This window comes from Ctenopharyngodon idella, chromosome 4 (genome assembly GCF_019924925.1).
Source record: "Ctenopharyngodon idella isolate HZGC_01 chromosome 4, HZGC01, whole genome shotgun sequence".
In the NCBI taxonomy this organism is placed as follows: Eukaryota; Metazoa; Chordata; class Actinopteri; order Cypriniformes; family Xenocyprididae; genus Ctenopharyngodon; species Ctenopharyngodon idella.
The window spans coordinates 26,032,580-26,580,165 of record NC_067223.1 but is presented as its reverse complement, the minus strand read 5'-3'; the positions used below and the strand labels follow the sequence as shown (position 1 = coordinate 26,580,165).

Genomic DNA, 547,586 nt, shown 5'->3' with positions numbered 1-547,586 from the left:
TTGAGTGGAAATTACCTAAAATAATTTACCTATAATAATGGCAGGGAAAAAAGCCCAGAGAAAATCCAGCAGCATGTCAAAACAAGTATATACCTGGGGGATCACCGGGTAAAAGCTTCAGAGAAAAAAGGCCTTAAGGGCAGAAACCTCAGTCCAGGAAACAGAGCCAGGGGAGATACTTTTGTGGTTACCAAGCTGAGATGGGCTACAAAGAGGAGACTTTCAAGAGTCAGAAGTCGGCCTAGCAGTCATACAATGGGCTCAAGAAATAGGAAGCCACTATAGGCAGGAAGTGGTTATTCAGTGCAAAACCTCAGAGGCAGAGGGGATTATGAGCACAGTGCGTAGAAAGAGCTAAGGAAAAATGAATGGAAAAAACCTGAAACAATCTCAGGGTGAGATTCCAAATATAGAAAAAGTTAGAATATATAAGGAGGCAATCAAGTCAAGTCACCTTTATTTATATAGCACTTTTTACAATGCAGATTGTGTCAAAGCAGTTTTACAGTGATAACTTGTAAATAATTTGGCTGCACAGCAGCTCTTAAAGAAAATGGTGTCATTGTCCAGCTTAAGTAAATTCAGTATTGATTCATTCCATTGTAAAAATCAATAATTAGTTAATTTATCTATATATCAGTACTGGAGAAAACAGTGATGTCATCGTCCAGCTCAGGTCTGTTCGCATACAATAGCGTCAATGCAGGCAGATCAAAACACTGTTGAATATCAAGTGTCCTCAATCAAGCAAGCCAAAGGCGAAAGCTGCAAAGAACCCAAATTCCAACCGGTGACATCAGGTGACAAACAGGTGAAAAAAATGGAGAACAAAACCTTGGGAGAAACCAGGCTCAGTCGGGGGGCCAGTTCTCCTCTGGCCAACAGCGAACAGTGCATGATTATGATTCAGGCAGCTTTACAGGTCATAAGTCCGGTCACAGGTTTGTTGGGAATCGGTGCCACTGGCTGTCGTGTTGGTGAGGCCTTCACAGGGGATGATCTAGTTGACGCAATCTCTGCTGACACTTCAAGGTTGCATTGTTGTCGTGTCTAGGCACAGGTCCTCCATCTGATTTGGATACGGCCCGGATCCGGCTGACTACGGTAAACGTAGATAGTAGTTTTACTTACTCAAACATATTCTGAGGGCAGAAAGGAAAATGATTGGTTTACAGATTCATCCAATGAAACTGAAGCAGAGGCGGGGTTAAGAGTTTGGACCGTGTGGAGGGAATCCTTCAGACAGAGCCGCTATCACTGTCCATGTCAGAATGCATTTATTGCAAGGTAAGTGAATTTACTGTATATTTTGTTCAAATTCAACAAAACACTGTTGCATATCAAGTGTCCCCAACCAAGCATGCCAAAGGCGACAGCAGCAAGGAACCCAAACTCCATCAGGAGACATCAGGTGACAAACGGGTGATAAAAATGGAGAAAAAAACCTTGTGAGAAACCAAGTTCTCCTCTGGCCAACAGCGAACAGTGTGTGATTATGATTCAGGCAGCATTACAGGTCAGAAGTCCGACTGGAATTGCAACAGTCAAAATATTTAATCCAGTTCCATCTAGTTGAAGATCGTATTCATCACGTCGGTATGGGACGGTTTGTTGGGAATCGGTGCCACTGGCTGTCGTGTCGGTGAGGCCTTCACAGGGGATGATCTAGTTGACGCAATCTCTGCTGAGACTTTAAGGCTGTGTTGTTGTTGCAAGGGAACAAAGAGAACGATCTCCATCAAGCAAATGGAGAAGCAGAGTGTGCGGTGGGTACTGTTAAAGGCCTGTGGAAAGGAGGAGGAGATAAGGAAAGAGCACTCCTGACATATCGTTCCATGCCTCTAGTGAACAGATATTCACCAGCACAAGCTGCTTATGGAAAGGCAACTTTGCACTACCTTACCTCAGCTCCCGAAAAAGTTGTCTCCATGCTGGCCTGGAATGAGAGAGTTCCGGTGCAATGAAACAAAAGGAAGGAGAAAACAGCAGCAGTACTACAACAGACGTCACAGGGCCCGGCCCCTCCCAGTTTTGCAGCCAGGACAAAATGTGTGGTTGCCGTTGGAGAAAATGCAGGGATCTGTAGTGTCTCAGTCGTCAGCCCCAAGATCTTATCTGATTGTCACAGAAGATGGAGTGATTCGGAGAAACCGGGCTCATCTCCGCCCGATCCATCAGTCAGAACAAGTGCCGTCATCAAATACTGAGTCTGAGAGTAACAGGCAGACCATGCCTGTTGCAGAACAAACTGAAGGACATTCTTATGTGACCCACTCAGGAAGAGTGTCACACCCACCTAAGAGGATGGACTTGTAGAAGAGAGAGGGAGAAAAAAAAGTTAAAGGAAAAGTTCTGAAATAAGGGGAAAGATAATGTGTTATTAGAGTATATTGTTTTTCGCACAGAGTTGAAAAAGGGGGCTTCTTTATTTAACAGGGGAGGTGTTCTGTAAAGCAGTGTTTCTCAACCACATTCCTGGAGGCCCACCAACACTGCACATTTTGCATGTCTCCTTAATTAAACACACCTGATTAGGGTTATCAGCTCATTAGTAGTGACTCAAAGATCTAAAATGGGTGTGTCAGACAAAGGAGACATGCAAAATGTGCAGTGTTGGTGGGCCTCCAGGAATGTGGTTGAGAACCACTGCTGTAAAGGGAATAAATGTTTAAGACCTGGTGTTACCCGGACATAGATGTATGGTAAACAGACAGGAAGTAAAGTTTGTTATGATATGTTACTCCCTGTGTCCCGTCATGTGCTTCCCGTTAACATAACATGTTAACATAACAGCGACCGCGCTCACCTCACGATAAAGTGCACGAGTGCCAGGTGCGTTCTCTGCGAGACGTTCTAACCATAAATATCTATGGTTCTAATAATGTACTGGTTCTATCACTGATGGATGCGTATCAGTGTTAATTTCGTTGACGAATAATTTGTGTCATAATTTTCATCAACGACATTTTGTCATGGACAAAAATGAGACAATGACTAAATAAAAAACAGTTTTAAATTACTAAAACTATGACAAAAATCTACTCTCATTTTCGTCAACGAATAAAAACAAAACGAAAATGACAGAGAGGGACGATTTGGGAAGATATCCAGTCAGGACTGCTGTCCTGTGCAGAAGATGCGCACATTTGAAGTGTAACGTGCTGATCTAACCACGGGAAAACGTGACGCTGTTGCGCCTCTACAGGCTCGCACAGCAGCACTTCAGACTGCTTTGCAATCAATGAATAGCGCACATTTATGCCAAGCAGATTGCTTATGAGCTAATGTTGCTGAATTATGACAATGTTTACTATACAATGTTTATATGGTAATATGTGTTCTCCCTCATCTGAACTTAAAGGAACACTCCACTTTTTTTGAAAATAGGCTCATTTTCCAACTCCCCTAGAGTTAAACAGTTGAGTTTTACCGTTTTCAAATCCATTCAGCCGATCTCCGGGTCTGGCGGTACCGCTTTTAGCATAGCTTAGCATAGTTAATTGAATCTGATTAGACCATTAGCATCTCGTTAAAAAATGACCAAAGACTTTCAATATTTTTCCTATTTAAAACTTGACTCTTCTGTAGTCTTCTGTTGTAAGACTTGATTTTCCTGCTAAGACAAAAACTGAGATCAAGTGCCCTGCAATAAAGCAATAAAACTCATCTGGAGAGAAGATCTACTCCGCCTTGCCCAAACTCTCCTCACTTATCTATGCAAACACACACACACACACACACACACACACACACACACACACACACACACACACACCCTCCTTCCTTTCCCCCTGACTCAAGTCACTGAAAGTTCTCCAAGAATGCATATTCTATGAATGATGTATCTTGTGTATCTATTGTTTTTTCCTTTCATGTTTGGTATAATTTTAAATGTCTCAGTGTGATTGGTAAAATGGTCTCAATTTCACTGCAGTCACTGGTATAATGAGGAAGATTGAAAACTAAGGAGAATTCTGTCCTCCTTTTGGGTGGTGTCTCTTGTGAAAACCCTCTCCGCTCCCCACAAAACAGGTGTTGGTGTAGTAAAAATTTACAATCCTTTTGTTCAGTCTGGGTATATAAGGTAAAGTGCAAAGCAGTCATGGGGGATCTTCTGTAGCCAGAAACCCCCATGCAGAGATGGGTGAATGTCTGAAACACTCACACGTCACTGTGTGTATATGCAATTCTTACTCTTAGAATCATCTTTGAGCAACTGATGTTATGTATTTACGATTTCTGAATTGGTTTCTAATTGGTTATTTGTGTAATTGGCTAATACATTTTTACCTGAAAAATAAATATTATTCTTGATTTATTCTGCATTATTCTTAATTCATTATTTCTAGTAGATTAAAGTGAAGGTATTACCGCAAATCTGTGTTCAGGATTGATCATACGGAAGGTTTAATAGATGGAGCATAGAGCACAGCAATTAAGTCCATTTCGATTTCTGACAATCGCTGCCTTAAATAAGTTGCAGTTTTCGTAAATATATAAAAACTATTTTTTTTGTTACGAGTAAGCAGAGCTCGACCGACTTAAAGGTAGATATTTGCCCTGCATCCAATGTTTAAGGTCAGAACTGATGAGTTTGTGATCGTGAAGAGCACTCAATCGGCCAAAGTGACTTTTCTAAGCGATACCGGGACCGCAGTGAACGAATAATTGAAGATATAAGGTAATCAGAATAATCCAAAATCTAAATTAATGCATAACCAATGATTAGTTTCTAATTGGAAACACCATCTAAGAGTAATAATCAGTTGAAATTGGATTCAGATTAAACGAGCAGCTAAAGTAAGATTGAAACTAAATTCTAGAAATTAAGTGAACTTCACGGGAGCGCTGAAAAGGCATACACGCGTTAAACCTTCGCCCAGGTCATCAGTTTTCCGTTTTTGGGCAGAGGGGGGGGGTTTTCCTACAGTGTAATGCTATTTCATGCATTCTGACTTACTTACACTGTTAAAGAGTTAAATTCTCACTTTTTTCGAGTATGGCCTTTATGACGTCATAAAAGGGCGTAATTCCTTGTATAGGCACTTCTCCCTGATAAGCGTGCACACACACATCGCCCAGAGCAAGAGCAAGAGCACGCCCATCAACGCGCTTCATTCGGGATACAGAATCCGAGAGATTTTTCAACAATGGCTGTGTCCCAATTCAGGGGCTGCACCCTTTGAAGGCTGCATACATCATCGAGGCAGTCTCATTTAAGAAAAATAACCGTTAGATTGCAACGTAAGAAAGAAATTACAGTATTTTACACTTCACAATGAATATCAGTCAATTTTATTATGGTTACTTTTCTTAAATTATTCAGCCTTCAAATGCGACCTCCAGAGGACACAGCCTCAGAAATGAGACGCAGCTCCTGTCACCAAAGGAGTGTGTTTTTGGTTGTGAGGGAAATATTATCTTTTTCAGCTTCCCAAAGAACCCAGCATTAAGGGAACAGTGTATGAAGTTTGTTTTTCCGGGGAAGCAACAGAGTTGTGCACATATGTTTCTTTGTTCCTGGGATTTCGGTGATGAATACTTCGTAAACAAGTCCCAGTTCAGCGCTGGATTTGCAGATCAGGTGTGGTGAGTAAAGCTGCATCAGATGTCTGTGTTTTGTTGGCGAATCAGCATGCAAGTGCATAAAATGTAAACAACACGAACGTTTTTGTTCCCTTTTTATTTATAATGATGTCACAGCTTGCAGACGGTCTCTACGCAGAAGCTGCGCGTGCTTGTGACTCTTTAGCTCTGCCCATGGCACTGACGGCAGACATGCCTCCGGGAGCTCAGCTTTTTTCGGAGAGACTCAGTACAGCATATCTATCTTTTATAAATATGATAAAACTAAAGACTTTTTCGAAGATATGAAGGATGCAATATTACTCTATATGTACTCAAGATTTACATGAGATTGGCATAAACTGTATGTGATACCCACCCTTTTGTAAGGATAGATTTTACCAAAACTGAATTCAAGATTCCTATCCTGTAATAAAACAATAAAGCTCTCTAATCTGAAGAGAGGATCTGCGAGAAAGAGCACAGGACAACACCTGGCTCGACCTCCTCTGTTCCCCCCCCATGCTGAGTTCCTGACTCCTCACACCCTCTCCTTCCCCTCAGGCCATGCAAACCTCACAAATCTGCTGTCTTAGTTGTTTGAAGTGACATCAATGTAAATACTTCTGGTGCGACTGGTAAGATGGTTTCACTCCCACATCAATAGAACAGACAAGAATAAAGAAAACAAAACCTGTTCTCCTGGTGTGGGAGATGCCCCAATAAAGATCCTTATTAACCATTTGTTTTGATCCCCAAAAACCAGGCGTGTGACCCTTTGGGGCACGAGAAAAGGTCCAGCAAAAGCTGCATAAATATTTGGGTGCTAAATGTTTATAGTCCTTTTGTCAAGACTTGGGGTATTTAAAGGGATTTGGCAAACCACTCGAGGAAGAATCTGCATTCAGAACTTCCCGCACAGTTGCTGTGTGTATCTCTCTATTTGCCAGGTATGCTGACTCTTTGAAATTCTTTTTAATATTTTGTTTTGAATTGTACTTTGTATTTTATGCTGATCTGTTGTGTGATGTATTCTTTTTAATTCTTTTAATTGATGTTTTATCCTGCCTGGCAAAAACAATAAATGTTAATCTTGATTTATCTTGGAATCCTCTAAAATCATTATGACTAGTAGATTATTGGAGTCCGTCATTTTCATAAATCTGCATCAGGACAGGTCAAACTAGAGAGCCCCATGAAAGGAGCATGTTAGCACATCATGGGACTTTTTGAGTTTGTCTGTTGCAGTATCGTGACTAAGAAAACTGTATTTTTGTATGAACAAGCTTGTAGCGGTTTGACTCAAATGCATTAGTAAACTCTGCACCCTCTGACTAAGAATCATAAACTGGCGAATTTATGTCCGTGAGAACGCAATCGGCCGATGCGCAAATTCTCTAAGCGATGATGGGTCCGTAATGAACGAATAATTGAAATTATGAGATCCAGAATGATCAAAGATCTAAATTAAAGCACAACTGATCTTATGATCAGCTGTTACATCGGGAAAATTGTGAAACTAAGAGTCATTTATAATTGGAGTCAGAATAAATTATTCACGAAGTCAGAATTGAATTAGAAATCAAAGTTGTATTAAATTAAGATGATTTTTTCAGAAGTGCCAGAGGAACATACACGCGAAATACCTTCGACCAGACCACTAGATGCCGTCGCTGGGCTAGTGGGTGGAACCTTACACTTTAACTAAACCCTAGATTTTAGTCGACTAAAATCTTATATTTAGTCGACTAAAACTACACTAAAACAATTTCCGATGACTAAAATATGACTAAAACTAAATGGCATTTTAGTCAAAAAACTATGACTAAAACTAAATAAAAATTTGCTGATTTACACTGATGCGCATAATCTTCAGGAACATTGACATTTCTCTGTTCTTGATCTACTTCATCTGCCAGTTTATGCCACGCTCTTCGTTGCTCTGCTGCTTCCTGGTTTCCAACACCTGGCCCCGCCTTGACGCAGTGATTGACAGGGCAGGGGACGTGATCGGCTCTGTTTATTAATTTAATGAAAAAGCAATTGCAAGTGTCTTAAATGTGAGTGTAAATTCAATTACGAAAATTAACATTTGAATGATCATTTTGTTACATTTTTTTGCTTGAACATGTTAAAACATATATAGTCATTTCTGTAATACATTTTAATTTTGCAACTAATAAAGCGTTAAAATATATGTTTAAATTATTTGTTAAAACTAGTGTAGGAAATAGCAAATGTAAATTATATTATTGAATTTGAATGATAATTTTGCTCCAAACATTGCACATATGTTATGGAAAATGTAAATTTGAATTTAAATGTAAATGCATTGCCATTTTACATATTGCATTGCCATTTTGCATATTACATTTCAAATTGAAAATTACTACACAGGTGCTTCCATATAGTTGGAGACAATACAGTGATAGTGAAGAATAAGCAGGGTTTATTGAATGAGCTCAGTTGTGTATGTTTCAATGATCAGGCTTCATTTGACTATAGGGGTGTTTGATTCCAGGTTTTTGCGGAGTCGACTCCCGAATCCCACCATAGGAGTCGATGGAATCAACTACTCGACTCCATTTACTTTACACAAAAACAGGGTCAGGAATATTACAAGATTGCAGTTGTAGTGATTTTGGATTAGCCTCACACGAGGGAACCACAAATGTAGTGATTTATGGTCTTAAATATTAATATTTTGTATTAATATTAATATTGAGTCAGATGATTCCTTCCAATATTTCGGGGCCAAGCCAAGCCAAGGACTCTCACCTTGACAATAAAGAACAATCATGGAAGATTGTTGACTGAATTAGAATTTTATAAATTGGAGGAAGTTTGTCATCTGACCAATCTGAAAGATTTAGTGAAATTTGGCGAGCTTGCATCTGATTATCAACACAAGAATTACACAGTTTGCAATAAAAATGAATTTATTAACAAAAAGATATACAAGAGTAAAATATCACACTCACTAAATACTATGAAAGAAAATGACTAAACTACTAAGAAAATGTAATCAATAATTGAACAGAAACTACAAACTACTACACAAATGGACGTTAACAAAAATGAATGCCAAGTAGATGAGCAACGGATTGGATGAAGCAATGAATGGGTAATTAGCAGTCTATGAGGGAATCAATTGTGGTCTTTCTGGATGCTGGTATTAAAAATAGTAAATAAGCATTTACTATGAATACAGATAACGTGTTTGACGTATCTATCTGTATATGCTGACCCTAGATAAACAGTCTCTACACAAATAGCAAATCTCGTACAACAACAACCTAATGCCAAGGCCTTTGGGAAAAGGTTTGGTTAGCTTATATTTACATTTCACCTGGTTTGGTGATCAGTCCGGCGATGGGAAACTTCTTCCACCTTTCGTTTGCAGTGGGAGAGACTGGATTGCTTTCCAACAGCTGCAGAGCTACACTGAATGCTGGGGTCTTTGTGTAATCCAGAGAACTGTAAGTCAGATGGTGGTCGATCCGCAGGATGTTCTGTAGGTTGGAGTTTGAGTTATGCAAGTCAGGAGCCAAAGCCCTCTGCAGAAGCAGTTGGGCTGCTTGAAGGTCTGTGCGGTGAAAGGTTTACTCGCAACAGTCTAACCTTGGTCGTGCTGTTGTTCTTCCCTCGTCAGGTCAGAAACTCAGAACAAGGGTTTGTTCACTTGGGAAAGCTTTTATTCCTTCCTGTTGGGGAGGGGATTACTAATCCCCGCCTTTCCTGCTGTGGTGATGTGATTGGGTCATAGCATTCCAAGTGTCCACCCATCACGACCACCTTTCATCCTGTGGAACTTGTTGCATTGTCCCAAAATCCACAGTTAAAACAATGTCTTTAGGTTCCTTACAGTATTCCTGTCCATTTTCGGTGATTTCAAGCCAATATGTTTAGAAATTGTCTTTCTCTTGAGGTGTTCTTGCAAGTCTCTAGCTAGAACCGGTTTGGTGGCCCTGAGAGTCCATGATCGTTCACACCTTGGACTCAGGCATATAGGGCTGAGGTGAACAAAGGCAATTCATGATGAGATTAGCCTGTGATCAATGGGCCGTTCCTGCCCTCCACCTTTGGCAGTCCTGATTACAATAGTCATTTAGCTGTTGTTGAGGGTCCTATCACACCCTTTTGTCTTAAGCTCAGTGGGACAAAAGGATTCTTGTTTTGACATGTGAACTTGTGTTGTGAAGCTCTGGTGCCATCATGTCTGCTGTTCACTACACAGTTCTTACACACTTATTTAATTAATTTATTCTTGACATGAGTTTTTAATGATTTATGGTTAGCTTAATGCAGACAAATAGGATAACCATGAAAAAACAAATTTATATTTATTGCATTAACATAACATCAGTTAAACTAAAGCTGGCACAGAGGCATGTATAATTACAAACTAAAATAATTATGACTGTTATCTACACTGTGTTCTAAATTATTATGCAAGTGACATATCAGTAGGATTTCAGTATAATAAACATTCAGATTTTAGTTTTTCTAAGAAAGTGTTTGTTTGTTTATTTATCCATGTCTTTTTAGATAACTGGTATCAATTTCAGACAAAACAGTTTGCCAGGTACTTAGGTAAATGGAAACCCTACTATTGTGTGAAAATTGAATGGAGATTATCGAATTATCATAAGATTTGTGAGTGATTTAGAGCACAGCGGAACTCGGTCAGATAAAGGCTTATTAAGGAAAGTTCCTGTCAAACAAATTAATTGTATTAAAGGGCAGCTATAGAAAAAGCCAGTGTTGAGCAGTAAACAGGTATTTGAAGCTCCTGGTTTCTCTGGAGTCTTGAGAACCTCTCCATGCTGGCTGGCAGTTGTGCGTAAAGATGCATTTCAGCCACCACTAACCCAAACCTCACAAAGAGAAACATTTACAGTGGTTGTAGAAATACATGAAGACTCATTTTTAAATAGTTTTATTCACTGACGAATGCCGTACTACAATGGATGGTCTAGATGGATGGATTTTTGGATGGTTGGTGAATGGCCACCACGTTCCAACAAGACTGCAACTTCAGCAAGGAGCTAGCGGGTGATGATTTGGGCTGGAATATTGGGAAGTGAGATGGTCCCTTTAGGGTCTTTGAGGGTGTCAAAATGACTTCATCAAGATATGTGGAGTTCATAACTGGCCATTTTCAGCTATGGTATAAAAAGGAGGATAGTGCCTTCTGAAATACAAAGCACTATGCACTATCCCATGCTGCAAAAAAACACCACAGCAATAAAACTGTTTGAAAATGTATTTCTACACCCACTGTAAATGTTTCTCTCTGTGAGGTTTGGTTAGTGGTGGCTAAAATGCATCTTTACACACAACTGCCAGCCTGCATGGAGAGCTTCTCAAGACTCCAGAGACAACAGCAGCTTCAAATACCTGTTTGCTGCTCAACACTGGCTTTTTTTTATAGCTGCCCTTTTAATACAATTAACTTGTTTGACGGGAACTTTCCTTAATAAGCCTTTATCTGACTGAGTTCTGCTGTGCTCTAAATCACTCACAAATCTTATGATAGTTCAAAAATATGCATTCACTTTTACAAAATATTAGTTGTTTTCATGCCTTTTGCACAACATTGCACCATTTCATGCTTTTCATCTTCAGAAAGATCTTTCTTCCTCCCCATATTGCATGAGAACTGTGACTTGCTTAATAATGTGGAACAACAACATTTTTAAGTAGGGTTTCCATTTACCCAAGTACCTGGCAAAATATTTTGTCTGAGATTAATACCAGTTATCTAAAAAGACATGGATAAATAAACAAACAAACACTTTCTTAGAAAAACTAAAATCTGAATGTTTATTGTACTGAAATCCTGATATGTCACTTGCATAATAATTTGAAATAGTGTATTTCTAAAGTAAGCTACATGCAGGATAAATGTGTGACAAAGTTGTTTCAGCTCCAGCTCTCTGACACACGGTGTAATACGTCACTGTCTGAATTCCCCGCTTCATTTCCTTCACTCCTTGCTGAAATAGTGCACTCAACTGCCATGTACTATATTAGGGATCAGAGAATCAGTAAACGAGTGACAGATTTCAGACACAGAAACAGTCGACAACGAGAGTGGATTCCTGGGCTGGAGTCAAGCCCGACTCTACGGCTATTCAGAGTCCAGGAATCGACTCTTTTTTAGTCGACTTCCCGGGCCTCATTTATAAAGCGTGAGTGTGCACAAATTTGATCTTGAGTGTGCGTACGATTAAATCCAAACCAACGCTCATATTTATGAAAACAATCTTTGACGTGGAAAAGTGCATACGTACAGATTACTGCAGGTTTTTGGAAATCTAAGCTATTCTTGCATCTCGCCATTCTAAATTAAAGCATTTGGACAATGACTGGTGATCTTTTATATGTAAATGACATTAGTTAAGTGTCGTTTTACAATGCAGAGAACTGAAACCATTCAGCTGCGCGCAAGTTCAAGATCATTTGCGATTTATAGATTTCACATCTGAAAGAGAGGCGTATGCTCGTTTTCTGTGTGTATGTTCATTCTATGAATCACATGTACGCACATCTGAGAAATTTTGTAAGATCAAATTTAGGACGGTTTCTGCACAACATTTTATAAATGAGGGCCCTCATCACTATCTGAACAACACAAATACTACAAGTGTGTTTATTCCAGACTGCTTCACATCAACATCCCATAAAACCCTGAATCTGTGATATTCCTCTGATCTCTTATTCATGAAGACAAACATGCCACATTCTGTGAAACCCACAATCAGAAGATTAACTACAGTAACAAGAAAATACGTAACATAAAATATACAAAAATAAATGAATAATAATAAAATGAATAAATGATGAAATAATAAAATGTGTAAATGACAAATGACAAATACATACATGACTGATGATGATAAATGATTATACTGAATATAAAAACAAAGAAAATAAAGCACAACACAGATGTATTTACTTAATTCCCTCAACTTTGAGTTAGAAGCAACAAGGAAAGAAATACAGGAACAGAACATCAATGTCTTCATTAAACTCTGCCAATTTACTCTGCATTTGTCTTTTGAGATCATCTTTGAATGTGTTAAATTCAGTTTTGAAAGTCTTGGGTTTTCTGGTATCATCCAGACATGTTTGCAGTGAGTCTCATTGTGTCTCCATCTTCTTCTGTCTCATATTTCCTCTCTCTTCTTGGTTAGTTTCCTTGCCTGTTTCTTTCTTGGTTTCTCTTGCCTTGTTTCTCTCACTCATTCTTAAACCTTCTATGGCTTTTATTAGAGTTTAGTGGGAGCTCATAGTTTACTCAACCAATACGGTTGAATATTGGGCCCGTGATAACCCCCGTGCTGGGTTGCGCCAACAGACAATGATCATGTATCGACGATAGACAGACATACTGTCAAATCAAAAGCATCAAATATTGGCAATATTAAGAGGATTTGGCATTTCCAATTAATGTAGGTGTGACGAGCAGGGCAGGCGAGAGCCGTGAGGGAACGGCGCGAGGCCGGTGACGCGAGAGTTGACGAGCTCCACCTGTGAGGCGCACCGGCCTCGAGTCTCTCACGGAGGAGCTCCGGAAGCATAAAAGGAGGAGCGACGACAGTGAAGGACGAGAGAGGACCAGGCCTGGACTTTATTTTGTTTTATTATGTTTGTGTGGCCGGCAGACGTCCGCGAGGGTCTGCCGGCATTACTTTCGTTTTGTTCTTTGTTTATTTTATTAAAGTTTATTGTTTGAATGTTCGCCGGTTCCCGCCTCCTTCTTCCCCCATCATACGAACTGTGTTACATTGGTGCCGAAACCCGGGAGGAAGGAGGGACATGCTGTCGGAGAGCCCTCGCTGCTGAGGGGGATCGCGGTGCTGCGGAGTTCGGGCAGCGCGGGAGTGAAGACCGCGAGAGGCTGCCCGAGGCGGTGGTACTGGAGCCTTGTGAAAGGTGGGACGGAGACCCGGATGCCGTGCTCCTGGGACGAGGTGGGGTGGCTGCCGTCCTGGAGGGAGCGGAGGAATGCCGTCGTTTGCCGTGGGCCGGAGCCTGCTACCGTCCGCCATGAAGGGGAGGAGCAGGGAACGGCGGATTCGCTGCCGGCTGCCCTCAGCCGGAGGAGCCATCGCCGGCCGCCAGGAGGCGGTCGAGGATCGGGCCGTCCACCGAGCGTCCAGTGCCATCGCATGGCACCGCGAGGAAGAGCCTCTCGGCAGGCTGAGGACCGAGCGGCAGTGTGTCAGGGAACCGGACCAAGAATTTTTTTTTTTTTTTTTTTTTTTCCTCTCTTCCCTCTCTCGTTCTGTCGCTCCCCTTGCTTCCGTCTCCTTTCTCTCGTCTCGTCTGTCCTTACCCCCAGGTGCTGCGGCCGCCGAGACAGGCCCCGGGGGGGGAGTAGAGCGCAGTCTCGGGAGTACCCCCCGGCCTGCGAGGGGCGATGGGGGTATGTGACGAGCAGGGCGGGCGAGAGCCGTGAGGGAACGGCGCGAGGCCGGTGACGCGAGAGTTAACGAGCTCCACCTGTGAGGCGCACCGGCCTCGAGTCTCTCACGGAGGAGCTCCGGAAGCATAAAAGGAGGAGCAACGACAGTGAAGGACGAGAGAGGACCAGGCCTGGACTTTATTTTGTTTTATTATGTTTGTGTGGCCGGCAGACGTCCGCGAGGGTCTGCCGGCATTACTTTCGTTTTGTTCTTTGTTTATTTTATTAAAGTTTATTGTTTGAATGTTCGCCGGTTCCCGCCTCCTTCTTCCCCCATCATACGAACTGTGTTACAGTAGGCCAGTTACATTCTTCTAGTCTATTATTTTTTACTATTAATTTAGGCTACTTTCATTATTAAATTAATATTATAATATATTTGCTCTGCATTAATTTCATAGCGTGTCACCGCAAACCTGACGTGCTGTGAGGATAATAAAAGATCAGGCTATTTGCCTAGCTCCTCTTTGAAAAATTTCGGCTCATGGTGGGGCCCTGCAGATTTGCGCTATGCCACTGCCTGTATGTCTTCATGGACTCTTAACCAATAACGTTCATTCTCGTGTGTTACGCAGCACATTTGAGCTTCCGGAAGAGGTTTGTTCTGGTGTGTTATTCAGGTTAGGTTGAGCTTCTGCTTATGTTCGCTGATCAATGTTTACATGCGAGTAAAAGCCTAAATTAAATGTGTTCATCATAAGAAGTGATCGATTCTCTTCAGAAAATCTGAAATAAACTGCTCGATTCATACGGATTCGTTTTCCGATCTCTTTATGAAGTTTTTGAAGCGTCAAAGTGGTAGTTACAAATGCAGTCTATGTTAGGAAATCTGACAGCATTCTGTCATCAAAAAGATCTTTATTTGTTTTCTGAAGAAGAATGAAAGTCTTAAGGGTTTGGAATGACGTGAGGGTGAGTAATTAATCACAGAATTTTTAATTTTGGGGTGAACTAACACTTTAAACCCTCAGTCATCTTATGTTCATTGTCTTGTGTTAATGTTTCCTGCTGGTGTTTATCCCTGATGTTTATTAGATAAAAGTTTTTAACATCTTTCTGTGTCAAGCCTCTATCCTTTGTCACACGCTGACTTGACTAGATAATCAGTCACTGAATTATCATGCAGCTCAAAGTATTATGGGTAGAATCAGTCTATTCTGATTCATCAACACAGTTTCACTGATGTTGCTTTATAAACCCTAAACCCAGGATAGAGTGGTTGAGTGAATGTTGTCTGGACTGTGTGGATGAGGATCATTGTGTCTCCAGAGATGCTGTAGAAGGACAGAGTTCCTGCACTGTGATCCACATACACTCCTATTCTACTGCTGATGGACACTACGGTGAGTTCAGTCTCTATGTTATTGTGTATGAATGAGTAACTGTCAGGAGTGCAGAACAAACTCCAGGACTGATCATTATATCCAAACAAACACTCACGACCCCGTCCCTTCCTGCTGATGCTCTTATATGACACTGATATATACACTTCAAGTCCACTCCACTCAATCTCCCAGTAACAGCGTCCACACACACTCTCTCTACACAACACCTGATGATAATAATAAAATCTGTCTGGATGATCTGGATCAGGATACGGCTGGACTGTGCCAGCTAATCTAATAATGCTGTTCTTCTCAGACAGGTATTTATGTGCTGTGTTCAGATCCAGAGCGAGCGGATGAGAATCTAAAGGAGATAAAACACATCACAATCAGGAATTAGGAATCTGATCTTTTAATGTACACTGTAAAAATTAGTTTTGCTGCTTGTTAAATTTACTTTATTCAAATTAAATTAGTTAAAACCACACAATTACTGAACATTCTGTCCTAATTTTATTGTGTAAAATTCACTTAAATATGTAAAACTGAAGTTTACTTAACCCATTTGTGTTGGAACTACCTGAATAATTAGTGTTGAATTAACTGAAACTGGGCAGATGATTTTTAGTGGATCAGGAGAGTAAATGCTGAAATTAAATGCTATGTGTTTTTGAGGGAAAGACCTGTTAGTGTTTAATGTTCAGTTACTGTATGTTTGACATGGAAAGAGTTTCTGTTATGTTAGTTTTTGTTCAGAAGAGTGTTTGTGTTCAGGCTGTGTGAGGTGACATGACAAACATCATGTGTGTCACTTCACTCAATGAGCAATAACTGCACTGAGACTATAGTCTCTTCTTACTTCCTTATCCTGTATGTTACATACAATAATAATTACCATAAGTGTCTTTAGCATTTGCTAGTTATTATGTAGAACAGGAAATGATAGCATAAGTTCTACCAGGAAGACTTTAATGCCACGTCATTCATTCATAATAATAGGTTTAGCCAATCACTGCTTGACACCTGGAGTATATGAGCGATGAATTCTGTTTCACGTTCGCAGTTGACTACGCTGAAGTTCCCTTCTCAGCGTGGGATACAGCTCATTTAAAATGTAGCCAGACTTTATCATAGTCCATTAAATTACTGACATATTTTAATAAAAAATGTAAGCTTCTGTGAATGACTGCGTAAGCAATGTTCTAATGCCACATTCCAGGCAACCCGTAACCCGTGTTTTTCCAACCTTCTACATGTGAAAATGCACTGGAACAGCAGTCAAACCTGTGACTTCCCACCTATGAACTCGTACTAGATCGATGTACTCCCAGTTCCCTGCTCTGACGCCACATAGCCCGCGAAACAACAATGGCAGCCCCTACGGATGCAGTGTTTATGCAAGTGCACGGTAAAGTAACAAAATAAAAGGTATAACAGCTTCTCTTGCCTTATGCGCCGTTTTTCCTCCTCCGTTTCCCTCAAATAAGCAAGGAGTAAGCACCTTTGGTGATAGAAATGATTGTAAATGAGCATAAGCCCTGTACGGTCCGCCATGCTGGTTTGTTTACACTCAGGCAGTTTGGCGTGACTTGCCTGGAACGCTACAAAGTCGTGAGTCGTTGTTTGAAGTCGTGACTTACTGGCTCAAAACCCTGCCTGGATCGCAGCATAATAATTCTAATAATTTTAATGACAGGATATGTTAAATGCTACAGTGTCGTTTTAAGTCAGCCAATCATTCCGAATGTCACTGAGCTGTCGCGGCAATGAGAGCAAAAAAATTCAAATTTCAGAAGCATCCAGGTCCTCTCTTCGCAGATTTCTTTGATCATTTTCGAATTTCGTTTCAGCAATCACTTTCATTGAGGACTCTCCGGGCCTATCATCTAAGACACGGCTGCAATCTTCACCATTCTGGCGTCATCATGACATTAGCCATTTCATCTCAGCGATATGTATTTTCATCGTTTTATGCACTTTGATCTTGATTTGGTGTAGAATTGTACTCTTTTGCTCTTTAACTCTTTTCACATACATCAATGTCAAATTTATATGATAAGTAGAGCTGTACAGCGTGTACTGAGCGCTTGTTGTGCTTGTTTGTCACTTATAATGTGCAATTAAAAGTAACGTCTTTTCAAGCTTTTAAGTGTTTATGGGCCTGTTGTCCATCAGAAGAGATATTTAACGACAAGCTTCTGTCGAACTCACAGGGCATCTAGTGTTCAAATAACTTACTTTTGCTATCTGATGTGGCTTCGTATCATTATGAGGCAGAAACAATATTATATGTACTGTCCTGTGTGCTGATAAAGGTGCTGATATCAAGGTGCTGTGTACATGGTCATCCTCACCATTCAAGTTTCAAGCAAGATCTGACTCAAAAAATAACTCAAATGCTCAACAGGCACTTTCAAGTAATAATCAAGGCATGTTTCTCTTCGCTAGCTACTGGTGGTGGTTTCATTAATTTCCTACTATATCTTCGATTACGGTCTTCACAAAATACCTCCCTTTACATAATTGGCCTATCATGGCCTTTCATCGTTTTATTCATAATAGGCCTATTGTGACTTGCGTGTAACATGGCATATTGTGGCCTTCGTGTATCTCGACCAGTTAAGGCTTTCACATCATGGCCTATCGTGGCTTTCATATTACACAACCTATTGTGGACTTCGCTGTCACAGCCTATCGTGGCCCTTCACAGTTTATGGCCTAAAGTGGCTCTTCACATTACACAGCCTAGGTGACCTTTTATATTACACAGGCTATCAGGGCCTTTCGCAATACGTAGCTTATCATCGCTCTTAAAATAGCTCTTCATATTACACAGACTATAGTGACCCTTCACATTACATGACCTAACATGGCCCTTTTAGTTTTTGAGGGGGAGAACCACAAGTAACATAACAACATAACATATTACCAGTTTTTGTGGTATTATTTTGAATTTATCTCACCAGTGTGGAAGAAGTTTGGTTTTTCAGCAAGATTGAATGGTTTTGAGTGGAGAGCTTAATTTTGACCTGAAAATAGGAAGTTTGGGGAATTGTGTGAGAACTTATGGATTTGTGTTTAGAATTTTGAGAAAAGGAGGCATAATTTCAAGAAATGGTTTTCAGCAATCAAGATAATTTATAATGCAGATGCTGTGTAAGCAATGTTTCCATCATAAGAATAGCAATGTACCATGAAACATTTAGATTTACGAGTCATTAATTTAATGATGTTTGGATAGAGCTCAAAATATTTTGAATCAATAATTCTATTATATCTATTGTCTGAGTTAAATTGCTAATGCATTACTACTGGCATATTACATCTCTGTACCATGCAATGATTATGTCAATCAATGCAATTTAAGAGTGAATCGCACATTATATCACTTCCTAAACTCAAATACCTCTGCGTTTTGAGCAGAGTGATTCTGACTGGTAATAAACACCTCTGATGGCCACCGCTCAGGATCAACAAACATGTTCGTGATTGGCCACACTGCCCACCACTGCAAAACACCACAATTATATATTACAGCATCAACTGTGGTGCTCTTGCTTTTGTTTGAGAAATACATGGAAACTGCCTTGGCACACTCTAGGTAAGTTGAAATGATAAATATCATTCTATGTGACAGCAGTAAATATACTAATAAGATGACGATAGATTATCCAACATAAATCGCTGTTCGTCCTGTAGTTATGTAGTTATGTGCCCAATATAATTCTGCCGAATGCATCTGCTCACGTACTTTGTATGTAAATAAGGTGAATACATTGTTTGCATTTTAATTCATGATAATGTTCACATTGCATGATCAACTCATTAGCCGATACATAACTCATCTCACTCAAATTAGCAAACACGTACACCGTGTGTCTACTTAACCGCAACATCTGCTAGTGTTCTATTGTTGTTGATATTCGCTACATTGCAATCTGAATTTGTTACCCATGCTGCTGTACAAAATACTAGGAATTGCTGTAGCTCCATTAGATGTGCAAATACAAAAGCGAAAGCCTATTTGACTTAAAAAGAGTTCAGCAAAGCTTGTCTCTGTATCCTTACGGCAACAGCCTGCTTGCTGCTGCATTATGCAACATTGCATATTCGCTAGCTGTTAATATGCTTAGTAATTCACTCTAAGCATTAAAACAGGACTGTTGACATGACACCTGAATTAAATCACTATGCAAAAACGCATAGTGATATAGCATAGAAACCCATGTACTTATCTTAGATGTTTAATTTCAGAGGATTTCTGAAAGCGTGCTGAAATGTTAAGGCAAATGCTACACATGTATTTGAAGGTTGAGCATGCAAGCTCATTAGCTACTTATACAGCAGGAACCAATCAGAATGTCTGAAGTGCACCATCAAAATAAAGCGCAACCCTAGAAAGGTCCATGTACCTTCGGATAATTTGTTTTCTTGTTTTTTTTCTTTGAAACTGAAAAACATTTCATTTATCATTTATCACATATTCAACCTTTATTTTAACACTGATTAATAGAATTTGCAGATACAAGCTAATTTTCCTCTTACAATATTATTATTTTATTAAAAATAGTATAAAAGATATATACCTTGTTGTTTAATATGTAAATATGCTAAATTTAATTTCTAGGTGTTTTGCGTCAATACATTGACGCTAAAAGTGCCCTCTAGTGGCTTTTCTTCTGGAATCAATAATGAGACTTGCATAAAAATGGCCAGAGCCATAAAAAAAAAGGCTCTGGATATGCCTTAAAAGATGACATTGATGACATTTTTTTTTTCATTTATATTTCAACCTAAACATGGCCATTTCTACTTGCCTCTTGTTTAGCAATCCAACATTATCGAGTTTGTGTTCTCACTCTTGTCCCTTTGCTTTTCACTGTTTTATGAATAAAGACGACTTCTAAATTACTGTGACTTTTTTGTCTGGCTATTAGCTGTTTTATATTGTTTTATATCAAGAAATTGTAAAGGTTTAGGAGTCGCTATAGCTACGCTAGATGTTTAAATTGAAAATCTCTCAAACGCATTAAAAGCAATACGTTATGGCCGCATCGCTGGGACTTTCTAAAACGCTTTACATGGCTTAATGTAGCCTACTAAAACAATGCTTAACATGTCTGCTTCGGCATGTCTGTACATAGTATGCTTTATTAACTAGGTGTAGGCTATATTGAATCTTTTAATGCATTAAGCTGCATTTAATTGTGATGCATTTGTATTCGACCTGATCTGCTTGTCTACATAAGGCTGTTTTATTAATAATGATTATACAGATTGGTCTTTTAATATTACTGTCTTGATGCATTAAGTGTTTTCTTTATAATGGTATTTTAGGAAAATGCTTAATTTGTAGGCTAATTAGGGAACAGCCGCGATGTGACTGTAGGTTCACACTGGTCGCCTAACAGTACACACGCAAGGAACCGGCCCAAATCGCAACCAGCAGGACAACAGTGCTGTGATAACAGCAGTTGAGAGCACCAAGCTCAGGCTCCTCAGAAGTCGCAGCCTCACTGTAATGTGCCACCAACACTCCTAGACAGCAGCTCTTCTTACTTCTCACAAGCTTGAGAAAAAACACACTCGAAAGGACACCAGATTGGCTTTGAAGCGAAAGACAGAGTGTGTTTGCATCCGCTTCCGTATTTATACCCTCCTCACGGGGGCGGTGCGCATTATGCAAATATCGCACGCCAATTCCATTGGCTTGTTTTTATACACTCGAAGCAGATAGGGCTCTCTAGCGATATCCCAATTCGTCGGTCACTACTGATGTACGTCGAACATGACCGACTGAAAGGGAACCCGGGATCTCTTGCAGTGAGTTTTCTGAAATTTACTTTGATCAGAATGAGGACATTTTTCACAGTTGATCTTGTGAATAAATTAAAGCTGATCGTCTCACCAAGGAATGGGTAAGTCTGTTTTCATTGTTTAATGGTATGATAGGAAAAGTCTCCATTTGCATGAATTGCATGAAACAGAATTTAAAATGAATTTTAAATAGCTTCAATAGTCCCATTACTGTACAGTCTGAGAACATTCAGATCTCCTCAGGAATTGAAGGGAAAATTTCTGAAAAGAGTGACGTATTGTTTGCTTTATGGAGCAAAAAAGTTGAGCCTACTTTGTGTAAACTTAAGAAACAGTATATTGGGATTAAATGTTCAGATGATGAAATGCTCAAATGGTGGGACATAATTGGCAAACACCAAAAGAAATTAAAACATGGTGAAATAATTGAGGCTTCAAACTTCATAAGTTGTACGAGGCTACGTGATGTGACCACACATCTATTTTCAAGTATAGATGCTAAATGTAAAGAAGTGCATTCTAAAAATGCAGAGGCACAACAGTCAGAGTTAAAGATTCAGGATCTTCAAACACATCTAGATAATTTACTAGCTGAGCAGTTAGACCTGACTGAAAAGTGTAAAAAACACAAGGAGACCATTGCAGATCTCAAGGCTAAGCTAAATGCTCAAAAGTCTCCCAAAACCTCCTCATGCACTAAAAAGCATGTTCACTTCTTAGATGAGGTGACTTGCTCTAATAAATCTAGAATGTTTTGTTCAGAGGCCACTATCCAAGAAAGTGTGCCTATTTCAGTTCTTAAGGTGATGCATGTACCAGAACGCATGGTGTACGAGCATTAGAGAGTCATGAAAATCCTCAAACTCCAGGAGAACACAGCAAACAACCCTGTGGCAAAGAGAACAGGTTTTGCAGTTCCTGTCAGAAAATAGGCCATACAGAGGTAAAATGCTGGTCACTGGGTAGGGGTAGACCTCCACCTTATTTTCAGAAAAATAGGAAACCACTTTCTAAGGGCAAAGATCAGCGCTCAATTGCAGGTAAATCTCTAAGTGAGTTAACTTGCATTGTTCATGCAAGGCCTCCAACTATTAACTTCACTTGCTAGTGGATTAGCAGCCCAATAGCAATATTTAATAGTTAAACATCCAAGTTGCAATGATCCTGTTTGTATTATCAACTGTGTAATTGTGGTAAACACATTGTGTGCATAGAACACACATTAAAGTTGTTTGTGATACTACATGTACACATAGACTAGCTGAGTTTATTATTTAAAACACATGATTGCTTTACTGTAAGTGTTGTTTGAAACACTTAGGTTAAAGGTTGTAGATGTTATGCATTCTAGGCTATGTATCTTGTGTTAATTGGAATAATAAGTGTAGTACTGGAATTGTATAGCAATTTCAAGTTGCATGTGTGACTATGTTGAATTTGTCTCCTAAATGGAACACTCTGCTATTTTCCATATAGCTGGAGTAAAACCATGTACAGGAGCACAGAATTGCCATGTGGCTACAATGTGATTTACAATTGCATTAACCATGAAAATGCTTTCCTCACAACAGGATTCAGTAACTCTGAACTTTGCACTTTATCATGCTCCTTAACAAAAACTTTGGTGTGAAAAGATTTTGAGCCAGAGCACACCTCATACCCACATTCTCCTGCTGGCTCCCTGTTACAACAACAGGACCAAATTTGCATCACAATTGTAAAACTTCCTCACCTTTGTTTGGAGCATGATTGCATTTACACATAGCCACAGTGAAATGCAGCCACATAGATTTGATCTTCACACACAAAGTCAAGTCTACATATGCCTGACAAAATGTATGCATACAGTGTTAACTCATGAAGTTATTGTTTGTTTTGTTTTTCTTTGGATTTACTAAATCACTTAGTTATCATTTGTCTCACCAAATTAGATATCAAAATGTACTGCACACCTTTGTCAAGTTTTATAATCTATAACTTGGGTCCCTGTGCTAAAGAATGAGTCATTTTGTTCAATCGATTCACTCGAAACACTGATTCATTCAGTAATAAAAAGCTGTATGGCTGGTGAATCACACACTCAACTGATTTGTTCAAAGACTCTGATTCATTCAGGAATGAACCACTACTCTGTGCGCTTTTGCTGCGAGTCGCACAATGATCTGTGACTTTGCTTTAGAAGTTTAGCTGGCAGAGCTGTGTGACACCAATTAGGCTAATACTCAGTGTTAATGAATAAACTCAGTGTATTGCTCAAAACAACAGTCAGGACTGCTCTGCACTTCACTACAATGTAAATACATTCTCTCTGCACTGTTCAGTGTGTCGCGCAGCTTCTGCACACAGATTTTGAGAGTTGGTCAGCTAAATGTGCTACATGCACTGTGCTACGTCCGAACTGATTGCACTGTATTTTATGTATCCTCTTTTTTATTCTAAACTGTTTAAATACATTTTATATCAATTTTTATTCTCTGCTTTTATTGCTATTTCTATTTTTAGGAACTGATTGCACTGCATTTTCTTATTTGTTATAATGCATTTTTTATCACTCTTTTTATCACTTCTGTATTTGTTTTCTTTTTATGTAGAGCACTTTGAAACTCTTCTGTCGTGTTTTCTTTCTCCTTCTACAGGAAGAACATGAACACACTCAGTGAGTTTTTCTGCTTGTTTTCTTAGTGACTTACATTGTAGGAAGTCATTCCTGGTCTTGGGAACAATGTTGGTGAAAGTGACTGTGGAAATCAACAGACATGAAGAGTGTGATTATCATGTCAAGAGAAAATGATCCCTGCATCCGTTCCTAAGACATTTCTAATATGATCTTCTACATGATATGAGATGATGGAGGATCAGATGAATCTCCAGGACTTTACCTCTGTCAGAGATCTTCTTGAGCTCCTCTTTGCAGAAATCCTCCAGTTTGTCTCTCAGCTGAAGGACAGATTCTCTCACGCCATCAAAAGAGGAGAGAGAACTGAAGAGATCGTCATCTACATCTGTAGATTCAAGAGGAGCTGAGAGAGACTGGAAACTCTACAGAAAACAGAAATCAAAGCTCATCACCTCCACACTTTTGCCATTTACATTATATGTGAACTTTCTTGGAAATCTTTTGGATTATAAAGCATCTGGCAATAACATAAATGTAACAGATCAAGTGCATCAGTGGTGTCACATTCAGGGTAGGGCTGCAAAATTAATCGAATTTCTAATCGCGATTACGGATGCCACGATTTCGTAATCGTTCAAAGGCGCAATTACAAGGAAAAATATCCACTTACATTATTCTGCGTGTTTAAGAGGTGTGTTTAGAGCATGTTGCGTTGCGAGAGGCGAATCAGGACTACTTCAGAGTATAAAAGGTCTAACCCAGCACAAAAGCACAGAGCTACCAGTGACGTAGGTGTACGCTGATATGTCGAACGCATGCGAAACGCCAGCACCCGCCATTTTTAAAAATTGGTGTACACAGCCTAGTGCTGTCAAAAATATCGACATTTCGATATGTATCGACACTGAAATATATGAAACGATACCAATACTCCTTCCTGCAGTATCGATACACCGATACCAGCTGCGCGTTCTCGCTCTCCTCTCTGACAGCGAGTTGAGACGCACGGCTTATTAATGGTCAAATACACAATGTCACAATGCCCATCTTGGTGAGTATCAACGTAAAACAGTTCAGGAAGAATGTGTCCGTGCGTTCGTCATGTCTTAAAGGGACAGTAGCCGAATAAACGTGCTGCTTTCTATGTTGTTAATGTTAATAAAACAACAAAAGACAAAGAGAAAATCACTCTTGACTGATTAACTTCTGTAACTTTAATTGATTAATCTGTATTTAACTTTTACAATGAAGATTATCCAATGTTATTTTACATTTCATTACTTTGTTTCTTATCTGATTACTACTGTTAGACCTAACTGAAAAAAAGAAAGTCTATTTAATCTTTATTCTATTGTATTTATTTGTGCTATTGTTAGTAATTTGTTAATTTGTTCTTATTTTATTACTGTTTACTTGTCCTTTTTTAAATTCAATTTACCATTTGAAATCAAGCTTCCTTGTGCTGTGTGTAAGATATTGCAACAAAATTACCCCATTGTAAAATCAAATACACTGAGTTAGCAAATATTTGTGAGATAATTGTAATGGTAACTGATCAACATTTATATGAAAAAAGCTAAAAAGCTTTCTCTCTTCAGAAGAAATTTTTGATTGCCTAGACTTTTAATAGATGGACAAATAAAAGAAAAAAAAAGAAATAATATTAAAAATATCTATATGACAGTATATACATTGTTTTTTTTTTTTCATTGTTCAGCCCATGATATCGAAAATGGTATCGAATATCGGTACTTTTCAAGTATCGTATCGAAGTTAGAAATTCCAGTATCGTGACAACACCACAGCCTATATATTTACTCCACGAACTAACTCTACAAACATGGAAAAGAGTGATAGACAGACCTCTCAACCTTACGCTAAAGAGAAAATCCAGTGCGACTTTGAGCAGGCCAAGCAAAACATGATTATTGCTTCAAACAATAAAGCTATTCATAACATCACTCAATGTAAATTGTGATAATCGTAATTAATAATCGCAATTACATTTTCAAGTGAATAATCGACAATTGTGATTTTTGTCATAATCGTGCAGAAAATCACCATGTGCTAAGAACATTTAAGCAGCTGAATATTATGATAAGAAAGATATCATTTTAAATGTTATAACAAAGACTGCGATCATGAATCCAAATATTTAGTGTATTTTGAAATTATATATTTAAAAAATGAATGACAGCAACAGCAAAATAATCTTCTGATCTGTAAGTCATTTATAAATGTTTATTCACATGAATACTTATTTATTCATAAAAATTATTAATACTGTGTGTGGTTACCTGGATGATCCACGACTGTTCCCTTTCGAAAGGGAACTTGCTCTGCGTTTGAAACGCTATGGGGAACGTCACACGTGACCCGGTGTCTGAAAGCCAACTATCCAACAACTCCAATCCCTATTGGCCGGCGACAGCCCATGACGTAATATGGCGCGACCCGTAAGTATAAAAGGAGCGCCTGGAGAAACAGCCAGTATCTTTTCGTCTTTCGGGTCTGTTCTGTCTGATCGCGACTATATCGACTCCGGTAAGGGATTCTATAATATGCCTTACAAACGTTCAAGAGAGTGTGTTCATCCGTGTCCCAGGGTTTGACACTTGATATACACATTTCTGGGCGTTTTCTGTCTGGAGAGGAGCGTGCATAGACAGTGCTTGAGAGCGCTGTCTGTGTGTTTGTCTGTTATTTACTGTGAGCGTCTTCCTATCGGGACGCTCCGTTCTCGTTCGGCACTCTTCTCGAGGGAAGATGTGTCCGCATCTGTGCCTGGTGATTCTGGCCCTGTTTGTGCTGAGGCAAAACGGCGACTGCAATCATAGGGCTTGCAGGTGAGCTTGTTGGGAAGTTTGAGGGAGTTGTATTCTCTCTCAGCTCCCCTGGGGCTGACGAGGATGAATTGTTGGATGACAATGACGTTCGTATTTGACGTCATCGCGTCCGGCAGCGAGCGCTCCTCTGGCTGCGGAGCTGCTGGTGTTTTTGGGACGCGCTTTTCGGCAGGCTACAGCTGCCGTGAGAGCGCGTTAAGAAAGGGGCTGCACGCGGACGGCTCGACGAGCAGTTCCTTTCTGTCTATGAACGCTGCAGCTCCCATAAGCTTTCCATTCCTTCCGGATCTCCACGTTTGAGATCGGGAGGGCATGGAAAACCCCTAGCTGTTCAGATTTGTATCTGAGCCCAGACAGACGGGAGGAGGAAGAAGCGAGAGTGAGATGGGTGATCGATTGTAAACACCTCTGCGTTTGTAATCGATCCCCCAGCTGCAAGGGCGATTTATATCTACCCTCTCCTCTTCTTCTTTCACCTCCTATATATATGTATGTGTATATATATATATATATATATATATATAATGTATGTTTATTTATATACATGTGTATATATATTTTATATAGGAATGCAATTGGTAAGGTTTACAGCTAGGTTGTAGACTGTTTTTAGACTCCCTGATGCTGTTTTTCTCAGGTGGTAGGCCCTTATCTTTGCGTAGATAAGTTATGCAGGTGTATGCTAGGCCCCACTTCTAGAACTTTTCATGCTATGGAAAATGTTTTTTCCTCTGAGCCACTTGATTTTCTTAATCAAGTTTGAGTTGACGGTGCTAGCTTTTAACCTTCGTTCTCTAGGGCTTAGTACAGATTTGAGAATCTGTGTGGAAAAAATGTTTATCCTCATTGGAAACAGCATGTATGTCAAAGCATTACATTTGCTTTAAGTTCTAGACTTTTGCTCTACATTTGATTGTGAGCTTACTTATGCTGCCACAGGTTAGCACCTGTTCTCATAATAGCAGGCTTTTTGATGTTAGCCTCTGTTGGAGAGATTGGTGACTATTATATTCCCCAGTTGAGGTTTATTTGTGTCCAGGGGCGCCGCTAGCAATTTTGGGCCCTATGAAAGAATATGAGGTTGGGGCCCCTACCGCACCCATTCCGCACCAAACATACAAGTCAATCTAGCTATCCAAAATCTTTGTCTGCAATTTAATAATAATAACCTATTACTTTCGCTATTGCTTTTGACCTCTAGGTATCAGTATTTAGTCAGAGACCTACCATGGCTATAGCACTAGCAGATGATTTATTATTATGTTGCTGATTATTATGCAAATGTAAATGTAATAGAAAAATACAGTACAGTAATCAAATATTCATATTCATACATTCTTATACAAAACCAATTGTTTAGTCAAAAATTCAAGAAGGTCCATATTTTAAAGTTCTTTCTAACTTGTACTCGGCCTTAAAATAACAGTTTTTGTAATTGTTAACTATAGCATTTGTTACAATAAGGATATAATTACAGGTAAGACCATTTTTCTTTCTTTCTTTCTTTTTATATCTTATATTATGAAAACTAGCAACACAGTTAGAAACTATAGCTACAACATGCCACAGCTGTAATATAAATCTTTAGTGAAAAATATATTCCCTTAACAGATTATCTATTATAAATTCTACAACTAGTCAAAATTTGCCACAATAAATACAACAGAACGTGATCAATTCTAGTAAATGTGGTCTTCAGCTTGCAGGATGATGTTTTCCCCTCTTTTCATCAGTCATTTTAGTGGCTGTTTTAGATCATGTTCGACTTTCTCCGTAGCGTTATCCTCAATAGAATCCAAATGGGTTGCACATTTTATCATCAGCGTCGCATAGAAATCTTTTAAACACTTTTGGAGCGCGCTGGTGAACATGCCTACAGTGATTTGCGCGCCACTCATGCAAAATTAAACAATTGGGCTTCAGTCACAGTCATATTGCGTGGCAGCCTGTGGCAGTGTAAACTATGTGAGACCATGTTGGCATTGTTTGGTTCCCTTTAGTCACATATGATTTAGGGTACATTGCCTGTTGGAATGTGTAGCCTAGCTCAGGCTGCAGTTAGCTTCCCACAGCTATTGTTGGGTTAGAGCTGGTCTCCTGTAGCTTGGTTCCCTTTATTTCATGAGCTGAAGCCATGTGTCATTGGAACGGTAGGCCCCAACAGGCCTCCTTTCTAGTTCATGGCAAACAGTTTGTGTTTTATTCTGCAAACAGGCTGAAGACCACTTGTTGCTGAGATTGTAGGCCCCACAAGGCCTCCTTTTTAGCTGACTTGCTGGCAGGATGCCTGGGAATCCAAGAACCCATACCACCATCGGCCACGCCCCACCTCTGTTGAGTAGGCCTTAAGCAGGCCTTTCGTGGAGTATGGTGGTGTAATATGCATTCCTTCTCTCAGTATTATGCGTGAAAGGTTTTTCACTGAATGCATGGCCTGATGGTTGGTATGGTCTTGGACTGGCTGATGCCATGTGTTTACTAGGGTAGGCTCTAATAAGGCCTCCTTTTTAGTTTACATGTTGGCACAGTTTGTGTTTATATGGACAAACGGGCTGAACGCCCCTTCGTTGCTGAACTTGGAGGCCCCATAAGGCCTCCTTTTTAGCTGACATGCTGGCAGGATGCTTGTGAATCCAATACCACCATCGGCCACACCCCACCTCTGTTGAGTAGGCCTTAAGCAGGCCTCTTGAGGAGTATGTGGCGTAATATGCATTTCCTTTTAGAAACTAAATCGTTGAATGCATGGCCTGATGGTTGTTGTGGTTATGGTCGCCACTTGCTGATGCCACGTGTTTACAAAGGTAGGCCCTATGGGCCTCCTGTGTAGCATGTTGGAGTTCAGTTATGTACTCCTCTCACTTTGAGAGTAAAAGGTGCTTTTACTGAGTACTCTTCTGAGTGGCTGACCTCTCAGGGGTGAGTTTTTCTGGTAAAAACCTTACTGAGGTTTGGTTACAACTACATCAGCCTCCTTGAGTCTGGGTTTCTACTCTAGTTGAGCTAAACAGCCACCTACTATCTAGGTTGGTTCTATTTTTGCTCCTAGAACCCTAATGGCCAATAGATTAACGCCGTATGTCTTAAAGGCCACCATTGAATGTTCTTCTAATATGACGAAATGCTTTTCGTATATGAGTCATGCTCCATATAAAGCTATTATCATGATGTAGGCCCCTTTCTGGCCTCCGTGATTATGTGCCCACAGTATGGTCTACCTGTTAGGTTGAGCTTTGTACTTCCCTGCTAGGGTTGTCTGTATAACAGTGCTTAGCTCCCTAAGCTGATCATGGCTCCTCCTATGGTTCAGCCCTAGGCTGGTTTGTGCTCCCCTGTATCAGGGTTCTCTAGCGCACAGCCTCCTCAGTGCAAATAATCAAGCGCTGAGTAGATCCTAGGATGAGCGGATTATACTCCCCTCAATACGAGGGTTCATAGCACTCAGCTGAGTTCTGCTCTCCAGGATGCCCGTCTCTACGCGTGGGTTTGAGTTGCTTACTGCCCCTCTCGCAGTCACTCTTACTTGCTCTTCTCTGAAGAATGCGTTATAGAGATTCTGTATTCAGACAGGGTTGGCCAAGACTAAGTTTGTCCTGCATCAGACCAGGTTGGCCTCCATGGTGGCATTGGGGGTGACTTCATTCCCCTCTAGTGACTGGTGACTCTGTTTGGTTCCCTGGCCACATTCCCTTTAAGGGACACTTTTCCTCTGAAAAGTTGGTCCCAGATGCCTTTAGCGGCCTTAGTAGGCTTTCTACGGAAGGCCTCTTTGTGGCTCAGCTTGGGCTGTTGGCCGTAGAGAATGCTGTCACTGACAGCCTGGTGTAACCCAAGGGTGATTTGCGTTTCCTTCGAAACTGCTCGACATTTGTCAGCCATATTTTTTGGCATGCACTCTCCTTAAGCATGGCGGCGTGGGTATATCGTTCCCCATAGCGTTTCAAATGCAGAGCGAGTTCCCTTTCGAAAGGGAACGTTTCAGGTTACGTATGTAACCATGGTTCCCTGAGAAACAGGGAACGAGACTCTGCGTTTCCTTTCCATGTTTCGGGCTGCCTGCTTGCAGAACAGTCCCTTAAGACGATAGATACTGACTGTTTCTCCAGGCGCTCCTTTTATACTTCCAGGTCGCGCCATATTACGTCATAGGCTGTCGCCGGCCAATAGGGATTGGAGTTGTTGGATAGTTGGCTTTCAGACACCGGGTCACGTGTGACGTTCCCCATAGCGTTTCAAACGCAGAGTATCGTTCCCTGTTTCTCAGGGAACCATGGTTACATATGTAACCTGAGACATTTTTCTGTTTTGTGATGGTTGTTAAACTGAGCACTGTTCTTCAGAAAAATCCTCCCGGTCCCAAAAATTCTTCAGATTTCCAGCATCTTTTGCATATTTGAACCCTTTCCAGGAGTGACTGTATGATTTTGAGATCCATCTTTTCACACTGAGGACAATTGAGGGACTCGTGGTGGTGAAACATGGATGGAAGCTGAATGAAGCCAGTGGAAAGGGAGGAGCCGAGGAGCTGGACGGAACTTGTGAGGACGACGGGGCTTTGCATGACCTCCATGGTTGTAATGCAGGAGCTTGGAGGATGGACGGGACCAGCGGAGACAAAGGAGCCAGGAGGCTGGACGGGACCAGCAGAGGAAGGAGGGCTAGGGAACTATTTGGAACCAGAAAGTCCAGTAGGCCTGGTGGGACCGGTGGAGAAGAAGAGAGCTCAAGGTTGAGAGAATAGGCAGGAGTCCATTCCAGAATATGTAGGTCAATGAGTGCTAGGTCCAGGACCACCGTATTTGGGATCCTCCTCCTCTTCACCCACTGTGAAGGGGGAAACACAGCTGAGGAGCACTGACTTCACATACTCACAGATTATCTACAGATTATCTTATCTACAGACAGGAACGCCTCTGTCTGCTCTTTGAGGCCGGCGTGATATAAGGTGCACAGGGAGTCGTCTGGGTAGAGCACCATGTGATCTAGTTGGAGATACTCATGGGTGTGATCCTCAAGGAAACGGTCAAACAATTAAGAAAATGCAAATCCATTTTATCAGGTTTGAAGATCACCTGAAGTAAATTTGTTGAATATTACTCAGAATTGGTACCATCAAGATTTCACCATGATGTAAGAAACCAGAAGGGAAAATTTGGTTAAAAAAAAGTTTAAATGTTCTGGAAGTTTTGAACTGTTTGTGGCACTAGTGGAGTTTGGCAGCTAAATATATATCCCAGAAGAAAGAGCTCAGGAGATTTCCAGAGCTGAAATGCATTTATAAGTGTCGTCTATTTTAAACCAAGATGATCAGATGAGGATCTACCTTATGATTATATAACACAATACTCATCTTGCTACTGGGGTACCTCAGGGCTCGGTGCTTGGACCACTTCTCTTCTCCATTTACATGTCATCACTAGGATCTGTCATTCAGGAACATGGTTATGCTGATGACACACAACTCTAACTCTCATTCCAACCAGATGATCCGACGGTTGCTGGTCGCATCGCAGCCTGCCTGACAGCCATTTCTGCCTGGATGAAGGACCACCACCTTCAACTAAACCTTGCAAAAACGGAACTGCTTGTGGTCGGTGCCAACCCAACACTTCATCATAACCTTTCTATTCAACTTGGGTCGTCAACCATAACTCCCTCCAGGACAGCCAGGAACCTTGGTGTGGTGATGGATGATTGTTTAAGCTTCACAGATCATATCACTACAACGGCCCGGTCCTGCAGATTTGCCTTCTATCCACTTGTTCTATCCAGACTGGACTACTGTAATGCTCTCTTGGCTGGCCTTCCAGCATGCACAGTCAAGCCTCTACAACTGATCCAGAATGCTGCAGTAAGACTGGTCTTTAACGAACCGAAGAGAGCGCATGTCACACCTCTCTTCATCAGTTTGCATTGGCTGCCAAAAGCTGCTCGCATCCAATTCAAGGCTCTAATGTTTGCCTACAGAACAACCACTAAACTATACCTAAACTCACTTCTTCAGACTTATGCGCCCTCCAGAAGCTTGCGTTCTGCAAGTGAACATCGCCTTGTGGTGCCATCCCAAAGGGGCACAAAATCACTCTCACGGACCTTCTCCTGGTCTGTTCCTGGTTGGTGGAATGACCTACCATGCTCTATCCGAGCAGCTGAGTCTTTAGCCATTTTCAAAAAACTGCTAAAGACATCTTTTTCGTCAACACTTGACCCAGTAATATTAGCACTTATTTTTTATTTATATTTTACTTTCTTTTTTCAATTTTCTATTCTCTTTTGTCCATCTATTTGTGTATATATTTAAAAAAAAGAAAAAAAAAAAAAAACCTTGCTACGAGCACTTTACTGATGAAACTGTGACTGGACACGGCACTTACATACTGTTGTACTCATGTTGATTTGATTGCTTCTACTATTCTCATTTGTAAGTCGCTTTGGAGAAAAGCGTCTGCTAAATGACTAAATGTAAATGTACACAGAGTTCCTGACAACACTTCAGTCAGCCGCTCATTCTGCTCTCATGAAATGTTTCTCTGTGAGTCTCTTGCTCAAGTCCACTATGATCCTGTTCTTCTAGATCTCTTACCTGCAGGAAATGGATGTGATCCTGTATGTATGAAAGCTGCTCCAGCTCAGCATCTCTCCTCCTCAGATCATTGATCTCCTGCTCCAGACGCTCCAGTCGTCCTTCGGCTCGACTCAGTGCAGTCTTTTTCTGATCTCTGATCTGCTGTGTGGCCTCAGAACAGCTTCTCTCAATGGAGGGGATGAGCTCAGTGAAGATCCTCTCACTGTCCTCCACTGCTGTCTGTGCAGAGCGCTGTTAGGACACACATCACAATCACACAGTGGCTTCAGTGAGTCCTGACTGAGATTTCTCAAACTTCTCTTCTTCTCCAGACTCACCTTATGAGACTCCACAGCCTCTCTCAGCTGCTGAAGATCTTTCTCTCTCTGCTGGATTCTCTGCTGGAACAACCTCTGCGTCTCCTTCAGCTGCTTCTGCAGCACAAACCAATAACAGAGATGTCACATCATACTGCTGTCACTATATCTGTCAGGGTTCTGTCACTTTGGTCTAGTTTATTCTTGGTTTTATGACAGAGCCCTGACGCTTCTGTATTGCCTTGTCTTTGTGCGATCTCTTGTCTGTGTGCCTTGTTTTATGTTCAAAGTGTGGTGTTCAGATTCCGGCACTCATGTCTAGTTTGGTTTCGGTTGTGTGCCAGGATTCAGACATTCATGCTCTGTGTGTTTGTATTGTGAGCACACAGGACGAGCATAACTAATAAAAGCCCTTAACTTCTGCATTACTGAGTCTTCGCTTCATCCCTTCACCTCACCCAAGTCCAGTAACAGTAGAATTAATAACCAATGGCTGTAGGTTCAAACTCCTTAAGGAATGATTAATTAGTTTCCACCATCGAACATAAATTTACGTGAAGCACATGGCCTGTTTCACTCTGCAAGCATAAGTATCATAAAAGTGAAACTGACACAGATGTAGAGCTTCACACTGACAGTGTTTCCGCTGTGTAACAGCTAAGGCTCTATATGACCAAAAAAAAAAAAGTGGCTTACTGGATCACTACATTGAGTATTTCTGTTAATAACTAATAAATGCCATCAGTTATAAAATGTTGATCAGGAATCAGTTGTTCTAATTTACATGAAGACAGGCATCACAAATTTCATCAAAAATTGATTTTGAAAACACAGAACAGAAGCCAAAGCCTGAAGTGAAGCTGTAAACAACTGAGTTCATATGGACTGAGACAGATTTAATGAAAAGAAAAGTGTTTTTGTCTACTGCTGCATTTAACTTGTGTTATTCTAGACAGAGATATATTTTGTCAAACAACCGGTGAATATTTTCTATTTTATGTTGCTTCATCAAAGCCTGTTTTGCAAAAGTTTATGTTGATAAATATGTTTACGGTGCCTTTCAATATATTTTCTGTTAAGTTCAATGTGGAGCACAAATACACTCAGTAGTGAAAGTCCACTCGCAGCTACTGTTCACATCTGCTGACGTCTGCAGTGTGAATGATGTTACCTGATCATATGGGTGCCAATATAAATAGTGTCAACATTATTTCATCAGTGTCTAGTTTATAGTTCATACCTGTTTCTCTGTCCTCTGTGCTGCAGCTGATACAGTGTCGTGGTTTTTATGTTCATCCATCGTACACAGCACACATATAAACTTCTGGTCAGTGCGGCAGAAAACCTCAAGGAGTTTATCATGTGTTTGGCAGATCATCTCCTGCAGTCGTCCAGTGGCTTCAGTCAGATTGTGTCTCTTTCTTTTAAAGAAACTCTCATGTTCTTCAAGGTGATTCTGACAGTAAGAGTTCAGACACTCCAAACAGGACTTGACAGCTTTGTGTTTTCTTCCAGTACAGACGTCACACTGCACATCTCCAGCTCCAGCGTAACAGTCAGCAGGAAGTTTAGTCTTCTTCAGTTTCTCCAGCACTTCAGCCAGCATGGTGTTTTTAGCTAAAGCAGGTCTTGAACTGAAGGTCTGTTTGCACTGAGGGCATCTGTAGACTTTCATCTGATCCTCCTGATCCCAGAAGTCTGTAATACAGCTCTTACAGTAACTGTGTCCACAGGGAATGGTCACTGGATCCTTCAGGAGGTCCAGACACACTGGACACTTGAACTCATCCTGAGAAATTCCGACTTCTGCCATTTTACTGCATGAATACAGAGACACAAGCCCACAACACCTCAACTTTACTTCAACTTTACAGTTTCAATTTCTCTGAACAGAAGTGTTTCCTGTTTCCTGGTTCTGAGTGACGTTTGAAAAATGTGTCTGCAAATCGTAAAGCCAAATCTGTTGTAGTGTGTTTCTGTCTACGTTATGAACGAATATTTGAAAGTATGAGATATCCAGAAAAATCGAAGATCTAAATTAATACCATAAATACCAACTGTTAAACAAACAGCACAGCACCTCAAATGGTGATCTCATGCTCTGATCACAGATCTGGCTAATGTAAACAACAACATTTAAAGACATTTTCCCAGCAGACCTGGGTGTCATAATGCTGACAACACAGCAGACTGTGTAAATTCAACTGCAACAGCAGATTATAGTGTAATGTGTGCAGGTAATCCAAAGTAGACAGATGAATCAAGTTTCCAAAAACTCAAAAGGTTTAATTCTAACTCAAAAAAAGCAGGCAAAAACATAGCAGAGACTGGACAAAGAGTGCAGGGAAGAGTGCAGATTAAATCATAGACAGAAACTAGATGATAAATGACGAACAGCTGAAACAACCTAACTAATTATGATCATAACCACTGAAACAAAGTAGTGGCGGGAAACATGAACAAATCAAAATACAAACTGAAAGTCCAAGCACAAACTGAAACGTGACAAAATCCAGGCGGAAATCCCCAAAATGGCCCCAGTGCTTAGAGATTTCCCCAGGTGTCATAATCAAAATGTCAAAATCTTGCTTAAGGTTAAGAGACTGAAAAATATGAAGAATTTAAATACATTAACACTGAAGAAAATACTTCTCCATGAAAGAGGACATATAGCGATATGGAGTGGCAACCATCTTGCGACGAGGCTCTGGAGTGGCGGCCATCTTGCAACAAGGTTCTGGGGTGGCGGCCATCTTGCGACGAGGCTCTGAACAAAGGAACACGTGACACAGAAAACAAACAGAACCCTGACAGTCACAGTCATTTTTAAAACGTTATCTATTGATTCTACAGCATATTTTATATTACATATGATTTATATATATTAATATTCATTTAAACAAAATGCTTAATAATAGTTGTTCAACTAAAATAATTAAAATAACAATAATTATATAATTTTTTTTTTTTCTATATAGTGACCTTTAATTCGAAGTGACTATATTGCGTTGGATGTGTCAGTGTCACTTAGCTCACATCTGATTGGTCCAATTTCGGTTTGAGATCTCTTAACCAGAACAAAACCTGCCCCAGAGCAGGTTAGCCGAGCAGCGTGAGTTACTATGGCGATGAACACCACTAAACACCAAGCTACTTTCATGGTACATAAAACCCAGGATTGCCGCAAACTAATCTGAAATTTACCTGGCCAGCCAGCTAATCCGGCTTCATGGTACAGGCCCCAGGTGTCAGTGTAGTAAATATTTACAATCCTTTTGTTCTAGTCTGGGAATTTAAGGGAAGGTTGCAGAGCAGCCATTTGGGAAATTCTGTAGCCAGAAACCCCCATGCGGTGCTGGGTGAGTGTCTTAAAAACACTCGCACAACACTGTGTGTATGCATTGGCTTCTAATTGTCTAATTGTGTAATTGGCATGATACAATTTTACCTGACAAATAAAATGGTATATTTGATTAATTCTGTATTATTCTTAAATCATTATGACCAGTAGACTATGAGGAGGCTGGTGCTACCACAAATCTATGTTCAGAATATGTCAAACTAAAGGCTCATGAATGATGGGAGCAGTAGGCACTTCATCTGAAGACCTTTTGATTTCTGTCTATCACTGATTTAGCAAGGTGTATGGAAGTGGCTAAATAAACCACACTTTTTTACGAATGAGCAGTAGGCAACCGACTAAAAGGTATTAGCTAACCCTACATCCTCTGACGAAGATCAGATTGACGAGTTTGTGTCCGTGAGATCTGCGCAAACCCGGGACGTGTATATCTCTGTGTGGCATCGGGTCAATTTTGAACGAATAATTGAAAGTATGGGATATCCAGAAAAATCAAAGATCTAAATTAAGACAGATAACAGAGAAAACAGAAAACTGGTTTTGAATTCCAAGATTGATGTGATGAAGTGAAGCGACTGCAGGAGTGAGTTCCAGATCTACACTGAATAACCTGCTGCCCATAGAGGAGAGGTGAATTCTAGGACAGAGAGGAGCCCAGAGTGGGAATGTAGGAGTGAAGCAAGTCACAGAGATAGTGAAGTGCCAAACCATGAAGTGACTTCAATGTAAGCAAGATTTTTAATACGGTTTTAATGTGAAATGATACTGGTAACCAGTGAAGTTCAAACAGAATGGGAGTAATGGGAGCTGAGCAGAACTCTAGCAGCTGAGTTTTGTATATAATGAAGCCTGGTGATGGAGCTGACAGGTAAACCAATAAAGGCATTGCTAAAGTCGAGACGTGAAGATGTGAATGCATGTATCAGTGTTTTGGCATCCTTAAGGCTGATGAAGGGGAGAAGTTTAGCAGCCAAGGTGATAGAATTGAGCTTTTTTTTGAGTGCAGACACAGTGAATCCACCTCTCCATTGGGTGGGGGATAGATACCAAAGTTTATACCAAACATTTTATAACACACCTCTCCATGATATGAGGGGTTTTATCTTATTTTAACTTTAATAAAATGCTACAATTTTCACTTTTCTACTGTCCAGTGATAATTCGGAAAGAAAACGCATCAGAAGCCTACTGTTGCTATAGTAACCAGCGCAACTTTAACACGTAATAACTGATTGAAAGATAAACAGTGCATTCTTATTTCAGTGTTTTTCTACAAGTAGATGACACTTTAAAATCAGTCAGAGCTATAGAGATGTATATTCATATTTCAGTAGCGAGCAGTGACTTCTTTAGAAATAACAGGCAGTGTTTTTGAACAAATATCTTGAATAAATGATTGAATGACAAATAAACAATTTTATCATTCACCTTATTTGAAGCATCAAGTTACTTTCAAAAGCTGCTTTACTCTATTTTGATCACTACTGTAGTGTTTATATCTGAACTATAAACTTTTATATACTTCTGTGATATTTTTAATTATTGTAAGACAGAAATAATGATCCGCTTACCTGAAACCCTCCGTAACTGGCAGATTTAAAGAAAATTACCGTTGTTTGGTAAATAAATAAATGATGGACCGTTACATATGTATTACCAACATTTTATCGTGATCATATGGTACACATCAAATAAAGGAATTTATAGTTAATATTAATTAGCAAGTCCACAGACTCATTCTCTCCAATGGCTTGGGTATACAAAGCGTTCACAGCTTATATGGACAGCATGTCCTGTCTTATTTACATTAAACGTGAAGATATATATTCACAAATATTCTGCCTGTTTTCATGTGTGTGATTGTCAGCTTCTGCTTTTCCGCTACACATGAAGCTGCCTTGTGAGTGTATAACGCACCGTGCCATTACTTTCATTTTCAAATCCTGTAATATTCCCAATGCAGAAGGGTCTTTCAGCTCCCTGGACTTCACACTCAGGGCTCATTACGAGTCCAGTAGAAACACCGACCAAACATCCCATCAACCTCAGCACTTGCCTCAAGGTCAGGTCAGGGACACTTCTCTTTCACAAGGCCAGCGTCATCTGAATCTGAGCTCAAAACACCAGGCCCGTGCAAGCTGAACTTGGACGAGGTTTGAAAACATTTTTGTTATGAGAACAGGGTTTATATGTAAATTAAATACTGTGTGAGGATTAATCAAATGTTGAATCTGTTTCCAAATTTTAGAGCAATAAACAGTGCAGAAGTACAAGATGGAAAGCCAGTTCCCAAAAGTGTTGTAGTGGTAAGGTTTTCTGAAGCTGAGGCCAGAAACTTCAAGCTGACCTAAGGACTACAGAATCCCCTGTCTTGCTGGATTCAAACTGGAATGAAATAATGGATTCTGAAGGAACACACTCTGGACTCTGCAGTGTTGTATAGGATGGACAGGTCAGGAAACTGCTGATAAAGGATTGCTCTGCATATTCAGTCCTCTTCTGTTAAGAATGGGTAGATGCCAAATGTTGATGTTGTGGTCAGTTAGGATTCCAAAATCTGATTGCTAATAATTTCAGGAATTCCTGGAATTCTGTGGGTGTTCCATGAGTCCACTATTCTTCTCAAACACAAATCTGGATCAGACACACAGTAGCGAATGGTGGTGTCCTCCATGACTATCATTTCCTGGTCAGTCAGCTGAATCAATGCCTTCTAGAGATTAATTCATGACAAGAAACAATAGAATCCTCTGAATTATACACCATTTATTTCTAATGGGATAACTGAGTGCAACTGCCATGCAACTGATATAGGGATCAGAGAATCAGTGAGCGAGTGAGAGATTTCAAACACAGAAACAGTCAACAATGAGAGTGGATTCCTGTGCTGGAGTCGAGCCCAACTCTATGACTATTCAGAGTCCAGGAATCTACTCTTTTGTAGTCGACTCCTCATCACTATCTGACTAGTACAGATACTTCAAGTGTGTTCATTCCAGACTGCTTCACATCAACATCCCATAAAACCTTGAAACTGTGATATTCCTCCGATCTCTTATTCATGAAGACAAACATGCCACATTCTGTGAAACCCACAATCAGAAGATTAAACTACAGTAACAAGGAAATAAGTAACATAAAATATACAAAAATAAATGACATAAATGAATAATAATAAAATGAATAAACGATAAAGTGTGTAAATCAAATGACAAATACATACATGACTGATGATGATAAATGATTATACTGAATATAAAAACAAAGAAAATAAAGCACAACACAGATGTATGGTTGAAGTAACACACATACAGACACAGGTTTGATCAATAAACTTCATTTACACAGGAATTGATCAATAAACTGTGAGATTGATTCATTGCTTGAATCTGTCTATATTCCCTCGACTTTGACGTTCTGTTCCTGTATTTCTTTCCTTGTTGCTTCTAACTCAATGTCTTCTTTAAACTCTGCAAATTCACTCTCCATTTGTCGTTTGAGATCATCTTTGAATGTGTTAAATTTAGTTTTGAAAGTCTTGTATTTGCTGGTATCATCCTGTTTGCAGTGAGTCTCATTGTGTCTCCATTTTCTTCTGTCTCATATTTCCTCTCTCTTCTCGGATAGTTTCCTTGCCTGTTTTTTTCTGGGTTTCTGTTGCTCTCTTTACCTTGTTTCTCTCACTCATCCTTAAACCTTCTCTGACTTTTATTATGGAGTTTAGTGGGATCTCATCCTTTACTCAAACAATATGGTTCTGTGGCTCGACTGGAAGAACCTGAACATGTTATTTTTAGAGACAGAAGTTCAGCTGTAGTGTTAATGTAATGAAGAGACTCTATATCATCTCACTGTTACTGTCAGGATTACCTGTATGTCTCTCTCTTAATGGACTCCTTACCAGTAAGGTTCATTCTCATGTGTTACGCAGCACTTTAAGCTTCTGGAAGAGGTTTGTTCTGGTGTGTTATTCAGGTTAGGTTGAGCTTCTGCTTATGTTCGCTGATCAGTGTTTACATGCGAGTAAAAGCCTAAATTAAATGTGTTCATCATAAGAAGTGATCGATTCTCTTCAGAAAATCTGAAATAAACTGCTCGATTCATATGGATTAGTTTTCCGATCTCTTTATGAAGTTTTTGAAGCGTAAAAGTGGTAGTTACAAATGCATTTTATGTTAGGAAATCTGACAGCATTCTGTCATCAAAAAGATCTTCATTTGTATTCTGAAGATGAACAAAAGTCTTAAGGGTTTGGAATGACATGAGGGTGAGTAATTAATGACAGAATTTTAATTTTGGGGTGAACTAACCCTTTAAACCCTCAGTCATCTTATGTTCATTGTCTTGTGTTAATGTTTCTTGCTTGTGTTTATCCCTGATGTTTATTAAGTCAACTTTATTTATATAATGCTTTTTACAATGCAGATTGTGTCAAAGCAGCTTTACATGTAAGCAAGCCCCTGGTCAAACCACAAGCGAAGACTGTTGGGTGAAAAATATCAGCCGCGGCTCTTTGATGAAAAGGGTCAGCAGCGACCGCTAGATGGAAAAAGCAGCAGCGACCGTTGGAAAAGCAGCATAGTTTACAGTGATAACTGTCAAATAATTTTGGCTGCACAGCATCTCTAGAAGAAAATAGTGTCATTGTCCAGCTTAAGTAAATTCAGTATTGATTCATTCCATTGTAAAAATCAATAGTTATTAATTAAATAAAAGTTTTCATCGTCTTTCTGTGTCAAGCCTCTTATCTCGGATTATCTTATCAAGCCAGTGTGTGACAGTCACTGATTTATCATGAGCTCAAAGTATTACGGGTAAAAACTCTCGGCAGTCTATTCTGATTCATCAGCACAGTTTTACTGATGATAATTTATAAACCCTAAACCCAGGATAGAGCGGTTGAGTGAATGTGGTCTGGACTGTGTGGATGAGGCTCATTGTGTCTCCAGAGACGCTGTAGAAGGACAGAGTTCCTGCTCTGTGATCCACATACACTCCTATTCTACTGCTGATGATGGACTTTACAGAGAGTTCAGTCTTTCTGCTATTGTGTATGAATGAGTATCTGGAGGAAGAGCACCTCAAACTCCAGGACTGATCATTATATCCAAACTGACACTCATTTCCCCGTCCCTTCCTGCTGATGCTCTTATATGACACTGATATAGACACATTATTCCCCTTCCACTCAATCTCCCAGTAACAGCGTTGATCACACACACTCTCTCTACACAACACCTGATGATAAAAATCAAATCTGCCTGGACGATCAGGATACGACTGATCTCTGGGAGTTGATTTAATCACTCTTTTCCTCTCAGACAGACGGAGGCGTTTATGTGCTGTGTTCAGATCCAGAGTGAGCTGATGGGAATCTGATGGAGATAAAACACATCACAATCAGGAATTATCAGTCTGATCTTTTAATGTACACTGTAAAAATGATTTTTGCTGCTTGTTAAATTTACTTAATTAAAATTAGTTTAAACCACACAATTACTGAACATTTTGTCTTTACTTTGTTTTATTGTGGACAATTCACTTAAATATGTAAAACTGAAGTTTACTTAATCCATTTGTGTTGGAACTACCTGAATAATTAGTGTTGAATTAACTGAAACTGGGCAGTGGATTTTTAGTTCCCAGCATGCTTTGCACAGGTCTGGATCAGGAGAGTAAATGCTGAAATTAAGCGTTATTTCATGTGTTTTTGAGAGAACGACCTATTAGTGTTGAATGTTCAGTTACTGTAAGTTTGACATGTAAAGAGTTTCTGTTATATTCCTTTTTCTGCAGAAGAGTGTTTGTGTTCAGGCTGTGTGAGGTGACATGACAAACATCATGTGTGTCGCTTCACTCAATGAACAATAACTGCCCTGAGACTATAGTCTCTTCTTACTTCCTTATCCTGTAATGTTACATACAATAATAATTAACATAAGTGTCTTTAGCATTTGCTAGTTATTATGTAGAACAGGAAATGATAGCACCAGCAAAAGTTCTACTAGGAAGACTAAAATGCCATGTCATTCATTCATAATAATAGGTCTGATCACTGCTTGACACCTGGAGTATATGAGCACTGAATTCTCCGTTTCACATTCGCAGTTGATAATGCTGACGTTCCCTTCCCAGTGTGGGCTACAGCTCGTTTAAAATTTAGCCGGACTTTATCATAATCCATTTGTCAAAATCGAGTCTCTAGCACCAGATCTCCTGGACCGCCAGAGGCAGGGTTGCCAGGTCCCAGAAAAATTTCCAGCCCAAAGGTCATTCAAATCCCGCCCAAAAGAAATGAAAACAAGCCCAATTTCCCCCTGCCCCATCTAATCATAGCTGACAGCTGCGTTATTCTCATAAAGCACCTTAGTAAACTATTTTTATTTTTTCTGTTTTAAATTTTATTTTGATAATTTTAGCTAGACTTGTTTATATGCAACATTATTTTATCTGTATTTTATTCCTTTTCATTCACTACTTTTTAATTTTTCTTGTACTCTTTCTTTGATTTTAATTTTCAGCATTTTTCATGATAAATTTTAAAATTAGGGTTGGGCAATATGACCAGAAATATTATGACGATATTATTTTCCCATATCATATGATATAGATATTTATCACGATATTAATTTACCATTAATGGGGAAAGATATGCTCTCCACGTGTTTGTTAGACCTTGAGAATGAATGTAAACATAGCCTGTTTGCTCACAATTAAACTGCATTAAGCCACCTTTTAATTTAGGGCCCCATTAAATCTATTTTATTTTCCCTGTGTTTTATGATTTAATACAAATTTGCCATCAACAACTGTAACAATTAATTATCAATTAATCAATCTTAAATTAAAATATAACAATTAATTTACAACAAAACATTGCATTTTTATTTTTTGTCAAATAAGATGCTGCACGACAGATCTGTTTAATATTAAAACATGGATGAAAAATATCTTGGTTGTATTCCTTACGAACAATGGTAATATTATTATTACTTTGAGCAGTACATTTTACCATTCCATAGTAATATATGTCTGTTAAGATGTCTTCTAAGTTAAAGCAAACTTTTATTTTGGTGGTTTGTCATTAAGTTTTTTTCCAAATGAAACGGTGAAAAAAATCTCAGAGCAGAGCAGTTCTGGAGATAAAGTTCATGTGTTCATGTCCTCATTTATTGAGAAGGCAGGTGTTGAAAACACTGTAAGTGTCTCACGTATGTTTGAGTTTGTGTAGTATAACTATGCTGTTCATTCACACAGAGACACGCAAAACATGCAGAATTATAAGCGACGCGCTTTGACTGGCTGTTGTCGCGTTCATTTCTGCTGTTGGTGAAACTCACGTAATAGTTTGTGGTGACATCAAACTTTCCCCCATACCATCTCTCCTCCATCCTTGGATTGCCAAGTATCCATTTCAAGGATACTACACATTAGTAAAATGATCAATTTTCATTTCCTATTTCTACAGATAAACTTTTTTGCGGCCGCGGTACATTATAAAAGTAGCCCAAAAAAACGCAACCCACGGCTCTGTAATTCTTCCCTCAACTGCATTTTCAATAGCCCAATTGTGTGGGGAAACCGCGACCCTGGCAACTATGTCCAGAGGGAGCCTTCACCTGAGCAGTAACTATATTTGGACTCCATTTCCCATGAAACCCTCATACCTGGGACTGATTACGTTGCACCTGCTGCCAATTACACACACACACACACACACACGTCTCCCATAAAAGATGCTCTCACTCACACTTCTTTGCGAAGTCTTGATTAGCCCCGGTTGTCATTTCTGAGCACTAGTTCTGCATTACTGATCTGTTGTTGACTTGGACTGTTTATCTGGACTCTGATTTCTGCCGCCTGCCTCGACCCTTGCCTGTCTCTCATTTTTCCTTGCCTGCCGCCTGCCTCGACCCTCTGCGTGTTACTGTTTATGTTGTTTGCTGCCTGCCCTGACTCTCTGCCTGTTCTCTGGATTTGTTTATACTGTACTGCCCCTGTTTGAATAAACTGCAGATGGATCAATACACTTCTGACTCGTCACACCATTAAATTACTGACATATTTTAATAAAAATGTAAGCTTCTGTGCAATGTTTCTTTAACGATGCATGTTATAGGCCTATTATTGCAGTTATATAGGCTAATAGTAATTACACAAATGTTGGCGGTCGTTTGATGGTCCTACTACAAAGTCAAAACGCTAATAATTTTAACGACGGGATATGTTAAATGCTACAGTGTAATTTAAGTTCATGTCAACCTATCATTACTCTTGGCACTGAGCTGTCACGGCAATGAGAGAAAAAAAATTCAAATTTCAGAAGCATGCAGGTCCTCTCTTCGCAGATTTCTTTGATCATTTTAGAATTTCGTTTGAGCAATCACTTTCATTGAGGACTCTCTGGGCCTATCATCTAAGACACGGCTGCAATCTTCATCACCATTCTGGCGTCATCATGACATTAGCCATTTCATCTCAGTGATACGTATTTTCATCGTTTTCTGCACTTTGATCTTGATTTGGTGTAGAATTGTACTCTTTTGCTCTTTAACTCTTTTCACATACATCAATGTCAAATTTATCATCAGTAGAGCTGTACAGTGCAGTCGCACATTTGTTTGAGACAGAGCGCTCGTGCAACATGAACACTTGTCGTGCTTGATCGCATTGTAACCTATAGTGCGTTGTTAACGATCCACATGACACAGGTTACATTTACAATTATATTATGTTATTATAGATTGTTAAAATAGGGCCCTCTATGGTAGAACTTAAATCTATTAGGTTTGTTTAAATGAACTTATTTTAGTCTTGTTGTATGGACCTAAACTAATTGTGTGGAAAAGTTTTTCTTAATTTTAGTTCATTAAACAAACTATTTTTGAGTGTACAGAATAATTTCAATTGATGACATTTCAAAAATATTTTGTCTGTTCAATCTGATTTTTTTTTTCCTCCAATTTTTGGAAAATGATTTTCCTTGGCAAAGAAATTACAAGTTGTAAATAATGGCTAAAAGGGGAACGTCTCAGGTTACATATGTAACCATGGTTCCCTGAGAACAGGGAACGAGACTCTGCATTTGACACGCTTTGGGGAATGCCCTCACGTGAACCGGTGTCTGAAACAATTATCAAATCCTACCAATCCTATTGGCCAGCGACATACTATGACGTCATTAAAGATGCAACCCGGAAGTATAAAGGAGTGCCAAGATAAGCAGTCAGTACCTTATCGTCTGAAGGGACTGTTCAGCAGGCAGCCCCGATGCATGGCTATGAAACGCAGTGTCTCGTTCCCTGTTCTCAGGCAACCATGGTTACATACGTAACCTGAGACGTTCCCTTTTGAAAGGGAACTCAACTCTGCATTTGACACGCTTTGGGGAACGATATACCCATGCCGCCATGCTTGAGGGGAGTGCATGCCAAAAAATGGCTAGACAAACGTCAGAACTAGCAGCTTCAACTGAAGTGCCAGAACCACTCCCCCTACGGGTCATACATAGGGTGTCAGTGACAGCATTCCCTATGGCCAACAGCCCAAGCTATAAGCCTCAAAGAGGCCTTCCGCAGAAGGCCTACCAAGGCTGCTCAAAGGCTTCTGGAACTAAACTTCTTTTCAAAGAAAAGAGGGTACCTTTAAGGGAATATGGCCAGGGGGCCCGAGGGAACCCTAGCCAGTCACTTGTCAGGGGAACTTACTCGACCCTGATTGCCACCAGGGAGGCCTGACCTGGTCTACTTTACAGAAACCTAGTCTTGGCCAACAACCTGTCCGATAACAGAGTCTCCAATCAAATTTCTTCAGAGAAGATATCCAGTAAGAGTGACTGCGAAAGAGGCAGTAACCAACTCAGACCAGAGCGTAGAGATGGGCATCCTGGAGAGCAGGACTCAGCTAAGAGCTTTTTACCCTTACCAATGAGCAACACTCTGCTCAATCCTAGGATCTACTCAGCGCGTGATTATTTGCACTGAGGAGGCTAGGTACTCCCAAAGGAATCTGACAAGAGGAGTACAATTACCAGCCTGGGGGTTGATCCTCAATAGGGAGGCCTCGGAGAGGCCTTCTACCACTGACCAGCTTAGGGAGCTAAGTACTATGCAGGGGGGGAGTACAGAGCTCAACCTAACAGATAAACCGTACTGTAGGCACAAAATCATGGAGGCCCAAGAGGGGGCCTGCCACATGATACAGATTCTACATTCATACATACAGCAGCCTTGCTAAATGCCAGCATGCATTAAATCTGCTTGGAGAAAACCCAGAAATGGGTTAGGGGGAGGCTTAAAGGGAGGCCTGTGAAGGCCACACACCTGAACAGCTTGCTTGCTGATAAGCAAATCCAGCATATTAGACTGAGAGTGCCCACTTAACAGTCTACCTAACACAATCCGATGAGCAGTGCACTCAGTAAAAACACTTTTTACTCTTTAAAGCAAGAGGAGTACAGCATACGCCAACACGCCCTGCAGAAGGCCCAAAAAAGGGTGCCAGCTTCTAGTGGCAATCACTATGCTCTTCAGGGGGTCACGTATAGAACCAAACTATTCAGTGAGGTTATCTATTAGCTCAGCCTGAGCTTAATTCCAATCAACACATTCCAACTGTTAATGTACTCAGTAAAGCACTTAATACTCTTAAAGCAAGAGGAGTACAACAACTCCGCCAACATGCTCCGAAAGAGGCCCAGACCAAGCCTACTACTCCAGGAGACACAGGCGTCAGCCGGTGGCAGTGTCAAACCATTAAAAGCCTGTGCTATCATGTTCCTAGAGGAGGCCCAAACTGGGGCCCGCGACTCCATCAGACACGTGGCGTCAGCTAGTGGCATCTATCTAAGATTTAAGGGAGCCTAATCTGAGAACCAAACAATAAAGTGGGGTTACCTAGCTTAACTCAACCTGAGCTTAAATCTACACATTCCAACAGGCAATGTAGTCAGTATAACACTCTAAACCCTGAAGTAGGGGAGTACAAAGAAATATGTTATCGTGCTCTGAAGGAGGCCAAAAACCGGCCTACCACCTCAAACAGACACAGACATAAACCTGTGGCAGTGTCTAAATTCTAAGTGAGCGAACTCTAACCAAAAACATCCACCAACAAGAGCTTGTGACACAACAAGCTATAGTGCTCAGAAGGAGGTGTATCTCATGCAAGCCTACAACTCCAAATGCAAAACAATACTTGTGGTAGTGTTTAAACTCTAAAGGAGCTATAAAGGAACCAAACCGAATAGTGAGGTTCCAAAGGCAAACTCAACCTGAGCTATGCATTCCAACAGGCCATATACTCAGTAAACACCTTTACTCTTAAAGTGTCATGAAAGCCCCCTGTTTTACCCTGGTCATTCACACCTCAAAGCTAAAAAAAGTCTGTTAAAATGGGCGTGTAAAGCTCTGGAAAAGTGGGAGTGTAGAGGGGGGAAGAGGGGAGAGAACAACCAGTGAAGCACAGACATAGAACACACTCATTATACAGAATAATGAATATTAATATATGAGCATAGAGAAAATGACAACAAACTCCCAAGCACAAGGGAGAAATGCGAAAGAATATTTAATAGGGCTAATAATAGGCTACTTTGATTACGTTTACGAGCACTGCAGTCTGAAAATCAGTCTTTTGTCTATTACAATAATCATGTCGTCACGTTCAGATAGGCTACACCACTGTATCAGTGTCCAGTTTGCACATATAATTCATTTGAAGAAGACTTGATGAAATATGTGTGCATACACCGTGCTGGTTAATGTTTGGTGCAGGAGAATGTGTGAAATCAAAACTTTAAACATGGATACTTTATTCTGTATGAGCTAGGATCCACATGGCTAGTGCTGTTAAACACAATGCGGAGCTCCGCGCTGAAACCGATCATATGCGCACTCCGCGTGTAGGCCTATATCATAACAATTGTATTTTTCATGTGTTCATATTCAAACTCCAGTTCTGACCGCATCGCGGGCAAAATACAAACAACACTCATATGTGCTTGCTGTGCTGGGGGAAACATACACACGGCTCGCGTGTCCGAACGCAGAGGTGAATGAGCCGCACTTTTGTGACATTTGAATTATCCGCTGTAATGCGATGTCATGCAAACATATTTTCCATTTGTGCTGGTAGATTACAGCAAAACAATCCACATGCACCCAAACCTCTGCTCTGGCCGTGTTGCAGGAAAACACATTGTGTTGTAGCACTGAGGAAACGAGCACCAACAATATGTCTCTGAATGACAAGAGACAGAGGCAAGAGAAGTGACACTTCCTCATGCATAATACCGCAATTATAATCTTATACATACTACAGCGCAGTGATTGGATTGAATGAGCTTTAAGTCATGAATAAATACAGAAACTGTTGACGTCAGCATGTTCGACCAGCCCATACTTGGAGCCAACCAGCACTCCGGATCTTGCCACTAGTACACAATGACGTCAGATTTTGTGACGTTGCTCCGACTTTGCTTTTCAAACCGGAAGATAGATACAGCATTTAAAGATATCCTAAACTCTATTGGAGTTAGACAACACGTGTCAGGACCCACTCATTGTCGTAATCATACTTTAGATCTAATATTGTCACATGGAATCGATTTTGATGCTGTTGAGATTCTGCAGCAGAGTGACGACATCTCAGATCATTATCTAGTCTTGTGTATATTACATTTAGTCAAGGCTGCTAAACTGCCTCCCTGCCATAAATATGGTAGAACCATCACTTCTACCACTAAAGATTGCTTTATAAATAATCTTCCTGATCATTTTCATCGCCTTAGCATACCAGACAGCTTAGAAGACCTCGATGTTGCAACAGAAACTATTGCCTCTGTCTTTTCCAGCACATTAGACTCAGTTGCTCCTTTGCGTTTAGAAAAGATTAAGAGCACACTCGGGCCCTAAAGGTAGCAGCCAGAAAAAATGGAGTGCAGCTGGAAGAAAACAAAACTAGAATTTTTTCGCGATTTTTGTGGAGAGAGAGAATGATTGAGTACAGAAAGGCCTTAAAAACTGCTAGATCTGCCTATTTTTCAAAACTTTTAGAAGAAAATAAGCACAACCCTAGGTATTTATTTGATCCAGTGGCTAAATTAACAAGAAATAAAGCTTCAACTTCTGATGTTTCCAAAGAGCACAGCAGTAATGACTTTATGAACTTCTTTACTTGCAAGATTGATAATATTAGAGAAAAAAATTATAACCATGCAACCATCTACTACAGTGTCACGTCAGATAGTGCACTGTAGTGTCCCTGAGGAAAAATTCAATTCATTCGCTGCTATAAGTGAGGAAGAATTGTCTAAACTTGTTAAATCATCAAAATCAACAACATGTATGTTAGACCCTATACCGACTAAGCTATTGAAAGAAATGCTTCCAGAGGTCATAGATCCTCTTCTTAATATCGTTCATTCGTCTTTATCACTAGGATACGTACCGAAAACTTTTAAGCTGGCTATTATTAAACCTCTTATTTAAAAACCACAACTTGATCCTAGAGAATTAGTCAAGGTAAACAGTTCATCCTGCATCCCCTGAATAAGATCAGTTCACGAATTTGTGTGCCCATATAATCTTAGCGTAAGTGGTAAACAGATTTGGCTTGCTGTCTGCTATAGAGGGGCTCGGAGAGGATATTCTACTCGAACTCCGATTGCCCCCCATAACAGGCAAAATTGTACAAAAAGGAGGAAAAGGGGAGGAGGAGGGATGCCGAAAGAACTAACAACAGGAAGAGGTAAGATGCTGGTTTTATACCTTGGTATTGATTGGAAAATTAGATGGGCATACTCCTCCCGAAATTACGTTTATTAACTTCACAAATGACGAGTTTGTATCCGTGAGACAATGTTCCGGGCAGTGTAAGTTCTCTGTGCGACATCGGTCCCCTAATGAACGAATAATTATAAGTATGGGATTCCCAGAATAATCAAATATCTAAATTAATACATAACCAATAGTTATTATTTATTCCTAATTAGAAACACAATCTACATGTAATAATGATTTTAAATTGGAGTCAGATTAAGTGCGCAGCTAAAGTAAAATTACAGACAGAGAGGGCAGAGAGAATGCATAAGCTATCACTCAAAAAGTTTGCTTCGTACTGATTCATTCAGAAATAAAAAGGCTGTATGGCTGGTGAATCACTCACTCAACCGATTTGTTCAAAGACTATGCTGCTGAGTCGCACAATGATCTTTAGTTTAGCTGGCAGAACTGTGTGACATCAGTTAGGCTAATACTCAGTGTTAATGAAATAAACTCAGTGTATTGCTCAAAACAACAGTCAGGACTGCTGCTCTGCACTTCACTACAATGTAAATACATTCTCTCTGCGCTGTGCTGAGCATTGTGCAGTTTTGGCACACAGATTTCAAAAGTTGGTCAGCTAAATAAAACAGATGGTGTGTCAAATAGGTAGGCTAGGGGTAGTTGTGACAGCCGGTGTAATGTAAATTAATATTTAATATGATAAACTAATTTCACGCCACACAAATGTATGTGTATGCAGAAAAAAAGTGTCGAGCCATTCATTAGTCTGGTTGTTTGATGAGAAAGATGAATTGTCCTTGCAGTGGACAAGTTAAGAATCTGTACAACTGTAGCAGATGACTATTATTCTGTTGCGCAGAACTGAGAAAGAACTGATGACAGCAGCTTGATCTTCACTGTAAATACATTCTCTCTGCGCTGTCCAGTGCGTCACACAGCTTCAGCACACAGATTTTGAGAGTTGGTCAGCTAAATGTACTATGTGTTCTGTGCTACGTCTGAACTGATTGCACTGTATTTAATGTATCCTCTTTTTTTATTGTAAACTGTTTTAATATATTTTATATCAATTTTTATTCTCTACTTTTATTACTATTTCCTATTTTTATGAACTGATTGCACTGCATTTTCTTAACTGTTTTAATACATTTTATATCATTATTTAAATTCTTATGTATTTGTTTCCTTTCTATGTAAAGCACTTTGAATTACCATTGTGTATGAAATGTGCTATATAAATAAACTTGCCTTGCCTAAATAAAACAGCGGTGTGCCAAATAGGTAGGCTAGGGGTAGTTGTGAGAGCAGATGCCATGTAAATTAATATTTAATACGATAAATTAGTATTTCACGGCACCGAATTTATGTGTACACAGAAGAAAGCTCTGTCTAGGCTCTGCCCTGGCACGGTTGTGTCAAGCCATTTATTAGTCTGGCTGTTTGATGAGAAAGAGATTAAATGTAGTTGCAATAAACTCTGTAATAATCCAAACAAATGTATCAGAGACTATTCTGTTGTGCAGAGCTAAATAAGAAATGAAGCACAGCTTGATCTTTGGTTGACCAATCAGCGGAAAGGAGCGTTTTAATCCCACCCATGTAGAGATTGAATATTCAAGCTCTTTATCCATTTTGGTTTTATTGTTTTTCCATTTGGCGGATTAGAACAAAGTGTGATGAAAATAAAAATATAAAAAAATGACACAAGATTTGTTTATTTATGTTCATGGGTCGAATATGTGATAAATGAACGGATTCTTTGTTTTTCCATTTCAAAGAAAAAAACAAGAAAACAAATTATCCGCAGGTACACGGACCTAGAAGGCATTTACTGTACATTCAGTTTACCATTAATTATTGGCTTATTTCTGCTTATTTATCCTTCAAATGTTTGATAAATTGTAAATAATGCTCGTAAGCCCTTAATATATCTTCAGTTCATTATTAACTACAAGTGTGTTAATGCTTAACTACTGCATAATTATGGACCCTTAATTGTTTCTCAGTGTTGAGTAGAACATGAACATGAACACACTCAGTGAGTTTTTCTGCTTGTTTTCTTAGTGACTTACATTGTAGGAAGTTGTTCCAGGTCCTGGGAACAATGTTGGTGAAAGTGACTGTGGAAATCAACAGACATGAAGAGTGTGATTATCATGTCAAGAGAAAATGATCCCTGCATCCATTCCTAAGACATTTCCAATATGATGATCTACATGATCATTTCTGAGAGCAGATGAATCTCCAGGACTTTACCTCTGTCAGAGATCTTGAGCTTGAGCTCCTCTTTGCAGAAATCCTCCAGTTTGTCTCTCAGCTGAAGGACAGATTCTCTCAAGACATCAAAAGAGGAGAGAGAACCGAAGGGATCATCATTTACATCTGTAGATCCAGGAGGAGCTGAGAGGGACTGGAAACTCTACAGAAAACAGAAATCAAAGGTCATAACCTCCATACTTCAGACAATATCCTGCACTACTGTCAGATTTGAGCAGCTCTTGTTGATCTTTAGTAACTCTCCTCAATCCAGCACTTGTCATATTCATTGTATGACATTAGAGCTACGAATTCTAGCATTTGCCATTTACATTATTTACATTTACATTGCCAATACACTGATGCTCCAGAAGGAAACATGATGCATTAAGAGCTGGGGGATGAAAACTTTTGAAAAGGATGAAGATGTCTAAATTTTTCTTATTTTGTTTAAATATCTTTTTTTTTTTTTTTTCATTTAGTACTGCCCTTTGGAAGCAACAGAAGATACTTCCATATGTTCCGGAAGACAAATTAAGAACAATTTACCTTGATCTTCAAATTCAAAAAGTTTTCACCCCCAGGTCTTAATGCATTGGGTTTCCTTCTGGAGCATCAGTGAATGTTTGAACCTTTTTTAATAGTTGTGTTTGAGTCCCTCAGTTGTCCTCAGTGTGAAAAGATGGATCTTAAAATCATACAGTCACTGCTGGAAAGGGTTCAAATATGCAGAAGATGCTGGAAAACCAAAGAATGTGCAAGATTTTTCTGAAGAACACATGCAGGGCAGTTTAACTGATCAGGACAGACACACAGTATTAAGAATCAAGGGTACATAAACTTTTGAATGGGTAACTTTCTATAAATTCAGCTATTTTCTTGTCTTGTGGACTATATGTAAAATATCTTATTCAGGATGAGAAACTGGATGAGAAAATAATCGATATTACAAAAATAAAACAAAGCAAATGTAACAAAATTTGACATTAAAAAGTGTAAAAGTCACTTGTTTTTCTAAAGAAACACTGTCAAACAGCAACACCCGCAGGTAAAGTTACAGCGGGGAGTCCGCGTCTCTGTGCCTCCCTTCAGCTCATAAAATAAAGCAGAGCCTCTATAGCAGTGGTTCTCAACCGGTGGGGCGTAGGAGTACCGGAGTAGGCTACAGGATGGGAGGAAAAAAAACCTAAAAAAAAAAAAAAATTAGCAAATTTTTTTTATCACTAAAGTACTGTCATAAAAAGTTATAGTTTTGTATATACATAACTCCTGAATAAAATTAAAATGTGTTTGGACTGATTTAAAAAAAAAAAGTTTTGAACAAATTTGATTGGTTTGTCGATAGTGAGCGCAAATGCAGGTGATAAGCAGTTTTATTAAGCGAGTCATTGAGTCGTTCATTCACGATTCGTTCAAACGGCCGATTCATCAAGAATGAGACAGATGTTTGTGAATGGGTCATTGAATCTTTGACTCAAACGATTTGTTCAAAACACTGAATCATTCAAAACACAATTGAGTGTTGCTGTGAGATGCGCTATGTTGTGATCTTTGTTTGGATTCACCGGATCTATTTTCGCTGCTAAAATAGACCAAAACAGTCATTATTTCGTCTAAAATGTAAGTGACTTAATATTATTAACTTGTTTGTTGAACCGTCATATCAGTGTCACATTTTCAATCGCGAGGTGATGGTAAATTAAGTGATGGTCAACTGTCAGCTCTCTTGGTCGTCAGGTCGTGTGATGTATGTTGCTGGACTGTATTCAAATGTTATAAATATAAAAACACCACATTTTGAAATTTAACTGCAGTATGTCAATTTAGTTTATTTGTGTGTGCTGCGCTCATAGACTTTAGAAAACGGCGCTCATTTGTTTGATTTCTCCTCGAGAAGCTGCGCAAGCCTCAAAAGTTTAAGGTCCTTGCACCCTGACTGAGTCCGAAACTGTCGTATTCGTTTTTCATATTCGTCATTTGGTGGCTCTCAATTGTCAAAAACACCCCTCAAAATATTTGCTACGGATGCGAAAAATGCAGAAAATCGAACCATCCGAATTAATTCTTATGACGGATGGAAGTTTCAGAGGCTGCAAACGTATGAAACGTGAGGTCTTATTTAGTTTTATATATGTATAAAACTGGGGCCCCAACTGCAATGAACCAGCTTTGGGGGGGCCCAGCTTGCAAAAGGTTGAGAACCCCTGCTCTATAGCTTGCAGTGGGTTTAGTGGGGGGTAATTGAGAATGAATGGGGGAAAGTCACGTGAGAGGAGGCAATGCCTCAACTGCGCTATGATTGGATATGATCGGTCATGATTGGACATGATTGGTTCGTGTGATAAATCCCGCCTCTTGTTTTCATGCACGTTCTCGTCGGTCTGAACAAAGACAGTAATGGCGTTAATGGGAAGACTATTTAAAAAGTAAGTAAACAACTGTCATTTACATATCACCGCTTTGTGTCATGTCAAAATCAAACTCGAAATGGCCTGAAAACAGTGAAAACAGCAATCAGCGTGGTGAAATTAAAGGTACATCTTTGTGTCTGTCTGTGAGTGAGTGACCAGTTGTCACGATCACCAGTGAAAGTGCCCGTCATTGCCACCAGAGGGCACTCCACCCTGGACTACACACATCATTTGGACTGGTGATTTCCCATCTACCCTCATATCTTGGACTGATCACCCTGCACCTGCTACCCATTATACAATCACTCACTCTCACATAAAGGACACTTGCACCCACCCCTGGATTCCGTATTCTTGTGGTTGACCTTGGACTGTTACTCGTTTCTGATTCTCTGCTGCCTGCCTTGACCCTTGCCTGTTCCTGGATTGTGTATGTTTGCTGCCTGCCCTGATCTCTGCCTACCTTGGGACTCTGACTGTTTGCTGCCTACCCAGATCACTGCCTGTCACTGTTTCTGCCACTGGCTCATCCTTGCTATTATCGTGTCTGTGAACTTAACTTCAGTAAAAGGATCCTCACTCCGTTGACCCAATCCTTACACCAGTGTGTACAAGCTTGATGACTGCTGAAAATAAATTGACTATTAAAAAGAAAAGCTGAATATTAGTTAATAATAATATAAATAATATATATTGTTTAAATTGTTACTGCCTTTATTTATTATTTTGGAATAAATGTTAAAATGAGTAAAAACACTAACTTGATGAGATTTACACTTGGTTTCTGTCAGGACCAGTATCGTCAAATATAATTTAATAATGCATAGAGTTTGTATTGGCGGTATGGTTCTGTTCTGGGCAAGAACTCCCTGCGCATCCATGCAGCCTAGCATGGATAAGAGCAGGGAGAGCAGCAATAAACCCCCTAGGGTAAACAGAACAGACCAACATATGCAGCCAATCCTGATTGAAGAGAGGAGGAGCTGGGGATGGAAGAGGGTAATTTGCTCCTGAGAAATGCAATAGCTACTGATAATACTGAGGAGCTTAGGACTGAGGATGCCGTAATAGGCGTCTTATTCCTATAGGTAGACCTAAGTCACCTGGGAGTCAGCTGATGCGAGCTTGACTGACGTGACCTGCCAGAACTGACGCTAACGCTGGATTTTAATAAATAGAACATTACATTATAAAATAACAAAATAGAATTGTATTTGGTCTTTCTTTTTATGTAATGTTAACTTAAAATTCTTTAACAGGGACATAAATGAGGACTTTGACTTTTTAAAACACCACCTCACACCACTGATTATAATATATATATATATATATATATACAGTATATGTATATATGTATTCAAAACATCATCTACAGCTCAACCTGTCTTCCCTGCCAATCCGACTCTAAAACATGATTTCAGCATCCAGCTAAGTACATCCTCAATTACCCCATCAAATTCGGCCAGAAATCTTAGAGTAATCCTTGATGACCAACTGCCCTTTCAAAGACCACATTGCAAAGACAGCTTGGTCATGCAGATTTGCACTTTACAACATCAGAAAAATCAGGCCCTTCCTAACAGAACATGCAACACAACTTCTGGTCCAGTCCCTAGTCATTTCTAGGCTTGATTACTGCAATGTTCTTCTGGCTGGACTGCCATCATGCACAATCAAGCCTCTACAAATGATTCAGAACGCTGCAGCATGTCTCATCTTTAACGAGCCCAAAAGAGCCCACGTCACACCTCTCTTCATCCCTCTGCACTGGCTACCACTTGCTGCTCGCATCAAATTCAAGGCGTTGACGTTTGCTTACAGATCTACCACAGGCTCAGCACCCTCCTACTTCCACTCACTCTTATGAGTCTACACTCCTACCAGAAGCCTACGCTCACTAAAGGAGCGAGGGCTCGTGGTACCATCACAGAGAGGCACAAAATCACTCTCCAGAACATTCTCGTTCACTGTTCCTTGCTGGTGGAACGATCTTCCTGCCTCCATCCGGAATGCAGAATCCCTGGCAATATACAAAAGACAGCTGAAAACTCATCTCTTTCGTGAGCACTTAACAAAAAAAAAAAAAACTTCTTATTCCTATTCTTTCACTTCCTCTAATCCTTCTCTATTGTAGTTGATACTCTGAGCACTGCCTTAAACTTGTATTGTGAGCACTTCTTGTGTCTACTTGCCTCGTCATGATGACTCGCTTGTTGTATTCCTCACTTGTAAGTCGCTTTGGATAAAAGCGTCTGCCAAATGAGTAAATGTAAATGTAAATGTTCCCAAAAAGACTCATGGCTGTATTAGATCAAAAGGGTGCTTCTACTAAATACTGAGCAAAGGGTCTGAATACGTAGGACCATGTGATATTTCAGTTTTTCTTTTTTAATAAATCTGCAAAAATGTCAACAATTCTGTGTTTTTCTGTCAATATGGGGTGCTGTGTGTACATTAATGAGGAAAAAAATGAACTTATGATGATTTTAGCAAATGGCTGCAATATAACAAAGAGTGAAAAATTTAAGGGGGTCTGAATACTTTCCGTACCCACTGTATATTTGGAGGGAACTGAGTAGACGGGAGTTTCCCTTTCTCTCTTACCCTAAAATACCTTGCGAATTATTACAAGCTATAATTCTTTTATGTATTTTAAATATATTCAGCCTGTTCAAAAAAAAAAAAAATCTGGCTGCATTTAATTTGAGGATTAAATTAAATATTGAATACATTCAATTCTGAGGAATTTAAAAGAAAATAAAGGAGACCGTTCTGCCAACCCTGCTACCTAGTGTGCTTCAGGGCACAGTGGTTTCCAGTGTTCCTCCAAGAAAGAAGAGGGTTGTAGAGCAGTCAGTTCAGATGTTCCCTGCCGGCTCGCCGTTTCAGGGCACTGGTCTGACCGTTCATCCAAAGAAAGTGTCGCCACCCGTGCTCCCCCGCAGAAAGCTTGGGGACAGGGACACGTGACACAGCTAAAGTCTTTGTGGGGTAAGACAGATCTGCGGACTGTAATTATCACCAAGAAGGCTTCGAAGAAGTCCTGATGCCAGTGGCGAGGGACAGCCCCCTCCAGAGAGGGTCGGGTATTAAAATACTTGGTACCCATCCCTCTTTGGCGCCCTCAGGGGGCCGTTCTGCTAACCCTGCCCACCAGTGTGCTATAGGGCGCAGTGGTCTCCACCGACCCTCCGAGGAGGGCCGGTCATCACTTGATTCGGCTGTTCCTTGCTGGTTTGCCGCTTCAGGCCGCCGAGTTAAGTGCTCAAAAAAACACCAGAGGCCAGTCTCAAGAGACTGGTTCCCTTAGTAAATTTTCTGGCAGAATGGAAACTTCACCCAAATGTTTCAAAATGGGTGCTGCTCACAATAGAAAAGGGTTACAAATTCGGGTCTCGCCCGCCCCAGTTTATCAGGGTCCTTCCCACAGTGGTGGCCCCCGAGCAGTCTCTGGTAATGGAACAGGAGGTTATGACGCTCTTGCAAAAAGGAGCTATAGAAGGGGTTCTCCTCCCAGCAAGCTGTCAGGGTTTTACAACCAGTGCTTCATTGTTCCAAAGAAGGATGGAAGGTTATCCCACAGATCAGGTCCGAGGACTGGTTTGTTGTGATAGACCTGAAAGATGCTTACTTTCATGTATCTATCCATCCTCAACACAGGAAGTTCCTCAGGTTTGCTTTCGGGGGTGAAGCTTACCTGTTACAGGCTTCTTCCCTTCGGCCTTATCACCCCGCACATTTACGAAGTGCGTGGATGCAGCTCTGGCTCCACTGAGACTCCAGGGCATCCGCGTACTGAACTATATCGACAACTGGCTGATTATAGCTCAAACAGAACATCTGGCAGTTTAACATCGAGATGTTGTTCTGTCACACATGAAGAGGCTTGTGCTGAGGCTCAATGCCAAGAAAAGTGTGCTGGTTCTGGCTCAAATGACCAACTACTTAGGGGTAGTTTGGGACTCCACCACGATGCAGGCACATCTGTCTCCTGCTTGTGTGAGTTCCATTCTCAATGCCGTGAATGGGGTGAAACTAGGCCAGTCACTCACTGTAAAACAGTTTCAAAGACTGTTAGGTCTCATGGCAGCTGCGTCCAACGGGATACCTTTTGGCCTGCTGCACATGAGACTCTTGCAGTGGTGGCTCAGGACCAAGGGGTTTTCTCCGAGGGGAAATCCTTTTCGCATGATCAAAGTCACGCGGCGATGCCTTCGTGCTCTGGTCGTGTGGAAAAAGTCTTGGTTCCTGTCCCAAGTACCTGTGTTGGTGGTTCCTTGTCATCGCGTAATGCTTACGATGGATGCTTCCCTCACGGGCTGGGGGGGCGATCATGAGTGGTCGCTCAGCTCAGGGTCTCTGGGAGGACCATCAGAGTTCCTGGCACATAAATCGGCTGGAAATGATGGCGGTATTTCTTGCAGTAAAATACTTCCTCCCAGACCTGAGGGCCCATCACATGTTGGTCTGCACGGACAACATATCAGTGGTCTCATATCAACCATCAGAGGGGTCTGTGGTCTCGCCAACTATGCAATTGGCCCGTTGGATCCTCCTGTGGGCCCATGGGAAGCTCCTCTCACTGAGAGCAGCTTACATCCCAGGGCATCAAAATGTGGGAGCAGACGCCCTGTCGAGGCAGGGACCGAGGCCCGGGGAATGGAGACTCCACCCTGACTCCACCCCATTTTCCTGTTCGCTCTGCTCCCGGGAGTTCTGGAGAAAGTACGCCAGGAAGTGGTCAGTCTAATATTGATAGGCCTGTACTGGCCAACCAAAATTTGGTTCTCAGACCTAGTGTCACTTCTAGACGGCTCCCTGATGGAGTTTCCTCTCAGGCAGGACCTCCTGTCTCAAGTGGGCGGCATGATAATTCATCCACGCCCAGAACTACGGAGACTGTGGGCCTGGCCTCTGAGGGGGCCAGGCTCATAGATGCTGGTCTCCCAACTGAGGTTGTGGAGACCATACTCCACTCCAGAGCTCCCTCCACGAGGAAGTTGTATGCATATAAATGAAAACTGTTCTCTACTTGGTGTAGACAAAGCAATGTGGACCCTGTCCACTCTTCTATTAGCCTTGTGCTTCAATTTCTCCAAGACAAGTTCTTGGATGGTTTTATCCCCTTCAACCTTGAAGGTTTATCTTGCAGCCATTTCGGCCATGCTCCTCTGGGGGATTCCTCGGTAGGTCGAGACCCCCCTTTTTTATACGCTTCCTCCGTGGTACTCTGAGGATGAGGCCTTCAGTATGTACAAGGACTCCGGCCTGGGACTTGGCCGTGGTATTAGAAGGGTTAGCTGAGGCTCCCTTCGAACCACTAGAGGAAGTTTCAGAGAAACTCCTCACCCTAAAGACCATATTTCTACTGGCTATTTAATCTCTTAAAGAATAGGAGATCTTCAAGCACTTTCAGTTGCTCCTTTGTGTTTGGAATTCGCACCTGGAATGGTCAAAGCGTTCCTAGGCTTCCTATGTGCCTAGGTCCCCACCAACGTCCCGGGTCCCATCATACTTCAGGCCTTCTATCCTCCTACATTTACAACTTCGGATCAGGAGAAACTCAATCTCCTCTGCCCAGTGACGGCTTTAGATGCATATGTTCACAGAGCTGCCCTGTGGTGTAAAACAGATCAATTGTTTGTGTGTTACGGGTCACCTAAGAAAGGAGGCCAGCATCTAAGCAGAGAATGATCAAGTGGGTCGTCGAGGCTATCTCACTTGCTTATGAGGCGGCCGGAGAGCCATCTCCATTAGCTGTCCGTGTCCACTCTGTCAGGAGTATCCATTAATGACATATGTGATTCAGCTGGATGGTCATCCCAGCACACATTTATTAGGTTTTACAACCTGGACGTAGGCTCCACTCCGGGGTCCTTAGTTCTGTCTACAAGATAACAGACAGGTACTTGGTTCTACTGTGTAGTTTGGACAGCGTTCCCATAACGTCATATGACATAGCGTCGACAGTTCCCATGAAAGGGAACGTCTCAGGTTACTTGTGTAACCCTGGTTCCCTGAATAGGGAACGAGACGCTACGTTGCGTTGCCGTACCCCCCACATACCTGTGAGCGTCTTGCTTCAGCCATAATCCAGAAGCTAGCGTTCTTTGTTCTGGGTATGCTTTATAGTTTCCTGGTCACCCGCCTCTGACGTTTTGTCTCATCATTGGTTAGATACAAGAGTGCTTCACGACGCAATCACACAGAAGGTTCCCATAAAGTCATATGACTGTAGCGTCTCGTTCCATATTCAGGGAACCAGGGTTACACAAGTAACCCAAGACAATCTCTGTTACCTGCAGGAAATGGATGTGATCCTGTGTGTGTGAAAGCTGCTCCAGCTCAGCGTTTCTCCTCCTCAGATCATTGATCTCCTGCTCCAGTCGCTCCAGTCGTCCTTCAGCTCGACTTACTGCAGTCTTTTCCTGATCTCTGATCCGCTGTGTGGCCTCAGAGCGGCTTCTCTCAATGGAGCGGATGAGCTCAGTGAAGATCCTTTCACTGTCCTCCACTGCTGTCTGTGCAGAGCTCTGTTAGGACACACATCACAATCACACAGTGGCTTCAGTAAGTCCTGACTGAGACTTCTAAAACTTCTCTTCTTCTCCAGACTCACCTTATGAGACTCTACAGCCTCTCTCAGCTGCTGAAGATCTTTCTCTCTCTGCTGGATCCTCTGCTGGAACGACTTCTGCATCTCCTTCAGCTGGTTCTGGAGCACAAACCAAGAACAGAGATGTCACATTATACTATTGTCACTATATCTGTCAGGGTCCTGTCACTTCATTCTAGTTTATTCTTTGTTTTGTGACAGAGCCCTGAAGCTTCTGTATTGCCTTGTCTTTGTGTGAGAATGCAATCTCTTGTCTGTGTGCCTTGTTTCATGTTTGAAGCGTGGTGTTTATGCATGTTTTTATGTTGTCATGTTTTGTGCGAACACGTGGCTTATGAGTGTTCTCATTAGATGCGTTTGTGTCTTGTTTTGTTTGAGCAAATGGCTTGTGTTCACTGGCCATGAGCTCTTGTTTTTGTCATGTTTGATGTGAGCACATGGCTTGTCATATTTGTTTCCTTTTGCCACGTGCTCTCCTATCTATTGTCTTAACCCCTTTTTTTTACTTCATCTAGGATTTTATGCATTTTTTTAATTTTTTTTTTTTTTTGCAATTTCAGACCTCTCTATTTATTGGTGTATAAATAAGATTTTCTATGCATGATTGTTATAAATAAAATGGTTTGTTCAGTTCAATGGTGTTGTAATTCGGTCAAAAACAATATAACAGTAAATAAATATCGGTTCTGCATATCGGTTATCGGGCACATAAACACACAAATTATCGTTATTGGTATTGGTTCTAAAAAAATCAATATCGGTTGATCGCTAGTTCAAACTCCTGCACCTCATGAATTCACATGAAACACATGGTTGTCACGGTTGCTGGTTGCAGCACAAACAAATATAATCAGGATCTTAGACAAATTAATACAATTTACCTAGATCTTCAAATTAATGGATTATATGTAAAATTATATGTATATGTAAAATATCTTATTCAAGACAGTACTAAATAAAAAATAACATGCATTTTGTATTATCTCCCTTATCTTTTTTAAATTATTAACATTTTCACAGATTCTGCAAGTGGTTCACTTACTTTTTAATGCAACTATAAGTATCTTAAAAGTGAAACTGACACAGATGTAGAGCTTCACACTGACAGTGTTTCTGCTGCGTAACATATTTTCATCAAAAATTGATTTTGAAAACAGAACAGAAGCAAAAGCCTGAAGTGAGTTCATATGGACTGAGACAGATTTACTCAAAAGAAAAGCGTTGTTGCTGCTTTTAATTTGTGTTATTCTAGACAGAGATATATTTTGTCAAACAAGCAGTGAATATTTTCTATAATTTTATGTTGCTCCATCAAAGCCTGTTTTACAAAAGTTTATATTGATCAAAATGTTTACGGTGCCTTTCAATATATTTTCTGTTAAGTTCAATATGGAGCATAAATACACTCAGCAGTGAAAGTCCAGCAGCTACTGTTCACTTCTGCTGACGTCTGCAGTGTGAATGATGTTACCTGATCATATGGGTGACAATATATATAGTGTCAGCATTATTTCATCAGTGTCTAGTTTATAGTTCTTACCTGTTTCTCTGTCCTCTGTGCTGCAGCTGATACAGTGTCGTGGTTTTTATGTTCATCCATCGTACACAGCACACATATAAACTTCTGGTCAGTGCGGCAGAAAACCTCAAGGAGTTTATCATGTGTTTGGCAGATCATCTCCTGCAGTCGTCCAGTGGCTTCAGTCAGATTGTGTCTCTTTCTTTTAAAGAAACTCTCATGTTGTTCATGGTGATTCTGACAGTAAGACTCCAGACACACCAGACAGGACTTGACAGCTTTGTATTTTCTTTCAGTACAGACGTCACACTGCACATCTCCAGCTCCAGCGTAACAGTCAGCAGGAAGTTTTCTCTTCTTCAGTTTCTCCAGCACTTCAGCCAGCATGGTGTTTTCTGCTAAAGCAGGTCTTGGACTGATGGTCTGTTTGCACTGAGGGCATCTGTAGACTCTCATCTGATCCTCCTGATCCCAGCAGCCTGTAATACAGCTCTTACAGTAACTGTGTCCACAGGGAATGGTCACTGGATCCTTCAGGAGATCCAGACACACTGGACACTTGAACTCATCCTGAGAAATTCTGCCTTCTGTCATTTTACTGCATGAACACTGAGACACGAACACACAACTGCTCAACTTCACTTCAGTTTCAGTTTCTCTGAACTGAAAAGTTAACTGTTTCCTGGTTCTGAGTGACGTTTGAAAACATGTCTGCAAATCTGTAAAGCAGGTTCCGGTCCCACTTTATATTAGGTGGCCTTAACTACTATTTATTTACATAAAAAAATAAGTACAATGCTGTGCAGCCAAAATTATATACCACTTATCACTGTAAAGCTGCTTTGACACAATCTGCATTGTAAAAAGTACTATATAAATAAAGGTGACTTGATTTGACTTATTGTGTTTATATTGTATTGCAAAACACACTGCTATTGAGTTGGGATATGGGTAAGATTAAGGACAGGTTTGGTGGTATGGGAAGGTTTAAGGGTGGGTTAAGGTGTAAGAGAAGGGTCAACAGTGTAATTATAAATTTACAGAAATCAATTACAGTTGTAATTACATGCAGGTAATTACAATGTATAAATATGCATGTACACAACAAGTGCATTGTATCAAATTATTAATTTAAATGTAACTATATAGTAGTTAAGGCCACCTAATATAAAGTGGGACCCATGTTCCTTATTCCTGTTCCTGGAGAGCCTCATTCCTACTGAGTTCAGTTTTGACTGTGCTAAATATGAACAGCAAACAAAACAAATCTTGTGACAATATAGAAGTTTATTATAATGTATATGTTTCATTCTTTATTTTATTATTCATATAAGCATTATGTAAATTATTGCAGCAAAATGCATCCAATAAGAATTGGTAATAGCACTGCAGATGTTAGTCATCCAATTAGAGAAACAATGCAGCGGCGCTGACTCCGCCCCCGGAGCAATGCAGATTGAACGGAGATAGAATACAGTAGTGATGAAGCTTTGCGAAGCACCGAGGCTTTCCCCTCAACTGTTAAAAAAGGCTCCGGTATACTTCAAACGAAGTTCTTTTTCGTTCTTCGTTTAGGGGTAAAACGAAGTTCGAAATGCGTGACCAGTGATATACTGTAAACGAACATCTGACGCCGCCCACACTGCTGAGAGCAACGGTTAGATGAATACGTAAATATGTGCTGTGCACTTTCTTCTCAGTAACAACAAACACAACAAAAATGAGAAAACAACAAACATTTATTATAGAAAGCATAAAAAAAGCGTCTGATAACAACATGGGTATGTTAGCACGAGCTCTGCAAATTAGCACTCCAGTCACGTCACGTCTTCATATAGCACTTTATTCAATAGATTGCTTAAAATCAAGCAGCTTTACAGTATAAAACATGAAAAACAGTGTCAGTGCCTCATTTTTTTACAAGCACAACTTAATTTTGTACTATAAGCGGCTATCCAGTGTATTCATGTTTTCACCAGCGGAGATCTTAACTCGACGAACTTAAACACACGGAATGAGTCAAAGACTCATCCCGCGCGAGTGAAGGCGGAGCCTCGGCGCACGCCTCCTATTACGTTATCATCACGGACCAATGGTAGTACGAAGGTGTTTTGCAGCTGGAGCGAACTTTTCCTGAAAGTTTGCTTTGGCAAGCCGTTTCGAACTTCCAAAAAGAACACAAAACGAACTTCGTTTTGGCCTGATTTTGTTCGAAATGACGTCACATCAGTTCGTTCTTCGATTTCGTTTGAAGTATACCGTGGCCTTTACTCAAAGCTTTTCAAAAAAATTAGAAAAATGTAGTTAGATACTACTTATAGTACAATTGATCCCATAGTGTACTACAAGTGGTAACTAAATATAATTTTTAAATACAGAGATAGTATATTAAAAGCACATTTTAGTTCATATTTCATGGTGTTTCAAAATAGCACAGTTGAGTACACTTAGATGTTCTTAAGATTATCTTAAGAAGTACCAAAGAAGAATTTTAGTATTTTAAGTACAAAATAAGTGTGCGAAAATAGAGCACTTTAAGTACATTATTGAAATGTACTTTTTTCACCTGGGGTCACATGGTCTTGTTACAATTGACCAACTATTTATAGATAATAATTTTGCTTTGTTTGACCAACTTAAAGAAAAAACATTTCTTGCCTAATTCACACTTGTTCTGGTATTTTAAAGCTCAGAGCTTTGCCCGTAAACATTTTCCGGATTTCCCCTCCGCCCCTCCTAGTGGTGTCTTGGAGTGTATTTTGGACCAGCATAGACGTATAAGGGGGGCTATTTCAAATATTTACAGTACAATAAATAACAAACAAGCCCCATCTAGTAGGCCAAAATCTCTCTGGGAGGGGGACTTGAGTATTATTTTATAAAATGAAAAGCTCTTCATCTGTAGCAAACGGGGTCATGTGGTGTCATCAAGCTGAGAGGGGCAAAATGTTTTGCTCTTCCACTCACCACCACCATAAATGTAGGAATCATTTTCCCTTTGTTTTGGATATTGATATTGCTTTTAAGATAATGCCATATATGTTTAAACATAGAAATGCTTAAATGCTTCAAGAGTGGAAAATACCTAAAATACTTAAATGCTTGAATGCTATGAGTGTAAAGTACCTAATACTTAAATGCGTGAATGCTATATGAGTAAAAAGTACCTAAAATATGTAAGACTTGATTTTCCTGCTAGGACAAAAACTGAGATCAAGCACCCTGCAATAAAGCAATAAAACTCATCTGGAGAGAAGATCTCAAAGAAATAGCATAGGACAACGCCTTGCCCTCACACATCTACAGGATGCAACCTCCCCCCCAACACACACACACACACACACACACACACACACCCTCCTTCCTTTCCCCCTGACTCAAGTCACTGAAAGTTCTCCAAGAAGTATAATGTATCTGGTGTATCTATTGTTTATTCCTTTCATGTTTGGTATCATTTTAAATGTCTCAGTGCGTTTGGTAAAACGGTCTCAATTTCACAGCAGTCACTGGTATTATGAAGAAGATTGAAAACTAAGGAGAATTCTGTCCTCCTTTTGGGTGGTGTCACTTCTGAAAACCCACTCCTCTCCCCCCAAAACAGGTGTTGGTGTAATAAAAATTTACAATCCTTTTGTTCTGGTCTTGGTATATAAGGTAAAGTGCAAAGCAGTCAGGGGGGATCTTCTGTAGCCAGAAACCCCCATGCAGAGATGGACAAGTGTCTTCAAACACTAATCCACCACTGTGTGCATGTGCATTTCAATTGATGTTATGCATTTATTATTTCTGAATTGGCTTCTAATTGTCCAACTATGAAATTGACATGATACATTTTTACTTGACAAATAAAATGTTATATTTGATTTACTCTGGATTCTTCTGAAATCATTATGACCAGTAGATTATTGGAGTCCGTCATTTCCGTAAATCTGCGTCAGGACAGGTCAAGCCAGAGAGCCCCATGAAAGGAGCATATTGGCACATCATGGGACTTTTTGAGTTTGTCTGTCATTGAATTAGCAAGTTGCAGTATCGTGACTAAGAAAACTGTATTTTTGTATGAACAAGCATGTGGCGGTTCGACTCAAATGCATTAGTAAACTCTGCACCCTCTGACTAAGAATCATAAACTGGCGAATTTATGTCCGTGAGAACGCAGTCGGCCGATGTGAAATTCTCTAAGCGATGATGAGACCGTAATGAACGAATAACTGAAATTATGAGATATCCAGAATAATCAAAAATCTAAATTAATACATAACAAATGATTAATTTCCAATTGGGAACAAAACCTAAGAATAATAATCCTTTAAAATTGGAGTCAGATTAAACGAGTGAAATTAAGTGAACTTCACAGATGCGCTGAAAAGACGCGTTAACCTTCGTCCAGGCCGTCGGATTTCGTTTTTGGGCCGATGCGGGGTTCCCTACAATACTTAAATGCGTGAATGCTATATGAGTAGAAAGTACCTAAAATACTTAAATGCTTTAATGCTATATGAGTGGAAAATATAAAATAATTTACCTATAATAATGGCAGTGAAAAAAGCCCAGAGAAAATCCAGCAGCATCTCAAAACAAGTATATACCCAGGGGGATCACCAGGTAAAAGCTTGGGAGAGGAAGGCCTTAAGGGCAGAAACCTCAGTCCAGGAAACAGAGCCAGGGGAGATACTTTTGTGGTTACCAAGCCGAGATGGGCTGCAAAGAGGAGACTTTCAGGAGTCAGAAGTCAGCCTAGTAGTCATAAAATGGGCTCAAGAAATAGGAAGCCACTGTAAAGATTTCAAATTTCCAATTTCAAATGATTATTACTCTTAGATGGTGTTTCTAATTAGAAATTAATCATTGGGCATGTATTAATTTAGATATTTGATGGGTATCCTGTACTTTCAATTATTTCATTGCAAAACCTCAGAGGCAGTGGGCATTATGAGCACGGTGCATAGAAAGAGCTTTGGAAAAATAAAACTACACCATGAATGGAAAAAACCTGAAAAAATCTCAGGGTGAGATTCCAAATATGGAAAAAGTTAGGATATATAAGGATGACTTTCAAAATGCCAATGAGATCCTTCTTATTTTACCACTAGTAGAGGATGATCGAGATAGTGTTATCACCATGGCAGAACCTCAGCCCAGGTCTGCAGTTACAGAAATACACTTACGGATAATGATTAGACTTCATGAGGGCTTGATAGAACATACATCAGGAGGCATGGTTTTTGTGAATGGAAATCCATAGATGATTAAAGGACCAGGAATATCTGGATGTTTAGGGAAGATGCCTTTAAAGAAATAGAGAATGTAAGGTCCAGATTAGGTCCTCAAAAAGCAGGAACAGTATGAATTACTGAAGGTTATCAAAAAATGGAACAGTGTGGCACATGCAGTAATGACTGATTGTAGTTTCACAGACATGTGCAGAAGGATTCAGATAAATCAAGGGTATCTAATCCCCTGTCTACCTTTTGAAAACCACGGCATTGTAACAATCAGTCCAACTGAAGGTGAGTTTATGTGCAGTTTATTAATAATCCAAAAAGTGAGCAAACAAACAAAGCAACCAACTTGATCATAAGCAGACTTGATGAGCAGACTTGACCAAAAAGTTTCATTAATTGAATACATGACACAGTAATATGGAAAACAATGGCTTTAAATACATGAACTTAGTGAACACGTGACTAAGACAACCACTGGGCAACAGAACTGAGAAAGCACATGACCATAAGCAACCAATCAGCACATGACACATTGACTAAGGGAGCACATGAGGAGCAAGGGAAGCATGACACAAGCAACAAGAATCAAACTATAAAATAAAACACATGAACATGAAACAAAAATATTCATTACAGATCCCCCGGTGGTGGAGCGGAGGCGGTCTTGGGGGAGGGATGAAGGGCCAGGCCCGTGCAGGGGCACAGGACCTGGACCACGTCATGGCAATGGCGGGCCTGGGTCATGAAGCAGAAGCAGACTAGGTTCATGGAGCATGAGCGGACCTGGACCGTGGAGCATGGGCGGACCTGGGCCGTGAAACATGGGTGGATCTGGGTCATGAAGCAGAGACGGACCTATCGCTATCAGTAAGAGGCAAGTCCCTTGTTGGCGAACTCTGGCTAGAACTCCCGGGAGCAGAGCAACTGGTGGAAAGGCATACAGGTGCATCGAAGGCCATGTATGCGCCATCGCATCCAGACCTAGGGGGGCTGGGTGACTCAAAGAGAAGTAAAGGGGACATTGCGCTATCTGATGGGAGGCAAAGATGTCCACCTCTGCCTCGTAGAATCTCAGCCATATCTGTTTCACTACATCGTGGTGAAGTTTCCATTCCCCGATCGGTAGTTTCTGTCTGGACAGTAAATCCGCTCCCACATTCTGGTTCCCAGGAATATACACTGCCCTCAGTGACAGGAATTTGTCCTGGGCCCAGAGAAAGATCTGTCGCCCTATCCTGTTCAGATGGCACGAGCACAGACCTCCCTGGCGATTTATATAAGAGACTACTGTTGTGTTGTCCATCTGCACTAGGACATGACAGCCTCTCAGCTGGTGGAGGAAGTATTTCAGGGCCAGAAATACAGCCATCAATTCTAGGCAGTTGATGTGCCAGATGAGCTGATGGCCCTCCCATTCCCCTTGGGCTGGACAGCCACCTAAGACCGCTCCCCAGCCTGTCAGGGAGGCATCTGTTGTTAGCAACCTACGACAACATGGCGCCCCTAGAGTGGGACCCAAGGTGAGGAACCGGGGTCTGAGCCACACAGATAGGGTACGAAGCCCGCAGGCGCGTAACCCTTATTTGCCTCAGGGGTTTGGCCCATGGATGAAACACCCTGGCTTTGAGCCACAACTGAAAAGGTCTCATATGCAGCAGGACCATAGGAATTACTGAGGACGCTGATGCCATGAGACCTAACATTCTCTGAAACTGTAGAACAGTACAATCTTGGCCTAGCCTGACATTTTTCAGGGTGTGTAGAATGGTCTCGACTTGAGCGGGAGACAATTGTGCCCACATCATGGTAGAATCCCAAACGACCCCTAAATATGTCGTTCTCTGGGTTGGACAAAGAACACTTTTCTTCTCGTTGAGTCTCAACCCTAGAGAAACCAGATGAGCTAAAACGACATCTCTGTGTTTTAATGCCATCTCTCGTGACTGCGCTAATATTAGCCAGTCGTCTATGTAATTCAAAATGTGAATGCCCTGGAGTCGCAATGGAGCCAGTGCTGCATCCATGCATTTTGTGTATGTGCGGGGTGATAGGGCTAGGCCAAAAAGAGAAAGAGCGAGTTTTGGATGTAATATGCGCCCCGACCCTGAGGGGGGCCATCCCCACAGGGCTGGGTGCAAGACCGTCAGGATTTCTTCTTTTTTTAGAGAATAGCCCTGAGGTCTGAGGTTGTGCAGGGTGGTGAGACGGTCCCCGGTCTTTACGAAGGGGAGCTCGGCTCGCCACACTCTGCTTCTGAACCTCTCTCTCGGGTTGGGGCTGGGTGGCTGATGGCCCCTCCCCCTGAGTGCGGCGAGGAAGGAACTTCACAAAAGCTTCTTCTGATTTTTTCACCTCCTGAAACCTGCTCACGACTGTGTTGACAGAGTCTCAGAACAGGCCAGAAGGTGATACTGGGGCATCAAGTAGGAATACAAGATCTTTATCTTTGATGCCCGTGAGGTTTAGCCACAGGTGCCTCTCCGTGCTAACCATAGCAGCCATAGAATGGCCGATGGCGTGAGCCGTCTGCTTGGTGGCACGGAGAGACAGATCAGTGGCTCGACGAAGCTCTATGAACGCTTCCTCTGTGATGGTAGTGCCAGCACTCAGATCCTTCAACAGGTCAGCTTGGTACGCCTGTAACACTGCCATAGTGTGCAGCGCAGCACCAGCCTGACCTGCAGCTTGGAAAGCTTTTCCCACAAGTGCTGAGGTGGTTCTACAGGGCTTTGTGGGGAGGGTAGGTTTTTTTAGCGATGATGCTGACACAGGTGAGAGATAGCTCGCCAGCGTCTCTTCAACCTGTGGCATCAACATATACCCCCTTGCTTCAGCACCCACAATAGTCGAATAAATCAATGTCGAGGGCACAAAACCACGGGAAGTATATGGCTTTTTCCATGACTTTGATAACTCGTCATGGAGGTCCTCAAAGAAGGGGAGAGACTGGCGTTGTGGCCCCTCCCCTCTGCCACCAGACAAAAACCTATCCTCAAGCTTAGATGGTTTGGGGGTCTCTTTTTCCTGTGGCCAGTCTAGCTGTAATCTAGCCACAGCTCGAGTTACTACCTCGAGTAATTCCTCAGCGGCTTTATCATCACGTGAGGAACGCTCAGAGGCAACAAACTTGAGAAGAGAATCATCGTCCCCTGTGTGAGCTGAAGAAGCACCGGAGTGCGCTTCAGGATTGCGTGAGGAGACGCGTGGATCAGGTGACAAATTGGGCGAAAGGGCAGGACCCGTCTCCCGTTCGTCAGCGAGATCCATTTGCGAGCCCCACGATCGTAATGCAGGTGCTGATCCCTGGAAGAAAGAGAGACGAGCACGAAGCATCTTATCTGTGAACAGTTCACAATGCTCGCACTCGCCGCCTTCTAACGCAAGGACAGCGTGCTCTTCCCCCAAACAAACAAAACAGTACGGATGTGTATCCGTTTCGGCGATCGGACGTGAACACGGAGGAACACACCGTCTGCCTTGTTCATACTTCCTCTCTCTATATATAATATAATATAATATAATATGTATATATATATAATATATAATATATGCAACGTTCACTTTCACTTACACTGCAGAGTGAAAGGAGGAACAGATGAGAGAAAGTTTTTCTGCGCTCTGCCTATCAAATCTAACTCCTGACAAGAGGGAAAGAGAGAAATGATAGATGCTTTGAGATAATAGTTCACACACAACTTCACAGAGTGGCCTCTGAAGGCAAAAGACCTGCAGATGTACAGGTGGCATATCTAATTATGGCCTCGCTCACGACGCATTCCAATGACGTCACGCAAGGCTATAAATATAGGTCAATTTCACTGACGTTGTTTTACACATATATTCACAGCTGGTCACGACTAAAGACGTTCCCACAGCACTGAATAAAGCGCAGCTTAGAGTGTAGCCTTTGAAAGGGAACAAACTATATGAGATTACATATATTTGTTTCAGCAATTAAAATATAGCACAACTACACTCCAGCCAGGGCATCAGCGATCACGTTCTCCACACCTTTCTTGTGCTTGATAATAATATTATAGCCCTGTACAATCAGAGACCAGCGCATTAAAGGTGCCGTAGAATGGAAAATTGAATTTACCTTGGCATAGTTGAATAACAAGAGTTCAGTACATGGAATGACATTAGTGAGTCTCAAACACCATTGTTTCCTCCTTCTTATATAAATCTCATTTGTTTAAAAGATTTCCGAAGAACAGGAACATAACAACATAACACCGACTGTTACGTAACAGTCGGGATCATTAATATCCACGCCCCCAATATTTGCATATGCCAGCTCATGTTCAAAGCATTACACAAGGGCAGAACGTCTGGAGCTGCACAGCAGAATCATCAGACTAGGTAAGCAAGCAAGGACAATAGCGAAAAATGGCAGATGGAGCAATAATAACTGACATGATCCATGATATCATGATATTTTTAGTGATATTTGTAAATTGTCTTTCTAAATGTTTCGTTAGCATGTTGCTGTTAAATGTGGTTAAGGTTACCATCGTTTCTTACTGTATTCATGGAGACAAGACTGTTGTTATTTTCATTTTTTAAATACTTGCATTCTGTATAATTCATAAACACAACTTCATTCTTTATAAATCTCTCCAACAGTGTGTAATGTTAGCTTTAGCCACGGAGCACCATCAAACTCATTCAGAATCAAATGTAAACATCCAAATAAATACTACATTTACGCGATTAGACATGCTGCATGACGAACACTTTGTAAAGATCCATTTTGAGGGTTATATTAGCTGTGTGAACTTTGTTTATGCTGTTTAGGGCAGTTGCGAGCTCAGGGGCGGGGAGCATGAGGAATTAAAGGGGAAGCAGCCTGAATCGGTGCATAATCTATGGGGTATTTTGAGCTGAAACTTCACAGACACATTCAGGGGACACCTTAGACTTATATTACATCTTGTGAAAACACGTTGTAGGGCACCTTTAAGCGTTGATTCTGATTATACATACTTGACAGAAATACTAGAGGATTATGATTTGTAAACAAAGTAACTGGATGATTACTTGACCCAACATACATATCAAAATATTGAAGGGCCATAAGCAGCGCTAACGCCTCCTTCTTGATTGTCAAATAGTTAATTTGATGCTTATTAAACTTGCGTGAAAAGTGGCAGTCAGGATGTATCGAGCAGAACCAAGATTGTCAACGCAGTCTTCCAAACGCGGCAAGGGAAAACCCTGAAACTGTGATATTCCTCTGATCTCTTATTCATGAAGACAAACATGCCACATTCTGTGAAACCCACAATCAGAAGATTAAACTACAGTAACAAGGAAATAAGTAACATAAAATATACAAACATAAATGACATAAATGAATAATAATAAAATGATGAAATGATAAAGTGTGTAAACCAAATGACAAATACATACATGACTGATGATGATAAATGATTATACTGAATATAAAAACAAAGAAAATAAAGCACAACACAGATGTATGGTTGAAGTTTCACACAGGTTTTATTAGATCCTTCATTTACACAGGAATTGATCAAAAAACTGTGGGATTGATTCATTCTCTTCAATCTGTCTTCACTCTCCATTTGTAATTTGAGATCATCTTTGAACATCTTCAGTTTTGAGTTGAAAGTCTTCAATTTGCTCGTATCATCCAGACATGTTTGCAGTGTCTTGTGTTTGTCTTTTGTTTGTCTCGTGTTAACATTTTGTGCTGGTGTTAATTAAATATAAGTGTTCATCGTTTTTCTGCATCAAACCTCTTATCTTGGATCATCTAGTCAACCCAGCGTGTGACAGTCACTGATTCATCGTGAGCTCAAAGCATTATGGTTAAAATCTTTTTACAGTCTATTCTGATTCATCAACACAGTTTCACTGATGATCCATAATAAACCCCAAACCCAGGATAGAGAGGATGTAGAAGGACAGAGTTCCTGCACTGTGATCCACATACACTCCTATTCTACTGCTGATGGACTCTACAGTGAGATCAGTCTCTAAATCATCTTCATCCACTTCTATTCCACTGATGATGGGCTTTACAGGGACTTCAGTCTTTATGTTATTGTGTCTGAATGAGTAACTGGAGGAAGAGCAGATCAAACTCCAGGACTGATCATTACGTCCAAACGCACACTCATTACCCCCTCCCTTCCTGCTGATGCTCTTATATGACACTGATATTAACACACCAATATCACCACTCCACTCAATCTCCCAGTAACAGCGTCGATCACACACACTCTCTCTACACAACACCTGAATCCAGTGATCAAATCTGTCTGGATGATCAGGATACGACTGCTCTGTGTCAGTGACAGTAATCACTCTGTTCCCCTCAGACAGTTGGAGGTGTTTATTCATTGTGTTCAGATCCAGAGTGAGCTGATGGGAATCTGACAGATATAAAACACATCACAATTAGAAATTACAAATCTGTCTGATCTTGTAATGTACACAGTAAAACTGATTTTTGATGCTTATTAAATTTACCTAATTAAAATTAGATAAAACCACACAGTTACAAAATATTGTCTTAATTTTATTGTGTAAAATTGACTTAAATATGTAAAACTGAAGTTTACTTAATCCATTTGTGTTGGAACTACCTGAATAATTAGTGTTGAATTAACTGAAACTTAGCAGATGATTTATAGTTTAACAGATCTTTCCCTCAAAAACACCTAAAATAACACTTAATAACTTAATAACTTAGTGTTTAATATTCAGTTATGTTTAACATGTAAAAAGTTTCTGTTATGTTTTTGTTCAGAAGAGTGTTTGTGTTCAGGCTGCGTGAGGTGACATGACAAACATCATGTGTGTCGCTTCACTCAATGAACAACTGCACTCATACCAGTACTGAGACTATAGTGTCTTCTTACTTCCTTATCCTGTGTGAAATGATTGGTCATTTTTTAATATTATATATATATATATATATACACATATATATATGTGGTGAAATACTGTTCATGGATATTCCTGCTCCGTGAGGAGTATTAATTGAGCGGTATGTGTATATATAAAGAGCTTCCACAGGCTAGTGTGAGATCGCGTCATCATTGCGTCATTGTTGCGTCTGGGTTTCCGGTAGTCCGCTGCTCTATTCGAGGTAGGTATTTGCTTGGCATGGCTATGGTTTGGCATTCGTATTGTTTGTTGACTGATTTTCTGTGCAGCTGGTGTCTGTTCGTGGTTACTTTATTACTGCTTAAGAGGGTTGGCTCCCCTGCGTTACTGCTATAGAGTTCATTGTGCTGTTATGCTTCCGGAAGCAGTGTTTTGAAATCGGCCATCATAAGTCATTATTTTGTTTGTTTTTTGGCGCACCAAAAATATTCTCGTCGCTTTATAATATTAATATTGAACCACTGTAGTCACATGAACCGATTTAAATATGTTTTTAGTACATTAATGGATCTTGAGAGAGGAAGTGACATTGATCCTTATGAAGGCCTCACGGAGCGATCGGATTTCAACTAAAATATCTTAATTTGTGTTCCAAAGATTAAAGAAGGTCTTACGGGTGTAGAACGGCATGAGGGTAAGTAATAAATGACATAATTTTCATTTTTGGGTGAACTAACCCTTTAAATTCTCTTTTTTGGTTTGTTAATAATCTTGTATTTGTACAGCTCTGTTCTTTGTTTAGTGTCATTTTTGTTTTTGATAGCCATATATATATATACGAGAGCCTTTAATGTAATTTATTTTTGTTTCCCTTTTGTAAAGATCAGTTAAATCTTTTGACTGTTGTGTTTTAGTTTTGTTTGTTTATTGTGGTGAGACTCATAACCAGTGCTGTTCTGCCTTCGTATTTTGATTTCTTTTTTTGTTGTTGTTGTTACTAACTTGTTTTGTTTTTCTCTTTTACATTTCTTTGTAGGAGCCGGGGTGACCCAAAGTGGGCAGGCTGGCTATTCTTGGAGGGTGGAAATTCTCCTTTCCTAAAAGTGTGTGGTGTGGATTTCCTTGCAGTGGATTGCACTAAGTGTGTTTGTGCTTGTGAGATTTTGTGCACGGGGGGATACTCAAGGGGGGCTGTTTTGAAGCCCACTGCTTAGCCTGCCCTCCTCCAGGCGCACCCCAGCTCAGTGCCGAGAATTGTTGTTGTGTGGTGATCAATTTGTTCTCTACCTAAATATTAGCAGTGTGGAGTGGTTGGCTGCCAACAGCATTGCATTGCTCTATGACCTGTGATTCCTTTTTAAAACTATTTATTATGATTCAATAAAGTGGTTTTTTTTTTTTTTTTTTTTTTTTACATATCCACGTCTCATTGTTTGGTGATTGTGGGAAGAAAATCGAACTTGTGTGCCCTTAGTTGATATTTCCCCGGCTGATTCAGGTTGGGGTGGCGTAGTCGCTACTTTGTATATATTTGAATACAAGAGTGCCCTCGTTGTGCCACATTTGCCGTAGTCGGCAGGGTCTTTCCTTCTAAATATACCGACTTGAGACGTAGATATTGGTGGTAATATTGTTGTGAGTGATTTTTGTCTTTTTGGTGTCTTGTTTTTGTTTTTTTGTTTTTTTTTTCTTTAGAAGCAAAACAGCAGTGTTCATTTGGCTGGGAGAGCCATTTTGGGTAAGTTTAGTTCCATCTTTACCTGTGATATTCTCTATTCGAAATTGCGGTAAGCTTCTCTGCATTTGTGTGATTTTTATAACAATGGAAGATGAATTGCAGGAACTAAGAGAATTGGTAGCTCAATTAAGAGCCTGTTTTAAGTTGTGACAAGATCAGGCCCTGTCCTAGTAGTGGTGCTCCTAGTACACCTGGGCCATCGGTAAGTGCTTCTCAACCGGTGGGCGTTGCACTAACTGAATGGTTTGTTTTTATACCGAGGGACAGAAAGTGTCCAAAGTTTAACGGTAGGTCTGGCATAGGAATCAATGAGTGTGTTGAAGAAGTGCAGGCACGGCATTTATCTGTGGCAGACCAATCCTTCTTTTTGTTTGATCACTTAGAGGTGGAGGCACGCGAAGAAATTAAGTATAGACCCATTAGTGAACGGGAAGATCCCAGTAAGATTATCTCCACTCTAAAGGAACTTTATGGGTGTACCCAGTCGTATGTCGCCTTGCAGGAGGCTTTCTTCTCCAGGAGGCAACAGGAGGGTGAGACATTGTTGGAGTTTTCTCTTGCCCTCATGGGTCTCCTGAAGAAGGTTAAGCAGCACTCACCAGTTTCGTTGCTAAATGCTGAAATACTGTTGCGTGATCAATTCATGGAGCATGTCCTTGACAGTGCTCTTTGTCGTGAACTGAAGCAGTTAGTGCGTCGTCAACCCGCTGCTACACTGCTAGACATTCGTAGTGATGCTAGTAGGTGGGAACGTGAGGGTATGCCTGGAGGAGCAAGGAATCATAGCCATTCGGTTCCATTAGCTCATGGCTCTCAATATGGGGTGCAAAGTGGTACATGTCCGCGGGTAGATCAATCTCCACAGCACTCTGAGATGAGTGAACTTAGGGAAATGTAAAAAACAGCCGCAAGAACAGTTAATTCAGCTTGCCCAGAGCGTTGCCCAATTACGGAATCCATCTCGAGGGTTCCATGAGGGTTCCCCCTCATTCTCCCTTGACCGAACAAACAGACACCAGGGCACTGGGAGACAGACAGTCTCGTTCAGGCGGTGCATCGGGAAACTAGTTCCCGCCGAATTGTTGAGTCACAGCTCGGTTGGGGAAAACATAGACTCTGATGGGGGTAATAGGAATGATTCGGTGTCACATTTAATGTCATCGGTTAATGTCATCGGTTAATGTCATCATTCGGTTATGGTTATGGGTGGTGTATCTGTGTCCTGCTTGATTGATACTGGCTCAGTGGTTTCTACCATTACTGAAAGCTGTTTCCGAGAACATTTTAAGCCTTGGGGCCAAGATCGTCTTAAGATTTGTCACTGGTTACAGATTAGGGCTGCTAACGGGCTATCCATCCCTTATATAGGTTATATGGAGTTAGAGGTCGAGCTCTGTGGGAAGTCGTTTTCGAAATGTGGCATGTTGGTAGTCCGGGACCCTCCTGGTGGTACCTGTGCTCAAGCCCCTGGTGTGTTAGGGATGAATGTATTGGGCCGGTGCTACCAGAAGCTCTTCAGACAGCACGGGCCTGCTCTTTTTGATTCCCCACCAGTGTCAGGTGCACCCAAGCCAGTTTTTCAAGCATTCCAACATTGTCATCAGGCGAGCATTCAGCTTCCTTCCGAGAGAATGGGTAATGTAAAGGTACGTGGTCCTTGAGCCGATCGTACGTGGTCCTCGAGCCGATCGTCGTGCCATATATATATATATATAATATACACTTTTTAATTAAAAATGCTTGTCTTGCACTGCTCAGTGATGCGCGTCCACGACTTCATGCGTTACTTAATCACGTTGGAAAGGTCACATATGACGTAGGCTGAAGTACTGATCCAGTGTCTACAAAGCGAACGTGCAAATACTAAGTCAAACACCCTTTACAAATAAAAGGTAAATCAACAAGGTCAGACAGTTTGGAAGTTGGAGGAGAAAATGAGGAGTTTTTCACCCTACCCTTCCCTGCTCCTGGGTACTTCGCCCATGTCACGCGTGACCTTTCCAACGTGATGACATAATGTGTGGCACATCGCAGAGCAGTGCAAGACAAGCATTTGTGGTTTAAAAGTATATACATTTTTATTTTTTTAGAAAATGACTAATTGTTTCTCTAGAAAAGACCCTTATTCCCTGAAGCTGCACTGAAACTGACATTTGGACCTTCAGTCGGCGAATATTGAGTCAGCGTTCGGACGTAAACACAGAAGTTCTGCAACTGAAATAATGTAGCAGAATAACAGGGGACAGACGAATTTGTTGAATAAAATCATTATTTTTGTTTTGTTTTTGTGCACAAAAAGTATTCTTGTCGCTTCATAACATTAAGGTTGAACCACTGCAGTCACATTGACTATTTTATCGATGTATTTAATACCCTTCTGGACCTAAAAATATGCAATGACGTTGCTGCCTATGTGTGGATCAGATTCCCTCAGATTTCATCAAAAAATATCTGTTTTCTGAGGACAAACAAAGGTCTTACGGGTTTGGAATGACATGAGGGCAAGTACTTAATAACAGAAATTTCATTTTTGGGTGAACTAACCCTTTAAAGTTTAACTACTGCATAAATATTGGTTAATATATCTTTAAAATATATAAAGTTAATCATCACCGTTGTGTTAATACTGAACTACTGCATAATTATGGACCCTTAAAATAAAGGGTTACTCAATGTTATAATTTTTTCAGTGTATCTGAACTCTTCATGTTCAATATATCATCAGTGTCTCAGTACAGTTTACCAGATATCCTGTACAAATCATCATTTACATGATCAACTCTAAAACTCTTCTGTCATGTTTTCTTTCTCCTTCTACAGGAAGAACATGAACACACTCAGTGAGTTTTTCTGCTTGTTTTCTTAGTGACTTACATTGTAGGAAGTCGTTCCTGGTCTTGGGAACAATGTTGGTGAAAGTGACTGTGGAAATCAACAGATATGAAGAGTGTGATTATCATGTCAAGAGAAAATAAGTCAAACTCTCAGACTGATAGAAGGCTGTTCATAGAGTCTTGAGGTACCAGAAAAGGTACAGGTTTTGCTGGTTTGCACACCAGACAAAACAGATATCTTTTGACAAGATCCGGCGTCTGGGGCTGGATTTGATACTTCTAATTTTGGGAATCCATCTAATCTAACAAACTACAGCAAGGATTGCTTTGCGCATGATAATTTTGCTTTAATTTGTGTTCTAAATAGCAGAACTCATGTTATATATATATATATATATATATATATATATATATATTCGCTCAAATAATGATCAGTAATGAGCTGTTGACTCTGTCTAAGCAGATGGCTTAGCAACATAGTATAATGATAGAGATGGAAGGAAAAATACCATTGTATTTGAAGGATAGAATTTGAAGGAAACTGTAAGATTTGCACACTTTGTTTTAAAATGTTCTGTCAGTGTCAGACAGTTGTACTTATACTACACCGTAAAAATTTCTAAACATCCTAAAATATATGTTTACTTTATAGGCAAAACTGCATAAACTTGGATTGTTTAAAACAATTATAAATAAATATAAATATTTATTATAAATATTTTGCCAATGGGAATGCAATTCTTCTCTGAAATTTTTTATACAATTTTGTCAAACTTATTTTGTTTTATGGCTATGGGTATTTTTTCAACCTGATCTCATGTAAAAACATACCTGTGGGAACATTTTTGCAAAATACCAATACATACATATCACTGCAGTTTCCAACAGAAATGAACACTAGAGGCAGTAAAACAGCAAGTCCTTTTATCCACAGTTATGATTACAGGGTCAGATTATGGATTAATAAAGACTTGTTTTCACGTCTCCTTGCACAATATTATGTTATGATCTTAAAACACTTTTTAACCATAGTTTTCACCTAGCAAAAATGTTCCCACAGGTACGTTTTTCTAATGAGCCTGGGCTGGTATTTTTATTCTAAAACAATAAAAGTTTTTTTAGCAATGTAATGTGATGGCATTTACAGTCTGTATCGTTTTCATACTAGTTTCATATACCATTAAACAGAAGTATCACATGGATGGGAGTATGCATATGGAAATTACATGGCGATGATGTTATGTATAGTAAAACTAGGCATTGTAAGATCCATATATGGTTATTTCGGTTTGGTTATGAAATCTACACAAAGTGTTATACATGAGTTCTCAGGACTTTACCTCTGTCAGAGATCTTCTTGAGCTCCTCTTTGCAGAAATCCTCCAGTTTGTCTCTCAGCTGAAGGACAGATTCTCTCACGCCATCAAAAGAGAAGAGAGAAATGAAGGGATTGTCATTTACATCTGTAGATTCAGGAGGAGCTGAGAGAGACTGGAAACTCTACAGAAAACAGAAATCAAAGCTCATCACCTCCACACTTCAGACAATAACCTGCACTACTGTCAGATTTGAGCAGCTCTTGCTGATCTTTAGTAACTCTCCTCAATCCAGCACTTCTTCTGATATTCATTATATCATGTTAGAGCTACACATTCTTGCATTTGCCATTTACACTATATGTGAACTTTCTATCTGGAGGGGGAGTCAATGAGCGGCTCAACGCTCCTGTTACCATGGTAATAATGACACTGCATTTGAGCAAAAATTCACCTTGGACTAAGTACATTTAAGCAGATGAATATTTGTATAAGAAAGATATAATTTTTAAAATGTTATTATTTAATATGTTATTAAAATGTTGGCATTATAAAATGCTACTATCTCTTGCTTTAGCTACCGTTTATAGACCTCCAGGGCCTTATGCTGATTTCCTAAAAGAGTTTGCAGACTTTCTCTCAGACCTATTGGTCAACGTCGATAAAGCGCTGATCGTTGGAGATTTTAAGATTCATGTAGACAATACAAATGATGCATTAGGGGCTGCGTTTACAGATTTACTAAACTCCTTTGGGGTCAAACAAAATGTCACTGGACCCACTCACCGTCTTAATCATACACTAGATTTAATTATATCACATGGAATCAATCCTACTGATATAGAAATTCTACCGCAAAGTGATGATGTCTTGATCACTACCTTGTAACTTGCGTACTGCAAACTGCTGATATTTGTCAAATTGCGCCGCGATATCGACTAGGCAAAACAATTCTCCCGACAACTATAGATAAATTCACAAATAAACTGCCTGATCTGTCTCAGCTGCGCATCGTACCTAAACACACAAATGATCTCGAGAAAATGATTAGTAGCATGTGCACCACTTTCACTAGTACATTAGATACTGTTGCACCGATGAGATTTAAAAAGGTTAGAGAGAAAAATACTGTACCATGGTACAACAATATTACTCACGCTATCAAAAGAGAAACTCGTAATCTAGAACGCAAATGGAGACAAACTCGTTTAGAGGTCTTCAGATTCGCGTGGAAAGACAGCTCGTCCCGTTATAGAAAGACTCTAAAAGCAGCCAGGGCCGAGCATCTCCGCAAACTCATAGAAAATAACCAAAACAATCCAAGGTTCTTATTTAGTACAGTGGCTAGATTAACAAATAAACAGACATCACCAGAACAAAACATTTCATTACAGTTTAGTAGCGATGACTTTATGAATTTCTTTACTCGAAAATCGAAAGCATCAGAAATACAATTGTAAATGTACAACCTTTAACAGAATTTTATGATTCAGCCTCAATTATCACCCCTCAAGAACAGTTGCAGCGCTTTACAACCATAGGACAGGAAGAGCTAAATAAACTTATCACAGCGTCTAAACCAACAACATGTTTATTAGATCCAATACCCACTAAACTACTGAAAGAATTGTTACCTGTAGCAGAAGAGCCTCTTCTCAATATTATTAACTCGTCTTTATCTCTAGGTCCCAAGACCGTTCAAGCTAGCAGTTATTAAGCCTCTCATTAAGAAACCACAATTAGATCCAAATGTATTGACAAATTACAGACCCATTTCAAATCTTCCATTTATGTCTAAAATTCTAGAAAAAGTGGTGTCGGTCCAATTGTGCTCCTTCTTGCAAAAAAACGCGATCTATGAAAAATTTCAGTCAGGATTCAGGCCTCATCATAGCACAGAAACTGCGCTCGTTAAAATTACAAATGACTTACTTCTAGCTTCTGACCAAGGCTGTATCTCAATACTAGTGTTGTACTAGTTACAATCTCAGTGCTGCGTTCGACACTATAGATCATAAAATACTCCTAGATCGACTACAGAATTACACTGGTATTCAGGGACAGGCATTACGGTGGTTTAGGTCGTATCTATCAGACCGTCACAATTTTGTTTATATAAACGGTGAAAAATCTAAGATAACGATAGTAAACTATGGAGTGCCGCAAGGATCTGTGTTAGGCCCTCTGCTATTTTCAATATACATGCTACCACTCGGCAATATTATAAGAAAACATGGAATTAGTTTCCACAACCAGATGAAATCTCTAAATTATCTAATCTGACAGAGTGTGTTAAAGAAGTAAAACACTGGATGACTAGTAATTTTCTTCTATTAAATTCAGATAAGACTGAAGTATTACTTATTGGGCCAAAAACCTGTACACAGAATCTCTCAGACTACAATTTGCATTTAGAAGGATGTACTGTTACTCCATCCTCGACAGTTAAAGACCTGGGTGTTATATTAGACAGCAACTTGTCCTTTGAAAATCATATTTTATATGTTACAAAAACAGCCTTCTTCCACCTCAGAAACATTGCTAAGATACGGCATATGTTATCTATTTCTGATGCAGAAAAGTTAGTTCATGCTTTCATGACGTCTCGACTAGATTACTGTAATGCATTATTAGCTGGTTGTCCTGCTTCCTCAATAAACAAGCTACAATTATAATTGATACTTATAATGAACTTAATTATAAAGTGTTACCCATTATACTAATCAAATGCATCAATCTCCATTTTATCTGTATTATATCACATGAATTGAAATTATAGAATTAAAGGGCAAGCTGTCACAGTGTGGTAAAAAAGGAGAGGAGATGAGGATCTAATTGCAGCATATGGCACAGGAACTAAACACAGGAACAGAAACCAGACTAGTTTTGATTACAGATTCCCTGGCTCCACCTCTGACCCCCAAGCCCATGACTCCAAAGGTCAAAGAGTTCACAGTGGCACCGAAGTTGGAGGAGCTGACCATGGAGGAGCAGTTAGAGGAAGAGCCCCCGGTGGAGCCGGTGGAGGGAGGTGCCAGTTTGGAGCCTCTGCTTACATGGTTGTGACTAGGGCCTAAAATTAACACTTGCCAAGCTCCAAATGCGAGTAAAACTGGCAAGCATATGAACCAGTTGGCCAGTAACATTTTTATGAATTCTAACAATGCAATATTGTGAGAACATGTACCTGAACAAACGTGAATGACACTCGAACAGTTGACGGGCCAGTGCTGCATCATCACAAAAGTTTAAGCCTTGCCAATTTAAGAATACAAGCACAAGAAGACACAAAACGGAAGTTTTTAAAACTGTGAAAGCCACATCTCGGACGAATACTGAATTGAGCTTTGTTTCACATATGTTTGCACTTGAATGAACATATTCACACAAAATTATGTCCAAAAATGCCCGACTCGGCAAGTATCCTAGTAAACACAGTTGGATGTGGCTTGAGTGAATGTAAACAGTCGAGAAAGACAACACATTTGTTTTTTTAGGTGTTAAACTGCATTAGGTGCCGAGCTGGTGATCTGGCTGATCAGCTGTGGTACAGCAATTGTGGTGATGGGACGTAATGTCTCATTTCCTCCTTCTGGGAATGAGGGTTACATAACTGAGTCGCTCCCTTTCAGTCGGTCACAATCTATGTTATGTCAGAGCTGAACTTACGAATTGGGTTCCCTACCAAACCCCCACTATTTGCTGCCCCTTCCAGCAACCCACGTAAGCCTCCTGATCCCCCCACACCTGCTGGGGTGGAAGATAGGACAGGACTTACGCAGAGAAAGTTGATTACTGTTGTTACACCGAGAGGGTCGATTGCTGTTGGGATAACCATAGGGATCACAACATATGGGCACCTAGCCTAGCACAAGGGTCAACCATTGGGCTGTACTTATGAGTGTTAGGCCTGGTGTCGGATGTCTCGTGCTCCTCAGGAACCTGATGACCAGGTTGTGCTTCCCCGTAGATTTACCATCTACTAGATCATGATGTGCAGCAATAGTGACAACATACACTTTCAGGGTGGAGGGAGACAGCCTTTGCTCCAACCCTTTCAACAGAAAGGAAAGCACAGATCGGCCACCGCCTTTCTTGGGCACAATAAAGTAGGGGCTGTAAAACCCTGTCTTCGTATCAGTTGGAGGGACTGGCTCTTCACCAGTAGGACTGCAATTTCTGCCCGTAAGGCAGAAGCATCCTTGGTCAGCTTGGGGGTTAACTGAATGCCCCTGAACTTGGGAGGACGCTGGGCAAACTGAAACACATAGCTGAGTCTGATGGTCTGAATGAGCGAGATGGGCTGGGGAGCACTAGCCAGGCTCCCAAAGACCGTACAAGCTGGACCACAGGCACCACAGACATACAAGTGGGGCAGCAAAGTGGGCCGCAGGGACCCAACTCGGAATGTATAGTGTCCCGAAGTAGGGTCCGAGTGTGTGCTGCAACACTTAACTGGCTCCACGGTTGGGCCAGGCTTGCGTTAGAAGGCATAGCGTCCTTGAACCTCACACTGCTGCCCACTGGTGATAAGAGAGGTGGATGAGGATGGCAAGGCATAGCGTCTCAGATGCAGGGGGTGCCCTCTGCGATAAGCAGGCAGGGGGGCTGCAGTCGGTGGCAGGGTAGAAGCAGCAGCAGGCCACTTGGGCAGGATGTGTCTGATCACCTCCATCTGCTTCTGTGCAGCCGAGAACAGCTGGGTGAAGTTCTCAACTGCATCACCAAAGAGACCAACCGTGGAGATAGGGAAGTTGTGGAAAGTGGTGCTTGTTTGCTCTCCCTCATATCCACCAGGTTCAGCCAGAGATGGTGTTCCTGGACCACTAAGGTGGACATCATCTGACCGAGGGAGCGCGCAGTGACTTTCATCGCACGCAAGGTGAGGTTGGTCTCTGTGTCCAGCTCCTGCATCAGCCCTGGGTCAGAACTACCCCCATGCAACTCTTTAACCCTCTAGGATCTAAGGGTATTTTGGGGTCCTGAAGAAGTTTTGACATACCCTGACATTCGTGCTTTTTTCAGTTGCTTAAAAACATATTAGTTTCTAAAATCTAATAGGAAATTAATGCAACAAAGATTGTTTTGGCTGTACAGCAGCTCTACAGGAAAGTCACTGGGTCTCATTCACTAATAATTGTGTGGATTATTTCGTATTTGTACACACAGGAAACCTTCTCACAAAAAATCTCCGCCTAATTCATTTAGTGTATTTGGAGCATTCTAATAAGCGTCCGTGTGCACAAGATTAGTCATTTGCATAAAATACACCCAAACTATATCCATATAAGGGCTTTCCATGCAGGCTTTCCTAACAGGCTTACGTCACTATCGTCAGACATGCCGCTGTTTAAAGACGCTCAGCCTGATCCTTGAGGAATGCAAAGTGTGCCATTCTCACAATAAACACCTTTCAGACCCAGATTACAGACCTCTCATGAGCCAGCTGTACATACGCGTATATCTGCATTATTCAGAGAAACTTCGCAGCTGAACATAATAACTCTATCTGATGAAATGTACACTGTAAAGCTGCTTTGAAACAATCTGTATTGTAAAAAGCGCTACATAAATGAAGGTGACTTGACTCTGTGAGTCTCTTGCTCAAGTCCACTATGATCCTGTTCTTCTAGATCTCTGTTACCTGCAGGAAATGGATGTGATCCTGTGTGTGTGAAAGCTGCTCCAGCTCAGCGTCTCTCCTCCTCAGATCATTGATCTCCTGCTCCAGTCGCTCCAGTCGTCCTTCAGCTCGACTCACTGCAGTCTTTTCCTGATCTCTGATCCGCTGTGTGGCCTCAGAGCGGCTTCTCTCGATGGAGCGGATGAGCTCAGTGAAGATCCTCTCACTGTCCTCCACTGCTGTCTGTGCAGAGCGCTGTTAGGACACACATCACAATCACACAGTGGCTTCAGTGAGTCCTGACTGAGACTTCTCAAACTTCTCTTCTTCTCCAGACTCACCTTATGAGACTCCACAGCCTCTCTCAGCTGCTGAAGATCTTTCTGTCTGTGCTGGATCCTCTGCTGGTGCTAAAGGACAAACCAATAACAGAGATGTCACATTATACTGCTGTCACTATATCTGTCAGGGTTCTGTCACTTCAGTCTAGTTTATTCTTGGTTTTGTGACAGAGCCCTGATGCTTTTGTATTATCTTGTCTTTGTGTGAGAGTGCGATCTCTTGTCTGTGTGCCTTGATTCATGTTTAAAGCGTGGTGTTTGGATTCCGGCACTCACGTCTAGTTTGGTTTAAATTACACTTTAAAAAATTTTTTACAGTCTATGGTTTGTCTTCTGTTGTGAGTGCACAGGATGAGTGTGCGCTCTGTCTTGTTTTGTTAGCATGTGGTTTCAAATGTTCCACTCACTACATTGAGTATTTCTGTTAATAACTGCCATCAGTTATAAAATGTTGATCAGGAATCAGTCATTCTAATTTACATGAAGACGGGCATCACATTTCCATCAAAATTTGATTTTGAAAACACAGAACAAAAGCCAAAGTCTGAAGTGAAGCTATAAATGACTGAGTTCATATGGACTGAGACAGATTTACTGAAAAGAAAGTGTTTTTGTTTGTCGCTGCATTTAACTTGTAATTCTTGACAGAGATATATTTTGTCAAACAACTGGTGAATATTTTCTATAATTTTATGTTGCTTCATCAAAGCCTGTTTTACAAAAGTTTGTGTTGATCAATATGTTTATGGTGCATTTGACCATATTTTCTGTTAAGTTCAATATGGAGCATAAATACACTCAGCAGTGAAAGTCCAGCAGCTACTGTTTACTTCTGCTGACGTCTGCAGTGTGAATGATGTTACCTGATCACATTGCCAGTATAAATAGTGTCAACATTATTTCATCAGTGTCTAGATTAAATTTTATACCTGTTTCTCTGTTCTCTGTGCTGCAGCTTCATCCATCGTGCTTCATCCATTGTACACAGCACACATACACACTTCTGGTCAGTGCGGCAGAAAACCTCAAGGATCTTGTCATGTTTCTGGCAGATCATCTCCTGCAGTCGTCCAGTGGCTTCAGTCAGATTGTGTCTCTTTCTTTTAAAGAAACTTTCATGTTCTTCAAGGTGATTCTGACAGTAAGACTCCAGACACACCAGACAGGACTTGACAGCTTTGTGTTTTCTTCCAGTACAGACGTCACACTGCACATCTCCAGCTCCAGCGTAACAGTCAGCAGGAAGTTTAGTCTTCTTCAGTTTCTCCACCACGTCAGCCAGAATGGTGTTTTTAGCTAAAGCAGGTCTTGGACTGAAGGTCTGTCTGCACTGAGGGCAGCTGTAGACTTTCATCTGATCCTCCTGATCCCAGCAGCCTGTAATACAGCTCTTACAGTAACTGTGTCCACAGGGAATGGTCACTGGATCCTTCAGGAGATCCAGACACACTGGACTAGAGCCAAGTTGTACAACACTCCCTATTAAAGATCAGGACATTAAAGGAGGTCATCATCCAGGAGTTAAACAGGACAGATGTGACAATCTGTCATGAACCTGTACACTGCGTGCCAAGAAGAGTCAGAGCAGTATACTTAAAGTTATGGAGCCAACTTTATGACCCATCTCTGCTCATAGGCATCAAGTTTTGGTTTGGTCAAAATATACTATACTATATTCAGCCAGTGGCTGAATTAATCATATGGCCCATTTCATTGCCAACAATTCGAGCCTGTGAGCTGGATACTTAGACTAAGCATGATGAAGTGACTTTGAAGCAAAAACAATTGGCTTTGCGACCGCATTACCCTCCTGAACTTGGCAGAGCATGGCCCCAAGTCCAGTTGTTGAAGCATCATCAGTCAGTATAAACTGTTTTGAGAAGTCAGGGTGGGTAAGCAGAATTTGTTTTACCAGCGCAGTCTTCAGATTCTCAAATGCCCCTTTACATTCATCTATCCAATCATCAGGAGTGAGCTTCCGGACAGCCCCTGACCTTTTTCCTACACCCCTTACTTTCCTAGGTTTCTTCTGGCCAGACATCAGCTGAAAAAGAGGCTTCGCAATCATGGAGTAATTCTCAATGAAATGTTGATAGTATACAAATTGCAGTACATCCCCCAAAAGTTGCTAGTACATCTGCCTGGTAAGGGAGAGGATGTACGTTCTTCACTGTACGAATGTTCAGCCACCAAAGTCAGTGCATAGCCTTAAATCTACATTCTTCTTCCAAACTAACACTAACACAAATTCAATGGACGATTTCCTGATGATCAGGATCAGACGATCCTGATGATGATGGTTGCATCCGATACCTTGATGTCAGAAATGTTAGTGGTTTCTCCAAAATGACCACTAGACACCAAACTTGTACTGAATGTCCATCCCTGATAGCTTTGTCAATTTCAGATGCAATTTGTCTAACAAGGTTACTCATTTCACTTGAGAGTCCTGATTCAGCTTTAGTATACTCTGGATTACCAGGTTATGTGTTTGGACTATAGAACATGTCAGGCCTGGTATCAACTGGTGATCGAAGTGCCCCACCCCTCCCAGTGCTTGCAAACTCAGGACCCATAAACTGAAAATCTCTGTCAGGTGTGACTAGTAATGCTCCTCTTAATCTTTAATCCAGAAAGATTTCAAAATAGTCCTGCAGATCTGCACCAGTCATGCAGATCAATGCTGATGTCAACACAGTCCCAGCAAAGACGTTCACACTTGCAGCGTCCCAGGCAGTCAGCAACCAGCAAACCAAACGACGGGTCATGGCACCAATCTGTAGTACGATCCCACACAATGATGTAGTTGTCGTGATTTACTCTCACCTTCTCTCCGTTTTTGTCTCAAAATAACACAACATATTTTGCTTATGGTTTTGCTTAGATTACTCAAGTGTAATTTCTTCCAAAACAAATTATTTCTAAATAAATTGTTCAGCAACAGCTGGAACTAAACTCTGTTGTGTCTCTGCTGTAAAGCCGCATAAATCGTCCACTAGATGTCCTTCTCAGACAGTCACTCAAAGAACACAATTTATTGAGAATCAGGACAACACCTTTACTAACTCCACTCAAGATTGCTTTAAATAGTATTACAAAAAAAATACAAAGACAATGAGCAGTCCAAGACAAAATATAACATTACGCAGCACATTACATAGTATGAACATGATAACATAACATTACATAAACGTTGAGAACAATTACATGCATCTCTCTAAGATAAATAACACAGAGAAAACAAAGTTTTGAGTAGAGGTTTGAATTCCAAGATTGAAGCAATGAAGCAAAGAGACCGGAGGAGTGAGTTCCAGATCTACACTGAATGACCTGCTGCCCATAGAGAAGAAACTCAGAGAAATGAAAACCAAGAAAAATGTCTAATAAAAGCATAATCATAAGCAGTTTGTTCCATAACAGGGGTTATGAGAAGAGGTCATTGCAGTCAGGAGTATGACTTATTGTTGACAATAGTGATAGCATGCACTTTCTACAATGGTTGAAAGAGAATTAATTCAACCAAAGTCAATGGCGAAGTTCCCAAAGTGCTTTAAAAAAACATATGAAAGAAGTAAAGCCAGACTGGTTTGTAATAAGTAAATATGGCAATGCTCTTTTTGGAGTTGTTTAAAATAAAATAATGGACTTGGGGCAGTTTTGTCCCAGCTTCCAGCTGGTGGAACAGTATCTATGCCAGTTGCTTTTGCAAGCAAGTCACTTACCTATGCTCAGTCACGATACCCTGCACATTGATTGGAGTTTTTTGCCATGAAATTGGCTATCTGTGACAAATTCCCTCATTGGCTCAGGGGTCAGAAGTCACGGTTTGGACAGACAACAACCCATTAACATACATATTGTCAAAAGCAAAATTAGATGCTTGTGAACACAGATGGGTTGCTAAGCTAGCACCATACAAGTAAGACATTAAGTATGTTCCTGGTCCAAAAAACGTGGTTGCTGATGCCCTGAACCGAGAGGCCTTTGTGCAGCCTGGCATATTACATTTTATGACAAGAGTCCCTTACAAGGAGTTATTGGCAGAAGTGGTTGGTGTGCACACAGACCGTGTCCAAGATGTCTTTCATTTGTCTACTCACCCTTTTGACAGTACTCCTGATACTGGAGGAGTGGCCATTGCCTGATATACAGCTAAAGTCTCCTTACCTGGTACGATGTCAAAGCAGGAAGTGGAAGATGTTCTGCACTCATGTAGGGATAGTGATAAAAACACCAAGTCACATGCATTGTTGCTGCCTCACCTTCCGCATACAACAATGCCATCTAAATCACCTGACATTGATGTGATGTCCCATGAATATCTACTGAAAAGACAAGAGGGAGACAATGTTTTGAGCAGATTGATTTGTTTGTCGAGAGAGGACGGAGACCTAACAGGAGGGAACAAATGAATGAGCTTATGAAAAACTACTGAATACTACTGATAAAGAATGGTGTGTTGTACAGGGTTTCGAAGAATAGTGTCACCAAGAGTAAAACCTACCTGTATTTCGTGCCTGACGCAGTGAAAACCATGGTGTTGACGATCATTCATGATCAAGCAGGACACCATGGTCAGCAGCGGACTGCAAAGGTTCTTTTGGCGTGGCCTGGAGAATGATGTGAGGGAGTATGTGAAGTCGTCGATGTGTGATCAGCAAGACGCCAGAACCAGAGGGTTGTGCACCGTTGGAGAACATCATTATAACAGAGCCCCTTGAACTCGCCTGCATAAACTTTTGGTCGGTGGGGGACTTTGCCCACCAGTCCCTGAATGTTCTTGTTGTAACAGATCACTTCACAAAAATGGCAAATGCCTTACTGTGTCTGCCAAACATCAACTGTAGCATAACTATGTCTGTGTTTATGGCTTCCCAGGCTGTATTCAGTCTGATAGAGCAGACAAATTTGAGAGTGCCCTGATCGCTGAGCTGTTGAATGTCACTGGAGTCCAAAAATCAAGGATCATCCAATGGGGAATGGAGCTTGTGAGAGGATGAACAGGACACTGGGCAATATGATACATGTTCTGCTGGCAAAGACCAAGCACAAATGGCCGCAAGTACTCAATATCTAACTTTTGCTTACAATTGCATCATCCATGAATCCACGGGGTATGCTCTTTTCCTGTTGATATTTAGGAGGATATTACAGCTGCCCATTGACCTAGTATTTGGAACTGTTCTAGACAATCCTGATGTTGTTACCTATGACAATTACATTCAGGCTCTTCAGAAAGATAAGATGGAGGCAATGCCCATCGCACAGGCATTAGCCATGAATCAGCTTAAGAGACATACTGACTTGTACAATAATAGAGTCAAGGGAGAACCAATCGATGTTGGTGATAGAGTTTTGCTTGCCAACAAGGGAGCATGTGGGAAATGGAAGCTTGCTGTAATTTGGGAGGAAACAGTGTACACTGTTGTTGGACTTAATGCAGATAATCATACCAACAGAATTCAGCACAGTCATTGTACAGAAGGCCGGATGCTTTAAATGTCCCGGATAATCCTGACCAATCAGAGTGCACAATGTTACCATGGTGTTACCTGCTGTGCTAAAGCGGAATCGTGTTGGAAATAGAGAGAGAAGATGCAGCGTATGTTAGAGAGTGTAAAGTTTGTCATCTTCATTATAGTTCATCCATCGATGGTCTATTGCAATTCAGATTAAGACTATATTGAATTGCTGTATGCCTACATATCAAGTAAGTGAATATTGTCTATATATTTCCTGCTTTTACTGAGAAATGCAGTTTAATTTCCCGTCTAAACAGTAGCTGATTAGCATCATTCTGCCTGTATTACTCTTTCTGTTCAGCATATTTCTATGTGCTAGTTGATGTTAGATGTTTATGCATTGCACACTGTTATTATTGGATGCACACGATTTTGGAGATTATTATTATTGCATGGTGATCAGTGGCTTATCACATGCGTATGGCATGCCCAGTTGAATGGGATTTACATACTACTAGTGCCCTCTTGTGGCGATGTTCAGAATAATTACTCATAATTGTCCAGTGATACTTTTTTACAATTTATCTCAATCGATTTGACATATTTCTCCAAAGTAATGTAACTGCTCTCAGTTAACATGGTGATCTAAACACACTCTTACCTTAAACAAACTTACTGCAAAATAAAGCACTGCATTTCTTTCTAGCAATGCATTTATTAAAAGTAAATACTAACATCAAAACTACGCTACGTAAGTGTTTTGAACTGCAAGAGGCGTTGCGCTTTCTTCGTACGTTGAATATGAAAGGCAGTCTGGCGGAAGCTAGATATTTTACTTCATAACTTTTATATTTGTTTATTTTAAAAGTAATTTCATAACTTTTAAAATTATACTCTCGTAGAAAAGTGAAGCTGCCAATGTCCCTATGTGGTGCTGACATCTTGTGCTGATTCGGGACCCAAGTTTGCGCAGTAGTGAGCGCGAAGTGGAGCCGCACTATCAAGGCCCTGCCCACACTCCCGCAGGATCGTTTAGTATAGTTTACTGCAGAACAACTCAATATGTTGGTGTGAAATGGACAGTTCTGGAAATGTAGAAATTAAAGTTAAAGCTCAAATCTCTTGCCTCTGTGGTCACGAACTGCTTGGAGCTGAATTGAGTACAACAGTTTGCGGTTGAGGTAGCACTGAGCATCTGTACTAGGTGGCTTGATTCTCACTTGGCACCCATCAATGCTTCCTACAGCATTTTTAAAAGCTGCAGATCTGGCGAGATGAGCAAATCCATCTCCAAACTCCTGCAATTTCTCAACAGCTGGGAAATTAATGACTTGGGCTATTTTGCTCACAATCTTATTCGCCACACAGTGAACAACGTCATATACAGTAGAGCGGGGTACGTCAAAGGCTCTGGATACGACCCGCTGGCCAATCAGAACACAAAAACAAGCACTTGAAGCTCAAGCCATGATCATAATGGGAGGACTGAGGAGAGATTTGTCAGTGTCTGCCTTATAAGTCTGTAGTCTGGCCTTAGATCACTAACTCCGTCATAGAAAATGGATAGAACCGGGATGTGATGGTTGATGTGGCAATACTGCATGGGTGGTGGTTCAACCTAAGAAATTGTGAAAAGATATCAATATTATGTCATTTTGACCCCAAAACATATTAGACTTTTTTATTTTTTAAATGTATATATCACATACTGATTAAAAATGATGAGGTATGCATGTACAACATTACAATTAAATTAAATTAAATTGTTGGCAATTTCTTCCATATCAAAATTTCGAGAAGGCTGTTCCTCCATTTTCCTCCCCTGATGAGCCGCCACTGTCTATGACATGAGATTCATCTAGCCTAAATGTAAATGTTGAATATAGAAGTCCACACATATTATGATCAAACCCTAACTTTCGGTGAAGGTTCAAGATGGACATTGCTATAAAAACCACATCATAAGATACATTTCAACTGGATCGCTAATCATCCACATGGGCCATTAGTGCTTGGACCCCAATTAACTTGTTTATTCATTTTAAATCATTTTAAATATTTATTTAAAAATATATTTACACCTGGTGAAACTATGTTGCTTAACAACCATTAATTTATTTAATATTCAATAATCTCATTTAAAGGGATAGTTCACCCAAAAATTAAACTTCTGTCATCATTTACTCACCCTCACGTTGTTCCAAACTTTCTTTCTTCTGCTGAACATAAAGGAAGATATTTTGAAGAAAGTTTGTAACCAGGCTGCTTTGGGGCACCATTGACTTCCATATATTTTGAAAAAAAAAATTACTATGGAAGTCAATGGTGCCCCAGAACTGTTCAGTTTCCCATATTCTTCAAAATATCTTCCTTTATGTTCAGCAGAAGAAAAGACAGAATTTTCATTTTTGGGTGAACTATCCCTTTAAATGAATTCTTCAGTGGGCGGAGACTCGTGCTCCTGCGAGACCACACGGGGGCGCGCGGTGGCCCACAGACACGATTCCTCCATTGAGACTCATTCAAATCTTAGAGCGTTGTTTTACTTATTATTACCGACATTTGTTTTATATAAACCTTTAACGTCCAATGATTAATTTCTGATATGCATATGTAAATAAACTAGCAAGTAATCTCTACAAAATGATTATTCAAAAACCTTAATCGAGCAATAACAAGCAGCTATGAGCGGTCCGTTCTGTAACAGGTATCACGTGACAGCAACGCACATCGAAAATAATTTACAGAGCTAAATAATTACGTTAATTAATGTGAATTGACACTGAACGAAATATAAACAGTATAAATAGCAAAAACAGCATAATTATTATTTATATTCGTCTAAGCCCCGCCCACTCCACCACCGTCATTAAGCCAGCCCGCGCTTCTGCCCTCATTCTGTTCCAGCGGAACTGCGTGGCGATTTCCACAACTTCCAGCATCTGATGGGAAAAACGGGACGCGAGAAAATCTCCGTGGGGATCCAAACACGTACATAAAATAACTGAGAATGACATCTGCTCTCTAGACTCGCATCCACAAGTAATTCAGGTGTGTCTTTAGCACTGAACTGCGGTGATTTTCCAGTTGCTCTTCAAACATGCAGATCAGCGACTTAAAACAGCGACAGAAGAGTTTAAACAAGCAGCAGAACGGAGAGAAACGGAGCGCTGCCGCTGAGAAGAAGAAAGAAGCCGGTTAAAAGAGCGAGTCCTTTCAGTCCTGACGCGAAGCTCTGCGTCAGTTTGATGTGTCTCGCGCTCTCCCTCAGCATCACATGGTCAGTTCACTCATATTTCAAACATGAAAATATATATTTCCCCTCTATAAGTGTGTGCTTTCATCTGTCCTCACAGGCTGCATCTTCAGCAGGGCGCAAAACTAGCAGAAATGACAGAAAAGTACGAGTTTCTGCAGGAGAAGAGCCGCAGTGTTCAGGATCTCGACGAGAAACTGACTGAAGTCTCACAGAAGGTTTGTGTAAATCCACTGAAAACACAAATAACAGACAGTGTCACAGTTGAGTCTGTGCCTATTTCATAAAAACCTTTACACCGTTTCTACTAAACAAACTAGTTTGTGTTCACTTTACAGAAAGGTTTCATTTGTTAACATCATTTGAACTAACAATAAACAGTACAGCCCTTATTAAAATCAAAAAGTTGTCTCTTGTAATATTAGTTACAATGCAAATGAAAATGCTTATATCATGAGTTGTAATAAGACTATTTGCCTTATTACAGTCTTCAGCTATACAGTTTTACTGTGTAAGCCCTTCAAAAATATCAAAATAACTTGTAACTGTAAACATATTCATCTGTCTTTTTTTTTGTATTAAATGCATCTTGAATGTATTTTTAATAACTTAAATGTCATGTGAAATCAAAATTGATGCCATTTCTTAATGTATGATAGGTTTATTTTACTAGTTTTACTGTGAATTATTCATTCATGGTTTTATTTTGTCAACCAACCGATAAAATCAAGTGCCACCCTCTGTGTTTTTCCCGTTTGATAGCCGTTTCACTCAGAAATACATCACAATACGGCAGTAAAGTTAGTTTTGAGTTCAGTTTAATAGCTTCAGACAAACATAAGCGTGTCCGTGTCATGAACTCGTGTGTTCAAAACAACACGCTACTGTCGCTGCTGTTGAAAGAGTCTCTTCTGCTCACTAAAGCTGCATTTATTCCATCAAAAAATACAGTATAAACAGTGAAATATTATTCTAATGTAAATCAGCTGTTTTCTATGTGAATATATAGTAAAGTGTAATTTATTCCTCTGAATTTTCAGCATCATTACTCCAGTCTTCAGTGTCACATGATCCTTCAGAAATCATTCTCATATGATGATTTGCTGCTCATGAAACATTTATGAAAACAGTTGATATTTTTGTCGAAACTGTGAAAAATTTGATTATTTGATGAATAGAAACAGCATTTATTTGAAACAGAATCTTTTGTAACATTATAAATGTCTTTACTGTCAATTTTCATCAATTTAATGCATCCTTGATGAGTAAAAGTATTAATTTCTTTTAAAAAATATTTCTAATCTTTGAGTTATTTTACATTGTAATAATATTTCACTGTTTTTACTGTATTTTTGATCAAGTAAATTCAGCCTTGCTGAGTGGAAGAGACTTCTTTCATAAACATGAAAAAATTGTTATTTATTCAAATAAAAGTTTTGGCTGGTAGTATCAATAAATTCATGTGAAGTCTATCTAAAAATAAAATACTAGTACTTGAAAGGATTAATTCACTCCATAATAAAAAATCTGATAATTTACTCAAATCCATGTCATCCAAGATGTTCATGTCTTTCTTTCTTCAGTGGAAAAGAAATGAAGGTTTTTGAGGAATTCCAGGATTTTTCTCCATATAGTGGACTTCACTGGGGTTCAACGGGTTGAAGGTCCAAATGTCAGTTTCAGTGCAGCTTCAAAGAGCTCTACATGATCCCAGACGAGGAATAAGAGTCTTATCTAGAGAAACCATCGGACATTTTCTAAAAAAAAAAAAAAAAATTATATACTTTTTAACCACAAATGCTCATCTTGCACTGCTCTGTGATGCTCCACGCATTACGTAATCACGTTGGAAAGGTCACGCAAAAAACTCCGTCTCATTTTCTCCTCCAACTTCAAAATCGTCCGACGTCGTTGTTTTACCATTTTTTGTAAAGGGCGCTTGACTTAGTCTTTTCACGTTCACTTTGTCAACACTGGATCGGTACTTACGTCTACGTCATTTTTTTTTAGAAAATGTCCGATGGTTTCTCTAGATAAGACTCTTATTCCTCGTCTGGGATCATGTAGAGCTCTTTGAAGCTGCACTGAAACTGACATTTGGACCTTCAACCCGTTGAACCCCAGTCCTCAAAAACCTTAATTTCTTTTCCACTAAATAAAAGAAAGACATAAACTTTTTGGATGCTGTTTCCCAGACTGTGTTAATACAGTAGTATGCAGCGCTGCATGAGTAGTTCTGTAGTCCAGAGCAGACAGACGTCTGACGCGTGTGTTGTGAATGCAGCTGCAGGCCTCCGCAGACGGCGCCACGCTGCTGTCGAAGCTGAAACACGCCCTCGGCTCTGTCCTCAACACCTCAGCGGCGCTGCAGGCGGAGCAGGACGCGTCTTCAGACCGGCTGCAGGCGCTAAACCTCCGCTTCCAGAGCACGAGCGACCAGCTGGCAGTGAGCGACGAGCTCCACACGCTCAAGACACAATCACGCGCCGCACACGGACATGTGACGGAGCACATCAACGACATCGACGGCCGTCTGCGTGAGCTGAGCGAGCGGCTGCAGGAGGTGCAGGACGGTACGAGGAGGAACACGCGTGTGCTGGACCGCACCGAGGAGGAGGACGCGCAGCGGGTGCGCGAGCAGACGGACTGGAACGGCCGCCGCGTCTCCAGGCTCCAGGAGCAGCTCGAGCAGCTGGCGGCGCAGGGCCGCGGGCTGCAGGAGAAGCTGGAGTCACGCGCTCCTCACGCTCAGGACACACAGCTGGCGGCCGCGGAAGAGGCCGTGCGCTCCATGCTCCGCGTCCGAGCGCACATGAGCGCCACCCTCAGGAGAGTCCAGGAGCTGGAGCAGCAGGTGCAGAGCGCAGAGGACCGTATGAGAGAGACTCGCTCGCAGATACGTGACCTCAGACCGGCCTCGCAGGAGGACTAACCCTGACGAGATCTGAGTCGAGGAACCAGACCGATGTGCCGCATCTACTGTAATTCTGACACATGGGGCACGTACAGTGGCGTCTTAAAGCAGTATTCAGCGTTCAGCGCAGTGTTATAAGCTTAATCGACAGCATTTCAGCCGTAATGCTGATTACCACAAAACATCACAAATCTTACTGTGGTTACTGTGAGACACACACAGTGGAAGTCAACTGATTCATTAGTATCGCCAAAAGACAGTAGGCTATAATATTGAGATTAGCATGGGAAAAAAAACACTTACTAACCATTTCTGTCTAACGTTATATCCAAATTTACATCTTCGTTGCAACGACAACACAATGCCATAAAACGATTGTAAAAATGATGAGACCAGCTTTACATCTCAATAATGCACTCGTTTTAACAGTATAATTAATGTTTCATATGTACACTATTTTAGTGTGGAAAACACTAGTTTAGACACTAAATTATATCCAGTTTAACAACTTCATGATGCTGTAAACATTAAAGTGACTGTAAAAGTAATAAACTTATTAAACCACAAGTTGCAAAAGGAACTAATGTAAGTGCTTTAATATAAAAACCCTTCAGATTTCTTTCAATCCATCCAACATTGCGTCCATTATAAACGCCTCAACGTGAGCTCAAAAATGAGGGATGAGTCGGAGTTATTTTTGTGGTTGTGACATAATTGTATTGTATTAAACCCAGGGATGCTGAGATTTTTTACATAAACCTCATGTTTTTAAACTCATGTAGAGTAAATAGAAAATGCGTTCATTGTAAACTCATTACAGAGATTTCACACGGACAAAACAGGACACAGGACAATTTTGTGCTAGTTTTGTGTGTACATTTGATGTGTTTGTTCTAAACACTAAATTCAACATAAAATCAAAATGATAAACTTTATATGCGGTTTTAATATGTGTGTCGTGTGTTGTTGTGGCTGATTTATCAGTGCAAATTATTCTAAAGGGACAAAATGTTTGTCTTCATAATCTTTCCTCTAAACTGACTTAATTTTTTTTTGGCTGATGTCACTTAATAATGTTGACCAATAGCCATTTAAGGTGTCGTTTTGACAATCTCATTCAGATCAGGCTCCATTTTGGTATAATCTCTCACTATTCATGATTCGTTCAATAGCTGATGCAAAAATCAAGTCCCATACTGTTTTGTTTTCAGTCAATTGCCTGAAATGCATCACATTATGGAAGTAAAATGGGTTGTAAACGCTGTTTTATGTTGTATAATTGATATAAATTGACTGTTGTGATTTGTCATTTATGTGATAAATTAAAATATCTCAATGTGTCGAATCCAGTCCTGCGACTCTTTCCACCTCCAGTCATCAGGCGTGTCTATTATTGAGATCTGTAGTCAGAGATTATCTAGCCTCACATCTCTACAGCGTTCTTGTTGGCTCGTATGGATTCACTCGTGAACGTTGATTCTTCTTTCACTGACTCCTATGAACTCTGATATTACAGTATGTCATCTCATATTGTTTTGCTGTGTCCAAGTTATCATTAAAACTTGAATAAATTATTTTTTCAGTAAATATGTGTAATATGTAGAACGTTTCATTTCACATCCCTTCTGGACTTAATCAGACTTTGTTGTGGAAAAAAGTCATCTCTTTCTTGCCAATGAAGCTCAAAGAGTTCCAGAAGTCAAAATAAGACTTTATTGGATGAAGCAACAAAGCTGAGATGCCTGCAGGACATCTGTCTTTGATTGAGTCCCCATCTTTATACCATTTTCTTATCAGCCATTAACCAATGATAATACAGCTCAATCTCCACACCTGCTTCCCAACATTGAAGCCCACTCCCCTTGTCTTTGGGCCTTACTCAGCATTTCCCAAGGACACTTGTTCATCTCTAGAGATAAGGTATCCCCACATGACATTCACATCTGGACAGTGATTTGGTAACCCTTCGTTGTTTAATGGAAGTCACCTAATTCTACAGCCACTGTCAAGTGGGCTCAAACGCATCTGGATTTTAAAATAATTACTTCCACAGGTTCATAATACTACTTCTACAATTATTTACTCTATATTGAAAATATTCTGACAACTTCTATAAAAAAAAAAAAGCCCATTTCCACCACTTAAGAAAAAAAATCATGCTTTGGTAAATCTTAATTATGACATACTGTTATAATTACTATAATGACATACTAAGTTAAAATTTTAAGAGTCAAAAATGACAAGTCGAATTATAACACACCAAGTCATAATTATGACAATTTATAATTGACATATGTCATGCCTTCGAATGTTTATCTCAAAATTAACATAAGTAATTATGACTGACATTATTTTTTCAATTAAAAATATTGAAATAAGACAACCAAAATGATATCTTTGCAATAGTTATGACTTTTAAGTCAATTTAAACTTTCTGTTAATTTCAACTTAGTATGTCATAATTTTTTCAAATTTTGACTTTTTCATATCACAATTTTGACTCTATTGGTTTTAATGTTACAATTATGATTTACCAAAGCATAATCTTTTCTTATGTGTTGGAAATGGGCTTCCATAGACTTCTTTCTGCCTGAAGTATGTACTCAAAGTGTACTTGTGTCCTCTCTAGTGTGCGAGTGTCCATGCGCTGATGTCCGGTCTGGCGGGAACGCCGGTCGTCTCCCAGATGGAGGCTTTGTCTGCGGAGGTCAATGAACTGAAGGCGCGTTTCTCCAGCCTCACCGGTCAACGGCAGCAGCTCCAGCAGGACCTGAGCACCCTCGCTGAAGCCGTGGAGGACGTGGAGAGCCGAACCCTGCAGGTCTCCAATGACGTGACCTCAAAGGTGGCCTCCATCCGTACGGATGTGCGGCGTATGGCTGGCCTGGAGACCGAAGTTGAGGCACTGCTCAATCAGACAAACGCCCTGGAGGAGAAGGTGGTCCAGACCGAGAAGCTCATGGTCAAGCGCATCGGTGATCTGCTGGCCGGCAGCATCGACCGCGTCTCCGGTCTGAAGAGCTCCACCGAGAGGAACGGCCAGAGACTGGATCAGATCAGCTCACTCGTTCACCAGCTCTCCACGGACAACCGCAAGCTCGCCGAGCAAATCCTGGCGCTGGAGAGCGGTCAAGCCAAGCTGCGCAAGATGGTGACGTTCGCAGACGACCTGAAGCCCAAAGTCTTCACCATCAGACAAGACTTCGCCATTGTAGAGCCCAAACTAGCTGACCTGACGCTGAGGATCGGCCAGCTGGCTGAAGACATGATGAGCAGAGAGGGAGAAGTGGCGGAGTTGAGGGAGCGCTTCTCCAACCGCGACTCGAGTCAGACCGTGAGAGACGAGATGACGCACGACACACTGGACCAGCTGACGCCCTAAATGAGGAGTGGACTCACTCACCTCAGAATCAAGATCAACATGATCGGACAGTCTGTGTGCTTCCAACTGGAAAACACACGGCATTTAGTGTGCTTTTCAAGAGCTGCTACATGAGATCTGCTAATTAAAGCAACATTTACATGTAAAGCATTAATACGCCCTTGCAGAAACACTGAACCGTGAAATCTGCCATGATGATTGTCATGTTCGTGTACGCTGGTATTGACCAGTTGTGTGCAGTGAACTTCTGGAATGAGGCGGCAAAGTCCTCACTGTTTTATTTAACTGTGAAGTCATGTTCCAGTTACACTGATGTTGAAAGTTTTTCAGGTTAAACAAGTAAAAATTACTTAGACCATCAAGAAAACAACCAAAACAATTCTATTTTTACACTACCATTGTAATAATTACTCTATTTATTAAAACAAAGAATATTTCTCATCAACTTGTCTCATCATTTTTATATTTTTCCATAATAACTGTAAGAATATGGTAACCAACGTCATGTTTCATGTATATACATACACAGAAAATAGCTTACTTCTGCGTTGAAAAAATAAAGTCATTCTTTCCAAGAAAACTTATTTAAAACCAGAATACAGGGCCTCATATATTGAAACAAATTAGGTTAAACATTTCAAAAGGGTTACTAATGGTTTTGTTTAGGATTTGGTTAGGAGAATATATCAATTAAATTTAAATCTCAAACAATTAAATCATTCCTGAAAATTAATAATACAAATACAGAATTGAAAAATAGTATGAACTCCTAATACATACAAAAGAACTAGGGTCCTAGAAATTAGGTCATTATAAACTCTCAGAAAAACTAAACAGTCAGAACTGCAAGTTGATAGAGGATTTGTCTCACTTGAGCTCAAGTGAGACAAATCCTCTGTTCAGGGATTATATATTGACAGGTGAACTTACAAAAATGAGTCGTTTCAGAAGAGCAAATGGAGTCTGTGGACAAGTGTCCAACGTTAGCTGAACAACCCCAAAACACACTTGGAAATGCCTGGGGCCAGATTCAAGAAACATTCTTAAAGGGATAGTTCTGCTGAACACAAAGGAAGATATTTGCAAGAATGTTTGTAACCAAGCAGATCTCGCCCTCCGCCACTGGTGTATTTCATCACATTAACACATAAACGGGTTCTACAAAGTCTGACGACCAGAAAGTGTCCAAGACCTTCGCTTTTACTTTGAACATATCACTTGCTTCATGCTTTGAAACCCAACTTCAATCAATCAATATTTTGTATAAAAAAAAAAAAAAATGATATGATTGAAGTGTGCTTGTGCTGTCTTGATTTAAAACTATGCATCTCTTTTAAGATCAAGAATCTTTAATGACTGAATGGATTAAGTCGGTGCTTCTCAACCTTTTTGGCTCCAAGGCCAACCCCCTTTTGACAAACCCCATTATCCACAACAATACTGGACACTCCTAGTTTCTGTGCAGGAGTAGCTGAATGTTCTTCAGGCTTCCACTCTTTTGAACCAGTGAAGTTACATGACTCTTCCACATGTTCATGATCTACTGGATTAATGACAAGCACAACACAATTTACACTTGGAATAACTACAAAAATGTACATTCATCAAAAGAAATAAATGCCCATGGAGTTAATATATGATTAATTTACATGACTTTTCCAGGTCAAGAAATCACACTTTTAGGTATGATTAATTAGTATTCAGATTTTCAAGATCATGGGAACACTGATTCCTCAAAGACAAAAAACTGGATGAATTATTACATGAAATATCTTGATTTTAATTGTTTTAGCTGATTTTAATGCTTGTTTAATGCTTGAGGCCACCTAATGGTGAATAAACAAAATTATATGGAAAATGTCTTTGTAAATTAATAGACTGAAATGTGTAAAATGTTCTCATGTTATGTCATATTAACAGTGCCATTTTATGTATTTTTGGGTATAATATAGATCATTTGATCAGGTAAAGATATTAACACATTTGTTTGAAAGGGTAATAAACATTTTATTGGAAAACAACTACCATCCTAATACATTCAGAGACTGAACTGTTACTGAGACTTCCAGTAACCCTGGAAAACAGCTGAGCTGGTAAAAAATACAGTGCAGGTATTCATAGATTGAAGAAACAGCAGTTTACCCCTTCATCATTCCTATAAAAAGCTTCTTGTTCACATTTCTACCACCCACAACACCTGATCATCCAGAATTACAGCTTTGCTTCCAGTAGCTCATCTCAGTCTCACTCATCCAGCTGTTCAGGAGGACTTTCTGGTTCTTCATCTTGAACAGCGTCCAGTTCCTGCTCTGGCTCCTGCTCCATTTCCTGCTCTGGTTCCTGCTCTGTTTCCTGCTCTGGTTCCTGCTCTGTTTCCTGGGTCTCGTCTAGAGCATCTACTCTCGTCTGCAGCTCTCCCAGACGGCTCTTCATCCCCTCCAGATCGTGTCTCAGCGCCTCCGCTGCCGTCCTGCAGCCGGACAGTGAGTTCTCGTGGGATTCATACTTGGACTCGAGAGCATTCAGTCTGTTTGTCTGCTCTGACAGCGAGGACGCCGAGACCTCCTGGCTCTCCTCCGCGGCCTTCAGTCGGACCTCCAGGTCATCCTTCCGTTTCTCCAGCTTGAGCAGTTCCTCTCTCAGCTGTGCCTCCAGGCTCTGGAGAGCCGCGCTGGACTGGTCCTGCTGGTCATTCAGGCTCTGAAGCTGGTCTGACGTGGTCTGGACGCTGGCTCGTGCTGCGGACACCTCCTCCCGTAAGGCTCCCACAGCGCTCTGCACCAGCGTCCTCACGGCACCCACCTCCTCAGACACTGACGCCACCTCCCTGTTTCTGGTCTGCAGCTCACCACTCACCGATGCAATCTGCTCCCGGAGCACCGCCATGTTTCCCTCGGCCACCTCGTTGGCGGTGTTGAGATTGGCCACGGCGCTGCTGATGGATGCCAGCTCCTGTACGAGGAGCGCCGGCCCGTCCTGCTCCTCCAGACGAGCTTTGAGCTCATGGAGATCGCTCTTATACCGGCTCTGTTCATTTGCGAACTCCACCGTGCTCTCCGACAGGGAGCGGCTCAGCTGGGCCAGCTGCTCCTCCAGCGAGGACATGTCCTTCTCCCGAGCATCCTTCACCTCCCGAATGCCCTCCGCCAGGTCCTGGAAGAGCTTATTCTGGAGTTTCTGGAGAGCATCCTCCATCCGCCGGGAGTCGGCCTCTCCTTTTCGCACCGCGCGGCTGGTGCTTTCCAGATCAGTCCTGGCACTGACCACCGTGCTCTCCAAACCCTCCAGAGACGCCTTCATGGACCTGATCTGGAGACAGAGAAGAGCAGAGACGCTTAGTTCGTGGTCACTAGATCTGGAATATCTGCGCTCTTAGAAAAAAATTCAATGGAGTTCTATATCGAACTCTAGGGTTCTTGACTCAACATTCAAGAAACCGTTATTGCCAAAATATATATATATATATATATATATTTTTTTTTTCTAGTAATAAAGTATATTTACAAGCTGTTTAAAAGGATGGTTGATTATGATTTCACTTTTTTAACTTTAGTTAGTGTATAATGTTGCTGTTTGAGCATAAACAACATCTGCAAAGATACGACGCTCAAAGTTCAATGCAAAGAGATATTTTCTTTTACAGAAATCGCTTTTTAAGGACTACAACAAACGGCTGGTAGGGACTACAATTAGCTTCTTTCCAGGTTGGTGACATCACTAACCCTAAAATTTACATAAACCCCGCCCCCGAGAACACACAACAAAGGGGGCGGGGCCATGTTGGGCTGCTTTAGAGAAGAGGAAGAGTTGTTGTAGTAGAGTGTTGTTGTCATGCCGTCATTTTACGCCGGACTGCTTCACAAACGAGGGTCAATTCAACACAAAAGATTAACATGACGGCACATGCTAGTCGATGAGTTGAATCAACTCTACAGCAACTACATAAATTTATCCACTAACCATTCAGAAACGTCTAAAAGTTGTAACTTCTTCCTGAGTCTCTCCATCAGTGTCGACTCCGGTTTGAACAATGTAAGGCTGAACACCGTTACTGACAATCCTCATTTTGGCTGCGTGAGATTCTCCAGCTTTGTTGTTGTTGAGCGACCGAAGCGCGAGCTGTTAAAGCTCCGCCCTCTTCTGGAAAGGGGGCCGGGAGCAGCAGCTCATTTGCATTTAAAGGGACACACACAAAAATGGCGTGTTTTTGCTGACACCCAAGTAGGGGCAAATTTGACAAGCTATAATAAATGATCTGTGGAGTATTTTGAGCTGAAACTTCACAGACACATTCTGGAGACACCAGAAAAAATATTGTGATAATATTTTTTGGCCAAATCGCCCACACTTTAAACTGTGCTGGGACTCTCTACACATATTTGTCCAGTGGTGCATGAGAAACTAACTTCAGTGAGACAAACGAAGTGTAAAAGAAGCTGCTGAATCCAGTGATTCACCCTCGAGGCAGGGTCAAACAGGTCGCTCAGGTCTCTCAGCCTGTGCCTGATCTGTCAGCGACTCCCAGCTCAGGCGATTCAAGCAAACGTCTGTCATTCCAGTCAATATGTTTGTATTTTTGTGTCCTATATGTTTGACGCTGCTGTGCATGAAACTCCTCCAGGCATAAATAAACTTCCTGTCGTGTTGGATACCAATACTGCGCCTTAAAACAGTCATTTAAGCTGCACGGCACAACCCTGTCAGCCAATCACAGACGAACACGTCATCCTGAGGGCCTGCAGGACTATTTCTCCTCATTTCAACTGAATTTAATGTCTTTCTCTTGTGTGATCACTCAGAAAACACAGTGATGTTGAGTTCTGTGTGTGGTTAACGTCCGCATTAACAGCTGATAGTTTGTCTATTTGTGATCAATTTCATGAAATGTGCTGCTATTATTCAGTACAGTTGTTCAGTTTTATCAATTCCCAGTGAACGTTCTCGCAAGGTTCTCTCAAAGTTATTCCATGAACATTAATAGAACGTTTGTTCAACGTTATCTGGCCTTTAATAATGTCCATTCATGGAACGTTTTGAGAACATTCAGAAAAAATATTTGTATAACTTAAAGGCAATCAAACATATTTTTGTTAGCTTTGTGTCTATGTGGACGTTTTTCCCCTACAGAGGCACGAATGAAGTCAACTAACCTGTTGGAGCGCATGTTCCACCTCACGCGCCGCTGTCGTGCACTTCTTCATTGATTCTTCATGTCTGGAGTTCGCATGTTTGATGTCCGACAGCTCTTGATGGAGGTACAGGGACGCGAACACGGCTCCGGCCGCCAGCGCCAGATAAAATAACGCGGATAAGAACTTTATCAGCGCGCCTGATCCGGATCCGCGGCTCGAGACCGCCGCGTTTTCAGCTTTAGCGACTTTAGGACTTTTCTTCGCCGTGTCATCTTGCTGTTGACTCGGGACTGTTTTGTCGTTGGAGTTCGAGTTGTTCTTGTTTCTGTTTTTCACGGTCATCGTTCCGTGTGTCCAGATGTCGTTCCGCGTCCAGCAGCGTTCTGTTGTGCAGTGCCGTCACCGAGCGTCGCGTTCAGTTCGCTCTATATCTGCTCTCATTCCTTCACTCGCTAGTTTAGTTCGCTCAACTCCCAGTCTCTGCGTTTACACTTTTTCAAATTGTTTGAGCGACGCGAACGCTTTTAGCGCATGAGCGCGGAGTTGTGAAGGATGATGATGATGATGATGATGATGAAGGCTGTCGTGTCGTGCTCTCGTTTGCTCCACCCTTCTTCAGACGTGGCACTGATTTTCCTCAAACATCTGCATCCTCCCTTGTGTTTCATACAGCCAGCCACAGTTTGAACGCGATGCGTTTTATTTTTCAGGATTCTTTACATAAGTTATTTGTTTGACATAAAAATCTTTGTAGCATAAATACTAAATGTCCTTTTAATGTAAAACATTGATTCTTGGACATTTGTGATGCAAGAACATTTCTCCAAAACAGAATTAAGATTTTTTTAAACATTGAAAAATACAAGCACAAATCAAGAAGTCACTCTAATAAAAATAACTGTAAAAAAAAACGAAACAAATTTACACAGTAAAATACCGTTTTCCTTTGAAAAAAATAGCTATTATACCATAAAAACGATGATTTCCGGGTAATATTTGTTGTTTTAAGAAAAGAGGCCTAGGCTACTTTCTCGAAAATGACAAATAATATTACCCAGAATGCATTGTAATATCAGAGGTTGTATTATTATAGGGAGATGAGAGGGTCTGTATCTCTTACCATTGGAGAAAGCGTAACGGCTAACTTAATCACGTGCGGCACCTCTCAGCCTATCGTGTCGCCGTTCAAAACTCCTCCCTGCGTACCGCCAGTTAGCATTAGCCATTACACATTTTTGGCTAAAGGTTGCAGGCTTGCCTTCCAGTGGCTTTGGTAATATACTGCAAAAACAATGCATTCTGGGTAATATTTGTCGTTTTCGAGAAAGTAGCCTATAGGTTACTTTCTCGAAAACAACAAAAATTATTACGCAGAATTCATTGTTTTTACGGTATATTACTTCAGTATTCCAATGCATTTTGTATATTACAATGCAGTCTGGGTAATATTATTTGTAGTTTATTTTACGGTGTACATTTGTTACGTTTTTTTTGTTGTTGTTGCTTTGTTGTTGTTGTTTAGAGTGTGATGACGTTTTTTTTTTTTTTACATCAACTCATTAAAATTATTTAAGTCATATGAGATGTAACTTAACTTAAGCCGGTCTACAATAAGTTGAAATTAACTGTACAGCCAATTTATTAAAAATAGTAAGGCAGCATATTGAAATAGGTGGACATTTCTGCATATACGATACCAGTCACCTATGAGAAAATATTGGTATAACTGTCTTTTTTAAATGTTGTGTATTGTATGTATTTTTGGTGTTTGTTTGGAGTATGTTTCTTTTCTAATGGACCTTGAGTCTGGAAATAAAGTTGAATCAGTCAATCATAAAATAGTATTATTTCTTATTATTATTCAAACTACATAAAATCAACTAAATCACTGGGGGGGGGGGAGATATATATAATATATTAATTTGTTCAAGTCTTACTACTAAAATCCAGTATTATATTATTTATTATTTAAATATTGTTTTCTAGTGGCGTCAGCGTCTCTGCTGACCAATCAGAGCCGCCGCCGTGACGCTGTGCCACGCCCCCTTCTGCACGCGCTCGCAGGAGTGAGTGAGTGAGTGATGCGCGCATTCACATTAAACCCAGCCAGAATGAACGAAGACGAGCGGATTATCAACAGATGGTATTTCGACGTCTGCGTGTTTAAGGCGCTCGAGAGTTTCAGAAATGGAGACTACACGATTTTCGCGAACATCATCAATGTCATTGAGAGTAAGTGGCGCGAGCGCCGAGTTTGTTTACATCGGCGCGCGCATGTTAGCTTTAGCGCGGGGCTAAACTCCCAAACTCCATCGGAAGTCTGTGAAAGTCAGTTTTTTACAATGAGAAATTACTTAATCAGATAGATGTAGTGCATGAGCGCTTTGGAATACAGACCTAAGGTTGGTCTCTTGTTAAAAAGCCACTCATGGAAGTTTAAAAGAGTTTTAGAGGTTTGAGTTTACTGTAAAGCGAGTGTGCTGCGAAGTAATTTGGACAATATTACATATCACAGATATGGATCCTCGAGTCTTTACAACGATATGTGTTGTGTCAAGATTAGAAAAATACTTGAATTTTATCAAATGAAACCATATGTTTCCGTGGTAAATCGACGTCTGTCTTCTCCTTTGAGTGTGTAAGATATGAATGATGACTCCTAGAATAGACATGATTCTCATTAATATCATGTGATCATCACAGGTATGGTGGTGCTGCCCATGGATGGACGCGGAGACACCGTCCTCAAGCTGCGGGTCATGCAGTTCCTGTCCAGGATCAACAACGGAGACAAGCTGGGTGAGCGAGTGATCTACATGAGCGTGTGTGTGTGTTTCTGATGTGTGTTTCTGACGTGTCTGTGCCGCAGATCTGACGTTTGAGGAGCCCAAGACGCCGCTGGAGTCGGCTCTGGGCGTCCTGGAGTCCCTCTGCAGAGAGCTGGACGTCCCGCAGCAAGAGCAGCAGCGCGTGCGCAACGCCATCACCGAGATGGTGAGACACGACGCATCTACACCACCATTTCAGTGTCTGGAATGAAAATCTGACTCGTATTGTGATATTATAAGGTTTTGGTCACATCATAGACTGCTTTCCGCTTGTGTTTAATATAGAGTGCTTCTTTGAGCTCTTAAATACGGGATCATACATTACGGCAACCCTCAGCGATTGATGATTTGCGTGTGTGTGTGTTCTGCAGCTCATAATTGTGTGCATCAAGAGTGGAGAGTTCGAGAAGGCAGAGGAGATCCTGAAGAGACACTTCAGCGCAGCCGCCGATTCATCTGGGAAGGTGAGGACCGCTCCTGACGCTACGGCACGCTCGTGTCCCGCACCTCTCATGTGACGTCTGTCTGTGTGTGTGTGGCAGAAGAAGCTGCTGGTGAACCTGATCCGGAGGAGACGCTCGTCTCACTCGGTGCTGCAGCTGAGCTCGTACAGCGACTTCAAGCAGGACATGCTGGAGTTCATCGAGCGGCTCTACTGCGTCCCCGAGCCCTTCCTCACGCAGGTCTGTCTCCTCATCCTCACTAATGGCAAGCTGTTTCAAACTCCAGGTTTTGTCCTGCTGTAGTTTGAAATGACGTCACAACAGTACGTTCTTCGATTGCGCTTGAAGTGTATCGCGCCGCGCTCATGTCGCTCATCACTGCGTGTTTGTTCTGCAGATGCTGAAGCGCACCGGACATCTCCGCGCGGGCGCTGAGCCAATGACGTCGTCACGGGAGGGGCGGCGCTCCACGCAGAAGCCCAGAGCAGCTGAGGATCATGGGTACAAACACACTGCTTCAGCTTCACTCGATGAACTTAAATGAAAATTAGGAATGTTGCTCAGAATGAGACTAAAACTAAAACTGGAATAAAATCTAAGTAGAAAAATTTAAAAAGAATACAAAAGCATATGGCAACATTACTAAAACTTAAACTAAAAATAAATGAAAAGCTAACTCCGAGTATTAATGACTGCTTTAAATAATAACGTACATGTCACCTGTCTGACAGTAACCCTGTTCGTTCCCGCTTTAGCAGCGTGTCGTCTACCGCGGCGGTGCGGGTGCAGCTGAGTTTGCAGAGCCTGCGGCAGGTTTACGGCGAGCTGAGCAGGGAGTGCGGCGTGAGCGTGCCGTTCTCTCAGCTGCTGGAGGAGGTGGAGATGGAGGCGCAGCAGCAGAGCCGAGAGTCGTCCGGTGCCGAGCTCCACCTGGCTCTGTCCGAGACGCCCATGGAGCAGTTGGAGAGAGCGGCCGAGGACGAGCCGCCCGCCGCAGACAAGCGTTACGCCGGCATGACCATATCACGCTTGGTCATGGAGGACGACAGCCAGCTCAGCGAAGACGACTCTCAGAACGACGTCACCGCTGCAGAGGAGGAGACGCAGATCAGCGGCGGCCCACCTGACCGGCCGTCCCCTCAGAGGTCACTGACATGATGACTTCACTCCAGAGATAGTGCTCGTACTAGTGTTATAGTTATCCTCACAGCTGTTGTTATAGACACCCTCATAGTGTTGTTATACCTGTCTTTGCTCTAGTTATTGTCATAGTGTGGTTATTGTTATTAACAGTGTTATTCTGTGTTTTCCAGGGTGATTATTGGCAGTGATCCAGAGTCAGATGATCCTGAGGTTCAGACTGTCACACGAACACCCACAGACAAGCAGCGCGAGAACAGGTTAAATCACGAGGCTTCTACTGTAGTTGTTGTTACAGTTATCGTTATATTCATCATCATAATGTTAGGCTGCGTTTACACTGGCACAAATAATCCGATCTTTTGCTCACATCTGACACAGATCGGAATTTGTTGCACACGTGTAAACACAAAAATCCGCACGAGATCCGATTTTTTTTCCGCATCCGATCTCTTCCAAATGTGGTTTTAAATCGGATACATATCCGATCTCTGGACATGCGACCTATGTCTAAACACGCATATACGATTCGCATTGGAATTTCAAGCGAGGGCGACACGTTTGTTCACTAAAAGGTAGCTTTTAGTGAACAATGGTCGAATTTAGATACGTTTCAAGGCAATAATAATACTAACACTAATAGACCTAATAATAATAATAAATGATTTTTTATATTTTTAAGCAATAATCTCAGTTTTTCTTCCATGTTTTAGTTTTAACAGTAAAGCTCTGTTGTGCAGCAAATTGTTTGACAAAAAAAGTTTAATTTCATGATTAAAATATTAATTAAATTAAAGTTATGCGTTCATTTGATTGCCAGAAAAATTAAAATATGCAACAGAATTTCTGGGGGAAAAAACAAAACATTATTATATATATATATATATATATATATATATATATAATTTTTTTTTTTTTTTTAATAAGTTTTGTTGTTTTTAAGACTTCAATTAATTAGACATGATTTGAAAATGTAATTAATCCATTAAAATGGAATCCAGAAAACAGAATTTGGTAAAAAAAATAAAACAGAATTTGAGGGAAAAAATAAAACATTTATCATAGGGCCCTAAGAAATGTACTTTTTTGTTAAACTTTTAATAAATTGTTGGTAAATTGGATAAGTTTCATTATTTCAATTAATTAGACTTGCTTTTTGATTACTAAAATTTAATTTAACCATTAAAATGGAGTCCAAAAAATGTAAACGGAAAAACTGGAATCCAGAAAAATTAAAATGGGGAAAAAAAAATGGAATTTGGGAAAAAATAAAACGGATTTCATAGGGCCCTACTATAGTTATCATTATATTCATCATCATAATGTTATAGTTGTCGTTATAGTTATTGTCGTAGTGTTATAATTGATTTTATAGCTATCATTAATTTTTTTATTATAACAAACTGTTTTCCAGGGTGATTATTGGCAGTGATCCAGAGTCAGATGATCCTGAGGTTCAGACAGTCAGACAAACACCCACAGACAAGCAGCGCGAGAACAGGTTAAATCACGAGGCTTTTACTGTAGTTGTTGTTGTTGTTGTTGTTGTTACAGTTATTGTATGTTTTCATTATATGTTTTCGTTTAGCTTATAACTATAGTGAAAACTATGATAGCTATAATGGAAACTATAACACTGCAATAACTGTAACAATAACTATAATGATAGCTATAACAATAACTACAAAACTATGACGATAACTATAATAATAGATATGATGACAACTGTAACATCATGACAATGACTATAACGATATTGTCATCATAATGTTATAATTGTTATAGCTGTCATTATAGTTTTCACTATACTTATCATCATAGTGTTATAAGTAGGGCTGTCAAGCGATTAAAGTTTTTTAATCTAATTAATTACATTATGCAATTTAATTGCACATTTTAAGTGATTATTGTGTAAAGCGTCAAATAGACTTTACAAAAGTAGCTTCAGAAAGAAGAGAATTTATTGCACATACTCTTTTGGACCATGAGGGTGAGTAAATGACTGAAATTTCATTTCTGGGTGAACTATACCTTTATTTATTTAATTCATATGGAAATATGAAATTAATTTTTAAATAAAATTAGACTAAAAAAGAAACTAAAACTGCCAGTAGGTGGCGGTAAATGTCTTAATAAATAAGTTGTTCGTTCATTCGTTCGGTTCATTCATTCAGAAGTGAAGTAAATGGTTCTCTTCAGGCATGTTGGACTTGAAGCGGCGCAGAATGATCGGTGTATGACATTTAAGTAGAGATCGGACAGCTCAGTGTGCATTTGAATCGCTCATGTTATTCCCTCTGTTCTGAACGCTTCTGTGTTTTCCAGGATGATTATTCGCAGTGATCCAGAGTCAGATGATCCTGAGGTTCAGACTGTCACACGAACATCCACAGAGAAGCAGCGTGAGAACAGGTTAAATGACAAGGCTTTTAATTAGCAGTGCTTCAGATCACTTAAGTTTAAAATCATGTTGTCCTGTAATATTATTTTGACTGTAGTGTGTGTGTTTGTCTCCGTGTCAGTGAATCAGCGTGTGTGTCGAAGGTGCATTCAGCAGCTCAGCGCTCGACTCACAGCAGCCCTCCGTCCGTCAGAGGCGCTCACAGGTGCTTCCGTTCGCTGCTCTACTGTCATATATCATTCTGTGTTCACATGACATGAGGCTGCAGAATAGACTGATAACCTTCAGGACTTTATGTATGTCCAGTAGCTGACCGTAGTGTGTGTGTGTGTGTGTGTGTTTAGAAGTGGTGGTGAATCGAGCTCAACTCCTGCGCGTCACCTGAGCATCACTCCATCTGTCAGACGCTCAGACAAAAAAAAACACAGCAATCGCAGGTGAGAACATGTCTTAGCATCATCACAGAACCCACTGCTATCCTCTCATCGGATAAAAATGATCTGACTCAATTGAGCACACCAGTTTTTATGGGATATCCCAAAATGTGCGTGAAAATAGTTGACTGTAAACAGCTAAAGTGTCATGCCGTGTATGATGTATGACTGAGCGCTGTCCTCTGCAGGATGATCGTGTCCAGCGATGAGGAGGCAGAGGATCCTCCGTCTGACAGACGCTCAGCCAGACAGGAGCTGCATGACGACAGGTGCCTTCAGTACACACACACACACACACACTGAAATGCTGTAATCATTTAATTTTCAAATTTAGTTTAATTAAATTCAGTTTCATTTCATTTGTGTGATACATTACCACAGCAATGGTTTTGCCTGTAGCGTCTCAGTAACTGATTGTGTGTTTCTCTGTGTCAGTGAACCAGAGTGTGTGCTGGAGGTGTGTCCAGCGGCTCAGAGCTCGACTCCTGCGCGCCGCAGCAGAGACGCTCAGAGCGATCACAGGTGCGTACGTGTGTTAGCATCATCACAGACATGACACGAGGCGTATGACTGACCGCTGTCTTCCTCCGAAGGTCCCGTGTGTCCAGCGAGTCGGAGTCGGAGGTTCACAGCACTCGCTCGCAGGTGCGCAGCTCTCCAGCCGACAGCCGCTCGTCCACCGGAGGGAAGCACAGCGCCAAGAGGTAATTGTGTGTGTTTGATATATATATATATATGTGTGTGTGTGTGTGTGTGTGTGAGACACTGACTGACAGACTGTCTGTGTCTCTCAGGGCCCGATGGCGGGACGCGTCAGGGACGCATGAGGACTGGAGCGATGAAGAGTCTCTGTTCAGCACCGCTTCAGGTACACACGCCATTTCATGCACATAGGGCCAAAAATGATATCTCCGTATTGTCTGGGATTCTGTCAATGATGATAATTAGACCTTTTTTACAACATGTGTGGATTTTTGTGTTGGATTCAGCCTGTCCTGGTCAGCTGACTCCTGAAGTTTTTCATATTCGTCATATTCTGTGTGGTGGTCCGTTCACAGCAGTGACAGAAATTAACTTTTCGATTATTTGCCACCTTGATTGATTTCCAGGGGTATTTTTACCTTTATGGGGCACTGTTATAACTTTATTAGACGTATGCATCATCTTCATGTAAAACTCTTTACATTTAATCAATAATCTCAATTAGAAATATAGCTGCGAGCAGCAATTATCGGGGTTCAAGCGCTTTAAGGCCTTTAAGCACATGCGTAAAAAGGTATTATGTTTTAATTAGCAAGCCAAAAACGACTAGTTCGCCAAAGTTGTTTTTTTTTAAATAATCTCCAATATTTAACGAATGATTAGATGGACAGCTTCGGTCCTACAGGTAATGTTGCTCAGAATGAGGACTTCTACCATGAGGTATGAATTTCGTGGGAATGTTTGAAAAATTGCACGATACACAATCCTTTATGTACGTGAAAAGTGCAAAGGCGCACCCTGGTGGCCGATTTCTTTCTCACACGCCTCTAGGGCCGTGAGTCAAACAGGCCCAGCGAGTTTTGTTCCGATTTGCCTCCGTTAACCTTGTCTGACAGTTGCTCAAAGTTCATTGACCAATGGTGGAAATGTTTTTTGAGATACGCCAATGTCTTCATAGACCATCATGGCACCTTGGACAAAGACACTGCATGCCAATTTGCAAGTCAATCGGAATAACGGTGAAGTAGTTATAGCTGTTTTTATGCTGTTATAGCACCACTAAGTGGCCAGTGGCCGCATCCTTTTTCACATGACCACGGAATGAGCTCTTACATAGGTGTGCTGAGTTTGGTGAAAATATCTCAGTTATAGCCATTTTAGTAAAAGTGGCTCCGCCCACTTCGAACGTTTTGGCGGACATTAGGCACTGTGAATCGGAATTTCCACTTTTTTTGATATTGACAATCAGACTTTGGAGAATCTCGCTGCACTGGTTTGGTTCTGATCCGGCCAAAAACCTAGGACTCGTTCGCAAAAGTAGGTTTTTCAAAAAATCCAAAATACGCTACGCTCTTGAACCCCTAATAAGACACCATAGGGCTGTTACCAATCAAATAAAACCAGTATGAAAATCTGCTTTTGCACTGCAGAAGTGTTTATACTGCAATTACAACCGCATAAGTAAAGCTTTCAAATTGTTTAAAAAATGTTTTAAATATTGATTTAAATATATTTAAAATATTTAAATATATTTTTTTAATAATACTATTAAATATAACACTGAAACTGCCAGTAGGTGGCGGCAAGTCTTAATGAGTAAGTCATTGAATCATTCACTCAACCAGTTCTCTCAATGATTCATGTCTTTATGAATGAATTATTGAATAATTGATTCATTCAGGAGTGAAACTCTGCTCAGACGGGGTTTTTTTTTTTTTTTTAGCTATTTTCATTAGACAATATTACTTCCGAAATATAACTCCCAATATTAACTGTCGTACAAAATCAATAACACATTTGCAGTGGTGCTGACAGCACACTTACTCATGTGATTTTTGCTCAGCTATTTTTTTCCTTCATATATTGAATATCAGGCTCATTTGACTCAGTGAAAGCGTACGCTCACAAGGCCTGGTTCAGTTTGTTCTTTGCAAAAGTGAGTGACACATGTATCATCGAAACAACAATTATAAGGTTATCCTAGATGGTGGCCTATCGTGTATCTGTGCGATCTGTCGTCACACACTCACGTTTCTGCTTCATGTTTGTCTCTGCAGGTCCGTCCCGCAAGAAGAGGTACGCCAGGAAGGTACGTTTGTCTCTGACAGTGTCTCTATGTGTGTGTCCGTGAGCGTGACGTGTGCACTGACGTGTCTGTGTGTGTGTGTTTCAGCTGTGGACGCTGCAGGAGTCGGACTGGCTGAAGGAGGGTGTGCGGCGCTTTGGAGCGGGACATTGGGAGCAGATCCGCGCAGCCTTCCCCTTCAAGGGACGCACGGCCTGCAACCTCAAGGACCGCTGGAGGACCATGGTCAAGCTCAAGATGGTGTGAGAGTCGCACGTGTGCTTTTGACCTCAATCATATTCAAAAGAGATTTTATACCGATGTTCAGAAACTGTTTTAAAACACCGTGTGTGAGAGGTTTTTGTTTCTTATTAAATGTTTGTTATGTTCGAGCAGTGCTCCTGTCGTCATTCAACACCATAAAGACACGTTCAGTGAGTTTTTATTTCAGTCACATGTGGCCTTCATGACAACATCTGTGTCGTTCCGCTGTCAGTTAATGAACATCTGTGTTCGACATGAACGTCCACTGAAGCTGAAGACATTCCTCCAGAAAAACAACTTCTGTTCCTGTTTTCCAGCACAAATATCTAAAACATTCTCAAATCAAGACGATCACTGGAGATTAAGTCTGTCAGTAGGGTCAGAAAAATCAACTTTTCTTTTGAATTAAGCACAAGCTCACTTAATTTTGATTAGAGCGCAGAACGTTTAGATATTCGTACATGAAAACAGCACAGAAATACTGAGGAATAATTTAACAGCCGAAAATGCACAGTAGTCACAATATATTCACATAAGCTGATGATGCATAACATGCTCAAAGCTGAAAACCTAGACCTGCTTCTAGAAAAACCTGTCAGATTTGGCTCAAGTTGCTTTTATAAAGTCTGTTAGACAGGTTTGAAGTCGTGAAACTCCAGCAGCTCCACACTCAGATGCTCAACGAACAGTTCAGATGTCATGTGATCTTCAGTGCGGTGACCTGGAGCCTCTGTTGGTTCGCTCAGAGCTGCAGCGAAGCGTCCTCTGTGTGTGGATCAGCACTCGCAGGGCTTCTTCGAGTCGTGCGCGGATGATGGCGACGACAGACTGACGGTGTGCGAGTTGGTCCGCAGCAGGATGCGTGCGGCCGCGTCGCTGTCGTCCTGCTTCACGCTCATGCCGTTCTGGAGCAGCAGCTGACGCGCCATCATGATGAAGGCCTCCTCCACGCTCCACGCGTCTCTGGCCGAGGTCTCCACCGCCGCTAGCATGCCCTTAGCCTCCGCTAGCTTACAGGCCTCCTCGAAGTGGACCTCGCGCTCTGCCTCCAGGTCACGCTTGTTACCTGAGGAAACAGAGGAAGCGTTTAGATATGACCCGTTCTGTGACCTCCCAGGGTTTCACACAGGAGAACGGCGGTACCTATGAGCGCCGTGAGCACGTTGGCGGCTCCGTACTGCTGCAGCTCATGGATCCAGCGCTGCACCGAGTCGAAGGTGGCCCTGCGGCTGATGTCGTAGGCGATCATGGCCCCGTGTGCGCTGCGGTAGTAGCTCTGCGTGATGGTGCGGAAGCGCTCCTGCCCGGCAGTGTCCCACACCTGCATCTGCACACACACACACACAGATTCAGTACACGAGGGACGTTCACTGATCGCTGCTGCTCCTCTGAGAGAGAGTCATAGAAACCAAACACACCTGCTCACCGCTGCGGCACTGTGACCTCGTGTGAGAGCTCAACACGGACTGACTGCATACTGAACACTACAATACAGTACTGCTTGCTGAAAACTACACTGTGTATTGCCTACTGTACACTGCATTCTGAATACTGAAAACTGCCTAATGAACCCTGTATTACCTCTGCACAGTGTACACTTCATACTGTCTACTACACAAACTGCTTATATACTGCAGTGTACACTAAAACCTGCATTACATACAGACGTGGACAAAATTGTTGGTACCCTTGATAAATATGATCAAAGATGACTAAAAACAAATCTGCATTGTTTATCCTTTTGATCTTTAATTTGTAAAATTAGCAAAAATCTAACCTTTCATTGAAGGAAGGAAATGAAAGTGGGGGGAAAATCACATTATGAAATAAATGTTTTTCTACAAAATACGTTGGCCACCCTTTTATTCAAAACTTTTTGCAACCACCTTTTGCCAAGATAACAGCTCTGAGTCTTCATGTATAATGCCTGATGAGTTTGGAGAACACCTGACAAGAGATCAGAGACCATTCCTTCATACAGAATCTCTCCAGATCCTTCAGATTCCCAGCTCCATGTTGGTGCTTCTTCTCTTCAGTTCACTCCACTCATTTTCTGTAGTGTTCAGGTCAGGGGACTGGGATGGTCATGGCAGAAGCTTCATTTTGTGCTCAGTGACACATTTTTGTGTTGGTTTTGATGTTGTTTTGGATCATTGTCCTGATGGAAGATCCAACCACTGCCCATTATTGGATTTCTACCAGAAGCAGTCAGGTTTTGATTTTTATCTGTTGGTATTTGATAGAATCCATGATACCATGTATCTGAACAAGATGTACAGGACCTCCAGCAGAAAAATAGGCCCACAACATTAAAGATAAAGCAGTATATTTAACCGTGGGCATGGGGTACTTCTTATCCATGTGTGCACCAAACCCATCTGGTGGGTTTGCTGCCAAAAAGCTCTTTTTGTAGTTTCATCTGACCATAGAAGCCGGTCCCGTTTGAAGTTCCAGTCGTGTCTGACAACTGAATATGAGATTGTTTCTGGATGAGAGCAGAGGATTTTTCTTGAAACCCTCCTGAACAACTTGTGGGGATGTAGGTGCTGTTTGATCATTTTTTTAGGCTTTCTGAGACTCAAGACTCAACTAATCTCTGCAATTCTCCAGCTGTGATCCTTGGAAAGTCTTTGTCCACTCAAACATTAGGATGATTTAGACACACGTCCTCTTCCAGGCAGATTTGTAACATCTTTAGTTGATTGAAACTTCTTAATTATTGTCCTGATAGTGGAAATGGGGATTTTCAGTGCTTTAGCTATTTTCTTACAGCCACTTTCTATTTTGTGAAGCTCAAAAATCTTTTGCTGCACATCAGAACTATATTCTCTGGTTTTACTCATTGTGATGAATAATTAAGGGAATTTGGCCTTTGTGTTTCCTCATGTTTATACTCCTGTGGAACAGGAAGTCATGGCTGGACAATTTCATGTTCATGATCACCCTGGTGTGATAAAAAATGTAAATATGAATAGGAATATACTTCAGAGATATTTTACACATAAAAAATTCTAGGGGTGCCAATAATTGTGGCCAACATGTTTTGGAGAAAAACATTTATTTCACAATGTGATTTTCCCCCCACTTTCAATTATTTTCCTTCAATGAAAGATTAGACTTTTTGCTAATGTTATGAATTAAAGATCAAAAGGATAAACAATGCAGATTTATTTTTACAGTCATCTTTGATCATATTTACCAAGGGTGCCAACAATTTTGTCCACGTCTGTATCTAATACACATACTGCCTAATGCTCAGTGTATGCTATAAACTGCATTACAGAACACTGTACACTACATTCGGCCTCCTAAACGCTATACACTACCTATTGTACACTGCATAGTGTCTGCTGAACACTGTACAATACATGTATGCTGCCAACTGAACAGTGTATACTACATACTGCAGTGTTCACTGCATACTTATACTCAGTGTACACAACATATTGCTTACTGAACATACTGCAGTTTACCCTATACACTGCTTCCTGCTAAGTGTACACTACTTACTGCATACTGAAAACTGTACACTATATACTGCAATCTGCAGTGTACACTACATATTGTCTACTGCACAATGTATACTACATGCTGCTGAGCGTACATAACATTAGTACACACTAGACACTGCTGAGTGTACACTACTTTCTCCATACTCCATACATAAGTGAAACATGCATTAAGCTACACTGTCATCACATGACCTCATACTGCCAGTGGCGTCCAATTATCATACAGCTTTTATTTCTCACATTTTTAATCCAATTTTGTGTTAAAACGTGAAATTCTATGAGTCTGATCAGATGACTCAAGGGATGTTAAACATCACGGTTGATATCACTTCCTGTTCATTCATTACACAGGAAATGGAAGGTCGAGAGCGTTGCCTTGTGGGATACGGTGTCTTGTGCAGTGGGCTCTGTTGCAGGAAATTCACAGTAGTATGCAGTGTGCTGTTTTAAACAGGCTTTAGCACAGGTCTTTCTGCCAGTATTTTAAGTTATTTGGTTTTTATTTATTTTATAGGATTTTATTTATATATAATTATTAATATTTATTTATATGAATTTATTTTCCTGTCTTAGAAAAGAACTCTGTTACCTGACAAACACATTTTAAATTGCTTATAGGTTGGATTTCAAATGGTTTGTCAATCTTTGCTCTTCAATTTATGTCATTATACTTCTGTATTCGGAGAGACGAACACAAAGCGTAGCATGTTTGTCTATGATGCAGGAAGCAGCGTGTTTATCTGCATAATCACTTCCTGTTGATGTGCGACACCAGTGGAATGAGAAGATAAACCTGCTCGACCGGTTCTGCTGGTTGAACCGGTTCAGTGTAACAGCGACACGTGCAGCAGGAGAATCACACTAACCTCCATAAGCACTTCTTCATCTGACAAAATATTGAGTCTAGATTGAGCTGCGGTGACCTCTGACCTTTACTCTCCTGCCCTCGATGTTGAGCGTGCGGACGGTGAAGTCGACCCCGATGGTGTTCTGCTGCCTCTCGGAGAACTGGCCCGTCTTGAAGCTCTGCACCAGGCAGGTCTTGCCCACGTTGGAGTCTCCGATGAGGATGATCTTGAAGAGAAGTCGAAGGAGTCCTCCTGAGGATCCATGAGTCAGTTGAGCGCAGCGCAGGTTCCCATAGTTCAGAGAGAGAGAGAGAGAGCTCTCAGTCCAGCTGCCGTCTTGTGTGCCTTCAGTCTCGCCACGCTCCAGCTCTCGCTTTCCTTCCCAACCAGGTTCAACAGGTGCGACTGCTACCTGCTCAGCTGCATTGTGGGTAACGTAGTGCAGCAGACAATAGCCAACCACTGACTGAACAGCTCAACCAGCAGCCAGTACACATGATATATTTAGCAGTTTCCACAAATATGCTACAAAATAGAGTCATGGCAAATAACATTTTTTAGCAAATAGTTCAGAAAATATAAAAACGAAATATTATTTGAGCTATTTTATTTTCTAATGAGGTTTGAAACTTGTTTAACCCTGCTATGAAACATTGACATATGACATTCCCTGATTTGTGTGATTCTATCTTTTTATCAGTAAACACCGAATAAACAACACAATAAAACTAGTTTGGGACCAAATGTTGAATTAAGCTGTGAGAAAATGGAATGGGTTTTTATTGTAGCAAAATATTTATTTATCTATTTATTATTGATTAATTTTAAAATCTCAGTGTCAAAATGATGTTGTTGTTTGGTTTTAATTGTTGGAAACAGTTGAGAACTAGTTAAGACAGCTTAGTTAACTTACTAAACTAGCTCCTTTTTCTGGTTAGTTTTTATGTTAAATAATAGTTTAGTTTTGTTTTCAATATTCCACATACATTCAATGATAAACGCGCAGTAGCTCCCAAAACGGCATCACTTTGATGAGTGGAAAGCTAATAATAATATTTTTTTCATTATTTTCACTGGATATAATGAGCATTAAACTACAAAAAACACCGTCGCAATGTGAATTATCAATTGCGTCCTCTTAGTGAAGCGGTAAGAAATAGATCATGTAGACCTTCTTTTTGTATTAGCTTTCTTTAGGGACATGAAACTAGTGTCATTCATAGAGAACAGTGGGCAATGTTCACAACCTTTCCCTACTGGTGGAATTGGGAACTGCATGCCCGAAATAAACCTTCTTTTTATAAAAGTTTCACCCAGAAAATTGTCAAGACTACACTCATTACGTAACGCATGAGTTTTGACAAATGAAAGTCAGTAAAGCTTCATATCTAAGTGTTTGCATGCATTATTATCTGGAACCCATCAACGAGAGACTGGAGCTTCCTCTGTTCCACAGCCCCTTTCAATAGCATGAAATAAACACCACACAAGGGTAAAAAACATGTATTTACCTCTACAGCCTTTCACAGGTACTGCACTGAATCTGATGGGGGTAAATTGTGACAATTACACTTTATATACTTTTATGTAGTACAGTAAACATTTACACAATTACATTTGTTTACTACATGAACAAAATCATAAAATTAACTTCTACATGTAAACATAATTTCATTATATCATAAATACAAATAGTATAAATTACAAATATACTCAGCAAAAAATAATTAATAATAATAATAAATATAGCTGCGAGCAGCAATCCTCGGGGTTCAAGCACATTAAGGCCTTTAAGCACATAAAAAGGTATATTTTATTTAGCACTCATGTAAACACTTAGATCATAGATGGAAAAGACCATTTACAGCCAATAGAGGCAATTTACCGAAGAAAAATATGTTTTTAAAGGTTTTTTGACAGTTATAGCGCCACCTATTGCCCGATTGCCACCAGTTTTTTGGGGTGTCCTCAGAGTGTGTCCATACATATGTGTGTCAAATTTGGTGAAAATATCTCATTTCATTTTGAAGTCATATACACTTACATATTTGAGAGTGTAAAAAATGACCCATGAGCAACTTTGATTGGACTTTTTTGCCACTTTTCCTATCAAAATTTTGACATTTGGGCATTATCATATAGTTAATGAACTTTAAAATCAGATATACGTCCTTCTTGAGCCAAGAATTCCAACGGTATAACTTGAGTCTGCGACAAATGGTCTAGGAGTAATGAGCAGTTTCATATTTTCAATCGTTGTAGCGCCACCTATAGGCCAATCGGGGTCATACTCTGAGACCTACCATCTGGCCAAGTCTCTAACACTTACGGTTTGGTCTCCACGATCAGTTTTACAGCTTTACAGTTTTGTAAAATCCGAATCAGCATAACAGACTTTTGTTGGAAAGAGTTTAATAAAGCAATAAGCCTAACTGTTCTAAATTCACTGTAAACCATGGCTTCAAGGTGATTATTGCTTTTATAAAGAGTTAATTTTTGCTGCTATTTTTAAATTTAGACTTAATCCTGTGTCAAATGTACTTTTTAGTTTTTATCATATTTAGTCAACATTGTCATGATTTTCTTTTATGGTGACATTGTACTTACTCAAATAAGTACTGAGTAATATTAATTAGGGTTACGGTTAGGGTTTGGTTTAGTGTTAGTTACTTGTAATTATGCATAATTTACTGTTAATACTGTAGTAGTAATGAGTAACTATGTCAGCTTAAAATAAAGTGTTACCTACATTTTAGTCTTGTCTTTTTTTGTCAGTGATACTGCCTGTTGATATTGGCACAGTTATCGTTTAATGGCCTTGGTGTCGTCTAGTTTTAGTCATGGAAAAAAAAGGTTGTTGATGAACATTTTTCGTCATACTTTTTACTAATGAAATTAACACTACTTTTATAAAATGGTTAGTCCATAAAAATATTTATTTTAGGTGTATGTTAGTAGAGTAATTTACAGTAGGCTTCCATGGTCTGATAAAACTAAAAAAAGAGATTTTGGCAGCAAACCCACCAGATGGGTTTGGTGCACACATGGATAAAAAGTACCCCATGTGTTCAGTTAAATATACTGCTGGATCTTTAATGTTGTGGGCTTGTTTTCTGCCAGAGGTCCTTCTTGTTCAGATACATGGCATCATGGATTTTATCAAATACCAACAGATAAAAAAAAATCAAAACCTGACTGTTTCTGCTCCCTGCTTCACCCTCTCTGTCTTTCTAGTGGGATGGCAATTCCAGTGGGCTCCAGGATGTGTAGAATGTCCGGAGGGAAAAAAGTTGAATCAACTCGAAGATTAATGTAGTGCTGTCCCAGTAAACATCAACTGAGTTTAATTGTGTTGTACTTGTTTTCTTTGAAAGTTGTTGGGTTTGGGTACTTTTTGCCTAATGTTTTCAAATACTATGGCTACATCTGAAAAACAGTATGTAGTATGTCTGAATTCTAAGGTAAGACGGAACTACAGACACACTGCTTTGCGGATAGGTCAAAGTTTACATTGTGAAAAGGGTTGGACTGGAATAAAGCCAACACACTTACATTTACTCATTGTTTGGCCTTGTTGTTGATGTTCCTGTTGTTGCTGTATGTGTGTTTTTGGATTTTGAAGACCCATTTCCTTAAATGGAGTTTTGTTTTCCAGTTTTTTTGTTTGTTTGTTTGTACCAATGAAAGCATCTGCCAGCTCTGAAACAGCCAACTGTCCGAGTTTATCATGAAAAGCAGCCTATGTACCCTGGTTTGGCTGAAGTTTCCTGCAAATGACCTGCGAGATTGTGGTGGCATCTAGTGGCATATGGTGGAGCTGCCACTTGTCTGCATGTGAACAAAATGGCATATATTATGTATGAAATAAGAAATGCTGATAACAACATAGTGATCATTTGAAAAAAACAACAACTGTGGTTTAAGTTTTCTGTCAAGTTGTGTGTAGTTTAACTGCACAAATCACAACTGTGACACAATTCACTATTTTTTTCAATTGACTGACCAATTTTCTCTGCTTTGCAGACATCTTGTCACACTTTTATAACTGCAGTAATCTTGACTTTCATAGTCATAACAGTCAGCACATCACTTGTACAACATAATCAATGAAGGCATGAGATACATCACAAACAACAGCATGAAAACTCAGCAGATGGCAGCAGAACTCTGATTCAACACACTTAAAGCATTAAATGAAAGCACCAAATACAAACATTACCCTGACACAAATTATAGTAGCCAACATTTTGTAATGGTGCTGACGTGGAAGCAGACAAAGATGGGACAAAAAAAAAAAAAAAACACTTAAAAAACCCAAGTGCAGTTTATTTACAGTGAAAGTCCAAAAATCCCAAAACATGAAACAAACCATGAACAAAAAGTTGACAATACACAACTAGACAAGACAAACATGAGGGTTTAAATACATGATACATACATGACAACAGTTACATGAGTTTAGAAGCTTTTGTCAAGAATGATTTATGTTCAAAATCGCTCACTCATTCACTAAATGATGTTTTATTAACAAAGTTCGGGAGGAGCACGTTCAAATGATCTAATCAGTACGATTAGAGGCCTATATATAGATAGCTGAATCAACTCTTCCTCGACAGTCTTTTCTGCATCCCTCCGCCACCTCGACTCCTCACTCTCGGCTAGTTCCTTTCCCAGCCAGGGATACGGGGACATACTCTGGGTTCGGGCCACATTCTGAGCTCGGAGCGCTCCTCCGGACAGCACGCCAAATACACAGACTCTTTTACTCTAATTATTTGTAACTCATGAATCTCTCTATATAGGCCTAGTGCATGACAGTTGAGTGCACTATATCAACAATGAGTAAATGAAGTCAGCAAATTTGGATGCTGACTTATAGCCTATACATTGTCAAGTCACCTTTATTTATATAGCACTTTTTACAATGCAGATTGTGTCAAAGCAGCTTTACAGTGATAACTGGTATATAATTTTGGCTGCACAGCAGCTCCTAAAGAAAATGGTGTCATTGTCCAGCTTAAGTAAATTCAGTACTGATTCATTCCTTTGTAAAATCATTATAGGCGGGGAGCGGTACAGGTTTTAACACACAAGCCCAAGTTCATCTACTTGTAGAAAATTTGACTACTCCACCTGGGAGGGTTTCACCCAGGAAATAGAAATAAACCCCAAAGTTTGTTATTAGGTCACACAGGTTCGCTTCTCTAGCTCGATACGGTGCCACTCCTGGCAGCTCTCTCCAACACTTCAACAATAAACAAAAACACACAAGACAAATTACATTAAAAGAAAAAAAAAAAAAACCTCAAGGCAGGAATGGGTTCAGGAATTTCTCTCATGGGAACAGGCGGATGAAGACGACTCACTGGAACAGAATGGGATATTTCACATACTGGAACGGACTCTGAGATTTCACACACTGGAGTCTCTGGCGTGAGTCTTGAGTGAAGACTCAGGCATGGCGGCTGGATGATGGTCAGGGGCTGGTTGCATGACCAGTGTAAAGTGGGGCTGGACGATGGTGATGGTATCTTCCTCCACCTTGCCAAATGGCGAACGAGGACCCATCTATCCATAGCACGAATTTTATGTATTTCTCCAGCGTCCAGCATGGCGTCCAGCCCACACCAAAATTCTCCAGCAGGGTAAGGTCACTGCAGGTGCTCTTTCCTTCAATTCTCTGCCATTCAAATGGGCAACATTAATGGAAGCGATCTCCATGCTTCTCATTCTTGTTGGTCTGATCTTCTGTCCAAACACAGAAGGAGACAACAGCAGAAGATAGTGATAATAACAGGTAGTGTTTATTTAGCAGGTTTACTGAAGTGGCAGGTGTGGAGAACAAGTAAGCAGATGAGTAGTTAGATCATTTGCAGAGATAATTGCAGGATGGTAACAGTTCATTTTGGATACTTGCAGGAAGCTGAGATGGGAGCGGATATTCAGAGGAACCAGACAGATGACTGAAGACTGGTAACGGAAGACTGAAGACGGCTTGATGATCACAGGTAGGTAATATAGTATACATCAACAAGACCAGACCCTTGTGAGGTGGAAGGTGACTGCATATATAGAGGGTGTGATAACGAGGATGAATTCTGGCAGGTGCGAGTGTGTGCAGATGGTGAGCAGGGAGGATCTTGGAAATTTTAGTGCTAAGGGTGACTGAGCTGGTGTCCGTGAACAGCGTTCCTTGGTCATCCAATTCGCTAGAAATTCCCAGAAATTTGGACCTAGGACTGTGGTCTCCAGACAGACCCTATTCCAATATGAGTTCACTTTTGTGACGTGGTTGTGATTTTAGCGTGCAAGACCTTTAGTTATTTATTGATGTCTTCTGTTGTATCAACAGCTGACATTTTCTTTGTAATCTAAAGTGAGACATGAATAAGAAAAAATGATGTCCTAGATATAAATAAAGTTAAGCCACAGAAGTTGAAAGAACTCAAATGCTTATTTTAGAAAGGTAACCTTTGTGTCTATAATTTTTTATTCAAATTGCATAAAATATACAATACTTTAAAACCAAATATTCTTCAAATGACTCTTGAGTAATTAGGTCTTCATCTTCAGGAGGGAGATACTGTATCTGTACTGTATGATCTGATCTAAAGAGCTCAGTTGTAGGGAATCTGGATCCTTAGCATCAAGCCTGGACTCATCCTAACACTACATTTCTGTGATGCACCTTGAGAAAAACAGAGAGAAGGGCTAAAATTGGGATGTTATACTTAAAATAAACACAATTTCTAAATTTGCCTGTAGTTGGACTATTGTGAAAGTACACAAGTAACACCTGAGGGAAAGTGGTGTGTCACCTGTTGTGTAATAACTGCAACATGCTTTAAATGTTACACATTCATTGTCTCATGCTTCTGATGGAAGGAGGTTCTTACTTGTGAAAAATGTTTTTATTTAATGTTTCATGCCCCGACCGCAGATCCATAACATACTGTAACAGAGAGTGTTATGGGCTTTACTGAGTGCTGTAACACCATGTCAAACTCTGTCCAACTCTGAGTAATCACCTGAATGTTGAGAAAAACATTTGATAAAGGAAAACATGATGGTAATTTTAGAAGTGTCAATGGTTAAGCAGACACTACAACTTTTGCTTAAAGTTTAGAAGAATTTGTCTGTGTTCTTCAGCACCTGCCATAAGGACACATTTGCTTTCGTATCAATGCTATATTCCAGCAAGCAACAGCCATCATTTCACCGTCTCGGTTAACTATAGACCGATATACACTGCAAAAAATGCTTTTCTTGTTTTCTGTCTTGTTTCTAGTCCAAATATCTAAAAATTCTTAACTCAAGAAGCATTCTTCTAGACAAGTAAAAAAAATTATTGTCTTGTTTTCAGAAAAAAATTGTTCAAATTAAGTGAGTTTTTCCTTAAAACTAGCAAAATAATCTGACAATGGGGTAAGCAAAATAATCTTGCTTTCGATTTGAAATAACATTATTTTGCTTACCCCACTGGCAGATTATTTTGCTTGTTTTAAGGAAAAACTTACTTAATTTTGCCAAAATAACTTGCGAGATGTACGATATTCCATCATGTAAGCAAAGTCAACAGTGATTACAAGGTGTTTGGTTTCATTTCTTTGACATGTTATCTAATCGATGACTAGTCTATTCTTGGGCTATGGTTTAAATGTCTATTAGATTTTCACTGACAGCCAAAATTTTGCCTTGTTTTAGCCTAGACGTCAGGGCTGTGTTTTGATGGCTATTAGACGACTTTTAAACACAAAATTGCTTGCTGGGATGCATCATATTGGGAGCATTTCAGTGGTTTACGTATATAAGCATTGATATCAAGAGAAGTGAAAAGTAAAAAGCTCTTGAAAAGGCAGTTGGAAAAGCTTAAAGAGTGAAACTGATATTGTACCTGAGATTTACACAGTAAGGTTGAGATTACTTCTGTCTACTTCTTTATCATTAGCTTTCTCTTCATCTGTCAGTTCTGACCGTTTCGTCATGTAGAATAGTAACATAAGGATAAGCATGGAAACTTCTTTCTACATGACATATCATTGTAAATGTCATCAGTAAAATGTGTCTTATTGATCATGATTTGCCTGAAGCTTTTAATCTGCTCTCAGGTACTGGAGGTCAATAAATCTAAACACAATCTTCAATCTTCTTTATAGCTAACAGTGTACACTTTAAAGGTGTGTTTCTTCATGAGATGTTTTGTAAAGTTAACAGCCTTTGGCATAAACACATGTCATGCTGCTCAGCAGGTCTGAATTCTTTCCACTGTCTTTTCTTTCATCTATATACTGAAAGAGAATAACAAAAATATTTGAAAAGCCCACTGTTGTCACAGACACGCCAGGCTCCACAGTCACCCAATCACATCGCACTCCCTCTCCCGAATACTAACAAGCCTCACCTGACGCCAATCCACACTCAGCACCACAGCCACATAAAAGACACACCAGTTCACACAGTCACTGTCCGGTCTCGTTGACACTAACCTGTGTTTACCTACCTCTTGGACTCCCTTGCTACCGACTTACCTGTCTCCAGCGTCCTCCGTGATTCCCAGTGTCTCCTCGTCTCCTGTGCTTCTCCGGTGTGTCTTCGTTCCCACGTCTCCTGGTATCCACGCTCCCTACAGAAATATCCAGACAAGTATCAGTGCCAGCTCATCTGCTCAGCGATCCATTCATCTGCATTCTCTTACCTGCATTCTGATCACGCTCTGCATTACCTTCAATAAACCTGTTAACCCGTATCTGTGTCTCCGTCCCCTTCTGTATGTAACAACTGTACAGGTTTTCCCACTGAGATTTTGGCAAACTTTGTTCTAAGAACGTTTTCTCTCGATGTTATGTTCATCAAGGTAGACTAACATCGTAAAACATTCCATGAACACAACGTTTTATCTCAGATATGACTCTATGACACTGCGTGCATCTGAAATCAGCCCGCACTCACTCGGCTTAGAAAATGAAAATTCGCTCTTAGAAAATTAATGGAGGTATCGCTGGAGGATTTGAGCACAATATGGTGAGTTGGTTAAATGTGTAAACATGTTCTCATATCCACGATATTCTCACATCAACTACATAAACCTCTTGCTGCTGCTGCTGCAGAAACACAATCATTAATCGCTGCTGCTTCTGCTTTACTCCAGCATGACGCTTGCTTTGAAAACTTGTTGCTCATTTAAGAATTAAAATGCAGACCACACAATAATGCACAATAAAGGAGTAAAAGAGCGTTCACCCATCTTACATGCTGAATTTCAGAGCCTGTGCCATCTAGAGTTTCATGAGTGAACTTTGAGTTTAAACCATTTTCTCAGCTCAAAACTCACTTTCAGACACCAGCGGGTGTAATCTGATCACAGTACGAGGCAGAAATATATTACATTATAAGCGTAAAGTAATGTAAGTCAGTTTGGATAAAAGTATCTGCCAAATGAGTAAACAAACAAAAAACAAGCCCTGTGAAGCTGTGGTTTACAGCAATTTAACAACAGCTAAAATATCTAAATATTCAATATCCATGCTGGAGTCTGAAATCTTTACGTAAAGACCAAAATGAGCAAACAAACAGACATTTCTGTTATGTTGATTTTGTAGTATAGCCAGTTTTTCCAGTGAGTTTCAGGGTGGGTTTTAGGCAGTACTGCAGGGCTAATGAAGCTTAAGGCACGATCACTTCACATTCAAACACATGAAGCCTCATTAGTGACTGGAAACTGGTACGTATCCCTCTTTCAGTTCCTGAGTTAATGGTCTTCTATATTGTTACATTTAATTGAAATTGCTTGCAGAGTAATAAGTGATAAGATGAAACTTTATGAATCAAATGTGTTGATTATGATTTCCAGTGACAATGCATTTATGTGCTTTTCTTCTGCTGAGCTTGGCTTTGGCTGTTGGTCACGCATTACCTTTGGTAAGTTAGATCGTGGACAGCCTTTGTACATGTCATTAGCCCTGATCAGACGCTAATTGTTTCTCATGGGGTCGTAAGGTATTTTCAATATTTACAGGGGTTAATCTGTGATTTTATTACCGTCCGAATCCAGAATGTCAGTGCTTTTCCTCACACCACCAGCGTAAAAATCCCCGACCGAATTACCTGCTGTTTTTTGACAAACACCAAGGTCATGTGGTAATTTAACTGCCGTCTGAATCCACATCTCTGAGTTTACAAGAACACATCAATACAGAATTCACCGTATAACTGTTGTGCTTCGCTGTATTTAGCATACATTTTAAAGATGTGCACTTTTATTACTGAAATGCATGAAAGTATTTACAAGAAACGAAAATCTCCACCTCAGCGAGAGGAGCTGTTGAGAACAAACAGAAGAAAGAGAAGAAAGCATGTAAACACTTGAAATGGGCTGTTATTGTGGCAGAAATATGTGCAATACATTTTTTAAATTATATACATTCAAATATAAACCAAACAGCTTTAATTTTACCTCATGTAAATAAGAGTCTGCATTGACTTATTTCCAATAATTTCCACAGTTTTAAAATAAAATCCATCATTTTGAGGTAAAATCATCATTTCAACTATAGTGTGTCTAGCTTCCTATTAAACGGTAAATTTAAATAATCATACAATAAATAGGATATTATTTTCCTATTATTAAATTAAATATGAATTTATTCATATATTTCCAAGCATTTGACATTTTATTTACAGCACACAATCATGTGACTGACCACATGAGCAGCGGGTTTCTGAGTTTTATCACCGAGGTGCCATGAAAGTTTATTTTTACAGACGTCCACATGAGAAACAGTTACTGTCCCAATAGAGCTGTTGTTAAAGTGATGTACAGATGATGATTTTTAGGCTAAATCTGTTTTTCTTCATGTCTTGTTTTCGTTTCTCATGTTCTCAGGAGCCAGTTGGTAAGTACAGCACAGTCACATGAATCTGTTGTAAAGTTATTGTAATATGTTTCCAGCGTGTTTTTATCTGCTCATTACTGCCTGATGATGAGATCACTCATTTATCATCGTACTTTCATACGGTTTCACTAAAGTTACATGTTGTCAAGAACTCAAGCTCATTCCCTCTCTGTGTCTTTTGTTGACTTCAATATCATCTTCTCAAAGACATTTTTGAGAAATGGAAGAGCATTCCGGATATAAACAAAGGTAAAATTATTAAATTATCTCAATCACTCAAATACATTTATATAAGCAGTAAGATAACTTTTATTTATTTTTGTTTATAAATCATAATTCAAGCATATTTACTGTGAACTGAACTCTTTTGTGGTATCAGGTTTAAATCTCACAGAAGGAGACATCATGAAGGTAAGTCTGAATATATAAATGCAGGTAAGTCTATATACTGTATCAATAAGGAAAGTCAGGAGACTTTCATGATCTGCTATAAAGTCTAGGGAAGAGAGCGTCAATCCAAGGATTCAGTACTGGGATATTCCTGTCCCCTATGAGCTGAGTCAAAATCTCAGTAAGATTTCAGATTTCTCACTTTCACTTCAGTCAACTTTTAAATATTGAGTGTAACTTTTCTATTGTTTTCCACTGAGTTGTGTTTGTGTTTATAGGTATGAACCGTAGAGGAGTCATTTTGAGAGCCTTCGAGCAGTTCAGACTGAAATCATGTATTGACTTTAAGCCCAGAAAATCAGAAGGGTTTTACATCTCTGTGGAGAGTCGTGAAGGGTTAGTGACTGTAGAACTGTATATTATAGTTATTCACCAGTCAAAAGTTTGGACACTTTTCCTTGTATTACACACATATTGTACACTGGAAATGAAATGGTAATAAAATAAAATGTATTTCTGTAGTTATATCATGTAGGCAGTATAGTTTGACTGGTCTCTTTATCTGAGCGTGTGTTGTGTGAATGAGCTGGTATCTCTGACTGATTTCACAGGTGTTGGTCGTATATCGGACGCTCATCATCTCCTGGAGCACAGACTCTTTCCATCGGAAAAGACTGTGGAAGAAAAGCCATTGTTGAGCACCAGTTTCTCCATGCACTGGGATTCTCCCATGAGCACACGAGATATGACAGAGATGATTATGTGACAATCAACTATCAAAACATCATCAAAGGTTGACACATCATTTTATTATTCATTCATATTGCATTCATTTGCTGTACAAACTGAGTGTCAATATTACTAAAGAGCACTTACAGAAAACATGAACAATCACATTAATAACTGCAGTAGTGTTTATTTTCAGGGTTTGAGGGTTATTTCAATAAATCCAGTGAGAACGTGTCCGTCACCCAAGGAACCCCATATGATTATTACTCTGTCATGCATTTTAATAAAAATGCCTTCAGCAGCGGTAAAGGATCCACGATCATCACCAAACGATCTGAGTTTCAGGAAGTGATCGGACAACTGATGGAAATGAGTGAATCTGATGTGATTGAGCTCAACAAACTCTATAAGTGCAGTGAGTATTTAGCCCTGTTCAGACGGTAATTGTTTCTCATGGGGTCGTAAGGTATTCTCACCATTTACAGACGGTAGTCTGTGATTTTATTGCCGTCCCGATCCAGAATGTCAGTGTTTTTTCTCCCACCACCTGCATAAAAATCCCCGGCCGAATTACCTGCTGTTTCCTGACAAACACCAAGTTGTGTGGTAATTTAACTGCCGTCTGAATCCACATCTCTGAGTTTACAAGATCAACACAAAATTCACTGTTTACATCCTTTTTGGCCACTGCAGAGCACCGTATGATAAGTGCTGAGCTTCACTGTCATTTGCACACATTTTAAAGATACATTTATTACTAGGCATGTGCACACATAGACATAAAAGGGGGCTTGAGCACCTGCCCTTTTTTTGGGGGGTGTTTTTTTTTTTTTTTTTTTAATAAATGAATATATATTACTGTTTGTGCACAGCTTCCCTGTCAAACAAATATATTTACTGAATATATTATGTATTTACTAAATGTATATTTCCCGCGCCGCCCCACCTCGTGTTTGCTGCTGGCTCACAACTTGTGACAACTATAGAGTACCTCAGGGATCACGTGTTTTTGTAGGCAAAACCCGGAAGCGAGTTAGCATTTTAGGACTTCTGCTTCCATCGCCCCGAAGTCAATGGGTTTTTGCTAAATCGCCTGAATTAAGGTCTGTGGTTAACAAAGCCTCTAAATATTTTCACATTTTGATCTATGACATAAAACACACCAGTTATAACCCGCTTGTGATTTTTTAAACCTTTATTGTGTCTTAAAAATGGCGGTTGCTAACAAATTGCTAAAAGGTAGTGATGTGACGTTTAACACCGAGGCTTGTATCAAAAAAACGAAACATCTCACAGTGAAGCACTGTATCGGAGCTGGATTCGTTTTGCCATAACCACGTGATCAGTGACGTCCGAAGCTTCGTTTTCACACACAACCACGTGACTGCTTCTTATTCTGATTCACATAACGTGAACCCTTGCGCAGATGTGAAGTGTCATTTGCTTTTTAGCAAAAGAATATGCCATAATACGAATAAATATTTACATGTTCAGTTTGTATTTATTCCCAGTTCATACTTCATTCTATGACAATCATTTATTTTGATAATATATGCCCAAGCTTGCCTATTTTTCCCCCCAAAATTTATTCAGACTCATTTATTCAAATTGTGCAAGTAAAATGACATGTGAAAGACTTTTTTTATGTATAATAATAATTTACATTGTTTTATACGCTTTTCATAGCACAGACTGATTTATTCCATGAAAAATAGCTGGGTTTTCTGGGACGCAAATGCAGTTTTATCCACCTTTTGACCACAAGATGTCGTTAGTGTGCACCGTGTTGAAAAGCTTCGAGTAATGAACCTTTTTACGATACACTTGAGGGGAAAGCGCTTCACAAAGCTTCATTTCGCCATCACTACTAAAAGGGACTACTTCCTTTGGCGAGGACTTTAAATGTCATCATGACAAACAGGACATTTGGACAGCATTTTTCATGAAATATATGAAGTATTCATACACAGCGCAGATCATAATCAGCGAGCATGTTTTTAAGTAAAGTTGTTTTCTAAATAAAGTGTGAGGAAGCTTGGTGGTGCTGACGTTGATCCGCGACCATGGTGTGCTGTAGTGCGTTTACAGCCTACTGTTAGCTTTTTATATCTGACCACTTTATTTAGGCTTCAAAATGTATAAATGTTGTGTTAACTTGTAAAGATTATCTTGATAGACACAACGTGTAAGTGTCATAACCCTTTGTTAAACACAGAACTTATTTTTTGTGATTTTCCAAAAGTCTATGGGAAAAATGCATAGGCTTTCGATCGAGGGAACCGGTGCGCCGCTAACTTCCGGGTTGGCCTACAAAAACACGTCATCCCTGAGGTACTCTATAAGCTCTGCTGTATTATAAACCAATGAAATTGGGTGTAGGCGGAGCGACACGTGTCACCCCGCCTTAATGTGTAGCCCCGCCCCAATCATCCAGACTGTACTCTGGGGTTACTCACTATGCCCGGGAAGAGACAACAGCTGTCTGGCGATGAGAAGCGAAAAAGAAAAAAGCCCTAGATGAATCCCGTGCATCTCTTTCAGGTAGTCTATGTATGTTCACAAACATGTGCAATCTTTGGCTATTTAAGGGTGTGAGATTATAATTATCTCGTTAATAATTTGACCACCAGCAATGCATATGCCTGATTTAATACTAATGCAATTTGTGTTACATTGTCATTTCAATTATTTTAATGTGCTATGCATTGCGTTTTGAACCATGGTGAAGATATCTGTAGGGCTGTCAATATCAGAAGAGGAGCTTTCCATGGACGCGAATCCACGAACCGCATTATTAGACCGTTTTCTATTATTAAAATCATTTAAAAATCATAATACAGCATTACATAATGCTATTCTTAAATCTACGCTTACACAGGAGAATACAGGTTTAAACCCTCTGTGCATGTTTTGATGTCCACATATTCTTATTGAAGAAATTACAGTGTCTGTAGCATTTCTATCATAAAAAAGTGGCTGAATATTATTATTATTATTTAACTAATATTATATTTTTAATCATGCTGGTTTGATCGTGCAGTGTAACAACAACAATCACCAGGCTTTTGGCGCCCTCTGCAGGCATTAGTTATAATATATATAATGTATTTATAACATTTCAGAGGGAAAAAACTCTTGATGTGTTTAAATATGCAGATTAGCTTGTTTTGGTTAATGTAGAAGAAATCTACAGATGCAAACAGATGGAGGGTAGTAGACTTAAAACAAACACCATCTAAATGAGTATTTCGGAAGTTTTCTTTCCATTAGAGTAAAAGACATGGAAGCAAAAATGAGACCAAAATCTCAAAATTGTCCACTACATGAAAGAAGTATTCCAATAACACCAAAAAAATTAAAGCGATTTATTGATTTGTGCAAAACAAATTATTAGTGAAGCTACGTCCCTCTCCTTGGTGCAGTCATTTATTCTAAATATATAGCTACTTGAAAATAGTAGTGTAGAAAACATGCACACTGTGGCATAGTGTCCTTTGCTGTTGTGATAAACCTAGTGAATACTAAAGAAGACAAGGTCTCTGTGTGAACTGATTATTCTGTAGAAATCTGTGGAGTGTGAGGGAATTAAAATAAATTGGTAAGGAAGTCAGAGTTGCGTTAATATATTTAACGTTTTGTTTATTATTTTTTAAATAAATAATTGTGAGAAGTGCTCTTTTTTCCACTTAAGCCCCTGCCCCCCAAAATATCTGCACGACGTCCCTGTTTATTACGGAAATGTTGGAAAGTATTTCCAAGAACAATATTTCATCACCGCTCCACCACAGCGGGAAGATGTTAAGAAGAAAAAGGAGAAAGAGAAATAAAGTTATTCTGACAGTAACAGGTGTGCAATACCATTTTAAAATATGTAGCCTATACAATTACATTAAAATATAAAGCAAGCAGCTTCATGCTTAAATAAGAGGCTGCGTTCACTTATTTCCGCTAAATTCCCCATTTTTTTAAATGCAAGACAAAATCATTTAAACTAAATATTGCGTCTTTCTATTTTTAAACAGATTTAAATAATCAAATAATAAACAGAATTTTATTATTACATTAAATATGAATTTATTCTCATTATTCAAGCATGTGTTATTTTATTCACATCAGACGATCATGCAACCGACCGAGTGAGCAGCGCGCGCTCCCACAAAACTCGCTCCTTCCCCTTCAGTAAATCTCCATCTGAATGCCTGAGGTTTATCACTAAGGTGCTAATTTATTTTTACAGACGTCCACATGAGAAAAGATTACCATCCGAATAGGGCTTTTGACAGCTTTCATTTGTGGCCTTTAATGTTTTGTTTGTTAATTTGTGGATTCAGTGTGAGACTGAAATCATCTCACCACAATATCTCACCTGGACCGATCTCTGATGGCAGGGAGATCAAGGATCATCGTGATGAATGGAAACTGTAATTTGGTTCTCAGAGTTTGATTGTCTTCATTTCAGATTCCTCCGTCTCTTTCCTCGACCACTGTAGTTTTGATGATGAATCTCTGTGTCAGATGAGAGTCTGTTCTGCTGCTGATGATGGCTGGCGGAGCCTGAAGTCAGTGAGAGGCATCAACGTGACTGACCACACCTACTTGGGCAGAGAGCAGAACGGTGAGATCTCCACTTCCGTCCACAGTCGCAGTCTCTGTCCCACCCGGTTCCTCAAACCTCACAGCTGTTTTCATGCCTGCAGGGTCGTCTTTTTTCATGCACTTCAGCACTGAGGGCAGAAACCAGGGGGACGCAGCCCGACTGGAGAGCAGGACGCTGACCCCGACAAGAGACTGCAAAGTCCAGTGCCTGCAGTTCTACTACTATCACAGCGGAAACGAGTCTGACCAGCTCAACATCTGGATCCGAGAGTTCCAGAATGAGTCCGACAGCAGAGGATCTCTCAGACTGATGGATCAGATCACAGGTCTGTCTCTTCATATAGTCACACAGGCCTGTATTTCAGTCTTACTGACCGCTTCGTCTCTTGCAGAAACCCCTGGGAACTACTGGAAGCTGCATCATGTGCCACTGAACGCAAATAAATCTTTCCAAGTTGTGTTTGAAGGCCGTAAAGGAGCTGGAAACTCCCGTGGAGGACTCTCACTGGATGATATCAATGTTTCAGAGACCGAGTGTCCTTCTCACACATGGCAGATAAGAGACTTTGAGAAGGAACTGAACAGTGGGTTTGGCTCTTGGTGGAGTCCACTGTATTACTCCAGTGATGGTTATCGCTTTGGGGCTAAGTTATATTTATCAGGGAATCAACTTTCAATGAGTGTTTTTTTGGTACCTGGTGCATATGATGAACAGTTGCAGTGGCCTTGTCCATGGAGACAAATAACCGTCCAGATCCTCGACCAGAATCCACACATACAGAAGCGCATGTCCTTCGAGCAAAGCGCCACCACTGACCCCAATTTTGGTTAGATCTTTAATGAAATCTGATTATCTTCTGTCATTTTTCATGTGTTTATATACAACATTTTACTTAATGAGAATCAAAGTTATTATCTGTATTTTTTAGAAGCCATGTTTTGTTTTCACAGATTACTTGGACTTTATGTATTATACAGACGGGAACAATCCTGAAAATGGTGATGAGTCTGTATTTGTGGGTGGAACTGCCTCTTTTAAGCTCCTAACAACAGATGATCTCGCTCGAAGAGAGTTCATCAAGGGTGGTGACATCATACTTCTCCTCGACTTTCAAGGTATGATTTGTGAAGGAACCTCAGAGAACGAGTTTAACTGCTGTATCAAGATCAAACTGGGCGTTATGAGAACGATGATGGGCAGGAATGAGATTTCCATTGTGTCTCTCTTCTATAAATGTCGTGTGCCGATCCAGATATCTCAGGTCTGCTTCAGAACGACTCTCTATCCTGCCCTAAAGTGACCGTGAAGAACTTCAACGCTTCTACTGACACAAGTGTCCACCAGGAACCATGTGCTGCGAGGTGAATGTCCTCTAAACCTCTGATGAACACAAATACACACATCAAAAACATTAAAAATAAACACTATATTGAGAAATAATGTAGGAGAACATGCTGTACTGAGTGAATACAGTCTGTAACGCTGCTGTTTAAACTAATAATCGTAACAGAAAGCAGGTGAAGCACGACGTTCATAATTCACTTATTTATCTGACTCCAGTATCATTAATCTGACTCCCTAGCAACCAAACAGAGTACCCTAGCAACCGTTCAGCAAGATCTATATCTCTGCATCAGAACATCGTAGAGACACGGCGGTTGGCTCTTTTGACTCATGCTAGCAAACTGGACTTACGACACATGCTAGCATAGAATAGCCACATGCTAATAGTGATTAGCTAAATTAGGCTAAAAACATGCTAAGAACTCTATGAAAACTCCATAGAAACTATCTGTGACAACTACAACTGCCTAGCAACACCATAATAGAATACCTTAGCAACCACCTAGCAACGCCTTAACAACCACCCAGATCACCCTAGCAACCACCTAGAAACACCCTAGTAACCGAGTTCCGAGTTTTGCCACTGCAAGCACCATTCACATTTTATTCATGAAACGTACACTCTAGTTTAAAGTTATTGTTATCTTCTCAGCTCTTGTTCTTTAAAGGTAAGAGTCTTTCTTAGATTGTGTAGAATTTAACTTGAACGTTTACATAATGAAAGTCACAATCACTTTAGATTTCAGCATTATCAGTGATAAAAGGAAAGATTCTCAAAGCCTTTAATGCAGACAAAGATATCTATATATATATATATATAAAATATACAGACATTAGAGTGAAATTTTAAGAGTTTGCATGTGATGATAAAAACCTAAGAGTATTTTTGTTTGTATCTTAGAGCATCTTCCACAGCTCAGCCGATCTCAACAACTACAACAACTGGCCATACAACAACACCAGCAGGACCCACTGAGCGGTGAGACTACAACATTAGATTAAACTGATTCATCAAGTGCCGTCCCAACATGACACAGCATTACTTTATGACCAGAAATAACCGTAAATAGGGCTGGTGTTCATACACATTTTCCAGTTCGGATTTAAACTCTCTTTGAGTGACATTGGTTTAATTAAGATGCATGTGGACGTGTTTCAGTGACAGTCTCTATTTGCTTTTTATTCATGAATTGGTTTTACAACAACTGAGGATGTCCAAAAATGTTTCCAAAGCATCTTGAGTTGAATTAGTGAAGAATTTGAGTGATTCAAACAGCAACTCATGAGTCTTTCTGAATGATTCACTAACAGAACTGCCTCAAAAGAGTCGTTAGTTTGTGAATCAGACTGTTTTTGACTCACTAGTCAATAAGATTCCATGGAGCATTTTCATTGGTCAGTCGTGGTAGTCTATTCTTTTGACAGCGTTTAATCCAGAGGCAAATTCATTTCACGGAGAGATTCGCTAGTGCACAGGACAGTTTGAGCGCACAGAGAATAGGCAGTTCATAAGAGAGCGCTGTATATTTGAGAACAAGCGTCCAGTTTTGAGTGAGACAAACAGAAATCTGCGCGTGAGCAGAGAGATTCGCCCTGAGCACTGCATGAATGCGCTCTTGTGTTACGATAATGCGCTCGGGGCAGTCGTGGCCTAATGGATAGTCGGACTTGTAACCCAAAGGTCATGGGTTCGAGTCTCAGGTCTGGCAGGGATTGTCGGTGAGCGGAGTGAATGTCCGGTGCTCTCTCCACCCTCAATACCATGACTGAGGTGAGACCCTTGAGCAAGGCACCGTACCCCCAACTGCTCCCCGGGCGCCGCAGCATCGGCTGCCCACTGCTCCGGGTGTGTGTTCACGGTGTGTGTGTGTTCACTGCTGTGTGTGTGCACTTGGATGGGTTAAATGCAGAGCACAAATGCCAAAGGTCACCATACTTGGCCACATGTCACTTCACTTCACTCAACTTTTGTCATTAAAATAACGCCATAGTAAAGACTTGCGCCAATATTCACTCAGTCCTACACAGATAAAGGGCAAAGTTTTACCATGCTAAATGTTAAAAACACTGGTCAGAAGGTGTTCAGAGAGAAAATGTTTCATGTGATGATAAAAACCTAAGAGTATTTTTGTTTGTATCTTAGAGCATCTTCCACAGCTCAGCCGATCTCAACAACTACAACAACACCAGCAGGACTCACTGAGCGGTGAGAATACAACATTAGATTAAACTGATTCATCAAGTGCCGTCCCAACATGACACAGCATTACTTTATGACCAGAAATAACCGTAAATAGGGCTGGTGAACAGTGAGTCTTTCTGAATGATTCACTAACAGAACTGCCTCAAAAGAGTCATTTGTTTGTGACGTGATTTACTGCATGCACATTACACATATATATGCAGTTAGTATTTTTCTATTGCATTAATGATGTTCATCTCCTCTTGTAGTGAGTGTGTGGACATATTCTGCAGTTCCAGCTCCAGGACTGCTTCCTCTCTGATCATCTTGCTGCTTTGCTTTCTTCTGCTGGAGATTTAATCATGACGAATCACTATTATCACTGCTCTACGTCTGACTACACAAGATTTCAATGGCAAAAACTGTCTTCAGCCATTAAGTGTGTGTTGATAATTAATGGAGATAATCAATGTTAATCTCAGCTTTAATCATAATAGTTGTTGATAACAATATGTTATCATTTTGAGCTCTTATTGTAATCATAATGCATGATTCACACATTCTCTGTAGAGGTTAAGATAAATATTTCTATGTAATAAATCACTGCATGAATACTGTTGGCATTTCTGCAAGTAGAGTCATTCATTCATTCACAAAAACTGATCTAAGTGTGTGTTCTGGCCTCATTGAATCACATTCAATTATCCAGTTAGTCAAACACCTTCACGCAGTAACTCTCGAAACCACAAGTGATGTTGAGAGTGTCACTTTTTCACATAAAAAAGCTCTATGTTGGATTCTATCTAATTTCTCTAAAATAGTTTTAGCTGCAGTTCTGTATATCAAGCAACCATAATCTAAAGTTGATCTCATATAATAGAGATTCCCTTTCTGCTCCCCATTCCATACCTGAGATACATCTCATAAGATTTAATACTTTTTTACCTTATTTTTTCTTTCATTTTCCTTCCTCCAGGTATATTTCTCATCCAGCCACAATCCCAAATATTTATTTTCCTTAACTTTTTCTATTGTTTTATTATACAACGATAATCCTGTTTCATAGTTTGATTTCTTTTTTGTAAAAATCATATAACAGTATTTTTGTTTGTGAAATTTTAAAAAGATCGTACACTTTTAGAAATATATGGATGAAAAAAAAATGATTGTCATTTACTTGCGTCGAAATCTCGCGTCGGATTAGGTTTCTTTGACATGTCAAAAGAGACACTTTCGAGCCCAACCTTTAGTGTAATCGTTTGTTTTAGTCGCGTTTTCTCTATTAATTCCAGTCATGAAGCAGGTTCTTTTGCCACTCAGTCCAGCTGAGGGAGCGCGTTCCGGCGGGAAAGTGGGGAACGTCAATGCACACCCTCTATTACTGACGCAGAGACTTTTAAGTTGAAAAGAGTTCGCGCAGGAAGTGGTTGATCTGTCGCGCGCTTCCCTCTTCCGTTCTTCCTGTCTCGTGCGCGTCTCTTCAGCACATCCTAAAATCATCATGGTGAGCTATTATGTGATTAAATCATAATTCAGCGGAGATATAATGAGTGAGAGGTTAGTGTGACACACGGCTAGTGTGCGCGGAGCGATTCCGGAGCGGCGCTCGCGCTTTATTCGCGCTGGAACAGTGAGGGTTTGTGCGCGACATGCGCGTGAACAGGAACAATGAGTTCAGCCGAGCGCGTTATGATATTATAATAGACGTGTTTGTCTCATCAGGTCTCTTTGTTTTATTTGTTGTGTGATGAGCTTATTCGTGTATGTTTCGGTAGTTTGTGTTGCGATGGATGATGTTATATAGCGGATCATCATCAGGGAGTTTCTAGTGTTTTCTGAGGAGGGCGGGGTTACGGCTGCTCATCTGCGACATGATGGTGCAATAAATAATTATTTAAATTATGGTGGCATGATAGCTTGAATATGTAAGTGTTTAATATTAGTATAATAAAGAAATTATCAATAATAAAAATCACAAATACTGGAATGTTAATAAGTACACTAATAGCAAATGTGTGTAATACTATGCTACAAAAGATGAATCGATGCTGGAAAGCTTTCTAATATGTTAATATGACCATAATTTCAATAATAAATCAATATAAAACTATAATGGGGTTTCCAGAATGATCACACTTCATGTTATGAAGAGTTTGTGGTGTTTTCTGAGCCATGTCATCCACATGGCTTTCTTTCTTCAGTCGAAAAGAAATTCAGGAAAACATTCCAGGATTTTTCTCCATATAGTGGACTTCACTGGGGTTCAACGGGTTGAAGGTCCAAATGTCAGTTTCAGTGCAGCTTCAAAGAGCTCTACACGATCCCAGACGAGGAATAAGAGTCTTATCTAGAGAAACCATCGGACATTTCCTAAAAAAAAAAATACTTTTTAACCACAAATGCTCGTCTTGTGATGAGCCACACATTACGTAATCACATTGGAAAGGTCACGCGGATCCCTTCATTGTGATCAGAACATCAGATGACGTGTGTGATCTGTGTTGTTTGCAGGCGTCTCTATCGATGGCCCCCATGAACATCTTCAGGCAAGGAGCCGACGAGGAGAAGGCCGAGACGGCTCGACTGGTGAGTGTGCGACTCGTACAGTGAACATGATTATCAGTCAGTACGCCTGATGGGTAACAAGAGCTCTCTCTGCTCTTTCAGTCCTCGTTCATCGGCGCCATTGCCATCGGAGATCTGGTGAAAAGCACTCTGGGACCCAAGGGAATGGTACGTGTGCCAGCTGCTCCATTACGATCATTACCGGCGAACATTTCTCATTAATAACCTCTGACCTTACAGGACAAGATCCTGATGGGTGGCGGCAGAGACAGTCAGGTGACCGTGACCAATGATGGCGCCACCATCCTGAAGGCCATCGGCGTCGACAACCCCGCCGCCAAAGTGCTAGTGGGTGAGTGTGTTTGTGTGTGTACCTATAAAATATATATATATATATATATATATATATATATATGATTATACGTTCATTAACAAATGCTGATAATTGTGCTCTGACAGACATGTCGAAGGTGCAGGATGATGAGGTGGGCGATGGGACGACCTCCGTGACGGTGCTGGCCGCTGAGCTGCTGCGGGTACGACTGCGACTTTAACCTGCTTTATTTACTGCCGACGGCGTCTTGATGATGTGTGATGATTTATGCCGCAGGAAGCCGAGCTGCTGATCGCCAAGAAGATCCATCCTCAGATCATCATCTCCGGCTGGAGGAAGGCCACTCAGGCGGCCCGTGACGCGCTCCGGGAGGCGGCGGTGGATCATGGGTAAGGATGGCCTGCCGTGTGTGTGTGTGAACAGCAGAGGCGGTGGACGTGAGCGTGTGTGTTTCTCCGCAGGAACGATGAGCAGAAGTTCCAGGTGGATCTGATGAACATCGCGCGCACCACACTGTCCTCCAAGCTGCTGACGCACCACAAGGATCACTTCGCCCGGCTGGCGGTGGAGGCCGTGATGAGACTCAAGGGATCCGGAAACCTGGAGGCCATCCACGTCATCAAGAAGCTGGGCGGCAGCATGACCGACTCCTACCTGGACGAAGGTGTGTGCCTCTCTGACTAATGAAGGAGAACGTGTTGCTGATGTGAAATACATCACAACATCATCATCTCACATCCTCTATTGCATATTCAGCTACTCATTTTTCACTAGCGTTATTTCCTCTCTGACCAAACTGCGTATCTGCTCAGACATACACGGATGCCGTTTGTTAGCAATAGCGTTCATGTGCACACATCTGCGTCAAGTGACCGCTGCTCTTGTTCCTCGCAGGCTTCCTGCTGGACAAGAGGATCGGAGTGAACCAGCCCAAGAGGATCGAGAACGCCAACATCCTCATCGCCAACACCGGCATGGACACGGACAAGATCAAGGTACGGCCTCGTTCACTCGTCGAGCGCTGATGTGGCACCAGTAGCACGAGTAACATGAGCGTGTGCGTCCTGCAGATCTTCGGGTCCAGGGTGCGTGTGGACTCCACGGCGAAGGTGGCCGAGATCGAGATGGCCGAGAAGGAGAAGATGAAGGAGAAGGTGGAGCGCATCCTCAAACACGGCATCAACTGCTTCATCAACAGGTGCCTTGATGCCACATTAAGAGTGTTTTCAGTCATCGACTCGTGTCAGCTGATATCTAGCTGCAGTGCTTTTTGTAAAGTGACATGTATGAGTAATAATTCAGCACTTGTGGCTATTTCATTCGAATGATATAAAATTGTGAATTTAAGTGATCAAACGCAACTGTAACAATGTTCAAGTTCACTGGAAGGAGGCAAATGTTAAACATAACTTTAATCGTAAAATATATAAAAACAACAAAATGAAAGGAGTGGCAGCCATCGACTGTGGCTTATAAGCATTATAAAAACAGTAACGTAAAATGATGTTCTAGGCTCTTGGCCCTGGTTCATACCACAAAGCAGGATGCGGCCGCACTGGCGACAACTACTCACAAGCCGATCTTGGTCAAGCGACACTGTTACTACACAGCGCTGGGAGATCTCGTAAGGAAAGCATTTGAATTCGCCACAGAATTAATAGCATCGCTGCTCAAATTTAGCACAGAATTCTCCGTTATTAACCGTAGATATAAGATCAAACAGCGCTGACATGGAAACCAGGAGAAACATTGTGCCATGAATGAACACGTTATAGAGGGCTTTCAGTCCACAAATGAACAACATTCGCCATGGATTTAATGTAGTAACACTAACTGTAACCATGGACGTTTGGGAGGAATAGTAAAATGCTTTCAAGTACTTTACACATCTTTTTCCAGCACTTCAAAACTCTAATATTATCATAGTTAAATGTGATGACCAAAACATTATTTGTTCATCCTTTATAGGTAACTAAAACTAAACGTTTCAACATGTAGGAAAACTCACACTTATTTCAAAATAAAAAAGACATTAAATTCCCATTGTAACCAGTGGGTGTCTGCCATTTCCACTCCCTAATATATAATTTCAATCGTTTTGCTTTTGAATTATTATTTAGACATTATGAATGATAATGCTGCCCTCAAGTGTTCATCTGGAGCCTTGCAAACTTAAAATAAAACTGCACATTGTAATTTCTGTAAGTTAAGTATTTATTACCAAGGCATTTGTCAGTAATACGGTTTAAAAAAGGGGCAAGTGTGAATAACTGCACTGCAGATCGATCTAAGGTGTCTCCCTAAATTTTCTGCTTGTCCTCCTAAAATTTTCAGTAAGGGGCTACAGTGCTCCTAGTAAAAAAAGTTAGTCTGGAGCCCTGATTACATTAGTTCACTCACGAACACGATTCCCATTGGCTTTGGAAGTGAAGATGACAACTCCCATGATTCCATGCTCATTAACGGCATCATCAAGCTACACATTCATTGTTTTGAATAAGCAACCTCTAGCAGCTAAACTTACATATTGCGCCTTTAATCCGCAACTGCTAAAAATTCTGTTCTATATAGTATGAATGTGTGTAGTATGAATGTAATCTGGACGTACTACATCCATCATGTTGTCATTGTCATGTGACCTACCAGTATCAGTTGCTGTTGGATTCACAAATTAATTCCAACATAGAAATAAATTAATTTTGTATTTTACTGCATTTTCAGCTGAAATTCTTCATTACCGCAATGTGTCCAGGTATATCCGAATGTTGTGTTCCTAATTTCCTTTGCCTCATCATTTTGTAAATATGTCAGGCTTCAATAAAATAATAAAAACATTTGGTTGTAAATGTTGGCAGGTGTTGCGGTAATGAGAAAAATCAGTCAAAATCAAATAATGTCAATTTAAAAATATATATATTTCAGTCTCAAGTAAGTGTGCATAGCTGTTTTTTTTTTTTTTTTTTTTTATTATGTGAAAATGTATTAGCTTTCTTAATGGTACTGACATTTATAGACTGTTGCAGTAATGAGATTAAGGACTTGTTTAGGAAAATATGTTCAAAAAGGTGTCAAATTGTCAGTAAATCTTATAAAATGAATGATCACAAACACTTCAGACCTTGCTCTTAATGTCTAAAAAGTAAATTTGTTGATGCAAACATTTTAAAATTTTCTCTTTTTGAAATCTTTGTAACTAAGATTTCATGAGAATCACCCACATTCTGTTTTTTGCCTAATATATAGAAGCTGAAGTATGTGATTTCGGAAGCAGCCACTGTGTTTATGAATGGATCATTGAATCGTTTACTCAACCGATTCATTCAGAACAGCTGATTAATTCAGGAACAAACCCGAGTGTGTTTGTGTTTGTCTGACATGAGAGCATTGTGGTGTTGTTGATCCTCAGGCAGCTGATCTATAACTACCCTGAGCAGCTGTTTGCTGGCGCTGGCGTGATGGCCATTGAGCACGCTGATTTCGCAGGAGTGGAGCGCTTGGCCCTCGTCACAGGTACACAAATGCACTGCTGTGATAACTGTATCCCAGTGTGACTCATTGGGCTGGTTTGAGCTGTTTGTTTGTTGAATGTGCAGGCGGTGAGATCGCGTCTACCTTTGACCATCCTGAGCTGGTGAAGCTCGGCCACTGTAAGCTGATAGAGGAAGTGATGATTGGAGAAGACATGCTCATTCACTTCTCAGGAGTGGACATGGGTATGTGCTGGGCAAGCACATCTAATTGCAGTTTCTCGGATTGAAATTACAATACTCCGTAGTCTAAATTGCTTTATTTATAAATGTTAAACCGTCAAGCTTTTATTTTGGTGAAAAACCACAGGAAGCCCTTAAGTCTTCTTGTTTGTTGACAATAAGCTGCTCTGAGATGCTGAAAACACCTCTGATGTGTTCCCATGCACAGGTGAAGCTTGCACCATCGTCCTGCGCGGGGCGACGCAGCAGATCCTGGATGAGGCCGAGCGCTCGCTGCACGACGCTCTGTGTGTGCTGGCGCAGACCGTTAAAGAGACACGCACCGTATACGGCGGAGGTCAGTACGTCAGCGGCTCTCTGACCAATGTTTGCTGAGACTCACACTCACGCCTGTGTGTTTGTGTTTCAGGGTGCTCTGAGATGCTGATGGCTAAAGTGGTGACAGATCTGGCCAACCGGACGCCAGGCAAAGAGGCCGTGGCCATGGAGTCCTTCGCTAAAGCCCTGAGGATGGTGCGTCACGTCATAGCTCACATCTGGCTGTTTAGAGAGGATCAGTGCAATGATGTAAATTAAAGGGATAGTTCACCCAAAAATGATCCCATGATTTACTCACCTTCAAGCCACCCTAGATGTGTGTGACTTTTTTTCTTTCAGTCAAACACAATCTGAGTTTTATTAAAAAAAAAAGAGAGAAAAAAAAAGCCTGAACTCGACTCTCGTGAATGCATGGACATATGTTACCGGAAGCTGGTCTATAAAGTTATAAACGGACATTTTTCTTATAAAAATGCTTTGCTTTGCTTCAGAAGGCCTTTATTAACCCCCTGGAGTCATATGGATTACTTTTTATGATGGATGGATGCTCTTTTTGTGCTTCAAAATCACAGTTACTATTTGCCCCCATTATAAAGCTTGGAAGATCCAGGATATTTGTTAATATAACTCTGAAAGAAGACATATACACATAGGATGGCTTGAGGGTGGGTAAACTAGGTGATAATTTTCATTATTGGGTGAACTAACCCTTTAACTTCTCCATTAGGAGGCTATGTTTCTCCACTTAAATTGGTTTCCAGGTGTATTTTTACCTTTACAAGTTTTACCTTTATAATGTTTCCTTATCTTTTTAAATGTATGCATCATATATTTAGGTATTTACAGTGCAATTACAATCACATAATGCATAAATCATTGGAAAAATATTAAGTAAAACCACCAGAAGGTGTGTTAATTGAAGTGTCTTAATTAGTGAGTCATTGAATGATTCACTTAACCGACTTGTTCTCAAACACAGATTCATTCAGGAAAGAAGCAGCTCTTTTAATGAGTGACTTGTTGAATCATTCACTCGACTGATTTGCTCAAAAATGTGGATTCATTCAGAAACTAAACACCAGTGTGTTGCTCGGAGATGTGCAACAGTTCCATTTTTTTTTTTTTTCTTGGCAAAAAGAGCAAAAACTGATAATATTTTCTAAACTTCAGTCACTTGATATTAACGTCTTGTTTATTGAACTGCTTGCAATTGTGCTGATATTGGGGAAAAACAGCACGCTTAACTATATCATATGATGTGAATGTGTATAAATGTGTGTGTTTTTTTTTTTTTTTTTTTTTGCCCCTGCATCTGGAGTATTGAGGGCATTTTAGTTAATTTTGGTGTCAATTCAGCATCTGTTAATTTCTGAACCTGGATCAATGCCTCTTTTAAAACCTTAAGGCTGTTTGTTGTTGCAGCTGCCCACCATCATCGCCGATAACGCAGGATATGACAGTGCAGAGCTGGTGTCCCAGCTGAGAGCCGCCCACCAGGACAAGAAGATCACTTTTGGCCTGGGTAAGTCTCTCACACACACACCCACCTAATGTCAGAGTAGCCCCGAGTCCCTGCTCTGACCTTTGACCCATGCTGTTTGACAGACATGACCCAGGGCTGCGTGGGAGACATGGCGGCGCTGGGCATCACCGAGAGCTTCCAGGTGAAGAGACAGGTGCTGCTGAGCGCCGCTGAGGCTGCCGAGATGATCCTGCGCGTGGACAACATCATCAAAGCTGCTCCCAGGTAATGGCTCAGACACGTGTCCTTCACGGCTCACAGATGTCTCGCCTGAGCTTCATGTGCCAGATCCCAGCACAGTTCGAGACATTGACAAGTCAAGTCCGCTTTATTTCTACAGTGATTTATACAATACAGGTTGTTTCAAAGCAGCTTCACAGTAATAAACAGGACAATAACAGAATCATTAGCTGTTTCCATACATAATTTTGTGATATTGCATAAAAACACTCAATGGAAACATTCTAAAAATGCACATAAAACACAATTGAGGTGCATAATTAAAAAAAAAAAATCTGATTAGACATGCACACAAACTACGATAAACACATTTACAGAAGAAATCTCTCGATGGCTAACACACCTCGTGCGACTTTGCCTCAACAGTGGATGTGATTGGATAACTGGACTAACCAGCTGACCAGTCATATCGCAGCGACTCGCTGTGGGTTTGGTTGTTCTGAGCGAAAGTCTGTAAACACTCAAGCATCTGAACGCTGGAGAACATGACAGTGTTTATTGTGCTTCAACTGAGCACTCTGAGGTGCAAGTCATTTATGATGGAGGAAAAAAAGAGCCACAGTTTTTCCCTCAATTTCAGCAACTTCCATTTTTATTAAAGATATTTTGTCCCAAATTCCCAGGAAGTGATCATTTTGTTCTCTTGAGCACATGGAAAGGAAATGTTTTATGCCATATTCCAGTTTTGCTCACAACTTTGGATGGAAATCTAGATAAATGATGCAAACTAAATCAAGTTCAAATTCTGCTGAAAAGCAGCTCTATAAAGCTCTGTAAATTCCCTAATATATGGAAAAGTCTCATGAAAAACAAAAACTTCAAATTGTGACTGAATTACACAAAGCAAATAAAGAGTGATTTATAATCACTGAAGGTGTCGGTCAGTTCAGTGTGGTACACTTAATAGGAGTAGAATATTTACATTCTTCCCTACAAAAATGTTTTTGCACATTACTGTTAAGTAAATTTTATCTGCATCGCAATTCAAGCTCACTGCTCTCAAATGTTAGTCTGGAGCCCTGAATAGTGTCGTTATTGAGCTGGAGTCAGTTCATTGTTGATTCAGATCAGTTCAGGAACACTGTGGACAGATGTGGTTTGGCTTCAGCAGACGTCTCAGTTTCATCTCAGTGCTGTCTATGAGAATCAGCCGAGAGGTTGTTGAGGGTTTCTTGCATGTTTTTAACGTGTGTGTGTGTGTGTGTGTGTGCTGTGTTTCAGGAAGCGTGTCCCGGATCATCACCCCTGCTGAGCGCGCACTGCTAGCGGCCCGTGTATTTATTGACAGGAAGCTGATTCTCTTTCTTTTGTAGTTTCTTGTGCAGTTGCACTTGTCAAGCATGTGTGAATGTCAGCACTGACCTTTTTGTTTACTTAATAAAACTGTCATGAACAAACAAAGCCTGTTGTGTTTGATTCTCTTGCCATGTCAGCTTTATTTCTACAGCGCTTTATTACAGTACAGATTGTTTCAAAGCAGCTTCTCAGTGATAAACAGGAAAATAACTGAATCGGTGATGCACACTTCATCAAATATGAGACTAATTCATATTCTGGTGTAAAGCAGCTCTACTGTAGACAAGAGTGTCAATTCAGTTCACAAGATCCTGATTGCATATACACCTTTGTTCAGACTCATTGTTCCATTTCTGTTTGTCAAAAGTCTGTGAAACTGTCCAGTGTATGTCTCAGTTGTTGAATATTTTCATGTCCGTACACATTTACTCAAGAAGTTTGCTTGGGAGGGAAAATCAGTTGAAAATGAGTTTTATTTATTTTTGCTGACTATATCTTGTTAAAATTAGTGTATTATTGTAAAGGTGGTCTTTCTTTGAACGTGTCCTAAGCGCAAACAAAATTCTGAATTCCTGTTTGGAGTTTTGGGGAAATATTAAACAGGAACAGGAAATATGCTACAGGAATAATGTTCATAGTTTAAAGAAATGAGTCTTTGTTTTAGAAAACCACTGTAATATTAGCTGTTTTACTTGTGTACACGTCCTAAGATCTCATTTCTTCACCTCTGGTCTGTTTGCTGAGTGTTAAATCAACACATGAAAGGGTCGTAGTGACCTTAAATCTGTCTGAAATCTACATTCAAACATCAGCTGGAGTCACTGAGGCTCTGAATGAGCGCTTTATCCTGTCAGCATGAGGACGAGTCTGATCCTGCTGGGATTTCTGGGCTTTGTTCAGAGTCTGGTAAGGTAAGAATATGCTACTTTGGTTTGTCTCTTTTGTGATTGAAAATTGGCTCACCTGCTGATTACTAAACACTTAAATAAATGCCCATAAATTATCTATTTCTGTGTTTTAGCCATGGTTTTAACAGTAAAACCATAGTAACTACAAAAACAACCATGGTTTTTACAATATTGTTTGCGGTAAAATCATAGTAACTACAAAATAACCATTGTTTAACTGAATTCTGTAATAAAACCATAGTAGCTACACAATTAACCGTGGTTTAACTGAACTACGCAATTAATCATGGTTTCACTACAGTTAAACTATGGTTTCGTTGTAAAACTCAAGAAACAAAACTAAATATAGCTGTGAGCATCAATTAATGGGGTTCAAACATTTTAAAAACTTAATGCCAACTATGGTGTTAAGGTCTAGGCCAACCCGAAATGACACAATAAAATATCCATGATGGAGAATATGCTGGTACGAATTTCGTGTGCATGTGAAAAACGCAAAGGCGCCCCCCGGTGGCTGATTTCTTTTGAATTTCGCACAGGTCTCTAGGGCCGTGAGTCAAACAGGCCCCAGCGAGTTTAGTTCCGATCGCCCTCCGTTAACCTTGTCTAATAGGTGCTCAAACTTCATTGGCCGATGGCGGACATGTTTTTCGAGATACATCAATGTCCTCATAGACAGCCATGGCACCTTGGACAAAGACATTGCATGCAAATTTTCAAGTCGATCGGACTGACAGTGAAAGTGTTATAGCTGTTTTCAGGTTTTTTGCTGTTATAGCGCCACCAAGTGGCCAGTTTCAGTGTCCTTTTTCACGTGACAACAGAATGAGCTCTTACATAGGTGTGCTGAGTTACACCCATTTTACTAAAAGTGGCTCCACCCACTTTGAATGTTTTGATGCCCCTTAGAGACCGTGAATCTGAATTTCAGCTTTTTTTTGGATAATATTGACAATCAGACTCCAGAGAATCTCACTGCGCTGGTTTGGTTCTGCTCGGGCAAAAAACCTTGGACTAGTTTGCAAAAAATCCAAAATATGCGCTTGAACCCCTAAATATGGTTTTACTATAATATGTGTACTGATTCATGCTGTGGGAGAAACAATTACGCATGATTTAATAAAGAAAACTTTTTGTTTCCCAAATTAAAAAGGCTTTTATTGTCACTCTTACGAAATAAAAGAAATTATGAAACTAACACGGCTATGAAAGAAAACAATGAGACAACCATCAGTTATACAGTTTAGAGTCATTAGACACAAATATTGGGCCACAAAATGACCAATCGGACTACAATATACTTTTGAGAGAATATACAGGGAGGATTTTAGCATAATGACGTATCTTTCTGTTTCAGGGTCCCGTTAAGTCGCTTGCCCTCGGTGCGCAGTCGACTTCGAGCCGCTGAGCAGCTGGATGAGTTCTTGCGCGAGCACCAACCGGACGTCTTCTCTCGGCGTTACGCCCAGTGTTACCCTCCCGCACAACACTACCTCAATACGGGCGGCAAAGCCAAAGAGAGACTCTACAACTTCATGGACGTGAGCCGTGCTCTGTGTTCATCTGCTGTTACACACTCTCTTATATGTGCTCTAAACTTACCTGAGAATCAGTCTGAAACAGGTGCCTTGTTTGGGCAGGTTTTAGACAAATGTAATCATGTTTAAGGATGTAATTATGTCTTTGGAAAGGTTACAGGGCTTGATGGTAATGGGGTGGACATTTTTGTTTAATAATGCCTGTACTGAAAGTCAGGAAAGATGGTTCTTAGAAAGGCAATTTAGTGCTGTTATTTCTACAAAATATTACAAATATATACAAATTAATTTCTTTTAAAAAGGCCAAAGATTAAGACTGAAACAGACATTAAATGAGGTGTGTTTGTGTGTTGTGAAGGCACAGTTCTTCGGTCAGATCAGTCTGGGTAAACCGGAGCAGAACTTCACGGTGGTGTTTGACACGGGATCCTCTGACCTCTGGGTCCCGTCGTCCTACTGCGTGAGCCAAGCGTGTGGTAACTAACACACATTCATCCAGTGTTCATGTGAAAGCTGCCATACAGTCTGAATGCTGATGAAGTGACGTGGATGTTGTTTGTGCTGTTGGGTCGTTGTGTTCTTCTCTTGGCACAGCGATGCACCACAAGTTCAAGGCCTTTGAATCGAGCACGTACACACATGACGGACGAGTCTTTGGCATCCATTATGGCTCTGGTCACCTGCTGGGAGTGATGGCCAGAGAAGAACTAAAGGTATCTGTTCACCATCAGCCATAATAAGGCTTTTTTGAGATGTTCTGTTGGTCTTCATGATGTTGGGCCACATGTGGATTACATTTTATTATTTTATTTTATTAAAATAATTTGCTTTTTTGGTTTGGCTTCAGGTGGGCTCTGTGACGGTTCAGAATCAGGTGTTTGGCGAGGCTGTATATGAGCCCGGTTTTTCTTTCGTCCTGGCTCAGTTTGACGGGGTTCTGGGTCTGGGTTTCCCTCAGCTGGCAGAGGAGCTGGGCTCTCCTGTGTTTGACAGTATGGTAGCACAAGGCATTCTGGATGAGCCCGTCTTCTCTTTCTATCTCAAGTAAGAAATCACCACAGCATCACTTACAGATCTACACTTTGATCCTTTTCATTGCTAATGCTGCGACATTGGAAAGATGAAATCTCTGTATAAGAATAGAGAACTGGACAAGAGTATAACAGTGAATTTTGTGCAAATCCAGCGTTGAATTGACCCTCGTTTGTGAAGCAGTCCGGCGTAAAATGATGACATATAAAGGCGCACATCAACCCGATCATCAGGTTTTGTTCATGTCAGCTCCAGTGCTGCTGTCATTACAGCAAAAGAGAGACTGAGGCCCTGTTTCCACCTGGTATTAAGATGCGTTTTAGTCAATCGAATCACAAGTGGATGAGGGAGACACATTCTCATGTTTTAATCCGTCTCTTTCTGTCCTGATTTCTTTGAGGGGAGGGTCTATGGGTGGGTAAACGTCTGGGCCTTTTCAGATCTTTCAATCTAATGGACGAAATAAGCTTGCGCAATTTATATACGAACGCGCCTGGAGATGATAGAAAACATAGAGAACATCAGCTTTCATTTTTGTTCTGACACACACTGAACACTATGATTGTGTGTTAGAAATCAGGAATGGTGAGAGAACATTGTGATTGGTGCATTTTTCATCTTCAAACCAGCCGACAAGGTTTAAATCCCATCTGGCTACCACACTTACCATAATGGTTGCGCATTAGGTCAGTAGGTGGTCTTTTAGTGGCTGTTCGAACACATTTGACCACATGAGCGTCTACGCTACGAAAGCAATCCTGGAAGTGGTCGAAAGTGAACAAGCTCAGAATGTTTTACACCCCATTAACACCTGTATTTAGCATCATCCACATGTGATCTGATCGACCAAACAATCTTAATACCAGGTGGAAACAGGGCCTGAGACATTCTCACATTCATGTTCAATTATCAGTTCAACTTTTCACTCAAATGTTTGTGCTGATAATATCATTTGTACTAAAAAAAAGATTACATGGGAAAATTGCAAAATTGAAGTACTTTTACTGGGGGTGTGAGACTTGGAGTATGTGTTCAACACTATTACAGGAACAACGGCTCAGAATTTGGAGGGGAGCTGCTTTTTGGGGGCGTGGATGAAACACGCTTCGTTTCTCCCATCAGCTGGGTTCCAGTCACTCAGAAGGGCTACTGGCAGATCAGATTAGATGCGTGAGTGAGTTCACTTCCATTAAAAACACTCATTTCACAAAGACAACAGAGACCAGTGTGTTGTGTGTGTTTGTGTCTAGTGTGAAGGTTCAGGGAGCTCTGAGTTTCTGCTATCGTAGTCCTCAAGGCTGTCAAGCTATAGTGGACACGGGAACCTCTCTGATTGGCGGCCCAGCCAGAGACGTCCTGCTCCTCCAGCAGTTTATCGGAGCAACACCCACCGCGGTTGGAGAGGCGAGTATAACACCCGGTCTGATGTAACGACCTATAGATGGCTGGGCAGTAGTTCGCACTGGTTCGGCTCCGTAAAAGAGTCAAGGCCATGAGTTTTGATTTGATTATCCAGTGATCAGGTGACTTCACTGATGTGATGAACGTCTTCAGTAAACGAAGTTTATTTGTTTGTGGGGTTTAGTATCTGTTAGACTGTGTCAGGATCAGCAGTCTTCCTGTAGTGTCCTTCCTGATCAACGATGTGGAGTTTTCCCTCACTGGAGAGCAGTATGTCAGGAGGGTGAGTACAACGCCAACACAAACTCATTTATTCTGCTGCATGAGATTTACTTTGGACTTTGACTAATGGACTTAATAATACTGTATTTCATTAGTGTTCTTCTTTTGCTCTTGGGTCTATGGCAGCCCAAAGAACAGTGTATAAGAAAGTTATGAAATTTGAAGGCCGCATTTGAAGTGTGATTGTTTCAGAGCGGCATGACGAAAGCCGTCCCAATTCAAAGGCTACACCCTCTGAAGGCTGCATTCGAAGGTCGATTGAAAGTGAATTCAAATGCGCCCTCCGTTTCTCAGGCAAATGAAGGGTACAACAGATGGACCCTTCGCGATCTAGCCTATACCAGAATTCATTGTGTGCCGGTGAAGACAGGGTTTTTATTCAAAGTAATTGCAAAAAGAAAAAAAGAAAAAGAAAGAGCAGGGAAAGAAAGGACTCACGGTTTTCTCTTCTTGAGAGAATGGTTGAGAAATAAAATGTATGTAAGTTAAAATTGGTAAATGAATCAATTTTCCTAAATATTAAACATCACTTATTTGTAAATAAAACAAAAAAAGTAATTTCTGTTCACTGTTTATCAGTTAAAAATGAAACGAAGTTGCTCTATACATTATTTATTTTTGTAATGATATAAAGGTGACATTACACAGTTTAACCAAACATGTTTGACCTGGTTATAGTCCGGTCTCCCTGTCGTCGCTGGCGTTGAAGCATGACAAAATCCAATAAAAACAGAAATAAACTTTTCTGCCTCCATTTGTCTTTTTAAAATCCCCTCACAAACGTCAGCTGTCACACAGGTAACGACGCTCGGTTCAGTGTTGCCAAGTCTGGAACTGAACTACTTTTACACCGTTGCTGTGGGTTGTTTTTAGCCTATAGTCTGCGAGTTGAAGTTGTCTTTACTTTAGCGATATTTCCCTCCGTGTTTGGGCTAGTTTTGTCTGTGATTCCACTACTTTGGATTAGCAATTGGGAGGGTTTTGTTGTGCAGACCTGGCAACCTGGACTTCAAAGTCCGCAGCCTTCACGTTGGGATGGACCTAATAGTTATTTCCATCACCCTGTTTTTATGCACATTTTGAAGTATCGCATCAGAAACAAGTGATGGAAACACCAAATTTCAAATAAAAATCCCTAAATTCGCAAAAAGTTTTTACGCTCGTTTGAGGTGGTTTTTGACTTGCAAAAAAGAGTTAATGCGAATAATGGGAGATGGAAACGCATTTGCCGAATAAATTCTGACGTAGCGAACATTAAACCCATGTGACTAATCGTAATTTGCCGTTTCCACGGATGGTGTTGTAACAGAAAACTTTGTTTGACTCTGTTATGAATTATGGCTTGCCATGGGTAGGGTCATGCGCACTTTTGTACTGGAGTTTGTTTTCTTATTCATAAGTGTTTAAGCGAACCCTTTACTTTATTTGGTCACAGTGTTTTATTTATGTTGGTTACTAGGTTAACAATACCACTGTCATCCGCTCGAAACCCACCTAATTCGCATTTGTCTTTTTTCTTTTTTTGCGAACTTTTGGATGGAAATCTGGCAACCTCAAACATGAATGGTAGTGGAGGATTGTTACCAGTGCAAGATAATGCAAATGTCTGCTGAACTGGTTTTCTCCGCAGGAGACGCTGAACAATAAGGAGATCTGCTTCAGTGGCTTTCAGTCCATAGACATCCCTTCTCCAGCTGGACCCGTCTGGATTCTGGGGGACGTTTTCCTCTCACAGTTTTACAGCATCTATGACAGAGGTCATAATCGGGTGGGATTGGCTCATCTTGCAGGAAAGTCGTAAGGATCATTGTATAGATCACATGGGTGGCTTATCTCCGATCATGCTGGTAGACGCAGAAGAAGCTAATGAGAGTGTTTGACATCCTCTATTAAAACATTAAACTTCATCCTTTACTCTCTGTCTGCTGGGCCATTAGATACCTGCACCTGACATTAGACATCATGATTTTCATTGGGTTTTGGCAACGTAACAACACAGATTTTACAGAGATTTTCATGTATGACAACAATCTCACAAAAATCTACTAACAACTATCATGAACAAATCAAATACGTTTTGTTAAATTATTCTTAAAAATATCAGCAAATAAGCATGCGCAATTGATCTATATGAAAAATGAGGAAGAACATTTTAAAGGTCTAATAATGTTTTCATTATGTTTAGAAGCTCTGCAGTCTCTGAACAAACGACACATCAGTTTAACACTCAAAGAATTATGGCATAGTTACTTTTTTGTCCATCCTTCTTTGAATTTTCTGTCTACATCATTGTCTTCTGTGCGTTCATGATCAGACTTATTTGCACATGCATTTCATTTGAGGAAGACATGAAATATGAAATATGTCCATAAAAACTTGAAACATGCTTGCTCCAGTCTGGATATGAACTGTGATCCGCGTTGACACTGTTGTTAAACTCATCGCAGCGTTTCACACAGAAACTGCTCATTTTTTATTGAATGTTATGTGAACAAACCAGATAATACAAGTATAATCCAAAAAAATGAACAATTAAGTACATTATTTTAAAATATGCCCTCATGCATTGTTGAAGGATGGAAGACAAAATATAAATAAATAAATATGTAAATACAATTATACAAAATTAAATATAAAAAGGTGATGAATCAAAAAAACGCTACATTCAGAAGTTCGCCATACAATTTTGACACTTTTTATTGTTAATTGTTTTTAGTGTCATAACTAGTTAACAAGTCATGAAGACAATTGTTAAATGTGGGTATTGTTAAGCAAAACCTAAATTCATTGATAAGGGGACATTTGAAAAAAAAGATGATCATTTGACTGTTTTTACAGAAATTATGATTCAAATGAACATTACCAAATTTAGATGTGATCTCATTAGTGGAGTATATTTTATGTAAATTTAAGTTTATTTCTCTGACGTTGTTGGTGATACAACATTTATATGGTAAGAACCATGCTTTTTTCCAGTAAAGCTTTTTTTTCTGAGTGCATGAAGCAAGTTCAGGACACAAGGCTTCAGTGTTTGCTTGGAAGAATTACGAAGCCAGTTTAACCAGGCACTGTTGAGAAAATGAATGTGGCACAAATTGGTGACATAATTGAGAGACGTGAATATTTATGCAGAATTGTTGCTGTCACCAGCTTTTTAGGGAAGCAAAGAATTTCTTTTCGAGGACAAGAAGAAGCAGAGTCCAGTGGAAATCAGGGGAACTTTTTGGAGTTGATGAAACTCCTGGAGAAATTTGACACCTCAAACCACCCTCAGATGCTACCTCCCTCTGTCCTGCCTCACAAAATGAGATGATAACTGCTTGTATAGTCGAAGAGCTGAAAAAATCAAAAATGTTCGCTGACGAAGCAAGGGATGACCACGTCGAGCAGCTCGCTGTATGTGTGCGGTAGAAGAGCACTTCACCGAACTGTCCAACATCACCAGCTTCAATGCTGACTCGACGATCACTGAGGCAGTCGAACCTGTGCTTACATTGAAAGGTTTGAATGATCTCCTCTGTGTGGCTCAAACCTATGATGGGGCTTCAGTAATGAAAGGTGCAGTTGGAGGAGTTTCCGTGAGAAGCACCCCGAAGCAGTTTATGTACATTGTTATACCCATGAACTGAATTTGGTACTTTGTCACACTTGTAGTGCTGTGCCAGAGGCAGACAAGTTTTTTACAAACATTAGGGAATGTGTATTCTTTCTTTAGTGTTTCAGTAGTCAATCATCAAGGATTTCATGACACACAGACACAACTGGGTTTAGGGAACAGTGCATTTGTCCAGCTCTGTAAAACTAGATGGGGATGCCAGCTCAACTCGGTCCAAACTGTGCTTGAAAATCTGACTGCTTTAAGTTGCCACGTCCATTTCAGTTGCACTGTTGTCAAAATAATAAGACGAGACTAAGTTTCTTAAACATGCATGAATTTAAAGACTATGTTATGTTATGTCCATAAATTTCATATCATAATCCATATACTTTCACCAGAATAAACTGCAGTCTCCTTTCAATGTATTTAGGAGAACTGCAACCCCTGCTGAATGGTTTGTGCCATGACAGAAAAATGCAGAATCGCCCAATTGAGATTTCCAGAACTTTGAGTCAGTACCACAAGAAAGTGTTTCTTGAAAGAAATATATTATATATAATTTCCCAAAATTAAGAAAACCAGATTACCAGATCCCGGGTGTCTTCCTGTTGAACTTTCTCCTCCATCCCGTGCAGGCTCAGCCCCCATCTTCATCCATGGTTCTTCGCCTCCAACATCTGAAGTTTCAGTTGTTTGTTTTCTTCTTTCAAGTATATGTCGTTCTTTTCCAGAGCAGCAATCCTCTCAATATCAGTCCGGACCTTAAATTCATTGTAAAAGACTCTGTGAATGTGATTGTATTGAAGGCCGAACTGAAGTCCACAAATAAGATCCTTGCCTAAGTCCCAGGTCTGTTGAGATGTGGAGGATATCACGCAGTCCCATGTTGACTGGATCATCCACAGACCTGTTTGCTATATATAAACAATTCAGATGCAAAATCCTCTAGGTGTCATCTGAAATTTTCTTCTAAAATGAGCATTTTTATCAAGCTCGGTATGTTTAGATTCAGTAATTTGACTTTGATGTAAATTAATAGGTCATTTTCATATCCATTAAACTGAAATAACTGAACATAAACATACAAGCTTGATAAAAATGCTCATTTTAGAAGAAAATTTCAGACGGCACTTAGAGTTTTTTTGCTTTTGTCTTCATATATATCTATATATAATAGAGCAAATATGGTGTCGCACTTCTGCTGTCGTTTTGGTCTTTAATGGTAAAGCCTCAACCCATTTTGAAAAGTAGTCTGTATATACTGGAAAACAGTAGTAGTCAGAATCTACTGGAAGCCATCCACAGTTTTTGGGAGAGGTCCTGTCAGTTCAATGCCAGTGTGCTCCCAGACAGCAGAAACATATCAAGGTAAAACCAATATATTTACTCTTACATTTTCAGTTTTTCTTTATTAATAGCTTTTGTATAACATCAAGATACCACTGCAAAGATTTACCTTCATACACTCTAATGGCTGTGCAGCAACCAAAGATTTTCCAACCTTCTGGCATTCATTGCATTACAAGGCCTTTACTACTAGCTGTTACATTGATACAGCTACACAACAAGTTTAAAACGCAAAAATAACTCAAACACATACCCAGTTGTCAATATCAATACACAAGCCAAGCCAGTAAAACCTGGAGCTTATTGCAGTGCGTTTTCAGGATGCATGACTGCCCCCAATTGGTGAGGGGTGAAACTCCTTGAAGAGCTTTCTTGCATCTCGTTTGGACTTAATGGATCTGCAACAATTGAATGAATCTTCCAAGCTCACAAATAATAATAATAATTTAATAATTCCTTACATTTATATAGCGCTTTTCTGGGTACTCAAAGCGCTTTATTAATGCTGGATTATTATGGTGTCTACTAACTATGTGGCTAATTCATCGGCAAACTGTTTTAAGTGATGTATTTTAGAATGTTTCTACTGGAATACAGATTAATTTTGTAACAAATATTTATATTGTTTTTGGAAGTCGCATCTCTGTTTTTTAATCCAAAATCGTATTATTGTGACCATTTTGTGTACACTTATTTGGTATTATTACTTCTTTTTCCTGGGTGGTAATATCCCCTGGGTAGCGTAGTTTGATTCTTTTCATTTGTCTTGTGCAGATTTTTGCAAAGTGGTTTCTTTTGTTGCATGCTGGGCACTTTTTCATGTTGGTAACCACATCTTGAATATTTCATGTTTGCTTTGTGGCAACTATGCATTGTATGTTGTTTACTCTGTTCATCTTGCACTGTTTTGCCGCCTCTTTTCTTTGTGCATTTGACACTGCTTATCTTGTTCATTTCTATTTCATCGACTGGCATTTTCATCTGATTTGACGTTATCTTGTTGGTCCGGCAGATGTCGATTGCTTTTTTCCAATGTGAGGTCTGCCTCACGCAACAATCTTGCACGAATGTTGACGTCTCTTATCTCGCATGTGATTCTATCCCTGACAAGTGAATCAGTCAGATTTTAATTTCATTTTTAGTTTCTCAGTTTTGTTCACTTTTCGCTCTGTGAACTGGAATGTGTTGAACACTGTAATGGCTTCTTCACCCATAATATGAAGAAATGTAGCACACTGATGAATGTAGTCTCTGATTTCTCTGCCACGCCACTAGCAATGAGGTACAATTTGAATTTCTGAAGCCATACCTTCCAGTTCTCCGCCAAGTTGCTTTATGTATTTTATATATTTTGTAGGTGAAGAATGAGATGACACGGACATGAGATGACTGCAACAGCAGGATCGACTCTCAGTGACGTCACACAGGTATGAGTAGTACAATCATACAAAATACATGACAATTTAAGTCTGAACTGAACAGTTTGACTCACATTTCAGCACAAATTCTGTCACTACGTAATGCAGGCTTTGCAAAGAGGTTGTTATTAAGCATGGAGTAGTCAAAAAAATAATATAACAGCTGAACATTCATTATAAGCTCCAAATAAAAAGTAAAATGACTCTAAGAAATGTGCATTTGATGTGAAACGAGTCACTTCTCTCTGACTTTCTTTCCATTTTATATTCTATCTTATCTTCTTATATTCTAGAGTCATTCTAAATATTTATAAATAAGACATGAATTCAATATTACAGCTTCTCTTAACAAATCATTTGTTCGCTGTGTTGTTTTTATTCCTCATTTTCCTCAAGAGCATCGCACAGTAGGTAAAGTGGCCTGTCGCATGAAGATCTCTGTACAGATACTGCTCTATGTTGGGTAACGTGATAAAGTATCAGGAGTTAAAATCTGTACATATGTTGACGAATGCATAGGGGTCACACAACACGTTTGAGCTCTCTGAGGCAGAAGATGAACTCAAATGCAGTTTTATTGGCAGACGAGGTAAATAGCAACCATTTTGATGCAGTGAAAGAACAGATGATAATGGTGAATAGTGGCAGGATGTGAAGACAACGATCTACACTGTGCAAACCATGGTCTTCCTCTGCTCATGCCATGATATATATGATATATAATATATATACTCTTTAAAATACAAGGTGTAATGCTCACTCAATCTATAACTGGTCCGTATTAAGGCTGCCTGGAACTGCTGGTGTAGGATCGGTTTCTCCTACCCTGTACAGATTTTTTTTTTTCTTCCAGAACATTGATTTTGTGGTATTTCTGCATCTCAGTTAAGATGCTTCTTAGAGTTTAAAGAATTTAGTGGGTCAATTAACAGTATTTGGGATTTGGCCATTAACAGTAGCAACTTGTATCTGAGAGTTAAGTGGCAGTCAAAGTAACACAATACAATGTTTTTTTTTTGTTTGTTTTGTTTTGTTTTGTTTTTCACTTGGCATATTTGTGCTTTAAAAGGCAGCTCTGCACACCAAGTAAGTCACTGTTTCCAGCAGAGCCACAGGAAGCTGCTTCAGAAACACTCGTCTTCTCCAGCCTCTCTCTCCTCGAATCTTCAATCAAAATGAGCAAGATCATTGTTTTTAGCAAAGAGGCCTTCGAGGGCAGAACAGCTGAATTCAAGAACGATGTCCACAACTTAGAAGAAAAGGGCTTCAGCGACGTCATCTGCTCCATAAAAGTCATTGGCGCACCATGGGTAGCGTATTATGACAAGAATTTAGCTGGAAAGCAGATGGTGTTTGAGGAAGGAGAGTACGCCACCCTTGATGACAAAGGAAGATTTTCTTCCCTCAAGATAGTCACAGATGACCTGGACAACCCTGAAATCCAGCTGAATGTGAATTATCAAGGAAGAAGCGTGACCCTACGCAAAGAAGCCAATCTTCACGATATTGATTTCAGTGACGTAGCTTCTTCCCACAAAGTGAAAGGTGGTGTCTGGGTGCTATACAAGCACGTCAGTCATCGGGGTTCCCAGATTATTCCTTACCCTGGCAATGAAGTTCCCAACTATTTTCCACTTTCCTTCAACGATGTGGCCAGCCATGTGCGCCCCTTGCTGCCGAAGCCATAGACAGCATCATTCAAAGTACGCTTTCTGCAGCTGAAGATGAACTGGAATCCTTTTGGAAAGAACGAGGCAGGTGGTGGGGAATGATGGATCATGACAAGAAACGATGGCTCTGACTGAAATAAATCAGTAACACTTTACAATAAGGTTCATTAGTTAAACATCAGTTAATGTATTAACTAACATGAACTATCCATGAGCAATACATTTATTATTGTATTTACTAATCTTCATTAATGTTAATGAAAATACAGTTGTTCATTGTTTGTTCATGTTAGTTCACAGAGCATTAATTAATGTTAACAAGATTTTAATAATGTATTAGTAAATGTTGAAATTAACATTACCAAAGATTAATAAATACTGTATATGTGCAGTTCATTATTATTTCATTTTAACTAATGTAGTTAACTAATGTTAGCTAATGAACCTTATTGTGAAGTGTTACCAATACATCTGAAAAATAAAACTTCATGCAATCAGATTCAACCTTATCATTTAAGGATATCTGTGTAAAGACATGCTGTACATGTTAATTTGGCAAATGTTATACAACAAGGATGAATTTTATTAGAAAAAGTTTTAAGCTGCTGGTTGATTGGCTTCTGCAGCGATCAGTATCAGTAAACCTGTAAGACTTGATTTTCCTGCTAAGACAAAAGCTGAGATCAAACACCCTGCAATAAAACAATAAAACTCACTAATCTGGAGAGAAGCTCTCAAAGAATAGGACATCGCCTTGCCCAAACTTCTCTCCTCACTCATCTATACACCATACCCCTTGGTTTTGTAATGAGCAAGCAGTGTGTGGCCTACTTAAAGGTAAATAGATCAGCCTGCATCCTCTGAGTAAGAATCAGAACTGGCCAGTTTGTGTTCGTGAGATTCACGTATCCCAGGGCATGTGACTCTGTGCGGCATCGGGTCCCTAATGAATGAATAATTGAAAGTATGTGATACCCACAAAAATAAAGTATCTAAATTAATACATAAGCAATAATCAATTACTAGGGAGGGTTTGTGGAGTACGAGGGCTGGGAGGAAAGCTCCGCCCACAACTTCACCATGGTGGATGTGTTCGCTATGGTCGCTGGAACATTTTTGGGATTACCGGGTGTATTTGGTGACATAATTCCCCGGTTTTTCAGATCCCCACTGGTTCTGCCCAGCCCTGAACTTCCTGTTTCCCCGCTGGTTCCGTCCAGCCCTGTATCAGCTGTGATCCCTCCCACCTCCTATAACAGCCAGTTCCTCAACCCTGCCTCCTCTGGTACCCTTCAGCCCCTCTTCATCTCCTGCACCTAATCGTGTGGACCTGCTTAAGTGCTTCAGGCCAACAGCTTCGTCTAGTCCAGAGGATTCCCTGGCTCCACCTCCAGCCTCTGAACCCAACACTCCACCGTGGCCTGTCGACACATTGTTTCTGCCTTGGCTCCACCAGAAACTTCAGACTTACGACTCCACCGGGCTCCCTCATCCCACAGGCTCTGCCTTGGTCAGATGTCATCCTGCCTGCACCTTCGGTTCCACCTGGCTCCACCTTCCCCCTGGCTCCGCCTTCGTCCTCAGTCTCACCAGCTCCACCTCAGTATTCAGGTTTCCGTGTTCCACCTCAGATGCTCGTCGCCGCGGCTTCACCTTGGTCTCCAATGCCAGCAGCGTTGTGTGGGCTCTTCGGCGTGTTGGCTCTACCTGGGTCTCCATCTCCAGTGGTGTTTCCGTCAGCCATCCCCAGAGTGTTGCCTCTCAAGTCTCCACCATGGCTCCTCCCGCCTTCGACTCCACCTTGGGAGCTCCAACATCTGGCTTCTCCTGTTCCGGGCTCCCCCTTTGCTCCTCCCACACTCCACTCCTTCTTGGACTTTTGTTTTGGACTCTGTTTTGTTTTGCCCCTCTCTAGTTCATATATGCCTGTCATTTGACCCAGCTTGTCTAATCAGTCATCACGTTCACCTGTTCTGTTAATAATAACCTGTTCTTATCTATGTAATGTTGTGTTTCATTTAATATCCTGTATTATCTTCTGAGCTTCGTCATTAAAGACTATCCTACATAATTTTCATCTTCGTGAGTTTAACACAACCGAGTTGCGACACCTGAAGTACAGAAGAACTACTCTTAAGAGGTAAATGTGGTCAAACTTTGTGCAGTTCCTGGCTGTGTCCTTATTTCTAACAGGATCTCTGATCATTTCAGTCTGAACTAAACAGTTTGAGTCAAACATTTTAGCACAAATTGTTTCATGAATCTGTCACAATGTAATGCAGGCTTTGCAAAGAGTTAATTATTAAGCAAGGAGAAGTTATAATAATAATAGTACACTGGACTCAACAGTCTGGGTTTGTCCATAAGCCCTCTCTCTGAAAAAACAACTGAACATTCATTGTAAGGTCCAAATAAAAAGTAAAATGATTGTAAGAAATGTGCATTTGATGTGAAACGAGTCACTTCCTCTCTGACTTTTTCTATTTTATATTCTGTCTAACTTATTACACATATGCCTGCTTATGAGTCATTCTAAATAATTATAAATATGACATGAATACGAGATTACTGTCTCTCTTAATAAATCATTTGCTCACGGTGTTGTTTTTTATTCCTCATTTTCCTCAAGAGCATCGCACAGTAGGTAAAGTGGCCTGTCGCATGAAGATCTCTGTACAGATACTGCTCTATGTTGGGTAATGTGATAAAGTATCAGGGTTTGAAATCTGTCCATTGTGTTGAGGAATGCATAGGGGTCACATAACACATTTGAGCTGGTGCAGAACATTGATTTTGTGATATTTCTGCATCACAGTTAAGATGCATGTTATAATTTAAAGAATGTAGTGAAGTTGGTCAATTGACAGTATTTGGGATTTAGCCATTAACAGTAGCAACTTGTATCTGAGACTTAAGTGGCAGTCAAAGTGAAAACAATACGGTGGTTTCTTTTTTTTTGTTTTTGTGTTCTGCAGCCAGGAGCTTGTAACATATGGCTCATAGAGAGTTTTGAACTTTGTATTAGGCTACATATTTCTAGATACTGAACAGTAGTTTGAGATTTGATATGTTTCTCAGCTTCCACACCTACATGTACTATCATAAGCTAGTCAACGCCCACTTTGGTACATTTGTGCTTTAAAAGGCAGCTCTGCACACCAAGTAAGTCACTGTTTCCAGCAGAGCCACAGGAAGCTGCTTCAGAAACACTTGTCTTCTCCAGCCTCTCTCTCCTCGAATCTTCAATCAAAATGAGCAAGATCATTGTTTTTAGCAAAGAGGCCTTCGAGGGCAGAACAGCTGAATTCAAGAACGATGTCCACAACTTAGAAGAAAAGGGCTTCAACAACGCCATCTTCTCCATAAAAGTCATTGGCGCACCATGGGTAGCGTATTATGACAAGAATTTTGCTGGAAAGCAGCGGGTGTTTGAGGAAGGAGAGTACGCCACCCTTAGTGACAAAGGCAAGTTTTCTTCCCTCAAGATGGTCACAGATGACCTGGACAACCCTGAAATCCAGCTGTTCGAGCATGTGAACTATAAAGGAAGAAAAGTGACCCTACGCAAAGAAACCAATCTTCAAGACATTGATTTCAGTGACGTAGCTTCTTCCCACAAAGTGAAAGGAGGTGTCTGGGTGCTATACCAGCACATCAATCGTAAGGGTTCCCAGATTATTTCTTTACCTGGTGACGAAGTTCCCAGCTATTTGCCACTCTCCTTCAACGATGTGGTCAGCCATGTGCGCCCCTTGCTGCCGAAGCCATAGACAGCATCATTCAAAGTACGCTTTCTGCAGCTGAACATGAACTGGAATCCTTTTGGAAAGAACGAGGCAGGTGGTGGGGAATGATGGATCATGACCAGAAACTTGATTCGACTCTTGACTGTGATGGCAATCAGTCTGAAGAAACTTCATGCAATCAGACTCAATCTTATCATTTGAGTATATCTGTGTAAAGACATACTGTACATGTTAACTTGGCAAATGTTATATAACAAGGATGAATTTTATTTGAAAGAGTTTTTGGCTTGTCAGCTGTAGCAATCAGTATCAGTAAACATGTAATAAAATATAGTCTTGGAATTGTTACGGATCTACTACAGATCCTGTTGTATTTGATTGTATTTTCCCTGTTTGATGAGAGTGAAATATTGAAAAGGATTTTGGATTTATATTATGCTGAGAAAGAGACAATGAATGCTGTTTTACTCTCTTCTTTTTTTTTACATTTACATTTTTCATTTAGCAGATGCCTTTATCCAAAGTGACTTATAATTGAGGAATACAACAAGTGATTCATCTAAAGAGGCAATAAACACAAGAAGTGCTATTAATACAAAGTTCCAGCCATCACTTCAGAATAGCTTCTCACCCAAACATCAAAATAAACCAAATTAGCAAACAATCTAAAAATACATATCCGTAACATTGTTATCAGGAATCTAAAACACAAAGTTACAGTTCTATTAAACTCTGAAATCAAATTATGAATTGGAAGAATATCTCTAGAGTGTCAGAGACACAAAGCAAAGACAAATCCTGACCAAGTACAGGCTCAGCGAGCACAGTCTAGCCATCGAGACCGGCAGACACAGAAAGAGCTGATTATCCAGAGATCAAAGAATGTGCGTTCACTGTAGGACAGGAAAGATCGAGACAGAAATGCACTTCCTCCTTCACTGCCACAAATACATATCAATCAGAGACCTTAAACAAATTCAAAAACTCAATAAAGAACTTTACAGGCATGACTGAAACAGAACAAATATATGACAATGTTCTTTTTCATTCCTGATTTCTAACATGTACTCACAACCTTTGGCTGGTCTTGCGGCTGTCAGGGCAGAAACGAAAGTGGCTGCTCTCCGTATGTTTTTCAAGTCTCCAGACACGTTCATATGTAAATTGCGCAAGCTTATTTAGTTAATTAGATTGAAAGATCTCAAAAAAACCTTGCCCACCCATAGACCTTCCCTTTGAAGAAATCAGAAAGCTTGAAAGTGGACAAAAGAGACGGATTAAAATACCAGGTTGAAACGGGAATGTGTCTCCCTCGTCCACTTGTGATCCAATCAACCAAAACGCATATAATACCAGTTGGAAACAGGGCCTGAGAGACAGCAGGTAAATGTATGTATTGTGTCTGACCTCAGTGTGTTTCCCTACTGTCCACCACAGTAGGTGCGTTTACATGGACACTTTTAATCCGATTGTAATCGGACTAGTAGGACAATCAAAATGAACAACTCACATGTAACCACGTCAATCGGAATGATTTAGCCTGATCTGATTACAATTTCATTCGGATTGTAAGGAGTGGTTTATTCCTTTTGTAATCCGATCAAGAGGACATGTAAACACTTGGTCAGGTTGAAAACCGAAACTGGAGAGTACTACGCATGTGCAGTGACGTAGAAATAGCGTAATGACGTATGACGCACAGAACGAGCTGTGCTTCCCGTTGAATAAAGTGTCATATATTCTCTTTTCACTCATCGTCTGTGAAGTGGACCAGGATAAAGTCCCACTAGTCCTTGGGAAAACGCGCTTTTACTGCCTGATAAATACAAGCAGCACGACTCAACGGCCCATGTGTTTGTCTAATTAGGACATCTGAATAATGACACTTTTGTCTTCTGTAGGGCTGCTTTACAGCTGAAACTGAATTTGTCTCATATTTGATGAAGTTTCCATTATTAATTGATTGATATGCTGGTTTGAAACAATCTGTATTGTATAAAGTGCTATAGAAATAAAGGCAACTTGACATATCACTTTCATGAAGGCCATCAGTCCATTTAGGATTTCAGTCGCATCGGTTCAATTCAAGTTTATTTGTACAACGCTTTTCACAATACATATTGTTTCATAGCAGCTTCACAGAAAATGCATGTTTCAATGTTACAATCAGGAAGTCTTGTCTGGTACCCAAATCTGTATTAACAGTCTTCAATCAGCCAAGAAGTTGGCTGAGAAAGTCAGGGAAGAGCAGAGGCAGGAGACGAAGTAACAATGATATAAATGAGCAGAGTTTACTGAATAATCTTAGTTCTACCAGAAAGACTCGGGAGGCAAGATAACGTAACAATGTTATGTATTAACAATCAGCAAGCAAAATATTGTAAGATAAAGTTCTTTGGCGTAGGCCCTGTCCGTAGCTCACATCCTAAAGGGTTGCGGACTTTGCGTTTCCTGCCTGAAGATGAAGGCAGGGGTGTAGCCGACCCCCTGGGAGGTATGGACAGGGACCATCCTGATGGTGGTGGGGAGGATGGAGGTGAAGGTTGGCGTCAGTACCGATCTTTTATACTCCAAGTGTAAGATAATGATTGGTTAGATCTAAACTAATAGGTGACGTAACATTGAGTCTTCCTGGCAAAACTTACTCTAGAGCTTTCATTTGTGTAAGTTTCAATGCTTCATCTGAAAATCACAAATCCAACAAGTGTTATTATACCACAAGCAACAGCAATAGAAAATTACTGTTTCACAACATTGTCCTGTGACATTAAATACCTTGAAATGTTGATATAAATATACTTTGAAACCACACAATAATAAGATTAAATGTTAAATGATGTTATCTATCTATCTTAAGGAGCCCGAAACTGCTCTCCCTTTACTTATGAACCTACTGGAAGATTAAGGGGAATCTGGATATAAATTAAATGTCTCAAAAACTCATTTCTATCATTTAATTACTTCCCATCACAACTAATCAGACAAAAATATAAACTATAATGGGATGCAAAGCATATCAAACAGCTGGGAGTAATTCTAACTAAATAATATTCAGAACTCTAATGTAATAATTACAATTTTATTAATAAGGACATCCAAAGAGACATTGAAAATGGTTGACTCTACCTATGGAATTCAGCTCACGAATAGAGGTTGTGAAAATGAACGTTGTCCCGGGATTATTGTATCTTTTCCAAGCTTTACCAGTAATGATTCCTAAGATTCAGTTCAGTGCTTGGGACATGACGATTTCAAGATTTATCTGGGAGGGGGGAAAATCTTGAATAAGATACACAACATTACAGCTTGCAAAGGACAAAGGAGGATTAGCCCTACCAAATTTACTGAAGTATTTTTATGTTGCAAAAATTAGACCATGTGTATGCTGGTGTAACCCTAGCTAAACATCGAAATGGAAAGATATAGAACTCGCAAACCAGCGTTCACCTATATCTTCTAGGTGATAAAGAAAAAACACTGGCATCAAAAAAAAAGAAAAAAATCTAGATCAAATATCAGTTACTACACTTGAGATATGGTTTAAATTAGGTGAGCAACATAAATTAAATTGTTGAGATGGGTGGCATTTGATCATAATTTTGTACCCGATGTACCCTGACTTCAGAGTGGCATTCCAGACGTTATTTCCTAGAAGGAGGTAGGAAAAATCCATATTCCCATCTGTCTGGAACGCAGCATTACATTATTTAAACTCCGTTACATATATATAACACAATGTTAGCTATTGATTGTTGTATTTTTTTCCTTTGTTTTTGAGTCAGTTGCCCTTATGAAGGCTTAATTTTATTGACAAACTTTGTTTAGTGTATAGTAGTAAAATAATAGTTTTGATAAGCTAAATTTAGAAAAGAAAAAAAATGCATCTAACAAAAATGAAAAAAGTCAGAATCTCACATATTAATTGTGGTTCAAACTCTTTCATTGAGGAATACATTTAACTATGTATTCCCAATTCGACTTTGTATGCCGTTGATACATGTTTTATTATTTGCGTTTGTGATTTTAACGTTTGAACGGGACTTTTATTTTGTTCTGGTAATATGAGGTCATAAGGATGCGCCGCGCTCCTGCATTGTTGTGATTCGGCTGAAGAAAGGTTTGTGTTTTAAATATTTAAAGGGTTTAAATCGTTCAGTCACTTATAGTTTTTGTAAAATGAATTATATACCACTAAATGCAACGTAATGCTTTATATAACATTAATGAACATTATTTCATGTGAGTAAAGCGCATCCACACGTGAGTAACAGTCTTATTTCGCTCCATATATCGTTAATCAGTTTATTACAAACGGCAATTCGGTCACTGATTAGTAGTGACAAGAGAAACGCACATTTTTAAACATCGAGCCAAAGAAACCAAATGTTTTGCAAAATGATTCAGTGATTGAAAGCGCTCGAACATTAACGACACCTGCTGGTCAAACAGTGTAAACACTAACATGTGTAATGACAACTTCTACTAAGAGTAATTTATTAAATGTAATAAATACTAAATGTTTGTATAAATTGCATTTGTTTAATTAATTTGCAGTGCTAGTTTTGAGTGTTATTTTTTTAAGACCATTAACTCTACCATTGCGCAGACTACTAGAGCTAAAACTGATTGAGACGCACCCAGAGATTAAGTTTGAATGTGGTTTTTATTTCAATTATTGTTATCTTAAAGATGTCGTTTATTAAAGAGGAGAGTGAAGACGTGAAGATTGAAGAAACATTCAGAGTGAAACTTGAAGAAACTGAGGAACAAACAGGTTGGTTTCATTCTCAAATCTGAATTCAGTCATTTGATCCTTATTAAAAGCTCTACAGAAATGAGTGATATTTTTGAAGAGTGTCCTGGTTTATTTGACATGGAGCGGGTTATCGTATGGACAGACATGTTGAGATCACATGACCAGACAAATACTAATGCTGCTTCAACGTGAGAAGATCATACTTCCACGCTGGAAATTCATCATTACGACGTGTCACATATTAAATTAGGAAAAATAATTTAGAAGGAACCTAAACAAAACAATTATTTTGTTTAACATTGCACCCAATATCTACTAAAAATGAACCTTTAATTTCTATCACTTAATGATGCAACAGTATCTAACAAATACATTTATTTTGCATAAAATGAACTGTGAAATCTGAGTGATACATTTTATATTTGTTGTCTATAAGGAAACGCTCGCTGGTGTCTTGTAAGCAATAGTTTTTTTGTTTGTCTTTTTAAAACACCTTTACTAAATCTTAAATAAGAATGAAAGTCATTTGGGTGGCAGTACGAGAGTGAATTCAGTTTTTATGTTATTGTTAAATTCTTTATGTGGAAGCTAACATTCAGAGCCTTAGTTTATGAGCAAAATATTATCATATTAACATACCTGAACATAAATAGCAAATAATGGCTGGTAATATCTTTGTAGCTTCAGGTTTTCAGGGATCATGCATCAAATTTCCCCCCTGTGTTATGTTAGTAGAATTACATCAAAACGGTCATAATTTATACATAGAAGGCCATTTTCTACCCTGATGTTTGTCTAGACTTGGTGTGAGTGTATGGCTTTGGTGATTTTCTCTTAAGTTTTCTGTGTTGGGTGTCTTGATCCTGATGCTTCAGTCTAGTCTTGGCTCAGTGTCAGGCCCTGACAGCCATGCTTCCTACATTTCTGTCTGTCTTGTTTTCTGTTTGGGCACATTGTGGATGAGTGTGTGTTTCTGTCATGTGCCCTTCTGTCCTGTGTGCTGTTTTCTGTTGGAGCACATGGCTTTTAAGTGTTTGTCATGTTCTCCTCTGTCTTGTGTGTTTATGTGAGCATGTGGCTTCTGTCATGTCTGCCCTGGACCTTTTACCCTAGACAGGCTGGTTTTGGGGCTCAGCTTCTTCATACACAGAGCTGACATCGACGGACGGAAAAATGCGCCATTCAAGTCTTTATAGTGTTTTCCTGACAACTACAGACAGTTTGGAAGAATAAGTGCAAATGCAAATTAATATTTTTGGGCGCAAATGCGACCGTTTTAGGCGCGTTTCAGGTCTGGACCCCTGCTACATTTTGAGTCTTCGCCTCTCTCCCAGCACCCCCATCTGAGGTTCAGAGTTAATATCTAATTATTACCCAGTTATTGTAATGACTATTAAAAGTACATACATATGGAACATGACTATAAAATAAAGTGCTACCAAAATGTCATCATCAAAGATCTAAGTGCTCTCAGCGCAACACCAAATTGTAGGAAACAATGTAACGGTACATCCAGATTGGGATCTAGATGTGTGGAGATTTTTGGTCTTTTGTCTTGCCAGAATTAGCACAAGAAAATAACTAGCTATCTCATATTCGATAGCTTTAATACATTGTTAACCTGGAGAGCTGTGTAGTTTGTTCAGGTTGTGAGGAAATCTAAAACTCAGTATCATTGACATAACAGTGAAATCTAATGATAATGACTGCCAGGTAGGACTGTGTGATTAGTCGAAATTAAACTGCACACGATTTGGCAGAGGCTGGGGATTATTTTATGTGCAGCTTGTCAGTGAAGTACCGCTCTGTGATCTGTAGTAAATGCTGCTCCATCTGAAAGCCAGAGGGCACTCTTGCGCAGAAACTCCAAATATGCCCTGCCGCAGAAGTAGATAACACACTTCATTCCAGGAAATCCCTATGGGCATCATGCTATCGCTGTAGCTGAATAAACACAAGATTGAAATGCTTTGATTAAACATGACTAATAAACACACGACTGCCTTATTCTGTGTAAGAAGACACATCTCACAGAAGCTCATCAATTGAGTTTGGAGAAAAAACATTTCATTAAATGTTGTCTTTTGTTGGACAAGATGTTAATAAATGCTTCTCATGTTTGGATAGATGTTTGACGCGTTGCTTTTTCAAATACACATGATAAGCGAGTCAAACTCGCAGTGTTTTCAGATGGAACAGCATTTACTACTGATCACAGAGCCGTGCTTCGCTGACAAGCTGCGCATAAAAAATAATCGCAGCCTTTGCGATTTCATAATCACACTAAGCCAAATTGTTTAAGTGCGATTTCAATGTTAATTTTTTAATCGTGCAGCCCTACTGCCAGGGGAAGCATGTACAAGGAGAATAGCAGAGGACCTAATACTGAGCCCTGTGGCACACCATACTTGTGCTTGAGATGCCTCTGCATTTACACAAGGAAAGTAGTAGCGGTCGAGATAGGACATAAACCATGCTAATGCTTGTCCACAAATGTCAACATAATTATCAAGCTATCAAAAAGAAAGTGGTTGTTAACTTGTATATGTCTCTCTTCTCCTTAGACCTGATGCCACTGAAAGAAGATAGTGAAGTACTGGAAGAGAAAGATCAACATGAGAAACATCATGATTTCACAACTGGAGAAAAAACATTTATTTGCTCACAGACTGAAGAATCTTCCTCACAAAAAAGAGCTCAAACAGAAACTATAAGTTATTTCACCTGCCAGCAGTGTGGAAAGAGTTTCACTAAAAAAGGAACCCTTAAAGCCCACTTGAACATTCACACTGGAGAGAAGCCCTTCACCTGCCAACAGTGTGGAAAGAGTTTCACTACAAAAGGAATCCTTAAAGGCCACATGACGGTTCACACCGGAGAGAAGCCTTACACCTGCCAACAGTGTGGAACCGGTTTCACTCAAAAAGGAAGCTTTAACAGGCACTTGAGAATTCACACTGGAGAGAAGCCTTACATCTGCCAACTGTGTAATAAGAGCTTCACGACAGAACTAAACCTAAGGTATCATATAAATAGTCACACTGGAGAGAAGCCGTTCACTTGTGATCAGTGTGGAAAGAGTTTCAGACACAAAATATCCCTTAATAAGCACATGAGGACTCACTCAAGTGAGGACTGTTGCATATGTCATCAGTGTGGAATGAGTTTCACAGACAGAAATCATCTTAAGAATCATGTAAAAATTCACACCAGAGAGAAGCCTTGCATGTGCCATCACTGTGGAAAGACTTTCTCAAACAAAACAAACCGTGAGGTTCACATGAGAGTTCACACTGGAGAGAAGCCGTTCACCTGCCCTCAGTGTGGAAAGAGCTTCAGATTTAAAGGAAACCTTCAGACGCACATAAGAGTTCACACTGGAGAGAAGCCTTACACGTGTCTTGAGTGTGAGATGTGTTTCACATATCAAAGAGACCTGAAACGTCATTTGCGAACTCATTCTGAAAATACAGTGCAATGTTCCTCGATGTGGGAAGAGGTTTAGAAAAAGGAGCAATTCATTTGGACATTCACTCCGGACCAAACAGTTTAATTTGAAGTGCAATTTTATAAATGTAATCAATTTTCTTTTGCTGTCACACTTCAGAATCAGAAAGAGCTTTATTGCCAAGCATGTTTACACATACGAGGAATTTGTCTTGGGGACAGGAGCTTCTAGTGTAGAAGAAAGTACAGACATGGTGCAGACATACATGGGAATTACACAGTAGAAATTAAATATAACAATAATAGAAGAAACAAAAATTTTAAATAATGTGATATAATACAGTAGTAGAAATATAGAGAAAAAAACGTTTTAATGAATGAACAGATGTGACTTGCAAGCGTACAGTTTATGTAATTTACAAATGTTCAATTTTTAGTTTCAGTATTAGTTTTTAATTGTTCAGGCTAAATATAGCCTGCGGGAAAAAACTTGTGCCTTGCTGTTCCTGGCTGATTTTCTCATTCTGAAGGTGTAAAGATCTTGGAGGGTAGGCAGTGGAGAACCAATAATCTTCTCAGCCGTCCTGAATGTACGTTGTAGTCTCCTGATGTCTGATTTGGTAGCTGAACCAAACCAGACGGTTATAGATGAACAGACTCGATGATGGCCAAGTAAAACTCTGGAGCTGAAATAGTTTCAGCAACACATACAGATAAGTGAAAAATCATGCAGATGTGAGACACTATTTTTGTTATTGTGGAGTTTTAAATGGCTTGACAATTTAAAATGGCACAAGACAATATATATATATATATGTGTGTCAAATAAAGGCTATATTCACACTGGAGCTTAATGTGGACTAAATCTCTGCTCATTTTTTTTTTTTTTTCTCTTTCTGGTTAGGCTGTTAACCTTTTTAAATATGTCTCATATCAAATACACATCTGACCAGTGGATGCTCCTACACTCCACTTATTTTTATGTCATTTATTTGCATCTGTCACTTTGCCTTGAGGCTTTTTATTTGCTTTTGTCATGTGTATGTGAATCCCCAATGGCCACACCTGACCATCTCCTTTGCTAAAGTTTCAAATATTGAGCAGTTGTGGGAGACACCCTCTAATTTCTAAGGTTGTATAGAAGCGTCCTCTTATATTTTATTCAGTTTAACACCTCAAAATTAGTAGGTAAATTTATGTCTTCTGGCCCTTCACACCTAACACTGCCTATCTCGTAAGTTTTCCCATTTGGCTTTAACCTCATCCGCTGCTATGTGACCAGGAGGGGACATGTTTGGTTCACTTATTTTTCTCATGGCCACGACATATTAACTCGTGGGAACATGATAAGTTTACACATGATGTAAAGTCGTGACCTTGAGATTCTATGTTGAGGGAACTACATATTTTTCTTGTGGCCACGACTTCTTTATGTTGAGGGTACGACACCTATTTCTCATGGCCACGAGTTAAATGCGTAAAAAACCTGCACGACCATAGCAAGCTGGAATTATCAGAAATGGATAGGCCTATAAATGAGCAATATCACACTTGTATCCGTGCGACATGGCTGTATATCAGCACAGCTGTGATTCGGCCATAGGTAATCACAGCATGCCGATATACAACCATATCGCACGGCTACGAGTGTGCCATTGCGTTTATACAACAGTTCGACGGCATGAGCATGTAAATGAATGAGAAATAACAACAAAGTGTCTTTAAAAACCCTCTTTTGTGCACAACTACTTCCTTCCGCCATTGATTCAAATCTCAAGTTGACAGTTTAACAGTTGAGCCCAAGCCTCTGTTACTAATTTTAAAACGTCACTTTAGAACTAGTAACGAAGGAACATTGAGTCGCTTCATTGAAGCTTATTGTTTTGGAGACGGTAAACACACAATTGCAACGATATATGATTTATATGTGTTCTTCAAGCCATGTCGGGTATTTTCATAATAATAGATTATATTTATAATGCAATGCTAATCATCATTGCCTTTATCATTGTGCAGATTAGGCTACTAAAAATCATATATTATTATCATAATTGTTGTTATTATTATTCTATGCAGCCCTACATGTAGGTGCAACAAACCTGGTGTTCTTTGTATTTTTTGTTTGTGGACAGAAAAAAGTGATATTGTGGAATGTTATTAAAATTTAAAATAATGGTTTTCTGTTTTAATATACTGTAAAATATAATTTCTTTCTGTGATGCAAAGGTGAATTTTCATCAGCCATTACTTATTCATCAAAGAATCCTGGAAAAAAATATCACAAGTTATAAAAAAATATTGATAATAAATCAGCATATCAGAATGATTTCTGAAGGATCAGGTGTAGACCGTAGTAATGATGCTGAAAATTCAGTTTTGCATCACAGAAATAAATTATATTTTAAAGTATATTAAAATAGAAAACCATTATTTTAAATTGTAATAATATTTTACAATATTACTGTTTTTTCTGTATTTTTGATCAAAAAAATGCCGGTTTGTTAAGCATGAGACTTCATTTAAAAACATTAAAAATATTAATGTGCCCAATCTTTTCACCGGTACATACAAACCCGATTAAAAAAAAAAAAAGTTGGGACACTGTCCCTGACAAAAAAGGAATGCAATGATGTGGAAGTTTATTCAGAATACAACATAGATGACATATCAAATGTTTAAACTGAGAAAATGTATCATTTTAAGGGACAAAATAAGTTGATTTTAAATTTCATGGCATCAACACATCTCAAAAAAGTTGGGACAAGGCCATGTTTACCACTGTGTGGCATCCCCTCTTCTTTTTATAACAGTCTGCAAACATCTGGGGACTGAGGAGACAAGTTGCTCAAGTTTAGGAATAGGAATGTTGTCCCATTCTTGTCTAATACAGGCTTCTAGTTGCTCAACTGTCTTAGGTCTTCTTTGTCGCATCTTCCTCTTTATGATGCGCCAAATGTTTTCTATGGGTGAAAGATCTGGACTGCAGGCTGGCCATTTCAGTACCCGGATCCTTCTTCTACGCAGCCATGATGTTGTAATTGATGCAGTATGTGGTCTGGCATTGTCATGCTGGAAAATGCAAGGTCTTCCCTGAAAGATATGACGTCTGGATGGGAGCATATGTTGTTCTAGAACTTGGATATACCTTTCAGCATTGATGGTGCCTTTCCAGATGTGTAAGCTGCCCATGCCACACGCACTCATGCAACCCCATACCATCAGAGATGCAGGCTTCTGAACTGAGCGCGGATAACAACTTGGGCTGTCCTTGTCCTCTTTATTCCGGATGACATGGCGTCCCAGTTTTCCAAAAAGAACTTCAAATTTTGATTCGTCTGACCGCAGAACAGTTTTCCACTTTGCCACAGTCCATTTTAAATGAGCCTTGGCCCAGAGAAAATGCCTGCGCTTCTGGATCATGTTTAGATATGGCTTCTTTTTTGACCTATAGAGTTTTAGCCGGCAGTGGCGAATGGCACGGTGGATTGTGTTCACCGACAATGTTTTCTGGAAGTATTCCTGAGCCCATGTTGTGATTTCCATTACAGTAGCATTCCTGTATGTGATGCAGTGCCATCTAAGGGCCCGAAGATCACGGGCATCCAGTATGGTTTTCCGGCCTTGACCCTTACACACAAAGATTGTTCCAGATTCTCTGAATCTTTGGATGATATTATGCACTGTAGATGATGATAACTTCAAACTCTTTGCAATTTTTCTCTGAGAAACTCCTTTCTGATATTGCTCCACTATTTTTCGCCGCAGCATTGGGGGAATTGGTGATCCTCTGCCCATCTTGACTTCTGAGAGACACTGCCACTCTGAGAGGCTCTTTTTTATACCTCATGTTGCCAATTGACCTAATAAGTTGCAAATTGGTCCTCCAGCTGTTCCTTATATGTACATTTAACTTTTCCGGCCTCTTATTGCTACCTGTCCCAACTTTTTTGGAATGTGTAGCTCTCATGAAATCCAAAATGAGCCAATATTTGGCATGACATTTCAAAATGTCTCACTTTCAACATTTGATATGTTATCTATATTCTATTGTGAATAAAATATAAGTTTATGAGATTTGTAAATTATTGCATTCCTTTTTTATTCACAATTTGTACAGTGTCCCAACTTTTTTGGAATCGGGTTTGTAATTAATAATAGGCCTATACAAAATTTTGTTCACATGCATGCATGAGATCACAAAAATCATGTTTTCTGTTAAGAGTGGACATTACATGAATGTTAATACAATAGTTTTTCTCTCACACATACCTGCCTGAAAGGCTCATTACGCAGGTATTTGTCTCCTCAGGTGTGAATCACAGCATTATTCATGAAGATTCACACCCCCACGCATATTGCCTTTGTAAACAAAAAGTGTCTTACAAAATTTGTATAAATATATTGTTTTATGTGAATGAGTATGCAGGGTGCTTTTCACATCATTTTGAAGCAAAAACTCAAGGCTTCAACATCCAATACTCAAAAGTCTTGTGGATACATATTTAGTATTTGATTTGTGGCCTTATTTCAGTGACTTATTTTTTGTTTTTTTCAATAACCACGCATAAACGTTATTCTCTCAAAAATACAAACATGTACATACATGTTGCTCACATATTATGGTAGCCTAGTTCATGCTGAATACAGTTTAATGACACTTTTGCCATTCATATGTTTATAAGCAACTGAAAAAAGCACAAATGTCAGTTCATGTCAAAACAAAAAAGGGAAGAGGAGACAGAACAGGAAATTTTGTTGGCTCATGACATCACAACAATCAAAGGGGAAAGCACTCATTTCGATCAGGCAGCTACATCAGGAATATGTAAATGAACAATTTTGTGTGAATTCTACTTCACAATACATATATTTAACAGTATAATTTATATACCTGTTACACAAGCACCTAGTTTGTTTTATTAATTTTATCTTTAATGAAAGTTTCTATCTTGTATTATTTCAGTCCTGATTTTTGAATGTTGCTATAAAATATGTCAGTGTAAACGAAAGCCAGAGAAGCTGTTTGGGTCTTTGATTAATGTTCCTGATCATGTGACTAATATGCAATTGTGCCTTATAATGTAGCTGTTTGGAAAACTCTTGATGAAAGGACAGATGAAGTACAACTTTTTTTCTCTTCATCTGGAATGACCATTCATGTTGCTCCCCCTTTCCACAGCATCCTTCTGTGATTGGATTTCAGTCTAGAAACAAAAGTGAAAGGAGAAGAAGAAAAAGAAGTGATTCAGTTCTGAGGCTTTAAACCTGTTAACACTGGATATTTAAACGGCCGCATATTCTGTGGTAAGTTCAGAACTTGTTCTTCGTGTAAACATGTTGTCATAAAAAAATTATCTGCTGTTTGATTTTTTTGCTTTTCCTTACATGGGATTTCAAACATGGATCATTATATTTCGACAGTGAACAGCTGTGACTAAAATGGCAAAAATGTCAACAACTAAAATTAAATTATTTTTAATAATTACTCAGATTTCCTCAGATCTTTGTTATATATAACATTATAAAACTAATTAAGAAAAACATCATGTATAATTGTTTTATATTCAAATATTTCTAGATCCTGTGACATCAAGTTAAACTGTATTGAGTTTGACTTGTATTGCACTGAATTTAAAGTTAAGAAAAATAGTCCTAAATGGTACCAGATTACAGTTGTTTTTTTGTAACAATAGCAGAACTATTGGTGCTAAATAGAACAGTTTTTATAAGGTTCCATGAAGAACCATGATTTGAAATGTCTGTATAGAGCTTTAATTATGCTGTAAAGAACAGTATTTATGTTGGATTTTTTAGATTGATTATTTGAATATCTGCACAATCCTCTATGATGTTTTCAATACCCATGATTATGTGTCCGTTTTGGTGTGACAGTGTCGATTCTTCTACAGATCGTGTAGGTTTTTGTATTTTCAGTTCCTCTTTGCACATGATGTGATTTGGGCATGTGACAGTGTCTGTCTTTTTTTCTGGTCTACCAGCTCACTCCATCTCTCATCTGCAGTACATTCAAAATTCTGCTGCCAGAATATTAACTTCCACTAAAAATGTGCCCACATCACTCCTATCCTATTTAATCTTCACTGGTTGCCTGTATCATCTCGTGTTATATACATTCTCCTGCTCACCTTCCAGTCACTTAATGGTCTTGCTCCCTCCTATCTTTCTGATCTACTCTCTCCCTATATTCCTTCCCGCTCACTCCGGTCTTGAAGTTCTGAACTTCTTTGTGCCTAGGTTCTGTTTATCTTCAATGGTGGCAGGTCTTTTTCTGTCATGGCACCCAAACTTTGGAACTCGCTTCACTTGGCGCTCAGAACAATGACCTCTTTCAGCGAATTTAAATCAAAGCTAAAAACATATTTGCTCACTCAACACTATCAGTTATAATGTGTATTCTTCTTTAAATTATATTTCTCACCCGGATGTCACCAAGAATGTAGACAATACTACTAATCGCATTGTGTATTTGTGTATTTGTCCTATATGTATTCCCTTTTCTTTTCTTTTTTTTTTTTTTTGCCTACTTTCTGTGTTGTCTTCATGACACAATGTTATGTTTCTTTCCTATGATTTAAAGTTTACTCAACTTCTATTATATCATAAAACTGCATTATCCATGACTTCTGGACTGGGCAAATGTCCATCGCCCATTTAATTGTTACCTCTTTATTGATTATTTGTTGTATCATGGTACCTTGTAAAGTGTCCTTGAGCCTGGGAAAGGTGCTATATAAATTAAACATAGATTATTATTATCAGACTCACATCAGGCAGGACAAAACTGAAGCAGTCCTGCAGACACACACACTGGAGACTGGAGACCTGAAGAGAGTCAAAGACCAGCACAAAACCAGCATGAAGAACAAGTATGAGAGATTATTTGAGGGAATCAAAGTGCAAGAGACTTGAACCCTCCTGAACAGGATCTACACACAGCTCTACATCATAGAGGGAGAGAGTGAAGGAGTGAATGAAGAACATGAGGTTTCACTGATGGAGAAAACAGCCAGAACACAACACTCACAAGACACTCCAATCTACTGCAATGACATCTTTAAAGCCTCACCTGAAACAGGATGTGAGGAGAAACACCAGATCAAGACTGTTCTTACTAAAGGCATCGCTGGAATTGGAAAAACCATCTCTGTGCAGAAGTTCATTCTGGACTGGGCCGAGGGAAAAGCCAATCAGGATGTAGATTTCATGTTTGTGCTTCCATTTCTCGAGCTGAACTTGATCCGAGATCATCAATACAGTCTTCACAGACTTCAGCTGGACTTTAATCCTGAACTTCAAAATCTGGACTCAAAGATTTATGAGGAGTGTAAAGTTGTGTTCATCTTTGATGGTCTGGATGAAAGCAGAATCACACTTATGTTTTTAGATGCTCAAAAAGTTTCTGATGTGACCGAGACTTCATCAGTGGGTGTGTTGATGTCAAATCTCATGAAAGGAGAGCTGCTTTCCTCTGCTTTCATCTGGATCACCTCCAGACCAGCAGCAGCCAATCAGATCCCCTCCGAATACATCAACCGTCTGACAGAGATTCAGGGATTCAGTGAGCCTCAGAAGGAGGAATATTTCAGGAAGAGAATCAGTGACAAGCATCAAGCCAGCAGAATTATCTCACACATCAGAAGAACAAGAAGCCTCCACATCATGTGCCACATACCCATCTTCTGCTGGATCTCAGCCACTGTGCTTCAGAAGCTCCTGAAAGAAGATCTGAGTGCAGAAATCCCTTAAACTCTGACTGAAATGTACATCCACTTCCTGCTGATTCAGATCAACATGAGAAATCAGAAGTATGAAGAGAGAGATCCAGAGAAACTGCTGCAGTCCAACAGAGAAGTGATTGTAAAACTTGCCGAAGTGGCTTTCAATCAGCTGATGAAGGGCAATGTGATGTTCTATGAGGAGGACCTGAGAGAGAGCGGCATAGATGTCACTGATGCCTCAGTGTATTCTGGGATTTGCACTGAGATCTTTAAGGAGGAATCTGTGATTCATCAGAGGAAAGTCTACAGCTTCATTCATCTGAGCATCCAGGAGTTTCTTGCTGCTTTCTATGTGTTTTACCATTATGTAATGAAAGATGTTGACACATTGCAGTTTATTGATGTAGTGCATAGTCTGCATAAGGAAGCAATAGATAAAGCCCTTGAGAGTGAGAATGGACAGCTGGATCTGTTCCTGCGGTTCCTGCTGGGCGTCTCACTGGAGTCCAATCAGAGACTCTTACAAGATCTACTGACACACACAAAGAACAGTTTAGAGAGCATCAGGAGAGCCACACAGTACATTAAAGAGAAGATCAAAGATGGACATGGACTCTCCACTGAACAATCCATCAATCTGTTCCTCTGTCTGCTGGAGATTAAAGATCAGACTCTGTCGAGAGAGATTCAGGTGTTTGTGAAATCAGACAAACACTCAGAGAAACTCTCTCCTGCTCACTGCTCAACAATAGCCTACATGCTTCAGATGTCAGAGGTGCTGGATGAGCTGGATGTTCAGACATACAACACATCAGATGAGGGGAGAAGAAGACTGATACCAACTGCACAAAAGTTTTTTTCTAAATGGAATTGCAGTTTCTTTTGTTGTACCAAGTAATGCATCTTTAGTTTATTTTGATTAGAATGTCTGTGATCTGTGTCTGATTAGAATGGGGTGTAATTCATACCGAAAGTTTTTGGGGCTTTTATTTCGGCACATGTGCACTGGTCAAATGCATTGTTTTAACCATTGCATGTGCATTACAACTTCTGTGTGTGCCGAACTTAATTTAAAACTCAGAGTTTTATATATTTCTTAGATCCAACAACCGATCTTCTAAACTGCTTCTTTCAGTTGATGCATGAATAAAGCATCAAAAACATTAGGCTAGCTATTTGTAGCTTTGTAACTTTTGAGCTTTAAAATTCTGTTAAATTTATCACAAAATGTAAACAATATAAGTACCATTTTGACACTCTTTAAGTGACTTAATAGGCCACTGTAGTTAGTCGACTTAGTTCAAGCTGGTGCAAGGAGCACGAGTGAACTGTCACTCTTTTCCGCTTTACTACTATTTATAGCACAAAATTAATGTGAAAGAACTTCAGAAGGTATGTTTAAAGATACTGTATAACTTAATGAAATGCATCATGCCTCATGTAATTGTTCACAAGCCATTTTACTGTCTTTACACGGTTGATTGAGCAATGTCACATAATGCTAAACACATCAGGAAAGCCATATTCAGTGTCCATTTATAGCTCATTACTTTGTAAGAAAGATTAACTCTAGAGAGAAGCGCATTCGGCTTAATTTATGTGTTATATATTTGTTTTATTTGACTTTTAGTGATGTATATTTTATTTATTACTAGAGCTGTGAATGTAATGCGTTAATTAGATTAATTAATTATGGAAAAATAACGTGTTAAAATTTTTAATGCAATTAACGCACTTGCCCCGCCCCAGACCTACATAGGTCACCTGACATTTCATACAGTTGACTGATGATGAATATGATGCAGGGTAACAACTCGCTGCATGATGAAGCCTATAGAATACAGTTAGAATGTCCATAAAATTCAAGATATGAAAGGCGAAAGGCAATCGATTTGAACCCTTTGAAGCGTATGACAACACCGGTAAGATCAGAACGTTCACTGCTGAATTCAAACGTGCTTTCGAGCTTTGGCTAGCGCTGAGCCAGAGATGGACGTGCTCAGTGCATTTCATATCACAACTATACAATGTTTTCAACTACATAAAATTTATTTTAAGTTTCAGACATTTAAATAGACATTAAATAGACTACTAACCAAAAATTAATTTTGTTAAATACACACTGATGTTTATGGAAAGCGATAATAATAGGCTAATCCTTTCTTCAATAAAAATATGATGACATGTTTCATATCAGATACACATTGTGCAGTTAACTATAAAGTTTACTCTGTTCTTTTCCTAGTTCACTGGCCCATTACTTTTATGTATTTCAAGAGAAATTGGTGAACTTAGGCTTTAATCCAACAGATCCGATTCTGAGCTGCGGTGGCAGCACCCATCGCACGTTATAGATAAATTGACATGATTTAAAAGACAAAACACATTCAAATATTTGACAGTAGGTGCCATTTTATGTTTCTGCTGGTTGGTGCCCACACTCAATAACCGAGTGCGCACACGTAATATCTGAGCCAGAGTAGAGCCATGAGGACACTATTGAGAGTGCGCGAGTTTTGTGGAGAGATTCGTGCTGCACATTGGTGCACTCTCACATTAATGTACAGTATTATAGTACATTGATGTGCCCTTGGCATGCGTCATTAAAAAAAAATGCCATAGTAACTGCCTCGCGTGAACTATAAAAATGAAAAGAATGTCGCATCTGAAAGCTGCAGTCTTTTTTTATTAGTTAAAATGAATGTAGAATATCTCATATTTCTGCTCAGTGCCTATAGCCTATAGTTCTCAGTTCTCTTAGTGCTCAGCGCCTATAGTTCAAGATAGGCTATAGTTAACAAGTTTGTGAATATTTTGAATAAAAAAGGAAAAACTAAATAAAAGTGATACATCTGTCATACAGCGCTATTGCGCTTGTGTGATGCGTTGCCCCCCACATTAATAATAAATATGCGCAAACTTAGTAACCCACCTTTCTTGGAAGCCTTCAGTAAATTAACTTCTTCTAATTCTGGTCACTGTTACACACGCAATGCGAGAGTGGATGTCTGTTTATCACAGCTGACATGCAACAAAATAATGCTTCACGAAAAATAAAGCGCAGATGATGAACGAATGAATCTCCCTCTTGCTCGTTCTGTCTCCTCGACCGTCATACGCCCCCTAATACTGATTGGTTACACGTTTGTTGTTGGTGTCAGCCATAGTTTTTTCAGTAAACCACCATTTAACCACTTTTACAAGGTTGAAGTTGATATTATTGAAACACAAGTTGTAGAATGAGTTTAAGAATTTATTTTTGTGTTTTACTCTCTTTCAGTTTTGCTGGCTGTAATCTCACTGGTCAACATTGTGAAATTGTGTCTTCAGCTCTACAATCCTCTAACTCTGTCCTGAGAGAGCTGGACCTGAGTAACAATGGAATGCAGGATTCAGGAGTGAAGCTGCTCTCTGATGGACTGAAGAGTCCAAACTGTCAGCTGGAGATACTGAGGTGTGTAAGAGGGATAATACAAAATATATAATATAATATCCCAGGTGGGGAAAAAAAGTACACTTCTATAATGTACTTAAAGTGCTCTATTTTCGTGCACTAATTTTGTACTTAATATACTAAAATTTCTTCTTTAGTACTTCTTAAGATAATCTTAAGGACATCTAAGTGTACTTAACTGTGCTATTTTGAGACACCATGAAATATGAACTAAAATATGCTTTTAATATACTATCTCATTTAAAGCACATTTTAGTTCATATTTATTGTTTTTAGTTCATATTTATTATTCTATTTGAGGGGAACAGAAAGGTCAAATATATGAAAGATCATCAACCATATCCTGACCATCCAGAGAGATTTGCTGATATTCCTCAGGTTCTGTGTCGAGAGAGTCTGACTGGACGCTGTTACTGGGAAGTTGAATGGAGCCTTAAGGATGCTGAACAGAGCTCTTGGGCTCGTATAGCAGTGGCCTATAAAGAAATCAGCAGGAAAGAAGGGACTGTCTGGATACAATAAGAAGTCCTGGTGTCTTTTCTGCAATAGTAATGGATTTGCTGTCTGGTACAATAATGTCATCAATAACATACCAACCCATTTACCACAATCTAATAGAGTAGGAGTGTATGTGGACGTGTCATCCGGCACTCTGTCCTTCTACAGCGTCTCTGACACACACACACACACTTATACACATTTAACACCACATTCACTAAACCCCTCTATGCTGGATTTAAGGTTTTTAAGTCTGAACTGTCTCTGTGTCAAATTGCACAACAGACACACAATTGAGAACACCTTCTACCTCCACCATAATCTTGGCATATGGTTATAAGTGGAAAAGTTGAATGTTTGAATATTGTATGAATTTAGCTACAGAAATAATGTAAAGACAAAATTTAGTACATGTGCTTGTAAAAGTATTTTAAAACATGAATGTGTCAAATGATGTATATTCTGTCTTAAAGGAACAAATGTGAATGTAAGAACCTTCATTCAGAAGGTTCAGGGTTCATCTATTGAGCTTTCTGTATCTTTTCTGTGAAGTTCCTCCGAATAGATTCTCAGTCATCAATGGCGATTCTAGTGTTGGATTCATCTGTTGATTCTCATAAATGTCAGAATGTGCAGATTTTACTGTCTGGTCCATAAGCAACTGTAAATATAAACTGTGTAAATAATGAAGCTCATCAAACCTTTCTGGGTTTCAGTTTTACGTATTTTACATTATCCAGATTTTTGTGATTACTGATTGTTGCACTACAAACATTTGCACTATACAGATATCTGCACTACCACTATACCAAGTGACTTTTATGTTCATTGGATTCGTTGTTTGGATTCAAAGGACTATTTTTAGCTCATGTTCACACTTGTTCCATGGGCTGAGAACTGTTTATCTATAGTAAATTTCTGTCAAGTTTTGTACTATTTTCTGTTAAAATAATTGTTTGGTAATCTGTTTATTGAAATTGCATTTTCTTTTATGGGTTAAATGTTCTAATTCAAACATATGAACAGGAAACAAAGCTCTAAAAAACTAGAAGAGATTAGAAAACAACATCAAACTAAAATTTAAGTCAATTAAAAACAAATCTATATACGAAAAGACAATTTAAATACCAAAGTAAACAAATATAGTACTAATAGATATATCTAGATCAATAACTATAAAAGAGTTTAAACGAGGGGTGTCCAACCCTGCTCCTGGAGATCTACCGTCCTGCAGACTTCAGTTCCAACCCAGCTCCAACACATAATTCACTTGTATGGGTAGTATTTTCTTTCATATTATAGTATATTTGCTTGTTTTTGATTTACTGCCATATATTAATGATTGCTATGATGTGTTATCTACTTTTAAGTAATACTAAATATGCTTGCAAAAAATGCTAATGTTGTGTAAACTGCAACGCAGAATGATGTAGTAGAGATAAGATGAAATGTGTAGATGTTCATGAACTGATTGTAACCAACCTGAAAGGGTAACAAGAAGGCACATGAGCATGAAGAAAGCATGTTGCAACCTAAAGCTGAGGTGAGCCAAATGAAGACTTCAGTGAAGAAGAGGAAGAGTGGGTGTAGGTGACAAAGGAAGGACGTCTGTCTTAGTAAGCAAGAGATGCAGAGACTGATATGCTTACAACAGGAAGATTGAATCATAGATCAGTTGATGAGTAATATGAATTTGCAATGTCCCAAAAAGTAGTATAAAAGTCTGAGGAGTAAAAGGCCTCCTCACATGCTGCCTAACGAGCATCTCCAATATTGCTGGATAAAGCTAGGTTATAGAGCTTTTTAACTTAAGCTGATTTAAGTTTTATTTTGCATTAACTGCTTTGTATTTTAACCAATAAAAGAGATATTTTATTGTTACGTTTGCCTTCCGTGAGACTTTACTTATAACTACAAACTGAGCCTCGATAAAGATCAACCACAAGGTAGTCTTCTACGTCATTCCTGAAGGACTTCGGCGGGTGAGTATCTTATGGTTTAGACTAGATTGGACTAACCTAACCCTACCTGAATAATCCTAGGGTTAAAAGGTGTATAAAAAATTGCACAAAAATTCAAAAATCTTTGGGAGATATCACTGAATATTTATTTAACAAATAGCAAAAATAAATTACCAGTACAACTGGCATAATTAACTTTTATACATAGTTATACATATATAGACTGAAAGGAAGATTAGAAAATATTATTTCGAAGAAATGTTCAGCATTTGCACTGGTTCATCTCTTTATCTCATGTTGTGAGAGCTGTGAGTGGAGGGAGAGGAGTGTTTTGTTCTGAATATGTTTCTTCATCTTTTTGTCTGGATTATTTTGATCAATGCTGTATAGTTGTGTTTTTCAGTGTGTTACTCCATAATTACTTAGTTTTGAATTTCTAAAAAAAAGAAAAAAAAAAGAAAGAAAGGCTATTATTTTAAATGAAATGATTATTGTCTTTTATTGACAAAATATTTTAGTTTGTCATGTATATTTTTTGATTACATCAGATAACATTTCAAGTTGCCATGTTCTGGTGGTAAATGTGCGGGCATTAATGTAAGTTCATTTATATTTATATTTACCTATTATACTGTGATATATTCGCACTTTGATGTCGCAACTGTATATCAGATCGTTTTTTCAGTTTTTTTCATGTAATTCGCGTGCGTGCATATTGTTAGTGCCACAGCAATATACGCAAATAGATGACGTAGTCATTCCCGTTATCCAGTAACTTTTTTTTTTTTTTTTTTTTTTTTTTTAGAAAAAGGCACGTTTTTCATGTTTTAGCATTCTACCAAAATAGTGATATGTTTAACTATTGAGAACTACATATTGCTCAAGCTCAGGGACTAAATAAAAATAATAATTATGGGTAGATTGTTCAGACACTGGCCGTGAAGGTATTAGGGACACACATAGTTATCACAAATTGTTAATAATGTAAATGTGGTAAAACTTTACAATAAGGTTCATTAGTTAACATTAGTTTATTACATTAGTTAACATAAACTAATAATGAACTGCACTTACACAGCATTTATTAATCTTTGTTAATGTTAATTTCAACATTTACTAATACATTATTAAAATCAACATGAACAAACAATGAACTGCTGTATTTTTATTAACTAACGTTAAGACAGATTAAAAAAAATGTATTGTTCATGTTAGTTAATACATTAACTAATGTTTAACTAATGAACCTTATTGTAAAGTGTTACCATAAATGTTAAGCAATAATGAGCTTTTCTTGGATAGTATATGTCCCTTATGCCATCATATGCAACATATTTTTTTATTCATGAAACAATAACAAAACAATTATTGATGAATAGAATACTGTATGTCTTGATTATTAAACACCAAACAGGTTCTAACAGTGGATGAGCTTTCTGTCGTTGTCCTGCATGGTTTGCTATCTGTAATATTCAATATTGTTTTAAAAACAAAAATACAAAACATTTTCCAGATTTCCTTTGGGGGACGGACACAAAAAATAAAAATGTGGTTCCTTATTTGCAAATTAGGGAAATTATTTCTTATTTATAATTGATTATAAAAAAAGATTGCTGTAATTCATTTGGATTAACTAGGTTAACAAACAAACATAAAGCATCGCAAGAAGGAACAGTAATGGACAGCGATGCCCTTTTTCATGGTTTGGCTACTTTTGTTCTTCTATGTGCCTCCATGTGCCCAGTTCGCCAGTGGATCATGTCTCTGTGAAGGGGCAATGGAGCATGTAGGATACTTTTGTGCTGCTATATATAATGCGCCGGTGTGCAGGGTTACCTGCTGGTGGGATCCCCAAAATGGACAGACTGCATATTTGCACAAATAGTTTTCGCTGAAGTCCACATAATTTAAACATTCATGGTCCTTGAGATCTCCTCTAACTTGCCTGTAGACCCAATACTGCCAACATATGTTGGATAGATGTTGCTTGAATTTTAACATTGTTTCCTGGAATTGATCAACAACTTCATTCTCAGTCTTGGTCGGTTCTTTTTTGACAGAACCTTTCTTGGTTTTTTTTTTTTTTTTTTTTTTAAATTAAGAATTATAACAGAAAAGCTTTAAAAACTGTTCACCTGTGTTTGAATACGGTTTGAGTGAATTGAAACATGTGGAATCAATAAATGTTATAGCTGTGCTAGTCATTATGTCACATTTTTTGTACAATATGTACCAGCCTGTGTCCAAACCAGCATGCAGATTAAATAAAATACAACAAAGACAAATTAAGTAAGTGTCAGGCTTGATTTTCTGGAAGCAGTGGGCAACTTTGCAGCCCCTCCTAACCATCTGACCTCCACCAACTTTAACTTTAATTCTGGGAAACAGTTTAATAACACAGGATGTGTTACCTCAGAGGAGTGTGAAAATACAACTGAAGAGTGGAAACTAATCTCATAAGTTTTTCCAGAATATGAAGACCACATATTGCTCATTATAATAATGAATGTTAACATATATTATTTTAATAAATACACTGGTATTTTATATTCTTATTCTTCACGTTTTTACGGTAACACTTTACAATAAGGTTCATTAGTTAACATTAGTTAACTACATTAGTTAACATGAACTAATAATGAACTGCACTTATACAGCATTTATTAATCTTTGTCAATGTTAATTTCAACATTTACTAATACATTATTAAAATCTTTTTAACATTAGTTAATGCACTGTGAACTAACATGAACAAACAATGAACAACTGTGTTTTAATTAACTAAGGTTAACAAAGATTAGTAAATACAGTAACAAATGTATTGCTCGTGGTTAGTTAATACATTAACTAATGTTTAATTAATGAACCTTATTGTAAGGTGTTACCTTTTTTTCATGTCTTGATTAACTGTGATTTTGTACAGGTCAATCTCATATTCAGAAACAAGAATGTCCAGTACCGTCATACCCACAAACTCTGGGTCGCTGGTCTTCCAGCTTCAGCCACCAGCTGAAACGGGGACAAATGCTCCAGTGACTGTTCATGTCCCACAGGCAGCTTCACTTCCTCAAGGACTTCAGGCATTTCTGAAAGGACAACCAAAAGCGCTTGGGGTGAGAAATCTGTCAATAATTGATTATCATATGTGTCTGTCAGTGTGAAGGAGGAAATGTACTGGGAACAAATAAAAAAAAAAGTTGGGCGGGTTTTGTTGTGAAGATCTGGCGACCCTGCTCAGCTGACAACTGTCATTAATTATGCCTCCTGAAATAAGTATATATTTTCTGGCCTTACTCAGACTGTCCAGATAATGATCGGCCTGCTGATTCTCCTGTTTGGCATTGCATCTACAGTCCGTGGAGAATCCATCTTTGTCATCAGTGGTATTCCTTACTGGGGATCTCTCATCGTGAGCAAACTTTATACAATTAAGTACAGTTCTGTCTTTTATAACACAAGCTAAATATTTTAACAGAAGCTTCCTTTCTCTCTCCTCTCAGTACATTATCACAGGATCACTGAGCATTGCTGCAGAAAATGAACTCCATGTCAAAGGCCACTCCAGTCTGTGTTTGGTATGGACACATCGCTTTGTAATTTCAGGGGTCCAAGTGTAATGGACGTAGGTCAGTAAGAGCTGTGCGTGTAAACCTCACTCCTCTGATCTCAAGAGGTGCTCTAGCGACTGTGGTCTTTAGCCTCCTTGTTAGAGCGCCCGCCTCCTATGCCAGCAGTCCCGGTTCGAACAGGAGGGGTTACACGAGCACTGAATTTATTTAATATAAGATTGAACAACATGTCCAAAATGGGTAAAAGTATTAATTTGTTTCTTTCCCAAGAAAAAATGAAAAATTACTGACCCCAGACGTTTGAAGGGTAATATTGTTACAAAAGTTTTCGGTAACACTTTAATATAGGCAACACATATAAACTATTAACTACAACTTTTCACTCATTAAACTCCTAATTTACTGCTTATTAATAGTTAGTAAGGTATTAAGAATGGTAAGTAAGGTATTAATTATGATTAAGAATGTAGAATAAGGTCATGCAGAATAAGGCATTAATATGTGCTTAATAAGTAGTAATAAAAAGCCAAAATTCTAGTAATATGCATGCTAATAAGCAACTAGTTAAAATACCCTAAAATAAAGTGTTACCAAGTTTTCTATTTGACTTTTTATTCATAAAAGAATCCTGAAAAAAGTATCACAGGCTATAAAAAAAATATTAAGCAGCACAACTGTTTCCAACATTGATAATAAATTAGTATATTATAATGATTTCTAAAGGATCATGTGACACTGATGACTGGAGTAATGACTAATGAAAATTCAGCTTTGATCACATAAATAAATTATATTTTGAAGTAAATTAAAATAGAAAACCATTATTAAAATTTTAGTAATATTTCACAATATTACTGTTTATACTGTATTTTTGAGCAAATAAATGGAGGCCTGATGAGCACAAGAGACTTCTCTCAAAAACATTAAAAATGGTAATGTAAAAATAAGAATACACATTAATACAGAATTAATACACCCCTCACATTTCAGCAATCATTTTAGTGTATTTTCTTAAGCGACAATACTATAGAAAAGAAAATTGTATATACTTTAGTGTAGTCAATGTGCTGCTTGTATACCGGTGCATCTCGAAAAAGTTTTTTTTTTCCTGTAATTTAATTCAAAAAGTAAAACTTAAATATATTCTAGATTTATTAGACATTAAGTAAAATATTTCCAGACTTTTTTGTTTTCATTTTGATGGTTATAGCTTGTTGCTCATCAAAATCAAAAAATCAGTATCTCAAATTATTAGAATATTTAATTTCAAGTTCTATTAAATTACCATTCTCAGGGTATAAATACTGGGTTTAGGTCACCAATCCCAACAGCAGTCATGGGGAAGTCTGCTGACTTGACAGTTGTCCAGAAGACGATCATCAAGACCCTCTACAATGAGGGTAAGCCACAGAGGGTCACTGCTGAAAGAGCTGGCTGTTCGCAGAGTGCTGTGCCAAAGCATATTCATGAAAAAGTTGACTGGAAGGAAAAAGTGTGGTAGGAAAAGTTGTACAAGTGTAAGGAATGGCCGCCGGCTTGAGAAGATTGTCAGGCAAAGCCGATTTAAGAACTTAGGAGAGCTTCAAAAGGAGTGGACTGAAGCTGGAGTCAGTGCATCAAGAGCCACCACACACAGACGTCTTCAGGAAATGGGCTACAACTGTCACATTCCACGTACCAAGCCACTTCTGAACCAAAGACAACGTCAGAAGCATCTTACCTGGGCTAAGGAGAAGAAGAACTGGACTGCTGCTCAGTGGTCCAAAGTCCTCTTTTCAGATGAAAGTAAATTTTGCATTTCATTTGGAAATCAAGGTCCCAGAGTCTGGAGGAAGAGTGGAGAGGCACAGAAACCATGTTGCTTGAAGTCCAGTGTGAAGTTTCCACAATGATGATTTGGGCTGCCATGTCATCTGCTGGTGTTGATCCACTGTGTTTTCTGAAGTCCACAGTCAATGCAGCCATCTACCAGGACATTTTAGAGCACTTCATGCTTCCTTCTGCTGACAAGCTTTATGGAGATGCTGATTTCATTTTCCAGCAGGATTTGGCACCTGCCCACACTGCCAAAGGTACCAAAAGCTGGTTCAATGACCATGGTGTTACTGTGCTTGACTGGCCAGCAAACTCGCCTGACCTGAACCCCATAGAGAATCTATGGGGTATTGTCAAGAGGAAGATGAGAGACACCAGACCCAACAATGCAGATGACCTGAAGGCCGCTATCAAAGCAACCTGGGCTTCCATTAGACCTGAGCAGTGCCACAGGCTGATCGCCTCCATGTCATGCCACATTGATGCAATAATTCATGCAAAAGGATGCCCAACCAAGTATTGAGTGCATAGAAATGAACATATTTTTTAGAAGCCTGACATTTCTGTTTAAAATATCCTTTTTTTTTATTGATCTTATGAAGTATTCTAATTTATTGAGATAGTGAATTGGTGGGTTTTTGTTAAATATGAGCCAAAATCATCACAGTTAAAAGAACCAAAGACTTAAAGTACTTCAGTTTGTGTGCACTGAATTTATTTAATACACAAGTTCCACAATTTGAGTTGAATTACTGAAATAAATGAACTTTTCCATGACATTCTAATTTATTGAGATGCACCTGTAGTAGTACAGATTTACTGTCCTCTAAAAATAACTCAACATACAGCCATTATTGTCTAAATAGCTGGCAACAAAAGTGAGTACACCCTAAGTGAACATGTCAAAACTGTGTCCAAAGTGTCAGTATTTTATGTGAGCTCCACTGTTATCTAGCACTGCCTTAATCCTCCTGGGCATGGAATTCACCAGAGCTGCACAGGTTGTTGCTGGGATCCTCTTCCACTCCTCCATAATGATATAATGGATGTTAGACACATGGTGCTTCTCCAGCTTCCGCTTGGGGATGCCCCACAGGTGCTCAAATAAGGTTCAGGTGTGGAGACATACTTGGCCACTCCATCAACTTCACCTTCAGCTTCCTCAGCAAGGCAGTTGTCATCTTGGCGGTGTGTTTGGGGTCATTACCATGTTGGAAAACTTCGGCCCAGTTTCTGAAGGGATGGCATCATGTTCTGCTTCAGAATGTCACAGTACATGTTGGAATCCATGTTTCTCTCAATGAAGCGCAGCTCCCCAGTACCAGCAGTTCTCATGCAGCCCCAGACCATGATGCTACCACCACCATGCTTGACTGTAGGCAAGACACAGTTTTCTTGGTACTTCTCACCAGGGCGTCGCCACACATGCTGGACACCATCTGAGCCAAACAAGTTAATCTTAGTCTCATCAGACCACAGGACATGGTTCCAGTAATTCATGCTCTTGGACAGGCTGTCTTCAGCAAAATGTTTGCGGGCTTTCTTGTGAGCCAGCTTCAGAAGCTTCCTTCTGGGACGACGGCCATGCAAACCGACTTGTTGCAGTGTGTGGCGTCTGGTCTGAGCACTGACAAGCTGACTTTCCGCTTCTGCAACCTCTAAAGCAATGCTGGCAGCACTCATGCGTCTGTTTTTTGAAGCCAGCTTCTGCACCTGATGCACAGCACGAGGACTCAACTTCTTTGATCGACCCTTGTGAAGCCTGTTCCGAGTGAAACCCATCTTGGAAAACCTCTCTCTATGACTCTGGCCACTGTGCTGTAACTCAGTTTCATAGTGTTACCGATCTTCTTATAGCCTCTTTGTGGAGAGCAACAATTCTAATTCTCAAATCTTCAGGGAGTTCTTTGCCATGAGGTGCCATGTTCAACATCCAGTAGTCAGTATGAGAGGATTATACTCAAAGCACCAAATTTTAACTGCTCTAATGCAAGATACGCAAACTTGTATGGTCCTATCAAGCAGACAAAAACATGAACATAATGAATAGGACATGTGGCTTTGCATGGTTTAAAGAGCTGTTATCACTTAGGGTGTACTCACTTTTGTTGCCAGCTATTTTGACAATAATGGCTGTATGTTGAGTTATTATTAGAGAACAGTAAATCTATACTGCTTTACAAGCAGCACATTGACTACTCTAAAATATATCCAAGTTTCATTTCTCAGTTGCTGAAATGTGAGGGGTGTATTCACTTTTGTGAGATACTATAAATACTATACAACAGTTACAGATAAAGTTAAATGATCTAACTGTAGTATTCAGGTACTATTTACATTCACATAACCACCTGTATATATGAGAATACTTCTCAAGACGGTTATTTTGAGATCAATTTGTGTTTATGTGTGCACTTAATCACAAGGAGTCGCGAAAGAGAGCATGTAAAGCATCTAATTTTTAAAGACCATTCAAATTGTCATATATTCAATTCACTCTAAATTTGACATGCATCATCCCCAGACCCTAATGTTAAAAAGTTATCAAAGGGGAGTGTGGCGCGTAATGACTAAATTAGGTTTTATTAACAAAGTTCGGGAGGAGCAGGTTCAGATAATTCTAAGGTTCAGAGTAGAGAGCGTTCAGTAAATCAACTCATTAACAACAAGAGGTGTATATATACAAAGTCTTACCTCTGTTCGTTTGACAGTTTATCAGCATCTCTTCACTTCTAGTTCTATCTATTTTTATCACATCGGGGGAAGTACTCTGGGTTCGAGCTCGGAGCCCTCCCCCCGGACAACACGCCAAATACGCTTAACCTTTACTCTACTTAATTATATGTAAATGTGAACTCATGAATTGGCCTATATCTTGTGAACGTAAAGTCCAAACATCACAAAACTTGGTACATGTGGACAACAAGACATTCTGAGTAAACCTGCAAAGTTTCATTAATTTCTGATGCTCAGGGGTGCTAACAGCATTTTTTTAATATTCAGCCATTTATATCAATGAGAATCAGAGGCTGTAATACTAATGTTGTAAAATCTGGGATAAAATCTGTGTAAATGGGATTGACTATGCATAAAATTCATTATATTTTTATAAAGCTTAATTAGTTTGCAAAGAAATTGGTGATCTCCAAATTACCTTTATTTTTACATGATACAGAAAACATGTCAAGTACCCAGACATGAATGAATGTATTTCTATCCAATTAAAATGAAGAGACAGTATTATTTGTCTGTTGTATAATAGTACATAGAAGAATAGTTCCATACAGAGACACCCGTATTATATTTGAAATTTTATTTCAATTTTATTTTTATTATATTTGAAGAGAAATATTGCCATTGTATAAATGTATTGTGTCTTTACGAGTCATTTGTATTTGGACCCGATTATTGCCACTTGCGAGTATTTTTTATTTTTATAGAGCTCCATATATATTGTTTCATGATCTGCTTTAACACACTGGGTAAAGTGCTTGTTAACTTATTAACTTGTTTTTTGTTATTGTTTTCTGCCCATAGGTGAAAGGTTCACTTGGAATGAGCATCATAAGCGCTTTAACTGCAGGCATTTCCATTATTATACTTTCAGTGGCATTGTCTGTAGTACCATTGGACGCTTACTGCTATCATCGCGGCTGTTCTACTTCGGATGACAAGTATAAGGTATGTTAACAACTTTCAACATTCACTTTTATTTAGTAATTACAATAAGATTACTCTGTTGTCAGTAGAGTTGTTAAAGTCCAGCTGTAATCTGCAATAGCCTGTCTATTCTTTTTTTACTGACATTTAATAGAAGAATCTAATAGACCTCCTACTATTACTGATCATTTACACTGCAAGAAGGCATTGACATTACACATTAATTGTAGACTCAGTCTAGTTTATGTTATATTACCATATGAACCACAAGGATTGTACATTCTGCACTTATTAATATTTGTGCTAATGATGAGTGTTTTCTCAGACCCTCTTCCAGGGGATGACTGGTGTGTTCTTGGTATTCACTCTCCTTCAGTTCATCATCTCCATCTGTCTGTCAGCATTTGCCTGTAAAGCCAACGCCTGCTGTGCTCCTCAGGTGAGTCATGTGTTCAGGTCTAGAAGCTGAGTGGCTGCTATGGTTGCTAGGCAGTTGCTAGGGTGTTCTGGGTGGTTGCTAGGACAATAAAGATTGTCAGAAAGATGGGTAGCTTTTCAGTTTCTATTGTTTTCAAAAATCTGCACAAAGGCACAAGTTTTCACACCAAAACATTTCAGCAGGATTTTTGTCTTTTCCTTTTTCCATTTCTATTTGAAATACAGTGCTGTCTGTAAACCTGTAATACTGGAACTGTCTGCCAATGTTTTTGAATTTATATCGCAGTAAGAAGATATAAAACACTACATGTGTATTTTTCCAAAGGTGCTGAATGTTCACCATGTTGTAATTCCGCAGTCCTATCAGTCACGTGATCTTAACCAGTCAGAGGTAAGAGAAGCTTGTAGCCCCAGACTAACTGGACTGATTTTATATATATATATATATATATATATATATATATATATATATATATATTATCAATAAATAACCATTGAAGCTGATGGCACACCTGTTTTTCTTGCAGGTTCCTCTGGCCAGTGACTCTTCCATGCATCACCATCCTGCAGTAAATCCCCCACAATACAGTGACTGTTCTGCTCCTAAATATGAATCTTAAAAAGTGGACAGAGCTGTGGTCCTGCCGTTGGGTTTTATTCTTTCGCAGGACACATGGGTTCTTCCAGTGTTTTACATTCATGTCCTCTTTTTAGTGAAAGGAAAGCAGAGAGAAAGGACAGTAATCACTGGATCAAATAGTAAATAAAGATTTCTTAGTCACTTATATGTAAACAATTACTATTCGAGATAAGATACTGTTGTGCCAAAAATAAAATGGACTCTCACTGCATAAGAGACAAACTCGGTCAAATTGTCTTTCAAAGGTTTTATTTCTTGCAAGAAAGGTCAGAAAGTCATACAGAAACACAAGTCGCTGCAGAGTGTCAGACCAAGAAGGCAGGGATTCTTCCACCTTTATATCTCTCCCTAGCCTTCAAGGTTACATCTCTAAGCAGCTGTAATTTCATGAACCGTGATGTAGGGTGGACACAAGTGAACCATTTATTCATGAGTTATAAACATTAATAACCTGTGAAAGTGAACCTTAATGTAAAGTGAACACACGTGAACCATTTATTCATGAGTTATAAACATTAATAACCTGTGAAAGTGAACCTTAATGTAAAGTGAACACATGTGAACCATTTATTAATTATTAATGTACACACAGAAAATATTATCTTTTTCTGATGAAATATTTTATTTTTGATGCATGTACAGTTAGGTCCATATATATTTGGACACAGGCACAATTTTCATACTTTTGGCTCTGTATGCCGCCAGAATAAAATGAAAATGAAAAAACCCAAGATGCATTTGAAGAGCAGACTTTCAGCTTTAATTCAAGGGGTTGAACAAAAATATCAAGTAAAAGGTTCAGGAACTGCAACCATTTTTATACACAGTCCCTCCATTTTCAGGGGCTCAAATGTAATTGGACAAATGAATATAATCATAAATAAAATGTTCATTTTTAATATTTTGTTGAAAATCCTTTGCAGGCAATGACTGCCTGAAGTCTGGAGCCCATGGACTTCACCAGAGACTAGGGTTTCCTCCTTTCTGATGCTTTGCCAGGCCTTAACTGCAGCTGTCTTCAGTTGTTGTTTGTTCGTGGGTCTTTCTGCCTTTAGTTTTCCCTTCAGCAAGTGAAATGCATGTTCAATCGAGTTGAGATCAGGTGATTGACTCGGCCATTGCAGAATATTCCATTTGTTTTCCTTAAAAAACTCCTGGGTTGCTTTTGTAGTGTGTTTTGGATCATTGTCCACCTGTACTGTGAAATGCCGTCCAATCAACTTTGCTGCATTTGGCTTGATCTGGGCAGACAGTATATTCCTATAGACTTCAGAATTCATTCGGCTGCTTCTGTCTTCTGTCACATCATCAATAAACACCAGTGACCCAGTGTCACTGGAAGCCATGCATGCCTATGCCATTACACTGCCTCCACCATGTTTTACAGATGACATTGTATGCTTTGGATCATGAGCTGTTCCAAGCCTTCTCCATACTTTTCTCTTCCCGTCATTCTGATACAGGTTGATCTTAGTTTCATCTGTCCAAAGAATGCTTTTCCAGAACTGGTCAGGCTTTTTTAGAGGTTTTTTGGCAAAGTCTAATCTGGCCTTTCTATTCTTGATGCTTATGAATGGTTTGCACCTTGTGGTGAACCCTCTGTATTTGCTCTTGTGATGTCTTCTCTTGATTGTAGACTCTGACAATGACACGCCTACCTCCTGGAGAGTGTCCTTCACTTGGCTGGATGTTGTGAATGGGTTTTTCTTTACCATGGAGAGGATCCTGCGATCATCTACTACTGTTGTCTTCCGTGGACGGCCGGGCTACTCTCAAGAGCTGTAATTCCTAAACCCTTCCTCCAATTTGGATGTGAATACCCTCAATTTAAACCTGAGAGAGTGCACTTTCAGCCCACTATAGCTATACAACTATAGCTTGAATTTTTTTTTGGTAAATACCTGAAAAAAACAAAAATTGTGCCTGTGTCCAAATATATATGGACCTAACTGTATATATGCCCCACCTGCAATAGAGTTTGTGGGTCCAGGATAGGACTGTTTAGCCATCAAAGATCTCACCGTTAAAGGTGTGGATGTTGTCATAGTATTTCTATGGACAACCAAAGAACATTCTGCCAGTGTTTTACTTTTTTATTTGATTTTTTTTTTTGTTATATTACTGTTGCATTACTGTGTGTGTTGCATTGTACTTCTGCACGTTTAAGGTTGGTTAATTTGAACTTCTATTATCTTTTACAACTTTATATACTTCTTGGTAGTTTAATCTACAGCAATGCATCATAATAAAACCACATTTTGTTTTTCTATTTTATATAGTGTTCATATTTTTTTAACCAGTAGGTAATGTCTAAAAGAAACTGTAATATCCATCTCAGAGATGAATTGGAGTTGAATACAATTCTAAAGTACTTCAAATTTAGACTTAAATGAAGAGTAGATATATAGATGTGAAAATATATTGTCACACTGACATTTAACATAAGAAATGATCTAGGTTAACTAATAGTTGCCAAAGATATAAAAGTGACATTACACACTTTATCCATACATATTTTACCTGGTTATGGTCCGGTCTCAGTCTGAGATACATCACCCGTCGTCGCCTGCGCTGAAGCATGTCAAAATCCAATAAAAACTAATAAAAAAACAAATAAAAATCAACTCTGTCTCTATTTCTCATTTTAAAATCCTCTCACAAACATCCGCTGTGAGCTGTCACAGCTGCTAGGCCATTTAACGACGCTCGGTTCAGTGTTGCCAAGTCTGGAATTGGGCTACTTTTACACTGTTGCTGCGGGACGTTTGTATAGTCTGCGGGTTGAAGAGGACTTTACTTTTGCAATTCCCCCCCGCGTCTGGCCTAGTTTTGGCTGTGATTCCGCTACTTTTCATTAGTGATTGGGCAGGTTTTGTTGTGCAGACCTGGCAACCCTGGCCCTCGGTTTGACCTTTGTGCATTTTGAAGGCTGTGCCAGCTGCACTTCTGTGGCCCCTGAATTAGGACACAGCTATTGTGTTTAAAGAACTGGCTAAACATTTTCTTTATTTTTCTTTTTAATGTAGTAAAAAAATGTTTTCACAAAATGTTAAATGAAAATAAAGTTTAAAAAAGCCTGTTATTATTTAGGTATTGTTGTCTCGGAAAGCAGACAGGACAGAGATTCTTTGCATTTTAATCCTGCCATTGAAAAGATAAAACCAAATTCAATCTTTGGTTATTAAGGGACCTGACCCTTACAGGTAAAGATCTTCTGTCAAAAGTTGTTTATTGAAGGCTGCTGTCGGCCACAGCCCACGCCGTACACAAACCGGCTTATAAGTGATAAGCGGTGTGGTTTATAAGAGATAAGCTGGTGTGGCTTATTAGAGAACCGCACTTGAACCAGAGGCCCTCTCTCAGGTTCCCCTCACAACACCACAGCATTTTCCATATTCAACTTGACATCCAATAACAGTTCGAAAATACCTACTTTGAATCTGCCAGACAAATTGCCAGCGAAATTATGTGCTTTTCCTGCACATGCTTTACTGTTTTGAAAGCTAATCTACAAGAACAGTTTCCCTCCACAGTTGTATTTTATTTGGAACAACTAAAATCACCCGAGTTCTAACCAGCTGCACCTGTCACAGTTCCTTCAGGCTCCCTACAAGTACCCAGCATCCACACTCACCTGTTGTCCAGTCACATAAGCCTCTATTTGAGAGTGGACCTGCCCGACTACCTACCTGAATGCAGACTTACCTTTGTCATCTTCTACGCACTGTTATTCCTGTGACCATTACCACTGCTGTTTTGTCAATAAACACCAGCTGAGTGTTTACATACCCGTGTCTCATCTCCTGTTTTTGGTTTTAGTTTGTCAGATGTTTAACTCTCAGAGATATATTATGATGAGATTGAGGAGTATGTGTTGCACTAATGTTATGTCTTTTATTTAGTATTTTGTATTGTTCATCATTTCCTGTCCCTTTGTAGTCTTGCACTTGGTCTTTGTAGTTCTTCTACTGCTTCCCCACCCTAATTTTGCACAAGTGCTCCCTGTTTTCCCTCTAGTAGTCATGTATTTTTAGCCCTGTGTTGGCCATTGTCTCGTGTCGGCTGTTGCTTGTATTCCTGGACTTTGTGCTGTTTTCTTGTTCATTTCATGGATTATGTTTCAGTTTTCAATTTATTGAACCCCATTTAATCAGCATATAGATCCAGCTTCCTCGCTTCGTTTTTAACAGCATACTAGAGGTAAGTCTTGCACTACTGATTACTGGGCCAAATTTGTTAATGACTCTGATTGGGAAAGTGTTTGTTTATTATATTATGAGTTTTTTTGTTACAAATCAAAAAATATTAATTTCTTTCAGTAAAACATACATAAATGTAAGTCTTCTTACCAAAAAGACATTTTCAGAATTTATTTTCTACCATTCTACTATTTTCAATTTCTACCATTCGAACAACCATAATAGAAAAGCTTTAAAAACTCTTTTCTATCTTCATCATCTTTGAATAAGGTGGTTTGAGTGAATTGAAGCATGTAGAAACAATAAATGTTATGGCTGTGCTGATCATTGTCACATTTTTTGTGCAATATTTACAAGTCTGTTTCCAAACCAGCATGCAGATTATATCAAATACAACAAGGACAAATTAAGTAAGATTTAATTTAATCATATTATTATGAAGGGGAATATATGTTACAGTGGAGTTTCAGGCTTGATTTCCTGGAAACAGTGGGCAGCTTTGCTTCCCCTCCTAACCATCTGAGCTCCACCCACTTATCTTTCATTCTGGGAAACAGCATCATAACACAGGATGCGTAACCTCAGAGGAGTGAACTATAAAAACACACAACAAAGTGAAAAAAACCAACTGAAAAACAACTTTTTTTTCTGGTAAAACAAAATACATCTCATTTGATTACCTTCACACAAATCACTATCTTTACATTATGTCTGCATTTTGTTGATTTTTAAGACTAAAATTTTATTAATGAGTAGTTTATTTGTTTATTTAGTAATGCATAGATTTATAATGGCAGTTGGGCACTTTTGTAAATGCAATTGTTAAATGCTGTAGATCAGTTTAAACATGACTTGTTTGTAATATAATATCTGTAAAAAGTTATTCTAGTTACCAATAATTCTGTGACATGACTGCTTTCATAAGTTATTCCAGAATATGAAGACCACAGATTGTTCATTATAATAATGAATGTTAACATAATATTTTGATAAATACACTGGTATTTTATATTCTTATCCTTCACATGTTTTTACATGTCTTCATTAACTGTGATTTTGTACAGGTCAGTCTCATATTCAGAAACAAGAATGTCCAGTACCGTCATACCCACAAACTCTGGGACGCTGCTCATCCAGTTTCAGTCATCAGAACAAACAGCACCAGCTGAAACAGGGACAAATGCTCCAGTGACTGTTCATGTCCCACAGGCAGCTTCACTTCCTCAAGGACTTCAGGCATTTCTAAAAGGACAACCAAAAGCGCTTGGGGTGAGAAATCTTTCAATAATTGATTATCATATGTGTCTGTCAGTGTGAAGGAGGAAATGTATGGGAACAAATCCAAACAAAGCAGTAGTACAAACATTAACTGTCGAGTTGGGCGGGTTTTGTTGTGAAGATCTGGCGACCCTGCTCAGCTGACAACTGTCATTAATTATGCCTCCTGCAATAAGTATCTGTTTTCTGGTCTTACTCAGACTGTCCAGATAATGATCGGCCTGCTGATTCTCCTGCTTGGCATTGTGTCTACAGTCCATGCAGAATCCATCTTTGTCTTCATTGGTATTCCTTACTGGGGATCTCTCATCGTGAGCAAACTTTATACAATTAAGTACAGTTCTGTCTTTTATAAGCTAAATATGCTAACTGAAGCTTCCTTTCTCTCTCCTCTCAGTACATTATCGCAGGATCACTGAGCATTGCTGCAGAAAATGCACTCCATGTCAAAGGCCCCTCCAGTCTGTGTTTGGTATGGACACATCGCTTGTTATTTTCAGGGGTCCAAGCACCATCAAGTTGTCAAAAGAATTTTCGATTCGTCAAGCTGTAATGGTGCAATGAATCACAAACTCACGGTTCGAATCATATCACAGTTTTCGAGTAACTTACGGATCATTTTTTATATCAGCAAATAAAATAAAAAAATAAAATAAAAAGTGTTTTGAGACAAATGTAACTTTGTGTTCCATTTATTACTTAAAGAACACTTTAAGTACTTCGAAACCACAGAAAAAACTATTAGCCTAACTAAAACAATATTAAAAACAAGCGAGCAGACAGTAAAAATAAGAATACACACATTAAAACATTAATAAATACTACAGAACAGTTACAAATAAAGTTAGATCTAACTGTAGTATTCAGGTACAGAAATGTAATAATTAGGTATAATTTCACTGCATGTATAGTGTTCACTGTGTAAATTTAACTGATTAATCAGTGTTAAAGCTGTGTTTTGTTGTTTAACATTAATGATAAAGTAGCAGTTATAGACTGCACAGGAACAATGCACGAATGTACGGGGAATCAATATGATGATTTGATTTCTTTCTCTGTTTGCATTCACATAACCACCTGAATATATACAAGAATACTTCTCAAGTTTGAGATCAGTTTGTGTTTGTGTGTGCATTTAATTGCAAGGAGTCACGAAAGAGAGCTCGATTATGTTTCATATATTCACTTCACACTAAACTTGACATACATCATCCCCAGAATGTTAAAAGTCCTCAAAGGAATTTTGATTTGTTTTTTTCGTTGGGGAGAGACTGGCTAATATGTTTCTGAGTGTGCCGCATAATGAGTAATTGGCCTATATCTTGTGAACACAAAGTCCAAACATCACAAAACTTGGTACACATGGACAACAAGACTTGAATGAATGTATTTCTATCCAATTAAAATGAAGAGACAATATTATGTCTATTGTAAAATAGTACATAGAAGAATAGTTCCATACAGAGACACCCGTATTATATTTGAAATTCTAAGACTTTTATTATATTTGAAGAGCGATATTGCCATTGAATAAATGTATTGTCTTCACAAGTCATTTGTGTTTGGACCCTAATAATTGCCACTTGTGACTTTATTTTTTATTTTTATAGAGCTCCATATGTATCGTTTCATGATCTGCTTTAACACACTGGGTAAAGTGCTTGCTAACTTATTAACTTGTTTTTTGTTGTTTTCTGCCCATAGGTGAAAGGTTCACTTGGAATGAGCATCATAAGCACTTTAACTGCAGGCATTTCCATTATTATACTTTCATTGGATGTGTCTATAGGAGTACTGAACTATTACTGCTATCATCATGACTGTTCTCATTCGGATGTCAAGTATAAGGTATGTTAACAACTTTTCTATTCACTTTTATTTAGTAATTACAATAAGATTACTCTGTTGTCAGTAGAGTTGTTAAAGTCCAGCTGTAATCTGCAATAGCCTGTCTATTCTTTTTTTACTGACATTTAATAGAAGAATCTAATAGACCTCCTACTATTACTGATCATTTACACTGCAAGAAGGCATTGACATTACACATTAATTGTAGACTCAATCTTGTTTATGTTATATTACCATATGAACCACAAGGATTGTACATTCTGCACTTGCAGCCAGTGTTCCAGTGTGAGTAACTATCATTTATTTTATTAATATTTGTGCTAATGATGAGTGTTTTCTCAGACCCTCTTCCGGGGGATCAGTGGTGTGTCTTTGGTATTCACTGTCCTTGAGTTCATCATCTCCATCTGTCTGTCAGCATTTGCCTGTAAAGCCAACGCCTGCTGTGCTCCTCAGGTGAGTCATGTGTTCAGGTCTAGAAGCTGAGTGGCCGCTATGGTGTTCTAGGTGGTTGCTAGGGTGTTCTGGGTGGTTGCTAGGACATTACAGATCAACAGAAAGACATGCATCCCCCCCCCCCGTTTCTATTGTTTTCAAAATTCTGCACAAAGGCAGAAGTTTCCACACCAAAACATTTCAGCAGGATTTTTGTCTTTACCTTCTTTTATTTCTATTTGAAATACAGTGCTGTCTATAAACCTGTGATACTGGAACTCTCTGCCAATGTTATTGAGTTTATATCACAGTAAGAAGGTATAAAACACTACATGTGCATTTCTCCAAAGGTGCTGAATGTTCACCAAGTTGTAATTCCACAGTCCTATGCCTTTAGACCCAATCACTCCCTCGATCTGACCAAATCAGAGGTAAGAGAAGCTTGTAGCCCCAGTCTAACTGGACTTTGTGTAAAATGGTTTTAAAAAGGTGATTGATTAGTGTTGATTATATATATTATGTGCAAGAATTGATTAGTATTATCAATAAATAACCATTGAAGCTGATGGCACACCTGTTTTTCTTGCAGGTTCCTCTGGTCAGCAGCTCTTCCATGCATCACCATCCTGCAGAAAATCCCCCACAATACAGTGACTGTTCTGCTCCTAAATATGAATCTTAAAAAGTGGATGGTGCTGTGGTCCTGCCGTTGGATTTTACTCTTTCGCAGGACACACGGGTTCTTCCAGTGATTACTGTCCTTTATCTCTGCCAGTGGTATTTGAGTAAATGTAGTTACTGTACTTGAGTATCTTTTTGGCTACTTTGTAGTTGTAATGAGTATCAAAGATATTAGCAACTTTTACTCTCTACTTGACTATATTTTTGAACAAGTAAATGTACATTTTACTCCAATACATTTGAGTAATGCAGTTACACATTTTGCATGGCACCTAACTTTTTCTGCAGCAGTTTGTTTCTGCTATAACAAAGCGATATCGCCATCTACAGGGCACTGAAGGCACGGTACTATATCTTGTGCAGTTTGCCTTTACTTACCCAAACTTGTCAACAAAGCTACTTAAGTTGAATGGGAGTGCAGGTAGTTGCTGAATCGCAGGAGTTTGATTTAAGAGATGAAGACATAGCTGCAGCCGGTGATGAGGCAGAAACCGGCACATCCAGTGCAAGAAGGTTTTGACTAATTAATTTTACTTAACATTATTTTATTTATCCGTTATATTGAAGAGACATTTTTAAAGGGTATTGGTTCGCTTATGGCCTTTTTGTGAAGTTGAACTTAACTAAGACTTGAGAGTTTGTAGACGTTTCAGAGGCTGTTGTGTCGACCTTGATTTATTGCAATATTGAGGTGTTGAGTTTTATTTTGACCTTAGAAAATAAACATGATTCATCATCTTACAAATCAACTGTTTATTTTTATTGGCATGAGGAATAGAGCCTACATTCATACATGTCCTTGGTCCACTTTTATTTTTAATCTACACCCATTCTCTGGGTCAGATCATCTGGCGCCATGGTTTTAATTTTCACAGTTACGCTGATGATACACAAATCTATTTTACTGTACAGCCTAATTCTGTTTTTCCTCCATCTTCTTTTACATCTTGCTTACACAATCTCAAAATATGGATGGCTCAAAATTACTTAAAGTTGAATATGGAAAAAAATGAAATTCTGCTAGTAGGCCATAAATCCCTTGATCTCTCCCAACTTGACTTCTCCATTAACATTGACAGTGTTCTGGTTCATCCCTCTTCTACTATACGAAACCTTGGTGTATTGTTTGATCCTAGGCTATGTTTTGAACCCCATATTAATCAGCTTGTCAAGTCCTGTTTCTTCCATCTTCGTAATATTGTTAGTTTAAGATCCTCACTAAATTTCAAAGATGCTGAAACGGTTGTTCATGCTGTTATAACTTCACATCTAGATTATTGCAACTCCTTCTTTTATGGTCTACCCAAAAAAGTCCTAAATCACTTGCAGCTAATTCAGAATTCAGCTGTTCTGGCTTTTACCAAAAATTCAGCTCACATCACTCCTGTCTTACAGCAGCTACATTGGCTTCCTGTTAGTTACCGCATCCAGTTTAAGATTCTTGTTCTAGTTTTTAAGGCTTGTCATGGTTCAGCACCTTCTTATCACTCTGAATTGATTCTTCCATATGTCCCTGCCCGTACTCTGAGATCGAGCTCTGAAAACTTGCTTGCAGTACCCAAGTTCCATCTATCTAGTGTGGGTTGTAGGGCTTTCAGCATTTCAGCTCTGGAACAAACTACCACAAATCCTTTGTGTTGTCTCTTCACTTCAGACCTTTAAAACTGCTCTCCAAGCTCATGTTTTGTGAATTGATTGTGTGCCTCAATTTTTCAGCTTGCTTGCTTTTGTAACTTCTCTTGTACATTAACTATCTCTGTCTGTGCCATCTGGTTGATCATGTGTTTAATACTGACTGTATACTTGTATATGTGTTCATGTGTTGTATATCTGGTATCTGGTATATCTGGTTGATCATGTGTTGTATCCTGGCTGTATACTTGTATATGTGTTCATGTGTTGTATATCTGGTATCTGGTTGATCATGTGTTGTATAATGGCTGTATACTTGTATATGTGTTCATGTTATCTATTAACTTCATGTAAAGTGTCCTTGGGTCCTTGAAAGGCGCTATATAAATAAAACATATTATTATTATTACATTCAGTATGAGTAAAATACTTAAGTAATGTTAAAATCAGATACTCTAAGACTTTTACTCAAGTCGTATTGGAATTGGTGACTTGTAATGGAGTAATTTTCACTCTAAGGTATTTTTACTTGAGTATGGTTTTCAGGTACACCTTTCAAAGAAAAAGAGGATAAAAAGAGGACATGAATGTAAACACTGAATCACATAGTAAATACCGATTTCTTAGTCACGTGTAAATAATTATTTGAGATAAGATACTCGTTCGTAGTTTTCTTTTTATCAACAATGCCTCCCTAATCATCAGTGAAACTCACTCTTTTTTCTTTAAAAATAATAGTAAATAATCTCTTTAAATACCTTAATGAATATGACTGATACAAACTGAATGTTAAAACTTGTGAAGCAAAAGCAAATGTTAAAATTATTCCTCAAAGTCTCAGTCCTCTGTGTCTCCTTTAGTAGGCTTCCTGTTTCGGGATTGAAAAACAAAATCAGAGATTAGAGTAGCCCAAACGCCAGTCTATCCTGATAAAGTCTCGTTTCTTTTCTTTCTGAATCTCAGGATTGGATCTGTTATTTTCCAGTGATAAATGGTCAATGCTTATTTGGAATAGTCACAAATAGAAACAAGCAGTTCCGGCACAGGACAATGGCATGAACTCTAGAAGCCACCCAAAACTGAATTCAAAGAATTACGCCAAGGGACTCCCAACTCGGTCCTGGAGGGCCACTGTCCTGCAGAGTTTAGATCCAGCTTGCCTCAACAGACCTGCCTTGAAGTTTCTAGCATGCCCAGTAAGAGCTTGATTAAGAGCTGGTTCAGGTGTGCTTAATTGGCATTGGCGTTAAACTCTGCAGGAGTGGCCCTCCAGGAGCAGGATTGGACACCCCTGAATTGTGCAATCATCAGTATCTTTGTTGTTCATTATTTTATTTTTTTGTGTGTGTTAAAGGGGTTATCAAAATGTTCTTGATATTTACACATCAGAACTCAAACCTAACTCCCCAGTTTAAAATATGAATTACTCTTACTCTTTTCAAATGCCCAGATTAGAAATTGGTAGAATCGTTTCTCCTTAAAGGCTTTTTTTTTTTTTGTATTTTATGATTGACTGGGCCTGTTTTTGTGTGTGTGGTTTATTTTATTATTTTTGTTATAAGGAAGGTGGTAAAAAAGCGATCAAGATTTCAAGTCATTGGCCACCATGGTCAAGACAGAAGACAACGGCGCTACACTATTTAGTCTTGGTTCCATAGCACGGTTTTGAGTGTTTCTTTTATACTCTTTCTGACAGACAAGGATACAACAGCTCAGCATAAGGCACTTACTGTGTGTGTGTGTAACAGCTCCAGATGATTCTGCATTTGTCCAGTCGGTTGGGGTAGAGAATAGCCCTAATGTTGATTTGTTCCAGCTCGCTTGGCCTACGTTGTCTCAAGAACATCAAAAAGCTTAGCGTGGTATACTGTAGTTAAGCCCAGTTGTAATCCTTGTGCCTCACCCATAGTTGTGGTCCAAAAGAAAGATCGTTCTATTCACTTATGTGTAGATTATCAGCAACTCTATAGCGAAACTCACAAGGATGCTCTTCCCTTGCCTAGACTAGAGTAGACACCAAATGTGCTTAGTGGGGCCAAGAGGTTTGGTACATTAGATCTGGCTCGCAGTTATATAATACAGTCAGTGTTATAAAGGATTCAAATATGCAGATGATGCTGGACAACCAAAGAATGTGCAGGACCTGGAGGATTTTCCTGAAGAATATTGGACAGTTTAACTGCTCAGGAACAACTCATGACAAAACAAAAAAACAAATTCAGTTCTGGGTCATGCAGGTAACAACAACAAGGTAGTCACTTTTTTTTCTTCTTCTTGCCGTTGTATATACTGAAACAAACAGTACCAGCATCCTCTAAGCTTGCCTCCTTATGTGTTTAAAGTACATGTCCTTGAGAGAAGAATACAATTTCAGCATTGGCACTGACTTGAAGTGCATCAGACTGCAGATCAATGAGTTTGTCCACATTTCGTGTCAGTTTTTTCCGGGGACAGTCCCAGTTTATGGTGTTTTGTTCCCAACTGGAGCCGCTCCCAGAAATGCAACATATATGACACAGAGCAACACCTCTACATAGTCTAAATTAATGGGAGTCTTCCTCAACCGCTTAAAGGGTTAGTTCACCCAAAAAATGAAAATTCTGTCATTAATTACTCACCCTCATGTCGCTCCAAACCCGTAAGACTTTTGTTTTTTCTTCAGAACACAAATGAAGATCTTTTTGATGAAATCTGTCCCCCCATTGACAGCTACACAACTGAAACTTTGACAAGTTTATAAAGAGATTTTAAAACTTATCCATATGAATCATGTCATTCAGTCCAAATTTTTTGAAAAGACTGGATTGCTTTATATGAACCACAAATTGAATTTAAGCCAACTCACACATCAGTTTTGGTAAATGAAAGTTCAAGTATGTTTGCTTGATGCACGCGAGAACCAAGGAGGTTCATTCTCGTGTTACGCAGGTTTGGTCGAGCTTCTGTTTGAAATCCAGAAAATTCAAATGGATTCGTTTATAATCTCTTTATGAAGTTTTGGAAGCATCAAAGTTTCCCTAAGTAGGTTGTCTATGGAGAGACTGAAAGCTCTCAGATCTCATCTAAAAGATCTTCATTTGTGTTCTGAAGAGAAATGAAAGAATTATAAGTTTGGAATGACATGAGGGTGAGTAATTAACAATTTTAATTTTTCACTTTAATATTTGAAACTATAGCAAAGAAGATGGTCAGGTGTGACAATATGCGCAAAAGATAATAATAAGCCTCAGGGTGAAGTACAAGGAGGTGAAGGATATAAATAAAAATAATACAAATAAAAGAACTGGTCTTGAAGGTGGACAATCAAAAGAGGCCCACAATCATCTGCTCTGTGAAAGTAGCCTGGATTTCAAACAAATATGTATTTTGCCTTACAAAAAAAATAGGAACTTACTTTAATAGTTGATTTAAAAAAATATAAGGTTCAAGTATATTTTATGTCGTGAAGTAGCTTAAACTAACATCGATGTACTAATGGTATATTAGAAACTAAATTGGCTCACTTTTTAGTGTATAAAGTATACTTTAAGTGTAACACTAACTTATACAACAAGTTTACAACTATGTTTTTTATTTGTACTACAACACTTGTGAACACTTTGAAGTTCAAACTAACTTTTTATTAAAATTCACTGGACTACTATGTTTCTATTTAAGTATTAATTTTAATGCTTGAAATATACCTTTAACTATACTTTAAGTTGCCAGCCAGTGCAAGGTCCACTACCAGTGGACTACACAATAATCCACATACACAGAATTAGGAGCATATCAGTTTTCTTTAGAAATCAATATTTTCAAACATTTTTTTAGAGAGCAGTATGTACAACAGTGTGAAAACAGTATTTAAAAGGTGACTCAATCAAAAGAGTAAGCACAACTTCCAATCAAGAACACTTGCAATTCTTAATTACACTTTCAATATATCAAACAATTGGGTACAAGTGTAACCCAACTAGACTTTTCTGTCTGTATAATTCAAGTACACTTGAGTGTAATTTTAAGTATATTTCTGACATAAATTAGACTGAAAATTTAAAAGTAGTGTACTACCGGCACACTGAAATATAATTTTTTGCAAGGGTACTCTTTAACAAAGAACACGAACAGGGTCTCACATTTCATATGTATCCTATGTGTAAGTGTGATGTTTTATTACGCTGATCACAACTGAATAGTCTTTCTCCAGAGTGAATGCACAAATTATTGCTGAAGTTTACTCCTTTTTCTAACATTGAGGAAAATGGCAATTTCTTTCAAGAATGAGTTGGCAAATGCCGTTTCAGGTCTGTGTGATATGTGAAACACATCTCACACTGAAGACACTTGTAAGGCTTCTCTCCAGTGTGAACTCGCATGTGAGTCTTAAGGTTTCCTTTAGATACGAAACTCTTTCCACACTCTTGGCAGGTGAAAGGCTTCTCTCCAGTGTGAAATCTCATGTGAACTTCACGGCTTGATCTGTTTGTGAAAGTCCTTCCACACAGTTGACATTTAAAACAGTTCTCTCCTGAATGAATCCTCTTGTGATAAGTAAGGTTTTCTTTATATCTGAAGCTCTTTCCACACTGATCACAAACAAACGGCCTCTCTCCCGTGTGAATTGTCATGTGAGTCTTAAAAGTGTCTTTTCTTGAGAAGCTCTTCCCACACACTTTGCAGGTGAAAAGCTGCTCTCCAGTGTGATATCTCATGTGAGTCTTAAGAAGTCTGTTTAGTGAGAAACTCTTCCAACACAGTTTGCAGGTGTAAGGCTTCTCTCCAGTGTGAACTGTCAAGTGGGCAACAAGGTTTTTTTTCTGTTTAAAACAATTTCCACACTGAGAGCATATGAACGGCCTCTCTTCGGTGTGAACTCTCATGTGAGTTTTAAGATTTCCTTTTAGTGAGAAACTCTTTCCACACTGTTGACAGGGGAAAGGCTTCTCTCCGGTGTGAACTCTCAAGTGGGCGTTAAGGTTTTTTTTCTGTGTAAATCTCTTTCCACATTGAGAGCACATGAAAGGCTTCTCTCCAGTGTGAACTCTCATGTGGACTTTAGGGTTTCTAGTTCCTGTTTTATGAGTCTGTGAGTAAATACTTTTTTTTTCTCCAGTACTGAAATCATGACATTTCTCATACTGATTTTTCTCTTTTGTTTCATTAAATTCTTGATTCTCCTCTTTCAGTGCCATCAGGTCTAGGGTAAAAAGAAACAAAAACACCAGTTAAATGGAACAAAGCAACAGAAATGCGGGTGGGAGTGGGAGGTCAAAGATTTACGGCAGGTAACAGTTTTTAACAAGAAAATGGAGTCAACAAATGGAGTCAACAGTTCAAAAAAATGTTTAAAGTAGGTTTTTACTATACAAAAAAAAAACATATTTGGACAAATTTTTCAGTTAATGAAAAAAATTGGACTTGTACATTGAAACAAATATACAAAAGTATTGCTATACAATAGACTCAAATATGGCACCTCTGGCTTGAGGCGACATCTCTGATCCATTCTTACAGGTTAAAGTAAGCTTTCCTTCAAATATAAAGCACTTCTTTCTTACAAGATACTACCAAGAAATCAGTTATTGTTATTTGTCAATTATAAGTGTGTGTTATTGCAAATACACTGTAAATTCATGTTTTTGTAGGCTCCGCTGCAGCCAAATATTAGGGATGTTTTGTAGCCTATCAAAAGCAGAGAGAGTTTTACTTGGCTAAAGTTATTTGCCATTTTAGTGCAGTTGTCATTGCAGGGAAACACTGTTCTCTTTTGGTCGAATCCCTCAACATTTCAAAATGGGAAACACGTGTTGCGTGTCCATCCATGAAGCCTTAAACAATCACAACTATCAGGCCAGGGTTCCCGGAAAGCCTGACCCCTTCCTATATAAAACAGCAGGTCTGGCCCAAAATTACAACCTACAAACCCTTTTTTTTTTTTCAATACACTCAGTGTTACTTTGGCAATACTAAACTGTCTCGAAAGACAAGTTACCACTTCTCACAAACTGTAAAAATCATTAAATGTAGTGAAACATTTTGCCAAACAAATAAAATGTACAAAAAACCAACTTACCAGACTTACTCTTCTATTAAGTCTAACAAAGCCAGAGCACCTTCTCACACTTGTCCTGGGAGATGTGGATACACTATTGCAGCTAGGGATCCGCATGCAGTATGTCTGCACGGCATGTCTGGGCTGAGAGCATGTCCAAGCAGCACTACAGACAAGGATCTCTTGTAAGCAGTGCAGCAAAATCTCTCCTGGAATACTGCGAAGGAGAGCTGTCTTTCTACAGGGTGTGTGTAGCGATCCCTTACTGGTGGAGACAGCACAGGATAGCTGCAGGAAACGGAATCGCCTATGCCGATGACAAGTTAGGCTTACTTCTTCAGACGAGCTCTGGGAATCGGTCGCTTTCAAGATAAAGATCAAACCATTCCCTAAATTCCTACCGGACAACAACTAAGTTTCCATCGCTGCCTCAGGAGATCTGTCAGATGAGGAAAAACCATTTGTTCCCCAAACGGAGTCACTTGGTTACCCTACAGGGGTAGGGGCTAACAGCAGATTGCAGCAGGCTAAGCAACTCTGCATGAGGCTTGCCTTTGAGCAGCAAACTGATTGGGCAATGACTGGCCGTTTGCTCTCCCTGCCACAAAGCGCTCGAGGTTAGATGGGAAATTCTTCCTTCCTACTACCTTGACGGTTCAGACATTCCCACCTTTCCAGGTATCAAATTTTGAGAAGATTTATAAATCTTCAGCTCGGACAAGGCATGCTACCAATGCGATCATTCTTCTTTTGATTTACATCAGCGAGGAGGAGATGAAGGGGCCTTGTTACAGGGAAAAGACATCACAGTTGTGGACAGAGATACGCACAATGACAGATCTTATTTTGTGCTCTCACACTGCCTGGCTCAATCCACAGTGAGAAATTTGGGTCTGGCAGTAGTTGGTAAAAGGATTTCGAGCCTTGTCCTTTTCCACCATAGTGGACAAATTCAGCCACTTCATCATTCAGCCGGTAAACCCTAAAGGTTTGTTTGGGGTTTGCATCACAATAAGAATGCCACCCACAGGACAGATAAAGAACATTTTCACAATCTCAGGCATCGGTACTACAGGTCTCTCCAAGACCATGTTTAAACAAGATAAAAGATTTATCAGTACACAGACAATTGGGTGAAATGCACAAAATCCCAGTGCTTAAGCACAGTCCAAAAGGGATGCAGATTGCAATTTGCAAGAAAACCTTGGGTTTCTCATGGATAAGACAGTCAAAAAAGCAAGGAGAGAATGCAAACATTTTGAATGAAGAGACAAATTCTGTCCTTCTCAAAGAGCAACAGAAGAATCAAAGAAGGGGTTCTTCAGCCAGTACTTTCTTATTCCAAAGAAAGGGGGAGGCTAATGCAGAATCATGATTCGGATCGCATGTCAAACCGCCAAACTGCTGAAATCACGTGACTTTGGCGCTCCGAACCACTGATTCGACAGGCTGATTAATAACGCTCAGAAGCTTCATGAAGCAGTGTTTTGAAATCAGCCATCACTATATAAGTCGTTTTTTTTTTTTTTTTTTTTTGGGCACACCAAAAATATTCTTGTCGCTTTATAATATTAATATTGAACCACTGTACTCACATGAACTGATTTAAATATGTTTTTAGTACATTAATGTATCTTGAGAGAGGAAATGTCATTGCTGGCTATGCAGGCCTCACTGAGCCATCGGATTTCAACAAAAATATCTTAATGTGTGTTCCGAAGACGAACCAAGGTCTTAAGGGTGTGGAACGACATGAGGGTGAGTAATAAATGACAGATTTTCATTTTTGGTTGAACTAACCCTTTAAAGTAAAAACTGGCTGAGCTTTTGGCATCTGACACTGCACTAACGGTGCATATTCTAATTTATTTTCTTAATATTTCTCTTGTGGCCCATAGTGGGGAAAAAAAAATAAAAAAAAATGTATTTTCGTGAATCAAGAAGTATTTCGTGTTGAACAAGTTTTTGAATTTTTTAAATGAGAAATAAGCTAATTTAGCTATCTTTTATCCTCACAGCGCGTTGGTTATGTGGAGATGCACTATGAAAATATTGCGGGGCAAATGAATTGTAATACTAATTTAATAATAAAATAATATATTTTCATAATATACATAATATAAACAATTAAGCAATAGAAATTAATATTTTTCCATCATTTTACATTCAGAAGCAGATGGTGTTTAAAGTTACACAGTTGTTTTTTTTGCCAGTTCTTTATTATTTTTCCTATTTTAATTTGACACGTCATTAATTTTGTCCCGAGTTGCATGTAGTAAAGAGAAATAAAGAGATCATGAGGCAGAATGACCGGAGAAAGACTTTGAGAATGAAACCAACCTGTTTGTTCCTCAGTTTCTTCAATCTTCATGTCTTCACTCTCCTCTTTAATAAACTGCCATCTTTGTTTGTTCCTCAGTTTCTTCATGTTTGACTCTGAATGTTTCTTCTATCTTCATGTCTTCACTCTCCTCTTTAATAAATGCAATCTTTGTTTGTTCCTCAGTTTCTTCATGTTTCACTATGAATGTTTCTTCAACCTTCACGTCTTCACTCTCCTCTTTAATAAACTCCATCTTTATAATAGTGTGTCACGTGGATCTCAGTCGCTTCTCCAGGAGTTTTTCTGTGTGTTTGGAGACTCTGTCATGATTAAGATGAGAATAATTAACAGAAAGAAAAACACTCAAAACTAAATCTCTGAGTGTGTCTCAATCAGATCTAGTTCAGTAGTTCAGTGCACTGGTAACAGAGTCAGTCAAAGTGAGTGAAAAAACCAGCATTACAATTACTAAAATAATCTTAATATTTAGTTATTCTGATATTATATATTTGGTGTTAAAACTCTTTATATTCATATACTTTATGAATTGCACTTCCATGACAACATTTATATTTTAACAAATCATTAAATGTGTTTGTTCTCTAGTATTTAGTTCAGTTTCTCTATCATTACACGCCGGGGACCAAACAATTTGTTTATAATGTACTGCTTCACTATATAGGGAGCGAAATGAGACGCACCTCACGTTTACGCACAAAGTAGTTATTAGAAACACTGCACATTAATGATGAACTAATTTTACAGTTCTCTTTATAACTGTCTGGACGGGTTTTATTACTTTAAACACTTTAAATGATTAAAAACACAAACCTTTCTTCAGCAAAATCACAGACACAAGAGCGTGGCGCAGCCTTGTGACGTCATGTCAACACACCAAAATAAAAGTCCCGTTCTCACGCTAAAAATAATAATAGAAATTCACATATAGAAAACACATTAAAATGACAAGATAAATGATTGATTCGAAGGGTAAATCGGTCAATACCTCTGAGATTTTTTTCAAAAGCTTCTAGCTTTTATCTAAATGTTAGCAAGTGTATAAGAAACATAAGGTACCTGAAACATAAACCTTTGTAAAAACAAATATTCTGGAGGTTTAAATTGCTGGGGTCCAATTAACCCCATTGGGAAAAAAATGTTGGTAAATTTAAGGTTAACAGAAGGGTTCAAATAGTTCTTCTATATGGTAATAAACACGCAAGAAGATTGTCGAGACTAAAAAGGATTTTTTTTTAACCTTTTGGAGCACAACAATTTTTCTAGTTGACATTTTCTAAGTGGTAATGAAATCTGATTTATATGTTGCAGAATTATCTTTAATAAAAGTGTCACTTACAGGGCTCTGTAGAATGTGTTGTTAATTATACTTGCCTTTCCGAATAAATTATTCAGCTAGAGGCTCATCCCTAATCAGTAAATTTGTTTTGCATTATTATTGTTATTTTCAAAGCGTTCAGTGTTATCTTTTTTTTTTTTTTAAAGGACTTTTGTTAACATTATTTAGCTCTAACAAGTAACCTTTTTGATAAAGAGCACTTTAGAACTCCGAAACTAAAATGAAAAAAATATATAGTTTTTGCTCAGTACTAATTGAAATGCAAAAGAGAGAACTGGTGTTGTTTCCAAACAAAGGAAAAAAATATGTATATCGGTCAAAATACTGGTTATCAGCAAAAATCCAATATTGTGCACCCCCTAGTGTTGATGTATCTGATGTATGAAATTGCAAATACTTTTAAATGTATGCAACTTTGTTTCTACTCCTTCCACTGTGTCAATCTAGTTTAAGAAAACATATTGTGCTGATTCTTTATCCTGCTTGAGCAATAATGTACGATGACATTTTTCTTAAATTTAATGTTCTTTATTGTTTTCTTGTTTATTGTCTTCACTTCAACAGACAAATGAATTATGGAAACCAAACAGAGGGGTAAGGTTTAATGCTAGAGACATAGAAGTCATGTTGACAGCTTCTTACAATAGTGCAAATCAGTGGGACACTAAAACAGAACATGTATTAAAGTACTATGAGTAAACGTCAGTACAGTTTACCTTTGATGTTACTACTGAGTTGTCGCAGATAGTCGCATGATAGTAGATGCTATCCAAGTTAAATTTTTTTTTTTTAATTATTGCTTGAACAAACATACAAGTTATCAAGCAAACCTCAAAACGACAAAGCTTAATACAATTCCAAGAAGTCAGAATAGCAGCAAACAGAATAAACAACATGAACCTAAAGAAACATTAAAAAAAAAGAGAAAAAAAGTAAGAATGTGGGAGGCTTCTTAAAGAATCTGCATTTATATAAGTCAGGTATTGCATATTTCAAACTTATCCAAACAAAGGTCATCCCAGAATTTTTTTTTTGATAATTTGCATAAATAAAATAAATGTTCCAACGACTCGCCAATCAATCGAGCCAATTTTGGCTATTTTTAAATAATCTGCATCAGCCGATTGTGCAGCAAATTAGGCCGATTAATAGGCAGGCGCATCTGCAAGTTAAATAGTTAAATATTGGTTAAATATGATGCTACTTTTAGAGAGAGAATGTGAGGAACTTTTTGGAACTGTATTATTATCGAGCCTTCAACCAGCTGTAGTTTAGGATACAGGTAAGCACAGGTACCAAAACCTGGTAATGAGCCCAGCAGCTAAATTATTATAGTAGCCTGCATTGTATAGATTTCGTATGTAAGAATTTCTCTCCCTCTGAGCTTCAGCTAACAAAGGCAGAGGAAAACAGAGCGTTTCAAAAGCATAATGACATTGTAGCCTACTAGAATTGATGTCGACCACACTTATGACAAGTGCAACAAGTCATTTGCGTGTGAAAGTAGAAACACATGCAATTCAGACTAAACTTCGTGGTTAAAACATGCACTCTAACTCTCTTCATTTAATGTGTCTGAGGGTCCGACATACTCTCCACGACCATGAGCAGCAGGCTGTGCAATATGAGTTAAATCTTTTATTTTTGTTATCACTTAGATTATGGCCATTTGATTTATAGCAGTGTCTGTCAACAAACATAATGATTCAGAACAGTTATTAGGCTACTACTACTACTATTACTATCTTGTGTCCTGCAATAAACATTTACTCAAACTCAATCACCTGTTTTCCCCAAACATATTAGATTAATCTATGCACATCACAATGTAATTATAAAAAATGTGACTTCAACGTACTTCAGCCCACTGTAGCACAGATGTTTGATTCTCAAAGAAAATGGCAAAATTCTGATCCCCGGTCAAAATATATTGATACCCTAATCACAGAAATGATTGCTACAGACAACCAGCCCTTTACAGTTGTTTCAGATAACAATAGAACCAAGATATACCATTAAAAGTGAAAAATACTACCGCACAGACATGCTGGACAGTGTGTACAAAAAGGTTGAACAGTGAATTAAGACAGTATTTGCATCAGAGAATGCTGGCCCCTGTTTGTCTTTCACCACAGACTGTTGGTCTGAATCACTAATGTAGAAAGTAACTGGCAAAGGAAACAGGTAGTCCTAAATGTCAAGGCCATGTCTGGCTCCCATACTGGGGACTACATCAGGGAGATGTTCTTTAGCATGCTGCATGATTGGGACATCAACCAAGACAGAGTGGTGCTTGTGCCGCGAGACAGTGGTGCAAACATGATTAAAGGCCTCAGACTGGCAGATGTACCAGACTTAAGCTGCAGTGCACACACATTACAGCTTGTGGTGAAAGAGGGCATCAGCAGTCAGTGAGTAGTGGGGGACATCATTGCCAAGTTTAAGACGTGCTACACACTTTAGCCACTCTGTGCTTGCAAAACAGTGTCTGAGAGCCATTTAAAAAGATCTTGGCCTCCACCAGCACAGCATCATTCAGGATGTTCCCACCCGCTGGTGATGACTTCAGAAGATGAAACATCTGGATCAACACGCACATTCACAAATTTCTATATATCCTAATCATTGTTAATATGTAATTCATTTTTCCAGGAGCTCTTTGCTTCTACCTTCATTTAAATTGCTAACAGTGATTGTATGTTAATCGCCTAAATTATTACATTATTAGCTAACTGCAGTCTCCAAATTGTAATGTTGACATGCATTCTCTGTAAAGCTGCTTTGAAACGATATGTATTGTGAAAAGCGCTATACAAATAAATGTGAATTGAATTGAATTGAACTCCACATTATGATGCTGGAGCAGAAGCATGCCCTGAACCTCTATGCAGCACAACATGGCAAGTTTACGACACTGCCTGCAGAACAATGGGATATCATCTCAAATTTGATTGATACACTGGGCCCAGTTGAGGAAGTGACTTTTGAGATGACATTGCACTTTTTTTCCGGGCACAGTGTTTGTATTATGTTTTGTATTTCGCTGTTTAGAGTCTGTTTGAGACTAGCTATGGAAAAAACGTCAACCTACTAAGTTTGCCAAATGGATGTATTGATTACAGTCCTATTGTGGCTCTTAATCCTCCTTCCCTTGAGTCTGAATGCATCACCTGTTAAACAACCAGCGAGGCTTCAGTATGGCAGAGAGTTTGTCCTTCGGTGGCATCAACCTTATAATGTTCGTTATCCTGTGGATCAACGCCGGCCGTGGTAGTCCACCAGTTGTCCCATAAGGCAAAACCATCCCAGAAGCATATTTCGTTCCATGGTGTATTACTGCACTGGTCAATTTTTACAGTGGTTTGTGTTGGATAAAGTTCCTTGAAAGACTGCTGTATTTCCAAATCAAGTAGTTCTAATGGAAGTGATGTTATATTAGTGACACAAGTTGCAGGTTTTAGAGCATTTGCTTGTGAATGGTACGCCATCATCATTTGGTGCTTTGAGGCAAATGACATCAACACATTTCTGAAGCTGTTTGTGTATCTAACAAGCCACTAAAAGAAGCTATGTTTAGCCTCAAAGCGCATAGTCCAGAGGCTAACCAGAGGTCCAAATCCTCTTATCAAGTCCGGATAATGCTCCAGAAAATGGTGCTTTGGAGTCAGTTTTTGCTAACAGTCTGTGACGATGTTCTGATATCAGTGTGTCCAGGTGGCAAAATAGTTTCCTCTATATGAAGAGGAGATACTACAAGTTCAATTAATCAATTAATCTGTTCGGGCAGCGAACACTCAGTATTGATCATCTATAAACTTCTTCAGAAAGGATATTTACCTGTGGCCACAGAGAAAATAACTCTTTCTTACGTAGCTGTGATCGAATCGTTATCAGTGACATTGGTTTATAAGCAGATCAGAAGCAGATCCACTCGCAAGAATGTGCACACAAGTTTCATTCAACTAAATCACGAACACATAGCTAGACTAAACAAACACAAACATAGAAAATGAGAGAGTGGAAATGAATTTGAACCGCATCATAACGGGAATGAAGCAATGGAAAAGGTCAAAAATAACAAGCTGGACGAACCATCACAGTTCAAGGTGAGCTCACAGCTGATATATTTTAGACGTGCTCAAACACAAACATATTAGGTCTTCTGAGGTTGAGCAACAAGTGTGCATTATGTCAAGACCTTATTCCTGTTTGAATGCTTACACAGGTCAGGAATGGAACGACAGGGCGCTGGAGGGAGACAAAGTCCTTGTAAAGCTTTCTGGAGGAAGCGTAAAGTTGAGCAAATCTTTTCCGTAGTGGTTGGGCTGCTACTTCATGCACATTCAGCCAGAATATTTAAAGGCTCAACCTCCAGGGGGTGACGACAGGGACTGGTTCTTTCTGGGAGCTTAAGGAGTCCCTCTTAGCAACCCAACGGCCGATATTCTAGTCAGTGCTTCATGTGGACATGGTTGAGTTTCATGACAGGCCATCTTACCTTCATTTCTCCCTCCAATGCATGTAAACAGGTACGTCAGGAGTCTGCAGGACAGAGCTGGGCCACCACCAGAGCCACAGGCGGGGATGGTTGTCAATCCCCCCAGGTCATCTGCAGCGGAGGAGCCACCACAGATGCCGGAGAAGTACTGAATGACTTTAGCTCATTAAGGTGACTCTCATGAGTAGGGTTGGTAATTGTAAGAAATTATCCACGTGCGATTCCAATTCAGCCTAATGATTCAGTTTCTTACTTACTTTTTTTTAGTAAAAAACAAATTTTAAAATCCATTATCAACAAATTTAACACTAATTTTTACCATTTATGTAAAATTATTTTTTTTTTCAGAATATAAAACACCTAACCTTTCTAACTCATGAATATTTCAAAAAATTTTAATCAGGTGCATTCCCCACACGGCACACCAGTACCATTTTTGGAACTGAACCATGAATTTTCTCATGGTTTTGGAATTATTAAAAGAAAGCGGAAAAAAGACGGTTCTCAACCCAACTAATGAAGGCGCTGAGCTCAAAATTCAAGATTTTTTTTTTTTTTTTTTTTTTAATGGGACATCGCCACCTACCACAGCAGCATCCCCTCTCTTAGGTTTTGGAGCGCCTTTGAGGACCTGTTTCCTATTAACCTTCAGGGGAAGCCTCCGACAAAAGCACAGGCAGCAGAGGCAGGATTTGAGGACTGCAGCTACTACCACTGCAGGAGGAGGGTTCAGTACAAGCTGCGTGTACAGTATACTAGCCCCTAGATCAGTCCACTAACAGGACCGACCAAAACCCCCTGGCCTCTCACGTCCAGCATGCCATTGTCATCTGTGGACAATGTTCTGCTGTCTTGGGTACCCTGCCAGGAGCCTTTGCCTGTTGAAAATGATCCTGTCTTTATTGCCTCTGTGGTCCAGCAGAAATGGAAAGGGCTGGCCATTAAGCACTTCAAGGAGAAAGGCAAAGGTGCATCAAGGTTTTGACTACCCACTTTTCTTTTTTTTTATTATTATTTAGAGGAACGGGGAGAGGGAAGCTGTTTGCTTCATAGCAGTTTATTTACCTTTCTGCAGGGGTCATCACTACCATGGAATTCCAGAGGAACCAGGTCATGTGTGACTACCATGGTGAGGTAGTCTCTAAGCAGGAAGGAGAGCAGAGGCTGGAGACCCATCATACCAGTTTTTCTTTAAGGGCAAGGGTGTCGAGCCCCTCTGCATCGATGCCCAGAAATTCCCCTGTAACAGCCACCCAGACCAGAACACTTTTGGCAGGAGGATGAACAATTCCTGCAGGAAAAATAATGTGCAGCCCCAGAGAGTTTGTTTAATGTGTTCTGTTGTTCACTCTACGGGACATTGCCATCAATGAGGAACTTTTGTGGGATTCTGTGTAGATCATCATTCAAAGGAGAAGGGAGGGATCTTTTTTTCTTTCTTTTTTTTCCCAATGTGTAAATATGTAAATATTAATTAAGATTGTTGCACGGTGTACATGGCTATCTGTCAGGACACACAGACTAGAGAGATGGTAAGTATAAATAGAGACAAGCTTTGTTGAACACAGCAGTATTGGAATGGAGATGGATAACAGACAGGTAAGTTGCCCCCCCACACACGTTTTCAGTCACTGATGAATATATAATGAACAGTTTCCTTTCTTTATTTGCAGGATGAACACACAGGACGTGGAAGAGAACACAGAACTGGAGATTGGAGATATGGAGCTGGAGACTGGAGAAGGGAGACTTGGCTGAGGAGATGAACAGCAGGTAAGGAGTCTTCAGGTGAATAACAATCCAGGAGAACTTAAGGTGAGTCTAAGATGAAACTAGACTTTCTCTGTGTCTGTGTGTGTGTGTGTGTGTGACAGCTGAGTGACAGCTGGTGGTGATTAATACTTAGATGGTGATAATGATTGTTGACAGTGTGCAGGTGAGCAGACGGAGGGATGATGGGAAATGTAGTTCGGAGGAGGTGACAGAGCCTTTTACCACATGTGCTCAGGTTTTCTGCATTGTCCTTTCATATTTTACACTGCTGATGAGTTTTTCCAAGTTGCTTTTTGTCTGCCACACTTCTTCCTGACTTTCACAGGAGCAATATCATCAATTACACCTTAAACCTTTGTTAAAGGAAAGGAATCAAGGAGAAAATCATAAGAGTCTGCAGATATGCTTGGGGTTAAAGATATAGTTTTCATAAACAGCACACTAGTATTTTCATTTAAGCATCTCTTTTTGACAGAGACAGATCTAATTTCAGTAGTAGGAGAGATCAATATCAGACAGTGCTATGTCCTTAATAACTGGATGAAATGTTTAGACTCTTACTGAAAAGTAAATCTAGAGTGTGTCCACGATTGTGTGTGGGTCCATGTACATGCTGAGTCAGATCAAAAGTATTCAAAACAGTTATTTTTTCTTTTGCCATACTGATTTCTGCATTATCTATGTAAAGTTAGGAGGGTCTGTTTCATTGAGGACTGTTGCACTGCATTTAGAAGCATAAAATTTGTTATTAAGTCGTTGACTAGAAGTGATTTATTTTTAAGTGAGCGGATGTTCAATAGTGCTAACTTAACAGTCTTACGTTTTGTCTCCACAATAATCTTAGTTGTTGTGGCTGCGTGGTGTTATCATTGTCTTTGTGGGATGCGTCAACTGCATGTCCATTCAGGTGCTGAAGTGAAGTCATGTGGTCATTCGTACTCTGTCCAGGTGTGTTTGTGCCATTCAGGTTCAGTGGATTGGCACACACACACATTAATATTCTGTGTTCATTTGCTTGCCTGTGCAAAGTTTGCATAATCAATAAGCTGTATATTGAATTCTTACTGCATTAGTACTTAATACAAACCTGGTAATAATGACTGGCGGGAAGCTTTGTTTTCCTATAAGGGTGTGACGTCACATGAAAACTATGAATAGGCAGTGGTAGGAAACCAGTGGTTGCAATCCTTGTCGTATCTGTATCTGGGGTAGAGGATGCTACTGCAGCAATATATGATGCTTGTGACAATCTGATGTCTCGAGTGCTGTTGGGTCTCGCTCCCTGTTTGTGCCATCGATTAGTGTGTTGATCAGTTACAGCTTGTTTCTCTACACTCAGTATGGCCTGTTGAGGAGCACTTAATTCATGGGACTCACTGGCTGTATGCTGAGGGTGTCCATGATGAAGATCTGCTGTGTGTTCTGTCTGGTTTGGTAGTCCTGCAAGTAACTTTGTTTCAAGAACTGCAATCCTTTGTAAAAGCCTGTGGCAGTTTGTGCAGCAGGTAGATACTTGAACAAGAAGAGGCATTTTTTTCTTATCCTATTAAATCTAGGCAGCTGTGTTTTCCCTTCTCCAGAATGTAAGCTGAAAATAGACGCTGAAGCTGCAGCTGAAATCGGTCACTTGTTCACACATTTACTGTTTTCTATATGGGGAATAGCACATAGTGCTCTATATAGGGGATAAGAAATGATTTTAGACGGTGTAAATACACTTTCCATTGGGCGAATGAAGTCTAGTTTCACGTTAATGTCACTCCGGTCTAGAGACATGATGGCACAGAGCGGATCATATGCACGAGTCGGCGCAGACCAGAAAATGTATTGGACCCATTTGAATTCTGCTCAGAATGCTATATTTTAAAGTGATATGGAGGAGATCAAGAGGAGAATTAGGAAGAAACTGCGGCTTTACCAAGCTAAATGGCTTTGGCCAAGCTGTCACTGTGATATAAACTTAACACTATTGGCTATTTTTATATAGGGGAGAAGCTGTTCGATATTTCCCGTCCTGTCTTCCTGATTCAGTAGAAATTACGTCAACACATTGAATAATGCTGCGCGTGTAAATATAAACAAATTTTGATTTCGATGGCTACAACACACTCTAATAAAAAGTTGGGACAGAGGCATGTTTACCACTGTGTCACATCACCTTTCCTTTTAATTACACTTTTTAAATGTTTGGGAATTGAGGATACTAATTGCTGTAGTTTTGAAAATGGAATTTTTTGCCAAATCTCACCTGATAAAAGACAGCTGCTCAACAGTCTGTGGTCATTGTTGTCTGATTCTCCTTTTCATGATGTGCGGCACATTTTCAAGAGACAGATCTGGACTGCAGGCAGGCAGTCAGTCACATCCCTTCTGCGGAGTGTCTAGAAACCACTCTGTTTTAGCATGTGCAGAATGAGGCCTGGCATTGTCTTGATTTCCAGGAAAGATGTCATCTTAATGCCATTATATTTCTCTGTACAATCCCAATATATGCCTCCACGTCAATGATACCTTCACAGAAATTCAAGTCATGCCGTTTACACTTATGCATCTTCATACCATGACAGATGTTTGCTTTTACACCTGATGACAGTCTGGATGTTCCCTTTCATCTTTGGGACTGAGAACTCCATGTCCATTTTTCCCAAAAACAAGCTGAAACGTGAACTCGTCTGACCACAGCACATTTCCACTGCGTTTTGGCCCAGAGAACTCACTGGCTTCTCTGCATTTGACAGATGTGTAGCTTTCTCCTTGTGTAACAGAGGTTCAAGTGGCATTTCTTGATGCAGCAGCTGACTGTTACGTGACAACGTTTTTTCAAAGTACTCCAGAGCCCATGTGTTATATAGTTATAGGCCGCCTGCATTTTTCCCATAAAATAAGTTTTCTGTAAATTTATTATTTTAATTACTTTATTATTATATTATTATAATGAGCCAGAGCTCACCACAGATGAAGGTATTCAGCCTGCCACGAGGAACGAGCTGGAGCCTCCTCTTCAGACTTCATCCAGTTCTTCTGCCTAGTCGCCGCTGTCTCCCGTCAGCCCCTTGGTTCCTCCTCCACCAGCCCTCTGTGGTGTGGACCCACCTTGGGCCAGCTGTTATACAACGGCATCTGGATGCTTGGATCCCTTGGCTCCGTCTCCTGCCACTGAACCAATCACTCCACCTCAGCTCGTCCTCCGGCTCCACCACCCCGGCTCCACCGGGCTCCCTCGATCCTCCGGCTCCACCTTGGTCAGACATCACCAAGCCTTCGCCATGGACTTGCAAGCCATCTCCATCCGTCATCCCCATGGCCTCTTCAAGGAGATTTACACCATGGCTCCTCCCTCCCTCAACTCCGCCGTGGGGCATCATCCTGGCTGGACTCTGGGTTTCCACCAGACTCATCCTGCTCCTGGTTTTCCCTTGGCTACTCCCACCCCTCCTCCCTGTGTCCTGGACTACTCTTGTTGTTTTGTTTTGTTTTTCTCCACGCCCTCCTCCAGAACCCCCCTCCCTCCCTAGATCAGAAAAATTGTACTCATACTTTCACTGATCAAGGGTTTACAGCAAGATCAGATGATCTGGGTTGATATATTTTACATTTATTAAAAAACCGACATTTATCAATTTTACATGACAAATTATTTTATTGAATAACATTTTTAATGAATCCTGTGTGTGATTCATTTTAATGAAAGGTAATTTTGATAGTAATAATAAAAAATGATTTATGTGACACTACAATAAGAACTGAATGATTGTGATTTCCATCAACACAAACAGATCTTGAGAAAAGCACTGATACACTCATCATGACTCACAAACACACACTGATCTTACTAGGGGTGACCCTGAATAGTCAACGATTCGATGCTTCGATAGGAGGAGCCTGATTCGACTACCAATCTCACAGTCGAACCTTCGCAGAGGTGTTATGAAATGAGATATGGGGGCGCTCAATATCTGATTTTACATAGATGTACCGGTTCTCTTCTAATAGGTTAATATACAGACTATTATGATAATGCTGTAAATAAAAATGTGAAAAGAAAGAAGCTTTTAATAAATTTTTTTTTTAATGTGCGTGAATAAATCCAACCATCCCTGTGACAGATTTAAGTTTCACTTCCATGATCCGTGACCAACAGAGTAGCATCTTGGCGGCAGGGATTAAATCTTTAACAATGTCTGGGATAAGAAAGTCTAAAGTGTAGAATTGGATGCATTGGAAACATAAGATGCAACAAACTCTGCGGCGCGCTTCTGCCGGCGAGCGTAAACGAACTGACTAGCGCACTATTTTAAAAGACTCAAACGGACACGGGCAGATCGCATGAAAGACTGGATTTTTCTCTCTCAGTCAGGTAGGGTACAAGTGATTTCAAAACATTTCAGCCGGTTCTAATTCGATTTTTGGATGCCGTGAATGTTTAGCTAAAAATACTGCCACTCCAGTTTAGTGTTTATTGTCTCTGCAGTTAAAAAGACAAAGTTGACAAATCTGGCTATACTTTCGTTATTTTAATAATTTCTTTAACTTTAATTTATTTATTGATCACTCTGGGTTATCTAATTTAACTATTTGTGTCTTAATGTGTTTTGAATATATGTTCCCCTGCACTTTAGGCACTTCATAATAAATGACTTTATTATGACTTTCATTTTTTTAATTATTTTAATTTATTAGAACGGTATATTCAGTCTATTCTGATTCATCAACACAGTTTCACTGATGATCCGACATTAACTCTAAACCCAAGATAGAGCGGTTGAGTGAATGTGGTCTGGACTGTGTGGACGAGGATCATTATGTCTCCAGAGACGCTGTAGAAGGACAGAGTTCCTGCACTGTGATCAACATACACTCCTATTCTACTGCTGATGGGCTCTACAGGTAGTTTAGTCTTTCTGTTATTGTGCATGAATGAGTAACTGAAGGGAGTGCAGTACAAACTCCAGGACTGATCATTATATCCAAACCGACACTCATTACCCCGTCCCTTCCTGCTGATGCTCTTATATGACACTGATATAAACACACCATGATACCCACTCCACTCAATCTCCCAGTAACAGCGTCGATCACACACACTCTCTCTACACAACACCTGACATATATCAAATCTGTCTGGATGATCAGGATACGGCTGGAGTGTGGCAGTGACAGTAATCACTCTGTTCTCCTCAGACAGACGGAGGTATTTATGTGCTGTGTTCAGATCCAGAGTGAGCTGATGGGAATCTGATGAAGATAAAACACATCAGAATCAGGAATTATTAATCTGTCTGATATGCTGTTCAAATGATCATTATCCAAAAAATAGCCCCACCCCCTCCTCAAATAAAATGTCTTCTAATTGTCTTCCCTAAATATTAATGTTGTTTATTATTTTGTGTTTATTATAATTAGGCCTATTATTATATTTACGCCAGATCCTCTGCGCAGGGGAGAGTTTGCTCTTTTCCCAGTTGATCCGAAAACCCAACCGGCTGAGGTGACTGAGCACCAAGTCCCTGTGTTCGCACAACTGATCCCGGGACTGTGCTGGAATGAGCCAGTCACTGTGTTCTCTAATGGGAACAAGGACTGTGTCCGCAACTTTCGTGAAGACGCAGGAAGACAGGGACAGCCTGGTCAGCATGACCCAGGGACCACGCCGTAAACTTCGTCACACAAAGCGTGAGGTCCTTTGTGGTACGAAGCTCACAAAGGGGCCTCGACCTCCCTCGTGCAGGTCCCTCAGTGCTTTGGCCTAATGAACCTGCAACAATGCCATAGTATGTAAAGCAGAGGCCGCTTCCCCACAAGCCTGGTAAGCCTTGCCAGTCAGAGCTGACAAGTACTCAGAGGCTCGGGAAGGGAGACACGGATTGCCCCCTTTGGTGGAGTTAGGGCACAGTTGCATAGGGACGGCCCGCTCCACAGGAGCAATCTGCGTGTAACCTTTAGGGGCCCCGCCACTGAGGATAGTGAGGGGTAGCTACTCGGCGCTCTCGGCGGCCTGGGAAAGCATAGCCATCATCTCCAAATCGGACTCTGACAACACTACTGTCCCCGAAGCGGGTAGCGCAGCCGAATCTTCATCCCCATAGAGTTCAGGCTCACCCTTCGATGTTGCGATCGACATTTAGGCTCCACAAAGGGGAATATGCAAGGGAACTCCACCTTTCTTAAGGTAATAGAGAGTGACCGACTGAAAGGGAACTTAAGAATTCATCTAAAAAATAATCATATTTATCCCTTACTTTTAGAAGATGTACTGTTTTTGAAGAATATGTTGAATCCCTAGTTCAGTGCTGTCCTGATTTACATCTTTGTAAAAGTCATGAGTTCATTCCATTCAAATCTTGCTTTTTCGGATATTAGTAAGTATGATATAGTTATGCTCTCGGTCCCATTTTTGTAAATGTGCAAAATGTGCAGTACAAAATTTAAAACAACAGTGAAGGCATGTATAATGTTAATAAAGACTTCTATTATAATCAATTTAAAATTAATCACATTTCTATTTTTTATTTTATATTTCTATTTCAATCTTTCCATTCATCAAAAATTCTGGATAAAAAACACCTCCATACATTCCGCATGGTTATTTTACATTTCAAAGTATTCAAATAGAAATGGTTCTTTAAAATCATAGAGATATTTCACATTACTACTGTATTTTTTATCAAAAAAATGCAGTCAATGTTCAATATATCAGCAGCATAACCAGTGCAAATCATCATTTACATGATCAACTATAAAACTCTTCTGTCATGTTTTCTTTCTCCTTCTACAGGAAGAACATGAACACACTCAGTGAGTTTTTCTGCTTGTTTTCTTAGTGACTTACATTGTAGGAAGTCGTTCCTGGTTCTGGGAACAATGTTGGTGAAAGTGACTGTGGAAATCAACAGACATGAAGAGTGTGATTATCATGTCAACAGAAAATGATCCCTGCATCCGTTCCTAAGACATTAATATGATCTTCTACATGATATGAGATGATGGAGGATCATTTCTGAGAGCAGATGAATCTCCAGGACTTTACCTCTGTCAGAGATCTTCTTGAGCTCCTCTTTGCAGAAATCCTCCAGTTTGTCTCTCAGCTGACGGACAGATTCTCTCATGCCATCAAAAGAGGAGAGAGAACTGAAGAGATCATCATTTACATCTGTAGATTCAGGAGGAGCTGAGAGAGACTGGAAACTCTACAGAAAACAGAAATCAAAGCTTAAAGGATTAGTTCACTTTCAAATAAAAATTTTCTGATAATTCATGATAATGTCATCCAAGATGTCCATGTCCTTATTTCTTCAGTCAAAAAGAAATGAAGGTTTTTGATAAAAACATTCCAGGATTATTCTCCTTATAGTGGACTTCCATTGGCCCCAAAATTACAGTTCCCTTATTCCTCGTCTGGTATCGTTTAAAGCCCTTTGAAGCTGCACTGAAACTGTAATTTTGACCTTCAACCATTTGGGGCCAATTGAAGTCCACTATAATGGGAATAATCCTGGAATGTTTTCATCAAAAACCTTAATTTATTTTCTTTTCAAAATTATTTGCCACTTATCACTGTAAAGCTGCTTTGACACAATTTGCATTGTAAAAAGCGTTATATATAAATAAAGGTGACTTGACTTGATTATATCATGTTAGAGCTATAATTTCTAGCGTTTTTCACTTACACTATATGTGAACTTTCTAGGAAAACACTTGGATGAACAAACATCTGGCAATAACAAATGTAACAGATCAAGTGCATCAAAGGCGTCACATGACAGGGTTGAGTAGATTTGATCAGGAAAGCAGATCAAAAGCAACGAGCAGATTAACCATTATTTATAACTTTTGAGCAGTTAGTGGCTCTCCAATTCACAGGGACTCTTAGCACACACCCTAACCCTAACCCAGCATTGCTATTATACAGCCTTACTGTCAGGGTTCTGGAACTTTTTCTGGTCTAGTTTATTTCTTGGTTTTGTGACGTGTGCTCTCTTGTCTGCATGTCTTGTTTCATGTTGGGGCCATGGTGTTCGGATCCCGGCACTCATGTCTAGTTCAGTTTCGGTTTCATGTCGGGGTTTAGATACTCGCGCTCCCTGTTCTGTCTTTATTGTGAGCGCACAGGTTTTGTGTCCTCTCACTCGCTGTGTGCCCTTGTCTCGTGTGTTTTGAAGTGCTTGGTTTATGTTTTCATTGGCCAGGCGCTCTTGTGTTGTCCATGTCCTGTGTAGCACTCGGTTGTTTGCACCTGCCGCGTGCTTTCATGTCGTGGTCTGTGTGAACACGCAGTCTGTGTTTGCAGTCCCGTGCCAGGTCGTCATCGTACATTCCCTGTTGTTTCGTCAAGTCAAGTCTTGTTTTCCCCCTTGGGGAAGTTTTTGTTTTATTTTTTATTAAATAAAAAGCCCATTTGTACTGCATCATTGCATCACTTTTTTGAACTTTACTGTCAAATTAATTAATGTGTTAATGAAAATTATTATAAAAGGTTTCGGCAGGTTATCTGATTTTGGTAAACAAAAGATTATAAAAAGATAAGTAAAGAGATGATGGGAAATCTAGCTGGGTGAAACTGGAATCATCAAGCTCGTGGATTTCTCATTGTTGTAAAAATAAGCTTAAATATTAGTGAAGTTTTGAACTGTTGTCTGGAAGCTCAATATATCTTTCAGAAAAATGTTTCCTAAGAGATTTCCAGAGCTGAACTACATTTGTAAGTGCATCTCTTTCAAAAGAAGATGATCAGATGAGAGTCTGACTGATGATTATATAATAACCGAACACACAGATCAACACTTCAGTCAACGGCTCATTCTGCTCTCATGAAATGTTTCTCTGTGAGTCTCTTGCTCAAGTCCACTATGATCCTGTTCTTCTAGATCTCTGTTACCTGCAGGAAATGGATGTGATCCTGTGTGTGTGAAATCTGCTCCAGCTCAGCGTCTCTCCTCCTCAGATCATTGATCTCCTGCTCCAGTCGCTCCAGTCGTCCTTCAGCTCGACTCACTGCAGTCTTTTCCTGATCTCTGATCCGCTGTGTGGCCTCAGACCGGCTTCTCTCAATGGAGGGGATGAGCTCAGTGAAGATCCTCTCACTGTCCTCCACTGCTGTCTGTGCAGAGCTCTGTTAGGACACACATCACAATCACACAGTGGCTTCAGTGAGTCCTGACTGAGACTTCTCAAACTTCTCTTCTTCTCCAGACTCACCTTATGAGACTCCACAGCCTCTCTCAGCTGCTGAAGATCTTTCTCTCTCTGCTGGATCCTCTGCTGGAACGACCTCTGCGTCTCCTTCAGCTGGTGCTAAAGGACAAACCAATAACAGGAGAAACATCACATAAATCATCAGGTAAACAGATATGAATCCAGTATCTGTGAAATGGTGAGATCGAGGGTTAAAGATCTTGCATGGTAAGATTATAGGTTCTTTCAAGCTTAGACACGTGAGGGCAATTTTTTACCTAGGAAATCCCCATTTACAATAATTCCGAGAGCACATGAACTAAAACTGAAACTAAAACAGAATTCAGAGAGAGGTTGAAAACGGACATTATATGATGTAAATGTATTCTAGTAGACCCTGTAAACAAAATGATGAACCTGTTAAGGAGCATAATGGGACCTCTTTAAGTTCATACCTGTTTCTCTGTCCTCTGTGCTGCAGTTGATACAGTGTTGTGGTTTTTATGTTCATCCATCGTACACAGCACACATATACACTTCTGGTCAGTGCGGCAGAAAACCTCAAGGATCTTGTCATGTTTCTGGCAGATCATCTCCTGCAGTCGTCCAGTGGCATCAGTCAGATTGTGTCTCTGTCTTTTAAAGAAACTCTCATGTTGTTCAAGGTGATTCTGACAGTAAGACTCCAGACACCCCAAACAGGACTTGACGGCTTTGTGTTTTCTTCCAGTACAGACGTCACACTGCACATCTCCAGCTCCAGCGTAACAGTCAGCAGGAAGTTTTCTCTTCTTCAGTTTCTCCACCACTTCAGCCAGCATGGTGTTTTCAGCTAAAGCAGGTCTTGAACTGACGGTCTGTTTGCACTGAGGACAGCTGTAGACTCTCTTCTGATCCTCCTGATCCCAGCAGTCTGTAATACAGCTCTTACAGTAACTGTGTCCACAGGGAATGGTCACTGGATCCTTCAGGAGATCCAGACACACTGGACACTTGAATTCATCCTGAGAAATTCTGGCTTCTGCCATTTTACTGCATGAATACAGAGACACAAACACACAACAGCTCAACTGCACTTCAGTTTCACTTTCTCTGAACTGAACTGTTTCTGTTTCCTGGTTCTGTGTTTGAGTGACGTGTGAAAAATACGCATGTCTGTAAAGCAGTTTTTGTGATCCAGTAAACAAAATTGTGCACAAAATATTTACAAGGCAAGAAAAAAATAATATAACAAAAAATATCTATCTATCTATCTATCTATCTGTAATGATGGGTCAACAGTGTGTGGATCCATTAGCAGCTTTATTGAACACAGCAGTAGTACAGACAAGGGCAGAGCAGTACCGTAATCAGGGACAGGCAGGGGTCGAGGCTGGCAGCAAGGATCAGAGACGGGTCACAGGCGGGGATCAAGACAGGCGGCAAACAATCACAGTCCAGAGTACAGGCAAAGTTCAGGGCAGGCGGCAGAGGTTCACAGATAATAAACAGTCCGGGTAATAACAAGATATCAATCCACAGAATAACGCTCAGAAATGACTACCGTAGCAAATCAAGACTTCGCGAAGATGTGGTGTGTGTGCGTGTCTTAAATAGTGTGTGCGTGACGTAGTGCAGGTGAAAGTGCAATTAGTCCCAGGAATGAGGGCCTATGGGAAATGGAGTCCGAATGGCAGGGAGTCAATATTCCGGTGATGGCTCCCTCCGGCAGTCCGGAGGATGAACCGTGGGAGCCATATTCACGACAGAGCCCCCACCCTGCGAGCGGCTCCAGACGCGAGGAGGCGGACGCCGGGGTCTACCACGTGGTCGAGGGGCCGGTCTCTCCAGGTGCGTCCGATGGAATTCTTCCATGAGTGCAGGGTCCAGGATATTATCCGCGTCGACCCAGGATCGCTCCTCCGGTCCGTACCCCTCCCAGTCGACCAGATATTGCAGTCTCCGACCCCGGCGCCTTGAATCGAGCAGTTCTCGGACTTGATAGGCCTCCTCGCCCTCAATCATCAGTGGTGGGGGATGACGGCCCTCGGCTCCCTCCAGCTCCCCTCTCGGACCTCCGGAGGGTTTCAGCAGTGAAACATGGAAAGTGGGAGAGACACGATAATTAGCAGGTAAATCTAACCGAAAAGAAACAGGAGTAATTTGTCTAGTAATTTGGAAAGGCCCTACAAACCTGGGACTGAGTTTCTTGCATGGAAGTCTCAGCCGTAGATCCCTGGTGGATAGCCAAACCCATTGCCCCACAATGTACTGGGGGTTCGGTCGCCGGTGTTGGTTGGCCTGGATCTCTTGTCTCCTGATAGCACGTTGCAGATGGTGATGAGCCAGATCCCAAGTCTCCTCACTCCTTCGCATCCACTCGTTGACTGACGGTAGCTCAGAGGGTTCACCTGACCACGGGAACAAAGGAGGTTGATAGCCTAGGACGCACTGGAAGGGGGTAATCCCTGTGGCTGGTTTTCTGAGGGAATTTTGAGCGTATTCAGCCCACATCAAGTATCGACTCCATTCCATCTGGTCTCTTTGGCAGTAGGTGCGGAGGAAGCGTGTGAGTTCTTGATTCATCCGCTCAGTCTGCCCGTTGGATTCTGGGTGGTAGCCAGACGTGAGACTGATGTTGACGTTCATGTTTTTGAAAAATGCTGACCAGACTCGAGAAGTAAATCGAGGACCTCTATCTGACACTATGTCCTCAGATAATCCGTAAAACCTGAAGACGAAGTTGCAGAGCAATTCAGCGGTCTCGAAAGCAGTGGGGAGCTTGGGCAGAGGAATGAGGCGGCAGGCTTTTGAGAAGCGATCTATAACAGCGAGGATGGTGGTGTTGCCTTGTGATACAGGAAGGTCGGTGACAAAGTGTATGGCGATGTGCGACCAGGGGCGTTGTGGAATGGGCAGTGGCTGCAGCAGGCCAGCCGGGGACTGATGTGGGGTTTTGGATGTTTGGCAGGCTGTGCAGTTGTGGACAAACCGAATGACGTCTTGGAATCCCACCAGAATTGGTTTTGGAGAAGGTTATGAGTGGCGGTGATGCCTGGGTGACCAGAACTGGGAAGGTCGTAGACGTGGTGCAAAAGTTTATCTCTTAAGGGAGCTGGTACAAATGTGCGGTCCGGCGGACATGCAGTTGGTGGTGCGGACTGTTCGTTGGCCTGTGTTATTTCTGACATTATATCCCACTGGACTGGGGCTAGGAGGAGTGTGTTGGGAATTATATGTTCTTCGGTGTCTTGTCTTTCTACCCGGTCTGTCTGTCGGGACAATGCGTCGGCTTTAGTGTTCTTGGACCCTGGTCTATAAGTCACTTTGAACTGGATACGGGTAAAGAACATGGCCCATCGAGCCTGGCGGGGATTCAGGAGGTATTCTAAGTTCTTATGGTCTGTGAGCACGGTGAATGGATGTTGGGCTCCCTCCAACCAATGGCGCCATTCCTCCAGCACCGCTTTCATTGCCAGTAACTCACGGTCACCCACGTCATAATTTCGTTCTGCGGCAGATAACTTTCTGGAATAGAAGGCACAGGGAAACATTTTCTCAGGGGTACCCTGGCGCTGAGACAGAATGGCTCCGATGCCAGTGTTAGAGGCGTCTACTTCCACTATGAAAGGTCGGTCAGGGTCTGGATGACGGAGAATGGGTGCCGTGGTGAACCGTTCTTTTAGCTCGATGAACGCTTCATCAGCCTCTGGGGACCAGTGTAAGCGAGATGTCTGATGTTTAGTCATGGAGGTTAGCGGAGCTGCAACACTGCTGAAATTGCGTATGAACCACCTGTAGAAATTTGCAAAGCCCAGAAAGCTCTGTAAGCGTTTGAATCATCTTAAACACAACGAGAATAAACAAACAAATTCCTGCAAACCAACTGCTAATGTTTTCATGGAAATATTAAATGTAATCTACAAATAGATAAATATAGCATAAAAATTATAAATATGAATCTACTGTAACACTTTTTTTAATTTGTAATACTAGTTTTGAGTGTTTTTAGTCTAATCAGATTAAGTCCATTAACTCTAGCTAGATCTGATTGAGACACACTCAGAGATTTAGTTTTGAGTGTTTTTCTTTCTGTTATTTTAAAACCACAAATCCAAACACATAAAAACTCCTGGTGAAGCAACTGAGATCCACGTGACACACTATTATGTTATGGCGTTTATTCAAGAGGAAAGTGAAGACGTAAGGATTGAAAAAGTATTCAGTTTGAAACATGAAGAAACTGAGAAACAAACAAAGATGGTGTTTATTAAAGAGGAGAGTGAAGACATGAGGATTGAAAAAGTATTCAGTTTGAAACATGAAGATACTGAGGAACAAACAAAGATGGTGTTTATTAAAGAAGAGAGTGAAGACATGAAGATTGAAGAAATCTTCAGAGTGAAACATGACGAAACTGAGGAACAAACAGGTTGATTTCATTCTCAAAGCTGAACTCAGTCATTTGTTCTTTATTAAAATGTCCAGCTCTACAGAAATTAATGATATTTTTGAAGAGTGTCGCAATTAAAACGGTTTTATTCAGAAACAAGAAACAAACTAGTCTTGAACATGGTTTCATATGTAACTGCACAGTAAAGCACTAAACTCACCTGATAACTCTGGTCTGTAAGGTTTGAAACTCTTAAGGTTTTTCACTCACCCTTATGTCATTCCAATCATCATGACTTCCTTTCTTCTGTGGAACATGAAAATTCTTGGGCAAAACATTAGTTCTAGTCACCATTCACTTAAATTATATGGGCAAAAAGTATAATAAAAGTGATTGGTGACTGAGGCTAACATTCTGCCTCACAGAAGAAAGTACCTGGGATTCACATCTGCTTACAAATTTGCTGCTCCCTGCCCCACCCTGCTTCCCACACTTTTAAGGGGAAAAACCTTTCCTCCAGGTTCGAGACATATCTGTTGTTGCTTCCTCCAAACAGATCAGAGACGTGCAACATAGTATACATTGCTGCCTCCTACCTAACAGGGCAGAGACTCAGAACATGGTGTATATGGTTCAATATGGAGTACCGCAAGGCTCAGTACTAGGACCATTGCTTTTCACCCTATACATGCTGCCCTTGGGAGATATCATTAGGAAACATGCAGTTAGTTTTCTACACTGAAGGTACTCAACTATTTATTTCTTTGCGGCCTGACAAATCATACCAAAGTCCTCTGCACAGACCCCTATGGCCAGATTCATCTCCATGTCGGTGTGATGAATCCCGGCCTTTGAGCAAAATGGATGAATGTTTTTGAATATCAATCCATAATCTGAATTGTGATGCAGCCTGAAATAATGATCACACCATGTTTGTTCCTTTGACCAGAGGAGTAACATATTTTATTGGCTTTTAATGCAAGTATTGAATTCTGTTTGCATCATTGAATCATTTTCTTGTTCATCACTTTAAAGCTGCTTTGAAGCAATATCTATTGTATAAAGAACTATTTAAATCAATGTGACTTGACTTAACTTGACTATCTGTTAATGTTTTATTCTCTGTCAGGATAGAAACACAGAAATTTGTATTGTCTGTTATTATCTTACTAGATGAACCAGAGACTCAGAACTAGGGTTGGGTATCATTTGAATTGTAAAGATTCTGATTCAGTAAAATTTGAGTTCCAATAAGGTAAAAAATAAAAATAACTTCTGCCTATGGTTTAAAATGAATAAAATATACATTACAAATATAGTTACAAAAGTTATTCAGTCAAGAACGAGTGAATTTTCTGTCTTCTGTTATTGACAGACTTAAGTTATTGTAGAGACTGCAGCAGGTTTATTAGGCTGCTGTCACTTTAAGAGTGGCACAGACCCAATATACTGTTACACACGTGTTTGCTCTGTCAGTTGTTACGTTCACTCAAGACTTAACCAACTGTGTTTATGAGGATATTTTGTCATTTTTGTGTTTATTTGTCGGTTCAAGTGCAAAAACACGAGGAAGAGAACTCAGTATCGTGCACCATTCAGTATGAGAGGCAGCTTCTGTACGCACATCATTTTGAAATGTGTGTGTGCAGCACAGAAATCAGTGCGTAAATGGTTTAAAATCCACTTAAATCACGTTTTCTGTGAGCATGCTTTGAATGTGTGTGCAGCCCAGAAAACAACGCTCGGTCTAGCTCCTGAATGGTTTAAAGTCATAGTAAAATGCACACAAAGGAATCGATAAGAGGAACTTAGAACGGTGAGTGTCTCTTGAAAGAGTACATTTATCCCTTTCTGGGACAAATAATTGCAATTTAGCGCTTTTCACTTCCAGTGCTGTGATTGCCTGTTGACAACGGAGGTGGCGCACACAGTGTGGCCGGCCCTTCTTCCTCATTGTGGAACTTACTTTCATAGTGTAACGCACATGGTTAGAACAGTGACTTTTAATGTTTTACCAAACCACTTCCATATACCTTTGGCAGTGTTCTGAACACATAAGCCACATACACAGTTTCAGGAGTGACAAAATTATCATTGCATGTGTGTACGGAAAACTCTCGAAAACTGCAGTGATTGACAGCTTGGAAACCATAGCAACATTCTGGCATCTTGTTTGTTATCCGTTATTGTGACCAAAGTAATATTACAATGACAAAACACACTTTATTTCAGTCGATGGAGGCGTTGTGTTTCACAAAGAGCGCGCTCTTTCTGTGTTGTCATGATCACATTATAAGTGTTTTTGGGCTTGTTGTTTAAGTTCGGCTCATAAAGCGAACTGGTTTATGGAGTTATTAAAGTGAGTTATTTTCTAGCAAGATCTGGCAACACTGAGTCAAAGCTCATTCGCTGCTTTCCCTGTGATTCACTGCGCAAACAGAAGAATAGTCTCACATAGCCAGACCTTCAGACTGACGGCAGAAGGTCTGGACTCTTCGCAGCTTTCATTGGCCAAGGACCGCCCAAGAGGACGTTTGACAGACATGTAACTCAACCAGTCACCGTTCATTTTGTTCCGCGTCATGTTTAGGGGATTGAAAATTTAAAATCGATGTCCCAACAATAACAGACCAGCGTGCAACTAATAAATTAATAATTTAAGAAAATTGTGCAAGTTCACTGCAACAGTGGAGCCGCGAACTTCACATACTTTTGAAAATCCAGTGTTTAGCTGATCCTCATTGTCACAGTTGTAAACACGACAGCGTTCTTCTTCCGTGAGAGGGTTTACAGTTAAGTGCACCATATCCATCAGACGTTCAGCCAACGGTCCGTCTGAGGCTGAGACTAACAGAAGAGAGACACATCTCCGATGCACGTTAAAAAACTTCATTAACAAATAGTTGTTCAGTTCAGTTCTGTACGCACTACATAGAATTTCTGTAAATGCGTTTGTCACTACCTGTATTTTTCAGGAGTTAATTCGGTTGTAGAATGCGGTTGTCACTTCCGTATTTTACTGAACTGGGTGTGTACAGAATGCAAGTAAAAGCTAAAAGGTGAACTGACAACCGAATTTAGCTGCAGTGTTTACGTGGCCATAGAATCCAAACATGAAGGAAAAAAAGAGTTTGGAACATGTCCTAAAGAAAGCAAAGTGTTACGAATATTGAGAAAAGGTTCTGAGATTACAGGTAACACCTTTTCCAGTAGCTTAGTGGGTATATGATCTAGCATACATGTTTTTGCTTTTGATGCCTTAAATATGTTAATGTCTTGATGTCTGTTGTTTGGTGCCAGTAAACTGGGGTTAACATGTATTTGTCTCTTTTAGACCTGATGGCACTGAAAGTGGAGAGTCAAGAACTAAATGAAATGGAAGAGAAAGATCAGTATGGGAAACATCATGATTTCATAACTGAAGAAAAATCTTTTAATTGCTCACAGACTGAAAATATTTCCTCACAAAACATCACTCAAAAGACTGGAAAGAGTTTAACTGAAAAACGACACCTTAAAGTCCACATGAAAATTCATAGTGGAGCAAAGTCATTCAGATGTAATCAGTGTGGAAAGAGTTTCACTCTAAAAAGAAACCTTAACAAGCATAAAAAAATTCACTCTAGAGAGAAGCCTTTCACCTGCCAACAGTGTGGAAAGAGCTTCACTGATAAAGGACACCTTAAAGTCCACATGAGAATTCACACTGGAGAGAAGCCTTATACCTGCCAAGAGTGTGGAAAGAGCTTCATTAAAAAAGCAAACCTCGAGGATCATATGAAAATTCACACTGGAGAGAAGGCGTTCACCTGCCAACAGTGTGAAAGGAGTTTCACTCATAAAGGACACCTTAAAGGCCACATGAGAATTCACACTGGAGAGAAGCCTTACACTTGCCAACAGTGTGGAAAGAGCTTTATTAAAAAAGCAAACCTCGAGGATCATATGAGAATTCACACTGGAGAGAAGGCGTTCACCTGCCAACAGTGTGAAAGGAGTTTCACTCATAAAGGACACCTTAAAGGCCACATGAGAATTCACACTGGAGAGAAACCTTTCACCTGCCAACAGTGTGGAAAGAGCTTCAGTGAAAAAGGAAACCTTAAAAAACACATGATAATTCACACTGGAGAGAAGCCTTACACTTGCCAACAGTGTGGAAAGAGCTTTATTAAAAAAGCAAACCTCGAGGATCATATGAGAATTCACACTGGAGAGAAGCCTTTGACTTGCAAATTGTGTGGAAAGAGCTTCACTGATAAAGGGAACCTGAAAGTCCACATAAGAATTTACACTGGAGAGAAGCCTTACACCTGCCAACAGTGTGGAAAGAGCTTTATTCGAAAAGAACATCTCAAAGTCCACATGAGAGTTCACACCAGAGAGAAGCCTTTTACCTGCCAACAGTGTGGAATGAGTTTCACTCAAAAAGGACATCTTAAAAGGCACATAATCAGTCACACTAAGGAGAAGCCCTTCACATGTGGTCAGTGTGGAAAGAGTTTCAAACATAAAGAAACCCTTAATTGCCACTTGAGAAATCACTTGTGAAGTTTGGGAAAAGTTTCATTCTAAACGGACACCTGAGATGTCACAATTGAGAGAAGCCTTTGTTATGTATTTAGCCATGTCATGTCTTTATCAGATAATCGTCTGAACAGGTGACACTCTGACATGTTCATTTTTATTTCACCATGGCCACTTCTATTTGCATCCTTCATCTCTTTATAGTTTGCCTTGATGCTTTTTCTTTTCCTTTGGCATGTGCATATATATGAATGCCTGTTGCAACACCTGTCTGTTTGCTTTCCTATTGTTTCAGATATTAAGCAGTTGTGTAAATGCCCACTAATTTCAGTTGTATAACAGAATACAACCCGAATTCCGGAAAAGTTGTGACGTCTTTTTAAATTTGAATAAAATGAAAACTAAAAGACTTTCAAATCACATGAGCCAATATTTTATTCACAATAGAACATAGATAACATAAATGTTTAAACTGAGACATTTTACAATTTTATGCACAAAATGAGCTCATTTCAAATTTGATGCCTGCTACAGGTCTCAAAATAGTTGGGACGGGGGCATGTTTACCATGGTGTAGCATCTCCTCTTCTTTTCAAAACAGTTTGAAAAGTCTGGGCATCAAGGTTATGAGTTTCTGGAGTTTTGGTGTTGGAATTCGGTTCCATTCTTGCCTGATATAGGTTTCCAGCTGCTGAAGCGTTCGTGGTCGTCTTTCGTTTAATGATGCGCTAAATGTTCTCTATAGGTGAAAGATCTGGACTGCAGGCAGGCCAATTCAGCACCCGGACTCTTCTACAATGAAGCCGTGCTGTTGTAATAGCTGCAGTATGTGGTTTTGCATTGTCCTGCTGAAATACACAAGGCCTTCCCTGAAATAGACGTCATCTGGAGGGGAGCATATGTTGCTCTAAAACCTTTATATACCTTTCAGCATTCATAGTGCCTTCCAAAACATGCAAGCTGCCCATACCGTATGCACTTATGCACCTCCATACCATCAGAGATGCTGGCTTTTGAACTGAATGCTGATAACACGCTGGAAGGTCTCCCTCCTCTTCAGCCCGGAGGACACGGCGTCCGTGATTTCCAATAAGAATGTCAAATTTGGATTCATCTGACCATAGAACACTTTCCACTTTGAAACAGTCCATTTTAAATGAGCCTTGGCCCACAGGACACGACGGGGCTTCTGGACCATGTTTACCTATGGCTTCCTTTTTGCATGATAGCGCTTTAGTTGGCATCTGCAGATGGCACAGTGGATTGTGTTTACCAACAGTGGTTTCTGGAAGTATTCCTGGGCCCATTTAGTAATGTCATTGACACAATCATGCCGATGAGTGATGCATCTGAGGGCCTGAAGACCACGGGCATCCAATAAAGGTCTTCGGCCTTGTCCCTTACGCACAGAGATTTCTCCAGTTTCTCTAAATCTTTTGATGATGTTTTGCACTGTAGATGATGAGATTAGCAAAGCCTTTGCAATTTGACATTGAGGAACATTGTTTTCCACAATCTTTTTACACACTCTTTCACAGATTGGAGAGCCTCTGCCCATCTTTACTTCTGAGAGACTCTGCCTCTCTAAGACATCCCTTTTATAGCTAATCATGTTACAGACCTGATATCAATCAACTTAATTAGTTGCTAGATGTTCTCCCAGCTGAATCTTTTCAAAATTTCTTGCTTTTTCAGCGATTTGTTGCCCCCATGCCAACTTTTTTGAGACTTATAGCAGGCATCAAATTTGAAATTAGCTCATTTAGTAGATAAGTGTAAAATTTCTCAATCGCTACACATTATTCAGTGTTTCATAGAGCTCAAATCACCTGCTTGTCAAACACTGTAAATGCAATGAGAACAACAAGTGTAATGACAACTTTTACTAATAACCAGCTGCTAATATTTTGATGAAAGTGTAATCTATTAAATATAATCTACATATCAATAAATGTTAAGCCTAAATGTATAAATATGAACCTACTGTATAATCTGTTTTGTTTTTTTTTGTTTTGTTTTTTTTATCTAATTTAAGTCCATTAACTCTCACTCTGACTCTCTTACCAGTGCACTGAACTACTGAACTAGATCTGATTGAGACACACTCAGAGATTTAGTTTGGATGTGTTTTTCTTTCTGCTAATTTTTCTAATTTTAAGTGTCCAAACATACCGAAAAACTGAGAAAAACATTAATGAACGTTATATTGTGTGAGTAAAGCTCATCCATACACGCGTAAAAGAAAACATGCGTCTCATTTCGGTCTTTATTTTGTGAATCAGATTATCATAAACATGAATCCGGCAAGTGATGAGAGAAACTGAGCTTTTGAAGCTCAAGAGTCAACCGAATCAATCACTACACAGAATGATTCACTGTTTGTAAGCGCTCAAATCATCTTAAACACCAACGACTCCTGCTGGTCAAATAGTGTAAATACAACGAGAACAAACAAACTTCTGCAAACCATCTGCTAATGTTTTCATGGAAGTGTTATCTATTAAATGTAATCTACAAATAAATAAATGTAGCATAAAATGTTTATTTTTATTTTGAGTATCAGGTCATTTAAGTCCATTAACTCTTACTCTGACTCTCTTACCAGTGCACTGAACTACTGAACTAGATCTGATTGAGACACACTCAGAGATTTAGATTGGATGTGTTTTTCTCTCTGTTAATTATTCTTATCTTAACAGCACAGTGTCCAAACACAGAAAAACTCCTGGTGATGAAGCGACAGAGATCCATGTGACACACTGTTATAAACATGGCTTTTATTAAACAGGAGAGTGAAGACAAGATGTCGTTTATTAAAGAGGAGAGTGAAGACGTGAAGATTGAAGAAACATTCAGAGTGAAACATGAAGAAACTGAGGAACGAACAGGTTGGTTTCATTCTCAAAGCTGAACTCAGTCATTTGATCCTTATTAACATGTCCAGCTCTACAGAAATGAATATTTTTGAAGAGTTACCTAATTAAAGTGCTTTTATTTGACATGGAGCGGATCACCTGAACATACAAATACTAATGCTGCTTCAACTTGAGAAGATCCGACTTCCATGTTGGGTACTTGGTATTACGACATGCCACGCATTAAATTAGGAAAAATAATACAGAAGTGGCCTAAAAGATCAATTATATTATTAATCCAGTGCTTCCATTCTGAATCTTCAGTTTTTCATCACCTAGTCTCCGAACTTTATATATATATGTATATATATTTTTTTATTCAGTATCTGCTTCTGATTTCAAAACAATGAAAACCATTCATTTCTATCATTTAATTATGCAACAGTTTACTGTCCCCCCAATTGGTGTTCTTAACCAAAATTAGACAGCCAGTAAAACTCCCGCCATGAAGAAGATGAGAGTCAGGATATAGCTTCTTAGCTCCGTTTAATAGAGTCTATTGTTTAGTATGTAGACATGAACAAAAGATTGAAACTAAGCACAAAATATAAACTAAGATGAAATTGTCTCTTTTACAAACACTAACAAAGCTTAAAGGGATGGTTTATAATGATTTCACTTTTTTAACTTTAGTTAGCGTGTAATGTTGCTGTTTGAGATATAACCGTAATTAAACTAAACTATACCTGTTCTATCTTCATGCAGCATATATTCTCTAGCTCTGTAAGCATCTTACAACAGTTCCCACACGAGCAATTTATAGATTATCATAACAGAATATGCTAATGAATGACTTTAAGATAGTTATCTTCACATCAGCTACATAAATTCATCAATTAAACGTTCAGAAACTTCCTTTTGCGTTCTACATGTTGTCACTTCTTCTTTCACCTGCCAACAGTGTGGAAAGAGTTTCACTCAAAAAGAGCATCTTAAAGGCCACATGAGAATTCACACTGGAGAGAAGGCTTTCAGCTGCATATTGTGTGGAAAGAGCTTCACGGATAAAGGAAACCTTAAAGTCCATATGAGAATTCACACTGGAGAGAAGGCATTCACCTGCCAACAGTGTGGAAAGAGTTTCACTCAAAAAGGACATCTTAAAGGCCACATGAGAATTCACACTGGAGAGAAGGCTTTCAGCTGCCAACAGTGTGGAAAGAGTTTCAGCCAAAAAGGAAACCTTAAAGTCCACATGAGAATTCACAATGGAGAGAAGCCTTTCACCGGCAAACTGTGTGGGAAGAGCTTCACAACAGAAATAAACCTTGGGTATCACATGAACATTCACACTGGAGAGAAGCCATTCACATGTGGTCAGTGTGGAAAGAGTTTCAAACATAAAGTAACCCTTAATGGCCACTTGAGAAATCACTCAAGAAGTGTGGAATAGTTTCCTGTCTAAACTGACACCTAAAAGGACACCTGAACAAAGTACAAAGCTAGAACTAACAGGTAAATCTAAATAAGCACTGTCTAATAAGACCTGTAGACAAGAATGCTCACACAGAAGATACATGCAACGAACCAGCAGAGACATGAGGGAAAAGAGTACAATATAAAGCGACCAGAGCACATGATCAGGTAAGCACAATTAGTGAAAGAGAACTAGACAAGGGCTGCATCCGAAAACTTAAAAATGCTGCCTTCAGAGGACGCATTCCAAGCTAGGAAGGCATCAAGGCATGTCCGAATCCAAAGTTAGCTTCACTTCCTGTCTCATGAGATGCCTTCATCTGATTTATTTTTGAAGGCAGCATCGATGTATCCTTCGCTGCCTTTGAAATCCCACAATCCTGTGCTTTCCATTCGGTGACAGTTGAGCTAAAAATAAAAATGGACTTATGAAAGTTGCAGTTAGTGGTCAGTTTGTGTGTAAATGTACTATTTTGATCATTGTTTTCCACTTTTGATGTCATTTCTAGTGAGAAACCACTATTGTAGTAATTATTTGCTTAGTTATCATCAAAGCTTGCGCTATTTTGGTGTAGATTATTAAACCATTATGCTGCCTCAGAAGTCTGTCCAAAATCAGTTTCGTGAGGTACCATTGTGCACAAATGCTGCCTGCAAAGCTATTGCCTGATAGGGCAGTGAGGCAACAAGTCAGCTGCCTAGGTTTTTGGATGCAGCCAAGGACTAAACATGGGTATGTGGTAAAGGGAAACAAGGAGGCGAGACAAGGGGAGCACATGGCTAACACAAACAAAGACTAAGCCATGTGCTCAGGCACAAGACAAACAAAGAAACATTGAACAGAGACAAGACAGACAAGGACCCTGACAATCAGTGTTCAAATGTCTTATCCTCATCTCTTTGGCTTTTTTTTTTTTTTTAAATTACTCGTTATGGTACCATATACATGCTATATGTGCAATATCATTTGTCATGCTATACGTGCAAATAGACGATGGCAGATACAATTCTCCAGTGACAGTCCTCCTCTGTACTTTCATTTGGCAACATTTCATTCATGCCACCACGACAAACTCGGAGGTACTGGATATGAGATGAGAGGAATTTGATTTGTGCCTTCTTGCTTGAAGCTTGCTCTCATGTTTGACATCAAACTGTTGACCACTGCCGTGTGTGTATTATGTGTCCTGTCTCAAAATGCATCGAAAACTCCCACGCGACGTTAATAGTGTGATTAAGTATGACATTGTGGGCTGTAAATTAAAGTGCTTGTTACCCATTTGTTTCATGATGTTACAGAGTAAGTACAATAAAAAAACACAATCTGATATCACTGACTCTGAAACCTTTATTTGAAAAACAACTTAATTCAAAACAGATTTACAACACTTCTTATTCATTTATTATTTATCAACTTTTTAAATTTTAAATACTAAAGTCCTGACAGAAAGTAGCATACTTTGTCCTTTTTTGTTTCTCTTGCATGGCATCCTCCTCTTCTTCTTTTTCACACTTTCCACTGATGAATCTTAAGAAGTTTCAAGTTTAATTTATTTCTAGAGCACATTTAAAAACAACAGTAGTTGACCAAAATGCTGTACATAAAGGGTCATAAAACAAACAGCAATAAAAGGGTACTGTACAAAGAATTGTACATTACAAATCAGAAAAAACAAACATCAAAACAAAGAGAAGAAAAGACAGCTCTCAGACTGAATTAAATTAAATTTATTACCATTGTCTGGTTTAAAAAATTAAACCAGACAATGGTAATAAATTCCAGAATTTAGGGGCAGCTACTGCAAAGGCACGATCTCCCCTGTGCTTCAGTCTTACTCTAGGGACGGTCAGCAGCATATGGTCAGCAGATCTCAGAGTCCTTGATGGGACATGCAATTGTATAAGGTCAGAAAGGTAAGTTGGGGCTAGGCCATTTAAGGATTTATAAGCAAGCATTAAAACCTTAAAATCAATCCTAAAATGGACCGGAAGCCAATGTAGGGAAGCCAATATGGGGGAAATATGTTCTCGTTTACGTGTTCTTGTTAAAAGTGTGAGAGGGAGGCCTGGTTGACACCTGCATAGAGGGCATTACAATAGTCTAAACGAGATGAAATAAAAACATGCATAAGCCTTTCAAAATCATTAAATGACAAAAAAGGCTTAACTTTAGATAAAAGTCTTAACTGATAAAAACTTGACCTGACTACAGAGTTTATCTGTTTGTCAAGTTTAAAACCCATATCCATTATTACCCCCAGATTTTTAACAGTGGATTTAACATAGGGAAGCAAAGGGCCTAAATCAATGTTAGAGACCTTAAACAGTTTGGGCCAAATATCATGATTTCAGTCTTGAAAAAATGTAAAAAAATTTAGGGCCTTCCAATCTTTGATGTCTTTGGGGCAGTCAAACAAAAGTTTTAAAGGACTGGCATCTTTCCTATAGTATCTTTTTTTTCCTCGTCTCTAGAAATAAATGCGTACACACAAAACCACTGAAACTGAATCAAAACAATGTAGTGTAGTATACATGCCAGATCAGTATGTGGCACTGTAATTTTGCCACAGAGATTCACTAAAAATGGAGAATAAGACTTGGAGCATGTGCATAAACCTTGCATGCTGTATACAAACTTTAGTAATGCTTAGAAAAAAGCTTTAACTTTAGTAAAGCTACTAGGCTCTGTAGCTTCTGCGGCTGCTGCTAAAAGACCAGTTCATAAACATGTTTTGCCGGTCAGCAATCATGAGTTCAATTCAAATGAGGTCTGTTTGAGTTCAAATTTTGTCTCACATCCTTTTTCCAGTAAACCAGCAGTTTACTGTTGTCTCATATCCTTTTTCTAGGTAACACAGAAAGTAAAAAAATAATGATATCCATTTTAATATCCATGTAGATAATGAAAAAGATACACTGGAGTTGGCATTTAGAGATATTCTAAACTCTATTGGAGTTCAGCAACACGTGTCAGGACACACTCATTGTCGTACTTTAGATCTAATATTGTCACATGGAATAGATATCGATGTCGTTAAAATTTTGCAGCAGAGCGATGACATCCCAGATCATTATCTAGTCTCGTGTATACTTCATTTAGCCAAGGCTGCAAAGCTGACTCCCTGCCACAAATATGGTAGAACTATCATTTCTACCACTAAAGATTGCTTTATAAATAAAGTTTCATCTCCTCAGCATAGTTCTAGAGATTTTTTAGTGGAGAGAAAGCATGATTGTGTACAGAAAGGCCTTAAAAACTCTTAGAAGAAAACAAACACAACCCTAGGTATTTATTTGCTACAGTGGCTAAATTAACGAGAAATACAGCTTTAACCCCAGACGTTTCCAAACAGAGCAGTAAGGACTTTATGAACTTCTTTACTTACAAGATTGATAATATTATGGCAGGAACACACCAAGCCGAGGCAGACGAACTAGTGGCGAAGAAAGCAGACTGTGTGGTTGGCTCACGTCGCCAGCGTCCGGGTCCAAAGTTGCCCTGACACACCAAGCCGACACTCAACAGTCCGTTTATTGTGATTCGATCAAAAACTTACTTTAGCTCGATAATAAGTTTTTCCTAGAGCTGCTGTAAAGCCAAAACAATCTCTGTCCATTAATTTTCCTATTATCACTGTGAAGCTGCTTTGAAACAATCTGTATTGTAAAAAGCGCTTTATAAATGAAGATGACTTGACTGAGTGAATTTATAAATGAATATGTACATAGAGGGGAAAAATAAAAATGCAATATAATAAAACACAAAACTGAACAAAAATTAATAGCAGTATCAAATTTTGAATGATTTGACCCTTCAAGAACAGTAAATTGAGAAAAAATGGAAAGAAAAATTAACAACGCAAAATGAAACAAAGCACATCACATTCAATGTTTTGAACTTCCCTTTTAAAACACCAGTTCCTTATTATATTTGTGCTGTTCCAACCACTTATTTATTCCCTTATATCAGTGTGCTATGTGCTTTTTCATCAGATTTACATGACGAAGGAAGCACTTATCAAAAGGTATGGGAAAGGCCACAGTTTTGTTTCACAGCTAAGTTTTATCCAGGGTGTTTGAATTGCGAAATGAGAATAGAAACTTCCTGGAGCAAGAGGGTAATGAACTTGCCAATAAGTTCAACAATAACAACTTTCTCATGAAACTTGCATACCTCAGAAACTCAATGAACTAATTTTGCAGATGCAGGGCACCAACACCCACCTTCCCCAGCTGGCAGATAAAATCACATCGTTCACAAGAAAACTGGGGATGTGGGAGCAGAGAGTGAAAGAAGGGAATATCACCATCATCTTGAACTCAAATGAATAAATGGCTCTGGTGTACTTTGCATCAGTTGTAATAACCATTTGAGTTGAGCACTAATAAAACAGTAGCCTACCAGTCATTGTAACTACCATGTAAACATTGTAACGTGTTGTCTCTAAACTTAATGAAGTTTATAATTCTCTCTCCAAGCTAAACTCAAAAGTCGGCAGCCCTGTTTAGCTATAAAGAATACATAATACAGAAATCCTCTCTTCTGATCTATTGTGAAAGTGTGTTGATTTTTAAATGCCATGTTTTCCACTACTCTGTTTGTACAGTTTCTAGATGAAGACTGCTCTCTGAGTGTGTTTGTTAGCTCTATCGCCAAACAATTCAACAATCCAGATCCAAAATTCCTTAATTCTCTACCCTCCTTTTTAAATATTAAACATACATAACTAATTTTCTTAGGTAAATCAGACATGATATTATGTAGTTCAGTTGATGTTTATATATTTTAACACAACAAATTGAAAAAAAAGAACAAGAGATTTCTTTCAAAATTAACAAAAACCTTCACTTGATGGTGTTAAATACTGATGGAGTTGACAAATACTGACGGTGTTGACAAAGGTCTAGCTGGGGCCAAAATATATATTATATGCGAATAGAATCATGAAATTAGAAGAATTCCCCATATGCAAAAAAAAAAAAAAAAACATATTAAATCACATTATATAGACTTTTAGAGAGCACTTGTCAACCATCAGACATAAAACCTGATGGAGTTGATGTCTGACAGAGTTGACAAAACTGAATATTTTTCCACCTTAACCATGTGTTGTACAGTGGAGCAATTTTGTTTTCTTTCTCAGTTGTAGCTGCCTTAATAAACATATCAAAAATGCCAAGATTTATCGAACAACTATTTACAGAAATTATTACACTGGGATGATGGAGTTGACATGTTAAAGCTGTGACCGCAGAGACTTCAACACTGTTTGCATAAAATATAAAAAAAATATAAAAAAATATATATAAAACTGTGTCCTACTGTGAGATCCACAATGAGCAGGAAAAAGGATAGGGGTCCTCATATTTATTCAAAGTTATAAAAAATCCTGACGGAGTTGACGCAAAGTGAGGACAACTTTGATAGGCTTTTTTTTTTTGGAAAATATAATTCAAGACTTACTTTTTGTAGTGTTTGATATATTACAGATATCTGCCTTTCAATTTAAATGTATAGTTGGTAACACTTTACAATACTGGTGCACTAATATGCATTAATTCATGCTTAACTAATGCAGATAATCATGTGTTAATGTATGACTCATGAAGAACTAAACCATTAATTAATGATTACTGCATCAGCAACTAATAAAGATTCTATGTGATTAATAGATTATTAATTAAATGTGTCATAATTTATTAATTTCTTAATAACATATTTTATTAACTAAAAGTGTAAGTTAATGTGTTAATTATCACAATGGGTTGAAGCCATGTACTTCAACTTCCAGTTGTCTGCTTTAATTAATCATTAACTAATGATTTGCAAATGTATCATTATGTTATGACTTTACTTGTTATGTAAGTTTATGTTGTGTAACGTACACCCTAGTCTGTATGTCTCCTGCTAACTGGCTAACTCACGTTTCTGTAGTTCTGCTATTCAGATGTGGGTCCAATATTGTCTAAAAATGTGTCGATTAATGTAGCTTGTCTGTCTTATTACTTGGAGTAATGATCAAGGATGGAGCACGACTTTTGTTTAAAAGTGTAATGCATTATCAGCTATTCACGTTTGTGCTCGGCTAACGTGGGAGTTTACAACATAGCTGTGGGCCCGGTTCGCTTACATAACTGTAAAACAAACTGTTTTTATTAGTACAATAGAGTGGAGCTCTATCTGTATTGAAATAGGATGTTAAGATGCTAGTCCTTGCTAACTAGTTGAAGTATTCTCTCTGTAAACAGTAAACACCCACTGTAATGTCAAACAATGATATAGCCATTTTTCTTTGTTAATAGTTATGACGAAAAAAGTCTGTACACATCTGGCCTAAATGTTTATATTCTGTTGGAGGTTTTCAGCTTCGCTTGGCATTCTGATACAGTTCCCACAGGTGCACCTACATAAAGTATAACAGTGACACTGCTATCACGTCTTATAAATAACGCAAACTAAGGTAAAACTTACCATAGAGAAACGTCCTACTCCAGTCGTGATTGCGAATCAGTTTCTGGTTAATGGACTACTTCAGACGTTTCAGCGTCGGACTTGGGCTCGAATTGATACGGTAAAATCGATGCTATCTTTTCTTTCTATACATTGTATAAAATGTCTTGCGAATTGATTGCTGTCATTCAGTTATAGCAATGGACGAACGGTGCGCGCAGTAGAACAGTCACAAAGGATTGGGCCATCTGACAAATCAGTGCAGTGTAGACTCACGGAAAGGAGGGGTTTAGAGAGACTGATTCTTCAAACTGCTTCTAACAAATAATTTACAAAACATTGAGAACTGAGGTGAAATTAAATGTATATGAGAAAACAAGTGTTTTTTGACCTTGCATGCATGTAAACCTGTTGTAGGAGACTCCCAAAACAATATTAGGAACCTTAAAAAAAGGCTTAATAGGGGCACTTTAAATTACATGTGTTTCCAAGTATACAGCATGTATTTAAATAATACTAACAAAATTATTTAAAAATATAAGCAATGAATGTCCTTCCAGATGTCCTTTAGATGTAACTTTTTAAGTATTTTTATTTTGATGAATTTATTTATTTTTAACATGAAGAGGGCTTTTGTGTGTAGGACATGTTTTGTCCCTTATCTCAAGAATCAGAATAATATAACTGATTGTGTTTGGCTGAAAGATATACACATTATCCCAATGATGGGATAATTTTCATTTTGGGGTGAACTATTAACCTTTAACCTTAAAAGTTGTTGGACAACTAGTCAATTAGATGACGTTTATAGCACCTCCCTAGTCAGTCAAAATAAACAAATCCATCAACTTTGTTTTGTTTGTTTTCGTTTGTTGATAATATTATTACTTTTCTTGTCCATTTTTGGTGGTTTCGAGGCAATGTGTGTATAGATAATGTCTTTTTCTTCTGGCCTTTCTTTGTTCTTACTGTGTTCCAACCAGAAACGGTTTGGTTCACACCTCGGTCTCAGGCATGGAGGGCTGAGGTGAACAAAGGCAACTCGTGATGAGATTAGCCTGTGATCAATGGCTGTTGATGTCATCTTTCCTGCCCTCCACCTCTGGCAGTCCTGATTACAATGGTCCTTTAGTTGTTGTTGAGAGTCCTATCACATCATTTGTCTTAACCACAGTGGGGCAAAAGGATTCCTGTTGTGACGTGTGGACTTCTGGTGCCTATCTGATCTTTTTTTTTTCCCTCGTCTTAAGAAATATCTGCATACACAAGAAACCACTGAAAGACTCAAAACGATGTAGTATACATACCAGATCAGTATGTGGCGCTGTAATTATGCAATAGTGATACACTAAAAACAAAGAATAAGACTTGGAGCATGCGCATAAAACTTGCGCGCTGTATACAAACTTTATTAAAGCTTAGAAATAAATCTTTATTTTAGTTAAGCTACTAGGCTCGGTAGCTTCTGCAGCACGAACACAAGCATGTAGTCCGCTGTTGTTGTTGTTGTTGCTGTTTTGTGCTGTTAGCGGTGTTTGACTAGGGTCAACACGTGGGGTGATTACATCATCGTTTCACAAAATATACGGATTGGCTGTACACATGAAAACGCAAAAGGGCGTCATTTTCAGATTTATCCACTCTGGGACCCGGTTTCAGAAATTCTGAGAACGCTGGATCTGTCTGGACGAAACAGCTATACGATATAAAATTTTTGCGTATACAGCTGAACTCGTCTCCGTGTGGACGGGGCCTATGATAGTAAGTAGAAAAAATTGAACTATAATTTTGTGATGTAACCCTGTGATATAAGTCTCATAGTTTCGGCTTGTGGTTTTTAACACAAAATATGTTTTTATTGCAGATCTTGTTGAGTCTCTTGTGTGATTGCTTTGGTTCAGCGGTTGAATTCATCACTTCAAGTGCCTGAAATGTATGAAAAAGACAAGTTTTCCAACAACTGACTTAATAGTTCACCAAAAATGAAAATTATCCCATAATTTACTCACCGTCAAACCATCCTAGGGTTATATGACTTTCTTCTTTCTTCTTAAATAATGTATTATTAAATAATAAACTAACTTTTAAAACATGTTTTGTCCCTTATCTCAAGAATCAATGATTGAAAAAAATATCCTGGCTCTTCCAAGCTTTATTATGGGAGTGAATGGTAACTGAGATTTTGAAGCCCAAAAGTGCATCCATCCATCATAGAAGTAATCCATAGCCATGCGGTTTTGTAAGAAAAATATCCATATTTATAACTTCATAATCTGTAACAGATATAGTCTGCCGCACGTGTGGCGATATAAACTTCATTTTAGAGAACTTCAAGTTTAGAGACAACATGTTACAATGTTTGCATGGCAGTTACAATGACTGGTAGGCTACTGTTTTATTAGTGCTTGACTCAAATTTCACCATTTCTTTCACCAATTCATAAGCTTTCGATTTGCTTCCGATCTTGATTCAATATTGATTGATTTGGATAAATATCAGGTACAGTAGCTACATGTTAATTTTTCAAAGGAAAAAATCTTTCTCAAACTAATGTTTTCAACATACCAGGACCCTGTCAGCTGGTATTATTAGGGTAACATGGGGGAAGATTTAAGAACAATGTGTTCACTTTTAAACTAACATATTTAAATATAAGTTTAGCATGTGCAGGATGATGATGATGCATCAGCCAATGTGTTATTAAAGGAAATAAATAGAAACATTTGCTAATTTAGTTGTTATAGCACAAAATGTCAAAGATTAAAAAAGGGGTTAGAAGCCACCCCTGGTTAAACTTTTAAAGAATGTTTAAATGGATTTTGAAATAATTCTTATTAATATTTATTGTTTTTAAAGTGTTATTAATGTAAAATATTAAATCAATTATTCTATTTAAAATGTTTTATTTTGACAATTTAGTTGAATAATTGAATAAACCACTGACAGACAAAGCAAAATCCCAGTAAAATAGATTTATCTGAAAGGTAAAATTATACTATGACTTATAAAAAGGCATATGAATATTTACATATTTAACTGCCCATATTTTAATTGAAGATATGTCATATGATATGATATAAGAGTAAACAATTGTTAATATTTTCTTGCTAACTAATGGTAAATGTATCATGACATTGTTCTCTAGCTGTTTTATTCACATTTTTCGGCGGTTGAAACACTGATTGATCGATTACGTGATAAATTCCAGAAAGTTTTACTTTCCACATTCCTTCTGATGTTCATTTATGTTTATTTGGCGCTGTAACTAGTAATCAGGAATCCAAACTTGTCACCTTTCGCCAAAATTTGCCATATCATTTGCATGAGTTTTTAAGCATTGCGGTTTAAAACAAGTGATTTTAAGCTTTTGAATCGCAGTAAGCAGCGAAAGAATAAGAGTAAATATATTTAATTTACGCAATGACGACTATGCAGTGTTTTTATACATTTGATTAATTCATACAATGCTTATAGCATTTATTATTTATTTGTTCTCCTGTAAAAAAAAAAAAAAAAAAAATGTTGTCCTATTGCTTGTAATTAGTTTCCAGTTCTTATTTCATCACTAACTGTTTACTTGTCTTCAGTGAGTTTGAGTTTTATTTATTTAGGCTTGTATTTTTTTGTGATATTTACATTGATGACAAGAATTGTGAAATTTCTATGGTATCAAAAATGTTGGTATCATAAATTCCTTATTTAAAGCAAAAATAACTATATCGTGATATATAGCCTTTCATTATCGTTTATTGTCATATAAGATTTTGGTCATATTGCCTACCCAATTAAGGCATCTGTTAAAGAAATGTTATGATAAACTTTATATATTTCAGTAATATATCAAGCTTGGAACTGTTAATTAGCCTGCTATACACAGTTTGTATAACACTACTAACATTACTATTTTGCCAACAAATGCAGCTTTACTATCATAACTACAACATAATTAAATAGTTTGTGTATTTTTTCACACACAAGATATTCTGTTATATTCTGGTTTGAAATTAACACCCACCAACCTGTCAAATATGTTGGGGTCTTGTGATTTTGTCATCTTTTTCACCCCTGATGAGTTTGCATCCCTGAGTAATAAACAGGAAGAAATGATCAGATCTGTCATGCCACATTAAAGAGTGTCAAAACAGTATTTATTGTTTCAATTTTTTTGTAATAAAATTGACAGAATTTAAAAGCTGAGCAAAAATAATTCCTGTATAAAGATAATGTTTGAATTTTATCTATAGTCTTTACAAATTAATGTAATGTTATAGTTCTTAATATTTGCATTACAACAGTGTGGCATAGTCCCTCTGATAAATGTGACAGAAGTGGAAAAAATGTGTAAAGATTTGCACATTATCACATATAGTAGATGGTTAATACAACTGATATAAAGCACACCAGAGCTGTTGCTTTATTTGAGTCCAAGATGATGGCGATAAGTCTATATTCTGTATAGTCTATATAACTGTGGCCTTTCCCATACCTTTCCGATAAGTGCTTCCTTTGTCATATAAATCTGATAAAAAAAAACACATAGCACACTGATATAAAAGGGAATAAATAAGTGGTTGGAACAGCATGAATATAATACTGGTGTAATTAAGAGAAGGAACTGATGTTTTAAAAGGGAAGTTCAAAACATTGAATGTGATGTGCTTTGTTTCATTTTGAAAATTAACAGTTTTATTCTGGAAGACTTGCAACATTTGTGTTTAAATTAAAATAATATTTAATATGTCAATTTACTGTTCTCAAAGGGTCAAATCATTCAAAATTTGATACTGCTATTTTTGTTTAGTTTTGTGTTTTATTATATTGTATTTCTATTTTTCCCTCTACGTACATATTCATATATAAAGTCTCCAGGGGAACATTACTACCTGTTACTCACTTTAAGCTTATTACTGTATCACATTTTTATATTAAATATTATTTTAATTTAAACACAAATGTTGCAAGTCTTCCAGAATAAAACTGTTAATTTACAATCTTGAGTATGATACAATTTATTAAAGGTGCTTGATCATAAGAATCTAGGAAAAATATGTAAAATAACAGATTTTCTCTGCCAAACTTTTAGTACCATCACTTTATTGGTGTTTGACCATAGTAATTCAGAAAATACCTGTAAAATAACAGTGTTTTCCTGTCAATTTTTAAATGAAAATTTCGGTAAAATTATTGTTTTAGCACTTTATTTGAATTAGGATATTTTACTTTAAATTCACAGTTTTTGTTGGGCTGCTACCAGTCATTTGACCCTTTTTTCTTTACAGTGTTGAGCTCACATGTTGCTGCCATGAACACGACAATCAGCCTGACGGTTAAATGATACAAAGCTAAAAACTGCAATTGATTCATATTTAGATATACTTTCCACCTTAAATTATTAATGTTAACTGCTATAAATGATGTAAACATCATCAATGACTTCCATTAAGAGCTTGAATCGAGTGCATGAGCTCCTCAATTACTAGCTGTTTACATGCACTAATATTCGTCAATCATAATGAATGCAATCTGATCTCAGATTGTGTTTATGAAATCAAATCAAAATTTATTTATAAAGCATCTAAAAAAACAGTGTACCAAAGTGCTGTACAACTTCAAAGCGATTAGATGAAACAATAAAATATAAGAAAAGGAATATAAAACCCAACGAGAAAGAGATAATACCATATAAACAGGTAAAAGATAATAATAATAATAATAATATAAACCTCTAATCCAAACCTAATGGTCCTTACAAAGTAGCAAAGGCCTCATCAAACAAATACATCTTAAGACGAGTTTTAAACATGTTTACAGAGGTAGACGATCTGATAGACATTGGTAAACCATTCCACAACTCTCAGCAAATGAGAAAGCATGATCTCCTTTACTTTTTAACCGTGACTGAGGAATTTTAAGGAGCAGCTGATTTTTGTATCTCAGAGATCTCTGTGAGCAACTAGAAATTTGAACTCTCTGAAGATGTGACAGCGAAGGTACAAAACATTGCACTGAAAGATATGACAGATTTGAATTTAGTGATATTTCGCAATTGAAAGAAACTATTCTTCACAACTGAATTGATTTGTCTGTCAAACTTTGACTCTGTGTCAAAGATAAAACCCAGATTCCCTTTCGAGGGAACTCGCGCTGCGTCGCCGTGGCAACGCTTTGGGGATACCCTTCAGCGTAAGCGCTCCTGAAGACGTGTACAACTAGTCCAATCGTGATTGGTGCAACGTCATCCCATGACGTATGCCGGCGGAACGCGGAAGCTATAAAAGAGCTGTCAAACACAGCTGTTTCAGCTTTCTGATCTTCAGCAAGCGTTCTGTGTCTCTGTCCGTCTTATTTGGTGTTGTTTGTCCCGTAGAGAAAGAAAAAGAAAAAGAAAAAAATGGCGAGTGAAAGCAGTGAGCAGAACTTTAGACCGTGCATTCCTCCCTGCCAGCGCTTTATAACGCAGGGAGATGCACATGAGTTTTGTGTTTACTGCATGGGAGTGGAGCATGCACGATCAGCCTTTGAGAAGGCTGACTGCCCAGCGTGTGAAGCATTCCCTGTTAAAACGCTCCGCTCCCGACTGGCTTTATTTTCTGAAAGTGGCCAGTTTGGCGTTCCCCGCGGCTCAGGTCCCGCGGCTGCTGAGGCAGCTCGCCGCCTGCAGTCGTGGGGTTCGCAGATGGACCTGGCGGCGGGGGTTGAGACGGCTGCGGCCCTTTCTCAACCCTCAACCGCTGGGCCCAGTGCTCAATACCGGGATCCGGAAGCCCGCTCTGCGGCTTCTTCCGCCCCGTGCGAGCCTTTAATGCTGAGTCCATCTGCTTCTGAGGAGGTGGATGTTCTCAGTATTGATTGTGATATGAGTGATTTGGGTGACTCGCCAGCCCAATCACCACAGTATGAGGAGCTTGTGGAGGTTGTTTCTCGGGCCGTGGCGAAATTAAACATCGATTGGCCGGCCGAGAGACAGGAGGAGCGTAGTAAAAGCAAGCTTGATGAACGTTTCCTCCAGTCAGCACAACGACCTCCACGTCGGGGTTTGCTGTTCTTCCAGGATCTCCACACCGAGGTGGCGAGGTCCTGGAATAAACCATATTCATCGAGGCTTTCGAGCCCCACCGTCCATCTTTATTCATCCCTGGTGGGGCTCAAACAGAACGGTTATGGGACGATGCCCAGGGTGGAGGATACCCTGGCGGCGTATTTGTCTCCTGACGCTGCGTCGTCCCTCAAAGCCCCGACACTGCCCACCAAACCATGCCGAACTACATCATCTTTGGTGGGCAAGGCGTATATGGCAGCAGGTCAGGCCGGTGCCTGTTTACATACGATGGCACTTTTACAAGCTTATCAGGCCGACCTGCTGAGGGAAATGGATGAGGCGGAGGAGGTGCGGCCTGACGATATTAAAGAGCTCCGTCGGGCCACTGATTTATCTCTCCGTGCCACAAAGGAGACGGCTCGTGCTATCGGCCGCTCCATGGCAGCTTCAGTGGCAACGGAGAGGCACCTCTGGCTGAACCTCTCGGGCATTAAGGAGAGGGATAGAACTTTCCTCCTTGATGCCCCGCTGTCGCCATCTGGTCTCTTCGGCGACGCCGTTTCAACGGTCGTCGAGAGATTTCAGGAGTCAAAAAAACAGGCGGCAGCATTTCAGAGGTTCATCCCGCTAAAATCCAAATCCCAAGGGGCTGCACCCAAAGAGCAGCCCCGCCCATATACGCCGAGCTCCTCATACCGGCAGGCACAGAAGGAGAGTGTTGCCTCTCGAGCGCCCCCTGCAAAACCTAAGGCGCAGAAGCAACACTCTCAACCGAAGCCCCAAAGAGAGAAGACGGATCTGAGGAGCGTCATTCTCTCTAGACGGGCTTCGGGAAAGAGGTCCTGACGATTTTGTCAGGCCTCTGAGGGCGCCCCCTCCAGGGCGGGAGCTTATTACAGCTGCTCCCCCGTGGAGCCCTCAGGAAATCGATTTGTTAACCCCGCCGCCTTCGGCGCTTCGGGGCACAACGATTTCCAACGAACCCATAACTCAGTGTTCGCACAATCTTGTGACGCTGAGGGGTTCGCTCTCAATAGAGAGGCCTGTAGAAAATATAAAACGGTTGAACCCTGCCGCAGACGCGCTTCAGGGCACCCAACCTGCTCCATCGAGTATGGCTGGGGTCAGCCCCGAGAGGCTGGTACCCTTAGTGAATTTCCTTCCAGCATGGGAAAAATTAGCCAATGTGTCAAGCTGGGTCACTCGCACCATTCGCAAGGGCTACAGACTTCAGTTTGGGTCTCGCCCACCCAGGTTCAACGGAGTTTTGAACACGGTAGTAAGCCCCATGCTGACACAAGTGATGGAGGAGGAGGTTCAGTCTCTACTGGCAAAGGGGGCCATAGATATCGTTCCCCCCCCAGAGAGAAACACCGGGTTCTACAGCCGGTATTTTATAGTTCCCAAGAAAGATGGAGGATTACGTCCTATTATAGATCTGCGTCAGCTCAACCGCTCTCTGAGGAGATTTCGGTTCAAGATGCTGACGTTGCCTCTCATCGTGAGCCAAATCAGGTCCGAGGACTGGTTTGTCACGATAGACTTAAAGGATGCGTATTTCCACATTTCCATCCTTCCGGAACACAGGAAGTTCCTGAGGTTCGCTTTTGGGGGCGTAGCGTACCAATATCGGGTCCTTCCGTTTGGCCTAGCTCTTTCTCCTCGCACGTTCACGAAGTGCATGGATGCTGCTCTAGCACCCCTCAGACTTCAGGGAATTCGAATACTCAACTATATAGACGACTGGCTTGTGTTAGCTCAGTCTCAAGAATTGGCGGCACAACATCGAGATGTTGTGCTCGACCACATGAAACACCTGGGGCTGAGACTGAATGCGAAGAAGAGCATGCTAACTCCCGTCCAGAGGACGGGGTATCTAGGAGTAATATGGGACTCGGTTACGATGCGGGCACAGTTGTCTCCCGCACGTATCGAGTCGGTTCTGGCCATGGTATCCAGGATCAAGCTAGGCCAACTCATCTCTGTAAAACAGTTTCAGAGACTGTTAGGGCTCATGGCAGCAGCGTCCAACGTGATACCTTTTGGCCTGCTGTACATGAGACCCCTACAGTGGTGGCTCAGGACCAGGGGGTTTTCCCCGAGGGGCAACCCATTCCGTGGGATCAAGGTAACGCGCAGATGCCTTCGTTCCTTGGTCGTATGGAAAAAACTCTGGTTCCTGTCCCAGGGCCCTGTTTTGGGGGCGTCCTGTCATCGCAAGATAATTTCGACAGACGGATCCAACACGGGGTGGGGGGCGGTCATGGAAGGCCGCTCTACCCAAGGTCTGTGGAGTGGAAAGCATCTTTCATGGCACATAAATTGCCGGGAGATGTTAGCCGTTTGGCTAGCCTTGCAGCATTTTCTCCCAGTCCTCAGAGGCAACCATGTCCTAGTCAGAACAGACAATACGGCAGTGGTTGCCTATATAAATCACCAGGGGGGTCTGAGGTCGCGCCCCTTGTGCAAGCTGGCCCATCAGATCCTCCTTTGGTCTCAGGGAAAATTGCTCTCTCTGAGGGCAATGTATATCCCGGGACATCTGAATGTGGGGGCAGACGTCCTGTCGAGGCAGGGGCTGAGGCCCGGGGAGTGGAGACTGCACCCCGAGACGGTGCAGCTCATTTGGAGAAAGTTTGGACAGGCGCAAGTGGATCTCTTTGCAAACCAAGAGAACTCACACTGTCCTCTGTGGTTCTCCCTTGCTCATCCAGCCCCTCTGGGGCTGGACGCTATGGTACAGCCGTGGCCGAGGCTGCGGCTGTACGCTTTTCCCCCGATCGCTCTGCTCCCGGGAGTTCTAGAGAGAGTTCGGCAGGATGGGGTCAATTTATTGTTGGTAGCCCCATGTTGGCCGGCCCGAGTGTGGTTCTCGGACATAGTAGCTCTCCTCGACGGTCTCCCGTGGGAGATTCCGCTCAGGAGAGATCTCCTGACTCAGGCCGAGGGCTCAATATTTCACCCCCGGCCGGAGATGTGGAAACTTTGGGTCTGGCCCCTGAGGGGGACCAGCTCATAAAGGAGGGTCTCTCTGCTGAGGTGGTAGATACCATACTTAACTCTAGAGCTCCCTCCACGAGGAAACTGTATACTCTCAAGTGGAGAGTATTTTCTATATGGTGTAGGAGGAGTCAACTCGACCCAGTTAACTGCCCGGTGGCTTCAGTGCTGGAATTCCTCCAGGACCGCTTTTCGGCTGGTCTTACACCATCTACCTTGAAGGTGTATGTGGCGGCTATATCTGCCTTCCACACACCTTTAGATGGTGCATCCCTAGGGAGACACCATCTAATAACTTGTTTCCTCCGTGGAGCTTTGAGGATGAGGCCTACGGCACAAGTCAGGATTCCCTCCTGGGACCTGACTGTTGTTTTAGAAGGGTTGTCTTTGGCACCCTTTGAGCCTTTGGATACAGCATCTGACAAATTTGTCACACTTAAGTTGGTGTTTTTGTTGGCTATTACATCCCTTAAAAGAGTTGGGGACTTACAAGCTCTCTCTGTGGCTCCATCTTGTTTGGAGTTTGCCCCTGGCGGAGTCAAAGCCTTTTTGCACCCTAGACCGGGTTACGTACCAAAGGTACCCACCAACGTGGCGAGGTCCACAATCCTCCAGGCCTTTCATCCTCCAACGTCGGCTGAACGCGAGAGGCTGCAATTGCTCTGTCCAGTCAGAGCCCTCCAGTGCTACGTCAGGAAGACTTCTAACTGGAGAAAATCAGATCAGTTATTAGTATGCTTCGGGCCCCCAAAGAAGGGTTGCCCGGCTACTAAACCTACCATCAGCAGGTGGATTGTAGAGGCCATATCCAAGGCATATGAGGTGCGCGGGTTGCCTTCACCTCTGCCTCTTAAGGCCCACTCTACTCGAAGTATGGCATCGTCCTATGCATTATGGTCGGGGGCCTCCCTCCAAGACATTTGTGATGCGGCGGGTTGGTCTTCCCCTCACACCTTTATTAGATTCTATAGTTTGGATCTACAGGTCACGCCCGGTTCCCAACTGCTTATGTCCTAGTTTGTGCCATTTTTTTTGCTCACATCAGGACAGGCATTTCGTCAGTATGGCGACGCGGGTATTCGTTCCCCAAAGCGTTGCCACGGCGACGCAGCGCGAGTTCCCTCGAAAGGGAACGTCTCAGGTTACACATGTAACCATGGTTCCCTGAGAGGGGAACGAGACGCTGCGTCCCCTTGCCATACTTCCTGCATGCCTGTCAACCGCTTGCTTCAGATCAGTAGCTGAAACAGCTGTGTTTGACATCTCTTTTATAGCTTCCGCGTTCCGCCGGCATACGTCATGGGATAACGTTGCACCAATCACGATTGGACTAGTTGTACACGTCTTCAGGAGCGCTTACGCTGAAGGGTATCCCCAAAGCGTTGCCACGGCGACGCAGCGTCTCGTTCCCCTCTCAGGGAACCATGGTTACATGTGTAACCTGAGACGTTCTTAACATATGTATTCAGATTGGATGACTGAGGAGCTAGATTCATTACTATATTATTTGCACAGCTGCTAGGGCCAAATATAATCAATTGTCTTTTTCTCATTTAACTGGAGAAAGTTATTATTCATCCAGCATTTTACATCTTTTAGGCACTTAAACAGTGATTTAACGGATGTATTTTCCCCAGGCTTTATGGGCAGATACATCTGAGTGTCATCAGCATAAAAGTGATACGAAATGCTATATTTCTTAAAAATAGAACCAAGAGGAAGCATATACAGTACAATGAAAATAACAATGGTCCCAAAATGGAACCTTGAGGGACCCCACATGTGATAGAAGCTATTGATTTCCAATAGCTTTCCAAAAATTTTCAATTTTAAAAGAAAAGTTTCAATTTTGAAGAGGCAAACCAGCTTAAAGCAGTTCCTTAGATACCCACGTACTGTCTTAAACAGTACATTCAATTAAAATGAAATGATCAATCGTATCAAATGCTGAGCTAACAAAACTAAGGCAACACTGCTACCAGAGTCAGTCTTTACAAAAAGGTCATTAGTTACCCTAAGAAGAGCTGACTCTGTGCTATGACCTGATCTAAAAACAGATTGAAATTTATCAAAAACATAATAGTTAGTTAAAAATGAAGTAAGCTGACTAAAACCTTTTTTTTTTCTAATATTTTAGATATTGATTTAGATTTAGATTTTGTTAGCTTAGATATTGGCTGAAAATGATTTGGATCTGTAAGATCTAAGCCAGGCTTTTTAAGAAAAGGCTGGACGACCACATGCTTAAGACTTGAAGGAACACAACCACTAGACAGACTGCAATTTTTAATAGAGGGAGCACTTGGTCCAATAGTATCTATGAGCTTGACAGACAGCTCAGGGGGAAGCACATCATTTGATAAGGAAATGTTTTAAATGTGCAACAACATCTAAAGAGAAACTGGCTCAAACTGAGATAAATTATGAAACATAGGGATTAATATGGAAGTTATATCAGACTGAGATGGTGTAATCAACAGTCTTATATCCTAAATTTCTTTTTTTTAATATAAAAACTTTAAAAATATTTCACAAGTATTTGCTGATGGATCAGGGCCAGCAGTGCATTCTAGTTTAATAATAGTATTTATAGTTTTAAAAAGTACCTGTGAACTGTGAGCATTTTATGCAATTATCCCTGAAAAATATTCTGCTCTCAAAGTTTTCACTGCTTAGACACTCTCTTAGAACCTCGTAAGATACCTGAAGCTTATCTTTCTGCCATTTCCATTCTGCTTTCCTGCACTTCCGTCTAAGCAATCGAGTATTTTCATTTAGCCATGGCTGGGTTTTAGTCTTGTGTCTCCTTAATTTGTATGGAGCAACATGGTCAAGGATATCAGAAGAAGCATTCTTGAACAGATTAATCAATTCTTCTGGACCCACTAAAACAGATGGTGATTCAGTAGTATCAATTAATGAATGAGCATAAAATGCTGATGAAAAGTCAGTGACTGTATCAGATGTTATCACATGAGAGTAATAAGCAACAGGTTGTTTTTTTCGGGGGACAACACAGAAGGGTAATATTAAAGACAATAGGTTTATGGTCTATTTATAAATCTGTATATTACACACAAGAATACCCATACAAAAGACCAAGTCAAGAGTGTGACCATGCTGATGAGTAGGGCCAGTTACACACTGTGAAAAGTTAAACGAATCAATAATGTTTAAAAACTCTGTGACTAGAGGCTTCGATGGACAGCAAACCTGAATGTTAAAATCACTAAGGAGTACAATGTTGTCAAAAGATTAATCACAGATAAAAAGTCTGAATATTCCTGTATAAAGTCTGTATTATATTTAGGATGTCTATATACAAGAACACATAATAAAGGACTAGGCAGAGAAATTAAAAATGACTGCACCTCAAAAGTCTTGACGTGTATTTGCCATTATAAAAGATGTGGATTGTGGGTTGGAATACCATTCTCCTCCAGAGTCCTGCATACTTTGTTTCATGACCACTGTCTGAATACTGAGTAAAGTAGAACAATTATATACTATACGAGAACAGAACTGTTCTGGCCTTGATGATATGTCAGAAAAATAGGGCTGAAATTTAAATGCCAAAAGAACTTTGAGCAAATATTTTGTAAATGACCTAAAATACAGATGCATTTTTTTTCCCCCCCCCACTTTCTGGGTTACCTTAATAGTAAATGTTCTTGAGCAATAACTGCTGGTTTACTGGAAAAAGGATGTGAGACAACAAATCTCGTTTTGAACTCAAGACTAGTGATTGCTGACAGGCAAAACATGTTTAAGAAATGGTCTTTTAGCAGTGGCCTCCGTGAGAACATATTCATGCAGTAAATCTATACTTTCTTGCCATTTGACTATGTGAAGTTGCTGCAGAATGAAAAACTTATTAAACAAACATTGAGCCCTGATTAAGAGACTCTGGTCATATCATTTAGATCTTTTTATTCAGTGGGTTCACTATAATCCTGGTGTTTGATCCTGGGGCTAATAACAGTGCAGCAGAATACATCTCACAGTGCTTTTAACAAGTCTCAGAATCATCTGTGTTCATTTGAGCTGATTTTAACACTCTTTCTCTTGCTGACCATCTCTTGTTCTTGTTTCTCTTTTCCTTTAGTGATTCTGCTTGTTAACAGCAGGTGTTCATCACTAATGCTTTAACTTCAACACTGCTCTAGTCATTAATACACTGTAGTGTGGATTATATACTGTAAACACTCAGCAGTGTCACTGAGTACTGGGTATTTTACTATGATATAAGACATTCTGCTGTCTGTATGTGAACAAACTGAAATGATCATACATGTCAATATCATGGTGCATTAATAAATTTGGTACGGTAAAAAAAAAAGTTAAAACTTTGAATGTTGGTAGAGGCCTACACTATGTATCAAGATCCCTCATCATATAGTAAACTGTTTTTAGACTGAATGAGCAGATAAGGATATGTGTGAATGAGTAAACAGATAAGGATACATGTGTATGTGTATAGATGATCGACTGTCATTCTTCATGCTCCATGTCATGTCTCATCTTGAAAACTGCTCTTGACAACTTCATGCTCTTGACAACTGCCTTGCACCTTCTCTCATGGTTTTATATCATGGTCATCTCTGCTCTATATAAATAAAATTTACTTACTAAGATAAAATAATAATCAGTTAGCATACTACTCACATTATATAAATTGAGCCACAGTCATTTTTAAATCACATAATTACGTAGAACATATCACAACCTACTAAAAAATGACAAAAATTATTTGTATACCTGGATGAATCCTGTCACATCTTTAAAAAATAAATAATAAAGCTATGTTTTTATTCATCTCTAAATGCAGTTTTTACTGTGGTAACCTATCATTGTCCAATCAAACATGACGCAACACTAAAAGTATCTTGGACTGACACACTTGATACTGTTGTGTAATATGAATAAGAATGCAGTTACCCTGCCACATTGATTGATGTATTTAAATAATAAATTAAATATAATGCTTTATTATTTTACTTATTTCCTGGAAAAGCCAGTAACGCTTTAGATTACAGCCCGGAAAGTACTGTGTAATTAAAACACATTTACAGCGTAACTTTCGGTTATTACAGTGTACCTATAAAGTACGCACGTGTAAGTACTATTATGATAGACAACAGTCTTAGGTTTGGGAACAATTTAGTGAGAACATACACTGCATACATTTTTGTAATAATAGTCTACCGATACATAAAGGCTTTTTGTAAAATTACGGGGGTACATATCAGTGCATTTATTTACTGCAGCTGTTTTAGTTTGGGCTTCCATGTTTCAAAGCAAGTAAAACTATTGCAACTTGTTTTGTTTTTTTTAAATACTGGGGAAATATACTCTTGTTCCATGTAGTTACAGGGTTAGTGTGACAATTTAGGTACATTATAATTACCGAAAGTTACGCTGTAAATTTGTTTTAATTATGCAGTACTTTCTGGGCTATAAAGTAAACCAAGAAGTATTGTGAGTGTTAGGCTGGTGAGCGTTAGGCTGCACAGAGCAGAATATGAGGTCAAAGAGATGAGAATAAGACTGCTCTACGTATCATTCTAAAGACAACTTATGATCAAAGTAGAGAAGAAAACGTGTTACAGCAACATTAGAAGTACAAACCCGATTCCAAAAAAGTTGGGACACTGTACAAATTGTGAATAAAAAAGAATGCAATAATTTACAAATCTCATAAACTTATATTTTATTCACAATAGAATATAAATAACATATCAAATGTTGAAAGGGAGACATTTTGAAATGTCATGCCAAATATTGGCTCATTTTGGATTTCATGAGAGCTACACATTCCAAAAAAGTTGGGACAGGTAGCAATAAGAGGCCGGAAAAGTTAAATGTTCATATAAGGAACAGCTGGAGGACCAATTTGCAACTTATTAGGTCAATTGGCAACATGATTGGGTATAAAAAAGAGCCTCTCAGAGTGGCAGAGTCTCTCAGAAGTCAAGATGGGCAGAGGATCACCAATTCTCCCAATGCTGCAGCGAAAAATAGTGGAGCAATATCAGAAAGGAGTTTCTCAGAGAAAAATTGAGAAGAGTTTGAAGTTATCATCATCTACAGTGCATAATATCATTCAAAGATTCAGAGAATCTGGAACAATCTCTGTGCGTAAGGGTCAAGGCCGGAAAACCATACTGGATGCCCGTGATCTTCGGGCCCTTAGACGGCACTGCATCACATACAGGAATGCTACTGTAATGGAAATCACAACATGGGCTCAGGAATACTTCCAGAAAACATTGTCGGTAAACACAATCCACCGTGCCATTCGCCGTTGCCTGCTAAAACTCTATAGGTCAAAAAAAGAAGCCATATCTAAACATGATCCAGAAGCGCAGGCGTTTTCTCTGGGCCAAGGCTCATTTAAAATGGACTGTGGCAGAGTGGAAAACTGTTCTGTGGTCAGATGAATCAAAATTTGAAGTTCTTTTTGGAAAACTGGGACACCATGTCATCCGGACTAAAGAGGATAAGGACAACCCAAGTTGTTATCAGCACTCAGTTCAGAAGCCTGCATCTCTGATGGTATGGGGTTGCATGAGTGCGTGTGGCATGGGCAGCTTACACATCTGGAAAGGCACCATCAATGCTGAAAGGTATATCCAAGTTCTAGAACAACATATGCTCCCATCCAGACGTCGTCTCTTTCAGGAGAAGACCTTGCATTTTCCAACATGACAATGCCAGACCACATACTGCATCAATTACAACATCATGGCTGCGTAGAAGAAGGATCTGGGTACTGAAATGGCCAGCCTGCAGTCCAGATCTTTCACCCATAGAAAACATTTGGCGCATCATAAAGAGGAAGATGCGACAAAGAAGACCTAAGACAGTTGAGCAACTAGAAGTCTGTATTAGACAACATTCCTATTCCTAAACTTGAGCAACTTGTCTCCTCAGTCCCCAGATGTTTGCAGAGAAGAGGGGAATGCCACACAGTGGTAAACATGGCCTTGTCCCAAATTTTTTGAGATGTGTTGATGCCATGAAATTTAAAATCAACTTATTTTTCCCTTAAAATGATACATTTTCTCAGTTTAAACATTTGATATGTCATCTATGTTGTATTCTGAATAAAATATTGAAATTTGAAACTTCCACATCATTGTGTTCCTTTTTTATTCACAATTTGTACAGTGTCCCAACTTTTTTGGAATCGGGTTTGTATTATGGAGGAAGTATGTTGCTGTGGGAAGTGATACAGAGAAGACGAGGAACTTGCCAAATATGGAGGTGTATTTGTGCTTTAAAAGGCAGCTCTGCACACCAAGTAAGTCACTGTTTCCAGCAGAGCCACAGGAAGCTGCTTCAGAAACACTTGTCTTCTCCAGCCTCTCTCTCCTCGAATCTTCAATCAAAATGAGCAAGATCATTGTTTTTAGCAAAGAGGCCTTCGAGGGCAGAACAGCTGAATTCAAGAACGATGTCCGCAACTTAGAAGAAAAGGGCTTCAACGACGTCATCTGCTCCATAAAAGTCATTGGCGCACCATGGGTAGCGTATTATGACAAGAATTTTGCTGGAAAGCAGATGGTGTTTGAGGAAGGAGAGTACGCCACCCTTGATGACAAAGGCCAGTTTTCTTCCCTCAAGATGGTCACAGATGACCTGGACAACCCTGAAATCCAGCTGTTCGAGCACCCGAACTATCAAGGAAGAAGCGTGACCCTACGCAAAGAAACCAATCTTCACGACATTGCTTTCAGTGATGTAGTTTCTTCCCACAAAGTGAAAGGTGGTGTCTGGGTGCTATACGAGCACATCAATCGTAAGGGTTCCCAGCTTATTTCTTTCCCTGGTGATGAAGTTCCCAGCTATTTTCCGCTCTCCTTCAACAATGTGGCCAGCCATGTGCGCCCCTTGCTGCCGAAGCCATAGACAGCATCATTCAAAGTACGCTTTCTGCAGCTGAATATGAACTGGAATCCTTTTGGAAAGAACGAGGCAGGTGGTGGGGAATGATGGATCATGACCAAAAACTTGATTCGACTCTTGACTGTGATGGCAATCAGTCTGAAGAAACTTCATGCAATCAGACTCAATCTTATCATTTGAGTATATCTGTTTGAAGACATACTGTACATGTTAACTTGGCAAATGTTATATAACAAGGATGAATTTTATTAGAAAGAGTTTTTTGGCTTGTCATCTGTAGCGATCAGTATCAGTAAACAATACAGTTTTGGAATTGTTACGGATCTACTACTGATCCTGTTGTATTTGATTGTCTTTTCCCTGTTTGATGAGAGTGAAATATTGAAAAGGATTTTGGATTTATATTATGCTGAGAAAGAGACAATGAATGCTGTTTTACTCTGTCAACTCAGAAAATAAAGACTCATAAATATCGAAATGCTCCTTGTTTCTTCAATTCTCTTTTTACATTTACATTTTTCATTTATCAGATGCTTTTATCCAAAGTGACTTGTGATTGAGAAATACAAGCGATTCGTCTTAAGAGGCAATAAACAGGAGAAGTTCTATTAATACAAAGTTTCAGCCAACATTCAAGCTAGAATAAGGAGGGATTAAGGAATAGTGAGACTCCTGGAACTTCCAGGAGAGGTGGGATGTCTGGAATAGACTGATAAAGACTGACAGTGTTGAAACTGAGACACATTGATAAACTGCTTGTATATTTTCTAAATACAGCATGTATATGTGGTCATGTAAATTTGTTCACTCATAAAAAAAAAAAAAAAAACCTCAAACACAGCCAGACATCTCAAAAAGGGATTCTTTATTTCCCACTGCGTCTGAGGAGGAAATGGCGGTAATATCTGAGGTTTCTGATTGTGGGTAGGAGTATAAAAAAAATTATACAGCGGGGGAAAAGGAAAAGAACAAAAGGAAACACATTCCAACGAAGAGTTCACCAGACTTGTATAGTGTGAATTACAATATTCCACAAATGTTCAAAGCAACAAACAAAAATAAATAATAATAGTCAGACTTTTATATCTTCCCTTCAGGAAATTCTCACTTAGAGAGTACTCAATTTGGATCAATTTGCTGCAATGTTCTTTTACAACTTTTTGAAAAGAATCAGGATGTTAAAAATGTCCAAAAAAAAAAAAAAATAGAACAAAGTGCACACAACTCTTTGTGTAAGTATTTTTTACCCCAAATAAACAATGGTAGTGGCTTGTGATGCTTTCTGGATGAAGAACAAAACAGAAACATTATTAAAGATACATTCTCATAAGCCACTCACACTTGTAAGATCAGAAATATTTGCAGTCTCTAGTGAAAAATAAATATACTAAAATAGATTTGAAATACATTTATTTTATGCTAAGTAAACTACAAACACATTTACATATTTATGTACTTAATATAAATATCCTGCAATTGTACTTTTGGTATACAAATTTGGTATACTTAAAGTCTGTTAAATTGGAACAACTAATTTTGTACTTAATATACTTTAGTTATCCAGAAATAGTGCTGTGGTCCAACAAAAGATATACTTAAGTATATTTGATTGTGCTAAAGTGAAACTATTGCAAGTATACTTTAGGTACACTTTAAATATCTTGCATTTGAACACTGATTGTTAAGGTCCTGCCCTGACAGTCTTGTCTCTGAGCATATGGCTTTTTCTTTGTGTTGGCCATGTGCTCCCCTTGTCCTGCTTCCTTGTTTCCCTTTACCACACCCCCTTGTTTAGTCCTTAGCCTTTTCTCAATATGTTCTTGTCTGTATTTGTGTTCTTGTGGACTTGTGAAACGTCATCAGTCTCTACCCAAGTATTGTTCCAATTCAAACTTCACATCTATCCATGTACAGTTAAAATCCCTGGATGTGTTCTTGCTCCACCCCTTTTATCGAGGATGCATTGAGAGGTGACTTGTGTGGACTTGACAGCCAGGTATCCCAGAATGCATCTCGCACTAACCAGCAAGCGCCAATAGTAAAGGAGAAAACCCACGTAATTTAAACATACTACTGTTATTATGTCATATGTAGTTTTAAGAGTTTTTCAGATAAGAATGTACTGGTTTAAAGCTCAAATCTGTGGTTTATTGATAAAGATAGTACCTATTTGAAATTTTAATCTGACGTTTTCGGAGTTGTGATCACCGGGCGCTCAGCGCTCATGTACCCAGCCAAGAACAGCCTTACCTCGGCTTGTCATTCTGACATTTGCTGCTTTTTTTTAGTGGTTAAACATAAGATAGAATTCGTCTTTTGTATATCTAACGGGCAATCTTTGGTCTCGTGAATGTATAATTTGTTCCCTGGCAAATAGTTTTGGCAGAAAGCAAAGTGAAGTTTCCTAACTTTATATATTTGGCTATTTAACTTTACTGTTGTAGAATCACCGGACTTGCATCCTCCTGTCCTCGGGAGGGATTTTCATTTTATTGCTAACTAGTCTTATTCCAGTTATTTGTTGGATTTATTTCTTGTTTGTCTTTTATTTTTGGTAACTCTAGTTAACTTAGTTCTCTTTAGCTCCAACTCCAATTAAACACACCTGAACCAGCTAATCAACATCTAATTAGGCATACTAGACTACTTCCAGGCAGGTGTGTTGAGGCAAGTTGAAGCTAAACTCTGCAGGACAGTGGCCCTCCAGGACTGAGTTTGGAGACCACTGCCTTATAATGTATTGGCAGAGATGTACAGTAATTGTTAGTTATGTATATGTGTGTGCCTACCCATGAGAAGGAGGAGCAGAAGTGTGTGTGTGTGTGTGTGTGCTTAAGGACACAAAAGACTGTGATTCTACTCCTAGAACCTTAAAAGGAATTCAGCCATCAAGGACATGAAACATCTCGGTTATGTATGGAGGCATTATGTCGAAGTCACCGACGTATTGGGTATATCACAATATGTTGGTGACGTCGACGTAATGTCGAACGTGACTGACTGAGGCGGACAGCTTGCACCTGTGAGGCCTCGAGAAGGATCTTGGAAACTTTGGGAAAGTTACATCTTGCGTCAATCAAGAAGATTAGAACTTAACTTCGGCAGGAAACAACAGGAGTATAAGGCTACGTTCACACTGCAAGCCTTAATGCTCAATTCCGATTTTTGCTCCATTTTTTTGTATAGCTGTTTTAAATGTGGCCAATATCAGATTTCCAGTGTGAACAGATCATGGTTCTGAACTGATCTACATGCGCAAAAGAATGATACAAACAGGGTTGCCAGGTTTTTACCACAAAATCCACACAATTGCTTCTCAAAACTAGTCTTAAACTAGCCCAATTGTGTTTCGTGGAGTATCCCGTTAAAAATCACGTTCTGGCGGTTAAATATCGCATTAGTGCGCTGTCATACAGAAGTCAACATGGAGGGCATTAAAGTAAGTGATTAGACATTTATTTATATTGTGATCTGCAGCAGAAGCCAGCGAAGTTATGCACAGGCTATATGAAAAATAAAGACAATGAAGTGACAAAAGAGAGCAGAGTTTTGAAACTATTATGAAACGAGCCCTCATGTTTTGCTTGTATTATGGAGCTGTCTCTGTAATACTTACAAGTTCTGACACATCACTGCCCTTCTACTGACTACCTTTCACAACTGTCTTGAAAACGTCGGTTATGTAAAATCTTTGAATAGGCTCCCATGAGCGCAGAATGCTGATCTCAAGTGACATAAAAATGGCATGAATTCCGATATGCCTGTTCACACTGTGGTTGCAAAACATCTGACATGTATCGGATTTAGAACCACATATGGAAGTGGCACAAATCGGAATTGAAAAGATCAGGTTCCATGTGCTTTGTACTGTTCAGACTGTCATGGGGAGAACAGATATGAGTCACATGTGGGGTATTAAAAAATCAGATTTGGGCCACATCTACCTGCAGTGTGAACATAGCCTAAAAGACAGATGAGCTGATTGCATTATTGGATACTGATATGTCATTAAACCCTGACTGTCAGAGTTCTGTAACTTCTGTCTAGGGTAATTTCTGGGTTTTGTGACAGAGCTCTGTCACTCCCGTATTGTCTTTGTGTTTGTTTCTTGCCACGTGCTTTCATGTCATGCTCGTGTTTATGTTTGGTGTGAGCACATGGCTTGTCATGTGTTTCCTTGTGCCTTGTGCTCACCTGTCGATTGTCTTGACCCCGCCCATCTTGTTACCTGATTGTTTCATTTGCTCCTCCCTGATTACCTGCCTTGTTTGCTCGATATTTTTTCTACTTGGGTTTTCTGTCCTGTGCTGAATTATTGTCTTTCTTCACTTGTCATACGTCAGATGTTGTTTGTTTCCTCGTGTTATTTCCCAAGTCAAGTCTAAGTCATGTAAAGTTATGTTTTCTTCAACAACAAACCGTGATATCGGCGCCTTGAAGGCCAGAGGTGAAGACACCTTTGACTCAAAGCATGATTATAGTATTATTTTCCTTTATATTTTTGTTTATTATAAAAAGAAAAGTAACCAATTAAAAGTAATTTAATTGATTACAAAAACTGCCTACCGAGGCTTGATTTGTAGTTAAGTCATTTAAAATGCTTAGAATTTAGGCCAGACTCGACTTTACCTAACCTGAGAGAAATAAAAAATAAGGTTAAAGGTGTTAAGATCAAAGTACACTCCGCAAAACAATTCTTAATATGAAATAAATGTATTTTAAGCCCCACGGGTCTGCTGTCGTGACCACCTGGCTTTTTTTCTTATCAGTGTGAAAGAGACTCAAATAACTCAGTTGATTTGTGTCATACAGAAAAGCGTTACACATACTTCGAAACTCTTAAGTGAAATGAAGTAATTGATAACAAAACAAATATTCTGTTTATGTAATCTGTATGAAACCAAGTTGAGGTTCAGTTTCTCAAGGTTTGTTCATTATCTGTAATGTGACCACACCCACACGCTGCACAGGCTTAGACATGCAAATCATCCAAGTGTGAGTCACGCCAACCTGTAAACTCCCCAATCACAACAGTAACATCACAACAATGCTCATTTCCAACCTTCTCTAAAGCATCTCTCATCCACCTTTAACAGCTTTAAACAATAACAGCTACAGGACGATTGGCACCACGAACAAGCACAATCACCCCTCCGCCCAGTTGTCACTACTGTAAGAAATCTGGCGGAAGAAACTAATGGTATGCATGGGCTTCTAACCAAACTCAGCAAGTACCACACATCAGGATCTTCTCCCTCTCCCACCACACTTACAGGTGTCCCTGACAGTGAGTCTGTCTGACATGTAGGTAACCATGCTGCTTTTCAGAATATTCCTGTCATTTACAATACTTGGTAGCATGGTCATAAAAAACAAAAGAGGTTCTTCAAATCAAATCAGGGAGAATCGTACAAAGAATCTTGTCACAGTACAGCCTCTTAAATCTGTTATTCTAAATGTAAGGTCATTAACAAAAGTCTTTTGTAATTAGTCAAATTGTTGATAACTATAAGCTGAACATCATCTTCCTATCAGAAACATGGCTTGACAGTAATCATAATTTTGTCCTCAATAAAACATCTCCACCAGGTTTTAGATATGTTCCTAGACTTACAAAGAAGGATGGTGGAGTTCCCTGCCTGTTCCACAATACTTTGTGCTGTCAACATATTTCTCTGGGAGATTTTGAAACATTTGAATATCTTGCAGTGCATCTGAAGAGTGAACAGTCTGTTATTTTATTAGTTCTATATCATCCTCCTCGACTCAAAGGCTTTCTTGATGATCTTGGAGAACTGCTTTCTAGGATTTTAACTGACTTTGAATATGTCCTTAATTACTGGTGATTTTAATATCCATATGGATGTATTTTCTGATCCATCGACTGTTAATTTCACAGAGTTACTAAACTCATTTGGTCTTACGCAGCATGTAACTGACCCCACACACAAACATGGTCACACACTTGACCTGGTAATCTCATGTGGCTTAGCCCACAAATTGTAGATATTGTCATATCTGACCATTATTGTGTCTTTTTTGAGATTTAAGTATATACACCAAAACTGTGAGTGATAGGAGAATTGTCAATAAGCGCTATCTCACTGCTTTTAGTCTCAGGCTCTCTGAATGTATCAATTCTGTTGCTCCTTTAAAAGCAAAGACTGTTTCTGGGACAATTAATGCCCCATGAAGAAATAGTACATCCATCGTAAAATTAAGAAGAGACTCCAGGAGAGCAGAAAGGCTAAGGAAGCACACAAAGCTTACAGTTCACCATGATATCTATAAGACTCATCTGAAAATGTTAAATAATGCAATGAGGGCTGCATGAAAATATTATTTTTCAAGTTTAATCGACCACAACAAAGACAACCCTAGATACTTATTCTTCACTATCGATAGGCTACTTAACCTCTCAGCTCAAATACAATAAGAACTTCTCGCAAGTGCAAAGTCCAACGAGTTTGGAGATTTTTTTTAATGACAAAATTACATCTATAAGACAAAACATTGCCAGCACTTGCCCTACTTGCAACAACAGAACACCGGGATTGCCGGGAGTCATTGTTGTGGGTGGATTTTTATCATTGTAGGGTGACTGCGTTCACATACTGCCAACACACATTTATATCCAAACACCATGTAAAAGTGGATTTTGAATAATAGATGCCCTTTAAATCTCTAAACAGAGAGATGCAGATGTTCTGAGAGACTGAAGTTACACTGTTTCAGGCCTCTTGTGGATTCAGGTTCAAGTTCATGGACCATAACTTTTCTCTGTAATGATTTGTAGAAGTTTGAGTGGAATTTTATTTACTGAATGAGACTATTGAAGGCACAGTTGTTTTATTTACAGAACTACAGAATAGCACTTATCGCCCTTACAATTTCCCCAAATATGGTAAATATATATATCCAATGCATCACTCTTCACAGTTTCTGGTAGTTCATGCAGAAAATGGCTGATTAAGGTGTTTAAAAAACAAAAAGTGCTTCACGCTGTCTTAAAAAAAACTTTTTTTTTTTTTTTTACTTGCAATCTCATCCCTGCAAGCTAATTTTTCTAGCTTAATCGTCTTATAGCTTATTCTCCTAATATTTGACTAAATGGTCTTTTTTTCTAAAGTTTTCAGCTGTTCAGTCAATGTCTCTTATCACTATTTATTATCAGGCAGACAGTACTATTTAAGAAACAAGAGTCTTACCTGAAATGATTGAGACAATGCCTGAATGCAGATCCTGTTTGTGACGCCAAATTGTAGACTTGAGATTTAAGCTTTCTCCCCATTGTGGTTGTCATAGAGCAAACACCAGTTATTTTGCCAAGGGATCCCTTAGATTTTATTTTATGTTAGACACAGAAGAGAAGCTGAAGAGATTTTGTCTTTATGCCAGCTGGCTATGATTTATAATCTAACCAAAGAAACCTTATGCTACACATTCCTGTGTGTAGATCATCTCTTCTCTGTGTCTCTCCATGTAACCCTCACACTCTGACTGAATAATGATAATAATAATACAAATGATTATGAATATTAATAAAAAATAATACTGAAAATAACATTAAACACAATTTTAGTCTTCAGAAATGGTCTCTTTTGCGGCATAAAAGATGACAGAGTGCACGCTAGTAATTTATATAAAACAGCAATTAAACAGATATTTAAATTTTTTTTATTTAATGTTGTTTTTAATTATTGTATCTTACCCGTGGTTCCGCTGAGAATCGTGTATGTTTACACGACAATGATGTACTAAAAACAGACGACGACTTTGTCAAAACGATCCCTGTTCACACAGATCTGCGAAAATGACTAAAAGGCTGCATTATGCATGCCAGGCCAGTAGTTGGCGATGTCACTTTGTCAAGAAACACCCCGTGAACACATAATACACATGCGTGAATGTAATACGCATGTACATGTTTTTGTTGTTTACACAATATTTAACTGGGGAAATGTAGAGATCTTACCTGGTAGCCATCTTGAAGGTACTGGCATGTGCTGCTTCTCTCAAAATCAAACTTTATTTAAAATTCTTTGTGTGTGTAAACAGTCCTTAATAAATGTTGTGGAGGATGAGAACATCAGTCATGGACACATCTTTTTCCCACTTTTTTCCCCCCCTCATTGTTATTACCCTTACGAAAAAGAAGTATTCTTCAAGTTCATTTTATGAAGTATACTTAAGTAATGTTCAAGTATATTTTTAAGTATACTTTATGTAGTAAGTATACTAATATCAATGTGTACTGTTAAGACCCTGACCCTGCATCCCAATGTCCATACTATCCATCCTAAATAGTATGTGAGATTAAAATAAGTGTGTCCCAAAGCATAGTATGTTGAAAAGAGTATGCCAAAAGTCCCCGGATGGTTTACTATTTCTGGTAGATTTTCAAAGTGTGGATCTGTGCACACTATAAAGGCTAATATTGCCCACGACCCATTGCGCTTTGGATGAGGATTCAGTTCAGAACTACAAACACGAGTGTTAAAAAACTACAAAACATGGCGGATACGCACGACCGATGGTGAGAGGTTTGAGTGACTAATAATCAGTTTAACCTGATAGAAAATATTTATTTAATGTTATCCGTGTTATATTTCATCTGCAATACCAATGTAGACTTTTATAAAGATCCGATTGGCCGTTAACTTTTAAATGCATCATTATGCATATGAAGAGACCCGCGACTGCAGATCAACTGCTACTGCATTTCTTTCCGATATGGTAAGAAATTAGCTAAATGATGTAAGATGATTGACAGGTCAGTTTACGGTGACAGGATGCGACAGAGAGCAAAGACGCAATTGTATGACGTGATAGTATGTCCCAAAGCTTGTCTACTATTTTGCTACACACTCAAAAGTTTGCTCACAAAAAGAGTACATACTTTTAGGGCGTAGTAGAAGTATGCAAATTTGGACGCAGCATGAGATATTTTGTCTGTATCATCTGTCATTGTGTGTATACTCTCTCTCTCTCTCTCGTTTGAACACACTGATTGGTCCAGCCAAGCACCTGACCTATACATAAGGACCACCCCAAACACTCAGCCTCTGCCTCGTTGACTTTGTGCTTTCGCCATCATTCTTCGCTTTCATTGACTTTTGCTATTGTTCGTTTCATCATCGTTTGAGAGTGTCGTGCCAGAGAGATTGTGAATGTTTGTTTATTGTTATTTCTGATTCCCCGGTTTATTTGGATATTTGCCTGTTTGACTACGACTTGAATTCTGAATCTGATTTGTTTGCCCAAAACTCTGTAAATACTGTTGTAAAAACTCTTGTAAATATTATTTCACTTTAAGGGAGGTACGGGGTTTGACGCCAATTTATTTGTATCTTAATTTCACTTTGTTTATGGTTAAGGGAGGTAGGTAAGTTAAGTTGTATTTTGTTTTCTTTATTTTCGTTGAGGTAATTTAGTTTCTAAAAGAAGATTGTTTTGTTTGTTGTTTTGACGTAAAACCCTTATTTTTCATTGTAAATAAAATTTGTATTATTTGATATCTCTCTGGTATTGAGACTCGCTTCCTTTCTGTTACGGCTAACCCCTAGCGGTCGTAACAGTACTAGTAGTAAACTTGTAAGTGTACTATTTCAATACTGCTTGGGACTAAATAGGCCCACTTTTAGCATATAAAAGTATACGTTTAAGTGTACCATAAGTGTAAAAGTAGTAAACTTTAAGTGCACTAGTTTACAACTACGTTTCTTATTTGTATTGCATCTGTATTACAAGTGAACTTAAGTATAGTAGTAGTTTTCTATTTTAATACAAGTAGTACAATTTTTAGTTTATGAAAGTACACTTTGAAGTATACTCTCAGTAAACTACTTTCTTTAAGTGAACATATCATACTTATAGTTTACTATTTATGTTATTTTTGCACTTTCAGTATACTACTATGTTCCAAATAAGGTATTAATTTTTTATACTTGAAATATACCTTACCTTAAATATAAATGTATAACATTTTATTATAGCTTCATGCATACTTTTTTTTTAATCAACACTTGAATGTGGGTAAGTTTCATAAAGAAAGGCAACATTTTAAACAAAAAGTTGAGAAAATTGCATTTTTGTCAAAGACTACCCCTGGATCAGATTCAGAACGATGATGCAGATTTCAAAACACAGATGGAGTAGATCGAGTAGATCCATTAACACCCTCCAAAGCTTCACAGTCATTTCCTCTTCATGGGTTCATCATTTCATTCGGTAACGTTAGGCAGTTTTGATTTATATGCTGTTTAATGTTTGATGATTGCGTTATTTTACATTTGTGTGAGCAATTTTCTCTCACTCGTTTCTGCTGCTTCTTCTTCTGTGTTTTGATCTGGAGATTCTGTACTCTTTCAGAAGATGCGTAACAGCGCCCCCTACCATATAACAGTTAAAACAGGGATAGCTGGAAAAATCAATCAGTGGTGGGGAAAGAGTAGATTTGAAGTAAATTCCTATGTATACTACAAGTGGACTAGCCTACACAAAAATTACACACTCAGAATTAGGAACATGCTGAAGCTCAAAAATGCTGCGTAACACAAGAATGAACCTCACTGGTTCTTGAGAAAGCTCAAACGTGCTGTGTAACACACAAGAATGAACCTCAATGGTTTATGCAGATGCTCAAATGTGCCTCGTGATATGAGAATCAACCTCATTGGTTCTCGAGGAAGCTCAAGCGTGCTGCGTAAGACAAGAATGAACCTCATTGGTTCCTTATGAGTATGTATGTACATATTGACTATATTATGTGAATGTAGTCCATATGTGATTACAGCTTTATTGTCTAGTGATTTTATTGGGGGTATTATTTATTGTAACCATTCAAAAGAATGCCTGAACACTTACTGCATACTCCTTCATGAGGTTTTCACAGTCTTCACAGAAAGTGATCTGAGAATGCAAGCTCTCCAAGTTGAGATGTTATTGCTCTGTAGAAGAAATTAAGAAGAGACAGAATTACAAATCACCATGCTAAAGAGGAAATTATTCACAAGCGTCATATCATAAACATAAATCAAAAACCTTGTCAAAGTTTATAAATGTTTCGTTCTGCAACTTCTTTTTTTTTAGTAGATGCTGGCCAGTTTGCTTCTGTAACCATCCATTTTCAGTCTGAATCAGTGGGATGGTGGATTTTCGAGTAAACTCAGCAGCAATCTAGAGATTTAAGAGACATAACACAACAATAAGGATATCTTTCATTTTTACAATTACATTGAGAGTTATTCAGTGACATCTGAAGAAAAAAAGCATTTAGGCTACCTCCACATGGGCATGAATAACTAAACAAGAACATTGTAAGCAGCAGTCTCCTTAGCATGTGAACGATTAAGATGACTGTCTGTAGTGCATTCCATGTTATAATAAGTGCATGTGAAACGATAACTGCGGCCAAAATGGCCATGCGCTAATCTATAGTGCTTCAACAACTGCAATCTAGTTGACACTGTTATTTCACAGTCCTTACATTTCCACATGCTTGTGAAACATGAGTTAGCATAACTGACTAGAATGGAAAAATACTAGAGAAAGAAAACGTAGCCTAAATGTAACAGATCAGCATAGCGAAAGACCAAAATAAATCAATAACTTGAAATAAAAAATAAAAAAACTCTGGAAACCTAAATCACTTTTTCTAGGCACTATTTATGGTAAAGAATTTTTTATAAAATATTCATACCTGACAGAGACACCCACATCTTCCAAAGACTTTATATACAAAGGGACTTAGCATCTTCTCCTCACTGTGGTTCGTCTGTCTTCCGTTGTTCAGCTTTGGTCAGCAGCTACGGCTTTCATTAAGACTTTCATGCAACCACGCAGCAATCTGCGGATTATCGCGATGCGACGAGTCACAGCACCAGTGTAACCCCTCCTGTTTGAACCGCTCTAAGCGGGACTCAAACCCAGGGAGTCGGGCGCTCTAACAAGGAGGCTAAAGACCGCAGTCTGTAGTGTCAGTCGCTAAAGCGCCTCTTGAGATCAGGGAAGTGAGGTTTACATGCACAACTTTTACTGGCCTACGTCTGTTACATTTGCACATCTTGCACTAATGTAGTTAATGTGTCTATTTTTATTCTTCCTAAAATTGTTTATATTTATATGTCACACCTGAGAATAAACAGGGAGAATTAATCACAAGAGATGATGCGATGTTTCCTCAGTGATCGCGTTTACTCATATGATTTTCATGTTAAACACACATAACTCATATTCACATACAGGTTGGTCACAGTAATAATATATATATATATATTTTTTTTTTTACTTTTTGTTGCGAATATATTAACTTATAACTATACGCAAAAAATTCTCTAAACATTTCTCATTCTTTTCACCATCAGTGAATAAAACATATAGGGGGTCTGATGGTTTTCTATGAGCAGAAAGGGAGGCATGACTCCTGCTGTAACTTTACCTGCAGGTGTCGCTGTTGGGCAGTGTTCCTTTAGAAATACGAGTGACTTGCGCTCTTTTTAATGTCATAATTTGTAATATTTGTGTTGTTTTATATGTAATATGGATTAATTTCTCATCCTATTTTTTTTGAGGAGGCACTGCCTCTCTTGCCTCCTCGGAGGAAACGCCCCTGATACACACATATATATATATAACGTTAGGCCAATTAGTTTTTCCACATGGCGAAAATCACATTAACGTTACGCAGCCCAACGACCATGTGCTCCGCGCATAAACACGCACTAACACACTTAGTAAAACTTTTAGTCTTTTTCTACTATTACATACACATGTTCTTAACATTCATACTCGTTTTCGAAATACTTTATAATCACTTTAGTGATCCGATACCTGAGGATAAACAGGGAGAATCAATCACAAGAGATGATGCGATGTTTCCTCAGTGATGGCATTTAATCGTATGAGCAAACTCTCGCGATCTCACCTGATAACTAAATTCCTTGAACATGTAAACCCTTTCACACTGTAATCCTGGTAAATTACCATAAAACTACCAGAACGATGTTTCCGGTAATTACACAAATGTGCTGTTCACACAAGCTGTTCCATATTTTTGCCAGTAAGATACCATTCACACGTCTTTATTATAATGCCGGTAAACTCTGTGATGTCAGTGCTTTAGTTTAACTCTGTCCAATTTAAGGATTTATTTATTCATTTATTTTTACTTCTTACTGACAAGCGTAAGAGGATAATTATTAAAAAATGCAGCTGCTAGAGTTCTTACCAGGTCAAGAAAATATGATCATATAACACCAATTTTATCATCTCTTCACTGGTTACCTATTAAGTTCCGTATCGATTATAAAGTACTGCTAATGACCTATAAGGCTCTAAATGGTTTAGCTCCTGTGTACTTAACCGACCTTCTATCGCCCTACAATCCTTCACGCTCTTTAAGATCACAAAACTCTGGACTTCTGGTTGTACCTAGGATAGCTAAGTCCTCTAAAGGAGGGAGAGCGTTTTCACATTTGGCTCCTAAACTCTGGAATAGCCTTCCTGATAATGTTCGGGACTCAGACTCGCTCACCCAGTTTAAATCTAGATTAAAGACACATCTCTTCAGCCAAGCATTCACATAATCCATCTCATATCAGATCAATTGCACATGACTATCTTTGCTTAATGTTATGAACAGCAGCTATGCTAATTATTCTCCATTTGCTTTTCTGTTTTACCTCGGGACGCCCGTCCCGAGGTGACTAGAGAGTACATCAGTTTCAGTTTGGATCCAGCCTCTTAAGAAGACCTCAGATGACTAAAACTTTGGAAGAGACGGCGCCAACTCCTGCGATGACTTCAGAAGATGCAACATCTGGATCAACACGCACATTCACATTCTATAAATCCTAATTATTGTTAATATGTAATTCATTTTTCCAGGAGCTCTTTGCTTCTACCTCCAATTAAATTGCTAACAGTGATTGTATGTTAATCGCCTAAATTATTACATTATTAGCTAACTGCAGTCTCCAAATTGTAATGTTTACATGCATTCTCTGTAAAGCTGCTTTGAAACGATATGTATTGTGAAAAGCGCTATACAAATAAATGTGAATTGAATTGAATTGAATTAACAGAATCTCCCATATTAGATTTGGTTCAAACTCTTTCTTTCTTTGGTAATTATTTTTTTGCATTTCACTGACCAACATGCGTTTAAATATGATATATGTTCTATTATTTGAATGTCAATTTCTATGCACTTCTTGAACGGGACTTTTATTTTGGAGTGGAGATATGACATCACAAGGCTGCGCTGCGCTCCTGCATCTGCTGTGACTTCTGAAGAAAGGTTTGTTTTAAGCATTTAAAGTGTTTGAATCAATGCAAACTATTCAGGCAATTTTACAGTTACCTATATCGTGAATCAGTTTATCATAAACATGAATCCAGCTACTGATAAGAGAAACGGAGCTTCTCGAAACTCAAGAGTTTCACCTCAAACATTGATGACAACTGCTGGTCAAACAGTGTAAATGCAACGAGAACAACAAATGTGTGCAATGACAACTTTTTTACTAATAACCAGCTGCAAATATTTTGATGAAAGTATAATCTATTTAATATAATCTACAAATCAATAAGTGTAAAGCATAAGTGTCTAAATATGAACCCACTAGCCTATATTTTGTGTTCTTTTATTAATTTGTAGTGCTGGTTTTGAGTGTTTTTATTCTAATCAGATCATTTAAGTCCATTAACTCTCAATCTGACTCTCTCACCAGTGCACTGAACTACTGAACTAGATCTGATTGAGACACACTCAGAGATTTAGATTGGATGTGTTTTTCTTTCTGTTAATTATTCTCATCTTAATCATGACAGAGTGTCCAAACACAGAAAAACTCCTGGTGAAGCGACTGAGATCCACGTGAAACACTGTTATAAAGATGGAGTTTATTAAAGAGGAGATTGAAGAAACATTCAGAGTGAAACATGAAGAAACTGAGGAACAAACAGGGTTGGTTTCATTCTCAAAGCTGAACTCAGTCATTTGATCCTTATTAAAATGTCCAGATCTACAGAAATGAATGATAATTTTGAAGAGTGTCGCAATTAAAGAGGTTTTATTTGACAAAATTATATTACTTATTAATAAACTGTATTTATAAAATGAATTTATTTACAAATGTCATGTTTGTGATTTCATTTGTCATGTAGAACAGCTTCTGACCATTAAATCAAAACAGACTCACGATTTAATGACATTAATTACAGCTTTATTCATTCAGATAAAGAATTAACATGTTATTTGTTTTACCTTCCTTATTGTCAGCATTGGAAAATCCAACAGCCTTCCTTCATTTGACAGTGTGGTAGATTTGCCTCTACGCACCTGACTAAAGTTAAACCGGGTGTCCCAGACACCTATGAATTTATACTCGACTAAGCGTACCTTAATAAGGTCTTTCGTGCTCCACTAAACACTATCACTTGAGTGTGGAAGTCAGATTCTCTAGCGTCAAGTCCACTGCGCAGCAAAAACCAAACAGACTCCAGACTATGCCTTAGGGTAAGCTTTAATCACGGCCGGAGGACCTCGTATCAATCACAGAGAATCCCACCAGCAAGAGTTTATATAGGATAGGAGCATGGCAAAACATCCTACAACATGATTGGTTCTTCATATGTCAAACCCTTCTGTTACTAGATAAAGCAAGATCTGCCCAAATCATGTGTTTATTAGTTCCTTGGTTACTCAATATCATGGGGCTATTATATTTAGATAGTTGTCCAGCTGTCCCTAAGTTTCATTTCCCCTTTTGTTATATTCAGATATGATTCAGACACACACTGACTTAGGCCCAAGGTTTGAGGACACTTAGGTTTCAAAAGCATATAAATGTTAATCCTGCAAGGAAAAGGAATGTTAGTTAAATTCTATCTCAACAGACACAACGTTTTTAACGTAACATTAAGACAGCATGAACACAGTTGCAAAATATGGAAAAATTGGAAATAATATGAAATAATTGTTAATATTCGGATAATTTATTTATTTATTCATTTTTATTTTTTTATTTTTTGAGGCTACACTGTAAAAGATTGTCCTATAAAATACCAGGAAATACTGGCAGCTGTGGTTGGCAGTCATTACTCTTAATTTACAGCTCTCCTACATGGGGTTGGGTGTGGTTTGGATTTTAATGAATAAATGTGAATGATATCCAAGTCTTATTGCAAAACATTTAATTGTAGCTAAATATCATGAACAAAAACAATTGGCTAAAGAACATTTACCCAAGGAGCTTATAAAAACACCATAGCAAAAAATACTAGCCTAACTAATATAAATTTCAACCTTTATTAAAGACAAGTAAACACTTAGTAATTTAAAAAGAACAAAGATACGATTGAAATAAACAATGTTTTAAGATTTTCAGGTATTCAGGTACAGAAACTGTTAATCAAATGTAAAATAACTGCACTTTATGAATAAAATATACATTACAAATAAGGCTGCACGATACTGGGATAATGTCACGGAGACGAGCTCCGTGGTTCCCTCCTCTGGCCACTGGAGGGAGCCGTCTCCTGAGTACTGACACACACACCCGCATACACACTACATTTCCCACAACCCCGTGCCTTGGACTGATCACCACGTCAGCTGTTCCTCATTACCCGGACTATAAAGCTCTCCCACTTACCATAGTTCATTGCGAAGTCTTGTTTTGCTTCTGTGAACATTTCTGAGCGTTGTTACCCTGTCTGATTACCTGTTGCTGATCCTGTTTGTTACCCGTCCACGACTCTCTGCTGCCTGCCTTTGACCCCTGCCTTGTGTTCTGTTCTGTGAGTGATATCTGCCTGTCCCGTACCCCTGCCTGTTTCCCGACCTCGATTCTGCCTGTCCCTTTGGTACTTGTCTGCTCCTGTTTGACCCTGCCTGTACGACCACGCTCTTATTCAATAAAACATGCAAATGGATCCCAGCCTGTGTGACGATTCGTTACAGATAATATGCAATATTGTTGTTGAGTATTGCAATTACGATGTTTCTTGCAATATCATTTCCCTAGAAAAAATGCTGTTTTTATTAGCAATTTAAAAAAAAAAAAAAATTATATATGTAATGATCATACTAAAATAAACAGGTAATAGAAATTCTTCTTATCTAATTAAATCTAGTTCAGGCTAAAAAAAAAAAACTATGTCAAGGTGCAAACATTTTGACTTTAAAACACTATGAGTAACTGAAAACCTCGGCAGATATTCTGATTTCTGGTTTGCTGTTACCATAGACCTGCAAACACACACAAAAATGCATTACTCTCAAACATTACTTTTTTTATTCACATGTAACCATGCAATCATCAAGAGCATCTGAAACAAGAGCATCTTTTAAACAAAATATTTCCTTGCTTATATATTTTTTAATATATATATATATATATATATATATATATAAAAATATTGTTAAACAACAACAAAAAAAAAATACTATTAAACATAAAGTGTACAAGCCTTAAAGGAACACTCCACTTTTTTTGAAAATAGGCTCATTTTCTAACTCCCCTAGAGTTAAACAGTTGAGTTTTACCGTTTTCGAATCCATTCAGCTGATCTCCGGATCTGGTGGTACCACTTTTAGCATAGCTAAGCATAGTTCATTGAATCTGATTAGACCGTTAGCATCTCGCTCAAAAATGACCAACGAGTTTCAATATTTTTCCTATTTAAAACTTGACTCTTCTGTAGTTACATCGTGTACTAAGACCAACGGAAAATGAAAAGTTGTGATTTTCTAGGCCGATATGGCTAGGAACTATACTGTCATACCGGCGTAATAATCAAGGAACTTTGCTGTCGTACCATGGGTGCAGCAGGCGCAATGATATTACGCAGCGTCTCTCACAAATGTCTCCATGGTTGCAAGGCACGCTCCCTGTGCAAGCAGGGGGTCACAGGCGCTGCGTGATATCATTGCGCCTGCTGCAGCCATGGTACGACAGCAAAGTTCCTTGATTATTACGCCGGAATGAGAGTATAGTTCCTAGCCATATCGGCCTAGAAAATCACAACTTTTCATTTTCCGTCGGTCTTAGTACACGATGTAACTACAGAAGAGTCAAGTAGTTTTAATTAGGAAAAATATCAAAACTCTCTGGTCATTTTTGAGCGAGATGCTAACGGTCTAATCAGATTCAATGAACTATGCTAAGCTATGCTAAAAGTGGTACCGCCAGATCCGGAGATCGGCTGAATGGATTCGAAAACGGTAAAACTCAACTGTTTAACTCTAGGGGAGTTGGAAAATGAGCCTGTTTTCAAAAAAAGTGGAGTGTTCCTTTAAATTTGTATGCCAGGAAAACTAGCATATTGACTTTGGTAGGTTTTAAACATGTGCGCTGGCATATCAACATTTCCTGATGTACTAAAAAGTCTCTGAAGGTGAACTTGTTGCAGGTATATAGAGATACTTCTTGACTAGTTTACTCAGAGAGGGTCCATCTCACTGTCTATGGTGGGAGACACCAAGTAGCTGTTCAGTTCAGCCTCCACAGTGTGCGATGGTACCATAGATGACGGAGCTGGGGATGTCTTGAAGAAACTGCCCAGGGATTTTTTTTTTGCCCTTTTTTAGGATGACATCTGATAGACCCATGCCCTGGTGAACTTGATTACTTAGGCTTTACTCCTAATATAGAAAATAAATTAATTATTGTAATCAAATCTAGTTATAGTGCACTATTTTATCACTTATTATTGTCATATTACCATTTACCCTGGCTCTGATGTCTGACACCTCATCATTGCTGATTAATCTGGGGTCCATAAAGCAGGTCATGTCCAGAAGTTCTTGAGTTGCTGGGTTGTCATACTTGGTGTTCATGTAATCGTCATCTCTATGAACTTTGTTAAATCACTGTCTTCTTCCTTTGCAGCAAGAACTGAGGTGTTCATCAAGTGAAGTACAGGTTTCACATACGAAACGCTTGCATAACTTTCACCTGACAGAGCATCTGTAAATTCTTGCATTGGCTGCAATGCCTGGTTTATAGACTCAAGTACATCTAGGTCCTGCCAAGATGGAACCAAATGTCTTGACTTTCTGTCTGCTGACATGGCCCGCTGCTGCTCCAAAACTCTCTGAATCATTTTCTGTCTCGATCCCCACCTTGTAGGGCATTCTGTCAGTGCTCTGGGAGGTTGTGCTCTTTTTGTGCTTCTTTCAGGGCCATCTTCTCCTTCCAGCTGTGGGAGAAATGTCCCTCGAACTTTTTGCAAAGACCAGCAGCTTGAGTAATGCGCTCATCACCTTTAACAGCATTTTCTGAAAAGTGAAGAAAAAACAAAACAAGGACATACAGGGTGAAATAACATTGCAATATTATAATTAATTTTTATAACAGCATTTGATATAGAAAACCGTCATGAACGGTAGCAAGTGAAAGAAAGTGAATGGTAAAGCTCATGTAGGGCTCAGTCGTACGACTGGACCACAGGTCAGTGGTGCTAGCGTAGAAGTCCACTTGGTGCAGCTCGGAGATCACTGTCTTCACACATGTGGTACATTTGTGGAATTGCGACTGGAATCTTCCTAATTTGCTGATTTGGTGCTCATGAAATCTTATTTGGAACTCTGGAAGTGTGGAAAGAATTTCAGTGTGGAAAGAGTTTCACTGAAAAAGGCAGTCTTAAAGTTACTTAGAGACACCCCTACTTCTGCCAACAGTGTGGAAAAACGTTTATCCGAAATGAAAGTTTTGAAGGCCACATGAGAGTTCACACTGGAGAGAAGCCTTTCACTTTTTTTTTCCTGAAGAGATTTGATTTCTTGAGATGATAAACAGATTGAAGTTAGGCTTTTAATCACAATTTCACATATAAACATTGATCAACCATTTTTGCTTGAAGTGAGAGAATGAACCTGCTCAAACGTGCTGTGTAACACAAGAATGAGCCTCAGTGGTTAGACTTTATTTTGTAGGACAAGCACTTACATTTACTTACAGTGTACTTACCTATGAAAGTACTGGGTAATATACAGTAACTACATAAGTTAAGGTTAGGTTTAGGGGTAGGTTCAGGTCTAGTACCTGGTTATTACCCAGTTATTGCAAGTACTATAATAAGTACATAGTATTTACACAGGGAACAAGACTGTAAAATAAAGTGCTACCATTATCTATGATAGTTCTGAGCTTAAAATTATTGTACAATTTTGTGACGCCTGCCTTTGCGTGCACATGAACTTTAATGACACCCCATTCTTAATCCGTGGGGTTTAATATGGAGTTCGCCCACCCTTTGCAGCTATAACAGCCTCAACTCCTCTGGGAAGGCTTTCCACAAGGTTTAGGAGTGTGTTTATGGGAATTTTTGACCATTCTTCTAGAAGCGCATTTGTGAGGTCAGGCCTGGCTCGCAGTCTCCGCTCTAATTCATCCCAAAGGTGTTCTGTCGGGTTGAGGTCAGGCAAGTCAAGTTCCTCCACACCAAACTCGCTCATCCATGTCTTTATGGACCTTGCTTTGTGCACTGGTGTGCAGTCATGTTGGAACAGGAAGGGGTCATCCACAATCTGTTCCCACAAATTTGGGAGCATGAAATTGTCCAAAATGTCTTGGTATGCTGAAGCATTAAGAGTTCTTCCACTGGAACTAAGGGGCCAAGCCCAACTCCTGAAAAACAACCCCACACTATAATCCCTCCTCCACCAATCTTTACACTTGGCACAATGCAGTCAGGCAAGTACTGTTCTCCTAGCAACCACCAAACCCAGACTCGTCCATCAGATTGCCAGACAGAGAAGTGTGATTGGTCACTCCAGAGAACACGTCTCCACTGCTCTAGAGTCCAGTGGCGCCGTGCTTTACACCACTGCATCCGACGCTTTGCATTGCACTTGGTGATGTAAGGCTTGGATGCAGCTGCTCGGCCATGGAAACCCATTCCATGAAGCTCTCTACGCACTGTTCTTAAGCTAATCTGAAGGCCACATGAAGTTTGGAGGTCTGTAGCTACTGACTCTGCAGAAAGTTGGCGACTTCTGCGCACTGTGCGCCTCAGCATCCGCTGACCCCGCTCTGTGATTTTTACGTGGCCTACCACTTCATGGCTGAGTTTCTGTTGTTCCCAATTGCTTCCACTTTGTTATGATACCACTAACAGCTGGACTTAACGAATGGACTTATTGCACAGGTGGCAACCTATCACGGTACCACGCTTGAATTCACTGAGCTCCTGAGAGCGACCCATTCTTTCACAAATGTTTGTAGAAGCAGTCTGCATGCCTAGCTGCTTGATTTTATACACCTGTGGCCATGGAAGTGATTGGAACACCTGAATTCAATGACTTTGAGGGGTGTCCTAATACATTTGGCAATATAGTGTATGTTCACCTTATCAGCAAAACTGCATAAATTTGATTTGTTGCTGTTTGCCTTTATTGAATCCTTTTATGCTTGCTTTATTGCATTAGAGGATTTTTAACCATTAAACTATTCAATAAAGATCTACATTTTTATCATTTAAGAATCCATGTTTCTTGAACTTTTCATGAGAAATCAATCCGGTAAAAAAAAAAAAAAAAAATCCATTTGACACTAAACTGAAACCTTTGTTTCCTTTGTCCTATTACTACTTACATGAAAAGGTTTTAGTTGAAATTTAGGGAAAGCAGTATCAAAAGATACTAGTGATAGTAATGATATTTAGTAAAACATACTTTTGTTGACGTAAGACAGAAATAAAGTCTGGTATGTAGAAAATGAATATGGTAATGCACTTTCTGGAGTTGATTAATCATCCTCTGCTGATATTGTGTCAGATAAAGGAGACGTATAATATGTGTGCTGCTGGGGGAAGTCCAGTGTCAGGATCTTATAGTTGGTTGTTTGTAAGCCCTTTCATAAAAAGCCTCCCATTTACTGGAACAGGAAAGTGAAAGTGAAAAGCCTGTTAGTTAATCAGTTCATATAAAGCCTTGTATTTACAGGAAAAGTGAAAGCGAAACAATCTAAGATATAATATATTGATATTAATTCTTTCCCTACCATTGGCAAGAAGAAAACACAACCCTGCCTCTTTTTGATTTCACTTTAAAAACATGAACCATAACAAGTGGGTCAGGCACTATGTGCATATACTCTTAGCTGTATGTATATGTTTCTATCACAAAATTGAAATAAAACACAATCTTGTCTCATTTTGTTAAATGTCAGTTTTAATGAACAATAGAATCTATAATAAAAGTATAGTTATAAAGTCTAAAAAGCTTTTACTTTTACAAAAGGAAATAAAAACAAGCAAACACTTCAGTCAAATGCACAAAGTCAGTACCCTACAATTGTATGTATAAATATATAAAGTTGTGAAACTTCACTTTACCCTCAGCTAAAACTATATGCCCAGGAGCAAATTATAGATCAATGAGAGCAAAGATTGCCCATAAGATATACACAAGACGAATTATATCTCAAGTTTAACCACTACAGACATCAGACACACAGCCACTGACATCAAAGCCAGTGGCAAACGGTAGAAGGACTAGCCGAGGTAAGGCTGTTCTCGAATGGGTACATGAGCACTGAGCGCCCGGTGATCGCCTGGATCTCACAACGCCGAAGGCATCAGAACACATTTTAGATTTGAGCTTTAAACGACTACATTCTCACCTGAAAAATGCTTAAAACTACAGTTTGTGACACAATATTTTTAAAACTGCAGGTTTTCTCCTCCACTATTGACGCTTGCTGGTTGATGCTAGATGCATTCTGGGATACCTGGCTGTTTTAAGTCCACACAAGTCACTTCCTAATGCATCCTCGATAAAAGGGGCGGATCAAGAACACATTCGTCACACTGTCACCATCATGTGCTGTTTGTTTTGTTTTTCATTTATCGCACGTGTTACTTTTTTCTAAGTTCCCGCCACTCATCAGTCACCACGGACACTAACTCACCATCACAGCTGTTCATCATTAGTTCATCTTCTGCTCTGTGTATATCAGTTCCTGCTTGTTTTCAGTTCAGTACCCGGTCTCATACGTTTTATGTGTGTATTGCTACCTGTTCCTGAATTATTGTCATTAAACTTTAAATATTGGAATTACCTTTCATCTTCTTCGTCGGTTTGCCAGCGACCACACATTACAGAAGACCGGACCAATTATGGATTCGTTTTCGAAGCCATCATCTAGTGTCTGAAAAGCATCAATCCCCAGTCCAGAATACAGCCGGACCCAGAGCCCATTTCACCACCTGTGACCATGGAAGGATCACGTGAGCCCCCCGCAGATGAAGCTACCACACGCCGCGATGCGTCAGCCAGACCTCAAGGACAAGTGGACAGTGCGGACCCCCGCCCCAGAAGAGGAGCCCCCCAGCGTATCTGATCAGGGAGGTGAGCCTGTACCATCTGTGGCTGAGGGGATTCTGGTGGAGACACAAACAGAGGACTGGCTGATAGACTTCAGCGCAAAGGTATCGTTAACCACTCCACCCTGTTTCTCAACATTCATCGCTGCTTTCTAACAGCACAGAGACTGGCATGGACTATACTCTACATCCTAACCTTCCAGGTCTCCTTCTGCCTCCGTCGCCAACCTTCCCAGCCAGTCCTCCAGCCCCGCCTCTGCTACAGGTTTGCCGCCCTTCACCATCTTCGGTTTCGCCATGCTGGGATGTCGAGCCTCAGGTTGCATAACCTCCATCAGCGCCTGAGCGAGTGGATCCTGTGGCTCCACCTCCAGCCTCTGATCGCCTCCCTCCATCTCGGCCCGTCGACTTGGCAGCTCTGCCTTGGCTCCTCCCACCTCCGGCTCCACCAGAAACCCTCGGCCTTGTCCCACCACCTCCGCCACAGACTTGCAGATCTGCAGCGGGCTCCTCCCTTCCTTTGGACTCGCCTCAGTTTGCGCTCACACCAGCTTCGTCTCAGTCCTTGGGTGATCTGGCTCCTCCTCCGACAGTCGTCGCTGTGACATCGCCTAGGCCTCCGAGACCAGTTATCTACACAGTCCTATCTACACCTTGGTCCCTCCCTCCCTCGTCTCCACCATAGGCTGTCGTCACTGCCAGGCTCTGGGTCTGCACCATCGGCTGTCCACCACCAATGCCGCCAGGGGATCGTCGTTCTACCTTCACCACTCCACCAACACCATCACTTCGTCCACCTCCAGAACCCTGTACTGTCACACTGTCACCGTCATGTTCTGTTTGTTTTGGTTTTCATTCGTCACATGTTCCTTTGTTCTAAGTTCTCTCCACTCATCAGTCACCACGGACACTAACACCCTCACAGCTGTTCATCATTAGTTCATCTTCTGCTCTGTGTATATCAGTTCCTGCTTGTTTTCAGTTCAGTGTCTGGTCTCGTATGTCTCGTGTGTGTTGCTACCTGTTCCTGAATTATTGTCATTAAACTTTGTATTGGAATTACCTTTCATCTTCTTCGTATGTTTGCCAGCAACCATGCGTTACAACATCTGGAGATTTTAACTGTACTTAGCTAAATGTGAACTTTGAAGTTGAACAGTTCTTGGGCAGCAACTGATAACATTATTAGATAGAACTGTTAAATAAATAAAGTAAATGGTATATGTTTAACGGAGGCCAGCTAGTAAGAGCTGTGCAAAAGCCTTACTCCCCTGATCTCAAGAGGCAGTCTAGCGACTGACGATAGAAGCTGTTGCCTTGTTAGATCGTCCGACTCCCACGCCAATGTCCCGGGTTTGAGGCTTGCACAGATTTTCTCCTTAGCATTAAGATGCCTGGAATTGCGGACTTCGGCATTTGTCCATCTATCACTGTTTTCCATGTTCATAGAGTTAGTTTGTGGAGTAAATATATAGGCTTTAAACTGTGTGTTGACATGGCTTTTTTAAAATAGGGGATGGTGGTGTTTCGCGTACATTTGGCCAATCAGCATACACTTACATCAATGGTAGTTCCTATTGTGCTGGGTTATACCTGACTTTGAAGTAGGAGCTAATTTAGTCCCCCAAAAGGGAACTAAAATCATTCCCAGTTTCTGCAATGTGAACATGCAAAAAACTGGGATCTTCCAGCAATAGTTATAGGAACTATGAAAACATTCCTCCGGGGCAAAATCCCTGTATAATATCGAGGACAGGTTTGGGAACCAAGATCTGAGAACCTATTCAGAACTGGTTCCATTATTTAAAAAAAAACAACAACAAAAAACACTAGTGCTAAATTATGAGTAGACTTCTGTTAATGAATGCAATGACACAAGCAGATTCATTCCTTCTACAATATACTTCAAACTGCACCTAGTTGCAGTTTTTTTACATTCTCTCTAGATTTCTTAAATTAGTCATCATCTTTTGCACACTGATATATTTAATTAATTTATTATTTAAATTGTGTTGTCGTTTAATAATCTGTTCCGTTTAGAATTTTCTAATAGATGTGACATTGATGTTCTTTAGTGGTCTGCCAATGCCTGCCCACTTCTTATAAAGCCTTACAGTTACTGGAATAAAAACAAAGTGAAAGTAAATTTTTTTGTTATTTTGTGGGGAAGGGCAGCAGGAAGGGCAGCAGTTGGGCACTATAAAAACCAACGCAGAAACTTTCTGCAGCTGCAGATGAAAAGGAGACTCAAGAGGAAACCAAAATAACAGTAAGTCTATTTCCTTCCTAGTATAAAAGATTTAGAAAGATTTGATTTGTAATATTTGATTTGTAATATTGCTTTGATTTGTAATATTGCTTATTCTGCATATATGTAAAAAATCTAAAAGTCAGAATGACATCTTGTATAGTACAGTTTAAAAAAATCTGATTGTTTTTCCTAACAAATTGTCATTATTAAAATTTAATTTAATTATTTTACAGTATAGCAGTAGTTGCAGGTAATAGATTCAAAAGCCAAATTGTAAAGTATAAAATAGAATGCATAAAAAACTATGTACATTTTGTATTCACTCTGATTTTCTACTTATAATAATCATGTTCTCCATGTTCTTCTGAAAGAATTTATATTGTAGTTTCCATACTTATCAGCATTTTCAGCTGTTATAAGAAACATTCTGCAAATCAGCATCTTTAATTGATTTCTGAATGATCATGAGACACTGTAGACTGGAGTAATGATGAAAATGTGATTTTAAAATATATTAATACAGAAAAAAGTATTTCACATTTTAAGAATTTTTCACAATATCACTGTTTTCAGGTGTACTTTGGATAGCCTTGGTGAAATAAGAATCTTCTTTCAAAAACCAAGTCATGATCAATATAAATTCTAAATTTGGAACAGAAGTGTATATTCTGTTTCAGCAAGGTTTTTAATTATACAGTGAATATAAAAATACCGGTAACACTTTATAATAAGTTTCATTAGTTAAACATTAGTTAATGTATTAACTAACATGAGCTAACAATGAGCAATACATTTGTTACTGTATTTGTTAGTCTTTGTTAATGTTAGTTAATAAAAATACAGCTGTTCATAGTTTGTTCATGTTAGTTCACAGTGCTTTAAAGGGTTAGTTCACCCAAAAATGAAAATTCTGTCATTAATTACTCACCCTCATGCTGTTCCACACCCGTAAGACCTTCGTTAATCTTCGGAACACAAATTAAGATATTTTTGTTGAAATCCGATGGCTCAGTGAGGCCTGCATAGCCAGCAACAACATTTCCTCTCTCAAGATCCATTAATGTACTAAAAACATATTTAAATCAGTTCATGTGAGTACAGTGGTTCAATATTAATATTATAAAGTGACGAGAATATTTTGGTGTGCCAAAAAAAACTAAATAACTTTTTAACAATAGCTAGTGATGGCTGATTTCAAAACATGACACTTCGGAGCGTTATGAATCTTTTGTGTCGAATCAGAGGTTCAGAGTGCCAAAGTCACATGATTACAGCAGTTTGGCGGTTTGACACGCGATCATCCGAATCATGATTCAACACAAAATATTCATAACACTCTGAAGCTTCATGAAGCAGTGTTTTGAAATCGGCCATCATAATAGAAGTTAACATTTTGTTTTTTTGGTGCACCAAAAATATTCTAGTCGCTTTATAATATTAATATTGAACCACTGTACTCATATGAACTTATTTTAATATGTTTTTAGTACATTAATGGATCTTGAGAGAGGAAATGTCATTGCTCCCTATGCAGGCCTCACGGAGCCATCGGATTTCAACAAAAATATCTTAATTTGCGTTCTGAAGATGAACAAAGGTCTTACGGTTGTGGAACGACAGTAATAAATGACATTGTTTTCATTTTTGGGTGAACTAACCCTTTAATGTTAACAGATACAACTCTTGATTTTAATAATGTATTTGTAAATGCTGAAATTAACATTAACAAAGATTATTAAATACTGTATAAATGCAGTTCATTATTAGTTCATGTTAACTAATGTTATCTAATGAACCTTAAAGTAAAGTGTTACCAGAATATCTGATACATGTGATGTAAGTCATGAACGATGTTAGACGTTTTTCCATCTTTAATGTGACTTTGCAATAAACACAATTTTAGAAAACAACTAACATAATTTTGAGGAGAATTAATTTAAACACACAACTTAGTGGTGTGCTGTTGGTTTTTTTACTTTTCAAAAATGTGCTGTGGTAAGAAAAAGGCTGGGAAACACTGCCAGAGACAGTGCGCTACCTGCACAATCTAGCTCTGTAAAAGACAAGGTCCAGTGTGTCAGACTTGCACTGGGATTATCAAACAATATCGGATATTTACCCTACACTCACCCTGAGGACACGGCAAAAGGCCCCCAGAATTGATACTTTATATAAAGTAATATGTATTGCAGTATTTAATGTTGATTAATAAATGTACAGTCATTAAAATATGTATAATTTTGCAGATAATTTTTTTCTGAAAACAAGACAATCATTTTTACTTGACTAGAAAATGTTTCTTGATTTAAGAATTTTTAGATATTTGGACTATAAACTAGACAAAAACTCTAAGACAAGCATTTTTGCAGTGCAATATTCATCAGGCTTCTTTTCATGTTCTTTAGAAAAGTTTAATCTTGGCAGTTTTGTGCAGAAGACCAAGCAAGGTTTTATTACTATGTCTTTTTCAGAGCTAGATTGTGCAAGTAGCGCACTGTCTATGGCAGTGTTTCCCAACATTTTTCTTGCCACAGCACAGTTTTGATCCCACGGTACACCACTAAGCACTAAATAACTAAATTGCACAAGCATGCATTGCTTCAAATGGCACATTAAAACTGGATACTATATTAAAAGGAGTTGTCTCATTTAAGGTTAAACTTAAGCTTAAGTCAGGTAGGAACAAAATAAGGTCATTTAAGTAGAACAAATTTAAATATAAAATAAACACTGTGCAGTCAGAGTTGGTATTGTGGCTTTACATATGATCAGACACTTGCATGTGTCATTATAATATTAACATTTTATGAAAATCAATCTCAGATGGAATTTTTGACCTGTGATAGAAAGATTTAATTATGTTTTCATCAACGTACAGGTTTTAAAGTTTATTGTAGTTATTTCCGGTAACAGTGATAGATAGCCAAGCCTAAGAACCAACTTGGGAATCAAAGTCTTTTTATAAATTAAATGTTATGAAAATGTTTTAACGGTATTGGTATTTATTGGTAAGACTGCAGAGCTCTCATTAAGGTCTAAATTGAAGAACTAATTAGAAGTGATGGTGCTTAAATTGGCTATATTCTCTGTGTCTGTTTGGTGCAGCTGTGCATTATCGCACTCCATGTGCTGTAAAGACAGTTGCTGTGTTCGAAATCGCCCCTACACCCTCATTCACTATTCCCTACGTTAGTCCACTAATATAGTCCACTTGAAGGAGTGAATGAGAAAGAGTGAGGGAATTCAGTGCGCCGGAAGGGCTGTCGCTTTTGCATAGTTTGTGTGATTTTGGACACAGCCAGTGTTTTTCGTGATGTGGTAATGATCAGCTGGCAGGTTCCTTATCACACACACCTGATCCTCTGATTCATGAGAAGCAGGACCGCTCGCACCCTGGATGTTTCTGGATATATCTATCATAAACACTTCTGTCATCTCTCAGTGATATTTCATCTCATTCACTCATTCAATCATCTTAAAGTCTGTAATATGCACAGTATTACAAACCCATTAGTAGTATTGTTGCTGTTGCTAGTTTCATATTTTTTCCTGCATACTATAGATTATTGCAAATACTGATAGTTAACTCATTTCTAAGTTACAACATAGCTTATGTCTTAGATTAATCATTTTAATTGGTCAGGATTAGTTATAACATGTGCTTGAATGCGGGATGTAATGCCATGAGATTAATACATGCTATATATTTTTAAAACATATTAAATTCACAACAATATTATGTATCTCACAACTTTATATCCTGCATTGAAGCATATATTGGGAGTTTTCGTTTTGTCATTTTACTGATATCGCACAGAGTTCTCACTTCTTTTGTATACTGTTTTTATAAACTGATGTACAAACAATTATTTCCTTTTCCATTAACCAGGTGGAAAAAAGCCAGAAGAAGACAAATAGACTTTTGCCAGTCTGCTGTTAACAACAATCAAAAAATGTCAAGAGAAAGCACAAGAAGCAAAAACATGGGAAAAGACCACAGCGATGGAAAGGGCTCAAGTGTTGCACATAATATAAAGAACAACTGGAGCATAAAAATAGCCGATGGAAGCAATGAAAACCTGCCCATGTTTAAACTCAACCTGGAAGAAACATGGCAGAACAATGATGAATTCTGCAGAAGAAGCACGTTTGGGAAGAACGTCACAAAACAGAACAAGACCATCATGATGATCGGAGCCACAGGTGCAGGAAAAACCACCCTAATAAACAGCATGATCAACTACATTCTGGGAGTGGAATGGAAAGACGACTTCCGGTTTGTGCTGATAGATGAAGGGAAGCAGAAATCCCAGGCTGAAAGTCAGACTTCAGAGATCACGGCATATCAGATCAATCACATGGATGGTTTCAAGATTCCACATTCTCTGACCATAGTGGACACACCAGGCTTCGGTGATACCAGAGGAATCTCACATGACCAGAAGATCACAAAGCAGATTCAGGAGTTCTTCTCTAATCCAGGAGGGATCGACAGCATTGATGCCGTGTGTTTTGTAGTACAGGCTTCACTTGCCCGTCTGACGCACACACAGAAATACATCTTTGACTCCATTCTTTCCATATTTGGGAAGGACATTGCTGAAAACATCCTTGTGCTGGTCACCTTTGCAGATGGGAAAACACCTCCTGTTCTCGAGGCCATCAAAGTCTCTGAGGTGTCCTGTGCTACCAATGAGTCTAAAGAGCCTCTTCACTTCAAGTTCAACAACTCTGCTGTGTTTGCCATCAATAAATCTGCAGAGGATGAGGACTCTGACTGTGACAACTTTGACCAAATGTTCTGGAAGATGGGATTTTCCAGCATGAGAAAATTCTTCACATCCCTTAACACGATGGAAACCAAGAGCTTGACTCTGACACGGGAGGTCCTACAAGAGCGACAGCAGCTGGAAGTGCTTGTGGAACGTCTCCAGCCTCAAATCAATGCTGGTCTGACAAAACTGGATGAAATCAGGAAGACAAAAGCAGCTCTGGAGCAGCACAAGGCTGAGATGGATGCAAACAAGGATTTTGAATATGAAGTAGAAGTAACTGTCCCAGACAAAATCGAAAACAAAACTGGTTACTACCTATCCAACTGCCAGCAGTGTCACTTCACATGTCATAAAACATGCGGAATTGCAAATGACAGTGAAAGATATGCGTGCTGGGCCATGACAGATGGAAAGTGTAGGGTCTGTCCTGGAAAGTGTGCTTGGGATGTGCACTTCAATCAGAAATACAGATGGGATTATGTCACAGAAAAGAGAAAGCAAACCTATCAGGATTTAAAAAAGCGATTTGAGGCTGCACATGGACAGGTCATGTCAAAAGAAAAGATCTTTGAAGAACTTGAAAATGAGCTTGAGGAAGTCCAGGATATTGTGACTGGACTAATTGAAGAATCTCAAAAGTCTTTGGAGCGACTGCAGGAAATCGCCCTCAAGCCCAATCCTCTGTCCACCCCTGACTACATTGATCTGATGATTGAGTCTGAGAAACAAGAAGCCAAGTCTGGATATAAAGATCGCATTCAGTCTTTAATGGCTGTCAGGAAGAAGGCAGAGATCATCAGTAAAGTTTCCACAGGAGAAGTGCTTCCGGAGGACTGGAAAACATACAAACCTGCAACAAGAAAACAATCATCCTATAATCCAAAAGTCTTTTTCAGTAATGCTATAAATTATGTTAAAGAAAAAGCACGCACTGTATTTGAGTAAAACTTTGACCTTTTATCTGCTCTTACCACAGCTATAAACAAGTACATTTGGTTTTGTGCTAAGATGCTCTGCATGCATTTTTATTATACTTAAAAATACTTGAGCTTAAAAATGGTCTTCATCTTCATTCTTTGTATGATGTATGATACATAACTGCATGATTCTGCCAAACAGCCTGTTACATGAAAAAAGTGAAAATCATCTAAAACTGATTTATATTATATTGAATGAACTGAATATGTAATGTATCACAAATGAGCAGATTGTATCATAATGTTGTTTTGGGATGATGTAATTTATACTAGTCATTCATTTTGCATGAATAAAAAAAAGCAAGCAAGTTAAGAATCTAAGCATTGTGTGTTGCCAATAAATGCATTTAAAATGTAAAATTTTACTTTTGGTGTTCCTTTTTTGTTAAAAAGTCAGGACATTTCTCATACTTTAACTTAGTGAAATGATACAAAAGGAAATCATTACAAAAATACAGTCCTTCATTTTCTCAGATTTGCTCTTTTTCTAAGTTCACTTTACTCTCAGAATGAAACTCTCCGAATGTTTAAGATTTGGCCCAGAGAGAAATAGTTTTGTACTTCTGTGGTCTTTGATATTGTTGCACATCTCTGCCAAAGTCACAATGTAAAATGAGGTTTTGGTAAAAAAAAAAAAAAAAAAAAAAAAAAGAAAAGAAAGAAAGAAGGGGGATTGTGACAGAAAAAATAAAACTTGTTTATTTTCTGTGGCGAACAGTTGTTATTCTTATTGTTGTCCTGTAGATGGCAGTAGTGCCAAATATTCAAGTAGCAAATACCTGACGGTAGAACAAAGAAGTAGGAAAATACAAGGGAAAAACAACAACAAGCTACACTTTCATATTTTCAAACAATAAATTACTGTTCATAGACAGGGATAATGACACCATTTTAACATAACTAAATTAACATTTATAATGGATTTTTGATAAATAACATAAAAGCTTCCTCAACCCAGAACTGTCCTTATTGGATTAGACAGCTCAGAGTTTATTATGAGTATAGTGTCCTATACTGACATTTATTATTATTATTATTATTATACTATTATATAATTCATTAATACAGGTTTATGTTAATGATTCTACATGATTTTCATCTGACCGTCAGTTTCACTCCAAATTCACATCATACATATGAGACATACATACTCATAGCATCAATATTGATTCAGTCCAGGGCCTCTTGTGCTTCACCGGGGCCTGCCCTTTTTGACTTGCCACCCAAGAAACAGCAACATTCAAGAAATTAGAAGTAAATGAACTAAATTAACTCTCCTACAATGTAAATACTAAACCATGCCTTTCTATTTTTTTTTTCATATATGAAATCAGTCTACATAATTAAAATGAACCAAAATTAAACAAACACACTCTACGAACAGTGACATCCCTCTGAGATTGCTCTTTAAAAGTGTCTCAATGTTGAACACTAAGTGTCATAGCAGTGGGGCTGTTTGCATGGCTAGCTGACCACCACACATTTTTTGGCACATGAACGCCTGAGCCTGGGTAAATTTCGAGCTGCCTGCAAACAATTGCTGATAAATCTCTCTGTTACCTTATCACCAAAGATTGGATTCAATCTTTTAGTCAGCTTGTTTTCTTTCAATTAGGACAGGTTTTGTATTCATTTTTTAAACTAACTGATTGTAGGCCTCATTGATCTGAGCCTCACTGATTTGAGGATAAAAGAAAGCCTGTAATACTCAAAATAGTTTGTTTGTGTACATGAACGTGTGTCCACACATGCAGAGGTCCATCAACACTGACTCAACATTGGTTCAATGATTACATGCTATCTGGGCTATGATCAAACTCTAAATAGCAATACTGGAGATGCGTCCTTCGATAGGGTGTGAAGATCGCACATTTTTCACACACATTTTGTGACTTCATAATGACTTGTCCAGTGGATTTCCATCAGTCCCTTGAGAGAGATACGGGCAACTGTACCTCTGAGAGACAAAATGCCTGACAAGTCAAAGAATCTTTTGGCACAAGATTCACTTTGAATTACATGTATGATTGAGAGGTGAAGCTGGTGTTTATAGTAGTTTTCATCTGAATTTTTCTATTTCACCCCCATTTCCTTTAATAATTCTATTTTGCACTAGGTGCACAAAATAGTTCCTCTAAGGACCTTTTGGACAAAAATGTCCACATTGAAACCCATTAAAATTGCATTTTTTAATCCCACTGCCATTTAACTATAAAATGATGCAATGATGCAGAATGGCAGGGCTTCAAAATTTACATTTTTACAATTTTTTTTACCAGATGGAGCCATTTTCTCAGGTTTGGCCTATAAAGCAAATACTCGCATTATTCCTGTTTTCTGCTTCTGCATATTATAGAGCCAATTGGATAAATTATGCAACTATAATTGTGTGTGTGTGTTGGTATGGATGTCAGAGTGTGAGTTGTATGTGTGTTATAAAAAAAAGTATGTGTGTGTGTGTGTTTGTAATTTTTGAGCTAGAAAAACTCTACTGTAAATCACAAATCCAACCACTGTGTGTACCAGTGGAGTTTTGCTGGCATCTAATGGGGAAAATCTGGTACTGCGCCCAAACAAAATCTTACTGAAAGCTCATTTTTTGAGATATCAACCTCAAATTTTCAATTCAATTCACATTTATTTGTATAGCGCTTTTCACGATACATATTGTTTCAAAGCAGCTTTACAGAGAAAGCATATCAACATTACAATTTGGAGACTGCAGTTAGCTAATAATGTAATAATTTAGGCGATTAACACACAATCACTGTTAGCAATGTAATTGGAGGTAGAAGCAAAGAGCTCCTGGAAAAATGAATTACATATTAACAATAATTAGGATTTATAGAATGTGAATGTGCGTGTTGATCCAGATGTTGCATCTTCTGAAGTCATCGCAGGAGTTGGCGCCGTCTCTTCCAAAGTTTTAGTCATCTGAGGTCTTCTTAAGAGGCTGGATCCAAACTGAAACTGATGTACTCTCTAGTCACCTCGGGACGGGCGTCCCGAGGTAAAACAGAAAAGCAAATGGAGAATAATTAGCATAGCTGCTGTTCATAACATTAAGCAAAGATAGTCATGTGCAATTGATCTGATATGAGATGGATTATGTGAATGCTTGGCTGAAGAGATGTGTCTTTAATCTAGATTTAAACTGGGTGAGCGAGTCTGAGCCCCGAACATTATCAGGAAGGCTATTCCAGAGTTTCGGAGCCAAATGTGAAAACGCTCTCCCTTCTTTAATGGACTTAGCTATCCTAGGTACAACCAGAAGTCCAGAGTTTTGTGATCTTAAAGAGCGTGAAGGATTGTAGGGCGATAAAAGGTCGGTTAAGTACACAGGAGCTAAACCATTTAGAGCCTTATAGGTCATTAGCAGTACTTTATAATCGATACGGAACTTAATAGGTAACCAGTGTAGAGATGATAAAATTGGTGTTATATGATCATATTTTCTTGACCTGGTAAGAACTCTAGCAGCTGCATTTTGTACCAATTGTAGCTTGTTTATTGAGGATGCAGGGCAACCAGCTAGTAATGCATTACAGTAATCTAGTCTAGACGTCATGAAAGCATGAACTAACTTTTCTGCATCTGAAACAGATAACATATTCCGTATCTTAGCAATGTTTCTGAGGTGGAAGAAGGCTGTTTTTGTAACATATGAAATATGATTTTCAAAGGACAAGTTGCTGTCTAATATAACACCCAGGTCTTTAACTGTCGAGGATGGAGTAACAGTACATCCTTCTAAATGCAAATTGTAGTCTGAGAGATTCTGTGTACAGGTTTTTGGCCCAATAAGTAATACTTCAGTCTTATCTGAATTTAATAGAAGAAAATTACTAGTCATCCAATGTTTTACTTCTTTAACACACTCTGTCAGATTGGATAATTTAGAGTTTTCATCTGGTTGTGTTGAAATATATAATTGAGTATCATCGGCATAGCAGTGGAAACTAATTCCATGTCTTCTTATAATATTACCAAGTGGCAGCATGTATATTGAAAATAGCAGAGGGCCTAAGACAGATCCTTGAGGCACTCCATAATTTACTATTGTTATCTTAGATTTTTCCCCGTTTAAATAAACAAAATTGTGACGGTCTGATAGATACGACCTAAACCACCGTAATGCCTGTCCCTGGATACCAATGTAATTCTGTAGTCGATCTAGGAGTATTTTATGATCTATAGTGTCGAACGCAGCACTGAGATCAAGTAACACTAGTATTGAGATACAGCCTTGGTCAGAAGCTAGAAGTAAGTCATTTGTAATTTTAACGAGCGCAGTTTCTGTGCTATGATGAGACCTGAATCCTGACTGAAATTTTTCATAGATAGCATTTTTTTGCAGGAAGGAGCACAATTGGACCGACACCACTTTTTCTAATATTTTCGATATAAATGGAAGATTTGAAATGGGTCTGTAATTTGCCAATACATTTGGATCTAATTGTGGTTTCTTAATGAGAGGCTTAATAACTGCTAACTTGAACGGTCTTGGAACGTGACCTAGAGATAAAGACGAGTTAATAATATTGAGAAGAGGCTCTTCTGCTACAGGTAACAATTCTTTCAGTAGTTTAGTGGGTATTGGATCTAATAAACATGTTGTTGGTTTAGACGCTGTGATAAGTTTATTTAGCTCTTCCTGTCCTATAGTTGTAAAGCACTGCAACTGTTCTTGAGGGACGATAATTGAGGCTGAATCATAAAACTCTGTCAAGGGTTGTACATTTACAACCGTATTTCTGATGCTTTCGATTTTTTCAGTAAAGAAATTCATAAAGTCATCGCTACTAAACTGTAATGAAATGTTTTGTTCTGGTGATGTCTGTTTATTTGTTAATCTAGCCACTGTACTAAATAAGAACCTTGGATTGTTTTGGTTATTTTCTATGAGTTTGCGGAGATGCTCGGCCCTGGCTGCTTTTAGAGTCTTTCTATAACAGGACGAGCTGTCTTTCCACGCGATTCTAAAGACCTCTAAACGAGTTTGTCTCCATTTGCGTTCTAGATTACGAGTTTCTCTTTTGATAGCGTGAGTAATATTGTTGTACCATGGTACAGTATTTTTCTCTCTAACCTTTTTTAATCTCATCGGTGCAACAGTATCTAATGTACTAGTGAAAGTGGTGCACATACTGCTAGTAATTTTCTCAAGATCATTTGTGTGTTTGGGTACAATGAGCAGGTGAGACAGATCAGGCAGTTTATTTGTGAATTTATCTTTAGTTGTCGGGAGAATTGTTCTACCTAGTCGATATCGTGGCGCAATTTGACAAATATCAGCAGTATGCAGTACGCATGTTACAAGGTAATGATCAGTGATATCATCACTTTGCGGTAGAATTTCTATATCAGTAGGATTGATTCCATGTGATATAATTAAATCTAGTGTATGATTAAGACGGTGAGTGGGTCCAGTGATGTTTTGTTTGACCCCAAACGAGTTTAGTAAATCTGTAAACGCAGCCCCTAACGCATCATTTGTATTATCTACATGAATGTTAAAATCTCCAACGATCAGCGCTTTATCGACGTTGACCAATAGGTCTGAGAGAAAGTCTGCAAACTCTTTTAGCAAATCAACATAAGGCCCTGGAGGTCTATAAACAGTAGCCAAAGCAAGAGATAGTAGCGACTTTTTATTTATATCTGAGAGTGTAACGTCTAGCACGTGAATTTCAAATGAGTTAAACCTGTAGTTTGTTTTCTGGGTAACGTTAAGAATCTCTCTATAGATTGTTGCAACGCCACCGCCACGGCCAACCGGACGGCATTTATTTTTATAACAGTAGCCAGGTGGACAAGACTCATTAAGACCGAAATAATCATTTGGTTTAAGCCATGTTTCAGTAAGGCAAATTACATCAAGACTATTATCTGTGATCATTTCATTTATAATAACCGCCTTAGGTGTCAGCGATCTAATGTTTAGTAGCCCTAGCTTTAGAAATTGTTTTTGTTCGGTAATTTTGCGAATTTCTGGTTTGATCACGATCAGATTTTTTCTAGATCCTTTATTTTTATAGTTGAACCTCACTATTCGGGGAATAGACACAGTTTCTATAGACTGTATTACACTCACATTTCTATCAATTAAGTGGGTAGAACACAGACTGTGATTTGAGGTTTGACTTACTAGTCATACGGTGCGAAGCGTCTTGGTGATGTTTTCCGACAGAAGATCAGCTCCGATTTTGCTGGGGTGCAGGCCATCAGCACGGAAGAGCCTAGGTCGCTCCCAGAAAAGATTCCAATTATTTATAAAGAGCAGCTTCTGTTCAGTACACCAAGACATTAACCATTCATTTAAAGCAAATAATCTACTGAACCTTTCATGTCCACGTCGGTACGTCGGAAGCGGTCCGGACACGATGATCCGATGTTTCCTCAGTGATCGTGTTTACTCGTATGATTTTCACGTTAAACACACATAACTCATATTCACATACAGGTTGGTCACAGTAATAATATATATATATATTTTTTTTTTTACTTTTTGTTGCGAATATATTAACTTATAACTATACGCAAAAAATTCTCTAAACATTTCTCATTCTTTTCACCATCAGTGAATAAAACATATAGGGGGTCTGATGGTTTTCTACGAGCAGAAAGGGAGGCATGACTCCTGCTGTAACTTTACCTGCAGGTGTCGCTGTTGGGCAGTGTTCCTTTAGAAATACGAGTGACTTGCGCTCTTTTTAATGTCATAATTTGTAATATTTGTGTTGTTTTATATGTAATATGGATTAATTTCTCATCCTATTTTTTTTGAGGAGGCACTGCCTCTCTTGCCTCCTCGGAGGAAACGCCCCTGATACACACATATATATATATAACGTTAGGCCAATTAGTTTTTCCACATGGCGAAAATCACATTAACGTTACGCAGCCCAACGACCATGTGCTCCGCGCATAAACACGCACTAACACACTTAGTAAAACTTTTAGTCTTTTTCTACTATTACATACATATGTTCTTAACATTCATACTCGTTTTCGAAATACTTTATAATCACTTTAGTGATCCGATACCTGAGGATAAACAGGGAGAATCAATCACAAGAGATGATGCGATGTTTCCTCAGTGATGGCATTTAATCGTATGAGCAAACTCTCGCGATCTCACCTGATAACTAAATTCCTTGAATATGTAAACCCTTTCACACTGTAATCCTGGTAAATTACCATAAAATTACCAGAACGATGTTTCCGGTAATTACACAAATGTGCTGTTCACACAAGCTGTTCCATATTTTTGCCAGTAAGATACCATTCACACGTCTTTATTATAATGCCGGTAAACTCTGTGATGTCAGTGCTTTAGTTTAACTCTGTCCAATTTAAGGATTTATTTATTTATTCATTTATTTTTACTTCTTACTGACGAGCGTAAGAGGATAATTAACAGAATCTCCCATATTAGATTTGGTTCGAACTCTTTCTTTCTTTGGTAATTATTTTTTTGCATTTCACTGACCAACATGCGTTTAAATATGATATATGTTATATTATTTGAATGTCAATTTCTATGCACTTCTTGAACGGGACTTTTATTGTGGAGTGGAGATATGACATCACAAGGCTGCGCTGCGCTCCTGCATCTGCTGTGACTTCTGAAGAAAGGTTTGTTTTAAGCATTTAAAGTGTTTGAATCAATGCAAACTATTCAGGCAATTTTACAGTTACCTATATCGTGAATCAGTTTATCATAAACATGAATCCAGCTACTGATAAGAGAAACGGAGCTTCTCGAAACTCAAGAGTTTCACCTCAAACATTGATGACAACTGCTGGTCAAACAGTGTAAATGCAACGAGAACAACAAATGTGTGCAATGACAACTTTTTTACTAATAACCAGCTGCAAATATTTTGATGAAAGTATAATCTATTTAATATAATCTACAAATCAATAAGTGTAAAGCATAAGTGTCTAAATATGAACCCACTAGCCTATATATTTTGTGTTCTTTTATTAATTTGTAGTGCTAGTTTTGAGTGTTTTTATTCTAATCAGATCATTTAAGTCCATTAACTCTCAATCTGACTCTCTCACCAGTGCACTGAACTACTGAACTAGATCTGATTGAGACACACTCAGAGATTTAGATTGGATGTGTTTTTCTTTCTGTTAATTATTCTCATCTTAATCATGACAGAGTGTCCAAACACAGAAAAACTCCTGGTGAAGCGACTGAGATCCACGTGACACACTATTATAAAGATGGAGTTTATTAAAGAGGAGATTGAAGAAACATTCAGAGTGAAACATGAAGAAACTGAGGAACAAACAGGTTGGTTTCATTCTCAAAGCTGAACTCAGTCATTTGATCCTTATTAAAATGTCCAGCTCTACAGAAATTAATGATAATTTTGAAGAGTGTCGCAATTAAAGAGGTTTTATTTGACAAAATTATTTTACTTATTAATAAACTGTATTTATAAAATGAATTTATTTACAAATGTCATGTTTGTGATTTCATTTGTCATGTAGAACAGCTTCTGACCATTAAATCAAAACAGACTCACGATTTAATGACATTAATTACAGCTTTATTCATTCAGATAAAGAATTAACATGTTATTTGTTTTACCTTCCTTATTGTCAGCATTGGAAAATCCAACAGCCTTCCTTCATTTGACAGTGTGGTAGATTTTCCTCTACGCACCTGACTAAAGTTAAACCGGGTGTCCCAGACACCTATGAATTTATACTCGACTAAGCGTACCTTAATAAGGTCTTTCGTGCTCCACTAAACACTATCACTTGAGTGTGGAAGTCAGATTCTCTAGCGTCAAGTCCACTGCGCAGCAAAAACCAAACAGACTCCAGACTATGCCTTAGGGTAAGCTTTAATCACGGCCGGAGGACCTCGTATCAATCACAGAGAATCCCACCAGCAAGAGTTTATATAGGATAGGAGCATGGCAAAACATCCTACAACATGATTGGTTCTTCATATGTCAAACCCTTCTGTTACTAGATAAAGCAAGATCTGCCCAAATCATGTGTTTATTAGTTCCTTGGTTACTCAATATCATGGGGCTATTATATTTAGATAGTTGTCCAGCTGTCCCTAAGTTTCATTTCCCCTTTTGTTATATTCAGATATGATTCAGACACACACTGACTTTGGCCCAAGGTTTGAGGACACTTAGGTTTCAAAAGCATATAAATGTTAATCCTGCAAGGAAAAGGAATGTTAGTTAAATTCTATCTCAACAGACACAACGTTTTTAACGTCACATTAAGACAGCATGAACACAGTTGCAAAATATAGAAAAATTACTTAGTAATTTAAAAAGAACAAAGATACAATTGAGATAAACAATGTTTTAAGATTTTCAGGTATTCAGGTACAGAAACTGTTAATCAAATGTAAAATAACTGCACTTTATGAATAAAATATACATTACAAATAAGGCTGCATGATACTAGGATAATATGCAATATTGTTGAGTATTGCGATTACGATATTTCTTGCAATATCATTTCCCTAGAAAAAATGCTGTTTTTATTAGCGATTTAAAAAAAATTAATTATATATGTAATGATCATACTAAAATAAACAGGTAATAGAAATTCTTCTAATCTAATTAAATCTAATTCAGGCTAAAAAAAAAATTTTGTCAAGGTGCAAACATTTTGACTTTAAAACACTATGAATGACTGAAAACCTCGGCAGATATTCTGATTTCTGGTTTGCTGTTACCATAGACCTGCAAACACACACAAAAATGCATTACTCTCAAACATTACTTTTTTTATTCACATGTAACCCATGCAATCATCAAGAGCATCTTGAAACAAAATATTTCCTTGCCTATGTTTTTTTAAATATATATATATATATATATATATATATATATATATAAATATTGTTAAACAACAACAAAAAAAATACTATTAAACATAAAGTGTACAAGCCTTAAAGGAACACTCCACTGTTTTTGAGAATAGGCTCATTTTCCAACTCCCCCTCTAGACCGTTAGCATCTCGCTCAAAAATGACCAACGAGTTTCGATATTTTTCCTATTTAAAACTTGACTCTTCTGTAGTTATATCGTGTACTAAGACCGACGGAAAATGAAATGTTGCGATTTTCTAGGCCGATATGGCTAGGAACTATACTGTCATTCCGGCGTAATAATCAAGGAACTTTGCTGTCGTACCATGGGTGCAGCAGGCGCAATGATATTAAGCAGCGTCTCTCACAAATGTCTCCATGGTTGCAAGGCACGCTCCCTGTGCAAGGAGGGGGTCACAGGCGCTGCGTAATATCATTGCACCTGCTGCACCCATGGTACGGCAGCAAAGTTCCTTGATTATTACGCCGGAATGACAGTATAGTTCCTAGTCATATTGGCCTAGAAAATCACAACTTTTCATTTTCCGTCGGTCTTAGTACACGATGTAACTACAGAAGAGTCAAGTTTTAAATAGGAAAAATATCGAAACTCTCTGGTCATTTTTGAGCGAGATGCTAACGGTCTAATCAGATTCAATGAACTATGCTAAGCTATGCTAAAAGTGGTACCGCCAGACACGGAGATCAGCTGAATGGATTCGAAAACGGTAAAACTCAACTGTTTAACTCTAGGGGAGTTGGAAAATAAGCCTGTTTTCAAAAAAAGTGGAGTGTTCCTTTAAATTTGTATGCCAGGAAAACTAGCATATTGACTTTGGTAGGTTTTAAACATGTGCGCTGGCATATCAACATTTCCTGATGTACTAAAAAGTCTCTGAAGGTGAACTTGTTGCAAGTATATAGAGATACTTCTTGACTAGTTTACTCAGGTGTGGGAAGTTGACCTGATGGAGTTGCCCCCAAGTGAGAGGGTCCATCTCACTGTCTATGGTGGGAGACACCAAGTAGCTGTTCAGTTCAGCCTCCACAGTGTGCGATGGTACCATAGATGACGGAGCTGGGGATGTCTTGAAGAAACTGCCCAGGGATTTTTTTTTTGCCCTTTTTTAGGATGACATCTGATAGACCCATGCCCTGGTGAACTTGATTACTTACACTGAAAAAATAAAAACCTTGGATCAACTTAAAAAAATTGAAGTAATCAATCACACGAAATATTTGACATTGACTCAAAGTAAATCATTTCATTCAGTTTAATCTGAAAAGTTTAAATCCATGCAACCACTTTTTAAAGGTTGATCAAACTAATTATTTTAGGTTGGAACAAACAATTTATTTTAAGTTAGAACAAACTAACAAAACTAATATGTATAGGTTAAAGTAAACTAATTATTTTAGGTTAGAACAAACTAATTATTTTAAGTTAAAACAAACTAATATTTATAGGTAATATTTATAGTAAATTAATTATTTTAGGTTGTCTCAAATAAAAAAAATAAATTAAAAAAAAGTTGTCATTATTTGAAATGTATAATAAATCAAATTTTAAAACAAAATACTTTTAAAACATTTTGATCAATGACTATCATAACACTTTTCTTTAGAACACATTTATATTTATTGTTCAATAAACTGACATTGAACATCTGTTACAAATGTATGAATATTAACAGTCTGCTTCACACAAAAATACAAATTTGTTACAAAATAATCAAATCATCACTTGATGACATCACATTAGTAGTAATATTAAATTAGGAAGGTTTGTCCTGACAGAACACATTTCACCATAAAACATCCTAAAATACAATTAAATGTTAAGACAGTATTGTATACCTGTTTATATACAAATGTATATGATGATGAACATTCTCTTTCAGCTGAAAACCAGAGACAAAACCTGGAACTGCTCCTCAGACAGTGAACAGTGGAACTCCTAAGACACTGTCAGAGTTTCTGATACAGAGCTGTAAGCTCTACATTTAAATACAACTAATTTATATGCAATATAGCAAGCTCCTGGCCCTCTCCATTGGTCTGAAAATCTAAACTCTTTCGTACAAATCTGTGCATACGCTGAGAACACTGCAATCAGTCTCTCCAGTTGTCCATAACACTTGGCCTACTTTGGCCTTTGAGGCTGGTAGCCATCGAACTTGGGCAGCCACATTTGTAAATGCTGCTGTGAAAATGCAGCCTTGTAAGTGCAACCTCTTACAAAAGGATCCAAAGTTTTGGCTGTAAATCACCATAAAATTCAACCACAAATGGAAAATAAATTCAAACAAGTCTGTGCAATTCAGCTCTGCCTACTCTGTGCTGTACAGCTGGGTGGTCAGTCTAGTGACTTTTGGGGTCATCTTTTTTTCCATCAAGCTCCATCAGGACCTTTTGCACAAATTCAAAGGTGAACTGCAGCCTTTTCAGATATTTTAGGTTAAGTGTGTATATGAGCCCAAAGACCATGGCAAAAGCGGTTGCAACCGAGGGCGACTGGTTCAGGACCTCTGTTCCTTCGATGACAATTTTAATGTCTTTTGGTGGATGGAGAGGATCCTCTTTCCCAGTGATAAAGATCGCCATGGTTGCCTGCTCCAGTTCTTCAACCTCATTTTCCTGCATAAAAAAGAAAGTGACAATAAGTACGTTATAGTTTCAGAAATCTCCCGATTTCATGTTAGATCATAATGTGCCACGCTCTTATACACTCTAAACTGAACTTGAATAGGCGTGTGACGAGTGAGAGCTGTGAGAGTGAAGCGAGGCCGGTGAGTAATTGATCAGCGCCAGCTGCGCGTCACACCGGTCTCGGATCTCTCACAGAGGAGTGAAGGGAGAATAAAAGGAGGAGTGACGACAGTGAAGGACGAGAGAGGACCAGGCCTGGATTTTACGTTGCATTTTAGTTACGTTTTGTTATGTGTGTGCACGGCAGTCATCCGTGAGGGGCTGCCGCTTTTACTTTCTGTTTGTTTGTTTATTTATTGATTAAAGTCTTTTAAATGTTCGCCGGTTCCCACCTCCTTCTTCCCATATCTATGAACTGTGTTACAAGGCGCAAATCAAACGAATCAAATGTTTGACAAGGGGTGTGACAAAATTAAAAGTGACGAGATCTCTCGTCTGGTTAAAAGATGTCTCATGAGATTCACGCAATTCAAATTTTTTCACATGCTGTTACGTGACACATCAAATTATCTCACACAGTAAATAAAACAAATGTATAACTGATAACGTGCACTCGCAGAGTGAATCAACTCCGCCCAGCTGATGCAACACCAGCGTACGCTGTGATATAAAAACTGGAATGCTATAGCTCTGTTTGAGACTTTGAGCTGCAGTTATAACTGAATTAAAATATATTACATTTATCATTGAGGTATAAAGGTGCCCCAATCACATTTAAAGAGGTTACTTCCCCAAAGACACAAAGAGGAGGCAAGACTAAATCATGGCTGCATGTGTGCTGCTGACCCGGCAAGAGTTGATTTACAAAAGTTGATCAATAGGAGAAACATATCAACTGTTCAGCCATGGATCCCACTGATACACAACTTATTCATAGATACCTCATCTAAAACCTGCAAGGTCCTGGTGGTCTTCTCTTTCACAACTCCTCCCTTGCTCCTGATGACCTCCAACAGTTTGGTGGAGTGCTTGTCCAACTGCACCAAGAACTTTGTCTCCAAGGGAACTGTTGTAATTCGCAAGAACTCGGCATTGATCTAAAAAGTAGAGCATACAGAAATAAGTTTAATAATAATAATAATAATTATAATATTTATAATTAATAATATAATATATATATATATATATATATATATATATATATATATAATATTTATATTAATATAATTAATTATAATAATATAATAATTATTATTATTTTAATATAAATAATAAAAATATTAGAAGAAAAATACTTTAAAGTTGTCATTAATGGACCATAATTATTGCACAAATAGTATTTAGTACCAAAAGATCAATATTTTTTCAATAAATGTTATTTAACTAAAATATAGAACATTTATTTAATTGAAAAATAGATAGTATGGTCACATTTGAGAACCAATGAGTATAAGTGTGACCAATTAGTAAGGAATACCTGAGGGTTAAATACAAGAAAAACATTAACATTAATGTTAACAATGTTGCATCTCCATCACTGTCCATAATAAAATGATAATGTAAATGTGGTTGACGTAATAATCAATGCACACTATGCTGTACTGTTTACCAAAAATTGCTGTAAATACCTGTATAGTGAAGCTGATGTCTATTCAAATGTATTGACAGAACTGGCTTGTTTAGAACTATTCAGACAGAGCTCCATGAACCACGTGACCGCGCGCGCCGCCGCGAGATGAAAGCCTGTCGCAACTCTGTTTTTTAACATTAAGTGCGCCAAAACTGTATTTATTGTTTGAATTTCGTATTAAAACTTTTTTTTTTTTAAAAAAAAACTGTAAAAGCTTATACTTCATATCAAAAACGGGTTTGGCAATTTGGCGTGAGATTTACTTGGGCAGAGTGATGCGCGTGTCTCACGCCAAATGCGTGAGAGTTGGCAACCCTGACTGATATCTTCACTAACTAGCTTTAAAACAGAGCCCGCAGAGCTCTTAAAAGACAGTAATCTCGACAAATAAACATTTTGTAGGCTCTTCGCGCCACTGTTAACTATTAAAAACACTCAGCAGAACAAATGCATTTGAATTAACATTACCTGTAACGTTAATTAACTTACACGTGGTAACTTTAGCTAACGTCAATGCCCCCACAAAATGCATTTACAAATAATAGTCTGCATTTATTAGCCAGTTAACTAGCGACCTGTGATAGCATTACTCACCCACGACCAGAGGGCGGCTAACGTAACTTAACGTTATAGTTTGAATGAAGAATGCTAACGTTTCTAGTGCTGTCTTATAATTTACATGCTATCAAGCGTGAGCGCTGAAATTACGGCCAGAGTAAAGGCCAGTCAGGTATACTTGGGAAAAAAACGTTAACGATAGACAAAATTTATCTTACCTGTATCAATGTTGCTCGTAGTTCTGTGTCGCAGCCTGGCTGGAGGGGTCTGGCGTCTGTTGAAGTGTACCGTCACGGCCGCCGCTCAACAGATCGTGTGTTGTGTTCTTCACAGACAGTTCAACTGTGACGGACGGTTTTTTTTTTTGAATCAGAGAGCGGGAACTCCAACTCAACAATGCGCATGTGCAAATCATGCTTAATCTAATAAAAATGCTCTGATCAAATTAATAAATTCAGTTTAATGTCCCGCTGCCAATTTATATTGTATCAATGTAAAAAAATGGATTCAACCATAAATATAAACTAAAATGTTTACTTTAAATGAAAAAAATAATAATTTTAAGCTATTTCAACGAGAAAATACACATTAAACGAACAACAGCAATGTTAGACTTTTTTCAGTGTAGGCTTTACTCCTAATATAGAGAAATAAATTAATTATTGTAATCAAATCTAGTTATAGTGCACTATTTTATCACTTATTATTGTCATATTAACATTTACCCTGGCTCTGATGTCTGACACCTCATCATTGCTGATTAATCTGGGGTCCATAAAGCAGGTCATGTCCAGAAGTTCTTGAGTTGCTGGGTTGTCATACTTGGTGTTCATGTAATCGTCATCTCTATGGACTTTGTTAAATCACTGTCTTCTTCCATGGCAGCAAGAACTGAGGTGTTTATCAAGTGAAGTACAGGTTTCACATACGAAACGCTTGCATAACTTTCACCTGACAGAGCATCTGTAAATTCTTGCATTGGCTGCAATGCCTGGTTTATAGACTCAAGTACATCTAGGTCCTGCCAAGATGGAACCAAATGTCTTGACTTTCTGTCTGCTGACATGGCCCGCTGCTGCTCCAAAACTCTCTGAATCATTTTCTGTCTCGATCCCCACCTTGTAGGGCATTCTGTCAGTGCTCTGGGAGGTTGTGCTCTTTTTGTGCTTCTTTCAGGACCATCTTCTCCTTCCAGCTGTGGGAGAAATGTCCCTCGAACTTTTTGCAAAGACCAACAGCTTGAGTAATGCGCTCATCACCTTTAACAGCATTTTCTGAAAAGTGAAGAAAAAACAAAACAAGGACATACAGGGTGAAATAACATTGCAATATTATAATTAATTTTTATAACAGCATTTGATATAGAAAACCGTCATGAACGGTAGCAAGTGAAAGAAAGTGAATGGTAAAGCTCATGTAGGGCTCAGTCGTACGACTGGACCACAGGTCAGTGGTGCTAGCGTAGAAGTCCACTTGGTGCAGCTCGGAGATCACTGTCTTCACACATGTGGTACATTTGTGGAATTGCGACTGGAATCTTCCTAATTTGCTGATTTGGTGCTCATGAAATCTTATTTGGAACTCTGGAAGTGTGGAAAGAGTTTCACTGAAAAAGGCAGTCTTAAAGTTACTTAGAGACACCCCTACTTCTGCCAACAGTGTGGAAAAACGTTTATCCGAAATGAAAGTTTTGAAGGCCACATGAGAGTTCACACTGGAGAGAAGCCTTTCACTTTTTTTTTCCTGAAGAGATTTGATTTCTTGAGATGATGAACAGATTGAAGTTAGGCTTTTAATCACAATTTCACATATAAACATTGATCAACCATTTTTGCTTGAAGTGAGAGAATGAACCTGCTCAAACGTGCTGTGTAACACAAGAATGAGCCTCAGTGGTTAGACTTTATTTTGTAGGACAAGCACTTACATTTACTTACAGTGTACTTACCTATGAAAGTACTGGGTAATATACAGTAACTACATAAGTTAAGGTTAGGTTTAGGGGTAGGTTCAGGTCTAGTACCTGGTTATTACCCAGTTATTGCAAGTACTATAATAAGTACATAGTATTTACACAGGGAACAAGACTGTAAAATAAAGTGCTACCATTATCTATGATAGTTCTGAGCTTAAAATTATTGTACAATTTTGTGACGCCTGCCTTTGCGTGCACATGAACTTTAATGACACCCCATTCTTAATCCGTGGGGTTTAATATGGAGTTCGCCCACCCTTTGCAGCTATAACAGCCTCAACTCCTCTGGGAAGGCTTTCCACAAGGTTTAGGAGTGTGTTTATGGGAATTTTTGACCATTCTTCTAGAAGCGCATTTGTGAGGTCAGGCCTGGCTCGCAGTCTCCGCTCTAATTCATCCCAAAGGTGTTCTGTCGGGTTGAGGTCAGGCAAGTCAAGTTCCTCCACACCAAACTCGCTCATCCATGTATTTATGGACCTTGCTTTGTGCACTGGTGCGCAGTCATGTTGGAACAGGAAGGGGTCATCCACAATCTGTTCCCACAGATTTGGGAGCATGAAATTGTCCAAAATGTCTTGGTATGCTGAAGCATTAAGAGTTCCTTTCACTGGAACTAAGGGGCCAAGCCCAGCCCCTGAAAAACAACCCCACACCATAATCCCCCCTCCACCAAACTTTACACTTGGCACAATGCAGTCAGGCAAGTACTGTTCTCCTAGCAACCACTAAACCCAGACTCGTCCATCAGATTGCCAGACAGAGAAGTGTGATTCGTCACTCCAGAGAACACGTCTCCACTGCTCTAGAGTCCAGTGGCGGCGTGCTTTACACCACTGCATCCGACGCTTTGCATTGCACTTGGTGATGTAAGGCTTGGATGCAGCTGCTCGGCCATGGAAACCCATTCCATGAAGCTCTCTACGCACTGTTCTTGAGCTAATCTGAAGGCCACATGAAGTTTGGAGGTCTGTAGCTATTGACTCTGCAGAAAGTTGGCGACTTCTGCGCACTGTGCGCCTCAGCATGCGCTGACCCCGCTATGTGATTTTACGTGGCCTACCACTTCATGGCTGAGTTTCTGTTGTTCCCAATTGCTTCCACTTTGTTATGATACCACTAACAGTTGGACTTAACGAATGGACTTATTGCACAGGTGGCAACCTATCACGGTACCACGCTTGAATTCACTGAGTTCCTGAGAGCGACCCATTCTTTCACAAATGTTTGTAGAAGCAGTCTGCATGCCTAGGTGTTTGATTTTATACACCTGTGGCCATGGAAGTGATTGGAACACCTGAATTCAATGACTTGGAGGGGTGTCCTAATACTTTTGGCAATATAGTGTATGTTCACCTTATCAGCAAAACTGCATAAATTTGATTTGTTGCTGTTTGCCTTTATTGAATCCTTTTATGCTTGCTTTATTGCATTAGAGGATTTTTAACCATTCAACTATTCAATAAAGATCTACATTTTTATCATTTAAGAATCCATGTTTCTTGAACTTTTCATGAGAAATCAATCCGGTAAAAATAAAAAAAAAATAATCCATTTGACACTAAACTGAAACCTTTGTTTCCTTTGTCCTATTACTACTTACATGAAAAGGTTTTAGTTGAAATTTAGGGAAAGCAGTATCAAAAGATACTAGTGATAGTAATGATATTTAGTAAAACATACTTTTGTTGACGTAAGACAGAAATAAAGTCTGGTATGTAGAAAATGAATATGGTAATGCTCTTTTTGGAGTTGATTAATCATCCTCTGCTGATATTGTGTCAGATAAAGGAGACGTATAATATGCGTGCTGCTGGGGGAAGTCCAGTGTCAGGGTCAGGATCTTATAGTTGGTTGTTTGTAAGCCCTTTCATAAAAAGCCTCCCATTTACTAGAACAGGGAAGTGGAAGTGAAAAGCCTGTTAGTTAATCAGTTCATATAAAGCCTTGTATTTACAGGAAAAGTGAAAGCGAAACAATCTAAGATATAATATATTGATATTAATTCTTTCCCTACCATTGGCAAGAAGAAAACACAACACTGCCTCTTTTTGATTTCACTTTAAAAACATGAACCATAACAAGTGGGTCAGGCACTATGTGCATATACTCTTAGCTGTATGTATATGTTTCTATCACAAAATTGAAATAAAACACAATCTTGTCTCATTTTGTTAAATGTCAGTTTTAATGAACAATAGAATCTATAATAAAAGTATAATTATAAAGTCTAAAAAGCTTTTACTTTTACAAAAGGAAATAAAAACAAGCAAACACTTCAGTCAAATGCACAAAGTCAATACCCTACAATTGTATGTATAAATATATAAAGTTGTGAAACTTCACTTTACCCTCAGCTAAAACTATATGCCCAGGAGCAAATTATAGATCAATGAGAGCAAAGATTGCCCATAAGATATACACAAGACGAATTATATCTCAAGTTTAACCACTACAGACATCAGACACACAGCCACTGACATCAAAGCCAGTGGCAAACGGTAGAAGGACTAGCCGAGGTAAGGCTGTTCTCGAATGGGTACATGAGCACTGAGCGCCCGGTGATCGCCTGGATCTCACAACTCCGAAAGCATCAGAACACATTTTAGATTTGAGCTTTAAACGACTACATTCTCACCTGAAAAATGCTTAAAACTACAGTTTGTGACACAATATTTTTAAAACTGCAGGTTTTCTCCTCCACTATTGACGCTTGCTGGTTGATGCTAGATGCATTCTGGGATACCTGGCTGTTTTAAGTCCACACAAGTCACTTCCTAATGCATCCTCGATAAAAGGGGCGGATCAAGAACACATTCGTCACACTGTCACCATCATGTGCTGTTTGTTTTGTTTTTCATTTATCGCACGTGTTACTTTTTTCTAAGTTCCCGCCACTCATCAGTCACCACGGACACTAACTCACCATCACAGCTGTTCATCATTAGTTCATCTTCTGCTCTGTGTATATCAGTTCCTGCTTGTTTTCAGTTCAGTACCCGGTCTCATACGTTTTATGTGTGTATTGCTACCTGTTCCTGAATTATTGTCATTAAACTTTAAATATTGGAATTACCTTTCATCTTCTTCGTCGGTTTGCCAGCGACCACACATTACAGAAGACCGGACCAATTATGGATTCGTTTTCGAAGCCATCATCTAGTGTCTGAAGAGCATCAATCCCCAGTCCAGAATACAGCCGGACCCAGAGCCCATTTCACCACCTGTGACCATGGAAGGATCACGTGAGCCCCCCGCAGATGAAGCTACCACACGCCGCGATGCGTCAGCCAGACCTCAAGGACAAGTGGACAGTGCGGACCCCCGCCCCAGAAGAGGAGCCCCCCAGCGTATCTGATCAGGGAGGTGAGCCTGTACCATCTGTGGCTGAGGGGATTCTGGTGGAGACACAAACAGAGGACTGGCTGATAGACTTCAGCGCAAAGGTATTGTTAACCACTCCACCCTGTTTCTCAACATTCATCGCTGCTTTCTAACAGCACAGAGACTGGCATGGACTATACTCTACATCCTAACCTTCCAGGTCTCCTTCTGCCTCCGTCGCCAACCTTCCCAGCCAGTCCTCCAGCCCCGCCTCTGCTACAGGTTTGCCGCCCTTCACCATCTTCGGTTTCGCCATGCTGGGATGTCGAGCCTCAGGTTGCATAACCTCCATCAGCGCCTGAGCGAGTGGATCCTGTGGCTCCACCTCCAGCCTCTGATCGCCTCCCTCCATCTCGGCCCGTCGACTTGGCAGCTCTGCCTTGGCTCCTCCCACCTCCGGCTCCACCAGAAACCCTCGGCCTTGTCCCACCACCTCCGCCACAGACTTGCAGATCTGCAGCGGGCTCCTCCCTTCCTTTGGACTCGCCTCAGTTTGCGCTCACACCAGCTTCGTCTCAGTCCTTGGGTGATCTGGCTCCTCCTCCGACAGTCGTCGCTGTGACATCGCCTAGGCCTCCGAGACCAGTTATCTACACAGTCCTATCTACACCTTGGTCCCTCCCTCCCTCGTCTCCACCATAGGCTGTCGTCACTGCCAGGCTCTGGGTCTGCACCATCGGCTGTCCACCACCAATGCCGCCAGGGGATCGTCGTTCTACCTTCACCACTCCACCAACACCATCACTTCGTCCACCTCCAGAACCCTGTACTGTCACACTGTCACCGTCATGTTCTGTTTGTTTTGGTTTTCATTCGTCACATGTTCCTTTGTTCTAAGTTCTCTCCACTCATCAGTCACCACGGACACTAACACCCTCACAGCTGTTCATCATTAGTTCATCTTCTGCTCTGTGTATATCAGTTCCTGCTTGTTTTCAGTTCAGTGTCTGGTCTCGTATGTCTCGTGTGTGTTGCTACCTGTTCCTGAATTATTGTCATTAAACTTTGTATTGGAATTACCTTTCATCTTCTTCGTATGTTTGCCAGCAACCATGCGTTACAACATCTGGAGATTTTAACTGTACTTAGCTAAATGTGAACTTTGAAGTTGAACAGTTCTTGGGCAGCAACTGATAACATTATTAGATAGAACTGTTAAATAAATAAAGTAAATGGTATATGTTTAACGGAGGCCAGCTAGTAAGAGCTGTGCAAAACCTTACTCCCCTGATCTCAAGAGGCAGTCTAGCGACTGACGATAGAAGCTGTTGCCTTGTTAGATCGTCCGACTCCCACGCCAAAGTCCCGGGTTTGAGGCTTGCACAGATTTTCTCCTTAGCATTAAGATGCCTGGGAATTGCGGACTTCGGCATTTGTCCATCTATCACTGTTTTCCATGTTCATAGAGTTAGTTTGTGGAGTAAATATATAGGCTTTAAACTGTGTGTTGACATGGCTTTTTTAAAATAGGGGATGGTGGTGTTTCGCGTACATTTGGCCAATCAGCATACACTTACATCAATGGTAGTTCCTATTGTGCTGGGTTATACCTGACTTTGAAGTAGGAGCTAATTTAGTCCCCCAAAAGGGAACTAAAATCATTCCCAGTTTCTGCAATGTGAACATGCAAAAAACTGGGATCTTCCAGCAATAGTTATAGGAACTATGAAAACATTCCTCCGGGGCAAAATCCCTGTATAATATCGAGGACAGGTTTGGGAACCAAGATCTGAGAACCTATTCAGAACTGGTTCCATTATTTAAAAAAAAACAACAACAAAAAACACTAGTGCTAAATTATGAGTAGACTTCTGTTAATGAATGCAATGACACAAGCAGATTCATTCCTTCTACAATATACTTCAAACTGCACCTAGTTGCAGTTTTTTTACATTCTCTCTAGATTTCTTAAATTAGTCATCATCTTTTGCACACTGATATATTTAATTAATTTATTATTTAAATTGTGTTGTCGTTTAATAATCTGTTCCGTTTAGAATTTTCTAATAGATGTGACATTGATGTTCTTTAGTGGTCTGCCAATGCCTGCCCACTTCTTATAAAGCCTTACAGTTACTGGAATAAAAACAAAGTGAATTTTTATTTTTTTGTTATTTTGTGGGGAAGGGCAGCAGGAAGGGCAGCAGTTGGGCACTATAAAAACCAACGCAGAAACTTTCTGCAGCTGCAGATGAAAAGGAGACTCAAGAGGAAACCAAAATAACAGTAAGTCTATTTCCTTCCTAGTATAAAAGATTTAGAAAGATTTGATTTGTAATATTTGATTTGTAATATTGCTTTGATTTGTAATATTGCTTATTCTGCATATATGTAAAAAATCTAAAAGTCAGAATGACATCTTGTATAGTACAGTTTAAAAAAAAATCTGATTGTTTTTCCTAACAAATTGTCATTATTAAAATTGAATTTAATTATTTTACAGTATAGCAGTAGTTGCAGGTAATAGATTCAAAAACCAAATTGTAAAGTATAAAATAGAATGCATAAAAAACTATGTACATTTTGTATTCACTCTGATTTTCTACTTATAATAATCATGTTCTCCATGTTCTTCTGAAAGAATTTATATTGTAGTTTCCATACTTATCAGCATTTTCAGCTGTTATAAGAAACATTCTGCAAATCAACATATTTAATTGATTTCTGAATGATCATGAGACACTGTAGACTGGAGTAATAATGAAAATGTGATTTTAAAATATATTAATACAGAAAAAAGTATTTCACATTTTAAGAATTTTTCACAATATCACTGTTTTCAGGTGTACTTTGGATAGCCTTGGTGAATATAAGAATCTTCTTTCAAAAACCAAAAGTCATGATCAATATAAATTCTAAATTTGGAACAGAAGTGTATATTCTGTTTCAGCAAGGTTTTTAATTATACAGTGAATGTAAAAATACCGGTAACACTTTACAATAAGTTTCATTAGTTAAACATTAGTTAATGTATTAACTAACATGAACTAACAATGAGCAATACATTTGTTACTGTATTTGTTAGTCTTTGTTAATGTTAGTTAATAAAAATTAGTCATTAAAATATGCTCATTTTATAACATTTTGCAGATTATTTTGCGTGATTAATTTTTCTGAAAACAAGACAATAATTTTTACTTGTCTAGAAAATGCTTCTTGATTTAAGAATTTTTAGATATTTGGACTAGAAACTAGACACAAATTAAGATATTTTTGTTGAAATCCGATGGCTCAGTGAGGCCTGCATAGCCAGCAACAACATTTCCTCTCTCAAGATCCATTAATGTACTAAAAACATATTTAAATCAGTTCATGTGAGTACAGTGGTCAATATTAATATTATAAAGTGACGAGAATATTTGGTGTGCCAAAAAAAACTAAATAACTTTTTAACAATAGCTAGTGATGGCTGATTTCAAAACATGACACTTCGGAGCGTTATGAATCTTTTGTGTCGAATCAGAGGTTCAGAGTGCCAAAGTCACATGATTACAGCAGTTTGGGCGGTTTGACACGCGATCATCCGAATCATGATTCAACACAAAATATTCATAACACTCTGAAGCTTCATGAAGCAGTGTTTTGAAATCGGCCATCATAATAGAAGTTAACATTTTGTTTTTTTTGGTGCACCAAAAATATTCTAGTCGCTTTATACATATTAATATTGAACCACTGTACTCATATGAACTTATTTTAATATGTTTTAGTACATTAATGGATCTTGAGAGAGAAATGTCATTGCTCCCTATGCAGGCCTCACGGAGCCATCGGATTTCAACAAAAATATCTTAATTTGCGTTCTGAAGATGAACAAAGGTCTTACGGTTGTGGAACGACAGTAATAAATGACATTGTTTTCATTTTTGGGTGAACTAACCCTTTAATGTTAACAGATACAACTCTTGATTTTAATAATGTATTTGTAAATGCTGAAATTAACATTAACAAAGATTATTAAATACTGTATAAATGCAGTTCATTATTAGTTCATGTTAACTAATGTTATCTAATGAACCTTAAAGTAAAGTGTTACCAGAATATCTGATACATGTGATGTAAGTCATGAACGATGTTAGACGTTTTTCCATCTTTAATGTGACTTTGCAATAAACACAATTTTAGAAAACAACTAACATAATTTTGAGGAGAATTAATTTAAACACACAACTTAGTGGTGTGCTGTTGGTTTTTTTACTTTTCAAAAATGTGCTGTGGTAAGAAAAAGGCTGGGAAACACTGCCAGAGACAGTGCGCTACCTGCACAATCTAGCTCTGTAAAAGACAAGGTCCAGTGTGTCAGACTTGCACTGGGATTATCAAACAATATCGGATATTTACCCCTACACTCACCCTGAGGACACGGCAAAAGGCCCCCAGAATTGATACTTTATATAAAGTAATATGTATTGCAGTATTTAATGTTGATTAATAAATGTACAGTCATTAAAATATGTATAATTTTGCAGATAATTTTTTTCTGAAAACAAGACAATCATTTTTACTTGACTAGAAAATGTTTCTTGATTTAAGAATTTTTAGATATTTGGACTATAAACTAGACAAAAACTCTAAGACAAGCATTTTTGCAGTGCAATATTCATCAGGCTTCTTTTCATGTTCTTTAGAAAAGTTTAATCTTGGCAGTTTTGTGCAGAAGACCAAGCAAGGTTTTATTACTATGTCTTTTTCAGAGCTAGATTGTGCAAGTAGCGCACTGTCTATGGCAGTGTTTCCCAACATTTTTCTTGCCACAGCAGTTTTGATCCCACGGTACACCACTAAGCACTAAATAACTAAATTGCACAAGCATGCATTGCTTCAAATGGCACATTAAAACTGGATACTATATTAAAAGTAGTTGTCTCATTTAAGGTTAAACTTAAGCTTAAGTCAGGTAGGAACAAAATAAGGTCATTTAAGTAGAACAAATTTAAATATAAAATAAACACTGTGCAGTCAGAGTTGGTATTGTGGCTTTACATATGATCAGACACTTGCATGTGTCATTATAATATTAACATTTTATGAAAATCAATCTCAGATGGAATTTTTGACCTGTGATAGAAAGATTTAATTATGTTTTCATCAACGTACAGGTTTTAAAGTTTATTGTAGCTATTTCCGGTAACAGTGATAGATAGCCAAGCCTAAGAACCAGCTTGGGAATCAAAGTCTTTTTATAAATTAAATGTTATGAAAATGTTTTAACGGTATTGGTGATTTATTGGTAAGACTGCAGAGCTCTCATTAAGATCTAAATTGAAGAGCTAATTAGAAGTGATGGTGCTTAAATTGGCTATATTCTCTGTGTCTGTTTGGTGCAGCTGTGCATTAAGACAGTTGCTGTGTTCAAAATCGCCCCTATACCCTCATTCACTATTCCCTACATTAGTCCACTAATATAGTCCACTTGAAGGAGTGAATGAGAAAGAGTGAGGGAATTCAGTGCGCCGGAAGGGCTGTCGCTTTTGCATAGTTTGTGCGATTTTGGACACAGCCAGTGTTTTTCGTGATGTGGTAATGATCAGCTGGCAGGTTCCTTATCACACACACCTGATCCTCTGATTCATGAGAAGCAGGACCGCTCGCACCCTGGATGTTTCTGGATATATCTATCATAAACACTTCTGTCATCTCTCAGTGATATTTCATCTCATTCACTCATTCAATCATCTTAAAGTCTGTAATATGCACAGTATTACAAACCCATTAGTAGTAGTGTTGCTGTTGCTAGTTTCATATTTTTTCCTGCATACTATAGATTATTGCAAATACTGATAGTTAACTCATTTCTAAGTTACAACATAGCTTATGTCTTAGATTAATCATTTTAATTGGTCAGGATTAGTTATAACATGTGCTTGAATGCGGGATGTAATGCCATGAGATTAATACATGCTATATATTTTTAAAACATATTAAATTCACAACAATATTATGTATCTCACAACTTTATATCCTGCATTGAAGCATATATTGGGAGTTTTCGTTTTGTCATTTTACTGATATCGCACAGAGTTCTCACTTCTTTTGTATACTGTTTTTATAAACTGATGTACAAACAATTATTTCCTTTTCCATTAACCAGGTGGAAAAAAGCCAGAAGAAGACAAATAGACTTTTGCCAGTCTGCTGTTAACAACAATCAAAAAATGTCAAGAGAAAGCACAAGAAGCAAAAACATGGGAAAAGACCACAGCGATGGAAAGGGCTCAAGTGTTGCACATAATATAAAGAACAACTGGAGCATAAAAATAGCTGATGGAAGCAATGAAAACCTGCCCATGTTTAAACTCAACCTGGAAGAAACATGGCAGAACAGAGATGGATTCTGCAGAAGAAGCACGTTTGGGAAGAACGTCACAAAACAGAACAAGACCATCATGATGATCGGAGCCACAGGTGCAGGAAAAACCACCCTAATAAACAGCATGATCAACTACATTCTGGGAGTGGAATGGAAAGACGACTTCCGGTTTGTGCTGATAGATGAAGGGAAGCAGAAATCCCAGGCTGAAAGTCAGACTTCAGAGATCACGGCATATCAGATCAATCACATGGATGGTTTCAAGATTCCACATTCTCTGACCATAGTGGACACACCAGGCTTCGGTGATACCAGAGGAATCTCACATGACCAGAAGATCACAAAGCAGATTCAGGAGTTCTTCTCTAATCCAGGAGGGATCGACAGCATTGATGCCGTGTGTTTTGTAGTACAGGCTTCACTTGCCCGTCTGACGCACACACAGAAATACATCTTTGACTCCATTCTTTCCATATTTGGGAAGGACATTGCTGAAAACATCCTTGTGCTGGTCACCTTTGCAGATGGGAAAACACCTCCTGTTCTCGAGGCCATCAAAGTCTCTGAGGTGTCCTGTGCTACCAATGAGTCTGGAGAGCCTCTTCACTTCAAGTTCAACAACTCTGCTGTGTTTGCCATCAATAAATCTGCAGAGGATGAGGACTCTGACTGTGACAACTTTGACCAAATGTTCTGGAAGATGGGATTTTCCAGCATGAGAAAATTCTTCACATCCCTTAACACGATGGAAACCAAGAGCTTGACTCTGACACGGGAGGTCCTACAAGAGCGACAGCAGCTGGAAGTGCTTGTGGAACGTCTCCAGCCTCAAATCAATGCTGGTCTGACAAAACTGGATGAAATCAGGAAGACAAAAGCAGCTCTGGAGCAGCACAAGGCTGAGATGGATGCAAACAAGATTTTGAATATGAAGTAGAAGTAACTGTCCCAGACAAAATCGAAAACAAAACTGGTTACTACCTATCCAACTGCCAGCAGTGTCACTTCACATGTCATAAAACATGCGGAATTGCAAATGACAGTGAAAGATATGCGTGCTGGGCCATGACAGATGGAAAGTGTAGGGTCTGTCCTGGAAAGTGTGCTTGGGATGTGCACTTCAATCAGAAATACAGATGGGATTACGTCACAGAAAAGAGAAAGCAAACCTATCAGGATTTAAAAAAGCGATTTGAGGATGCACATGGACAGGTCATGTCAAAAGAAAAGATCTTTGAAGAACTTGAAAATGAGCTCGAGGAAGTCCAGGATATTGTGACTGGACTAATTGAAGAATCTCAAAATTCTTTGGAGCGACTGCAGGAAATCGCCCTCAAGCCCAATCCTCTGTCCACCCCTGACTACATCGATCTGATGATTGAGTCTGAGAAACAAGAAGCCAAGCCTGGATTTAAAGATCGCATTCAGTCTTTGATGGACGTCAGGAAGAAGGCAGAGATCATCAGTAAAGTTTCCACAGGAGAAGTGCTTCCGGAGGACTGGAAAACATACAAACCTGCAACAAGAAAACAATCATCCTATAATCCAAAAGTCTTTTTCAGTAATGCTATAAATTATGTTAAAGAAAAAGCACGCACTGTATTTGAGTAAAACTTTGACCTTTTATCTGCTCTTACCACAGCTATAAACAAGTACATTTGGTTTTGTGCTAAGATGCTCTGCATGCATTTTTATTATACTTAAAAATACTTGAGCTTAAAAATGGTCTTCATCTTCATTCTTTGTATGATGTATGATACATAACTGCATGATTCTGCCAAACAGCCTGTTACATGAAAAAAGTGAAAATCATCTAAAACTGATTTATATTATATTGAATGAACTGAATATGTAATGTATCACAAATGAGCAGATTGTATCATAATGTTGTTTTGGGATGATGTAATTTATACTAGTCATTAATTTTGCATGAATAAAAAAAAGCAAGCAAGTTAAGAATCTAAGCATTGTGTGTTGCCAATAAATGCATTTAAAATGTAAAATTTTACTTTTGGTGTTCCTTTTTTGTTAAAAAGTCAGGACATTTCTCATACTTTAACTTAGTGAAATGATACAAAAGGAAATCATTACAAAAATACAGTCCTTCATTTTCTCAGATTTGCTCTTTTTCTAAGTTCACTTTACTCTCAGAATGAAACTCTCCGAATGTTTAAGATTTGGCCCAGAGAGAAATAGTTTTGTACTTCTGTGGTCTTTGATATTGTTGCACATCTCTGCCAAAGTCACAATGTAAAATGAGGTTTTGGTAAAAAAAAAAAAAAAAAAAAAAAAAAAGAAAAGAAAGAAAGAAGGGGGATTGTGACAGAAAAAATAAAACTTGTTTATTTTCTGTGGCGAACAGTTGTTATTCTTATTGTTGTCCTGTAGATGGCAGTAGTGCCAAATATTCAAGTAGCAAATACCTGACGGTAGAACAAAGAAGTAGGAAAATACAAGGGAAAAACAACAACAAGCTACACTTTCATATTTTCAAACAATAAATTACTGTTCATAGACAGGGATAATGACACCATTTTAACATAACTAAATTAACATTTATAATGGATTTTTGATAAATAACATAAAAGCTTCCTCAACCCAGAACTGTCCTTATTGGATTAGACAGCTCAGAGTTTATTATGAGTATAGTGTCCTATACTGACATTTATTATTATTATTATTATTATACTATTATATAATTCATTAATACAGGTTTATGTTAATGATTCTACATGATTTTCATCTGACCGTCAGTTTCACTCCAAATTCACATCATACATATGAGACATACATACTCATAGCATCAATATTGATTCAGTCCAGGGCCTCTTGTGCTTCACCGGGGCCTGCCCTTTTTGACTTGCCACCCAAGAAACAGCAACATTCAAGAAATTAGAAGTAAATGAACTAAATTAACTCTCCTACAATGTAAATACTAAACCATGCCTTTCTATTTTTTTTTTTCATATATGAAATCAGTCTACATAATTAAAATGAACCAAAATTAAACAAACACAAACACACTCTACGAACAGTGACATCCCTCTGAGATTGCTCTTTAAAAGTGTCTCAATGTTGAACACTAAGTGTCATAGCAGTGGGGCTGTTTGCATGGCTAGCTGACCACCACACATTTTTTGGCACATGAACGCCTGAGCCTGGGTAAATTTCGAGCTGCCTGCAAACAATTGCTGATAAATCTCTCTGTTACCTTATCACCAAAGATTGGATTCAATCTTTTAGTCAGCTTGTTTTCTTTCAATTAGGACAGGTTTTGTATTCATTTTTTAAACTAACTGATTGTAGGCCTCATTGATCTGAGCCTCACTGATTTGAGGATAAAAGAAAGCCTGTAATACTCAAAATAGTTTGTTTGTGTACATGAACGTGTGTCCACACATGCAGAGGTCCATCAACACTGACTCAACATTGGTTCAATGATTACATGCTATCTGGGCTATGATCAAACTCTAAATAGCAATACTGGAGATGCGTCCTTCGATAGGGTGTGAAGATCGCACATTTTTCACACACATTTTGTGACTTCATAATGACTTGTCCAGTGGATTTCCATCAGTCCCTTGAGAGAGATACGGGCAACTGTACCTCTGAGAGACAAAATGCCTGACAAGTCAAAGAATCTTTTGGCACAAGATTCACTTTGAATTACATGTATGATTGAGAGGTGAAGCTGGTGTTTATAGTAGTTTTCATCTGAATTTTTCTATTTCACCCCCATTTCCTTTAATAATTCTATTTTGCACTAGGTGCACAAAATAGTTCCTCTAAGGACCTTTTGGACAAAAATGTCCACATTGAAACCCATTAAAATTGCATTTTTTAATCCCACTGCCATTTAACTATAAAATGATGCAATGATGCAGAATGGCAGGGCTTCAAAATTTACATTTTTACAATTTTTTTTACCAGATGGAGCCATTTTCTCAGGTTTGGCCTATAAAGCAAATACTCGCATTATTCCTGTTTTCTGCTTCTGCATATTATAGAGCCAATTGGATAAATTATGCAACTATAATTGTGTGTGTGTGTTGGTATGGATGTCAGAGTGTGAGTTGTATGTGTGTTATAAAAAAAAGTATGTGTGTGTGTGTGTTTGTAATTTTTGAGCTAGAAAAACTCTACTGTAAATCACAAATCCAACCACTGTGTGTACCAGTGGAGTTTTGCTGGCATCTAATGGGGAAAATCTGGTACTGCGCCCAAACAAAATCTTACTGAAAGCTCATTTTTTGAGATATCAACCTCAAATTTTCAATTCAATTCACATTTATTTGTATAGCGCTTTTCACGATACATATTGTTTCAAAGCAGCTTTACAGAGAAAGCATATCAACATTACAATTTGGAGACTGCAGTTAGCTAATAATGTAATAATTTAGGCGATTAACACACAATCACTGTTAGCAATGTAATTGGAGGTAGAAGCAAAGAGCTCCTGGAAAAATGAATTACATATTAACAATAATTAGGATTTATAGAATGTGAATGTGCGTGTTGATCCAGATGTTGCATCTTCTGAAGTCATCGCAGGAGTTGGCGCCGTCTCTTCCAAAGTTTTAGTCATCTGAGGTCTTCTTAAGAGGCTGGATCCAAACTGAAACTGATGTACTCTCTAGTCACCTCGGGACGGGCGTCCCGAGGTAAAACAGAAAAGCAAATGGAGAATAATTAGCATAGCTGCTGTTCATAACATTAAGCAAAGATAGTCATGTGCAATTGATCTGATATGAGATGGATTATGTGAATGCTTGGCTAAAGAGATGCGTCTTTAATCTAGATTTAAACTGGGTGAGCGAGTCTGAGCCCCGAACATTATCAGGAAGGCTATTCCAGAGTTTCGGAGCCAAATGTGAAAACGCTCTCCCTTCTTTAATGGACTTAGCTATCCTAGGTACAACCAGAAGTCCAGAGTTTTGTGATCTTAAAGAGCGTGAAGGATTGTAGGGCGATAAAAGGTCGGTTAAGTACACAGGAGCTAAACCATTTAGAGCCTTATAGGTCATTAGCAGTACTTTATAATCGATACGGAACTTAATAGGTAACCAGTGTAGAGATGATAAAATTGGTGTTATATGATCATATTTTCTTGACCTGGTAAGAACTCTAGCAGCTGCATTTTGTACCAATTGTAGCTTGTTTATTGAGGATGCAGGGCAACCAGCTAGTAATGCATTACAGTAATCTAGTCTAGACGTCATGAAAGCATGAACTAACTTTTCTGCATCAGAAACAGATAACATATTCCGTATCTTAGCAATGTTTCTGAGGTGGAAGAAGGCTGTTTTTGTAACATATGAAATATGATTTTCAAAGGACAAGTTGCTGTCTAATATAACACCCAGGTCTTTAACTGTCGAGGATGGAGTAACAGTACATCCTTCTAAATGCAAATTGTAGTCTGAGAGATTCTGTGTACAGGTTTTTGGCCCAATAAGTAATACTTCAGTCTTATCTGAATTTAATAGAAGAAAATTACTAGTCATCCAATGTTTTACTTCTTTAACACACTCTGTCAGATTGGATAATTTAGAGTTTTCATCTGGTTGTGTTGAAATATATAATTGAGTATCATCGGCATAGCAGTGGAAACTAATTCCATGTCTTCTTATAATATTACCAAGTGGCAGCATGTATATTGAAAATAGCAGAGGGCCTAAGACAGATCCTTGAGGCACTCCATAATTTACTATTGTTATCTTAGATTTTTCCCCGTTTAAATAAACAAAATTGTGACGGTCTGATAGATACGACCTAAACCACCGTAATGCCTGTCCCTGGATACCAATGTAATTCTGTAGTCGATCTAGGAGTATTTTATGATCTATAGTGTCGAACGCAGCACTGAGATCAAGTAACACTAGTATTGAGATACAGCCTTGGTCAGAAGCTAGAAGTAAGTCATTTGTAATTTTAACGAGCGCAGTTTCTGTGCTATGATGAGACCTGAATCCTGACTGAAATTTTTCATAGATAGCATTTTTTTGCAGGAAGGAGCACAATTGGACCGACACCACTTTTTCTAATATTTTCGATATAAATGGAAGATTTGAAATGGGTCTGTAATTTGCCAATACATTTGGATCTAATTGTGGTTTCTTAATGAGAGGCTTAATAACTGCTAACTTGAACGGTCTTGGAACGTGACCTAGAGATAAAGACGAGTTAATAATATTGAGAAGAGGCTCTTCTGCTACAGGTAACAATTCTTTCAGTAGTTTAGTGGGTATTGGATCTAATAAACATGTTGTTGGTTTAGACGCTGTGATAAGTTTATTTAGCTCTTCCTGTCCTATAGTTGTAAAGCACTGCAACTGTTCTTGAGGGACGATAATTGAGGCTGAATCATAAAACTCTGTCAAGGGTTGTACATTTACAACCGTATTTCTGATGCTTTCGATTTTTTCAGTAAAGAAATTCATAAAGTCATCGCTACTAAACTGTAATGAAATGTTTTGTTCTGGTGATGTCTGTTTATTTGTTAATCTAGCCACTGTACTAAATAAGAACCTTGGATTGTTTTGGTTATTTTCTATGAGTTTGCGGAGATGCTCGGCCCTGGCTGCTTTTAGAGTCTTTCTATAACGGGACGAGCTGTCTTTCCACGCGATTCTAAAGACCTCTAAACGAGTTTGTCTCCATTTGCGTTCTAGATTACGAGTTTCTCTTTTGATAGCGTGAGTAATATTGTTGTACCATGGTACAGTATTTTTCTCTCTAACCTTTTTTAATCTCATCGGTGCAACAGTATCTAATGTACTAGTGAAAGTGGTGCACATACTGCTAGTAATTTTCTCAAGATCATTTGTGTGTTTGGGTACAATGAGCAGGTGAGACAGATCAGGCAGTTTATTTGTGAATTTATCTTTAGTTGTCGGGAGAATTGTTCTACCTAGTCGATATCGTGGCGCAATTTGACAAATATCAGCAGTATGCAGTACGCATGTTACAAGGTAATGATCAGTGATATCATCACTTTGCGGTATAATTTCTATATCAGTAGGATTGATTCCATGTGATATAATTAAATCTAGTGTATGATTAAGACGGTGAGTGGGTCCAGTGATGTTTTGTTTGACCCCAAACGAGTTTAGTAAATCTGTAAACGCAGCCCCTAACGCATCATTTGTATTATCTACATGAATGTTAAAATCTCCAACAATCAGCGCTTTATCGACGTTGACCAATAGGTCTGAGAGAAAGTCTGCAAACTCTTTTAGCAAATCAACATAAGGCCCTGGAGGTCTATAAACAGTAGCCAAAGCAAGAGATAGTAGCGACTTTTTATTTATATCTGAGAGTGTAACGTCTAGCACGTGAATTTCAAATGAGTTAAACCTGTAGTTTGTTTTCTGGGTAACGTTAAGAATCTCTCTATAGATTGTTGCAACGCCACCGCCACGGCCAACCGGACGGCATTTATTTTTATAACAGTAGCCAGGTGGACAAGACTCATTAAGACCGAAATAATCATTTGGTTTAAGCCATGTTTCAGTAAGGCAAATTACATCAAGACTATTATCTGTGACCTTTTTTATTTATGATAACTGCCTTAGGTGTCAGCGATCTAATATTTAGTAGCACTAGCTTTAGAAATTGTTTTTGTTCAGTAATTTTGCGAATTTCTGGTTTGACCACGATCAGATTTTTTCTAGATCCTTTATTTTTCATTGTTAAACCTCACTATTCGGGGAATAGACACAGTTTCTATAGACTGTACTACACTCACATTTCTATCAATTAAGTGGGTAGAACACAGACTGTGATTTGAGGTTTGACTTACTAGTCATACGGTGCGAAGCGTCTTGGTGATGTTTTCCGACAGAAGATCAGCTCCGATTTTGCTGGGGTGCAGGCCATCAGCACGGAAGAGCCTAGGTCGCTCCCAGAAAGATTCCAATTATTTATAAAGAGCAGCTTCTGTTCAGTACACCAAGACATTAACCATTCATTTAAAGCAAATAATCTACTGAACCTTTCATGTCCACGTCGGTACGTCGGAAGCGGTCCGGACACGATGATCCGATGTTTCCTCAGTGATCGTGTTTACTCGTATGATTTTCACGTTAAACACACATAACTCATATTCACATACAGGTTGGTCACAGTAATAATATATATATATATTTTTTTTTTTACTTTTTGTTGCGAATATATTAACTTATAACTATACGCAAAAAATTCTCTAAACATTTCTCATTCTTTTCACCATCAGTGAATAAAACATATAGGGGGTCTGATGGTTTTCTATGAGCAGAAAGGGAGGCATGACTCCTGCTGTAACTTTACCTGCAGGTGTCGCTGTTGGGCAGTGTTCCTTTAGAAATACGAGTGACTTGCGCTCTTTTTAATGTCATAATTTGTAATATTTGTGTTGTTTTATATGTAATATGGATTAATTTCTCATCCTATTTTTTTTGAGGAGGCACTGCCTCTCTTGCCTCCTCGGAGGAAACGCCCCTGATACACACATATATATATATAACGTTAGGCCAATTAGTTTTTCCACATGGCGAAAATCACATTAACGTTACGCAGCCCAACGACCATGTGCTCCGCGCATAAACACGCACTAACACACTTAGTAAAACTTTTAACTATTACATACATATGTTCTTAACATTCATACTCGTTTTCGAAATACTTTATAATCACTTTAGTGATCCGATACCTGAGGATAAACAGGGAGAATCAATCACAAGAGATGATGCGATGTTTCCTCAGTGATGGCATTTAATCGTATGAGCAAACTCTCGCGATCTCACCTGATAACTAAATTCCTTGAATATGTAAACCCTTTCACACTGTAATCCTGGTAAATTACCATAAAATTACCAGAACGATGTTTCCGGTAATTACACAAATGTGCTGTTCACACAAGCTGTTCCATATTTTTGCCAGTAAGATACCATTCACACATCTTTATTATAATGCCGGTAAACTCTGTGATGTCAGTGCTTTAGTTTAACTCTGTCCAATTTAAGGATTTATTTATTTATTCATTTATTTTTACTTCTTACTGACGAGCGTAAGAGGATAATTAACAGAATCTCCCATATTAGATTTGGTTCGAACTCTTTCTTTCTTTGGTAATTATTTTTTTGCATTTCACTGACCAACATGCGTTTAAATATGATATATGTTATATTATTTGAATGTCAATTTCTATGCACTTCTTGAACGGGACTTTTATTGTGGAGTGGAGATATGACATCACAAGGCTGCGCTGCGCTCCTGCATCTGCTGTGACTTCTGAAGAAAGGTTTGTTTTAAGCATTTAAAGTGTTTGAATCAATGCAAACTATTCAGGCAATTTTACAGTTACCTATATCGTGAATCAGTTTATCATAAACATGAATCCAGCTACTGATAAGAGAAACGGAGCTTCTCGAAACTCAAGAGTTTCACCTCAAACATTGATGACAACTGCTGGTCAAACAGTGTAAATGCAACGAGAACAACAAATGTGTGCAATGACAACTTTTTTACTAATAACCAGCTGCAAATATTTTGATGAAAGTATAATCTATTTAATATAATCTACAAATCAATAAGTGTAAAGCATAAGTGTCTAAATATGAACCCACTAGCCTATATATTTTGTGTTCTTTTATTAATTTGTAGTGCTGGTTTTGAGTGTTTTTATTCTAATCAGATCATTTAAGTCCATTAACTCTCAATCTGACTCTCTCACCAGTGCACTGAACTACTGAACTAGATCTGATTGAGACACACTCAGAGATTTAGATTGGATGTGTTTTTCTTTCTGTTAATTATTCTCATCTTAATCATGACAGAGTGTCCAAACACAGAAAAACTCCTGGTGAAGCGACTGAGATCCACGTGACACACTATTATAAAGATGGAGTTTATTAAAGAGGAGATTGAAGAAACATTCAGAGTGAAACATGAAGAAACTGAGGAACAAACAGGTTGGTTTCATTCTCAAAGCTGAACTCAGTCATTTGATCCTTATTAAAATGTCCAGCTCTACAGAAATGAATGATAATTTTGAAGAGTGTCGCAATTAAAGAGGTTTTATTTGACAAAATTATTTTACTTATTAATAAACTGTATTTATAAAATGAATTTATTTACAAATGTCATGTTTGTGATTTCATTTGTCATGTAGAACAGCTTCTGACCATTAAATCAAAACAGACTCACGATTTAATGACATTAATTACAGCTTTATTCATTCAGATAAAGAATTAACATGTTATTTGTTTTACCTTCCTTATTGTCAGCATTGGAAAATCCAACAGCCTTCCTTCATTTGACAGTGTGGTAGATTTTCCTCTACGCACCTGACTAAAGTTAAACCGGGTGTCCCAGACACCTATGAATTTATACTCGACTAAGCGTACCTTAATAAGGTCTTTCGTGCTCCACTAAACACTATCACTTGAGTGTGGAAGTCAGATTCTCTAGCGTCAAGTCCACTGCGCAGCAAAAACCAAACAGACTCCAGACTATGCCTTAGGGTAAGCTTTAATCACGGCCGGAGGACCTCGTATCAATCACAGAGAATCCCACCAGCAAGAGTTTATATAGGATAGGAGCATGGCAAAACATCCTACAACATGATTGGTTCTTCATATGTCAAACCCTTCTGTTACTAGATAAAGCAAGATCTGCCCAAATCATGTGTTTATTAGTTCCTTGGTTACTCAATATCATGGGGCTATTATATTTAGATAGTTGTCCAGCTGTCCCTAAGTTTCATTTCCCCTTTTGTTATATTCAGATATGATTCAGACACACACTGACTTAGGCCCAAGGTTTGAGGACACTTAGGTTTCAAAAGCATATAAATGTTAATCCTGCAAGGAAAAGGAATGTTAGTTAAATTCTATCTCAACAGACACAACGTTTTTAACGTCACATTAAGACAGCATGAACACAGTTGCAAAATATAGAAAAATTACTTAGTAATTTAAAAAGAACAAAGATACAATTGAGATAAACAATGTTTTAAGATTTTCAGGTATTCAGGTACAGAAACTGTTAATCAAATGTAAAATAACTGCACTTTATGAATAAAATATACATTACAAATAAGGCTGCATGATACTAGGATAATATGCAATATTGTTGAGTATTGCGATTACGATATTTCTTGCAATATCATTTCCCTAGAAAAAATGCTGTTTTTATTAGCGATTTAAAAAAAATTAATTATATATGTAATGATCATACTAAAATAAACAGGTAATAGAAATTCTTCTAATCTAATTAAATCTAATTCAGGCTAAAAAAAAAATTTTGTCAAGGTGCAAACATTTTGACTTTAAAACACTATGAATGACTGAAAACCTCGGCAGATATTCTGATTTCTGGTTTGCTGTTACCATAGACCTGCAAACACACACAAAAATGCATTACTCTCAAACATTACTTTTTTTATTCACATGTAACCCATGCAATCATCAAGAGCATCTTGAAACAAAATATTTCCTTGCCTATGTTTTTTTAAATATATATATATATATATATATATATATATATATATATATATAAATATTGTTAAACAACAACAAAAAAAATACTATTAAACATAAAGTGTACAAGCCTTAAAGGAACACTCCACTGTTTTTGAGAATAGGCTCATTTTCCAACTCCCCCTCTAGACCGTTAGCATCTCGCTCAAAAATGACCAACGAGTTTCGATATTTTTCCTATTTAAAACTTGACTCTTCTGTAGTTATATCGTGTACTAAGACCGACGGAAAATGAAATGTTGCGATTTTCTAGGCCGATATGGCTAGGAACTATACTGTCATTCCGGCGTAATAATCAAGGAACTTTGCTGTCGTACCATGGGTGCAGCAGGCGCAATGATATTAAGCAGCGTCTCTCACAAATGTCTCCATGGTTGCAAGGCACGCTCCCTGTGCAAGGAGGGGGTCACAGGCGCTGCGTAATATCATTGCACCTGCTGCACCCATGGTACGGCAGCAAAGTTCCTTGATTATTACGCCGGAATGACAGTATAGTTCCTAGTCATATTGGCCTAGAAAATCACAACTTTTCATTTTCCGTCGGTCTTAGTACACGATGTAACTACAGAAGAGTCAAGTTTTAAATAGGAAAAATATCGAAACTCTCTGGTCATTTTTGAGCGAGATGCTAACGGTCTAATCAGATTCAATGAACTATGCTAAGCTATGCTAAAAGTGGTACCGCCAGACACGGAGATCAGCTGAATGGATTCGAAAACGGTAAAACTCAACTGTTTAACTCTAGGGGAGTTGGAAAATAAGCCTGTTTTCAAAAAAAGTGGAGTGTTCCTTTAAATTTGTATGCCAGGAAAACTAGCATATTGACTTTGGTAGGTTTTAAACATGTGCGCTGGCATATCAACATTTCCTGATGTACTAAAAAGTCTCTGAAGGTGAACTTGTTGCAAGTATATAGAGATACTTCTTGACTAGTTTACTCAGGTGTGGGAAGTTGACCTGATGGAGTTGCCCCCAAGTGAGAGGGTCCATCTCACTGTCTATGGTGGGAGACACCAAGTAGCTGTTCAGTTCAGCCTCCACAGTGTGCGATGGTACCATAGATGACGGAGCTGGGGATGTCTTGAAGAAACTGCCCAGGGATTTTTTTTTTGCCCTTTTTTAGGATGACATCTGATAGACCCATGCCCTGGTGAACTTGATTACTTACACTGAAAAAATAAAAACCTTGGATCAACTTAAAAAAATTGAAGTAATCAATCACACGAAATATTTGACATTGACTCAAAGTAAATCATTTCATTCAGTTTAATCTGAAAAGTTTAAATCCATGCAACCACTTTTTAAAGGTTGATCAAACTAATTATTTTAGGTTGGAACAAACAATTTATTTTAAGTTAGAACAAACTAACAAAACTAATATGTATAGGTTAAAGTAAACTAATTATTTTAGGTTAGAACAAACTAATTATTTTAAGTTAAAACAAACTAATATTTATAGGTAATATTTATAGTAAATTAATTATTTTAGGTTGTCTCAAATAAAAAAAATAAATTAAAAAAAAGTTGTCATTATTTGAAATGTATAATAAATCAAATTTTAAAACAAAATACTTTTAAAACATTTTGATCAATGACTATCATAACACTTTTCTTTAGAACACATTTATATTTATTGTTCAATAAACTGACATTGAACATCTGTTACAAATGTATGAATATTAACAGTCTGCTTCACACAAAAATACAAATTTGTTACAAAATAATCAAATCATCACTTGATGACATCACATTAGTAGTAATATTAAATTAGGAAGGTTTGTCCTGACAGAACACATTTCACCATAAAACATCCTAAAATACAATTAAATGTTAAGACAGTATTGTATACCTGTTTATATACAAATGTATATGATGATGAACATTCTCTTTCAGCTGAAAACCAGAGACAAAACCTGGAACTGCTCCTCAGACAGTGAACAGTGGAACTCCTAAGACACTGTCAGAGTTTCTGATACAGAGCTGTAAGCTCTACATTTAAATACAACTAATTTATATGCAATATAGCAAGCTCCTGGCCCTCTCCATTGGTCTGAAAATCTAAACTCTTTCGTACAAATCTGTGCATACGCTGAGAACACTGCAATCAGTCTCTCCAGTTGTCCATAACACTTGGCCTACTTTGGCCTTTGAGGCTGGTAGCCATCGAACTTGGGCAGCCACATTTGTAAATGCTGCTGTGAAAATGCAGCCTTGTAAGTGCAACCTCTTACAAAAGGATCCAAAGTTTTGGCTGTAAATCACCATAAAATTCAACCACAAATGGAAAATAAATTCAAACAAGTCTGTGCAATTCAGCTCTGCCTACTCTGTGCTGTACAGCTGGGTGGTCAGTCTAGTGACTTTTGGGGTCATCTTTTTTTCCATCAAGCTCCATCAGGACCTTTTGCACAAATTCAAAGGTGAACTGCAGCCTTTTCAGATATTTTAGGTTAAGTGTGTATATGAGCCCAAAGACCATGGCAAAAGCGGTTGCAACCGAGGGCGACTGGTTCAGGACCTCTGTTCCTTCAATGACAATTTTAATGTCTTTTGGTGGATGGAGAGGATCCTCTTTCCCAGTGATAAAGATCGCCATGGTTGCCTGCTCCAGTTCTTCAACCTCATTTTCCTGCATAAAAAAGAAAGTGACAATAAGTACGTTATAGTTTCAGAAATCTCCCGATTTCATGTTAGATCATAATGTGCCACGCTCTTATACACTCTAAACTGAACTTGAATAGGCGTGTGACGAGTGAGAGCTGTGAGAGTGAAGCGAGGCCGGTGAGTAATTGATCAGCGCCAGCTGCGCGTCACACCGGTCTCGGATCTCTCACAGAGGAGTGAAGGGAGAATAAAAGGAGGAGTGACGACAGTGAAGGACGAGAGAGGACCAGGCCTGGATTTTACGTTGCATTTTAGTTACGTTTTGTTATGTGTGTGCACGGCAGTCATCCGTGAGGGGCTGCCGCTTTTACTTTCTGTTTGTTTGTTTATTTATTGATTAAAGTCTTTTAAATGTTCGCCGGTTCCCACCTCCTTCTTCCCATATCTATGAACTGTGTTACAAGGCGCAAATCAAACGAATCAAATGTTTGACAAGGGGTGTGACAAAATTAAAAGTGACGAGATCTCTCGTCTGGTTAAAAGATGTCTCATGAGATTCACGCAATTCAAATTTTTTCACATGCTGTTACGTGACACATCAAATTATCTCACACAGTAAATAAAACAAATGTATAACTGATAACGTGCACTCGCAGAGTGAATCAACTCCGCCCAGCTGATGCAACACCAGCGTACGCTGTGATATAAAAACTGGAATGCTATAGCTCTGTTTGAGACTTTGAGCTGCAGTTATAACTGAATTAAAATATATTACATTTATCATTGAGGTATAAAGGTGCCCCAATCACATTTAAAGAGGTTACTTCCCCAAAGACACAAAGAGGAGGCAAGACTAAATCATGGCTGCATGTGTGCTGCTGACCCGGCAAGAGTTGATTTACAAAAGTTGATCAATAGGAGAAACATATCAACTGTTCAGCCATGGATCCCACTGATACACAACTTATTCATAGATACCTCATCTAAAACCTGCAAGGTCCTGGTGGTCTTCTCTTTCACAACTCCTCCCTTGCTCCTGATGACCTCCAACAGTTTGGTGGAGTGCTTGTCCAACTGCACCAAGAACTTTGTCTCCAAGGGAACTGTTGTAATTCGCAAGAACTCGGCATTGATCTAAAAAGTAGAGCATACAGAAATAAGTTTAATAATAATAATAATAATTATAATATTTATAATTAATAATATAATATATATATATATATATATATATAATATTTATATTAATATAATTAATTATAATAATATAATAATTATTATTATTTTAATATAAATAATAAAAATATTAGAAGAAAAATACTTTAAAGTTGTCATTAATGGACCATAATTATTGCACAAATAGTATTTAGTACCAAAAGATCAATATTTTTTCAATAAATGTTATTTAACTAAAATATAGAACATTTATTTAATTGAAAAATAGATAGTATGGTCACATTTGAGAACCAATGAGTATAAGTGTGACCAATTAGTAAGGAATACCTGAGGGTTAAATACAAGAAAAACATTAACATTAATGTTAACAATGTTGCATCTCCATCACTGTCCATAATAAAATGATAATGTAAATGTGGTTGACGTAATAATCAATGCACACTATGCTGTACTGTTTACCAAAAATTGCTGTAAATACCTGTATAGTGAAGCTGATGTCTATTCAAATGTATTGACAGAACTGGCTTGTTTAGAACTATTCAGACAGAGCTCCATGAACCACGTGACCGCGCGCGCCGCCGCGAGATGAAAGCCTGTCGCAACTCTGTTTTTTAACATTAAGTGCGCCAAAACTGTATTTATTGTTTGAATTTCGTATTAAAACTTTTTTTTAAAAAAAAAAAAACTGTAAAAGCTTATACTTCATATCAAAAACGGGTTTGGCAATTTGGCGTGAGATTTACTTGGGCAGAGTGATGCGCGTGTCTCACGCCAAATGCGTGAGAGTTGGCAACCCTGACTGATATCTTCACTAACTAGCTTTAAAACAGAGCCCGCAGAGCTCTTAAAAGACAGTAATCTCGACAAATAAACATTTTGTAGGCTCTTCGCGCCACTGTTAACTATTAAAAACACTCAGCAGAACAAATGCATTTGAATTAACATTACCTGTAACGTTAATTAACTTACACGTGGTAACTTTAGCTAACGTCAATGCCCCCACAAAATGCATTTACAAATAATAGTCTGCATTTATTAGCCAGTTAACTAGCGACCTGTGATAGCATTACTCACCCACGACCAGAGGGCGGCTAACGTAACTTAACGTTATAGTTTGAATGAAGAATGCTAACGTTTCTAGTGCTATCTTATAATTTACATGCTATCAAGCGTGAGCGCTGAAATTACGGCCAGAGTAAAGGCCAGTCAGGTATACTTGGGAAAAAAACGTTAACGATAGACAAAATTTATCTTACCTGTATCAATGTTGCTCGTAGTTCTGTGTCGCAGCCTGGCTGGAGGGGTCTGGCGTCTGTTGAAGTGTACCGTCACGGCCGCCGCTCAACAGATCGTGTGTTGTGTTCTTCACAGACAGTTCAACTGTGACGGACGGTTTTTTTTTTTGAATCAGAGAGCGGGAACTCCAACTCAACAATGCGCATGTGCAAATCATGCTTAATCTAATAAAAATGCTCTGATCAAATTAATAAATTCAGTTTAATGTCCCGCTGCCAATTTATATTGTATCAATGTAAAAAAATGGATTCAACCATAAATATAAACTAAAATGTTTACTTTAAATGAAAAAAATAATAATTTTAAGCTATTTCAACGAGAAAATACACATTAAACGAACAACAGCAATGTTAGACTTTTTTCAGTGTAGGCTTTACTCCTAATATAGAGAAATAAATTAATTATTGTAATCAAATCTAGTTATAGTGCACTATTTTATCACTTATTATTGTCATATTAACATTTACCCTGGCTCTGATGTCTGACACCTCATCATTGCTGATTAATCTGGGGTCCATAAAGCAGGTCATGTCCAGAAGTTCTTGAGTTGCTGGGTTGTCATACTTGGTGTTCATGTAATCGTCATCTCTATGGACTTTGTTAAATCACTGTCTTCTTCCATGGCAGCAAGAACTGAGGTGTTTATCAAGTGAAGTACAGGTTTCACATACGAAACGCTTGCATAACTTTCACCTGACAGAGCATCTGTAAATTCTTGCATTGGCTGCAATGCCTGGTTTATAGACTCAAGTACATCTAGGTCCTGCCAAGATGGAACCAAATGTCTTGACTTTCTGTCTGCTGACATGGCCCGCTGCTGCTCCAAAACTCTCTGAATCATTTTCTGTCTCGATCCCCACCTTGTAGGGCATTCTGTCAGTGCTCTGGGAGGTTGTGCTCTTTTTGTGCTTCTTTCAGGGCCATCTTCTCCTTCCAGCTGTGGGAGAAATGTCCCTCGAACTTTTTGCAAAGACCAACAGCTTGAGTAATGCGCTCATCACCTTTAACAGCATTTTCTGAAAAGTGAAGAAAAAACAAAACAAGGACATACAGGGTGAAATAACATTGCAATATTATAATTCATTTTTATAACAGCATTTGATATAGAAAACAGTCGTGAACGGTAGCAAGTGAAAGAAAGTGAATGGTAAAGCTCATGTAGGGCTCAGTCGTACGACTGGACCACAGGTCAGTGGTGCTAGCGTAGAAGTCCACTTGGTGCAGCTCGGAGATCACTGTCTTCACACATGTGGTACATTTGTGGAATTGCGACTGGAATCTTCCTAATTTGCTGATTTGGTGCTCATGAAATCTTATTTGGAACTCTGGAAGTGTGGAAAGAATTTCAGTGTGGAAAGAGTTTCAAAAAAGGCAGTCTTAAAGTTACTTAGAGACACCCCTACTTCTGCCAACAGTGTGGAAAAACGTTTATCCGAAATGAAAGTTTTGAAGGCCACATGAGAGTTCACACTGGAGAGAAGCCTTTCACTTTTTTTTTCCTGAAGAGATTTGATTTCTTGAGATGATGAACAGATTGAAGTTAGGCTTTTAATCACAATTTCACATATAAACATTGATCAACCATTTTTGCTTGAAGTGAGAGAATGAACCTGCTCAAACGTGCTGTGTAACACAAGAATGAGCCTCAGTGGTTAGACTTTATTTTGTAGGACAAGCACTTACATTTACTTACAGTGTACTTACCTATGAAAGTACTGGGTAATATACAGTAACTACATAAGTTAAGGTTAGGTTTAGGGGTAGGTTCAGGTCTAGTACCTGGTTATTACCCAGTTATTGCAAGTACTATAATAAGTACATAGTATTTACACAGGGAACAAGACTGTAAAATAAAGTGCTACCATTATCTATGATAGTTCTGAGCTTAAAATTATTGTACAATTTTGTGACGCCTGCCTTTGCGTGCACATGAACTTTAATGACACCCCATTCTTAATCCGTGGGGTTTAATATGGAGTTCGCCCACCCTTTGCAGCTATAACAGCCTCAACTCCTCTGGGAAGGCTTTCCACAAGGTTTAGGAGTGTGTTTATGGGAATTTTTGACCATTCTTCTAGAAGCGCATTTGTGAGGTCAGGCCTGGCTCGCAGTCTCCGCTCTAATTCATCCCAAAGGTGTTCTGTCGGGTTGAGGTCAGGCAAGTCAAGTTCCTCCACACCAAACTCGCTCATCCATGTCTTTATGGACCTTGCTTTGTGCACTGGTGTGCAGTCATGTTGGAACAGGAAGGGGTCATCCACAATCTGTTCCCACAAATTTGGGAGCATGAAATTGTCCAAAATGTCTTGGTATGCTGAAGCATTAAGAGTTCTTCCACTGGAACTAAGGGGCCAAGCCCAACTCCTGAAAAACAACCCCACACTATAATCCCTCCTCCACCAATCTTTACACTTGGCACAATGCAGTCAGGCAAGTACTGTTCTCCTAGCAACCACCAAACCCAGACTCGTCCATCAGATTGCCAGACAGAGAAGTGTGATTGGTCACTCCAGAGAACACGTCTCCACTGCTCTAGAGTCCAGTGGCGCCGTGCTTTACACCACTGCATCCGACGCTTTGCATTGCACTTGGTGATGTAAGGCTTGGATGCAGCTGCTCGGCCATGGAAACCCATTCCATGAAGCTCTCTACGCACTGTTCTTAAGCTAATCTGAAGGCCACATGAAGTTTGGAGGTCTGTAGCTACTGACTCTGCAGAAAGTTGGCGACTTCTGCGCACTGTGCGCCTCAGCATCCGCTGACCCCGCTCTGTGATTTTTACGTGGCCTACCACTTCATGGCTGAGTTTCTGTTGTTCCCAATTGCTTCCACTTTGTTATGATACCACTAACAGCTGGACTTAACGAATGGACTTATTGCACAGGTGGCAACCTATCACGGTACCACGCTTGAATTCACTGAGCTCCTGAGAGCGACCCATTCTTTCACAAATGTTTGTAGAAGCAGTCTGCATGCCTAGCTGCTTGATTTTATACACCTGTGGCCATGGAAGTGATTGGAACACCTGAATTCAATGACTTTGAGGGGTGTCCTAATACATTTGGCAATATAGTGTATGTTCACCTTATCAGCAAAACTGCATAAATTTGATTTGTTGCTGTTTGCCTTTATTGAATCCTTTTATGCTTGCTTTATTGCATTAGAGGATTTTTAACCATTAAACTATTCAATAAAGATCTACATTTTTATCATTTAAGAATCCATGTTTCTTGAACTTTTCATGAGAAATCAATCCGGTAAAAAAAAAAAAAAAAAAATCCATTTGACACTAAACTGAAACCTTTGTTTCCTTTGTCCTATTACTACTTACATGAAAAGGTTTTAGTTGAAATTTAGGGAAAGCAGTATCAAAAGATACTAGTGATAGTAATGATATTTAGTAAAACATACTTTTGTTGACGTAAGACAGAAATAAAGTCTGGTATGTAGAAAATGAATATGGTAATGCACTTTCTGGAGTTGATTAATCATCCTCTGCTGATATTGTGTCAGATAAAGGAGACGTATAATATGTGTGCTGCTGGGGGAAGTCCAGTGTCAGGATCTTATAGTTGGTTGTTTGTAAGCCCTTTCATAAAAAGCCTCCCATTTACTGGAACAGGAAAGTGAAAGTGAAAAGCCTGTTAGTTAATCAGTTCATATAAAGCCTTGTATTTACAGGAAAAGTGAAAGCGAAACAATCTAAGATATAATATATTGATATTAATTCTTTCCCTACCATTGGCAAGAAGAAAACACAACCCTGCCTCTTTTTGATTTCACTTTAAAAACATGAACCATAACAAGTGGGTCAGGCACTATGTGCATATACTCTTAGCTGTATGTATATGTTTCTATCACAAAATTGAAATAAAACACAATCTTGTCTCATTTTGTTAAATGTCAGTTTTAATGAACAATAGAATCTATAATAAAAGTATAGTTATAAAGTCTAAAAAGCTTTTACTTTTACAAAAGGAAATAAAAACAAGCAAACACTTCAGTCAAATGCACAAAGTCAGTACCCTACAATTGTATGTATAAATATATAAAGTTGTGAAACTTCACTTTACCCTCAGCTAAAACTATATGCCCAGGAGCAAATTATAGATCAATGAGAGCAAAGATTGCCCATAAGATATACACAAGACGAATTATATCTCAAGTTTAACCACTACAGACATCAGACACACAGCCACTGACATCAAAGCCAGTGGCAAACGGTAGAAGGACTAGCCGAGGTAAGGCTGTTCTCGAATGGGTACATGAGCACTGAGCGCCCGGTGATCGCCTGGATCTCACAACGCCGAAGGCATCAGAACACATTTTAGATTTGAGCTTTAAACGACTACATTCTCACCTGAAAAATGCTTAAAACTACAGTTTGTGACACAATATTTTTAAAACTGCAGGTTTTCTCCTCCACTATTGACGCTTGCTGGTTGATGCTAGATGCATTCTGGGATACCTGGCTGTTTTAAGTCCACACAAGTCACTTCCTAATGCATCCTCGATAAAAGGGGCGGATCAAGAACACATTCGTCACACTGTCACCATCATGTGCTGTTTGTTTTGTTTTTCATTTATCGCACGTGTTACTTTTTTCTAAGTTCCCGCCACTCATCAGTCACCACGGACACTAACTCACCATCACAGCTGTTCATCATTAGTTCATCTTCTGCTCTGTGTATATCAGTTCCTGCTTGTTTTCAGTTCAGTACCCGGTCTCATACGTTTTATGTGTGTATTGCTACCTGTTCCTGAATTATTGTCATTAAACTTTAAATATTGGAATTACCTTTCATCTTCTTCGTCGGTTTGCCAGCGACCACACATTACAGAAGACCGGACCAATTATGGATTCGTTTTCGAAGCCATCATCTAGTGTCTGAAAAGCATCAATCCCCAGTCCAGAATACAGCCGGACCCAGAGCCCATTTCACCACCTGTGACCATGGAAGGATCACGTGAGCCCCCCGCAGATGAAGCTACCACACGCCGCGATGCGTCAGCCAGACCTCAAGGACAAGTGGACAGTGCGGACCCCCGCCCCAGAAGAGGAGCCCCCCAGCGTATCTGATCAGGGAGGTGAGCCTGTACCATCTGTGGCTGAGGGGATTCTGGTGGAGACACAAACAGAGGACTGGCTGATAGACTTCAGCGCAAAGGTATCGTTAACCACTCCACCCTGTTTCTCAACATTCATCGCTGCTTTCTAACAGCACAGAGACTGGCATGGACTATACTCTACATCCTAACCTTCCAGGTCTCCTTCTGCCTCCGTCGCCAACCTTCCCAGCCAGTCCTCCAGCCCCGCCTCTGCTACAGGTTTGCCGCCCTTCACCATCTTCGGTTTCGCCATGCTGGGATGTCGAGCCTCAGGTTGCATAACCTCCATCAGCGCCTGAGCGAGTGGATCCTGTGGCTCCACCTCCAGCCTCTGATCGCCTCCCTCCATCTCGGCCCGTCGACTTGGCAGCTCTGCCTTGGCTCCTCCCACCTCCGGCTCCACCAGAAACCCTCGGCCTTGTCCCACCACCTCCGCCACAGACTTGCAGATCTGCAGCGGGCTCCTCCCTTCCTTTGGACTCGCCTCAGTTTGCGCTCACACCAGCTTCGTCTCAGTCCTTGGGTGATCTGGCTCCTCCTCCGACAGTCGTCGCTGTGACATCGCCTAGGCCTCCGAGACTAGTTATCTACACAGTCCTATCTACACCTTGGTCCCTCCCTCCCTCGTCTCCACCATGGGCTGTCGTCACTGCCAGGCTCTGGGTCTGCACCATCGGCTGTCCACCACCAATGCCGCCAGGGGATCGTCGTTCTACCTTCACCACTCCACCAACACCATCACTTCGTCCACCTCCAGAACCCTGTACTGTCACACTGTCACCGTCATGTTCTGTTTGTTTTGGTTTTCATTCGTCACATGTTCCTTTGTTCTAAGTTCTCTCCACTCATCAGTCACCACGGACACTAACACCCTCACAGCTGTTCATCATTAGTTCATCTTCTGCTCTGTGTATATCAGTTCCTGCTTGTTTTCAGTTCAGTGTCTGGTCTCGTATGTCTCGTGTGTGTTGCTACCTGTTCCTGAATTATTGTCATTAAACTTTGTATTGGAATTACCTTTCATCTTCTTCGTATGTTTGCCAGCAACCATGCGTTACAACATCTGGAGATTTTAACTGTACTTAGCTAAATGTGAACTTTGAAGTTGAACAGTTCTTGGGCAGCAACTGATAACATTATTAGATAGAACTGTTAAATAAATAAAGTAAATGGTATATGTTTAACGGAGGCCAGCTAGTAAGAGCTGTGCAAAAGCTTACTCCCCTGATCTCAAGAGGCAGTCTAGCGACTGACGATAGAAGCTGTTGCCTTGTTAGATCGTCCGACTCCCACGCCAATGTCCCGGGTTTGAGGCTTGCACAGATTTTCTCCTTAGCATTAAGATGCCTGGGAATTGCGGACTTCGGCATTTGTCCATCTATCACTGTTTTCCATGTTCATAGAGTTAGTTTGTGGAGTAAATATATAGGCTTTAAACTGTGTGTTGACATGGCTTTTTTAAAATAGGGGATGGTGGTGTTTCGCGTACATTTGGCCAATCAGCATACACTTACATCAATGGTAGTTCCTATTGTGCTGGGTTATACCTGACTTTGAAGTAGGAGCTAATTTAGTCCCCCAAAAGGGAACTAAAATCATTCCCAGTTTCTGCAATGTGAACATGCAAAAAACTGGGATCTTCCAGCAATAGTTATAGGAACTATGAAAACATTCCTCCGGGGCAAAATCCCTGTATAATATCGAGGACAGGTTTGGGAACCAAGATCTGAGAACCTATTCAGAACTGGTTCCATTATTTAAAAAAAAACAACAACAAAAAACACTAGTGCTAAATTATGAGTAGACTTCTGTTAATGAATGCAATGACACAAGCAGATTCATTCCTTCTACAATATACTTCAAACTGCACCTAGTTGCAGTTTTTTTACATTCTCTCTAGATTTCTTAAATTAGTCATCATCTTTTGCACACTGATATATTTAATTAATTTATTATTTAAATTGTGTTGTCGTTTAATAATCTGTTCCGTTTAGAATTTTCTAATAGATGTGACATTGATGTTCTTTAGTGGTCTGCCAATGCCTGCCCACTTCTTATAAAGCCTTACAGTTACTGGAATAAAAACAAAGTGAAAGTAAATTTTTTTGTTATTTTGTGGGGAAGGGCAGCAGGAAGGGCAGCAGTTGGGCACTATAAAAACCAACGCAGAAGCTTTCTGCAGCTGCAGATGAAAAGGAGACTCAAGAGGAAACCAAAATAACAGTAAGTCTATTTCCTTCCTAGTATAAAAGATTTAGAAAGATTTGATTTGTAATATTTGACTGAAAAAAAGCTTTAAAAATAGATATTGCTTATTCTGCATATATGTAAAAAATCTAAAAGTCAGAATGACATCTTGTATAGTACAGTTTAAAAAAATCTGATTGTTTTTCCTAACAAATTGTCATTATTAAAATTGAATTTAATTATTTTACAGTATAGCAGTAGTTGCAGGTAATAGATTCAAAAACCAAATTGTAAAGTATAAAATAGAATGCATAAAAAACTATGTACATTTTGTATTCACTCTGATTTTCTACTTATAATAATCATGTTCTCCATGTTCTTCTGAAAGAATTTATATTGTAGTTTCCATACTTATCAGCATTTTCAGCTGTTATAAGAAACATTCTGCAAATCAACATATTTAATTGATTTCTGAATGATCATGAGACACTGTAGACTGGAGTAATAATGAAAATGTGATTTTAAAATATATTAATACAGAAAAAAGTATTTCACATTTTAAGAATTTTTCACAATATCACTGTTTTCAGGTGTACTTTGGATAGCCTTGGTGAATATAAGAATCTTCTTTCAAAAACCAAAAGTCATGATCAATATAAATTCTAAATTTGGAACAAAAGTGTATATTCTGTTTCAGCAAGGTTTTTAATTATACAGTGAATGTAAAAATACCGGTAACACTTTACAATAAGTTTCATTAGTTAAACATTAGTTAATGTATTAACTAACATGAACTAACAATGAGCAATACATTTGTTACTGTATTTGTTAGTCTTTGTTAATGTTAGTTAATAAAAATACAGCTGTTCATAGTTTGTTCATGTTAGTTCACAGTGCTTTAAAGGGTTAGTTCACCCAAAAATGAAAATTCTGTCATTAATTACTCACCCTCATGCCGTTCCACACCCGTAAGACCTTCGTTAATCTTCGGAACACAAATTAAGATATTTTTGTTGAAATCCGATGGCTCAGTGAGGCCTGCATAGCCAGCAATGACATTTCCTCTCTCAAGATCCATTAATGTACTAAAAACATATTTAAATCAGTTCATGTGAGTACAGTGGTTCAATATTAATATTATAAAGTGACGAGAATATTTTGGTGTGCCAAAAAAAACTAAATAACTTTTTAACAATAGCTAGTGATGGCTGATTTCAAAACATGACACTTCGGAGCGTTATGAATCTTTTGTGTCGAATCAGAGGTTCAGAGTGCCAAAGTCACATGATTACAGCAGTTTGGCGGTTTGACACGCGATCATCCGAATCATGATTCAACACAAAATATTCATAACGCTCTGAAGCTTCATGAAGCAGTGTTTTGAAATCGGCCATCATAATAGAAGTTAACATTTTGTTTTTTTGGTGCACCAAAAATATTCTAGTCGCTTTATAATATTAATATTGAACCACTGTACTCATATGAACTTATTTTAATATGTTTTTAGTACATTAATGGATCTTGAGAGAGGAAATGTCATTGCTCCCTATGCAGGCCTCACGGAGCCATCGGATTTCAACAAAAATATCTTAATTTGCGTTCTGAAGATGAACAAAGGTCTTACGGTTGTGGAACGACAGTAATAAATGACATTGTTTTCATTTTTGGGTGAACTAACCCTTTAATGTTAACAGATACAACTCTTGATTTTAATAATGTATTTGTAAATGCTGAAATTAACATTAACAAAGATTATTAAATACTGTATAAATGCAGTTCATTATTAGTTCATGTTAACTAATGTTATCTAATGAACCTTAAAGTAAAGTGTTACCAGAAAATCTGATACATGTGATGTAAGTCATGAACGATGTTAGATGTTTTTCCATCTTTAATGTGACTTTGCGATAAACACAATTTTAGAAAACAACTAACATAATTTTGAGGAGAATTAATTTAAACACACAACTTAGTGGTGTGCTGTTGGTTTTTTTACTTTTCAAAAATGTGCTGTGGTAAGAAAAAGGCTGGGAAACACTGCCAGAGACAGTGCGCTACCTGCACAATCTAGCTCTGTAAAAGACAAGGTCCAGTGTGTCAGACTTGCACTGGGATTATCAAACAATATCGGATATTTACCCTACACTCACCCTGAGGACACGGCAAAAGGCCCCCAGAATTGATACTTTATATAAAGTAATATGTATTGCAGTATTTAATGTTGATTAATAAATGTACAGTCATTAAAATATGTATAATTTTGCAGATAATTTTTTTCTGAAAACAAGACAATCATTTTTACTTGACTAGAAAATGTTTCTTGATTTAAGAATTTTTAGATATTTGGACTATAAACTAGACAAAAACTCTAAGACAAGCATTTTTGCAGTGCAATATTCATCAGGCTTCTTTTCATGTTCTTTAGAAAAGTTTAATCTTGGCAGTTTTGTGCAGAAGACCAAGCAAGGTTTTATTACTATGTCTTTTTCAGAGCTAGATTGTGCAAGTAGCGCACTGTCTATGGCAGTGTTTCCCAACATTTTTCTTGCCACAGCACAGTTTTGATCCCACGGTACACCACTAAGCACTAAATAACTAAATTGCACAAGCATGCATTGCTTCAAATGGCACATTAAAACTGGATACTATATTAAAAGTAGTTGTCTCATTTAAGGTTAAACTTAAGCTTAAGTCAGGTAGGAACAAAATAAGGTCATTTAAGTAGAACAAATTTAAATATAAAATAAACACTGTGCAGTCAGAGTTGGTATTGTGGCTTTACATATGATCAGACACTTGCATGTGTCATTATAATATTAACATTTTATGAAAATCAATCTCAGATGGAATTTTTGACCTTTGATAGAAAGATTTAATTATGTTTTCATCAACGTACAGGTTTTAAAGTTTATTGTAGCTATTTCCGGTAACAGTGATAGATAGCCAAGCCTAAGAACCAGCTTGGGAATCAAAGTCTTTTTATAAATTAAATGTTATGAAAATGTTTTAACGGTATTGGTGATTTATTGGTAAGACTGCAGAGCTCTCATTAAGATCTAAATTGAAGAACTAATTAGAAGTGATGGTGCTTAAATTGGCTATATTCTCTGTGTCTGTTTGGTGCAGCTGTGCATTAAGACAGTTGCTGTGTTCAAAATCGCCCCTATACCCTCATTCACTATTCCCTACATTAGTCCACTAATATAGTCCACTTGAAGGAGTGAATGAGAAAGAGTGAGGGAATTCAGTGCGCCGGAAGGGCTGTCGCTTTTGCATAGTTTGTGTGATTTTGGACACAGCCAGTGTTTTTCGTGATGTGGTAATGATCAGCTGGCAGGTTCCTTATCACACACACCTGATCCTCTGATTCATGAGAAGCAGGACCGCTCGCACCCTGGATGTTTCTGGATATATCTATCATAAACACTTCTGTCATCTCTCAGTGATATTTCATCTCATTCACTCATTCAATCATCTTAAAGTCTGTAATATGCACAGTATTACAAACCCATTAGTAGTATTGTTGCTGTTGCTAGTTTCATATTTTTTCCTGCATACTATAGATTATTGCAAATACTGATAGTTAACTCATTTCTAAGTTACAACATAGCTTATGTCTTAGATTAATCATTTTAATTGGTCAGGATTAGTTATAACATGTGCTTGAATGCGGGATGTAATGCCATGAGATTAATACATGCTATATATTTTTAAAACATATTAAATTCACAACAATATTATGTATCTCACAACTTTATATCCTGCATTGAAGCATATATTGGGAGTTTTCGTTTTGTCATTTTACTGATATCGCACAGAGTTCTCACTTCTTTTGTATACTGTTTTTATAAACTGATGTACAAACAATTATTTCCTTTTCCATTAACCAGGTGGAAAAAAGCCAGAAGACAAATAGACTTTTGCCAGTCTGCTGTTAACAACAATCAAAAAATGTCAAGAGAAAGCACAAGAAGCAAAAACATGGGAAAAGACCACAGCGATGGAAAGGGCTCAAGTGTTGCACATAATATAAAGAACAACTGGAGCATAAAAATAGCCGATGGAAGCAATGAAAACCTGCCCATGTTTAAACTCAACCTGGAAGAAACATGGCAGAACAATGATGAATTCTGCAGAAGAAGCACGTTTGGGAAGAACGTCACAAAACAGAACAAGACCATCATGATGATCGGAGCCACAGGTGCAGGAAAAACCACCCTAATAAACAGCATGATCAACTACATTCTGGGAGTGGAATGGAAAGACGACTTCCGGTTTGTGCTGATAGATGAAGGGAAGCAGAAATCCCAGGCTGAAAGTCAGACTTCAGAGATCACGGCATATCAGATCAATCACATGGATGGTTTCAAGATTCCACATTCTCTGACCATAGTGGACACACCAGGCTTCGGTGATACCAGAGGAATCTCACATGACCAGAAGATCACAAAGCAGATTCAGGAGTTCTTCTCTAATCCAGGAGGGATCGACAGCATTGATGCCGTGTGTTTTGTAGTACAGGCTTCACTTGCCCGTCTGACGCACACACAGAAATACATCTTTGACTCCATTCTTTCCATATTTGGGAAGGACATTGCTGAAAACATCCTTGTGCTGGTCACCTTTGCAGATGGGAAAACACCTCCTGTTCTCGAGGCCATCAAAGTCTCTGAGGTGTCCTGTGCTACCAATGAGTCTGGAGAGCCTCTTCACTTCAAGTTCAACAACTCTGCTGTGTTTGCCATCAATAAATCTGCAGAGGATGAGGACTCTGACTGTGACAACTTTGACCAAATGTTCTGGAAGATGGGATTTTCCAGCATGAGAAAATTCTTCACATCCCTTAACACGATGGAAACCAAGAGCTTGACTCTGACACGGGAGGTCCTAAAAGAGCGACATCAGATAGAAGTGCTTGTGGAACGTCTCCAGCCTCAAATCAATGCTGGTCTGACAAAACTGGATGAAATCAGGAAGACAAGAGCAGCTCTGGAGCAGCACAAGGCTGAGATGGATGCAAACAAAGATTTTGAATATGAAGTAGAAGTAACTGTCCCAGACAAAATCGAAAACAAAACTGGTTACTACCTATCCAACTGCCAGCAGTGTCACTTCACATGTCATAAAACATGCGGAATTGCAAATGACAGTGAAAGATATGCGTGCTGGGCCATGACAGATGGAAAGTGTAGGGTCTGTCCAGGAAAGTGTGCTTGGGATGTGCACTTCAATCAGAAATACAGATGGGATTATGTCACAGAAAAGAGAAAGCAAACCTATCAGGATTTAAAAAAGCGATTTGAGGATGCACATGGACAGGTCATGTCAAAAGAAAAGATCTTTGAAGAACTTGAAAATGAGCTCGAGGAAGTCCAGGATATTGTGACTGGACTAATTGAAGAATCTCAAAATTCTTTGGAGCGACTGCAGGAAATCGCCCTCAAGCCCAATCCTCTGTCCACCCCTGACTACATCGATCTGATGATTGAGTCTGAGAAACAAGAAGCCAAGTCTGGATATAAAGATCGCATTCAGTCTTTGATGGACGTCAGGAAGAAGGCAGAGATCATCAGTAAAGTTTCCACAGGAGAAGTGCTTCCGGAGGACTGGAAAACATACAAACCTGCAACAAGAAAACAATCATCCTATAATCCAAAAGTCTTTTTCAGTAATGCTATAAATTATGTTAAAGAAAAAGCACGCACTGTATTTGAGTAAAACTTTGACCTTTTATCTGCTCTTACCACAGCTATAAACAAGTACATTTGGTTTTGTGCTAAGATGCTCTGCGTGCATTTTTATTATACTTAAAAATACTTGAGCTTAAAAATGGTCTTCATCTTCATTCTTTGTATGATGTATGATACATAACTGCATGATTCTGCCAAACAGCCTGTTACATGAAAAAAAGTGAAAATCATCTAAAACTGATTTATATTATATTGAATGAACTGAATATGTAATGTATCACAAATGAGCAGATTGTATCATAATGTTGTTTTGGGATGATGTAATTTATACTAGTCATTCATTTTGCATGAATAAAAAAAAGCAAGCAAGTTAAGAATCTAAGCATTGTGTGTTGCCAATAAATGCATTTAAAATGTAAAATTTTACTTTTGGTGTTCCTTTTTTGTTAAAAAGTCAGGACATTTCTCATACTTTAACTTAGTGAAATGATACAAAAGGAAATCATTACAAAAATACAGTCCTTCATTTTCTCAGATTTGCTCTTTTTCTAAGTTCACTTTACTCTCAGAATGAAACTCTCCGAATGTTTAAGATTTGGCCCAGAGAGAAATAGTTTTGTACTTCTGTGGTCTTTGATATTGTTGCACATCTCTGCCAAAGTCACAATGTAAAATGAGGTTTTGGTAAAAAAAAAAAAAAAAAAAAAAGAAAAGAAAGAAAGAAGGGGGATTGTGACAGAAAAAATAAAACTTGTTTATTTTCTGTGGCGAACAGTTGTTATTCTTATTGTTGTCCTGTAGATGGCAGTAGTGCCAAATATTCAAGTAGCAAATACCTGACGGTAGAACAAAGAAGTAGGAAAATACAAGGGAAAAACAACAACAAGCTACACTTTCATATTTTCAAACAATAAATTACTGTTCATAGACAGGGATAATGACACCATTTTAACATAATTAAATTAACATTTATAATGGATTTTTGATAAATAACATAAAAGCTTCCTCAACCCAGAACTGTCCTTATTGGATTAGACAGCTCAGAGTTTATTACGAGTATAGTGTCCTATACTGACATTTATTATTATTATTATTATTATTATTATACTATTATATAATTCATTAATACAGGTTTATGTTAATGATTCTACATGATTTTCATCTGACCGTCAGTTTCACTCCAAATTCACATCATACATATGAGACATACATACTCATAGCATCAATATTGATTCAGTCCAGGGCCTCTTGTGCTTCACCGGGGCCTGCCCTTTTTGACTTGCCACCCAAGAAACAGCAACATTCAAGAAATTAGAAGTAAATGAACTAAATTAACTCTCCTACAATGTAAATACTAAACCATGCCTTTCTATTTTTTTTTTCATATATGAAATCAGTCTACATAATTAAAATGAACCAAAATTAAACAAACACAAACACACTCTACGAACAGTGACATCCCTCTGAGATTGCTCTTTAAAAGTGTCTCAATGTTGAACACTAAGTGTCATAGCAGTGGGGCTGTTTGCATGGCTAGCTGACCACCACACATTTTTTGGCACATGAACGCCTGAGCCTGGGTAAATTTCGAGCTGCCTGCAAACAATTGCTGATAAATCTCTCTGTTACCTTATCACCAAAGATTGGATTCAATCTTTTAGTCAGCTTGTTTTCTTTCAATTAGGACAGGTTTTGTATTCATTTTTGAAACTAACTGATTGTAGGCCTCATTGATCTGAGCCTCACTGATTTGAGGATAAAGAAAGCCTGTAATACTCAAAATAGTTTGTTTGTGTACATGAACGTGTGTCCACACATGCAGAGGTCCATCAACACTGACTCAACATTGGTTCAATGATTACATGCTATCTGGGCTATGATCAAACTCTAAATAGCAATACTGGAGATGCGTCCTTCGATAGGGTGTGAAGATCGCACATTTTTCACACACATTTTGTGACTTCATAATGACTTGTCCAGTGGATTTCCATCAGTCCCTTGAGAGAGATACGGGCAACTGTACCTCTGAGAGACAAAATGCCTGACAAGTCAAAGAATCTTTTGGCACAAGATTCACTTTGAATTACATGTATGATTGAGAGGTGAAGCTGGTGTTTATAGTAGTTTTCATCTGAATTTTTCTATTTCACCCCCATTTCCTTTAATAATTCTATTTTGCACTAGGTGCACAAAATAGTTCCTCTAAGGACCTTTTGGACAAAAATGTCCACATTGAAACCCATTAAAATTGCATTTTTTAATCCCACTGCCATTTAACTATAAAATGATGCAATGATGCAGAATGGCAGGGCTTCAAAATTTACATTTTTACAATTTTTTTTACCAGATGGAGCCATTTTCTCAGGTTTGGCCTATAAAGCAAATACTCGCATTATTCCTGTTTTCTGCTTCTGCATATTATAGAGCCAATTGGATAAATTATGCAACTATAATTGTGTGTGTGTGTGTGTGTGTTGGTATGGATGTCAGAGTGTGAGTTGTATGTGTGTTATAAAAAAAAAGTATGTGTGTGTGTGTGTGTTTGTAATTTTTGAGCTAGAAAAACTCTACTGTAAATCACAAATCCAACCACTGTGTGTACCAGTGGAGTTTTGCTGGCATCTAATGGGGAAAATCTGGTACTGCGCCCAAACAAAATCTTACTGAAAGCTCATTTTTTGAGATATCAACCTCAAATTTTCAATTCAATTCACATTTATTTGTATAGCGCTTTTCACGATACATATTGTTTCAAAGCAGCTTTACAGAGAAAGCATATCAACATTACAATTTGGAGACTGCAGTTAGCTAATAATGTAATAATTTAGGCGATTAACATACAATCACTGTTAGCAATGTAATTGGAGGTAGAAGCAAAGAGCTCCTGGAAAAATGAATTACATATTAACAATAATTAGGATTTATAGAATGTGAATGTGCGTGTTGATCCAGATGTTGCATCTTCTGAAGTCATCGCAGGAGTTGGCGCCGTCTCTTCCAAAGTTTTAGTCATCTGAGGTCTTCTTAAGAGGCTGGATCCAAACTGAAACTGATGTACTCTCTAGTCACCTCGGGACGCCCAAACAGAAAAGCAAATGGAGAATAATTAGCATAGCTGCTGTTCATAACATTAAGCAAAGATAGTCATGTGCAATTGATCTGATATGAGATGGATTATGTGAATGCTTGGCTGAAGAGATGTGTCTTTAATCTAGATTTAAACTGGGTGAGCGAGTCTGAGCCCCGAACATTATCAGGAAGGCTATTCCAGAGTTTAGGAGCCAAATGTGAAAACGCTCTCCCTCCTTTAGAGGACTTAGCTATCCTAGGTACAACCAGAAGTCCAGAGTTTTGTGATCTTAAAGAGCGTGAAGGATTGTAGGGCGATAAAAGGTCGGTTAAGTACACAGGAGCTAAACCATTTAGAGCCTTATAGGTCATTAGCAGTACTTTATAATCGATACGGAACTTAATAGGTAACCAGTGAAGAGATGATAAAATTGGTGTTATATGATCATATTTTCTTGACCTGGTAAGAACTCTAGCAGCTGCATTTTGTACTAATTGTAGCTTGTTTATTGAGGAAGCAGGGCAACCAGCTAGTAATGCATTACAGTAATCTAGTCTAGACGTCATGAAAGCATGAACTAACTTTTCTGCATCAGAAACAGATAACATATTCCGTATCTTAGCAATGTTTCTGAGGTGGAAGAAGGCTGTTTTTGTAACATATGAAATATGATTTTCAAAGGACAAGTTGCTGTCTAATATAACACCCAGGTCTTTAACTGTCGAGGATGGAGTAACAGTACATCCTTCTAAATGCAAATTGTAGTCTGAGAGATTCTGTGTACAGGTTTTTGGCCCAATAAGTAATACTTCAGTCTTATCTGAATTTAATAGAAGAAAATTACTAGTCATCCAATGTTTTACTTCTTTAACACACTCTGTCAGCTTGGATAATTTAGAGATTTCATCTGGTTGTGTTGAAATATATAATTGAGTATCATCGGCATAGCAGTGGAAACTAATTCCATGTCTTCTTATAATATTACCAAGTGGCAGCATGTATATTGAAAATAGCAGAGGGCCTAAGACAGATCCTTGAGGCACTCCATAATTTACTATTGTTATCTTAGATTTTTCCCCGTTTAAATAAACAAAATTGTGACGGTCTGATAGATACGACCTAAACCACCGTAATGCCTGTCCCTGGATACCAATGTAATTCTGTAGTCGATCTAGGAGTATTTTATGATCTATAGTGTCGAACGCAGCACTGAGATCAAGTAACACTAGTATTGAGATTGTAATGATGGGTCGACAGAATGTGGATCCATTTGCAGCTAGTTTATTAAAAGTACTTACAGAGTAGACAGGGCAAAGGCAGAGGCAAAAACAGTAACAGGCAATGGTCGAGGCAGGCGGCAGACAAACAGAATCAGGGTACAGGCAAGGATCAGGGCAGGCAGCAAAGGGTCGCAGGGAATAAACAGTCCAATCGATAACAGGTAAACAGTCCACAGAAAAACGCTCAGAAATGATCACCAAGGCAAATCAAGACTTCGCGATGTGTGAGTGTGTGTGTGTGTCTTAAATAGTGTGAGTGTGATGCGGTGCAGGTGTGTGTGCAATCAGTCCCAGGAATGAGGGCCCATGGGAAACGTAGTCCGAATGAGAACTGATCAGTATTCCGGTGATGGCTCCCTCCGGTGGTCCGGAGGAAGGGCCGAGGGAGCCACATTCGTGACAGAGCCCCCCCCCCTGTGAGCGGCTCCAGACGCGAGGAAGCAGACGCCGGGGTCTACCACGTGGTCGAGGGGCCGGTCTCTCCGGGTGCGTCCGATGAAATTCCTCTGTGAGTGAGGGGTCCAGGATATCATCCGCATTGACCCAGGATCGCTCCTCCGGGCCGTACCCCTCCCAGTCGACCAAGTATTGTAGTCTCCTACCCCGGCGCCTGGAATCGAGCAGCTCTCGTACTTGATAGGCTTCCTCGCCTTCAATCATCAAGGGTGGGGGGGCGCGGACCTCGGCTCCCTCTGGCTCCCCTCTCGGACCCCCGGCGGGTTTCAACAGCGAAACATGAAAAGTGGGAGAGACACGGTAATTAACAGGCAAATCTAAACGAAATGATACTGGAGTTATTTGTTTGATAATTTGAAAGGGCCCTACAAACCTGGGACTGAGTTTTCTGCATGGAAGCCTTAGCCGGAGGTCTCTAGTGGACAGCCAAACCCATTGTCCCACGGCGTACTGGGGATTGGGACGTCGGTGACGATTGGCCTGCATCTCCTGCCTTCTTACGGCGCGTTGTAAGTGCTGATGAGCTTGGTCCCAGGTTTCCTCGCTTCTTTGCATCCATTCAGTGACAGATGGTAGATTGGATGGTTCCCCAGACCAAGGAAATAATGGAGGCTGGAAGCCCAAGACGCATTGAAAGGGCGTGACACCAGTGGCAGGTTTTTGTAGGGAGTTTTGGGCATACTCTGCCCAGAGCAGATAACGACTCCAGTCCGTCTGGTTGCGTTGGCAGTAGGTGCGTAGAAAACGTGTTAATTCCTGGTTCATGCGCTCTGTCTGGCCATTGGATTCTGGATGGTACCCTGAAGTGAGGCTGACATTGATATTGAGGTTTTTGAAAAAGGAGGACCAGACTCGAGATGTGAACTGTGGGCCTCTGTCTGACACAATGTCCTCGGGTAGTCCATAGAATCGAAACACATAATTGCAGAGAAGCTCGGCCGTTTCGAATGCTGTGGGGAGCTTGGCCAGTGGTATGAGTCTGCAGGCTTTTGAGAAACGGTCGATGACGGTGAGAATGGTGGTGTGGCCCTGGGATTCTGGGAGATCAGTGACGAAGTCAATGGCGATATGAGACCAGGGACGTTGGGGAATGGGTAGCGGTTGCAACAAACCGGCTGGCGCTTGATGTGATGCTTTGGTGGTCTGACAGAGTGAGCAGTTAGAGATGAAGCGGGAGGTGTCGGTTAGCATAGAGTCCCACCAGAACCGGTTTTGTAGCAGGTGGAAGGTGGCTGTGACACCTGGGTGACCTGAGCTTGGGAAGTCGTGCACATGATGAAGTAGCCTATTTCGGAGCTGTGCTGGGACGTAGGTGCGATCAGGTGGGCATGTTGGAGGAGGAGCGGTCTGTTCGTTAGCATGTGTGATCTCTGTGATAATGTCCCATTGAACTGGAGCAAGCAGTAAAGTGTCAGGGATTATATTCTCTGTGTTCTCTGTCCGTTCCACCTCCTCATGCTGCCGTGACAGCGCGTCTGCCTTGGTGTTCTTAGAGCCTGGTCTATAAGTTACCGAGAACTGGAAGCGTGTGAAGAACAAGGCCCATCTAGCTTGCCGTGGATTTAGACGCTTGGCGGAACGCAGGTATTCCAGGTTTTTATGGTCTGTGAGAATGGTGAACGGATGTTTTGCTCCCTCCAGCCAGTGACGCCACTCCTCCAGTGCTGCCTTCATAGCCAGTAATTCCCGATTGCCCACATCGTAATTACGTTCAGCCGCCGACATTTTTCTAGAATAAAAGGCACACGGGTACATCTTCTCTGGGTTACCTTGGCGCTGAGAAAGGACGGCCCCTATGCCCGTGCTGGAGGCGTCCACTTCTACAATGAAAGGGAGCTCAGGGTCTGGGTGACGGAGAATGGGTGCTGAAGTGAAACGCTCCTTTAGCTCCTGGAAAGCCTGTACTGCTTCAGAGGACCAGGTGAGACGTGAGGACTGCCGCTTGGTCATGGACGTTAACGGGGCTGCAACGCCGCTGAAGTTCCGTATGAATCGCCTGTAGAAGTTGGCAAACCCCAAGAACCGTTGTAATTCCTTCAGTGTGCGAGGTTGTGGCCAATCCAGTACCGCCCTCACCTTACTGTCATCCATGGCCACGCCCTCACGGCTGATAACGTAACCCAGAAAGGTTGTGGAGGTTTGGTGAAATTCGCATTTCTCAGCTTTTGCATATAGTCTGTGTTGTATCAGTCTTTGAAGTACTGCCCGTACGTGCTGAACATGTTCCTCAAAAGAGTTGGAATAGATGAGGATGTCATCTATGTAGACTATGACCCAGCGATTGAGCATGTCACGGAAGACGTCGTTAATGAAGGACTGGAAAACAGAGGGACTGTTGGACAGCCCGAACGGCATGACGAGGGTCTCGTAGTGACCAGTGGCTGTGGAAAAGGCTGTCTTCCATTCGTCCCCCTCTCTGATGCGGATTAAGTTGTATGCACAACGGAGGTCCAGCTTGGTGAAGTATGCGGCTTGTCTGAGTTGTTCAAGGGCTGGAGGAACCAAAGGCAAGGGGTACCGGAACTTGACGGTGATGTCATTTAATCCACGGTAATCAATACAGGGCCTTAACCCGCCGTCTTTTTTCTTCACGAAGAAGAACCCTGATGCTGCTGGTGATGTGGACGGGCGGATAAACCCTTTGGCTAGTTCCTCCTCAATGTAGGTTTTCATTGCTGCCGACTCGGGTTGTGACAGGGGGAAGATCCTGCCCTTGGGAGGCGTGGTACCAGGCAGCAGGTCGATGGCACAGTCACCGGGACGATGAGGAGGTAGCTCAGTGGATTTGTTTTTACTGAATGCCACAGCCAGATCAGCGTATACTTCGGGTATGTTAAGTTTTCCGGTGTCAGAATCGTGGAGTGAAGCAGTTTGAACTGGCAGAGGGGTGATTTGTTTCAAGCAACCTTTATGGCAGTTAGCATCCCATTGCACAATCTGGCCATCTTTCCAGGAAACGTGAGGGTTATGGGTTCTGAGCCACGGTAGACCAAGGATCACTGAGTTGTTGGGTGAGTGAATAACATAGAAGCGGATTTGTTCATGGTGAAGAGCTCCTACTTGCAAAGTGAGCTCGGCGGTGATATGGACTACTCTGCCTCCACCGATGGGCTTCCCATCTAGCGCCTCCACTGTTAACAGGGAATTACAGTCTGTTAGAGGGATGTTATGATCTTTGATGAATGAATCTGACATGAAATTCCCAGCGGCTCCAGAATCCAGTAGGGCGTGAGTGGATAGATTTTTGCCATGAACGGTAATTTGAATTGGGATTTTGAAGCAGTTGGAAGAGTAGTTAGAGTGATGAGGAGAACTCACCGCTTTGGAATTGGAAGACTGAGGTCGTACGGGGCAATTGATCTTGACATGGCCAGCCTGGCCGCAGTAGAGACACAGGTGTCGTTGTCGTCTCCTTTCTCTCTCTTCGGGAGGTAGTGGGGTATAGCCAAGTTGCATGGGTTCCAGAGCGGGACTGGCTGAGGAGGATTGCCGGACGGGGTGTCGGGTTCGTAGCAGGTTGTCAATGTGAATGGCAAGTTCAATGAAAGCGTTGAGCGAACTTCCCTCATCCCGGCATGCGAGTTCGGCCTGCAGTTCCAGTGTTAGGCCCCTTCGGAACAACAGCTTTAGAGTGTCCTCAACCCAGTTCGTTTGAGCGGCCAGAGTACGAAATATCAGCGCGTACTCGGCTGCTGTTTGTTTACCTTGGCTGAGAGAAAGTAACTGATCGCCAGCGCTTCTGCCTCCTTCGGGATGTTCAAAGACTTCTTTAAAGTTTCGCAAGAAATCTTGAAAAGTGGAAAACACGGGGTTGTCATCCCTCCACACCGCGGTGGCCCAATCCAGTGCTTTGCCGGTGAGCAAGGAACACACAAACGATATCCGACTGGATTCGGTGGGGTACAGGGACGGTTGCTGGTTGATGAACAGGGAACATTGGAGAAGGAACCCCTTACATCTGGCTGGAGTGCCGTCGAACTTTTCTGGGAGCGCTAGGCGAGGATTGACTGCAGGAGAGGCCGCGAAGCCTGGATTGGCGGGAGCAGCGGGCGGCGGCGTGGCGGTTTCGGCAGGACTGAATCGGAGGTCTTGAAGCGTCTTCACCAGCTCTTCAGTAAGGGAAGTTAAGCGGTTGAGTTGATGTTGATGCACCGCCAGCTGGTTGGCCTGGGCAGTTAATTCAGATGAAATCTGCATGAGGGCTGCTGGATCACTGTGTGGCGAAGTCTTCTGTAATGATGGGTCGACAGAATGTGGATCCATTTGCAGCTAGTTTATTAAAAGTACTTACAGAGTAGACAGGGCAAAGGCAGAGGCAAAAACAGTAACAGGCAATGGTCGAGGCAGGCGGCAGACAAACAGAATCAGGGTACAGGCAAGGATCAGGGCAGGCAGCAAAACATTCACAGTCCAGGAAACAGGCAAAGATCAGGGTCGGCAGCAAAGGGTCGCAGGGAATAAACAGTCCAATCGATAACAGGTAAACAGTCCACAGAAAAACGCTCAGAAATGATCACCAAGGCAAATCAAGACTTCGCGATGTGTGAGTGTGTGTGTGTGTCTTAAATAGTGTGAGTGTGATGCGGTGCAGGTGTGTGTGCAATCAGTCCCAGGAATGAGGGCCCATGGGAAACGTAGTCCGAATGAGAACTGATCAGTATTCCGGTGATGGCTCCCTCCGGTGGTCCGGAGGAAGGGCCGAGGGAGCCACATTCGTGACAGAGATACAGCCTTGGTCAGAAGCTAGAAGTAAGTCATTTGTAATTTTAACGAGCGCAGTTTCTGTGCTATGACGAGACCTGAATCCTGACTGAAATTTTTCATAGATAGCATTTTTTTGCAGGAAGGAGCACAATTGGACCGACACCACTTTTTCTAATATTTTCGATATAAATGGAAGATTTGAAATGGGTCTGTAATTTGCCAATACATTTGGATCTAATTGTGGTTTCTTAATGAGAGGCTTAATAACTGCTAACTTGAACGGTCTTGGAACGTGACCTAGAGATAAAGACGAGTTAATAATATTGAGAAGAGGCTCTTCTGCTACAGGTAACAATTCTTTCAGTAGTTTAGTGGGTATTGGATCTAATAAACATGTTGTTGGTTTAGACGCTGTGATAAGTTTATTTAGATCTTCCTGTCCTATAGTTGTAAAGCACTGCAACTGTTCTTGAGGGATGATAATTGAGGCTGAATCATAAAACTCTGTCAAGGGTTGTACATTTACAACCGTATTTCTGATGCTTTCGATTTTTTCAGTAAAGAAATTCATAAAGTCATCGCTACTAAACTGTAATGAAATGTTTTGTTCTGGTGATGTCTGTTTATTTGTTAATCTAGCCACTGTACTAAACAAGAACCTTGGATTGTTTTGGTTATTTTCTATGAGTTTGCGGAGATGCTCGGCCCTGGCTGCTTTTAGAGTCTTTCTATAACGGGACGAGCTGTCTTTCCACGCGATTCTAAAGACCTCTAAACGAGTTTGTCTCCATTTGCGTTCTAGATTACGAGTTTCTCTTTTGATAGCGTGAGTAATATTGTTGTACCATGGTACAGTATTTTTCTCTCTAACCTTTTTTAATCTCATCGGTGCAACAGTATCTAATGTACTAGTGAAAGTGGTGCACATACTGCTAGTAATTTTCTCAAGATCATTTGTGTGTTTGGGTACAATGAGCAGGTGAGACAGATCAGGCAGTTTATTTGTGAATTTATCTTTAGTTGTCGGAAGAATTGTTCTACCTAGTCGATATCGTGGCGCAATTTGACAAATATCAGCAGTATGCAGTACGCATGTTACAAGGTAATGATCAGTGATATCGTCACTTTGCGGTAGAATTTGTATATCAGTAGGATTGATTCCATGTGATATAATTAAATCTAGTGTATGATTAAGACGGTGAGTGGGTCCAGTGATGTTTTGTTTGACCCCAAAGGAGTTTAGTAAATCTGTAAACGCAGCCCCTAACGCATCATTTGTATTATCTACATGAATGTTAAAATCTCCAACAATCAGCGCTTTATCAACGTTGACCAATAGGTCTGAGAGAAAGTCTGCAAACTCTTTTAGCAAATCAACATAAGGCCCTGGAGGTCTATAAACAGTAGCCAAAGCAAGAGATAGTAGCGACTTTTTATTTATATCTGAGAGTGTAACGTCTAGCACGTGAATTTCAAATGAGTTAAACCTGTAGTTTGTTTTCTGGGTAACGTTAAGAATCTCTCTATAGATTGTTGCAACGCCACCGCCACGGCCAACCGGACGGCATTTATTTTTATAACAGTAGCCAGGTGGACAAGACTCATTAAGACCGAAATAATCATTTGGTTTAAGCCATGTTTCAGTAAGGCAAATTACATCAAGACTATTATCTGTGATCATTTCATTTATAATAACCGCCTTAGGTGTCAGCGATCTAATGTTTAGTAGCCCTAGCTTTAGAAATTGTTTTTGTTCGGTAATTTTGCGAATTTCTGGTTTGATCACGATCAGATTTTTTCTAGATCCTTTATTTTTATAGTTGAACCTCACTATTCGGGGAATAGACACAGTTTCTATAGACTGTATTACACTCACATTTCTATCAATTAAGTGGGTAGAACACAGACTGTGATTTGAGGTTTGACTTACTAGTCATACGGTGCGAAGTGTCTTGGTGATGTTTTCCGACAGAAGATCAGCTCCGATTTTGCTGGGGTGCAGGCCATCAGCACGGAAGAGCCTAGGTCGCTCCCAGAAAAGATTCCAATTATTTATAAAGAGCAGCTTCTGTTCAGTACACCAAGACATTAACCATTCATTTAAAGCAAATAATCTACTGAACCTTTCATGTCCACGTCGGTACGTCGGAAGCGGTCCGGACACGATGATCCGATGTTTCCTCAGTGATCGTGTTTACTCGTATGATTTTCACGTTAAACACACATAACTCATATTCACATACAGGTTGGTCACAGTAATAATATATATATATATTTTTTTTTTACTTTTTGTTGCGAATATATTAACTTATAACTATACGCAAAAAATTCTCTAAACATTTCTCATTCTTTTCACCATCAGTGAATAAAACATATAGGGGGTCTGATGGTTTTCTACGAGCAGAAAGGGAGGCATGACTCCTGCTGTAACTTTACCTGCAGGTGTCGCTGTTGGGCAGTGTTCCTTAAGAAATACGAGTGACTTGCGCTCTTTTTAATGTCATAATTTGTAATATTTGTGTTGTTTTATATGTAATATGGATTAATTTCTCATCCTATTTTTTTTGAGGAGGCACTGCCTCTCTTGCCTCCTCGGAGGAAACGCCCCTGATACACATATTATATATATAAAACGTTAGGCCAATTAGTTTTTCCACATGGCGAAAATCACATTAACGTTACGCAGCCCAACGACCATGTGCTCCGCGCATAAACACGCACTAACACACTTAGTAAAACTTTTAGTCTTTTTCTACTATTACATACACATGTTCTTAACATTCATACTCGTTTTCGAAATACTTTATAATCACTTTAGTGATCCGATACCTGAGGATAAACAGGGAGAATCAATCACAAGAGATGATGCGATGTTTCCTCAGTGATGGCATTTAATCGTATGAGCAAACTCTCGCGATCTCACCTGATAACTAAATTCCTTGAACATGTAAACCCTTTCACACTGTAATCCTGGTAAATTACCATAAAATTACCAGAACGATGTTTCCGGTAATTACACAAATGTGCTGTTCACACAAGCTGTTCCATATTTTTGCCAGTAAGATACCATTCACACGTCTTTATTATAATGCCGGTAAACTCTGTGATGTCAGTGCTTTAGTTTAACTCTGTCCAATTTAAGGATTTATTTATTTATTCATTTATTTTTACTTCTTACTGACGAGCGTAAGAGGATAATTAACAGAATCTCCCATATTAGATTTGGTTCAAACTCTTTCTTTCTTTGGTAATTATTTTTTTGCATTTCACTGACCAACATGCGTTTAAATATGATATATGTTCTATTATTTGAATGTCAATTTCTATGCACTTCTTGAACGGGACTTTTATTGTGGAGTGGATATATGACATCACAAGGCTGCGCTGCGCTCCTGCATCTGCTGTGACTTCTGAAGAAAGGTTTGTTTTAAGCATTTAAAGTGTTTGAATCAATGCAAACTATTCAGGCAATTTTACAGTTACCTATATCGTGAATCAGTTTATCATAAACATGAATCCAGCTACTGATAAGAGAAACGGAGCTTCTCGAAACTCAAGAGTTTCACCTCAAACATTGATGACAACTGCTGGTCAAACAGTGTAAATGCAACGAGAACAACAAATGTGTGCAATGACAACTTTTTTACTAATAACCAGCTGCAAATATTTTGATGAAAGTATAATCTATTTAATATAATCTACAAATCAATAAGTGTAAAGCATAAGTGTCTAAATATGAACCCACTAAACTATTTTGTGTTCTTTTATTAATTTGTAGTGCTAGTTTTGAGTGTTTTTATTCTAATCAGATCATTTAAGTCCATTAACTCTCAATCTGACTCTCTCACCAGTGCACTGAACTACTGAACTAGATCTGATTGAGACACACTCAGAGATTTAGTTTTGAGTGTTTTTCTTTCTGTTAATTATTCTCATCTTAATCATGACAGAGTGTCCAAACACAGAAAAACTCCTGGTGAAGCGACTGAGATCCACGTGAAACACTGTTATAAAGATGGCGTTTATTAAAGAGGAGATTAAAGAAGTGAAGATTGAAGAAACCTTCAGAGTGAAACATGAAGAAACTGAGGAACAAACAGGTTGGTTTCATTCTCAAAGCTGAACTCAGTCATTTGATCCTTATTAAAATGTCCAGATCTACAGAAATTAATGATAATTTTGAAGAGTGTCGCAATTAAAGAGGTTTTATTTGACAAAATTATATTACTTATTAATAAATTGTATTTATAAAATGAATTTATTTACAAATGTCATGTTTGTGATTTCATTTGTCATGTAGAACAGCTTCTGACCATTAAATCAAAACAGACTCACGATTTAATGACATTAATTACAGCTTTATTCATTCAGATAAAGAATTAACATGTTATTTGTTTTACCTTCCTTATTGTCAGCATTGGAAAATCCAACAGCCTTCCTTCATTTGACAGTGTGGTAGATTTGCCTCTACGCACCTGACTAAAGTTAAACCGGGTGTCCCAGACACCTATGAATTTATACTCGACTAAGCGTACCTTAATAAGGTCTTTCGTGCTCCACTAAACACTATCACTTGAGTGTGGAAGTCAGATTCTCTAGCGTCAAGTCCACTGCGCAGCAAAAACCAAACAGACTCCAGACTATGCCTTAGGGTAAGCTTTAATCACGACCGGAGGACCTCGTATCAATCACAGAGAATCCCACCAGCAAGAGTTTATATAGGATAGGAGCATATCTTCTTCATATGTCAAACCCTTCTGTTACTAGGTAAAGCAAGATCTGCCCAAATCATGTGTTTATTAGTTCCTTGGTTACTCAATATCATGGGGCTATTATATTTAGATAGTTGTCCAGCTGTCCCTAAGTTTCATTTCCCCTTTTGTTATATTCAGATATGATTCAGACACACACTGACTTAGGCCCAAGGTTTGAGGACACTTAGGTTTCAAAAGCATATAAATGTTAATCCTGCAAGGAAAAGGAATGTTAGTTAAATTCTATCTCAACAGACACAACGTTTTTAACGTAACATTAAGACAGCATGAACACAGTTGCAAAATATGGAAAAATTGGAAATAATATGAAATAATTGTTAATATTCGGATAATTTATTTATTTATTTATTTTTTATTTTTTTTATTTTTTGAGGCTACACTGTAAAAGATTGTCCTATAAAATACCAGGAAATACTGGCAGCTGTGGTTGGCAGTCATTACTCTTAATTTACAGCTCTCCTACATGGGGTTGGGTGTGGTTTGGATTTTAATGAATAAATGTGAATGATATCCAAGTCTTATTGCAAAACATTTAATTGTAGCTGAATATCATGAACAAAAACAATTGGCTAAAGAACATTTACCCAAGGAGCTTATAAAAACACCATAGCAAAAAATACTAGCCTAACTAATATAAATTTCAACCTTTATTAAAGACAAGTAAACACTTAGTAATTTAAAAAGAACAAAGATACGATTGAAATAAACAATGTTTTAAGATTTTCAGGTATTCAGGTACAGAAACTGTTAATCAAATGTAAAATAACTGCACTTTATGAATAAAATATACATTACAAATAAGGCTGCACGATACTGGGATAATGTCACGGAGACGAGCTCCGTGGTTCCCTCCTCTGGCCACTGGAGGGAGCCGTCTCCTGAGTACTGACACACACACCCGCATACACACTACATTTCCCACAACCCCGTGCCTTGGACTGATCACCACGTCAGCTGTTCCTCATTACCCGGACTATAAAGCTCTCCCACTTACCATAGTTCATTGCGAAGTCTTGTTTTGCTTCTGTGAACATTTCTGAGCGTTGTTACCCTGTCTGATTACCTGTTGCTGATCCTGTTTGTTACCCGTCCACGACTCTCTGCTGCCTGCCTTTGACCCCTGCCTTGTGTTCTGTTCTGTGAGTGATATCTGCCTGTCCCGTACCCCTGCCTGTTTCCCGACCTCGATTCTGCCTGTCCCTTTGGTACTTGTCTGCTCCTGTTTGACCCTGCCTGTACGACCACGCTCTTATTCAATAAAACATGCAAATGGATCCCAGCCTGTGTGACGATTCGTTACAGATAATATGCAATATTGTTGTTGAGTATTGCAATTACGATATTTCTTGCAATATCATTTCCCTAGAAAAAATGCTGTTTTTATTAGCGATTTAAAAAAAAAAAAAAAATTATATATGTAATGATCATACTAAAATAAACAGGTAATAGAAATTCTTCTTATCTAATTAAATCTAGTTCAGGCTAAAAAAAAAAAACTATGTCAAGGTGCAAACATTTTGACTTTAAAACACTATGAGTAACTGAAAACCTCGGCAGATATTCTGATTTCTGGTTTGCTGTTACCATAGACCTGCAAACACACACAAAAATGCATTACTCTCAAACATTACTTTTTTTATTCACATGTAACCATGCAATCATCAAGAGCATCTTGAAACAAGAGCATCTTTTAAACAAAATATTTCCTTGCTTATATATTTTTTAATATATATATATAAAAATATTGTTAAACAACAAAAAAAAAAAAAACTATTAAACATAAAGTGTACAAGCCTTAAAGGAACACTCCACTTTTTTTGAGAATAGGCTCATTTTCCAGCTCCCCTAGAGTTAAACAGTTGAGTTTTACCGTTTTCGAATCCATTCAGCTGATCTCCGGGTCTGGCGGTACCACTTTTAGCATAGCTTAGCATAGTTCATTGAATCTGATTAGACCGTTAGCGTCTCGCTCAAAAATGACCAACGAGTTTCAATATTTTTCCTATTTAAAACTTGACTCTTCTGTAGTTACATCGTGTACTAAGACCAACGGAAAATGAAATGTTGCGATTTTCTAGACCGATATGGCTAGGAACTATACTGTCATACCGGCGTAATAATCAAGGAACTTTGCTGTCGTACCATGGGTGCAGCAGGCGCAATGATATTACGCAGCGTCTCTCACAAATGTCTCCATGGTTGCAAGGCACGCTCCCTGTGCAAGCAGGGGGTCACAGGCGCTGCGTGATATCATTGCGCCTGCTGCACCCATGGTACGGCAGCAAAGTTCCTTGATTATTACGCCGGAATGAGAGTATAGTTCCTAGCCATATCGGCCTAGAAAATCACAACTTTTCATTTTCCGTCGGTCTTAGTACACGATGTAACTACAGAAGAGTCAAGTAGTTTTAATTAGGAAAAATATCAAAACTCTCTGGTCATTTTTGAGCGAGATGCTAATGGTCTAATCAGATTCAATGAACTATGCTAAGCTATGCTAAAAGTGGTACCGCCAGATCCGGAGATCGGCTGAATGGATTCGAAAACGGTAAAACTCAACTGTTTAACTCTAGGGGAGTTGGAAAATGAGCCTGTTTTCAAAAAAAGTGGAGTGTTCCTTTAAATTTGTATGCCAGGAAAACTAGCATATTGACTTTGGTAGGTTTTAAACATGTGCGCTGGCATATCAACATTTCCTGATGTACTAAAAAGTCTCTGAAGGTGAACTTGTTGCAGGTATATAGAGATACTTCTTGACTAGTTTACTCAGAGAGGGTCCATCTCACTGTCTATGGTGGGAGACACCAAGTAGCTGTTCAGTTCAGCCTCCACAGTGTGCGATGGTACCATAGATGACGGAGCTGGGGATGTCTTGAAGAAACTGCCCAGGGATTTTTTTTTTGCCCTTTTTTAGGATGACATCTGATAGACCCATGCCCTGGTGAACTTGATTACTTAGGCTTTACTCCTAATATAGAAAATAAATTAATTATTGTAATCAAATCTAGTTATAGTGCACTATTTTATCACTTATTATTGTCATATTACCATTTACCCTGGCTCTGATGTCTGACACCTCATCATTGCTGATTAATCTGGGGTCCATAAAGCAGGTCATGTCCAGAAGTTCTTGAGTTGCTGGGTTGTCATACTTGGTGTTCATGTAATCGTCATCTCTATGAACTTTGTTAAATCACTGTCTTCTTCCTTTGCAGCAAGAACTGAGGTGTTCATCAAGTGAAGTACAGGTTTCACATACGAAACGCTTGCATAACTTTCACCTGACAGAGCATCTGTAAATTCTTGCATTGGCTGCAATGCCTGGTTTATAGACTCAAGTACATCTAGGTCCTGCCAAGATGGAACCAAATGTCTTGACTTTCTGTCTGCTGACATGGCCCGCTGCTGCTCCAAAACTCTCTGAATCATTTTCTGTCTCGATCCCCACCTTGTAGGGCATTCTGTCAGTGCTCTGGGAGGTTGTGCTCTTTTTGTGCTTCTTTCAGGGCCATCTTCTCCTTCCAGCTGTGGGAGAAATGTCCCTCGAACTTTTTGCAAAGACCAACAGCTTGAGTAATGCGCTCATCACCTTTAACAGCATTTTCTGAAAAGTGAAGAAAAAACAAAACAAGGACATACAGGGTGAAATAACATTGCAATATTATAATTAATTTTTATAACAGCATTTGATATAGAAAACCGTCATGAACGGTAGCAAGTGAAAGAAAGTGAATGGTAAAGCTCATGTAGGGCTCAGTCGTACGACTGGACCACAGGTCAGTGGTGCTAGCGTAGAAGTCCACTTGGTGCAGCTCGGAGATCACTGTCTTCACACATGTGGTACATTTGTGGAATTGCGACTGGAATCTTCCTAATTTGCTGATTTGGTGCTCATGAAATCTTATTTGGAACTCTGGAAGTGTGGAAAGAATTTCAGTGTGGAAAGAGTTTAAAAAAAGGCAGTCTTAAAGTTACTTAGAGACACCCCTACTTCTGCCAACAGTGTGGAAAAACGTTTATCCGAAATGAAAGTTTTGAAGGCCACATGAGAGTTCACACTGGAGAGAAGCCTTTCACTTTTTTTTTCCTGAAGAGATTTGATTTCTTGAGATGATGAACAGATTGAAGTTAGGCTTTTAATCACAATTTCACATATAAACATTGATCAACCATTTTTGCTTGAAGTGAGAGAATGAACCTGCTCAAACGTGCTGTGTAACACAAGAATGAGCCTCAGTGGTTAGACTTTATTTTGTAGGACAAGCACTTACATTTACTTACAGTGTACTTACCTATGAAAGTACTGGGTAATATACAGTAACTACATAAGTTAAGGTTAGGTTTAGGGGTAGGTTCAGGTCTAGTACCTGGTTATTACCCAGTTATTGCAAGTACTATAATAAGTACATAGTATTTACACAGGGAACAAGACTGTAAAATAAAGTGCTACCATTATCTATGATAGTTCTGAGCTTAAAATTATTGTACAATTTTGTGACGCCTGCCTTTGCGTGCACATGAACTTTAATGACACCCCATTCTTAATCCGTGGGGTTTAATATGGAGTTCGCCCACCCTTTGCAGCTATAACAGCCTCAACTCCTCTGGGAAGGCTTTCCACAAGGTTTAGGAGTGTGTTTATGGGAATTTTTGACCATTCTTCTAGAAGCGCATTTGTGAGGTCAGGCCTGGCTCGCAGTCTCCGCTCTAATTCATCCCAAAGGTGTTCTGTCGGGTTGAGGTCAGGCAAGTCAAGTTCCTCCACACCAAACTCGCTCATCCATGTCTTTATGGACCTTGCTTTGTGCACTGGTGTGCAGTCATGTTGGAACAGGAAGGGGTCATCCACAATCTGTTCCCACAAATTTGGGAGCATGAAATTGTCCAAAATGTCTTGGTATGCTGAAGCATTAAGAGTTCTTCCACTGGAACTAAGGGGCCAAGCCCAACTCCTGAAAAACAACCCCACACTATAATCCCTCCTCCACCAATCTTTACACTTGGCACAATGCAGTCAGGCAAGTACTGTTCTCCTAGCAACCACCAAACCCAGACTCGTCCATCAGATTGCCAGACAGAGAAGTGTGATTGGTCACTCCAGAGAACACGTCTCCACTGCTCTAGAGTCCAGTGGCGCCGTGCTTTACACCACTGCATCCGACGCTTTGCATTGCACTTGGTGATGTAAGGCTTGGATGCAGCTGCTCGGCCATGGAAACCCATTCCATGAAGCTCTCTACGCACTGTTCTTAAGCTAATCTGAAGGCCACATGAAGTTTGGAGGTCTGTAGCTACTGACTCTGCAGAAAGTTGGCGACTTCTGCGCACTGTGCGCCTCAGCATCCGCTGACCCCGCTCTGTGATTTTTACGTGGCCTACCACTTCATGGCTGAGTTTCTGTTGTTCCCAATTGCTTCCACTTTGTTATGATACCACTAACAGCTGGACTTAACGAATGGACTTATTGCACAGGTGGCAACCTATCACGGTACCACGCTTGAATTCACTGAGCTCCTGAGAGTGACCCATTCTTTCACAAATGTTTGTAGAAGCAGTCTGCATGCCTAGCTGCTTGATTTTATACACCTGTGGCCATGGAAGTGATTGGAACACCTGAATTCAATGACTTTGAGGGGTGTCCTAATACATTTGGCAATATAGTGTATGTTCACCTTATCAGCAAAACTGCATAAATTTGATTTGTTGCTGTTTGCCTTTATTGAATCCTTTTATGCTTGCTTTATTGCATTAGAGGATTTTTAACCATTAAACTATTCAATAAAGATCTACATTTTTATCATTTAAGAATCCATGTTTCTTGAACTTTTCATGAGAAATCAATCCGGTAAAAAAAAAAAAAAAATCCATTTGACACTAAACTGAAACCTTTGTTTCCTTTGTCCTATTACTACTTACATGAAAAGGTTTTAGTTGAAATTTAGGGAAAGCAGTATCAAAAGATACTAGTGATAGTAATGATATTTAGTAAAACATACTTTTGTTGACGTAAGACAGAAATAAAGTCTGGTATGTAGAAAATGAATATGGTAATGCACTTTCTGGAGTTGATTAATCATCCTCTGCTGATATTGTGTCAGATAAAGGAGACGTATAATATGTGTGCTGCTGGGGGAAGTCCAGTGTCAGGATCTTATAGTTGGTTGTTTGTAAGCCCTTTCATAAAAAGCCTCCCATTTACTGGAACAGGAAAGTGAAAGTGAAAAGCCTGTTAGTTAATCAGTTCATATAAAGCCTTGTATTTACAGGAAAAGTGAAAGCGAAACAATCTAAGATATAATATATTGATATTAATTCTTTCCCTACCATTGGCAAGAAGAAAACACAACACTGCCTCTTTTTGATTTCACTTTAAAAACATGAACCATAACAAGTGGGTCAGGCACTATGTGCATATACTCTTAGCTGTATGTATATGTTTCTATCACAAAATTGAAATAAAACACAATCTTGTCTCATTTTGTTAAATGTCAGTTTTAATGAACAATAGAATCTATAATAAAAGTATAATTATAAAGTCTAAAAAGCTTTTACTTTTACAAAAGGAAATAAAAACAAGCAAACACTTCAGTCAAATGCACAAAGTCAATACCCTACAATTGTATGTATAAATATATAAAGTTGTGAAACTTCACTTTACCCTCAGCTAAAACTATATGCCCAGGAGCAAATTATAGATCAATGAGAGCAAAGATTGCCCATAAGATATACACAAGACGAATTATATCTCAAGTTTAACCACTACAGACATCAGACACACAGCCACTGACATCAAAGCCAGTGGCAAACGGTAGAAGGACTAGCCGAGGTAAGGCTGTTCTCGAATGGGTACATGAGCACTGAGCGCCCGGTGATCGCCTGGATCTCACAACTCCGAAAGCATCAGAACACATTTTAGATTTGAGCTTTAAACGACTACATTCTCACCTGAAAAATGCTTAAAACTACAGTTTGTGACACAATATTTTTAAAACTGCAGGTTTTCTCCTCCACTATTGACGCTTGCTGGTTGATGCTAGATGCATTCTGGGATACCTGGCTGTTTTAAGTCCACACAAGTCACTTCCTAATGCATCCTCGATAAAAGGGGCGGATCAAGAACACATTCGTCACACTGTCACCATCATGTGCTGTTTGTTTTGTTTTTCATTTATCGCACGTGTTACTTTTTTCTAAGTTCCCGCCACTCATCAGTCACCACGGACACTAACTCACCATCACAGCTGTTCATCATTAGTTCATCTTCTGCTCTGTGTATATCAGTTCCTGCTTGTTTTCAGTTCAGTACCCGGTCTCATACGTTTTATGTGTGTATTGCTACCTGTTCCTGAATTATTGTCATTAAACTTTAAATATTGGAATTACCTTTCATCTTCTTCGTCGGTTTGCCAGCGACCACACATTACAGAAGACCGGACCAATTATGGATTCGTTTTCGAAGCCATCATCTAGTGTCTGAAGAGCATCAATCCCCAGTCCAGAATACAGCCGGACCCAGAGCCCATTTCACCACCTGTGACCATGGAAGGATCACGTGAGCCCCCCGCAGATGAAGCTACCACACGCCGCGATGCGTCAGCCAGACCTCAAGGACAAGTGGACAGTGCGGACCCCCGCCCCAGAAGAGGAGCCCCCCAGCGTATCTGATCAGGGAGGTGAGCCTGTACCATCTGTGGCTGAGGGGATTCTGGTGGAGACACAAACAGAGGACTGGCTGATAGACTTCAGCGCAAAGGTATTGTTAACCACTCCACCCTGTTTCTCAACATTCATCGCTGCTTTCTAACAGCACAGAGACTGGCATGGACTATACTCTACATCCTAACCTTCCAGGTCTCCTTCTGCCTCCGTCGCCAACCTTCCCAGCCAGTCCTCCAGCCCCGCCTCTGCTACAGGTTTGCCGCCCTTCACCATCTTCGGTTTCGCCATGCTGGGATGTCGAGCCTCAGGTTGCATAACCTCCATCAGCGCCTGAGCGAGTGGATCCTGTGGCTCCACCTCCAGCCTCTGATCGCCTCCCTCCATCTCGGCCCGTCGACTTGGCAGCTCTGCCTTGGCTCCTCCCACCTCCGGCTCCACCAGAAACCCTCGGCCTTGTCCCACCACCTCCGCCACAGACTTGCAGATCTGCAGCGGGCTCCTCCCTTCCTTTGGACTCGCCTCAGTTTGCGCTCACACCAGCTTCGTCTCAGTCCTTGGGTGATCTGGCTCCTCCTCCGACAGTCGTCGCTGTGACATCGCCTAGGCCTCCGAGACCAGTTATCTACACAGTCCTATCTACACCTTGGTCCCTCCCTCCCTCGTCTCCACCATAGGCTGTCGTCACTGCCAGGCTCTGGGTCTGCACCATCGGCTGTCCACCACCAATGCCGCCAGGGGATCGTCGTTCTACCTTCACCACTCCACCAACACCATCACTTCGTCCACCTCCAGAACCCTGTACTGTCACACTGTCACCGTCATGTTCTGTTTGTTTTGGTTTTCATTCGTCACATGTTCCTTTGTTCTAAGTTCTCTCCACTCATCAGTCACCACGGACACTAACACCCTCACAGCTGTTCATCATTAGTTCATCTTCTGCTCTGTGTATATCAGTTCCTGCTTGTTTTCAGTTCAGTGTCTGGTCTCGTATGTCTCGTGTGTGTTGCTACCTGTTCCTGAATTATTGTCATTAAACTTTGTATTGGAATTACCTTTCATCTTCTTCGTATGTTTGCCAGCAACCATGCGTTACAACATCTGGAGATTTTAACTGTACTTAGCTAAATGTGAACTTTGAAGTTGAACAGTTCTTGGGCAGCAACTGATAACATTATTAGATAGAACTGTTAAATAAATAAAGTAAATGGTATATGTTTAACGGAGGCCAGCTAGTAAGAGCTGTGCAAAACCTTACTCCCCTGATCTCAAGAGGCAGTCTAGCGACTGACGATAGAAGCTGTTGCCTTGTTAGATCGTCCGACTCCCACGCCAAAGTCCCGGGTTTGAGGCTTGCACAGATTTTCTCCTTAGCATTAAGATGCCTGGGAATTGCGGACTTCGGCATTTGTCCATCTATCACTGTTTTCCATGTTCATAGAGTTAGTTTGTGGAGTAAATATATAGGCTTTAAACTGTGTGTTGACATGGCTTTTTTAAAATAGGGGATGGTGGTGTTTCGCGTACATTTGGCCAATCAGCATACACTTACATCAATGGTAGTTCCTATTGTGCTGGGTTATACCTGACTTTGAAGTAGGAGCTAATTTAGTCCCCCAAAAGGGAACTAAAATCATTCCCAGTTTCTGCAATGTGAACATGCAAAAAACTGGGATCTTCCAGCAATAGTTATAGGAACTATGAAAACATTCCTCCGGGGCAAAATCCCTGTATAATATCGAGGACAGGTTTGGGAACCAAGATCTGAGAACCTATTCAGAACTGGTTCCATTATTTAAAAAAAAACAACAACAAAAAACACTAGTGCTAAATTATGAGTAGACTTCTGTTAATGAATGCAATGACACAAGCAGATTCATTCCTTCTACAATATACTTCAAACTGCACCTAGTTGCAGTTTTTTTACATTCTCTCTAGATTTCTTAAATTAGTCATCATCTTTTGCACACTGATATATTTAATTAATTTATTATTTAAATTGTGTTGTCGTTTAATAATCTGTTCCGTTTAGAATTTTCTAATAGATGTGACATTGATGTTCTTTAGTGGTCTGCCAATGCCTGCCCACTTCTTATAAAGCCTTACAGTTACTGGAATAAAAACAAAGTGAATTTTTATTTTTTTGTTATTTTGTGGGGAAGGGCAGCAGGAAGGGCAGCAGTTGGGCACTATAAAAACCAACGCAGAAACTTTCTGCAGCTGCAGATGAAAAGGAGACTCAAGAGGAAACCAAAATAACAGTAAGTCTATTTCCTTCCTAGTATAAAAGATTTAGAAAGATTTGATTTGTAATATTTGATTTGTAATATTGCTTTGATTTGTAATATTGCTTATTCTGCATATATGTAAAAAATCTAAAAGTCAGAATGACATCTTGTATAGTACAGTTTAAAAAAAAAATCTGATTGTTTTTCCTAACAAATTGTCATTATTAAAATTGAATTTAATTATTTTACAGTATAGCAGTAGTTGCAGGTAATAGATTCAAAAACCAAATTGTAAAGTATAAAATAGAATGCATAAAAAACTATGTACATTTTGTATTCACTCTGATTTTCTACTTATAATAATCATGTTCTCCATGTTCTTCTGAAAGAATTTATATTGTAGTTTCCATACTTATCAGCATTTTCAGCTGTTATAAGAAACATTCTGCAAATCAACATATTTAATTGATTTCTGAATGATCATGAGACACTGTAGACTGGAGTAATAATGAAAATGTGATTTTAAAATATATTAATACAGAAAAAAGTATTTCACATTTTAAGAATTTTTCACAATATCACTGTTTTCAGGTGTACTTTGGATAGCCTTGGTGAATATAAGAATCTTCTTTCAAAAACCAAAAGTCATGATCAATATAAATTCTAAATTTGGAACAGAAGTGTATATTCTGTTTCAGCAAGGTTTTTAATTATACAGTGAATGTAAAAATACCGGTAACACTTTACAATAAGTTTCATTAGTTAAACATTAGTTAATGTATTAACTAACATGAACTAACAATGAGCAATACATTTGTTACTGTATTTGTTAGTCTTTGTTAATGTTAGTTAATAAAAATTAGTCATTAAAATATGCTCATTTTATAACATTTTGCAGATTATTTTGCGTGATTAATTTTTCTGAAAACAAGACAATAATTTTTACTTGTCTAGAAAATGCTTCTTGATTTAAGAATTTTTAGATATTTGGACTAGAAACTAGACAAAAACTCCAAGTAAGAAAAGCATTTTTTGCAGTGCAGTATTCATCAGGCTTCTTTTCATGTTCTTTAGAAAAGTTTAATCTTGGCAGTTTTGTGCAGAAGAGCAAGCAAGGTTTTATTCTTGGATGGTATCCACAGAGGTTTATGTTATGCAATGTCCTTCGCGTTGTCTGAGCTATCAACAAAATATAAGATTTTCATTGCTATTTCCAGTGCCAAGTCTGACACACTGGACCATGTCTTTTTCAGAACTAGATAGTCTATGGCAGTGTTTCACAGCCTTTTTCTTGCCACAGCACATTTTTGATAAGTAAAAAAGAACAAATGTGCTGTAAAGACAGTTTTTTTCATGATGTGGTAATGATCAGCTGGCAGGTTCCTTATCACACACACCTGATCCTCTGATTCATGAGAAGCAGGACCGCTCGCACCCTGGATGTTTCTGGATATACAGGTGCTGGTCATATAATTAGAATATCATCAAAAAGTTGATCTATTTCACTAATTCCATTCAAAAAGTGAAACTTGTATATTATATTAATTCATTACACACAGACTGATATATTTCAAATGTTTATTTCTTTTAATTTTGATGATTATAACTGACAACTAAGGAAAATCCCTAATTCAGTATCTCAGAAAATTAGAATATTGTGAAAAGGTTTAATATTGAAGACACCTGGTGCCACACTCTAATCAGCTAATTAACTCAAAACACCTGCAAAGGCCTTTAAATGGTCTCTCAGTCTAGTTCTGTAGGCTACACAATCATGGGGAAGACTGCTGACTTGACAGTTGTCCAAAAGACGACCATTGACACCTTGCACAAGGAGGGCAAGACACAAAAGGTCATTGCAAAAGAGGCTGGCTGTTCACAGAGCTCTGTGTCCAAGCACATTAATAGAGAGGCGAAGGGAAGGAAAAGATGTGGTAGAAAAAAGTGTACAAGCAATAGGGATAACCGCACCCTGGAGAGGATTGTGAAACAAAACCCATTCAAAAATGTGGGGGAGATTCACAAAGAGTGGACTGCAGCTGGAGTCAGTGCTTCAAGAACCACTACGCACAGACATATGCAAGACATGGGTTTCAGCTGTCACATTCCTTGTGTCAAGCCACTCTTGAACAACAGACAGTGTCAGAAGCGTGTCGCCTGGGCTAAAGACAAAAAGGACTGGACTGCTGCTGAGTAGTCCAAAGTTATGTTCTCTGATGAAAGTAAATTTTGCATTTCCTTTGGAAATCAGGGTCCCAGAGTCTGGAGAAAGAGAGGAGAGGCACACAATCCACGTTGCTTGAGGTCCAGTGTAAAGTTTCCACAGTCAGTGATGGTTTGGGGTGCCATGTCATCTGCTGGTGTTGGTCCACTGTGTTTTCTGAGGTCCAAGGTCAACGCAGCCGTATACCAGGAAGTTTTAGAGCACTTCATGCTTCCTGCTGCTGACCAACTTTATGGAGATGCAGATTTCATTTTCCAACAGGACTTGGCGCCTGCAAACCATGCCAAAGCTGGTTTAAGGACCATGGTATCCCTGTTCTTAATTGGCCAGCAAACTCGCCTGACCTTAACCCCATAGAAAATCTATGGGGTATTGTGAAGAGGAAGATGCGATATGCCAGACCCAACAGTGCAGAAGAGCTAAAGGCCACTATCAGAGCAACCTGGGCTCTTATAACACCTGAGCAGTGCCACAGACTGATCGACTCCATGCCACGCCGCATTGCTGCAGTAATTCAGGCAAAAGGAGTCCCAACTAAGTATTGAGTGCTGTACATGCTCATACTTTTCATGTTCATACTTTTCAGTTGGCCAAGATTTCTAAAAATCCTTTCTTTGTATTGGTCTTAAGTAACATTCTAATTTTCTGAGATACTGAATTTGGGATTTTCCTTAGTTGTCAGTTATAATCATCAAAATTAAAAGAAATAAACATTTGAAATATATCAGTCCGTGTGTGATAAATGAATATAATATACAAGTTTCACTGTTTTGAATGGAATTAGTGAAATAAATCAACTTTTTGATGATATTCTAATTATATGACCAGCACCTGTATCTATCATAAACACTTCTGTCATATCTCAAAGAAATTTCATTTCATTCATGCATTAAAACATCTTAAAGTCTGTAACATGCACAGTATTTCAAAACCATTGTTGATGTTGCTAGTTTTATATTTTCTCCTGCATCCTATAGATTAGTGCAAGCATCAGCACTTTATATCCTGCATTGAAGCATATATTGGGAGTTTTCGATTTGCCATTTGAGTTGTACTCACTTCTTTTGTATACTGTTTTTGTAAACTGATGTACAATTATTCCCTTTTCCTTTAAACAGGTAGAAAAAAGCCAGAAGACAAATAGTCTTTGTCAGTCAGCTGTTAACAACAATAAAAAAAAATGTGGAACGGCAAATTGTGGACATTTTGGAAAACCAGTAAAAAAGACCATAGCAATGGAAAGGGCTCAGGTGTTGCACATCATATAAAGAACAACTGTAGCAGTAAAATAGCCGATGGAAGCAATGAAAACCTGCCCATGTTTAAACTCAACCTGTCTGAAACATGGCAGAACAGAGATGGATTCTGCAGAAGAAGCACGTTTGGGAAGAACGTCACAAAACAGAACAAGACCATCATGATGATCGGAGCCACAGGTGCAGGAAAAACCACCCTAATAAACAGCATGATCAACTACATTCTGGGAGTGGAATGGAAAGACGACTTCCGGTTTGTGCTGATAGATGAAGGGAAGCAGAAATCCCAGGCTGAAAGTCAGACTTCAGAGATCACGGCATATCAGATCAATTACATGGATGGTTTCCAGGTCCCTTATTCTCTGACCATAGTGGACACACCAGGCTTCGGTGATACCAGAGGAATCTCACATGACCAGAAGATCACAAAGAAGATTCAGGAGTTCTTTTCAGCTCGTGGAGGGATCGACCGCATTGATGCCGTGTGTTTTGTAGTACAGGCTTCACTTGCCCGTCTGACGCACACACAGAAATATGTCTTTGACTCCATTCTTTCCATTTTTGGGAAGGATATTGCTGAAAACATCCTTGTGCTGGTCACCTTTGCAGATGGGAAAACACCTCCTGTTCTTGAGGCCATCAAAGCGTCTAAGGTGCCCTGTGCTACCAATGAGTCTGGAGAGCCTCTTCACTTCAAGTTCAACAACTCTGCTGTGTTTGCTATCAATAATCAATCTGCAGAGGATGAGGATAAGGACTCTGACTGTGAAAACTTTGACCAAATGTTCTGGAAGATGGGATTTTCCAGCATGAGAAAATTCTTCAAATCCCTTAACAAGATGGAAACCAAGAGCTTGACTCTGACACGGGAGGTCCTACAAGAGCGACAGCAGCTGGAAGTGCTTGTGGAAGGTCTCCAGCCCCAAATCAATGCTGGTCTGTCAAAACTGGATGAAATCAAGAAGACAAGAGCAGCTCTGGAGCAGCACAAGGCTGAGATGGAGGCAAACAAGAATTTTGAATATGAAGTAGAAGTAACTGTCCCAAAACAGATCGAAAACAAAACTGGTTACTACTTATCCAACTGCCAGAAGTGTCACTTCACATGTCATGACACATGCAAAATTGCAGATGACAGTGAAAGATATAAGTGCTGGGCCATGACAGATGGAAAGTGTACGGTCTGTCCTGGAAAGTGTGCTTGGAATGTGCACTTCAATCAGAAATACAAATGGACTTATGTCACAGAAAAGAGAAAGCAAACCTATCATGATTTACAAAAGCGATTTGAGGATGCACATGGACAGGTCACGTCAAAAGAAAAGATCTTTGAAGAACTTGAAAAGGAGCTCAACATTGTCCAGGATATTGTGACCAGACTAATTGCAGAATCTCAAAATTCTTTGGAGCGACTGCAGGAAATCGCCCTCAAGCCCAATCCTCTGTCCACCCCTGACTACATCGATCTGATGATTAAGTCTGAGGAACAAGAAGCCAAGCCTGGATTTAAAGATCGCATTCAGTCTTTGATGGACGTCAGGAAGAAGGCAGAGATCATCAGTAAGGTTTCCACAGGAGAAGTGCTTCCAGGGGACTTGAAACAGTACAAACCTGCAACAAGAAAAAAAGAATTCTGTTATGACAACGATCCTGGTTATGGTGGAAAAAAAAGTAAGCACTACATCTGAGTAAAACTTTAACCTTTTATCTGCTCTTACCACAGCTATAAACAAATACATTTGGTTTTGTGGTAAGATGCTCTGCGTGCATTAAAAATACTTTAGCTTAAAAATGGTCTTCATCTTCATTCTTCGTATGATGTATAATACATACCTGCATGATTCTGCCTAACAGCCTGTTACATGAAAAAAAAAAAATCTAAAGCTGATTTATAGTATATTGAATGAACTGAATATGTTATGTATCACAAATGAAGAGATTGTTTCATAATGTTATTTTGGGATGATGTAATTTTACTTTCATTTACAATGGTCATTCATTTTGCATGAATAAAAAAATAAAGACATTTAAAATATAAAATTTTACTTTTGGTGTTCCTTTTTTGTTAAAAAGTCAGGTAATTTCTCATACCTTAACTTCGCTCTGAAATGATACGAAAGGAAATGATTACAAAAATACAGTCCTTCATTTTCTCAGATTTGCTCTTCTTCTAAGTTCACTTTACTCTCAGAATTAAACTCTCCGAATGTTTAAGATTTGGCCCAGAAAGAAATAGTTTTGTACTTCTGTGGTCTTTGATATTGTTGCACATCTCTGCCAAAGTCACAATGTAAAATGAGGTTTTGAAAAGAAAGAAAGAAAGAAAGAAAGAAGGGGGTTGTGACCGAAAAAAATAAAACCAATGATCAGTTGTTATTCCTATTGTTGTCCTGTAGATGGCAGTAGTATCAAATATACAAGTAGCAAATACCTAAGGGTAGAACAAAGAAGTAGGAAAATGCCACAATAATGTATCTTTGTTCCATTAGTTAAGTATGAAGAGATACAGATGAAAGATCAAAACAAGCAACAAGCTACACTTTCATATTTTCAAACAATAAATTACTGTTCATAGATAGGGATAATGGCAACATTTTAACATAATTAAATTAACATATATAATGGATTTTTGATGAATAACATAAAAGCTTCCTCAACCCAGAACTGTCCTTATTGGATTAGACAGCTCAGAGTTTATTATGAGTATAGTGTACTATACTGACATTTATTATTATTATTATTATTATACTATTATATAATTCATTAATACAGGTTCATGTTAATGATTCTACATGATTTTCATCTGACCGTCAGTTTCACTCCAAATTCACATCATACATAAAAGGTGCTTGAGCTTTTTCTGTTGCTTCTCCAGATCTGTGGAATGATTTGCTTGTACACATTAGGGTGTCTGCTGATGTTGATCATATTAAAAACTCACTGAAGTCACATTTGTTTTAACACAACTTTAAAAAAAAATGAGGCCCATTTAATCATGGAAATTGTCATGATGCATAATCTATTGCTATATTGTTAGCCGACACAAGAACAATACGACATACACTAGTAACAAACATACTCATTATAACATCAATATTGATTCAGTCCAGGGCCTCTTGTGCTTCACCGGGGCCTGTCTTTTTTGACTTGCCACCTAAGAAACAGTAACATTTAAGAAATTATAAGTAAATCAACTAAATTAACTCCCCTACAATGTAATAACTAAACCATGCCTTTCTATTTTTTTCCATATATGAAATCAGTTTACATAATAATTAAAATGAACCAAAATTAAACAAACACACACTACGACCTGTGACATCCCTCTGAGATTGCTCTTTAAAAGTGTCTCAATGTTGAACACTAAGTGTCATAGCAGTGGGGCTGTTTGCATGGCTAGCTGACCACCACACATTTTTTGGCACATAAACGCCTGAGCCTGGGTAAATTTCGAGCTGTAGGGGGAGAACAAGCATGTATTAACCCTTGTGCTGTGTTGACAACCCTATCACACTCATGGTGTTCCCGGTCAAAAATGACCGGCCTGCAAACAATTGCTGATAAATGTCTCGTTATGCTACCTTATCACCAAAGATTGGATTCAATTTTTTTGTCAGCTTGTTTTCTTTAAATTAGGACAGGTTTTGTGTTTATTTTTGAAACTGATTGATCGTAGGCCTCATTGATCTGAGCCTCACTGATTTGAGGATGAAGTTCATCTCTGTGCAAAAGAAAGCCTGTAATACTCAAAATAGTTTGTGTACATGAACAAGTATGCATGTATCCACACATGCAGAGGTCCGGGGCCTTTATTTTTGCTCACCCACATGTATATATGTGAACATGAACACGATGAACACAACTCCTCAACACTAATTGATTCTCTGATTTTTGACTCCCCCATTCATTTTCAATAGGCGGCCATTTTTGACCAATATCAGCTCAGATCAATGAGGCCTACGATCATTATTTTTTGTTTACCATTGTTTCAACATTAAATGCGAGTACAAATGTGATATTGACCCAACATAACTACATAATGTTGATTCAATGATATTATGACTGACATTTGTTGAAATCTCAACATTGCTTCAACATTAAGCTGGTGTTTAGAGTAGTAGATGTAGGGGATTTGCCTGCCCAACCTTTATTGCAGTAATGCCTGAACACCGCCTCATCACTGATGATCATAACACTGGCTCCGTATATTATCAGCACTGTACCCTGTTTCAGACAAGTGTTCTAATATTTCTGTGATGATTGTTTTTCGGTGTGTATTTTGATCTTAACACCTTTAACCTTATTATTTATTATTCTCAGGTTAGGTAAAGTAAGTCGAGTCTGGCCTAAATTATAAGCATTTAAAATTACTTACAATTTGGTCAGAAGACTGCTCTGTGGTACATTCTTGTTCAAAGTCTTAAAACACTATAAATCAAGCCAAGGTAGGCAGCTTTTGTAATCAATTAAATTTCTTTTAATTGGTTACTTTTCTTTTTATAATAAACAAAAATGTAAAGGCAAATAAAACTTCATCATTAAAGTATAAAATACAGTAATCACTCTTTTGAGTCAAAGGTGTAGTCAGCTCTGGGCTTCCCATCTTCAGCTTGGGGTTTCTTGTCCTCAGCTCTGGGCTTCTAGGCCTCGGGGTAGTGACGTATCAGTATCCGAAGAGGCAATCAACTCATCAGTCTTTTATACTCCTGCTGTTTATTGCAGACGTTGGGTTATCTTCTTGATTGACGTACTTTGTAACTTTCCCAAAGTTTCCGAGATCCTTCTCAAGGCCTCACAGGTACGAGCTGTCTGGCTTTTGTGTCCTTGAACTCCAGTAAACTCATCCAAGATGGCTGATGTCCTTATAAGGTTCTAGGAGTAGAACCACAGTTCTCTGTGTCCTTGAACACACACATAGAACCACACACACATATCCAACAATAACGGTACATCTCTGGCCATACAGTATTCTTAGAAACAAACAAAAATAAATAATAATAATATTGTAAGCAATGCCTAATTTTTAATACATTGGCCAAATGTGTAGCAACAGACTTCCAAAATCTAAACAAGGAGGCAAGGTAATTGCATTTTCTTGATTTAATACAACATGATGTAATCTGCATCAAGTTACAAGCTAATGAGATGTTCCTCTGGCACATCATTGCACACAAAGCGAATTACAACAGACAGATTTGCACCGATCCCTTTTGAGATCACTTTTTAAACAGAATGCAGCTGAATCAGCAGTGTCATAGTTATGTTTTATTTCTTTCAATCACTTAATTCTGGATGGTTTTGGAAGTGTACTTTGCATTTTGTGGGGTACTTGATGTTATGTCAGCAAGGTATTTATCTTTTTACAATGTTGGCAGCTATGCAGTCCTCCTCATTGTCAAATGTTTCCCGATCTCCGCATAGTGGAAGCTCATTGACTGCTAAAAACACCTGCCATGCTTTTTTGTAATAGCGATTATTTTCGGTCTGCTAGGGGCTGAGCAAACATGCTATAGTCTTCCTGACACCTGACAGCAGCAACACTCAGTCCATGCGGTCAATGCTTGTAAAAGAGCCTGGCTACATGCATGTTTTGAAGACTAATGATAATACTGCTTTCCAGTTTGGAAAACCTGTAGAAATGAAAGTGTCCTTTTCGGAAAAATCAACACCGAACACTCGACACGGAAAACAAAAGCATGTATCGTGCTCTACAGAATATTCAAGCCATGGTCGTGACTGATATCAAGCGGCTGACAAGCATCTCTCCCTCCAAAAAGAGTTCAGGGGTATAATTTCAGAACTGACTGGTGAGGATTTGCCCTGTTTAAAGTTATGGCAGTTTAACGATTACGACCGGTTTGGACTACAACGAGCTTCTTCCCGGGTTGGCGACATCATAAACCCTGCAATTAACATAAACCCTGCCCAAGGGAACACGCAACAAAGTGGGCGACGCCATGTCGCGCGGCATTATGGAAGAGAAATAGTTGCTGTAGTAGAGAGTGTAATGGCCTTCCTAGGGACGCTGGACTTCGGGAACAATGTTTAAAATTTATGTTTAATTCTGTTCCTGACAATTATAATGCTAATTTAGCTGTCTGTGCTGCACATTTCACGGAAGACCGCTTCCAGAATCTACACCAGTTCAATGCTGGATTTGCACAAAGGCTATTACTGAAAGATGGAGCAGTTCCCACTTTAAAAGCAGAAGCTGCTGTTTATGGGCCCCATAATTTTTTGTATTTACATGTGGATTGGTGGCAGAAATCATAACACAGACCAGCCATCACTCTAGCCTGTGTGTGAACTCTCAAGTAACCCAATATTGTTTCCATCGCGAACAAGTTGGTCAACTTTAAACACATAAATGTGAGCTTACATGTTTTTACATAAATATTGATCTATTTTCACTTTTTGTGAACATATCTGAATTATCAGGAGAAACAAAAAGGAATTTTGTGGCTTTCCTCAGGCGCAGCTCATCAGCGTCTGAAGTAATTAAGACTGGATCTATATGCAAGCAGTATTCTTTAAAGAAACTAAACTATACCAAAGAAACTATCTAACAGGTGGCTAACCAGTAATGTATTTCGAGAATGTCGGGACTACATTCTATTTTGTCTGGGAGAATGTGGAGAAATCCCATAGAACCTGTCTATTTTGTTATACTGGTTGAAACTCTCTTCACATCCTGATAGTAATCAATAATAGAAGTGGTCTAAATACTGAAAAATGTACATTTAACTGTACATTTGCCTAGCCCATAACATTACCGGTCTGTTGGTGTCTGTATGCTTTCATCTACTCCTGCCGCCTGAGTAAGGTTTAATTTTATTGACAAACTTTGTTTATTGTATAGTAGTAAAATAACATTTTTGATAAGCTCTTTCAAAAAAATGCATCAAAAAAAAAAAAAAGGTGTTTAGTGTTTTGCCATTTAGCCTACGTATTAAATGTGGTTCAAACACTTTCATTGTTTTGTTTTGTTTTCCAGCACATCATTGAACAACATGCTTTTAACTATGTATTTCACAATTCGACTTTTGATACATGTTTTATTATGTGTATGTGAATTTCTATGCACATTTGTTATTTTAACGTTTGAACGAGACTTTTATTTTGTTCTGGTAATATGAGGTCATAAGGCTGCGCCGCGCTCCTGCATTGTTGTGATTCGGCTGAAGAAAGGTTTGTGTTTTAAGCATTTAAAGGGTTTAAATCGTTCAGTCACTTATAGTTTTTGTAAAATGAATTATATACCACTAAATGCAACGTAATGCTTTATATAACATTAATGAACATTATTTCATGTGAGTAAAGCGCATCCACACGTGAGTAACAGTCTTATTTCGCTCCATATATCGTGAATCAGTTTATTACAAAGTGGAATTCGGTCACTGATTAGTAGTGACAAGAGAAACGCACATTTTTAAACATCGAGCCAATGAAACCAAATGTTTTGCAAAATGATTCAGTGATTGAAAGCGCTCGAACATTGACGACACCTGCTGGTCAAACAGTGTAAACACTAACATGTGTAATGACAACTTCTACTAAGAGTAATTTATTAAATGTAATAAATACCAAATATAAATCAGAATTAAATGTTTGTATAAATTGCATTTGTTTAATTAATTTGTAGTGCTAGTTTTTTTTTTTTTTTTTTTTTGGTCTAATTAGGTCCTTTAAGGCCTTTTAACTCTGTTCTGACTGACTCCTTTACCATTGTACAGACTATTAGAGCTAAAACTGATTGAGACGCACCCAGAGATTAAGTTTGGATGTGTTTATTTTTGTTAATTATTCTCATTTTAAAGATGGCGTTTATTAAAGAAGAGAGTGAAGACATAAAGATTGAAGAAACATTCCGAGTGAAACTTGAAGAAACTGAGGAACACACAGGTTGGTAATGCTGCCTTCAATCTGAGAAGAGTACAGGAAAGATAAAAAAAAAAAAAGGGGGAACATAAATAAGCAAATGAAAATTGAGAATGAATAAATAACACAACATAAACAAAAAAGACAAGTAGTAAATAAAAATAAAGTCCAAAAGTAAAACAAAAACAAAAAAAGAGGGGAAAAAAATTATAATACATAAATGTCCTAATTCAGTCAAAGTTTGTGTTTTTGCCTGATACAGAATATCAGGAGTACTATAGGATATAAGTTCATTAATCTAGTGCTTCCTTTCTGGGGGCTTTTCAGATTTCCAGTTTTTAAGTATGCTTTCTGCAGTAAGAATAATAATAATAAAAAAAACTTTAATAGATAAAATAATTAAATATTTTAATATAAGAAGATAAAATGCTTTTCATGATGAGTCATGTGAAGTGAGCAGACATCACCTTGTATCCAAACTTTATGATCAGAATCAGTGCGTTTTTTTTTTTTTTTTTTTTTAATATTTCTAAATTGAAAGCAATGAAAACCATTCATTTATATTACATAATTATGCAACATTATGTAGCAAACTCAAATTTGCATAAAGCAAACTGAAATGTGAGTAATCAATATTAGATTCTTTGTCTTAAACTGATTTTTTAAAAGTATTTTAATCTTGTGTTTAAAATCACTTTATAAGGGAATCCAACAATTTGACAATCATTATTACATAGCTTTCATGATTCCTCATTATAAACAAAAAATAATGTTGATCTCAACATGTAACATTTCTGACATTTGAAAAGTATTACTCCAGAATGCAATTAACTTGGAGCAAAGAGCATAATTATGCAGGAGAGTGGCTTCCTTTAGGGGTGTTTTTGTTGACTCCCACTGTCGGAGTTGATGAAATCGACTCCATTTATTTTACATTAAAGCAGAAATAATATAAGACTGCAGTCGTTACACAATTAATATTTTTTTTCCCAACACGGAGCCTTAAAATCAACTTATTGAAACAACACACATTTAATGTGACTGTCCAAATTAATCCAATTTAGCGATGACTTGATGAGTCGCCGAGGCTCATTGATGTACGTGGGGAGCGAAGGCTGGCCCGTGTGGTCCGATCCAACAGACGAGCTACTGTAGCTTAAATTGCTCAAGAAGTTAATGCTGGTTCTGACAGAAAGGTGTCAGAATACACAGTACATCACAGTTTGTTGTGTATGGGGCTGCATAGCTGCAGACCAGTCAGGGTGCCCATGCTGACCCCTGTCCACCGCCGAAAGAGCCAACAGTGAGCATCAGAACTGGACCACGGAGCAATGGAAGAAGGTGGCCTAGTCTGATGAATCACGTTTTCTTTTACATCACATGGATGGCCGGGTGCGTGTGCATTGCTTACCTGGGGAACACATGGCACCAGGATGCACTATGGGAAGAAGGCAAGTCGGCGGAGGCAGTGTGAAGCTTTGGGCAATGTTCTGCTGGGAAACCTTGGGTCCTGCCATCCATGTGGATGTTACTTTGACACGTACCACCTACCTAAGCATTGTTGCAGACCATGTACACCCTTTCATGGAAACGGTATTCCTTGGTGGCTGTGGCCTCTTTCAGCAGGATAATGAGCCCTGTCACAAAGCAAAAATGGTTCAGGAATGGTTTGAGGAGCACAACGAGTTTGAGGTGTTAATTTGGCTTCCAAATTCCCCAGATCTCAATCCAATCAAGCATCTGTGGGATGTGCTGAACAAACAAGTCCGATCCATAGAGGCCTCTTTTGGATTTGACTCCCCATCACTAGCTTCCTCTGTCTGACATTTATCACATATTGGGGAAACCTCTTAAAAAATAATATGCTGCTTTGTTTTTAGTTTAATTAAGTTGATGTATAATATTAAATTGAATAAGGCAGTGCCGAGAGTTAACGAAGCATTTATGAATATTCTCTAATGCGTTAGATGCATTGACCCATAGCTCATCACTTATCTCCTCCCCAATTCCTCCCACTGTAATCTTATACCCTGTGTAGAAGGTGAAGTCATGGATAGTAGTGAGTTATAGAGTAGAGAAATCAAGTGACTAACCCCATATCCAAGCCCTAAAAGTTCATCAGATTTAGCAGAAGACAAGGCAAGTGCTTTCTCACATAATCCCTGAGCTGCAAATATCGGGGGAAAAAACGTATTGTGCCTGCAGCTGACAAAAGGAGGCAAAAGAACCATCTATGAGTAGGTCACCAATAGTTTGAACACCCTAGTCTCTCCACTTTGTGAAAGCAGGGTCCATTTTAGGAGTAAATGAAGGGTTCCCTCCAATTGGTAAGAGGAAAAATAAGGACTTTATCAAGGATACATTTTGATTTAATCTGCTTCCAAATGTGAATAGTACTTTGGCCAACTTCGCTATCTTTGTAGGATACAAGATCACTGCCCCGATATCATATGGGCTACATGCTTCTCTTTTCATTTGGATCCAAGTGGAGTGTGTAAAGGTGGGATCTAGCCACATTATGATAGTATGAAGAGCACAGGCATAATAACAAAGAAAGAAGTTAGGGAGAGGCAATCAGCCTTTAGCTTTAGGTTTACAAAGGTGGGCTTTACTTATTCTATGGGCTTTATAATCCCACAAAAAAGGAAATGGACCATGTATTATATTTCAAAAATATCTAAAAGAAAAAAAAAAAGGAGTGCCTATTTGGTATAAATCCTGTCTGATCAGTGTGAATTTGATCAATTACAGACCTAAGCCTGATGGACAAAATTTTTTGGTCACATGTCAGAAGTAAAATTGGCCTATAGCTACTTAATACTTCTGGATCTTTACCCCTTTTTAAGTAATACTGTTATGGATGCCTCCTTTAAAATAGGAGGCAGAATGCCAACAGCAAGAGTATGCATTTTAAATAAATAAGGTGAAAAAAGATCTTTGTAAAATTCACTAGGGTACCCATCAGGGCCAGGTGCCTGTCCACACTTCATTGACCTAAATGAGTCTTGTATTTCTGAAACTGAAAGTTCAGCATTGAAGAAGACACAACTTCTCTGAACTAGAGTAGGGAGATCAAAACTATCCAATAAGTTGTTTTTTTTACAGCCAAGTCACTGATTAAGGCCCTGGAAGAGTATAATTCCTCATAGAACTGTTTAAATCTGCTATTAATGTCTGTAAAATACATTAAAATGACACTGTTTTTTTGACTGAAGTTCATAGTATGATCACTTTCCTAATTTGTCTCGTCAATAATTTGATGTTTTTCACCAAATTCGAAAAAATTTTGTTGTGTAAATACAGTACAACCTGAATTCCGGAAAAGTTTTTTAAATTTGAATAAAATAAAAACTAAAAGACTTTCAAATCACATGAACCAATATTTTATTCACAATAGAACATAGATAACATAACACATGTTTAAACAGAAATTTTACACTTTTATCCACTAAATGAGCTCATTTCAAATTTGATGCCTGCTACAGTTCTCAAAAAAGTGGGTACGGGGGCAACAAATGGCTGAAAAAGCAAGAAATTTTGAAAAGATTCAGCTGGGAGAACATCTAGCAACAAATTAAGTTAACTGATATCAGGTCTATAACATGATTAGCTATAAAAGGGATGTCTTAGAGAGGCAGAGTCTCTCAGAAGTAAAGATGGGCAGAGGCTTTCCAATCTGTGAAAGAGTGTGTAAAAAGATTGTGGAAAACAATGTTCCTCAACGCCAAATTGCAAAGGCTTTGCAAATCTCATCATCTACAGTGCAAAACATCATCAAAAGATTCAGAGAAACTGGAGAAATCTCTGTGCGTAAGGGACAAGGCCGAAGACCTTTATTGGATGCCCGTGGTCTTCGGGCCCTCAGACGACACTGCATCACTCATTGGCATGATTGTGTCAATGACATTAATAAATGGGCCCAGGAATACTTCCAGAAACCACTGTCGGTAAACACAATCCGCCGTGCCATCTGCAGATGCCAACTAAAGCTCTGTCATGCAAAAAGGAAGCCCTATGTGAACATGGTCTAGAAGCCCCGTCATGTCCTGTGGGCCAAAGTGTTTCAAAGTGGAAAAGTGTTCTATGGTCAGACAAGTCCAAATTTGAGCCCGTGTCCTCCGGGCTAAAGAGGAGGGAGACCTTCCAGCATGTTATCAGCGTTCAGTTCAAAAGCCAGCATCTCTGATGGTATGGGAGTGCATAAGTGCATACGGTATGGGCAGCTTGGGAAGGCACTATGAATGCTGAAAGGTATATAAAGGTTTCCAGATGATGCCTATTTCAGGGAAGGCCTTGTGTATTTCAGCAGGACAATGCAAAACCACATACTGCAGCTATTACAACAGCATGGCTTCGTCGTAGAAGAGTCCAGGTGCTGAAATGGCCTGCCTGCAGTCCAGATCTTTTACCTATAGAGAAAAATACCTCAAAGATGACCACGAACTCTTCAGCAGCTGAAAAATTATATCAGGCAAGAATGGACCAAATTTCAACACCAAAACTCCAGAAATTCATAACCCCGATGCCCAGACGTCTTCTTTGAAAAGAAGAGGAGATGCTACACCATGGTAAACATGCCCCCATCCCAACTATTTTGAGACCTGTAGCGGGCATCAAATTTGAAATTAGCTCATTTTGTGCATAAAATTGTAAAATTTCTCAGTTTAAACATTTATGTTATCTATGTTCTATTGTGAATAAAATATTGGCGAAATCATGTGATTTGAAAGTCTTTTAGTTTTCATGGTAAAGTATCTGTCCATAGAGTCCAACAGAAACCCTGTTGTTCCCTCGATGTCCACTAAATCTCCCACGCCGATTGACGATGTTGCCGCCTCACACACCTGCTCTGAATCGGTGTGGTGCTTCGTCTCTGGGGTGATTGTCCGAGCTGCCATCCTCGCAGGCTCCTCTATCGTGGCAGGCAGAAACTCCCCATCTGCAGTGGGCTCTGGTGTCATCTCCGTGCCTTGGGGTGATGGTTGGCTGGAATCTGTGTTTGGTGACATGGACGCTGGTGTGGACTGTGGGTAGAGACTCTCCAGACAGCGTAGGATGGCCTCCCTCCATGTTGCTTCTGACAGTCTGGAAAGGCTCTTGGATGGTAATAGTTTGCTCCAGTCCAAAACAATGATTTTAAAGTCACATTATCATTGGCAGTGCGTTGGGCAAGTTGACAGAAACGCAGCAAATATTCCATCAATGAAAGCTCTTCCCAGGCTAAAGCGCTAAAACACTGCATATTCCATCTTCTTTTGGGGTCCGGTCTTTTCCGCAGTGGCGTGTAATGCAGTCACTGGCCACTTTGGCTGGTTGAATTTTATATTTAATATAGGTCTATACATTTTTCATTTGTAGTCTTTTAAAAAGGCATCTGAAGTAATAAACTAAGTTTTAATAGTGTCATCAAAAATATATTTTTTCGATATCTGAAAGGCTTTTAATAGTCATTTCCCGCAGAACAGATACACAATACCAGCTGCACTTTCTTGCTCTCATCTCTCCGAGAGGAAAAACCGTCCCTTTACCCACTCGATTCATTTGCTCCGGATGAATATTGTTGGTGCTAATTTCAGCGTATATTGTGCATGTTGCACTTAAATTTACTTATTCCCACAGATTTTGTATTCACACCCAAAGTGCGCGCACAGTATAATGAGTCCATGCGTCAGGTCTTAAAGTTACAACAGCCCTAATAAATTATGGAGATATTAGAATCATGAGATAATACAACAGAAATGAATCGATCAAAAACTTGCTTAAGCTGAACAATGACTTTCTTCTAGAGCTTCTGTAAAGCCAAAACAATCTTTGTTGCATTAATTTCCTATTATCACTGTAAAGCTGCTTTGAAACAATCCATATTGTAAAAAGTTCTATATAAATGAAGGTAACTTGACTTAAGTTGACATACTTGTTTTTGGTTTCGATGCCTTAAATGTGTTAATATCTTGATGTCTGTTTTTATGTGCCATTAAACTGGGGTTAACATGTATTTGTCTCTTTTAGATCTGATGGCACTGAAAGTGGAGAATGAAGAACTAAATGAAATTGAAGAGAAAGATCGGTATGGGAAACATGATTTCATAACTGGAGAAAAATCTTTTAGTTGCTCACAGACTGAAAATATTTCCTCACAAAAAATCACTCAAAAGACTTCGAAGAGTTTAACTGGAAAACGACACCTTAAAGTCCACATGAAAGTTCACAATGAAGTAAAGTCATTCAGATGTAATCATTGTGGAAAGAGTTTCACTAAAAACCACAGCCTTAAAAGACATGTAAAAATTCACACTGGAGAGAAGCCTTTCACCTGCCAGCAGTGTGGAAAGAGCTTCAAGGATAAAGGTCACCTTAAAGGCCACATGAGAATTCACACTGGAGAGAAGCCTTATACCTGCCAACAGTGTGGAAAGAGTTTTACTGCAAATGGACATCTTACAGTCCACATGAGAATTCACACTGGAGAGAAGCCTTTCACCTGCCAACAGTGTGGAAAAAGTTTTGCTGAAAAAGGACACCTTAGATCCCACATGAGTATTCACTCTGGAGAGAAGCCTTTCACTTGCAAATTGTGTGGAAAGAACTTCACTGATAAAGGAAACCTTCAAGTCCACATGAGAATTCACACTGGAGAGAAGGCGTTCACATGTGATCAGTGTGGAAAGAGTTTCACTCAAAAAATACATCTTAATGGCCACATGAGAATTCATACTGGAGAGAAGCCTTTCACCTGCAAATTGTGTGGAAAGAGCTTCACTGATATAGGAAACCTTAAAGTCCACATGAGAATTCACACTGGAGAGAAGGCGTTCACCTGCCAACAGTGTGGAAAGAGTTTCACTCAAAAAGGACATCTTAAAGGCCACATGAGAATTCACAGTGGAGAGAAGCTTTTCACCTGCCAACCATGTGGAAAGAGCTTCACTGATAAAGGAATCCTTAAAGTCCACATGAGAATTCACACTAGAGAGAAGCCTTTCACCTGCCAAGAGTGTGGAAGGAATTTCACTCAAAAAGGACATCTTAAAGGCCACATGAGAATTCACACTGGAGAGAAGGCTTTCAGCTGCCAACAGTGTGGAAAGAGTTTCACCCGAAAAGGAAACCTCAAAGTCCACGTGAAAATTCACAGCGGAGAGAAGCCTTACACCTGCAAACTGTGTGGGAAGAGCTTCACAACAGAAATAAACCTTGGGTATCACATGAACATTCACACTGGAGAGAAGCCGTTTACATGTGGTCAGTGTGGAAAGAGTTTCAAGCATAAAGTATCCCTAAGTTGCCACTTGAGAATTCACTCATGAAGTGTTGAAAAATTTACTCACACCTAAAAGGTCACCTGAACCCTCTAGTATGAATAAGGTGCCAGAGCGTTCTGCTGGATTTTTTTTTTTCACATAGCAGCAAAATCGGCTTAAAATAATCTGGCATTTATGGTCATACAGATGCAATACTTCATGTGAAAATGTAAAGGGTCTTCATTTGAGTCTGCTTACAATCAAGACAAAACATTGTGCTGTTGTAAAATAAAGAAAAACAAACAGGGTGTGCTTTCTGCCATCTCAATCTCTGAACTTTTTTTCTGGAGCGCGTCACAAAAATGAAACAAAAGTCATCGAATACTTGTCACACAGACATGAACAATATACAGTATCTGCTTTTAAAATATCTAATTCAAAACGGAAAACATTCTGTTTATTTAATCTGTATGAAAAGTGTTATCTCATTACCGCTAATGTGAATGACTACGGACAGCACGCGCTATTCATATGGTAATGATCTGAGGCAATTCATGCAAACAGAGTCAACACCCACATCAACTTAATAAAACGCATCGTTTTATCAGATTAATTTTCTCTACTTTGTTTTGGGATGTGGTGAGATATAATTCTGGAAGACTTTACCGCAGAAGAAGGGCGCGATTTCTTTAGAGTTTTATTTTGAGTAGCGACTTGATCCAGCTGAGGATATAATATTTAATGGGTAAGTTATGTCACGTTTTGAGTTCATGTTTAGAGCTTGTTTTTGATCTGTGTTTTTGTTCATTGTTTGATTAAAGGTTGGTTTTCTTGTTCTGTGAAAAGTAAATAAAAGTACTGCTGCGTTTTGATCCTGTCTCATCCTTTGCTGCAACCAGCGTGTGACAATTTATTCTTATTCTGCTTTCTATGGTGGATAAAAACCATTTGGATTTCATCAAAAATATCTTAATTTGTGGTCCAAAGATGAATGAAGGTCTTAGGGGTTTGAAATAACATGAGGGTGAGTTCTTAATGACAGAAATTTCATTTTTGGGTCAACTAGCCATATATTTACATTAGAAAACATGCTGTTTGTTTTACATAAACATGAACATATTTGTTAGTTTGGCTTTTATTGCTATACTTAAAGATGAGTGAAATTGACTGGAATATTCTGAAATATGAAATGTGTTATATTATTTTTAGTAACGTATTAAACTATAGGATGAACATTTATATGCTGTAACATACATACACACACACACATATTGTGTGAAACACTGAACCGGACTGGACTGTGTAGACGGGGCCCAGAGGCCTGGAGGGCCTATAAGGGTCTTCCCTGGAACGAGATTTTACTGGATTTTTAGATATTTGGACTGGAAACAAGACAACAAATCTAAGTAAGAGCATTTTTTTGCAGTGTAGTCTCCAGCCCTTCGCAGGCCCTTCTCTAGAGCCCCTGCCCTCTCTCCTCAGTTGGAGTTTGTTTACGGCATGTGTACACTCCTTCCAGGAGGGGGGTGTAATGTCACAGATATCCACAGTTTTGGTTTTGTTTTCTACCAGTCTGCTTTGGGACCTTTTTCCTTTGTTGTAATTTCTCACCAGTCTTTACTTGCCATGGACACTCATGCTATCAGTACACCTGTTTGTCATTTAGTTAATTATCATTGTATCACTGTAAGTTTTTCCTTGCATTAGGTTTGGATATTGTAGGTGTCTTTCACATGGTCATTTGCTTATAGCCTTAACCCGGAAGCGCTACACTGCACTCTGTTTACAACATGAACAGCGTCGGAGACTGACAGAAGAGAAAATTTGTTGAATAAAGTCATTATTTTTGTTTGTTTTGTTTTTTTAGCTCAATTCTCGTCACTTCATAACATTAAGGTTGAACCACTGTAGTCGCACAAACTACTTTAACGCTGTCTTTAGTACCTTTCTGGGCCACAAAAGTGGATATGACGTTGCTGTCTATGCTCTGGGATTTCATCAAAAAGATCTTAATTTGTGTTCCGAAGATGAACAAAGGTTTTATGGGTGTGGAACGATGTGAGGGTGAGTAGTTAATGACAGAACTTTCATTTTTGGGTGAACTAACCCTTTAAAGTCCACATGTGAAATCACTCTGGAGAGAAGCCATTGGCATGCTTTTAGCCATGCCATGTCTTTACCAGATAGTCGTTTGTGTTAAGTTATGTTTCATCTACTGCGCACGTGCGAAGAGCACCGTTAATAGGTTAGTGCGGTTTTTCTTGTCTGCTGTTCAGTCTTGCGTCCTATGGGAGGACGAGCTGATGTGTTGAACTTGATGGAGCAATAAAGAGTATTATTGCTAACAACAGTTGTAGTTAATGAGTCAACATTGGTAGCAGAGGATGGCTGCTGCTGGGAATTACAAAAATCCCCCACTGTTTGATGAGAAGATGGCTTACGAAAGTTGGAAAAATGAGATTGAGATGTGTTACTGACCTGGACAGAAAAAAAAAAAGCCTTAAGGCCCCGATATACTTCAAACGAAATCAAAGAATGAACTGATGTGACGTCATTTTGAACAAAATCAGGCCAAAACGAAGTTCGTTTTGTTCTTTTTGGAAGTTCGAAACGGCTTGCCAAAGTGAACTTTCAGGAAAAGTTTGCTCTAGCTGCAAAATCTCTGCTAATCTCTGACTCATTTCGTCTGTAGACTGACACTGTTTTTCATGTTTGATACTGTAAAGCTGCTTGCTTTTAAGCAATCTATTGAATAAAGTGCTATATAAATAAACGTGACGTGACTGGAGTGCTAATTTGCAGAGCTTTTGCTAACATACCAATGTTGTTATGATCAGACGCTTTTCTTATGCTTTCTATAAAAATGCTCGCAGTTTTCTCATTTTTGTTGTGTTTATTTTATTACTGAGAAGAAAGTGTACAGCACGTATTTACATATTCATCTAACCGTCGCTCTCAGCAGTGTGGGCGGCGTCAGATGTTCGATTACTGTATATCGCTGCTCACGCATTTCGAACTTCGTTTTACTCCTAAACGAAGAACTAAAAAGAACTTGGTTTGAAGTATATCAGGGGCCTTTAGCGGTAACCTTGTCATTAACGGGCAGAGCAAGGGACAGCACTCTGGAAATTTCCGCTGAGGATTTGAATGCTGACACTTATAGCGAAATTGGACTGTGTTTTTAAAAGAAGAAAAAGATTGACAGTACGAGGCATACACGGACTTGGACCAGATCACTAGAGAGAGCGGTGTTTCTATGGTGCAATACATCGTCGAGTTCGAACGTCGATACAACAGGCTACGTAAGTTCAAAATGGAGCTCCCTGATGCCGTACTAGTCTTTAAGCTACTCGATACTGCCGGACTTACTGTTAAAGATAAACAGTTAGCACTTACAGCTTGCTCAAGCGTTTCTTTCACTGCTATGAAATCAGCATTGAAAAGAATTTTTGGAGATAACATTACTTCACCACGAGAGGGCGGCAATGTACTTCAGAACACAGATAGTGAGGCTGCCTATTATACGAGATACTCAGGCAAACGGGGACACAAGTCAGACATCACACAACAACCCCAAACCATAGCTCAAGGCACAAACCCCCTTGATAAATACGGAAGAAGAACAAAATGTGCAATTTGCCAAAGCACGTATCACTGGGCAAAGGACTGTCCAAATAAAAAGGAACATGTAAGACTGACAAAAGATGAAGAACTAAAAGATGACGTTGAAGAATGTAACATCACATTGTTTTCAAATGAATCTTTGTCTAACACAGAAGTCTTCATGGTGGAGGCTTTAGGATCAGCTGTGATTGACACAGCCTGTACAAAAACTGTGTGGAGAAAAATGGCTTGAGGATTACACAAGTGGGCTGCCGCAGAGTGAGTTACTGAAAATAGATGACAAACAAAGTGCAAGACCTTTCAGATTTGGTGATGACAAAGTTGTTTACTCCATAAGGAAAGTTACCATTCCAGCAAGGATAGGACATACCAAATGCAAAATAGAGACAGAAGTTGTTCCTGCCAATATACCAATGCTTTTAAGCAAGACTTCATTGAAAAGAGCAAGTGCAGTTATGGACATTGCACATGACAAAGCAACAATGTTTAAACAACCTGTTAAACTTGAACTAACATCTTCAGGACATTATTGTGTGAACATGAGAGATGGTGACAAGTGAGACAAAGACACTAAATGAAAATGAAATTCTTGCTGTGACAGAAGACATGAAAACAAAAGAAAATGAGACAGTCCTATTGAAAGTACACAGACAATTTGGACATGCTTCAGCTGATAGACTGCAAAAATTACAGGCCTGCTCAAGAACACTGTTAAAAACTGTTCTACATGTAATATGTGATACAGCAAGCCAAAATCATAAGCCTGTAGTGGGTTTGCCTATGGCATCAGCCTATAATGAGACTGTGGCTGTGGACTTACGTAAGCTTGAGCCGGGAGTATGGTACTTGCATGCTATTGACCACTTTACACGCTTTAGTGCAGGGAGTATCGTCACCACAGAGAACCCAAAAGAGATAGTGAAGCACTTTATTCACTGCTGGATAAGTGTTCATGGTCCTCCATGCAGACTGTTTAGTGATAATGGAGGTGAATTTAATAATGATGAAGTGAAGGGCATGGCTGAGAAGTTAAAACAACTGCAGCGTACAGTCCATGGAGCAATGGCCTTGTAGAAAGAAACAATCTGACCCTAACTGAAATTTTGCTGAAGCTGAAGAGGGACAAAAACTGTGACTGGAAGACAGCTCTAGATTGGGCACACAATGTGCATGGATACAGTCCCTACCAGTTAGTCTTTGGGCAAAACCCAAATCTGCCCTCAGTCCTCACTGACAAGCCCCTAGCTCTGGAAACAAGTATGAGTTCCTGAATTAAACAAATCACCACACTACATGCAATGAGAAAAGCATTCACAGAAGCCGAATGCTCAGAGAGCATTACTCTGAGCATTACTCTACACTGTACTCTGAGATTACCACTGGTGACTGCTAATGCATCAATTTGCCTATTGTGTGTGTAACAGACAACCATTCCCTACTCGATGCTCTCAAATCTACAAAATCTGTCACCGAAAAGAGACTGCACCTAGAAATCAGCAGTATGAAGGAGCTTACACACTCTGGAACTATTCAGCAGATCTTGTGGTCAGCCACCAAAGAGCAGCTAGCTAACTGCTTGACAAAAAGGGGGGCATCTGCACTTGGCCATCTGAAAGCTCTCAGCACAGGTGTTTGCTATCTTAAGGACTGAATGGATTTGACAATGATTTGCTTATGTTTTGTAAATGTGTAGTCATTCAAACTAAAATTCTAAAGTTAACTGGTTATCCTTAAAAAAAATAAAATAAATAAAAATAACAAATGCTTATGTTCTAAACTTGAACAGTAATCTTCTTAAAAGAAAAAAAAGAGGGGAGATTGTGAAGTTATGTTTCATCTACTGTGCATATGTGAAGAGCACCGTTAATAGGTTAGACTGCTGTTCAGTCTTGCGTCCTATGGGAGGACGAGCTGATGTGTTGAACTTGATGGAGCAATAAAGAGTATTACTGCTAACAACAGTTGTAGTTAATGAGTCAACAATCTGAACAGGTGACACTCCCACAACACTGCGCTCTGACATGTTCATCACAACTTAATTGGCCATGGCCACTTTTACACTCAAAAAAAATGAGTTGTTGGATTTACTTAAAAAAGCAGCATCAAGTGGTTTCACACAACTATATAGAGTATATACAAATAACAATTTAGTTGTCTGAACAAAAGAAATTCAAGTAAAGCTGACAAAATTTCTTTGAGTAAATACAAATCATTTGAATTTGTCACTGTTACATATTAATTATATGTGCCGCTTACTTAATGTTATCTTAAATTTATAAAGGTTTATTACGTAAAGTGAACACATTTATTGATTTCATGTACCTTATTCAACTCTTGCTCTACGAGTGTAAGTGGAAAACTATTAAATGCATTTATTTTCTTCTCAAGGTCTTACAATGTGCAACTTCTCTCAAATCATTTTTACATACAAAATAATATAAAAAATAAATTCAGTTCAAGATAGTCAACAACATTCTTGTCAATAGAAAAATTTCTTCCCATGGTCTTGCAACGCGGTACAGATTCATGCTGTATATGACACCCAAGCGCAGAGCACAAGCCTTGGTGACATCTCCAAGCTCCTGAAGTACTTTCACTTCAACAATGATTGATGGTGGGTCACAGACCAAATGACTGTATTAGCCAGGTCTCTCTCAGCATTCTCAAAGTCTGTGTCCTAAAAGGTACAAAAACAGTAAAGCTCTTCAGTCATTTTAATTGCACCAACAAATGTAGTTTGCAAGTTTAACATCACTTACCAATGCATCCAGCAAAAGCAGAGATTCTGAAAATTCTGCATCCATAGACCTTAGTCATGGTAGCACCACTGTATGCACATTTCACAACACATCAGCGTGTTGAAACTTTGCGTGCATGTTCATGACCCTAAATGAGAAAAAGCCACAAAATTTCAAGAAAAACAATGTGGGTTAGATAGTATTTCAGATAGCTTGAAAAAAGAAATGATCATTTTTACATGTGGCTGACAAAATATTTTTTTTGTATTGAAAGCTTTTTTTTAGCTTCATAGGGTAGTAAAAAAAAAACTAAAATAACAGAATATAACCAAGAAATGTTATTGTTTTGGGTATGTACAGTTGCCTTAGAATATTAAAATATGCAGGTCAAATTGACCCATGAACATCACCACCGTAACCAAAATTTAACTCAAAAATCAAAACAGGTCAATTTGACCCGCAACAGTACATGAGGGATAATTATTATCTTCTTCAGCCGGCAGCTGATATCATAACAAAACATTCTCTCCCCAGCCCGGTGCTCCTCCTCCTGTCATGACGCAATCCACCACACATTACCGTATTATAGTGAATATCTCACACACGTGACCAAAAAACAAACAAGGTTCTGTTTCAGAGGATGATATAGCTTAAATAATTAGAGATGCAACAGCTGACACTTTAGTCCTTGCAGAATGTCATCCTCCTCGTCACCAATGCAATAGATGAGAGTATTCACCTGATTTCCCTCCGTAGACAAATACGGAGGAACAGTTTCAATCCAGCAGCCATCAGAATGTTAAATGGGTCAAACATTCATTGACCCTGACATCATTCTAATCTACCTTATACATTCATATACATTCAGTCCACACCGCAGTCACTGATGTACATATGCGACTTGCACAGACACTATATAATAATATTGTAATATTGCACTATTATATATTTCGCTTTTTGGTATATTTATCATTTATATGTTTCTTCTACTTATTTACGTATATTTTATTCCTTTCTTTTAATGGCATTCATGGTGGGAAGCAAAGTAAGTATTTCATTGTACTGGGAGCTGTGCATATGACAATAAAGGCTTTGGACTTTGAACTTCATCGTGTCCCAGCAGCAGACTCAGAATGTGTGGCGCAATGTCACTAATGCCACTCTGAGCTCAGAGAAACCTCCGCAGACAGTGCTGCCTGTGTATTTCCGTATGTCATTTTGTCTCTTAACTATATATTTCAGTGTGGTCCGTCTATGTTTATCTTTCTCTTTTTACCTGTAATTTCGCAATCATTCTACTAAATGGCATGTCAGAAATGTTGGGTCTTTTAACGACAGACAGTGAATCTCTGCATAGTTTCACTTCCATGTTGTTTGTCTATTGAAAAACTGGTTCTGAAAAAAACCTTCCCCCAGGTTTTTATGAAAGGAGCTTCAGAACTTCTGCTCAAGACGCCAGTTCAGTGGAGGAACAAGAAACATCGGCATCGGTTGCATGGTTAGTAAATACTACTTTATAAAATATTGACAGATATAGATTTAAATGTGGCATGTATCCGTTCACATCGATTAGAGACTTGTCAGACATCTTTGAGACAGTGTGCATATCTGTTTTTTGAGGTTGTTAGAAACTTTTAAAATCTACAAATTTACACAACATAACTTTCTGATGTTTCATACGTCTCTCAGCTCAGATGACTGTATCTTTGTTCATAAATATGAACATTCATCTCACAACCTTTATTTCAACTAATTCATTTAAATTGTGAAGGTGTATTTTCGTAATTTAGTCTGTCTACAGTAACATATTCTGTGTCAGAATTTCTCAACATATCTAGCATACACAATAATACTTAAGAGTTTTAAACAAATATTTTAGAAATATAAATACACATAAATGCTCCAGTTTTGTTGCAAGAAAAAACAAGAGAAAATATGATCAGGTGATGTTGACTATGTATTAATGATGACATAATCATAATGTAATAACTTGATTTACTGAACTCATCTAGCATTTAATATCTTATTATGTAGGTGATGTTTTATTAATTTTGCATTGTTCATTATAGTAGCCCTGTGATTCTGCAGCTTGAGATCCAACAGTGTTGTGAGAAATTTTATTTAAAAAAAAATGTTTGATCAAGAAACTCTTTTTGTTTAAACTGGTTAAATTAGTTTTTGCACACTGTACTATTGTTTCAAACTGTTTTCCTTTTATTTCTGCTGAAATATGTTTCAGTATATTTGCACACACAACACTGGAATGTAGAATTCCACCTATTTAACTCCTGGAAATCGAAGTCATGTCATTTAATCTCCTTGTTCGCTGTGCAAAAAACTTGAGCTGTAGTGGTTATCTTTTCAGACTGACTATAAACTAAAGCCTGTACTATGGTATCTCCTTTCGCCTTATCAAGACTGTCTGCTGCTGCTAAATGAGCCTTGGTCTGGGCATGTTCAAAAACTTTTTTCAGAGTGCTCATTGCTGATTTTCAATATCCGAAGCAGATAAGGTTACTGTACGCGTGATCCATTCGTTTGCTAGTTTCATCCCGCTGTCTTTTCTGGCCCCAAAGACCCAACTGCTTTACATGTTGTGCAGCTCAAACTTGATTTTTCCATTACAAGCCAGGGGTAGTAGGTCTGTATAACTCTGAATTGAGCTTCTGTTTAGTTATGCATAACATTTCTGACCTGTCGCTACATGTCCCAAACTCTTCTCCACTGCAAGCACTCTCCTTTCCCTCCAAAACCAACCTGCACCTCTTCTTGCTGTTGAACCTGGCTAGCTGGTGCTGTGGAGTAAGTTTCCCAAAACCAACCATGGTCGCAAGTTCCGTCATTACCAACAGAGATCAATGGAACTTGTGACCATATTTGGCTAACAATGTTTTTTTGGGAAATGCCCCCTTGCTCGGTTAACTGTGCCGGTAACTTCCTGCACCTGCTTGGTACCGTAACCACCCTGTTGTGTATTTGTCACCATTCTGATTCATCTAGAAGCATCATCATTTGACTCTTCTTTTCTTTTGAAAAAGGATAGCAAATTTAACTCTCTTTGACATTTTGCTGTGCACAATTCTGATCTCTACTTCCAGTTTTTTGGCTTTTTTCTGCATATGTGATGTTCACAGTGTTTTCCCTTCTTGATTCCCATTTATAAAGAGAACAATCTAAAACAGTGTTTCCCAACCACATTCCTGGAGGCCCTCCAACACTGCACATTTTGCTTGTCTCCCTAATCAAACATACCTGATTCAGACCAACAGCTTATTAGTAGAGACTCCAAGACCTGAAATGCATGTGTGTGCAGTGTTGGGGACCTCCAGGAATGTGTTTGGGACACACCGATCTAAACTAATAAAGAATGTGAAATTTGCTTGAAAATTTTCACATAAATTATATATATTATTTTAATTCTATGTTATTACTTTCATTATTAAACCATGTGAGGTACCAGATCAGCGTAAATAGGTACCTGAACACAGACAGCCAAAACCTGAGAGGTCCCAAATTAACGAATTAAGCAATAATTAAGCCCTGTATGTGACTCTAGTGTGTCACTGAGGGATCAGAGACTCTGAGACTCGTGATCTGATCACAGCTTCAATTCATACTTCAATTTTTTTTTCTGCAGCTGTGAATCAGTGAAGAGCGATGGCGTCTGTTGAAGAGCTGCTTGAGAAATCACTTAATGAACTGGTAAAAGCTGAACTGAAGAAGTTTCAGTGGCACTTAAAGAATGATCATGATTGTATATCACAGTCTGAAATGGAGAAAGCAGATAGGTTAAAAACTGTGGATAAGATGGTGGCATGTTTTGGGCCAGAAGAAGCTGTGAAGATCACAGTGGACATCCTGAGAAAGATGAACCAGAATAATCTTGCTGAGCAGCTGGAGAACAAACACAAGCAAGGTAACATTTAATTCACAGTGACTGTGATGTGATTGACTGTGATGGTTTGACTTTTTGCCTTGCTGATGTGTTTGTGTGATTTATGTATCCCAGTGAATGATTCTGTCTCTCTCTCTCTCACTCTCTCATACACACACACACAGTTCAGGCTGATGGCAGTATGAAGGCATCTATCTTTGTTGGAGCTGATTCAGAACAGAACTTGGGTAAATTATAATCACTGCCTGTACATGGAAACAAGAGAAAATATAGCAGTAAGCAGCAGATACAGGGCCATGCAAATACAAAAACATGCAAAGGTTCATTTAAGCAAAAACATTAACTTTTAATGACTTTGGTCAGCATAGCTGAAACATGATCTGAGTCAAATGGTATTAGGAATGGTAATAGGAATTAAAAAAAAAAAAAAAGTTATTCAGTAATTTTAAATTGTAAACCAAATTTTTAGGGATGAGCGATATACCATCAACTGGCAGTGATTTTGGATTATCTCTATTGTGGTTACACTTGTGTGAAGTTTTAGTGCTGTGCCCTCATGAAAGTTTATCTTTTGCATGAGTTTTTATGCCTAACAAGCGATTTTTAAACCGTTCAGGCGCAGTAAGCTGTGAAAGAAAACTTAATTCAATACTCTTGCTCTGTCTGAGAGCTGAGGGCTCTACAAGCTTGTTTCGACTGCACTGATTGGAGTGTTTTTGAGGCTACAGCCACTGATCTGAATGACAGATCAACGACAAACCTTGGTTTACTGCAAAACTCAGACAGCTTCACCGTCACAGACAGCTGTGCTGTCCAGCTGTCATCCATCTTCACACTGATCTTCAATAGATCACTGGAGCTGTCCCCTCTGAAGTCCCCTCCTGCTTCAAATGCTCCACCATCATCCCTGTACCCAAGAAACCGAAAATCACAGGACTAAATGACTACAGACCTGTTGTTTCGATGTCTGTGGTCATTAAGTCATTTGAGAGACTGGTGCTGGCCTACCTGAAGGACATCACTGGACCCCTGCTGGACCCCCTGCAGTTTGCTTATGGAGCAAACAGGTCTGTGGATGATGCAGTCAATATGGGACTGCATTATATCCAACAACATCTGGACAAACCAGGAACTTATGCAAGGATCCTGTTTGTGGACTTCAGTTCGGCTTTCAACACCATAATCCCGGGTACCCTCCTGAATAAACTGACCCAGCTCTCTGTACCCACCTCCATCTGTCAGTGGATCACCAGCTTCCTGACAGACAGGCAGCAGCTAGTGAGGCTGGGAAAACTCACATCCAGGACTCTCACCATCAGCACTGGAGCTCCTCAGGGTTGTGTTCTCTCCCCACTGCTCTTCTCCCTCTACACAAATGACTGCACCTCTAAAGACCCCTCTGTCAAGCTCCTGTAGTTCGCAGAGGACACCACAGTCATCGGCCTGATCCGGGACGGAGACGAGTCTGCTTACAGACTGGAGGTTGAACAGCTGGCTGTTTGGTGCAGTCATAATAACCTGGAGCTGAACACGCTCAAAACAGTGGAGATGATAGTGGACTTTAGGAGAAACCCCCCTGCACTCCCCCCCCTCAGCATCATGAACAGCACTGTGGAGGCAGTGGAGTCATTTAGGTTCCTGGGCACCATCATCTCTCAGGACCTGAAGTGGGACAATCACATTGACTCCACTGCGAAAAAGGCTCAGCAGAGATTGTACTTCCTTCGCCAGCTGAGGAAGTTCAACCTGCCACAGGTGCTGCTGACACAGTTTTACTCAGCTGTTATTGAGTCAGTTCTGTGCACTTCTATAACTGTTTGGTTTGGGTCAGCCAGCAAATCAGATATAAGAAGACTGCAACAGATTGTTAGGACAGCTGAAAGGATAATTGGTATGCACCTGCCCAACCTTCAGGACTTGTACAACGCCAGAGTGAAGAAACGGGCAGGTAACATCATCACAGACCCCTCTCACTCTGGACACAACCTGTTTGCACTTCTGCCCTCAGGCAGACGTTACAGATCTCTGTGCACTAGAACATCTAGGCATAAGAACAGTTTTTTCTCAACGCTATCTCCAGCCAGTTTTAGTATTCACTTTTAGTACTTGAGAGAGAGTAAAAATTATTTGTGTGTGTGTGTATGTGTATATATATATATATATATATATATATATATATTCTATTCATCCTGCTGTATATACAGTACAAATCTGTATGTCTTCTGTTCCAGATGTAAACCACATTAGTATTATTATTTATTTTATTTTACTTATTTATTATTATTTTTTATTTTACTTATTTAAATGTTCTTTCTGTTCTCATGTCATATGTATGTGTGTACCAAGAGCTCCTGTAGAAAACCACAACAAATTCCTTGTGTGTTTGTGCACACCTGGCGAATAAAGCTCATTCTGATTCTGATTCTGAGATCATTTTTACTTGCAGTAGATACGCTAGTACTAGGCTAGTACTTTTGCTGGGATATCAAAATTCATGTTGAAAAGTATGAAATTTCAATGCTATCAAAAAATTACAAATCGTAACCTTATTTCAAAGTGAAATAACTATATTTAGAACTATATATCGTTAGCATGAAATAAAAATACTAAAATGATTATGATATATATGATATAGGTATTCCAGTGACTTGACATGAGTCAAGGTATTTTCATGACCATACATGTTGTCAATTTAAGCATAATCTGTGTAAGATTGTGCATGTAAACACTGTTGAAGTATGAGTGTAATTAAGTTCAATGTAGTAAAAGCACAGAGTTCAAGTTACCACGCATGTGCAGTTATGTTTTTGGTAATAGAAATCAAAGACCAGGTTAGAATTTATCTAAAGATTTTATTATAATTTTATTCAAATTGATCACTTACCCTTTGCTGACTTTTTTCCTCTTTTTTCAAAGGCTCAGCTGCAAAGCACAGTAAGGCTGCTCTTCATGAGATTAGCTTCAGTCTGAAGAACAAATTAAAACAGGACTACACACGGATATTGGTTGGTAATTCACAGACAGGTCATCAGAAGTACCTGAACAATATCTACACTGATTTATATGTGGTGGAGAATGAGACTGAAGGGAGAGTGAATGAACATGAGGTGAGACAGATCGAATTGAATCTCAAACAATTTGATGCCAAAGACACACCGATCCAATGCAATAACATTTTCAAAGTCCATAATGGTCAACAAAACAGAAAGGTGCTAATGATGGGGATCGCAGGGGTGGGAAAAACAGTCTCCGTCAGTAAATTTATCCTTGACTGGGCTGAAGGAAAAGAAAATCAGGATATAGCCTTCATTTTTCCTCTGCCGTTCCGTGAGCTAAACCTGATTACAGAGAACTGCAGTCTCATGGGACTGCTTCACAAATACTTCTTTAGTGGTACTGAAGTGCTGCCCTCTATTGCTGAAGGTGATGGTAAGGTCATGTTCATCTTTGATGGGCTGGATGAATGTCGCTTCCCTTTGAGCTTTAAAGATGGTGACATAATTACAGATGTTCACAAAATAACAACAGTAAGTAAGATAATAACAAACCTTATCAAGAGACACCTGGTTCCCTCTGCTCTTATCTGGATCACATCCAGACCAGCAGCAGCCAGTCTGATACCTCGACACTACATTGATCAGGTGACTGAAGTGCGCGGATTTAACGATGAGCAGAAAGAGCAATACTTCACCAGAAACAGCAGTCCTGAGGTTGCTGGAAACATCATCCATCACATCCGGAAATCCAGGAGCCTGTACATCATGTGCCACATCCCCGTCTTCTGCTGGATCTCTCTCACTGTTCTTCAGCCTCTACTGGCTTGAGAGAGCAATGACAAAACTCCCACAACTCTCACAGGGATGTACACAAACTTCTTAATTTCTCACCAGCAACAGATGAAAGAAAAATACTGTGATGATCCTGAACCTAAAGCCAATGCAATGTCTTTTGATCAGATTATTTTGAAGCTTGGGAAACTGGCCTTTCAACAGCTGGAGAAAGGAAATCTGATTTTCTACAAAGAAGATCTGGAGAAATGTGAACTAGATGTCAGTGAAGGGTTGGTGTTCTCTGGGTTATGCACTCAAATCTTTCAGGAGGAAAAGGCTTTTGCAGCAAGAAGTGTTTTCAGCTTTGTACATCTCAGTGTCCAGGAATTTCTTGCTGCTCTCTATGTGTTTTTGATGGACAAAGATGAGAAAGCTAAACTATTTTCTCAATCATGGAAAGCAAAACTGACATGGAAACTGCCCAAAAAGCCACTGTTTCAGCTTCATAAAGCTGCAGTCAACAAGGCTTTACAAAGCGAGAATGGACACCTGGACCTTTTCCTCCGGTTCCTTCTCGGTCTCTCTCTGGATTCCAATCAGAGTGACCTGAAGGAACTACTGCCAAAACTGGAACTGAAAACAGAGAATGTTAAAGACACTGTTGACTATATCAAAAAGAAAATAGAGAAGGAGAAATCAGTAGAGAGGACCATCAATCTCTTCTACTGTCTGAGTGAACTGAAAGATGACTTTGTGGAGGAAATCCAGAAGAATCTGAGCTCAGGAAATCTTCAAGCACAGAATCTCTCCTCTGCTCAGTGGTCTGCTCTGGTGTTTGTGCTCCTCATGTCAGAAGACACTCAAGAGATGTTTGAACTGCAGAAATACAGAAGATCTGATGAGGCACTGATGAGACTGATGCCAGTGATCAAAAATACCAGAAGAGCACTGTAAGAGTCTTCTTTGCATTCATTTATATATACTGTTAGTTATTTTAATTAGGCCTTGATTTTACTTGTTGGCAAAGAGTGTTCAGAAAAATGTACGTAAATGTGTGTGATGATATAAATATTGTTTTAAAGTTACATGAAGAGAAAATTGTTTTAGCTTTAAGTACATCACTACAGTTAAAGGATGTTTCGAACTCCAGACTATAAACGCATCACTGTTGTTTGTTTTGTTCTCTACACAGGCTACAGTACTGTAATCTCACTGCTCAGTCCTGTGAAAGTTTGTCTTCAGTTTTACAATCCTCAAATTCTGTTCTGATAGAGCTGGACTTGAGTAACAATGACCTGCAGGATTCTGGAGTGAAGCTTCTTTCTGAAGGACTGAAGAGTCCAAACTGTAAACTGGAGATACTGAGGTAAATGATTTTCCATAAAATAATTTGGGCTGCAAAATGTTTGCAAACGCAAATGTTGCATTTTCAAATACATTTATTTATACACAAATTTGTTGGCCATATTAACTATAATGTAAACAAAGAGCTTTCAATTTACAAACATTTTGATTAGAATTCCCCAATCTCTGGGTCGCGATCCAGTACTGGGCCGTGGAAGAATTGCTACCGGGTCACAAAAACATTCTGGGAAAGAATGTCTACATAGCTATTCCACTGTATTGTTTATTGTGCATTTCCCTTTAGTTAAATCACATTTAATGATTGTTGTGTTATAAATGTCTCTCATCTTGTTCTCATTCTATACCCCATGTGCATAATATGTGGAGATAAATTAGCTAATAAGTCAATGAGCTATGAGCTAATTGAGTCAACAATTGGTTCAACAGCAACTGTTGAAAGTCTCCACGTCGACAAACGTAGCTGCACTGAGAGCAAAGCTGTAACTAACAAGATAGGCCTTATTCATCTTTCTGACACAAAGAATTGATGACATCACAGAGGACATATGCATTGCAGGTCGACGAATTGACCGTTGTTGACAACAAGACAATACTACTTATGTGCAATGTATATTTCAAGACAATGTGCATGAGAAAATATTCTGTGTGAGGATCTCTCTCAGCCAGTCTCCAACACCATTCTCCATTTGATAAAGCAATCAACCGAACTTCTGCTTAAACTTCGTCTTCAGAATCACACGAAAATGTTAGTGTACACTAAACTCATGAAACTTAAATTGATCGTGCACTACTGTCTTCCTTTATTTCTTCAGCAGAAAAAATGTTGACTTTTCGCACAGCGGTTATGGCATGTCTGTCTCGTGACACCTCTCTCTTCTTCTCTTCTTCTCTTTGCATCTCTTGCTGTCATATAGCTGTTAGGGTTGTGTTGGTTTGGATTTTTTGTTTTTTTTTCCTTTGTTGCAGGTTATATGATTGGGGCGTGAGTTGCAGGTTATGCGATTGGGGTGTGACTTGAGTACACATGTTCCTCATCATGGGTCTTATTTAAACATGCTGCGGGAGTTTGTCGAGGCGGCTGCTCAGCTCTTGTTTGGGAGCAGTTTGCCAGGACTGCGCTCTAATGTTGTTATTTTGTGTTTTGTTTCCATTTTGTCATCCATTCATTCGCACTGACAACATTTCATTTGACACATCCATTCACATGCAGTTCATACTGATTGACTCTGCTGATACTGACTTTTTGATTGTTATTTTGGTTAATAAATATTATGTTTGAAGTTATTCCGCCATGTTGTCTCCCTTAATGTTACACCTTTGAGCCAGGTGTAACACAGGAAACCGAGAAACCCATCAAAATAAAAGTCCCTTAGAGAAAATGCCTCAGTTTAAGGATTTCTACATCAGATGGACTTTTTCTTGAGTATCAACTTCAATGACTTTATTGACCTCAGACTGTTATGAAATTCAAGTGGTGTTTCATAATTATTTACCGGAATGCTGAACATAGCTAAGCCCAGTGTAGAGACTACACCCAACTTTTTTATATCCAGTTAGAGCAACTGGCTGCTGGTGTCTAGTTACAATGTAGAAATACTTTGTTCATGTTCTTAAATGGATTTCTACTTTACTCAAGTATAAATGTTAATACATTACTACATTTAGAAAAGTAAATTAATAATTCAGTATTACTCAATTTTTGCATTTGCACAGATGCATTTGTTACTGAAACTGCAAAAAAAAAAAAAAAAACCCTCCAAAAGCAAACTGCACAGGTCACTGTATGAAAGCCAATGTAATGATATGTGGACTGTTGCTGTGTTTGCAGGTTGTCTGGATGTATGGTGACAGAGAACGGCTGTGGTTATTTGTCTTTAGCTCTGAGTTCAAACCCCTCACACCTGAGAGAGCTGGATCTGAGCTACAATCACCCAGGAGATTCAGGAGTCAAGCTAATCTCTGAAAAACTGGACAAACTCAAGTATGTTGAGCACGAAGAGATGTGTGTGTGTGTGTGTGTGTGTGTGCGTGTGTATGTGTGTTTACTGATTTACTGATTGTATCAGATGTGCCAAATGTGAGACTGTGTGTGTGTGTTTTCTAGTGTGGATCATGGAGGAGAATTCCGAATTATAGCAGGACTACACAAATGTAAGTATACACACACACACACACACACCCCTTTGGTGATTTTTGTTGTGTTATTAATGTCTCTCTTCTTGTGTTCAGATGCCTGTGATCTAACACTGGATCCAAACACTTACACACATACACAAATGTTTGTTTCACCATATTGATTAGGACGTTGCATTGACTTCCATTGATTTTATATTAGCTTAATGATATTTTCTATTGCCTAACCCAACCCCTACCCCTTAATCACCCATCACAGAAACATGTGCAAAACACTAGATTTAAATAAAAACATGTTTTGGTTGATTTATAAGTCTTTTTAACTAGCAAGGACCAATAAAAATGTCCCCACAATTCAGTATATCACTATAAAAGTGAGGACATTTGGCCTTTGCAAGTATAGCCAAACCTGTACACTCACAGACACACAGCCTTAGTGATGTCTCTCTTCTTGTGTTCAGATGCCTGTGATCTCACACTGGATCCAAACACAGCAAACACTCGTCTCATTTTGTCTGAGAAGAACAGAAAGGTGACATCTGTGAAGGATTATCAGTCATATCCTGATCATCCAAAGAGATTTGATGTGTGTCGCCAGGTTCTTTGTAGAGAGAGTCTGTCTGGACGCTGTTACTGGGAAGCTGAATGGATTGGAGATGCTGATATATCAGTGACATATAAAGGAATCAGCAGGAAAGGAAGGAATGAAAACTGTTGGTTTGGATTCAATGAAAACTCCTGGAGTCTGAACTGCTGTGATGATGGATTCACTGTCTGCCACAATAGTAAGGAAACCAAGTGTGTCCCTTCAGGCTCCTCAAACAGAGTTGGAGTGTATGTGGACGTGTCAACTGGCATTCTGTCTTTCTACAGCGTCTCTGGCACACACACACTCACACACTTACACACATTCACCTTCACATTCACTGAACCCCTCTATGCTGGATTTGGAGTTTCTGATGCTTCCTCAGTGTCTCTGTGTGAGATTGAAAAGCCTGTAGTGTGAGCAAGAACAGAGACATCACACACACCTGACTGAAAAAAACAAACACTTTATTTACTGTTTACTGTCGGTTACCCAGCATGCTTTACATCTGCATGCACTCAGGCTAGGTTTTTGTCTGTTTACTCTTAGTGGCTGTGTAATTATGTGAAGTGGGTTTGGTGGTTTGTTCTTTAGTTAAAGATCCAGAATTGTGTATAATGTCATGTGTATGTTTTTATTATTATCGAATTGTCTAGTCTCATAAGTGTAGTGCAGCTTGATGGTATGTTCAAGCTAGTAATGGAAGAAATTGAGCTTTACAAATCCCTGAATGAACTAAATCAATTGCTTTTTTTTATATGATTCACTGTTTCAAATCTCTCAAATCTTGGGTCACTTTTATAATGTAGGTTCAGTTTTAATAAAAATGCATGTGTAACAGGGGTGGGGAATGTTGATCCTGGAGGGCCATTGTCCTGCAGAGTTTAGCTCCAACCATAATTAAACACACCTGAAACTAATCAAGGTCTTCAGAATTACTAAAGTTACAGTGAGTGTTTTTTTCAGGGTTGGAGCTAAACTCTGCAAGACAATGGCCCTCCAGGATCAATGTTCCCTACCCCTGATGTATAATGAAGAAGAAAGAGTGACAGTTATTTTTTTCTAAAGCTCTCAAAAACAAACAAACATTACATTAATAAATGAACAGTTGTTTTGTAAATATCATATATGATGCAGATGTGTTTTTGTAACATTTGCACTGACTTGGCCAGTAAATGTTGCCAGGGCAATGGTGTTTTGAGCACTTTCAAACAGTGACTCATCTTACAAAGCAGTTTGTTCAGTTGATTTAGAATTAAACAAAACTTTGTTTCTCGTAATACACTTGGATACACTGTGGGATTACAAATTTAAGAATCTGTTTAAGATCTGTTGATTCTGCATCCTGACATAATATCACATGAAAAACTGAGGTTAAGTACATTGCAGGGATGTGAACTCGAGTCACATGATTTGGACTTGACTTGGATTCGAGTCCCAAATTTTAAGTCTTGTGATTTGACTCGACTCGATATAATCAAAGAAGACTTGCGTCTCGACTTTTATACCTTCTAAAACCAGAGATCGGAGTTGTGATCGATATACCTAGTCAGCACAGTGAGTTATCTGCTAATTACGGACACAAGTAATTAGCAGATTATTTCCGAACATTGTTCAACTCAGTCATCAAAAGACTGCATTGTCTTACACTTCATTGACTCTTAATATCTGTAATATTTACAGACCATACAACCCTGATCTTATTTACTTAAATACTCAATCTGTAACCTGTGTGTTGTTCCCATTTTTTTGGTATGTTTACAATTTGTTACGGAGCTCTCTTGCATGTTCGGCAGAGAGAAGATTTGTGTTGTATGATAATGGGTGATGTTTCTATTTTTCTTTCTTTTCTGGTCATTCTCAGACATGTCAAGACAGAAGAAAGTCATTTTATTTTGTCTCAACAATTCTTCCTGCTGTAATCAATGACTACTAGCTCATTCAGTGTTCAGTCAGGTGGTCCCTGTGTTAATTTTACCAGCTGAAATGTTAAACGTTTAAACACAATTATACACAGCAAAGTGTTGTCACATTTAGAACATTTAGATACACATATTGGCTTTTTGCAGGAAACCCACTTAAAAAAAAACCCTGATCAAGCCAGACTTCGCAAGAAATGGATTGGACAAGTATTTCATTCTAAATTTTTTAGCAAATCTAGAGGCGTGGCAATTATAATCAAGTGTGTTAATTTTTCTTCTTCACAAACTTGTGGTAGATATGTTATTGTTACAATTAAAATTGCCAACATATATGCACCAAATTCTGATGATGAAAAAAAATTCTCTTTACTCCCTGACACATTATCTTATTATGGGAGGCAATTTTAATTGTCTTCTGAATCTTTCTCTTGACCGCTCATCCACCAAACCCATCCAAACCTCCAAAACCACAATTGCACTTTAATCGCTTTTAAGCACCTGTGGTCAAGCCGCCGTATGGCGGTTTTTACAATCCCACAGCATGACAATATTCTTTCTTCTCCTATGTCCACCATAACTCTTCTTGTATTGACTACTTCTTAGACAAGAAATTGCTGTCTAATGTGAAGGCCTGTTCATATACAGTATTGTAATATCTGATCACGCCCCATTAACACTTTCTTATCAGTTTTAAAATAGGATGTTTAGCTCCAGATGCTGGAGATTTAATCCCCTGCTTCTATCTAATAAGAAGTTTTATGATTCGTTAAATAAACAATTAGATATCTCTTTGGAGATATGCTCGGGGTCAAATTATTTCTTACTTAGCTGGTGTAAATAGACAACGAAGAAAGAAACTAGAAGAATTATTTCTTGAAATTCTTCAGCTAGACTCAACTTACGCAACTTCTTCAGATCCAGGAACTTACAAGTAGAGACTCAAACTTCAAACTGATTTAATATGTTATCATTTTACCAGGCTGAGAAGTTGCTAAAATGCTTGCAAAACGTCTAGAGCCTGTTTTACCTGCTATCATAAACAATGACCAAACAGGTTTTATAAAAAATAGATTATTGTTTCATAATATAAGAAGAGCATTGAATATAAAATTTATTCTTCAAACTCACAAAGCCTTTGATCGGGTAGAATGGGATTACCTCTTTTTTGTGCTACGGAAAGTTGGTTTTGGTAACGTTCAACATATTGGGTAACGTATCCTGGATTAAACTTTTATATTCCCTTCCAATATTTGCGGTCCATGCCAATGGAGTATCTTTTTCTAATTTCCTCGTGAAATGTGGTACAAGACAAGGCTGCCCACTTTTGCCTTTGCTTTTTGCGAACCCTTGGCAATTGCCATTTGCACTGAGCAGGCCTGTTCACAAAATTTCATTATACACAGATGATGTATTGCTTTATATTTCAGACCTGGCTGTTCCTTTGCCTGAAATTTTGAGAATTATAAACTCCTTTAGTAACTTCTCTGGCTATAAATTGAATATTAACAAAAAAGTGAGCAATATCCAATAAATTTCCCAATTTCCAATTTACCAGCGGGTGCTTCAGTGTTAAAAGTTGCTCTTCATAATTTAAATATTTAGGAGTAATAATTACACACAAGTGCTTAAATCTTTTCAAGGCCAACTTTACTGCACTCATCCAGCCGTCCAGTAGAAGTGGTGAGTGGTCAGATGGGCAGCTAGAGGAGTGGCCTGGTGGATGGCTGGATCGAGGCAATCTGTGACTTGTGAAGGCATAAACTTATTCTCCTCGAATATGTCTGGATTGTATAGCCAAATTCCACTGCACTAGAATCCAGCTTGAATATTCTTTGGTGTAGCTGTAGTTAAGTACTTATCTTGTGAGGATAAGTGTTATCCTCGCAAGACCTGGTATGTCATGCATTGTCATGTTCTTTCCTGGATTCATTCTCATCCAGCAATCACTTGCACTGTTCACCATCCTCTTGAGTGGGCCATATACACTCCTGTCAAGGGGTTGGAGTTTATGACTACAGTGATGTTAGCATCACAATTCCATTGTTCTTGCAGAAGTCAATGGCTGTAATTGACAAGTGTGAGCAATGGTTATCTAGTAGAAGTAGTAACTTTTTCTCAGGGCTGACCTTGGTGTGGTTGGCGAAGTGCTTCAGAAAGATGACAAAATCCTCTTCCTGCATCCATCCTGATTTATTTCCACTTCCAATATTTTCTATTGGCCCATCTTGTACAAAATGGTCTGCGTAACGAAGGCGTGGGAACACAAACATTGGAGGAATTGTTTTGCCAATGGTATTGACTGCAAATGCGAGACTGACCAGTTGACCCCTTTCTCCTGAGGTCATTGCCCCAAACTGAGCCATGTTTTGCAATGACACTGTCTGGAATTTGCACAGTTGTTATGCCCGTTTCATCGATATTCCAAATGTTATTGGCAGTTAAGCTGTGCCGCCTCATTATTTCGTCAAGTTTTATGAAAAACATTGCCACATTGTGTTTATTAAAACTGGTGGCCCATGCCAGGCTTGTGGATTCACGTGGACCTTACATGGACACAATCCATAAAATGCATCAGCTGCCCTCAACAGATATTCTGTAAGTTCTTTCTCTTGTTCCTTGGTGAAGACCTTCTTTCCACGGTGGTAGCCTACTCTCAGAAGTTCACTTGATCCCTTCTCTTCTAACATCTTCCTCTTTCTACAAAATCTGTACAAAGTTGCATGGCAAATTAATTTTGCCACAGACTTCACAGATTTCCCCAGCTCTTTCACATCACATCATCTGATGCTTTTTCCAGAATCTTGAGCGACCACCACTTGGTCTGTCATTCGCTTCCAAGACCTAGGCATACTGAAATTCAAATAAAACATATAGGCTAAATAACAACTAACAGCTACCAACAACATTAGCACCAACAACTTGCATGAAAAATATCTACACAGACACACTATTAACATTTAACTTTGATGAGTTCAACTACAAAGCAGATATTGCCATCACAAAAATAAAGTAAAATCTAAAAACTAAAATCTGCTGTGTCTGCCACAGAGCTCTCCTTTCTCTTATGTGGAATAAGGACTAAACTGAGCATGTGTGAAGTGAATCGAGTGATTTGTAACTAGTTCCTGATTGGAGATATTGGAAGTGTTACAACTGACCCATGTTACAACCATCCCCAGTCTCCCCTAATTAATGCATTAACTATAAAACATGTAGTTATTCATGCGTGAATCCATAATGACTCCAGTCATAGTTAAGGATAGCTCTTCATTGGTTCATGATTAGTTCATGCTTTCAATAATCATTAGTTCATGTTGAATTAAGTATTAATTCAGGTATTAGTACATGATTATCCATGTGCCCTTATTGTAAAGTGAAAATTCATTCACCAGATGTTGCAAATACTCTGACAAAGACTTTGGTTTAGAGTTGCCACAGAAAAGACCAATCAACACTGGTTTCTCACTGTACCCCAGCAACATACTAAAAAAGGGCCAAAACTGAGCACTATTGCTCCTGTAAAGTGGTAGACCATCAACATTCAGCTGTAATTTAAAGGAATGTCTATCTGGGACAACAGACCACACATTATTTAAGAGTCTATGGAATGAGCTTAGTATTCCAAAATAGTGAAACATTCCACCTGAAAGTGTTTCTATATTGTAAGTTGTTTTAGTTTTAAGTAATATCTGTCCATCTTTTGGCAGAGAGGGATGGTGAACTTGTAGAATGCTGAGCAGGGCTGATAATGCAACCAGGGAAATGTTAAACTCATCTATAGCTGTGCATGCCTGTAGCTGTTAGTGTTGTTCTATGTACATATGTAATTCATATTTCTTGCACTCCTCTGCAGGTTTATTGCATTTTATAATTAAAATGAGAAAATTTAGAATAGCAGCCCCCTTCGCAAATAACGGATAACAGATGCAATTGAACGTGAATCACTTTTATTTGAACTAATGATTATTAACGATTTGATACTGTATTATCAATTCAAAATATAAATATATAAATTATGATCACTGTAACCATTAGTATTGTAAAACAATGGCCAAATACCAATACAGAGTCTTAAATCTTTCCTGTGATATAACTGTGATTTGTTCAAAACACCTGATTCATTCAGGAAGGAAGCAAGTTAATGGCTGCATCTAAAATGCTAGGCAGCTGACTTGTTGTCTCACTGATCAAAAGCCTGATTTGGAGGCCAGCAGCACCAGCTTGAGGATACATTCGGGCCAGGCTTGCTAGCTATGTGGGAATGAGCAGGTGGACCATATTGCAAAGGTGAGTTTAGAAAGAGAAGTAGTTGTTCATTTATTAATGGGAAGAATTGAACTGAGAGAGAATTAAAGAGGGCTTTTAGACAGTAGGGCATGTTTTCCTGGAATGTACAAAGTATAGAGCAGAAAGAAAGGTATTCTTTTTTTAAACTTGCAGGACTTGGAGTTTGGGCTTTTTCTGTTACATCTTTGTTTTGACACATTGACAACCATTAACTGATCTCCAAGGCAGTTCTTGCATGATACAGGACAGTATATAAGAATTTAGTTCAAACATTGACCTGTGGAGGGCAGTAATTCTCTTTGCAGCATCTACACTGCTGGAATTCTACAAGAAGAAGAAGAAGAACACAGAACCAGGAAACAGGAATTATATGAGTTCAGGGAAAGTGAAACTGAAGTGTAGTTGTTGTGCGTTTGTGTCTCTGTATTCATGCAGTGAAATGGCAGAAGCCAGATTTTCTCAGGATGAGTTCATGTGTTCAGTGTGTCTGGATCTTCTGAAGGATCCAGTGACCACTTCTTGTGGACACAGTTACTGTAAGATCTGTATTACAGGCTGCTGGGATCAGGAGGATCAGAAGAGAGTCTACAGCTGCCCTCAGTGCAGACAGACCTTCAGTTCAAGACCTGGTTTAGCTAAAAACACCATGCTGGCTGAAGTGGTGGAGAAACTGAAGAAGACTAAACTTCCGGCTCACTGTTACGCTGGAGCTGGAGATGTGCAGTGTGACGTCTGTACTGGAAGAAAACACAAAGCCATCAAGTTCTGTCTGGTGTGTCTGGAGTCTTACTGTCAGAATCATCTTGAACAACATGAGAGTTGGTTTAAAGGAAAGAGACACAATCTGACTGAAGCCACTGAACGACTGCAGGAGATGATCTGCCCGACACATGACAAGCTCCTTGAGGTTTTCTGTCGCACTGATCAGAAGTGTATATGTGTGATGTGTACGATGGATAAACATAAAAACCACGACACTGTATCAGCTGCAACACAGAGGACAGAGAAACAGGTATGAAACTAGACACTGATGAAATAATGTTGACATTATTTATATTGTCACCCATATGATCATTCACACTACTGATGCTTAACAGCATTTGTGCTCCACATTGAACTTAACAGACAATATGGTGAAATGCACCGTAAACATTTATCAACACATGTCTTTACACAAAAATCTCTTCACAGGATGATATAGTGACAGCAGTATAATGTGACATTTGCTGTTATTGGTTTGTGCTGCAGAAGCAGCTGAAGGAGATGCAGAGGTCGTTCCAGCGGAGGATCCAGCAGAGACAGAAAGATCTTCAGCAGCTGAGAGAGGCTGTGGAGTCTCATAAGGTGAGTCTGGAGAAGAAGAGAAGTTTGAGAAGTCTCAGTCAGGACTCACTGAAGCCACTGTGTGATTGTGATGTGTGTCCTAACAGCGCTCTGCACAGACAGCAGTGGAGGACAGTGAGAGGATCTTCACTGAGCTCATCCGCTCCATCGAGAGAAGCCGCTCTGAGGCCACACAGCAGATCAGAGATCAGGAAAAGACTGCAGTGAGTCGAGCCGAAGGACGACTGGAGCGACTGGAGCAGGAGATCAATGATCTGAGGAGGAGAGACGCTGAGCTGGAGCAGCTTTCACACACACAGGATCACATCCATTTCCTGCAGGTAACAGAGATTTAGAAGAACAGGACCATAGTGGACTTGAGCAAGAGACTCTCAGAGAAACATTTCATGAGAGCAGAATGAGCCGTTGACTGAAGTGTTGATCTGTGTGTTCAGTTATTATATAATCATCAGTCAGACTCTCATCTGATCTTCTTGTTTTGAAAGAGACGCACTTACAAATGCATTTCATCAATTTAAATCTATTAAGAAAACTCCTTCTTCTGTAAGATATATTTAGCTGCCAAACTCCACTAGCGCAACCAACTGTTCAAAACTTCAAACAGATTTAACTCTTTCTGATTTCTTATATCATGATAAAATCAGTGGACGTGATGGTACCAGTTTTGAGTAATGATCACCAAAGTTGCATCAGATGATTTTCAGACCTTACAAAATTTATATGTATTTTCATAATTGTTTGCCTTTAACACATGGATGATTTTGACCATGAAGACCGCAAACATGAAGCGAGGCTGTATATTAGCAATGCTTCAACATACTGAAACCACACAAAACCTGACCTTGGGATCATGTCCTAATAGTCCTTGTGAATTTTAGTGCCACTATTTGCTAAAAAGTTATAACTGCTTTTACAAGACTACAATGTGACCAGGGCCATTTCTGACCCCTTCCCACAACTTACACACGCAAAACTTAAAGGGTTAGTTCACCTAAAAATGAAAATTACCCCATGGTTTACTCACATTCACACCATCCTAGGTGTATATGACTTTCTTCTTTCAGACGAATCTGAGTTATATTAAATAATGTCCTGGCTCTCCTAAGCTTTATAATGGCAGTAAATAGAGGATGAGATTTTGAAGGCCAAAAAAGTGCAACCATCCTTCTTAAAAGATATTCACACTACTCCAGGGGGTTAATAAAGGCCTTATGAAGTGAAGTGATGCATTTGTGTAAGAAAAATATCCATATTCAAAACTTTAAAAACTTAAATGGCTGACTTCTGGCAGATGGCCATACGCACGTCGACTTACGCCAAAAGACTTACGCAATGTTGGAGTAGCGTAAGCTTTGATGCCTCTTGCTGTTCAAACAAATAGGGTTGTGCAACAAACTCAAGCTCCTCTTCTCTTATATCAAAATCCTCCGACATTTCTCTTTAAAATTTCTCCTTTTAGACTTCTAAATTTGTGACCAGTGTTATGTTTTGCTCTATCCTCTGCTCTTCTGTGTTCGTCAGCATGTCATGTGTCAGGTCAGAGTTCACTCTTTCACTGTAAATCAATGCGTACAGCCATCCGTCAGAAATGAGAGCTTTAGCGTAGGTTATACCAGGAAGACTCTAATGCCACGTCATTCATTCATAATAATAGGTCTGGCCAATCACTGCTTGACACGTGGAGCTTATAAGCACTGAATTCTTTTACACATTCGTAGTTGATGACGCTGACATTCCCTTCCCAGCATAGGAAAAAGCTTGCTTAAATTTTAGCCTGACTTTATCATAGTCTGTTAAATTAACTGACATTTTAATTTTAAAATTAAGCTTCTATGAACCATTGCGTAAACAATGTCCATTCTGCAATGCATGCTATATTATTGTGATTATGTAAGGAAATAATCACACAGTGGTCGTTAGTGGTCGTTTGATTGTCCTACTACAACGTAAAAAATGTTACTTATTTTAACAAGGAAAATGTAAAATGCCACAGTGGTGCTTTTAAATCCATCATGTCAGCATATCATTCCGATGTTCATTGAGCTAATCATCAGATGCCAGTTTATTGCTATTGGAGAGCAAAATCTTGCTTTTCACATTTCAGAAGCATACAGGTCCTCTCCTCGTGAATTTCGTCTTTGAATTTTGCCCCAGCAATCACTTTCATTGAGGACTCTCCGTGCTACTATCAAAGACACGGATACCAATCTTCATTAGCATTACAGTGTCATTACTACATCAGCCATTTCATCTCAGTGATACATACTTTTATCGTTTTATCTTTTGATGTTGACTGGGTGGAGAACTTTACTCTTTTGCTCTTTTACTCTTTTGTCCTCTTTTCACACTCCAATTTAAATTTTATGTCATAAGCAGGGCTGTAGTGCAGTTGCACGCATGTGTATGAGAGAGAGAGCTCTTGTTGTGCAAAGTGAGCGCTTTTTGTGCATTTTACATTGACATTTTTTCATTTGGCAGACGCTTTTATCCAAAGCGACTTACAAGTGAGGAATACAACAAGCGATTCATCGTGATGAGGCAAATAGACACAAGAAGTGCTCACAATACAGGTTTCAGCCATTGCTTAGAGTAGCATAAGCTAGAATAGGGAGGGATTAAAGGAAGTGAAAGCATAGATTTTTTTATGATGAGGTAAAGTGCTCTCGAAAGAGATGAGTTTTCAACTGTCTTTCGAATATTGCCAGGGATTCTGCATTCCAGATGAAGACAGGGAGATCATTCCACCAGCATGGAGCAGTGAACTAAAATGTTCTGGAGATCGATTTTGTGCCTCTTTGTGATGGTACCACGAGCCTTTGCTCATTTAGTGATCGCAGGCTTCTGGTAGGAGTGTAGACTCGTAAGAGTGAGTGGAAGTAGGAGGGTGCTGAGCCTGTGGTAGATCTGTAAGCAAGCGTCAATGCCTTGAACTTGATGCGAGCAGCAAGTGGTAGCCAGTGAAGAGAGATGGACTGTACATCCTTGTTTCCTTTCCTCGCGTCTCAGCTCCGCCCCCGTAGGATGTGAGGGGAGGATGCAAGGAAAGAAAGCGAGGACGGAGGAATCTAAGGAAATGTTATTTTCATATTGGAATGTTCTTGATCACTCGAGCGTCATCAGCTGCGCTCGAGGGATCTCCCCTCATGTTGTTAAAGTTTGGTTATTTAAAAAAAATCATAATATTATTAATGCAAGATGTCCCGTTGAATTATGTGAGATGTAAAGTTTATTTAAACTGCAAAAGTAAAGAATACAATTAAATTATTGTTGACAGATGTAACGGGGGAGAAGAATTTATACGTGCGTCAGGTAACAGGTTTCTCGATGAGAAAGACTTCCGCAAAGGATACACCTGTGTATCCTCGCTCATATCTCCTCAGGAAGCTTCCTCACTCCTCATTCCTCGCCTCCTCGTGGTGCAATTAGAGAATTGAGATGTCCTACAAGATGGCTGAGCTTGATTGGTTTCTGGGTCATAGGATGGAGGACGGAGGAGTGAGGAAACAAGGGGAGATATTGAGAAGCACCCAAAAAGAGGTGTGGCATGGGCCCTTTTGGACTAATTAAAGACAAGAAGTGCTGCAGTGTTCTGAATCATTTGTAGAGGTTTGTGCATGATGGCAGTCCAGCCAGAAGAGCATTGCAGTAATCAGGCCAAGAAATGACCAGGGCCTGGACCAGAAGTTGTGTTGCATGATCTGTTAGGAAAGTGATGTTGTGTAGTGCAAATCTGCATGACCGAGCGGTCTTTGCAATGTGTTCTTTGAAGGTCATTTGGTCATCAAAGATTACTCCAAGATTTCTGGCTGACCTTAATGGGGTAATCGATGAAGTACCTAGCGCGATGGTGAAATCATGCTATTGAGTTGGTTTGGCAGGGAAGACGAGAAGCTCTGTTTGTGCCAGGTTGAGCTGCAGATGATGTTCTTTCATCCATGCCGAGATGTCTGCCAGACAGCTTGAGATTCATGCAGCTACTGTGGATGAAAGGAAGAGCTGTGTTTCATCAACATAGTAATGGTATGATAAACCATGTGCCTGTATGATGGGACCCAGTGATGAAGTGTATATGGAGAAGAGAAGGGGTCCAAGAACTGAACCCTGAGGAACCCCTGTGATCAGTTGATGTGCTTTGGATACCTCCCCTCTCCAGGCAACCCTGAAAGACCTACCTGTGAGATAGGATTCAAACCAGTGAAGTAGAGTACCTGTGATGCCCAGTGATGTCAGGGTGGACAGAAGGATCTGATGATTCAAGGTGTCAAAGGCAGCAGATAGATCCAGCAGAATGAGAACTGATGATTTGGAATCAGCCTTCGCAATCCACAGGGATTCAGTGACCAACAGTAGTGCAGTCTCAGTTGAATGGCCGCTCTTGAAACCAGATTGGTTGACGTCCAGCTGGTTATTCTGTTAAAGGAAAGATAATACCTGGTTGAAAACAACCCATTCAAGTGTTTTTGCTATGAATGGTAGGAGAGAGACAGGTCTGCAACTGTCTACAAGTGATGTGTTTAATGTGGGTTACCCGAGCCTGCTTGAATGCGGTAGGGAAAATGCCAGTGTAGAGAGATGTTGTGGTTTGTTCATATGTAAGGTTAATCTAGGGCTTCATAATTAACCGAAGTTAGGCTGGAATCGCGAATTGGCTCAGCATTATGAAATCGCCAAGTTCTAATTAAATTATTTCTATGCTGAGCGTGTTTTTGAAGTACAGCACTGTCTCTTCAGTGCATCGATCGGTTTGCAACAAATGCTGCTCGATTCATCTTTGCAAGCGCTGTGAGATTGTCACTTATAACGTGCATTTTATAGTAACTTGACCTAACATCTTTTCAAGCTTATATGGAAGTGTTTACGGGCATGTTGTCCAGCAGAAGAGAATATTTAACAATGTTTTTGCACAAATTCACTCTGTAACATTCAGAGTTTGAAATACTTTCTTTTGTGATCTGATGTTGTCTGTATTTACTGTCTGTGTGGTGATAAAGGCCATGTCATTTGCATTCCATTATAAACACATCATATGTCTGGTGGAGCACAAATAGACCTTATATTAGTAACTGTGTGCTTAGTTTTCATGTTCCTTTAGTTAATATGTCTCTATCTGCATTTTATTCTGCTACAGTGATATCTGGATGCCTTTGTCCATATTAGGGATTCCTAGAAAAGTGTTAAGACTTGTCTGACTTATAGACTTTCCATGCGAGGACTTTCCCTCTGGCTATGATTATGAATGAAATGTTTATGTGTACTCGTGCTAAAACTCACAACACCATATTTTGGGTATATTAAAGGTTTGTACACAACAAAGGGTTCAACTTATTCAACTGCAGCCCTAATTTAATTCCGTGCTCAATCTGACCCATTTAACATAAAGATTGCATCCCAAACCGCACCCGTAACAGCAGCATGGAACCATAACATTTGCTCAAATTGTCTATGAATAGAGAAAGCGGGCAAAGTGCACTCCCTTTATAAACACCACGAAACTGTAGCTGAATTCCTACACTTTAGCGAAAACACCTGTTAGTCTAATCTGACTACACAGCACCATGAATCTCTAACATCATGTTCTACTCTTTGTTGGTTATAATGAGTGGATTCACGAGCGAGCAGATTTTAGCCAGTGAACAAGCAAAGGTTTTGCAAAGGTTTGCATAACTTTGTTAGCTTTTGCAGAGTTCTATAGCTAGCTAAGGTAGCTGATAAAGCATCATCAAGAAAAGCAATCTCATCCTTCTGAAACAACGAAGTTTCTCAATCTTTATCTTTGTTTTATTTATCTTGAGTATTTCTTTTACTTATGTTCATGCTGATCTGGTTATGTTCTTTTGGGGGTCTCTCTGTGTGTTCTGATGGTTAGATGGAGTTTTGTCAGAAGAGTTCTAGCAAGTGCGGGAGTCATGCCTAAGAATATTGAATTTTCAGTACTTTTGCTCTTTCTGTTAGAACCTAAATACTATTTCTATTTACCTAACCTAACTGCCTTCCATCACAATGCAGTGGTTTTGAACTGCAGATGCAAGTACATAGGACGAAATCTAATACTAAAATTTGATTGTTCTTTTAGGAATTCCAGTTAAGAAAAGCCTGGTGGGTATCAATTCGAATTTCTTTTTGGGGGTAGGCTTCGCCCCTGCCTTCATCTTCAGGCAGGATCAGCCCTATCTGCATACCCACGCCAGAGAACTTTTCTATACAACTAAAGAGTCTTTCTGGTAGAAATGAGAACTTTAGCGTTGGTTCTACCAGGAAGACTCTAATACCACGTTATTCATTCAGAATAACAGGTCTGGCCAATCACTGCTTGACACCTGGAGTATATAAGCACTGAATTCTCTGTTTCACATTTGCCATTGATGATGCTGACGTTCCCCTCCATCCTCCCCTCCACCACCAGGTTGGCCCTGTCCATCCATCGGGGTTGGCTTCGCCCCTGCCTTCATCTTCAGGAAGGATCAGCCCTATCTGCATTTGGCCAAGGATGGGGCCTACGCCAAAGAACTTTTCTGTACAACTAAACATGAAACATTGTAGCTCACTACAATCTGTTAATACCTTATGGAATAAAAACCACAAAAACATTCACCTGCTCTCTGAGTATTTCTGGTAGAAGCTAATTATTTTAGTTTTAAAGTTTTAAATATGGATATTTTTCTTACACAACGCATCGCTTCACTTCAGAAGGTCTTTATTAACCCCCCAGAGCCGTGTGGTTATGATGGATGGTTGCACTTTTTTTGGGCTTTAAAATCTCATCCTCTATTTACTGCCATTATAAAGCTTAGGAGAGCCAGGACATTATTTAATATAACTCAGATCGCATTCATCTGAAAGAAGACAGTCATATACACCTAGAATGGCTTGAGAGTGAGTAAATCATGGGGTAATTTTCATTTTTGGTTGAACTAACCCTTTAAACAGCAACGTTTCTAAGCATTGATATGATACTTTCGTACATCAATTATTTTTTCCACTCTCACTGCAGTGACACATACAGTATACACTGGTTGTAGGAACAACATTAACATTTGTTAGCAATGATAGTTTCACAGGTTACGAGTGCACAGTACTCAACTCTAAACTCATTTATATTAAATTGGTTGTCCAGTTTACTTCTATTGAGACTTTTAGTTGAGCATTTCTCTCTCCCAACCACTTCCTAAGAAATGTTGGTTTATTTCCTTCAATAATACAAAAGTATTGTTTCTTTACTTGCAAATAATGCAACAGTAGCCTATTACTTTTTCAATAAAATGTAAGCTGCTTTACTAAAAGTTAAAGTAGCCCAAATCCCAACCATTATATTAATTTATTTAGTATTACTATGTCACATTCTTAGTACATTCAAGTAACGAAAACAAAAACATCAAATATTAATACCTTTTCATCACACAAATATGAATTTAGCAAATTAATTCTGATAATAAAACAAAGACTTTAAGACTTTTAAAACATAACGGGAATGTCATTAAAGTCCATTTTACATGTAATTGATGCATTTGATCAGGATAATGATATTATAATTTAAAATATTTCATGTTAGAGGTATGTTGGCATATTACTTACCCCTAGATTTTATTTCCACATGTGATTGAATCACTTTATTGTTTTCTGGACAAATGTTTAAAAAAAAAAACAAAAAAAAAAAACTTGGATTATTTTGCTGTTGCTGTCATTCATTTTTTAAATATGTGATTTCAAAACACACTAGATATTTGGATTTATGATCACAGTCTTCCTAATACATTTAAAAAATCAAATCTTTCTTATGCTAATATTGAGCCTAAATGTACTCAGCATGTGTTTGCTAAAGTGCAGCATGATTATGTTACCAAGTTAACAGCCCTTGAGGCACTCAATGGCGCCCCCTCCAGCTGGTGGGACTATAGACAAGCGCTTCGTTCACCTGTGCCTAGAAACGACCCTGAATGTCTACTTTGATCTGTTACATTTATGTTATTGTCTTTATTGATCATCAGGTGTTTTCCTAGAAAGTTCACATATAGTGTAAGTGGTAAACGCTAGAATTTGTAGCTCTAACATGATATAATGAATATGAGAAGAATGAATCTGATGCTGTGAAAGTGCTGGATTAAGGAGAGTTACTAAAGATCAACAAGAGCTGCTCAAATCTGACAGTAGTGCAGGTTATTGGCTGAAGTGTGGAGATGATGAGCTTTGATTTCTGTTTTCTGTAGAGTTTCCAGTCTCTCTCAGCTCCTCCTGAATCTACAGACGTAAATGACGATTCCTTCAGTTCTCTCTCTTCTTTTGATGGCGTGAGAGAATCTGTCCTTCAGCTGAGAGACAAACTGGAGGATTTCTGCAAAGAGGAGCTCAAGAAGATCTCTGACAGAGGTAATGTCCTGGAGATTCATCTGATCCTCCATCATCTCATATCATGTAGAACATCATATTAGAAATGTCTTAGGAATGGGTGCAGGATAATTTTTTCTTGACATGATAATCACACTCTTCATGTCTGTTAATTTCCACAGTCACTTTCACCAACATTGTTCCCAAGACCAGGAACGGCTTTCTACAATGTAAGTCACTAAGAAAACAAGCAGAAAAACTCACTGAGTGTGTTCATGTTCTTCCTGTAGAAGGAGAAAGAAAACATGACAGAAGAGTTTTATAGTTGATCATATAAATAATGATTTACACAGGATACAGGTACTGAGACACTGATGATATATTGAACATGAAGAGTTCAGCTACATTAAAAGATCAGATTCATAATTTCTGATTCTGATGTGTTTTATCTCCATCAGATTACCATCAGCTCACTCTGGATCCAAACACAGCACATAAACTCCTCCATCTGTCTGAGAGGAACAGAGTGATTACTTACACTGACACAGATCAGTCGTATCCTGATCATCCAGACAGATTTGATGTTTATGCTCAGGTGTTGTGTAAAGAGAGTGTGTGTGGACGCTGTTACTGGGAGATTGAGTGGAGTGGTGATATTGGTGTGTTAATATCAGTGTCATATAAAAGCATCAGCAGGAAGGGATCTGGTGATGAGTGTTTGTTTGGATGTAATGATCAGTCCTGGAGTTTGATCTGCTCTTCCTCCAGTTACTCCTTCAGACACAATGACATAGAAACTAAACTCCCTGTAAAGCCCATCAGACGCAGCAGAATAGGAGTGTATGTGGATCACAGTGCAGGAACTCTGTCCTTCTACAGCATCTACAGAGACACAATGAGCCTCATCCACACCGTCCAGACCACATTCACTCACACGCTCTATCCTGGGTTTAGGGTTTGTTATACTGGATCATCAGTGAAACTGTGTTGATGAATCAGAAACAGATTCTAGAGAGATTCTCTATAATGCTTTCATTCATTCACTACTTTAAGTCTCCATTCCTAGGAGGAAAAAAATCTAAATAAGGAGCATTCTGCATTATAAAAGCAAAAATATTAATTCAAAGGGAAAAGCATTTTTGCAGTGTAAATATTGTATTGTATTGTATTGTATTGTATGTACACTGAAAAAAAGTGCAAATGGCTTATGTTAAAAAACTTTTTATACTTGATCTGACTCAATAAATTCACTTTTCTGCCTTGTCATTTGTCTAATGTAAATGAGTTTAGTTGTCTTTAAGTTAAACTAAGTTTTTTTTTGGGTGTAATTTAAAATAATTGCTTTAAATCAAATTACAATTTTATGTCCACGTTCAAACCACGTGACTACTGATGTCATCGAGTTTGGGTCAAGAATTTTCTGATCAGCTGCCATCTTGTTTTGCTGCATGAAAACTGCGTGGTGGATACACAATTTCCACAGTATTGGTGAGTTTTAAGTTTTATCACCATTGATAAACATTTGTATGATATTAAAGTAGAATTCAATGCATAAATGCATGTGTTTTGTTGAATTTTTGTGTTATTTTAAAGTTTGGTCAGAGTCATCGGATATTTCAAGTGTAGCTATAAGTAAACGATGGACAGCCATTAAAAGATACTTTAGTTATAGATAATGTGTGGGTTTTTAATTACATGATTTATTTGGGTTTTTCCTGCATCAAGAATTACGGGGCGGCTGCCTCCATCAAATATCGTGCCACCTCCAACTGTCAACAAAACTCAGACAGGCAATCACGACTCACATGCTCAGATTAGGCCTGTTGCGATAATTGAATAATCAGAAATATATATCAGTGTCACATGATCCTTCAAAAATTCTAATATAATGATTCAAGTCGTCTAAAGCCATTTTATAGCTTATTGTGAGGGACAAAAGAAATTTTACAGTTCACAGAAACTCGTCTGCAGCTGTCAATCATTCTCCATTCAGCATTCAAACAGCGAGTTGCGTTCTGTTACGACAGACAGCATGGTACAATATAATATATTCCCATTATAATACTTGAGCTCAAGATAAAGGGCTGTGGATTTGCATAAAATGACTTTATCTTGCTGGAGTTTATTGCTGAAAGCCATGGTATTACAGGGGTTCCCAACCACATTCTTGGATGCCCCCCAACACTGCATGTTTTCCATGTCACCTTAATCAAACACGCCTCATTCAGATCATCAGCTCATTAGCTGAAACTCCAAGACCTGAAATGGGTGTGTCAGATAAAGGAGAGATGCAAAATGTGCAGTGTTGGGGGGCCTCCAGGAACGTGTTTGGGAACCACTGAGGTATTAGATGCATTTGAATGGAATTGTTAGTCCCAGTGGTTCTCAAATTGTGCTCCGCTTACTCCCAGGTGTCCCTAGTTTATGGAGAGTGAGTAGTTGTAAAATGGGTACAAAGTTAGCAAATGTTTGGGAACCACTGAGTCTCTCACTTTCTCTGTGCTTGTGTGTCTTTCAGATTGGCCAGAACGATGAAGCACAGAGAGAACGTCTCAGATTACACATGTAACCATGGTTCCCTGACAAGGGGAATGAGACACTGCGTCCGAAGACACTTTGGGGGGAACGCCTTGGCGTGACAATGTCTGTACGAGTAAAAAAACACGACAGTGACATTGGCCTGTGACAGCCCGTGACTCACTCAAGTGCGACAGTGAGCATGAAAGGAGCACCTGGAGTACACGTCATCAGCATTTTGTCTGAAGGTGACCTGACCAGGTATAACCAAGGCATGGCAGTGTTCCCATAGGAAACTATGGTTACAGGCATAACCAGAGACGCTCCCTTTCAAATGGGAACTCGCAGGGCATCCAAAGACACTTTGGGGAATGAATACCCACTTCAGCATGCTGAGGGAATAACTACTTTGATGCTAAGACAAGTACAAAGAAGGCTAAACGGACAGAACTGGAAGCTGATTCCCTCACTCAGGTCAACACGGACTGTCAGTGACACTATTCCCTAAGGCCAAAAACCTAGGCTCATGTCCAAGCAAAAATAAGCAGGGCAGAGCTCAGGTCTGGTAACACTAATCTGAATGATAAGTATTACCTATATGGGAATACAGGCAAAGAAAACACGAGTTCCATCACCTTGTCACTATACTAGCGGGATCTGGTTCAACCCGTGATGACCCCAAGGTATGTTCACTCTGCCTGACTCAAAGTCAGCGTCTCTGCCTGAAATGGGTCAAAGAACAGTTTTTCAAGGCTGCTAAAGAGGGCAAACACTTGATGCACCATCCAACTGGAACTTCCAGTGTACAACAGTTTATCAAGGTGGCCTCCAACAGGGCTGAACGCATAATATCATTGTTAAACTTTAGTTCAAGGCAGCCAAGGAAGGCCGAACACTTGAAATGCAGTCTAATTAGGGCTTAAATAAGTGGAGGCCTCAGCAGAAAGACTCTCTATAGCTAGAGCCAAACACACTCAATTTCAAAGACAGTTTACCAAGGCGTCCTCTTAGAAAGCCGAACACTTGATATCAGTGTCTGAATATGTCAGTCATACAGAACCCTAATGACAGGCTATCATGGTGGCTTAAAAGGAGCTGACACATGCTATCATTGTCTAATTTGAGTCCAGGTGAGCGGTGGCCTCATCTGAGCATACTCACCTTCAAAAACAGTTCACCAAGGTGGCCCAAAAAGAGGACCAAACACTCTATGTCAAACACTATACCCGACATAGCACTACCAATTGCGGCTGCTGTCTGCTTGGTGGCGCAAAGAGCGAGATCTGTGGTGCAGTGCAGCTCAGGGGAAAGACCCTGGCTGTCATCAAGGTCCTTAAGCAGGTCGGCCTGGTAGGCCTGCAACACAGCCATTGTTTATCTTACATGTCATTTTCAAAGGCTTAGATGGCGGGGTCGGAGTCTTCAACACTGATGTATCTCCCACTGAAGGATAGATCGCGAATGTATACTCAATGGGAGGCATCGATGCATATCTGTGCTCACGCAATCCCTCCACATTTGCGTAATTCAAATTCTGAAAGGGATAAATGTGAACTGAATATGGTTTCTTCCAAGACCTCTCAACCTCAGCATGGAGGTCCAGAAGAATCGGAAGACTACAGGTGCTGGTCATATAATTAGAATATCATGAAAAGTTCATTTTTTTTATTGTAAATTATTTTAAAAAATGAAACTTTCATATATTCTAGATTCCCTACATGTAAAGTAAAACATTTCAAAAGTTTTTTTTTTAAAAATTTGTTGATTAGAGCGTACAGCTAATGAAAGTCCAAAATCCAGTATCTCAAAATATTAGAATATTTACATTTGAGTTTCATTAAATGACCATCCCTACAGTATAAATTCCGGGTATCTTTTGTTCTTTGAAAGCACACTAATGAGGAAGATTGCTGACTTGGCAATGGTCCAGGAGACAATCATTGACACCCTCCACAAAGAGAGTAAGTCACAGAAGGTCATTACTGAATGGGGTGGCTGTTTGCAGAGTGAAATATCAAAGCATATTAAATGCAAAGTTGACTGGAAGGAAGAAATTGGGTAGGCAAAGGTGCACAAGCAACAGGGATGACCGCAAGCTTGAGAATACTGACAAGTAAAGCCGATTTAAACACTTGGGAGAGCTTCACAATGAGTAGAATGAAGCCGGAGTCAGCGCATCAAGAGTCACCACACTCAGACATCTTCAGGAAAAGGACTACCAAGCCACTTCTGAAACAGAAACAACGTCAGAAGCATCTTACCTGGGCTAAGGAGAAAAAGAACTGGACAGTGAACAGTGGTCCAAAGTCCTCTTTTCAGATAAAAGTAAATTTTGCATTTCATGTTGAAATCATGGTCCCAGAGTCTGAAGGAAGACTGGAGAGGCACAGAATCCAAGCTGCTTGAAGTCTAGTGTGAAGTTTCTGAAGTCAGTAATGATTTGGGGGGGCCGTGACGTGTGCAAAGTCAATGCAGCCATCTTCCAGGAGATTTTGGAGCACTTTATGCTTCCATCTGCTGACAAGCTTTATGGAGATGCTGATTTTCTTTTCCAGCAGGACTTTAGCACCTGCCCACAGTGCAAAAACCACTTCCAAGTGGTTTGCTGACCATGATATTACTGTGCTTTATTGGCCAGCCAATATGCCTGACCTGAATCTATGGGATATTTTCAAGAGAAAGATGAGAAACAGTCGATCCAACAATATACAGATGATCTGAAGGCTCAATAGTGCCTCAGCAGTGCCACAGGCTGATCACTTCCATGCCACACTTCACTGATGCTGTAATTTGTGCTAGGAGCAAGTCATTTGCTGTAATATGTCCTGCCGACCAAGTATTGAGTGCACAAAAGAACATACTTTAAAGAACTTGAACTTTTCTGTTTTGCAAATCCATTTTTTGATTGATCTTAGGAAATATTCTAATATTTTGAGATACTGGACTTTGGACTTTCATGAGCTGTACGCTCTAATCATCAAAATTTAAAAAAAAAACTTTTGAAATGTTTTACTTTATATGTAGGGAATCTAGAATATATGAAAGTTTCATTTTTAAAAATAATTTACAATAAAAAAATGAACTTTTTCATGATATTCTAATTATATGACCAGCACCTGTATGTAGAACCCGGCAGTTATGGCCAGCCAAGAAACGCTTGTCTAATCTACTGCGAGCAATCTCTGGGTTTTCGGGCTTTCACAGAACCTCTGCGTCAACCCCCAGTAGCTCATTGTATGTGGGGCAGACAGGCTGCCTGAGCTCCATAAAAACATCTTCGCCCTCCACAGCCACATCCTGCTCTTCCTGGCTCAAAGCCAGAAGAGCACTATTCTCCAGATCGGATGATTCTAATGAAAGAATGGTTCAGCACTTCTGCACATACCTTACTCAAAGTCCTCCACCAGCTCGACCCGAGAGCCCCAAGATCTCAGTCTCCGCTGTGCCTCGGTGATCCCCTGGGTACAGACACCTGACCTGATTCCCTCAAGAAAAGGGTGCGAACTGAGCTTTTTCAATGAAAAGCCCTTGCAATCTGCATGCTCCACTCCCTCGAGAATAGAACACACATGATCCTCTCCAAGACAGAAAACGCACATCTTGTGTGTATCGTCCGGTGTCATGGGGGAACACACTTCCTCAAGTGCTTGTCAGAGGAGGAATCCATAGTGACAATCGCCTACACACACTTCAAACAAAGGGTCACCTGAAGACAAAAAAGCTGATGACGTGTACTCCAGGTGCTCCTTTTGTACTCAGGGTTGCATACAGCACGGGCTGTCGCAGGCCAATGTCATTGTTGCATTTTTACTCATACTTCAGACATCGTTATGCCAAGGCGTTCCCCCCAAAGTGTCTTCGAACGCAGTGTGAGATTCCATTCAAAAGGGAACTTGGACAGACCACCATGGCCATTTTTGTGCTCCGTGAAAGTGATTGCCTAAGCACTCCCCTGGACATCAGCATTGTCATTGATGGTATTGAATTTAGTTAATTTGTCTTAAATGTTTGAGTGACAGTTGTTGGTTAACTGTTGCGAATGGATGTTAAATTTTCTTGCATGTCATTTATTTTAAGGAGCTTACAATGTTGATGTTAAACTGTTTTTCGATGAATAGATGTTACACTGGATGATTTATCAACACCATTTTAAGCTTTTCAGTCTTTTCTGTTACATTCCTAAATTTAATGCTAGATAATCTGAAATGTCTGAGTGACAATTTTACTGTAGCAAATGGAATTGATGTATAGATTTATTGATGGATTTTTTTTTTTTTTTTTAACAAAATTACATTGTTGATGGTTTTATTATTGAATGTTGTGTTTTTATTAAGTGCACTTTTTTTTTATTAAGTCATGCACTTTTGAAACAGTTTCAGTATTGTCTTTTGTAAATCAAATGAATTCTTCCTCAAAAGTTTATAGAATGTTAAGTGGAAATTCTGGTGGAAATCTAGTGGAAATTTCTGTGAGTTTGTTGGAAGATTGCACTAAATAAATAGTTAAATGTTTGATTCCAGAGTGTAAAAGGCTTCTTTTTTTTTCAGACAGAAATTCAGGGATATTTCATGTTATGCATAATTTTGTTTTGTATTTATTTGGATATTTAATTTCTAAAAATGTGAAAAATTAAGTTAATCCAAATAAATAATGATCATTTATAATGTAATGCTAATTTTAAAAAAAAATCTCTTTGGTTGAAAGACTTAAAAAAAAAAAATTAATTTACACAAATCACATTTCTATAGTAAATATACTTTCAGTTGACTATAGAAATGTGATTTGTGTAAATTCAAATTTTTTAAGTTGAAAAAAAGTAAACCGATTACTTGTAAGAAGTTTTTTTTTTTTACTTTGATCCAACAACTAATTTTTTTTTCGGTGTAGTTAAATGAAAAATAATAAAGATGTTCTTTCAATAGAAGAAAGTTTTTTTTTTTTTTTTTTGCCAATTAAAGAAAATGAACATGTACAGCTTTAATCAGTGAACCATATTCCTTTATACTTGCATAAATGTATTTTAAACGAAATTGCTCATATAAAAGAACATTATTAATAATATCAAAGGCAGATTGTACAAACTCGATTCCAAAAAAGTTGGGACACTGTACAAATTGTGAATAAAAAAGGAATGCAATAATTTACAAATCTCATAAACTTATATTTTATTCACAATAGAATATAGATAACATATCAAATGTTGAAAGTGAGACATTTTGAAATGTCATGCCAAATATTGGCTCATTTTGGATTTCATGAGAGCTACACATTCCAAAAAACTTGGAACAGGTAGCAATAAGAGGCCGGAAAAGTTAAATGTACATATAAGGAACAGCTGAAGGACCAATTTGCAACTTATTAGGTCAATTGGCAACATGATTGGGTATAAAAAGAACCTCTCAGAGTGGCAGTGTCTCTCAGAAGTCAAGATGGGCAGAGGATCACCAATTCCCCCAATGCTGCGGTGAAAAATAGTGGAGCAATATCAGAAAGGAGTTTCTCAGAGAAAAATTGCAAAGAGTTTGAAGTTATCATCATCTACAGTGCATAATATCATCCAAAGATTCAGAGAATCTGGAACAATCTCTGTGCGTAAGGGTCAAGGCCGGAAAACCATACTGGATGCCCGTGATCTTCGGGCCCTTAGACGACATTGCATCACATACAGGAATGCTACTGTAATGGAAATCACAACATGGGCTCAGGAATACTTCCAGAAAACATTGTCGGTGAACACAATCCGCCGTGCCATTCGCCGTTGCCGGCTAAAACTCTATGGGTCAAAAAAGAAGCCATATCTAAACATGATCCAGAAGCGCAGGCGTTTTCTCTGGGCCAAGGCTCATTTAAAATGGACTGTAGCAAAGTGGAAAACTGTTCTGCGGTCAGACGAATCAAAATTTGAAGTTCTTTTTGGAAAACTGGGACGCCATGTCATCCGGACTAAAGAGGACAAGGACAACCCAAGTTGTTATCAGCGCTCAGTTCAGAAGCCTGCATCTCTGATGGTATGGGGTTGCATGAGTGCGTGTGGCATGGGCAGCTTACACATCTGGAAAGGCACCATCAATGCTGAAAGGTATATCCAAGTTCTAGAACAATATATGCTCCCATCCAGACGTCGCCTCTTTCAGGGAAGACCTTGCATTTTCCAACATGACAATGCCAGACCACATACTGCATCAATTACAACATCATGGCTGCGTAGAAGAAGGATCCGGGTACTGAAATGGCCAGCCTGCAGTCCAGATCTTTCACCCATAGAAAACATTTGGCACATCATAAAGAGGAAGATGCGACAAAGAAGACGTAAGACAGTTGAGCAACTAGAAGCCTGTATTAGACAAGAATGGGACAACATTCCTATTCCTAAACTTGAGCAACTTGTCTCCTCAGTCCCCAGAGGTTTGCAGACTGTTATAAAAAGAAGAGGGGACGCCACACAGTGGTAAACATGGCCTTGTCCCAACTTTTTTGAGATGTGTTGATGCCATGAAATTTAAAACCAACTTATTTTTCCCTTAAAATGATACATTTTCTCAGTTTAAACATTTGATATGTCATCTATGTTGTATTCTGAATAAAATATTGAAATTTGAAACTTCCACATCATTGCGTTCCTTTTTTATTCACAATTTGTACAGTGTCCCAACTTTTCTGGAATCGGGTTTGTATGTTCATTTCCATCTAATCATTATAGAAGAAGGATTTATAACATTTCAGTATGTATCTGTTATTTCATAGAAGGATTATATGGAGTAAAAAACAGGTTTGTAAATAATTTTCCAGTAAAGGACATCTGAGAGCTTAATAACTTGTCTATATTAGTCACATTTCCACACAAATTCCACACTTCTAATTTTAATAAAGATAATCTAGGGAGATTTAAGATTTCATTAGATTTCATTAAAATTTAAGATTTCATTAGATTTCATTAAAATTTAGAAGAATTGATTTTAAACCATTTTAATTTAAATTTCCTATCTAGAGAGTCACTGTAATCCTTTACAAACCCTTTTAATATAATGCACTTTAATCAAACAAAGTTGAAATGTGATTTTATGCCCTCAAATTCTGGGGGAAACTGAGATGGATATTTTATAAGAATTCAGTTTTACTTACACACGTTTAAAATTTTGATCTACAAATTTTTAATGAGTTTGAAATATTTTATCCAATCTTTTATAAAATGAAGATCAAGATACTTGACTTTATCATTGATTGAGAAAATCAAACGCTCTGTAGATGGTATTATAATTGTGATCGCTTCACACTTGCTTACACTTACAAATGAATCCTTTATATTTATCTCATTTTAATGTGTTTTCTGTATGTGAGTTTTTATTTCGTGTGAACAAGACTTTTATTTCGATATCATGTCATAAGTATGCGCCGAGCTCCTGCATCTGTGATTCTGCTGAAGAAAGGTTTGTGTTTTTAATCATTTCAAGTGTTTAAATCAATGCAGCCCGTTCAGACAGTTATATAGAGAACTGTTAAATGAGTGGATTATTTCTAATGTAACATTGTAATTAATATAATGGCATTAATGAATATAGTTTTTATGAGTAACAGAACAGGCACGTCTCGTTTTCATCAGTTTATCGTGTAAATTAATTCAGTCGCTAGCCAGGTTTCCATCCAAGTATTAAAAAAAAAGCTTTAGCGCTTCCAAATGTTTACCGATATAGCTGATGGAAATACCGTTTATGGATAAAATTATTTTAGTGTCGACACAATCTTTAGCACATCATTTCTATATCGATGCTACAAATGTTGCAGTAGTTTGGAAACACTTTCAGTCGAGACTTTAACATGAATAAATGTGTCACAAGCACATTTTGCTCCCATTAAAGCACCGTTTCTCTGTAGTTTAAATGTATATTAATCCAATGTGTTCATATTATTAAACTGTATCTAAAATAAGATACGATACCCTAAAATCTCACATCATTCATCCTTATTTTTGTATTTTTTTTTTTTTTTTCTAACAAATTTTAAGTTGAGATAGCTAATTGCAACAATATTTTTTATTTTCTGAATAGGCAGTTGGTTCGACATTAAGCCTTGTCATGTGTTTGTCCTTCGGACATGTAAATCGGTCATTGATTTATCTGAGTAAAAAAAGCTGCTTGTTTGGGAAAAAAATATATGGAAGAGGATTAGGGCCAAACAATAACAAAAAAATAAAAACCATCTCAAGATTATGGTCATTATAATGCGAGATTAGATTTTTTTTTTTTTCTCAAAAAAACTAGTCTTTAAAATGTTGAGAATAAACTTACTATACTTTGAGAATAAAGTGACTTTGAGTGTTGCTGTGCAACTGTGTGCTTCCTGATCTTTGACTGGAACTATTTTCGCTGCTGAAATTGAACAAAAACAGTCAATACTGCGTTCAAAATGTGAGTGACATTAAAATTAGTTTAAAACTAGTTTATTGAACTGTTCAATCATGATAGTATTCCACACTCTTGATCATGTGATGTTGCTAAACTGTGTCATATGGTATAAAAGAGGCTCATGACCTCAACAGCGCAACCTTGTTACTGTCAGTACATTATATATTATATAATAGTATCCACTATCAATCAACACTTATACAGTGTAATAAAAAAATCAGAATCATTTTTGTCTTTTTGGTGATTGTTATTTTTAGTTATTTTTTTGTTATTAATGTTTTAATCAGGCTACTTGTCCAGTCGGGCAAGTAGTGCTATATATAATATATGTATAATAAAATTGTAGTTTTTAAATGGATGACGAATATACAGCGTCTTGAAAATCTCTGCTGATCGTCAAAAGTTAAAGTGGGGCATCTGTCAAATTAAGGAAGACTGTTGGAGTTTTGCTGACAAAATGAGGTTCATTCTTGTGTTATGCAGCACGTTTGAGTTTCAGCAAGATCCAATGAGGTTCATTCTCATGTTACGCAGCACGTTTGAACTTAAAGGGTTAGTTCACCCAAAAATGACAATTCTGTCATTTATTACTCACCCTCATGACGTTCCACACCCGTAAGACCTTCGTTAATCTTTAGAACACAAATTAAGATATTTTTGTTGAAATCCGATGGCTCAGTGAGGCCTACATAGCCAGCAATGTCACTTCCTCTCTCAAGATCCATTAATGTACTAAAAACATATTTAAATCAGTTCATGTGAGTACAGTGGTTCAATATTAATATTATAAAGCAACGAGAATATTTTGGTGTGCCAAAAAAACAAAAGAAAATAACGATTTATATAGTGATGGCCGATTTTAAAACACTGCTTCATGAAGCTTCGGAGCGTTATTAATCAGTGTGTCGAATCAGCGGTTCGGAGCGCCAAAGTCACGTAATTTCAGCAGTTTGGCGGTTTGATCTGAATCATGATTTAAATGTGAATAAAAGCCTAAATTAAATACGTTCATCATACAAAGCGATTGAGTCTCTTCAGAAAATTTGGACTAAACTGCTCAATTTATATGGATTAGTTTTACGATTTCCTGATGAACTTTTTTAAGTGTAAAAAGTGGTAGTTGTGTAGACTCAACGGAGCGACAGAAAGCTCTCAAAAATATTTAATCAAAAATATCTTCATTTGTGTTCCTAAGATGAAAAAATGTCGTACAGGTTTGGAATGACATGAGAGTTAGTAATTCATGACAGAATTTTCATTTTTGGGTGAACTAACCTTTAAGTTCATTAACTCTCATTCTGGGAGTTCTAGTTCAACGATTTGGTGTTTCCTAAAACCATAGTTCAAACGAACTTTCGCAAACTTGTGTGGTTGGAACGACAGCTCTCGAGCTGTGGTTAGAAGCATAGTTTCTTGTTTTTATGACATGTGGACTTAATAAATCGTTATCTTGAGCAAAATAAGCAAGCTGACATTAAGTACAATGTGTATCTTTTATTTCGAATATATACAAATGTCATCTATATATTTTAGTTTGTCAAGAGATTTAAAGCACCGTTTTTGAAGACTGCACATGGTCGAACGTGCTCTAGTACGTCAGAACAAGCATTTGATTTAATCTGGAAATAAAGCAAAATAACTGAGGAAAATGAGAATTAGTCCTCTAATGCCATGTCCATAATTTATAGCAAACAATCTAGCATTAATTTGATCTCAGACGGATTCATTTAAAGAAGTTATTACTCACCACCTGCGTGACGTCATTCACCAACGTGGTTGAACGACAGGTTTGCCACAATACGGTTTCAGGAAACAGTCGTGACTAGCTAGTTGATTTGTTCACCGATGCATCGTACTATGGTAGTGAAGCAGCGAGTTACATCGTTGTTCAGGAAACGCACCCCTGACTGACCCCCTTACCAGTGCACTGAACTACTGAACTAGATCTGATTGAGACACTAAATCAGAGATTATAATTTGGATGTGTGTTTCTTTCTGTTAATTATTCTCATCTTAAACATGACAGAGTGTCACAAACGCCTGGTGAAGCGACTGAGATCCACATGACACACACAAAAAAATGGCGTTTATTAAAGAGGAGAGTGAAGATGTGAAGATTGAAGTCAAACATGAAGAAACTGAGGAACAAACAGGTTGGTTTCATTCTCAAAGCTGAACTCAGTCATTTGATCCTTATTAAAATGTCCAGCTCTACAGAAATGAATGATATTTTGAAGAATCACTATTTTATATTCTATTTGAATTTGTATTCTATTCCATAGCATGTTGAATGAAATCTTATGCATCTTAGAATATTCTTTCTATGGTTCCCACAATACATTGAGTTTAATGTATTGACATGCATATAACTCTTATTACTGTGCATTCCAAGTATTAACAATCAAACTGCAGTTTAAGTAATAATAACTCGAATAAAATCAGGTAACTTACAAAATTAAAGTTCATTGAAAATATGTTTTTTATATGTTAAAAGTTTGTTTTTTGTTTTTTAAAAATTAGATAACTCCAACAGTTGTTTTGTTTTGGCAAAAGGAGATGTTTCAGAGATTAGATACAAAATGCAGGTTAATCTTTGTAATCTCCTCAGCTGACAATGTAGACACCTGACAAACTTTATTGTTGTGATTACACACAATACAGGGAGCTTTTCCCTCACCACTTTAATGTGCTGCTTTAGCAAGGTTCTGTGAAAAAGCTTCAGCTGTTATTTTCCTTTTACATCCCGAAGAAGATATCACAGGTTCATCAAGTTCGTCGAAATTATGCATCCTCGATCACTTTTTGTCAGCTTTGACGAATTTCCTTTAGAGTAAACGAAAATATTTCTAGCATGTCTTGTCATGGAATTTTTTTTGGTCCAGCTGTGGAAGGACCAACCTTGGAGGGACCAGCCGTGGAGGAAACTGCTTCCTCATTATCGGATTCCTGCACTTTCCTCTTATGGTGCAGAGAGGCTGGTGTCTGCATCACAGCCTGCCCAGATTTTGATTCCATATTTTACAGGTTTGCTTGGCATATAATTCTTGAAAGGGCACCGGCCTGTGAATCCAAACAGGCACTCATCATCTGTGATGTTGATAGCAGGATGGTACATGCATGGAAGTCCACCCAGTGTTCCCAAATCTCATGGATGGGTGCCAGCTTATTGTTTTTCCTCCTTGCAGCTCTTGTCCTCTTATCAAATCACGCAACCCTTGACAGTCGTTTTCAGTGGCATGGTGGCCCAAAAAATTGCCTTCCCCATCTCGCTATCCCATAAGCTACAGTACGTGTTGCTTCATGATGTGACTTGAAAACCCCAGCAAGTATCAGAAGGCCAATAAATGTTTGGATTTCATTCCAGTTAATATTGCTCCATTCTTCCACAAGCACACTGCCCCTCTAAATTAGTCATTTCAACTAGAATGTTTTGAGTTGAGCTTGGAAAATATAACTCAAAAGTTGACACTATAACTTCTGCTCATGCACAGGCATAGCTTGTGGGTCTGGGAGTATGTCTTCGGACCTCCTCTGCCCGTGCTCTCCCTTGTGTCTGTGATGGAAGAGATCCACATGTTTCCCTGTTCTTGGAGAGGTAAGTTTCAGGGCCTTCCCCTCTGAATCCTCATCCTCTGGTTCAAAGTTTGGCTCAGCCTTCGTAAAATCGTCCTCTTCAGAGGTTTCATCTACTGGGTCATCTGGCTCAGTTTTCTCTTCATCCATCACTAGAACGAAGTAAGTACTGGTCTATCTCTGTACCATTGTGCAGAATGGGCTCAAAGTGGCAATATTTATACCCAAGTCAGGAAGAAAAAAGTTTTTGTTTTCATAAACAGATGCTGGGATTGGCCCAGAGGTTGAAGAATCTCATCCTTTGATCTTACTATCAGTCTTGATCTTACTCTGTGTATTTAAAGGCAACCCTTCATTTACTGCCAGCTGTAGAGTGCGGGCAATACAAGGTAAGTTAGATAAGCGAGTGTCCTGCATTGCTTTATACTGGTTATACATTTTATCCTCACTTCTGTAAGCATCCTCTTTGACATGATGAAACTGTTTGAGTTTCCCAGTAAACCATGATTTATCAATAGATAAAAAAAATGATTCTGGCAGGACATGTAACGTGCTGTCTGTATTTTGGCAGTTCCCCAAGAATGATTAAAAGAGAGTCTGGGTACCTTACACTTGTCTGGAGGGATGTACACATTCACGAGATTGAAAGAGGAAAACTCCTCCGTCGAGTAGAAAGGTTTATGAATTTATGAAGAGTGCCTCTAAATTAGGACAGCATATGTTCTTCAGCATTGTTACATCCGAACACCAACTTTCGTTAAATTAGAAACACAGTCCACCACCTCTCATTTTCTTGTCTTGTCTCGTCTTGCTTTCCTTTGCAGACTGCAATCTTAAAGTTGTGTTCACAGGTTTTGAAATGCTTCCACACAAATTAAATTTTTGGAAATGGGTTTAATGTAGTATGTGTATATGGGTTAATTTCCAGAAAGAAAAAAAAAAGTCTAGTTGCTGATCACGTGTAAGAAGAAAAAACGTCCGGTTCTGATTTATGGCAGGTCTACCTGCCATAGGTTTTTTGCTCAAAATGGCCACTGCTCCTCGTGTAGTGTAGGAGAGTAGACCAAGTATGGAAGCAATAGAATAAGTGCAATGTATATATTTATGGATTAAAACGAAATTTTGAAAAATGTTCATTTCCATCTTAATTTTATGTGATGGGTTTGAGTTGATAAGCTAGAGAGTACCCTCCCCTGACTAAAATATGCCTCCAAAATAAGAATACAAAGTATGATACTACATACCATCTTCTGTACCACTGTTAAAGAGACCTGAATAATGTCATTTCTGGTAAAAGAAGTCACATACGGATGGAGTCTAAATTATTATAGGCGAAGAAAGGTTGGCGTGACGAGGTTGAGTACAGAAGGAGCAACATAACTTTATAGCCTGATTTTTATTTTTATTTTTTTATTTTTTTATAAAATTTCAAGAATTTAAATCCCCCCAGTCAGAGAGTTAAGTTTGTAAGGTTGTGAGGAAATACGAAACTGAGTGTCGCTGTCATAACAGTAAAATAATGTCTCTCAGGGGAAGAAAAGCAGAGGACCTAATACTGAGCCCTGTGGTACTCCATAATTGTTTTTTATAATAATAATAATATTTGATATATTTTAGACATAAATGGCAAATTTGAAATGGGTCTATAATAAACTTCTCCTGGCCCCCTTTTTTTTTTTTTTTTGATAACTGACAGTTTGAAAAATGTGGGACATGTCTTAAAGAAAAAAAGAGCTGACAATATTGTGGTTTTGAGATTGCATGTAACACCTATCTTAGTAGCTTAGTGTGTATAGTATCTAACATACATATTGTTTTGATACTTGATGTTGGTTTTGATGTTTGTTGCTTTGTGCCCTTAAACTGGGGTTAATTTGTATTTCTTTTCTCTTTTTTTCCCTTTGCCTTAGACCTGATGGCACTGAAAGAGGAGAGTCAAGAACTGAATGAAATGAAAGAGAGGGACCGGTATGAGAAACATCATGATCTTATAACTGGAGAAAAGTCATTTAGTTGCTCACAGACAGAAAATATGTCACAAAAAAGAGCAAAGGGACAATATTTCACCTGTCAACAGTGTGGAAAAAGTTTCAACAGAAAAGGATATCTTAATGTCCACATGAGAATTCACACTGGAGAGAAGCCTTATACCTGCCCTCAGTGTGGAAAGAGTTTCCATGAAAAAGCTTTTCTTAACAGGCACATTAGAATTCACACTGGAGAGAAGCCTTTCACCTGCCAGCCATGTGGAAAGAGTTTCACTGAAAAAGGAAACCTTACAAAACACATGAGAATACACACTGGAGAGAGGCCTTACACCTGCCTTCAGTGTGGAAAGAGTTACATTCATAAAGCGCAACTTAAAAAACACATGAACATTCACATCAGAGGGAAGCCGTTCACATGTGGTCAGTGTGGAAAAAGATTCACTCATAAAGGACACTTCAAAAAACACATGAATACTCACACTGGACAGCAGCCTTTAATCTGCCAACAGTGTGGGAAGTGTTTCACTCATAAAGGAAACCTTACAAAACACATGAGAGTTCACTCTGGAGAGAAGCCTTTCACCTGCCCTCAGTGTGGAAAGAGTTTCACTGAAAAAGGAAACCTTACAAAACACATGAGAATTCACACTGGAGAGAAGCCATTCTCATGTGATCAGTGTGGAAAGTGTTTCAGATGTGAAGTAAACCTTAATTCCCACATGAAGATTTACATTTAAATGTGATCCGTGTAATAAAAATTCTTTGCCATCATATGTTCAGATACTCCTGTCATGTTTATGTGAGACCCCATTTTTGTTCTTTGTGTGGAAGTGTTTAAAATGGCACTAGAAAATATGTATGTGTGTGAAATTTAGGCTACGCTCATGCCGCAACTGAATTTGGTCTAAATTTTATTGCCCACCCTTACGAAAAAGAAGTAATACAAAAGTTAATTTTATGTTTTTATATTTATTATATTTTTTGTTAAAGTATATTTTTTAAGTATACTTTAAGTAGTAAGTATATTAATGTCAATGTACTAGTCGTAAACTTGTAAATGTACTATTTCAATGCTGCTTGGGACTAATTTGGCCTAAATTTACTGTATGAAAGGTATACATTTAAAGCTGCAGTCTGTAACTTTTTTTGGTTAAAAATGATCCAAAATCAATTATTGAGCAAGTACATATCCAGCCAGTGTTCAAAACGATCTCCTTACCTTAGCCCGATTCACAACGGTAAGCTTGTTAATAATGTGTTCTAATTTGAGTGGTACTGGTAGGTTTCCAAGAGAAATACAAGCCTCCGCCATTCATCTTTGCATCATTACGTCACGTCTGTATACATAAAGGAGTCACGGCTAGTAGGATATATTGCGTGTGTGGATGCTGCAGGTGGCAGATTGTTTGTAGCCTTTTATTACACCAGCTGATGGCAGTTTGTAATCGATTAGGTTCAAAACGACAATCATCATTGACAACTGGTGCGTTGATAGACAACCCACACATACACCTTAAAACATTATATTCTTCCGCACTGAGGAGCCATGCCAATGCACAGCCCACGTAAAGAAGATAACTCTGAAAATAACTTCAATTTCAAGGTTCAAACAGAGATGGCGACAAAGAGGTAAAACTTTAAGTACTTTAAGCTTATTATAAGTGTAACAATATTAAATAAAGTACTTATAAGTACACAGTAGTTTGAGACCATCAACACCCCCAAAGCTTTACAGTCCTACTTTTGTTCAATAACGTTAGGCAGTTTTGATTTATATGCTGTTTAATGTTTGATAATAAAAAAATTTTACATTTGCGTGAGCAATCTTCTATCACTTGTTTCTGCTAAGAAATGATGCTTCACCTTTGTTTTGAGCCAGAGATTCTGTACTCTTTCAGAAGATTCGTAATAGCACCCCCTATTTATAACAGTGAAAACACGGATAGCGGGAAAATTCAGTCAGTGGCTGGGAAAGCGTAAAGTAGATTTTAAGTAAATTCTTTTGTACACTACCAGTGGACTAAAAACAGTACTTTTTTAAAACAATGTATGTTTATAAGACTGTAAAACTATGAGGGAAAAAAAGTAGGCTATATTTAATAGGCTACTCAATCAAAAGATTAAACAACTACAAGCCAAGTATACTTAGAATGCTTAATTACTGTATACTTTTAAGTATATCTTGATCAAAAGATTGAGTACAAATACAGGCAAAATATACTTTAAGTATACTTGGCTTATACTGAAAGAAAGGTCTAAGTATATTTCTGAGAAGTATATAAAAAGAAGACTGAAAATATACTAATTAAGTAGTTAGGGTAGACGCCATCTAATGGCGTGTTTCCACTGAGCGGTATGGTTCTGGGCTGCGTTTCCCAAAAGCATCATAAGCCTAAGTTGATCATAGAACAATTGCCACCAATGTTGACTAAACTACATATTGATTGAAACTTCTGAACAGAAGGTCGCGCATTTATTTTGTTAGTCCAAGCACGCACCCTACCTAAAGTAAAGAGGCTGCTCCCAGTCTGTTTTGTTGAATGAGGCTTTATCATTTTTAAGTGACTGAAGAATCATGCAAATGAAATGTCTATTTTTTATTTCAATATTATGCTTATGCTTAGTACATCTGACCAACACCTAAACAACAACAACTAGATAAAAAAAAGATTGTAGACAAACTTTAAGTTGGGTTGAAAAAGCCTAGTCAGAATGTTTGAAGTAGTTTTTTGAAGTTTGAAGATTTTCAGTTTGAAAGTTTAAGTTTAGTAGTTATATATAATGCACTTTAATCAAACAAAGTTGGAAGTTTATTTATTGCCCTCATATTTTGGGGAAAAACTGAGATGAAATGAGATGGATATATTATGATAAGGATTAAATTTTAACCACATATTTAATTTTGATCTACAGATTTTTAATTAGTTAGAAATATTTAAACATTTTTTCCAATCTTTTAAGATCAAGATACTTGACTTTATCTTTGATTGAGAAAATCACAAATGCTCTGTGGTTGGTATTATAATAATTATGATCGCTTCACACTTGCTTACATTTACATTTAATTAATCCTTTATCTTTTCATTTGAATGTTTTTTTTCTGTGTCGACTCCTATTATTTTACTAGCTTGTGAACGGGACTTTTATTTTGGTGTGGCAGCATGACCTCATAAGGCTGCGCCGAGCTCCTGCATTTGTTGTGATTCTGCTGAAGAAAGGTTTGTGTTTTAAATCATTTAAAGTGTTTAAATCAATACAAGCCGTTTGTACAATTATACAGAATTATACTCAGAAATGAATGAATTAATTTTGAACGTAACATGGTAATATATATAATAGCATTAATGAACATATTTTATTTATGAGTAAAGTACATGAATAACAGAAAAGATGCGTCTAATTTTGCTCACCATATTGTCAATCAGTTTATCGTAAAAATGAATTTAGTCGTTTAGCGCTTCAAAATATTTACCGATATAGCTGATGAAATTGCCATTTATCGATACGATTTCTGTTGTGTCCACACAATATTTTTTTCCATTTAGCTTTAGCACATAAATTCTATATTGATACTTCAAATGTTTAATTGGTTTGAAAACACTTTTTGTGGAGAAAAGAGGCTTTAACGCAAAATTAATGTTGTCACATGACAGTATTAGCCCACATGCAGAGTTTGTTCGTGCTGTTGCTCCTGTTAAAGCTCAGTTTCTCTGTAGTTCAAAGGTAATTGTATCTGTTTTTTTCTATATTTTTTCTATATTTTCTAACTGTTGGTATTTAAGAATAAGACGCGTTACCCTTACATCATGCATCCTTATTTTGTAATTTTGTTTAAAATTATTTTTTAGGCTATACATCTTACTTTGAAATTAAAATGTGAAGTTATATTAAGTGACAACATGGATATTTGAGTTATCTCAAGTTAAATCCAGGAAAGTTATTCCAACAAAAAGTTTTTAAGTTGCAATATTTTTTTACAGAATAGGCAGTTGTTTCTCACATTTTTAAAACAATAGGCCTGTAATCAAGCATTAAAAGGCTTGACATTAAGCCTTGTCATACATGTAAATCATTCATTCACTTGACAGAGTAAAGAAAAAATTGGATTTTTTTTTTTTTTTGTGTGTGTGTGTATTTTCATTGGTGTTCAATCAACTTTGACACATTTAAATCTGTATATTTGTCATATTTACCCCTAGGGCATTTTTTAACTTTCAAAAAGTGCAAAAATCAAGTGAGCATCAGGGAGCTCGCCTTTTACTTTTGCTTTCGAATTCGCAATTGCACATACCCTGTGTATAAAGAGTGGTACTGCTGAGCGTGCGTTCTACAAGAAAAGACATTTATCAGATGCTTAGGTGCTGTTGTGCAACGAATCCTATGCCATGGTCTTGTCGGTCATCTCGCCTTACTCTCGTCACGTGATCAGTAAACTGTGGTTCCTGCTGCACTGTGTGCAGCTTGTGCTGGATGAGCAGAGCAGACGTTTACAATTATCGCATGACAGCTTTTCACTTTGATGAGAAATCTTGTCACATTTTAATATCAAGATCTCGTCACACCCCTATAGTCTGCTATACTGTTATAAAGATCTTATTGATTTACATTTCTGGCCATATAATTCTGTGATCGCATAATATTGGAATCCTGGAGGGCCTGGTTCGTATAATTTATGTTCCCTTAATTTATTTCTTGTGCTATTTTTAAATGTTGTTGTTGTTGTTTTGTTTTGGGCTTATCAAGTCATTTATGTCCATTAACTCACATTTTCACTGACTCTCTTACCAGTGCACTGAAGTACTGAACTAGATCTGATTGAGACACACTCAGAGATTTAGTTTGGATTTATTTTTCTTTCTGTTAATTTTTCTTATCTAAAACAGGACAAAGTATCCAAACACACAGAAAAAGGTGAAGCAACTGAGATCCACGTTACACACTGTTATAAAGATGGCGATTATTAAAGAGGAGATTGAAGACGTGAAGATTGAAGAAACATTCAGAGTGAAACATGAAGAAACTGAGGAACAAACAGGTTGGTTTCATTCTCAAAGCTGAACTCAGTCAATTTGATCCTAATTCTAATGTCCAGCTCTACAGAAATTAATGGTATTTTTAAAGAATCATTAAGAGTAATTTTGTATTATTTTCCATAGCATGTTGAATGAAATTTTATTTATCATAGAAATAGGCTTTCTATGGTCCCCACCTACACTGAGTTTGATGTATTGATATGCCTATTACAGTGATAGTTCACCCAAAAAAGAAAATTGTCATCATTTACTCACCCTCATGTCAATTCAAACCCCTAAGACTTTTGGTTATCTTCAAAACACAAATGAAGATATTTTTTAAAAAATCTGAGAGCTTTTTGTCCCTCTGTTGACAGCTATGCAACTATCATTTTGTTCATAAAGAGATCGTAAAACTAATCCACATGAATTGAGTGAAAGGACAGACACAATCATAATATGATGAACAGATTGAATTTAGACTTTTATTCATTCATTCATTCATTCATCAACTCACATCAGTTGTGATAAACGTAAGCTCAAGTATTTTCGCTTGATGTGCAAGAACAAATGAGGTTAATTCTCGCGTTATGCAGCACGTTTAAGCTTCCTCAAGAACCAATGAGGTTCATTCTCGTGTGTTACGCAGCATGTTTGAGCTTCAGCAAGAACCAATGAGGTTCATTCATGTTACGCAGAATGTTTGAGCTTCAGCAAGAACCAATGAGGTTCATTCTCATGTTACGCAACACAATTGAGTACCTTAGTCAGTATAGGGTCTACCATACATTTGTTGATTTTGATAATTTATCAAATTTAGACTATTTTTCCTCTCCTGTAGCAATAAATGAATGGAATTTTTCCTCAGGGACACTACAATGCACTGTCTGATGCGATACTGTAGTAGACGGGTTGCATGGTTTTAATTTCTCTCTAATATTATCAATCTTGCAAGTAAAGAAGTTCATGAAGTCATTACTGCTGTGCTGTTTGAAAACATCTGAAATTGAAGCTTTATTTCTCGTTAATTTAGCCACTGTATCAAATAAATACCTAGGGTTGTGTTTGGTTTCTCCTAAGAGAGTCGGAAAATAAGTAGATCTAGCAGTTTTTAAGACCCTTTTCTGTATGCAATAATGCTTTCTTTTCATGAAATGCAAAACACCTCCAGTTTTGTTTTCTTGCAGCTGCACTCTATTTTTCAGGCTGCTCTCTTAACCCGAGTGTGCTTGTTGTACCACGGCGTTGGACTATTTTCCTTAATTTTCTTTAAACGCAAAGGAACAACTGTGTCTATAAAGTGCTGGAAAAGAGAGAGTCAATAGTTTCTATTGTAATATCGAATTTTTCTAAGCCAGGGGTGTCCAATCCTGCTCCAACCCCAATTAAATACATCTGAACCAGCTAATCAAGGTCTTACTAGGCATACTAGAAACTTCCAGGCAGGTGTGTTGAGGCAAGTTGGAGCTAAACTCTGCAGGACAGTGGCCCTCCAGGACCGAGTTTGGACACTTCTGTTATAAACTAACTGGTATGCCGAGGAGATGAAACTGATCAGGAAGATTATTTAGAAAGGAATCTTTAGTGGTAGAAGTGATAGTTCTAACCATATTTGTAACAGGGAGTAAGTTTTGCAGCCTTGGCTAAGGCTATGGACATGTCCCAAAGAATGTGAAGGGTTAACAATATTGTAAAGAGGTTTTGAGATTGCATTTAACACTTATCTTAATAGCTTAGTGCACAATTAGAGCCGCATGATTCTGGATAAATTGAGAATCACAATATTTTTGTTTAAAATGGAGATTGCAATTCCCCAATGATTCTGAAGAAATAAACATTAGATAGCTAAACAAAATAACATTTTCTAGAGGTTCTGACAAAATGGTCATTGCTTCAGGCTATTTAAAAAATACATCAATTTGAATGGAGTCAATCTCATTTATAAAGACTTGTTTGGTTATTAGATAAATTAGGGTTTGTGAATGAATCTCTTGAATGAATGATTCTCTTGAATGAATGATTCAGTGACAAACGCTTTTTTGCCACCTCCTGGCATAACAAAATAAGCAATATATACCAGTGCCAAAAGACTTTCAAAAAGGTGATTTGCTCCATTTTGATCGCTACCATATAGATCAAACTATAGGCCTAAACTTTTATCCCAGTACACATTTGTCCCGTTATTTAAATGTTCGTAACGCATAAATAACGATAATGTGTGGTTGAAAAGACTGTTAGTGAAGCTGCTTCACTTCACTTCGGAGCACAGTGAGTGTTCACATTGGAAGCATGACTGCCAACCCTCTCATTCAATAACATGGGTAGCGACAAAATACACACTGCTCACGCTTGGCCGATGCTTTTAACGTGAAACAACCAAGGTAATAGACGCAGAATCGCTGTCATTTAGAAATAAGATTGCATGGGTGTTTGAGTCAAGAACGCAATCTTTTAACGATTACTCGTGCAGCTCTAGTATCTAACATACATGTTGTTGTTTTATTACTTTATGTTGGTTTTGATGTTTGTTGCTTTGTTCCATTAAACTGGGCTAAACTTGTATTTGTCTTTTTTGCCTTAGATCTGATGGCACTGAAAGAGGAGAGTCAAGAACTGAATGAAATGGAAGAGAAAGACCAGTATGAGAATCATCATGATCTTATTACTGAAGAAAAGTCAATTGGTTGCTCACAGACTGAAAAGACTTCACGAAAAAGAGAAATTTTCACCTGCCAACAGTGTGGAAAACGTTTCGGCAGAAAAGGACGTCTCAAATTCCACATGAGAATTCACACTGGAGAGAAGCCTTATACCTGCCAAGAGTGTGGAATAAGTTTCAGTCAAAAAGTAATCCTTAAAAGGCATGTTAGAATTCACACTGGAGAGAAGCCTTATACCTGCCAAGAGTGTGGAATAAGTTTCAGTCAAAAAGTAATCCTTAAAAGGCATGTTAGAATTCACACTGAAGTGAAGTCTTTAACCTGCAAACTGTGTGGAAATAGTTTTACTAAAAATGGAAGCCTCAAAAGCCATATGAGAATTCACACTGGAGAGAAGCCTTACACCTGCCAACAGTGTGGAAAGAGTTTCACTCAAAAAGGACATCTTATGAGTCACATGAGGATTCACACTGGAGAGAAACCTTTCACCTGCCAACAGTGTGGGATGAGTTTCACTCAAAAAGAATATCTTAAAGGCCACATGAAAATTCACACTGGAGAGAAGCCTTTCACATGTGATCAGTGTGGAAATAGTTTCAATCGAAAAGCAAGCCTTAAAAGCCACATGAGAATTCACACTGGAGAGCAGCCTTTCACATGCCCTCAATGTGGAAAGAGTTTTACACACAAACCAACTTTTAATAATCACGTGAAAATTCACACTGGAGAGAAGCCTTTCACCTGCAAACTGTGTGGAAAGAGTTTCAATCGAAAAGTAAACCTTCATAACCATGTGAGAACTCATACTGGAGAGCAGCCTTTCACATGCCCTCAATGTGGGAAGAGTTTTACATATAAAACAACTTTTAATGCCCACATGAGAATTCATACTGGAGAGCAGCCTTACACATGCTCTCAGTGTGGAAAGAGTTTTAGACAAAGAACAACTTTTAATGCCCACATGAGAGTTCACACTGGAGAAAAGCCTTACACATGCCCTCAGTGTGGAAAGAGTTTCACTGAAAAAGGAAACCTTAAAAAACACATGAACATTCACACCAGAGAGAAGCCTTTCACCTGCCAACAGTGTGGGAAGAGCTTCACAACAGAAATAAACCTTAGGAATCACATGATCAGTCACACTAGAGAGAACCCATTCACATGTGATCAGTGTGGAAAGAGTTTCACTCGGAAAGGAACCCTTAATTCCCACATGAAGATTCACAATTAATTGTGATCAATGTGGTTAAAAGAATCTTTACCATTACATGTTCAGATATTCCTGATAAGTCATGCTTATGTGAGACCCCATTTTTGTTCATTGTGTGGAAAGTGTTTAAAATGCCACTAGAAAATATACTATATTGCCAAAAGTTTTGGGACGCCTGCCTTTACATGCACATGAACTTTAATGACATCCCATTCTTAATCCGTAGGGTTTAATATGGAGTTGGCCCACCCTTTGCAGCTATAACAGCCTCAACTCTTCTGGGAAGGCTTTCCACAAGGTTTAGGAGTGTGTTTATGGGAATTTTTGACTATTCGTCTAGAAGTGCATTTGTGAGGTCAGGCAGTGTGTGATGTCTCCACTCTAATTCATCCCAAAGGTGTTTTATTAGGTCGAGGTCAGGACTCTGTACAGGCCAGTCAAGTTCCTCCACACCAAACTCACTCATCCATGTCTTTATGGACCTTGCTTGGTGCACTGGTGCGCAGTCATGTTGGAACAGGAAGGGGTCATCCCCAAACTGTTCCCACAAAGTTGGGAGCATGCAATTGTCCAAAATGTCTTGGTATGCTGAAGCATTAAGAGTTCCTTTCACTGGAACTAAGGGGCCAAGCCCAACCCCTGAAAAACAACCCCACACCATAATCCCCCCTCCACCAAACTTTACACTTGGCACAATGCAGTCAGGCAAGTACTGTTCTCCTGGAAACCGCCAAACCCAGACTCGTCCAACGGATTGCCAGACAGAGAAGCGTGATTGGTCACTTCCGAAAACACGTCTCCACTGCTCTAGAGTCCAGTGGCGGCATGCTTTAGACCACTGCATCCGACGCTTTGCGTTGCACTTGGTGGTGTAAGGCTTGGATGCAGCACACTGTGCACCTCAGCATGCACTGATCCCCCTCTGTGATTTTATGTGGCCTAGCACTTCATGGCTGAGTTGCTGTTGTTCCCAATTGCTTCCACTTTGTTATGACACCACTGAGCTCCTGAGAGCGACCCATTCTTTCACAAATGTTTGTAGAAGCAGTCTGCATGCCTAGGTGCTTGATTTTATACACTTGTGGCCATGGAAGTGATTGGAACACCTGAATTCAATGATTTGGAGGGGTGTCCCAATACTTTTGGCAATATAGTGTATGTATTTTTCTTATAAAACCCCATCACTTCTCTTCAGAAGGCCTTTATTAACCCCCTGGAGCGTACATGTTCGGCTTTAATGTTAATTTAAGTTGGGGTAAGAATTAAATGAATGGCACAACTCAGCATTTTGTCCTAAACTCTCTGTATCTTCTAAATTCTGCTGATGTGTACATTACTGCTCTAATTGAAAAATAATCATACAGTTGTATGAAGAAATCACAGGGATAGTTCAGCCAAATATGAAAACTCAAAAAAATGAAAAGCCAAAAATGAATACATATTATGACGACGACATAGTCTATATTGGTTCAGTAGGAGGGGTAAATCCTGTCCAAAAAAACGATTAAAGCACAGATGTTAATTTACTGAAGTAATGTCCGGGAAGTGTCCATCTGTACTTATTTTTTGGCAATGTAATGTTTTTTTTTTCTTTTCATTTTACTGTATAGAATAGGTGAAACTGTTCATAATGGATGTGTAACTATACATAAATTATTGAACAAATTGTTTGAAGAAATAGCATCCTCAACAAAAAAATAAGAATTACCTTGGTTAAAGTTTTATAAAAATATACACATTTTAATAACAGATGTTTAATAAAAAGTTTAGGAATCATATTTGTTTCAAGTGCTTTTTATTAGAAGGGGTGTGGCCTCCAAATGTCTAGAAACTGCCCTGGAAATACTATAATATAAATGAAATATTATACATAGAATGATATAAACTTCATCAAATAATAGAGTGCAATATTCATTATTTCATTCAGTGAGGAAAATGCATAAGTTGTCAATCTGGATTTGAGTATGGCTGCTATTGGGACTCCTGTGGTGACATCTGGAAGCTGGTTCCAGCTAGCAATCTCATCGCTGATCCTAGGTGTTTCTAGCTTATTAATTAGTCAAAAGTAATTAGTTAATGCAGCTTAACCACCTCACACAAGCGTTTGTCACACAATCTGTTTTTTATTTCACATCCGCAATCTCAAACCTCTAATCAAAAATACATTTTTAATTATTTGCCTTATAACGCATCCCCCAGGCATTAGCCAGTGAGCTTATCTTCCTGATGCATCTAAGAAAATGAGTCATGAAGTGATGCTTAGGAATGAGAGTTCTTCTGCAAAGTTCTTTAAACAGTGTGTGGTGTTCACAAATCAAATGCTTTGGATCAGGGAAGGGCAACTTCGGTCCTGGAGGGCCCCTGTACTGCAGAGTTTAGCTCCAACCCACCTGCTTGGAAGTTCCTTGTAATCCTGAAGACCTTGATGAACTGGATCAGATCTGTTTAACCTTGATGCTTTCACATATCACGAAGAAAACGACCCACAAACTAACCATACTCGGACTACCTCCAGAGGTGGTCTGAGTATGGTTTGCTTTTGGGTCGTTTTTGGGGGGTCTGAGATCACTTGGTTCACATATACACATGAACCCGCTCCGAGAGTGTTTGTAGGGCTTATTCGAACTAGGTATGAAAACACCCTTAGGTCCTGGAGGCCCCCTCTCCTGCAGAGTTTAGCTCCAAGCAACGTGGATTGTGTGCCTCTCCACTCTTCCTCCAGACTCTGGGACCCTGATTTCCAAAGGAAATGCAAAATTTACTTTCATCAGAGAACATAACTTTGGACCACTCAGCAGCAGTCCAGTCCTTTTTGTCTTTAGCCCAGGTGAGACGCTTCTGACGCTGTCTGTTGTTCAAGAGTGGCTTGACACAAGGAATGCGACAGCTGAAACCCATGTCTTGCATACGTCTGTGCGTAGTGGTTCTTGAAGCACTGACTCCAGCTGCAGTCCACTCTTTGTGAATCTCCCCCACATTTTTGAATGGGTTTTGTTCACAATCCTCTCCAGGGTGCGGTTATCCCTATTGCTTGTACACTTTTTTTCTACCACATCTTTTCCTTCCCTTCGCCTCTCTATTAATGTGCTTGGACACAGAGCTCTGTGAACAGCCAGCCTCTTTTGCAATGACCTTTTGTGTCTTGTCCTCCTTGTGCAAGGTGTCAATGGTCGTCTTTTGGACAACTGTCAAGTCAGCAGTCTTCCCCATGATTGTGTAGCCTACAGAACTAGACTGAGAGACCATTTAAAGGCCTTTGCAGGTGTTTTGAGTTAATTAGCTGATTAGAGTGTGGCACCAGGTGTCTTCAATATTGAACCTTTTCACAATATTCTAATTTTCTGAGATACTGAATTTGGGATTTTCCTTAGTTGTCAGTTATAATCATCAAAATTAAAAGAAATAAACATTTGAAATATATCAGTCTGTGTGTAATGAATGAATATAATATACAAGTTTCACTTTTTGAATGGAATTAGTGAAATAAATCAACTTTTTGATGATATTCTAATTATATGACCAGCACCTGTATATGCTCAACATGAGACAAACATGATTGACTAAACTACATATTGATTGAAACTTCTGATGAACAGAAGGTTGCCCATTTATTTTGCTAGTCCAAGCACGTGCCCTACCTAACCTAAAGAGGCTGCTCCTAGTTTGTTTTGTTGAATGAGGCTTTATCATTTTTAAGTGACTAAAGTATCATGCAAATGAAATGTAGCCTATATTTTTTTTTATTTAAATATTATGCTTATGCTTAGTACATCTGACAACACCTAAACAACAACAACTAAAAAAAAGATTGTAGACAAACTTTAAAGTCAGCGTGAACCAGAACTTTTCTCCAGTGTTGTGACGTATTTCCAAGTGAAACGGAATATTGAATAGAGGGCAGAGTTTTATTTTAGCGCTCCTCCTCTCCATCTCTCGCTCATAGCAGACTAACGGTCGGAGGGGAGTGGTTTAAGCGTTTTCAACCCAAGCCGTCAAACTGATGTCATTAGAGAAGGGGCACCGTTGCAGAGGGGAGGAGCATTTTCAGATTTTGATTAAATATTACGAAACCAAACAATTTTTTTGTGTGGATTGACTTGCACGGATGAATTGTTCACCAGAAAACTAGCAATTTGAGCTAACAAAATAAATACGGTCAATTTTTATTTCATGTGTACTTTAAGTTGGGTTAAAAAAACCTAGTCAGAATGTTTGAAGTAGTTTTTTGAAGTTTGAAGGTTTTCAGTTTGAAAGTTTAAGTTTAGTAGTTATATATAATGCACTTTAATCAAAGTTTAAATTTTATTTATTGCCCTCATATTTTTGGGAAAAACTGAGATGGATATATTATGATAAGGACTCAATTTTAACCACACATTTAATTTTGATCTACAGATTTTTAACTAGTTCGAAATATTTAAACATTCTTTCCAATCTTTTAAGATCAAGATACTTGACTTTATCTTTGACTGAGAAAATCACAAATGCTCTGTGGTTGGTATTATTATAATTATGATCGCTTCACACATGCTTATATTTACATATAAATGAATCCTTTATCTTTTCATTTGAATGTTTTTTTTCTGTGTCGATTCCTATTATTCTACTATCTTGTGAACGGGACTTTTATTTTGGTGTGGCAGCATGACCTCATAAGGCTCCGCCGAGCTCCTGCATTTGTTGTGATTCTGCTGAAGAAAGGTTTGTGTTTTAAGTCATTTAAAGTGTTTAAATCAATACAAGCCGTTTGTACAATTATACAGAATTATACTCAGAAACGAATGAATTAATTTTGAATGTAACATGGTAATTAATGAACATTTTATTTATGAGTAAAGTCTAATTTCGCTCCTCATATCGTCAATCAGTTTATCGTAAAATGAATTCCGTCATTTAACGCTTCAAAATATTCACCGATATAGCTGATGGTTTTGGTGATTCCATAGTTGCTGTTGTTGTTATTATTATTTTTTTGGCGTTTTAATCAGGTTACTTGTCCAGCCAGGCAAGTAAATTTCTCTTTCACTTGCTCCTTCAAAAAATCCACTTATGAATGTCGAGCCCTGCATTCTTTTACATCTACAGTCTAATGAAAGTTAATAGTGCTATATAGCTTTCAATGTATAAAATAAAGTTTGTTTCAAATGTGTGAGGAATATAACGTCCTGAAAATCTCTGTTGGAGTTTCTGAAGAAAATAAAAAATAAATAACATGTTATATTCTGTACCTGATAAATAATAGTTAAAGGGTTAGTTCACCCAAAAAATGAAAATTATGTCATTAATTACTCACCCTCATGTCGTTCCAAACCCGTAAGACCTTCGTTCATCTTCGGAACACAGTTTAAGATATTTTAGATTTAGTCCGAGAGCTTTCTGTCCCCTCTATTGAAAATGTATGTACGGTATACTGTCCATGTCCAGAAAGGTAATAAAAACATCATCAAAGTAGTCCATGTGACATCAGTGGGTTAGTTAGAATTTTTTGAAGCATCGAAAATACATTTTGGTCCAAAAATAACAAAAACTATGACTTTATTCAGCATTGTCTTCTCTTCCGGGTCTGTTGTCAATCCGCGTTCATGGCTCCGCAGTGACGCTGCTGACGTAAGACGCTGCTGACGTGTTATCTGGTGCGCCCGAGCTTCATTTACAGTCTGAGGGAGATGCACGCTGTATTCAAGCTATTCTACATTGTTTGTATTTTGGTATTGCTATATTTTTTAAAAATGGTGCGCAAGTGTGCATTTCGCGGATGTCCGAAGCGTCTGGGCCCAAAATCAGCGGGAATTTAGAAAATGGTAAGCTTTTCCAAATATTGCAGAGTTTGCTCGATTTTGCATTATATTCTGTGATTGCAGAATCGTGGAATCCTGGAGGGACTGGTTCATATAATTTATGTTCTCTTAATTTATTTCTAGTGCTAGTTGCTAGTTTTTGGCTTATCAGGTCATTTAAGTCCATTAATTCTCATTTTCACTGATTCTATTACCAGTGCACTGAACTACTGAACAAGATCTGATTGAGACACACTCAGAGATTTAGTTTGGATTTATTTTTCTTTCTGTTAATTTTTCTTATCTAAAACAGGACAAAGTATCCAAACACACAGAAAAACCCCCGGTGAAGCGACTGAGATCCACGCGACACACTGTTATAAAGATGGAGTTTATAAAAGAGGAGAGTGAAGACATAAAGATTGAAGAAACATTCAGAGTGAAACATGAAGAAACTGAGGAACAAACAGGTTGGTTTCATTCTCAAAGCTGAACTCAGTCAATTTGATCCTAATTCTAATGTCCAGCTCTACAGAAATGAATGGTATTTTTGAAGAATCATTAAGAGTAATTTTGTATTCTTTTCCATAGCATGTGGAATGAAATCTTATGTATCATAGAAATAGACTTTTTATGGTCCCCACACTGAGTTTGATGTATTGACATGCCTATTACAGTGATAGTTCATCCAAAAATACAAATTGTCATCATTTACTCACCCTCATGTCAATTCAAACCCCTAAGACTTTTGGTTATCTTCAAAACACAAATGAAGATATTTTAAATGAAATCTGAGAGCTTTTTGTCCCTCCGTTGACAGCTATGCAACCATCACTTTGACGCTTCTAAAAGTTCATAAAGAGATTGTAAAACTAATCCACATGAATTGAATGAAAGAACAGACACAATCATAATATGAAGAACAGATTGAATTTAGACTTTTATTCACATATAAACATTCATCAACTCAAATCAGTTGTGATAAATGTAAGCTCAAGCATTTTCGTTTGATGTGCAAGAACCAATGAGGTTCATTCTCGTGTTACGCAGAATGTTTGAGCTTCAGCAAGAACCAGTGAGGTTCATTCTCATGTTACGCAACACGTTTGAGTAGCTTAGTATAGGGTCTAACATGCATTTGTTGATTTTAATAATTTATCAAATTTAGACTATTCTTCCTCTCCTGTAGCAATAAATGAATGGAATTTTTCCTCAGGGACACTACAATGCACTGTCTGATGCGATACTGTAGTAGACGGTTGCATGGTTATACTTTTCTCTCTAATATTATCAATCTTGTAAGTAAAGAAGTTCATAAAGTTATTTCTGCTGTGCTGTTTGAAAACATCTGAAGTTGAAGCTTTATTTCTCATTAATTTAGCCACTGCATCAAATTAATTCCTAGGGTTGTTTGTTTTCTCCCAAGAGAGTCGGAAAATAAGCAGATCTAGCAGTTTTTAAGGCCCTTTTCTGTATGCAATAATGCTTTCTTTTCATGAAATGCGAAACACCTCCAGTTTTGTTTTCTTGCAGCTGCACTTTTTCGGGCTGCTCTCTTAACCTGAGTGTGCTTGTTGTACCACGGCGTTGGACTATTTTCCTTAATTTTCTTTAAATGCAAAGAAACAACTGTGTCTAAAGTGCTGGAAATGAGAGAGTCAATAGTTTCTGTTGTAATATCGAGTTATTCTAAGCCAGGGGTGTCCAATCCTGCTCCAACCCCAATTAAATACATCTGAACCAGCTAATCAAGGTCTTACTAGGCATACTAGAAACTTCCAGGCAGGTGTGTTGAGGCAAGTTGGAGCTAAAATCTGCAGGACAGTGGCCCTCCAGGACCGAGTTTGGACACTTCTGTTATAAAATAACTGGTATGCCGAGGAGATGAAACTGATCAGGAAGATTATTTAGAAAGCAATCTTTAGTGGTAGAAGTGATAGTTCTAACCATATTTGTAACAGGGAGTCAGTTTTGCAGCCTTGGCTAAGGCTATGGATGTGTCCCAAAGAATGTGAAGAGTTAACAAGAGGTTTTGAGATTGCATTTAACACTTATCTTAATAGCTTAGTGCACAATTAGAGCCGCATGATTCTGGATAAATTGAGAATCGCAATATTTTTGTTTAAAATGGAGATTGTGATTTCCCCAATGATTCTGAAGATACAAACATTAGACAGCTAAACAAAATAACGTAATTTTCTAGAGGTTTTGACAAAATGGTCGTTGCTTCAGGCTATTTAAAAAATACATCAATTTAAAACGGGTGTCCCGAGGTAAAGCAGAAAAGCAAATGGAGAATAATTAGCGTAGCTGCTGTTCATAACATTAAGCAAAGATAGTCATGCGCAATTGATCTGGTATGAGATGTATTATGTGAATGCTTGGCTAAAGAGATGTGTCTTTAATCTGGATTTAAACTGGGTGGGCGAGTCTGAGCCCCTAACATTATCAGGAAGGCTATTCCAGAGTTTCGGAGCCAAATGTGAAAACGCTCTCCCTTCTTTAATGGACTTAGCTATCCTAGGTACAACCAGAAGTCCAGAGTTTTGTGATCTTAAAGAGCGTGAAGGATTGTAGGGCAATAGAAGATCGGTTAAGTACACAGGAGCTAAACCATTTAGACCCTTATAGGTCATTAGCAATAGTTTTAACGATTAATCATGCAGCTCTAGTATCTAACATGCATGTTGTTGTTTTATTACTTTATGTTGGTTTTTATGTTTGTTGCTTTGTTTCATTAAACTGGGCTAAACTTGTATTTGTCTTTTTTGCCTTAGACCTGATGGCATTGAAAGAGGAGAGTCAAGAACTGAATGAAATAGAAAAGAAAGACCAGTATGAGAATCATGATCTTATTACTGAAGAAAAGTCAATTGGTTGCTCACAGACTGAAAAGACTTCACGAAAAAGAGAAATTTTCACCTGCCAACAGTGTGGAAAACGTTTCGGCAGAAAAGGACGTCTCAAATACCACATGAGAATTCACACTGGAGAGAAGCCTTATACCTGCCAAGAGTGTGGAATAAGTTTCAGTCAAAAAGTAATCCTTAAAAGGCATGTTAGAATTCACACTGAAGTGAAGTCTTTAACCTTGCAAACTGTGTGGAAATAGTTTTACTAAAAATGGAAGCCTCAAAAGCCACATGAGAATTCACACTGGAGAGAAGCCTTACACCTGCCAGCAGTGTGGAAAGAGTTTCACTCAAAAAGGACATCTTATGAGTCACATGAGGATTCACACTGGAGAGAAACCTTTCACCTGCCAACAGTGTGGGATGAGTTTCACTCAAAAAGAATATCTTAAAGGCCACATGAAAATTCACACGGGAGAGAAGCCGTTCACATGTGATCAGTGTGGAAATAGTTTCAATCGAAAAGCAAGCCTTGAAAGCCACAGGAGAATTCACACTGGAGAGCAGCCTTACACATGCCCTCAATGCGGAAAGAGTTTTACACACAAACCAACTTTTAATAATCACGTGAAAATTCACACCGGAGAGAAGCCTTTCACCTGCAAACTGTGCGGAAAGAGTTTCAACCGAAAAGTAAACCTTCATAACCATGTGAGAACTCATACTGGAGAGCAGCCTTACACATGCTCTCAGTGTGGAAGGAGTTTTAGACAAAGAACAACTTTTAATGCCCACATGAGAGTTCACACTGGAGAAAAGCCTTACACATGCCCTCTGTGAAAAGAGTTTCACTGAAAAAGGAAACCTTAAAAAACACATGAACATTCACACCAGAGAGAAGCCTTACACCTGCCAACAGTGTGGGAAGAGCTTCACAACAGAAATAAACCTTAGGAATCACATGATCAGTCACACTAGAGAGAAGCCCATTCACATGTGATCAGTGTGGAAAGAGTTTCACTCGGAAAGGAACCCTTAATTCCCACATGAAGATTCACAATTAATTGTGATCAATGTGGTTAAAAGAATCTTTACCATTACATGTTCAGATATTCCTGATAAGTCATGCTTATGTGAGACTCCAATTTTGTTCATTGTGTGGAAAGTATTTAAAATGCAACAGCCTCAACTCTTCTGGGAAGGCTTTCCACAAGGTTTAGGAGTGTGTTTATGGGAATTTTTGACTATTCTTCTAAAAGCGTTTTTTGTGTGGTCAGGCAGTGATGTTGTCGAGAAGGCCTGGCTCACAGTCTCCACTCTAATTCAAGGTGTTCTATCGGGTTGAGGTCAGGACTCTGTGCAGGCCAGTCAAGTTCTTCCACACCAAACTCACTCATCCATGTCTTTATGGACCTTGCTTTGTGCACTGGTGTGCAGTCATGTTGGAACAGGAAGGGGCCATCCACAATCTGTTCCCACAAAGTTGGGAGCATGAAATTGTCCAAAATGTCTTGGTATGCTGAAGCATTAAGAGTTCCTTTCACTGGAACTAAGGGGCCAAGCCCAACCCCTGAAAAACAACCCCACACCATAATCCTCCAAACTTTACACTTGGCACAATGCAGTCAGGCAAGTACTGTTCTCCTGGCAAGTGTGATTGGTCACTCCAGAGAACATGTCTCCACTGCTCTAGAGTCCAGTGGTGGCGTACTTTACACCACTGCATCCGACGCTTTGCATTGCACTTGATGATGTAAGGCTTGGATGCAGCTGCTCAGCCATGGAAACCCATTCCATGAAGCTCTCTACACACTGTTCTTGAGCTAATTTGAAGGCCACACGAAGTTTGGAGGTTTGTAGCTATTGACTCTGCAGAAAGTTGCTGACTTATGCGCACTATGCGCCTTAGCATGTGCTGACCCCGCTCTGTGATTTTACGTGGCCTACCACTTTGTGGTTGAGTTGCTGTTATTCCCAATTGCTTCCACTTTGTTACAATACCACTAACAGTTGACCGTGGAATATCTAGTAGTGAGGAAATTTCATGAATGGACTTACTGCACAGGTAGCAACCTATCACGGTACAACACTTGAATTCACTGAGCTCCTGAGAGCAACCCATTCTTTCACAAATGTTTGTAGAAGCAGTCTGCATGCCTAAGTGCTTGATTTTATACACTTGTGGCAATGGAAGTGATTGCAACACCTGAACTCAATGATTTGGAGGGGTGTCCCAATACTTTTGGCAATATAGTGTATGTATTTGTGTGAAATGTAGGCTACACTCAAAAATAACATGATCACATGCAATGGGTCTGAGGTCACTCTTCAGCTAGAACTAAACTCACATACGGCCGTTAACAGAAGTCAGTGATTATAGTTTATGAAGTTATAAATATGGACATTTTTCTTACAAAACCAAAAGGCCTTTATTTACCCCCTGGAGTGTACATGTTCGGACTTAATGATAATTTAAGTTGGGGTAAGAATTAAATGAATTCAGCAATTCAGCATTTTGTCTGTGTACCCGAGTTTGGGTACAACTGCACTAGCACTAGAGCATTTGAATGTTTTAAAAAAAGTACCTAAACTCTGTATATCTTCTAAATTCTGCTGATGTGTACATTACTGCTTTAATTGAAAAATAATCATAAAATTGTGTGAAGAAATCACAGGGATAGTTCACCTAAATATGAAAATTCTGTCAATACATATTATGATGACGACATAGTCTATATTGGTTCAGTAGGAGGGGTAAATCCTGTCCAAAAAACGATTAAAGCACAGATGTTAATTTACTGAAGTAATGTCTGGGAAGTGTCTATCTGTACTTGTTTTTTGGCAATGTAATGTCTCTTTTTTTTTTTTCTTATTTTACTTATAGAATAGATGAAACTGTTCATAATGGATGTGTAACTATACATAAATTATTGAACAAATTGTTTGAAGAAATAGCATCCTCAACAAACAAATAAGAATTACCTTGGTTAAAGTTTTATAAAAATATACACATTTTAATAACAGATGTTTAATAAAAAGGAATCATCATATTTGTTTCAAGTGCTTTTTATTAGAAGGGGTGTGGCCTCCAAATGTCTAGAAACTGCCCTGGAAATACTATAATGTAAATGAAATATTATACATAGAATAAGATAAACTTTATAATGCAATTAAATAATAGAGTGCAATATTCATTATTTTATTCAGTGAGGAAAATGCATGAAAAAGTTATCAATCTGGATTTGAATATGGCTGCTATTGGGACTCCTGTGGTGACATCTGGAAGCTGGTTCCAGCTAGCAATCTCATCACTGATCCTAGGTGTTTCTAGCTTATTAATTAGTCAAAAGTAATTAGTTAATGCAGCTTAACCACCTCACACAAGCGTTTGTCACACAATGTGTCTGTTTTTTATTTCACATCCGCAATCTCAAACCTCTAATCAAAAATACATTTTTAATTATTTGCCTTATAACGCATCCCCCAGGCATTAGCCAGTGAGCTTATCTTCCTGATGCATCTAAGAAAATGAGTCATGAAGTGATGCTTAGGAATGAGATTTCTTCTGCAAAGTTCTTTAAACAGTGTGTGGTGTTCACAAATCAAATGCTTTGGATCAGGGAAGGGCAACTTCGGTCCTGGAGGGCCCCTGTACTGCAGAGTTTAGCTCCAACCCACCTGCTTGGAAGTTCCTTGTAATCCTGAAGACCTTGATGAGCTGGATCAGATCTGTTTAACCTTGATGCTTTCACATATCACGAAGAAAACGACCCACAAACTAACCATACTCGGACTACCTCCAGAGGTGGTCTGAGTATGGTTTGCTTTTGGGTCGTTTTAGGGGGGTCTGAGATCACTTGGTTCACATATACACATGGACCCGCTCCGAAATTGTTTGTAGGGCTTATTCGAACTAGGTATGAAAACACCCTTAGGTCCTGGAGGCCCCCTCTCCTGCAGAGTTTAGCTCCAACCAGACCCAACTCACCTGCTTGGAAGTTCCTTGTAATCCTGAAGACCTTGATGAGCTGGATCAGTTGTGTTTAATTAGGGTTGAAGCTAAACTCTGCAGGGCTGTGGCTCTCCAGGGACTGAGTTTGAGACCACTGGATTAGCTTTCAAGTAACAAGTAAAGTAACTTGTGTCTCATCTCATCTGATGAGGTAACTGTCTCGCTACATGCCTAGTAATCACCATAATAGCGATTATGAACTTCAAATGAACCTTTCAACAAAACATACATATAAAATTCAATTCAAGTTGTCACAGATTAAGAAGTCTAAAGTGACCAAATCCAGCTGCATAATCCATTTTTACGGTCAGTTATTCTGTACAGATTAAGGAGACAAAAGATGAAGATGAGTCAAAAGGTTCCAAAATTAATATATTTAATAATAAAATAAACGTACCTGCGTGTCTACACACAAACAATAACTGACCATGAACTGAGGAAACACAGGAACTTTACTATACAATGATAATGAACTCACATACGAACAGCTGCAATTATTAAATGAACATGCACACTGAAGCTTTTACAAGTTTAATTCCAACTGTAACTGATCAGACCTGAATCAACTAATAAAGGTTTTTGGATTTATTTTAAAATAACATCCAGGTGTGTTGAAGCATGGTAGAATATGAACAAACTGACAAACTGAAGTGTAGCTGAGCTATTGTGTGTTTGTGTCTCTGTATTCATGCAGTAAAATGGCAGAATCCAGATTTTCAGTGGATCAGAATGAGTTCATCTGTCCATTGTGTCTGGATCTCGTGAAGGATACATATTGTAGATCATTCTAGTCAAGGACTGTTTAAAAAACAAAACAGTTTTGCTTATAGTTTAAATCAATTACAGCACTGCATAGATGTGATAATTAGGATGAGGTATTACTGCAGTTATTAATGGTGTTGCCCTGATTTTCTGTAACTCTTATTCTTTGAATCTGTCTGAGACTGATATCTAGTGGACGTTTTATGATCTGTGACTTTTGCACATGGCACTCAAATAGAACCATGAAGCAGGAATTGCATGAGTTCAGGGAAAAAGAAACAGAAGTGTAGTTGAGCTGTTGTGTGTTTGTGTCTCTGTATTCATGCAGTGAAATGGCAGAAGCCAGAATATCTCAAGATGAGTTCACGTGTCCAGTGTTTGGATCTCCTGAAGGATCCAGTGGCCATTCCCTGTGGACACAGTTACTGTAAGATCTGTATTACAGGCTGCTGGGATCAGGAGGATCAGAAGAGAGTCTACAAAGTCCTGTCTGGTGTGTCTGGAGTCTTACTGTCAAACTCATTTTGACCGTCATGAGGAATTTCACTCACGTAAGCCACATAAAGTGACTGAAGCCACTGGACGACTGCAGGAGATGATCTGCCAGAAACACGACAAGATCCTTGAGGTTTTCTGCCACACTGACCAGAAGTTTATATGTGTGCTGTGTACAATGGATGAACATAAAAACCACAACACTGTATCAGCTGCAGCACAGAGGACAGAGAAACAGGTATGAACTACAATCTAGACCAGGGGTGACCAACCCTGTTCCTGGAGATCTACCTACCTGCAAAGTTTAGCTCCAGCCCTGATAAACTACACCTGAATCAGCTAATTAATATCTCCAGGAGCACTTGATAATTACAGACAGGTGTGTTGAGCAGGGCTGGAGCTGAACTCTGCAGGAAGTTAGATCTCCAGGAACAGGGTTGGGCATCCCTGGTCTAGACACTGATGAAATAATGCTGACACTATTTATATTGGCACCCATATGATCAGGTAACATCATTCACACTGCAGACGTCAGCAGAAGTGAACAGTAGCTGCAAGTGGACTTTCACTGCTGAGTGTATTTGTGCTCCACATTGAACTTAACAGAAAATATGGTGAAATGCACCATAAACATTTATCAACACATACTTTTTACAACAATAGTATAATGTGACATTTGCTGTTATTGGTTTGTCCTTTAGCACCAGCTGAGGGAGACGCAGAGGTCGTTTCAGCAGAGGATCCAGCAGAGAGAGAAAGATCTTCAGCAGCTGAGAGAGGCTGTGGAGTCTCATAAGGTGAGTCTGGAGAAGAGAAGTTTGAGAAGTCTCAGTCAGGACTCACTGAAGCCACTGTGTGATTGTGATGTGTGTCCTAACAGCGCTCTGCACAGACAGCAGTGGAGGACAGTGAGAGGATCTTCACTGAGCTCATCCGCTCCATTGAGAGAAGCCGCTCTGAGGCCACACAGCGGATCAGAGATCAGGAAAAGACTGCAGTGAGTCGAGCTGAAGGACGACTGGAGCGACTGGAGCAGGAGATCAATGATCTGAGGAGGAGAGATGCTGAGCTGGAGCAGCTTTCACACACACAGGATCACATCCATTTCCTGCAGGTAACAGAGATCTAGAAGAACAGGATCATAGTGGACTTGAGCAAGAGACTCAGAGAAACATTTCATGAGAGCAGAAACTGAACCGCTGACTGAAGTGAGAGATGGGCAGTATTTTAATTAAATGTATTTAAAATACGTATTTAATTACTTTTTAGGGCCCGAGCACCGATGGTGTGAGGACCTTATTGTAATCGCTCAGCCAATTATTCTTCTTCTCCGAAATGAATCGCATTTTTGAGGGCCTATACATGCTCAAAAACTCATGAAACTTTGCACTCGCGTCAGAAGTGGTGAAAATTTACATCTGATATGGGTTTCAGAATTGGGCGTGGCAAAATGGCTCGATAGCGCCACCTACAAAATTTCAATTGTGCTACAATACCTACAAAAAAGCCCCTGGGTGCAAAATCTGTAAACCCAACAGGAAGTGAGATATTTTAAATTTTCTAAGCCAAATTTGGCTGTTTTTGCAATTTCTACAAGTTGTACTTTAACAAACTCCTCCTACAGCTTTAATCAGATCAACATCATATTTGGTCAGTCTAATCTAAAGGCCTTTGAGACATTAAATTGCGAAGATCTAGAGTTTTTGCCGAAGGGCGTGTCTGTGGCGGCCTGGCAAAGTTTGATGTTTCGCCATGAAACGTCTCAGGTTACGTATGTAACCATGGTTCCCTGAGAACAGGGAACGAGACTCTGCGTTTCAAACGCTTTGAAAAGCACCTCTAACTAAGTACATCTAACATCTAAGTAAAAGCTAGTGGTTGTAAAGGGGACCAAGCTCAAAGGGGACCGCCTCTAAACCCAACAAACCGTTGTGGGTAACTAGCTTGTACCATAAGTCACATAATTACAGGGTACAATGAAATGTTAACATGGTCTAAGGGAGGCCTACAAGGCCTACAACCTCAAACGGACACGAGCATAAACCTGTGGCAGTGCTAAACTACGTGAGCAAAACTCATGATCATATACCAGCAACGCTTGTAAACATAAGCTGCAAACTAGAAGGAGGCTACATCCAATGGAGCCTACAACTCCTACAGTTATATGCAATATAGCTGTTGTGGCAATGATCAATTAGCGGGAGCTAACAGAGACCAAACTGAAAGTAAGACTCTCTACACTCAACCTGAGTGTGCAATCCAACAGGTGATGCACTCAGTGAAACACACAAACCCTAACCGGGGAGTACAATAGTCACCACGCTCTTAAATAGAGGCTAACACAAGCCTACTATTATGAGAACAGGTGCTAACCTTTGGCAGCACTAGAGTAAAGCTCACATACATGTAGGGCAACAACTAGAACTCAAAGCAAACGAATGCTTTGTAAATACATGCCATCCTAAAGAGGATAAATGCTCTCACCAAACAGAATTATAGATCTGTACTGAACCCTAGAGGACGGAAGCTAAAAAGCTAGCACCGTAACTCAAACTTCAATGTAAATTCAAGGGGCTCAGGGGAAAGACAAATTCATAGCATGAATAAAGTTCTAGATAGTGGGGCCTAGCATACACTGCATACACTTATCTACGCAAAGATAAGGGCCTACCACCTGAGAAAACAGCACCAGGGAGGCTAATAACAGCCTGCTACCTTAGCTGTTAACCTCAGTCATTGCACCTACACTATTAATAAGGGCGAAATGGGCATATGGACTAACAACTCCCTCAGGAGGAGGCCAGAACTAGGAACTATACAACCTAACAAGGGATAGTAATACCAAGCGTGGTTTATAACAATAAACACCTAAACCTAGTCCTAGCCTGGGCCGCTAAGCTGTGGGCCTACGGGGCCCCACGCATAACAACGCCTGGGCTTCACCTCTGAATCTCCATAGATAAGAGGAAATAAAGCGAAGCTCAACAAGCAAACAATGTCAGGCAGCCGATTAAGGCCGACCTAAACATAGATACTAACTGAAGTGACGAGTGCTAACTCAAACCTACTCTAGCAAACTCAGATGTAAAGCCGCTCTCGCAATGAGAATCGATTACCAACGCTACTGGTGTATGTGATCGATCACCTCGCTTAAACCTGCTTCTTCCTCCTCGAGTCCAGCCGTCTCTGTGACTTGCTCCGAAAAGGAGGAGGCGCCCGAGCGGCCATACTGGACCTCTGGCCCTGTCTCTGAGCCTCAGCTCGAGACGGACCAGCCTCCTGGCTGTCTACATGCTCAGAAAAATCTATACAGGAAAAACAAGGTCGTCATATTATAAAACATAAAATATAGACCCGGCTTACCTTCCTGCGGCTCGAAGACCGAAGATTCCTCATTCTTCTTTTTCTCTACATGAAAGGATGGAATCTAGGGTTCTTTTATGCCTAAAAGATCCTCTCATTATCAAACCGAAAAAAGCGAGCCGTCAGAAAAATAATCACTATGGGCCCAGCCATCAGTCTGACCATAAGAAGCATCCGAGCATGATATATATTTATAAAATATATATATAAATATATATATATATACACGTGTGCAGCTGGGCAATCGATTACAAACGGCGCAGTGTTTACAATCGATCATCCATCTCAGCTGCTGGACGCGACAACTTCAAACACGGACGTCATCGTCATCCAACAACTCATTGTCGTCAGCTCCGGGGGGCTGAGAGAAGATACACCTCTCTCAAACTTCCCAACGAGCTCACCTGCAAGCCCCATGATTGCAGCCGCTGTTTTGCCTCAGCACAAATGGGGCCAGAACCACCAGTCACAGATGCGGACACCTCTTCCCTTGAGAAGAGTGCCAAACGAGAACAGAGCGTCACGATAGTGTTTTTCTGTCTGTAAATAACAGAAAAACACAGACAGCGCCCTCAAGCACTGTCTATGCGCGCTCCTCTCCCAGACAGAAAATGCCCAGAAATGTGTATATCAAGTGTCAAAACCTGGGACACGGATGAACACACTCTCTTGAACGTTTGTAAGGCATAATATAGATACTCTTACCGGATTCAATACAATCGCGATCAGACAGAACAGTCCCGAAAGATGAAAAGATACTGACTGGTTCTCTAGGCGCTCCTTTATACTTCCGGGTCGCGCTATGATGATGTCATAGGCAGTTGCCGGCCAATAGGATTGGAGTGGTTTGATTCCTTGGCTTTCAGACATCGGTTCACGTGTGACGTTCCCCAAAGCGTTTGAAACGCAGAGTAGAGTTCCCTTTCGAAAGGGAACAGGAAGTTGTTGTAACTCTGGCATACAATGTCCAATCTGCCCCAAACCTCACATGTTTTATTACAGTCCTGGTCTGAAGACATCTACATGGCAAAATTCAGTTACAGTCATAGCGCCACCTGCGGGCAACAGAAAATTACATGTTTTACACTGTGATTAACTCCTCATAGAGATTCAAACAGAACCACATCATATATAGTCAGTCTAATCTTAAGGCTTTAGCCATGTTAAATTGCAAAGATCTTGAGTTTTCGCTGGAGGGCGTGTCCGTGGCAGACTGACAAAGTCTGATGTTTCGCCATGAAAGAGGAAGCTGTTGTAACTCAGGCATACAATGTCCGATCTGCCCCAAACTTCACATGTGTGATAAGAGTCCTGGCCTAAAGACATCTATTTGCCAATATTCGGTTAGTCATAGCGCCACCTGCTGGCAGCAGGAAATGGCATGCTTTACATTGTAATTCACTCCCAGGAACACATTTCAATATGCCACGAAGTACCAAACATATTATAAACACGTTATATAATGCAACACTTGGCTAAGTGCTAATGTATGCCATTAACGCCACAAAACAGGAAGTTGTTGTATGACTTTGTCATAATTCTCCTGTATTACTCGCTTACATGCATGTCGCCCACTGTTCACTGTTTTCCTAAGGCCATTGGGTGGCGGTGAGCCCGGGTGCAAGGGCCCTTTCATCGCTGATGTTACCTCATGTCTCAAAGCACATAACATTACAATAAAAAAAAAAAACATAAACAACTTAACAAGAGCTCTGACCTGTAGCATCTGACTGCTGCAGATTCATTTCGGCATTGGTAGTGTTGCCATTGAAACACATGAATTCGAGCCACAAACCACTCTGAGTAACTAAATACTTTTTAATGTATTTCTGCCCATCTCTGACTGAAGTGTTGATCTGTGTGTTCGATTATTATATAATCATCAGTCAGACTCTCAATCATCTTTTGAAAGAGACACACTTATGGTGCGTTCACACCAGACGCGCAGGAAGCATGAAGTGCTCTAAAACTTCCTGGTATACGGCTGCGTTGACCTTGGACCTCAGAAAACACAGTGGACCAACACCAGCAGATGACATGGCACCCCAAACCATCACTGACTGTGGAAACTTTACACTGGACCTCAAGCAACGTGGATTGTGTGCCTCTCCTCTCTTCCTCCAGACTCTGGGACCCTGATTTCCAAAGGAAATGCAAAATTTACTTTCATCAGAGAACATAACTTTGGACCACTCAGCAGCAGTCCAGTCCTTTTTGTCTTTAGCCCAGGCGACACGCTTCTGACGCTGTCTGTTGTTCAAGAGTGGCTTGACACAAGGAATGTGACAGCTGAAATCCATGTCTTGCATACGTCTGTGCGTAGTGGTTCTTGAAGCACTGACTCCAGCTGCAGTCCACTCTTTGTGAATCTCCCCCACATTTTTGAATGGGTTTTGTTCACAATCCTCTCCAGGGTGCGGTTATCCCTATTGCTTGTACACTTTTTTCTACCACATCTTTTCCTTCCCTTCGCCTCTCTATTAATGTGCTTGGACACAGAGCTCTGTGAACAGCCAGCCTCTTTTGCAATGACCTTTTGTGTCTTGTCCTCCTTGTGCAAGGTGTCAATGGTCGTCTTTTGGACAACTGTCAAGTCAGCAGTCTTCCCCATGATTGTGTAGCCTACAGAACTAGACTGAGAGACCATTTAAAGGCCTTTGCAGGTGTTTTGAGTTAATTAGCTGATTAGAGTGTGGCACCAGGTGTCTTCAATATTGAACCTTTTCACAATATTCTAATTTTCTGAGATACTGAATTTGGGATTTTCCTTAGTTGTCAGTTATAATCATCAAAATTAAAAGAAATAAACATTTGAAATATATCAGTCTGTGTGTAATGAATGAATATAATATACAAGTTTCACTTTTTGAATGGAATTAGTGAAATAAATCAACTTTTTGATGATATTCTAATTATATTACCAGCACCTGTACATGCTCAACATGAGACAAACATGATTGACTAAACTACATATTGATTGAAACTTCTGATGAACAGAAGGTTGCCCATTTATTTTGCTAGTCCAAGCACGTGCCCTACCTAACCTAAAGAGGCTGCTCCTAGTTTGTTTTGTTGAATGAGGCTTTATCATTTTTAAGTGACTAAAGTATCATGCAAATGAAATGTAGCCTATATTTTTTTTTTATTTAAATATTATGCTTATGCTTAGTACATCTGACAACACCTAAACAACAACAACTAAAAAAAAGATTGTAGACAAACTTTCAAGTCAGCGTGAACCAGAAGTTGCTAACGACTTTTCTCCAGTGTTGTGACGTATTTCCAAGTGAAACGGAATATTGAACAGAGGGCAGAGTTTTATTTTAGCGCTCCTCCTCTCCATCTCTCGCTCATAGCAGACGGAGGGGAGTGGTTTAAGCGTTTTCAACCCAAGCCGTCAAACTGATGTCATTAGAGAAGGGGCACCGTTGCAGAGGGGAGGAGCATTTTCAGATTTTGATTAAATATTACGAAACCAAACAATTTTTTGTGTGGATTGACTTGCACGGATGAATTGTTCACCAGAAAACTAGCAATTTGAGCTAACAAAATAAATACGGTCAATTTTGATTTCATGTGTACTTTAAGTTGGGTTGAAAAAGCCTAGTCAGAATGTTTGAAGTAGTTTTTTGAAGTTTGAAGGTTTTCAGTTTGAAAGTTTAAGTTTAGTAGTTATATATAATGCACTTTAATCAAAGTTTACATTTTATTGATTGCCCTCATATTTTTGGGAAAAACTGAGATGGATATATTATGATAAGGACTCAATTTTAACCACACATTTAATTTTGATCTACAGATTTTTAACTAGTTCGAAATATTTAAACATTCTTTCCAATCTTTTAAGATCAAGATACTTGACTTTATCTTTGACTGAGAAAATCACAAATGCTCTGTGGTTGGTATTATTATAATTATGATCGCTTCACACATGCTTACATTTACATATAAATGAATCCTTTATCTTTTCATTTGAATGTTTTTTTCTGTGTCGATTCCTATTATTCTACTATCTTGTGAACGGGACTTTTATTTTGGTGTGGCAGCATGACCTCATAAGGCTGCGCCGAGCTCCTGCATTTGTTGTGATTCTGCTGAAGAAAGGTTTGTGTTTTAAATCATTTAAAGTGTTTAAATCAATACAAGCCGTTTGTACAATTATACAGAATTATACTCAGAAACGAATGAATTAATTTTGAATGTAACATGGTAATTAATGAACATTTTATTTATGAGTAAAGTCTAATTTCGCTCCTCATATCGTCAATCAGTTTATCGTAAAATGAATTCCGTCATTTAACGCTTCAAAATATTCACCGATATAGCTGATGGTTTTGGTGATTCCATAGTTGCTGTTGTTGTTGTTATTATTATTTTTTTGGCGTTTTAATCAGGTTACTTGTCCAGCCAGGCAAGTAAATTTCTCTTTCACTTGCTCCTTCAAAAAATCCACTTATGAATGTCGAGCCCTGCATTCTTTTACATCTACAGTCTAATGAAAGTTAATAGTGCTATATAGCTTTCAATGTATAAAATAAAGTTTGTTTCAAATGTGTGAGAAATATAACATCCTGAAAATCTCTGTTGGAGTTTCTGAAAAAAAAACAACAAAAAAAAACATGTTATATTCTGTACCTGATAAATAATAGTTAAAGGGTTAGTTCACCCAAAAAATGAAAATTATGTCATTAATTACTCACCCTCATGTCGTTCCAAACCCGTAAGACCTTCATTCATCTTCGGAACACAGTTTAAGATATTTTAGATTTAGTCCGAGAGCTTTCTGTCCCTCTATTGAAAATGTATGTACGGTATACTGTCCATGTCCAGAAAGGTAATAAAAACATCATCAAAGTAGTCCATGTGACATCAGTGGGTTAGTTAGAATTTTAGTTAGAAGCATCGAAAATACATTTTGGTCCAAAAATAACAAAAACTACGACTTTATTCAGCATTGTCTTCTCTTCCGGGTCTGTCGTCAATCCGTGTTCATGGCTCTGCAGTGACGCTGCTGACGTAAGACGCTGCTGACGTGTTATCTGGTGCGCCCGAGCTTCATTTACAGTCTGAGGGAGATGCACGCTGTATTCAAGCTATTCTACATTGTTTGTATTTTGGTATTGCTATATTTTTTAAAAATGGTGCGCAAGTGTCCATGTCGCGGATGTCCGAAGCGTCTAGGCCCAAAATCAGCGGGAATTTAGAAAATGGTAAGCTTTTCCAAATATTGCAGAGTTTGCTCGATTTTGCATTATATTCTGTGATCGCAGAATCGTGGAATTCTGGAGGGACTGGTTCATATAATTTATGTTCTCTTAATTTATTTCTACAAACCCGATTCCAAAAAAGTTGGGACACAGCAAATTGTGAATAAAAAAGGAATGCAATGATGTGGAAGTTTCAAATTTCAATATTTTATTCAGAATACAACATAGATGACATATCAAATGTTTAAACTGAGAAAATGTATCATTTTAAGAGAAAAATAAGTTGATTTTAAATTTCATGGCATCAACACATCTCAAAAAAGTTGGGACAAGGCCATGTTTACCACTGTGTGGCATCCCCTCTTCTTTTTATAACAGTCTGCAAACGTCTGGGGACTGAGGAGACAAGTTGCTCAAGTTTAGGAATAGGAATGTTGTCCCATTCTTGTCTAATACAGGCTTCTAGTTGCTCAACTGTCTTAGGTCTTCTTTGTCGCATCTTCCTCTTTATGATGCGCCAAATGTTTTCTATGGGTGAAAGATCTGGACTGCAGGCTGGCCATTTCAGTACCCGGATCCTTCTTCTACGCAGACATGATGTTGTAATTGATGCAGTATGTGGTCTGGCATTGTCATGTTGGAAAATGCAAGGTCTTCCCTGAAAGAGACGACGTCTGGATGGGAGCATATGTTGTTCTAGAACTTGGATATACCTTTCAGCATTGATGGTGCCTTTCCAGATGTGTAAGCTGCCCATGCCACACGCACTCATGCAACCCCATACCATCAGAGATGCAGGCTTCTGAACTGAGCGCTGATAACAACTTGGGTTGTCCTTGTCCTCTTTAGTCCGGATGACATGGCGTCCCAGTTTTCCAAAAAGAACTTCAAATTTTGATTCGTCTGACCGCAGAACAGTTTTCCACTCTGCCACGGTCCATTTTAAATGAGCCTTGGCCCAGAGAAAACGCCTGCGCTTCTGGATCATGTTTAGATATGGCTTCTTTTTTGACCTATAGAGTTTTAGTCGGCAACGGTGAATGGCACGGTGGATTGTGTTCACCGACAATGTTTTCTGGAAGTATTCCTGAGCCCATGTTGTGATTTCCATTACAGTAGCATTCCTGTATGTGATGCAGTGCCGTATAAGGGCCCAAAGATCATGGGCATCCAGTATGGTTTTCCGACCTTGACCCTTATGCACAGAGATTGTTCCAGATTCTCTGGATGACATTATGCACTGTAGATGATGATAACTTCAAACTCTTTGCAATTTTTCTCTGAGAAACTCCTTTCTGATATTGCTCCACTATTTTTCGCCGCAGCATTGGGGGAATTGGTGATCCTCTGCCCATCTTGACTTCTGAGAGACACTGCCACTCTGAGAGGCTCTTTTTATACCCAATCATGTTGCCAATTGACCTAATAAGTTGCAAATTGGTCCTCCAGCTGTTCCTTATATATACACATTTAACTTTTCCGGCCTCTTATTGCTACCTGTCCCAACTTTTTTGGAATGTGTAGTTCTCATGAAATCCAAAATGAGCCAATATTTGGCATGACATTTCAAAATGTCTCACTTTCAACATTTGATATGTTATCTATATTCTATTGTGAATAAAATATAAGTTTATGAGATTTGTAAATTATTGCATTCCTTTTTTATTCACAATTTGTACAGTGTCCCAACTTTTTTGGAATCGGGTTTGTAGTGCTAGTTGCTAGTTTTTGGCTTATCAGGTCATTTAAGTCCATTAATTCTCATTTTCACTGATTCTATTACCAGTGCACTGAACTACTGAACAAGATCTGATTGAGACACACTCAGAGATTTAGTTTGGATTTATTTTTCTTTCTGTTAATTTTTCTTATCTAAAACAGGACAAAGTATCCAAACACACAGAAAAACTCCTGGTGAAGCGACTGAGATCCACGCGACACGCTGTTATAAAGATGGAGTTTATAAAAGAGGAGAGTGAAGACATAAAGATTGAAGAAACATTCAGAGTCACACATGAAGAAACTGAGGAACAAACAGGTTGGTTTCATTCTCAAAGCTGAACTCAGTCAATTTGATCCAAATTCTAATGTCCAGCTCTACAGAAATTAACGATATTTTTAAAGAATCACTAAGAGTAATTTTGTATTCTTTTCCATAGCATGTGGAATGAAATCTTATGTATCATAGAAATAGACTTTCTATGGTCCCCACACTGAGTTTGTTGTATTGACATGCCTATTACAGTGATAGTTCATCCAAAAATACAAACTGTCATCATTTACTCACCCTCATGTCAATTCAAACCCGTAAGACTTTTGGTTATCTTCAAAACACAAATGAAGATATTTTAAATGAAATCTGAGAGCTTTTTGTCCCTCCGTTGACAGCTATGCAACCATCACTTTGACGCTTCTAAAAGTTCATAAAGAGATTGTAAAACTAATCCATATGAATTGAGTGAAAGAACAGACACAATCATAATATGAAGAACAGATTGAATTTAGACTTTTATTCACATATAAACATTCATCAACTCAAATCAGTTGTGATAAATGTAAGCTCAAGCATTTTCGTTTGATGTGCAAGAACCAATGAGGTTCATTCTCGTGTTACGCAGCATGTTTAAGCTTCCTCAAGAACCAATGAGGTTCATTCTCGTGTGTTACGCAGCATGTTTGAGCTTCAGCAAGAACCAGTGAGGTTCATTCTCATGTTACGCAACACGTTTGAGTAGCTTAGTATAGGGTCTAACATGCATTTGTTGATTTTAATAATTTATCAAATTTAGACTATTCTTCCTCTCCTGTAGCAATAAATGAATTGAATTTTTCCTCAGGGACACTACAATGCACTGTCTGATGCGATACTGTAGTAGACGGTTGCATGGTTATACTTTTCTCTCTAATATTATCAATCTTGTAAGTAAAGAAGTTCATAAAGTTATTTCTGCTGTGCTGTTTGAAAACATCTGAAGTTGAAGCTTTATTTCTCATTAATTTAGCCACTGCATCAAATTAATTCCTAGGGTTGTTTGTTTTCTCCCAAGAGAGTCGGAAAATAAGCAGATCTAGCAGTTTTTAAGGCCCTTTTCTGTATGCAATAATGCTTTCTTTTCATGAAATGCGAAACACCTCCAGTTTTGTTTTCTTGCAGCTGCACTTTTTCGGGCTGCTCTCTTAACCCGAGTGTGCTTGTTGTACCACGGCGTTGGACTATTTTCCTTAATTTTCTTTAAATGCAAAGGAACAACTGTGTCTAAAGTGCTGGAAATGAGAGAGTCAATAGTTTCTGTTGTAATATCGAGTTATTCTAAGCCAGGGGTGTCCAATCCTGCTCCAACCCCAATTAAATACATCTGAACCAGCTAATCAAGGTCTTACTAGGCATACTAGAAACTTCCAAGCAGGTGTGTTGAGGCAAGTTGGAGCTAAAATCTGCAGGACAGTGGCCCTCCAGGACCGAGTTTGGACACTTCTGTTATAAAATAACTGGTATGCCGAGGAGATGAAACTGATCAGGAAGATTATTTAGAAAGCAATCTTTAGTGGTAGAAGTGATAGTTCTAACCATATTTGTAACAGGGAGTCAGTTTTGCAGCCTTGGCTAAGGCTATGGATGTGTCCCAAAGAATGTGAAGAGTTAACAAGAGGTTTCGAGATTGCATTTAACACTTATCTTAATAGCTTAGTGCACAATTAGAGCCGCATGATTCTGGATAAATTGAGAATCGCAATATTTTTGTTTAAAATGGAGATTGTGATTTCCCCAATGATTCTGAAGATACAAACATTAGACAGCTAAACAAAATAACGTAATTTTCTAGAGGTTTTGACAAAATGGTCGTTGCTTCAGGCTATTTAAAAAATACATCAATTTAAAACGGGTGTCCCGAGGTAAAGCAGAAAAGCAAATGGAGAATAATTAGCGTAGCTGCTGTTCATAACATTAAGCAAAGATAGTCATGCGCAATTGATCTGGTATGAGATGTATTATGTGAATGCTTGGCTAAAGAGATGTGTCTTTAATCTGGATTTAAACTGGGTGGGCAAGTCTGAGCCCCTAACATTATCAGGAAGGCTATTCCAGAGTTTCGGAGCCAAATGTGAAAACGCTCTCCCTTCTTTAATGGACTTAGCTATCCTAGGTACAACCAGAAGTCCAGAGTTTTGTGATCTTAAAGAGCGTGAAGGATTGTAGGGCAATAGAAGATCGGTTAAGTACACAGGAGCTAAACCATTTAGACCCTTATAGGTCATTAGCAATAGTTTTAACGATTAATCATGCAGCTCTAGTATCTAACATGCATGTTGTTGTTTTATTACTTTATGTTGGTTTTTATGTTTGTTGCTTTGTTTCATTAAACTGGGCTAAACTTGTATTTGTCTTTTTTGCCTTAGACCTGATGGCATTGAAAGAGGAGAGTCAAGAACTGAATGAAATAGAAAAGAAAGACCAGTATGAGAATCATGATCTTATTACTGAAGAAAAGTCAATTGGTTGCTCACAGACTGAAAAGACTTCACGAAAAAGAGAAATTTTCACCTGCCAACAGTGTGGAAAACGTTTCGGCAGAAAAGGACGTCTCAAATACCACATGAGAATTCACACTGGAGAGAAGCCTTATACCTGCCAAGAGTGTGGAATAAGTTTCAGTCAAAAAGTAATCCTTAAAAGGCATGTTAGAATTCACACTGAAGTGAAGTCTTTAACCTGCAAACTGTGTGGAAATAGTTTTACTAAAAATGGAAGCCTCAAAAGCCACATGAGAATTCACACTGGAGAGAAGCCTTACACCTGCCAGCAGTGTGGAAAGAGTTTCACTCAAAAAGGACATCTTATGAGTCACATGAGGATTCACACTGGAGAGAAACCTTTCACCTGCCAACAGTGTGGGATGAGTTTCACTCAAAAAGAATATCTTAAAGGCCACATGAAAATTCACACTGGAGAGAAGCCGTTCACATGTGATCAGTGTGGAAATAGATTCAATCGAAAAGCAAGCCTTGAAAGCCACATGAGAATTCACACTGGAGAGCAGCCTTACACATGCCCTCAATGCGGAAAGAGTTTTACACACAAACCAACTTTTAATAATCACGTGAAAATTCACACCGGAGAGAAGCCTTTCACCTGCAAACTGTGTGGAAAGAGTTTCAATCGAAAAGTAAACCTTCATAACCATGTGAGAACTCATACTGGAGAGCAGCCTTTCACATGCCCTCTATGTGGGAAGAGTTTTACATATAAAACAACTTTAGATGCCCACATGAGAATTCATACTGGAGAGCAGCCTTACACATGCTCTCAGTGTGGAAAGAGTTTTAGACAAAGAACAACTTTTAATGCCCACATGAGAGTTCACACTGGAGAAAAGCCTTACACATGCCCTCTGTGAAAAGAGTTTCACTGAAAAAGGGAAACCTTAAAAAACACATGAACATTCACACCAGAGAGAAGCCTTTCACCTGCCAACAGTGTGGGAAGAGCTTCACAACAGAAATAAACCTTAGGAATCACATGATCAGTCACACTAGAGAGAAGCCATTCACATGTGATCAGTGTGGAAAGAGTTTCACTCGGAAAGGAACCCTTAATTCCCACATGAAGATTCACAATTAATTGTGATCAATGTGGTTAAAAGAATCTTTACCATTACATGTTCAGATATTCCTGATAAGTCATGCTTATGTGAGACTCCAATTTTGTTCATTGTGTGGAAAGTATTTAAAATGCAACAGCCTCAACTCTTCTGGGAAGGCTTTCCACAAGGTTTAGGAGTGTGTTTATGGGAATTTTTGACTATTCTTCTAAAAGCGTTTTTTTGTGTGGTCAGGCAGTGATGTTGTCGAGAAGGCCTGGCTCACAGTCTCCACTCTAATTCAAGGTGTTCTGTCGGGTTGAGGTCAGGACTCTGTGCAGGCCAGTCAAGTTCTTCCACACCAAACTCACTCATCCATGTCTTTATGGACCTTGCTTTGTGCACTGGTGCGCAGTCATGTTGGAACAGGAAGGGGCCATCCCCAATCTGTTCCCACAACGTTGGGAGCATGAAATTGTCCAAAATGTCTTGGTATGCTGAAGCATTAAGAGTTCCTTTCACTGGAACTAAGGGGCCAAGCCCAACCCCTGAAAAACAACCCCACACCATAATCCTCCAAACTTTACACTTGGCACAATGCAGTCAGGCAAGTACTGTTCTCCTGGCAAGTGTGATTGGTCACTCCAGAGAACATGTCTCCACTGCTCTAGAGTCCAGTGGTGGCGTACTTTACACCACTGCATCCGACGCTTTGCATTGCACTTGGTGATGTAAGGCTTGGATGCAGCTGCTCAGCCATGGAAACCCATTCCATGAAGCTCTCTACGCACTGTTCTTGAGCTAATCTGAAGGCCACACGAAGTTTGGAGGTTTGTAGCTATTGACTCTGCAGAAAGTTGCTGACTTATGCGCACTATGCGCCTCAGCATGTGCTGACCCCTTTCTGTGATTTTACGTGGCCTACCACTTTGTGGTTGAGTTGCTGTTATTCCCAATTGCTTCCACTTTGTTACAATACCACTAACAGTTGACCGTGGAATATCTAGTAGTGAGGAAATTTCATGAATGGACTTACTGCACAGGTAGCAACCTATCACGGTACAACACTTGAATTCACTGAGCTCCTGAGAGCAACCCATTCTTTTCACAAATGTTTGTAGAAGCAGTCTGCATGCCTAAGTGCTTGATTTTATACACTTGTGGCAATGGAAGTGATTGCAACACCTGAACTCAATGATTTGGAGGGGTGTCCCAATACTTTTGGCAATATAGTGTATGTATTTGTGTGAAATGTAGGCTACACTCAAAAATAACATGATCACATGCAGTGGGTCTGAGGTCACTCTTCAGCTAGAACTAAACTCACATACGGCCGTTAACAGAAGTCAGTGATTATAGTTTATGAAGTTATAAATATGGAGATTTTTCTTACAAAACCAAAAGGCCTTTATTTACCCCCTGGAGTATACATGTTAGGACTTAATGATAATTTAGGTTAAGGTAAGAATTAATTTTGAATTTTGTCTGTGTACCCGAGTTTGGGTACAACTGCACTAGCACTAGAGCATTTGAATGTTTTAAAAAAAGTACCTAAACTCTGTATATCTTCTAAATTCTGCTGATGTGTACATTACTGCTTTAATTGAAAAAGAATCATAAAATTGTGTGAAGAAATCACAGGGATAGTTCACCTAAATATGAAAATTCTGTCAATACATATTATGATGACGATATAGTCTATATTGGTTCAGTAGGAGGGGTAAATCCTGTCCAAAAAACGATTAAAGCACAGATGTTAATTTACTGAAGTAATGTCTGGGAAGTGTCCATCTGTACTTGTTTTTTGGCAATGTAATGTCTCTTCTTTTTTTTTTTCTTATTTTACTTATAGAATAGATGAAACTGTTCATAATGGATGTGTAACTATAAATAAATTATTGAACAAATTGTTTGAAAAAATAGCATCCTCAACAAACAAATAAGAATTACATTGGTTACAAGTTTTATAAAAATATACACATTTTAATAACCGATGTTTAATAAAAAGGTTAGGAATCATATTTGTTTCAAGTGCTTTTTATTAGAAGGGGTGTGGCCTCCAAATGTCTAGAAACTGCCCTGGAAATACTATAATGTAAATGAAATATTATACATAGAATAAGATAAACTTTATAATGCAATTAAATAATAGAGTGCTATATTTATTATTTTATTCAGTGAGGAAAATGCATAAGTTGTCAATCTGGACTTGAATATGGCTGCTATTGGGACTCCTGTGGTGACATCTGGAAGCTGGTTCCAGCTAGCAATCTCATCGCTGATCCTAGGTGTTTCTAGCTTATTAATTAGTCAAAAGTAATTAGTTAATGCAGCTTAACCACCTCACACAAGCGTTTGTCACACAATCTGTTTTCAATTTCACATCCGCAATCTCAAATTTCTATTAAAAAATAAATACATTTTAAATTATTTGCCTTGTAATGCATCCCCTAGACATTAAACATCTAAGAAAATGAATCATGAAGTGATGCTTAGGAATGAGATTTCTTCTGTAAAGTTCTTTAAACAGTGTGTGGTGTTCACAAATCAAATGCTTTGGATCAGGGAAGGGCAACTTCAGTCATGCAGAGTTTAGTTCCAACTAGCTTCAACTCACCTTCTTGGAAGTTCCTTGTAATCATGAAGACCTTGATGAGTTGGATCAGATGTGTATAATCTCTCCAGGGACTAAGTTTGAGACCACTGGATTAGCTTTCAAGTAACCCTGAAGACATTAAATAGCTGCTTCAGGTGTGTTTGATTAGGGTTGGAGCTAAACTCTGCAGGGCAGTGGCTCTCCATGACCATTTTACTACTTATGTATTTCGTCATTGAGGAAATCTTAAAAAAAACTGTGTAAAATCTTGTCTTGCCTCACTCTCATGAACTTAATCTTGTGTCTCGTCTCATGAGCTAACCGTCTATCACACCCCTAGTAATCACCATAAAGGCCCCGGTATACTTCGAATGAAATCGAAGAACGAACTGATGTGACGTCATTTCGAACAAAATTAGGCCAAAACGAAGTTCGTTTTGTGTTTTTTTTTTTGTAAGTTCGAAACGGCTTGCCAAAGCAAACTTTCAGGAAAAGTTCGCTCCAGCTGCAAAACGCCTTCGTACTACCATTGGTCAGTGACAATAACGTAACAGGAGGTGTGCGCTGAGGCTCCGCCTTCACTTGCGTGGGACGCGTCTTTGACTAATTTCCTGTTTTTGAGTTTTGAGTTCGTTGAGGTAAGATCTTTGTGGGTGAAAACATGAACACACTAGATAGCCGCTTTATAGTACAAAATGAAGTTGTGCTTGTAAAAAAAAAAAAATGAGGCACTAACACTGTTTTTCATGTTTGATACTGTAAAGCTGCTTGATTTTAAGCAATCTATTGAATAAAGTGCTATATGAAGACGTGACGTGACTGGAGTGCTACTTTGCAGAGCTCGTGCTAACATACCCATGTTGTTATGATTAGACGCTTTTCTTATGCTTTCTATAATAAATGCTTGCTGTTTTCTCATTTTTGTTGTGTGTATTTTGTTACTGAGAAGAAAGTGCACGGCACATATTTACGTATTCATCTAACCGTTGCTCTCAGCAGTGTGGGCGGCGTCAGATGTTCGTTTACAGTATATCACTGGTCACGCATTTCGAACTTCGTTTTACCCCTAAACGAAGAACGAAAAAGAACTTTGTTTGAAGTATACCGGGGCCTTAATGGTGATTATGAACTTCAAATGAACCTTTCAACAAAACATACATATAAAATTAAATTCAAGTTGTCACAGATTAAGAAGTCCAAACTGACCCCCTCCTGCACCATGGTAAGGGAGAGGAGGTGGTTCAGGAGGTGGACGAGGAGCAGGCAAAGGGGTTGGTATTAGGAGGGCTGGTTGGCAGGAGATGCCAGGGAGGAACCAGAGGTTGTGATGATGGATGTGACCAGGGCGGAGCAGAAGATGGTAAAAGCCAGAATGATGTGATGTGATAACAGGATGATACCCAGATGCCCAGCCTAGTGCCCCGTGGTGGCATTACCAGAGGGAGGAACCATGGTGGTACAGAGTTTTATGCCACCGTGGGGACAGATTCCCCGTCATCCGTCCCCATCCCCTGGGTATCATCGTTGCCAATGGGGATGGTACCCTGAGTGCAGATTGGAGAGTAGATGGATCCACACGACACTGATGGCATCAACGACCATGACAGAGCTGCCATGAAGACCCCCTGAGGTGGAGGGCCCCCAGCCCAGTCGAGGATGGCTCATGGGATGCCCCAAGTTAGTTCTCGATGTAGTGAGGAGGTAGAGGGTGAACAATGGGGCTTACAGGAGACAACGAAGACAGGGCTGGAGCTAGAGATGGTGGTAGAAGAGGGTCCCAGTCCAGCTTTGCCAAGGTTATGGGTGGGGAACTCCTCTATTCCCTCAAACTCCACTAGTATTTCCTCTGTCACAGGCTCAGTGGAAGACTTGCAAGACAGGTGAGATGTGTGATGGAATTTTTTAATTAATCATAACTAACATTTCTTTTTCCATGCAGGAATAACATTTATATGCTTTTGAAACCTAAATGTTCTCAAACCTTGGGCCTAAGTCAGTGTGTATCTGAATCATGTCCAAATATAAGAAAAGTGGAAATGAAACTTAGGGACAGCTAGACAACTATCTAAAAATAATAGCCCCATGATATTGAGTAACCAACGAACTAATAAACACATGATTTTGGCAGGTCTTGCTTTATCTAGTAACAGGAGGATTTGACATATGAAGAACTAATATTGTAGGATGCTTTACCATGGTCCTAAACTATATAAACTGTTGTATTCTGTTTGCTGGTGGGATTCTCTGTGATTGATACAAGGTCCTCCGGTCGTGATTAAAGCATATTCTAGGACAACAACTGGAGTCTCTGGTTATTGTGCAGTGCTGCAACTTAGAGTGTAACTTGTTCGACTTAGAGTGAGACTCTTAGGCGGGGTTGATTGCGGTCAGGTAACTATAACTCTTAGGCATCATATGCGGTCAGAGCAGTTACACTTAGGCGTCAACCTTTGGGGGAAGAGAGGGATTCACCTGAGGATAATTCTTGTAGGTGTCAGGGACACCAGGTTAATTTAGGTCAGGTGCGTAGGGGAAATCTACCACAGAAGTAAGGGGCTCAGGCTCTGGTGGGCACATCCGCTTCTCTTGACATTGGCAGCTCCATCTGTGTGTAGCTCCAGCTCTCAGTCAGTGTCGCAGGGTGGTAGTGGGCTGGGCTCTGGGTCCGGTGATGAGATGGTCCGACCAGTGGTAGAACCTCTCCAGACATAGCATTATTGCATCCCTCCAACTACATCTTTGCATTTCTTCAAGGTCTATTTGATGTTCATAATTCTCCCTGATCCAATACAGAGATTTAATGGTTTTGTCATCAAATGATGAATGAATGGCAAGGTGGCAGAATTGAAGGTTGTAGTCCAACAAATTTTGGCCCCTCCTGGACAATGCAGCAAATTCAGCTGCATAAACTATTTTACGGTCAGTTATTCTGTCACAGATTAAGGAATCCAAATATGAAGATGAGGTCAAAAGGTATATTCAATATGAATATATTTAATAATAAAATAAACTTAACAGTGTGTCTACAAACAAACAATAACTGACCATGAACTGAGGAAACACATAAACTTAACTATACAATGATAATGAACTCGCATACAAACAGCTGTGATCATTAATTAAACATCTATGGTAACAAACAAGTGGCAGGAGACGTAAACAAAGACAATAGGACAGTTCGTATAACAGTTCAAAAATATTTCTGAATATTAAGTGTCGCCAACTAAGCAAGCCAGGCAGTGGCAATGAATGAACGAATACAGCACACCTTCAATACACTCTGTTAAATAAACCAATGAGGTTTATTTAACAGAGTTTAGTTCCAACTGTAACTGATCAGACCTGAATTAATAAAGGTTTTTGGATTTACTTTAAAATAACATCCAGGTGTGTTGAAGCATGGTAGAATATGAACTCAGTAGGAATGAGGCTTTATGATGTTTAGGGAATGACAAACTGAAGTGTAGCTGAGCTATTGTGTGTTTGTGTCTCTGTATTAATGCAGTAAAATGGCAGAATCCAGATTTTCAGTGGATCAGAATGAGTTCATCTGTCCATTGTGTCTGGATCTCGTGAAGGATCCATATTGTTTCTTCCATATTCTTAAATAGTTTAAATCAATTACAGCACTGCATAGATGTGATAATTAGGGTGAGGTATTACTGCAGTTATTAATGGTGTTGTCCTGATTCTCTGTAACTCTTATTCTTTGAGTCTGTCTGAGACTGACATCTAGTGGACGTTTTATGATCTGTGACTTTTGCACATGGCACTAAAATAGAACCAGGAAGTAGAAATTGCATGAGTTCAGGGAAAGAGAAACTGAAGTGCAGTTGAGCTGTTGTGTGTTTGTGTCTCTGTATTCATGCAGTAAAATGGCAGAAGCCAGAATTTCAGTGGATCAGAATGAGTTCCTGTGTCCAGTGTGTCTGGATCTCCTGAAGGATCCAGTGGCCATTCCCTGTGGACACAGTTACTGTAAGAGCTGTATTACAGGCTGCTGGGATCAGGAGGATCAGAAGAGAGTCTACAGCTGTCCTCAGTGCAGACAGACCTTCAGTCCAAGACCTGCTTTAGCTAAAAACACCATGCTGGCTGAAGTGGTGGAGAAACTGAAGAAGACTAAACTTCCTGCTGACTGTTACGCTGGAGCTGGAGATGTGCAGTGTGACGTCTGTACTGGAAGAAAACACAAAGCTGTCAAGTCCTGTCTGGTGTGTCTGGAGTCTTACTGTCAAACTCATTTTGAACGTCATGAGGAATTTCACTCACGTAAGCCACATAAAGTGACTGAAGCCACTGGACGACTGCAGGAGATGATCTGCCAAACACATGATAAACTCCTTGAGGTTTTCTGTCGCACTGACCAGAAGTGTATATGTGTGCTGTGTACGATGGATGAACATAAAAACCACGACACTGTATCAGCTGCAGCACAGAGGACAGAGAAACAGGTATGAAACTAGACACTGATGAAATAATGTTGACACTGTTTATATTGTCACCCATATGATCAGGTAACATCATTCACACTGCAGCCGTCAGCAGAAGTGAACAGTAGCTGCTGGACTTTCACTGCTGAGTGTATTTATGCTCCATATTGAACTTAACAGAAAATATGGTGAAAATACACCATAAACATTTATAGACACAAAAAATCTCTTCACAGGATGATATAGTGACAGCAGTATAATGTGACATTTGCTGTTATTGGTTTGTCCTTTAGCACCAGCTGAAGGAGACGCAGAGATTGTTCCAGCAGAGGATCCAGCAGAGAGAGAAAGATCTTCAGCAGCTGAGAGAGGCTGTGGAGTCTCATAAGGTGAGTCTGGAGAAGAAGAGAAGTTTGAGAAGTCTCAGTCAGGACTCACTGAAGCCACTGTGTGATTGTGATGTGTGTCCTAACAGCGCTCTGCACAGACAGCAGTGGAGGACAGTGAGAGGATCTTCACTGAGCTCATCCGCTCCATTGAGAGAAGCCGCTCTGAGGCCACACAGCGGATCAGAGATCAGGAAAAGACTGCAGGCGAGTCGAGCTGAAGGACGACTGGAGCGACTGGAGCAGGAGATCAATGATCTGAGGAGGAGAGACGCTGAGCTGGAGCAGCTTTCACACACACAGGATCACATCCATTTCCTGCAGGTAACAGAGATCTAGAAGAACAGGATCATAGTGGACTTCAGCAAGAGACTCACAGAGAAACATTTCATGAGAGCAGAATGAGCCGTTGACTGAAGTGTTGATCTGTGTGTTCGGTTATTATATAATCATCAGTCAGACTCTCATCTGATCTTCTTTTGAGAAAAAAAGAGACCCACTTACAAATGCATTTATGTACAAATTACAAATTTTGAGTAATGTTCACTAAAGTTGCATCAGATGATCTTCAAACCTGATAAAAATTGATATGTATTTTTTTATAATTGTTTTTCTTTTAACACAAAGTACTTTATTAAAAATTAAATTAGTCCCAGCATATATTCAATTATTGTTTAGTAATACTGCTTCACATTCTAAGTAAATTAAATTAATGAAAAAAAAAAAAAAATCACATATGAATTTAGCAAACTGTGATTAAAACAAACAACAAGATGTTATGCCGTCCAAATACCCACACTTGCGGTCTTGGTCACTTGAGAGCTTGTGTGCGCGACAGGAAGTAAGTGTGCAAGACTGTCCCATGTCTTAAAAATGCCCAAGTGCAGTGCCCTTAATGCACACTAAACCCACACTATCTCGAATACCGCTTCGGAGCGGTATTTGAGGCTAAGCGTATCCCATCATGCATTATGTTTGGGAACTCACATGTCCCGAAATCGTGAGATGTCAAGGAAAACATACGACTGTAAGTTAAATTAATTATGAAGATGAGTGGGCTATGTGTATTTTGTTTATCATTTGCAACTGCTTTTTATCACCTAAAGAAGCACCACAATTTTAAAATTGTGTCTTCTGTTAGTTACATAACGACCACTGAACAGACATTTAGAAGTGTATTTTAAAATGCAAAGTATTAAAAATAATAATTTGAAAAAAAGAAGAAGCTGTAAACACTTGCATTTTTTGCATCGGGTAATCAAAAGTTCTACACACACTTCTACAAGTTCTTCACGCCCACTTGAACACTTGGGCCAAATACAGGAAATACATCATGTAAGTAGACAAGTGGTCAAGTGCAAAGACCGCAATTGTGGGTATTTGGACAGGGCATTTGTGTATTACTGACCTCTAGATTTTTTTTCTACATGTGAATGAATCACTTTCATGTTTTGTGGACAATTTTTTTTTTTTTTTTTTTTTTTTAAATTGGTCATAACCATCCAACACTTGTGTAATTTTGCTGTTGCTGTCCTTCATTTTTCAATATGTAATTTCAAAACACACTAAATATTTTTGATTTATGATCACAGATCACTTTCTAATATGTTTAAAAAACCATTGCTGCGTCCCAATTCTCATACTATCCGTCCTTAATAGTATTCGAAAATAGAATTAGTGTGTCCCAAATCCTAGTATGTTGAAATGAGTATTCCAAAGACACCCGGATGGTCGGTTTTTCCGGTTAGAATCCGAAGTGCAGATCTGTGCACACTCAAACAGCTAATATTGCCCATAACACTTTGCGTTGTGGGTGAGGATTCGATTAGAACTACAAGTACAAATAAAAAGTGTTTAAAAAAAAAAAAAAACTACAAACATGACGGATGTGCGAGACCGACGGTTAAGCAGAGCGGTTAAGATAAAGGGGTTTGAGTGATTAATAATCAGTATCTAACCTGACGAAAAATATTTATTAAATGTTATCCACATTATATTTCATTGTGAACTTTTATAACGATGCGTTTGTTCATCAACTTTTAAATGCATCAAGTTGAGGAGAGTTCTCCGCATGAAAGACCCATGACTGGCAGATCAACGTGCAACTACATTTTTCTCCGAAACAGTAGAAAATTAAATTAAATTGAATGTGGAGGATTTTAACTGTGACAAGATGATTGACAGGGCAGCTTAAACAGTCAGAGCTGCTCAAATCTGACAGTAGTGCAGGTTATTGTCTGAAGTGTGGAGGTGATGAGCTTTGATTTCTGTTTTCTGTAGAGTTTCCAGTCTCTCTCAGCTCCTCCTGAATCTACAGACGTAAATGATGATCTCTTCAGTTCTCTCTCCTCTTTTGATGTCTTGAGAGAATCTGTCCGTCAGCTGAAAGACAAACTGGAGGATTTCTGCAAAGAGGAGCTCAAGAAGATCTCGGACAGAGGTAAAGTCCTGGAGATTCATCTGCTCTCAGAAATGATCCTCCATCATCTCATATCATGTAGAAGATCATATTAGAAATGTCTTAGGAACGGATGCAGGGATCATTTTCTCTTGACATGATAATCACACTCTTCATGTCTGTTGATTTCCACAGTCACTTTCACCAACATTGTTCCCAGGACCAGGAACGACTTCCTACAATGTAAGTCACTAAGAAAACAAGCAGAAAAACTCACTGAGTGTGTTCATGTTCTTCCTGTAGAAGGAGAAAGAAAACATGACAGAAGAGTTTTAGAGTTGATCATGTAAATGATTTGCACAGGATATCTGGTAAACTGTACTGAGACACTGCTGATATATTGAACATGAAGAGTTCAGCTACATTAAAAGATCAGATTCATAATTCCTGATTGTGATGTGTTTTATCTCCATCAGATTCCCATCAGCTCACTCTGGATCTGAACACAGTGAATGAAAACCTCCATCTGTCTGAGGAGAACAGAGTGATTACTTACACTGACACAGAGCAGTCGTATCCTGATCATCCAGACAGATTTGATGTTGTGTGTCAGGTGTTGTGTAGAGAGAGTGTGTGTGATCGACACTGTTACTGGGAGATTGAGTGGAGTGGAAGATGTATGTTTATATCAGTGTCATATAAGAGCATCAGCAGGAAGGGACGGGATGAAGAGTGTTTGTTTGGATATAATGATCAGTCCTGGAGTTTGTTCTGCTCTTCCTTCAGATACACATTCATACACAATGACATAGAGACTGAACTCCCTGTAAAGCCCATCAGCAGCAGTAGAATAGGAGTGTATGTGGATCACAGAGCAGGAACTCTGTCCTTCTACAGCGTCTCTGGAGACACAATGAGCCTCATCCACACAGTCCAGACCACATTCACTCAACCGCTCTATCCTGGGTTTGGGGTTCCTATTCGATCATCAGTGAAACTGTGTTGATGAATCAAAATAGACTCTAGAGAGATTCTACCCATAATGCTTTCATTATTTCATTACATTAAAGCTGCAATATGTAAGATTTTTGCAGTAAAATATCCAAAAACCACTAGGCCAGTGTGATATATTTTGTTCAGTTGAGTACTTACAATATCCCAAATGTTTCAAAGTGTTTGTAAATCGTGAGAAAACTGCTATTTCAACCAAGGATACGGGACATATCTGGGAGTCGCCTGTCAAGGCAATAAAGCCTGTCAGCTTTATTTTTAGTAACAGTAATACAGAATTTTCTCCATCATACAATACGTTTTAAAATTAATTGCATGCCATTTATCAACACAAGCCATCCAACATTTAATAAATTCTTAAGTCAGTCTATCTTACTGCAGTGTGTAACAGTGTCTCACAGCAGCCGCCGAGTGAACGACACACAGAGTAACGTTATAACATCATTTTCAACACACTCAAATGTATCTAGTATGATAAACAGAGCTGCGTTACCTCAGCGCTGTTAAATATGATCGTTTTTCAAATCGTTTTTGCGTTACCTTATACGCTTGACCAAAAGAAGCATCGCCGGCGACTGTGGCATAATAAAAGTTCTGCTGCTCGTGAGGAGTGTGTCATGTTTGTCTCTCATTATCAATCGCTCCAGCGGCCTCGTTCAGCTCCCACAACACTCGCTCCTGCTCTGCTTCATACTACAGTAACGTTAATAATCTCATTCATGAACATGATTTCTGCCCGAGTCCTATCCCTATTCTTTTCCACCGGCTGTGAGGTGAAGACCACATGTCCCAAGATTCAGCACTCAAACTTGGCGTCATCAAGCTACACCTTTGTTTTGAATAGGCCTCTAGCGACCTCTAGCGGATGAAAAACGGTTGCATCATTAAAGGGTTAGTTCACCCAAAAATGAAAATTCTGTCATTAATTACTCACCCTCGTGCCGTTTTACACCCGTAAGACCTTCATTCATCTTCGGAACACAAATTAAGATATTTTTGTTTAAATCCGATGGCTCCGTGATTCTCATCGCTTTATAATATTAATATTGAACCACTGTACTCACATGAACTGATTTAAATATGTTTTTAGTACCTTTATGGATCTTGAGAGAGGAAATGTCATTGCTCCCTATGTAGGCCTCACGGAGCCATCGGATTTAAACAAAAATATCTCAATTTGCGTTCCGAAGATTAACGAAGGTCTTACGGGTGTGGAACGGCACGAGCGTGAGTAATAAATGACAGAATTTTCATTTTTGGGTGAACTAACCCTTTAAAGCTCCATTCTTGTGAGAGAAAATTCTTGTGCATTCTGCTTTGAACAAGCAAAAATATCTGTAAAATAATCTCTGGTATGTAATCTCAAAGCATTTTTTGCAGTGTAAATATTGTATTATATTGTATGTTTAATGGAAAATAAAAGAGATGTTCTTTCTATGGCTTCAAGTTTTAACAAATAAATTAGACTTCTATTGTAATGATTTATGACTGCTGTGTATGCCTAATGATGACTTCATGCTTTTTAATGAACAAAGGGGGAAAAAATAAATAAAAAGTATTCTTTCTATGACTTCCAGATTTCAACAGTTAAATTACAATTATATTTTAGTGACTAGAAGCTGTTTTTTTAATGAACAGATTCAAATCTAATCTAAGGGTATGTTTACATGACAACAATGTACTAAAAACTGTGTAACAGTCACTTCACGATCACCAGCATTTACGGTAATTCTGGGTAAAATTAGAACTGCACATGTGTGTAGATGGTGCATGTGAAAGTTGAGCAGGAGAACTCTTTCTTACTCTTTCTTTTATTTGTATACTTTCTCTCACTCTATCCCCATGTATGCCGATCAGTGTGACGTCATTTTATTTAATAAAATGAAGTCACTTTATTAAACCTGGGGAAAATACGCCAGCTCTCGTCTCCTGTATATCTTTTCCTCCGACACCACATATTTTGTTTCTCTCTGGGCAACAGAACATTTCAACGTTACATTACAAGTGTCACTGTTCAGATTGCAGCCATATCACCCTGTAGCCCAAGACTGGCTATCTCACCTCCTCTCAAGACTATCCCCACTCACCTCCTTCAAGCCATTTCTTCTTCAGTTATACCTGCACTTACTCACATCATCAACACCTCCCTTCACACTGGTACCTTTCCCACAGCATTTAAACAGGCTCTAGTTACCCCCTGCTTAAGAAACCCACTCTAAACCCAGCACTCTTAGAAAACTACAGACTGGTATCCCTTCTTCCATTCATTGCAAAGACACTTGAGCGAGTTGTTTTCAACCAACTGTACAGTGATTCACTTCCGGTGGCGCTGCTCTGTTCTGCTGCCGTGTGTTTGTGTTTGTTTTTAGTGTGTTATTTATTCTTTTATTTGATCAAACTTTATTTATTTTTAACACAGTGCTCGATCTGTGTTACACGATGCTGTTTTTATTAAGAGGACTGATGCTGATTTTAGTTGTATGGCTGATTACATGCAACTCCATGCTAGTGAATCAGGACTTCATGTCGGAGGCGGTCCTGCACTATACCCGAGACCAACTCTTACTGCTCCGGCCTAGCTACACACTCGCCCCCCAGTTACCGAGAGAATTGCAGGCGAGAACACTGGTGGAAAGTCTGTAACTCCGACATTGAACTAGTATGCCTAAGCCTTAGGCCTTTTTATCTTCCACATGAATTTGGGAACATTTTATTATGTACTGTTTATATTTCACCCAGTGGGAATGCTGCAAATGCAGCTAAACTTACAGCAGACTGTGTTCACAGACAATTAAGATGTACCCCTGAAGCACCTTGTTTTATCTTAGGAGATTTTAATCATTGTACACTTGAAGCTGTGTTGCCTGGATTCCAAAAACATCTTGGACAAATGTTATGAGAATGTTAAGAATGCTTATACAGCCTGGGCCTGCCCAGTTTTGAAACTGTATTTGTCAGAAATACACTCAAGTATAGAGGAAATCTTAGAGATTGAGATTGAGGAAACAGGTTATATTCTATTTCTTGGTAATATACCAGATTCAGTTAATAATAGGAATAAATATTTACTGAGGATACTAGTAGCAGCAGCAAAAAAAAGCGATTACTCGTTTATGGCTCCTACATCTTCCCCCAATGAGAACCCAGTGGGAACAAATTGTCACAGAAATTTATAAAACTGAAGAAAAAAATATATATATATGGGATTCTATGAAATATATGACAAATATGGCTCCAGCCAAAAGCTCTATCAACGTGATAGATGAGGGAGCAAAGGCAAATGATTTTTATTGTAGGTGTGAAATAAGAGACTTCTCACAGGAGCAGGAAACTGCACTGGATGCTTTATCTGTATTGGATTCCTTTAAAATAACCATTGATCAGTATATGGTGGAGAGACTGTTTTCACGTGACTGTCCCAGCAAGGCTTCTGGGCCAGACGGCATCTCTGAGTGGTTATTGAAATCCTGCAGTGAAGAGCTGGCAGAAGCCTGGTGCCCCATTTACCAGAAGTCTTTAGACACACATACAGTTCCCTCAATTTGGAAGAGTTCTATTATTATCCCTGTCCCAAAAAAGGTTAGCTGTAAGGATAATAATGACTATCGTCCAGTGGCATTTACTTCAATATTAATGATACTTCAATATTAATTATCTGAATTCATAACTTTGAGCACAGGAGCCCCTCAGGGCTGTGTTAGTTCACCAGTTTTGTTCACCTTGTATATGGAGTGCAGAAGATGTTATTCTAATAATTACATCATTAAATTCTCAGATGATACTGCAATTTTAGGTTTATTGAAAAAGAACAGGGACTTGTCTGAATATTTTTCAGAGATTGGAAGGTTTGTGAATTGGTGTGAGGACAACCGTCTAGCTCTGAATGTCAAAAACAAAGGAGATGGTGTTTGACCCTAGAGGAGTTGGTGATCACAGGCCTGTGATCATCTACAATCAAACCATCATACAGGTCCCTCAACTGATACACTCAACTGAGACTGCCCTGCTCTCGGTTATTGAAGCACTGAGATTGGCAAGAGCAGCTTTCAAATCCACAGTACTCATCTTGCTGAATCTATCTGCTGCTTTTGACACAGTCAACCACCAGATCCTCCTGTCAACCCTGAAATGGGCATCTCAGGAACTGCACTCCAATGGTTCAAATCTTACCTTTCAAGTAGGTCCTTCAGGGTGTCTTGGAGAGGGTAGGTTTTTAAGTCACAAATTCTTGCTACTGGCGTTCCTCAGGGTTCAGTGCTTAGACCACTTCTCTTCTCCGTCTACATGTCATCTATCACTGCTATGCTGATGACACTTCACTCTATTTCTCATTCCAACCAGATGATCCAACAGTAGCTGTTCGCATTGCAGCCTGTCTGACAGACATCTCTGGCTGGATGAAGGACCACCACCTTCAACTCAACCTTGCGAGGACTGAACTACTTGTGGTCTTAGCCAACCCAACACTTCATCACAACTTCTCTATACAGCTAGGTTCGTCAACCGTAACTCCTTCTAGGACAGCCAGGAACCTTGGAGTTGTGATTGATGATCAGCTAAGCTTCACAGACCATATTACTACAATGTCCTGGTCCTGAAGATTTGCTTTATACAACATTAGGAAGATTAGACCCTTCCTATCAGAGCAGGCCACACAACTCCTTGTCCAAGCTCTTGTTCTCTCCAGACTGGACTATTGTAATGCTCTCTTAGCGGGCCTTCTGGCATGTACTATTAAGCCTCTGCAACTGATCCAGAATGCTGCAGCAAGACTGGTATTCAATGAGCCAAAGAGAGCGCACGTCACACCTCTCTTCTTCAGTTTGCACTGGCTGCCGATAGCCGCTTGCATCAAATTCAAGGCACTGATGTTTGCCTACCAGACAACCACTGGCTCTGCACCACTATACCTAAACTCACTAGTTCAGACCTATGCACTCTCCAGAAGCTTGTGTTCTGCAAGTGAACGATGCCTCATGTTACCATCCCAAAGAGGTATGAAATCACTCTCACAGACCTTTACCTGGACTGTTCCAAGCTGGTGGAATGACCTGCCTATCCCAATTTGAGCAGCTGAGTCTTTGGCTATCTTCAAAAAACATCTAAAGACACATATTTTTCATCAGCACCTGACTAATTGATACTAACACTTTCTTAGTCTATTTGTCTTTTATGATTGGACTAGTGTCTGTGAATATTAAACCGCTAGAAGACTATTTGAATATGTTTTGTGCATGTTCTGCGTGAATAGCGCAGACGCGCGAATATGTATACCACACATACTTAAGCATACATGTGTCACATGTTTGGTTTATTTGTTCCTGTTTAGAGTTTATTCTTCGATCTGTATTCTTGTTCTGTTCATGTCTGAATTTCTAGGTTTGTTTTGAGTTTGTTAATTAGTTGAGTTCCCCTGCTTTCTCTCCCTGTTTGTCTCCATAGTTACTGGTTTGATTAGTGTCCTCATTTCAGGTGTTTCTTATTAATTAGCCTCGTTAGCTCCTCTGTTGCCTTTGTATATGAGCCCTCAGTTTCAGTCTGTTTTTTGTCTTGCGTTGATGTTGTTTTATGGTGTTTTTGGTTGTAGTTACTCTCCAAGTTATTCTCCAGGTTGTGTTTTCATTTTATTAAAAAGTCTTTCAAAGGATCTCCTTTGTTGTGCTCAGTGTGTTTTTTTCCAGTATCTGCAATCTGACTATATGTTGACATGAACAAATAAACTTCATCTCCAGAGCTGCTGTGAGAGTCGCTTCATAAGCGTTTTACCATTTCATTTGAGAAAAATGATTGTCATATCATATACACACAGAAACTTCAAGATCTTCATGACAGCCCGTCAAAATAAAAGACTGGTTTAACTTGTAACAGAAATGTAGCCCTATTACTATTGTAGTACTACGTACTACTGTTGTATTACTATTGTATGGTATAATGTATGTCTTACGTGGTACTATTACTACTACTAATAATAATAATAAAAATAATACAATCAGACAATTAAAAAATAAATAAAATCAGACAATTTTTCATCCATGTTTTAATTTTAACAGTAATTTGGAAAAAAAGAAAATAAAACAGAATTTGAGAAAAAATAAAAGGTTTAGAGCCCTACATATTGAATTGCATAGTATCATATTTTTCCCCCCATTGTGTTGAATCGAATCGAAATCGGATCACACTGCATTGTAATAGGGGCGAATCGTATCGCATTGCATTGGTTGCTGCTTCACATGTATCTTTAATGTATCGTATCATTGGCTATGCATTGAGATGCGTATCACATCGGCCTCAGTTATGGAGATGCACATCCCTAATCTACTGTACATCAATCCAATCTGTGACATAACACCTCCTCTGTAAGTTGGTGTTGTCCAGAATAAGCTGGTAGATCTCTTCTGTAATGAAGAGATTGGAGCAGGACTTCACAGGGCAGTGGTGTACTTCGTGGGTCCTGGGATCAGTCGCATGGCAGGAGCGTAGCGCAGCGTCTCACTTGAAATCCACTGAGGATCTGCTGTATCCTCACTGTCTTCAGAGGAACAAGAATAGAGGTCTTCACAGTGGACCCGGGTCCTGAGACCCGTACAGGTTTGGGTCTAAAGTTTAAATGGTCAGCCGGGTCCAGGTCGGGTACCAATCTATTACTTCGGGTCCTGGGTCTGTTTAACATTGAGTCGATTGGAGAACACCTGGCCGTGATCAGAGTCAGTCAGCGCTGTGTGTGTTTTTAACTTCTCACATAATCTTCTGATGACGAAATTTGAGTCATGGTATCCTGAAGGGATAGTTCACCCAAAAATATAAATTCTGTCATCATTTACTCACCCTCATGCCATTCCAAACACAAATGAAGATATTTTTTTAATGAAATCTGAAATATTTCTGTACCTTCTTTGAAGTCTATTCACCCAAAACTCTGATGCTTCAAAACAGTCATAAAGAGATGGTAAAATAAATCCATAAATCGATATCCATATGAACAACATGAGGGTAATTGATGACAGAATGTAGTTTTGAATGAATTAAACCTTTTTAATAAAATAAAAATTCATAGGGCAGCTTTTTACATGGCTTTTGTTGGCAGGAGAGTAAAACCTTTTTTCTTTCTGATAATTTCGGTAACATTATTTCAATGGTCCACTTTAGACCCTCTACTAACTATAAGTAACTTTGCAACTATGTCAACTAGCAGTCATTAGAGTATTAGTGGACATATTTAAATAGATGTCAGGAATTCAGTGAAATGCATATTTAAAATACATACTAGGGAAAATACTGAACTAGGGTAATGTTTAGGAGGAAAAAATTCATACCAGATATCATTATTATGGAAAGGCAAATAATGACAAATGTGTTAAAAACGTGTGTGTGTGTATTTTTATATATATATATATATATATATATATATATATATATAAAAATAGTGTTTGAAACATATAAAGGTCAGTGTTTTTTTTCTAATTTTAAAATGTCGACATACAATTAATTTTAATCTAAAAATACCCCCAAAAATGGTATAAAATGTCTAAAAATTATGATCATACAAGAATTAGATGATGATTAATAAATGTCAAATACAAATGTAATTCATTCAATAAAAAAATAGCAAGTCAAGTTGCTGCCTATGTAGAGTGATTCAAATCGCTCACTAACGAGTTTAAAACATTTAAACATTCTTTCCAATCATTTGTAATATTAATACTTGACTTTATCCTTGATTGGAAAAATCACAAATGTTCTGTAGTTGGTATTATAATTGTGATCATTTGAATGTGTTTTCTGTATGTTAATTTCCATTATTTTTAGCATGTGAACAGGACTTTTATTTTGGTGTGGCGTTATGACATCATAAGTCTGCGCCAAGCTCCTGCATCTGTTGTGATTCTGCTGAAGAGAGGTTTGTGTTTTTAATCATTTAAAGTGTTTAAATCAATACAACTCATTCGTACACTTATATAGAGAACTTAGGAAGGAATTAATTATTTTTGAATGTAATATTGCATCATAATAGCATCAATGAACAGTTTTTTATGAGTCTACACATGAATAACAGAAAAGCTGGGTCTCACTTAGCTCCCTTTATCGTGAATCAGTTTATTGTAAAAAAAATCATGGATATAGCTGATGGAAATGCCATTTATCGACAAAATTTCTCTAGTGTCGACACAATCTTTTTCCATTTAACTTTAGCACATAAATTCTATATCGATACTTTAAATGTTGCAAAAATTAGTTTGAAAACACTTTTTGTCAAGAAAAACTTTTTTAATGCAAATAAATGTGGTGTCACATGACAGAATTAGTCTACATGATGTGTCCATGTTCGTGGTGTTGCTCCCATTAAAGCACCGTTTCTTTGTAATATTCATAGGTGCAATAATCTATTATAATATTAAATTGTATCTAAAATTATTTTCTTAATGTTGGTATTTGTTAGGAATAAGTCATGTTACTCTAACATCTCAAGCATCATTCATCCGTATTTTGTTATTTTTTCTAATATTTTTTTTTTCTTGATTAGGCTACAATCTTACTTTGAAATTAAAATGTGAAAGTGACAACATGGATAGTTGAGTTATACCAACAAGTTAAATCCAGGAAAGTTATTCTAACACAATTTTTTTAATTTCAACAATATTTTTTACAGTGTATAAATTCTGAATAGGCAGTTGTTTCTCATATTTTAAAAACAACAGGCCTATAATCAGCATGATTCTTTTCAATCGCCAGTTAAATGAAAGTTATAGTGCTATATATAGCCTACACTGTAAATCATTTGTCTACGATGTATATTGTTTGTGTAATATTTGTTCTTAATTTCTAGTGCTAGTTTTGAGTGTTTTTTGGCTAATCAGGTCATTTACATTTTTTTCCTGAATTGCTAAAACACTAAACCCCATTCTCTGAACCAAATTCTCAATAGCCTAAACCAATTTGTCAAATAAATCACTCTTTCTGTAAAACCTTAAACAAGTTTCAGGTAGTTAGACACCATTTGCAAATCTCAAGTACCATTTCTCAAATCTCAAACATTTCGCACTGTGATGCACTTGTGTTGCAAAACGCTAAACAGAGGCAGGTAAAAGTTAAACACAACTGTCATCGTTTACACACAATGACTCAAAATTGTTCACACTTATTTCTAATGATGTGATCAAACCAACTGTACAAAATAAGCCAGTTCAGAGTGCAGAGGTGACACTGGTGCACTGAATGTTGATACGGACAATAGATGGAAAAAAATCTGAGAAGGATTGGAGGAAGAGGATCTGGAAGAAGATGAGGACGAGAAAGAGCAAGGTGTGATTATACTTGCAGTGCATACAGTAGCCTATACAATTTATTCATCTTAATTTACTGTTACAATATACTTTTTTTTCCTGTAACTGCATACTTTGGATGCAGTATTCTCCATTTGATGTAGTGTCTAATGAATGATCTGTAGTGTTTATAATATTGACTTGCTGTGTGTAAGATCTGAAAGCATTCATTTTGAGCACAGATAAAAAGGTCTTGAGGCAATGGTTTGATTTTGCCAGAAGAGCCAGATGTTCTCTGAATGTAGTTTGAAGATTTGGTTTTGTGTTTAAGGTTTTGAGAAAGTGGATGATGATTTCGAGAAATGTTTTAGCAATTCAGAAAAACTGTAAAATCATTAAATATCACTCTGACTCCCTTATCAGTGCGCTGACTACTGAACAAAGGAGCTGATTGAGACGCACCCAGAGATTTAGTTTGGATGTGTTTTTCTTTCTGTTAATTATTCTCATCTTATTCATGACAGAGTGTCCAAACACACAGAAAAACTCCTGGTGAAGCGACTGAGATCCACGTGACACGCTGTTATAAAGATGGCGTTTATTAAAGAGGAGAGTGAAGACGTGAAGATTGAAGAAACCTTCAGAGTGAAACATGAAGAAACTGAGGAACAAACAGGTTGGTTTCATTCTCAAAGCTGAACTCAGTCAATTTTATCCTCATTAAAGTAAGCAGCTCTAGGGAAATGAGTGATATTTTTGAAGAATCGCTAGCTATTCCATAGCTTGTTGAATTGAAATCTTATGTATCATAGAAATAGTCTTTCTATGGTCCCCACCTTCACTGAGTTTGATGTATTGACATACATATTAAGTCCTAAACAGTGTAAGATTACCTTTTCATTTTTGTTACCATTTCCACTAAAAGGCAAACATTTTTAATTGATTTCAAAGGACTTTTTAATGAAAGGTATGTCAACATTCTTAAATTTGATCAAATTCAGTTAGAATAATGAGACACTAAAGGTGTTTACCAATCAAATGAAATCAGTATCAATATATTCTTACACTGCACTGGTGGCACAGAAGCTGAATCTGATGTGTGTTACATGTATGCTCTGTTTTCCCGCCATCATTGTTTTTGGTTCTGCCCTGTGTGACCTGGTACAACCACAACCACAAAAAATTGCAGCTGGTGAGTAGGTATAAACGCAAACGCAGGATGTTGCATAGACGAAAAGCACATCTGATTCAGCTGGCATTTGAAAATGACCCAAGTCGAAAATTCAGAGAAAAATGTAAAGAGTTACTGCTGAGGATGTTTCACTCCTTGAAGAGAAGATTTCACCGTCTCAAGGTGTCCAGTCCAACATAGATCCAAGAGCTTTTTAAGTTTCTCTCTCTTATACTGTGCAGCTACAGTGGGCTTTCTCAGAAGTTTGTAAAGTGCATTGCAAATGTCAAAAAAATCTCCAACTGCACTCTCAGATGAAATAGCATATACTATAATCAAATGTTATTAATGATTAAAACAATGAAGGTAGGACACTTCTCTGTTCTCGTTTTGAATGTTTCTGCATGCCTCCCCTTTTTCCGGACATGACACTGGCCCTGTCATAACATTGACTTAGTATCTTATTTGTGTCGAGACCAACATTTGACAATCTTCAAGCACCATGTTAGTGAGTGACAGGGCATCACGATTGTCTGTGGTCTATATTGACAACAGCCTTGCTTTCACTGTGAAGCTCTGGTCTACATACTGTAACCCACCTATAGATAAATACACAACTCTAGGTTCGTAAGAGGTTCAGACATTGCAACACAAATGAATGGACAGATTAACTGTAGCAGTTTCAATGTAACTTCAGTAGGAAAATTATATTGTACAAAGTCACAATAGAATGTAGCCAGCTTACAAATAAAATGAAGTAAAACTCCCTTTTTAAACTAACGTTTATCAGTGTATGTGTATTGTGCGCGACCAGTTCGGCAGTCTTTCAAAAGTGGCCAAAATCAAAAAATGTCCTTCAGTGTCTGTAAGATTCTTTGTTGGTAACAGTCCTACCACGTAATGTTTCTCACGGTTTGAAGTTCAAGTTCGCAGAGACTTCAGAAGATCCAGTTGGTTGGCTCGCCATCTAAGGTTTCACATTTAAAGTAAAATTAGGGTGTGGGAGCATGCTTAAATAATCAAAAATGTGTATATCGCAGATTCATATGCATCACTCCGAAAACCTTGATCTTCTTCAGCTGAAAATGGCCGGTCATCTAATGCAATAAATTCCAGGACTTTCTTTGTAATGGCTTGCGCTTTTTGACTGTTTCAGCTGTAACTCCAGGTTTTTTGAAACAAAAAGGAAGTTTTTGCCTGTTTGGCATCATCAACATATTTATGATGCTCATCGTGTTCTGATGCATTTTCAAATGTTGGATCAAGTTTGTTGTGCCGAATGTATTAGCTGTTGTTCCTCCACAATTAACTTTTCCTTAAAGTGGTGTTCACAGATTTTGAAATACTAACGTATAGCTGCACAATTGATCATTAAAAGATTGCGATCTCTATTTAAACACCCATGTGATCTCATTCCTAAATGGCAACAGTGCTGCCGCTGAGCAGTTGTCATGTATAAGTATGAAACAGCTTTTCAACCACACGGTAATGTTATTTTGTTTAACTTCAACCCAACATACTGTTCTTTCCAATACCTTTGGTCATGCTGTTCCATGGTGTCTCCATACACTAATGGTGTTTCCATAAAGTAATATATTGTCCATACTAATATTCCTTCAAGCCATTGTAGATGTTCCGTCATCTTTCGTTGAAATATTTCTGGGGCACTGAAGATGCCAAAAGGAAGACGTTGAATGATTAGGGAAGAAAAGCAGAGGACCTAATACTGAGCCCTGTGGTACTCCATAATTGTATTTTATAATATTTTAGACATTAATGGGAAATTTGAAATAGATCTATAATTAACTTATAGGCAAGTGTTTTTTTTTGTTTTTTTGATAACTGGACATTTTTTGGGACGTGTCCTAAAGAAAGTGAAGATTTGACAATATTGTGGTTTTGAGATTGCATGTAACACCTATCTTAGTAGCTTAGTGTGTATAGTATCTAACATACATGTTGTTGTTTTGATACTTTATGTTGGTTTTGATGTTTGTTGCTTTGTGCCCTTAAATTGGGGTTAACTTGTATTTGTCTTTTTTACCTTAGACCTGATGGCACTGAAAGAGGAGAGTCAAGAACTGAATGAAATGGAAGAGAGAGAGCAGTATGAGAATCATCATGATCTTATTACTGAAGAAAAGTCATTTAGTTGCTCACATACTGTAAAGAATTCACGAAAAAGAGCAAATGGAAGTTATTTCACCTGCCAACAGTGTGGAAAAAGTTTCAACAGAAAAGAACGTCTTAAAGGCCACATGAGAATTCACACTGGAGAGAAGCCTTACACCTGCCAACAGTGTGGAAAGAGCTTTACTGAAAAAGGAAACCTTACAAAACACATGAGAATTCACTCTGGAGAGAAGCCTTTCACCTGCAAACAGTGTGGAGTAAGTTTTACTCGAAAAGAAATCCTTAACAGGCATGTTAGAATTCACACTAAAAAGAAGTCTTTCACCTGCAAACTGTGTGGAAATATTTTCATTAAAAAAGGAAGCCTCAAAATCCACATGAGGATTCACACTGAAGAAAAGCCTTACATCTGCAAACTGTGTGGAAAGACTTTTATTCAAAAAGGAAGCCTCAAAAGCCACATGACAATTCATACTGGAGAGAAGCCGTTCACCTGCAAAATATGTGAAAATAGTTTCAATCGAAAAGCAAGCCTTAAAAGCCACATGAGAATTCACACTGGAGAGAAGCCTTACACATGCCCTCAGTGTGGAAAGAGTTTTACACATAAACCAACTTTTAATAACCATGTGAGAATTCACACCGGAGTGAAGCCATTCACCTGCAAACTGTGTGGAAAGAGTTTCATTCGAGAAGCAAGCCTTAAAAACCACACTAGACTTCATACTGGAGAGCAGCCTTACGTATGCTCTCGGTGTGGGAGGAGTTTTGCATATAAAACAACTTTTAATGCCCATATGAGAATTCATACTGGAGAGCAGCCTTACACCTGCTCTCAATGTGGAAGGAGTTTTGCAAATAAACCCATTTTTAACGCCCACATTAGAATTCATACTGGAGAGCATCCTTACACCTGCTCTCAGTGTGCAAAGAGTTTCACTGAAAAAGTAACCCTTAACAGGCACATGAGAATTCACACTGGAGAGAAGCCTTTCACCTGCCAACAGTGTGGAAAGAGTTTCACTGAGAAAGGAAACCTTACAAAACACATGAGAATACACACTGGAGAGAAGCCTTACACCTGCCCTCAGTGTGGAAAGAGCTTCACTCATAAAGCACACCTTAAAAAACACATGAACATTCACACCGGAGAGAAGCCTTACACCTGCCAGCAGTGTGGGAAATGCTTCACAACAGAAATAAACCTTAGGAATCACATGATCAGTCACACTAGAGAGAAGCCGTTCACATGTGATCAGTGTGGAAAGAGTTTCAAACGTAAAGTAACCCTTAAATCCCACATGAAGATTCACAATTAATTGTGTTCAGTGTAATAAAAAAACCTTTGCCATTACATGTTCAGATATTCCTGATAAGTCATGCTTATGCAAGACCCCATTTTTGTTCTTTGTGTGGGAAGTGTTTGAAATGGCACTAGAAAATATGTATTTGTGTGAAACTGAGACTATGCTCATGCTGCAACTGAATTTGGTCCAAATTTTACTGCCCACCTGTTTTGCCATTATTTGAAAAAATTAGGTGGTTGCAGTAAACATGCTCTAATTTTGACTGTATGCGGGTGTCACTCCATTCCGTATATTGACTCTTCAGAATCAAAATCTTAGTTAAACTTCCGTCTTGCAGTGAAATTCTTAGGGCCGGCGCTACCCATAGGCAGAGCAGGCAGTTGCCTAGGCCAGGGGTGGTGAACTCTGGTCTGGAGAGCCTCAGTCTTGCAGAGTTTAGCTCCAACCCTGATAAAACTCACCTGCCTATAGCTTTCTAGCAACCTTTCAAACCTTGATTAACTTGTTCAGGATGTGTTTGATTAGGGTTGGAGCTGAACTTTGCAGGACTGTGGCTCTCCAGGACCAGGGTTAGCCACCCCTGGCCTAGGGCCTCCGGCTTTGATGCAGGGCTTCCATAACCGTAACATCCACTAATCAATAGTCCACCAATCAAGATGGGCAGCAAAATACTAGGCTCTTTGTTCATTGGATATAGATGAATTTTCACTCACCTGTAATGAAGCCAATTTTTCTGACCTTATCAAAGTGTGTCCCATCTTCTGAATATATGAAAAATCTGGTATGAACATGCAATGTTTCTACAGCTGGCTTACATTGAATTATGATGCTGCCAAAACGAACACCTTCTGGGGCTGCTAAGCGGAGTGACTGTAATGTATTCTAAAAATGATCTTATGTAGTTTGGCATCATTTCAGGTATAGAGCATTTGCCGGTTTAGAGCACAAGCACCATCAACTTTGAATTTGTGTTTACAGCTGACTAGCAAATGCTGAAGTAAAAGCAAAGAAGTCAAAGTCAAAGAGCAAACACACTACAGCAGGGTAGGCAAGTTCAGTCCTAGAGAGCCGCTGTCCTGCAGAGTTTAGCTCCAACCATGAAAAAAAAAAAAAACCCTCACCTGCCTATAGCCTTAGTAATCCTGAAGAGCCTGAGTAGCTTATTCAAGTGTGTTTGATTAAGGTTGGAGCCAAACTCTGCAGGACAGTGGCTCTCTAGGACCGAACTTGCCTACCCCTGCACTAGAGCATTTGAATGTTTCAAAAAAGTACCTAAGTACCTTGCTTCCACCGAGAGGTACGGTTTAGTACAGTACAGTACAGTACGGTACGCAATTATTTCTGTTTCCATTGTCAGAAGTTGTGAATGTTACAAAAATACCGAACCGTACCATACCACTTTTTCGGAACCTTTCCTTTGGAGTACCAGTACCAAAAGGGTGGAGCAACGTTGATTGGTTGACAGAGAATCGTCACTTGCGCGTGCTACAAGGTAAATGACAACACAATACCACAATAATTTTCCGCCTGTATTTCCTTGCAGCCTTCAGCCTTTGCTCTAACAAAGCAGCTATATGTCCTTCATTGTTGTTCACCGTCACTTTCTTCTTCACACTAGAATGACGATTGATTGTCGATTGCTAATTTCCAGCATACACCACGCCTATCAAGAAAGGGTACTGTTGGTGGTAGAAATGCAAGCTGGATCAGGGTTTACTGTACTGAACTGAACTGTACTGCTCAGTGGAAACAAGCCTTGTACTTTTCTGATGTGTACATTACTGCTCTAATTTCAGTTTTCATAAATACTGTTATTATATTTACTGAAAAAGAAGCATAAGAAAATTAAGACAATATTATGACAATATAATCTATAATGGTTCAATAGGAGGAGGAAATTAACTGATGTTAATTCACTGAAGTAGTGTCTGGGACGTGTCCATCTGTACTTATTTTTTGGCAATGTAATGTTTACCCTTTTTTTCTTTATTTTACTGTATAGAGTAGGCAAAACTCTTTGTTATCCTACACAGTGGGTGGATGTGTTACTATAAATATTTTTTTTTAAGAAATATTGCTAAAAAAGTGATAGCATCCTCAACAAACAAGAAATTACCTTAGTTAAAGTTAGCACTTAAGTTAGGAATGAGATTTCTTCTGTTAAGTTCTTTAAACCCCAGAATTACTCAGTTATTCATTGTATGATTTTGTCATGATCATATATGATTCACTGTTTTAAAATATTGACAGCCCTTAAACCTTGCAATAATCTGCAAATAATTGTTTGTATGTATGTGCGTTGAACGCTGTTACTGGAAACTCACGCGTTTCCTGAAACTCCCGTGGAAGTAGTTGAGCAAGTAGTCCAAACATGTTCTCTTGACACCAAATGATGACTGGAGCAGCAGCATCATCATCAGGAGGATTTAACATTGCTCAGCATGTAGAACTTTGTCTCGTAATATAATGTCTGGATGGTCATAAGAAAAATAATTCTCAGAGCCAACTTGTCAATTAGATTAAACCTGCCAAAACAGTTTGAGCTAAATGACCAAAACCAAGAAGTGTGTGCATGCTCAGATTATCTCTGGTTACTTGATTTACTGTTCCTTGTACCGAATCCTCAGAGATTGGCAATTTATTTCCACAAGTCTCAAGAGTTTTAAAATCACGCACAGTAGGATCTAAGATGATTAACATCCTGCGGCTGAAAAAAATGCCAGAAAATTCACACTCATAAGTACGTGGTTAACCTTAGGAGACGGGTTTCTCAAAACAAAATACATACCTCCAACCTCATGGATCCCATGTTTAGAAACCCAGGCTGATGCGAGGTTTCAAAGTCATCATAGAAAATTTGTATCTGAAGAGAACTGCATTCTTCGGAAAAAAGACACTGATGTAATTACATTGGTGGCCACACTACTTTTCTTTAGTTTGGCACGCATTTCTTGGGTTCATAGCTTTCTTTCATTACTGCCTGAAGTTGTTCTTGGTTTTTCTGAAACTGCGCTGACAGGTTGCATGACAGATGCTAGTCCTCTCTCAACAAAGATGACGGGGGAGGTTCAAATAACAGCATGTCAGGGATATAACTCTTGTGCCTGCTTTGGAGGTGTTTTCTAAACCATGCACAGTAAAATTGGCAGTGTTAATCAAGCACTATTAGGAGTTAACAATTAGTGAAAGTTGGTGAAAACGATCAGTTAAATTCTGCCTCGTTAAATTTACCACTAAAGTCTGTGTGAACCGGAAGTTGCAACTGTCTTTACTTCAGTGTTGTAATATTGAATAGAAGGCACATTTTAGTGCATCTCCACTCATTCCCTCACTCATAGCAGACTGACGGTTGGAGGGCAGTGGTTGAGGATACCATTCCAGAGTGGAAGCGTATATAAAATTTTCAGTGTATTTTCCTTCACTGGTTAATTGTTCAGAACAAGACTCGTAATGTGCACTTAAAAAAGTAAATAGTGTCCATTTTGATTTCATGACGACTTTAAGCTCCACCCCTCAAGCTAACACTGAAGATCTGAAGTTTTCTCATTGCCATTTTCTTTTACCTTTCACCAAAAGTTTACTACTGTATTAAAACATAATTCAAATATCTTTGGTTAATAAAAGTGTTAATATTACTGCATAGGTTGTAGTTTGATGAACTTTGTGTAATTTGGTTGGTTTAAACGCAAGAAATAGGTAACAGTTTCATACATTGGTGTTACGCCCTGTGGCTCAAAAGGGACGCTACAAAATTGGGACACACGAGAAACAACTAAAAAGGTTTCGTTGTCTGCCGTGGTCTGGTTCGGAAGTTACGGACAGCCGAAGATGGGGTGTAGGGTATAGTTAGTATTTGTTGTAGAATTGTGTAGGAAATCAGCACTGTGATTGATGTGACCAATAAAATCTTTAGATTCGGTTGCGGGGCAGAGTTTGCGCTGAACTGTTTTGGGGTAAAAACAATAATACATGCATGTCATGTGTCTGTCTGTCAAGTTCCCAATTTGAAGATCTCCAGGCTGTACCCTTCTTAGTGATTGTTCAGGCGCCTCTGAGTTAAAGAATTAACAAATGTTTCATTCTTCTTTGCCATTTTTTTTAGATTTCTTTCTCCATCAGAAAAAATTCATTACGCTTGTGAAGTGTAAAGCATCAAATAGTTGGAATTCAATATATCTGAGCTGACAGTATTTAAATAAGACATAAGACAGTACTTATTTTCACTGTAGAGGAATTTCAGACATGAAATGCAATGCTACTGTATTGCATTTAATGTTTCTCCTATCGTGGCCTTCACTGCGGCAAACGGTACAAAGAATGGGAAAAAATCTATAGGAAAAAAGGCATTTTTTTTTTTTTATTGCACCTTATATAGCAGGTGTGGGCGACTCTAGCCCTCCAGAGCCATTTTCCTGTAGAGTTTAGCTCCAACACCCCTGAACAAGCTAATCAAGGTCTTCAGGATTACTGAATGATTACTGGATGTCTGAGAAGCAGTTGCTGTATCAGATCAGTATTATGCACACTGTTGAAATGTCTAAACATTTCAAAACAATTATGGCATAACAAAGCCTCGTTTACTGAAATCACGTGACTTTGGATGTTTGATACACACTCCGAACCACTGATTCGAAACAAAATGTTCGTAAAGGTTTTGAAGCTTCATGAAGCAGTGATTTTAAATCGCCCTTCACTAGTGACAACATGATTGTTAAAGACGTGCAACCTCTTTGGGTTTCTTCATACAACCCTGCATATATCCTTCCATCAAGAACACACTTTACAAGTTTAATAGAACAAAAATATGGGGATAAAAACAGTCAAAAGGTATGCATACACCTAATGCAAATACATGTTTTAGGAATTTTAATTAGATTTTAATACAAATAGATGACTGAACAGCAGTTTAATGACTAAGAGAGTTCAAATTTACAATCTTAACATTCTGATGCCTTTTAAAGGTTAAAGAAACCATTCAGGATGCGAGAAGCTTTCCTTGACACCTAAAATTTGGACTAGCCCTGCTACAGAAGCACCTTTTCTGCTTCAGAAAAGGTGCTTTTTAAAAATCCTTTCAAACTGATCTAACACATTTTTTAGTCATGTAGTATCAGTTGCTAAATAGCATTTCAAAGTGTTCAGATTCATTTTTTGACTGTTTTAATGTCAGGTGGTAGTGTTACAACCAAATAGTTGTATGTATATATACTGTAGTTATGCCACCTGACATGGAATGTGTACTAACCTACCCATACTTGAAAAATAGCAGTTTGTACCAGTATTTGTAGAGAGATCTACAAACCTCTTCAATCTGCCACAAAGATCAGGTGGGTGATGCATTATCATGTTTACTGTTATTACATTGTCAGTTCATAATAAAAGAGCCATGTTTGCAGTTGTATGATGATTTTCTATAGGCTCAGTATGTTGGTTTCAAATGACATTTCTAACAACCTCAACAAGTAAACTCATAATGATATCTTTGCAAATCATTAGCTTATGGCTAATTAAAGCAGACAACTGGAAGTTGAAATCCATGGCTTTGACTTATTGTGGTAATTATTACTAATAATTACCACAATAACACTGTATGTTGATTAGAAATGAATAAATTATGCCACATTTAAGTAGTCACAATTAGTTGCTGATGCATCATTAATGAATGCTTTAGTACGTCAGTCATACATTAAAACTCCTGATTATCTGTACATTAATTGAGCATGCATATTAGTACACCATATGGTAAAGTGTTACCTTAATGTCCTTGGTTTTACTGTATTAGTTCAAGCTCATGTCAGATTCTGAAAATGCGGATGATAAAGCTGATCAACCGGAACCAATTTTGCAAGCAGTGCATTTCACAATAGTGAGTTTTCATTTTATAACTCTCTTACCTTTCAGATACAATGTTATTATGGTTTAATTTGTCTTCTTCACTGTAACAACTTCAAGTCCTGAGGTGACAACATAAAATCACACAAGGTTAAAAATGTGTGAGATTCAACAGTTTGAGTGGTGTAGGCAGTAGTGTGTAAGGCGCGTAGAGCTAACTTGTGACGCGATTGACCCAGGTTCGAGTCTGCCTTTTGCCAAGCTCGCCCTTCTCCCTTTTTCCATCACATATCACATCAGAAAGGCATTTATTTTCAATAAAAATGTTCTAAAAGTGGAAGTGTATCATACAGTATTTAATAATACATTAGTGTTAAATAATGATACAAGTATTTATAATTTTAAAAAATATAATAATTTACACTCATTTATTATTGCATCCTGTTAATGTACAACAATACTGAGGTGCAAATAATATGTATCTGCCAGTATAAAGTATAAATAACATCTAATTAATATTTAACACTTATTGCAAATAACTGCTACTTTTACATGGAAAATAGAATATATCACTATGTTCACTAAGTGTAATATCTACAGCTATTTTGCACTTACTGTAAATAGCATCTACCACTAAGAAGCCGTGCAAATATAATTGAGGTGAGGCTCCAGTCAATCTTTTCTGATGTTGTCTTGATGAGAGAGAACCAGTGGGAGTCAGAGGATCTTTGGTGAGTGGAAAGACAAGGTCGCAGCCTGGCACAAGCTTAGGGCTCCTTGAAAGACTTCTAGCTTCTATTTATTCCTATAAGGTTCCCATTGTCAATTTTGAAAACATATTAATCTCCCATGCTTAAATCTTTCGTACTTTAAATTCACAAATTTACAAATTCATTGTATAACCTACTCTACGTTCACAAGTTTCATCTTCAATTACCATAACACACATTTTAACTTCCTTAAAGTAATACCTTATTTGTACTTTCATCGTCTCCTCGTCTTCCTCTTTGGACTCTACACGTTACAGTACACCAGACCCAAAGAATGAGAAAGATGGAAATCTCTTGACATCTGTCACAGAGCAACGTGCAATGACCTCACGCTCATGGAAGGGTTTAGGTGTGGGCTGGACGAGGATATTTGCTTCCTCATGCCCAGAGGGGATCCATTTTGGAGTCTGGGGTGGACGAATCCTCCTTTAAGGTGGGAAACACTGAAGAGGAGAACAGCGTGACTGTCCAGCCCCACCCAACATCCATCATCATGTCGCCAATTCCAGAGCCCAGCCAGCCATCACCCACTCACATGGATGTTCAGTAAATGCTGAAGAAATGATTACTGAATTAAGTGCAAGAATTTTGCTTGAAAATATTTGGCCATTGGAGTTGGCAATTAGATATTTACAAAGTGTGACAGATAAGGAGTCTTGTGCACTGTTTGAACAGTACACTGTAAAAATGTCAAAATTGGTTCAAATTGACAGGGTATTTTAATTTGTAGCTGGAGCAAGAAAACATCACCCCAGATACTAAATTTGTGCCCAAAACACACAAGGGAATGTCAGACAGTCCAAGTTTTCAAAGTACATGGCCTGGAAGCTCAGATCCCCTAGTTTGGCTTCTGTAAACCGTGTCTGAGCCAGGGGAGGAGCCAAATAAAACTTTAATAATAAGTTTTATTTGCCTTTACATTTTGGTTTATTATAGAAGGAAAAGTAACCAATTAAAAGAAATTGATTACAAAGATTGCCTACCGAGGCTTGATTTATAACATTTTAAGACTTTATACCACAGAGAAGTCTTCTGACCAAATGGTAAATAATTTAACATGCTTATAATTTAGGCCAGACTCGAGTTGATTAAAGTTTGCTGTGGATTTCTGGTTGCAAACCATTTTATAATCAGTGGACAAATTCCACTGTAATTTCAACTGAATAAAGAAGATGCTGAGATATTTGGTCACACTTTAGATTAGGGTCCAATTCTCACTATTAACTATGACTTTTAACCTCAATAAACTCCCAATTACTGCATGTTAATAGTTAGTAAAGTGGTTGTGAAGTTTAGGTATTGGGTAGGATAAGGGATGTAAAATATGATCATGCAGAATAAGGCATTAATATGTGCTTTATAAGTACTAATAAACAGCCAATGTCCTAGTAATATGAATGCTAATAAGCAACTAGTTAATAGTGAGAACTGGACCCTAAACTAAAGTGTTACTAATATTTCTAATTCTACGTTCTTAGTTTCATAAGTATTGCTAACGTAATGCACTTTACCTTTTACTGAATATTTTTGTTACTAACTGCTTACAATAAAATACCACATTTTTAAATTTCCAGTACTTTTAATGTCATGAGAAGAAATGTCAGCTAGTGGTTACTGGCTATTGTAAGTTATCATAGGTCTTGCTGAAATTGTTGGTGTTGGTCACTGCAAAAAAAAAAAAAAAAACAACAAAACAAAAAACATCATTAGGCATACACAGCAGTCATAAATCATTACAGTTCAAGTCTAATTTATTTGTTGAAACTTGAAAAACATAGAACATTTTTTATTTTCCATAAAACAACATACTATATAATACAATTTGTACACTATAAAATAATCTTAATTCTATGGGAAAAGCATATTTTTGCAGAGATTTTTGCTTGTTTAAAGCAGAATGCACTTGATTTAGATGTTCCCCCACCAGGAATGGAGACTTAATGTAATGAAATAATAAAGGTATAATGGGTAGAATCTCTCTAGAGTCTATTCTGATTCATAAACACAGTTTCACTGATGATCCAATATAAAACAAAAGCCCTTCGGAACCAACTCTAAACCCAGGATAGAGCGGTTGAGTGAATGTGGTCTGGACTGTGTGGATGAGGCTCATTGTGTCTCCAGAGACGCTGTAGAAGGACAGAGTTCCTGCACTGTGATCCACATACACTCCTATTCTACTGCTGATGATGGACTTTACAGGGAGTTTAGTCTCTATCTTATTGTGTCTGAATGAGTATCTGTCAGTAGAGCAGATCAAACTCCAGGACTGATCATTATTTCCAAACACACACTCACGACCCCATCCCTTCCTGCTGATGCTCTTATATGACACTGAGATAGACACACCATCACTCCACTCAATCTCCCAGTAACAGCGTCCACACACACTCTCTCTACACAACACCTGAGGAGCTTCCAGGAGGGGCTGAATGAAGATCTCAAGGATGAGATTTACGCTCGTGGCTCTCCTGCTAACCTCGATCAGCCGGTGGAATTGGCTATTTGCCTAGACATATGTTTTGAAGTGCGTTGCAGCGCTCGGGCATGGTTACCGAAGACCAGCTGCCCAGCTCACAGCAGCTGGGTGGAATTCGTATCTCATCAGCTGAACGCCAACGCCATATAACAAATAGACTTTGTCTATACTGTGGTGTCTTCAGCCATTTTGTCGCTGCTTGTCAACTAAAAGCCAGGGCTAATCAGTAGACCGGGGAGTACTGGCGAGCGCTACTGCTCTTTCTCCTTCTCTCAAGACTTGCACCATCTTCACAGTTGTTCTTCGCTGGCCTGGCTCATCTATTTCTTCCGCTGCTCTCATCGATTCAGAAGCTGAGGGGAATTTCATTGATGAGATGTGGGCCCTTAAACAGGGCATTCCCTTTTGTGATCTTAAGGATCCGCCTACAGTCTTTGCTCTCGATGGCAGTGTTCTTTCTAAGATTCATCGAGCCACCGTCCCAGTGAGTCTCACCATGTGAGGCAATCATCAAGAGACTACCACCTTTTTTTTGTCTCCTGTTACTTCAGTAGTTTTGAGTCATCCTTGATTAGTGCAGTATAACCCTCATATTAACTGGGCTGAAAGGACTATTTTGTTATGGAATCTTTCGTGTCATGTTGAGTGTTTAGTATCTGCTGTTTCTTCTGTATCGGTGTTTAGTCATTCCCAGGCTGCCTCTCTCCCTCCCCATTGACCTTATGACTGCAGCATTTACTATCTTCTGTGTATTAGAATAATTCATCATGTTAAAATGGTCTTGGGTGTGTGTTACTTTAAGAACCATGTTTGGGGATTCCTAGACACTGGCATTCATGGGTAGAATTATGGAGGCAAATATATCCTGCACAGTTTGTTCTGGTTTGTACTTTTCTTTAAACAAAATACAATCATTAACGGTAACCTGTGTCATGTGGATCATTTGCAACGCGCTATAGGTTAATCGCATTCGCTCTGTCAGTGTCCTTATTTGGATATATATATTTCACCTGAAGAAGACTAAAAATTTGAAACACGCTTGCTCCGGTCTGGATATGAACTGTGATCCACGTTGCGAGTGTTGTTAAACTCATCAGGGTGTTCAGCGCAGAAACCGCTCTCATGTAAGCTGTGCATGTTGTTCCATTAAATATTGTCATTTTTCTCCATTCTTTGGAAAATATATCTCAGAGAAATGCTCAGAAAATGATGGCATAAAACATACTCTCCAGCCACAGCAGCCAATCACCACTCTGAAATAACACATACCTCACTTTTCATGACATTAGTTCAACTTTGCTTGTTTTTATTCTTTGTCCTAAGAATTAACATTTAGTACACAAAGTATGTTGTATAAAACCTTTAGCAGTCTCTTTACTAAAAGACAGATATAGTGTAATGGTCAATGATATGAAATAAAGCAAGGTTGAATCCATAGCCTTGCCACCCCAGAATTATTCCAGTATAAATACAAATGTAAGTAATGTTTCCTGTACCACTTTTCAATGTGATGACATAATGTAGCAGCAAAATCATGTATAAAATAATTATATAAAACAATATAAAATAATGACAACTATAAGTTGTCATTGCGAGCTGCAACTGATGCAGCACACTCAGATTCATTAACAAACGACTCAATCCCAACCATTCTGTCACAAATTAAGCATGATGAATCTTGACATTGTCATCCTGGAATACGGCCATGATGTGTCTTCCTACATGGTTGTTCAATAAATGAAAATCCACACACTCCATCATTTAGGTTTAGAAGAACTGTTGCCAAACATATAACATGCTAGAAACATAATCAATGCAAAAATGATCCAATCATGGACTCTTATTTAATTCCAAACAGTGATTTTTTTTTTTTTTTTTGGGCCAGGGAGTGTACTATCGACGTTGTAACAATACAAAGCGGGTTGAAAATCTGTGAAATAACAATTTAATTATCTAGACTGAAAATCTTGAAAGACAAAATTTTGTGTTGTTTTAAATTCAAGTTAAATAGTTTGAAGTTGAGTCAGAGACAGGATAGATGTTCTGGGTTTTTGCTAAAGTGTTAATACGCATGTGCTAGGATATTCTGGGTGGTTGCTAGGCAGTTGCTAGGGTGTTACTAAATGGTTGCTTGGGTATTCTTGGTGACCTTCCGTAACATCCACATACAGACATTTCCACCTCTGTAAATAACAGATAACAGAAACTCAAAAAAGTTCAGATTCAGTCTGTGTGCTTTTGGCATTTCTAGCCAAATCAAAAGTTTTTGTTACTCTTAAACATGTGATTTACATATCACCAAGTAGCCTATCTAATATTAATAAAACTACTTGTCTTCTATATGTAATAATGATAGACGTAATCTTACAAGACGTTTAGAATCTGTTGACGTTACAGTGTCTTGAATTGGTGCCCTGGATATTGACATTTTGCTGTTTATTTTAAATAATGATTACTTTGTGGTAATGCAACTGTTTAGCATATTCATGAACACGAATGTGTATGTCAGGCCATAAATCAAGAATGGGCGCATGTTTTTTTGTCACCACCCCTCATGGTCCTGTTTGCGGTAATGTTTTCTTCTTTCCAAGTTCCTCCAAGTAATGCTGAGGAAGTAAGCAAGGAAACATAATATTTACTGAGCCAAACCAGACCTGATGATATAGGCAGTTTTGTCTTGTCCACATATGAATGTTTTCACAAGCTCGGAGTTGGGAAGATTTGGTTAAAAACTGGGTCAATGTTGTTGTTAGAAGTGTACGAGTTATGACTTGCCACTATCGCACATATCGCTTGTGCTTTTCTCCTTGAATGTCCAATTCCACTGCCTTAACACCCATAGAGCCAAGTTTAAATCATTTCTTACACATGCATTTCTTACAAATGCCGGTTTTAACCAGTTTGAGAATTGGGTATTTTCATGCCACTTAAACCACCTAAACACACCAAATCGATCTAGCAGCTCTGTTAGCATGCAAATCAGTGACGATCACAATCTCCAGCCAATCAAAAACATGTTTGCCTTTTTAAGAGTCTACTCTGTTTGTGCTGCAAACATTTTAAACCTTTGCAAACGGTTAGGACTTTTCCCCAATATTTAAGACTTTTTATGGATTTTCAAGTTGTTAAAAGTGAAATTAATGCTTTTACAGGCTTTACGAGGACCCGCGGGTTACCTACTTCCTCCAGAGTGAATGAACAGGTGAAATTGCTCCTTGTTCTAAACCTCTTATTACTCTCAGAGCACTGGAAGAATGACTCTGCAAATGACTTTTTAGATCTATTTAATGTTTGAATCTCTTCTCACACTAAAGATATGTAAAACGCTTCCCTCCATTGTGAACTTTCATGTGGCTATAACGGGTTCCTTTATGTGTGAAACTCTTTCCACACAGTTTACAGGCGTAAGGCTTCTCTCCAGTGTGACTTCTCATGTGAGTCTTAAGACTTTCTTTTCGAGGGAAGCTCTTTCCACATTGATGGCAGCTGTAAGGCTTCTCTCCAGTGTGAACTCTCACGTGGACTTTAAGGTTTGTGTTGTTTGCGCAGCTCATTCCACAGTGATGGCACATGTAAGGCTTCTCTCCGGTGTGAGTTATTACATGTGTCTTTAGTTGCTTCTTGTCTGTGAAACTCATTCCACACTGATGGCATATACAACAGCTATCTTTCAAGTGAATCCTCACATGGTTATTAAGGCTTTCTTTACGTGTGAAACATTTTCCACACTGTTCACATGTGAAAGGTTTCTCTCCGGTGTGAGTTCTCATGTGAATCTTAAGATTACCTTTTCGTGTCAAGGTTTTTCCACAGATTTTGCAGGTGTAAGAGCTCTCTCCAGTGTGAACTATCATGTGGGTATAAAGGGTTCCTTGATGTGTGAAACTCTTTCCACACTGTTGACATGTGTAAGGCTTCTCTCCAGTGTGAATTCTCATGTGAGTTTTAAGATTTCCTTTTTGAGTGAATCTCCTTCCACACTGTTGGCAGGTGAAATAACTTCTATTCGCTGTCTTTTGAGCTCTTTTTTGTGAAGTCTTTTCAGTCTGTGAACAACTAAATGATTCTCCAGTTGTTAAATCACGATGTTTCCCAAACTGATCTTTCTCTTCTGTTTCATTCACATCTTGACTTTCCTCTTTCAGCACCATCAGGTCTAAGGCAAAAAAGGACAAACACATGTTAACCCCAGTTTAATGGCACAAAGCAAGACACATCAAAGCCATCAATATATCTGTAAGCAGCGATAAAAGGCTCAAGCACTATGGCACCATCATCACAAAGAGGGCAGATGTATTTAAGTGGGTAAATAAAGGAGGCCAATTGGTGGCGATTTGACCCCGAACCACAATAGCCACATCAGGGCTCCAGACTGCGATCAAATGGTTGCATTTTGCGACCCTTTTTCCTGCCGGTGCGTCTAAATTTTGCTAAAGGTCGCTCTGGTGCAACCACCATATTGCCCAACTGATGAGAGCTGCCATTTCTGTTGCACCATACCACATGGTAGAACTCCTTATTCTGAGCAACTTTGCCTCTAGGACCGCCACTGTCCACCAAATCGTTCGTTAAATGTTGGAGATTTTGTGCAACTTTTTTACAAAAAGTTGCAAATGGAGCCATGGCTGCAAAATGAATGGGCATAAACGGTTTGACAAATTAAAATTCTTTTGATAACTGTGTCATAGATGATACATACAAAATTTCATGTGAATCAATCAAGTGGTTTAGGAGAAGTTAGAAAAAGAAATGTTTCCCAACTTAAAATGGCCGACAGACTACAACATTTTGTAATAATGTTGTCCACTAGAGGGAACCACAGAATAAGAAATAATTTTAGATCTCATAGTTTATAGTCTGTGTAAATGGTTCAATAGATTGTCTTGACTAAATGCATATAAATTTATTATAGATTAATAAAGTTTAGTAGAGCCCAAAACTATGTAATGCTTACAGATCATTCAATGTTTATGCCGATAGTCATAGTTTCTGCGTATGCCCTTGTTGGTTGACATGGTTTCTGATTAGTTGATTGATTAGATTCACCTGAGTCTATTTTAGTGCCTCATTTTGTATTTATACCAAAGCCACTAGATGACAAGCCTACAACCATTAGAAAACAAATTTTACAGGCTGATGCTAACGCTGCGGTAAAGACTGCCAGTACGCAGGAAAGGAGACCAGAGGCCATTTCACGATAGGCTGAGAGGTGCCACATTAGTTAGCCATAACGCTTTCTCCAATGTTAAGAGATACAGACCCTCTCATCTCCCTATAATAGTACAATCTCTGTTTATACCCAGTTTAGTTCAGTTCTTTGGTGTTGCCTACAGCACTGGTTCAGCTGTGAAGCTCACAGTCCGTCCAGACACAGTCTGAGCACTAACCATCTGATGGACACAAACCTGAACACACTTTCAGCAACTACTATGATCTGATTTGATCTTTTAAACAGCTTCCAGGAGTAAAAGATGCACAGATGTTTCAATCAGTCTGACTGAGGGGAAAAAGTCATGGTTACTAGACACCAGTTTGATATTTGAGGATGAGAAGAAAAAAATAAATAATAATTTATAGACAACTATTAAATTTTACCTCTTGCTTTATACAAAACAATGTTTTTAGATAATGTTGCTTAATTAAATGATAGAAATGAAGGAGTACATATTGAGCTTAATGCTAACACTAAATGATTGTTTTGTTTAGACTACTTCTAATACTACTTCTCTATTATGTGATCTCTACATGTCTGTCCACATGAGGCGACCCGCTCCTTGTCCATTAAAAGCATTTTAATTGGGACACTCTTCAAAAATATCATTCATTTCTGTAGAGCTGGACATTTTAATAAGGATCAAATGACTGAGTTCGGCTTTGAGAATGAAACCAACCTGTTTGTTCCTCAGTTTCTTCATGTTTCACTCTGAATACTTCCTCAATCTCCACGTCTTCACTCTCCTCTTTAATAAATGCCATCTGTCACGTGGATCTCAGCCGTTTCACCAGGAGTTTCTCTGTGTTTTTTGTATGCTCTGTCCTGTTTAAGATGAGAATAATTAACAGAAAGTAAAATATAGCAACAAAAAATGTATTATGCTGCCAGGCCAGTAGATGGCGATGTCTTTCTGTCTGAAGTGACTACAAGCATGCACAGCTAGGCAATCTTTGACAGCACTTCACCTATAGACTGAGCACATAATACGCATGTGCATGATGTCACCATTTTCACAAATTCGCATTTTTGTAGTTTACACAGAGAGGATAATGGTACCGTTTTCAAAAACTTGCACTCTGAAACCTGTTTTCAAAAGTTTGAGTTTTCAGGCCAACAAATCACTGTTGTCATGTAATTGAACCGATTTCAGCCACAGCTTCAGCGTCTATTTATAATGTAGGGGGCGGGACACTCTAGATTCTAGAGAGCATTTGATTGGACAGAAAATCTAATGAGAAGGTGAAGTGCAGCGTGATGTCATCAAAATCATTGATCCATATTGGCGGAAGTGAGTTTTGAACGCTGATATCTTCTAAATGTGAATTTTGTCTTTTTTTTGGAGCACACTAGTTTATAGATAACAGTAAGGCTAGCGTATTCTTACAAAAAACCAATAAACTTCAATGTTGATTTCGTGGGGACTTTAATTGACCCTTCGCCAGGAGTTTGATTGACAGGCAATCTAACCAATCATAACGCCGAATCTGCCATTTTGTCCGACAAAGCAGTCAGTCAGAGTTAGCAGATTAACATGGGTGGACTTGAACTTAAAAAATGGTGTGTACCGTCTTTCCGCGATTAAAACAACATTCCTTCTGATGTTCATTCATGTTTATTTGATGCTATAAAACGAACTAGTAGGAAGAGATGATCGGTTCAGGAGACGTTTGAACTAAGGCACTACAGCATCTGTCACGACACATTAAAGAGCCAAAAAAACTGTATTTATTGTTTGAATTTCTTTAAAAATGATAACATTTTAAATTTGAGACATTGTTTCATATCAAAAGTAACCTGCTCTGTCTTGTCTGTGGACGCATTGTCAGCGTCCTCTTTGCTCTGCAATGTATTTTTCACTGCATAAGAACATGATGTGTGGCGAGGGATCGGCAAGGCTTGTCGGACATAGCAACAGTAACTAAAGGAGGCGGGTCTTTGCGAACGGTCAGTTGCATAGTAGAGCATGGAGAAGGGCCAGACTGATGCTGGCTGTATGTGGGAATAGACATGAGTTTTATTTCATAGTCGATATTGTGTATCGACAATAGTGAAATATTGCCAATAGCTGATGCCTTTGATATCAAGATGATATTTAGCTTGTTTTCCCAATAATGTTATTTAAAGGTGCAGTATGTAGGATATCTGTCCGCTAGAGGTCACTAGAGGCCTATTCAAAACAAAGGCATAGCTTGATGACGCCAAGTTTGAGCGCGGAATCCTGGGACATGTGGTCTTCACCTCAACGGACGGTGCAAAAGAATAGGGATAAGACTCTGGAAGAAATCATGTTCATGGAGGCGATTATTAACATTACTGTAGTATGAAGCAGAGCAGGACCGAGTGTTGTGGGAGCTGAACGAGGCCGCTGGAGCGATTGCGCAACACACGCCTCACGAGCAGCTGAACTTTTATTATGACACAGTCGCCGGCGCCGCTTCCGCTTTTCCGGTCATGAGTATGAGGTAACGCAGCTCTGTTTATCATATTAGATACATTTGAGAGTGTTGAAAATGATGTTATAACATTACTCTGTGCGCTCGCTCAGCGGCTGCTGCGAGACACTTGTTTGAGACACAGTGCAGTAAGATAGATCGATTTTAGATTATCATATTAAATGCTGGATGGCTTGTGTTGATAAATGGCATGTAATTCATTTTAAAACTTATTGTATGATGGAGAAAATTCTGTATTACTGTTACTAAAAATAAAGCTGCATCTGATTATGCTATGACAAAATAGTGTTTTTCTCTGAGGCATGGTAAAGCATGGTACTCGCAAAAAATCAAGAAAATTAGATTTAAGCAATAAGACTTAACGTGTTGAGCTATATAACAATAATTAGTTTTCTGTCTATAAATATATCAAAACAGTTGTTCCCTTGCATATTAAAACATGTAATATATTAAAGCGTCTTTGGTGTTTCCATGGTTTCTACAAAATAATACCGGAAACCGAGGGTAACGCGGGTATGACGCGATTCACAGGCGACTCCTCACACATCCCGGAGCCTTGGTTAAAATTGCTATTTTCTCATGATTTACAAATAGTTGGAAACATTTGGGATATTGTAAGTACTCAAGTGAACAAAATATAACACTGGCCTAGTGGTTTTTGGATATTTTACTGCAAAAATATTACATATTGCACCTTTAACTAATATTATCAAAGTAATATTAAAGTCCCCGTGAACCGGAAGTTGCAAACGACTTTTCTCCAGTGTTGTGACGTATTTCCAAGTGAAACGGAATATTGAATAGAGGGCAGGGTTTTATTTTAGCGCTCCTCCTCTCCATCTCTCGCTCATAGCAGACTAACAGTCGGTTTTCAATTGAAATCATGAAACTTATACAATTTAAGAGTAATTTATTAAATGTTTACATTTAAAAATACACTGGTATCATTTTAAACTGCTTCAATACAGAACTTAATAAAAATAAAAAAAACCCACTGAATTTCAAAATCCAGAACAAAAAAAACTGGATTTTTTGTCAAAGTGCTGTAAGTTAGTCCATTCTCACACAAACATCTCCATTAAAACACATGATAGCCAGCGTCTTGGTTCAGCTCTGATAGTGCTTCATGCTCGTCTGTGAGGAGTGTCTTACATTCTTTCATCAACCACAACAGACATTTTCTTCCCACTGATCTTGTGAAGTACTGCTTCCATGTGTTGGTCAAAAACGTGAGGAAAGTGTGTTTGACGAAGGCTGCTTTCATTCTCAGACAACGATCCTCCTCGCTAGCAGTGTTTGACTAGAAACGGCCGCAACTTCTTCATTTTCTCGAGCGGGATATCAGCCTCTGCTCACACAGCTTAGTCTTCTACAAACTCACGCCTAGCATCCGATGATGGTGCTGCACTTGCTGTAGTACATTGTAAGGATAAATTGTAGCTTCTCCTTGTTTCGCATGACTTCAGGTGATCGTCGCAGGTGGTATTTCTTGCCAGACCTTGCAGAACAGCTGCTGTGCCGATTCAGAAAAACTCTTAGGGGTACTGCTCTGCTCTTTTCTCAGTTTTTTGAAGACTTCACAATCTCAGATGGTCTCTTCAACATGATCGCTTCTCCTTTGAATCATTGTTCATATACGCCCTGTACTAACGTAACTAACACGCAAACAGGGAAAAAGCACAAGACTATCTCTTGCTCTCTTACTCTGTTAATTTTATTATATTTTAATAATTGTACAGCACTTTTGTTCAACTTTTGTTGTTTTTAAATGTGCTTTATAAATAAATGTCATTTTATTTGTCAGTTAATGAAACCACGGCAAAAAAACAGGCATTTGTAAATTAGTTATAACGGGTTTTGAAAATGTTTTAATCTGCATCACCAAAATTAGATTACTCGTCAGCACTTTTTTGTTTTGTTACATTGTACAACAAAACATTTTAATGCCACTAATACTATAACAAATAAAAATAATTATTAATATTCTTATTAGTCATATAATAAGTCTTTATCACGTCCTGAACAGCACAATAATCAGTAATTGATCAATCAAAAACAGCTTTATTTCAAACACTGACTGACAAAAAAAGAAGTATTAATTCTTCTATTTTCCCATATCACTACACTTCCACTGTCTGTAGAGAATAACTGACTGTGATTTAAGACTCATTCACAGGCATAATTTGTGCAAAGTTTTCAAATTGAGTCATATTGTCTGTTTATTGTCCGATTTTCTTTATTTCTGCTCGCAAAATGATGGATCGCGATTCTCATTTCCCGCGATAGAAGTAAATAATTAAATAAAGGAATAAATAAACAAGTATATTAATACATAGGCTAAATTAATTATCACAGAAGAAACTAAAAATAAATTGATTCACTGATGTATTATGAAGCGAAACGAGATGCATCTTTCTGTCTTTACTTACAGCATTACGATGTTATGTTCGTTTTACAATTCATGTAAAAACTAAAATTATCAGAACGGTTTGCTCAGATTTAAACGCTTTAAATGATTAAAAACACAAACCTTTCTTAAGTGAATCACAACAGAGCAGCAGCGCGACGCGGCCTTATGGCGTCACATGGGCATACCAAAACAAAAGTCCCGTTCACACTCTCACCTCCGGTTCCACAGACGAGGCTTCAGCTAGTCCTACACTAAAATGCATGTTTGAGCTGTTTTAACTGGAAGAAACTTGTACTTACATATCTTAAAATATGTCAGTGCCATTGTCTCAAGATGCACACCAGTAATCCTGGCTTAGTCTAAATCCTGTCTGTGAAGGCCTAAAACTTTCATATACACAAAAAAAAAAAAAAAAAAAAAGAGATAAAATGGTCAGAGGAGTACATATTTAAACATGTTGTCACATTGATGTGCAGAAAATATAAAATCTGCCAATAGATAAAAGGCAAAACTGTAAAAAAAATAATAATAAAAAAAATAAAGACAGGGGCCACAGACTTCTTTAAAAACACAAAGACAAACAAATATGTACCAATAGATAACATGTTGCACTGCAGTGGATTATTTGGGTAATTCCTGGGATTCGGTAAAATTTCAACTTGAACAAAAAATTATTTTTTTAACTTAATTTTCTAAATGTACCCCACATCATATAACCACATAAATCCCACCTCAGGCATTAAAGCTCTTATTATTATTTATTATTATTATTATTTTCTTCTCTTATCTGGACACCTTTTATTTTCAATCCCGTAATGGACATAATGGAATTGGTTTTAAACAGATTTTTCTACAAAACTGCATAAGACAAAAGTTTATATAATATTTATATTTTATAATTCCACCAGACTGCCTACTGTATTCAACTTATGAAAAAAGCGTAACTGACGCGGTCTGGCGGAAGCTAGATATTTTACTTAATAACTTGTTAAATATGGATATTTCTTTTACACAAATGCATCGCTTCGCTTCAGAAGGCCTTTATTAACCCCCAGAGCTGTGTGGAGTACGTTTATGATGGATGGATGTGGATGCCAAATAAATATAAAAAAAAAAAAAAGCTAGATTTGTTGCAGTGTACTTTTTGAAAAATAAAAAAGGTTTCGAGGGTGGTATGAAAAGTTAAATCTAGCAACACAATTGCTAATGGGGAGTGAAAAGAGCGGTGGGATGCAGAAGTTTAAAAAAAACGAGGCACAATGTGATTGGGCAACAAAAAAACAGCTGTTAATCTTTTGAGTTTGATATATTCAGATGTATATTTTTATGTGATACCATAAAAAGTATGTTTATTAGTATTAGTATTATTTATAAAGGACATAACACATTTACTGTGCCTTATCCAGAACCACTAAAAATGTCAGAATGGCAACCATATTATATAAAATAATCACACACTATACTGTATATTTTATTATATATTTTACTTGTAAATGATATTTGTCACTATGGTTTCTACACTCAGACATTAAAGTTGTGCCTTTTAGACAGAATCTCACACTAAGTACTTTAAATATGTATTTCACCAATAAATCAACTCTGACATCTATTTAAAATTTTCTGTGCACTTCTGTGATTTTAGACAGCAGCAGCGCGTGAACAGGACTTTTATTTTGGCATGGCGGTGTGGCGTCACAAGGCTGCGCTGCGCTCCTAGTAAACATCGATTGTGATTCGGCTGAAGAAAGGTTTGTATTTTAAGCGTTTAAAGTATTTACGTCAATGCAACCAAATTCAGGCAACTTTATAGCTTTTACAAACGATGTATCGTGATTCAGTTTAGCACAAACACGAATTCAGGCAAGAAATGAGCTTTATGAAACTCTTGAGTCAAAAAACATGATGCAAAACGATTCAGCACAAACACAATCATGTGTAATGATGGCTTCTACTAACCAATAAGAAATGTGTTCGTGAAAATGTAAACCATAAATGCCTAAATATGAAGAGTTGTGTATAGTTTGTGTTCTTTTATGAGTCTGTAGTGCTAGTTTGAGTGTTTTTAGTCATTTAATGGTTAGTGTTAGTGCTCACATCTACAAATACACTCTATCACTACATCTTTTGTCCTTTAGACGCAAAGAACAAGTTATTACAACTATTTATGCAAACTTACAGGTTAGTTAACCACTAAGCAATCACTGTACTCAGCCTCAAGAGTTATTTACATTGCAATCACAGTAATAGTCAACAGATTACATTTTCTTTTCGTTTTATGAAAACTCAAATGTTTTGTTAAGCACTATTCACAGGTTAAGTCTATCAGAGGCTTTACTGTGCGTTTTGATCTTCTCAGTACTGTGAATTAAACCTGAATGCATTTCTCATGGTGCTTTTGTTTTGTTTCAGGTGTTCGATGTTGCTAGGAAGAAAGGAAGTGTGGTCGGTCATCTGCAGCCCATCAGGATTTCCACAGGAGACAAAGTGGAATAGCACGGTAATTCAGCTAAACAGAGTCTGATCGACTCTCCACGGCTGTCTTTGTTTATGCCATACGAAGATTTTCATTAGATTGTGCTGCACGGATAGAAGATTATTAAGAAGACTGATGTTAATGTATGAATTCGCAGCTTTACTTGCAAACTACAGTTCCTTCTCATCAATCATCATCCAGACCTGCAATAAATCCAAATACTCAAACTAATTACATTAATTGAAAAAGATGTTTGCTGTCATAATGATGACCGTAGCGCACACGAGTAGTAGCTGTTCCATGCTCAGGCACGGTTAGCGCTCTCACTGCATCCGTACCGTGCTCTGGCCCACCTCTGTCAAGCGGGCCAGGGATGGCTAAACGAACCGCACCTGGGACAGAGCGATCACACTAGTCAAACCAACCGGGCTTTGGGGGTCAAACGCGCTCGGGCACAGTTCAGAGCACCTAGTGTGAGTACACCCTTGCAGTTAAACAGTTCTTTCTCCTTTTGCTGTTTCAGGGTGCGTTCACACTTGTCATGTTTGGTTCGATTAAAACGAACTCCGGTGAGATTCTGTTAGTGCGGTTCATTTGAAAATGTGTGAACGCTGCCATCCGAATCTTGGTGCGCACCAAACAAGCGGACCGAGACCGCTGAAAAGATGGGTCTTGGAACGCTTCCAAACGAACTCTGGTGAAGTCTCAAATGATATATGAACACAACATGGACCAAAGACATGTAAATGAACCAAAAACAGGAAGATGAGACCCTAAAAAGGACAGAATACTCACGCATATCGGTTTTTCTCGCCATAGTTGTGAGTTTGCCCATCACAGGCATCAGACGGCGTCTCCACACAGCAGATCATTTGTGTGTGTGACGGAGGGATTCCCGCCGCTATTTTGACTCCTTTACACATTTTATAAGCTCTTCACATCCCTGGCTGGCCAAAATACCATCATATGCAGGCTACGAACACACAACGAGCACAGCATTGTTTTGGATGTTCAGAAAGTTCTGTCTCAAAATAGGCAATACGTTATAAAATCCGACCAATCAGGTTGTGAATATATCCCTATGCCTTTGGTTCGGTGATAAAATTGCCTATCTGAATGTTAATTGCTAATTTTTTTTTTTTCTTTTAGTCCGGACCAAACAAACCGAACTACAAGTGTGACCGAACTTCTCTGTTAGTGGAACTGTAGCTACAGTTGAACTGTCACTTCCGCACAAAACAACTTATTAAACAGCTCTATTGACTGAGGTCCCGTGATGGTGAGTAGCAATGCAATCTTCCGTATCCGACGCTTAATCAAGGCCCACTGCTTGCAGGTGCAGCGCGAATCTCTGTTTAAACTTACGCCATTCGTGATCAATATTTCCAGTCCAGTTCACCGATTCATCAAAGATTAATAAATGCTGTATAAGTGTAGTTCAGTATTAGTTCATGTTAGCTAATGAACGTAATGTTAAAGTGTTTCCAATGTTTCTTAATCCAGTAAATAAGCAGTTTTGTAAATTTTAAAACTTATCTTTTATTCTATTTCAGGTCTACTCTGGTCTATATCTACTGACTCGAAATCTGCACACTCTACAGGTAAGTGTAATGCTACTGACACCTAGTGGTTAGTTTTAGTTTGGATGTGTTTTTCTGTTAATTATTCTCATCTGAAGCAGGACAAACACACAGAAAAACTCCTGGTGAAGATCCACGTGACACTATTATAAAGATGAAGTTTATTAAAGAGGAGAGCGTAGACATGAAGATTGAAGAAGCATTCAGTGTGAAACATGGTAATACTGAGGAACAAACAAAGATGGTGTTTATTAAAGAGGAGAGTAATGAGATGAGGATTAAAGAAACTTTCAGTATGAAACAAGATGATAATGAGGAACAAACAGGTTGGTTTCATTCTCAAATCTGAACTCAGTCATTAGATCCTTATTAAAATATCAGAATTGATTTGAGCCATTAAACTGCCATTAACTTGTGTTTGTTTTGTTTTGTGCTTCAGACCCGATGGCACTCAAAGAAAAGAATCAAGAACTGAATGAAAAAGAAGAGAAAGATCAATATAAGAGACATGATTTCATGGATGTAGAAAAATCTATACAGACTGAAACAACTCCACTAAATAAAGTTCAGAAGACTGAATCTAACAGTGACTTCACCTGCCCGCATTGTGGAAAGAAAATCACTACGAAACATAACCTTAAAAGGCACATAAAAATTCACACTGGAGAGAAGCCTTTCACATGTCAACAGTGTGGAAAGAGTTTCATTCAGAAAACAAGCCTTGATTTTCACATGATGAGTCACACTGGAGAGAAGCTGTTCACATGTGATTATTGTGGAAAGAGATTTGCACGTAAACTAAACCTTACATGCCACGAAAAGACAAAACACTCAGGTGAGAACTGTTTTTATATCAGTATGGAGAGAGTTTCAGTTGTTAAGTGTTATTATCTCTGGCTCCTCTTGACATTAGCAGGGTTTCCATCCCAACGTGAAGCGAATCTTTTCAAAGTTCGCAAAAAAAGAAAAGAAAAATGCGAATTAGGTGCATTTCCATCAAGTTTTTAGAGCGGATGATTGTGGTATTGGTAACCTAGTAACCAACAGTAAATAAAATACTGTGACCGAGCGTTCGTGAAAGGTTTTCCTAAACACTTATGAATAAGAAAACAATAAACAAGAACCTTCTGAACTCTTTGACTTTATTAAGCGTCATACACATGAGAGGACAAGCCTGAAAAATTCATCACATTCATCCAGTACAAAAGTGCACATGACTCTATCCACGGCGAGCTCTGAGGGGAAATGCATTGCATATACATAAATATAACGAGCGCTGGTACATCCAGAATTAATGCATCATAACAGAATCAATGTTTTCTGGTATAGCACCATCAGTGGAAACAGTCGATTACGATTAGTCACGTGGGTTTAATGTTCGCTATGTCAGAATTTATTCAGCAAAAAGTTTCCATCTCCCATTATTTGCATTAACTCTTTTTCGCACAAGTCAAAAACCACCTCAAACGGGTGTAAAAACTTTTTAGCAAATTAAAGGATTTTTATTCGATATTTGGCATTTCCATCCCTTGTTTCTGATGCGAGACTTCAAAATGCACATAAAAACAGGGTGATGAAACATAGATATCGGAGGATGTTTTGTCCTTGTACTGACAATTAATTGGTGATTATTTTAATTATTAATTATGTTTTTTATATTATCAGTTGATTGATACAGCTGCAAAATTACTTTCTGCTAACTTGGTTTTACATGTCCTCACAACGTGATGAAACCGCACAACTGTACGAGTTTCGTTGACAAAACATAGTGTGAACTAATGATAATGTTGCTCAGGGACAGCATATACAAGGAGAAAATAAGAGGGCCTAATACTGAGCCCTGCTGCACTCCATACTTGTTTGATGAAATGTCTATTTGTTTACAGAAAGTATTGGCATAGATTTGACCTAAACCTGGCTAATCCTTAATGACAAATGAAAACATGATTCTCAAGATATCCAAAAGAAAGTTGTGATCTAGAAGAAAGATGTACTCATGATTAGATGCCAATAGCAGGTCATGTACAGTGGTGTGAAAAAGTGCTTGCCCCCTTCCTGATTTTTTTTATTTTATTGCATGTTTGTCACACTTTAATGTTTCAGATCATCAAACAAATTTAAATATGAATCAAAGATAACACAAGTAAACACACCATGCAGCTTTTAATTGAAGGTTTTTATTATGAAGGGAAAACAAAATCCAAACCCACATGGCCCTGTGTGAAGTGCTCTTCCCCCGCTGCTGAGCAAAAAGAACATAAAGGCTCAGTTTTGCCAGAAAATATCTTGATGATCCTCAAGACCTTTGGGAAAATACTCTGTGGACTGACGAGACAAAAGTTGAACTTTTTGGAAGGCGTGTGTCCCATTACGTCTAGCGTAAAATTAACACAGCATTTCAGAAAAAGAACATCATACCAACAGTAAAATATGGTGATGGTAGAGTGATGGTCTGGGGCTGTTTTGCTGCTTCAGGACCTGGAAGACTTGCTGTGATAAATGGAACCATGAATTCTGCTGTCTACCAAAAAATCCTGAAGGACAATGTCCGGCTATCTGTTCGTGACCTCAAGCTGAAGTGAACGTGGGTTCTGCAGCAGGACAATGATCCAAAACACACCAGCAAGTTCACCTCTGAATGACTGAAGAAAACAAAATGAAGACTTTGGAATGACCTAGTCAAAGTCCTGACCTCAATCCTACTGAGATGCTGTGGCATGACCTTAAAAAGGTTGTTCATGCTCAAATATCCTCTAATGTGGCTGAATTACAACAATTCTGCAAAGATGAGTGGGCCGAAATTCCTCCACAGCGCTGTAACAGACTTATTGCAAGTTATCGCAAACGCTTGATTGCAGTTGTTGCTGCTAAGGGTGGCCCAACCAGTTATTAGGTTTAGGGGCAAGCACTTTTTCACACAGGGCCATGTGGGTTTGGATTTTGTTTTCCATTCATAATAAAAACTGCATGTTATGTTTACTTGTTATCTTTGATTCATATTTAAATTAGCTTGATAGCTGAAACATTAAAGTGTGACAAATGTGCAAAAAAATAATCAATTCACACCACCGTATCACTTTAATGAATTATGCTGCTTAAAGTTCAACTATAGTCAATAATTGTAATCCCTTAAAACTCATCTTTTATCACCAAATTTAAAAATAGCCTGAATGTAACTCTACACCCTTGCTTCATTTAAAAAATGCGGATCTATAAATATGCTAATAAGCCCCACCTCCACTCACTCGCACGAGCTCAGAGATCCACTTGGTTACAAGGTAGTTTGTGACTTCACAAACATCAGTAATTTCAGACCGCTTTTTTGAAACTGTCTTTAGATTGCTGCAGTTTTAAACAAAATATTCAGCAATGTTGTTGACTTGTGCTTTAAGACAAACCATGTGCAAATTCATATTGCAAACAACAAACATACATTAAAAACTTGACTTTAAATCCTGAATGATATTGGTCACAAGTACCAGAGCATAGTGAAGAGGACTATATGTTTCTAATATTTTAGACCTGAATGGCAGATTCAGGACTAGTCTAAAATAACACAGTTTTGTTGCATAATGTTTGTTTTTGATTTATTAATACTTTTATCTTCGCTTTGAACAATTAAACTGGTGTTAACTTGTATTTATTTTTGCTTTAGACCTGATGGCACTGGAAAAACAGAATCAACAACTGAAAGAAAAAGAAGAGAAAGATCGATATGAAAAATCTGTGCAGACTGAAACAACTTCATCACGAAAAAGAGTTCAGAAGACTGAATCTAACAGTGTCTTCACCTGCTCTCAGTGTGGAAAGACTTGCAATCATAAACAAAACCTTAAAGTGCACATGAGAACTCACACTGGAGAGAGGCCTTACACATGCCAACAGTGTGGAAAGAGCTTTACTGAAAAAGGAAACCTTAATTCCCACATGAGAATTCACACTGGAGAGAAACCATTTAAATGTGATCAGTGTGGGAAGAGTTTCAGACAAAAAATTCAAGTTGATTCCCACATGAGAGTTCACACTGGAGAGAAGCCGTTCAAATGTGACCAGTGTGGGAAGAGTTTTAAACAAAAAATGCAACTTTATTCCCACATGAAGAAAGAACACTCGGGAGAGAACGATTTAAGTTGTAACATAAGCCTCAACACTTTTATAAAAAGTTGCACTGCAGAGAAGCAGTTCACCTGCAAACAGTGTGGGAAGACTTGCAATCATAAACAAAACCTTAAAGTGCACATGAGAACTCACACTGGAGAGAGGCCTTACACATGCCAACAGTGTGGAAAAAGCTTCGTTCACAAAGGAAGCCTTAATTCTCACATGAGAATTCACACTGGAGAGAAGCCATTTAAATGTGGTCAGTGTGGGAAGAGTTTCAGACAAAAAATTCAAGTTGATTCCCACATGAGAGTTCACACTGGAGAGAAGCCGTTCAAATGTGACCAGTGTGGGAAGAGTTTCAAACAAAAAATGCAACTTTATTCCCACATGAAGAAAGAACACTCGGGAGAGAACGATTTAAGTTGTAAAATAAGCCTCAACACTTTTATGAAACGTCGCACTGCAGAGAAGCAGTTCACCTGCAAACAGTGTGGGAAGAACTTCTCATATAAAGCACAACTTGATTCCCACATGAGACGTCACACTGGAGAGAAGCCTTTCACATGTGATCAGTGTGGGACTCGCTTCACGCACAAAGGAGGTCTTAAAAATCACATGACAATTCACACTGGGGAGAAGCCATTCACATGTGATCAGTGTGGAAAGAGTTTCAGACTTAAATCAACCCTTGATGCACACCTGATAAGTCACAGTGATGACACTCCTTACACCTGCAAACAGTGTGGGAAGAGCTTCGCATATGAAAAAACATTTTTAGACCACATGAGAATTCACAATCCTGAGAACCCATACGTCTGCAAACAGTGTGGGAAGAGATGCTCAAACAAAGCAAATCTTAAGGCTCACATGACAACTCACACAGGAGAGAAGCCATTTGTGTGTCTTGAGTGTGGAAAATGTTTTACACGGGAAACAACCCTTACTTTCCACATGAGGCTTCACACAAGAGAAAACTGTTCTATTTGTCAACAGTGTGGAAAGATTTTCAGTCAGAAAATAGCACTTGACATTCACACAAGGCTTCACACCGGAGAGAAACCTTTCAAGTGTCTTCAGTGTAAGGAGAGTTTCACATATAAAAGAGACCTGAAACGTCACGTGGAAAACTCTTGCGGAAAGAAGTCGCAGTGCTCTGAGAGTGGAAAGAGGCTTCGAAAAAGGAGAAATATCAAAAATGTTCAACACATTCAATCTGAAGAAAGACTATTTAGTTGTGATCAGTGTAATAAAAAATTTCTTTTGCCATCACACTTACAGATACACCAGAAAGGTCATGCAGATGTGAGACCACATTTGTGTTCGTCGTGTGGAAAGAGATTTAAGTGGCTCGGCGGTTTAAAATGGCACCAGAAAATTCGTATCTGTGTGAAAGTAAGGCTACGGTCACGCCACAGCTGAATGTGGCCCAAATGTGATTGTCCACCTTAATGACCATTTGCAGCCTTTACCTCTTTATAATTTTGACTTGTTTGGCTTTTTATTTTTTCTTATACATATAAACTCCTGTAGCTGCACCATTTACTTTTCTTTAGTTCAGTTGTTCTTTTTTTTGTCCTTTGTGAATATGAAATTCATCTTTGAAACTTTTTTCACAGATTTTTACAGTCATAAACAAATATATTACACTCTTCTGTCTTAATGTGAATTACTTTATACTGTTATGCCAGTGATATTCAGTTTTATATTTCAATACGACCAGATGAAATCTAAGTTATCTAAGCTGACAGAGTGTGTTAAAGGAATAAAATGTTGGATGACCTGTAGTTTTCTTCTGATAAATGAGGTATAACTTACTGAACCAAAAACTTGTACACAGAATCTCTCAGACTACAATCTGCATTTAGAAGGATGTACTGTTACTCCATCCTCGACAGTTAAAGACCTGGGTGTTATATTAGACAGCAACTTGAACTTTGAAAATCATATTTCATATGTTACAAAAACAGCCTTCTTCCACCTCAGAAACATTGCTAAGATACGGAATATGTTATCTGTTTCTGATGCAGAAAAGTTAGTTCATGCTTTCATGACGTCTCGACAAGATTACTGTAATCCATTATTAGCTGGTTGTCCTGCTTCCTCAATAAACAAGCTACAATTAGTCCAAAATGCAGCTGCTAGAGTTCTTACCAGGTCAAGAAAATATGATCATATAACACCAATTTTATCATCTCTACACTGGTTACGTATTAAGTTCCGTATCGATTATAAAGTACTGCTACTGACCTATAACCCTACAATCCTTCACGCTCTTTAAGATCACAAAACTCTGGACTTCTGGTTGTACCTAGGATAGCTAAGTCCTCTAAAGGAGGGAGAGCGTTTTCACATTTGGCTCCTAAACTCTGGAATAGCCTTCCTGATAATGTTCGGGGCTCAGACTCGCTCACCCAGTTTAAATCTAGATTAAAGATGCTTCTCTTTAGCCAAGCATTCACATAATACATCTCATATCCTTGTACACCAGTTATATCAGATCAAATCCACATGATTATCATTGGTTAATGTTATGAACAGCAGCTACGCTAATTATTTTCGATTTGCTTCTATTTTATCTTGGGATGCCCAATAAATGTGAAATGAATTAACAGTGGTTGGACTATGGCATGTTTAAAAGTGGCTGGTACAATTCCATTTGCTAAAGGAGCTATTGATAATAGGAGTAACAACTTGCCTTAATGCTGGAAAAAGGCTTCATACTATGAACAATATCATAGAGCTGTGAAGGTGACACAGGTCGGAAAAGAGAAAGGGAGCTCCGATGAGGAGCCTTTCCAGAGGAAAAGAATTTTAGATGATATGTTAGACCTAATACACTTGACTTTATGGATAAAATGTGTTGACATAGCTAACGTGACAAAAGTCACCAAGTGTCAGCTCATTCCAATGAAGCAAAGAAATTTTACATTTCAAAATGTAAATTTTTTTTAATCTTTTTTGACAGAAGATGGCAAAAGAAAAGGGATAATATTCTATTAATTAGATAAATTTACTTTACAGATATCTTTGATATCTCCATATCTCTGTTGGATCTGTTGTCTGTGTTTCTTTGTTTGGACACAAACACGTACTATACACACTGCGTGTTTGGTAACACTTTAGTATAGGGAACACATATAAACTACTAACTATGACTTTTCCCTTAATAAACTCCTAATTTACTGCTTATTAATAGTTAGTAAGGTAGTTGTTAAGTTTAGGTATTGGGTAGGATTAAGAATGTAGAATAAGGTCATGCAGAATAAGGCATTAATATGTACTTAATAAGTACTAATAAATAGCCAATATTCTAGTAATATGTATGCTAATAAGCAACTAGTTAAAAGACCCTAAAATAAAGTGTTACCGTGGGGTTTTTTTTGTTTTGTTTTTTTGTATTGGAGCTTTTTAATGAGTTTCAATGCACAAGGGCATACTAATAGCAATATTAGTACATTCTTAGTTATCTTTATGAACAAAGTTTCACCTTCAAATGTAAACCCAGCTGCTAAGATGTTATTGTCTGTCACCAGATTTTTCAAGTAGTCTCCCAGAGGATGTGGTTTTGACATTCCACCAAACAAGCAACCCCAAAACTGGCCATAGCTGGACACCTGAACTCTTATAAAGAGGAAGCCATCAAAACTGAGTTGTAATTTGATTGTGTCCACCTATGTTTAATTTTCAACCAAGCATTGTTTATGAAATGTGACAGAGTTTATAATTCCAAAGCAGAAGAAAGCACCACCTGCACCTGCTTGATCGTGTAATTTCTTTTGGTATGGAGGAGTCCAAGCATCTTTAGGCATGGATGGGTGGTGATGCCTTTATACTGACAACAAGGCTGTCAGTGCATCCAAAGTGATACCATACTCCATGGCGCAGTTCATCAAGCTAGTTGTCAGAGTTGGCTGTTGAATTTCTTCATCGCTCTCAACCCCATTTCCACAGTCACCAGTTGTCCCAGGATAAGCCTCTGCTGTGCATTCAGTTTCCATGATTGTCTCCAAATCCTGGACACCACTGAGATCACCATTTTCAACTTTAT

The 547,586-nt window shown here is 39.0% G+C and overlaps 21 protein-coding genes, 8 long non-coding RNA genes and 4 pseudogenes across 76 annotated transcripts; 22 read left to right on the top strand and 11 right to left on the bottom strand.

The window, feature by feature from the left end:
• Positions 1–12,205: 12,205 nt before the first annotated feature.
• On the bottom strand, positions 12,206–64,143 carry LOC127511462 (uncharacterized). The gene is made up of 12 exons (XM_051892276.1): positions 63,497–64,143; positions 61,960–62,055; positions 61,640–61,873; positions 52,930–53,092; positions 52,746–52,793; positions 41,734–42,261; positions 34,766–35,391; positions 33,547–33,642; positions 33,227–33,460; positions 24,060–24,219; positions 23,871–23,918; positions 12,206–15,727 (listed from the first exon to the last, which is right to left on the bottom strand). Exons 1-12 carry the CDS (start codon positions 64,067–64,069, stop codon positions 15,204–15,206), a joined length of 3,330 nt encoding a protein of 1,109 aa, XP_051748236.1. The 5' UTR covers positions 64,070–64,143; the 3' UTR covers positions 12,206–15,203.
• On the top strand, positions 38,355–40,017 carry LOC127511314 (uncharacterized). The gene is made up of 2 exons (XR_007929996.1): positions 38,355–39,039; positions 39,135–40,017. It is a non-coding gene; the product is annotated as an uncharacterized LOC127511314 (long non-coding RNA).
• A 10,047-nt stretch (positions 64,144–74,190) lies between the features above and the next one.
• On the bottom strand, positions 74,191–237,607 carry LOC127511131 (tripartite motif-containing protein 16-like). Of its 4 annotated transcripts, none has more exons than XM_051891734.1 (6): positions 236,911–237,607; positions 236,480–236,575; positions 236,160–236,393; positions 234,312–234,471; positions 234,114–234,161; positions 74,191–75,098 (listed from the first exon to the last, which is right to left on the bottom strand). In XM_051891734.1, exons 1-6 carry the CDS (start codon positions 237,481–237,483, stop codon positions 74,575–74,577), a joined length of 1,635 nt encoding a protein of 544 aa, XP_051747694.1. In that variant the 5' UTR covers positions 237,484–237,607; the 3' UTR covers positions 74,191–74,574. The 4 variants fall into 4 exon arrangements, with proteins under 4 accessions (XP_051747694.1, XP_051747695.1, XP_051747696.1 ...); XM_051891735.1 differs by lacking the exon at positions 234,114–234,161 and adding an exon at positions 80,168–80,215; XM_051891736.1 differs by lacking the exons at positions 234,114–234,161; positions 234,312–234,471 and adding exons at positions 80,168–80,215; positions 81,468–81,627.
• ikbip (IKBKB interacting protein) lies at positions 95,750–102,866 on the top strand. 2 transcript variants are annotated; one of them, XM_051892006.1, is made up of 3 exons: positions 95,750–96,149; positions 96,226–96,343; positions 101,669–102,866. In XM_051892006.1, the coding sequence occupies exons 1-3, from the start codon at positions 96,118–96,120 to the stop codon at positions 102,419–102,421; spliced, it is 903 nt and encodes a 300-aa protein (XP_051747966.1). In that variant the 5' UTR covers positions 95,750–96,117; the 3' UTR covers positions 102,422–102,866. The 2 variants fall into 2 exon arrangements, with proteins under 2 accessions (XP_051747966.1, XP_051747967.1); XM_051892007.1 differs by lacking the exon at positions 101,669–102,866 and adding an exon at positions 98,410–100,626 and having other exon boundaries at positions 95,751–96,149.
• ckap4 (cytoskeleton associated protein 4) lies at positions 103,688–108,173 on the bottom strand. The gene is made up of 2 exons (XM_051891830.1): positions 107,572–108,173; positions 103,688–105,730 (listed from the first exon to the last, which is right to left on the bottom strand). Exons 1-2 carry the CDS (start codon positions 107,893–107,895, stop codon positions 104,666–104,668), a joined length of 1,389 nt encoding a protein of 462 aa, XP_051747790.1. The 5' UTR covers positions 107,896–108,173; the 3' UTR covers positions 103,688–104,665.
• On the top strand, positions 109,572–117,958 carry terfa (telomeric repeat binding factor a). Of its 5 annotated transcripts, none has more exons than XM_051891558.1 (18): positions 109,572–109,785; positions 110,257–110,352; positions 110,423–110,547; positions 110,753–110,845; positions 110,927–111,064; positions 111,222–111,325; positions 111,580–111,969; positions 112,138–112,224; positions 113,379–113,465; positions 114,290–114,376; positions 114,487–114,570; positions 114,710–114,802; positions 114,988–115,068; positions 115,235–115,321; positions 115,393–115,503; positions 115,594–115,667; positions 117,559–117,590; positions 117,675–117,958. In XM_051891558.1, exons 1-18 carry the CDS (start codon positions 109,635–109,637, stop codon positions 117,831–117,833), a joined length of 2,079 nt encoding a protein of 692 aa, XP_051747518.1. In that variant the 5' UTR covers positions 109,572–109,634; the 3' UTR covers positions 117,834–117,958. The 5 variants fall into 5 exon arrangements, with proteins under 5 accessions (XP_051747518.1, XP_051747519.1, XP_051747517.1 ...); XM_051891559.1 differs by having other exon boundaries at positions 110,924–111,064; positions 111,583–111,969; XM_051891557.1 differs by having other exon boundaries at positions 110,924–111,064.
• On the bottom strand, positions 117,993–122,693 carry LOC127511253 (ras-related protein Rab-19-like; annotated as a pseudogene).
• Positions 138,741–142,837, top strand: LOC127511195 (meprin A subunit beta-like). The gene is made up of 7 exons (XM_051891915.1): positions 138,741–139,123; positions 139,190–139,624; positions 139,749–139,913; positions 140,051–140,159; positions 141,044–141,121; positions 142,286–142,348; positions 142,594–142,837. Exons 1-7 carry the CDS (start codon positions 138,889–138,891, stop codon positions 142,682–142,684), a joined length of 1,176 nt encoding a protein of 391 aa, XP_051747875.1. The 5' UTR covers positions 138,741–138,888; the 3' UTR covers positions 142,685–142,837.
• Positions 143,685–152,414, top strand: cct2 (chaperonin containing TCP1, subunit 2 (beta)). Its single transcript, XM_051891759.1, has 16 exons — positions 143,685–143,828; positions 144,836–144,910; positions 144,992–145,057; positions 145,130–145,241; positions 145,349–145,425; positions 145,500–145,612; positions 145,685–145,887; positions 146,118–146,218; positions 146,294–146,421; positions 148,630–148,733; positions 148,817–148,936; positions 149,142–149,270; positions 149,343–149,446; positions 150,674–150,773; positions 150,857–150,998; positions 152,235–152,414. Exons 1-16 carry the CDS (start codon positions 143,826–143,828, stop codon positions 152,263–152,265), a joined length of 1,608 nt encoding a protein of 535 aa, XP_051747719.1. The 5' UTR covers positions 143,685–143,825; the 3' UTR covers positions 152,266–152,414.
• nots (nothepsin) lies at positions 153,165–159,343 on the top strand. The gene is made up of 9 exons (XM_051891954.1): positions 153,165–153,220; positions 154,575–154,758; positions 155,114–155,231; positions 155,350–155,468; positions 155,603–155,799; positions 156,835–156,957; positions 157,038–157,191; positions 157,373–157,471; positions 159,101–159,343. The coding sequence occupies exons 1-9, from the start codon at positions 153,165–153,167 to the stop codon at positions 159,269–159,271; spliced, it is 1,221 nt and encodes a 406-aa protein (XP_051747914.1). The 3' UTR covers positions 159,272–159,343.
• Positions 164,651–169,710, top strand: LOC127511295 (uncharacterized). The gene is made up of 2 exons (XR_007929976.1): positions 164,651–165,591; positions 169,344–169,710. It is a non-coding gene; the product is annotated as an uncharacterized LOC127511295 (long non-coding RNA).
• On the top strand, positions 168,661–169,591 carry LOC127511257 (epidermal differentiation-specific protein-like). Its single transcript, XM_051892071.1, has one exon. The coding sequence runs from the start codon at positions 168,755–168,757 to the stop codon at positions 169,271–169,273; it is 519 nt and encodes a 172-aa protein (XP_051748031.1). The 5' UTR covers positions 168,661–168,754; the 3' UTR covers positions 169,274–169,591.
• LOC127511213 (gastrula zinc finger protein XlCGF8.2DB-like) lies at positions 173,314–178,295 on the top strand. The gene is made up of 3 exons (XM_051891965.1): positions 173,314–173,366; positions 173,939–174,023; positions 176,570–178,295. The coding sequence occupies exons 2-3, from the start codon at positions 173,939–173,941 to the stop codon at positions 177,508–177,510; spliced, it is 1,026 nt and encodes a 341-aa protein (XP_051747925.1). The 5' UTR covers positions 173,314–173,366; the 3' UTR covers positions 177,511–178,295.
• LOC127511293 (uncharacterized) lies at positions 181,862–191,024 on the top strand. The gene is made up of 3 exons (XR_007929974.1): positions 181,862–182,756; positions 188,472–188,645; positions 189,024–191,024. It is a non-coding gene; the product is annotated as an uncharacterized LOC127511293 (long non-coding RNA).
• Positions 183,241–185,236, top strand: LOC127511259 (NACHT, LRR and PYD domains-containing protein 6-like). Its single transcript, XM_051892074.1, has one exon. It carries the CDS (start codon positions 184,467–184,469, stop codon positions 185,217–185,219), a length of 753 nt encoding a protein of 250 aa, XP_051748034.1. The 5' UTR covers positions 183,241–184,466; the 3' UTR covers positions 185,220–185,236.
• Positions 194,033–211,708, top strand: LOC127511231 (membrane-spanning 4-domains subfamily A member 4A-like). Of its 5 annotated transcripts, XM_051892000.1 has the most exons (9): positions 205,198–205,426; positions 205,983–206,076; positions 206,490–206,694; positions 206,904–207,014; positions 207,101–207,175; positions 208,408–208,551; positions 208,894–209,007; positions 209,337–209,417; positions 209,576–211,708. In XM_051892000.1, exons 2-9 carry the CDS (start codon positions 205,997–205,999, stop codon positions 209,666–209,668), a joined length of 903 nt encoding a protein of 300 aa, XP_051747960.1. In that variant the 5' UTR covers positions 205,198–205,426; positions 205,983–205,996; the 3' UTR covers positions 209,669–211,708. The 5 variants fall into 5 exon arrangements, with proteins under 5 accessions (XP_051747964.1, XP_051747965.1, XP_051747963.1 ...); XM_051892003.1 differs by lacking the exon at positions 205,983–206,076 and having other exon boundaries at positions 205,176–205,426; XM_051892002.1 differs by lacking the exon at positions 205,198–205,426 and having other exon boundaries at positions 205,965–206,076.
• On the bottom strand, positions 215,060–220,553 carry LOC127511215 (gastrula zinc finger protein XlCGF8.2DB-like). 2 transcript variants are annotated; one of them, XM_051891968.1, is made up of 4 exons: positions 220,488–220,544; positions 219,874–219,976; positions 219,674–219,786; positions 215,060–216,478 (listed from the first exon to the last, which is right to left on the bottom strand). In XM_051891968.1, the coding sequence occupies exons 3-4, from the start codon at positions 219,759–219,761 to the stop codon at positions 215,556–215,558; spliced, it is 1,011 nt and encodes a 336-aa protein (XP_051747928.1). In that variant the 5' UTR covers positions 219,762–219,786; positions 219,874–219,976; positions 220,488–220,544; the 3' UTR covers positions 215,060–215,555. The 2 variants fall into 2 exon arrangements, with proteins under 2 accessions (XP_051747928.1, XP_051747927.1); XM_051891967.1 differs by having other exon boundaries at positions 219,674–219,976; positions 220,488–220,553.
• A 3,000-nt stretch (positions 237,608–240,607) lies between the features above and the next one.
• On the top strand, positions 240,608–245,698 carry LOC127511171 (gastrula zinc finger protein XlCGF8.2DB-like). 3 transcript variants are annotated; one of them, XM_051891841.1, is made up of 2 exons: positions 240,608–240,781; positions 244,164–245,698. In XM_051891841.1, exons 1-2 carry the CDS (start codon positions 240,608–240,610, stop codon positions 245,376–245,378), a joined length of 1,389 nt encoding a protein of 462 aa, XP_051747801.1. In that variant the 3' UTR covers positions 245,379–245,698. The 3 variants fall into 3 exon arrangements, with proteins under 3 accessions (XP_051747801.1, XP_051747803.1, XP_051747802.1); XM_051891843.1 differs by having other exon boundaries at positions 240,608–240,826; positions 244,158–245,698; XM_051891842.1 differs by lacking the exon at positions 240,608–240,781 and having other exon boundaries at positions 244,168–244,628; positions 244,713–245,698.
• Positions 245,699–257,476: 11,778 nt separating this feature from the next.
• LOC127511300 (uncharacterized) lies at positions 257,477–287,106 on the bottom strand. The gene is made up of 4 exons (XR_007929982.1): positions 285,127–287,106; positions 284,950–285,032; positions 260,156–260,218; positions 257,477–258,062 (listed from the first exon to the last, which is right to left on the bottom strand). It is a non-coding gene; the product is annotated as an uncharacterized LOC127511300 (long non-coding RNA).
• A 1,211-nt stretch (positions 287,107–288,317) lies between these two features.
• On the top strand, positions 288,318–516,269 carry LOC127511152 (gastrula zinc finger protein XlCGF8.2DB-like). 24 transcript variants are annotated; one of them, XM_051891778.1, is made up of 3 exons: positions 288,318–288,382; positions 313,594–313,728; positions 462,192–465,256. In XM_051891778.1, exons 2-3 carry the CDS (start codon positions 313,659–313,661, stop codon positions 463,499–463,501), a joined length of 1,380 nt encoding a protein of 459 aa, XP_051747738.1. In that variant the 5' UTR covers positions 288,318–288,382; positions 313,594–313,658; the 3' UTR covers positions 463,502–465,256. The 24 variants fall into 24 exon arrangements, with proteins under 24 accessions (XP_051747738.1, XP_051747741.1, XP_051747740.1 ...); XM_051891781.1 differs by lacking the exon at positions 313,594–313,728 and adding an exon at positions 341,602–341,736 and having other exon boundaries at positions 288,330–288,382; XM_051891780.1 differs by lacking the exons at positions 288,318–288,382; positions 313,594–313,728 and adding exons at positions 311,666–313,058; positions 341,602–341,736.
• On the top strand, positions 299,582–391,053 carry LOC127511102 (uncharacterized). Of its 3 annotated transcripts, none has more exons than XM_051891621.1 (2): positions 299,582–299,686; positions 388,876–391,053. In XM_051891621.1, the coding sequence occupies exon 2, from the start codon at positions 388,938–388,940 to the stop codon at positions 390,699–390,701; it is 1,764 nt and encodes a 587-aa protein (XP_051747581.1). In that variant the 5' UTR covers positions 299,582–299,686; positions 388,876–388,937; the 3' UTR covers positions 390,702–391,053. The 3 variants fall into 3 exon arrangements, with proteins under 3 accessions (XP_051747581.1, XP_051747582.1, XP_051747580.1); XM_051891622.1 differs by lacking the exon at positions 299,582–299,686 and adding an exon at positions 355,607–355,710; XM_051891620.1 differs by lacking the exon at positions 299,582–299,686 and adding an exon at positions 385,462–385,566.
• On the bottom strand, positions 308,039–342,656 carry LOC127511302 (uncharacterized). The gene is made up of 3 exons (XR_007929984.1): positions 342,037–342,656; positions 339,588–339,678; positions 308,039–308,410 (listed from the first exon to the last, which is right to left on the bottom strand). It is a non-coding gene; the product is annotated as an uncharacterized LOC127511302 (long non-coding RNA).
• On the bottom strand, positions 316,891–321,671 carry LOC127511288 (uncharacterized). Its single transcript, XR_007929970.1, has 3 exons — positions 320,339–321,671; positions 318,874–319,029; positions 316,891–317,920 (listed from the first exon to the last, which is right to left on the bottom strand). It is a non-coding gene; the product is annotated as an uncharacterized LOC127511288 (long non-coding RNA).
• Positions 327,579–361,785, top strand: LOC127511101 (uncharacterized). Its single transcript, XM_051891618.1, has 2 exons — positions 327,579–327,702; positions 359,565–361,785. The coding sequence occupies exon 2, from the start codon at positions 359,626–359,628 to the stop codon at positions 361,390–361,392; it is 1,767 nt and encodes a 588-aa protein (XP_051747578.1). The 5' UTR covers positions 327,579–327,702; positions 359,565–359,625; the 3' UTR covers positions 361,393–361,785.
• On the bottom strand, positions 344,899–349,408 carry LOC127511290 (uncharacterized). The gene is made up of 3 exons (XR_007929972.1): positions 348,339–349,408; positions 346,888–347,043; positions 344,899–345,934 (listed from the first exon to the last, which is right to left on the bottom strand). It is a non-coding gene; the product is annotated as an uncharacterized LOC127511290 (long non-coding RNA).
• LOC127511168 (gastrula zinc finger protein XlCGF57.1-like) lies at positions 396,158–405,004 on the top strand. Of its 2 annotated transcripts, XM_051891836.1 has the most exons (4): positions 396,159–396,201; positions 396,831–396,915; positions 401,657–401,995; positions 402,901–405,004. In XM_051891836.1, the coding sequence occupies exons 3-4, from the start codon at positions 401,947–401,949 to the stop codon at positions 404,196–404,198; spliced, it is 1,347 nt and encodes a 448-aa protein (XP_051747796.1). In that variant the 5' UTR covers positions 396,159–396,201; positions 396,831–396,915; positions 401,657–401,946; the 3' UTR covers positions 404,199–405,004. The 2 variants fall into 2 exon arrangements, with proteins under 2 accessions (XP_051747795.1, XP_051747796.1); XM_051891835.1 differs by lacking the exon at positions 401,657–401,995 and having other exon boundaries at positions 396,158–396,201.
• On the top strand, positions 411,621–423,970 carry LOC127511068 (NACHT, LRR and PYD domains-containing protein 12-like; annotated as a pseudogene).
• Positions 428,823–439,384, top strand: LOC127511110 (tripartite motif-containing protein 16-like). Of its 3 annotated transcripts, none has more exons than XM_051891636.1 (6): positions 428,823–429,464; positions 429,701–429,796; positions 429,895–430,116; positions 438,001–438,160; positions 438,301–438,348; positions 438,577–439,384. In XM_051891636.1, exons 1-6 carry the CDS (start codon positions 428,823–428,825, stop codon positions 439,107–439,109), a joined length of 1,701 nt encoding a protein of 566 aa, XP_051747596.1. In that variant the 3' UTR covers positions 439,110–439,384. The 3 variants fall into 3 exon arrangements, with proteins under 3 accessions (XP_051747596.1, XP_051747594.1, XP_051747597.1); XM_051891634.1 differs by having other exon boundaries at positions 429,883–430,116; XM_051891637.1 differs by having other exon boundaries at positions 429,404–429,464; positions 429,644–429,796; positions 429,883–430,116.
• Positions 462,281–472,636, bottom strand: LOC127511308 (uncharacterized). The gene is made up of 3 exons (XR_007929990.1): positions 472,433–472,636; positions 462,508–462,675; positions 462,281–462,423 (listed from the first exon to the last, which is right to left on the bottom strand). It is a non-coding gene; the product is annotated as an uncharacterized LOC127511308 (long non-coding RNA).
• Positions 468,120–474,907, top strand: LOC127511185 (gastrula zinc finger protein XlCGF57.1-like; annotated as a pseudogene).
• On the top strand, positions 497,924–503,832 carry LOC127511124 (tripartite motif-containing protein 16-like; annotated as a pseudogene).
• A 12,067-nt stretch (positions 516,270–528,336) lies between the features above and the next one.
• On the bottom strand, positions 528,337–536,054 carry LOC127511229 (gastrula zinc finger protein XlCGF8.2DB-like). Its single transcript, XM_051891998.1, has 3 exons — positions 535,502–536,054; positions 531,195–531,340; positions 528,337–529,459 (listed from the first exon to the last, which is right to left on the bottom strand). Exons 2-3 carry the CDS (start codon positions 531,277–531,279, stop codon positions 528,612–528,614), a joined length of 933 nt encoding a protein of 310 aa, XP_051747958.1. The 5' UTR covers positions 531,280–531,340; positions 535,502–536,054; the 3' UTR covers positions 528,337–528,611.
• Positions 536,055–537,061: 1,007 nt separating this feature from the next.
• On the top strand, positions 537,062–545,184 carry LOC127511079 (zinc finger protein 431-like). 5 transcript variants are annotated; one of them, XM_051891504.1, is made up of 7 exons: positions 537,062–537,129; positions 537,791–537,878; positions 539,004–539,133; positions 539,408–539,455; positions 539,536–539,760; positions 539,874–540,269; positions 543,090–545,184. In XM_051891504.1, exons 5-7 carry the CDS (start codon positions 539,589–539,591, stop codon positions 544,955–544,957), a joined length of 2,436 nt encoding a protein of 811 aa, XP_051747464.1. In that variant the 5' UTR covers positions 537,062–537,129; positions 537,791–537,878; positions 539,004–539,133; positions 539,408–539,455; positions 539,536–539,588; the 3' UTR covers positions 544,958–545,184. The 5 variants fall into 5 exon arrangements, with proteins under 5 accessions (XP_051747464.1, XP_051747465.1, XP_051747468.1 ...); XM_051891505.1 differs by having other exon boundaries at positions 539,533–539,760; XM_051891508.1 differs by lacking the exon at positions 539,004–539,133 and having other exon boundaries at positions 537,069–537,129.
• Positions 545,185–547,586: the final 2,402 nt, after the last annotated feature.

What these genes read in the sequence shown, in the direction of transcription:
- LOC127511231 (XM_051892000.1), top strand. Translation starts at nt 205,997, where the DNA reads ATGCGTAACCTCAGAGGAGTGAACTATAAAAACACACAACAAAGTGAA. An exon ending in CTTACTGGGGATCTCTCATC is followed by an intron (nt 207,015 to 207,100) that starts GTGAGCAAACTT and finishes CTCTCCTCTCAG; the next exon opens with TACATTATCGCAGGATCACT. An exon ending in ACGCCTGCTGTGCTCCTCAG is followed by an intron (nt 209,008 to 209,336) that starts GTGAGTCATGTG and finishes ATTTCTCCAAAG; the next exon opens with GTGCTGAATGTTCACCAAGT.
- cct2 (XM_051891759.1), top strand. An exon ending in CTCTGGGACCCAAGGGAATG is followed by an intron (nt 145,058 to 145,129) that starts GTACGTGTGCCA and finishes CTGACCTTACAG; the next exon opens with GACAAGATCCTGATGGGTGG. An exon ending in GCGCTTGGCCCTCGTCACAG is followed by an intron (nt 148,734 to 148,816) that starts GTACACAAATGC and finishes TTGAATGTGCAG; the next exon opens with GCGGTGAGATCGCGTCTACC.
- LOC127511215 (XM_051891967.1), bottom strand. Translation starts at nt 219,761, where the DNA reads ATGAAGAAACTGAGGAACAAACAAAGATGGCAGTTTATTAAAGAGGAG. An exon ending in AGAAACTGAGGAACAAACAG is followed by an intron (nt 216,479 to 219,673) that starts GTTGGTTTCATT and finishes TTTTTACCCTAG; the next exon opens with ACCTGATGGCACTGAAAGAG.
- LOC127511110 (XM_051891634.1), top strand. Translation starts at nt 428,823, where the DNA reads ATGAGTTCAGGGAAAGTGAAACTGAAGTGTAGTTGTTGTGCGTTTGTG. An exon ending in ATCACATCCATTTCCTGCAG is followed by an intron (nt 430,117 to 438,000) that starts GTAACAGAGATT and finishes TGTTTTCTGTAG; the next exon opens with AGTTTCCAGTCTCTCTCAGC. An exon ending in CAGGAACGGCTTTCTACAAT is followed by an intron (nt 438,349 to 438,576) that starts GTAAGTCACTAA and finishes TATCTCCATCAG; the next exon opens with ATTACCATCAGCTCACTCTG.
- LOC127511229 (XM_051891998.1), bottom strand. Translation starts at nt 531,279, where the DNA reads ATGGCATTTATTAAAGAGGAGAGTGAAGACGTGGAGATTGAGGAAGTA. An exon ending in AGAAACTGAGGAACAAACAG is followed by an intron (nt 529,460 to 531,194) that starts GTTGGTTTCATT and finishes TTTTTGCCTTAG; the next exon opens with ACCTGATGGTGCTGAAAGAG.
- nots (XM_051891954.1), top strand. Translation starts at nt 153,165, where the DNA reads ATGAGGACGAGTCTGATCCTGCTGGGATTTCTGGGCTTTGTTCAGAGT. An exon ending in CTGCGTGAGCCAAGCGTGTG is followed by an intron (nt 155,232 to 155,349) that starts GTAACTAACACA and finishes CTCTTGGCACAG; the next exon opens with CGATGCACCACAAGTTCAAG. An exon ending in TGGCAGATCAGATTAGATGC is followed by an intron (nt 156,958 to 157,037) that starts GTGAGTGAGTTC and finishes GTTTGTGTCTAG; the next exon opens with TGTGAAGGTTCAGGGAGCTC.
- ckap4 (XM_051891830.1), bottom strand. Translation starts at nt 107,895, where the DNA reads ATGACCGTGAAAAACAGAAACAAGAACAACTCGAACTCCAACGACAAA. An exon ending in TGGAACATGCGCTCCAACAG is followed by an intron (nt 105,731 to 107,571) that starts GTTAGTTGACTT and finishes CTCTGTCTCCAG; the next exon opens with ATCAGGTCCATGAAGGCGTC.
- LOC127511131 (XM_051891733.1), bottom strand. Translation starts at nt 237,483, where the DNA reads ATGGCAGAAGCCAGAATTTCTCAGGATGAATTCAAGTGTCCAGTGTGT. An exon ending in CACAGAGGACAGAGAAACAG is followed by an intron (nt 236,576 to 236,910) that starts GTATGAACTTAA and finishes TTTGTCCTTTAG; the next exon opens with CACCAGCTGAAGGAGACGCA. An exon ending in CAGGAACGACTTCCTACAAT is followed by an intron (nt 232,520 to 234,113) that starts GTAAGTCACTAA and finishes TATCTTCATCAG; the next exon opens with ATTCCCATCAGCTCACTCTG.
- LOC127511152 (XM_051891764.1), top strand. An exon ending in AGAAACTGAGGAACAAACAG is followed by an intron (nt 487,987 to 514,831) that starts GTTGGTTTCATT and finishes TTTTTACCTTAG; the next exon opens with ACCTGATGGCACTGAAAGAG.
- LOC127511079 (XM_051891504.1), top strand. Translation starts at nt 539,589, where the DNA reads ATGAAGTTTATTAAAGAGGAGAGCGTAGACATGAAGATTGAAGAAGCA. An exon ending in TGATAATGAGGAACAAACAG is followed by an intron (nt 539,761 to 539,873) that starts GTTGGTTTCATT and finishes TTTGTGCTTCAG; the next exon opens with ACCCGATGGCACTCAAAGAA. An exon ending in CGAAAAGACAAAACACTCAG is followed by an intron (nt 540,270 to 543,089) that starts GTGAGAACTGTT and finishes TTTTTGCTTTAG; the next exon opens with ACCTGATGGCACTGGAAAAA.
- LOC127511101 (XM_051891618.1), top strand. Translation starts at nt 359,626, where the DNA reads ATGTCAAGAGAAAGCACAAGAAGCAAAAACATGGGAAAAGACCACAGC.
- LOC127511168 (XM_051891835.1), top strand. Translation starts at nt 396,831, where the DNA reads ATGGCGTTTATTAAAGAAGAGAGTGAAGACATAAAGATTGAAGAAACA. An exon ending in AGAAACTGAGGAACACACAG is followed by an intron (nt 396,916 to 402,900) that starts GTTGGTAATGCT and finishes TGTCTCTTTTAG; the next exon opens with ATCTGATGGCACTGAAAGTG.
- LOC127511102 (XM_051891621.1), top strand. Translation starts at nt 388,938, where the DNA reads ATGTGGAACGGCAAATTGTGGACATTTTGGAAAACCAGTAAAAAAGAC.
- LOC127511257 (XM_051892071.1), top strand. Translation starts at nt 168,755, where the DNA reads ATGAGCAAGATCATTGTTTTTAGCAAAGAGGCCTTCGAGGGCAGAACA.
- LOC127511195 (XM_051891915.1), top strand. Translation starts at nt 138,889, where the DNA reads ATGCCTGCAGGGTCGTCTTTTTTCATGCACTTCAGCACTGAGGGCAGA. An exon ending in ACTTCTCCTCGACTTTCAAG is followed by an intron (nt 139,914 to 140,050) that starts GTATGATTTGTG and finishes GTGCCGATCCAG; the next exon opens with ATATCTCAGGTCTGCTTCAG. An exon ending in CCAGCAGGACCCACTGAGCG is followed by an intron (nt 141,122 to 142,285) that starts GTGAGACTACAA and finishes TTTGTATCTTAG; the next exon opens with AGCATCTTCCACAGCTCAGC.
- LOC127511462 (XM_051892276.1), bottom strand. Translation starts at nt 64,069, where the DNA reads ATGACAGAAGGCAGAATTTCTCAGGATGAGTTCAAGTGTCCAGTGTGT. An exon ending in AGGCTGTAGAGTCTCATAAG is followed by an intron (nt 61,874 to 61,959) that starts GTGAGTCTGGAG and finishes GTGTCCTAACAG; the next exon opens with AGCTCTGCACAGACAGCAGT. An exon ending in AGGCTGTGGAGTCTCATAAG is followed by an intron (nt 33,461 to 33,546) that starts GTGAGTCTGGAG and finishes GTGTCCTAACAG; the next exon opens with CGCTCTGCACAGACAGCAGT.
- LOC127511213 (XM_051891965.1), top strand. Translation starts at nt 173,939, where the DNA reads ATGTCGTTTATTAAAGAGGAGAGTGAAGACGTGAAGATTGAAGAAACA. An exon ending in AGAAACTGAGGAACAAACAG is followed by an intron (nt 174,024 to 176,569) that starts GTTGGTTTCATT and finishes TCTTCTCCTTAG; the next exon opens with ACCTGATGCCACTGAAAGAA.
- LOC127511259 (XM_051892074.1), top strand. Translation starts at nt 184,467, where the DNA reads ATGGAGAAAACAGCCAGAACACAACACTCACAAGACACTCCAATCTAC.
- LOC127511171 (XM_051891843.1), top strand. Translation starts at nt 240,608, where the DNA reads ATGGCGTTTATTCAAGAGGAAAGTGAAGACGTAAGGATTGAAAAAGTA. An exon ending in AAGACATGAAGATTGAAGAA is followed by an intron (nt 240,827 to 244,157) that starts ATCTTCAGAGTG and finishes TATTTGTCTCTT; the next exon opens with TTAGACCTGATGGCACTGAA.
- ikbip (XM_051892006.1), top strand. Translation starts at nt 96,118, where the DNA reads ATGTGTCTCGCGCTCTCCCTCAGCATCACATG. An exon ending in CTCTCCCTCAGCATCACATG is followed by an intron (nt 96,150 to 96,225) that starts GTCAGTTCACTC and finishes CTGTCCTCACAG; the next exon opens with GCTGCATCTTCAGCAGGGCG. An exon ending in TGACTGAAGTCTCACAGAAG is followed by an intron (nt 96,344 to 101,668) that starts GTTTGTGTAAAT and finishes TGTCCTCTCTAG; the next exon opens with TGTGCGAGTGTCCATGCGCT.
- terfa (XM_051891557.1), top strand. Translation starts at nt 109,635, where the DNA reads ATGCGCGCATTCACATTAAACCCAGCCAGAATGAACGAAGACGAGCGG. An exon ending in CAACAACGGAGACAAGCTGG is followed by an intron (nt 110,353 to 110,422) that starts GTGAGCGAGTGA and finishes TCTGTGCCGCAG; the next exon opens with ATCTGACGTTTGAGGAGCCC. An exon ending in GACGCTCAGAGCGATCACAG is followed by an intron (nt 115,322 to 115,392) that starts GTGCGTACGTGT and finishes CTTCCTCCGAAG; the next exon opens with GTCCCGTGTGTCCAGCGAGT.